The following is a 576,716-nucleotide window of genomic DNA, read 5'->3' on the forward strand; positions in this document are numbered from 1 at the left end:
AGAGAAGGACCCTTAACCTTCAGGCATCAGCAAACCTGTCCCTCAACATCAGGCTTGATACTGATGGGTATGCCCCATCAAGACCCTATCACAACAAGAAAGACTCCTTGTGGTGGAGGTTCTAAAACCTGAAATAATTTACAAATAAGGATCCACAACTGACTGACATGGTACATTTGAAATTGTGACACAAATTATCTCCATCAGTATTGAGCCTGATGTAGAGGGATAGGTTTGCTGATGCTTAAATGTCTATAGAAAACATGAAATAAAATATTTTTTGAAAAAATACAGAAATAGGAAGTTTTCAATCATTATGGTAGTTGGAACAAGGTTTCCTGAAATAATGTCTTTGGAGAAAACTATAGCACAATAGTTGTCCAGAAGTTAGATGATTCTTTTGTTCCAAGAAATGGATTATTCAAAGAAAAAAGAAATCAGGCAAAGGATCACATTTTATGTCTCAATTATTTATAGAGCAAATGAATAGTTTGGCATTAGAACAATTCACATCTTTAGCTCATTGGAAAGAAAACATCAAAATATAAAACCCATGATTCGAGCTTATTTTTAAGACTATCCTAATGATTGGGCAAAAAAGAATTATCTTATTACTGTTTGGCTTTAGGAATTCCCAAGTGATTCCACAGAATTCAATCTTTTTTGAACTGATATCTGGGAATAAGGAGAGAGGATCCATTAAATTAATTAGCGAAAACAGAAATCAAAGCTCAAAGACATTACGGAGATTCTCCCAATGCCAGAATGACATGGGGTATGGTGAGAAGTTTTCAATATATTCAGGGGATATATGTGTCTCTGGCTGGGCCAGTATCTAGTTGCCATTGAAAATATGGTGGTAAGCTGTAATCTTGAACTGCTAAAGTCCAGTTGTTAAAGGGACATCCACAATCCTGTTCGGGAATGAATTCCAGGAATGCAAAACTCAAGGAGTAGTGATACGTTTCCAAGTCAGGACGGTGAGGCACCTGGAGGGTAACTTGCAGGTATCAGGTGCCTTTGCTCTTTTGGATGGTAGTGGTCATGGCTTTGGAAAGTACTGTTTAAGGCTTATTAATAAATTTCTATACTACATCTTACACATAGTATGGCTGCTAAGCATCATTGGAGAAGGGAATTAATGTTTAAGCATATCATCCCAATCAAATGGGCTGCTTTGTCTGGAATGCTGTCAACTTTCTTAAGTGTTGTTAGAGTTGCAAACATCCATTCAAGTGGGGAGTATTCCATTACTCTTCTGACTTTTGTCTCACAGTTAGTGGACAGGCCTAGGGAAGTCAGAAGGTGAGTTACCTACTGTTGGATTCCTAGACTATGACCTGCTCTTGTAGCCATAGCATTTATACGGTAAGCCAAGTTCAGTATCTGGTCAATGGTAAACACCCAAATTTATTTAGGGGGCATTGAGTAAAGGTACTGAGTTTCAAGAGACAGAGGTTAGATTGTCTCCTGTTGGAGATGGTTGTAGATTGCATGGCACTGTGTGACACTAGTGTTACTTGTCATTTGTCAGTCCAAGCCTGGATATTGTCCTGGTCTTGTTGCATTTGGACTTGGAGTGCTTCAGTAACTGACAGGTCACAAACAGTATTGAGCATTGTGTACTCATAAATGAACATCCCCTTTCTGATGGAGGGAAACTCATTGAAGAAATCTTTGGAAGATACTTGGGCCTAGGATACTACCTGAGGAACTGCTGCAGAGCTTGAAGCTGAGGTGATTGATGGTCAGGAACTATTATGCTCCTATGAGCCAAGTTTAACTCCAAGCATTGGAGACTTTGCCCTGACTCCTATTGACTCCAGTTTTGCTCAATGTCCTTTGTACCATACTTGGTCAAATGCATGTCAAAGTCAGTCTCTGTTACCTCACCACTGGAAATCACATTTTTTGCTCAGGTTTGGAATGAGGTCGTAAATGAGATTATAAGCTGAGCGTTCCTGGCAGAACTCAAACTGAGAGTCAGTGAGGAGGCTATTGCTTACACAAATGTTAATGACACATTCTTGTACTTTTTAAACCTATTTTCTCAATCAACCTGCTCAATGATGTTATTACACACCTCTGGAACAGTTAGGACTTGAATCTGGGCCTCCTGACTCAGAGATAGGGATACTACCACCGTGCCACAGTAACACCCCCTGCAACCTTCCATACTTTACTGATAAGGGAGAGTTGTCTGATGGGACGATAATTGTCCAGTTTGGATTTGTCCTGTTTCTTTTGCACAGGTCATATTAGGACAATTTTCCACGATCGTGTGGGGAGGTGGCCATGATCAGTCCGGCATGTGTGATGCAACCAGTCAGGGAATGAGTAGTAGGTTGCTGGTAGACTACACCGAGGTCCAGTCACTAATCAGTCCTGGCTATCCTTGCAAGTTAGTCAAGAATCTGGCCATGTTTAGACTTGGTGGTCTGTTTACCCTAAAGTTAATACAGGTTGCTGCAATCTGTGGTCAGGCAATCAAATTTCCTCATTATTTGCCCACTTCATTTAATCTATCAAGGTCTCAGGTATTAAAATCAGATGGTAGGAGGTGAACACCAAGAGTCCATGTTTGCAATTATCATAACAATTGCAGTAATGATAATTAGGGGCAGCATTCTGAAATTTACTGCAGACTCTTTGATAGCGTCGGTTTAAGAGCAGAAATCTGGCCATGCCAAATGCTGAGTGCAGACCAAAGCCAGCAGCATGCCAACCCTTGACTGAATGCTACAATCATGTTAATTAGATGATAGCGCCAAATTTATGTGCTGCCTCCCTTCACCATAATTGATCTGGACAAGTCAGAAATCACATCCATCAAATAGAAAGAAATGGCACAGACTATATTCTAGCCCTAGAGATTTATGCACTTCCATGTTTAAAATACTCCTATTAATTATCACTTAACTATTACATTTTACTAACTATAAGAAAATATTACCTCAGTTTAAAAGTGTTGATTACTGTCTATTTTTGTTACAATTCTGTTAAATCGGGTGTGATATAAATATTTGCAAATTAGTCCCTTTTAAGGTTTTCTTTATTTATTAGCTTTCTGTTCAAATCGATTCTGCATGCAATGGTATTCAGCTTCACTGGGTCAGACTATATATTAAAAACACAAGTTTTAAAATATGTGTATTTATCTGCAAATGAACAATCATATTTTATCCTGATTTGCACTGAAGGAGTAACTATTTAAATGAATGATTATCACTTAAGGCATTAACTTCTTCCACAGTAGATTAGCTCTCATGTTGTTTAATAAGAGTGACATATAACCACAAGGGTGCACAATTGAGATGACAAAATTGCAGCACATACTTGGGTTAACAGTAAGACAGAGATAAGACAACAGTAGGAGACATATATTATATATATATACACACATATATATAGTGTGCAATATTTATATAATGAGAGTTTCTGGAATGCATTCAGTAATTATCACTAAATATTTAATACAAAGACAGAATTTCTAAATAGAGAAAATCAGTTCAGTTTATTGAACATTGAACAGAACGCAAACTACATGAACAAAGTCTGCTAGCATTTCCACAGATGTTCCAGTTCATTGCCTTTAAAAAGGTAAGTGGATGTAACATAGTTTGGATAAATGTAATTTTTGTTGCATTTCATGAGGGCTTCTTTCCGAGAGGCATAGTGTGTTTACCTGTGCAACTGTCCCAAACTCACCTCGTTATATACCTCCCAGACCTCTACAGTGTCTGTCTTGTTCAATGCTGGTTCTCCCATTTTGCATAGCAGGAACTACTCATTATTGGCTGGATGACCTGGAATAAACCAACATCGCAGGTACCTGCAACATGATAAAGCATTGTTGTGCGTGTGGCCAGGCACTGGCAGTTCCAATCTACCCTGCACAGCTTGATTTATTTGCTTTGAACGTGGCAGAAAAAGGGAAATTGGTGCTTGGTTCCTCAGACAGGAACCCAGAAGTCCTGGTAGAAATGGTGGTGAAGGAGAGGGACATTCTTTTCCCTGGGCACTGCCAGAGGAGGCCATGCCACCAAACCCTGCCAGCTAGACAAAGGGTGCCACCAGGTTAATGCAGAATCAGCAGTCTGGAGGAACATTCTGCGGTCCTGCAAGAAAGTCAATTACCTCCTGAACTTTGCCAAGTGGCAAGTGCCACCATCTCCATTCTGCAACCTCACACTCCCTCTTTCTCTGCTACTGTGTCCACCTCCCATCAAGATTCATTCTCTGCCACCCTCACTATAATATACATTACCTTCCTTTACTCACTCTGACCCACCCCAAACTCTCTACATTACTAATCCTGTATTCCCTCAGTGCTACCTACTCTCTCACTTGGGGCACCTCACTGCTCTTTTCCCACCTGCACCAGCATAACAGACGTGCCACCCATGTTTATTTCAATCTTTTTCCCCTTCTCTCACTCCTGGATAAAATAAAGCCAAGATAGCCAATACAGGTGGAAGTGTGCCTGACATTTTAAACTTTCAAATTGAGATAAGGAGAAATTTCCTTAGTCAGAGAGTGGTGATTTTGTGGAACCCATTGCCACAGAAGGCTATGGAGGTAAAGTCATTGAGTATCTTTGAGACAGAGATAGATCGGTTCTTAAAAGCCAGAGAACTGCAGGTGCTACATAACTGAAACAAAAACGGAAATTGCTGGAAAAGCTCAGCAGGTCTGGCAGCATCTGTGAAGAGAAATCAGAGTTAACATGTTGGGTTGAGTGACCCTTCCTCAGAACTGTGGCTTGATGTAATAGGGGGAATCAAAGGTTATTGGGAGAAGGCAGGAGAATGGGATTGAGACATATCAGGCTTGATCAAATGTGGAGAAGACCCAATGGGCTGAATGGTCTATTTCTGCTTTCTGCTTCAATATGGTCTCATGGTTTTGTGACATTCAGCTCCTCAGCCACTATGTTGGTCTTCATCAATGAGGACCAGGACAGCTTCTGTGAAGAGGCTGAAACATTCATGATCCAGTAACCAAGTAAGAACCACCATTGTGATGCTGGCGTCCCCATTACCCCCAATCTACATTTAATGTCAAAATGTGATAAATTCTACCCCTTGGCCATGGCATTCTTCCTTTTGTGTCTAATAGGAACAAGCAACATGGGTCCTGTGATCAAGAGGAGACTGTTCTCCACCTTCGAGGATGCCTTAGAAGAATCATTGGCACACCTGCCTCCTGTACCCCACCACTAGCTCCAGTACTGACACTTCAATGGATATTTTATTCCAAATTGGAGTTAAGAGCAACTACTGGGAAGGACATCACTGCCATTCCTTATAGCTGGTCAAGGATGAAATGCTCCAGGTTATTGGGACTCAAAGTACCTCCAGAGACTTGCTCAGCCCCGGGCAGAAGGAGACCTCATGGTGTTGCCAATCAAGGACTTCATCAGAATGCAGAAGCAGATATCACAGCAGTAGGCAGGCTCTCAAAGGCAAACTGACACAGAGGTTGCAGGACTACACCATGATTCCTCTGGCGTGCGATCTTCTAGCTGCCTCCAGGTACAGATTGGCAGCTGCTATGGGGAAGCAGGTCCAGCAGACCCTGTCACTATTGGACATTTGCACAAATTCATCACCTTAGGCTTCAAATCTCTGCACAAACAGCAAGGGGACAGGGGTACAAGCGTACAACTCTCCAGGTCCCGGTCCTCACACAGAGATAGGGAGGTACCAGTAGGCACTCAGCAGAGGTCGAGGTCCCTCAGGAGTCTCTTCACAGGTCACTGCAAAGGCAGTCATGTCTTCCACCTCCATCCTGCCTGCCACCTTTTGAAGACACACTGTTCACATGGGTGACACAACATTAGAAACAGTTCTCCACATCTGTGAACTTATGTGAACCTTTCACAATCAGCTGTGTCTGCTAGTCTCTGTGTAGCTGCAAATACAGCATTGCAGATTCTTTCTCCAGTCCAAGGCTTGGTGAGCTACTACTCCACTATGCACAGGTAATCACAGTTTAAGGTAAACTTCGTAATCAAGCTGCAGTGATGTGAATGCAAAGATATTGCTATTGCTTCACAGGCACTAACGGTTACACTCATTATCCTGCATGGAATGATTTAGGGTGTTTGGGGCAATTAGTTTCATTGTGTACAGTACATTGATGCCTATGGGTCATACAGAATGCAAAACTCATAGGTGTATTTGACTTTCAGTTTGACCAAAGGGATGATAAGAAGATTAAGACCCACGTCGTGGGTCACCACTTACGGCACCATCTTAGATACAAAGATACCTAGGTGCAGATTCTTATCCAGCATTATGGACGTTTGCACTGTCTTATGTACAGAAGTACAAAATCAAAGGAATAAATCAGAAAAATAAAGAAATAAAAAGTTCAGAACAACAGACCATCCAACCCACTCCGTGCTGACCCTCACCTCCATACCACGCCAGGCTTCACCTCGACACTTTCAAGGCCAGGAGTCTGCTCTGGATTTACCTCAAGGCCGCGAGTCCGCTCTGGATTTACTTCAAGGCAGGGAGTCCGCTCTGGATTTACCTCAAGGCCAGGAGTCTGGTCTGGATTTACCTCAGGGCCGGGAGTCTGGTCTGGATTTACCTCAAGGCCAGGAGTCTGCACTGGTTATAACTCAAGGCTCGGAGACCAGGAGTCAGTGCCGAGGTCTGGAGTCTGTGCCAAGACCGGGAGTCTGTACTGAGTCCAGGTGTCTATGTTGAGACCAGGAGTCCTTGCTGAGGCCGGGGGTCCGTGGTGAGTCTGAGAGTCCACGCTAATTCCGGGAGTTCGCGCCATAACCGGGAATCAATGTTGAGGCTAGGAGTCTGCGCTGAGACCGGGAGTCCGCGCAGTGGCTGGGAGTTCACGCTGAAACCAGGAATTTGTGCCGAGACTGGGAGTCCATGCCGAGACCAGGAGTCCGTGACATGGCTGGGAGTCCACACCGTGGGTGGGAGTCAGCGCTGAGACTGGGAATAAATGTTGAGGCTGGGAGTCTGCGCTAAGACTAGGAGTCAACGCTGAGGCTGGGAATCCGCCCCAAGGCCAGAAATCTGCCCTGGCATCACTTCGATGGTCTCGAATCCAGGAGTCTGTGCTGAGGCCGGGAGTCCGTGCTGAGGCTGGAAGTCCATGCTGAGGCCGGATGTCCATGCTGAGACTGGGAATCTGCACTGGCATCACCTCGAAGGTCTCAAATCCAGGAGTCCGTGCTGAGGCCAGGATTCCGTAATGACTTCACTCGAGGCTCAAGGACAGGAGGTAAGAAGAAAGAAGGAAACCAAAGTGAAAAGAGAGAAAATGAAAATAAACTGACAATGTGGATGAGTTCCAGCTAAGGAGTCCTACTCAGGCGCCATCTTGGATTGCTTCCTGACCAACCTATTGATTCCTCTCCAATTTACACCAAATATAAAAGCTTTGGAGGTATATGTTAATTCTGCCTAAAACCTATTATAGCTAACATTGAAGTGGCATTTTTTTGTCAATATAAATATTAAGAATTTAAATAAGAAAGTGATCTCCAAATAGCACAATCAGTTCCAGTTTTTGCTAATGCTTTTCTAAGTTGAATTCAGAATTCATATCCTGACTTTTAAATTTCTTTATAGCCTTGTCCATTTTACCTTAACTATTTCTCAGCCTCACCTAACTCCATACACTGCTTTGTGTATCATGTCTACACTTTCTGAATATATATTCACCAATCTCATGATTATTCTGTCAAAGCACCTCCCTCCTACAAAATTTTCTCTTCCCCTCCACTCCAACTCTTAGATGAGCAAATTAATCCAGAAGCTAGATTCTGTACTGAAATCAAAAAATGCTGGAAATCACAGCGGGTCAGACAGCATCCATGGAGAGAGAGTAAGCTAATGTTTCGCATCTAGATGACTGTTTTTCAGTGCTCTCAGCCTTAGACTTCTCAGCCTTACACATTCATGATTACCTCTGCTTGTACAGAATTGTTACCAATGCCTATGGAACAAACCAAACAACTGAGGTAGTTCTACATTTACATATCTTCTAGATCTTTGTCTTATTAATATCCTTTTTTCCTTGCACTGTCATCATTTCCATTATTTAATTCTGCCTACTCTCCACTTTATTGTCCTTTGGTATTGCCTTATCTTCCGTATCGTTTTCCTGAGCACTGAACTTGCTTGGAAGCTATTCCTCTGTAACATATTCCAGTTCTAATGAAAAATTGACAAATTAAAATATTGGAAACTATCACAACTGCTCTGTGCTGTACATACACTGATGTCAATCACTGCCAGCTTCTGACAGGGCGGTTTGCTGCCTTTATTTCATTTTGTTGACTGACTCTGAGGGTTGAGTGAGTTTACAGTGGTAGAGGAAAACTAATAATGGGTCTGAACAAAAAGTAGTCTCTTGTGTTGAACAAAATGTTGTTTATTACATGATAGCATCCAGCTACAGGTTACACTAAGTCAGACATTGTTCCAAAGACTATGAGAAGGCACTCTTCAAAATTACAAGGTTGGCTTTCCACATCCAAGTCCTTATGGCACCATCATGCTATTTGGAACTCAATTCAATCTCCAGCATTATTCAGTCAGAACCATGACCTCATAAAACATCTCACACCTCCTAACCCTGCATATCCAAAAAACTGATGTGACATGGATTATTATGTTTGTCAAATGTAGGTTGTTTTAACTTAGTAGGTTGAGCTTCTTTTTGTGAGATTTATGAGAATTGTTTCAATGACAGTAGAAGGGCTTCAGAGGGATTTAACAGAAGCGATCAAGACCGTAGATAAGGGGAAACTACCTACTAGCAGAAGAGTAGAGAAGTATACGATACTGATGCTGTTAACTGCCAAAAGAATCAAAGGTGACATGAGCAAGATGTTTTTTTACATAGCAAGTACTTAGAATCTGAAATATATTGACTGAGAGTGTAATGAAGGCAGACTCAAACATGGTGTGTCCTAAATGACCTAAACAAAATAATTCAGGACAGTGGGAAAATGTCTGGAGGGTAGCATCAGCTGATTTTTTTTTTCAGATAGCCAGCAAAAAACTAATGGGTCAAATGGCATCCTTTTGTGTTGTAACTAAGATTTTTGGATTTAAATTGCAGTGGGCTAGCATCATCTGTAGCCCAGTTTTAGGTTAGTAGCAAGCGTAATATTGAGAGTGATAGATGAAGTCAGTTCCCCACACAACCCACCTCATTATTTAATTAAAGTGGTCCTCTCTTTTTCTGTTTTCACAATTTCTGACTGACTTTTAAAAAGTTTTCAAGCATTCCATCTTTATTTCAGATTCCAATCAATCTTGTTATTTTCATTTGCTCAAAGTGTCATCCATCAAAGATCCAAATCATTACAGATAGGTTTATACATATCTCACCAATTAATTGTTTGCCTGCAACTTTTTAAAAAATCTGTTATGACTGACATTCAATCAATTTGGCAATAATGAGGAACTAGAAAAATTAGCTTGTAACCGGGATTTGCAAATATTCAAATGGCCTTGACTGAGGTTTCTTTATTCAATCACAGTAAATCAAAACGCAATCCTATCATTACAATCAACAAACACCTGGGAATGCAGACCAATTTAAGTGGGCTTCATAACATGATTTGAAGCAATTCATTGAACAAGTTAATCTGCATGATATTAGCACAAAGGGTTCGTGTGCAATATAGCATGTTTTGGAAGTAGTTGATACAGCCAAGAAAATTAGAGTGAGGCTTCAAATCATTACCCCAGGATAGATCAAAATGCACCAAGAAACTGAAATAAATACACAATGCTTCTATTTCCAAAACAGATTCTGAATTTAGCTTCAAACACTGTAAAAATGTGCTCGGATTAATAACACTACAAAGAAAATATTACTTAAACAGGATCAACTTGTTTTTCACATCAAGGACACCCCACCAGAAGATAGTATTCCCCTCCTTTCCTCTCATGTCGACTTTAAAGCTAACCCCTCACTCCATTGTTTTCCCCTGAAGATGCTCAAATACTCCCCACCCAATGCCTCTGACTGACCGAGCTCCAAGATCCATTGGGGACTGAATCCTGGAATGCTTGTAGATTTTTCAGCAGCTTCAGAGAGTGGATTTTCCTCTCATTGAGGGGCAGATGTCCCACATTATATCAAATTAGCTTATTGATAGCATGTTTTGAGATTCACTTTTATTGTATGTGAAGGACCAATGTCAATTACAGTTATATGATTTTGAAAGAGCTCCTCTGAAAGCTTGCTAATCCTGATTAATTGCAAATGCAAGGCCAGATACAAATATATTTTCACATGCTTCATAACAAATGCAAAATAAAAGTAATGATTTTTCAGTCTAGCCAAGTCCGGATGCCAATTCACCAGTTCTGGTCTGTGGGGGTTAGTATGTCCGAAGGACCCTCACCAACATTTACAGATGCACCATAGAAAACATTCTATCTGGATGCATCAGAACTTGACACAGCAATTGCTCTGTCCAGGATTGTAAGAAACAACAGAAGGTTGTGAACATAGCCTAGTCATCGTGCAAGCCAACCTCCCATCTATTGACCCCATCTACACTTCTTAACTCCTTAGAAAGGCAGCCAACTTCATCAAAGACCCCACCAGTTATAATCTCTTCCGTCAAGCAGAAAATACAAAAGCTTAAAGACAAATACCTACAGGCTCAAGAACAGTTTCTTCTCTACTGTTATTGGACTTCTGAATGGACTCCTCAAATTACAAATCTAATGTTGATCATGCTTTATGTACACCTTCTTTGCAGCTGTAACTTTTTATTCCTTGTTCTGTTCAATCACCCTATGATCTTTGCATCTTTATATATTACGATCTGCCTGTACTGCACGCAAAACAAAACTGATCACTATACTTAGGTATGTATGACAATAATAAATCAAATTAAATCAAATCAAGCTGTTTTCAAAGCAGAGTTATGTCAACAGCATGGTTTCAATCCTGTCCCCCCAGTTAATGAAGTCCCTACCTTTTTAACCTTATCACTTAGGTTAACTCTGCCAGTTGTATCACTTTCATTTTTGCTCTTCTGTTCACTGAAGTTCTTCTGACTTTGATCTTTTGTGCATCAAAGCATGAAAATCCAGGCCTTAGTAAACCATAATAGTCATGACACCTTGTGTGTGATCAGAGCCATCTTATCCTCTCGTAAGTTATTAATGTATGAATTGTGCAAGAACATTTCATTTTCAATCTTGAATTATCAAGGTTGTCTACACCTAATTCCTGATTAGTTTCTTTAAAATAATGGCCATGACAGAGACACCACTTCCTACTGTGCCCGTTTCATCCTTTAACATGCCAATCACTTCATAAGATCAATCCTTGTATGATTGTTTGTTCCTTTTAGTTTGCCAACTCTCTAGATCTTCATACCAAGGGAGGACGGTACCAATAGGCAATATATACCTCTGACTCGAGAATATATATCACCTCCTCATGATTAATGATCATTTTAAAAATACTAAATGAGACACCAAATAAGATCAAACCAACTACAAGACTACAAAGTTCAACACAAACATAATTCTAAAACCATGTAGCAGCAATCATGTAACTATTGTCAACTGGTGCAAAAAGCCTTCTGGTTTAAATCTAAATATACAGACACACACACATGTGCACAAATACATGTGTATTTGCAACTAATCTCATTCAGGATATAATTTAATTACTGTTTTGCATGATCAAGTCATATTTACTTATTACTGAAAAAAAATCAATCCTCTAATGCATGGCTATGGGGCAAACTTTTGTTAGCAGGCTTTCATTCCAGGTATGTGAGCCTGACCTCAGATAAACCTCCACCTTCAGATTTGAGGCTGATTCTTCAGTGCAATGCTGAAATAGTATTGCACTGTCAGAGGTGCTGTCCTCATGAAACCCAGATCCCTTCTTTCCTCTCAGGTGCATGCAAAAAAAATCCAAAGGCAGTTTGAAAGAAAAACAGGAATTTTGACCAATATTTATCCCTCAATCATCATCACAAACAATGATACATTAGGTCTACAGATTGGTTCCACAGAGAGCTAGTGAACTCAATGTACTTAATGACTTCGGTCTCAACATAACCACTCTTTGGTCATTATTATATTGCTGTTTGTGGGATCTTACTGTGAGCAAATTGGCCATTACATTTCATATATCACAATATTTTAAGAAGCTTTTAATTGTAAAGTACTTTGAGACAACTGCTGTTTGTTAAAAACATAATATAAAAACAATTTTTCCCTTAATCTAAAGAACTAAATTTCACTTTAATATTATTCACTTTAATATTTAACTTTAGTGAAATTAATACAAAGATCCTTCTCAAACAAAGTCGTCTGAAACTTTAGAAGTTGACAACTACACACTTGATTAAAATAATTTAACACCACATTGTTAAAGAGAGCAGAAAAGTAGCAACTTAATTCTGGAGCATTTCTCTAATCGTAATGATAACGATAAGCAATCATTTTATAAATTGAACAATTTCCTGTTTGACTTTGGATTTATTTACAACTGTTTAATAACTCAGTTCAGTTCAACACCTCCTACTGAACTAACAATTATGACTGTGCCCATTTAATAAATCTAGTTATTGATACTTTAATTCCTGTTTGAGAGTAGTGCGTACATCACTGATTTGTTACTCATCCCTTGGCCTCTTGAACTCATTAGTTCTCAAGGTAATTTCAGGGGCAGTTGAGAGTTAACCACATTTGCTATGGGCCTAGACTGAAATATGAGCAAGACTAGAGAGAGAGAGAGAACAGATTTCCTTCCCCAAAGAGCATGAGTAAATCGGTATATTTTACAACAATCAATACAGACACAATTAGGCTAACTGTTATTTCCAGACTTACAATTAAATTAGAACAGGAGTCTGCCCCTTTGTTAAAATCAGCCCCACATCTTGGAGTCCAAGCCCAGAGTCCATGAAAGTGAGTGGATCTCAGGTGGAGAGGGGAGATAAGACCCACACGGGCGTGTAGAGGGCGCTGTTTGTGGAGATTTCAAATTGGGATGGAACACCCATTGGGATGGAGATAGTGGAGGAGTCGAAAGCAGACCTTGTGAGGTTTGTCCAATTTTGGAGGAGGCAGTTGCTGGGGATGGACCTCACCTTCCAGCCAAAGGCCTCCAGTGTCACCCATCCAAATTTCTCTACTGATAAATTCTGCCTGCCAACCTGAAAATTCAGACTGAGTCTGAAATGGCCTTCAGAATTCCATTAGTGGATTTCTTAAGAACCTTAACTGGAGCACTGGCAGGTTGGCTAATAGGTGTCATCCATCCCACCATAAAATTGTGAAGAGTTTGAAGTGGGTGAGAAGCCAATGGGGACACTCAGGGAATTTAACAGGCCCCTACATATCACCCACAAACCACTGGCAGTGAGAGGGGAAAATAAACCTCTATCTTCAGGGAAGCATCAGGAAACAGGCAGATGTCTTTTCGACTCTGACTCATCCTTCATGGAATGTGATGTGCATAGACCTCTAATGCAGTGCCACACAAAAGACTTGTGAGTGAAGATATATTTCATGGAATAAAATGGAGAAAAGCAACATGGATTTTTATTTGAAAATTGTGCAAGGTTATGGGGAAACAACAAGAATTCACAGCCACATGGAAGATGTAGGGGTGGTCACACTCCCCAGCCACATGTGCTTTCATCACACACTTCTTCCTGATGTGGGGTCCCTGACTGGATCTTGACTAGCCCAGTATGTCTAATCCATTCGTATGAACAAGCAAACCCTAGAATGTAGGATATTATGGTATCAAGTCTCAGGATGGTTCAGCACTGAATTATGTAATTGTGATCAGTTACTTTGTATTCTACTGACTGCTGGCTGCTGTTCCTCATTGTAATGGCATGAAGCACATCCAGGAAGGATGAAATTGTGAGTAAATCTCCTGGTAATCAGACACAGAGAACACTGTGAACAATGTTATGACATTCCACAACTTACCCTCTTGGCTGAAGCAATGGTGAAGTTGTCAAAACAAATTTGAAAATAAGCATTTATAAAGAAGTGCCATTCTAATCTTACAGTATACAGCACCATCTGTCACTTACATGCGTGAGGAAAAAGAGACTTTACAGGTTTATATATCCTGCAAACTGTTAACAATATCAGCATGCTTGATTAAAAATACCAAAATTTGAGATGTTTGATATATTCAATCTAACTATCTTGAAGACCTGGAAGAATTAGTGAAATTTGAGCATTCAAATAATATCAGGAGCAATGATTTGAGATAACTAAGAGGAATTGTGAGAATTTAGAGATGCTTGTGAGATGTTTGGTATTTTATACTAATAATGTAATCACAACAGTCAACAAATTTCAATTTATGTTTTGTGTTAAGTGCAGTCTACAAGGTGTTTTGCACAAGAAAGACAGGAGACTGGTCTGAGATAGAAGTGCACAGCTGGTACACAAAAAAAACACACACAACACATCAGAATTTATTTTAAAACACAGCCAAATCCCTGCCCTGCATTCAAAACACTCTTCTATCCTTCTTAGATGAATGATGATTAAGAGTGATATCATGATTGTAACAACGTCAGCCAGGTAGACCTCATGGAGTATGAGTTCCCTGATTGGGGCTGTTAATCTAGTAAAAGCAGGAAGCTCGAGCTGACAGATAAAAACAGCAGTGTCAGAGGTTCTGTTCACTTGGAGAGCTGGCTCTGAGGGAGTTGGATCAGTGCCAAGGACTCTACACATGTAAATAAAGAAAGACTTGGTGACAGGATACTGGTCTCTGTGGAATTATTTCAGGTGATCTACTTCAACTCCAAGAAACATGAGTTTTGAGATGTCTGATTTATCCAGTTCACTGTCTGCAGCCCCAGCCAGAACAGATCAGACAGCACCTGTTCGAGAGCCTCCAAGCGCATTAGTGAAACACATACCAAGATCAAAATAATTTGGTTGAGCTTATTTCTTCACATGGAGCTTGTTTTCCAGTCAAATACACTCACTATTTTCCTTTTGGCTGAGTATTTTGTAAATTTTATATATATTTTATCAAAGGTATTTTTTGACCTGAACCACCTGGCCCAAAAGTGAAGATATGCCTATTACAATGCAAGAGATTTTATACATTTGGATGATGATTTTAAATAAACACTTTCAGATGTTCTATGATACATCTGTGCCATAGGTGGGACTTGAACACAGAGCCTCTGAGCAGAGGGAGGAACACTACCACCATTGCCAACAATGAATGAGATCCATCTGGTAAAGTTCAATGGTCATAATAGATGACGCATTTTTGTTTGGCGCCAGTCTTTACTGAGATAGGATCTTTGGCCATGCCATTTGATGATGATTAGGATTTTCATATCATTGTGGCTGAAGTGAAAGATAGCAACAAATTATGAGGACACCTAAATTTGAAAAAAGTACTCCATTAACCTTCAGGGTTGACAGTTTGAGAGTGAAAAAGCACATAAGCAATAATTGATGCTGTTCCTTGTGTTTATGTTGAAAACTTGTGCACTGAAGATCATGTCTGTGGTGCCTCTTAATGGATAAAATTGCCCTCTGACTGTGGTCAGTAAGCAGAACCCAATCAGATAACTACTACTGTATTCAATGTGAAATTTCAAATTTGGAGCATCATGATCTTTACAGCATCATTTTGGGATTTTTAATCTCATGAACGTCTATCAAAGAAGACAGCTGTACTGTTAAAGTAAGTGTTTTCTTCCTTGTTGTATCCAAAGATGGTATGACATCACCAGGCTGGATGACACCACTGCAACTTTAACAATAATTTTCAGAATTATTGCCTTATGTAACTGTAGATGTCTTTGCCTGATTTTTTTTATTAGCCTAAATCCAAGATGGCGGCGGAGTAGGACTCCTCAGCTGGAGCAGAAGAAAAGAAAAAAAGGAAATGACAAAGAAGCAGCAGATGGAGGTCTTTTCTTCCTTTCTCTTCCTATGTTTGGTTTTCCTTCTTACATCCCATTCTTGAGCCTCTAGTGAAGTCATCATGGGCTCCCAGTCTCAGCATGGACTTCTGGTCTCTGTGCAGAATCCTGGCCTCAGCACAGACTCCCTGTTTCGAGGGGAATCAGAGCAGACTCCCGGCCTCGAGGGGAATCAGAGCAGACACCCAGCCTCAGGGGGAATCAGAGCAGACTCCCGGCCTCGAGGGGAATCAGAGCAGACTCCCAGCTTCGAGGGGAATCAGAGCAGACTCCTGGCCTCGGGGGGAATCAGAGCAGACTCGTGCCCTCAAGGGGAATCAGAGCAGACTCCCAGCCTCGAGGGGAATCAGAGCAGACTCTCGAACTCGAGGGGAATCAGAACAGACTCCCGACCTCAAGGGGAATCAGAGCAGACTCACAGCCTCAAGGGAAATCAGAGCAGACTCCCGGCCTCGAGGGGAATCAGAGCAGACTCACAGCCTCAATGGAAATCAGAGCAGACTCCCGGCCTCGAGGGGAATCAGAGCAGACTCCCGACCTCGGGGGGAATCAGAGCAGACTCCCAGCTTCGAGGGGAATCAGAGCAGACTCCCGACCTCGGGGAGAATCAGAGCAGACTCCCGACCTCAAGGGGAATCAGAGCAGACTCCCGACCTCAAGGGGAATCAGAGCAGACTCCCGACCTCAAGGGGAATCAGAGCAGACTCCCAGCCTCGAGGGGAATCAGAGCAGACTCCCGGCCTCAAGGGGAATCAGAGCAGACTCTTGACCTCGGGAATCAGAGCAGACTCCCGGCCTCGAGGGGAATCAGAGCAGACTCCCGGCCTCAAGTGGAATCAGAGCAGACTCTTGACCTCGGGAATCAGAGCAGACTCCCGGCCTCGAGGGGAATCAGAACAGATTCCCGACTTCGAGGCGAATCAGAGCAGACTCCCGAACTCGAGGGGAATCAGAACAGACCCCGACCTCAAGGAGAATCAGAACAGCCTCCCAGCCTCGAGGGGAATCAGAGCAGACTCCCGGCCTCAAGTGGAATCAGAGCAGACTCTTGACCTCGGGAATCAGAGCAGACTCCCAGCCTCGGGGGGAATCAGAGCAGATTCCCGACTTCGAGGCGAATCAGAGCAGACTCCTGACCTCGGGAATCAGAGCAGACTCCAGACCTCTGGGGGAATCAGAGCAGACTCCCAGCCTCGAGGGGAATCAGAGCAGACTCCCAGCCTCGAGGGGAATCAGAACAGACTCCCAGCCTCAAGGGGAATCAGAGCAGACTCCTGACCTCGGGAATCAGAGCAGACTCCTGACCTCGGGAATCAGAGCAGACTCCCGACCTCGAGGGGAATCAGAGCAGACTCCCGACCTCGGGAATCAGAGCAGACTCCCGACCTCTGGGGGAATCAGAGCAGACTCCCAGCCTCGAGGGGAATCAGAGCAGACTCCCGACCTCGGGAATCAGAGCAGACTCCCGACCTCTGGGGGAATCAGAGCAGACTCCCAGCTTCGAGGGGAATCAGAGCAGACTCCCGACCTCGGGAATCAGAGCAGACTCCTGACCTCGAGGGGAATCAGAGCAGACTCCCGGCCTCGAGGGGAATCAGAGCAGACTCCCGACCTCGAGGGGAATCAGAGCAGACTCCCAGCCTCGGGGGGAATCAGAGCAGACTCCCGACCTCGAGGGGAATCAGAACAGACTCCCAGCCTCGGGGGGAATCAGAGCAGACTCCCGACCTCAGGGGGAATCAGAGCAGACTCCCGACCTCGAGGGGAATCAGAGCAGACTCCCAGCTTCGATGGGAATCAGTGTATACTCTTGGCTTCAAGGGGAATCAGTGCAGACTCTTGGTCTCGAAAGCCTCAAGGTGAAAGCTCTGTCTGGAGGTGTAGACTAGTGCAGACTGAAGGCAAAGCCCTGCACAGTCTGAAGACTAGGTGCTGGAGCAGATTAGGTTGGAAGAATTGTTATTCTTATTCAAAGCATTTGATTTCTTTGTTTATACTTTTGCACCTAAGATGTAACGAAGGTCTGTAATGTTGGACTTCTTATTTCTTTTATTTTTCTAATTCTTTCCTAAGAATTTGTACCTAAGTGGCAACTTGTACATTTTCATTGTACTCACTTGCCCCACAGGGAACAGCTTGGCTGTTCACTCTATCCATACCCCTTATGATTTTTTAAACCTCTATAAGGTCATCCCTCAGTTTCTGACACTCTAGGGAAAATAGCCCCAGTCTATTCAACTTCTCCCCATAGCTCAAACTGTCCAACCCTGGTAACATCCTTATAAAGCTTTTCTGAATCCTTTCAAGTTTTAAAACATCCCCCTTATAGCCGGGAGACAAGAAATGCACACAATATTCCAAAGTGGCGTAACCAGTGTCCCGTACAGCCACAACATGACCTCCCAACTCCTATACTCAATGCACTGACCAATAAAGGTAAGCATACCAAATGCCACCTTCACTATCCTCTTAACCAATGGCTTCAATTTCAAGGAAATATGAACCTGTACTCAAAGGTCCCATTGTTCAGCAACACTCCACAGGACATTACCAATAAGTGTGTAAGTCCTGCCCTGATCTGCTTTTCCAAAGTGCAACACCTCACGTTTATCGAAATTAAACTCCATCTGCCTCTCCTCGGCCCAGTAGCCCAACTGATTCGGCTCCCGTTGTACTCTGAAGTAACCTTCTTTGCTATGCATTACACCTCCAATCTTAGTGTCATCTGCAAACTTACTAAATATACCTCCTATGTTCACATCCAAATCATTTATGTAAATTACAAAAAGCAGTGGACCCAGCACTGATTCTTGTGGCACTCCACTGGTCACAGGCCTCCAGTCTGAAAAACAACCCTCCACCACCACCCTCTGTCTTCTACCTTTGAGCCAGTTCTGTATCCAAATGGCGAGTTCTCCATGTATTCCATGAGATCTCACCGTGCTAACCAGTATACCTTGTGGAACCTTGTTGAACACCTTACTGATGTCCATATAGATCACGTTGACCACTCTGCCCTCATCATTCCTTTTCATTACTTCTTCAAAAAATGCAATCAAGTTAGTGAGACATGATTTTCCATGCATAAAGCCTAGTTCTGGAGCAGAAGTCTTCAATACTATTCCCAGAATGTTGTTCCAACTAATAGCCTTTGCAGTATCCAGTGACGTCAGTAACTTTTTGATATCACATGGAGGGAACCAATTTGGTTGAAGAATGGCATATGTGATGCTGGAGATCTCAGGGGGAGGTCAAAATAAATTGTTCATTTTGAACTTCTGACTGAGGATGGCTGCAAATACTTCAGACTTATCTTTTGCATTGAAGTGCTGTGCTCCTCCATCATCGATCAGAGATATTTATGGAACCTCTACCTCCTGTCAGCTATTTAATTTTTCATTTTAGTCCATGGCTGGATGTATTGGGACAACAGAGCTTACATCGGTTATGTTGATTATGGGATTGCTGAGCTCTGCCTGTTATTAGTGTTATTTGGAAAAGATATTAGAAACATAGAATAATTAATATCACATATATAGCTGATGATACTTACAATTTATACGTGATAGACTTGCATCAAGGAAAATAATATCTGAATTCAATTCAAGTTCTGGAATATAAGACAGCTATCAAGATGTCATAATTTAATAAAAAACAACCATGGATCGATTATGCTTTCTTCTCATATTTGGTGAACCTGGCTCCAGTTTGAAACACAAATTACAGCAAGGCATAAAGCTCTTCTGTGGCATTGCTAATTTATTTAGGGCAGTAACCTTCGAATACTTTGCAACACAACTAGTTCAATGAGCTCAGTTTCCTGTACCAGCTTTGATCTCCTTTTATAACTCACTGATAAGAGGGCACATGTGCAGTAATGTTTCTGATTGTGAGTGATTACTTGATCTATTGTGTATAGATCTAAAGCTATCCAGTTCTGGAGTCAGGAACTTTGAGTTTCTTACATGGAGAACAGTCGAACTTCAAGCTTTATTAAATTGACTTTCTCATGTTCAATCAGCAACCTCTTGCAGCAATGTGTTTGGATTTAAGCAGAATGTTAATGCGTGAAACTTTTTTACTTTGCTGTCTCTGAAACAATAGCTGTTTGTGGTTGCCAGAAATATAATGAAACTAGAAGAACAGCTTCATGGATTGAATTGATTTGGACATTTATTAAAAATTCCAAAGTCACTGGCATTGATCCCAAAAGTAACATAATTGCTCATAAACAATGGCATACATTCATTGTGTTGGAAGCAATCAAATATGATGACCAGTTGTGAAAGGTTTTATTAAAATTATTTTCTATTTGAGGAAGTTTTATTTCTTTTGATTCCTTAGAGAACCTAAGTAAGTTTCAGTAATGCTTTGTATAAAGTAGGATTTGTGCTGTTTTAAGTAGCAGATTAATGGATCCCTTCAGCATACAATGATGAATAATATTGTGCAGTGATGTTGACCCATGTCAGACACATACCCACACATCTGAAACCACAATTGGAAGCATAGCACTGTGTACAATTCAATGCAATAATACCAAGCTAGTTCAGTAGTCAGGGCACTGACTCACTGTTCCAAGCCCATGTATGCTGAGTTTCTTTACAGCAATCTGCAGAAAAATGTAATTAACAGTGCATTCCAGTTTGCCAACCATGCACCTTGCTTTATGCATGAAAATTTGATTGTAAAGACAGTCAAATAACTAATTACTACTTTCATTTGATTAGAGGATTTGAGCTTTGATGACAAGGCCAGTAGTTGCTGGCTGTCCCTAATTGATCTTGCTCAGGTTGTAGTAAACTACCTTCTTGAAACAAAAGTTAAACAGGTTATAGTCCAATCGGTTTAATTGGAAGCACACTGGATTTCGGAGCATCGCTCCGTCGTGAAACAATGTAGTCCTTGGGATATAGGGACATCCACCGAACTCACAAAGAGGAGCAATGACTCAGCAATGATAAATAAGTGGAGATATATTTCCAAGTCAGAATGCTGTGTGACTTGGAGGGGATCTGTCAAGTGTTGGTCTGCCACCCTAATGCTTTTAGGTGGTAGACATTGTGGGTTTGGAAGATATTTTCAAATGAGTCTTGGCAAGTTGCTATAGTGCATCCTGTTGATGGTACACACTGCTGCCAATGTGTGCCCATGCTTAAAAAACTGGCAAGGAAGCAGGCCACTATTATGTTAAGCACTCTTCTGGACTATTGGTGCGTACTGAATCACACTTTTCACTTGTCCCTTGCAAATAATGGAAAGGGTTTGGAAACAGGAAATGAGACACTCACCACAGAATTCCTAGCCTTTGAGCTAATCTTGTAGCTATAGCACTTTATGTGGCTGGCTCAGTTAATATTTTCATTATCGTTAACCCTATGATATCGATTATGAGAAGCTCAGAGTCAAAAGGTGTGGCACTGGAAAAGCACAGCTGGTCAGGCAGCATCCAAAGAGCAGGAGAGTTGACATTTGGGGCATAAGCTCTTCATCGCTCCAAAAGTCGATTCTCCTGCTCCTCAGATGCTGCCTGACCTGTTGTGCTTTGACAGCACCTCACTGTTTGACTCTGACCTCCAGCATCTGCAGTCCTCACTTTCTCCTAATGAAAAGTTCAGCACTAGTAGTAAAATTGATAACCAAGGAGAAATGGCTAGGTTGTTTCTTTTTGGAGTTACGTTGTTAAAATGTTACTTGCAACATATCACTCTAAACCTTAATGTTCTTTAGGTCTAACTAGATGCAATCATACGCTGCTTCACTGTCTGAGAAATTGCAAATTGACCTGAAGTCTGTGTAGATATTAGACATCATTTCCAATTCTAAATATGTTCTGAAAGGAAGATAATTAAGAAAGAACTGAAGATCCTAGGTCCCAAAAGAAACTCCTGTTGCACTATCTTGAGGTTCACACGACAAGTCTCCACTGATCATACTTGTGCTCAGTGTGCCTCAAACCAGTGGAAGGATTTCCCCAGCTTTGCATGTATTTCAATAATATTTGGACTCCATAATGTCACACTTGATCAAGATGCCATAAAATTCCTGTGGTGTAAAAGATTTACTCTAGCAAAAGTTACTGAGCATATGTGGAAAGAGATATATAATAGTGGCGTTGTTTCATATATATCTGGAAGCAGCATTTGTAGGTTTTCAGATGTCCCTTCTAATGTCTCTTGCTTATAGTTATGTTTAATGCAGCCTGTTGATGGTTACTGAACAAGATTGTGGATTTTTCCTTACAACATTGTTTCAAGATCCATGGAATAGGAGGCAAATGGCAACTATCACCCCAAATCAACACATTCTTATGGGTAAAGAGCAAGGTCAAGCCAGCAATCCAAACCACGACACCAGCAAAAAATCTGAAAAGAAACTTAGCAGTGATAGGACATAATGATCTTTAGCAAGCACAGACTTTAAGACCCAGCTAGACACCTGAACCCTGCAGAGGCAAAGTCTGTATGACAGTTAAAATCATATGGAAGAAAGCCCACAGCAGAATATATGGTAGGTTTATACAAGGAAATTAATTGTAAAGAAAATTAATCATAAAGAGTACAGCAGTGTATGCATACAGAAGTCTTTACAGATAGGGAAGAAAAGAGCATTTTATGAGTCCACCGCAGAAAGCACATAACGAAACAGAATATAGTCAATTATATTAAAGTATCTTTCTGGCAGGAATTAGGCCCAAACAATAATATAAAGGATCAGGAGTGCCAAGAGTGAAACCAGAATAGAGCTGCATTGCAGCACACAGTAGAAATACAACCTTGCTTTAATCAGACCCTCGGGAGAACATGGAGGGCCTTGACCAGGCTATCTATTAGGCACAGCAGCACTAACAGCTTTAGCAGAGACTGTCCTGATCTGGGTTTCAATAAAAAGCCAAACAAAGACAAGGTCAATGTATTATATGCAATTGGTAAGAGTGCTGAGGCCATTACCCACCAAGCACAGGACAATGCAACATACGACAAGTTAATTAAAGCCTTTGACTCCTAATTCAGTTCAAACCAAAACACCATTATAGTTTGAGCCAAGTTTAGTTGGAACAACCAGGAGCCAGAGGAAAACCATAGATTATTTTATAAATTATTTATTGCATTGCTTGGAATAATTTGGAATGTAGATCCTTGAAAATGGAGCTCATATAGAACCATGCTGTAATGCAGGTGCAGGGTGAAGGACTTCCAGATATTTTGTTATCACAAGCAGAGCACATGACCATATCGGTTGAACTTCACAAGCAGAACAAATTTCATATCTGACGAAAAGCAGAGATTTTCTCCGGGGTGGGCCCACTAACTGTGACTCTGTCCAGTTTGATAATCAACAGCCTATTAAAGTGCCAGAAAGGCAGAACCCACAAAGGGATGAGGCTGTTGCTCCTAATATTTCTTTGGTAGGGAAGTTTCATATCACCACAAACTCTGCTCAGCCACCCATGCTGAAAGTCATGCATGCCTTAAGATGTGCCATTTTTCAGGTGGTTTGTCAGAGACATATTGAAGGTTTCAAAACACACCACCCCAGCCTGTAACTGTCTAAAGGCAAAGATGCTTCTGGGGACCAAGAAATGTTGTTTTTGGCGGAAATTGGTAATTCAGCAACATAACTAATAAAATGCTAACCAGACAAGAATACATACTTTAGCCCAAATTAAATCATTAAGTTGAGATGCATCGACAATCTGCGGAAACACTCCAAGCTTCTGTCAGTGAAGAGGAAGAGGACCAAACTACTAATCTTATAGAGAAACAGACTTTCTTGGCAAAGCTTAAGCTTCAGAATCGAACGGAGCTTAAACAGACCAAAGTGAAATAAAAATTGGAGCAGTCTAACTACCTCAAAGAAATTGCTACTTGAAAGTTCCAACTAACAATACTCGCATCATAAAATATAGCCTTGGGGCAGAATTTTTCCCAGCCTCTGAAAGCTGTGGGCAGTCATGAGTCTGTTGGGAAAACACAGTGAGTACTAAATGAGTTTCTTGGCATCGAGAAAAGGAAGTCCAGTTCTGCCCCCAAGTTTGAAATTGCAAGATAATAATCTTGATATTAAGTGGGGGGAGGCCTATTTGCTTTTATTTACATTTCAGTAGTACATAATCCCTCCTCGTTGACATGCGGTTCCTATTCTGCCAACTGCCAGATACAAATTAAATGGAGACAATTCCTGATATGTAAATTGGCAGATCCAATTTGCCACTTACGCCATTTTTGATTGTAGGCCCCAATATCTCAGGGCATTTCCAGAAACTGCCTATACTACCCATCAACTGAAGTTGGCATCAGATACACACCAACCTCACCAAATCATCATGGCGCATCCCTGACCCACTTAGAATATAGTTCCCTATTTCAATGCTGCGTTTGGAGTGTACTGGCACCTTTCATTGGAACGCTGCTGCCAGGACAGGAACAGGTAGCCCTTTCATGGATTGGACCTGGGTGCATCTCAGGATGCATTTGCTCTCTTAGCACTCAATCACTAATTTTTGCCCTATTCAGATAATCACAGCATCTCTTCCTTGCCTTACCTTTTTGTCATCTCATTCAGAATGTACAGAACTTATATTAGAGAACTCACAATTCTTCTGTTTTGCATTTCAATAGTGCCTAATCCCTCCTCATTGACATGCAGTTTTTGAAATATCAATTTAAACATTTATTTGTACTCAGGGAAGTATTTTTAATAAGAGTTTTCAATAAATCCTGAAAACATTGCACAAGTTTGAAACTTGGGGATTTTTCAAAATCACAAATTCCACATTCCAACAACTTAAAGGAAAATACCATTTTCAATGAAAAATAATCAAAACAATTCTTGATTATATGCACATCAATAATACACATATTTGCAAGCTGGAGAAGAAAATGAAATGTAAGAAATTAACTTTCCTTTGCAGTGGTGATAATTGTGGAAGATGTTTCATCACAATTAATCTCTTATATGATCTTCCTGTTCCCAAGACTACCACATAACATTCCCTTTAGGCAGCAATGAATCAGCAGACAAATGATGCATTTTGCATCCCTTTGTGAAAAATGTGCTGTTGTAGTGTTAATTATATGATCCTTCAACAACTGTATTGGGATACTACATAAATTCTGAAAGCATCTGCAAGTTATTTTCCAAACAGTAATATTGCAAATAATGTACACATTTTGAAAGCATCTGCAAATTATGTTTCCATTACAAATAATGTACAAATTATGTTACATTTTCAAAAATTCCCTATAAGGTACAAAAGCAATGCTGCTTTCAATGTTTTTGATTTCAAATCAAAGCCAGAACTTTTCTGAGGCTTATTCTACAATGACTGCTTCTATCCACGTTGCTTTATGAGATGGCACTCTTGTAGGAAGATGTTTTTTTGCTTGCAGAGCCTGATGGAAGGCCTTGATGTAACTGCAATCAAATGAAGCAGGCAAACTTTCCATCTAAACCCTATTTGAATTGAGCTGTACACAGTTATCGCAATGATTGATTTTTTTCCCCTCTGTACTGATTTTTCTTTAAGTCAGTAAACCATTTACTTTCAATAGCACACACAATATTCTTGTAAGTAGAAAACTGTCAGCTTGAAACAGTTATTTAGGAAGGCTTCCCTTAGATGTAAAATGGTTCAGATTTAACAATGTGGCAGAGAAGGGGTTGTTGGATATGGGGTGTCATTTATAATCCCAATTATGTTCTGTCAATATGAGAAATAGATTTCTTTAATAGAAATACATTGTGATAGCTTGTTGTTCAAGATATTGGAATAAATGTTCCAAATTTTTTGGTAACGTGTTCTACCGAGTGACATTGATGGAGGACTGCCTGGCATGGCCAATGTCAATGGGGTCTGTCATGCTATTATCTGGTCTTCAGTTCATTAATTGTGCAGCTGGCCTGTACAGCACCAGCACCATGGAATCATGTGGCAGGAAAGGTAGAAATGCTTGCCTCTGCCTGGATTTTGCTGTCGCCATGGTTAAAGACCAGCTCCACAGCACCTCAGATGCCATAGCGGGAACTGCTCTTCCCAATGTGTGGTTCGACCATCGTCACTGAAAGGCAAGTTCAACCCTCACTTTTCTGATGGAGATCTGTACTGCTGGTGGGCTGGGGTGGGGGTGGGGGGTGGTGGTGTTGATGAAAAGGAGCCACCTCAAGATTGCTTTGTACCTGTTGTCCATAATGAGATATTTCACTGCATAACATACAGATATCAAGAGCTGACCAAAGCCTTAAAAGCCATCTAAACTTAATGCAACACTGTCCGACTTGACTTGTCACACTACCAGCTGCTATCTCCTGACTGATGTAATTTACAGATAGTTCAAGGTGAGGTTTCCTAAAGCTAACACACATGCATTCATGTTGACAAGAAAACATTTATTCAGCAACAGCAAGGTGTGCGGAAAGAACAAATTCTCCTTGTACTATGGGCCTTCTTGCCATATAACTAGCAGAAAGTCATGAAATGAAAGGAAGGGGTTTCAATGAGGTTCCATCTGCCCACCTTATGCTTGACGGTGCATAGAGTGATAGTCACAGAGTAATAGAGATGTACAGCACAGAAATAGACTCATTGGTCCAACTCGTCTATGCCGACCAGATATCCCAATCCAATCTAGTCCCATCTGCCAGCACTCGGCCTATATCCCTCCAAACCCTTCCTATTCATATACCCATCCAGATGCCTGTTAAATGTTCCAATCGTAGTAGCCTCCACCACTTCCTCTGGCAGCTCATTCCATACACGTACTACCCTCTGCGTGAAAAAGTTGCTCCTTAGATCTCTTTTATATCTTTCCCCTCTCACCCTAAACCTATGCCCTCTAGTTCTGGACTCCCTGACCCCAGGGAAAATACTTTGTCTATTTATCCTATCCGTGCCCATCATGATTTTATAAACCTCCATAAGGTCACTCTTCAGCCTCCGACACTCCAGGGAAAACAGCCTCAGCCTGTTCAGCCTCTCCCTGTAGCTCAAAACCTCCGACCTTGGCAATATCCTTGTAAATCTTTTCTGAACCCTTTCAAATTTCAAACATCTTTCCGAAGGACACCAGAATTGCACACAATATTCCAAAAGTGGCCTAACCATGTCCTGTACAGCTGCAGCATTGCATCCCAAATCCTGTACTCAATACTCTGACCAATAAAGGAAAGCATACCAAACGCCTTCTTCACTATCCTATCTACCTGTGCCTCTACTTTCAAGGAGCTATGAAAATGCACTTCAAGGTCGTTTTGTTCAGCAACACTCTCTTGGACCTTACTATTAAATGTAAGTCCTGCTAAAATTTGCTTTTCCAAAATGCAGCATCTTGCATTTATCAAAATTAAATTCTTTCTGCAATTTCTCAACCCATTGGTTCATTTGATCAATATCGTGTTGTAATCTGAGGTAACCTTCCTCACTGTCCACTACACCTCCAATTTTGATGTCATCTGCAAACTTACTAACTATTCCTCTTATGCTCACATCCAAATAATTTATGTAAATGATGAAAAGTAGTGGACCCAGTACCAATCCTTGTGGCGCTCCTCTGGTCACAGGCCTCCAGTCTGAAAACAACCCTTCACCACCACTTTTTGTCTTCTACCTTTGAGCCAGTTCTGTATCCAAATGGCTAGTTCTCCTTTTATTCCATGAGATCTAACCATGCTAACCAGTCTCCCATGAGGAACCTTGTCGAAAGACTTACTGAAGTCCAGAGAGATCACGTCCACAGCTCTGCCCTCATCAATCCTCTTTGTTACCTCTTCAAGCTTTAAGATGCTCTCTTAGATGTCTCACCCAGTCAATGATCTGTTAATATTCTCATCTTGATTTTCAGTGAATTGCTCTTGATCCCCCAGTGTCACTGCATCCAGGACATTTCCCTTTTGTCAGCTCCAGTTATGAAGGACACAGTGGTGCAGTGCACACACACCTTTCTGGGCTATAGTGCATGGAGCAGTTCAAGTATTTGAATCCTCATCTTAATAAATGTGTTTACTCTGGTCCAGGTGGAAGGATGAGCAGTGTTGTATCCGAGTCTGTCTGGGGATTTTGTGACATGAACTATGCTAGAGGGGATAGCCCTTGTCTATCAGCAGTCATTCATGTACAGCTGACTGTGAAGTTGAGAATCTGTGAATTCTCTGTTATATAAAGGCCCTAGTGTCTTCCAGGATATCTGACACCAAGCTCCAAAACTTGCCATCAGTGGCCATATATAATGTGACCATTGATAGGGTAGAAGGCTTTTTGATTGAGCAGACTGGTGATAGAGCTCTCTCAAAGTAGTCTACAGAGCACTGTATCTGAGGGAAGCCAGCTATAGTGGAGAATCATAAGCTACATGCCTGTCCTCATCTTAGAGAAACGATATGGGGAGCTGTGCTCTGAAGAAGGTTTAATCAGTTCCATCCTGAATGGAGTTATGGGTTGAGGATTTGAAGATGGTGCAGGATCCCCAGTTGTTTCTTGGAGCACAGGCTCTAGCTCAGATGTTTGAGCTGGTAGTCTGTGCAGCATGATGCATATAGAATTGCACTTCAGTAGCTATTCTTCTTGCATCCTCATGACTTCCCTCCCATTTCCATTAATCCCCTTTATATACTGTTAATTCAACTGTTTTAATCCCTGATCCCATGGGTTTTTGATTTGCCACACACTATTGGCCAAACATTCTCATGTTGAGGGTAGAGTGATTGTGATTTATAAGAATCCACCTGCCCCATCCCCCAGGTAATTTCAGTCCCCTCTATGCTCTATGACTTTCACTCTTGTATCTTTAATTACATCCTTTTGCTATCATCATTACCTCAACTATCCAGCCCAATGAACCCTTTTTCCAGTTCCCACTTTCCTCAAAACTGCCCCTAATAAACCACTGACCATTAATGCTTAAATTCCCAAGACTCACCATGGACCAACCCATTAATGAACTCGGCAGAACAGCCCCAACTAAGAACAGTCTAGTCCCTGGATTGTCTCCATAACGCCTGACTGGCCTATCTGTAAACTGCAGATTGATTGTACTTGACCTGTGGGACTGACTGTGGCTCAATCTCAAGACTGCAAGGACAATGATTAACGAGTGTCTGCCTGACCATGGACAATTCCCTGGAATGAAATCAGATAACTCCTTTGATTGAGTGTGGCGCTACCTGCTGACTGACTTTCTCTTTATTGAAAACTGGTGCCTCTTGACTTTCAGACATAGCCATCTGCTGAATGCTGCATGTTTGCCACAAGATACTATAGGTGTGACAATGGCATAATGTAGTGCTGTAAGCAATAAGACCAGCCCCTTGACTGTTCAGCACCTTGTCTCTTTTCTCCATGCTAAAATGCAGTGAAAACTAGAGAGGGTGTAGATTAGTACTGAAAAGCTGATATGCTGTAAAGGAATGCAACAGAGAGGCCAGCAGCCCAATGCAAGCATAAAGTGAGTGAGCCCTAAGAAAGTAAGCTAAAGCTACAAGATGTGTCCTGTGCAGATTTGTAAGGTGGATGTGTGGCCCTGTGGGCAAAGTGGCCTGACAGAAGCATGCAAGGCATCAGTCTCTCTGAGCTCCAAAGTGATGTCCTGAAGGGCTGAAGTGGTGTGTGAGCAGCAAGATGATGAGCTGGTAATTTGGTGATGCCCACTTATGTTGATGAAGGGTGGAATAGAATGGTGCCCAAGGAGCATAGAAGGAAATAGGAATGTGGAGGCACTGTGTAAAGGCCTGCAGAAGCCAGCAGCTAGTCACTCTTTGTGCCATCTTGTTTCACAGGAAAGGATGGAAGAATTAGGAGTTGATTAGAAATGAGGGGAGCTTTGCTAATAATAATATCTAAGCAGATGAAAATAGGCTAGTCTCTACTCCTTTTGATATTCAAAACTCACCATCTAGTGGTAAGAAAAAGCCAGGGAACTATAGACAGGTGAGCCTGACATCATGGTGGGCAAGTTGTTGAAGGGAATCCTCAGGGACAGGATTTACATGTATTTGGAAAGGAAAGGACTGATTAGGGATAGTCAACATGGTTTTGTGTGTGGGAAATCATGTCTCATGAACTTGATTGAGTTTTTTGAAGAAGTAACAAAGAGGATTAATGAGGACAGAGTGGTGGATGTGATATATATGGACTTCAGTCAGGCATTCAACAAGATTGCTCATGGGAGACTGGTCAGCAAGGTTAGATCACCTGGAATACAGGGAGAACCAGCCATTTGAATACAGAACTGGCTTAAAGGTAGAAGACAATGGGTGATGGTGGAGGGGTCGTTTCACAGACTGGAGATCTATGACCAACGGTGTGCCACAAAGATTGGTGCTGGATCCACTGCTTTGTGGCATTTATATAAATGATTTAGATGTGAACATAGGAGGTATGGTTAGTAAATTTGCAGGTGACACCAAAATTGGAGGTGCAATGGACACTGATGAAGGTTACCTCAGATTACAATGTGATCTTGATCAGATGGGCCAATGGGCTGAGGAGCGTCAGATGAAGTTTAATTTAGATATATGTGAAATACTGCATTTTGGAAAGGCAAATCAGAGCAGGACTTATACACTTAATGGTAATGTCCTGGAGATTGTTGCTAAACAAAGATTCCTTGGAGTGTAGATTCATAGTTCCTTGAAAGTGGAGTCGCAGGTAGTTAGGATAGTGGAGAAGGTGTTTGGTATGCTTTCCTTTTTTGGACAGAGCATTGAGTATATGAGTGGGGCAGTCATGTTGCAGCTGTATAGAACATTGGTTCGGCCACTTGTGGAAGTGGCGTGCAATTCTGGTTTCCCTCCTATTAGAAAGATGTTGTGAAACTTGAAAGAGTTCAGAAAAGATTTACAAGGATGTTGCTAGGATTGGAGGATTTGAGCTACAGGGAAAGGTGAATAGGCTGGGGCTATTTTTCCTGGACCATCAGAGGCTGAGGGGTGACCTTATAGAGGTGTATAAAATTATGAGGGGCATGGATAGGATAAGTAGACAAGGTATTTTCTCTTGGGTGGGGGAGTCCAGAAATAGAGGCATAGGTTTAGGGTGAGAGGGGAAAAGCTTAAAAGGGACCTAAGGGGCAACTTTTCCACTCAGAGGGTGGTGCATGAGCTGCCAGAGGAAGTGGTGGAGCCTAGTACAACTACAACATTAAAAAGGCATCTGGATGGGTATATGAATAGAAGGGGTTTGCAGTGATATGGGCCAATTGTTGGCAAATGGGACTGGTTTACGTTAGGATATCTGGTTGGCATGGACAAGTTGGACAGAAGAGTTTGTTTCAGTGCCGTACATCACTATGACTCAAGATCCTTAGCAGAATATTGGGAACTTATTCTTGAGGACAGAAACCTGATTTTTTTCATTCTTGCCTTACTCTCCCAATGTAAGCATCTGGATGGGTATATGAACAGGAAGGGTTTGGAGGGATATGGGCTGGGTGCTGGCAGGTGGGACTAAATTGGGTTAGGATATCTGGTCCACATGGACAAGTTGGACCGAAGGGTCTGTTTCTGTGTTGTATATCTCTATGACTCTATGCCTCCATGACCCTCAAAATAGCAGAGAATTCTGTTTGTTATTCTTTTCAGTTTCTGAGTCTTTCTGATGTCGGTATAGGGCAAGGGAAGGCAACTTTTGTGAGTACAGGTCATTCTGCTACAATGCGTGTTTCTTTACTATGAATTTGCTGTAATATGATTGATGAATTGGGGACACTGTTTCTAAAGCACAAATGTTTAAAGTGTGAATTGGTTGTATCATGATTCTGACCCCATTAGGTTAAATGGTGCTGCTGCTGCGTGATTTTCATGTATCACAGGATTGCACGAGAACGCAACTACACCATTATTGCAGAACTGACTGTGATGCAGAGTCTTGCCTGCCTTCTGGTCAAACATTGGACTTCAAGTTAAGAGGGACTTTGATTTTTAGCTGTTTCTGAGCTCTCTAAATGTGGATAAATCCTTGATGGGCCAAAACCTCCTGTGACTGATCGCTCACTCCTCCTCCCCTCTCACACCTCCCTCCAACGGACATTATATCCCTGATTAGCCAAAATCTGCCATTCTCATCCCCATTCACCAGGCCAATAACCCTGTCTCCTGTCCTTCTGATTTGATGAATATCTTCGGATAGCCTATACCTGGCTTAACAATATTTTCTTTCAATCAGTTGAACAACAGGAATTAAAGCTAGATATGACCATCAAAGTCAGAGGCGTGTAGATGGAAGGGTGGAGGAGAGTGATGCGGGTGGGACTGTAGGTGCTGGGATTGGGAGAGTGAGAAAGCTGAGGATGCTGGTGAATTTAGGATGTGTGGTACAGGGATTGGAGCAGAGCTGAACTGCCGGGTCAATTGGTGAGACAGCGTGGAGGGTAGCTAGAAATAAAAGTAGCTTAAAGAAAAAGCACTTAAACTGATTGAAAACACTCATCCATCATTGAGCTGAATGAATGATTTGGATGTGAACATATGAGGTTTGGTTAGTAGGTTTGCAGATGACACCAAAATTGGAGGTGTAGTGGACAGCCAAGAAGGTGACCTCAGAGCACAACAGGATCTTGATCAGATGGGCCAATGGGCTGAGAAGTGTCAGATGGAGTTTAATTTAGATAAATGTGAGGTGCTGCATTTTGGAAAGGCATATCAGGGCAGGACATATAGACTTAATGATAAGCTCCTGGGGAGTGTAGCTGAACGAAGAGACTTTGGAGTGCAGGTTCATAGTTCCTTGAAAGTGGAGTCGCAGATAGATAGGATAGTGAAGAAGGCATTTGGTATGCTTGCCTTTATTGGTCAGTGCATTGAGTATAGAAGTTGGGAGGTCATGTTGCAGGACATTGGTTAGGCCACTTTTGGAATACTGTCTCCCTGCTAAAGGACGGATGCTGAGAAATGGTTCAGAAAACCTTTATGAGGGTTTTGCTAAGGTTAGATTATTTGAACTATAAAGAGAGGCTGAATAGTCTGGGGCTATTTTCCCTGGAGCATCGGAGGCCAAGGATGACCTTATAGAGGTTTATAAAATCATGAGGATTATGGATAGGGTAAATAGACAAGGTCTTTTCCCAAGGGTAGCAGAGTTCAAAACTAGAGGGTATAGGTTTAAGTTGAGATGGGAAAGATTTAAAAGGTGCCTAAGGAGCAAGTTTTTCATGCAGACAGTGGTGCATGTACTCTCTGAGGTAGTTTCTTTACTCAGAGAGTAGTAAGGGTGAGGAACTCACTGTCTGCAACAGTAGTAGACTCGCCAACTTTAAGGGCAGTTAAATGGTCATTGGATAGGCATATGGATGAAATGAAATAGTGTAGGGAAGATGGGCTTCAGATTGATTCCACAGGTTGGTGCAACATCAAGAGCTGAAGGACCTGTAATGTTTTATGTTCTACGTATGGAATGAGCTGCTAGAGGAAGTGGTGGAGGCTGGTAAAATAAAAATATTTTAAAGGGATCTGGATGGGTATATGACTAGGAAGGGTTTAGAGGGATATGGGCCAAATGCTGTAAAATGGGACAAGATTTATCTAGGCTGACATGGATGAGTTGGACTGAAGGGTCTGTTTCTGTGCTGTACATTTCTGTAACTCGATGACTCTATGAATACTGAACGGGACATATCTTCATCTCATAACATTAAAGGTGATTTCTTTTCCTTTAAAAGTGCCTCTCCTCCCTTGACGTCCCATTCACCTTGTCATTGAAAGATCCAGCTACAGCCTATAAGAAAGATAAGATTTTCAACATAATCAGTGACATATAATTCCACTTCACTACTGTTTTCACAATTCAGACCATATATTTACACTGTTAAGCACTCTCTTCTGTTTAGTCATGTCCTGATATGATAGACCTCCAAGCCTAAAGAAAGAAGACATCCCGTGCTGTCACGTGATACATTCCAGTCACTGGTGTACAATGTGAGGCTTCTCTATTGTGTTCCTTGTTATACTATCATATTCTGGGAAGGAGAAAGTGACTCTGGATCAATGAGAATTCAAGGCATTCTTCCAAGACTGACTATCGATATTGAACTCCACATCTTAAACTGCAAGTCTGCTCAGATGGACATTGTGCAACAAATTCCTTCTTGAATAATATTTAAATGTACTAAAACAGCTCTTTGAAGGATTTGTTGACATTTGAAGAAACTTTGTTCAGCTTATCCAGCTAGAAAGAATAAACAAAGCTCTATGCATCCAATTTACAAGGCAGAGGCTGTTTTGTATCTTCTGAGAACTACGTTTCATTAACTTATTGCCTTAAACTGTCATAGTTTAAGCTTTTTAAAAAAATCAGAAGAACATGGAACTTGAGAAACAGCTAAAATTGAAAGGGGCTCTTCCAAAGTATACTTTTACACCAGAAATCAACAAATAAAGTTTTTCAATGCAAGCAATAGAATTTTCAACAGATTGACAGGTCAATGGAAACTGAATGTGAGAGTTAATTTTAGTAAGCCTTATGGTTGATATAATATAAGATATAGGAGGCAGCCAGAAAGATTACTTTGTGGTGCATATTACTTTGATGCCTACTGTACCTATAGACTAATATACCAATGGAATAATAGCCTGGCTACAATCCAGGCATTATCTCTGCACTCCCAGGACAAGGACAGAGGCATTTGCAGACCTCGGCTAGCTACTTCATTGACAGCTGTAGACAGCCTGCAATATGGAAATCATACGGACCAAAGCTTTTTTTTAAAATAAATTTATTCATTGACATCGAATGTGCACAAACTTGGCAAAGTCAGTAATTCTTGCCAATCCATAATTATCCTTGAGAAGGAAAAATCCAATAGGTCTATCCCTCCTCCTCTGGTCAAGCACAAAGCTTGCACTGAACAATCTTGAGTATTAGCACCAGAAAATGTATCCTTTTGGCTCATTATCGCTGAGTTCCAACTTTAATTAATTCAATATGTTTATACCTTAAATTCTGACTTTTTTTATTATTAATGAGATTATTTCAATGATGGGGTACTTAATTTGGAATGAGAAAATTACTTTGAATTATCAGAAGCAAACTGTAGGATGGCTATCTATGACCTGACAGGGCACTCCCAAGCAGAAGAGCATTAACATCACAGGATCAAAGTGAGGTTACATCTGATGTCAGAGCATGATAAGTTGAGGGAGAAAATGTCCTCTGTACCAAAGTGGTTATGGGCTGAAACCTATATTCTTTTTGGCAAAGTGCAACTTGCATCAAGTTTGTTGGAATGTTTCTTGCAATGAAGCAAGAATGAAGCCAGCCAGAATTATCACTCTATCTTATCAAACTCACGTTATTAACTAGTTTCCCTGCCTTATGACACCCTTCTCATCTAATTCAAACTCACCGTGTGTCATTCCCAGAAGAACTCACCACTGATTTGGTTTCTGCTGAAAGATTAACATCACTGGAGTCTGCATCCAGACAAACACTGACATTGTGAAGCTTCCCTAGTCATTCAGGGACAGAATCTAAGCATATTCTAAAGAAGGAGAAGGTGGCACCACTATTCTGTTACAGAGACCTAGAGACTCTGATGGAGCAAAGGTCGGAGTTCCTCTCCCCAGAGGACTGACAGAGGGCACCACATCAGAAAACCCTGCCAGCCTAGTCCAAAGTCACTAACTGGGTTAGTGAGTTCTCCATCGACCGAAGGAACAGCCAGCCATGCTGTAAGAATGCCAATAACCTTCTCTGCTCTGTCAGAGTGAGTGCCACACTCTTCCCTCTATTACCTCATGTTCATGCTATCTCTGCTACTGCACCCACCATCCACCAAGGCTTATAATTTGCCAACAGCATTATTGCACACAGCACCTTTCCTCACTCACTTTCATTTGACCTCAAACTCCCACAGGCCTAACCCTGCATGACCTCTGCACTACCTACTCAACCCCTCTGAATACCTCTCAAATTTTCCCACCCGCACCAGCAGTAACAACTTTACTAACCCCACTTTGACGCCACTCAATCTCTTCCTTTCTCTCATTACAGGAGAAGGCAACCCACACTAAGGCAGCAGGGGCCTGAGTAAGTGGAGGGGTGTCCAAGCATAGACTCCTCATGCCCTATGAGGAGAGAATCCTGGCTCTGGCACGTGACGATAAAGATCATTGTTGTGGTGATGCAGAGCCATCCATATCCTGCCAACCGAGTATATACCACTCCTCATTTCACTATAACTACCACATGATCCCTGCTGTCACTCTCACTGATTGCACACCACTTTCAATCACTGTCTGCGATTCCTTCTCTCTCTTTTGCCTTGTAAGCACCAGCAGAATGAGACCTACTTCCACAAAGAAACAACTTACTCCACTAGCTGCCACCTCCTTGACCTCTGAGCAAGAGAATTCTGAGGCCTTTGACAACACATTGACTCAGCTGCCTCCTGAACCCCTCACCTACCAGTCTATCCTACCTCCCACACCTTGGTGGGAATGTTAACGTTAGAAAGTTTAGGAGCACAATCAGGGGAGTGCCTCACTATGAAAGCACCAGAGCTGGCCTGGGAAGATATGGTGGACTCGGTGGATTGCCAAAGCCAAGGCATCTGCTTAGCCCCGGGGCAGGAGGGAGGTTGCGGAGTTGGCAAAAAGGGATGTCATCCACAGGCACAGGGAAGATCGCTGCAGACAGGGAAGTTGGAGGCAATGGCTTTAATTGTCCAGAAACTGCAACAGTGCAGCAAATCTGACAGCCTTTCTGTCTCTGTAACCAGGTTGGCAGCTGGCATGGAGACCCAGACACAGTCCCCTCAGGGGCTACTGGTGAGGTGCCAATACTTGCACTCCATCACTCCAGTCATTGGTCTTAGGAGCAAAGGCATTGACCACAGTGGGAACCAGGTGCACACACTAGGTAGCCCCGCCTCTCAAGGAGGCAGGGCAGAGCCAGGAGGCAGCTAGCTGAAGGGAATCAAACAAAGGCCCCTCTCATAACTCTCCAATGGTGGCTGCCCCATCACCACCGTACCAAACCCCCTCCCCCTACTGTACCTGACCCCTTCCAACCCTTGGAAGTTTAAGTCGAGAAGGGTCCAGCATTCTGACAAAAACAGTCTCAAGGTTGCACAAACAAACCTCCAGGGCCAATGGTCTCCACTGGCTGCCTCCACCCCGGCTGCATCCCTCTTTCCCCCAATCCTGAGGACCACTTGCCCAACAGTTTGAGGTAGGGTTGCCTCCACACTGTTTATGCAATGTGTTTTCTGCATAAGCTGCAAACACATGTTGTAGATGAAAAAGTGACATTTCAAACTACCAAACAGCCATGTATAGATCCCCCTGACTGGTGACTGCTAAATAGCAAGGCAAGCTGCTGGATTGTGTGACTGAGCTAATTGGCAAGGCATGGATACTGGTGATAAGGCAGCAAGTGAGCATCCCTGAGATGCAGCCTGGTTAAGTCTAGGAGCTGGGTGACTAACATTACATGCAATGTGGCGAAAGTGCAGATGCTGGAGATTTGATTCGAGGATGTGGCGCTAGAAAAGCACAACAAGTCAGGTAGCATCTGAGGACCAGGAGAATCGATGAGGGCTTTTGCCCAAAATGTCGATTTTTCTGCTTCTTGGATGCTGCCTTAACTGCTGTGCTCTTCCAGCACCACACTCTTGACTGCATGCAATGTATCTGCTACAAGCATTCAAAGTTAGTCGGCAGTGCACATTGCAAAGCAGGTCTAAGCTTTCTAACTGGTCTGTATGTAGATCACAGAGCTCTGATCATTGTGAGCTGCTGGAAAACGTTGGATGGCAAACTCCATCGACAAGGAAACATGTGGCTAGCGGCCATTGATTGGGTCCAGCTTTGTGCTAAGCAAAATATTGATGCAAGAATTAAAACTAAAATTTCTCAATGCAAGGTGCAGTGTTCAAGATCGGCCAAGAAACTAGCAAATCATGAACTGTAAAAGAAATACTGAATAACAAAGTTAGGTTCAGCATGCAGTTACATGCTGTGCCATAGGGAAAAAAAAAACTCAAGTTTGCATTCCTAATGTCACCCATGCCAGCTGGGACAGCAAGCGGGGGCAGGTGCTTCTCCACAGGAAAGAAGAGGAAATTGGCAAAAGACCAATGTATTCTATTCACAGTCAATTCCTGAATATAATCCTTCAAACTTCAACACAGAAGTGTCTTTTTCTGGTCACTATGCAATGCCAATGTTAGTTCCACACCAGACTTTCCTACCCAATTGTCATTACTGTTCTCTGTTCCTGCATCGTTTGACATTTCAATTATTTATCTCAGTTGTTCATACATGACTGAACTAACTTGATTTCATCAGCCATTAAAACAATACATTTGGGTGGCACAGTGGCTCAGTGGTTAGCACTGCTGCCTCATAGCGCCATGGACCTGGGTTTGATTCCAGCCTCGGATGACTGTCTGTGTGGAGTCTGCACATTCTCACTATGTCTGCGTGGGTTTCCTCCCACAATCCAAAGATGTGCAGGTTAAGTGAATTGGCCATGTTAAATTGCCCGTAGTGTTCAGGGACGTGTAGGTTAGGGGCATTAGTCAGGGGTAAGTGTAGATTAATGGGCTAGGGGAATGGGTCTTGGGTGGGTTACTCCTCAGACGGTTGGTGTACACTTGTTGGGCCAAATGGGCTGTTTCCATACTGTATGGATTCTATGATTGCCTGCTTCAACTAACATTTTATGCAAAATAAACTCATCTTCGCTTTCGTACAATACTTGCTAATCCTCAAATTATGGACAAGTCAGGTTTGTTCATTGACCAGAGCGAATGATCCAACATTATTATTTTTCAAAATTCATTCATGGGATGTAGGTGTCACTGGCTAGGCTAGCATTTATTTACCTTTTCTAATTGTCCTGGAGACTGTCCAATAAGCTTCATTCTTAAAACTCTGTAGTCCTTGAGGTATAGGTACATCTAATGTGGTTTAAGGAAAGGAGTTCCTGGGTTTTGACCCAGGGACAGTTCAGGAACAGTTGGACGGTTCTGAGTCAGGATGATTTGAGTGGCTTGGAGGGGAACTTGCAGGTAGTGGCTTTCTCAAATATCTGCTGCCTGGTCCTTCTACATGATAGCGCTCATGGGTTTGGATCATGCTGACCGAGGTGCCTTGATGAGATACTGATGTGCATAATGTAGAGAGTGTACACTGTTGCTCTTGTGAAGTAACAGTGAAGGAGTGAATGTTGAAGATGGTTGGGATGGCAAACACATTCTTGAAGAAGGCCTCATGCCCGAAACATCGATTCTCCTGCTCCTTGGATGCTGCCTGACCTGCTGCACTTTTCCAGCAACACATTTTCAGCTCTGATCTCCAGCATCTGCAGTCCTCACTTTCCCCATGGCAAACACATGGGCTACTTTATCCTGGATAGTGTCCAGCTCCTTGAATCTTGGTGCTCCATTCATCAAAGCAGATAGGGGGTATTCCATCACACTCATGACCTGTGACTTATGAGCAGTGAACAGATATTGAGGAGACATGATGTGATTTTTACATATCACAATTTTTTGTCTCTGACCTGCTCTCATCTCCACGGTATTCATATGGTTGGTCCGCTTCAGTTTCTGGTGAAGGGTAATCCACAAGCTTTTGATGGTGGGGGAATTCAGTCATAGCAGTGCCACTGAACATCAAGGGCTGATGGTTACATGTTCACTTGTTGGAGATTGTCATTGCCTGGTACTTGCACGTTATGGTATTACTTGCCACTGATTAGCCCAAGCCTGGATTATTGTCCAGGTCTGTCTGTGTGCACACATGAACTGCTTCAGTATCTGAGGAATGACAAATTTTACTCAGCATCAGTGATCATCCCAGTTATGACCTAATGATGAACAAAAGACAGGATGAAGCAGCTGAAGGTCGATAGGTCTAGGACAGAACATTGAGGATCTCCTGCAGTGACACCCTGGAGTTGAGATGACTGACTTCCAACAACTACAACAATTTTCCTTTGTGAAAGTATGAGTCCAGTGGAGAGCTTTCCTCAATTCCCATTGACCGGAGCATTGCTCAATTTTTCCAAACCATACACGATCAAATGCTGCCTCTATATCAAGGGCAGTCATTCTCATCTCACCTCTGGAATTCACCTCTTTTGTTTATGCTTGGATGAAGACTGCAATGAGATCAGAGCTAAGCTTCAGTGATCTAGGTACTTCCTTCAAAAATGTCACATGACAACCATTTTCATCAATTTGCTGATGATAGGGCTGTTATTGGCCAGGTCGGATTTGAGCTGCTTTTTGTGTCCAGATTATATATGGGCAATTTTCACATTGGTGGAATGACATTTGTGGCTTTACAAAATTACTCTTTCAAATTCTTAAAAATTTCACTAAATGATCCCCACGCCTCTCTACCCTCACCTTTACTTTATGTAGATATTAAACACACTTAGATTTGGGTGCTTTTTGAACACATGGCATTCATCAATACTTGTGAGTGTGAATTTGGTCTTGAGCTGTCATGCAATAGTTGATAGCAAACAAGCAGCAAATGAAAAAGGAAACAAGCAAAGTGTCAAACACAGCAATCCAAGATGGTGGCGATCTGAGAAGATCGCACTGCAGAGCTCCGCATCGCAGCACAAGCGGGACAAACCTTTAACCCCGCCCAACCCAAGCCGTCATGATATCTTGGGACTCCGGATAGATCGTGGAGTCCCAAAAAATGTCTGAAAATTAACTTACCTGTGTTTCCAGTGGTTCAGAGATGCCGAAAAAGGGAGGAGGAGCATCCGAGGCTGGGTCTGCAGTTCAGCCTACAGGATCCTCGGAGCCAATAACTTTCCAGGCCCTGGTGAACGAGCTCTCAAAATCTCACGAGATGCTGGGGAAACTGATTGAAGAGAAGCTGGCTCCAATCTCTCTCATGCTGCAGAAGCATGAGCAGCAGCTGGGAGATCTGGAGAAGGGGACGGATGAATTGGAGCACAAGGTCACAGTGGTGGAAGCTGATGCCATTTCATCCAAGGATAGGATCCGAACCTTGGAGATGCAGGTCTGTAATTTGCATGACCAAGTGGATGATCTTGAGAACAGGAACAGGAGAAATGCAGGAAGCTGTGAGGCAGCTTCAGCATGGAAAGGCGCACGGTCCTGACGGATTTCCCAGTGAATTCTATAAGAATTTATAAGTATACTGTCAGGCTTGATGCTCAATGTGTTTAATGATTCATACAGTCATGATTGTCTCCCACCATCTCTGAAAGAGGCCAATATTTCACTTATCCTTAAAAAAGGGAAAGACCCGGAAGACTGTGCTTCATACAGGCCCATCTCGCTCTTAAATGTGGACTTTAAAATCCTCTCTAAGACTCTCACGTTAAGGCTGGAGACTGTGTTTCCTTTTATTATTAAAGAGGATCAGACAGGCTTTATAAAGGCTCGCAGATTCTCCAATAATATTAGGAGACTGCTTAATGTAATTCAAGCATGCCAACAGCAGTCAATACAGAGACTGGTGATTTCTCTAGATGCAGAGAAGGCATTTGAATGAGTTGATTGGCCGTACCATTTCTATACTCTAGACTGGTTGGTTTGGGTGAAGTCTTCATAAGATGGGTAAACGTTGGCAACAGTGGCCCTCTCGCAGCAGTCATCAGCAACGGGGTATGATCAACCAATTTTAATATTTTTAGGGGCAGCTGACTGGGCTGTTCCCCTTTCACCATTGCTTTTTATGTTGGTGATTGTACCATTGACGGAAGCCATTCATGGGGACCAAATATATCAGCTCCAGAAGTGGGGTCAAAATTACATAAGATTTTGTTCTATGCAGATGATGTCCTAATTTTGTTGACAAATCCAGCAGTTTCAGTGCCTCACCTGATGCAATGCATTCATGCATTTGGCGCTTTTTCGGGGTACAAGATTAATTTTGTGAAATCAGAGGCTATGCCCATGGGTGGTCTTACGAAGGGCGATTATAGATTCCCATTTAGGTGGTCACAGGGAGGGTTTGTGAATTGGTCATATTCATTACTCCAGTTCTGAATCGGCTGTTCAAAGCCAATTTTATCCAATTATTTGGAAAAATTAAACAAGATCTTCAAAGATGGGAGGCACTTCCAGTCTCGTGGTTGGGTCGGATAGCGCTTATTAAGATAAATATTATCCCCCATTTACTATGCCCTATACAAATGCTCCCCCTGATTTTCAATAAGCAAACTCTCAGGAGGCTGAGCTCCTTTATTTGGCATCATAAGTGGCCCCTCATTAAATTAGCCAAACTGCAACTGCCTTACAGATTGGGGGGGAGTAAGACCTTACAGACATTAAAAATGACCAATTAAGCTCGTTTTTGTTCTACGTGAGTTTGTGATTGAATTTGTGGAGATCCTCTTTCAATATGGCGAGATACCGAAGCCTCCTAGGCAGGGTGGCCCCTTACCAGTTTGCTGTTTTTGGACAAAATGAGGACAGTTAGTGAATATTACCATAACCCAATAGTTATCAATACTGTTAAAGCATGGAGGGCAATTCGGCAGAGGGAAGGCAATATTGGAAAAACATCTTTGTTTACACCTTTAGTAGGTATGCCAGGTTTTCAACCAGGGATGATAGATTCAGGATTTAAACTTTGGGCTGCTAGGGGTTTGTCTTACATGGGTGATTTACCTGAGGGAGACGTAATGATGTCCTTTGATCAGTTAGTGCGGAAGTATAAGTTATCTAATAGAGACCTCTTTCGTTTTTTCCAGTTAGGGATTTTATTGAAAAAAAGATCACACTTTTGACTGATCCCTTCAAATCTGACATAGAGAAGGGGGGGACTAAATACTAAGAGTACACTTTCTGTCAGTACTTTATATCATCAATTGGGCGTGGCCTCTCAGATGAGTTTGATCCACTCTGCAAGATGTGGGAAAGAGAGCTGGATGCTGATGTCTCCTCAGAGGCATGGGACGATATTTGGGAGATTGCAAGGAAGATATTAATTTGCAATAGGACCCACGCTTTACAGTTGAAAATTATCCACAGGGTCCATTTGGCTCTGGACCATTTGTCAAAATTTAAACCAGAGGTATCTTCAGCATGTCCCAAGTGCAAGGTCTGCATGGGCACTCTTACCCATTGTCTCTGGTCTTGCAATAGGCTTCAAACATATTGGAAAGCAATGGAGAGGACTTTGGGTGTCGGGGTGGAGAAGAACCCTATCTCTCTCCTTTTGGGCTTGCTCACTGTATTTCCTGCAGATGCGCATAAGAAAAAAAACTTTTCAATATTCTCACATTCTGTGCAAGAAAGAATATCTTGCTAGGTTGGACACCCCCCGGGCCTGTCGGGTTGGCGGAAGATTGTTATGGAGCACATTCCCCTGGATTTTCTCACAAATATGGTACACCACAAAACTGAGAATTTTTACAAGACATGGCAGCACTTTTTGGAATACCTGGACACAGATTTATTTGCCACACTAACAAGGGCTTTTATATAGCCGTAACAATTGTGTTTTACGAGTCCAATATCCAGGGAAGAGGAACTGTGAACGTATGAGCGTTTTGTTTGGCTGGGCTGAGTTATTACTATTTATTAGTTTGTTGTTGGTTATTATTTATTTAGTTAAATGGCCAGTTTGTTTTTTTTATATATTTTTCTATATTTTTTTATACATTTGTACATGAGGGTATGTCGGGGATTTTTTTTTATTTTGTTTTTTTTGTACTGTTTTGAATTGTATTGTTTTGTACTTGTTGTAATATTTAAAATCTGTTTTTTCAATAAAAATATATTTTTAAAAAGTGTCAAACACATGTTTGAATTATTATTGCCTGATTTGTGCTACTGTCCATTTTACTCGATATAATGTTCTTTCTCTAGCAATTTTCTGCACCGATATGAGTTGTAATCCTTTATGCTAAGACCTTCTACATTTCTGAAATTTGCATCAATGATTAAATACATGCACTTTATGAAACTTAAGATAGAAACAATGTGCATTTGAATTCTGTTTTTGCTAAAAGCAGCTGTGTGCAGTGGGTACCTTGTTAATGTACACTTCTAAAGGTCAATGAACTAAAAGCAAAAGGCGGGAGGTGGGCAGTACTCAAATTAAAATTCATGAGGTAACTACTCAGTGGCTGGCCATATTAATGCTTACGCTAAGGTATAAATATACTCCATTGGATCATCTGACCAAAAACAGCCATTATGCAGTGGAAAGAGACAAAAAGGCTGAAGCTTTAGCAATGCAAAGGATAATTGCTGCCTGTATCAGGTTGGAATTTATTGGTAGACAGGTAAACAGAATCATTGAATATGTGTTAACTAGAATAATAACAGTGATACTCAGACAAGCAAATGGTTGGCCTGCTGAAAAGATAACGATAATAATTATAATTCAGTTGACCGCAGTCATGGCATAAACATGCTTAAATTATATTCTGGATAAAAATAAAGCATTCAGCACTCTATAGGAATTACTACTAACAAATTACATCCCCAGAGACATAGTAAATGAATAATGAACAAAACCCCAAAAACTGTTCAAAAATTTTTATTATTAAAAAAAATCAGTATCCTTGTTATCATGCAAAATATTTAATTATTTAGTATGCAAGAGTTGAGAGGATGAACGGTATGTTATGTTCCTTAAATTACCTCGATTTTGCCTTGGGGCTGAAAACATGTTTTTCCGCAAAATGGTATCAATCTGACTTTGGTTTGAAATTAATGGCCCTCTAACAGAATATTTGAGCTGTCCAATTGCCAGAAAATATTGTGAATAATTGTCAGCAAGTCATGATGCAAGCACAATAATGTGATCCGTTATCAACCCTCAAGTAATCGAAATGCCACCTATAAAGGGAAGAACTGTCGAAAGCTACCTGTCATGAAGGACAAAGTTATAGTGAAAATTAACTGAATACCAGAGAAAATACCAATTTTGCCACACTCAGCTCCTTTATGGATCTCCTCACTGTTTTAGGAACACAGTACTATGCATTCTTTCACAGTGACAAACAAAGGAATATATTCAAGACTTGTGCCTATTTTGAACTACTTGGAAGCAGAAGGAGCCTCCAGATTCTCATTGTTTTCTCCATGGCAACTCATCGGTACTCTTTCCACCTCAATTGTTCAGATGGCTGAACTTTTGGCATTCTTGCATTTTCCTAATGGGTATAAGATGAAAAGCTTCAACAATATGTTTTTCCTTTCAGCAATATTCAAGTTTGAAATCTCTCTTCAAAATTCAGTTTCAAATGGTAGCAAATAAAGATGTTATTTTTCAACAAATAAGTTAGTTTCTGCGTGGTTTCCACATTGACTTCCTACTCCTACAACCACAGCAAAATAAAAATGACTTACAATTTTGGGATTCTTTCAGCTCCAGCCTCTTCCTTGCTGGATGGGCAAAGCTTTACTATTGCTTTAGCTGTCTAGTGAAAAATAGAGATGGGTTCCAGTCACTGCATATTCACAAGAATTTAAAACAGATGTTCTTGCTGCTTGCAAAGGCAGGTCATTTGAGATGATGCTGATTAGTTTCCAATTACAATATCTCTAGATTAGACAAACACATTTCCAAATCACATTATCCATATGTTTGTGTTAAAAGAGAAGAAAACACGAATATGAAATTATAATGAGCACTCTCCTATGCTACAGAAAGAAAAGAGAAAGAAAACAGTGGCATTTATATAACATATTTTGAAACTTCATGTGATCCAAACTGCCTTACAACCAATAGTTACTTTTGAAATATAGTTGGAATGTAAGTGAAAACAGTTACTGATGTGAATCTGGTTAGGTCCATATCAGTTCTATTTGAATCTGGTTTGGTTTGTGTGAATCCAATTCGTTCCATTGGAATCGACTTCGACCCATGTGAATCCAGCTAGATCAAGGACTTGGTTACATTATGCAGGTTGCAATGCAATATTGACCAAATGATTAGTATGATGTTAATTGAATGATAAATGTTCATTAGTTTTCTTAAACGGTATCATGGACTTATTTTAGATTCACCTGAAAAAGTAGACAGACTATCTGCTTAATGTGTGGCATTTTAATACAAAAGTTGAGGATCTCAATCACTGACTAGAAAGCTGACCAAACACACCTGTCAGCTCACCCGTGGAAAGACCAGTGGTATTGTAGCTCCTGAAATCTGTTAGTCTGTCCATTTTAGGCAGCATGAGGGAGTGCAGTGGCATCTACCAGCAATGAACATGGAGAGAGGTCTAAGAGTACTCAGCCCAAGTTTTTTCCCCAGAGATTGAGAAATGTGATGGGTGATTTGAATGAAGTTTGTAATGATCTTGCAAGGTGGATGTGAAGACAAGGTTTCCTCTTGTGTATGAATCTAGACACAGGGGATACTTTCAGACAATTAGGGGTAGCCACTGTATAACTGAGATCAGTAGAAGTTCTTTTCTATCAGAGAGTTGTGTGGAACTCTGCCTCAGAAGACAGTTGAAGCGGGGTCATTAAATATTTTTAAGGTAGAAGTAGATCATTTTTTAGTCATCAAGGGAATCAAAACTTATCGGGAGAATTAGGAATTCTGAGCACAAAGAGATCAGCCATTATCTTACTGAATAACAGAGCAGGTTCGAGGGGCATAATGGTTGACTTCTGCTTCCGACTTGTATATTTGTACGACTAACATTTGAGCATGTTATTTAAAGTATAATTGGATAAATATTTGAATAGTAAAAGTGATGGGTGGATACAATGAAACTGCCAGAGTTTGGAAGTAGTTTGGAACAGAGAAAATGCTGGGACTATCTTCTGAAGATGATGTCTGACCTAATTAATATTTTCATCTTTTTTTTAAATAGAACCTGCAGTGTTTTGTTTTTGTGTGTAAATAGAGTAAGTAGATCTAGATGGGTTAAATGGTCTCCTCTTCTACTGTCAACTCTATGACTAAATGAATTGCACACTCCATAGCTGGAGAAAAAAGATTCAATAAGGTAGAAGACAGAGGGTGGTGGTACAGGGTTGTTTTTCAGAATGGAGGCCTGTGACCAGTGGAGTGCCACAAGGATCGGTGCTGGGTCCTCTACTTTTCATCATTTATAGAAATGATTTGAATGCGAGCATAAGAGGTACAGTTAGTAAGTTTGCAGATGACACCAAAATTGGAGGTGTAGTGAACAATGAAGAAGGTTACCTCAGATTACAACAGGATCTTGATCAGAGAGGCCAGTACTGTAGAATGGGACTATACTCATTAGAATTTAGAAAAACAAGGTAGAATATTATAGAAATATATAACATTATGAAGGGAGTAGATAAGATAGAAGCAGGGTGGTTGTTTCCAATGGCAGAGGAAACTAGAGCAAGAGGGCATAGCCTCAAAGTAAGAGGGAGCAGATTCAGGACTGAGTTGAGGAGGAATTTCTTCTACGGAATTCCTGCCCAGTGAAGCAATTGAGGCTACCTTGTTGAATGTTTTTAAGGAAAAGATAGATTGATTTTTGACCAGTAAAAGAATTAAGGATTATGGTGAGCAAGTAGGTAAGTGGAGCTCAGTCCATGAAAAGGTCATCCATAATCTTATTGAATGATGGAGCAGGTTCAAGCGGTCAGATGGCCTAGTCCTGCTCCTACTTCTTATTTTCTTATAGCCATAGTATTTATATGCACAGACCAGTTATGTTTCTGATCAATGGAAAAAATCAAAATGTGGATGGTAGGGCTTCAGCAATCATAATGCCATTGAATATCAAGCATTGTTGGTTAGATTCTCTAATGTTGGAGATGATCAGTTGTGTGGTGAATATTATTTACCAGTTGTCATGCCACTTCAGAATGTTGCCCAGGTCTTCCAGTATGTCGGCAAAGACTGTTTCAGTATCCATGGAGTCTGAAATGGGACTGAACATGATTGTTGCTTTATACCTTTGTTGCACCACTTCATATGCACAATTCTCTATTTACAATTGAAGTAGCAGAGTTTAAGGAATTAAATTACAGAGAGCTTCATTACACTCTATTATTGTCTTATTGTGAAATGCATATATTTTGTTGGCTGCTGCAATTATTCTTAGTTGCAAGCATCATGCACTTTTGATAAATTTTCTCAATTAAAATAGTTTGTGAATCTTGGGTAATCCGTAGATTTTTATTATCCTACCTGCAGACAAAGGATGCTTGAGAGTCATTCTAAATTGAATAGACTACATTGAAAAAGTGGGCACATTACTTACAGATACCAACACTTACCAACAAGTGGTGATAGACCTGACCCCACGAGTAGAGAACTGAATCACAGCCCTACTCAAAAGACTTCAGAAATCCAGAGAAATAAATAAGACCGACTTCCAAAAAATGAAACCAGATGAATCCAACATGCCACACTTCTACAGATTACCCAAAATTCACAAACCAGGAGCCCCCCTCAGACCCATAGTCTCGCAACTGGAACACCAACTTACGGATTGGCCAAGGAGCTAAACCAAAAACAAAAACACTTAGTAGAAGACTCACATCACTCCATCCACTCCACCCAAGAATTCCTGAAGACCATCAAAGACACTAAGATAGAAGAGGATGAAATAATGGTCTCCTTTGATGTAACAGCTGAAAATGTGTTGCTAGAAAAGTGCAGCAGGTCAGGCAGCATCCAAGTAGCAGGAGAATCGACGTTTCGGACATGAGCCCGTCTTTAGGTTTCCTTACCACACACATCACCTTCAACAATAAAACCTACAGACAAACCAACGGAACACCCATGGGTCTCCAATATCAGGGTTCTTAGCAGAGGCAGTAATGCAGAGACTCGAAAAAACAGCTCTGCCAAGCATTCAATCCAAACTTTGGATCTGCTACATGGCTGACACCGTTGTCATCTCTTTGCGAAACAAGTTAGAGTAAACCTTCAAGACTATCAAGAATACCTTACTGGCATAAAATTCACTAATGAGGAGGAAAGCAATAACAAACTGCCATTCCTAGATGTCACAGTAGAGCATACAGACCAAGTATTGAACTACAGAAGCAATCACCCCAACACCCACAAATGAAGCTGCATCAGAACATTATTCCAATGAGCTACCATATGCTGCAGCACAGAGGAACCATATGCAGAGCAGAGAAAAATCACCTATACAGTGTATTCAAAAAGAACAGATACCCCATGAACACAGTCCGCAGATTTCTCAGCAACAAACCCAAACAAGCAGACAAAACACGTCCGGTAACCCTAACCACTCTCCCCTACATCAAAGACATCTCATAAATGGCTGTCAGACAACTCAGATCCCTTGGCAACATGGTAGCCCACAAACCCACCAACACACTTAAACAGCAGCTAATGAATTTGAAATACCCTCTACAGACAACAAGCAAAACTAATGATATTTACAAAATACCGTGCAAGACTAACAAACACTACATTGGACAAGCAGGCAGATACGAGCCACCAGGATACATGAACATCAACTGACCACAAAATGAAATGACCCTCTCTCACTAGTATCCTCACATACAGATGAGGAAGAACATCACTTCCACTGGGACAACACATTCATTCTAGGACAAGCCAAACAGAGAATTCCTAGAAGCTTAGCATTCCAACCAGAACTCTATATCAACAAATACATCGAGTTAGACCCCATCTACCACCCCCTCAGAAAAAGAACAGGAAATGACATCACCACAGGAAATGACATCACCATGGGAAATGACATCACTAACCCCCAAACATATAAATAGAATTCAGGAATTATCAACAGTGCTTCGCCCGGAGGCCCACTGAAGATATTATCGAGTAGGATGACAAAACATCTGGAAATGTACCTTCCAGCTCAGCGAGCAAATCTACATCCAGAACCTCAATCTGAGCTACAAATCTTCTCAAATCTTGCTAAGTTTAAACGTTTCCTAGAGTCTGGTGTTAATTCAACTGATTTAAATATATGTTAAGTTGTCGTTCCATTAAAATATCAAATAGATTATTGTTTGGGTTGGTGTGCTTTACAATACTACTTTCCTTCCCTCTCCATATAAGTTTAAATTCAGGCCATGACTGAAATCTCTTTCTAAAGGTTTCTTAATCTTTCAGAATAATTTGTTGAAGAAAGTAAATGTCATAATGACAGAATGGTCCAAATTGTCTGCTTTCAGAGCAGCGCAATCTGGACCTGAGCTTGTGTCAGGCTTCTGCAGGTGACCTGGCATACACACTTGCACTGTATTTATCTGGAAAGGGAAAACTCTGGGTGGATGGTTTTCAATCTCACAGAACCTCTGTGATTGTCTCGAACACTGAGCTAAGGCTCAGATATTTGGTTTAGGTATGTGCAACTGACAAGTTACTTTCCCAAGAAATGCTTTGCTGGCTAATACCTAGTTTAACTCAGAATAAATAAACTGAGCTCATCTGAAAACATTTCAGTTTGATAGCTGACTTGATAAATTAACTGCTTTTTTTGAACAAAGCATCTGTTTTAAAAAGAACATCTTGATATTTTACTTGAAAAATTTGTTTTAAATTGCTTAGAATTCTGGGGCGTATGGAGGTGATTGATTTTATGATAGTTAGCATTATTGATGAGGATGTAACATTGGTTGTACAACTTCTCTGTAGTTAAAAGGGTGTATCATTGGCTCACACAATGAAATGTTCATTTCTGGAGTCCAGAGAAAATGAGCTGGACATTTGTTTAGGCTACATGACTTTAAGGTGGGGTGATACCTGATGATACCCTCATCTTAAGCCAATAGAAAGTTAATCTGAATCATTTCCCAGTAGGTGATAAGACACCTTCAAAATTAAGAATATATGTTGGATGCTCAAAATACCATTTACCATTCCTTCTGTAATGTAGTTCTTATGAGATTCAATTTAACTTAAAGTTACCTTAGAGAGACGAGAATAAAAACACTGCCTATGCTGGCAACAGTCAAATAAAAAACCTGAGCCTTGCAGGATACCAAGTTTCTATGTTGCCTTTTTGCACATACATTAAATATTTATAAAAGGTTGCTTAATAAATTCCAATTAATTCATTATTACGAGTTGTTAGTACCTTGTTAGGTCAAGCACAACTGAGGACCCCTTTGTCATCAATTAAGATTTTATAACTTAGCTAAGAGTATTTGCAGAATTAAAAAAAACCCTATGGTGCAGAAAAACCCTATCCAGCTGATGGTGCTTGTACCAGCTCATTAAATAAGCATCCTCGCCTGGTGCCTTTTCCCCATCGTGTTGCACATTATTTTATCCAAATTACCTCTTGAATGCCTCAAATGAACTTGCACCCACTAGTTTCCCAGGCAGTATATTCCACACCCTAATTCTTTGCTTCTTGTGTAAATCTAATCTTTAAATCCATGGCCTCTTTTCTGATTCCTTTAACAAGCAGAAACAGTTTCTACTCTATCCAGACCACCCATGATTTTGAAAACCTCAATAAGATCTCTTCAACCTTCTTCTCGAAGGAGAGTAGTTCCAATTCTTTAATCCATCCTCAAAACTGAAGACCCTCTTTCCTGGAACCTCAGAGGGTCCAAACATAGAAACAATCTGGCAAGAACTAAGGAACAAAAAGGATTCAATGTAGCCCATTCACCACTAATTAGAGAAAAGTATGTAGAAGAACAAATCTGCAGGAAAATTACAGACAGCTGCCAACATTACAACATAGGAATAAAGGGAATCTTCAGTTATCTAAACATAACATGAGATACTTGTAATTTACGGGACATCAAGGGACAAATGTTTCTAGTTCCAACTGCATCTCCAAGTATTGTATGCAAACTGGTCTTTTCCTCAACTATTCTTCCTTGGCTCCCATGCCCCTCTTGGAAATTTACTCTAAAGCTTTCCAACACTACTAACAAAACATCCTGCAAAAAAACACAGCCCAGCGCTGTTCAGGTGTAATCTATCCAGATTGTACAGCTGCCATTTTCCCCAGAGCCAGCCTGATGTTCCAAGAATCTAAAATCCTCTTCCTATACCATCTTTCCTGCCACTCACTCATCTGCCTTATCCTTCTATTTCTGGACTCACCTGCTTGTGGCACTGGGAAGAATCCAGAGATTTGAAGTCCTCCTTGTTAACTTTGTACTAAGCTCCCTAAGTTCCAATTACAGGGCAATCTTCCCTTTCCCACCAACTTGTTGGTACCAATATGGACTATGAATTCTGGCTGATCTCTTTAGAACAACGCCTTGTAGACACTCTGTGATATCCTGGACTCTGGCAGCAAGGATGCAATATACCATCCGAGAGTCACATTGGCAGCCAAAGAAATGCTATCCAGTCCCCTAATTAATAAATGTTCCCATCACTACTGCTCATCCTTTCTTCTGCTCCGTCTCCTTCTTTACAGCTAAGCTACTTGCAGAGCCACAAATGTGTTTTCTCTGCTGGAGAACCGGTGCCCTCATCAGTTTCCAAAACAGAAAACTGATTTGTGAGTGTAATTCCAGGGGATTTGTGCACTATTTGCCTGTTTCTCTTGGATTGCCTGGTGGTCACCCAGTCCAATTCTTTCTCTAGGCTCTTAAGTTGAGGTGTGACCAACTCTCTGAAGGTGCTAGCCACGTAATTGCCAACCTCACAGATGAGCCCCGATGTCTCTAGTTTCATTCAAGCTTCGCACTTCAAAACGTCCCTCATCTATAATGGCATAAAATAGGGCTCAACGTTGAGCATGGTTAAACCCAAACAGCTAGTTGTAAAATCAATTTTCAATGCTAATTAGAGGAAAGGGTGTAGAAGAACAAATCTTCAGGGAAATTACAGAGAGATGCCAATATTATAGCATAGTTTAAAGAGAACTTTCAGTTATCCAACTAAAACATGCTACTTATATTGTACACAGCAACAAGGGCAAGTGTTCTTGGGTTACATACAGGAGAGCTTCCTAGAGCAGTATGTTCCCAACTGATCAAGAAAGGGTGCATTGTTAGCTTTCTTAATAGGTGCATAGTGTACAACATTTCAGATACAGGAAAGGGATCATGGAAAAGATGTCATGGACATGGAACTGCAAGGCCACTAATAAGATGACATTTAAATTATGAGGTAAAATTTTGGTCAGAAACATAGAAGTAACGTCAGAGGAAAAGAGGGAAGATCTAGAGTTTTTAATGTTCTCACAGAATCTGGACAATATCAGCATCCTGTCAAATGTAGATAGGTTTTACTAAACCTGGGCTGTTGTCACTGAAATCTTTGCAGATGTGGTTTATTTGGGAACTAAGAATTCAGAGGGTCTTCAGGAAAACTGCATCAATTTTTCCCATCTCATGCTACAAAAGTGTTTTCTCGGAAAGGCAGTGGAAGAGCTGAATGCTTTCTCTCTGTCACAGGCCATACCCTAACTGAGCTCCAATCAATATCCAAATAGAATTTAACACCAGGCCATCATAAATCCAGATGTAAACATGTCCAAGCATTGAACTTGGGCCGTGTAACTTCCAAAGAGTGTCTTTAAAGAATGTCCTAATGTCCTGTTAGAGAGCCTTGTAAAAAAAAACTAAATTCAAGTATTTCTTCATCTGGTTCTGACAAAGGATCACTGGACCTGAATATTAACTCTGCTTTCTCTATATCAATGCTGCCAGACCTGCTGAGTTTTCCAGCAATTTCTGTTTATGTTTCAGATTTCCAGCATCTTCAAGATTATTCAGGTATTTCTTCTTTTTTTTTCAAATGAATCAATGTCCGCAATCCTCCAAACATGGATCCTCATAGAATCAAATATTAATAATGAAGCATCTCCTTAATACCTCCAAACTTGGAGAAGTTAAGAACCATTTTATTAAAGTGTAACTAAATCAGAATGTGTTTTTAAAAGACATTCACACTCACTCTCATTTGCTCATTATATTTAACTATGTCTTTACACCCAGTGCCATTCTTGGTACTCAAATAGTTCAAAGTAAAGTTAAATTTCAGACAAACCATCAGCAATTGCATTGGCTTTACCTACAATACATGCAATTTTTGAATGATAGGAATATAACAATAAAATCCATAGAAATGCTGTGGCATTGTGGTTTATGAATTATTCCACAAAAACCAAAGAATTACATTCTAGTGTCTTCCTGTCGATATGAAAGACACACACTGCAAAATGTTTAAGTCTGTAGCAATCCCAGGTTTGTTTTTCGATTGTACACTATCGTTTTTGGTGTTGATTTAGCCTTTTAGAAAAACTGTACCTACCCCCAGGTCACTAACATCAATTACTTGCTTTAAGAGCTTTGTAAAATATACAGTGGTTAACACTGGTTTGCTGACAAAAAATTTTCCAGCCTCTCAAAAGATATTTGGCACTCCACTAACTCATTAGCTTGGTTTTCTTTCTCAGCAAGTGGTGAAGTCCGTCTATACAGTGGTACAAATGTACGGCAGAGACCATACATCCATGATTTCACATTTAGTCTTGGGGAAGGAAACTTCACTTTTGCTGTTTTGTACTAAGCTTGTCCTTGTGGTACTGTTTGCCTTGGAATGTTACTTATACTTTTACAAATTCGCATTTTGCAAGATTTATCAACAAAATAGTCAACTGTAATTGTCTAAATAGAGCTTCAAGTGAAGCTTCTAAGTGTCACTGTATTCCAGCACATCATCATGGTAAGGCTGCCAGTTATGAACATTGACTGCCATTCAGATGATTAATCTGTGGAATGTTGTTGCAGCATGTTTAGCCTCAACAAAATCAGATAAGAACACCAACATATATACATACACATACAGATGCAAATTATGAGGAGTAAGTTATTTAGCTCCTCGAACCTGCCCAGCCATTAGTTAAGATTGCGTCTGATGTGTTTTTACCTCAAATCCACATTCCCACCTACCTTTGATAACCTTTCACCCTTTAGCCTAACAAGAAACTTTGAAAAATTATTTTTTTCTCACATCATTTTGCTTTTCTAAATCTGTGTCCTCTGACTCTTGGTCCTTTAATGAGCTGCAAGTTCTTTACAAAAAATAAACCATAAGAAATAAACTGGCCAAGTAGCTACACTGTCAGCTGCCCTGATCAATTTCCAAATCCACAATATTTTGGTAATCCAGTAGCAAACTGTCTAATATTATCTGGATTCAGCCTACAGCCAAATCAAAAGCTGGTTATACACAAATTAAATTGCTTATTCATCTTTAATGATGATCGTTGTAATTGTGAATTCCTGATTTTTATTTTTCCCACCAGGCCTGAGTTGTGAAGTAAAGCAATTATTTTTTTCTGTTGAAACTTCTCATTATGTTTGTAAGAGTAATATTTTAGTTTGTCTGAATTTTTCACCACAAAATATATCATGATGCATTAACATAAGCAAGCAGCTCTTCATTATTCGTATGTTATGGATCAGCTCCTCATGCATTAAAATATATTCATCTTTTTTTTTTCCTGAAGTATTACCGTGGAAGATCATCATATTGACATCTCTTATCAGTCATATTGTCACAATGAACTTATGATACTCCATAGCTGTTCTTTATTACTGAAATGATTTTTCTGGCTCAACTTTGTTGAGTGAATAAGTACAAAAGGAAGTATGAATACCAGCCCTCAGGAGAGCTAGATTAATACCATGAGAAATTATATGAAAAATGAAAAAAAAAATTAAAATAAAATGTTTTAATTGTCATAATAGTTTGAAATGGTTATGCCCTTCACACCAAGACAATTCAAATTTACATAATACATAACTAAATTGACAATGAAACAGTTTATTTAGGGAAATAGGCAGTGCAGTGGATTGACACTACTCTCACCTTTGATATTTGGGATTGAAGATTTATTTTTATTAATTAAAAATCATAACTGTAATAATTAAAGAAATGGATTTGGACAAATACAATGGAAGTAAAAATATTACAAAATAGAATATAAATGAGTTTAAATATAGAAGGGAGAAATAGATAGCTAAATTCAAAATTATTTTCACACTAGATTTTGATGTAGAAAATTTTGGTCGTACAATTATCATTAAAAATGATATATAACTTGTACAGAAGTGATTAACTCTTTAAAGTACGTTTCTTCGGGGTCTTGCTAACTACTAAAATCTGAAGCTGTTGGCAAGTTTGTCATATGGTGAGTCAAGTGTTGGGATAGACTGATTTTACAGAATCGACCAACAACTAGAACAGACAATTATTGAAGTATTCAAATAACATTTCTGAATCAGTTCAGAGTTTTGGAGTCACATGTAATGAAATGGGTAATGCACTTGTTATGTGGGAAAGAAACCACGTGTATACAAGGTGCACATGCCACACTGCAGATTTGACAATTATTTTACTCTGACTACTGTGTACAGCACAATAGCCAATGGCCTCGTGGTATTATTGCCAGATTAGTAATCCAGAGATGAAGGGTTTATAACCAAAGTGTCAATGTTTCTGCTCCTCGGATGCTGCCTGAGCTGCTGTGCTTTTCCAGCACCATACTCTCGGCTAGTAATCCAGACACCCAGATAATGCTCTGGGAACCTAGTTTCCAATCCTGCCATAGCAGATGTTGGTATTTGTAATCAATAATGATCTGGAAGTAAAACTCTAATGATGCCCATCAAATTGTTGCTGATTACCAAAGGAAAAACTCATCTTCTTCACTAGTGTCCTTGAGAAAAGGAAATCTTACATCCTTACTTGATCTGGTCATAAGTGCATTACCTATTATATTGTATGTGACTTCTGGTCCACAGGAATGTGGTTGACTTAACTGTTCTTTGGGGAATTAGGGATAGGCAATAAATATTAGCCTAACTAGTAACATCCACAACCCACGAATAAATAAAATCAAATCAAATTTTGGATCTCTGTTAAGCATTTAATCAGAATCTTTTAAAGTCAGAACAAAGTTCATGATTGCAATTTGATTATTATTGTTCAATTTAACTATCAGAAATCTGTGAGACCTAAATAAAAGGAAACTCACTGGATAAGGGAGGACAGAAAAAGTTTTTTAAAATTTGGTGAAAGAGTTGTTACAAATTAGTTGTATGTTTCTTATATATAATAATAGCTTCAAATGGGTAAAAGAATGAGTTAGTGCTGCAGATTTTTTTCACCGGAAATTGCTGAAGATTTTCTTTCCATAGAAATGATACTAGTGGTCTAATCAGTCATTGGTTATGATCGCAAACGTAAGAAGGAATCCATGGATAAACAAGGCCTCTTGCAAAAATGAGACTAGAGTCTGTAGATACTTAATGTGAGCAACAATGGAAATGAGCTGAGCCAGACTAGTTGTGTCACCTTGCTGAATCAGGATGCTAACTGAAACACAAGTGTATTAATGGATGTAAAATAAAAATGTTTTGAGTGAACAACAGTATCATTCAATAGCTTGACAAGGAATGAGAACAGCTGAGCTGATTGGCCAATACGAACAGCTTGTTAACAGATCTTATGAAGAGCTTCAGATATAAATAACTGATAGTGAAATCATTACAAATAATGTCAACTTGAAGTGATTGGAGGCAAATATGAAGACTCAAAAACTTATGGCAGTTGACTTACATTAAATGCAGAAGTTTCTACCCAAGATTAGACACAGAACTAGATGCTTCTTAAGTTTTGAAATAAAGTATACCTAATGGTGAAAAAGGCATTGTAAATAATTGATCTAGGTGGCCAACGCTCCAAAGAATTTGAGATAAAATTCTTTTGGAGGAGCTCAGTTCCTGGTCTTTAAAAAAAGAATTTTGAAGTAAGACTCCAGTGAAATAGTCCTGAAAGGTTTAAGCAGTGAAGAAATCTTATGTACTGAGAAGTGGATACAGAATAAAGAAAATCTATTCAACTATGCCAGATCTCCTGCTCGACCTGAACAGTTTATCAGTTATTGAGGTTGTATATTTTTTGCAGTATAACAAATGTTTCATACTCTCATTAAACCCATAAGCATATAATATTGGTTAGACTCAATACTGATTGATTGATTGATTCCATAGTGTTAACTGTCAATTCTCTTTCAAAGGAAGAAATAATAATGGATCAATCAAGAGTTCACTGGGTAAGGCAGACTAGAACAAGTTAAGTAATGATTAAAAAGATAACAGAAAACCAGAGTGCATTCACTGTTACTTGTAACTCAGTATCTTTGACAATGGTCCTGGGTATAAAATTGTTTACAGTATTTATGAGAGAATTATAATTGCTAACCTTCTGAGTATTAAGTTACGTGGTAAAACACTGACAAAATGAGGATATAAAAACTAGAAATTCTGAAGTGTGACATTGGCTCAAAGAAATCTGTTGAAATTTATTGTTGTGGCAAAAAATGACATTCAGTAATCTTGTATCTAGGTGGTGTAATCGCAGTTTCCATATAACTATAGCTGTAACAAAGACAACTGCCTCATGAAATTCAGCCTGACAGGTACTCGGAGCAGCAACAGAATTTGTTAGGGTTAACTCTCAGGTTCAGTTTCCCTTGCTGAATTCTTTATTTAGAATACATACATCAGAGGTCCATTTTCCAGATTTTGAATATTGCCCTGCAAAGTTCTATAAACTAAAATAGCTGTCAATCTGCAGATTTTCTAACGTCATACATATTGAAATTCAGTTGCAGCAACTGCTGTCACAATTTTTTATGTGAAATTTGAACACAATAGGATAGTGAAATGGCTGACAGTGGCAATAAGGGCACAGATTCTTAATCCTCTATGTTCACTGGTTTGGGGTCATATTAAATTAGCATGGCACAAAGTTGCATATTTATAAACAAACAGAGTTCTTCACTGCAGATGGTGTGAACTTGCGTGGCAATTACATTGCTAAGGTTTCTTTGGCAGCACCTGAGAAACCAACAACCTCCACCATGTATAAAAATAAGGGTGTTAGGCACATTGGAACACCACCACTTGCAAGTTGTTCTGCAACTCACACATTATCCTGACTTGAATATGAATATACTGTTCATTCATTGTGACCAGATCTCAAAACCTGAAAGTCTATATCTAACAGTATCATGGGGCTTACAAAGAAGACTTCTCATATAACACATTTCACAGCGAATCAAAGTGCTTCAACCATCATTGTTATAAACCCAGCAGTCAACACCCATACCAAGCAATGTGATATGAGAGTTGATCTGTTTTTTTCATGTAATGCTAATTGAGAGATAAATATTGGGGATAACTATACCTTTTTCTTCAAAGTAGTTCTAGACTGTTTTATATGCTTCTAAGCAAGAAGATGGGACTTTGATATCATCCAGATGACAGCACTGTGTCTGGTTGGCAGCCTTGATTTTGGTGTACAAGCCTCCAAGTCGAACTTGAACCAAGAGCCTTGTGACTCAGAAACAAGAAAAACTACACTAAGTCGCAGCTACTTCAACACACACAGTGCAATAATTCCAGAAGTTGGCTCATCTCGAAGGGCAACTAGGAATGACCAATAAGGCCATTGACAACCACATCCTAAAGAAAAAAAACTGAAAAGATACAATGGCCAGTATTTATTGATAGTTCACACTTTGTCTGTGAATTGAAGGTGAACTGGATAGATATATTGTGGTTGGAGCAAACGCACTGTCCAATCCTGTTATATTTTTTAATCCAAGTTCATGTGAGTGTGCACAGTCTTGCAGCTGTTTAAAGCATAACTTATTGTTTGGAGTGTTCTCAGTTAAAGACAAGTTTGCGTATGATCTGGCAAAAGTCAAAGCTCTTATTCTTTTATGGAAATCTTTTTGTATCAAGTAGTTTTCTTCTATGAGATGGATATGGCTAAGAAGGGCATTGGGCAGCAGCTTAACATCTATTGATGAACTCTATAAATGTCAGCAGCACTGTACAGAGCATGTAACTGTCCTGTCACAAGAAATTCTGTCAAATCATCTTTATACCTTGCATCAAATGTCAGCATTATGATCTGTTCCTCCCAGTCACAGAGTCGTAGAGTCATACAGCACAGAAACAGGTCCTTTGGTCCATCTCGTCCATGCTGACCAGGTTTCAGTCTCATTCCTTCATTTTGTGTCCACTGTCACACATTAAGTCAAAAATATTCCAGCACTTCAGGACAACCCAGCTCCCATCCCTTCGGTGACCAACATTCAAATGATGCACATTTCTGGCCCTCATAAATATGGAAAGATTCTACGCTGTCATATAAAGCCTTCCTCTACAGAAGAAGGATGAGGCAGAACATTTGGGGGAATTGCGGGCCTGTAACACTTTGTAAAAGGGCATTCTCTTCAAATCCAAAAAGCAAGAAGTAAGACATGGAGAAGCAACAGGCACAGCTCTGAACAAGGTTCTTTTTCCTTTTTGCACCATCCAGTTTAACAATAAAAATCGCAATTATGAAAATTCTATGTCAGCACTGTGGTGAAAGTTGTTTGATAAGAACAAGCAGATATTGGACGTGGCAGATAAGGAGGAACATGGTTCACTATCATTGACTGCCTTCACGCAAGTGTGTGCTACAAAGTTGCTAAGTCAAGGGAGAGGAAAAGTTTGCTTGTATACAGCAAAACCGCTAGGGGTCCAGCACTGTAATTGTTCTGTTGGGATCTGTTTATCAAAATCAGAAAGTGCATGATAACATGAAGACAGAGAGTAATAATATGCATGACCCGGCAAGAGGTGATATTATCGCTCTTGTCAGCTTGTGCTTTGTGTAAATTGTGTCAAAAGCTGCTGATTTTATCCATACTTCATCCACGGCTACATATGTTAATTAGGCTTGAAACGCTTTGGGATGCCAAAGATAGCAGCAGTTCCCAAAAACATAAATGCTGTATTTTCATGCATTTATTAACTTGTAATTATAATTGTTATATAAAAGGTGTCCAGCCAATCCCTTTGTTTTTAACTGAAGAATATCTCTAAACAAATGTCTTCACCAGTTAAAGATTATTGTAGCCATCATGTACGTATAAAGTTTTTAGAACATAGAACATAGAACATAGAAGAATACAGCGCAGTACAGGCCCTTCGGCCCTCGATGTTGCGCCGATCCAAGCCCACCTAACCTACACTAGCCCACTATCCTCCATATGCCTATCCAATGCCCGCTTAAATGCCCATAATGAGGGAGAGTCCACCACAGCTACTGGCAGGGCATTCCACGAACTCACGACTCGCTGAGTAAAGAACCTACCCCTAACATCTGTCCTATACCTACCCCCCCTTAATTTAAAGCTATGCCCCCTTGTAATAGCTGACTCCATACGTTGAATCCATGAAAAAGAACAAATACAATCTTGAGAAATATGAAGTAAGTTCAACGAGAAGAGAAAACAACACTTTTCAGATACAGACTTTTGCAGAAGAGTCCAGAGAAGATAAATAAGGACTTTGTTGAAATTACTCTTCAAGCTGATCAGATGGAATCTCGTAACACTGAACCATATAGTGTGTGATATATATTACAGCTCCACACTGACAAAATGTAAATAGTTACATTCCACCAAACTCTAGTTGACTGCACGTGAGAAGTTACAGAGTACAAAGACAATGCATATTAAAATGAAATTGGTGTTTTGAAACATATTGTGAAGTTTTTTTTTGTGCCTTTGGTTAAATATTTAAATCCCTTACTGATCCTGTGACATTTCACATGGATAATTTCAGGTAATACGCTGAGCAATCTATATATATATATATATTTATAGTTAAATGTTGATCTTACTGCTTTCTTCTTCATTAAGGTCTTGTAGTTGGCTGTCAAAGGTTTTGTTTATCTATGGCTAGGGATGTTGGGGTTGAATTCATATTTTCTTTCCAAATATCACTTGGTATTCATTGATTTGACTAGGCGACCATGAGTACTGCAGATGCTGGAGATTAGAGTCAAGAGTGTGGTGCTGGAAAAGTTAGTCAGGAAGGGCTTTTGCCCGAAGCGTCAATTTTCCTGCTCCTTGGATGCTGCCTGACCTGCTGTGCTTTTCCAGCACCACACTCTTGACTCTTTGATGTGATCTTGCTTGGAAAATGTTCAATTGAATGATGAATCTCAAATTTGTCTTTATTAATCTTCAAAGTCTCATGTGCATATTGTAGTTCCTTTATGCTTGCCATTGGAATATTCAGGTTCCAATTTGCAAATTAGTAGGAATAGTGGAGAGAGGTTGGGGACCACTAGTGTGTAGGTCCACATATTTGATTTTGTGGTAGTATTAAAGGGTAGTAGTTAAATAGAAACGGGGAGTCATATGAATGAGCCTATTTTATACTAACATTATAAAAAACAATCTCCACCCTGAGGGTTTCAAATTAATGATAAAAGAAAAATAGTCAATTCTCTATTCTTTAATAATCTAGTCATATAATGAAATCTGCTTGAAATCTGTAGTGGAAATATATGTTAAAGGTTTCTGAAACAATTAAGTATGTTAACACTGATACGAGTGACATTGCTCTAACAATTTTTTTTAAATCTGGTGTGAGGTTAAATTGATCCTATCCTTGGGGGATTGATTCAAATAACACCAGGTTATAGTCCAACAAGTTTATTTGGAAGCGCTAGCTTTCAGAGCACTGTTTCTTCATCTGGTACCTACCTGATGAAGGAGCAGTACTCTGAAAGCTACTGCTTCCAAATAAACCTGCTGGACTATAACCCTGGTGTTGTGTGATTTTTAACTTTGTCCACCCCAATCCAAAACTGGCTCCTCCACAACCTGATTCAAATAAACAGTGAAAATGCAACATACATGAATTATAGAATCATCATGCCACAGAAGGAGGTCATTTGGTATTTCCAGTCCATGCCAGCTCTCTTTAGAATAATTCAATCTGTCTGATTTCCTTGCTCCATTCCCAGAGACCTTCAAGTTTATTTCCTTCAGGTGCCCACTCAATTTCCACGAGAAATTATTATTCATCTCCACTTCCACTACTCTTTTAGACAGCAAGTTTGAGATGTTCTCCGCTCATTGTGGAAAAAAAAAAGTGTCTTCCTCATATTAGACTGTAGGACAAGAAAAATCCTCCTGACATAGTTTCAAATTTGACATTGAATCAGCATACCTTGGGAAATTAGAAAAGCGCTGATGAACCGATATTCATTTATCAGTCTTTAAAAACTAAAATTGCTGAACCAAGCCAAGAGACTCATAACAAATGCTATCAAGGGAAATAATAGAGAACATATAGACCGGTCATAGACACTAATGCTTTTTTAAAATGAATAATAGGCCTTGAATCAAATTGAACAAGACGAAGAACAATGTTCCGGCAAATGCAAACATCTTTTCTTGGAACATTGTGTATCTGGAGCACTGCATTATTGGAGAACACAATAGAAACATGAATGACTTACTAAATGCATGCTAATAGTTTCATAGAGGCTTCAGAATATTATTGGGTACAGTGATTTAAAATAAGTTTTGTAGAATGATATGACTTTTTCATATAGTAAACTAACCACATTTTTCACGAAATAATCCAAAAGTTTGAATGATCAGAAATCTTTACTTCAGGAATAGAAGGCCAACATTGCAATCAAAGTCAGGACACCTTCAATGTTCTGAGAAAACGGTCACTAGACCCAAAACATAAACTCTGTACTCTCTCCACAGATGCTGCCAGGGCTGTTGATAGTTTCCCGATTTTGTTTCTGAGTTCCAATTTTGTTTTAGTGAGTTTTTGCTGGAATTTTTAAAATGCATTCATGGGATGAGGGTGTCACTGGCTAGGCCAGCATATATTGCCTGTCCCTAATTGCCCAGAGGGTAGTTAAGGGTCAGCCACATTGCTGAGGGTCTGAAGTCACATGTAGGCCAGACCAAGTAAGGATAGCAGTTTCCTTCCCTAAAGAACATTAGTGAATCAGATGTTTTTTTCCCAACAATCAGCAACTGCAGAACATATTTGAGCATTTTAATGTCAGATACAATCTCCTGCCTTGAACCATAAATCTGTATCCCTGGTCCTTGTACTATCAACTAATGGGAATAATGTTTCTTTCTCTACTTTACTTAAATCTGTCATAATCATGTACATCCAAGATATAATCTCAATCTCCTTACTCAAGCCAACTTTTTTGGCTAATAATTTTGCTAGTCCTAGTAACCAAAGCAAATCTGTTCCAAAACATTTAATGTAGAAGAATGACTGTGATATTATGTATCTATTTTCCTATTGTCATTTTTCAGGATTTAGTGGAAAAGTCGACTAAAACCTGCTTCTGCCTTCCACCAATGATATTTCATGAAGATATGTACACTTAGTTTATGGGAAACTGAAAATAGCTATAAGAGAAAACTAAAAATCAAAAAATATAACTTTTCAAGGTATACAGTAAAATTAGATATTTAATTGATGTGAGTTATTTTCCCAATGCATTCAGTTTTTTGAAACATATCTATCTGCTGTGTGCTAAAATGTAAAAACAATATACGTAGATCAGAACAACGTGTACAGATGGCAGTATGGAGAGCTCATCTGTGCTCTTATTGCTAACAGAAGATTATTTTTGTCTCCAGTTTCCACTGCTTCTACTTATCCACTCCCTACCAAGGACTATGATCATGAATAATACATCCCAGCATAGCATGAAAAATTCATAACACATCCTTCTACACCAATTTACTCTTCCAAGCAGTGAAATGAGCAGTTCGAAAAGAGACAGAGGCTGGAATACATCGCAGAATAATGGCCTTTCCCTGTTGTAATACCCAGATCAATAGGGCAATATCCCAGGAAAGGTTTCAGGTGGCCAAGACAATTAAGCACAATCCAGTCAATTAATTACATTGGGAAACTTGGTTTAACTGCAGTCCTGACTGAATACATTTCCAAACAGCTTTTGATAACAGCAATTTGGATTAACATAAAACATATCTAAATGCTGATGAAAAGGTTAAGAAAAATATAATTGGGATTAGAATTGTTTATATTAGAGCATGGCGTATTACTGGTGATTTTAAGCTCTTACAAGAATTACTGCAGATGGGAAAATGGATTGTGAACCAAATGCACGTTATCAAAGGATCATTGAGTTATCGAGCCATTGTCAAGCCAGAACTTTTTAAATGTTTGTTGTCTTGAAATAGGTATTGATAGGAAATACTGTTGTTAAGAGAATCACCAAATATTTTAGCCACAATTTCCATAAAGGACTCATTAACTCTTCTGCTGACTCATAGAGTAATTGTGAAAGTCATTTATAGAAGAATTAATATTGCTTGATTCCAAGTGCTCACAATGTAAAAATAGCGAAATAATGTACTTTAACTCAATAAATTTGAGAAATGGCAAGTTTAAAATCACTGTCAACAGCACCATTTGCCAGCTGGAATTCCAGTTAAATTAATGATCATAATTATATCCAAAAGTTGGGACAGCTGGTGGCCATTAAGCTACTTATTTACTATTCAGAACAAATAATTTAGCAACCATGTTTTACCACTAAGCTGATTGCTATCTGAGCATTATAGAGTAAACAAAACATGACCATTACAAATGACCTGAACTAAACTTGGGCACTGTATTAGATTCTGTATAGCATAACTCTTCAGATTCCATAGTGCAATAGATTAAGACCATAAGACTATAAGACATAGGAGCGGAAGTAAGGCCATTCGGCCCATTGAGTCCACTCCGCCATTCAATCATGGCTGAGGGGCATTTCAACTCCACTTACCCGCATTCTCCCTGTAGTCCTTAATTTGTTCTTAAATCTCAGTTATACTATTATTCCCAACATACTATAACTTCAGAGTGTAGCTCTCCTTCTTTTACAAACTGTTAAGTCAGAAATAGGTCATGGAAGAAAGGAAGTAGGCAACAACAAAAGCCCAAGACCAATTTCTGAAGAAGATACGACAACAGACGCAGTTACACCTGACAAGATTTCAAATTATTCTACTGAGTATGTTCAAAGCCTATCTAAATTGGAAAATGGATTCATATAACCAAATTTCCAAGGCCTCATTCTTCATCCCCATTCAATTAAAGCAAATACTCAAGTAATATGTGTTCTGAACTCAGCAACGTTTATTTCAAAGCCAGAAATGATGTATGAAAAAATTAAAAGGTATATCTAAACCTTATGAATGTATAATTGAGAAAGCTTGTTCTAAACAGCAAATACCTTGAAATGATAGCATAATTTAATTTAACCATGGCTTCGGTTCTCTGATTGGAAGGTAGTCATTATGGCAACACGCCCTGAAAGATTCATTGCGGAATCCCTCAGAAATCCCGACATGACAACTATGCAGAAATTGTCCAGCAAGTTCAACCTTGCAGCGAGCAATGATTTGACCTCTAGAATCCTCCAAAAAATGTCTCCAACTCTGAATTAGAGTTAGAGACTTGGATTGTTCTACCTTACTTTTTGGTAGTTAGTCAGGGAAAGTTAGAGGGTTAAAACTCGGTCCAACTCTTCTGCCCCTACGCCTTGCATTGATGTGACCTAACCTCAACACCTTCTCTGTCCCCTAGCATAAACCTTTCAACACCACCTTCTGCCACTGCAAATCTTGCCCCTTGACTCAACCTGACACCCTGGATCCAATTCTCCCCAACTTATTCTACATCCCCTCACTCTCCTGCCCCCTACATATCCTGTCCCAGCTAACCCTACTACCGTCACTGATTTGCCATCCTATTCTTGTCACCACTTAACACCCAACCTCTCTCATCTGCTTACCACCCTCTCTTTCTCATCCACCTAACTTACACTCTTAACTTGCCTCTGTAACTTGTCAAAGTGCCTTTGCAACCTTGAAAGTCCAAAATATTTTAGCTAGTGCAGTAAAAATCCAGTGATAATCTTACACTGCAAGGATCAATTTCCCAAAAAGATATAATCCACATTTCACAAGAGGACCCTTTCGGAAGTATGGGCCAAAGGTATTTGATATAGTACATTTGAAGGAGTGGAGTGGCAATTCGCTGGTGGCTGCCAGGATTCAAAAGAGTTGTCACCATTCACAATAAATTCTTGATACTGTTGAACCTCTATATTAGCATGATACCTGAATGTGATTATGGCCATATAAGTAGCAGCGCTGTTCCAAACTCCACAACCTTGTCAATTCACAGGCCAGTGCTGCCTACCCTAGTTTAACTTTGGATTATAATTTAAATTTAAACTTTAATTAAGGGAGCTTGCTAGTTGAATTTGGATCAATGCCTACCTTAGAGGATATAATATATAGTCTGCTGTAGCTGATCCTAGAGACTATACTGTTTTTTTCTTAAATTTTCAGATATCGAGCTGGCAATTCTGAACCAGCGTCATCAATGATGTGGAGGTCACTCTGAGTATGAGAAATACAATGGATTCTAATATTGTGAATCTCTAGTCTCAACTCATCCTACGCGACTGGTTTTGAACAGGGCATGCACTATGATTACTCAAGACTGCAATCTGCCAGCTATTGCAACAGGAATCTGTTAGAAAGATGGAACAATTTCACATCCATTATTAAATGAGATAATTTTGAATTGAATTTTGGCTCAATTTAATCATGAATGAGTTAAGTTTATTGCTTGATTTAAGGTTATATTTGTCCAGGTAGAAATTCATTGCAAGTATCCATGCAGGTCATTCTATGAAATAAAGAATATTATTTTGTGATCCCTCTGCAGTGAGCATTTCCTCATGGATTTGACACACCTGCGGTACTCTTCAAGTCTAATCGTAAGAGTTCTGACAAGATAACTACAGGAATTTGAATGTCAAATTGAAGCATTAAATTTCTATTGGAGCTTTACTGAAAATGTCTAGCTACCCTGAATTATTTAAGGATAATGCTAGTATCCGCTTAGACAATTCTCATATCAAAATGCATTCAATGCAACAACTGTCAGTCTAGACAACACTTCTTCACTCACAACATTGCATTGCTTCACAATACAATTCCCCAGTAGCAAGTAATTTTTATCACAGTTGCACTTAAAAAATGTGGAAATTAAATATTAATAGAACAAGCTTTAAAACGTTCAAAACTCCTAATTGCCTTCCTTTAGCGATGACTACGTAGAACATTTAGCAGACAGCAAAGAAAAAGAGAGTATAAATTTATAAAGCACTGTTCAGGCCTCAGAATATCCAGTGCTTTGCATGCAATAAACACTTTTAAGCGTAGCAACTGTTGTAATATAAGCAGTCACAGCAGTCAATTTGTACAAACAGCCCACTGCTTTGAAGTGTCAGCATAGATTATGTGCTCATGAACACTACAGCTTGAATCTATGATCTTCCAATTGAGAGACACAAGTCTTACAATTGAGATTTGGCTGAACACTGTGGGAGAATAAAGGAGAAAAAATTATCCTGTTAATCAGAGGCAAAATTTGGCCTAAAACAGATGTGGGAAGAGGAGGGAATAGCCATTCTGATAATTTCCTTTTTTTTTGGGAGGGGAGGAGGGTTGTGGAATTCTTGTTAATCCACTCTTCCCTGTGACTTTCTGAATGTTGACTGATAAGGATAAAACATCATCACAAAATTTAGATTCCTGTTCAATTAGTTCCTTTAAAAAATCTGTTTTTTTCTTCAAATTCCTGCTGTAAGATCATTTGAAGAGGTTTTTCATGTGAATACTGATGTACTGACCAATAATCAGCCTCACCGTATGCAATAAATCATTTTATTTCTGTCCAGTTGTGTCCAGATTTCACCTCATTCTGAATGGAGCTGTGGGTGACCAGGGTGGACTGAGGCTGTCAGAGGCCTCATTGGATAAAGAGGGGAAGAGTTAAGGATGTTTGGGGTCCATAGCACTAACAGCTGGAAATATTTTCCTGTTGTAACAAGGTAACAAGAATAAAAGAAACACTTAGTAAACTAGTAGAAGTGAATTGACTAGAGTTGTCCACATCAAATAATTGTAAGAGATCAACACAAGTACTTACCTTCTTCATAGAATCCCGACAGTGTGGAAACAGGCCCTTTGGCCCAACAAGTCTACACTGACCCTCCAAAGAGTAACCCACCCAGACCAATTCCCCTACCCTGTATTTACCCCTGACTAATGCACCTTATCTACACATTCCTGAACACTCTGGGCAATTTAGTATGGCCAATTCACCTAACCTGCACATCTTTGGATTGTGGGAGGAAACCAGAGCACCTGGAGGAAACCCACAAAGACATGGAGAGAATGTGGAAACTCCACAGATATTCGCCCTAGGTTAGAATTGAACCCAGGTCTCTGTCGCTGTGAGGCAGCAGTGCTAACCACTGAGCCACCAGGAATGATGAAGAGCTTATGCCTGAAATGTCGACTCTTCTGCTCCTTGGATGCTGCCTGACCTGCTGTTATTTTCCAGTGCCACACCTTTTGACTTTCACCTTCTTCCCCATCCACCAATAAAATATTAAGTGATATCAACTGCTCGAAGACAGTAACAAAAATTACAGCAATTGTTGCCAATATGAAAAATGCAGAAGTTCAAATTCAAAGAATTAAATTGTAAAAAGTGGGTTGTGTCAGTCAAAGAACTGGTTTGGTTTTGTAGGGAGAGGATTGTAGGGGTAGGGTTTGGCAATATGGATGCAGGGGAATTATGATAAATGCTAAAGATGAAGAGGTCTAGCTGAATTTAACAGCAGGAATTTATATTCATTTTACTCTTTGGTTTCCTGTTTGGCGGTCAGCTCTCAATATTGGGCCCCAGTTTGGGGATTGTTCCTGACAAGTGGTGAAGGTCAGACACGGTTTTGCTGGGCTTTGCTGGGAACTAGAAACCATTAAGAGGGAGCGTTTGGGTTGGTAGCCGAGGGAAATCACACTGGTAACTGTTAATTTAAATTATCTCCACTGTGGGAGCCTGAATTAAATAGTTTAATGAAGTCAATTTCTCTAAAAAGGGAATGCAGTCACCAGCAGCATAAAAAGGCAGTAAGCATATAAAAGAAGGATTCAGGCTGCATTGCTTGATTTAACCTCTCCCCCAACCTCCCCCCACCCCCCACCCCTTCACAATCCTCTTCAATTCATTGCAAATATCTTGACACCAGCAAAAAATGCAGAAAGAAAACAATACTCTGGTCTTCGACAGGAACTCAAACCTTCAGGAAAATGAGCTACCGCTCAAGACTGCTATCTTTACCTTTACTTTTCCTACACTTGAGCAATCCTTTCAAATGACAGATCATGAGGATGCAGAGCACGATTGCATTGCAGTTCATTTGCTTCTTCATGACTGTGTCAATTTTCAGCAGATGAGCCAAACACAGAAGATGGCTAAGGATATAGTGATGAGACTGCAGGAATGCTTGATATATTTGTTCGTAAAAATAAACGTTATTGGAAGAGGCTGATGTTTAGGGACTTTGGTTCAAAGTGGGGCTGTTGAACACAATCTTAAATTTGTCACACACATTTGAATAGATTAGAGGGTGAAAACATGAAAACAGCCATCTTCCACATAGGCTAGGTTAACAATGAAGAGAATGTTAGCACTATAATATAAAAAGAGATGTTTAATCAAGCTTAAACAGTTTCAGGATATAGTCAACCAAAGGACAATCCTTCTCTGAATTTATGGAAATGCAGTCAGCCATAATCAAAGTAGATCACCGGTAAGTTTCAGCCAGCAGTGCCAAGAAATTGGAATTTGGATCAAATCCCATTTTCTGAAAGCTAGGAGAATTAGCACATGTAGGTCTTCAGCTTTGTGGTTATTGTTCAAGGTGCACTTTGGTCTGGCATTGTAACATCATCAATTACTTTCTCATTCCCCAATTTCTTCAGTATCAGTTGAATCTTTTGAAGAGGGACAATCACAGTCAAATTGCTACTTCGCTGTTTTTTTTTTATTGTTTTGTACGTCACAGCTCCTGATTAATAGCAGTATAAATTCCCCTCCCCCAATTAAATAAATATCTTTCCATACTTGTTTGGTTCTATCCCTCTCCATGGCTATGTGGTCACTGTCACCGAAATGAAGGCAGAAAAACCACATAAGGGATGGGAAGAGAGGAGGGTAGGTCTGAGGGAAGGCGGAAATTGGAGGCAATGTTAGTACATTTCCCATTGCTGGGCAAGCAAGATATGGCAAGTTGAATCAGTCGTGGGCTACACTGTCAATGGGGAGTTGGGTCAAGTTGAGGCTGCTGAGCCAATCTTGGTAATGGACTTTGAATTTCCCCACCAAGAGTATATCCTATGTCCCAGCTAATTCCAACTGATGCTCAACATGAAGTATTGATTCATCAGCCAAGACGAGTCCAGTAGCTGATACGTGTGCAAGATGTCTACTTGTGCTTGTTTGACCTGATGTCAGGAAACTACTAGGGTCCAGTCAATACTTAGGACTTTCAGGACAGCTGTCTCCTGACTCTATTATCTGCCACTACGTCTGGCATGAGGAGGTGGTGGAGGAGTCTGGCATATTCTCCTCAGACTAGTTTAGCATTTATCAACAAGCAGCGGGGGAACTCAAGTTAGAGATCAAAGAATAGGTGAAAAAGTAAAGGGAGTGGAAGTCATTGTAGTGGAAGGCAAAAGCTTAGTTTCAAAATAATGGCAGAATAAAAGTCAGATCTAAATGAAAACAAAATCAAGAAAGCAAGATATAGAAACTGGGGCAAGAAAAAAATCAAAACAAAGGAGTAAGTTCATGACCCAGAAGGCTGTGAAGTGCCTGAGCAATAAATGAGTGCTGTTCTTTCACCTTGCATTGGGCCTCGCTGCAATAGAGTGACAGGCCTGAGACAAGATTCTGAACATGAGAACAGGATTATGTATTGAAATAGCAATTGACTAGAGGGAAGGGACCAGGTTTACTGAGCTGCAGTGTGCTGCAAAGCAGACACCAAGTCTGAGGTTGGGTGGGGTTGGTGGCGGGGGAGGGATCTTCTATTGAGTGTTATGGACCAGGCCAAACCCCCTCAAAACATTTCAAGAAAGTGGTCCAAAGTTAGTGATCCTAAACTTTCCTAGTAACTATTAAGATAAGTAAATCTTTGAAGTCCCCAACTGGAATCCATAGTGTTTTGGAGGATTCCAGGTGTGTGTTTTCTTCTTTCTTTGGCAGTCCCACAGGATTGAGGATGACTTGCTTTCAATCAGGGGGTGGTGATGAGTCCTGCAGTGAATGAATAGTCCAATCCTAGAGCCGCAAACTCTGCCATGGGAGGGGCAGATGGTGTTTGAGGTTGGTGGGAGTCTCTGGATTCTCATTTCACTGCTTGTGCTTGGCCTCCATTGCTCCACTCAGTGATGCTCTATGTGGTTGGTGCCTTTAGGAATGCTTCTTCTCCAGGTTGTGTGTTCCAAGGGAATTGATTTCCATGTGTCGGATGTCACATTCATTTAAGTAAGGTTTAAAGGTGTTGTTGTAGCAATTGCTCTGCCCTTCCCATGATCTCTTAGGGTTCAGATAGAAAACAATTATTAAGTGTGTATAAGAAAACTTTCTGAGTCAGTATGTGGATGTACCTAGTGGAGAAGGTGCAAACCTTGACCTACTCTTGGAAAATAAGGCAGGGTAGGTGACTGAGGTGTCAGTGGGGGAGCACTTTGGGCCAGCGACCATAACTCCACTAGTTTAAAATAATGATGGAAAAGGATAGACAGATCTAACAGTTGAAGTCCTAAATTGGAAAAAGGCAAATTTTGATGGCATTAGGCAAGAACTTTCAAAAGCTGATTGGGTGCAGGTGTTTGCAGGTAAAAGGACGGCTGGAAAATGGGAAGCCTTCAGAATTAAGATAACGAGAGTCCAGAGACAGTATATTCCTGTTAGGGTGAAAGGAAAGGCTGATAGGTATAGGGAATGCTGGGTGACTAAAGAAATTGAGGGTTTGGTTAAGAAAAAGAAGGAAGCATATAGGCAGCAGAGATCAAGTGAATCCTTAGAGTATAAAGGCAGTAGAAGCATACTTAACATGAAAATCAGGAGGGCAAAAAGGGGACATGAGATAGCTTTGGCAAATTAGCTTGAGGCAAATCCAAATCATTTTTAGAAGTACATTAAACACAAAACGGTAACTAGGGAGAGAATACAGCTCCTCAACGATCAGCAAGGCAGCCTTTGTGTGGAGCTGCAGGCGATAGGATAGATACTAAACAAATATTTTACATCAGTGTTTACCATGGAGAAGGACATGGAAGATATGGAATGTAGGGAAATGGATGGTGACATCGTGAAAACTGTCTATATTACAGATGAGGAGGTCCTGGGTGTCTTGAAACACATGAAAATGGATAAATCCTAGGACCTGATCAGGTGTACCCGAGAACTCTGTGGGAAGCTCGAAAAGTGATTGGGGGGCCCCTTGCTGAGATATTTGTATCATCAATAGTCACAGGTGAGGTGCTGGAAGACTGGAGATTGGCTGACATAGTGCCACTATTTAAGAAAGGTGGTAAGGAAAAGCCAGGGAATGATAGACCAGTGAGCCTGACATCGGTGGTGGGCAAGTTGTTGGTGGGAATCCTGAGAGATAGGATATACATGTATTTGGAAAAGCAAGGACTGATTAAGGATAGCTTTGTGCATTGGAAATCATGTCTAACAAACTTGATTACATTTTTTGAAGAAATAACAAAGAGGATTGATGAGAGCAGAACAGTGGACATGATCTATATGGACTTCAGGTAAGGCGTTCGACAAGGTTCCTCATGAGAGACTGCTGAGCAAGGTTAGATCTTATGGAATACAGGGAATACTAGCCACTTGGACACAGAACTGGCTCAAAGGTAGAAGACAAAGCTGGTGGTGGAGGGTTGTTTTTCAGACTGGAGGCCTGTGACCAGTGGAGTGCCGCAAGGATTGGTGCTGGGTCCACTACTTTTCATCATTTATATAAATGATTTGGATCTGAACATAGGAGATATATTTAGTAAGTTTGCATGTGACACCAAAATTGGGGTTATAGTGGACAGTGAAGAAAGTTACCTCAGAATACAACAGGATCTTGATCATCTGAGTAAATGGACCAAGGAGTGGCAGATGGAGTTTAATTTAGACAAATGTGAGGTGCTGCATTTTAGAAAAGCAAATCTTAGCAGGATTTATACACTTAGTGGCAAGGTCCTAGGGAGTGTTGCTGAACAAAGAGACCTTGGAGTGAGAGTCATAGTTCTTTGAAAATAGAGTCGTAGGTAGATAGGATAGTGAAGAAGGTGTTTGGTATGCTTTCTTTTATTGGTTAGAGCATTGGGTTAAGGAGTTGGGAGGTCATGTTGTGGCTGTACAGGTCATTGGTTAGGCCACTGTTGGAATATTGCATGCAATTCTGGTCTTCTTCCTATTGGAAGGATGTTATGAAACTTGAAAGGGTTCAGAAAAGATTTACAAGAATGTTGTCAGGGTTGGAGGGTTCGAGTTATAGGGAAAGGCTGAATAAGCTGGGGCTGTTTTCCCTGGAGTGTCAGAGTCTGAAGGATAACTTTATAGAGGTTTATAAAATCATGAGGGGCAGGGATATGACAAATAGAGATGTTCTTTTCCCTGGAGTGGGGGAGTCCAGAACTAGAAGGCATAGGTGAGAGCATAAAGTTATAAAAGGGACCTAAGGGGCAATCCTTTTATGCAGAGAGGGTGGTGCATAATGAACTGCCAGAGGAAGTGATGGAGGCTGGTACAATTACAGCATTTAAAAGGCATCTGGATATATGAATAGGAAGTGTTTAGAGGGATATGGATCAAGTGCTGGCAAATGGGACTAGATTTGGTTAGGATATCTGGTCGGCATGGACGAGTTTGACAAAAGGGTCTTTTTCCATGTTGTCCATCTCTATGACTCTACCTCTTACTATTGTGGAGTAGAGCACTTGGTCAGAGAGTCTCACGTCAGGCATGTGGACAACATGGCCCATTCTTTGCAGCTGGTCATGTGTGAGCATTGCCTCGATCCTGACGATATTGGCCTGGGAGAGGATACTTATGTTGATACTTCTATCCTGCCAGTAGAGTAGCAAGATTTTGAGAATGTAGCACTGGTGATAACTGTCTGGGAATTTGAGGTGCAGGTTTACACATTCCATAGTTCTGATGCATGGAGTCCACAGCTGCTCTGGAGATCATGAGCTTGGTGCTGGGTGTGAGATATTCAAGTTCATACACTCTATCCCTCTGGCATTTGAAGGGTTCTTGCCCATCAGAAGCTTAAACATTCTAGGCAATAACCATCTCATCAGGGATTTCCAAGAGGTCCCAAATTGCTTCTATCAGGGTATCTCTGGTCTGCAGCTACCCAGAGTCTGGATGATCTGGCCCAGAGCTGATCAATACAGCTACTTATCCACAGGGTTCATTCAGAAACCCACAACCCTCAAATGGTCGACCGTTCACCAAGTATTCACAGCAAAATTGATTTCAAAGTAGGCTCGAGTGACATGAGCAGGGAACTTAAACAATCAGGAATTGTATTATGACATATTATACTTGAATTCCTTTCACATTTAATTGGGATTTTTATGCAATGTTTTAACCTATTCCCAGCATTGTCAACCTTCTCTGGAAACAATGACCTCCATTTGATTTGATGATTGAGGTGCAATTGCCTTCTGGTTTAATTGGATTATTAGACATGTTACCATGGTTAAACTTGTATCTCCAGAGAGACTACTTGGAAATAACATCAGCAAAGCAACACATTAGATTAAAGTAACAACTTGCAAGTGTTGTAGTATACATTTGACAAGAGAATTTGCATATGCACAATTGTCTCCAAGCTTTTTCATGCTGCATTGAGACTCGCTTTGAAAATAAGAAAGAAGTTAAAACAGGGAAAAAATGATTTACAGAAAAGGCAGTGCCAATGCAGAATGGGCTACCTGAATTAATCTTCTGTCAGTGTCTGGTCACATTCATGGAATCGCTTTGCTCTGTTAAAAAAAAACTGCAATTTTATTTTCTGTTTTATATATATCATCACCTGTTTATTATTTTATGACATATATCCTGTCACTTGTTTTGTATGTGGTGTTGATTAAAATAGAGTGGGAGCAATAACTCAAGGATGAGAGGTAGCTGGAGGAAAAACTGTCTGGTGATTAGTCTATGTTGAATGGAAGTAAGGAAGAAGAGAAAACTGCTGGGAGGTAAAAATAACCAGCTGAAAAATCTGACTTCTGTACTGCAAGAATAAGGTAAATAAGATGATGGGACGTTGCTCTGGATGAAAAATGTATGCAATTCTAAGCATCATAAGAGGATAGGAGAATGATTTGATAAATATGACAGAGAGGTGTAATTAGTGTCTTGCAAAATGAAACAAATAAAATAAAAGCAAAGGTCTGTGCAGAAGGATGGACAGTTTACTTTAATTAAATACTTAAACCTCAGTTTCTGCTTTTCTTTAAAACTTTAAAGTGGTTATTAAGTGGTTATTAAAATGGTTGAAACTTTTGGTGTGGTTAAATTGTAGTTGAAGTTCCAATTCAGTAAGATGTTCATATGAGATAAGGCATCATATCCAGTGGCACATACAACGCCCTAGGTTACAGGTGGCATACGAGACATGGCTCTGGGTCCCATGCTTTATATTTATTAGCCTTCTAAACACTTCAGCAAAGATTCACCAGAGTTGTACCAAAGCTTCAGTGGTCAATTATAGAGGTTACATTAAATTTCCCCAGAAAATAAAACATTACAGAGTGATTTGATTGAGCTTTTTAAGAGTCTGGAAGAAATTGATACGGTGGGCAGAGAGAGAAATAAGTGGTATTGTTGATGGTGTGAGTTTGTGTGTGTATGGGGTGGGTGGGAATCTAAACAGGCAAGGCAGAAATCTTTAAATCAGGGCAAGGTGACTCAGGACAGAAGTTATTAAATCTTCCTTCATAAAATGTTGATAGCTTGTGGAACTTTTCGCATTAAAAAGATCAGCCAGAGGAATTAATAATTTTCAATCTGGAATTGATAAACTTTTCTGAGAGAAGAGCAGAAGAGGAGATGGTTCCAAGATGGAGTTAAGATACAGATACACTATGTTCTTGTTCAATGGCAGACAATATTGAGGAGATGAATTGTATTCTCCAGTTTCTCTATCCGACAGCATTTGTCATTATTGACTTTCCACTAGTTACTCCTACTGGAGAAATAAACACAGATTGGCATATTTGCAGAAGCAAAGATCTTGGGCTTTACCTTTCTCCACACCTTCACTCCTCACTAGGCAAGAAAAATGACAGAGAAATGTTTTAAAATAATCTCGGAAAATACAAAAAGTCCACATCTGTTCACCTGTTCCTTGACGTATTTGTGCTTGCTATACCATTAATAGCAGTGATTCCATTTCTTGAGGAGGCGCCTGCTTAAAAAAAAAGGTAGTGGTTTAAGTAGCATTGCAATGAATTAATTAGCTCATTGATGTAATGTTAATAGCAAACCAGGATAATTCCCATGCTATCTGGAGGACTCACATAGCTGGAAGAGAGCAAGTCAAAGGGCTCCATTTTCCCCATTGTTTAACAGTGTTTCTTTGAGTGAGATGCATCATGCTCGGTACACATGGCCCTTAGTGGCTTCCCTCATTTGCTTCACTTCAGACATTACAAGCTAGGCACGGTTTCTCAGACAGAAAGGCAAGTTAATTACTTGGTTCTGAAGAAGAGCCATGCTGGAGTTGAAATGTTCATTCTGTTTCTATCTCCATACATGCTGCCAGACCTGCTGGGCTTTTCCAGCAATGTCTGTTTTTGTTGCTGCTGAGTTTCTTCATCACTTTCGGATTTTATTTAAGTTATCTCCTTGGCTCACTGACAAGAACCTTGAGTTGTTGCTGGATGGTGTGGTTCCGGGCAATGCATTGGCCTGCTGACTAGTAAAGAAAGCCACAACTCCAGAATCAGACTGTTTGAATAGTAATAGTGGCCTGTGCCAGTGCAGTGTTCCTGGTGAAAAACGCAGTGCAAATTGATGTGTAAAAAAAAGTCAATGATTTTCTTTGCTTCACAAGGTTAGGTGCCACCATATTCTCTCTGCTACCTCATGCTCCCAGGACCATCACCATTCTAAATCTGTCACTGCCTACCAATGTCACTAATGCTAATAGGACTATACCTCTTCCTATTGCGGGCATCATGTTTATTCAAAGTATTTTTCCCAAATGACTAAGCTGAGGTGTCCTCCCTACTTCCTATTCGCTCACTGGTGACATGCTACCAGCTCTCCTGCTCCTACATCACAACTAGTTCACTTTCATCCTTTGTTATCTCCTGCTCCTACATTACCATTTGTTGCACTTCCATCTTCTGTCATTTGTCTGACTGCAGGAGAAGCTGACTCTCCCTCCACCACCTGATGTCTCCACAGCACACTGACCAAAATACTTGTAATCCCTGGACTCTTTGCATTTAACCTGCAGGGCAGACTATGGCCATTCCCTGGACTGTTTGCATTTAACCTGCGGGGCTGATCATGGCCATTCACTGGACTGAGATCAGACATGTCACTTGACCCACTGTGGTGATTACCCCTGATTGCGCATAGTTCCCTTTGATCCCTTTAATGAAAATGTTTCCTTTGATTTTCACACATAGCTATTTGCTCAAAGACTATGCAGTGTATTTGTTACATAAGCTGCTAGCACACGTTTTAGGTGTGACATTTACATGCTTTATAGCATCATGTCTACCTTTTGATGGTTCAGTACTCCGAATTGTCACAAGCTGCCTGTGTCTCCCTATGCATAAAAAAGCAATGAAAGCCACAGAGGCTAGCAGACTTCATGTAAGTGCAAGGTGAAGGCACACTAAGAAATGAAGCTAAGAGCTGTGAGATGCATTATGTCTAGATGCATGCAATGCCCATGTGTCCCTGTTTGCAAAGTAATCTGACAGAAGCAAGCAAGCCATGAGCTGGAGGGAGGGCTTCAGATATTTAGACCATTCAGATGCCTTCTGGGGAAGGTGGAACCTATATGAAGGACGGGTTGCACCTGAACTGGAAGGCACATGTCCTGGGTGGGAGATTCGCTCGTGTGGTTCAGGAGGGTTTAAACTAGCTTGGCAGGGGATAGAACAAAGGGATCAGTTAAAGTGTGCCTGCTTTAATGCAAGGAGTGTCAGAAATAAGAGTGATGAACTTAGAGCATGGATCAGTACTTGGGACAATGATATTGTGGCCATAACAGAGATGTGGGTTTCACAGGGGCAGCAATAGTTGCTAAATGTTACAGGGTTTGGAACATTTAAAAAGAACAGGGAGGGGGAAAAAGAGGAGGGGGTGTGTCATTGCTAATCAGAGAGTGCATCACAGCTATAGAAATGAAGGTTGTTGAGGAAGGTTTATATACTCAGTCAGTATGTGTGGAAGTAAGGAACAGCAAGGGAGCAGTCACCTCATTGGGAGTCTTCTACAGACCCCCTAATAGCAGTAGGGAGATTGAAGAACTCATAGGCCGGCAGATTTTGGAAAGGTGCAGATGTAGCAGGGTTGTTGTTATGGGTGACTTCAACTTTCCAAATATTGACTGGAACCTCCTTAGTGCGGATGGTTTGGATGGAGCCATTTTTGTCAGGTGTGTTCAGGAGCGTTTCCTTACTCAGTATATAGACAGGCCGATGAGGGGAGAGGCCATTTTGGATTTGGTGCTTGGTAATGAACCAGGACAGGTGTCAGATCTCATGGTGGGAGAACACTTTGCTGACAGTGAACACAAATGCCTCACATTTACCATAACAATGGAGAGGGAAAGGAGCAGTCATCATGGGAAAAAATATAATTGGGGCAAAGGAAATTATGAAGCTATCAGCCAGGAGTTGAGAAGTACAGATTGGGAGCAATTGTTCCACAGGAAGGGCACAGCAGAGATGTGGAGACTGTTTAAGGAGCAGTTGTTGCGGGTGATGCATAGATTTGTTCCTCTGAGACAGGTAAGAAGAGGTAAGATTAAGGACCTTGGATGACGAGAATATAAGAGCTTTTTGTCAAAAGGAAGAAGGCAGCTTACGTAAGGTGGAGGAAGCAAGGGTTCAGCACAGCTTTAGAGGATTATAGGCTTACTAGAAAGGATCTCAAAACTGGACTGAGGAGTGTCAGGAGGGGGCACGAAAAAGGCTTGGCAGGAAGGATTAGGGAGAACAGAAAGGCATTTTACTCAGACGTGAGGAATAAGAGAATAATCAGGGAGAAGGGAGGGCTGATCAGGAATAGCGTAGGGAACTTGTGCGTGGAGTCTGAACAGATAGGGGAAGCCCTAAATGAGATTTTTGCTTCAGTTTTCACCAAGGAAAGGGAGCTTGTTGTAAATGAGAACTTTCAGGAGTGGAGAAACAGGCTTGAACAGATCGAGATTGATGAAGTTGATGTGCTGGAAATTTTGGTAACAATTAAGATTGATAAGTCCCCAGGGCCAGGCCAGATTTATCCTAGGCTGCTCCGGGAAGTGAGAAAGGAGGTTGCTAAGCCACTGGCGAAGATCTTTGCTTCCTCACTCTCCACGGGAGTCGTATCGGAGGATTGGAGGGATGTGAATGTTATTCCTCTTTTAAAGAAGGGGAATAGCGAAATCCCAGCCAATTACAGACCAATCAGTTGTATGTCTGTGGTCAGCAAGTTTTTGGAAAAAATTCTGAGGGATAGGATTTATGACTATTTCGAAAAGCATAGCATGATTAATGGGAGTCAGCATGGCTTTGTGAAGGGCAGGTCATGCCTTACAAAACTTATTGAGTTCTTTGAGAAAGTAACAGCAACAGGTTGACGAAGGTCGAGCAGTGGATGAGGTGTACATGGACTTCAGCAAGGCATTTGATAAGATTCCCCACAGTAGGTTCATTCATCAAGTCTGGAGGTATGGGATACAGGGAGATTTGGCTGTCTGGATTTACAATCGGTTGGCTGACAGAAGGCAGAGAGTGGTTGTAGATGGAAAGTATTCTGCCTGGAGGTCAGTGGTGAGTGGCATTCCACAGGATTCTGTTCTTGGGCTTATGCTGTTTTTAGTTTTTATAAATGACTTGGATGAGGAGGTTGAGGGGTAGTTTCGTAGGTATGCCGATGACACAAAGGTTAGAGGTGCGGTTGATAGTATTGAGGGCTATTAGAACATAGAACATAGAAGAATACAGTGCAGTACAGGCCCTTTGGCCCTCGATGTTGTGCCGATCCAAGCCCACCTAACCTACACTAGCCCACTATCCTCCATATGCCTATCCACTGCCCTCTTAAATGCCCATAAAGAGGGAGAGTCCACCACTGCTACTGGCAGGGCATTCCATGAACTCATGACTCGCTGAGTAAAGAACCTACCCCTAACATCTGTCCTATACCTACCACCCCTTAATTTAAAGCTATGCCCCCTCGTAATAGCTGACTCCATACGTGGAAAAAGGTTCTCACGGTCAACCCTATCTAAACCCCTAATCATCTTGTACACCTCTATCAAGTCACCCCTAAACCTTCTTTTCTCCAATGAAAACAACCCCAAGTGCCTCAGCCTTTCCTCATACGATCTTCCTACCATACCAGGCAACATCCTGGTAAACCTCCTCTGCACCCGTTCCAGTGCCTCCACATCCTTCCTATAGTATGGCGACCAAAACTGAACACAATACTCCAGATGCGGCCGCACCAGAGTCTTATATAACTGCAACATGACCTCAGGACTCCGGAACTCAATTCCTCTACCAATAAAAGCCAGTATGCCATATGCCTTCTTCACCGCACTATTTACCTGGGTGGCAACTTTCAAAGATCTGTGTACATTGACACCAAGATCCCTCTGCTCATCCACACTACCAAGTATCCGACCATTAGCCCAGTACCCCATCTTTTTGTTACTCTTACCAAAGTGAATCACCTCACACTTAGCTACATTGAACTCCATTTGCCACCTTTCTGCCCAGTTCTGCAGCGTATCTATATCCCGCTGTAACCTGCCATATCCTTCCTCACTGTCAACAACTCCACCGACTTTCGTATCATCCGCAAACTTGCTCACCCAACCTTCTAGCCCCTTCCTCCATGTCATTTATAAAAATGACAAACAGCAGTGGTCCCAAAACAGATCCTTGCGGAACACCGCTAGTAACTGCACTCCAAGATGAACCTTTACCATCAACTACTACCCTCTGTCTTCTTCCAGCCAGCCAATTCCTAATCCAAACCTCCAACTCACCCTCAATGCCATACCTCCGTATTTTTTGAAGTAGCCTACCATGGGGAACCTTATCAAACGCCTTACTAAAATCCATATACACCACATCTACCGCTTTCCCCTCGTCCACCTCCTTAGTCACCTTCTCAAAGAATTCAATAAGCTTTGTGAGGGACGACCTGCCCTTCACAAAACCATGCTGACTATCCTTGGTCACATTATTCCTATCCAGATGTTCATAAATCCTATCCCTTACAATTCTCTCTAAGACTTTACCCACAACAGAAGTGAGACTCACCAGCCTATAGTTACTAGGGTTATCCCTACTCCCCTTCTTGAACAAGGGAATGACATTTGCTAGCCTCCAGTCTTCTGGCACTACTCCTGTAGACAACGAGGACATAAAAATCAAGGCCAATGGCTCTGCAATCTCCTCCTTGCTTCCCAGAGAATCCTAGGATAAATGCCATCAGGCCCAGGGGACTTATCTATTTTCACCCTTTCCAGAATTTCCAACACCTCTTCCCTACATACCTCAAAGCCATTCATTCTACTTAATTGTGACTCAGTATTCACATTGGCAACAATGTCCTGTTCCTGAGTGAATACTGACGAAAAGTATTCATTCAGTGTCTCCCCAATCTCTTCAGCCTCCACACGCAACTTCCCACTACTATCCTTGACTGGACCTATTCCTACCCTAGTCATTCTTTTATTCCTGACATACCTATAGAAAGCCTTAGGGTTTTCCCTAATCCTACCAACTAAGGACTTTTCATGTCCCCTCCTTGCTGCTCTTAGCTCTCTCTTCAGGTCCTTCCTGGCTACCTTATAACTCTCAATCGCCCCAATTGAACCTTCACGCCTCATCTTTACATAGGCCGCCCCCTTCCATTTAACAAGGGATTCCAATGCCTTATTAAACCATGGCTCCCTCACATGACCCTTTCCTCCCTGCCTGACAGGTACATACTTATCAAAGACACTCAATAGTTGCTCCTTGAACTAGCTCCACATATCAATTACGCCCTTGCCTTGAAGCCTACTTTTCCAAGCCACGCATCCTAAGTCATGCCTCACCGCATCATAATTTCCCTGCCCCCAGCTATAACTCTTGCCCTGCAGTGCACACTTATCCCTCTCCATCACGACAGTAAAAGTCACCGAATTGTGGTCACTGTCCCCAAAGTGCTCACCTACCTCTAATTCTAACACCTGGCCTGGTTCATTACCCAGAACCAAATCCAGTATGGCCTCACCTCTTGTTGGCCTATCTACATATTGTGTCAGGAAACCCTCCTGCACACATTGGACAAACGCCGACCCATCTAACGAACTAGAGCTTTAGCTTTCCCAATCAATATCAGGAAAGTTAAAGTCCCCCATAACAACCACCCTATTACTTTCACTCTTCTCCTGAATCATTCTCGCAATCCTTTCTTCTACGTCTCTAGGACTATTAGGAGGCCTGTAAAAAACTCCTAACAGGGTGACCTCACCTTTCCTATTCCTAACCTCAGCCCAAACTACCTCAGATGGCGAGTCTTCATCCATCGTCCTTTCCACAGCTGTAATACTATCTTTGACAAGCAATGCCACACCTCCCCCTCTTTTACCCCCACCTCTGACCCTACTAAAACATTTAAACCCTGGAACCTGCAACAGCCAATCCTGTCCCTGTTCTACCCATGTCTCTGTAATAGCCACAACATCGAAGTCCCAGGTACCAACCCACGCTGCAAGTTTACCTACCTTATTTCGTATACTTCTTGCATTGAAGTATACACACTTCAAGCCACTTTCCTGTTTACAGGCACCCTCCTTTGAGATTGATGCCATGTTCCTAACCTCCCTACACTCAGGTCCAGCACCCTAAAGCTACAGTCTAGGTTCCCATGCCCCTGCAGAGTTAGTTTAAACCCCCCCCAAGAGCACTAGCAAACCTCCCGCCAAGGATACTGGTGCCCCTCAGGTTCAGGTGTAGACCATCCTGTTTATAGAGGTCCCACCTTCCCCAGAAAGAACCCCAGTTATCCAAATACCGGAATCCCTCCCTCCTGCACCATCCCTGTAGCCACGCATTTAACTGTTCTCTCTCCCCATTCCTCGACTCTCTATCACGTGGCACGGGTAACAAACCAGAGACAACAACTCTGTTCGTTCTAACTTTGAGCTTCCAACCTAGCTCTCTGAAAGCCTGCCTAACATCCTCAGCGCTCCTCCTACCTATGTCATTGGTGCCAATGTGGACCACGACTTCGGGCTGCTCCCCCTCCCCCTTAAGGACCCGGAAAACACGATCAGAGACATCACATACCCTTGCACCTGGGAGGCAACATACTAAACGTGAGTCTCTCTCGCCCCCACAAAAACGCCTATCTGTGACCCGAACTATCGAGTCCCCAATTACTATTGCTCTGCTCTTCTCCACCCTTCCCCTCTGAGCAACGGGGACAGGCTCCGTGCCAGAGGCATGAACCCCATTGCTTACCCCCCCACAAGTATCCAAAACGGTATACTTGTTCTTGAGGGGAACGGCCGCAGGGGGTCCCTGCACTGGCTGCTTCCTCCCAGTCCACCTCACTGTCACCCATCTGTCTGCAATCTTTGGAGTTACTCTTGGAGGAGCTGGAGATGGGTGCACTTCCTGCAAGTGTAATCAGCAGGGACGACCATGGCATCCCTCACCTCAAACATGTTGCAAGAGGAACATTGCACTGTCTTTCACTGCCATCCCTCTAAAAGTAACCTTTTTTTAAAAAAAAAAAAAAACTGGGTCTAAAGAATAGAACAAGCAAAATGCAGCACTTACCTACTTACCACAATGGGTCTTATTATTAGGTTAGAGGAGGAGGGCGGATGGGAGACACTACCTCTGTAGTGCCTCGGGTTCCTCTCCTGCGCGCTTTTATAGGAAAAAAACCTACCCAGGTAAGCTTGTGCTACACCAGCTTCCGGCTGCCCCGTTGGTCATCGTCACTTCTCCCTGCTGCTCCCGCTCTTTCTGTGAAGAGAAAAAAAAACACCGCTGCCCGCTACCGGTAAGTAATTTTAAAACAAACTGTCTTACCTTAGCTGTAGCCTTCCGGGTTCCTTTAAACTCTGCTGCTGCTCGCACTCAAAAAAAAATTGACTGCATCGCAACATTGACAGTATGCAGAGCAGGGCTGAGAAATGGCAGATGGAGTTCAACCTGGATAAATGCAAAGTGATGCATTTTGGAATGTTGAACTTGAATGCTGAAAATAGGATTAAAGACAGGATTCTTAGCAGTGTAGAGGAACAGCAGAATCTTGGTGTGCAAGATCCCTCAAAATTGCCATCCAAGTGGATAGGGTTGTTAAGAAAGCATATGGTTTTTTGGCTTTCATTAACAGGGGGATCATGTTTAAGAGCTGCAAGGTTTTGCTGCAGCTCTACAAAACCCTGATGAGACCACACTTGGAATATTGTGTCCAGTTCTGGTCACCCTATTATAGGAAAGATGTGGAGGCTTTGGAGAGGGTGAAAATGAGATTTACCTGGACTGGAGGGCTGTTCTTACAAGGAGATGTTGATTGAGCTTGGACTTTTCTCTCTGGAGAAAAGGAGGAAGAGAGGTGACCTGATCGCGGTGTACAAGGTAATGAGAGGCATGGATCAAGTCAATAGCCAGAGACTTTTCCCCAGGGCAAGATTAACTGCCATGAGGGGTCATAGTTTTAAGGTGTTAAGAGGAAGGGAAAGAGGGGTAGGCTGTTTACGCAGAAAATTGTGAACAAATGGAATGCATTGCCAGCAGTGGTGGTGGAATTGGAGTCATTAGGGCCATTTAAGTGACTGCTGGACATGCACATGGATAGCAGTGAATTGCGGGGTGCATAGTTTAGGTTATTTTATTTTTAGATTAGCACAACATCATGGGCCTAATGACCTGTACTGTGCTGTACTTTTTTATGTTCTATATTCTGAGTGTCTTTGAGCTACAAAGCTCAGACTGTAAGGCTGCAGTGGTATGAGTTGGTCCGAGAGTAGACATGATGATCCACTGAGGCTGGCGGGTTGCCACTGCTGATTTGCATGGATGAAGGGTGGATGGTGACAGAGTTCATGGGGCATACATGGACAATGTGGTGAAGACTTTTGTGATTGGACACTTTGATGCAGGAGAAGCAAGAACAGAAAAGCAGGGGGTCCAAGGTGTGTTAGTGTGATAGGATATTATGATAATTAGGGACTATGATGTCAGTAATCACATGATGATATTTGAACACGGAGGAACTTGGATCTGGATAAATAGCATTTCAAGGAAATTCTTTCTTATTCTCTCTGCAGCACAATAGAATATTTAATAAACTTTATTAGTATTCACTCACCTAAATACAGACCTAATCATATAACAACTTAAATAATTATTTCCTCCTCCAGGACAACTCTTACAAAATGAAGAGTTTTATTTTACCCGTATTTTTGTTTTAAACAATAAATAATTGCTGACTGTTATTGAGACAATTATTATTTTTCTTTTTTCTCTCATTTCGGTTTGGATCTGTGAGCTGCAGTTGAAAATTGAACTTTGAACTGCAGCACATTTTAAAAATAAAACGACAGAACAAAAGACTGATATTTACTGTTAGAAACTGGGGCTGGAAAGAAAAGATAAGTCAAGTACTGCTTTGTGAACACTATCGATGACTGGCATTGGTTGGATGTTGAATTGATCAAAGAAGGGAGGACCCTTGCTGGCCAGTCAAACTCAGGGAATGTGGAAAACGGAAGATGGTCCAAAGGGTGAATTGAGTTTTGACTTAGTTTTTGGCCAGGAGGCAGTATCACTTCGGATACTGCAAAACTGTTCATTTTAGCTTTGCACTATCTAGTTATTCTCGTGTTATTGACTCGGAAAACATGTTAGAAAATAATCCTAGTATACAAGAAAAAAGGAAAAGCCTCCAGAGGTCTGCAGAAACTGTTTGCATTGATTGGTAACTTTGAAATTCAAGTAAAATATAAGCCTAACTGTCTGTAATACAGCCATAGAGTGATAGTGTCAGAGAGATGTACAGCATGGGAATAGACCCTTCGGTCCAACTTGTCCATGCTGACCAGATATTCCAACCCAATCTAGTCCCACCTGGCAGCACCTGGCCCATACCCCTCCAAACCCTTCCCATTCATATACCCATTCAGATGCCTTTTAAATGTTGCAATTGTACTAGTCTCCACCACATCCCCTGGCAGCTCATTCTATACACTTAACACCCTCTGCGTGAAAAGATTGCCCATTAGGTCTCTTTTATATCTTTCCCCTCTCACCCTAAACCTAGACCCTATAGTTCTGGACTACCCCACCCCAGAGAAAAGACTTTGTCTATTTATCCTATCCATGCCCCTCAAAATTTTTAAACCTCTATAAAGTCACCCCTCAGCCTCCAGTGCTCCAGGGAAAACAGCCTTAGCTTATTCAACCCCTTCCTATAGCTCAACCTCTCCAACCTTGGCAACATCCTTGTAAATCTTTTCTGAACCCTTTCAAGTTTCACAACATCTTTCCAATAGGAAGGAGACCAGAATAGCACACAATATTCCAACAGTGGCCTAACCAATATCCTATACAGCTGCAACATGACCTCCCAACTCCTGTACTCAATACTCTGACCAATAAAGGAAAGCATACCAAACGCCTTCTTCACTATCCTATCTACTGCCATCAATTTCATGAAGGCTTGGAATTCATCAATTTCATAATCGCTGGAATGATTATTCAAAAGCACTTACGATTTTAAAATTTTTAAAAAATTTGCCCCTTAACTTTGTCTGGGTGGGGTTCGAATCAAAGGATATTGGGCTTAGATTATAGATATTAATTAGATCTCTTTGTGGTTCACCTGTGTTCTGTTAAAGCTTCATTATCATTAATAAATAATGAAACATTGTTTAACTCATAAACTTGGTGTCCAAGATTGATTATTTGTAAAGTCTGGTTCAGAACAATTCACCAATTTTGAGGGTCATCAAATGTTTCAATTTCCCTGCATTACGAATCCAGAGTATTAGTGAGATTGATTTAGTCTGACTTGCAATCCCTGCGATGGAACATTTTAAATGGCAAACTCTGAGAAACCCATTAAGCTGAGTCAATGTCAGATGATAACATTTCATCTTTAGATAGCTTTCCATTGTCATCTTGCTTCCAGTATTGCCATCACCTCCAACTTCTCCTGTCTGTTTAATGCAGAGCCTCCTCAGCCTGCATATTTACAGTACTTAATGATGATGGTCACATCCACATTGACTGTTTGATGTAAAAGTTGTGTCAGTTTTTGTGTTTTAGTAGATAGTACTACATAAAATTTTGAAAAAGCTTTGAAGACGATAAAACATGTTTAGAAGGTTTATGGATTCTCAGAATGATACAGTGCATAACATGGGAGATCATTCAGCCCTTTGTGCCTAATGCTGACTCTATGGAAGTGATATTAAATCCATTCTATTCCTCTGCTCTTTTTCCCATAACTCTATATATATCTTACCTTCACATATTCATTCAATCCCCTTTTGATCACAGCATGTCCTTGTGCAATATTATTTTGACGCAAACACTAGAGGTGACAATGAAAATTATCTTTCCATCGCATATTATAACGCTACTCTTTCCAAGTTGTATTGCCATGCTTACTCCTGGCAGAGAAAAATAGAAATAAATGCATTTTTCTTTATGATTAATTAAATACATTGTTAGCTGTTGCTGAATATAGGCCAAACAAATAATGAGTCTAAAATGACCACACTGGAAATGCACTGGAAACTAGAAAGCTAATATGCTGTCAGAAGAATTGAATTTTTCTTTGTCAACACTAGATATACAAAGGAGGAAGCAAGATCCAATGCCAATTAATATGAAGTGTGTATATATCTGATTTATTTAGATTTATCAAAACTAAATTACGGCATAAGGTTATCAGTCTCGAATATTCTAAGAGTAGAAAAGAATTAAGACAAAACCAGAATAAACATGATCCACAGCATGGATGGGTTGGACCAAAGGGTCTGTTTTCATGCTGTACATCTCTATGACTCTGATATCATCACTTATAGATTTAGTATCCACTTTCAGCATCTTGGATAATAGTGAAGCTTTTCACCTGTGCAGCATTATTTATTTTTTCATGAGTTAAGCACAATGATATGGCTAAGGCAGAACTGTAGCTGCTAGCACCAGCAGCCAAAAGCACAGCTTTTTCACTCATGCACGTGACCCTAGTTATCAATGTGTTGAAAATTATAACCAAGAAAAACAAAATTGAAGTGGTAACAGCTGTGAGTGTTTTATTTAAATGTATAAAATACAAAGCTAGAAAATATATTATATAATTTGTCAGACAATACTGCTATGTACAAAAAGCAGATGTGCATCATTATGAAATTTAATTTGACCTCCCAGTTTTAATTGTTGAAAAAGAAGTATATTGTTGCACAATACTAGGAGACCTTGGTCCTTTTGCATGAAGTGAATTAGAGAAATTACACATAATTTTTGATTACCTTAACCTTAACCAAATTGTTTCATAGTGTGAAAAGCAGATATGCTGTGGCATTGAAATGTTATCAGTTCACTTATGATGACAGGAGTCATATGCCAGGAAAATAGATTTTATTGCATCCATAGTGGCAGTGCTGTGTAAGCTTCAAAAATATGCTTGTTCAGGGCTGGAGAGGAACTTGCTGGGTGGGGAAGGATTTAGTTGTTGTGGTCCATATACGTAGAACAGCATAAGTAGAAAGTATGAAGAGCTATCACCTGACCTGCCACTCATCTCTGCTCAGTTATATGCTTTTTCCTTAAGTTTGATGCTTCCCTAAAGTTCTTAATTGATAATAGATGGTAGATTCTCCCCTTACTATCCTTTCCTTCACAGTAGGAATATATGTATTCTGAGTATTCCGAAATATCCCCTGAAATAATTGCCATGATGTCTCTTTTAATCAATCAAGTCTAGTATCCCGGTTCATTTCAGATAGAGTCATAGAGTCATAGAGATGTACCGCATGGAAACAGACCCTTTCGTCCAACCTGTCAATGCCGACCAGATATCCCAACCCAATCTAGTCCCACCTGCCAGCACCCGGCCCATATCCCTCCAAACCCTTCCTAATTATATACCCATCCAGATGCCTGTTAAATGTTGCAATTGTACCAGCCTCCACCACTTCCTCTGGCAGCTCATTCCATACATGTACCACCCTCTGCGTGAAAAAGTTGTCCCTTAGGTCTCTTTTATATCTTTCCCTTCTCACCCTAAACCTATGCCCTCTAGTTCTGGACTCCCCGACCCCAGGGAAAATACTTTGTCTATTTATCCTATCCATGCCCCTCATAATTTTGTAAACCTCTATAAGCTTAGCTTTCATGTCTACAAAGTTGCCTCATTTAAAATTAAAATACAGGTTTCAGACATATTCTTTTCCCTTTCAAACTGGATGTAAAAGTCAATCATATTCTGGTGCCTACAAGTGAGGAATGCCTTAACTTTAAGGTCATTAATGAATCCAGTCACATTACACAATACCTAGTAGAGTCTAATCCATTCCCTGGTTGGTTTCAGAATGCATCGCTTGAGGAAACTATCTCATGAGCTATCGTAAACTTTACATCCAGCTTAATCTAGGCAATCTGATTTTTCCAGTTTATACGGAGATTAAAATCACCCATGATCATTGCCATCCCTTTACTGAAGTTTTTGTTTACTGTTCTTTGTGGTTACTGTTTAGGGTTTGAAGACCATCCCTGCTCGTGGCTTCTTTGCCCTACTATTCCTAAAACTGAATTGTCATGCTGATCTTCTGAACTGAATTCATCTTTGACTATTGCACCAATTCTATCATTGTTTAACATTGTTATCGGTCCACCTTTATCTAGCTTTCTATTCTTATTGAATGTCACATATCCCTCAATTAGTCAATTATTTTGCTTTGTTTTAAATGTTGTGCACTGGATAGGGTTTGCTCGTTAAGGTGGAAGGTTCATTTCCAGACGTTTTTTCACCTTAGTCAGTACCATCTTCAGTGGGCTTCCAGGCGAAGCTTCATAGCACCCAGTAGGGTGACAAAACATCTGGAAATGAACCTTCCAGCTCAGTGTGCAAACCTACATCCTGAACCTCAACCTGAGCTACAAATATTCTCAAAAATGTTGTGCACTTTTAAATATAGAGCCTTTATTTTTTTCTGGTTAGTATGTCTGAATGGGGTCAGGTATTTGAATGTTAAGGCAATATCCTGATATCTAGAATAAAACAAAGAATGCTGCATATCCATAACAAAAACTGAAATTACTGGAAAAACTCAACCTACCTGGCAGCATCTGTGGATAGAAAGCAGTGTTACTGTTTTAAGTCTAGTGACCCTTCTTAAGAACAGTTATGAAGAAGGGTCACTGGATGTGGAACATTAACTCTACATTCCTTTCCAGATGCTGCTCGAGTCTCTCCAGCAATTTCTGTTTTTATTCCTGATAGGTAGGTGTTTTGGTGGTAGTGGAGTGCACTGAGAGGTTGGTGGAGTGCTGGAAATTCGCTTTGTAGAAGCACTCACTGTCCTTCACTGCCTGCATGAGATTATTGAATAGTTTTTGCTGCTCTGGGCCCCAGATTTTGTGCATTAATCACCATGGCCACACATTTTCGTTCCTTTTGGTGGATGTTCTTTGATGGCAGAAACATAGCCTCTTTCCTCCTCTTAACCTCCAAAATTAATGTTCCTGGTACTTGTCTTTGTTTCTAAATATCTCCAACGCAATACTGGCAATTAGCAATAGCGTCCACTCTGTCAAAGTATCTTCCCTTTAACTAACCCCTCTAAGTGAAGGAAATTATAAGGTTTACTTGGGATTTGTGCCAAAGTTGGGAGATGAATCTATCGACAAACTAACATAAAAGCAAGATAGTGGATGCTGAAAGTTAGAAATAAAAATGGGAAGTCCTATAGAACCTCAACAGGAATGTCAAGTTCTGTGGAGAGAGAAACCTGCTGATGTTTTGGGTGCACCATAATTCTTATTTGGGAGGAAGCCTTCTATTTTGCAATGATGAGCCAAGCTCATCTATCATTGAGGATGGGAATATTTATCCACCACTATTCATGACAAATGTGGCAGGTCTGCAGAGCTAACATTTGTTACGTTGACTGTGGAATCAATTTGTTCTATCAGTTGGATACTGCTTCCCCTGTTTGATATGCAAATAGCCATACATTGCAGTTTTATTGGATGACACTTCAGTTTTAGATATTTTGATATTGCTCCTATCATGCGTTTCTTCTCTCTTTAATGACCAATATTGATCACCTAGTTTGATGGCCCTAATCAAGTGGGGATATGCTAGGCCATGATGTTACTGATTGTAGGTTAATACTATCTTCAGCTAGAAGTGCCAATTGGATGATCCATCTCAGCCTCATCCTGAAGTCCCCAGCATCACATATATATACCAGCTTCTGATCAACTCACATGACACCAAGAAAAGGTTGAAAGCACTGGAAAGTGCATAGACTGCAGCCCAGGCCAACATTCTGGAACATCTACCAACATCTGTAGTCTTCACTTTCTCCTAACATTCTGGAACAGTACTGAAGATTTGTGCTTCAGGACCTTTTATACCTTAAGTCAAGTTCCTGTACAACTCCAACATTCACAATGTGGAAAATTGCCAGATATGCCCTGTCCAGAGAAATCACAACAAATCCAATCCAATTAATTTTTGCCCTGTTAGTCTACTCTAGTTTGTCAGAAAAGTGATGGGAAAGATTGTTGATGGTACTAACAAGGGAACTCACTGAGCAATAACCTACTCAGCTACATTCCCTCACATTTTGTTTTCTTCTGTGTGAATCTCAGAGGTCCATGCACGACAATGATCTCCAAAATGGGAAGTCTTGACTGGGAATAGCATCCACATTTTGATAGGCATGAGTGGACCCTCGGAGCAACTGTGCTGCTTCAAGGAAATATTGCTAAGTATTGATTCTGCCAGTTTCACTCAACTTTTGACCTTATTACAGCATATGTCCATAATGGAAAATAGATCTGAATTCCAGAAGTAAGTGGCAGTGCCGGCAATAGACACCTTGGCAGCATTTGACCAAGTGGCAAGTAACAATCACCCTACCTAAGTGCCAGGCAATAACAATCTCCAACAAAAGAGAAGCTACCCATCACCACTGAAAAATTAATAGTATCACTATTGCTGAATGGCCTGTAATCAACATCCTGGTAGCTGATTTTGGCCATAAACTGAACTGAACTGAACCAACTATAGAAATACCCTGGCAAGAAGAGAAGATCACATATTGAGAAATCTGCAGCAAATAATTTCCTCCTCTCTCCCCATTGGCAATCTCTGAGGTGCAAGTCAGGAGTATGATGCAATATTTAAACAAAAACAGAGGTGCTGGGTAAAGTCAGCAGGTCTAGCAGTATCTGTGGAGAGAAAAAGAGAGAGAAAGGTACAATTTTGAGTCAGATAAAACTTATTCTTCTCCATTTCTGAAGAAAAGTAATTTTGTATTTGTAATGTTAACTCTGTTTCTCTATTCACAAATGCTGCTGGATGTGCTGAGTTGATTAGATTTCCAGCATCTGCTGTATTTAGCTTTCTCTTGAATGAAATACTTGCCTGGATGAGTGCAGCTCCAACAACACACAAGAAGCTTAACACTAAAAGGATAAAGGAGCTAATTTGATTAGCACTCTGTCTAATACCTTTAAATTCCATTCCCTTCATCACTGAGACACTGTGGCAGTAATGTGTATCATCCACAAGATGCATTGCAGTAGCTCATCATAGTTTCCTTAATAGCAACTTGCAAATCCAGGATTAACATATGAGTATCCCCACCTGCAAGCTCCTCTCCAAGACACACAATCCTGGCTTGGAATGATATCATCTTTTCTTCATTGTTGCTGGGGTAAAATCCTGGAACACCTCCCGAACAGCACAGCAAGCACAACTACATCCCATTGACTGCAATGTTTCAGGAAAGCAGCTTGGAACCACCTTTTCAAGTATAGTTAGGGATGGGCATTAAATGGTGGCTTGGTTAGTGATACCCATATTTCATGAATGAGTCATAGAGTCATAGAGATGTACAGCATGGAAACAGACCCTTCGGTCCAACCCGTCCATACCGACCAGATATCCCAACCCAATCTTTGTCCCACCTGCCAGCACCCAGCCCATATCCCTCCAAACCCTTCCTATTCATATACCCATCCAAATGCCTCTTAAATGTTGCAATTGTACCAGCCTCCACCACTTCCTCTGGCAGCTCATTCCATACACGTACCACCCTCTGCATGAAAAGGTTGCCCCTTAATTCTCTTTAATATCTTTCCCCACTCACCCTAAACCTATACCCTCTAGTTCTGGACTCCCCGATCCCAGGGAAAAGACTTTGTCTATTTATCCTATCCATGCCCCCCATAATTTTGTACATCTCTATAAGGTCACCCCTCAGTCTCCGATGCTCCAGGGAAAACAGCTTGAGCCTGTTCAGCCTTTCCCTATAACTCAAATCCTCCAACCCTGGCAACGTCCTTGTAAATCTTTTCTGAACCCTTTCAAGTTTCACAACATCTTTCCAATAGGAAGGAGACCAGAATTGCATGCAATATTCCAACAGTGGCCTTAACCAATATCCTGTACAGCTGCAACATGACCTCCCAACTCCTGTATTCAATACTCTGATCAATAAAGGAAAGCATACCAAACGCCTTCTTCACTATCCTATCGACCTGCGACTCCACATGGTGAGGACAGTGCAGGAGAGAGAGAGAGAGGGAGAGAGAGAACCTGCACAGTTACTGCCTTTGCTGTTTTTGAATTCATGTATCGCTGGACATCGGAGTGCATCTGGGAAAATTAACAAACAGTGAATTTCACAACTAATCTTGGAGAATCCGGTTTGGGCAAAGTTAACAATGCAGAATCAGATAAGTTAATTGTTGTTTTAACTCTGTCCAAGAGAAAGGCTGTGACGACAATGGGTTCTTTCTTGATTATATGTTTTTGGAGATAAGTCTTTTGATTAAACTTAAAATATAAGCCATAGCTCTTAATTCAACCTGGTTCCATAGAGGAATAAGATGGTGTTATTTTCTAGGTCTGTAGATTGTGAAGGAGCAAAAATGGCCTTTGCAGTGATATGTACTTCTTGTCAGATGTGGGAGTTTAAAGAGAGTTTAAGGGTTACTGTGGATTATATCTGCCATATATGCTGTTGGATGTGAATCTTATCAGATCAAGTGGATCGGTTGGAGAGACAGATAGAAGCGATGAGGAATTTGCAATAGCAACAGTGTGTGATGGATGGCAGTTATAGAAAGGGGGGAGAGTCTCAGATACAGTAACATAGGTGAGTTAACTCCAGGAAGGGTAAGAGAGGTCGGCACCTAGGGCAGGAGTCTTTTGTGGATATACCCATTTCAAACAGGTATGCTGTTTTGGAAACTGTAGGCGGTGATGGATTCTCAGGGGAACGTAGCACAAACAGCCAAGTTTCTGGTATTGAGACCGGCTCTAATGCAACGAGGGGTACGTCAGCTTCCAAGAGATCAATTGTGTTAGGGGGTTCTGTAGTCCGAGGTACAGACAGATGTTTCTGTGGCCAGAGGAGAAAAAGCAGAATGGTGTGTTGTTTCCCTAGTGCCAGGATCAAGGATGTCTCAGAGAGGGTGCAGAAAGTTCTCATGGGGGAGAGGGGCCAGCAGGAGGTCATTGTCCACATTGGAACCAATGATATAGGAAGGGAAAAGGTTGAGATTCTGAAGGGAGATTACAGAGAGTTAGGCAGAAATTTAAAAAGGAGGTCCACAAGGGTAGTAATATCGAGATTATTCCCAGTGCTACGAGCTAGTGAGGGCAGGAATAGAAGGACAGAGCAGATGAATGCATGGCTGAGGAGCTGGTGTATGGGAGAAGAATTCACATTTTTGGGGTAGAACTGACCTGTACAAGAAGGACCGATTGCATCTAAATTGGAAGGGGACTAATATACTGGCAGGGAGATTTGCTAGAACTGCTTGGGAGGATTTAAATTAGAAAGTTGGGGGAGTGGGACCCAGGGAGATAGTGAGGAAAGAGATCGATCTGAGACTTGTACAGTTGAGAACAGAAGTGAATCAAACAGTCAGGGCAGGCAGGGACAAGGTAGGACTAATAAATTAAACTGCATTTATTTCAACACAAGGGGCCTAACAGGGAAGGCAAATGAATTCAGGGCATGGTTAGGAACATGGGACTAGGATATCATAGCAATTACAGAAACATGGCTCAGGGATGGGCAGGACCGGCAGCTTCATGTTCCAGGATACAAATGCTACAGCAAGGATAGAAAGGGAGGCAAGAGAGGAGGGGGAGTTGCATTTTTGATAAGGGATAGCATTACAGCTGTGCTAAGGGAGAATATTCCCGGAAATACATCCAGGGAAGTTATTTGAGTGGAATCAAGAAATAAGAAAGGGATGATCACCTTATTGGGATTGTATTATAGAACCCCTAATAGTCAGAGGGAAATTGAGAAACAAACTTGTAAGGAGATCTCAGCTATCTGTAAGAATAATAGGGTAGTTATGGTAGGGGATTTTAACTTTCCAAACATCGACTGGGACTGTCATAATGATAAAGGTTTAGATGGAGAGGAATTTCTTAAGTGTGTACAAGACAATTTTCTGATTCAGTATGTGGATGTACCTACTAGAGAAAGTGGGAAACTTGACCTATTCTTGGGAAATAAGGCAGGACAGGTGACTGAGGTGTCAATGGGGGAGCACTTTGGGGCCAGCGACCATAATTCTCTTCGTTTTAAAATCATGATGGAAAAGGATAGACCAGATCTAAAAGTTGAAGTTCTAAATTGGAGAAAAGCCAATTTTGACAGTATTAGGCAAGAACTTTCTAAAGCTGATTGGAGGCAGATGTTCGCAGGTAAAGGGATGGCTGGAAAATGGGAAGCCTTCAGAAATGAGATAACAAGAATCCAGAGAAGGTATATTCCTGTCAGGGTGAAATGGAAGGCTGGTAGGTATAGGGAATGCTGGATTAATGGTGCTGGAAGAGCTCAGCAGTTCAGGCAGCATCCAAGGAGCCTGAACTGCTGTGCTCTTCCAGCACCACTAATCCAGATTCTGGTTTCCAGCTTCTGCAGCCATTGTTTTTACCCCATAGGGAATGCTGGATTACTAAAGAAATTGAGGGTTTGGTTAAGAAAAAGAAGGAAGCATATGTCAGGTATAGACAGGGTAGATTGAGTGAATCCTTAGAAGAGTATAAAAAAAGTAGGAGTATACTTAAGAGGGAAATCAGGAAGGCAAAACGGGGACATGAGATAGCTTTGGCAAATAGAATTAAGGATAATCCAAAGGATTTTTACAAATATATTAAGGAGAAAAGGGTAACTAGGGAGAGAATAGGGCCCCTCAAAGATCAGAAAGGCGGCCTTTGTGTGGAGCCACAGAAAATGGGGAGATACTAAATGAATATTTTGCATAGTATTTACTGTGGAAAAAGATATGGAAGATATAGACTGTAGGGAAATAGATGGTAACATCTTGCAAAATGTCCAGATTACAGAGGAGGAAGTGCTGGATATCTTGAAACAGTTAAAAGAGGATAAATCCCCAGGACCTGATCAGGTGTACCAGAGAACTCTGTGGGAAGCTAGAGAAGTGGTTGCTGGGCCTCTTGCTGAGATTTTTGTATCCTCGATAGTCATAGGTGAAGTGCTGGAAGACTGGAGGTTGGCAAACGCGGTGCCACTGTTTAAGAAGGGTGGTAAAGACAAGCCAGGGAACTATAGACCAGTGAGCCTGACCTCAGTGGTGGGCAAGTTGTTGGAGGGAAATCTGAGGGACAGGATGTACATGTAGTTGGAAAGGCAAGGACTGATTCGGGATAGTCAACATGGCTTTGTGTGTGGGAAATCATGTCTCACAAAATTGATTGAGTTTTTTGAAGAAGTAACAAAGAAGATTGATGAGGGCAGAGCAGTAGATGTGATCTATATGGACTTCAGTAAGGCGTTCGACAAGTTTCCCCATGGGAGACTGATTAGCAAGGTTAGATCTCATGGAATACAGGGAGAACTAGCCATTTGGATACAGAACTGGCTCAAAGGTAAAAGTCAGAGGGTGGTAGAGGGTTGTTTTTCAGACTGGAGGCCTGTGACCAGTGGAGTGCCATAAGGATTGGTGCTGGGTCCTCTACCTTTTGTCATTTACATAAATGATTTGGATGCGAGCATAAGAGGTACAGTTAGTAAGTTTGCAGATGACACCAAAATTGGAGGTGTAGTGGACAGCGAAGAGGGTTACCTCAGCTTACAACAGGATCTGGACTAGATGGGCCAATGAGCTGAGAAGTCGCAGATGGATAAAAACAATGACTGCCGATGCTGCAAACCAGATTCTGGATTAGTGGTGCTGGAAAAGCACAGCAGTTCAGGCAGCATCTGAGGAGCAGTAAAATCGACGTTTTGGGCAAAGGCCTTTCATCAGGAATACAGCTGTGATGAAGGGCTTTTGCCCGAAACGTTAATTTTACTGCTCCTCGGATGCTGCCTGAACTGCTGTGCTCTTCCAGCACCACTAATCCAGAAAGTGGCAGATGGAGTTTAATTCACATAAATGCGAGGTGCTACATTTTGGGAAAGCAAATCTTAGCAGGACTTATACACTTAATGGTAAGGTCCTAGGGAGTGTTGCTGAACAAAGAGACATTGGACTGCAGGTTCATAGCTCCTTGAAAGTGGAGTCGCAGGTAGATAGGATAATGAAGAAGGCGTTTTGCTTTCTTTTATTGGTCACAGTATTGAATACAGGAGTTGGGAGGTCATGTTGCGGCTGTACAGGATATTGGTTAGGCCACTGTTGGAATTTTGCGTGCAATTCTGGTCTCCTTCCGATCAGAAAGGTGTTGTGAAACTTGAAAGGGTTCAGAAAAGATTTACAAGAATGCTGCCAGGGTTGGAGGATTTGAGCTACAGGGAGAGGCTGAACAGGCTGGGGCTGTTTTCCCTGGAGCGTCAGACTGAGGGGTGACCTTATAGAGGTTTACAAAATTATGAGGGGCATGGATAGGATAAATAGACAAAGTCTTTTTGTTGGTGTCGGGGAGTCCAGAACTAGTGGGCATAGGTTAAGGGTGAGAGGGGAAAGATATAAAAGAGACCTAAGGGACAACTTTTTCACGCAGAGGGTGTTACGTGTATGGAATGAGCTGCCAGAGGATGTGGTGGAGGCTGGTACAATTGCAACATTTAAGAGGCATTTGGATGGGTATATGAATAGAAAGGGTTTGGAGGGATATGGGGCGGATGCTGGCAGGTGGGACTAGATTGGGTTGGGATATATGTTCGGCATGGACGGGTTGGACCGAAGGGTCTGTTTCCATGCTGTACACCTGTATGACTCTATGACTCTATGAAGGAGTTGAGGTTCAGAAAGCCGGCACCCTATTTGACATAATGGTGCAGGCAAACCCTGAACAGACAAAAGATCAGGCAAAAGTGATTTGTCCTGAAAGGCTAATGAATTTGCAACAGAAAGACGAGACAAAAGAAGATATGTGTTGATGCTTACTCAGAAAAGGAGGGAGAGATTATTCCAGAGGGTCATTATCTAAAAAATAGAATCCTAAGATGAAAGTAAGTAATCTAAAAAAAAATATGGAGCCAATGGCAGGTTAGTGCAGAGGAGAAATGGGCCGAAGTGCACCACATTGTGTTGCCAATAGCATATAGACAGGAAGTGTTACAGGTAACACATGAACTACCTGTAGGAGGTCACCTAGGTGTCCGAAAGACTCAGGCTAAGGTACAAGAATATTTTTATTGGCTTGGAATGCACAAGGATGTGGTTAAGTTTTGACGTATGTGTCTAACATGCCAAATGTCAGGTACGACACAGGTGGTAATAAAACCAGCACCCTTTTGCCAATTCCCGCATTCAAAGAACATTTCACATGGGTTATGATTGATTGTGTAGGTCCCCTCCCTAAAACTAACAGTGGATACCTGTACTTACTTACCATAATGGATGTGTCTACCAGATTTCCAGAGGCAATTTCATTATGGAGTATTAAGGCAAAAAGAGTGATAGAGGAATTAATAGCTTTTTTTAGGCAGTATGGGTCACCCAAACAGATTTAGTCTGATCAAGGGTCTAATTTTACTGCTAGGCTGTTTAAGGAAGTCATGGATAGCTTAGGTATACAGCGCTTTAAATCATGTGCATATCATCCTGAATCCCAGGGAGCTTTCGAAAGGTGGCATCAGACCTTGAAGACAATGTTGAGAGCATACTGTCAGGACTACCTGAATGGTTGGGATAAAGGTATACATATTGTTTGAATAAGAGATGTCACAAATGAATCTACTCAGTTCAATCCTTTTGAGTTAATATTCGGGCATGAAGTGAGAGGCCCTTTGAAATTAATGAGAGAAATTGACAGGACCAAAGTCAGAGATTTCACACTTGGATTATGTATCGGAGGTAAGGGAGAAATTAAATCAAGTCGGTGAGTTAACCAAATAGCACCTAAAAAGGGCACAGCACAAAACGAAGCAGGTGGCAGATAAAAATTCTGAGACACCGACATTTTCCCAGGGAGATGACATGCTTGTATTGTTACCAGTGGTAAGAGATCCCTTCAAAACCAAGTTTAGTGGTCCCTATCAAATTGAGAAAAAGTTGAGTTAGATAAACTATCTAGTAAAGATGCCGGATAGAAAAGAACTGTGTTGCATATGTCATGTGAATATGTTGAAATCTTATTTTAATGGAAAGGAACTGAAGAAACAGGTGTTAGTAGATACTGCCCTACAGAGTGAGGAATCAAATCCAGGTGTTGTGGAGTTTGATGTGCCTCAAAGTATGTTAAACAATGAGGAAGTCCTTGGGGAGTGGGCTAGGTTAGTAAACTTTCTGTCTCAGGAGCAAAGAACACAGTTGATAGGTTTGTTGCAGCAGTATGAGGACATATGCAGGAAGAAGATGGGGAGGACAAATGCTATTGTGCATGAGGCAAACTTAGGGAAATGCTGTTCTGATAAAACAACACCCCTACAGGCTTAATCCTTTCAAAACCAGACAGGTACAGAAAGAAGTGGAGGGGATGCTCAACAAAGATATCATTGAACCATGTCAGAGTGAGTGGAGTTCGACGATCGTGTTAGTTCTCAAAGCTGATGGTTCTCAATGAATTTGTTTTGTTTACTTAGCAGAAGGGGTTTATCCAGTGTCACATCAGGATGGAGAGAATCATGCTCATCTTTCCTGCTGCTGCTGCTCAAGTAATTGACCATTTTTACACTGTTTCCATGGGCATAGCACCACACCACCTCTGCTGAACTTTGTGACATAGAGTCATAGAGTCATAGAGATGTACAGCACGGAAACAGACCCTTCGGTCCAACCAGTCCATGCCGACCAGATATCCCAACCCAATCTAGTCCCACCTGCCAGTACCCGGTCCATATCCCTCCAAACCCTTCCTGTTCATATACCCATCTAAATGCCTCTTAAATGTTGCAATTGTACTAGCCTCCACCACATCCTCCGGCAGCTCATTCCATACACGTACCACCCTCTGTGAACTAAGTTACCCTAGCCAGCTGCATCCTCTCATTGCCATGGAAAAGCATGCCCCTCTAGGTCCTCACGGCTCCCAGTGACATAACCATGGAGGTGCTACTGAGCAGAGGTCCTGCCTTTGCCTGTCTGAACCCTATTCTGTTTTTTCTTCTCTTTGCTCTCCTACTCAAAGCTCTTTCAAATTGCAAACCCTTTAAATACTTAGTTGAAATCATATCACATGCGTGGTCATCACAACTGATGACTATAATTGTTTGGAAGCTACAATATTAGACAGTTCAGCAGTGCCTCTACGTAAATGGACTGTACTGACTTCTTGGTTTCCCACTGACCACTAGACATCCGTCTGCTAGAACGTAACAAATGTAAACTAAAGCTCATCGAATCTTACAGCATATATAAAGATTATATGATCCATCACACCAGTTTCACCCTTTTGAAAAGAACTGCTGAGTTTATTCCCACACCCTATCATTTTTCCCATAACCCTTAAAAATACTCCTCTCCAAATATAGAGCCAAATGTTTGTGATAATGTGGTGGAATTTTATAGGATCCTTCAGATAGTGTGTTTCAGACCTTAACAACTTTCCATGCAAATAACTTCTAAGTTGTAGATTTCTTTAATCCTTTGACGAGAGCCTCGAGGAGAAGCCAGTGCAGATTCCCGGCCTCAGTGCGGACTCCCGGCCTCAGTGCGGACTCCCGGCCTCAGTGCGGATTCCCGGCCTCAGTGCGGATTCCCGGTCTCAGTGCGGACTCCCGGCCTCAGTGCGGACTCCCAGCCTCAGTGCGGACTCCCGGCCTCGGTGCGGACACCCGGCCTCAGTGCGGACTCCTGGCCTCAGTGCGGACTCCCGGCCTCAGTGCGGATTCCCGGCCTCAGTGCGGACTCCCGGCCTCAGTGCGGATTCCCGGCCTCAGTGCGGACTCCCGGCCTCAGTGCGGACTCCCGGCCTCAGTGCGGACTCCCGGCCTCAGTGCAGACATCCCGGCCTCAGTGCGGACTCCCGGCCTCAGTGCGGACTCCCAGCCTCAGTGCGGATTCCCGGCCTCAGTGCGGACTCCCGGCCTCAGTGCGGATTCCCGGCCTCAGTGCGGACTCCCGGCCTCAGTGCAGACATCCCGGCCTCAGTGCGGACTCCCGGCCTCAGTGCAGACTCCCGGCCTCAGTGCGGACTCCCGGCCTCAGTGCGGACTCCCGGCCTCAGTGCAGACTCCCGGCCTCAGTGCGGGCTCCCGGCCTCAGTGCGGACTCCCGGCCTTAGTGCGGACTCCTGGCCTCAGTGCGGACTCCCGGCCTCAGTGCGGACTCCCGGCCTCAGTGCGGACTCCCAGCCTCAGTGCGGACTCCCGGCCTCAGTGTGGACTCCCGGCCTCAGTGCGGATTCCCGGCCTCAGTGTGGACTCCCGGCCTCAGTGCGGATTCCCGGCCTCAGTGCGGATTCCCGGCCTCAGTGCGGACTCCCGGCCTCAGTGCAGACATCCCGGCCTCAGTGCGGACTCCCGGCCTCAGTGCGGACTCCCGGCCTCAGTGCGGACTCCCGGCCTCAATGCGGACTCCCGGCCTCGGTGCGGACACCCGGCCTCAGTGCGGACTCCTGGCCTCAGTGCGGACTCCCGGCCTCAGTGCGGATTCCCGGCCTCAGTGCGGACTCCCGGCCTCAGTGCGGATTCCCGGCCTCAGTGCGGACTCCCGGCCTCAGTGCGGACTCCCGGCCTCAGTGCGGACTCCCGGCCTCAGTGCAGACATCCCGGCCTCAGTGCGGACTCCCGGCCTCAGTGCGGACTCCCAGCCTCAGTGCGGATTCCCGGCCTCAGTGCGGACTCCCGGCCTCAGTGCGGATTCCCGGCCTCAGTGCGGACTCCCGGCCTCAGTGCAGACATCCCGGCCTCAGTGCGGACTCCCGGCCTCAGTGCAGACTCCCGGCCTCAGTGCGGACTCCCGGCCTCAGTGCGGACTCCCGGCCTCAGTGCAGACTCCCGGCCTCAGTACGGGCTCCCGGCCTCAGTGCGGACTCCCGGCCTTAGTGCGGACTCCTGGCCTCAGTGCGGACTCCCGGCCTCAGTGCGGACTCCCAGTCTCAGTGCAGACTCCTGGTCTTGAGGTGGTTCCACAGCAGACCTCCGGCAATCCTGGCTTCGAGAGACTCAAGGTGAAGCCTGGCATGGACTGGAGGAGACGGCTGGTGTGGACTTGGTTGGAAGGAGTGTTATTCTGAACATTTAATTTCTTTAGTTTACTAATTTGTTCCTTGATTTTGTATTTTTGTATTTAAGATGGCATAAAGGGCTTCTTTATTTTTCTTATAATTTCCTGAGAATTTGTACTTAACAATCTGCACTTCAATACCTTTATATCTAAGATGACACCATTAGTGTCGACCTGTAAACATTGCACTGTACTCGTGTGAGTACATGTGACAAGAAAACTAATTCAAATTCTAATATTCAATCTCTGATCTCTGCTTACCAACCTATTTGTCAGAGAAACCGGTTTCTGTAACTGCAATATCAAAACCCCTTATAATTAAGAAAATATCTATTAAGTTTCAACTTTACCTTCTCTTATCTGAGGAGAAATTCAGCAGCAAGAGTAACTTCACCAAATGCTCCACATAGCCCTGATTAATCTCCTCTGCTCTTTGTTTCAGGCGAAATATCTAATTCTTACAGTATGATGCCTGAAATTGTATATAAATTTTTAGCTGATATTTAAATCTGTAGCATGCCTTTCTTGCTTAAATGCTCAATGCTCAGGTTTAGGAAACCAAGTATTCTAAATGCATTGCAAATAAAAGTTCAACTTGTTCTGTCATTTTCAAAGATCTTTCTCTCCACTATTGTAACCATCTTTTATAGTACTATTTTGATCATAACTGCTTCTCTATTCTGTTTCTCACAGAGTGCATCACCTCACATTATATATATTACATTGCACTGCTCATATGTCTTTCATTTAGCCAGCCTTGTTATTGCTGAAATATGCCTCGATCTCTTCATTATTTCCTATTTTTTGTAGATAATATAAAACTTTACAAATTTTGGAATCAAAATTCCTCAGTCCAAACCTTACAGTTTACAAAAATCGCATTGACCCGATTGATTACAGAATCTCAATGTGGGGAGGTGATGATGTAATGGTACTAGCACTAGAGTAGTAATCCAAAACTTCAGGCAAATGTTCTAGAGATATGGCAGATGGTGAAATTTGAACTCTGCAGTAAAAAAACAAAATCTGGAATTAAAAGCTCACCTAATGGCAACTATGTATTGATCGTCATAAAAAAATCGTGGTTCACTAATGTCCTTTTTAAAGGAAAGAAATCTGCCATCCTTACCTGGATATAACCCCAGCTTAAAGCAATATAATGACTCTTGACTGCCCTCTGAAATGGCTTTGCAAGCTATTTAGTTCAAGGATAATTAGGGATAGGCAATGATTTCTGGCCTAGCCAACAATGAGCACATTCTATGATCCAACATATTTTTTAAAAGTACAATTTTTCAGATACAAGTGGAAGAAGAGTACATTGTGCACTCCCCCTATTTGTATCAGTTACCTAATGAATGGTCCTGAAAAGAATAGCTGGAAGTCTGCTCAGAAAAGGTCAAAAACATTTTCAGATGTATTTCTGTATGAGAAGAGCCAGAGTGAAAGACAATCTTTTGCCCTGCAGTGTTCAGTAAGTCTATTTGACACCGACAGCTTAGTAGTGGCATACTTAAATTGAGTTTATATTCAAGAGTGGTTCATGGCTTCCTGTGAATGTTTGGACAGAAGTTGGATATCATCTATCTAAGGGTGCTGGCAATGTTTATCTTGTACAGCATTGAGATTTCTCTGCAACCGGCAGGTCAAAGGCCTTGTAACAACTCACAGCCCTTGCACCAATGGCACAATAGTTTCTTACTAACAGCAATTCCCTGCCCCATGCCAATTTCTTGGATCGTGGTCACTCATGTATCAATGTTATTGGACAATAACCAAATGCTCCCAGCAGATTAATTGTATTTTGATGAAAGTTATTGCATTGATATGAACAGATGTTTTGCTGACATGGTTCCTACGTGTGACCTCTTGAAGGCAAGGAAACTATCATGCAGAGGGAACTATGCATCCTTCCAGCTGACATTGCCTTTCCACAAGAGAAGTAATGAGAGTGCTGTCTCTTGCAAACACAGCATATGCCTCTTCACAGACACTTGATTCTACTGCAGATTACGTAGCTTGGCAGATGTCTTTTAAATTGCCTTGTAATAATGCACCAAGGGCAATAGTAGCCTTCAGTTCTAAGGGACAATGTGCCTCCGTTCTAGATGATAAGTGCAGACATAGCAACTCTGCAGTAACAATCTTGTGAAGACTAAATTTAGCCAAAATGATGAGGTGCAAATGGGCTTTGTTTTGAAGAGATCCTCAGCAATGTAATTATTTTCATGCCTTTAAAAGGTACTGTGTCAAATCCAACAAAAACCAAGAATGAAGCTGAACAGCATTGTTAGAGGTTAAAAAAAAACATTTTGATCAAAAATGGAAACTTATCCACTAAAAACTATTTTAATCCACAAGCAGAAAATGCAGACAAAGTATATTGTAAAGACTACATCTTCCTATTTTTCTTTACTTTTGATTGTGGATGGAAATGGGAAACAGGGTGAAAGTGAGGACTCAGATGCTGAAGATTAGATTCAAGATTAGAGTGGTGCTGGAAATACACAGCAGGTCAGGCAGCATCCGAGGAGCAAGAAAATCGACATTTCGGGCAAAAGCCCTTCATCAGGAATAGAGGCAGGGAGCCTCCAGGGTGGAGAGATAAATGTTGAGGTGGGGGGGGTTGCTATGGAGAAGGTAGTGAAGAGCACAATAGGTGAATGGGGGTGGGAATGGAGGTGATAGGTCAGAGAGGATGGTGGGGGAAGGTAGCAAAGTGTACAATGATTGGATGGAGGTGGGAATGAAGGTGATAGGTCAGAGAGGAGGGTGGAGTGGATAGGTGGCAAGGGAGATTGGCAGGTAGGACAGGGCATGAGGGTGGTGCTGAGCTGAAAGGTTTGAACGCCCTCCAACTATCCACTCACCCCTCCTGGCACCTTCCCCTACCACCACAGGAATTGCAAAGCCTGCGCCAACACCTCCTCCCTCACCTCCATCCAAGGCCCCAAAGGAGCTTTCTGCATCCATCAAAGTTTCACCTGCACTTCCACCAATATCACTTATTGTATCCATTGCTCCCGATGCGGTCTCCTGTACATTGGAGAGACTGGACGCCTCCTAGCAGAGCACTTTAGGAAACATCTCCAGGACACCCGCACCAATCAACCCCACCGTCCTGTAGCCCAACATTTCAACTCCCCCTACAACTCTGCCGAGGACTTGCAGGTCCTGGGCCTTCTCCACTGCCACTCCCTCACCACCTGACACCTGGAGGAAGAACGGCTCATCTTCAGCCTCAGAACACTTCAACCCCAGGGCATCAATGTAGACTTCACCAGTTTCCTTATTTACCCTCACCCCACCTTACCCCAGTTCCAAACTTCCAGCTCAGCACCATCCCCATGACCTGTCCTACCTCCCAATCTCCCTTCCCACCTATCTGCTCCACCCTCCTCTCTGACCGATCACCTTCATCCCCACCTCCACCCACCCATTGTACTCTTTGCTACCTTCCCCCACCCTCCTCTCTGACCTATCACCTTCATCCCCACACCCATTCACCTATTGTATTCTTTGATACTTTCTCCCCAGCCCACCCCCCACTCCCTCCTCCATTTATCTCTCCACCCTGGAGGTTCCCTGCCTCTATTCCTTGTCCGAAACATTGATTTTCTTGCTCCTCAGATGCTGCCTGACTTGCTGTGCTTTTCCAGCACCACTCTAATCTGTGATGAATGTCAAGTCAACCATGATCATATTGCATGGTGGAGCAGGTTCAAGAGGCTGAATGGCCTAAGTCTGTTTCTATTACTCATGGTCTTATGAACTTATGGACAAAATTGATTCACCTGGCAACAGCTTTTAAGTTCAGTTGCATGAATGATATTGTGGCAGAAGATAGAAGAAACAGTTTGTCTCTATTTTTCAATGCAATAGAAGTACTTGGAGTCTTGAGAAAGCCATTTCTCCCATTAGTTGTTGTAAGATGTTGTCTTCAACTAAGAGACTTTCTATTTTGTGTACTAATCACCCAATGCCTCCAGCAAACAAGTGAAATGAAAAGAGAAAAAAGATCCAAGAACAGAAGGGCTGGGAAGCAAAAATGAACATTTCATTGGACTGGTGCTAATGAACCGTGTTTCTCAAAACATTGCCCTCCAACAATTTTTGTTTGTCTTTGTCTGTCTACATGTGAGGTTAGGGTTTAGAAGGGAATTAGAGTTTCAATTGGTACAGCTAGAGATTGATAGTTCATAGTTTTATTTAGCTGTGGCTAGAATCTACTAATTTGTAATGAGCAGTAGTTAAGTACTGGAACTTGGTTAATGTTTTCTATTAGCTTGATTAAATCAGATAGACAAAATTTAAGGATGTTATACATTTGTTTAAATCATTAAATTTTGTGGTGATATTGGGAGTCATGGGGCTCTTTCTCAAGTGAGTCATAATAGTATGTAAATGTTTAAAATGTTTTTGAATATTAACTTTTAAAGAAATGTTTCGCATGCACAAAGTGAGATACATTTTGCCCAGCAAAATAAAAGAACCATCTTAAATTTGCCATTCAAAGGATCAATGATGAATATTAGAGATCTGAACTTCTGATCCAATTGTACTACAAGCAAAATTCTGCTGTTTGCTTAATCAAAAACCTCACCCTTATCAGGAAGCTAGATATATCATGAACACATATTGTGTTTAAAAAATATCTATCAGCTACAAAAAAGCTACTTTCTAACACATACATTTCAAGGAAATATGGATTAAAGTCTGCTATTGCAATCCAGAAATTGAAACTGAGCCAGACACAATACATGAATTGCATTTACAGCACAGAAGCAGCTCAATTCCTCTATGTCGGTGTTTATGCTCCACAAGAGTCTCCTTTTGCTGTCCATCATCTCTATCAGCATAGCCTTCCAATCCTCTCACCTTCACATACTTTCCAGTTTCCATTTAAATGTGTTCATGCCATTGCTTCAGCTATTCCTTGTGGTAGCAAGATATACAATATGCATAAACTAACTTACACAAGTGGCAAACATAATTTATATTCAAGTTTTCATAATAGCAATTTGTATTTCACAATAAGAAATGTTTGACATTTCATTCCACTGAATTATATTTGCAGCTAAATCTTAGATAGCTTTTGAAATGAAACGTTACTATAGGTTCTTCTGCAGGATCAGTTTTTGGAGTGAAGTAGCCCATCTATCAACATGATTTGTGACTAGATCAGGTAGTAGATTGATGAACCTGTCAAGTTTTATGTTTTGATTTATTCTGTTTCCTTTCCTCGATATTTCAACCTTGGCCGTGTCCTCCAGCAGGGGTCTTGGCTCTTGACCTATTTTCTCAAAATATAAAACCTCACAGAGCTAATGGAGCCTTTCCAAACATCCTTATTTCAACTGTCAAAGACCCTATCTCTATTAAAATAAAGCTTTTGGATTCAACTTTGACTTTGCATGACAACATAAAACTGTCAAGAATCAGAGCAGCCATGTTGTTTTCATTTCTATTTACTGGTATCCTAATATAAAAACCAAATATAAGTTAACTAAAGAAATATCTTAAAACCCAAGACAGAGATAAGCAGATCTGAATAAATGATCAATACAAAGAAGCAGGTTATCATAAAATAAACAAAATACTGGAGCAGTATGAGAAGCTAAGAAAACAAACAAAGTCTTACACTTAACAAAGGTTTTCTTTGAAAGAATAAAAATGCTTGAATAATTAAAGATGAACAGGCAAAAAGCAAATAGTCCAAAGTTAATTACCATTACCCCTCTGTCCCTGTCCTTTCTTTGATGACTTTTAATATAGGAATTCTGCAGATATTACATTAGATTCCCTACAGTGTGGAAACAGGCCCTTCGGTCCAACCAGTCCACACCGACCCTCCGTAGAGTAACCCACCCAGACCCATTTCACTCTAACCAATACACCTAACACTACGGGCAATTTAGCATGGCCAATTCACCTGACCTGCACATCGTTGGACTGTGGGAGGAAACCAGAGCAAATCCACACAGAGAGAATGTGCAAACTCCACACAGTCACCCGAGGCCAGAATCGAACCTGGGACCCAGATGCTGTGAGGCAGCAGTGCTAGCCACTGAGCCACTGTGCCACCATGTATTGTTACTGCCTCTTTTAACTCTACAACGCCACTCCTGTTCTTACAGATTGTGATGCCTGGAACACCACTTGGAACAGATCTTGATTTTACACAACTTTACAAAACTCAATTAGCTTTTTTCAACCTTTTTCAGAGAGCCATTTTCAATGGAGCAACAACAGAACTGGACCAAATTGTTTGGAATGAAAATTGGGAAAATCTGTAATTGAGAAATGAGCTCCTTCAAAGAATAGACAGTTCCAGTACAGTTAGGGTATCATCCCACCGCAGGGAAAGATAGGACAAATAAATCCAGTGCTGCCTGAATGACAAAAGGAGAAAGAATAAAGAATAAAATGTGGCAGCTGTCAGGTTGAAAACACTATCCAGAACCAAGCAGATATGGAATGTTCATAAGGAAGATGAAATATCAAGCTATAGAATCAGACAGGACTTATGAGAAAACACTGGCAGCCAACAGATTAGATTTTGAAAGGCATTTAAATAGTAAATGTGTGTAAAAAAGAAGAGGGCTGATAAAGGGTCAAACAGGGATTCACACATGGAGGCAGAGAGCATGTCTAGGTATGAAATGAATACTTTGCATCTGTCTCTATCATGGAGGCATGGTGATGGAGAAGCAAGGACAACTGTTAGATAGACTGCTGTGACTTAAAGTTTACAAGATTTTGAGACTGGATGAGATGCATCTAACGATAGTGAAAGAAAAGAGACAGCAGAAATTGCAGGGGTACTAGCCATAATCTTTTAGTTTTCTCTAGATTCCAGAGGAATGGTAAATTGCAAACATCTTGTTCAGAAAAACATCTTGTTTAAGGATAAATGCAGCAATTACAGACAAGTCCATTTAATTTCAGTGAGGTAGCTTCTACAAATAAACTTAGTAGTCACATGGAACAAATGTAGGTTAATCAGGAACAGTCATGATATATTTCCAATGGGGAAATGGTGCTTAATTAATTTGCTGGAATTCCTTGAAGAGGTAACGAGAGGGTTGGTGAGGGTAATTCTGCTGATAGGCTTCACGTAGCCTTTCAGAAGGTGTTTAATAGAGTGCTCCATAATAAAATTGTGAGAAAAGTTATAACTGGTGGAATAAAAGGGACAGTGGCTGAAATAACTCAACAGAGGACAGTATCTCATCACCGTGTCACTCTTTATTTACACTTCACACTTGACTCAGTCCAAGTTCTCTAAGTGCTCCTTATTGGTCTTCTCTGTTATTAGCATGTCATCCAGATAAATAATGATCTGGGGCAGACCTTTTCAAATGTTCTTGAACATTCACTGTACAAGCTGATGAAACCCCAAAAGGCAGAATGTATATTAATACAAACCCTCATGGGTCTTCATTATAACATACTTCTGAGAATCCTCATCTAAGCACAATTGCAAGTACGCATGGCTTATGTCCAAATTTGTGAAGGATAGACCCCCTGTCAGCTTTGCATATAAATCCTCTATGCGAGGATTGGATATTTATCAGCTGTTAAAGTTGTTTAAAATCCCCACAAAGGCAAACTGAGCCATCAGGCTTCATAATCGGTCTGAGCAATGCTGCCCAATTTGTAAATTGGACTGGTTTGTTATTTCCTTCACTTTCCAGTTTCCTGATTTCTGGTTCTATTTCTGCCCATTAGACAAATGGCACAGGGCGGGCCTTGCAGAATCGTGGTCTTGCTTCCTGGTCGACATGTCAGTTGGCCTTGCTCTGTTGATAGTCCCTAGATCTTTCTGAAAAACTTCTGGGTATTTACTTTGGATTTCACTCAATCAGCCATTTTCTAATCAAAAAATGATGACCCAATCGAGGTAAATCTTTCTCAACCAATTTCACCCCATCAAGCTTGGGCCTGGGACTTTTAGTACAATCAGTGGGAACTGAACCAGATGCTTCTCAAACCGGAAACAAAATTATACCTTAATGTGTAAATGCTCCCAAGTCTAGGTTCTCAGTCTCGCTGAGGGCTTGCACTAATTTAAGGCTTTGAATCCAAAATGAATTTGTTAAATTTGCCTCACATCGCCAGACACCCGAGTTCAATTCCTGCCTCGGGCAACTGTCTGTGTGGAGTTTGCACGTTCTCCCCGTGTCTGCGTGGGTTTCCTCTCACAGTCACAAAGATGTGCAGGTTAGGTGTATTGGCCATGCTAAATTGCCCATAGTGTTAGGTGTAGGGGAATGGATCTGGGTGGGTTGCTCTTCAGAGGGTTAGTGTGGACTTGTTGGGCCGAAGGGCCTGTTTCCACATTATAAATAATCTAAAATCTATTGAAAAAAGACTGGCCTTGCGATCACTGAAACCACCGCACTGGTATTGACCTCCATTAGAACTGGGTGACCATTTAAACAAATGTTTATTTTTATTGGTTCTGATTTGTTCCAAACAAGGTGTAGGAGGATTTTCAAGGGTATTCATTCTCCTGTTGATACTGACCTTACTCAATTTAGATGCAATGAGACTCTTCTGCTGCCTAAAATCTACGCACTGGCAAATGACTTGGTGATCCAGATCCTGAAGAAAATTTTAACTGTTTAGCTGGGACTTGGCTTTGTTTTGGGGTTTTGCTGTGGGCTGACCTAGAGCCCCTCTGTCCAGGATACGTCCTAAGTGAGGCTATGCAATGGCCCTTACTCAAGTGGTGTTCCCCAAGCTCAGCCAGCCTGGCGAGGGTGTCCACTTCCATCAGAATACCCTGCAATGTATATGCTCCATTTGCTGCATTTCCCAATGATAAAGTCAGTCATAGCATGTATTTGAAGTCCAGCTGGCCTTCAGTTTGTAGACACTTTTGTATGGTTACACCATTACCCCTACTCTCAGTACCACTGAAATAGCTCCAAAGAGGCCAGTATCCAGTCACCAAGTCACCTTTTTTAAAAACATGGAAAGCCCTTGGCTTCCTCAGATCCAGCTCTCAGGACCTCTAACACAGCTGTAGTTATTTGTCAGCAAGGGCTCGCTGATAGGACCAGACTAACAGCCCCAAACAGGGAACTCATATTCTATGAGGTCCTCCTGGCTGACGTTGTTACAGTCACTACAGAAGCAACCTGGATACAAAATTGACTGTGTGATAGAAAATATAGAGTAATAATAATATTTTTGTGCTGAGGACAGTTTATAATCGAGTTTGCCAGAGGTCTGTATTTGGAGTCTTGCTTTTCCAGTTAATATATATGATCTCACTCTTGGTATGTTAGCTATCTCCTTTTTATCTCTTTTTTTTTATTGATACAAACTCTCTAACATATGCATCAAAAGTATCTTTGTCAGTTTGCATTCATCAGCCACAACTACTAGTGCCATGAATGACAGTTTCTTTGTCCCACCAGATGTTATAGTTGTCACAGAGTTACACAACATGGAAACAGACCCTTCCATGTCAACCAAATAGTCTAAACTGATCTAGTCACATTTGCCAGCATTTGACCCATATCCCTTTAAACCCTTCCTATTTAACCCTTGCTAATGCACCTAACCTACGCATCCCTGAACACTATGGGCAATTTAGCATCGCCAATTCACCTGACCTGCACATCTTTGGATTGTGGGAGGAAACCTGAGCACCTGAAGGAAACACACGCAGACACGGGGAGAACTTGCAAACTCCACAGACAGTGACCCAATGTCTCAGTGGTTAGCACTGCTGCCTCATATCTCCAGGGACCTGGGTTTGATTCCAGCCTAAGGTGACTGTCTGTGTGGAGTTTGCACATTCTCCCTGTGTCTGCATGAGTTTCCTCCAGGTGCTCCAGTTTCCTCCCACAATCCAAAGATGTGCAGGTTAGGTGAATTGGCCATGCTAAATTGCCCATAGTGTTCAGGGATGTGTAGGTTAGGTGCATTAGTCAGGGGTAACTAGAGGATAATAAGGTAGGGGAATGGATCTGTGTAGGTTACTCTTCGGAGAGTCGGTGTGGACTTGTTGGGCCAAATGGCCTGTTTTTACATTGCAGAGATTCTATGATACCATTCATATATCCATCCGGATGCCTTTTAAATGTTGTAATTGTACCAGTCTCCACCACTTCCTCTGGCAGCTCATTCCATACACACACCACCCTCTGCATGAAAAAGATTCCCCTCAGGACCCTTTTAAATCTTTCCCCTCTCATGTTAAACCCATGCTCTCTAGTTTTGAACACCCCTACCCTGGGAAAAAGACCTTGGCTATTTATCCTATCCATGCCCCTCAAGATTTTATAAACCTCCATAAGGTTACCCCTCAGCCTCCGATGCTCCAGGAAAAACAGCCTCAGCCTATTCAACCTCTCCCCATGGCTCAAACCCTCCAATCCCAGCAACATCCTTGAAAATCTTTATTGAACCCTTTCAAGTTTAACAAAATCTTTCCTACAGCAGGGAGACCAAAACTGAGTGCAGTGTTCTAAAAGTGATATCACCAATATCCTGCACAGCCGCAACAAGAAGTCTCAGCTCCGAGACTAAATGCACTGATCAATGAAGGTAATTGTGCAAACTCATTCTTCACCACCCTGACCACCGGTGACTCCACTTTCAAGGAACTATGAACCTGCACCCCACAATCTCTTTGTTTGGTAACACTTCCCAGGACCCTACCATTACGTGTATAAGTTCTGCCCTGATTTGCTGTTCCAAAATGTAACACCTCACAGTTATCTAAATTAAACTCCATCTGCCACTCCTCGGCGCATTGACCCATCTGATCAAAGTTCTGTTAAGGTGCTTTTTTAAACACCTTATCATTTCACCACTATGTTCTAATTTTTAGGCATAGACCCATACACCAGCTGAAAGCTATTTGCTTTAGTCTTTTGAAGTATAGATAGGCCTGTGTGTTTATTTTTAAATGGGAATTCAGGTCTTGCTGGCAATATGCCTCTAAGACTTGGTTCTTAAACACTAAACATCGCAGCTTTGGTTTGCTTATACCTGCCCCTCACCTCAGAGGACAATTGAATTAGATTTATTGGACCTCTCAGTCGATTGATCTGGTATAACAACAGGCCATGGAGGGTATTGTCTCTTCACTTGAGTGGCATGGGCAGTGGTGAGAAAGTTAGGAAAATACAGTGAAAATGAAAAAATCAGATTCTCCACATTAACAAAAATAATTCTGGTTTCTTCTCAGAGTTTAAATAATGATTTCTGAACCTCACTAATGAGCAGAGACTACCTTATTTTCATTTAATCTAAAAGTTGGGACATCTTGTTGCGGCTGTGCAGGACATTGGTGATACCTCTGTTTGCATGTCATCATTAGCTAAATTCACCTCATTTCTGTGCAGCTCCCAATTCTCCTCTCCTTCATGAGAAACTGGAGGGCACCAATTCCTGATGTGAAAGTCAGAATGGCAGCAGCTCATTGCTATTTCTCCAGGCCTTCTGACAACTCTGACTTCACCACCATGTCCCAGTATGATCCATGAACACCATTCTCTTTAACCCTTCGTTCATGCAATCACCAGCATCAACACATTATTACAGTGGCTTTCACTTCAACTCACACACCATTTCAGCCCTTCAGAACTTCACATTGGAGTTCAAGAATACCTGAACTGCATGCTTCTGTCAGGTCACTTTGTGTCTAGGAAAACACACACAGACACCTCATACATCTTCACAGATTGCATCATAGCCTTTGTAGTAACCTGGGACCTGGGTATTAATTGTTAGGGCATTTATCAAAGTGCTGCAGAGTTCTGGGAGAAGTGGGAACTCACATCTGGCTCATTGGACTGAGTTCCGAAGTGAAGGATGAGAGTGAAAGAGGATAAAAGGCTGTGATTGCATCAACTATAAATTAATGAGCGGTGGGAAGGCCTTTTTTTCACAATTGCCAATTGCTTTGGCCTCAGCATAGGGAGAGTGTATGGCTAACAAAGGCATGACAATTCGCAAAGCCATGCGCTAAGGGGATTAACTGGGGCATTAATGGCTATAAAAGGGACAATCAAAAAAGATGGTGCCAGATGTCATTGAGTATTGAGGGACAGAAAGAGAAAAAAAGATAATGAGGAGGGGGGGAGGGGATCACCATTCATCTCCAAGTTGAAACCTTGCCACCTTTGATCCAAAGAAAACTGCATCAAAATGAGGCAGAATGGCTTCCACTACATGCAGAGTGGGTGGAGTAAAATACAGTTAGAAAAGGTCAGGTAATTCTCAGTATCAGTTTTGAAAGTTATCAAACTCAATAAAAGCAATTTCTAAAAAGATACGTAAATATTATGGCTGCATGTGTATGATAACACCTCAAGCTGTAATTGTATCTGTAAATATAACTAATTCTTTTCAGGGAATTAGCTGTTTGGCAAACTTATGCAGCAACATAGTCAGGGCCTTCTGATTCAGGGCCTTCTGCACTGTAACTCAATGCAAAGGGTGTTTTATGTGTAATGCACCTGAAGAACGTTGAAAGTGGATCAGAGCATTAAAGCAGGGATGCACATTGATATTCTGCAACATAATCTGTAATCAACTTGAAGGACTTCCCCTTTCAGCTTTGCAAAGGCTTCCTTTATGCTGAAGTACTTTGTTATTTGCACTCAGTGTGATGACCCAACAGTTTAAATTGGAGTTTCTAAAACAAAATGAAACTATCACCTACTGCCTACTGAGTTACATTATTATATGCATATTGATACAGAAGTGAATTATATCTATGTCGAAGTTCTACAATGTTCTGACCTGCTGTCATGATTAGAGTAATAGATTGCATTCATGTGTAGATTAATAATTCTAGACCAAAGATGTTTCAGAAATACAAAACATTATTTATCAAATGAAATTTAGAATATAAAAATGAAACATATAAGGTATTTTGGGTATATTCTCATTTGAATTATCACTTATATCTCCCACACATTTTATAACCAGTTATCTTTTTTTTCCCAAACTGCTGAGTATAATGCATAGTGAGTCATATTGGAAATCAAGAAAGGGAAGACTAAATGATGGCGTGACAAAATAATACCAGAGTTTCAGACGATCCAAAATAAATTGAGGGTGTTGATGATGAAGTTAATTACATGTGCTTAGTCTCCAGAATGACCAAGATAGAGCATAGGTTTAGTTTGCATTTTGCTGAAGATTACATTTTTTGTAAAGGAAGTGAAAGATGTCCTAGGAATGGCTGTCCATGTGATCAGAAAAAATATAAAGATGTTTATTATTACTTAAATTACCTGCTAGCACTCATTAAGAAAACAGGACAGCATTTGGTGTTTGACACTTGAGCTAACAATCGCTTGCCTATACAATGACTAGTTGACTGAGTATAACATGTTGTTGAGTATTTCAAGTGATACTTAAAGCGTACTCATCTTTTATTGTTCATTTGCTTCTCAAAGTTTGAAAATTACATTTGAAACTTTCTTCTTAAACTTGTCAAGGTTTCACCAACATCCTTGCAATTATCTGAAAATAATTCATCAAAAAATGAGTAAGTGCTATGTATTTCTTTAATTCACTCAGGAATTGCGGGCTTCTCCTCCTCGGCCGGTGTTTATTGTCCACCCTGAATGCCCAGGAGAAGATGATACTGCCTTATCTTCTTGAACTTCTGAGGCTCATATGGTGTATGGACACCAGCAGTGGTGTAAGGAATGGAATTCCTCAATTTTGACCTTCTGACTGTGAAGGAATGGCAATTATATTTCCAAGGTGAAAGTGAGGACTGCAGATGCTGGAGATTAAAGTCAAGATTAGAGTGGTGCTGGAAAAGCACAGCAGGTCAGGCAGCGTCTGAGGAGCAGAAACTCAATGTTTCAGGCAGGAGCCCTTCATCAGGAATGAGGTTGGGAGCTTTGGGGGTGGAGAGATAAATGGGAGGGGGTGGAGCTGGGGAGAAGGTATTTATATTTCCAAGTCAGGATACTATGTGGCTTAAAAGGGAACATGCAAGTAGTGACATGCCATCTATCTGCTTCCTGTTATCATTCTGAAAGCTAGAGGTTGTAGGCATTGTCTTGTGAATTACTGGAGTACATCTTGTACACACTGCAGAGACTTATGTATCCATGGTGAAGGAATGAACATTTCAAGCAGTTGCATGGAGTGCCAATTAAGCATACTGCTTTGTCCTGGATGGTGTTGAGTTTCTTGAAGCTGTATTTGGGCCAGTGGAAAGTCTTTAGTCACACTTCTGAATTGTGTCTTGCAGATAGGCTTTGAGGAGTCACAACAGGAGCTTTTAACAACAGAATTCCCAGGCTCTGACCTGCTTTTCTAATATATTAATATAGCAGGAACAGGTCTGGTTAATGCTGACACTAGCATGTTGATATTGAGAGATTCAGTGATGATAATCCGATGGACTGTCAAGAGGTAGTATTTGGGGTCTCTCTTGTTGAAGCTAGTCACTGTCTGACACTCGTGTGGCATGAATATTACTTGCTACTAATCAGTGTAGCTTAAATTTGTCAGGTCTCGCTGCATGTGAACAGGTATTGTTTCAGTAACTGAGGCGGTGTGAATAATGTTGAATACTGTGCAATGAGCACCCTCACATCTGATCATATGTTGGACAGAAGGTCATTGATGAAACAACTGAAGATGGGTAGGTCTAGGACATTACCTGAGGAACTCATGCAGTGATGTTCTGTGGCTGAGATGATTAATCTCCAACAAAAACAATACCAACTTTGTTTTTGCTCGGTGCGACTCCAACCAGTAGAAATTTCTATTAGCTTCAAATTTTCTTCAGGTTCCTTGATGCCATGTTTGATCAAATGCTGCTTTTATATGAAGGGAAGTCACTCTCACCTCAACACTTGAACTGAGCTTTTTTGTCTATGTTTGGATCAAGGTGTTATGACATGGGGAAAACCCTCCTGCCTAATTTAAACCAGCAACACAGAAAAGATTTGTCCTATGCAGTAATCTGTGAAAATTCAAGAGGCCTAGAGCTATTTAAAATAAAAAAATAACAACTTTATTTTTTAAAGTATAACAGAGAATAATTAACTAACAACTATTTGCAAGACCTTCCTCTAACCTATCTTTTACTTTCCCTTCTATAATAATAGTCGGACAAAATCCCTGATTAAGATTTACCAAAAATTCAAATTTCAAAACCATCCAGCAGTGGAATCTTCTTTGTATATCTTCCTCTGTAGATTTGCTCTCCAGGTCAGTGTTGATATTTTTTTCAACTGCGTTCTATGCTCCTGAGACAGAAAGCTTACTAACCTATCCCACTCCTCAAGGATTTCTTCATTTTAAAATTTATTTTGAGGAACCTCAAAATCCACATATCTGGATTTGATTTCTCACTCTGCGGGGCAGTAACTAACATCCATTTCTCCAGTTCTTTGTCTCTAGGATAATACTGTTTCAACGGGTTCACATAACATACCCGTTGCCATTTTTTTCTATCTGGCATCTTTCCTAGATAGTTCACCTGACTCAACTTTTTCTCAATTTTATGGGGACCACTAAACCTTGCTTTGAAGGGATCTCCTATCACTGGTAACAGTACTAACACATCATCTCCTCGCAAAAATGTCCGAGTCTCAGGGCTTTTATCTGCCACTTGCTTCATTCTACACTGTGCCCTCTTTAGGTGCTGTTAAGCTAACTCACCTACTCGATTTAGTCTCTCCCTCACCTCTGATACATAATCTAAGTGTGAGATCTCCAAATTTGGTTCTGTCAATTTTTCTTTAGTTCATTTCAAAGGGCCTCTGGCTTCATGACTGAACATTAACTCAAAGGGAATGAACTGAGTAGATTCATTTGAGGCATCTCTAATTGCAAACGATACGCATGGGATATCTTTAACCCAATCATTCGGGCAATCCTGACAGTATGCTCTCAACATGGTCATCAAGGTCTGATGCCACCCTTCTAAAGCTCCCTGGGATTCAGGATGATATGCACTGAATTTGAAGTGCTGTATCCCAAGCTATCCATAACCTCCTCGAACAGCCTAGCAGTAAAATTTGACCCTTGGTCTAACTGAATCTCTCTGGGGACCCATACCATGTGAAGAAAGCTATTAACTCCTCTACCATCTTTTTGCCTTAATACTCCATAATGAAATTGCCTCCAGAAATCTGGTAGACACATCCATTATAGGGTTAACAAGTACTGGTTCCCACTTATACTTCTCGGGAGAGGACCTACACAATCAATTATAACCCGCATGAAAGGTTCTTCAAATGTGTAAATTGGCAACAAAAGTGTTGGTTTTATTACCGTCTGTGGCTTACCTACCATTTGACATGTATGATACTTATGGCAGAAACTTAACCACATCCTTGTGCATTCCAGGCCATTAAAAATGTTTTTGTATCTTAGCCTGAGTCTTTTGTACCCTTAGGTGACCACCTACAGGTAGTTCATGTGCTACCCGTAATACTTCATGTCTGTATGCTACCGGCAACACAATCTGGTGTACTTCAGCTCATTTCTCCTCTGCACTAACATGCAGTGGTCTCCATTTCCACTTAGGATTCTACCTTTGAGATAATAACCCTCCAGAATATTCTCTGCCTCCTTTTCGGAGTAGGCATCCATACAGATATTTTATTGTCTTGTCTTGCTGTTGCAAGTCTCTTATCTTTCAGAGATAAACTTCTGTCTGACCCTCTGCCTGTTCAGGTTGTTCCTGCACCATTATGTCAAACAGGGTATCCACTAGTTGAACCTCAACTCCTTCATCTTTCTCTTTACTTTTTGCTTCGTGCTGTGACTTATGATAGTGAGATCTTGTTACTACACAGTCTGGGAAAATACCAGGATATTTCTGTTTTAATTCCTCAGTTTCTGGGTCTTCCTTGGGTTTACCCACAACAAGCAGAGTCATTCCCACCTTGTATCGTGCCAAATCATTCCCAAGAACAAACTGAATTCCAGGAACTGACACTCTGTCAATCACTCCCACTGTATCTTCCAAGTTTTGTGTTCGCACTTCAACCTGATCTTACATAGGGGAACATTAAATTTCTATCCATCTATCCACACTCTAGGGTAACAGATCAGAAAGAGTGCTTATTTGCTCAACTCTTACTCTCAGCGACTGGTTAAATCCTGAATCTCCCAAAATGATAACTTCTTGTCCTTCTCCTCTAGTTCTTTCTGAGTAAACTCTACCCACAGAGGCAAATGCTTTATTGAAATCAGATGCTAACTCCATACACAGCAGAGGGGAGGCTGTGCACTCTCCTGCAGCTCCTCGGCTCTTCTTGGGGTCTCCTTTACTACCTTCACTAATGCCACTGGCTTAGCTTCTTTGACCACAACTTTTCCCACAGTGCCTTTCTTTAATGTACAGCACTGTGACATTACATGTTCCACTTTACCACAGTGGAAACACCTGAGGCTTTTCACCTCCTTTCCATCCTCTGCAGCTTCCTTTTTTTTGTCCTGTGGTAAATTCTTACCAGTGCTCTCTACTCTTGGTTTTGTAGTGTAGGATCACCCCTTCTCCCAATTTCTATCCCTCACAAGATGAAATTCTGGCCAGAAGCTTATCTTATGCACCAACATGTACTCATCTGCCAATTCTCCTGCCCTTTTCACTTCCTGAACTTTTTGTTCCTCTATGTGAATTCTTACCATCTCTGGAAGTGAGTTTTTAAACTCCTCCAGCAGAATAATCTCTTATAGAATCCCAAAGGTAATATCTATTTTCAAAGCACAGACCCATATATCAAAATGACTATGTTTAATTCTTTCAAACACAACATAAGTCTGACCTGGTTCCTTCTTTGTGTTTCTGAATGGCTGTCTATATGCTTCTGGTACCAATTCATTAGCACATAAAATAGCATGTTTGACCTCTTCATAATCTCTTGACCCCTCATCTGACAGCGCAGCACATACCTCACTAGCTCTGCTTACCGGTTTAGTCTGAATTAGCATTACCCATAAATCCTCGGACCACTCCATCTGCTGAGCCAATTTTTCAAAAGAAATAAAGAAGGCTTCAAAATCTTTCTCATCAAAACGTGGCAGAGATTTGATGTATTTGTATATATCACTACATTCTTTTTTAATCTCCATCCTGTTAACTTGATTTGGTTGACATAGTCTCAACTTCTCAAGTTCAAATTCTCATTCTTTTGCTCAGGTAAGAACCATCTCTCTCTCTTTTCATTCTCTTTCACTCTCTCTCTCCTATCTCTGTTTCTCTTTCTCTCTACCTTTGTTTATCTCCTAACTCCATTTTCCTCAATTGTAATTTAAGTTTTTCTATCTCTACTGCACCTGTCTGTTTCTCTGGCAAACCTATTTGTTTGAGTATTTCCCTTACAATTTCATCTTTACTTTTGTCCTTGGTTTAACCCAAATCTAACTTATTTGCTAATTCTAAAAGTATGATCTTTTTCTTTCCTTTTGAACTTCCTTGGCAAATTTGAGAATCATCTTCAAATCCCAGAACCTCTTTTGCAATTTTAAGAGCCATTTGTCTCACTTTTAATTTAATCAACTGCAAGTCTCCAAAATTAAACAAATTGCCTCACCTATGTTTTATTTGAAGGGAGAGGTTGAGTAGGCTAGGGCTGTTTTACCTGGAGCATCGGAGGCTAAGGGGTGACCTTATAGAGGTCTATCAAATCATGAGGGGCATGGATAGGATAAATCAACAAAGTCTTTTCCCTGGGGTGGGGGCGGAGTCCAGAACTAGAGGGCATAGGTTTAGGGTGAAAGGGGAAAGATATAAAAGAGAGCTAAGGGGTAACTTATTCACTCAAAGGATGGTACGTGTATGGAATGAGCTGCCAGAGGAAGTGGTGGAGGCTAGTACAATTGCAACATTTAAAAGGCATCTGGATGGGTATATGAATAGGAAGCATTTGGAGGGATTTGGGCAGGGTGCTGGTAGGTGGGACTAGATGGGTTGGGATATCTGGTTGGCATGGACGAGTTCGACCGAAGGGTCTGTTTTCGTGCTGTACATCTCCATGACTATGACTCTATTTAGGTAACTAACCTGCAAGTGTTTAAGACTGCTGGGATTTTTCATACCCCCAAATTAATTCAAATGTGTCTAAACCAGTTCAAATTCCAACGATGAGCCCCCAAACTGTTATGGCACGAGTGAACACCCCTGCTCATTTAAACCAGCAACACAGAAAAGATTTATCCCATGCAGTAATCTGTGAAAATTCAAGAGACCAAGAATAAAAATAAACAACTTTATTTTTTAAAAGTATAACAGAGAGCAATTAACTAACAATTATTTACAACTCCTTCCTCTAACCTATATTTTATTTTTTCTTCTATAATACTAGTCTGATAAAATCCCCCAATTAATATTTACCAAAAATTCAAATTTCAAAACCAGCCAGCTGTCAAATTTTCTTTGTATATCTTTCTCTGTAGATTTGCTCTCCAGGTCAGTGTTGATGTTTTTCTCTGTGCAAGCTCCTTCTCTAGACAAGTACCTCTCTGAGAGTTCTAACTAACAGCCTACATCTGTTAGTCTTTTGGCAGTTCTCCTCCAACTGTTCAATTTTCTCCAGTTTTATACCCTCAAAGCATCAGATTGTGTCATTGGCTTTTAATGTTGTCAATATACTAAATTCAAACTGGATTGGAGTTTTTTTTGGGGGGTATAATTTAAACTGATTGGCCTGAGTCAAATTTGTTTTTTTCTCCAGGCAACCGGCTACACGAGCTGCTGGACCACATGTTACATTGTATCTTATTCAAACCATTTGTTGCTGCCAAGTAGTTCTGCTAGCTTTTAACTCTCTTAAAGGTACAGTACACCCACATCTTCATAACAAAGGCTATAATAATGTCAGGTGATGAGTGGCCCGGCAAAACCCAAGCTGTACAGAGTAAGCAGGCTATTGCTTAGTAAGTGACACTTAAAAGCACTATTGATAACCTTTACGTCACTTTACTGATGATTACACTACAGTACAGGAGTCACAAGGAGAAAGGGTGTGCTTGATCGTCAGCATCTTGCTCAGGGAAACCTGATCTGCAGGAGTGAGGAAAAGCGGCCTTGAAAGCAGACAGAGCAGCACCAGCTGTCCCAATAGAAATAGACAGGACAGTCATTGCATGGGTGCAAGGGAGTCACAATTAAAGCCTTGCTCTATTCAATGCTTTAGCAATAATTCTGCAGATGTCCATTAGTGCAACTCAATGTAAGTTCAATTAGAAAACAGAATCTAAAATTTCAAACTCTTCCCCTGGCAAGGTACAATTTTCTTGTTGTGGGGTGGGGGGCTGGGTGACATGGGCAGCAGCTGGGGGAGAAGGAGGCACCAGCTTCTTGCCTGTTATGTCCCAGTTAATCCTGTGATGGTGAGGTCTGTGCATTTTTCCCTTCTTGTTGTTAACTGAGACCAATAGAACTTCCAAGCAATGAAAAGCTGTTGACCTCCAATTGCTCAGCAGTTTTTGACAGGCTGGACTTCTACCTCAGGATCCTTGATCCAAGGAAAGACCTTGGAAAAAAAACAAAAACACTCAGTACCTGATTGGCACTTCATGCCTTCCTGAAAACAATCGACATGAGGATCCCACACATCTCAATATGGTAAGCAAGGCTTCATTGGTTGCCATTTAAACAATACCTAACTTGTGTGTTCAAACCAGATTTTCAAGTAGACGGTTTTATCAGCACAGCAATCATTTTAACAATTTATTTCATCCATTTTTGTTAAAATAATCCTCTCAGCATATTAAACATACCACCTGAAACCATCTCCATTGATCTGCTTATTGACTGTTGTCAGAACTGTACCCTCATTCAAGCAAACAGAAATATTTTTATCACACAACAGACTTATTCCTTATAGATGGTGGATAGGATTTGAGGAATCGGGGGTGAATCATGATTTGCCTCTCAGCTTTATTTCAAATTTTAGGATTCGTTCTGGTTAGATTTTCACCTTTATCTATCTTGTTTCGCTTTCCAAATTCTTACTTTTGTTCTTGAACCAACTTTGTCTCACTCCACTAGTTCACCAATGTCCCTGCCACTTGTAACATTCACTGCAAAAATCAGTTCAGTATCCACACAAACTCTAAACATACACAGTTCATAATCACCAATAACTGTAGAGATAGATTTGGAAGTTATGTCTTTTGTCTTCAACACTGCTTGCAATGGCAGACTGCTTATGTTGGATGTTTTGAAACTTCCTCCAACTAAAGCTTGAAAATCTCAAAGTTATCACCTTTGCTCCCATCGTAAATTCCATTCCCTCTCTATTGACTCCATCCTTCCACTTTAATAAAAAAAAATCAGACTGCTTGCAAATGTACCAGGGTTCTCTCTTGCCAGGGATTTTCAGCCCCAAAGACCTAATTGAACAATCTCACGAGTTTTATTGCAACTATAGTAGAATTAAATAGAAGAATTCAGTATTCAAACAAAAACTAACAGAAGCAATGTTATCTTGGCCTGACCTCCAGCTGGTGAACAAGCTCAGTCATCAGCTCGTCTGGGAGACAGATGTGAGTTTGCATTATGCTGAGTCATTCTTGATCAAACAAGCACACCAAATTGGAAAAAATATGGAATATTTGAAGAAGGGCCAGTCTGAGGCTCAAGTTAGGAGAACAGGGTGTGAGAATTGTGGAAGACACCACAAAAGAAAATAAAAGCCCAGCACAGAGAGTGCAGTGCTCCAAATATAAGAAGCTGAATTGATTTTTACACATGCATTTAGCTCAAAAGAAACAAAGCAAGACCATAAATATAGCTGCTGAAAAGACGCTGTATGACAATTCAGAATCGTTCCACACTACACAACAGGTTTGCATATCAGTGGTGAATAGTTTGTGACTGTTAGAATGATGATTGTGGAAGGATAACACCAAGTAAATGGGAAGTGCCAATTAGATACTGGTAGTTCATACAATATCATGAATTTAGTCAACTTTTGTGAAATATGTTTAAAAGGTTAATTAAAGATAAAGCTGTCAACATTCAGGTAGAACCAAATGATTGTATCGTCCTACTATTCTCATTTCAATGTTGCACTGCCCCTGGTAGGCAGTGCTAGTATTTTTAGTACTAGAGACATGGAAGTTTAAAGAGAGAAAAAAATAACTGCATGTTTTGGAAGAGACTTCCAGTATTTCACTGGTCACTAAAATATTGACTGCTGAACAGATCATGGAAGATTACAAAGATGCTTATACAGGTCATCAATGTTTTGGTCTGCTTTCACACTTTAGGGAATCTATGATGGCGCTATGATTCAGTAGATGAGCATATGAGACCATCTCAGCACTAGTATTAGTTACAAAGGATTTCAAAACTTTGGAGAGGTCCCACTACATTCTGCCAACAATTGAAGTAAAGTTGCTACCACTTGCCAGGGCAAAGCTCTTTACTGTCCTTTGATATGAAGGATGATTACTGGCAAATAAAGCTGATGCAAGCAACACATATCTGATGATATTCTGGATGCCATTCTTGAGATCTAGGGGTTGTGCAATCTATTTGACATTTCCATGCTCCTGAAGTGTATCATTGCAGACAGTGTGAAATAGTCAGTGAGCTCTCTGAAGTGGAAGCTTTTGTTGAAGATTTGCTGGTCTATGGATGTGGGAGAAAATGATGGAACAAGTCATCACAGATCTTAGTGAAACTACTACAGAAATTGATTGACGAACCTGAAACTGAACATTAAAAAAATGCAATAGTAGATGCTAGAAATTGAACGCATAGTTCATTTACTGACATCAAATGATTTTGCCCAGACCCGAACAAGGTGAGAGCTGTAGCAGGGATACAATGACAAACATATACAAATGTGATTAAATGAGTTATGAAGTTTGTGAAATGCCTAGCAGTGCTTGTCTGTAATCTGTCATCAAAGTATGAATGGAGATAGAAGCTTACTGTTAAGGGTGTGCAGTGGTATTGAGCATTGTAACCAGATATGGAAAAGATTCCACAATTCATTTAAGGAGGGATGAACTATTTCTTTATTCACCCAAACCTCCGGTTGGTAGTAGCAAGGTTCATTTAAGAATGATTCCTTCCATTGTGCACAACTTTATCCTTGACCAAATTTTAAATGGGGCTAATTTAAACAGGTTTTTAGAATTAACAAAGAATGAGTTTTGTTAACTACTAAGCACAAGAACAATTAGAAATGTAACATACACATACACACAAATTAGAAATAGGAATTGAGTCGGAAAAGGTAGAAGTAAAAAAAAACACATCAGTCTCTGAATTTTGCAGATAAGTTGCAATTTGGGAATTCCTATTCTTTCTGACCATAATTGAACTCCAGCATTCAGGATAAGAGAGAGTTCTTTTGTTGTCCTGTTTCCTTTCTAACATGTTTGCAGCACTCTGTGAGAGAGAGAGTCTATACCTTCAGCCTAATGGTGACTACAGGATATTTCTTCACCTGTGATCTTTTACAGTACATCAACCCTCCGTTATTTGGTCCATCATTTTCTTTCCACATTCATTGATCAGTAGATCATCTGCAATAGCTTCCACTCCAGGGGCATTACTGACTATTTCACACTACCTGCATTGATGTTCTTCTGTGCAGTGGACATATCACATTAAATGGCATGAGAATACTCACTCTCATGAGCACACACAAATGGATTTAAAACTTTTTTTTAAACCCTGTGCGCATGCATTCTTCAAAGAGAAAAATACAATATATCTGCAGTTTAGACACAATCTTCAGGGGCTGAGGAAATGTTGAGCAGGGTTTTGCCAGCTCCTAAATATTTTATTAGTCACAACAGTTGCCTTTTCCACTCTTTGAACGTCTGTTGTTTGAAGTTCTCTTTGCATCTCTCTCTCTCTCTTGCTCTGTGTACCACGTGCTCACTCCCTCGCATCTAGTGTGTTAATGAACTTTATTCTGCTGCACTCAGGTGTCTGGCTATTTTTGCTGCTTGGCTACTTTTCTTTGATTGTTTTTATTTGTTCATGAGGTGTAAGCAAAACCAGTGAGTCGAGAATTTGTTGCCCATCCATAGTTGCCTACAACGTCATAGAGTCATAGAGATATACAGCACGGAAACAGACCCTTCGGTCCAACTCGTCCATGCTGACCAGATATCCCAACCTAATCTAGTCCCACCTGCCAGCACCCGGCCCATATCCCTCCAAACCCTTCCTATTCATATACCCATCCACATGCCTTTTAAATGTTGCAATTGTACCAGCCTCCACCACCTCCTCTGGCAGCTCACTCCATACACGTACCACCCTCTGCATGAAAACGTTGCCCCTTAGCTTTCTTTTATATCTTTACCCTCTCACCCTAAACCTATGCCTTTTAGATCTGGACTCCCCCACACCAGGGAAGAGATTTTGCCTATTTATCCTATCCATGCCCCTCATGATTTTATAAACCTCTATAAGGTCACCCCTCAGACTCCGATGCTCCAGGGAAAACAGCCCCAGCCTATTCAACCTCTCCCTGTAACTCAAATCCTCCAACCCTGGCAACGTCCTTGTAAATCTTTTCTGAACCCTTTCAAGTTTCACGGCATCATTCTGATAGGAAGGAGACCAGAATTGCACGCAATATCCAGAAGTGGCCTAACCAATGTCCTGCACAGTCGCAACATGACCTCCCAACTCCTGTACTCAATACTCTGGCCAATAAAGGAAAGCATACCAAACGCCTTCTTCACTATCCTATCTACCTGCGACTCTACTTTCAAGGAGCTATGAACCTGCATTCCAAGGTCTCTTTGTTCAGCAACATTCCCGAAGACATTACCATTAAGTGTATAAGTCCTGCTAAGATTTGCTTTCTGAAAATGTAGCACCTCACATTTATCTAACTTACACTCCATCTGCCACGCCTCAGCCCATTAACCCATCTGATCAAGATCTGATGTAACCTTCTTCGCTGTCGACTACACCTTCAATTTTGATGTCATCTGAAAACTTACTAACTATATCTCTTATGCTCACGTCCAAATCATTTATATAAATGACAAAAGAGTCAACCACATTGCTGGGGATCTGGACTCACCTGTAGGCTAGACCAGGTAAGGTTGGTAAATGTCTACTCCTAAAGGACTATTTTTTAAAAAAAATTTCTTCATTCAGATGAGGACATCACTAACTAGGCCAGTATTTATTGTTTGTCCCTAATTGCCCAGAGAGCAGTTAAGAGCCAACCACATTGCTGGTGGTTTGGAGTCACATGTAGTCCTGACAAAGTAAAGATGACAGCTTCCTTCACTAAAGGACATTAATGAATCAGACTTTTTTTCCAACAATTTACAATGGTTTCATGATCATTATTAGAATTAAAATTAGATTTACTGTCGCATGTACTAAAGTATAGGGATACATGAGTTCAACGAAAAGTGTACAAAATCACCATTACTGGCACCATCTTATGTAAAATGTTATCTGAGTACAAAATCTTAAGTATAAATTAGAAAAATAAATAAATAAAAGGTAAAAGTTCAGTATTACAGTCCTTCTAAAGCAGGGAGTCCACATTAGGTTTCATTGAGGCAGGGATCCTGCACTGGGTTTCACCTTGAGGCCTACAGTCCCTGCTGGGCTTCACCTTGAGGCCTGAAGTCTGTGCTGAGCTTTCTCAAGGGCAGAAGTACGTGCTGCGTTTCACCTTGAGGCCTGCAGTCTGTGCTGGGCTTTCTCAAGGCCAGGCGTGCATGCTGGACTTCCTTCAGAGTTGAATTCAAATTCCATCATCTGCCATGGCTGGACTAGAACCCAAGCCCCTAGAATATTACCTAGATCTCTGGATTAACAGTCAAGTAATAGTACCACTAGGAGAAAGTGAGGATTGCAGATGCTGGAGATCAGAGTCGACAGAGTGGTGCTGGAAAAGCACAGCAGCTCAGGCAGCAGCTGAGGAGCAGGAGAATCAACATTTTGGCAAGTGATCTTCATCAGGAATGATGAAGCGTTCTTGCCTGAAACATCGATTCTCCTGCTCCTCAGATACTGCCTGACCTGCTGTGCTTTTCCAGCACGACACTCTCAACAATAATATCACTAGGCCATCACCAGCTGTAAAGTGAATCAGGTATGTTTTTACAACAACAGACAGCATAATTCCCGTCAGGCTAACTTTTTCTTCATTTACGGAACTCAAATTTAACTACCCATCATGGTGGGATTCAAACACATGAGAACATTAACCTGAAATTTTACATCACTGTCCCATAATGTCACTGTCTCCCAATTTTGGGCATTTTTCATCATTGCCACCTTGCCAGTGAAATTTAACTAAAACTAATTCAATATATTTTTTTTATCAATCTGCATTTATCTCTTTCAAAGCATCTGCAAAGAATGTTATTTCAATTTCAGAGAACCATCTGGATATGATGTACAAGCAAGGAATAAATACATACATCTTGTCAAGAGAAGCATGCAGTATGAAGAAAACTGACAAAGCTGACACAGTGTATGAAATCTTCTAGATTCACTGAGAAACAAGAGTTGGACATGTTCCGTCAGTTATCAAGTTAGCAAAGAAATTGAACATAACAGACCAACATCTTACCCAAAGTCAGCTACGCAACAAATATTAATTGAGTTCACATGAGTTAGACCCAAGAGCTAGCATGTTAGATCCCATCTTGACAAATAGGCCAGTTGATCATTGCTTATGCACAGAGAACTCTTACCTTCATGGAGTTTACCCAAATTAATTGATCTGCTCAACCACTCACACTCTGTAGGTATTGTATACCTGTACATCATTCTGAGACATTTTTCTAGAGGCATTTTGTTCCTCCTGTAACTCATTGAATAGCGTGCACATGTGTTTCAATGGCTGTGGCCAGCTTTATCTTGCTTGGTCTGTAATTGCTTATTCTGTATGCCTGATGTCCTTTTGATATCTTTTTTAAGTTGAGCACATAATGGGTAACGATGCTCATTAGATCACCAGAGTTTACAACTGAGGACTTGGTGTCGAGTAATGTTGCAACATTGTTAAGGTCCAGGCTTTGGTTTTGTCAATTGTTCCTCACTTTCCTGGAGGCCTCCCTGCTATCCCATATCAGTGCTCCACTATAATCAAACTGTGATACAGTGTGTTTTTGAACCCTAGAGTGACAGATTTATATCTGAGAGTTTTGTTTTTTCACCTTTTGCACAACGGGTACAAATTCATGATATGCATTTTCATAAAATCTTATTTCTTTTATTACAGTCAGTCCCTCTGTTTGGTTTAGAGAAGTGAATATCTCCTTGGGATGTCAATCATTGTGGCCAGGCAGGTAGGCATTGATCACGGGATAGTGACCAGTAGTCTGCCATTATCATTACCTTGCCCATCTTGGTAGTGAAATTATCTTCCTTCACTTATCAAATCAGCCTAGTGTATGTTGTCATGTTGACAAACTCAGAATGTCCAATCTTAGCTTGATCCCAGTGTCATGAATGCCCACACCGGTGCACCTCCTATGTATACTTGTTTAAACATTCAATACATATATAAATATTTGGATCAATCACAAACACTTATTGCATCCTTTCCCTGATTGAGTCTCAATGTGATTAATGTTGAGCTCGACAGAATGTCAAACTTGACAAACACAACACTAATAAAGTATGGTGCATTTCATCAGTGGCACTTGCTAGCCCACGAAGTATGATTTGGAGCAATATCCCATTAGTAAACATCTTACCCCTTTTTTGCAAAATGGTTTACCTGTAAGAAAACAATGCACAAATAATTTTTTTAAAATTCATTTAAGGACGTAGGTGCCACTGGCTGGTCAGCACTTATTGCCCGCCCCGAGTTGCCTTTGAGAAGATAGTGGTTCAAGAAGGTACCTGCAGACCACCTGCTGTGGGTTGACTCACAATGCCATTAGGGAGGAAATTCCAGAATTAATGGTGGAGCCCTTGGTCATATTGTTGAACAGAGAGACTGAGGGGTTCAGGGTACATGATTCTTTGAAATTTGTATCACAGGTAGACAGAATGGTTAAGAAGGCATTTGGCACTCTCGCCTTCATTGCCCAGACCATCGAGTATCGGAGTTGGGACATCATGTTGATGTTATACCAAACATTGGTGAGGCCACTTTTGGAGTACTGTGCACTGTTCTGGTCACCCTGTTACAAGAAGGATATTATTATATTGGAGAGGGTTCAGAAAAGATTTACCAAGATTTGCTGGGACTGGAAGGTTTGAGTTATAGGGAGACACTCAATAGTATAGGACTTTTTTCACTGGAGTGTAGGAGATTGAGAAGTGACCTTATGGAGGTTTATAACATCATGATGGCATAGATAAGGTTAAGAGAAAAGGTCTTTTCTCCAGGGTAAGGGAGTTCAAAACTAAGGGGCATATTTTTTAGGATGGAGATGAAAGATTTAAAAGGGACTGGAGGGGCAACTTATTCACACAGAGGGTGGTTTGTATGTGGAATGAACTGCCAGAAGAAGTGGTTGATGCAGGTACAGATACAACATTTAAAAGATATTTGGATAGGTACATGAATAGGAAACTTTAGAGGGATATGGACCAAACTCAGGCAATTGGGACTAGTTCAGTTTGGGAAATGTGGTTGGACCGAAGGGTCTGTTACCAAGCTGTATGTCTCTGTAATGTTGTGCATGCTTTTATAAGAGTTATTAGGGTTAGACCACTAATAGGGCACCTGATGATGAGATTCAGATGCCTGGGCGGGTGAGTTGCTGCATCATGATGGTTTGTAGATTTTTCGAGGAGAAAGTGAGGTCTGCAGATGCTGGAGATTAGAGCTGGAAATGTGTTGCTGGAAAAGCGCAGCAGGTCAGGCAGCATCCAGGGAACAGGAGAATCGACGTTTCGGGCATAAGCCCTTCTTCAGGAAGAAGGGCTTATGCCCGAAACGTCGATTCTCCTGTTCCCTGGATGCTGCTTGACCTGCTGCGCTTTTCCAGCAACACATTTCCAGTTTGTAGATTTTTCCACAACTTGACTAAAAAAAATGATTCCTTAGGTTAGGAACAGATGGTGTAGGAGGTCTCCTCTGAGGACGAAGCTAAATCAGCCAGTACCAAGGTGGCCCAGGAAGTCCCTCACAGGGCCCTTATAAATCTTTAGGTTTAACTGCAACTTCTTTACATTTGTACTTTATACCTCAACATGCTATGGACCAAGTGCAAGTAAAAGGGAGTTGCTATCCCCCTTCAGAGATAACAAGGAGATATCCTAGACCTTAACTTTTATCTTATTTAAAGCCAGGCCGCATCAGGAGATGGAGACGGTGCTGTGTTCCAGATGTAATTTGATTGGTTACACTACTTGGCTTTAAGCAAATCACACTTTGTTCTGAGCCTACAATTAAAATACAAAAAAAGGAAGAAAAAACGGTATAATATAAATTCTGTTTGAAAACTATACAGAATAGTAGATTATTTAACTACTAAACAGCAACTGTTCTAATAAAAATATCCCATACACACACCCTTGGCAAAGGTAAACTCAGTAAAATAGATTGTCTCTCATGTGATGTTTCTCTAGTGCAGAATGAAAGAATACCGAAAGAAAATTCTGAGAGCAAGAGATATATGGCAGCTCCACAATCAACTTCAAAATTCCAACAACTGAAACCTAAACTAAAACCCTGGTTCTGTGGGAGCATGACTCCACCCATTCACACTGCTTCTATTGTTCCATTTTTTAAAAAAGCCCAAGGCCTCGCAAGCTGTTTGCTACATTGGCTTGGAAGAGATTGTCTTAAACTCCCTTCATTAAAAAACAACCTGGACAAAATATACCCCTTAAAGCCATAGTAATGTCACTCCTCCCTCCCTTAAAAAGTAATAACCATCAACATTCAAAGATAACTTCATTTTTAAAAACCTTTAGTCTGATGCCATTAGTACACTACAAAAAGTATACATTACATTGACTCTAAGCATGCAACCAATCACTACCACAGTCCACTTCAATCCATTTCTTTCGCCACTAACTCATTAGTTTTCATTCATCAAAATCGTGACAATGCACATTCTATTGTCCTGCCAAACGTACAATTTTTAAGTTGAATAGCTGCAATAATAAGCTCCATTTAAACAGTCTGCTATTTCTGTCTCCAATTTTTTCAAAGATATTAAGGGCTATGATCAGTATATACAATCGTCTCAGTCACATTACTCAATTAGAGACAAAACAAACTGCAGATGCTGTAATCCAAGGTAGACAAGCAGGGGGCTGGAAGAACACAGCAAGCCAGGCCACATCAGGAGATGGAGAAGTCAATGTTTCAAGTGTATCCCTTCTTCAGGACTGGTGGTGGATGCAAGGGGAGCTGCAGATAAGGGTGAGGGGGGTGAGGGGGGAGGTATGGGATAGGGATAGATGAACACAGGTAGAGGGTACGACCTGGTTGGTCAATGGGAGGACTGAATCCAGTTGGTAGCTGGAAGGAAGGGTCGGTCAGAAGAATAGAAGGGAGGGGGAGGGGCTGGGAAGGGAGTTTGGGGATGGGAAGGGAGGTTATTTGAAATTGGAGAACTCAATGAGGAGTCCTTTGGGCTATAGGCTGCCCACCCTCCACTTGTGTTCACCTATCCTTACCTCACCACACCAACCCCCTCCCCACCCAAAAACCTCCTCCAATCCCCCTTCCCCCTTTATCTGCAGCTCCCCTTACACCTGCTTGTCTACCTCAGTCACATTACTGGCAACATAAATGTTGAAATGTTGCAATGTCAACACCTAACTCAAGATCTCCTCATCAATCATGAAACCTCACTGTTGATGAATATTCAACTTTCTGGCAAAACTCTCAATAGGTCCACCTTCTCATCATCTTCTTGCAAGAACATAGCACCAACACCCACATCACTTGCACTGATAGTCCTTTGAATGGCTTTGTGTAATTAGGTGTGGCTAACACTGGGACAGTGGTTAACATAACTTTCAGGCTGTCAAATGCCTTCTGACTGTTCACTATCCACTGAAATGTTCTGTACTTCTTCAACAAGTCAGTCAGTGGAGCAGCTATGCTGCTAAATTTTGGTACGAATTTCTAATAAAAACCATCAGTCCCAGGAATCATAGTACTTCTTTTTTGACAATGATCTGGGAAACTCCCCATTAACATTTCCTTTCCCATCCTATGGGGCCATCTGTCCATGGTCAGTGATATGGCCTGGGAATGTGACTTGGGCTTCTTCAAACACACTCTTAGATAGGTCTATTGTCTTCTGAAGTCGATTGCATCATTCTGATAGATACTCCAAATGTTCCTTCCATGTGAGATAAAAATCACCCAGACTGTCTATTTACATCACACAACTGGGACAGTGAGAGGGGATGAGTGGAGGCCAGTAAATGGTAATCAGCAGAAGCTTTCCTTCCCCATATTTCATCTGAGACCATGGTACTGCATAGATTCCAGCATCAATATTGACTATTCTCATTTTTATGCTCTAATTAATTGTTTTCTTTCTTGAGCATAATTGTACTGCTCTTACTATATTAAAATATTTTCCAATATTGTGCCAACACAGAGATTCATACATCATATGAATGAGGAAATGAAGTTTAGGTTATTAAAAGGTCTGGAATGTGCTGGATCATTTATATTCCAAAAAATGCTTTGTGATTAAAGAACAAAAAGGACATCCTGTTTCAGTAAAACATCAGGATCCAATCACATTAAACTACTTTGCTTTTGGCGCTGAGACTCAAATCACAGTGGATTTGATTAAAGCTCACAAATTAATCATTTGATCTGTTGCAACTTAATTGCCACACATGTTTAACTGAGTTCATCAACATTGCATTTACTTCTTCACGGATACTGAAGTGATTTACATTTACACTGTATTTCTGCAATATCCTATTTGGCTTGAAGTCACAATGACTTTGAATTGTACTTAGGGATGGATTGAATATCATAAACAGAAACAGTTCAACGTTTTATAAATTGACATTTATTTACTTTTTTTAATCTTCAAGTTATCCATAATTGCAATGTAAAAATATGATGAGGACTGTTTCTTGATCATTTGACAACAGTAAGTATTCAATGATGTGGTAGGCAAAATGTCTTTTTGTTTGTTATTAGCATTCAGCTAGTGTGTAAGACAGCTAGTTCCTACTGTTGTTTTGAAGTGCCTTTGCATTCCAGGATAATGTGAAATAGGCACCATACAAATTCAAAAGTGGTGATTTTTGTCAAGAGGTTTCATTGATTTTTTACATTTATTTGTGACATTCTCTATTTTTGTTTTTATTGTCAAGTCTTTCCTTCAAGGATTGTAGCTGCTGTCTCAGAAGTTGCTTATCCTGATGTGATATGGCCAAATGTCACTCCAGATTAGCCACTGACTCATCTTCTGAGTAGTTCACATTATCTTGGCATTTATTGTTTAATTCCTTGAAAGCTTCCAGTTTATTCTAAAGCATCTAGTTTTCATCTAGTTTTACATCCTGAACTATCTATCAACTACTTTAATGTTTTGTTGGTGCAGTTTGTTTTCACTGTCATAACCTAGTTAATAATTATATTAATAATACTTACTGTTATTATAATTATCGAGCCATTTCTATTTTTTTATTGAAGCTCAGACTTCTTGTTTTCTAATACAGTGGCTGTATCATTTCTTCTGTTTTGCTTGAAATCTTTCATGAGAGCATCATTGCTCTCGAACTTTGCCGGCCAAAGGTCACTGCACTCGATACATTAACTGTTTCTCTCTCTACAGATGCCATCAGACCTACTGAGTTACTCCAGCAATTTTGAGTTTGTTTCAGATGTCCATCATCTGTATTTCTTGGTTTTATTATACCTCATCCTGCTTTTCTCCTTGCTCTTGCAGATCTTTCATTATTGTTTGTAAGCTGAGAGAAGGTGTGATTTTCTTTTCAAATGTAAATTTATCCTGAGCTAGTTGTTCAGCATTTTTTCGTTAACTTTTCATTTTTTACACAGTAGTAGAAAGCTACTTTATCACCAAAAATTCAGAAGGATATGAAATGTTCTGTTCTTCTTTCATACTCCAGCCTTCACATGGCTTGAATATTCTGCTCCAGTTTCTATTGTGTTTCTAATGTCTGATTCCATAGGTTGTGACCCATGTGAGGTCATTGACTGCTGGCTATAGCTGTAGTTGTTGCAATATTAAAGATTTAGAATATCTGGACCGGATTGCATTTACAGACAGAAGTGGTTACTGCAGCTGCTGGAGATTAGAGTCAAGATTAGAGTGGTGCTAGAAAAGCAAAGCAGGTCAGGCAGCATCCGAGGAGCAGGAAAATTGATATTTCAGGCAAAAGCCCTTCATCAGGAATGAATGCCTGATGAAGGGGTTTTTTCCAAAACGTCAATGTTCCTATTCCTCAGGTGCTGCCTGACCTGCTGTGCTTTTCCAGCACCACTCTAATCTGAATTACACTTACACTCCAGTACTATTGATTCAGAAAATTGGATTGGTGAACAGTTGCATGCTGAACATTTTATATTCATCAGTGACGCCTTTCCGTGTCTGTGGGTACATGTTTTGGAGAACTTGCAATGTTAGTAGGTAGGAATTATGGCCAGTAACAAATAGTTCCCAGTTTTCTGAGGGGGGAGTAATTTTGAATTTTTTGCCAACGTATCAGCTGGTGTGTTAACATTATTTTCACGAGAAGACAATGTGAAACAACATTTTCATCATCCATTGTATCAACACATACATTGTCAGACTTCGGTTTGTTAATTATTTCATGTATCACCTCTGGTGGGATACAAGAATTTTTTTTTGAGGTGCATTAGATTTTGATTTGTACACTGCAGCTGTCAATGCTCTTTTCTGTCACATGCCTAAAAAATTGATTGAAAGCTCAGTATTTCGACCGTAGTACCATAGGGTATAGGAACAGCATTAGATCATTCGGCCCACTGAGTCTGCTCCATCATTCGATCCACCAATTCCTTGATACATGCAGAAGATCACATCTTTCATGAGTCTCGTTTTGTTTGGGTGTTCTCATGATTGTGTCAATTTTTGAGTATACACTTTGGACCTGTGAGCTTCATCAAACCTTGTTAGAATACTTAGAATCCCAAAGTGTGTAAACAGGCCATTGGGCTCAACAAATCCACACCGACCCTCCGATGAGTAACCCACACAGACCCATTCCCCTACTACTTTACATTTACCCCTAACCTACACAGCCCTGAATATTATGGGCAATTTAGCATGGCCAATTCATCTAATCCACACATCTTTGGATTGTGGGAGGAAACAGCAGACACAGGGAGAATGTGCAAACTCCACACAGACCGTCACCCAAGGCTGGAATCGAACCTGGGTCCCTGGTGCCGCAAGGCAGCAGTGCTAACCACTGAGCCATCATGCCACCCCCACATGTGCATTATAGCAAAGCAACATGTGAGGATCATTGCACATATAGAACCTCGAGGAACTAGTGACTCATGGACCAAAGAAATAACTACTAGGCGGTACCCCAGCATGGTATACACAAAGCATGTGAAGCCCTTTAAATGTGTACTTTCGTAACTTTCAAGGAACATACACAGCCTCAGCCCACAACTCTCATCCCATCTCCAAATTTTCATCTTGTTACTTCTTCCTTAAATGTAAAAGTTTCAACATACCTTGGCTGTTTGACCTTCTAAGTTCTGGTATCCATTTTACAACTTTGATTGCCTTAGGCTGATTTGTACGATAAGGGCACTTTATAAAGTACTGAAAATGTGTTGCTGGAAAAGCGCAGCAGGTCAGGCAGCATCCAAGGAACAGGAGAATCGACGTTTCGGGCATAAGCCCTTCTTCAGGAATGAGGGAAGTGTGTCCAGCAGGCTAAGATAAAAGGTAGGGAGGAGGGACTTGGGGGAGGGGCGTTGGAAATGAGATAGGTGGAAGGAGGTCAAGGTGAGGGTGATAGGCCGGAGTGGGGTGGGGGCGGAGAGGTCAGGAAGAAGATTGCAGGTTAGGAAGGCGGTGCTGAGTTCGAGGGATTTGACTGAGACAAGGTGGGGGGAGGGAAATGAGGAAATTGGAGAAATCTGAGTTCATCCCTTGTGGTTGGAGGGTTCCTAGGCGGAAGGTCTTCTTCCTGACCTTTCCGCCCCCACCCCACTCCGGCCTATCACCCTCACCTTGACCTCCTTCCACCTATTGCATTTCCAACGCCCCTCCCCCAAGTCCCTCCTCCCTACCTTTTATCTTAGCCTGCTGGACACACTTTCCTCATTCCTGAAGAAGGGCTTATGCCCGAAACGTCGATTCTCCTGTTCCTTGGATGCTGCCTGACCTGCTGCGCTTTTCCAGCAACACATTTTCAGCTCTGATCTCCAGCATCTGCAGTCCTCACTTTCTCCACTTTATAAAGTAGACATATTCTGTCACCTGTGAATGTGAATCCACACATACTTTATTCAACATTGCTATGCAAAAAAAACCCACTATTTGTGACAAGTAGCAGGTGGGACAAGCCAGTTACAGCTAGAGAAGGCAGAGCTAAGCCAAGTTACATGTCTGCTTTAAGAATCAGTATAAAGACATAGATATCCCATGTGGTTGCCACAGCACAGCCAGCCAAACAATACTTTCAGTCTTTTTACAAGAAAGTAATTTAAGTCACCATTTTTAGTCATGTTTAGTTGATGCATCAGTACTATTATGATAAAACACGCATTTGAAAAAAATGAAGTGTTTTGTACATTTGGACATTGTCCAGAGAGTTGGTACATGATTGTGTTGAATAAGATAGGAACCTAGCAGAGGATGGGTATTAAAGGAACTGAGAAAGCACAGAAGGTAGTTTTTCAAGAAGTGCTAAAGAGCTTTGAGACATTCTCTTCATTACTTATTGATACGAAAGCTCCTTAAATGGTCATCTCCTCCACTAGTCACATACAATTGAGTATCTTTGTGGCTGGACTGGAGTTTATGAAGCAACAGCTCACAGTCTTTAACTTGTACTGCTCAATAATAAATTGTTTACCTTCTATAATTAAAGCAGAAATAATAGGGTCACTGTGTGTGTCAAAGCTTAGAGGCCCATAGCATATGGTCGTGATATCTTTAAGGCCGTGTGTAATTGCACCACAGTACACCCCAATCAGTACAAACCCTTGGGCTTACATTTCTGATGCCTATGCTATCCCTTTGGTATCTCAGCTAATGTATTATTCCAGATGGATTTATACTAAGGAACGATTCACCTCCAATTCACTGCAAAGGCAGAGAATCAAATCTAGCTACAATAATTTAAAAACTGCACTGAATTAAAGGGCTGCATGTTTTTCGGTTAATAGAGGCAGAGAACATATATCCTGAAGCATATAATTAATTTTCATTGCAAGGCAGAAAAAGGATGTTCAGAGAATTTCACATCTTACCAAAGACTTTGGCTAAATTTTGCCCTTAGCCACAAAGTAAGACGTGTAGTGTTTTGTTTGGAGGGTTTTTGCCACATGACCGAAAAGGTTTGCTTGTCATATCTTATCAAACTCACTCAATAACTACCTACTCTATCCGATAATATTCTTCATCAATGTTCCCTCAAAGTGTTATTACTTCCCCTGGTAGGGGAAGAAGAGAGTAGAAGAGATTCCAGAAGTGGAAGTTAATGGATGTGGACCTTTAGCAGCTCTGCAGCTCAGAGGAAACATTGCCCCTTGAGTCTAATTCCAGTCCACTTTACCATGCCTGGAAGAACTTGTCACTGTCAGGATATCCCTTGCATTGCAAACCTTCTTAGAAAGCCAGTTGTATAATTGGACCACCACATAAGAGACCCTAAATTGCCATAATAGAGCTGCCCTGCACAGCTCTTGACATTTGCCTTGGACATGACAGGGAGTGGGGAATAAGTGCCACATTGTGTGACCAGGAACTGGGATAGTGCAGAGGTGGGCCTTCCTGTTCCCCCAGGATCAGCAGGGGAATCCATGACACCAGACTATACCAGTTCGTCCAAGGTTCTCATCCAAGTCAAAGCATTCTCACCTGCTGAAATATACCTAAAAATGTAGGAGGAACGTTGATGTCCTTCTCCACTCGCCAACATAAGTACTGCCTACTTCTCTTTAATATCTCACATTCACTCCATCTCCAACACTCCATCCACTCCCTGTCAATGCTCATGCTCTATCACGATCTTACTAGTGCCTGCAACAGCTTCCCTACTTGGTCTCACCCAATCCCTGCATGACCTCTGCACTGCCTACTCACTCACTCAGGACATCACACCACTTTGATGGAAAGTAACTGTTAAACCACCCTCTTTTATTACACGCAATTCTTGCCAATCTCTTATTTTATGAGGAAAACAACCCACAATAGAACAGAAAACATTGAGGTGGGTGGTGGACTGCCCAATATTTGGTTCCTATCCTTTATTTAGACAGCATCTTTACCTTGAGTGGCTGGCTGGCCATGTCCAAGTCCCTGGATTAGTTTTGGAGGCTGCCCTTGTCTCAATGTGCTGGAAACCCTTGAACATATGCTATTCCTTTGGACTTTGAGGCCTTCTGGTGACCATGACAAGCTTCCTGGCTTTGTTTCAACAAAAAGTGGTATAACAAAACAGAAGTAATTTGAACCTAGTAGCTCTGGTTGAGAAGGAAATGTACCTAATGACAAAGTAATACAAGGCAGGGATGCTCTGTCCATCCAGATGTGCTTTGAGTGAACAAACACTATGACAGCAAGTGGAGGCCGTGGTGATACAGCCTGGCCCAGTCAATGAGCTGGATATATGTCCCTGAATACAGTGCCCTTACTGTAGCATTACAGTGATACCTGTCCAAGCTACAGCATTAAAGTGCAGAAGCACCCTGTAAATGGATCAGGGTTGTGGCATTAGGGTTTTCTAGATGCTGACGTATATCTGATGCCAATGATCGTGGAGGTGGAGTGCATGAAGTTGGTGCCAAAGGAGTATGCCTTGCGATGTTGGTGAGCAGGGTTCAACATGGAGGTCTTTTAAGTGCAAGCAGCAATTGAATTAAAGTTAGGCACGCGTTGTGATTTTCATATCAATCATTCTCAAAGTTTACCTGTTTGTTAGGTTTTTAGTAGGTTAGGAAGCTGAATATTAATGACGCGAGTTGAGCCATTAACAAGGTGCTTAACAAGCCATAATCTCCGTGGTGAACAATTTATAACACTGCTTATGAAAAGCATTAAAAAAACGTGAAATGCTTACGATGGCAAGGTAGCCCTGGCTGCTGGATTTCTTGTCCAATTCTGCCACAAGTCTCACCATAGCCCACATTGTTTATACCTCTAAGATCCCACCCATAAGTTTTGATGCTATGTTGGAAATCATGTCAGTAGAGATTATATTATGAGGAAATGTTGGACAAGATCAGCTGATACAGGTTGAAGTTTAGAAGAATAAGCCCTTCTAAATAACCTCATTGAAACATAGGAAACCTTAAATAGTCCTAATAGAGTAGCAAGTGAAGAGGATATTTCCTCTAATGGGAGAATCTAGAACGAGAGGTCACTGTTCAAAAATAAGGGATTGGTGATTTAAACCAGAAACAAGACTGCTTTCTTTTATTACAGAGAGTCATGAGAAAGGTGGTGGAAGTGGAATCTGCATATTTTTTGAGATAGAAGGGGATGGATTATTGATAAGTGAGGTGGTAAAGGTTTTCAGAGGTGGGTGAGAATGTGGATTTGAGATAACAATCTGATCTGCCATAATTGTACAGTGAGACAGGCTCAAGGGGCTGATTGGCCTACTTGTAATCCATGTTCATATAAAGAAAGACAGAGCCAGATTAATTGCAGATAGAGAAAAAGATTTACCAGAAGAAAAATCCTGTCCACTGGAGAGAAGAGATTCAACTGGTCAGTATCACTTCACTGACCCAAATAATGGCTACTCAATACAAGCAACATTTTAATGATCATACCAGAATGACCAGCAGAAGTATGAGCATCAGTGTAAATGCTGACATAATGGTGAAAGCATGACATAATTCTGTACCAACCAGAAACACAATGTAAAATTGTGAGTGAAACAGGAATAAACCAAAGGAAGCTTCATAAAGTAAGCTCTTGCCATCATCAATCTGTCTATCCTCATGGACCCATTCTCCCAGATAGTTTCTCCAGAGGCTGAGTAAATAGTATAGTGATGCAGCAAAGTTAAAAATCACACCACACCAGGTTATAGTCCAACAGGTTTAATTGGAAGCACTAGCTTTCGGAGCGACACTCCTTCATCCGGTGGTTGTGGAGGACATAATTGTAAGATACAGAATTTATAGCAAACGTTGACAGTGTGATGTAACTGAAATTATACATTGAAAAATCCCCTGATTGTTTGTTGAGTCTTTCATCTGTTAGAATACAATGATAGTTTCACTTCTTTGATATGTAAATCACAAAACTTTATTTTAAAAGTTACATTCTCAGGTTAACTATAACAATTGGTGTCAGCCAGATACTGTGTTGAAGGTGTTAGCCCCCTATGTTTCCTGTCTGTGCTATACTGTTTAGACTGCTTCTAATCTAAAAAGTGAGATAACAGAGTCTTGAAAAGGCTCAGTTTTGCTGTGGCTTCATTGTTGCATCTCGAGAATCTGATAGCCTCTTCCTTGAATCTTTGTACAATTGACCTTAGATATTTTCAGCTTCAAACAACACTTGTGGGGTTTTAACCAAACATTTCTAGTCTGAAACGTTTTACCTGTATATAAAGAGTTTAGTTTTCGTTCTAAATTATTTTCCTTCTTTAGAAGCAACCTTTTATATACATCTAGCTTCAACCAAGACTTTCACTAAACTACAAACTGAACTCCAAAGTTTTATTTTTAACAAGCTATAGCATTTCATTTAATCAAAAGGATTAAAAAAACTCTGATCTTCTGAACTGAAAGCCTGATGCACAACTATTAATTTTATTTACTTGTACAATATAACCCAATGAAAACAAAATGATTACACAGCAGGAATTCCCTTTTTCATATTGTGTTAAAATAAATCACCATGGTTACAGAAATACTTGCAATGTAATCATTAAACCACTTCAGATACATTGACCAAAAGCCACATGCCATTCTCTCAAATCTAAATTCTAAAATAAATAAATTAAAATAGTGATATGAAGGTGTAGAAGTGTACTGTACCTTTAAGAGAGTGAAGGACTTGGCAAGCACACCTAGTGCTGGAGACTTTAAAATGTAACATTTGGTTCTGAACAGACAGCACTGGCTGAGTTGCTATGAGACAAAAACAAATTCGAATTTGGCCAATCAGTTTAAATTATACCCCAAAAATACTAAACTCCAATCCAGTTTGAATTGAGTATATTGACAATCTTAAAAGCCAATGACACAATCCGATGTTTTGGGGTATAAGACTGGGAAAAAGTGAATAGTTGAGAAGACAACTGCTAAGCTACTAGCATGCAAAGACTGCTTGAAAAATAGTTCTCTTAAAAGGTACCTTTATCGATCAGTAACCTGTGAAACAGAATCCCCAAGAAGAAAAGAAGACCAGAATACAGAGAAGATCCGAAAGCTGCCTGGTTTTGAGATAAGAAGTTTTGTTTATAAATCTTAATCGAGAGGCTTTCTTGGACCAGTATTGTAGAAAGTGAAGGTAAAAGATAGGTTAGAGGAAGGAGTGCAAATAGTTGTGAGTTAATTATTCTCTATTATATTTTAAGAAATAAAGTTGTTAATTTTTACTTTGAATAGCTCTTGACCTCTGGAAATTTCACAGATTACTGCACAGGATAATTTTTTTTTGTGCTGCTGGGTTAATTGAGCAGGAAGGTTTACCCTGTGTCATAGATATAAATCTCCCAATTTGCACCCTTTTCATTATATGACGTAAGCTCTTGGAAACTGGAGTTAGCCTTTAACAACGCTTCAATAATTTAGTATTGGACTGGGGAAAAAAATGGAAATGTAGGCACCAAACAAGGGAACACACCCATTCACTAATTAATATATGTAAGCCTTCCTGAAAACATTTAAATGAGGGGAAATAGATAGTTCCCAAAATTATGAATGTTACTGGGTGTTCCAAAGGAATGTTTTTTCAAGTCAGTAGCAATCGGGTTAAGAAATAGAGTCTCATAGAGTCATAGAGATGTATAGAATGGAAATAGACCCTTCGGTCCAGCTCGTCCATGCCGACCAGATATCCCAACCCAATCGAGTCCCACCTGCCAGCAGCCAGCACATCTTCCCCCAAACCCTTCCTATTCATATACCCATCCAGATGCCTTTTAAATGTTGTTATTGTACTAGCCTCCACCACTTCCTCTGGCAGCTCATTCCAAACACGTACCACACTCTGCGTGAAAACATTGCCCCTTAAGTCTCTTTTATATCTTTCCCCTCTTACCCTAAACCTATGCCCTCTAGTTCTGCACTCACTCACCCCAGGAAAAGACTTTGTTTATTTATCCTATCCATGCCCATCATGATTTTATAAACCTCTGTAGGGTCACCCCTCAGTGTCCGACACTCCAGGGAAAACAGCCCCAGCCTGTTCAGCCTCTCCCTATAGCTCAAATCCTCCAACCCTGGTAAACATCCTTGTAAATCTTTTCTGAACCCTTTCAAGTTTCACAACATCCCTCCAATAGGGAGGTTTGAACATAATTACATTTGTATCAGAGAAGATACAAATGCCAGCTTTTCAAGATACCTCATCCATCCCAAGTAGTATAAATATTAAAAAATAATCAGTAACAACGGTTACACCCACATTTTTAATTTTAAATATAATGTTATGTATTATTCTAGAAGTATTGTTATCCACAATGGGTGGCAGATTTCCAAAATGTTATTGCTAATTGCGTATCATTTTCCTGCATTAACGTGACTTTATGGATTTTGAAGTGTGATTAAAATCTCCTCCGATTATTTACACTATTTGAATTTTGTGTATATGTTGGAAATCAGTCCAAAAGAGCTGACATCATCACAGAAATGATGTACATATGTACAAAGACCCTGTTTTAGTTGCAAATTGATTTCAGAAAATAAATCATTTGTTCTTTACAAATTAGCTATCTACAGTAGCTTTTTTTGTTACTCAAGAGCAGGAATGGCACTCAAGGCTAATCCCTTTTAGAGACAATTACTTTCATCTGTAAACTAATAATTAAGAAGTTATAAGAGTAGGGTAAGACTTCACTGCCATAAATAGATCATGGACCATTCATCACACTGTAACATCACACATTAGCAAATCGCGGCACAAACCATAAGGCAAGGTTACAGGCAAGAAGGTAGTTATTACTTCACAACTCTTGAATGTCCACATTATTTTACCTTTTTGACTTTTTGACTTTTTTCCAAATTAATTATAAGAAACATAGTATTAATCAGTAATACCATTTGTCCTTAAATGAATGTTTGCTTGAGTTTCACTCAAACTTAGAAGTGCATTTTTTAAAAACATTACAGCAGCTTTGAAAGTTAGGCATTATTGTGGTACTTGTGTAACACTTTGGGGTCAAGAGTTGAAGTTCTTCATGCTTCATTAAATTCTTGGTAGATGACAAATCTGACATGGATCAAAGCAAATTCATTCAGAGGTGATAAATGTCATTACGATGTGATCTGGAAAGGAAATTTTGACTGTGCATAGTTATATCAACAATGAACTTAAAATGTCATTGGTTTCTAATAAAGCATTTTAATGAAAGAAAAGATTATTGAGTCTGTGTTATTTAGCTATTGTGAATTTGTGCAAGATTTTTTGATTAGGCAGCATACACCGAGTGATCTTGCAGATTGGAGGATAAATTATGACAGGAGCCTAAACTTTTAGTGCTCCATTTCATTACACTTAGAATGTATTATAGAAATGGTGAGATATTTCTCATCTGAGTTTGAATCAATAGCAACACTATCAACCCATTTTTGTAATCAATATATTTATGACAATGAGTTGTTATGCATGCTCCTGAAAGTTTGGAGAATGATGAATAGGCACAGTCAAGGTGCCACACCTGCTAATAGTCACCCATCATAATTGAAGACCCTGACACAGTGCTGGGCAGGACTACTTCTGATGGCTTAGGTTTTGTCCAGAAGCAGGGCTAGATTTGTGCTCGTGGACTGCAAGGAGACCAGTAGACAACCTTGAGCAAAAAAAACCCAAAGAATTGCAAATTCTGGAAATCAGAAAGAAAAATTGAAATTGCCATAGAACTCTGCAGATCTGCCTGAATCTGTGGAGACAAAATAGAGTTAATGTTTTGGTCCAGCAACCTTTCTTCAGACAATCTTGAGCACTGCATTGAAATGCCAGTGACAATTAAACCTGACTTGATTCAGGTTAATGTAGAATATGTTATTGCCAAGCTTACACCAAGGTGAGTAAACATTAACAGGCTTTAGTAAACATAACTATACACAAGGAATGGCGAGAAAGATTTGGTTTGAATTCCTGAAGATTCCAATTCTATTTGAACTGATGTTAAGGTGATATAGGTCTTTTCACATGTGCTTTGTGGCTATTCTTGAGTAAAGTTAAAAATCACACAACACCAGGTTAGAGTCCGACATGTTTAATTGGAAGCACACTAACTTTCGGAGCTCTGCTCCCTCATCAGGTGGTTGAGCAACCACCTGATGAAGGAGTGTCGCTCCAAAAGCTGGTGTGCTTCCAATTAAACCTGTTGGACTATAACCTGGTGTTGTGTGATTTTTAACTTTGTACACCCCAGTCCAACACTGGCATCTCCAATTCTTGAGTAAAGGTATAGTTAACACTTCACTCATGCCTCACTCCAAGATATCACCTTTATTGATTATTTATTTATACTTTTGCCACACCTCACTCACCTCTCTCTCCCTGAAAGTGTTTTATCAGGAAAATCTGTGGAATAGTCTCAAGAGTTCAAGGGCTTCAAAGTTTGGGAGAAGATTTGTAGCTCAGTTTCAGGAACTGACAACCGGAAGCGGCAGATACAAATCACTATAAATGCTGGAGGAAACATCACAGAAGTGTTTCACAGGACGCTCCCAAGCACTGAGGATGTCACCTAGACAGGGGACAAAATGTCTGCAACACAAATTCCCAGCTCGGTGAACAGATCCACAACAGTTCAAGGGCTATCCATGCCAAATTGCTTCTGTAAGGATGCTCAGCCTGTGATGATGCTGTGGTACATTTTGTCCTGTTTCTTTTAGTGAGAGAGATTAAGGGACGGGTGACAAGCAGTCTAGGGGAAGATAAACAAGTTGTGAAGCCTTGGGTTTTTTTTTATAAAGGTTGGAACAATAGAAGCAGCCTGAATGGGTGTGATCAAACTCTCACCCACAAAACCAGGGATCTCAGGTTTAGCTTTCAGTGATGGGGGACCAACAAGAAGAAAAAAATATACTTGACAACACCATGACTAATCTGCCTGGCACAGCTACATTTATCCATGATGGTATTATTGGGAGTGACAACGATGCAGTCCTTGTGGAGTAAATCTCATCTTCACACAGTGCATACCTGCATTGTGTTGTGTGATCGAGATAACCAAGTCAAGGCATCTGTGAGCCACATTAGGCATTGGCAGCAGAATTTTTTTAAGAAATCAGATATCTTACAACCTGGCATAGTGCCATGTGGCATCCAAAGTGTTAAGATTGCTTAGGACAAAATTCCTCGCTCTTCTGCTTTGAAGTCAGTCCTGTCCAGGCTAGTCATGTGATCAAACTGGTGTTAGAACACTTTCCCCTCCATACTATACTGTTTCCAGTTTTCACTTCAGATGCTTTTTGCTGTTTGTCTCTAGAAGGTTAAAAAACACTATTAATAAAAATCTAATTACAAAATAAATTGGCAAAATATGTAAAAAAAACAACAGTTATAGATTTTACAGAATAAAAAGTAAAATTGTGGCTGAAGTGAGTGCAGGAGCCTTGCAGTACATGACTGAGGAATTTGTAATGAAAAACATGGAAATGGCAGGTAAATTATCCACATCTGATCATGGAAGGTACTCTAAACATCCCAAGGTTAACAGATAAACAAGATACTCATTGGAAGAAAGGTTTTTCAATAGTCTCTGCCATGAGGAACAAAATATTGGACACATTAATGGGATTGAAGGCAGACAAGTAGCCAGGATGTGATAGTCTGCATTTGAGGGTTTAAAGAAAGTAGCCATAGAGATAGTGGCACTGATCAAATTATTCTAGAATCCACGGGATTCTGTGTAGGTTCTGACAAATTAAAAAAATCACAAATGTAACATTGCTGTTTCAGAAGGAAGAGGGACAGAAAACTATTGGCTGTTTAGTCTTGACTAAATTGTTGGGAAGATGCTAGAATCCATTATTAGGGAAAACATAGCAGGACCTTTACTATTGCCCCCAAAATAGAAGCCCACAGTATCAGAAGTAATGCATTACCATGAATTGAGGACTAGTTATGATATGGAAGGTAGAGACAGGACTATAGCATCTTTTATGGGTTGGGTGGACACAACTAGTGGAATGCTATAAAGTTCAGTTCTTGGCCTTAGTTATTTACCATCTATATTAGTGACTTGAAGGAAGGGTACAGTCTAATGCATCCAAAGTTACTAATGATACAGAAATAGATAAGAGGGCATGTTATGAGGAGAATATAAGGAATTTGGAAGGGACGATAGATGAATCGAGTGAGTGAGCAAAATGTTAGACCATAAGGCATAGGAGCAGAAATGAGGCCATTCAGCCCATCAAGTCTGCTCCACCATTCAATCATAGCTGATAAGTTTCTCAACCCCATTCTCCCGCCTTCTCCCCATAACCATTGATCCCCTTGACAATCAAGAACCTATCTATCACAGTCTTAAATACATTGTGGCAAATTGGTAGGAAGAATCAAAAAGACAGTCCGTTGCTTATTTGGAGAGACATCTTGTAGAATAATGGGGTAGGCTTGAGGGACTGAATGGCCTACACTAACTCCTATTTCTTATGCTATTTTGTTCTTATGCTTCTGGTTGTATGGATCTGTCCATCATTGTCACTGCATAGTAAGATTAGGTTTCAACTCAGGCTTTTTTGACTGTACATAAGAGATGCCATCTCCACAATCCACCAGACACACATTTCAGTTCCATGTGATCTGACATTATGATCACACAGCTCAATTTTCCACATGGCCAGTAGGTATTCTTGCAGTAAAGAGAAATATTATCTCTTTACTCCATATAGACGTCATCAGCAGAATTAATCAATGTGTCCTCCATATCTATATGAAACAGATAAATGAAACATTATTCAGCAAGGCCAATATTTTAATTTCTTTTCTCACCAAGTAGACAAGCAACAATAGGGCAACTCCATTTGAGCAGATGGCTGAAGAGCATGATGGTTGACTGATAATATCTGTGATCAATGTCCCAGGGAATGGAACAATGGTTTACTTGAACTTTAAGTATTTCTATTCCACTTGTTTGCAACAGTATTGTCTCTTTCTTTTGTATTGTTGCTCACCTAGGATAAAGAACTTTTATAGCAGCATAACTAAAAACATTCCAAAACATATTCTCAACTAGCCAATGATAAATTTATGAATGCCAACACCAAACTGTGACATGATAATAAATGATCGTATCCAAAACAACAAAGAGCAAAAATCATTCAGTAACATGACAAAATAGTGACTGCAGTACAGAAATGATCAAATTAAGCTGTTCAGGCTCAAGGTTACTCAGATCAATCTGGAGTAGTAATCTCTCCAGAAACAAAAAAAGTAAAAAATTTAGTATTATACAGAAATTTTTAAAAAGCAGCTATCAAAAACATTGACACATCTAATTTTTTATTAAGCAGAGTAATCAATGTAAGCCCACAAACACCTGAAGTAATGAAGTTATCTGACCTTCTGAACTAATCAAGATGAGACAGAAATTAATGGACTAAGATTAAAATTGTTAAACCTTTCTCCTGTTTACTGTAAACATTCATATCAAAAGTTAATCTGATGGCATTTTAATCATTTATTCAAGGTGCAAGTATTTCAGGCTCCTTGTTTAATGTGGTATAAAGATAGATTTCACAATCACCAGGATTACGTTTAGCTCAGATTTTCCAAATGTCATAAACTCACCATTCTAACACAGACATATGTTGCTCATGGGAACTCTGAAGAATCCCCATCAGAGCAATTCTGAAGGAATTGTCCAGAAATTGAAGATTTTGCTGAACATTTCCACAACTCCTCAAATCCAGAAATCCTTAAATTGGAGAATTTGGAGTGTTATACCTCAGGTCTAAATCTTCTCCTTTGCTCAGAATCTGTCATCACTTTCATCTGCACCTGCTCTAGACCGAACCCCTTTCACTCACCTGGAAGCCAACCCTTTTGCCCCACTCTGGACTTGTTCCACTGTTCCCCAAGCTGAACCTGGCATAATACCTCTAGCACCCTAACTCCTAATCATTTGGCAGCCTATCCTGCTGGCATTACTTACCAGGTACTGACACCATATCAACCTGGCACACAATGGTAACCGATCTTTTACTCATCTAGCACTTTACCATCACACCACCTTAAACTTGTACTTACCTTATGTACTTACTGTTAGACAACCACTTTGATAGCTGTTGTCAGTGATTCTGACTTTAATAGAATAGGCAACTGACCACAACAAAATTGGGCATATTTTGTCTTCTGCTAACCGTTCTGCATTATGGAAGGACTGTCAGAATGAATGTATGGCTCTGCATTTCTGAAGGAGTCCTGATTGAAATCTCCTATCATGTGGATCGCTCTCCCTTCATTAAAAAAAGAAGAGTGACAATCTACATGAGATTTCCACTTGTCTGAAAATTCAACCCATTATCTACAGTAACTGTCAGACTTTGTACCAATCATTGCGAAGATCAGGCTATCAACTAGGTTAAAAACAATGTAATTTGTCTAGTTTGACATACCTCTCAGGCATTCCATGTTGCATGCAAAACATAACTGTTAAGCTCTAACTTCATAGACAGTAATCTGTAAAGACTACTTGTTTTTATTACTTTGCAATCAAAGAGCTGACGTGGCTCCTAAAGGATCATCTGGACTCAATCATTTGAAACTAATGTATGTGTTTAGTCCTCATTTTAATTGTCACTGCTCTCGCTTTGGTTCTTTGAAGTTCACAGTAACTGCAAACATTTCTCCAATCCAAAGCTCCTTCTAACATTGCACTTGAATCTTTTTCCCCTCAGCATGTACTTATCAAATATTCCCAGATTCATCTTGCCATCTAAAGTCTGTTTCCTAAATCCTGGCTGCAACTGACGTGATTTTTGCCCCAACAGGAGAGGTTATTTCTGCAGCATAAGGTGGGTGTGGATGTCCTAGTATTGAAGAATTTAAAAGACGTTCATAATATACAATCTATTATGCAGAAACATTACAATTACAGGTAAATAAGAATCCAGGCAACATTATGTATTTGGATCACAACAGAACTGCACTGAGCAGTTCCAGTAGCATTTCATGTTTGGATACCCCAGGATAGATGGGGGACCTCTGTGCTTTCAGGTCAGTGATATGAAATAGTGATGACATAGACATGTCTCAAAGGTATATTGACAGAAAAATAATACACCACCTGTACTACTTCATTTCCTTTCCCAGTTTCTCAAAATTTGAAGAGGTATATTTTTTATAATAGGAACTTACCATATTAATATATTTCCAATAATCTATCATCTGATTTTTTACACTTTATCAGTTGTTCATCCTAGCGTTTATATAAGTTTTAAAACAGATACCCTCAGACAAAATATGCCTGAATTCTTAGCCACTGGCGCAATACAGTTAGAGCTTGTGTGTTTCCTATGACGTTCTCCCACATTTACTCGAACTACCTTCGATATCATTTAGCCTCAGAAGTGTTCATTCCCAACTTCCATCATCATCTCAAAATTTCCTGCAGCACATCAAAATTCAATTAAATTCAGCAAATTACAAATTTTCTTACTGCTGCATTGCCAATAATAATATCCCTTTTCTATTCTTGATCTCACGCCCCAACTGTTTTGGTGATTATTTTTGCACTTCTCTAGATTGTGCTCTTGCTAAAGTGTCCAATGTTCCAGAGGATGCACTTCTTGATCAAGCGTAGTAGCATGTAATCACTTTTCTAGATTAAAAAAAATTAAATCATGTTGCATTCGTGTTAAACATACTGTAAAGGTTTCCTTTGGATCTGAATAACTTCATTGTGTATCAATTCGCTAAATAGGGTTTTTTTCTAGATGTCATGATTGCATCAAAGTATGCAAGTTAAAGCTCTTAAGAGTGGGAGAACTGGAAAAATAAGTGAAATTAAGGGTTGCATCTTCTTATTGAATGTTAGTGGAAATTGGTGATACTGATTTGGTAGCCCATAACATCAAAGCAAATAAAAATTAAAATACAATAGGGTGCTGGCTTACTCATTTAAAACTATCCAACATACCTCTAATGGTTTATAGTTTTGTATTGCAGATATAAGCTGGAGGAGGCACAAGGAGTGAGATATGGACACTTGGCTGTATCCCTGATTACATTTAAGCACATTCAATAAACTTGAGCACGAGCCTGAAATCATACAGACCAATTAAATGACCTGATTTGAAATTGGGCCAATACTGATCCTGACAATGTGTGTAATGTCCATTCTTGGAGAAAAGAAATTACACAGTATAATAATTCCTATAATAGAAATGCACCTTCTTTACAAAAATTAATTATTTTTTGTTTGTTGCAGCGTTCCTGAATTTTTGGAGTTGTTTGAGTAAACCTGTGTGTTTGTCAGAGAAAATTGTCTTTCTTCCACTTTGGAACAGGAGAGAAGTATGTTGCATCAAGTGTGGAGGCAGTAATGTCAGTACTTCAACAAGGTGGGAACAGAAGCTCCAAACCATGCCACCTATTAGGTTGAAACCAACTCTTCCTCATTTCTTGACCATGACTGGAGGCCTTCGGTAAGGCCAGTAAATGCACGTAACATCCTGTGCATGTCTGTTCACTGCATTTCAGTATTTAACCTACTAAGTCCCCTGGAGTAGTATTTGTCTGCTCTCTCTTGTTTCTTTGAGCTGGAAAATAAGTCATCCTCTTCCTCTGGCTCAATGACCGGCATATGCTGACACTAACTCTACACTTCTGTGCAAGATAGGTGCACTGTCTGCACTAGTGGCTCAGAGTGTAATTAAGCGACAAAGCATCTTCATTGCTCCTGTTCTGTTGTTCACGATCTTCTTCTACAGACTGTACTGACTATGCAGATGGCAGTTATTGGTAGTCTGAAAGTAGGAAATAAAAGACTGAAGGTTTTTGGGAGGGAAGGGGAATGGGATTTATAGCCACACCATTAGCAGCCAAGTTCATCTGATCAGATAGTAGGATTATCCTTAACTTGGGGTTGAGTCTTTTAGGAGAAAGTAGCCCGCATCCTCAGACATTGCATACTGTGGGCCCCATTGCAGCTGGTTCCATGCTGTCAATGACCATCTCCTCTCTAACACTCAGAAGTTGCAAGTGTCCTTGTTTCATATTGGGTCTGCCTCCTCCCTTCTATTTTGGGTAACCTTACCCTACAATTGAGGGAAGGAAGTCAGTGATTATGCAGTATTGTTTTTGGGCGATATTTCTGACACAGGTGTAAAGTTGGAGGTATGTGGAAAAAGTGAGCTGTTCATGTGAGAGGGACAACATTGCTAGGTGTGTGAAGGCAATGTGGCATGTCTATGTTAAGTATTGGCCTGAATGCCCAGTAGTTAACTGGAGTATGGTGCAGTGGGAAACCAAGAGAGCCAGGAATTGGATGTAAAAATGCCATTTGAAGATACATTCATTAACATTGATTTGGAGATACCGGTGTTGGACTGGGGTGTACAAAGTTAAAAATCACACAACACCAGGTTATAGTCCAACAGGTTTAATTGGAAGCACTAGCTTTCAGAGCGCCGCTCCTTCATCAGGTGAATGTGGAGGACACAGTTGTAAGACACAGAACTTATAGCAAAAGTTTACAGTGTGATGTAACTGAAATTCAGATGGAGTCCATACACTCATCCTGCACTCAGGATACAGCAGTACAATTACGCGACATTGCCAAACAGACAAGGTGACAAAACTATACCACTTACATGCACACCAAGAACAAAAAACTGGAGAAACTTGTCATTCTCACCAGTAGTAGCAAAGCCCACCCTGGCACCACAGTAGATAACATTATCACTGTGGGGAAGTCTATTATCAACTTATCGGACCACAACCTTCGACCGGAAGAGATTGAAGTCCTAAGCAGGGGTCGCAACTTCTACCCCACCACCAAAATGGACGTGTTGGTTCTTGCAGCAGACACGGAGGAGTTCATCAGATGAATGAGACTCCAGGAATTCTTTTAAGGTGCCAGCAGTAATCCCAATGAGCCCACTGATGGAACTGGAACAGTCATCACAGGGATCTGTAGAGGAGCGACCAAAGAAGGTGTCAACTTGGACCCCACCGGTATGCTCAAACCGTCAGGAAATATATAGCCTTTGTCGTAGCTATGACAACGGATGATTGGGCACCGCACAACAATCAACAGACAGGAGGGTTCCCTCCCAGTGGGGAACACTTCAGTGGTCCAGGACATTCAACCTCAGACCTTCAGGTGACCATCCTCCAAGGTGGACTTCGGGACAGGCAGCAGAGAAAAGTGGCCGAGCAGAGGCTGATAGCTAAATTCAGTACCCATAGGGAGGGCCTCAACCGGGACCTTCGGTTCATGTCACATTACAGGTGACCACCATTGCACTACACACACACAGATACTCCTATACACACACACACACTCCTATACATACATACACAGACACACATATACAGAGATGCGCACACATACACCCACACACACACCCTTACAGACACACACACTCCCACACTCTCACATGCACCCTCTCACAGACTTAAGACACTCTACACTCACTACACACACATACACTTTCTCACACTCACGACCTCCAACCCAGACAGACAGACACACACAGACAAAGACCCACATGCACACATATATTTTTGTGGGGTGAATTTGTACTTTTAGGGTTACATTGTACTTTGCTCAAAAAACTGCATGCATTCATGTAGAACTCTGAGCTCAAACACTGCAAGGATTATCTCACTTTTTAGATTAGAATCAATCTAAACAACATGGCATAGACAGAGAACACAGGGGGCTAAAACCTTCAACATATTGTCTAGCTATCACCATTGTTAACAGCTAACCTGAGAATGCAACTTTTTAAAAAAAGGTTTTGTGATTTACACATGAAAGAAGTGAAACTGTCATGGTATTCAAACAGGTGAAAGACTTAACAATCAATTTTTCAATGTATAATTTCAGTTACATCACACTGTAAATTTTTGCTATAAATTCTGTGTGTTAGGATTGAGCCCTCCACTACTACCTGATGAAGGAGCATCGCTCCAAAAGCTAGTGTGCTTCCAATTAAACCGGTTGGACTATAACCTGGTGTTGTGTGATTTTTAACTTCATTAAACATTGTTCAGCCTTGAAACCATTAAATCTTGAAACACTGCTGCCTATTTATGAAGTCCAGGTTCCAGGAGTTGATCTTCTTAATGAACTGTTCCTCTCTGCCTCTGAGAATGGTCTTTGGTGATCCTGGTGGTGGGGTCTTCTCATGGGATCATGGTGTCTCTCCCCATATCGATGTTCACACAATGGTTCTAGTGACATAGCCATTCACGTGGAATACTTTAGCTGGGCTGGTGTTATCATTAGAAAGACTTTCCGTTGGAGCAACCTTTTTGTGCAGTTTCCCTTTTACGAAGTGTCTGTCTTTAACAAAGAGCAGGCTGCTATACCATATGGTCTGCAAGAATGCTGAATGGGCCCTATACCAAGTTTTCTGGCAGTGATGAGGAGCATGTCATTTAGGAGGCACAGGAGCTAATGCAGAAATTATTCAGATGAGATGTGCTGATGAATATTGTGTCATTTTGGTCTGAATGGGCATTGGCATGTCACAATTGACAGCTTCCATGACTAAAAATCAGGAGTATGAATTTTGCATTCAACATCTTTGGCACAAAGCATAGTGAAAATTAAAACCCAGGATAAATGGTGCCTGATGTCAGTAAGCGGGACAAGCCAGTTTTGAAGGATAGTATTTCTAACTACTCAGCTTTGATTAAAAGAAAGAAGATAACTGCAGATTTGTACCAAAACTGTTGGTCTTCATATTTATAATAAAATGCACTTTTGGTTGAATCTCTCTTCAGATGTAACCATTATATGTGAGATCTCATTTATAAGAGTGTGGGGGAAGAGGGATGATTTGGAGATGCCGGTGTTGGACTGGGGTGTACAAAGTTAAAAATCACGCAACACCAGGTTATAGTCCAACAGGTTTAATTGGAAGCACACTAGCTTTCGGAGCGAGGCTCCTTCATCAGGTGATAGTGGAGGGCTCAATCATAATACAGAATTTATAGCAAAAATTTACAGTGTGATGTAACTGAAATTATACATTGAAAAATTGATTGTCTGTTAAGCCTTTCATCTATTAGAATACAGTGATAGTTTCACTTCTTTCATGTGTAAATCACAAAACCTTTTTTTAAAAAGGTTGCATTCTCAGGTTAGCTGTTAACAATGGTGATAGCTAGACAATATGTTGAAGGTGTTAGTCCCCTGTGTTCTCTGTCTATGACCTGATGTTTAGATTGATTCTAATCTAAAAAGTGAGATAACAGAGTTTTACATAAATTCATGCAGTTTTTTAGCTCAGAGTTCTATATGAATGTATGCAGTTTTTGAGCAAAGTGCAATGTAACTCTGCAAGTATGAAAAAAAGGAAGAGGGATGTTGTGGAATATTATTCTAAACAAATCTGCTGACATTTAATAACCAGTCATGCAAGTTTCAAATAAATTTCTCCTTCTTCCAAATATACTATTCTCCTTGGGATTTCCATTTTAATCTTTTGGCTTGTTCACCTTCTCAGCTGTCTATCACCATCCTTAAAAATGGATAACTGGTTGCTAAAACTTACTTTTGCAGCCAGATCTCTTTCCTCAGTGACTATCTTCATCTGCACCTTACTCTGTATGGATTCCAACTGAAGTTCTGCCCAGGTTTACAAATATCTCTGAGACATATAATATTGCTGAGACAGCTGTTCTCGCCACATCTTGAGGGCTACACTCAGTATTATGTGCTGCTACACACACACACTCAAAAGACACACTTACACAGCACTGTCTCATGTTATCTCAAAGCTATCTTGTTCTCACTCCATGTCCAATAGATTAACAAGAAAGTTTTTCTCTTTCTTTCAGTTTAGGAACACCCCTCCAAAATCTCAACAGTATTGATAACACTCTGGATCCTTCTACCTCTCCCCTTCCCCCTAACTCAATCCCTTCATCTAATCAGATTTCTTGCTATGCATTCACATTAGCATCTGACCTTCCCCTCTCTGATGCTGAATGATCAGAAATCAGCAAAGGATTTACATTTAATCCCATTATGTCTCCACCCATTAAATTTCACACATGACATGAACACTTCTTCTGTCGTCTTCAACTCTATGCCCATCTTTCCCTGCCACACGGACTTTCAGCCATCTCCAAATTTCATCTGGACCCCTCCCTCTGACATTTTGCCTGTATTTGATGCCTTCATTGAGAACTATCAACGTGACATCAACCTTCTTTATTTTTCTGCTCCCCCCACACACTCTAACTCTGAACCTACTGCTCTCCATTCTCTCGTATCATGAGTTTCATCAAACTTACCAGTCAGAGTGGCATGGCTGTCATCTGCTCAGGCTGACCTCTACCTGGCAGAAGCTGAGCATTAACTCTCAGAAATGATTAGGATTCGGCGCTTTCACCGCCGTGGCCCGGGTTCGATTCCCAGTCAAGGAATGGATGTTTGAAGTTCTAAATTGGAGAAAGGCCAATTTTGACGGTAGTAGGCAAGGACTTTCGAAAGCTGATTAGAGGTAGATGTTCGCAAGTAAAGGGACAGCTGGAAAATGGGAAGCCTTCAGAAATGAGATAACAAGAATCCAGAGAAAGTATATTCCTGTCAGGGTGAAAGGGAAGGCTGGTAGGTATAAGGAATGCTGGATAACTAAAGAAATTGAGGGTTTGGTTAAGAAAAAGAAGGAAGCAAATGTCAGGTATAGACAGGATAGATCAAGTGAATCCTTAGAAGAATATAAAGGCAGTAGGAGTATACTTAAGAGGGAAATCAGGAGGGCAAAACGGGGACATGAGATAGCTTTGGCAAATAGAATTAAGGAGAATCGAAAGGGTTTTTACAAATATATTAAGGACAAAATGGTAACTAGGGAGAGAATAGGGCCCCTCAAAGATCAACAAGGCGGCCTTTGTGTGGAGCCACAGAAAATGGGGGAGATACTAAATGAATATTTTGCATCAGTATTTACTGTGGAAAAGGATATGGAAGATATAGACTATAGGGACATAGATGGTGACATCTTGCAAAATGTCTGTATTACAGAGGAGAAGTGCTGGATGTCTTGAAATGGTTAAAAGTGAATAAATTCCCAGGACCTGATCAGGTGTACCAGAGAACCCTATGGGAAGCTAGAGAAGTGATTGCTGGGCCTCTTGCTAAGATATTTTTATCATCAATAGTCACAGGTGAGGTGCCGGAAGACTGGAGGTTGGCAAACGTGGTGCCACTGTTTAAGAAGGGCGGTAAAGACAAGCCAGGGAGCTATAAACCGGTGAGTCTGACCTCGGTGGTGGGCAAGTTGTCGGAGGGAATCCTGAGGGACAGGATGTACGTGTATTTGGAAAGGCAAGAACTGATTCAGGATAGTCAACATGGCTTTGTGCATGGGAAATCATGTCTCACAAACTCAATTGAGTTTTTTGAAGAAGTAACAAAGAAGATTGATGAGGGCAGATCGGTAGACTTGTCGATATGGACTTCAGTAAGGCATTCGACAAAGTTTCCCATGGGAGACTGATTATCAAGGTTAGATCTCATGGAATACAGGGAGAACTCGCCATCTGGATACAGAACTGGCTCAAAGGTAGAAGACAGAGGGTGGTGGTGGAGAGTTGTTTTTCAGACTGGAGGCCTGTGACCAGTGGAGTGCCACAAGGATCAGTGCTAGGTCCTCTACTTTTTGTCATTTACATAAATGATTTGGATGCGAGCATAAGAGGTACAGTGAGTAAGTTTGCAGATGACACCAAAATTGGAGGTGTAGTGGACAGCGAAGAGGGTTACCGCAGATTACAGAAGGATCTGGACCAGATGGGCCAATGGGCTGAGAAGTGGCAGATGGAGGTTAATTCAGATAAATGCGAGGTGCTGCATTTTGGGAAAGCAAATCTTAGCAGGACTTATACACTTAATGGTAAGGTCCTAGGGAGTGTTGCTGAACAAAGAGACCTTGGAGTGCAGGTTCATAACTCCTTGAAAGTGGAGTCGCAGGTAGATAGGATAGTGAAGGCGGCGTTTGATATGCTTTCCTTTATTGGTCAGAGTATTGAGTACAGAAGTTGGGAGGTCATGTTGCAGCTGTACAGGACATTGGTTAGGCCACTGTTGGAATACTGCGTGCACTTCTGGTCTCCTTCCTATCGGAAAAATGTAGTGAAACTTGAAAGGGTTCAGAAAAGATTTACAAGGATGTTGCCAGGGTTGGAGGATCTGAGCTACAGAGAGAGGCTGAACAGGCTGGGGCTGTTTTCTCTGGAGCGTCGGAGGCCGAGGGATGACCTTATAGTGGTTTACAAAATCATGAGGGGCATGGATAGGATAAATAGACAAGTCTTTTGCCTGGGGTCGGGGAGTCCAGAACTAGAGGGCATAGGTTTAGGGTGAGTGGGGAAAGATATAAAAGAGAATTAAGGGACAACGTTTTCATGCAGAGGGTGGTACATGTATGGAATGAGCTGCCAGAGGATGTGGTGGAGGCTGGTACACTTGCAACATTTAAGAGGCATTTGGATGGGTATATGAATAGAAAGGGTTTGGAAGGATATGGGCCGGGTGCTGGCAGGTGGGACTAGATTGGGTTGGTGTATCTGGTCGGCATGGATGGGTTGGACCGAAGGGTCTGTTTCCATGCTGTACATCTCTATGACTCTATCTCCTCCTATCTCACCCCAGATAATGACCTCACCACTGAACATTGGGTTGTAGTTTCCAGGTCTATCACGGGTTTCATCTTTACTGAAGATTTTCCAACTGCTTCTCACTACTTCCCCAACTACACATAGCCTTATCGACCTCCTCCCCAAGATCCACAAACAGGATTGCCTTGGTATACAATGTCAGTTTAGTCCTGCCCCTCTGAATGCATTTTTTTCTATTTTGTCTCTATTTTTCTCCTATTGTTCAATCCCTCCACACTTACATTTTAGATTCTTCCGACACTTTATGTTGGTTCCACAATTTCCAGTTTTCTAATCCTCCACCATGAATGTGTAATCCATCTACACACCCATTGCTTGCTGCAATGTTTCAATGGAGCACAACACCAGTTCAGTGAATAACACCTTACTTTCCATTTAGACACTTTACAGCCTCGAGAACTCAATACTTAATTGCACAACATCAGAAACTGACTGTGTTTGGCCATTTTTCTTACGTTCTCTCCCCCTCCCCTCCACAGTCGTGTCTTGTTTGTGGCTTGTTTACTTTGCTTTTAGTAGAGAGGACACATTGTCTTCTTTTTTACACCTTAACTTACACCCATTTGACATCTCTTTACCACCACTAATAACACCTTTGTCTGTTGCATCTGCCTCCTTGCTCCTCCTCTGCTTCTGTCAGAAAGAATTACAGCACACACCCCACTCCTTGTTACTCCACCGCAGGAAATGCAAAACCTGCATCCACACCACTCCCCTCACCTATGTCCAACACCCCAAGGGATCCTTCCTTCCATCAGTAATTTAGCCGTATCTCTACCAATGTCATCCGTTGCACCCGGTGTGGTCTCCTCTACGTCGGGGGGACAGGACACTTTCTTGTGAAAGCTTCAGAGAACATCTCTGGGACACCCGTACCCACCAACCTCACTATCCCATGACTGGACATGCCAACTCCCCCTCCCACTTCATCAAGCAGGTCCTGGGCCTCCTCCACCACCAAACCGACACCTGGAAGAAGAACGCCTCATATTCCGCCTTGGGACTCTGCAACCACACAGGATAAATGTCTATTTCAACAGTTTCCTCATTTTCCCTCTCCCCCACATTATCCCAGTCCCAAACCTCCAACACAGTACAGTCCTCTGGATCCATCCATCACTGCCCCCTCTGACCTATCACCTTCTCCCTTACTTTCATCAACCTATCATTTTTTCAGCTACCTTTCCGCAAGCCCCACACCCCTCCCATTTATCTCTCAGCCCCGGCCCACAAGCCACATTCCTGATGAAGGGCTTATGCCCAAAACATAGATTCTCCTACTCCTCGGATACCTTCTGACCTGCTGTGCTTTCCCAGCACTACACTCTCGACATTTTAAAAAGAGTGTTTGGGTTGCAAAAGTGAAACCTGAATCCCAAAAGCTTATCTGTTGTCCATTTTCATCAAAAATGGCAAAACTTGTAAAAAATCTTGAGTTCTCCTTGGTTTTTCACCAGCATTATATTCTGAGATTGAAATAGAGGAAGGGAGAAGAGCTTTTAGAGTCTTTGGTGTTTTCAATCCATTTGTTGTTTTCCCCCCTTCCATCTCAGGCAGTATGGTGGCTCAGTGTTTAGCACAGCTGCCTCACTAAATTAGGGGCCTGCATTCAATTCCAGCCTCAAGTGATTGTCTGGGTGGAGTTTGTGTGATCTCCCTGTGTCTGTGTGGGGTTCTTCTGGGTCCTCTGGTTTTGTCCCACAGTCTAAAAATGTGTATGTGAGGTGGATTAGCCATGTTTAATGCAAGGATAGGAAAGGGTGGAGGTGCGTGTGTGTGTGTGTGTGTGTGTGGGGGGCGGTGGGGGGGGCGGGGTGGGAGAGGGTGAGTCTAGATGAGATCCTCTCTGGAGAATTGTTATGGAATTTTTGGGGCCAAATAGCCTGTTTCCATATTGGGGATTCTATGTTTCAATGCTTTAAGTCTGATGTGAATATACCATTTCTTTGTCAATTCTGGTATCTCTGTCTCATTCCAAGCTGGAAATTTATAGAGTCCCTTTCATCTTCAATGTGTGAATTTACCACACAAGTGAGAGTAAAACAAATTTACAACTTTCTTGATGCCACATTGAGCTTCAATGCCTTTTGATTACTTTTTGTTATATCTCTTTCTTTAACCCCACACTATCGCTTAACTGCCATAGTGCTTATATTTTCCCCAGCATCCATGGTGTGTGTGTGTGTGGAGGTGTGAGACACAGTGAAGCCTTTTGATTATATTGGGTAATTCCAATGAAACCAGTTTTGTATATTTCACAAGTTCCCTGGGCTTGTCAGGTGATTGCAGCCCCTATTTTAGGTCAATAATGCACTTTTTAAAACCATCCCTAGTTCATTAAAATCTTGGGATTAACTTCAAATAATGAATGTTGAATATCAATATTCCATTTCCCCATGATTGTGACATGGCTCAAATTTGCCAGATCTACTGAGTATTTCCACCAATTTCTGCTTTTATTTTAAATTATTTAAAGCTTTCATGTTCACACTAGCTCTTATCAGCTGCATATTTTTTTATTAGCTGCATTAATAAACATTAATAACATTTTAGAAAAGGTCATCCTGAGAATCTGTGCACATTGATATTCTGAATGTAACAATGGACAATGTATACTGATCAGCTTTGCCAATAAAATTGTTTCTGTATTTTGATAGGCATAAGCAGAACACTCCTTTGAACAGCCGAGATATTATTCATTTCTATTCTTAGTTTTAGATCAATTTTAGGTTGTCCCTGCCCCATGTCCTTTTGACAATAGCTTTCTGTAGTTAAAGTTAGGGGATACTACATTGATATGAGTAGAGATCATCAGATAAAATTATGCAGGCAGCTGTGCTTTATCAAGATGCTCAAAATTGCTTTACTCAGTCAATCCAGTAGAATGTTTGAATTACCAGAACTCTACAGTAAAAATAACTGTGTTTTTGAATTGGTTTGTTTATATGTTCAGCAGAATGCATACAGTAATAGAGTGCTTATTCAGCACAGAATTCCAGACAAGGATACTACAATGGAACTTAAATGCTGCAGAAGTAAGAAAAAGCATCTCAATATATTTTTTAAAAACTGAAGGCTGGTATTGATTTAACAGAGGCCTATTCTCATCTCTTCTGCTTACTTTTTGTTTGCTAGTTGTATTGTCCTTTGTGATGTTTATTCGTCACTTTAATTACCAATTGTGATTTTCTGTCCTTTATCATCAGCACCCCATATTGAAAATGGTTCATAAAGAAGACTTGCTTTCTCAAAACAAAAGGATATTACTACTTGAACCTCAAATTAATTGGCAGAGGGTAACATGATTTTGACAGTTGAATGAATCGGTCGAAGATTACTGTGGTAAAAATATATCTTGACTCATGGGACAGTGGCACCACTACCGGGTAATTTGGAGATGTACCATTCAAAAAGTCTTCACTTGAATTGTACTAGGATAAATGTACTTGCAATTCATAGAAACATAGAGAGGGCTTTAAGTTTAGTAGTGAGGGGGAAAGTTCCAGCAAAAGGAGACTTAGAAAACTGAACAGAAAGGCCAAGTTATTAATGCAAAAATGAGGAAAGAACTTAAAACAACTATGATCACAGCCTGGTCTGGTCCATGAGCTGGATGTGTATCCCTGAGTGCACTGTGTGCTTGCTGCAGTGTTACAATGATGGTTGCTGGTAGAGTCTGAGGTGCAAAATTGATGAAGAAAATCATCCAACTCGCGGATTGGTGAGTGCCATGAAAGTTCATAGATTGGCACATGTCAAATGTTGATGTACATGGGTGTGGGGCACATACGACCGGTACCTAATGGGCGTACCCAAGATGGTAGGTGGTTTTTCATGTCCAATATAGAAGTATTTTGGAGCCCAACTTGAATCCGCTCTGGTCCCGTAGTAAAACAGGCTGTTAACGAGACTATTAACCAGCAATCACCAGCATGGTAGGAAATTTGCCACTGCCTAGTGAGAATCTTGCCATGCTGCTTGAGAAAAGTATACTCAATGTGAGGAGATGATCTCAACATGGAGACAGGGCTCATTGAACACCCAATTCATCCACTCATCTCACTATAACCCACAGTCCGGTAAGGTTCTGTTCCTAGAGATTTAAAAGAAATGGCTGTAAAGATAAAGTCAGAAGAGACACAACACCAGGTTATCCAACAGGTTTATTTGAAATCATTAGCTTTCAGAGTGCTGCTCCTTCATCAGGTGAAAACCTGACACTCTGAAAGCTTGTGATTTCAACTAAACCTGCTGGACCATATCCTGGCGATGTGTAACTTCTGACTTTGGCCACCCCAGTCCAACTCTGACAATTCTATATTATGGTTAGAAAGATAGAGGATGGAGAAAGTGAGGATGCAGATGCTGGAGATCAGAGTCGAGAGGGTGTTGCTGGAAAAGCACAGCAGGTCAGGCAGCATCCGAGGAGCAGGAGAATCAACGTTTCGGGCATAAGCCCTTCATCAGGAATGAGGCTTGTGGGTCGGGGCTGAGAGATAAATGGGAGAGGGGTGGGTTTGGTACTAGGTTCCTGGGAAAGTAATAAGTGGATGAAGGTGAGGGAGAAGGTGAAAGGTCAGAGGGGAGGGCGGTGCCGATTGGAGGCTTGGGACTAGGATAATGTGGGAGAGGATGCATTGGTTATAATTTTTCAAGATTCCTTAAATTCTGGACAGAAGTGGGAAACTATATATGCAACCCCTCAGTTCAAGAAATGTGCAGTCCTTGCGCACTTTTAATAATGTTTAGTGTGTTGATGCTTTTTATCTATTGAAATGGAGCCTGCAAATATTTTATATTCTGTGAAACATGGTATTAGAGTTTAGGCTTTGTATTGATACTTCTGCCTTGCATTCAATGTGAAAAGCTGGTTGTCATATACTAGCTGAGTCACTTGTAATATTATACAAATTGTGTATTGAACAGGAAAATCTGACAGCTAATCCCGACTGACAGTATATAGTACACCAGAGATAAAGGGTGATGCCTACCACATTCTACTGTATCCTTTGAAAGGTGGCAAACCCAATCTGCCATTCCTAAGCTTATCACCTGAAAAGAATAATCATACCTAGGTTGAATAATGTATAGAAATGGAGACAAAAGCACTAAGACAGCATAATACAGAGAATTAGGTGATTAAAAATGAATGGGTAGATATCATGTAAATCGATGAAAAGAAGCTAAAAGCAGAAATGTAATGCCTGTGTTCAGTTAAATAGCAACTGAATTTGGAAGTGACTGACAGAGGAATGATGTTAAGGGACTCATGGGTAACTGTCAAAGGAGGAAGCAAGGAAAGCAAATTATAAAACACAACCTTTAAGAATAGCACAATTTTGTTTAAAACAAATAAAATAAAATTAATTTTGGAAACACAGAAAAGGGAGGATAATCCAAAAGTAGGGTTTTAGTCTATCTTCAAATAAGTTATGAAATAGTCCATGGTTAATCTTATTGACCGAGAGACTGAAACCATTCGATTCCAAATCCCATTATCTCTCATTTTAAAAGAGCACACACAATAGATATCTGCTGTTTTTGCTGTGCTGATTTTTGTTCTGAAGTAATGAGCTGCAGGGTTCTTGACTTCATAATCTGTATTGCCTGATAATACTGACAAGTTGAATTAAACATTGTGTCTTACAGATATATGGCTAGAACAATGGTTTAATCACTTTCATTGCTGAAATGACCTTTGGAGAAATATGCTTGCATTCTGTGCCAACCAATTGTGTAATGTACAAATTCCTGTGCTTTCAAATAAATAAAAATCTTTTTAAATCGAACTTTGCACTGAAACCATATATTCAAGATGTTGTATGAAAAAGAAAGAATGGGACGGTGTAGAAGCTAAAAATCTTATCCTAAATTTTTCTTCACATTATATCTGGTTTTGAAATATCAATGAGTAGAAAGTTAGACAAAAACTGATTTTGCAAAATACTCATGCATTTCAACATACCCTAACTTTGTTCCATCACTTCCAACTGAAATTAGGTAGTAATGCTAAGAGACATGATGGCTCAGAATATAGCTAAACTCTACACATTTTTGTGTGTTAAACGGCCTATTGAACTTCCAATGTGCTGGGCAGGTAAATGCACCCAACATATTGAATAAAGTTGATGCTCTGTTAGCAGGCATATAGAGTGGTAATATTTTGGGGGAGAAACAGCCTAACTCTGAGAATTAGGCATGGAGCTCTGGGAATGTTATTAATCCATATTAATGCAATGTTTTACAAACAGCAAACTAAATTGATGCTGCCTGTTCTTATAAATGATTGCTGTGTTTATCCTCCAAGTTCTGACTGCATTGTAAGGTGCTCAATACTGTGTATGATTAGTCCAACTTAAAGATAGTAAGAGCTGGTGAAATGTTTTCAGAAGTCATTGATAATTTGACTAATGGCTAAATACTTGAAGGGGTAGATACTGCAGACATTAAACAAATCATGGAAGTTATGGTACAAGGTGTGGAAAATGAAGAGAAATGCTTTGCATTCTCAGAAGGTTGAGAGGCCCTCCATGCAGCTGAGAAGAGGGGAGAAGGTCAATGACAACTTGGAGAGCATTTTTAGCATGTTAAACATTTCAGTACAAGCAGTGTTGTGTTGTTCCATGAATCTCAGTACAGTTCAAGGAGAAGGTCAAAGTGAGAGCAAGCTCAAGTTCAAACTAGATGTTTTATGAACTGCATCACAAGATTAATCCGCTGCTCTGTTCTATACACAAACATCATTCACCTTTAAGTAATTATTAAACAATAAGCATTTGGTCTTAAAATTCATTAATATTGTCTTTCCCTCACACCGTTTAGAATTATTGCAGTCTCTTAGATCACACACAATGTATTCAACAACAACAACCACATCACCAAACATAATGCCAGTCATACACTCATGCAATTCTTTCTTGCAAGAGAAGGATAGAATATAAGTGCAGGCAACAGGAAAGAATTGGAGGTGAACAAGCACACCTGCATGTTTAACCCTTAAAAAGGAGACAGTATTGATCACCATGAGAAATGGCATAATTGAGACTCTGACCACTGACAGGGCTAAAAGCATCATAATGAAGACAACTATTCTATTGCAAAGAAAAGATGAGTTTGATTGAAACATTAATTGTTTTCTCTCCATAGATGCTGTGAGACATGTTTAGTCCAGATTTCCAGCATCTGCACGGGAACAGTCCCTTCATCCTATGATGTTGTGCCGAACATAATGTTAAATTAAACTAATCCCTTCTACTGCCCTTGGTCCACACCCCTCCATTCCTTAAATACTCATGTGCTAAATAAAAGTTTCTTAAATGCCCTTATCATATCTGCCTCTATCCACCACTCCTGGCAGTGTGTTACAGACTCCTGCTACTCTCTGTGTAAAAAACTTGCCCCTCACATCTCCTTTGAACTTTCCCCCTCTCACCTTGAATGCATGGCTCCTAGTATGAGACATTTCAACTCTGGGAGAAAGATTCTGACCTTCAACCCTATCTATGCATCTCATAATGTTAGAGACTTCTTTCAAGTCTCCCCTCAGCCTCTGCCACTCCATAGAACACAACCCGAGTTTCCTAACCTCTCAGTGAATACCGACATAAAGTGGGCCAACCCTTTCCCTGGCTACCTCTTGCTTTTTATGTACGTATAAAAAGCCTTGAGATTTTCCTTATTCCTGTTTGATACTGACTTTTCATGATGCCTTTTAGTCCTTCTAATTCTTCGTTTAAGTTCTTTCCTATTTTCCTTTTTTACTTCATGGGCTTTGTCAGTTCCCACCCTCTGGACCTTACTAATGCTTCTTTTTTTCTTTTTGACCAAGGTCATAACATTCCTGGTCATCCAAGGTTCACATAACTTGTCATACTTTTCCTTCATTCTCACAGGAACGTGCTTGCTCCTGAACTCTCATCGACTGCCGTTTGATATACTCCCACATGTCCGATTTACCCCCAAACAGCCACCTCCAATCAAAATTCTTCAGTTCCTGCATAGTATTGCTGTAGTTCATCCTCTAATTTAACATCTTCACCGGAGGACTGCTGTTATCCCTAGCCATGAGGTATCTTAAAACTCAGGGTATTATGGTCACTACTCCTGAAATGCTCCCCCACTAAAACTTCATTTACCTGTCTGGGCTCATTTCCCAAAACCAGGCCCAGTATAACTTGGTTATTGAACTTAATAACGAAAGTCTATAATGATGAGTCTCATGGTGACCAGAAACTAGCATCAATTGATGGAAAAACTCATTGGTTCACTAATGTCTTTCAGAGCAGGGAACTGCCATCCTTACCTGGTCTGGCCTGTGATGTGATGTCTGACCCACAGCAATGTGGTTGACTCTTATCTGACTCTTACCTGCCCTGTGGACAATTAGTGATTGCAATAAATGCTGGCCAAGCCAGTGATGCCTCACCTTATGAATGAATTTTTTTAAAAAAAACATCCTTTGAAAGATGTAAGGCATCTTTTGCAATTGTGAAATAAAAGTATGCTCACACATAAAAGTGTACAAACACATGAGTTTTATTTATTCATTGGATGTGGGATAGTACTTTCCTTATTGCCCACCCCTAACTACCCAGTGAAGATGGTGGGGAACTCACTTTTTTGAATCACAGCAGTCTGTGGGTGTAGCTACATCTGCAGTTCCACTAGGAAAAGAGCATCAGGATTTTGAGCCAACAACAATGAAGGAACACTGATATTGTTCCAAGTCAGTGGGGTGAGAGACTTAGGAAGACCTTGCAGGTGGTGTTCCCACGCATCCTTCTAGGTAGTAGAGGTTGCAAGTTTGGAAGGTGCTTTCAAAGGATTCTCGGTGAATTATGGCAGTGCATGTTTTAGATGGTACACATTGCCACCATAATGCATCACTGATGAAGAAAATGAGTTTCGAAGCTGATGAATGTGGTGCCAAATAAGTGTGTTCCTCTGTCCTGGATGATGTCAAGCATCTTGAGTATTGCTGAGTTGCATCCACTCTCACAAGTGGAGACATTCCATCAAACTCCTGCCTTGTGCATATTACATAATGAACAGGCATTAGAAACACAAGAATAAAGTTATTTGCAAAAGAATTTTGAGCCCCTGACCTTCCTTAGGTAGCTCCACCAGATATGTAGCTGGTCCAGGTCATTGACCTCCTCGGATGTCAACAGTGGGGAAACAGTGATGGTAATATATGGAATGCCAATCATTTATGGTTATTATCTGGCAATTTTGGGGTGCAACTGTTACTTTCCACTTATTGGTTCAAGGCTGAAAGTTGTTCTGATCCTAACAATTAATAATCATCCTCTGTTCTGCTAGATACGACTCCAATTAGTCAAGATCTTTCCCCATTCTAATTAACTACAATTTGTCCTGGCCTTGTTGAATTTGAATATTGACTGCTTCAGTATCTGAGGAGTTGCGAATGGTGCTGAACATTGTACAATCATCAGTGAACATCCCTACTTCTGACCTTACAATGGACGGAGGTTCATTAATGAAACAGCTGAAGATGTTTCAGCCTAGGACATTGCTCTGAGGGACTCCTGTAGTGGTGTCTTGGAAATGAGATACTGATCTCCAACAACCAGAACAATCTTCCTTTGTGTCCCGTATGGCTCCAACCACTTGGGTGTTGGCCCCTAATACATATTGATTCCAGTTTTGCTAGGGCTCCTTGATGTCACACCCAATTAAATGTAGCCTTGATGTTTAGGCCTGTCATACTCACCTCAGAAATTCAGCTCATTTCCATGCTTGAACCAAAGTTGTGATGAGGTCAGGAGCTGAGTGGTCTTGGTGGAATCCAAACTTGACATCACTGAGCAGGTTATTGCTGAGCAGATGCTGCCAATTAGCACTGTCGATAACACCTTCCATCACTTTACTGATGATCATGAGGTGACTGATAAGACATTAAGTGGCTGGTTGGATTTGTCCTCTTTTCATGCAAGGGATGTATCTGGGCAAGTTTCCACATTGTCGGATCGATGCCTGTGTTGCATTTGTACTGCAACAACTTTGTAAGGGTACAGCCTGTTCTCGAGCACAAGTCTTCAATACAATTGCTGGAATGTCGTTAGGACCTACAGCCTTTACAATATCCACTATCTTCAGCCATATCTTGATATCACGAGGTATGCATCAAATTGGCCGAAGATTAGTATTTGGGGTGTTGCGGATTTCTGAAGAAGGTAGAGATGGATCATCTATTTGGTACTTCTGGTTGAAGATTTTTGCAAATGCTTCAACCTGACCTTTTGCACAGATGTACTGGACTCCCCCATCGTTGAGAATGGGGATATTTGTGGAGTGTCCTCTTCTAGTGAGTTGCTTAATTGTCCATCACCATGCAGACTGGATGCTGGATGAGGCAGCTCAGCGGAGCTTAGATCTGATCCATTGGCTGTGGGATCACTTAGCTCTGCCATGTTTCAAATTTTATTTTTAAACTTTGAAGATAGTGCTGGAGTCCCTTGCACGCTTTCTTCCAGCTTGCCTCAGGAACCCACAACCAATTCCTCTCTTCCTGGGTCATCTAGCCCAACTCACAACTCGCCCACCAGTTCCCACCTCCTGACCTAGACTAAAACTGGGAAGTTCAGGTTGGCTTTTTTTAAAGCATGTGCTCACAAAGCCTGAATTTCTCTTACCTCTGCGTACCTGACCTCAGAATAAAAACTGGGAGCTGTCTGTATTTTACAGATTAGGATAGGAGGAGAGATCTGCAGTCGGTGAGATCACTGGGTAGAGTGAACAGAGTCAGAGTAGTGCAAAAAGAGGCCAGCTCATAGCAGGGCAAGGCTGCACACTAGTTAGGTTGCAAAGAGACAGACTACAGAATGCAGCTGATGGCTATACATAGCCAAATATTTGGACCCCCTGCCAAAATTCCGTGTTCAATGTCAAGGCTTTTTGAGTCTGCCTCTAAGTTGTAACTGGGCTTTCTGAAGAGCTTGGAAGCCTGTCTCCCCCTAGATGGATTGGTTGGTCACCTTCAGCAGCATACCAATAAATCACATAATAATGTACTGATTGATAAACAATGCTACAGTTTGCATTGTGATACAAGCAATTTCCATTAAAGTCTTGAGTGCTGGAACAGAAGCTCAGACTGTTGCTTTGAAACTTCAAATTACTACCATTGTGGTCTTGGATACCAATGTTTAAAAGGATTTCTAGGGAGTCACACCCTTCATTCACTCTGTTAACCAATGTAGCTGCTTCTTAAAATCCCTGCCACATGATGCCCGCTTCAGAATCCTTCTTACCCTCCTCCCCTTTGTTGTTGCTGATTGTCCTGCTTAACATGCCCTCTTTTCATTCTCCAGTCATGTGCAAATCTCAGAGGAAGCCCGGTCAGTACATTCATGACTGGAAGAAACTTATTTCAGCTCAAGATTTTACATCTACAAACCAATATTTCAGCACTGATCGGACTAATTCCTGGCAACAAATCAAAACATAAACAAGTATAGGAAAGCACATCCCAATTGTACCAGGAGTCAAAATAAATAATTGGCAACTGACCTGTAAATACTACATGATCCCTTTAAGCAGTACTGGTGGGGACTCATCATTCTCCATCAATATTTGTTATCAGCAGCGCTGGCTTAAAACAAAGCGTAGGCTAGAGGGTGATTTCCAAAAAATGACAGTGGGATGTCAAATACATATTGCACAATGACAAACATTAGGGCCAATTTGTGCTAACAGGATTACACTCATATAAAATAGACAGGGTAAAAACAAGGGCTGCAGATGCTGGAAACCAGAGTCTAGATTAGAGTGGTGCTGGAAAAGCACAGCAGTTCAGGCAGCATCCGAGGAGCAGGAAAATCGATGTTTCAGGCAAAAGCTCTTCATCAGGAAGGGCTTTTGCCCCCAAAAAATCGATTTTCCTACTCCTCGGATGCTGCCTGAACTGCTGTGCTTTTCCAGCACCACTCTAATATAAAATAGACATCCAAGGTAGTCAGGAGCTCAGCAGGAAATGGATGGAAATTCTAAATGGCCAAATACAATAATGATTATTAGAACTTCACAAAATCTTCAACATACTTCTCTTCCTTAACTTTAGAAAGTGCTCGCAGTATTTTCCATTAGGAACTTTCCCCCTATTTTGATTTCATTATAAGAATAAGGGAACTCGGGAATGTTTGTGTGCTGTGCTACAGGAGAGCTGCTTTAGCCCTGGTGCTTTAGCCCTGGTGCTTTCAACTGGAAAGTACAGAGGGGATGTTAAAACCCAGTACTTCACAAAAAAGGCTCATATCATTGTGAAGAACTGAAGTATGTAGGAACTGTTGGAACCTTTCACAACCCTGTTGGCTGCAAAGGACACTTGTGGCACACTGGCATGAGATCTTTCATCCCTGCAACAACAGTGAATAGTCTTCTCTGGTTTCCACCACCAACATATTGCTGACTACAGAACTTCCTCCTCTGCATTCCAAATTGCATAGCAGCCATTCATTTTGCCAGATTAACACAACTTCCAATTTTGAAAAGTTAATAATCCAGATTTTATGATCAACATTTGCAGGGCATATCTGATGCCCACTACAATTTAATCTGCCCACTTATTCATCTAATGCTTGAGTCTTTGCCCTTCCAATGCCGACTCCACCAGGAATATATGGACAAACAGATTTGGAAGACCAATTGCTGAAACAATTCCAGCCGCACGAAGTGAAACTGTCAACACCCAATACAGGTACTGCATATTTTTTCATCGCTGACCTCCACATACACACACGCACACTTCCAACCTGACAATACTGACCCATCCAAATAGGGACAGGGATGACAGGAAGGATGCATATTGTCTGGGAGAATGAATTTTGACGGGAGCAGGGGTTGGGGGGGGGGCAGCTACATGGTTGAGTGAGGGTGCTGAATCTTATTGGGTTTGAAGAGGAAGGATTTGAATACTGTTGAGTTGAGTATTGTTGCAATTGCCATTGTGCCAAACATGCCAGCTGATTTATGTCAAGAGCACCTGGGTTTAAACATGCTATGAAAATCTCCAAGTAAATTCACATAACAACCATGGCATGTTCACAGCAAGCAGCCCAGGCCTCTGTGGTTCTGGCCATCTCATTCCACTGTCTTTGCAATTGCAGAATGATCAGGTCAGGGTAAAACTGGAAATTGGATGTATAAATACCTACACGAGTATTGCACCTATTGAGACTTCCTCAGAGTCTCAGAACACAGCAGGCTTCTTTGCAAATTGGAAGATTCAGACCAATATCCACATACTTAACAAATTCAGTGAAATTTAATCCTATTCGAATTCTTGCTGGTTCCCTTTTGTAGCAATGTGTGATATTTGACTTTTAAGCTGAGCATTATATTTCTTTATAATCATTAGTGAAGACAGGATACTGAGTATGAACAGTTCGTAGAACCATAGAAAGCCTACAGTGTTGATAGAGGCCATTTGGCCTATCAAGTCTGCACTGACACTTTGGAGAGCAACTCAGTCCTAGCTCCCTCAACCTATCCCCGAACCTTATGTTTACCATGGCTAATCCAACTAATCTGCTCATCTTTGCACTATGGGAGAAATTTGGATCATCCGGAGGAAATCCACAAAGGCACGGGGAGAACATGCAAGAACTGAACCCAGGTCCCTGGCACTATGAGATAGCAGTGCTGACCACTGAGCCAATGTGCTGCCCTCATTGTAGGGAAATTTCAAGCCCTTGAAGCTGCAAATTTGCATTTTGTGTAACCTTGAGCAAATTGGTGTTGCACATTTGTGGCAATAGGCATTACAATGGACAGACTGAAAGACCCACATGTGTTTCTGTCCAGATAGGCAACATGAGGTGAAGGCAATTAGATGTGGTTGTGGAACAGCATTCACATTCATTTCTTCATTAAGAGTGATGAGATAGTTAAATCATGTTTGTTGCACATTGGCTAATGCAGTGTACAGACTGATGAGAGATAAGAGAAACGGAAAGTAAAACATTCCTCAAGTTCGGACATGTTTTTTTCACTAACGTGACAATTGAAATCCTTTTTATTGAAATCTTCTAAATTGCTTTTTCATTTTCTGTTCTCTAACTTTTTTTTTTACAGATTTTTATGTTTAAACAATATTTTTCCCATCTTCTATTATTATTTTCTCAGTACGTACTACATTATGTATCATTTCACATATGGTCTAATTTCAGATTTAACTATACAACCCTAAACCTTGACACAGTTCCTTTACCTTGCTTACTGTAGATTTGCCAGATCTCCAGGATTTGTGAAGGAATGTGCAAAACAGTCATAATGAAGACAGATAAACCTTTTTTTTTTGTAAGTTAAACCTTAAATAATTCAAAAGAGCTAATTATTTAAGAAAAAGAAGTGTTTACAAATATCCAGTTATATATCCAGGACTACCCAAAATGATGTCATCTTTCACAGCAATGAGGATCGACTAATAAAGGCACATGCCTAAAAATACTACACAAGCACATTTTCATTTTTGATGTCAGGAAGACAGCACAATGTAGGAATAGTTAAGAGGACTATAAATGGCAGGGAGTTATTCCAGCCTAAAGCCATTTGCAATCTTTCAAAGCATGTCCTTCACTAAAAAATTCACCATTACTGACCTCAGAGATCCTTATGAACATACAAGATGGGATAAGGAGATCATTCAGTCCCTGGAGCCAGCTGTACCATTTAGTAAGATCGTGGCTGATCTGTTTTGTGTTTTGAATTCCACGTTTTCACCTCACCTCTCTGTTCAACCTCATAAACATTGATTTCTCTGCCTATTCACTTAGAAAACCAAAAATAGGCTATCCATTTCTCCTCTTTATGGATGACATGGTGGCACGGTAGTTAGCACGGTTGCCTCACAGCACCAGGGACATGAGCTTAATTCCAACATTGAGCAACAGTTTGTGGAGTTTGCACATTCTCACCATCTTTGCGTTTCTTTCAGGTGCTCCAGTCCCCTTCCACAGTCCAATGAAATGCAGGTGGATTGGCCATGCTAGAGTACCCCATAATGTGCAGCCAAGGTAGGTTAACTATGATAAATGTGGGGTTATGGGGATGGAGTGGGATGCTGTTCGGAGGGTTGGTGCAGACTCAATTGGCTGAATGGCCTCTGTATGCCCTGTAGGGATTTGATGATTCAAGTTTGCTGTGTGGCAGGTTGTGATTGATCTGATAATCCTAAAATCCAGTTTCTTACCTTTTCCCCCTTACCCTTGATTCCCTTCCTGATTACATCTCTCCCTTTCTCCCTGGAGTACACTTGGTGACCTAACAGCTTCAACATCCCTTTGCAATGAAGAATTCCACCTCCAGTGGAACAGGTCCAGCTTGTCCAACCTATCCTCAAAAGACAACTGACATGTACCAGTACCAAACAAATAAACTGCCTTTGAAACACCTCATTTACATTCTTCCTCAAATAAACAGGGCCAAACTGCACACAATTTTAAAAATCTGGTCTCATCAATGTCCTGTATAACTGAAACATTGCATCCTTTACTTTTATGTTCAATTCGTCCCCATATAAAGGAGTGTGTCCAGTTCATAAACTCTGAGCCTTTGAAGCCAATAAACATTGACTTCAAATGTATTTAGATATGTAGGAATGGCGACGTGCTGCAACTTTGGCTCATCTCTTGAGCGGGTCATTCTTAATTATTTTAAATTAATTATTTATTTATCAACCCATATATTAATTTCATTAAATTTACCTCTAATTTGTTTACTATGTTAACACTTAGGAATAGGATAAGTCTTAACCACTTAGCAAAGACTCATTGAACATTTAGCTCCTTTCTCTGTCATAAAACAAGATGCAATTCTAATCACATCCAATGATTCTAACTTTGCCTCTCACTGCCTGTCTCAGGGTTCTTTCCTGACCTGCTCCGCTCAGTGACACTGACTGCCTGTCTTGGTGTCTTTACCTTGCTTTGTCCTCCCCAGTAAAGCTGGTTGCCTGCCTCAGAATCCTCAAATTGCTTGCTTCTCTTGGTGATGCTAATTGCCTGCCATAGTGTCTACCCTTAACTCTCCTGTCCTGGAAATCAAAGAGGCGAACATGCAAGAAATTGACAGTTACATCAATGTCCTTAGAATAAGGGAGGGATGTTTTTAAGGTAGAGTTAACAATGATCAAAACCAAATTTGGAGCATAAATTGGAAGGAACCTAATTACAATTAAGAATCCACTCCTAAATATGTAAAATTATTTATATAACTCAAAACATTCTAAAAGTATTAAGGAACAAACAGAAACATTGGTTCAGTTAACTCATTTAGGATCTCTCACAAAGTAAAAATTAGACTGATGAAAACCAGCAAAGGTGAATACCTCTCTGACAAGACAGTTATCTTATTCATTCTGTGGTCCTCACTTGGAAGAATTAAGGTAATTCTAGTTCAATGGTTGATAAATATCTTACTTATTGTTGCAGTAAAATATTTTAAAATATAAAGCTGAATTCTCTATCAGAGATAAAATCATGCTTTTCTGTTTTTTTCCCCTAGAACCTGCTTACAACTGTACAACTATCTAATTGATATATCAATGGACTAGTGGATGCTTTGTGGACATAGGTTCAAATCCAACCACAGCAGTATTAAGCTTGGGAATTAAAAGCTAATCCCAGTCCTGGTGACCATGACACTCTCATGGTTTTTTTATAACAATCAATCAGTTTTGGGGAGTGAAACTTAGCCTCATTTCCCAGTCCAACCTATATGACTTCAAATCCACAACAATATGTTGGAATCTTAACTACCCTCTGAAATTGCTGAGCAACGCTGCCAGTTCAAGAGCAGTTATGGAGGATAACAAATTACCAGCAAAATCAATGTTCCATGAAAGACTAAAGCAAAAAGGTGACAGGTTGCTCCCACCAGTTATAGAGTCTTAGAGTTGTACAGACACTTTGGTCCAACTCGTTCATGCCGACTAGATATTCTAAATTAATCTCATTTCATTTGCCAGCATTTAGCCCATTTTCATCCAAACTCTTCCTATTCATGTACCTATCCAGATGTCTCTTAAATGTTGTAATTATACCAGCCTCCACCACTTCCTCTGGCAGCTCATTCCATATAGACACCACCCATGCGTGAAAAAGTTGTCCCTTAGATCCGTTTTGAATCTTTCTGCTTTCATCTTAAACCTATGTCCTCTAGTTTTGGACTCCCCTACCCTGGGGAAAAGGCCATGGCTATTCACCCACTCAATGTTCCTCATGATTTTATAAACCTCTATAAGGTCAACCTTCAGCTTCCGATGCTCCAAGGAAAATAGCCCCAACCTATTCAGCCTCCACCTAGTGCAAACCCTGCAATCCTAGCAGCATCCTTGTAAACATTTTCTGAACCCTTTCAAGTTTAACGACATCTTTCTTATGCCAAGGAGACTAGAATTGAACACAGTATTGCAAAAGTGGCCTAACCAATGTCCTGTACAGCCAAAACATGACATCCTAACTCCTAGACGCAATGCATAGACTAATGCAAGCAAGTATACCAAACACAATCTTCACCAGAAGAACGTGAGGACTGCAGATACTGGAGATCAGAGTCGAGAGCATGGTGCTGGAAAAGCACAGAATGTCAGGCAGCATCAGAATCGATGTTTCAGGCAACATTCCTGATGAAGGGCTTATGCGCAAAACATTGATTCTCCTGCTCCTCGGATGCTGCCTGACCTGCTGTGCTTTTCCAGCACCACGCTCTCAACCCCCACTTTCTTCACTATTCCATCTGTGATTCTAATTTCAAGGAACTATGAACCTTCAACCCAAGGTCTCTTTAATAATACTCCTAGAACCATACCATTAGTATATAAGTTCTGGCCTGATTTACCTTGCTAAAATGGAACACCTCACATTTATTTATATTAAACTCCATCTGCCACTCCTCAGCACGTCGACTCATTTGATCAAGGTTTCATTTTACTCTGAGGTAACCTTCATTACTGTCCACTATAACACCAATCTAACTGCAATCATCTGCAATCTTACTAATCATTTCTCCTATATTCACATCCAAATCATTTATATAAATGACAAACAACAGTGGACCCAGCACCAATGCTTGTGGCAAACCACTGGTCACAGGCCTCCAAGTCTGAAAAGCAACCCCCCCACCACCACCCTCTGTCTCCTACCTTCATGCCAATTTTGTCTCCAAATGGCTAGCTCTCCCTAAAATATTTTCACTGGGAAAACAAAGGGTGAGGGGCGACCTGATCGAGATCTACAATATTACGAAAGACGTAGATAGGGTGAATAATCAAAGGCTTTTTCCTAGGGTAGAAAGGTCAACTACAAAAGGGCATAAGTTCAAAGTGAGAGGCGTAGATAGAGGAGAAGTGCAAGGAAAATTCTTCACACAGAGAGTGGTGGGTGCCTGGAACACACTGCCAAAGGAGGTGGTGGAAGCAGACAGGTTAGCAATATTTAAGGCATATCTTAATAGGTATATGAACAGGAGGTGAACAAAGAGAAATAAACTATATATGGACAATAAGTAGCATTCTAAATAAGGACTGGAATTGGCACAGACTTCCTGTGTTGGATTGTTCTTTCTTCTTTAGATTTGAGAATATTAGAGATGGCAAAGAAAGCGTACTTAATTGAAGATAGATGGTAGCAAGATGTCATATCATGAAACCTCCTGGAATATGTACAATAAAGCTTTTAATCCTGGAATATGTTTGATTTGTAAGCTTTGAATCTCATATATTTCCCCAATGCTGATCTATTTACCATTTTCCCTTCTGACAGATTTAGGACCTTGAACCAATTACTCAGCCACATTAATCTCAGAAGTGTCTTCTATCACATCATTTATCAATGAGCTAATCATAAGATTTGGGAATAATTGTGGTGAGGGGATTAGGGTTAGATTTAGGAAACAGGACATGAAGGGGGCTATAAATCCAAACTGCCTATTTCTTCTTCATAGCCACGTTTGTGCCTGTACCTCTTTGGAGAAGGAGCATGTGATGTCCCCAACACCCTCGCAGCATTGAGGGGGCCTTGAACATCCCAGAAGTTCTAATTGAATTAAATGATTTATTGTCATTTGTGTGACAATACAGTGGCTATAAAAGGTTATTTTGTCCTTTTTTTCGAAGAGACATTTTAAGACAGAGGAACCAAGTAGTGTACCAGAACCACTATAGTAAACAGTTTGTGAGGCCTTTTTTTAAAGTTGGAACAATAGAAACAACCTGAATGGGTGTGGTCAAACTTCCACAGAACCAGGATCTTTAGTTCAGCTTTCAGCAGTTGCTGTTGGAATCTTGAAGAATTGGAAGCATTTTTTTCCCTCTTTTGGTTGCAGCCAAATGCTGGGCGGTCTCTGCTTGCTATGGAGTTGCACGTGAGACAATCTGTTTTCTGAATTTGCCTTTTGCCAAGAGTGTGCTTATGGGGATTTTACTATATTGGAACAGTTAATAATTAGTAATGGTTACTGCATCTGTTATTTTGTTAAGTTTTCCAATAAAGTTGTTATTCCAATTCCTTCTTTCCTTTGTTGTATTTTATCTATAGTGAATGAATTAAGTGTGTTTTGCTTTAAATCCGGTAGTTTGACCAAGTGAATTGCATCTGGAATGCAATACCATACATGTACCTCTAAAATAAAGCTCTAGACTAGCTTCTGTACATCCCTCTTGTATTTTACAGTGAATAATACAGTATAATACAGTGAAAAGCTTCAACTGTCGCCACATTTGAACAGTTCAAGAATAATCCAATACCACTGCAATTTCATTCAAAAGAAAAACATTTTCGTAGCATCTCCCGTGCTGCAAAAATTGTTGGCTGGTAAGTGTCAGTTTTGCTTGTTTCTAAAATCTACTGTCCATTATGGTATAAATCAAAGGTCATTGGCAGGCTTTCAGAGATTTGCTTCACTTCTGTGGGTCAGAATCTTGCATTATAATGAAAGGCCAATTCCTAAAACCACAGGTTCATCAACATCTGAAGGGAAGCTGCCATATTGCAGCTATGTTGAGATTGCCTGGTGTTTTAAGCATGTGACAGATGTGTAATGATTTAAACGTGCTCTCCATAGGCCGTTTGCTATTTAAGAATCAGGAAGTCAGGAATACGATTATTGTGAGGCTTCTGAAGGCCAACAGCAGCAGCAGCAGCAGCTTAAATGCCAAAACAAAGGAGGAAGATACGTGACAAGAAGAATAATTTCAAGCAAAATATTTGAGAAACTAACACAGAGTTTGAGATGAAGAGATTGTCTTCCCCTGCAATAATGAGTTCAGTTAGTCAAAAGATGCCAGAAGTGGCACAACATCTGCAAGCCATTAGGTAAAGATTGCTGGTAGTACCTGTATGTGAAATCATTACATCTCCTTACAAAGTGCTAAGTTAATACTGTTTTACTCCTCTCTTTGATTTCTATCAGTTTGGAAAAGCATTATCTATCCTCCTTCTCTTCCTACTAACCATGGCTTATCTACTGACTTAAAGTCAACTTTCATTTCATTTCTGCTTGGAGGCATACAAATATAAAGCTGCTATTTTCCCCCAAACTACTCGGTCTCATTTATTGTTCTTGTGTTGTCATATACATTATTTTAAATTTGCATATATTTTCAATGATTGAAACTCTTTGGTCAGAGCATTTCATTAAACACTTACATTCAGTTTGCTAGAAAAATGCCCACACTCTTGAATTCCCTATCTAATTGCTTCTATTTTTTTTTGTTGATTTGTACTGGAGCTTTAAGGACTTTTTTTAAACCTAACTCTTTGACTGAGCTTTTGTCTGTCCTTTAAATATTTAATTACTTGACTCAACGCCTACTGTTTGTCACATTACGATCCTGGACATCATGGTAAAGGAGCTATACACACAAACGTTGTTATTGTCCAAGCAAAAATATAGCTTTCACATTTCAAAAAGAGAACAACTCCAAACACAATACATCACCAGACAGTTTAATTGCAGACTGTGAGCATTCTGCATGCTGGTAGCCGACTGATTTGTGGCATGGTACTGTCATACCCAAAAGTTGCTTCAGTCCTGGATACACATGCAGAAATATTTCCATCAAGCTAAACTGTATATTGAAAGTTAAAAAAAAAAATTAAAATGTTGCCTGGAGAACACTCAATTTTTCAACCAGTCATCATAGCTTAGGCAATTCAAAATGTTACTCTACAAAGCCAAAACCAGATTTGTCAAGCCCACTGCATATGTATACCAATTCTAATTGCTGCTTTCATATCCTCAGTTTTGAAAAGCTCATCAGTGTGAAGCAGTGAGTGAGGCACTTGCAATTGCCTAACAAGAAACTGATGATAATCTATAAAGCAATAAGTGAAGCCTTCATTGAAAATCAGTTCAACTAAATCATGCAAATAGCTTCTAAAAAAGCAACAATGGTTTACTTTCGAACATTGATAAACTGGCATGCCCTGTATTTTCATAAGCAAAAGTTCCAGAATTCTGATTATAATCTAATTGAATGTTAATAAATGAATCATATATAAAGTCAATGCTTTTCTTAATGAAGCTGTTTATTACTAAGATATAATTTCACTGATCTTATTAAAAAAGGCTCTAAACTGATGTGTTTACATAAATGAGAAAGGAATTACTGCATCATACAATTAATTTGTCACTGTTATTAAATTATTATCATTCTGAACTCAAAAAAAGATTGCAGTATCACTCTTCATATATCAAATTATCATACCGAAGTAAAGAAATCAGGCCACAGGTAGTTAATATTGATTCAAGTGATTTGATATTACTTTCTTTTAACTGAAAGAAGGATCTTATAGCGGTCTTCATTTTTTTTTTGTGGATTAGATTCACAAACACTGCAGCATGCTTCAGGCCCTTCTAGTGAACCTTCTCCTGTCTTTCGTGCCGATTTCCATTTTGCCAAACTAGCAGAAATACTCATGAATAGGTTTCGGCCACTACTTTGGATTCCCGCATCTGCAGTTTTCTTTTGTCTTGATTCAACTTATCAGTCTGGCTTAGCAGACACACCATTGATTTTGTGCATTAAACACCACTCTTACTTTTTGGTAATTACATTGATTTTATCAGCCTCGAGGTTTTGTTGTCTATCATTTTATTGCTAAATTTTCTCAGTGAAAGTAACTTATAGCTCTGTGTGCATCACTATAGATCTTTGTCAAAGATTACTCACTTGTATTACTGGTCCAAGATTATCCAGAAACTGAACTGAACATTTAATTGGATCAGCCATAGCAGATTCATCTGGTTGAAAGTTACGGAGCATTATAATTACTGCTCTGTTAGATTACTATTATCGAGTTGTTGGGAAGCTATCTAAATACTTGACAGCAAAGTTGGGTTGATGAAAGAACCACGAAGCTTGGTATTTCGAGTTTCTCAATTAGATGCAGCATTAGAAATTGTAAACATGCCATGCATATGTGCCCTAACTGGCATGGAGAGAAAGAAAATTCTATTCACTGAGGTGGGTGAATTCTTGAGCAAATCAATGTGTGGAGCCCTGAAGCTTTCCTTACTGTTGTAATCAGTGACACCCTGATAGACTAAGGTCTATGTGAAATAAGGAAAGAAAGTTTGATGTTTAGGTACAGTAAGAGAGATGCAAATTAGATCAGAGGGGGCGAGAGGAGACAAGACAAACCAGTCCTGAACTATTGTATATATTTTGATTAATAGGGCTGGAGACAGATTCCCATATTGTTTCAACAGGAGATAGTTAGGCAGCAAAGGCCTCTCACCATCAAATTGATTTTATATTTTCTGGAATCCACTTAATGATTCATCAACAAATTCACTCTTAATTAATTTAGTGAATTTTATGTCTCATGCCTGATCAGCTACTATGGTAACAGTGAGTAAGGGACGGCAGAGTGAGAGAGAGAGAGAGAGAGAGGGAGAGGTAGTGCCTATGGTCATGAACATGAAGATTCTCTAAGTGACTGGCAGTCTCAACTGCCATTTGATGCCAACAACATAACAGATTGCGTGGAAAGACGTTAAAAAGAATAATTGGCACAAACAATGGCATTCAGAAAAAAGCTTGTAAATAAACTTCTAGAAAGATTTTATAATGAGGATATTATGTTCTGCTGCAATGTTTTGTGGTGGTATTATGAGAATAAATCTAGCAAAGAGAAAAAAAGTATGTTCAAGGCTAACTGAGGTTATAAGTAAATCCCATAGGGATGAGTGGAGAAAGGTTAAGAAAAAGATTAGAAGAAAGACAGTCAAGAGGAAAACAGCATTGTAGAAGTTATGTGCTGATGTGCTGATACCCACAACAATTAAAATAAAGTCATATAACTAAAATCAGTAATTCTAATGCAGTGATACATTATCAAAGCATTGGTGGAAATCATGGTCTGACCTTCCACGAAGTGACAATCATTATCTGGGGTGGCATGGTGGCTCAGTAGTTAGCACTACTGCCTCTCAGCACCAGGAACCTGGATTCAATTCCTGCCTTGGGCAACTGTCTGTGTGGAGTTTGCACATCCTCCCTGTATCTGTGTGGGTTTCCCCCCCACAGTCCAAAGATGTGCAGGTTAGGTGAATTGGCCATGCTAAATTGCCTATAGCATTAGCTGCATTGGTCAGGGGTAAATGTAGGGGAATGGGTCTAGGTTGGTTGCTCTTTGGAGGGTTGGTGTGGACTTGCTGGGCTGAAGGGCCTGTTTCCACACTATAGGGAATCTAATCTAATCATTATTAGATTGCTGCTGCTGCCCTCCCAGTTGCTGTTCTGCATTTTCTGCCACATTTTTCCCGACCGGCTTCTCCAGAATCACGAAGCCTAGTATCTATCAAACAACTCCTTCACAGAACTGTAGTGACAGATTGAAGACTTACCAGATTCCTATTTCACAGCAAAAACCACTAGTGTAAATATCCACTGTGCATGTTAGTGAATAGGTGAATGGATGAATGTTGGTGAATGATTAGAGAGGATATTTGGGTGGGTAGGTGGATAAGGTAAGTGGATAGAATGGATGAAGTGATAAGTGGGTAAGGTGACAGCCGAGCAGGATAGTAGGTAGGTGGTAATGTAGGCAGGTAAAATGGTAGATGGGTAGGGTAACAGGAGGTGAGTGGCAAGTTGGATGAGGTATTTGGTGGGTCTAGGAATAGTCAGAGTATGGAGATGACAGTTCTGTTGTTAGGGTGGGAATGGTGGAAGAGATAGTTCAGTGAGTTGGGGAGTGGATGAGTCTAGGAAGTTGAAGTCTCAAACTGTAACTCAGACATATTCATGTAGGGTCCTGGGGAATGGGGGGCTGCCTGTTAGAGATGAATGGAGTAAAACCTATTGTTGATACATATCCTTAACATATTTATTAACTGTTTTTATTTTAGAAAAACACTGCAAACAGCTCAACAAAGTTGGCTGCTATAGTGTGTTGGAGCTTAGTTTCAGAACATTTTATGAAGTCAATGTTAGCCAGACCATGAGAATCCTGTGGGCTCTTGATGAGTCTGGAATCCTAACTGTTGTCATTCTTTACAGAAATGATCAAGTTCAAGAAAAAAACCCTTGCAAGTTATACCTATCCCATAAGATGACATACTAATAACATTTTACTTGTCCCATGGAATGGGCAACGAACAGTTGACTATCTGCTAAGCAAGCTTTTGGCTCAATGATAACTATTCCTCCCACCAACAGTGTCCTCCACCACCCCACAACAAATTCTCTCTGGGTGACGTGGTCACATGTTGCCAAAGCATGGAACCCAATGTCCTTTCTAAGTATACAATTTTGAAATAGTATAGAGTTAGGAAGTGAGCATAGCTCCATACACCATGGAATATTAAAATACAGAAGAGGCCATTCAGCCCATCAAGTCTATTCCATAAAAACTATACCAAATTTACACTATTTTCCAGCATTTGGCTCATAGCTTTGAAATGTTATAACACCGTGATGCAAAAGTCTACTGACACTGATCAACATCCCTAATTCTCAGCCAATGACCTGTATCTGAGCTCTCTGCAAGTAAAACTTCCTTTTTTCAATAAAATGGAGCATAATTTACATTTTAGCCAGATATTGAGAATACTTTCATTTAAGAGAAAAAAAATGCTTATATCCCTTCAACTTGTGGCTAATCAATCGATTGACATTCACAAAAGAATTTTGGATTTTGAACTTTATCAATGTCCTTGCTTTTAAAAGTAAACTGATATTTCTCAATTGTTTTAAGTTATTATTAATTTAATTATCTCTTTAACCATTCTGATCCTATCTCAACTATCTCTCCTCTGCCATTTCTACCACCTACAAATGGACCCCACCATCTGAGAAAATTTCCCTCCCCACCCCCTATCCGCTTTCTGTAAAGACCATTCCCTCCGCGACGACCTGGTCAGGTCCACACCCCCTAACAACCCACCCTCCCCTCCTGGCACCTTCCACTACCACCGCAAGAATAGCAAAACCTGTGCCCACACCTCCCCCCTCATCTCTGTCCAAAGGAGCCTTCCACATCCATCAAAGTTACACTTGCACTTCCACACGTCATTTACTGTATCTGTTGTTCCCGATGCAGTCTCCTCTACACTGGGGAGACTGGACGCCTACTTGCAGAGCTCTTCAGAGAACATCTCTGGGACACCCACACCAATCAACCCCACCATCCCATGGCCAAACATTTCAACTCCTCCTCCCAGTCTGCCAAGGACATGCAGGTCCTGGGTCTCCTCCATTGCCACTCACTTACCACCTGATGCCTGGAGGAAGAACATCTCATCTTCCACCTTGGGACTCTTCAAGCCCATGGCACCAATGTCAACTTGATCAGTTTCCTCATTTCCCTTCCCCCCACTTTACCCCAGTTCCAACCTTCCATCTCAGCACTGTCCTCGATGATCTGTTCCACCTGTCAATCTTCTTTCCCACCTATCCACTCCACCCTCCTCTCTGATCTATCACATTCCCCTCCCACCTCCATCCACCTATTGCACTCTCAGCTACCTTTGCCCCATCCCCACCCCCTCCCATTTATCTCTCCACCCCCAAGGCTCCCAGCCTCATTCCCGAAACATCGATTTTCCTGCTCCTCGGATGCTGCCTGACCTGCTGTGCTTTTCCAGCACCACTTTTATCTTGACTCTAATCTCCAACATCTGCAGTACTCACTTTTGCCTATATCAACTAATACATTTCGAAGTATGCTTGTGTTGTGAGATTTTTCCTGCATTTATGAGTATGAAATAAACTGTATTGTAGTTTAACTTTAACACAGAGTTACTGTGATCATTACAAAGTCTTTTTTTTTCAAAATTGACCCTTCCCCATCACAATCGCAGGCAGTGCATTTAAATCCTCGCCCCCTCAGTAATTGATGATTTTTTTTTCAGTGAGACCACTGTACCACCATTATTTATAGTGAATACTATGGGCATTTTGAAAGATTACTAATCATGTCTTTATGTGGTGTGGGATCCTAATTGCTGGCATTTGTTGCATGGTCCACAATTTTACTTCCCAGGGCACTTCGCAAGAGCATAATCGATCAATATTTGACACAGTCGCACATAAGATGATGTTGGGCTGAATCTTTTGATCTTAGAATATGGGAATCAGATGGAATCATTTTTGAGTCCAAACCAAACTACCACTGATTGGAAATTATCCATTAGGATCATCCTGGAGGTGATTAATGAAGAAGCCACCTCCTGGTTTGTTACCTAATAAAGGACAGGTCCTCACGGCTGCAGGCCACACCAGAAATAGGTGCTATCATTGTCAGATGGGGGAAGAAACCACACCTCCATCTTATGTCTGCTCCTGAACAGACTTGCAATCTGTTTAAAATCTTTCTGGCCAGAGCTGCTAGCTTCCCCTACGGTGGGGAAATCTGTCCTTGGGATGGTCCGCAGTTACATCTCCGGTGGGATTGGGGATATGGTGTGGGATTGATCGTAAGAAACTTAGTGAAGCCTCTCAGATCAGCACTGGCAAACCACCTCCAAGTGTTGACCAAGCTTAGAGCCTGAGTGTGTGCCCCATCTATCGCTGCTCAATGAATGTCCAAAAGGGCATTTAATGATATAGATTGACTGCTGAAAGATAGACTGCACTACAGTCAATGATCTGCAATCTAGAAGGCCATTCAGATTAAGGAACATGTGTTCCATTATCCCAATGCTAACAGCTGTGGAATTTCTTCTGGCTCTGCCTTCAGACTAATCCCACACGACCAATGTGCTTCTGCCTGTCATTATTAATGATTATCATGTTTCAAGAATGGTCAAAATTGTACGTTTTAAGGATAATCTTAATGGAGGGGTTAAGTAGCAAGATAGGGAGGCTGAGTAAAGGAATTTCAGATCTTAGAGTTCAAATATCTGAATGCAGAGCTGGAAATGCACTAAACAACATATTTCAAAAAGCATAGATAACCTGTTATGGACTAGGCCAGAAAGAGAACTCAGCAGCCTTTGCACACATCCCCTGCTGCAACTGAACTCACTGAAGTTCTGAACTAAATAAAAACTCTAATCTAAACAAAGGTTAGCTATGTAGCTAGGTGGCCACTACCCTTTGGTATTACCAGTTTCTTTCAAGACATCCTGTTTCATTGCATGCTGTGATACTTTTAAATGCTGTCTTGCTAACTCCCCAGCTCTATTTAATCTTTCTCTGAAATTTGATACATAGTCCAAATGTGTGGTCTCTGAATTCTGACTTACTAATTTCTCCTTACTCAATTTTAATGGTCCTCTCACTTCATGCCCAAAGACTAATTCAAATGGACTGAATTTGGTCAATTCATTTGGTGCATCTCTGATCGCAAAAAAGGTCAAAACGAATTTCTGTATCCCAATCATCTGGATAGTATTGACCATAAGCCCACAACATGGTCTTTAGTGTTTGATGCCATCTCTCTACTGCTCTCTGCTATTCTGGATGAGGTAGATTTGACATGTTTTATGCCTAAGCTGTCCATAGCTTCCCTGAACAGTTTGGATGTGATGTTTGACCCTTGATGTGACTGTATCTCTATTGGTAGTCCATACCAGTAAATAATTTGGGTAATTCTTCTACAATCCTTTTAGCTGTGATACTATGTAATGGGATGGCCTCTGGAAATCTAGCTAATACATCCATTATTGCTAAAACATACTGATTCCCACTTTTTGTTTGAGGTAAGGGACCTACGCAATTGATTAAGACTCTTGTAAAAGGTTCCTCAAATGCTGGAATAGGTATTAAAGGTTCAGGTTTTATTACCGCCTGGGATTTTCCAATTACCTGACATGTATGACACATCTGGCAAAATTCAGCAACATCCTTGTGCAGTCCAGGCCAGTAAAAATGCCTTTGTATTTTAGCCTGTGTTTTCCTCACTCCTAACTTAACTCCAAGTGGTAGGAATTTCTGCCCATTTCTTATCTGCTTGAATATGTGATCATGCCTATTTCCTCATTAAGACATAACTTTTCAGGTAATAACACACATGGGTACATTCAGACTCCTTCTCGGTATATTTTAGATTAGATTAGATTAGATTAGATTAGATTAGATTAGATTAGATTAGATTAGATTAGATTTGATTTGATTACTTACAGTGTGGAAACAGGCCCTTCGGCCCAACAAGTCCACACCGCTCCGCCGAAGCGCAACCCACCCATACCCCTACATTTACCCCTTTACCTAAAACTACGGGCAATTTAGCATGGCCAATTCACCTGACCTGCAAATCTTTCGACTGTGGGAGGAAACCGGAGCACCCGGAGGAAACCCACGCAGACTTGGGGAGAATGTGCAACTCCACACAGTCAGTCGCCTGAGGCGGGAATTTCTTCTGATGTAACTGTTTTAAATTTTAATGTTTCTACTACAACTCAATGAGTTTTGCAGAGCTAAAGATATTTTGCATGATTATTTATTTGCTCCTGTTTCATCTCAACTATCTGATCGAAAACATCTCCGTTAATGCCACTTCAGCTTCCTTATCTCTCTCCTCCTTCAACTGGTGACTTTGTGACCTCATTCCCAGATTAGAATCCTGCATTGCTTCAGTTGCCTGAATCTCCACTGGCTTTTCAACTACCGTAGTCAGCACGCCTCCCAGTGAATCAGCGATATCATTTGTAAGGACAAACTGTATTCCTGGAGCTGGAAGTTTGTCCAGTATTCTCCACTCTTTTTTTTGGACAATCTAACCTCACTTTACATAAGTGGGCACTTTTGATCCCATCATGAATTCTTGTTACCAATACGTTTTCTGGCAATAGTCCTTCAGGAATACATATCTCCTCATCCTTCAGCATCACAGATTGAGATGATCCTGTGTCCCTTAATATTGTAACCTCTCTACCTGCTACTCTTGGCCTATGTGAATAAACTTTACATTTGCATGTATATTTTTAAAGCAGATCTGGCACTCCCTAATCAACCTCTGATCAATTTGTACACTCTGATGCAGCTTTCTAGCTTCCACTGTGCTTTCTGTTACCATGCCAACAAAGCATCCAGGCTTATCCTGCCTTCCCACATCTGGCTTTCCTGTGCTTTTCTTCGCCCACCAATACTGTGATTACTTGTGGATTACTTTATTATAATGAAAACACTGGAGCTTTTTAACCTTCTTTGTCCCCTTCAAGGGTTTCCTTTTTACCCTGTGGTAAGTCATCCTTAAGGTCTTCACTGAGATCTACCTTTCCCTTTCCATGTGAGGATTTCTCTTTCCCTCAATTTTTATCCCTCAGGGACTGAACTTTATGTGGGAAACCAAACCCTGTGTTTTACCGACCACCTCAGTCATCAGCCACTTCAGCTGCTAACCTTAACTCTCTGCTATTCGTCACTATGCCTACTTTCAGCCTTCATTTCCAGCCTTTTAAGCTGACTTTCCCTTTTAAGTGTCATTTTCTGCAGTTCAAACTCTCTCTCTTCTTCCTTCTCTTCTGCTAAAGCCCTTCGTTCTTTTTCTCTCTCTTCCAATTTTAATCGTAACTCAAACTGTTTCATTTCTGCTTCTAAATAAAGAGTCTTCATTTGCAATTGAAGTTTAGCTATCTATCTCTACAGATCCAGATGGAGTTTCCAGCAAATGTAAATGCTGAGCCACTGCTGCAATCATCTCATCTTTCCTCACATTAAGAGGTAACTTCAACTCTAGCTTGTCTACTGATTCCCACAACTTGGTCTTATTTGCCTTTTGTAAAACCCCCAAGGTCACTTCTTCAACCTCCAGGACATCCTTGGTGACTGAAAGAGCCATTGCTATCAGCGTGCTGTTTAAACCAACCAAATCACTACCTGAAATAAAGAAAACACTAATACCTACCACTCGCTATTTAAATACTGGCAGGCCCCCAATCTGTTATGGACTAGGCCAGACCCCACAAAACATTTGTTAAGCAGGTAGCCCAGACCATAGCTTTGTTATTTGTTTTAGCTAAATGTATAGTGGATATTCCCAGAGTGAATCAGCTGGTTCAACTGCCAAGTTTTAAACAAACACAATTTATTGACAAAATTACAGAATGAAACACAAGGAACAGAAAATAGAATACCAGATAACTTATCCTATCCAAACCTGACTTAATTATGCTATTCCAAAGATACTTGCAACAGTCCCAATACACAAATCCCATAGCATAAAGAGTAAAAATGACACAGACAGCTTACAGTTTATGAAGTCAGAGAGAGAGCACAGCGGCCTTTTTCACACTTCCTCTGCTGCAACTGAACTCACTAAAGTTCTGAACTGAATCAAAATAAGACTCTAATCTAAATGAAGGTTAGCTACCCAGCTAGCTGGCCACTCCCCTTTGATTATACCAGTTTCTTTCAAGATATGAAAGCCTTCGGCTAGAGGCATTATTTGTTAGGGTGAACAAAAGGCTCCTATAAAACTTTCAAACCCAGCCTGGTTGGAACCTTGGGTCATTAGAACTTCCCTGAAAAAAAAATTAAGGGCATGGTAACCTTGTAAAAAGAATCATAACTGTGACAAACCCAAATGGTTGAAGGCTAGGAGGAGGTTGTTAAGATTCCCACATAGTCCAGCCACACAACTCCAGTCTATGCTGCTGTAATGATTACTTTCCTATTGGAATGAGTGGGCCATTACCTGTGTATGTTAGCTGCAGAACGCATGCTTCAGACATGGGCAAAAGATGCCTCTTGTTTACCCTTTACCAAAACAGCTGCTGATGTCCCCAGACAAAAGTTTGGGAATGTGGCACAAATGCCTTCGAGAACACAAATCAGCATCTAGAAAGGTTCTCCAGAGGCAGCTTCTGAACACACAGATTCCTGAGATTCCCTCAACTCCAAAGCACATAATCAATAAACATGATGAACGTTTGGTACTTTATGAAAATGTGACTTCTTGTCATGGATTATGTGGGATATATTCTCTGCCTGCCAAAAGTATTATGTGTAATATACCAGTGTAAAAGGTTTTAAAATATACAAAGGTCAAAATGTGTTAGCAATAAAGTGATAATTAATACAACTGTGCAAGGGATGGATTCACAGATTCAAATCTTTTTACTTATTCTATTCCTTTCTGCAAAGGGCTGCAGTTTCTTTTGTGATAAGTATTAACTTAAATTGACTACACCCAGTAAATAGCGTGTATATTTTAATGCAATGCTGACACATTGTTTTTTATGTTAGTTTTCATCTTGAACCAAGGTCATTCTTACAATGGGAGGTTCATTGGAGAGGAGTCAACTTTATACATGCATTTATGAAAATATTTAGTGTTGCTCAGGGAACCCTTTGAAGAGTAAGGACTTTCTTTTGCAGATAGTGTACTTTATCATTCCAGAATTTTATGGACTGTGTGTAATTAGTCAATTCAGAGCATGACCTGACAAATTCTGCAAAGTTAAATCTGAACAATAAGTAATTTATAAATAGGTTACAGTGGATGGATATTAATCTTTAATTGTTTGTGGGTTTCAACCATAGCCTTAATTGCTGGAGCCATTGTGTTTCGGCACAGCCAAACAAATCAGCATTTCTATCTCTGTATTCGCAACATAGTAAAATTAACATAGTCACTCTACTCATTCCTAACCAAAGATTTTAATAAACTGTTCCGGAGAGACAATTAAGTAGCACCATGAGTTAATAAACACCTGTACTTTAACCCGAAACATTTGTTTTCTGCCCCATTCAAATAAAAGACAATAACTTCAATGCCTTTCACACTGTGTTGTTTCAAGAACATTAACATGGACTCCTTGACTTATTTTTCCTGGAACGGTCACAAGGGTCATCTTTGCAGTTCACCCAGGCAAAAGTAATAATACTCCTAGCACAGCTTTCCTGGGCTTCTGGAAATTGGTGCATCAGATTTGGCAGAGAGCTTTCAAAACTTCATGCTGTCTCTGCAGCATTCCAGAACCATCTCGCAGAAAACATAATTAAAAGAAAAAAAACTTCAATTCTACTTCCACCCTCATAGGTTCATCAACTCTGTTAGGCATCAGGATGTCTAATTCAAAAACTGCCATCTGTCCGAACATACGATCTCCTTCAGACTTACTGGAACCAACTCCCAAGTACTGACCTCATTAATAGCCAACATCTACTATCTGTTTAAACACAATGCTTTTCCTGGGAGTCACTGTGTCTGTTAGAACCTTTTAATCAAGTTTCAACTTGCAATTAACCTCCAGACCTGCCCTCACAAACAAGCAAAGCTTGCAAGGTCTGTTCTTCTTTTAAAAACTCAAGTTGTTCCAAAATCCATCAGTCGTTTCCAGCTCATAATTCAAAACTGATGAATAAATAAAACAAAGATGACAAAATCTGCAAGGGTTCTAACAATTGGTATTGTCTTGGTTTCTACTAATACTTTCATCACTTCACCTTCAGTCCACATTTCAATTTTATCCAATTCATCCAATTTATTTTTCTTGATCTTTTACTTTTGCTCTCAATTTCTATTTCAATATGTTCTGGATCTCGTCCGTCAGTCTTCGTTTCCACTGTCCATACTTGACTCTCCTTTTCTCTTAAACATACTTTGCAATCTTTTTTGTTCTTTTCCTAACACATTTATCTATCTTTCTGTCCAGTCATATAATTCTGACTACCTTCTGAGGGAGAATTAAATAAATGTCAGTGAATTTAATTGTAGTTAATGTTTTTGGATTTAACAACTTGGACTCTTGTTCCTGCCTCAGTTAAAGTGTCACGGATGGTGGAATCTTCACTCCTGCTGGGTTTGTGTGGGGTATGTCAAACTGCACTCCTCTTTCACAGCAGTGATTGTCATATTGTGTGATTTGACTATCCAGCAACATAGACAGCCACTTTGACAGCACCTGCCAGGATAGGTATTTAAGCTAAGTGGGAGGTCACGGTGCTAGATGGTTACAGTGCCAGGTGGCTGCCTCATAGATAGGGTGTCAGGGAGCAATGTGGGAAGGGTGCCAGTTAAGTGACAAAGTGTTTCAGTTTTAGGGTAGATCAGGCGGGCAATAGTATTGGGTCCAACGAAGATTGGCAGTACTGTGACTCTCAAAGAAGAGGGTTGTTTGGTCCATTGATGTTGTGGCAGGAGGTGGCGTCTGTTGACTCTCATGGTTAGAGGGGAGGTGTCAGTTCCAGCAGCAAGGGGTGTTGTCAGATCGTGGGAAGATATAGTTGTTATGGCAGGGTGTGTGGTAAGTTGGTGAATTAACTTAACAGTTATCCACATGGGTGAGACTGTATTTTTAATTGTCTAATTTTTCATGAGTAACACTAACTGTAGCTAAAACTCGGAATTTTCTCGTGTAAATGGATAATTCCAGAGATTCTGGATGGAGGAAAACGGTCCAGCTAAATCTTCAATTTCCCAGAAAATCCGCTCAGAGGCTGCTGTACTGGGGATTCTGAAGGGTCCCATAGCATAACACCCTTCAAAGCAGCAGAAATGACTATATGTCCATCACACAACCCAGGTGTTATAGACTAATGTTTGATTCACAAGAAAGGCTTAGGCTTCAGGTTGGTGAGTACAACTGGTGTCAATCAAAGGAGATTTTGGTTTTGTTTTCCTGCAAGTATGATGTTGTCTTACTCCCTCCATTAAGTCTCATAGATCTGTCACTTGTTGATGTGGTTATGCATTCAACCAGAGATGGAGATTATACTGTCAACTGTCTGAGAGTACAAGCTTACTGCAAAAATAAGTGCTTACCTCAAGCCAAAAATCCATTGCAACCTTTTTCAATTATTTTGATTGTGTAATTGGTTATCCCTGCCAGACGCTGAACAGTCAGGAAAAAGAATACACTTCAGGGTCACATTTGGTAACATAGCTTTAGCACTGATTTTACTTTAGGTTTATTGTTGGTAACATTTTAGGAAAATTGTATACTATTTGCAGTGAAATTACTAATACATAAAAAAGCACACAAAGTAAACCCTCAGCAATTGCATTGTCTCGTGAATGGATTTTTAAAGAACTCTTTGTTTCTATCTTAGGCTTGCCATTTTGCTTCATTTTTGCACTTTTTTATGTCTGCATATGTTCAGATTTTTGTGTAATGTAAGTGCAGTTAGTTGGAGGAGTAAACTCATCATTGAAATCAAAATGCAAATTATTCCAAGTTTGAACTAAAATGTATGAAACAAAACATCATTTCTTTTCAAAATCATTCCAGGAATGTGGAGTTCGGGGGCTCGGCCAATATTTATTCCCTATCCTTAGGCGTCTTTGAGAAGCTGGTAGTGAACCGTATGTTAAAGGAGTACCTACAATGCTGTGAAGGAGGGAGTCCAAGGATCTTGAACCAGTGACACAGAAGATACAGCAATAAACTTCCACGTGAATGGTTTGGAAGGGAATTTTCAGTTGGTGATGTTCCTGTGTAACTATTGCCATTGTTTCTCTACCCCTGAGAGTCAACAGACAACATTCCCTTCCAACACTGATGATAGTGATCGCAAGTTTGGAAGGTATTGTCTATTTTTGGAGTGCATATTGGAAATGCTAAGTACGTCTGCCACACGTGTTGGTGTTCGAGGGACTAAATGTTTGTGAATGTGATAATAATTAAGTGGATTGCATCATCTAGAGGTTGTCAAGCTTCTTGAATGTTGTTGAAGCTAGCCTCATTCAAGGAAGTGCTCCAGAGGTGTGTAATTATTATCTCTGAACAGGTTGATTAGAAAAATAAAATTTAAAAATCTAATTGGGACCTCGTGGTACAGCATCCACTCAAAACACAGCATCAGAGGGTGGAGTGGAATTGGCATCAAGTTGGAATTTTCCCAACACTGGACTTCTGCTCTTCGGATGCTGCCTGAGCTGCTGTGCTCTTCCAGCACCACTAATCCAGAATTCTTAATATCAAGTAAACCTGGAGGATTGTATGAATTTATGAGGAAAAACATGTTAGATTAAGCTTAGACTTTTTTTGATTTCCAATGTTTTCTTTTGAAAAATGATGCATTCATAGAGAACTTCATCTTCAAGGATAGAGAAAATGCAATTTAAATTATTGTTTTAGAGAGACAGTGGAAGACCCAGGATTGAGAGGGAAAGATTAAGTTTCAGTGAAGCCAGTTCACTGTCATTTACTAAAAAGGATTTGCCCAGGGTGTTGTTACCTCAAGAAATATAAGATTTGACCAACTACCTCTGTGGCATATGCTGCTATCAGTAACCTCTAAGTGTGTAGGTTAATTAAGAGTTTAATGTCCTCTGGTGTATGTAAGGGTAACTACCTACTAATTAGTAGAGTCTTGGTGAGTAAACAAGATATGGTTTATTGTATATCTGCAGACATTTACAGGTTGTAAGAAAAGACTCTATGCAACTATAAAGATTGATGGGAGAACCTATCTTGAGCTCCATCTCCAGGTGAATCCAACTTTAATCTCCCAATTAGTCCTGTTGACATCACAGTGTGTGGTACTTATTTCACTCAAATTAAAGATGAACCCCTTCAGATGTTTCGACAGCAATCATTTTAACCTCCTGCCTGTCATTATTAACATGGTGCAAGGAGACAACAGTATTGCACTAGGTGGTATCTACACATCAGGATTCCACTCATTGATGGTAGATGCAGTCAAGAATTAAAAGTGGTTCTGCAAGGTAGCATTCATATAACTATGGCAGCAAGGAGTCATACAAAAGCAAACCTCAACAGGAATCTTAAGATTTAAATCTTCCAACTAGCAGGGATCATGGCTACTTCCCAGGAGTGGGCTTGTGGTTGTCACTGCATCCTAAGACAACTCTACAGAAATTCCTTAGGACAGTCAGTATGGCCTGATTATTTTCAGCAGTTTCAATAATGATGTTTCATTGTCAGAAGGTCTGATTGCAGGATTTTGTACAGCATTCAATTCTAGTCAGACACCTTCCAAAAATGAAAGTTATTCCAGCTTAATCAGGATCCAGACAGATTTTTAACTTATGAAAGGTAGCATTTGCAACATCAAAGTAACAACTGAGTATCTCCAGCAAGATAAAGACTAATCACTTCAGTAACCTTGTGCACCATCACTTTCATTTAGTCTCAAGCCATCAACAACTTACTGGGTCAATGACCAGTTTAACTCCTGACACCTCCAAGCCTTTCCAGCTACTACAATGTTTGTACGATATACATTCACAACAATGATCACAAACTTAAACCTTGGACAAAGATCATCACCATCACCGATATTGCCAATGCTCTGCAGCTGCAGAGTTTACCATCCTCCAAATGAGCTCACCAACCTTCCTACAGCAACAGTTCTCAGCCCTGTGGGAGACAAGAGCTGTGATATTATGAAAATATCACCCTTTCCTTTGTGAGATAAAGGATTTGGATGCTTGCAATTCCCTACCTTCTGCTGGAAATGATTTGGAGCTTGTTTTTTCTCTGGCTACCTTCACTAAAGGATGCTCTGTGTTTTGTAGCTATGTCAAGATCACCTGAAATAAAACTTCTACTTTTTCCATCAAGTTAATTTGAAGTAGTCAGTTACAAACAGATGCAATTTGCAATCCCCAAAACGAGCTGGTATTCGACTAGTTAAATGGTTTGTTTATATTACTCTGAAAAGAATAGCAAAAGGCATCCAACAAAGCCAGATATGAAAATCTTAATCAACACCACAGGCATGGTGTTTGAGTGTTACAGATACAACCCAAAAGGTTACAGTTAACTTGTCAATCATAACTGAAAATCATCAGAAAATGAATGTCAGAATTCAAATTGGAAATATTTGGGTTTTAGATGCTTTAATATGAGCATATGTCCTCTTCTTGCATTTTTTTTCCCTTGCAAAAGTATTTTGGTCTTAGCAAAATATCAAGGAGCCAGCTTGGACATTTTTAATGGCACTTTGTGGATTGGTGAATAAAGAGTTGACTCTTGAGAACATATTTAGGACCTTATGATTCACTCTTATTAAGGAAGACCAGCTTGGAAGCAACCAAGTAAACTTGGGAAAAAAACAATTGTTTCCACAAAGGTCCAAAAGCCTACCATCTCTCGACTCAACATGTCCCCACAAACATCATCTACCCAAGAACAAATGGTAGCAATGGTGAAGAGACCAGAACCAGCCTGAAGATAAAAGCACAAACAACCAGAGCTAGTGTCGCAGGCAATATTGAATGGCTAGCTTCTGATGACTCCCTAGGTCTTACAGATCGTCTGCGATAACACATGTTTCATCAATGTGAATTTGCTGTAATGCGATTGATGAATAGGGGACACTGTTTCTAAAGCACTAAAATTAAAATGCATGTTAGCCATAGCACGATTGTACTGCCAACAATTTGAATGGGATTTGTGTAGTGTGACCTTTGTATAGCCCATTGTGACACAGGGATGCAACTAACGTGTAATAGCAGGACTACCCGCAAAACCTCAGAGCAAAACAGACCAATAATTAGCAGATGAGCAGTGGAGGCAAGAATCCCAGAGCACGATACAGACATTCGCATTGCCAGAGACATTTGAAAATGTGGATAGACCTTGTATGGGAGAAAAATGGATGAATCAGAGAAATTGATTCACATGCCATAGAAATAACACAGGGCTAGCAACAAAAGCCTGCAAATATCAGCTCAAAACGTAGTTACATGCATTATGGATGGTGGATGTACAAGGAAGTAGTGAATGCACAAAGTTCTTACAAGAACACAATTGGTGCTTCAGAACTTTCCTTTAGAGATAATTCTAACAGTTATATTCAATGGAATGCATCACCTCCCTTATTGACCACCTTTTCCTTTTAGCAGTCGTAAATATGGAACAGTGAAAGATGACAATCAAAAATTGCAGAGTGGTCAGGGTTTTCAATGAAATGCTTCCTAAAGTCTCAGGAAGATCTAATGTTAATTAAAGCTGTGCAACTGGTGAGACAGACTGAAATCTGAACAAAATCGAGTTTTCATTACTGTAAGGAAATAAATCCAGTGGAAGAAACCATTTGACCCTATTCAAAGCAATGGATGCAAAAAAAGCTGATTGAACCAACAGTCAAGTGCACCATGTGTGAAGAGAAAACACTGAGCATTATCTTGTTGTAGCTCTGCTGCAGCAGGGAGAGAAATGTCCTTCCAAAACCACAGACTGCCACGCCAGGGGAAAGCATTTTAAACTGGTTTTGGTCATTCAAAAGAAACTTTTATCCAGGGTTTCTACTGGTGGTCTTTTCTTGGCAGAGGTTTTCTGAGTGCCAATCAGAAGAGAGAAAATTAGTCTTGAAACTTGCAGCCTTGATGTGGGAAAGATTTTCATTCAATGAATAAATGGGGGGAAGAATAATTAGTAGCGATGGGGAGGTAACCCCCGTTAGTAGGAAGTGCAAAGGACAGAAAAGATTAGTAGTAAGAAAGGAAGAGGGGGAAGGAAGCCCTTGAGTGGTATACATGGTATAGAATTAGAATTCAGAATTAGTTTTTATGGTCATGTGTACTCAAGTACAGCAATGCGAGAGTACAGTGGAAAATATGCCACCATTCTCAGCACCATCTCGGTACAAAATAGAAAGATAAAGGAAGTTAAAAGTTCAGAATGACATTCCTTCTTTAGCCATGGGCCTGCAGATGCTCCATGCTGGGCTTTCCCCTTGAGGGCTTGCACTCCCCACAAGAGCTCAAACTCTCCTGCTCATCTTGCCACCCACTGCCTGAGTGCCTTCCGGGATCTGCAGCCACCTTACGATCAACCACCATCGTGGTCAATCACTTCACTGCCTCAACAGTGGCACAATGTCACTGACAGCTTGAGTTCTGCTTGCCTCACCAACCACCTTGTCACTGAGTGCCAAAGGAGAAAGTGAAGGGCTTTCTCCCCGATTAAGGACTTATGCCCGAAACATTGATTCTACTGCACCTCGGATGCTGCCTGACCTGCTGTGCTTTTCCAATGCCACACTCTCGACACTGAGTGCCAAAGTACCGCTCCAGACCCCAGATGGTGTCACACTCTGGACTCCGATGCCATTGCCTCTGCGACAGAGCTCTATCCAGAATGTAAGTTAAAAACACAAACTGAAAAAAAACAAACTGAAAAAAAAGAAACAAAAAAGAGAAAAGAGGAAAAACAAAGTAAAGGAAAAAATTGGACAGAGTGGACAAGCCCTGGGCTCAGAGCCTGGACGCTGCTTACTCCACGTTGTAGTCCTTGAGGTTTTGTGAGCAAAGTGTGCAGTGACAGAGTAGAGTGAGGAGTGGCTCTCAGGATGGGAGGTAGTAGAAAATATGGTGGGACTTATCCTATGGAGCACAGAAGATTATTGACCACCTCCTGCACTGCTGGGCATCCCACTTCACCCATGACACAGCATTAAGCTGGGCAGCAATCTGTGTCTACATTAGTGTGTGTGTGATGGTCTGGCCTCCTTTGACAGTCCACAGGGAAAAGGTGTGCCCTCATTTCCACCCTATCCACCAACCTCTGAATCCCCTTCCAAAAAGTGAGGAGTTAGCTCTCCCTTCTCTGGGTCACAGCCTCAGAGATGACTGTTGAGTGCCACAGTATGAGGGCCAGTTCCTGGTTTGCAGCATCCGAAGGGGTGCAGAGCTATACTTGATGTATGGAGCCAACAGAGTGAATGCAGGAAGGAGTGTGAGCACATCTGCCTCTGGCTGCACAATTTGCATGAGACTGGTCACATAAATCAGTAAGGTTAAAACAAAAGAAACCAATGGTGGACTGGACATGAATCTCACTCAACAAAACATGAACTGAAAATGGGAAAATTTCACTCATTGTGGTTATAGTCCATGAAGATGATGTGCAGCTTAGAGCGTAAAATTCACCATCATAGATTAGTTAAAGTACCAAACTTACTTTTGCTTTATTAAAGACATGTAGGATGACCAGTTTTCAAATATGATGTGCATTATTAATAGTTATTCAAAAATATTCAATATTGCTGAGTCAGATTATGCCAGCCTATAAGCTAACTAGTTTTGAAATACTTGCTCAGTGACCTGTACTTAAATTTGTCAAGGGTTTACTAAAAATCATTAGTAGCATTGTACAAACCTACAGCTATGTAGGCCATCAAATTTCATTCAGTAAAAACAATTCCCTATGTAAAAATGAGACAACTGGAAGATTAATTCAGAAATTTCAGGCAATACAGAAAGTATGTCTGAGAGTAAAAGGTGCAAGGTGCAATTTGTTTCTGAATAGTCAATGTTAATTTTGTGTTTACTTTTAATTCAGTTGGCAGAGAGAAGACAACTTCTATTAACAGTCTTTGAATTTAAATTACAGTGAATATTTGGTGCAAAAGAGATGAAATTCATTTTACATGGAACCTTACAGAGGTTTATAAAATACTGAGCGGCATGGATTGGTTAAATAGACATAGTCTTTTCTTTTGGTTGGGTGAGTCCAGAACTAGAGGGCAAAGTACATCTCCATGATGCAAATAAATTTGAAAATCATCAGGGCCTCAAGTTAAATCACAAATACATTCACTCAGTAGAATTCTTTGAACATCTAGAATTGTGCCAGACTTGCATTTCAAACCTGATAATGACTCAGATTTTAAATAGTTTCAACTGTTGCAAATTCAGCGATACAGTTTGAGCATTAAAACTTGCAAGTGAAAAGTTCCTTCCAATGTAGACATTGACCCTTTCAGAGAGCACCTTTTCTGCTTTTCAGGTGGAAGGGTCTATCTTAAGAAGAGGTTGTGGATTGGGAGTGGTAGTTGCAAAGGGTTAAAGTTAATAGAATCAGAACTGAACGTATTTCACAGCATAATTGGGAGTTGCACACTAGGATCCTGTGGAATCTTTTCTCGTAGTAGACTCTGAAGGAGTTGCCTGGGATATTGAAGCTCCTATTGGACAATTCCCTTATGCCTGGAACCATCCATTTGAACCCATTTAAAATCTGCAAATTTGGTGGATTAAATTAAGAAAGTAGTTGCTTAGCAAAAAAACTACTGAAGTCCTATTCTCACTCCTGAGTAACTATTCAGCTGACTGACCAAATTGGCTTTACACATGTCCAACTATACCATCCCTAAGATCTGACCAAACGAACCCTCTTCCCTCCACTACAGCTGAATCCCTTCCAATCCACTTCCTCCCAACTCCAGGAATGCTATCCAACCTCACCTATCACTGGGCCAGATCCTTCCCCATACCACCAAGTCCTCGAACACCCCTTGAATCTGAACCCTCCTTCTCCCACTTGGGGAATATAATGCAGCCTCCCCACCACCACTGTCATCTGACAACCCACTCTGTGAAATAATTCAACAGCGGCCAGTAACCAGTCACGAAGTCACCCTTTATTTACATGTGTAGTGTCCTTAACACTGATCCAACTCTCAAAGTGAACAAATCACTGACATTCCTGTTTATGTCTGTCAGCCAGGGCTCCCTGATTGGGGCTCTTAACCTGGCCCAATCAAGGAACTCATGCTCTGAGGTCCACCTGGCTGACCTTGTTACCATCATTATATCCCTCCCTTTGAGTCCTAAGACAGAGGCTGGTGGTTTTTCTTTGTAGCTCCTCCTGAGGTGTTTTCACACTAAGTCAAGTTACACCAAATCTGCCTCTGATACAGGTGATGTGTGATGCACGGTAGTTCACCACTTGTTGCTGGAACACTTCAGAAGAAATTCATTCTCCTCTTCAGGCAGAAACATCCACCATGTCATCTCAGGTATCTTCAATGGAGAAGGGAGAACACATGGCTTCTGAAACAGTCAGAAATGCTGTCAGGGAACTGGGCATATTTTGCTCCACACCATTAATGAGTTTGCAGCTTCCATGTGGTCTAGGTGCTTGTTCAGGACCATCACAACTACACACAATTTAATATATCACTGGACTCGACTTTGCATTGACCATGCCTATTACCCATGCAGGGCCATTCCTGTGGTACATATAACAAACTTCATCCTCTGAAGTAAATGGTCTTTCTCACTTAGTGGAGTCTTGTGTCTGGCATTGGCTTTCCAGACACACTCACACACACACCGCCCCAGAGGTCCAGGGAAGATCAGATTTAATCTGGTGCTGCGTCTTCTCTCCATTAACAACTCTAGTAGATTAGGGGTGGTCCTACAATCAAATAGGAACCAGGACAGTTTGATATCAAGTGAACCTGTAGGCTGTTTCTTTAAGGCTGCCTTCAAAGTTTGGACTGCTCTTTTCACCAGACCATTGGATGATGGATGGTATGTCCTTATACGCTGAATACTATTCAACTTTAGTAAATACTCAAAATTCCTTGATGGCGGATGATGGCCCGTTATTGTGACCAAAACTTCTGGAAGTGCCAGTATTAGAAAAACTGCTGGCATCTTTTGCATCATTGTCACAGTGTTTGATTAATGAATTGTATGCAAGTCCAGCCACTTTGAGTGGGCCTGCACAATGACTAAGAACATCAAGCCATGAATGGACCTGCATAGTTGGATTTACTAAAACATTCATATTGAATGTGGGGGAGCTGCTGCTGGTAATTCTTGCCCTTGTTGGCCCTCTGGGCACTGCCCCACCAACACAGCTATGCCTGTGTCCAATCCTGGCCACCAGACATAACTTCTCACCAAAATCTTCATGTTGGAAACCCCTAGAATACCCAGGCAAAGTTCAGCCAGTGTCTGGCAGCAACCTTTGCTCAAGACAATCACTCTTACTCCTCATAACAATATGCCATCGTTTACTGTCATCTGGTCTCTCAAAGTCCAAAAAGATTTCAGTTCTGGTCGTGACAGCCCTTTGGTTTTCCAGTCACCACCAGCTATTTCAGTTTTGCCAGGACCTGATCTTTCTGCATCTAAAGTCTGATATTGTTAGCTGTGATTGGACGTGTGTCCAGAAAATTTAAAATAGTTATGGACTTTCCCAGTGGTGGTGTATCTGCCAGCAGGAGGCAGCTCAATGTATCCACATTTGCTACTTGGTCTTCCAGCTGTTATACATACTTAGAATTATAGCCCACCACTGAATTTGGCCTGAAGTCATGGGTGGCACTGCCTTGTTCTCTTTAAGTAGACGGAGCAGGGGTCTGTTGTCTGTTATTATTACATATTTATACACACACACACAGACACACACACACACACACATATTGGCAGAACTTCCCGACTCCAAAACTACAACCGCCAAACATTCTTTCTCCATCTGGCTGTATTTACACTCTGCATTACCCAAAGTCCTGGTTGCAAACACCATTGGACATCCCTCTCTTTTGGACCACCTGAACTAATACTACCTTCATGCCATCTGGGGAGGCATTGTATGTCAATACCCACATCTCACTTGGGATCATAGTGTGGCAACATCTTAAAAGGATGATAACTGTTTCTTCATTTTCTTGAAAGCTTGGCAAGGCTGACCCTTTTTAAAGAGTTGCAGAAGAACATACCAGGATGGAGGCCAGGTAATGTACAAACTTTCCATAGTAATTCATCAACCCGCCCTCGTTGTCACTGAAATAACACCACAGGTTGGACCAGACTAACAGTCTCATGAGGTCTGTGAAGTTCACTTGGCTGACCTTATTACAATCATTACGCTTTGCTCCTTTCATCACCCACCCCTAACCCTTTACCTGGCTACCATGCCAAATTGTGCCCTGGCACTGTGTGGCACCACACACACCTGACACCCTTTTCACCTATTTTCCTATTCACTGGCATCCTCAAGCCATACCGAATTGGCACCAGACTTACATAACATCCAGCCCTTACCTACCTGGCAAACATACACATATGTATTAACTTAGGTATAAGATTTTAGCAGGGGAGAGTAGCTTATATAAACTCATCCAGAATAAACAATTCTCAAAATACTTCTTGAAGTTTCAAGAGGTATTAGTTTCAATCTGAGACCACAGCTTATATGCTAAGCACTGGTGTTTTAATTGATTTCTTGTATACTAAACATCAATAAAATTTGTATACATTCTTGTGTTCTTGATATGCTTTATCACTTTGCTGGATAAGTTTTCACCCCAAGATGTGAAATTTCCAGCAAGGTTCAAAATAAAACAAGAGATCCAGATCTGAATAAGTGGTGTCAGTGATTTTGATAATATGCCATTTTAAATAATGATTGAGTATGGTCTATTGGTAGTTTTATGAGCTGCCCTACCTTGGTCAGATGTTCTCTCTGGCCATCTTAAGTCAATACTTTTAATTTATTTTTTTGAAAAGAACATTAATCCACAAATGGACCGAGATATTAAAATCAGATGGAGTTTGCAAATTGATAGTCCATTTTTACAATAATCAACATTGGCATGAATCTCTTCAGCCAGCTTTGTTCTTACACTCTAAATAAGAACATAAGAAATAGGAGCAGCTGGAGGCCATCTGGCCCATCAGGGATGCTCCGCCATTCAATAAGATCAAGCTCCACTCTGCCTCACTTGCCCACCCACTCACCATAACCCTTAATTCCTTTGTTGGTTAAAAAAAACCTATCTTTGCCTTAAAAGCATTCAACGAGGTCTGGATGTTTCAACTACTTCACTGGGCAGGAACGTCCACAGATTCACAACTCTTTGGGTGAAGAATTTCCTCTTCAACTCAGTAATAAATCTGCCCCCTAGTTTTAGAAGTACTTTACAACAGCTTCTAAGAAATGATTAGTGAAATCATGTGGCATGCTATGAGTTTACCAAAATGACATATAAATCAAATTCAGAAGCAGAAAGTTTGGTCAATAATAGGTCCATCTGATTTATGACTGAATTACAGAGCATTTCTCTGTTACATTTTCACTTTAAAAAACATACTTTACCTGGAATTCTAATTTGTTCTACATGAAATATCAGTATAATCTGACATGAGCAAAACTCAGCTTATGAACTACTGCAAATTGGGTAAAGCTTTCCAATTGAACTCCTACATAACCTATCAGTGATCCTGCATCTTGACTTACTGATGGCATCTTAGCATACTTCTTGAACTTCATTAGATTGGTACATGGCAAATGTTGGCAGTTAATGAAGTGTGTCCTCAGTGTTTATGTCAGCTGGCAAGACATTACTTGGAATTTAGCCTTGCACTGTTGCCTTGCTGAAGCCTCAAATGTAGGCCCACGCTCCAGAATTAATCTCATGTGTACATGCAGACAATTTGTCTCATGCAATGGTTCTCACTCTTGTTTGAGATTAAGCCATTTGGCAGAAGCAGGCAAGTTAACATTTTTAACTTGAGATGTAAACTGAAGTATTCCTGTGGCAGCAAGAACATCTAGCACTGTTTAACAGTGTGCTCATAGCCAAATCACTAACATATGAGTCAATTAGGCTTCCGACACAATGAATGACACACTGCGCCTTGCGTTTGCTTTTAATCCATTCTGGATAGCTGTTTCCTGGCATAAAACATTGTAAACGGAAACATGTGCTGTTCACATTGTGATCAGCTTTTAAAGTTTTTAATCAATTCCAAACAGGCTGTCCGAATTTCAAGGGCTGTCCTCATTTGTCATTACTTGTTGACAAAAATTAATGTAGAACTAAAATTTCCCACATCACTTTACCTTGTAATTATGCTGGAGACACAAGGAATGTAAGGATTATCAAAGAAGGATTGTAGAGCTTGAAATCAAAAACAGTGGACAGAGCATTTGATTCAAAACGTTGTAGCTCCTGCAACATATCCAAAGCTGGCACTCAATGCCAGTTAGGACTGCTACTGAATCCTTAAGCTGAAATCTAGCAACAAGGAGAGTTGTACTGGGGTCTTGGATAACTGCTGAAAATGTGTTGCTGGGAAAGCGCAGCAGGTCAGGCAGCATCCAAGGAGCAGGAGAATCGATGTTTCGGGCATGAGCCTTTCTTCAGGAATGAGGAAGGTGTGCCAAGCAGTCTAAGATAAAAGGTAGGGAGGAAGGACTTGGGGGAAGGGCGTTGGAAATGCGATAGGTGGAAGGAGGTTAAGGTGATGGTGATAGGCCGGAGTGAGGGGTGGGGGCGGAGAGGTGAGCAGTGAGAGAGGGACTCGCTGAAATCCTTGTGGAGGAAGAGAGCTTCTTCAAGGAAGGCATCCTTGCAAGAGGATTCGCAGTAGGTTAAAATCTTCTGGGAGAAAGTGAGGACTGCAGATGCTGAAGATCAGAGCTGAAAATGTGTTGCTGGAAAAGCGCAGCAGGTCAAGCAGCATCCAAGGAGCAGGAGAATCGACGTTTCAGGCATGAGCCCTTCTTGATAACGGACATCGCTGAACATATGAGAGCAGATTGCTATTTGTGTGATCTTGCTGTGCCCACTTTAGCTACTGCATTTTCTATTGTACAATAGACCAAATTTAACTTACTTCCTTCAGCTCTAAAGCATATTACGACAGTCCAAGATTATGATAGTAAGTTTTCTTTAATGCAAAATATACGCAGTCAGTCTGATGACAAAAACATACCAACCATAACCATTTTGCTGTTGCTGTTTCTTGCCATCTGCATTTGAAAGAGATGGGCTCTATCTTGAAGAAAACATCAAACACCAAATTTCATCAAGGCATATCATTCAATGTATCAATTTACTAATCAAGGTTTGGCAAACATTTTATTGTGCTAGTCCCTCATCTGAATCTGCTCGACAAATGAATTATTTTCCTCATCTGTGTCATGTCTTAATTTTGATGCCTCTTCACGGATGTGCTTCTTCCATCAGTGATGTTGTACAATATTTGGGCTTTGATGGATTTGTTTCAGGAAGATTTTCAACTCAATCTAGGTGACAAAATTGTCATTTCTGGATCCTGAAAGCCTTCCCTTGAACCTGTGTTTTAATACACACAAATCTCCACCACTTAAAATTCTCATGGTTCTAAGTCATTGATAATTTTCATTAAAGTCAAATTTAAAGTTGTTCTTTACATATTCTTTTATGCTATATTTATTTGAGGCAGAAGTGGCTGTGCCAAAATAAAAAAAAAATCAACAGAAGTAACACCTCAATAATGTACAATAATCCCAGCACGCAAAATTTTACCCCCTAATTAGCTGTCGGGTTTGTTTAAATGGTTATTTGGTGAAAAGGCTATCTATTACTTAGACTGAGATAGATTCACAAATTAAGTTGTCAAATGCTTGCCTCAAGGTCTATGGGACTCATCATAATTCCCACCTGCACTTAACAGTGTAAAGATGAGCTCCAGCTGTAAGAAAAATCCAACTCAATGTCACACTTACATTGTAGTTGACATATTGTACAAGGCCATTTCATTTTGCATCAAAGTGAAAGCTGGGCAATGAGTGAAGACACACCAGAGTGGGCACAATGACATTCTCCAACAAATCAGAATAAGATCCTGTGGCAGGGAGAGGTGGTGTATTATCATCTACTCAAATTACTTTAGCCATCGCTGTGAGATAATTGTGATGTTTTTGCTGGCATTGGGGGGGATAAAGTATGATTATATAGAGTGTATAGTAAATTCATTACAGCAGTGGATAGCTAAGTAATTAGTATCGGAGATGTCATTTGAAGGTGGTATTGAAGTAGCTGTGATCCTTAAATGTCAGTTGTGCTGCGTGACTACAATTCTCTACAACTCGCAGATTGTCTCACTATTGCAGTTTAAAAACTGCTCTTCAATATAGTCAGATGACTTTGATAGAGATGGCATAGTCACCAGGCTGTAGTGCTGGGACTGACCTCCAAGATAGTTCGTAATGTCAGCTGTGGCTCAGTTGCATTCTTATTTCTGAATCAGAAGATTGTGGATGCATATTCCTTTCCAGTACATAAATCAAAACAGACACTGGTGCAATACGAGTGGAGCATAGGACAGATGGATATATCATCGTTTAGATGTGATATTAAACAAAGACTGTAAATGCCTTCTCAGGTGAACCTAAAAGATCCAATTGCACAACTACAAGGTCAAATTATGTTTGTTGACCTGCCCAATCACAGATTATCCAGTCATAGTGCACTGCTAGTTTTTGGAAGTTAGCTACCATATTTCAGACGTTATAATAATATCAAGATATATTGGCTAAAAGGTGTGTTGGTACATGCAAAATAATTTAATGATGCTATATCAGTTGAAGTCTTTTATTCATCTGTTTGATTTACCCAAAGCTTTTGCATTTGATCCGTTTCACTTGTACTCCAAGTATGGATCTCTGTTTCACCAAAGGAAGTGAAAATGTAGCATTAGGACACTTACCAAGGCTGCATTAACAGGAGAATGTTCAGCACTATCTGTATTAATATGAGATCTAACTAGTGGTTATCATATGCAGAGGGTGGTAAGAGAGGAATCTTAGAGCCCTATAGATCCAAGCTCCTATTCCATGTGACTCAACATCATTATGACATAGATCTTTCACCTTATGCTAAAGCACTTTCCTTAAAGTCAAGATATGGTCCTCTTGATATCTCCTAGGTTCTAACCTTAATGCACCATTCATACTTAGGTGCATCAATGGATGCACATGCTAAAATGCTATGAATGAAATGCAGTTTGAAGGCTAATTTCATTCAGCTTGTTTAAAACTAAACAATTTCAACAGGACAGTACATGGTATCCCTTGACCAACACCATAGAATATGGGAAGAGCATTTGGAGGGGGATGCCATGAAACTAACTTATTCAATTCTGTTCACATTCCCTGGTCTTCAAGAACAGAAAGTTCCGACTGAGTGAAACATCATATCTCTTGATTCCACGTTCTTGGCATTTGATATAATTTGTAAAAGAACAAAATCATTTTCCACTGGAGAGGTTGACCATTTCAACAGTGAAATTAGTAACATCTGCAAACAGAAGAACTAGTATGTTTGAATTACAAGTCTGTTGGCAAGTATACAGATGGATCATTTTTAACAGTTGTGCCCCATTGCCTGCATTGGGAACAAAACCTCCAGCGCATTTAACCATAAACACTTTACTTTTACATCCTCTTTTACCTCCTCTCCCTTCCCACTCAATCTGTTCTAGCCAAGGTTTCAACCTCCAGCCATATCAGAGTTTTTCTTTAAGACATGTGGGATGGGCATATTCCACGTAGTTCACCTTGGAGGGGCAAAACTTCACCAGAATTGGGAATCCAGTTTCTAATAATAAATGAAATAGGAAGTCAACAGCCTTTTTTCCCCTATGATCATGAACTTGAGGCTGGACTGGAAAGAGGGCAAACATCTTTGGGCCCATGGTAAGAATGGCTATTTTCTGTAGTAGTAGAATTGCTACAAATGTTTCCACTGGAGGCTGCTGGATAGAATGAATGTTCTTGAGAAAAAGTGAGGTGCCTATCACAACAAAGAGATGACTTAAGTAGTCGACCTTTCAGGATTCCTTTATAAGGACTGGGATTTTAGGGAGTTTTCCTGAGATAGCTTGGTCTTCAGACTTGATAGAAGATTGGACAACAGCTGGCCACACACACATACACACACATTCTGTAACCTCCCTTGTAGTCTCAATCTCAGAATTTAGGCTGGTGAGATAGAGTTTTATGTTCCACAGCTTCCTCCACATCTCATCCTAACCTGTCTTTTGACGGATTATAAATCATTCTGTAGTTGATCTTTTCATTAACGAGAGCTTGCTTTTCCAGGATAATCTGTCATAAATGTCGAGCAAGAGAAGGAACTTCTCGGTTAAGAGTTTATTTTTCAGAGGGAAGATTAACACTTATAGACTGGAATTGGAACTGAAACTTTCCCTCAGCTAAAAGCAAAAGATTGTCTTCAGGCTCTGAATACTTCAAGAAAACAGAAACATTTTCTCCCACCAGGGTACTTCTTTGATGTGTGAATTGTGTTAGAACTCTAGCTGTTTCTGCATAGGACTATCAAAAAAGTAGTTGTTAGTTCCTGTTTTCTACCAACTGCTTTTTTTTTGTGGACTGTTAACACAACTTCATAAACAGGAAGAGTTGTTAATTCACATTCTACAGCTTTATCTTTCCACTGAATTACCAATGTTGGCTGATATTGGGGTACGAAACTTGGATGTCTTCCTTTTCAGGTAGATGCTGCAACTGTTCAGTTTCCCTAAGAAACCAATTTGTTTGCAGTTAACAGAACTGAAATAGGTTCCTTTTAAATCCAGTGAATTCTAAAATCCTACCAAGAGCCCCTAGTTAAAATATTATTACCAGGGAAGTAATATTGGAATCAGAGCAAAACAGACATATCACTTGAATTATCTTATTTTGATTTGTTTTCGTTTTATCAGATTAGTCTCTGGCTGAAAATTGCTAAAGATTTTGTATTAAAGAGAAAACAGAAATTTATTATTCAAAGAAATAAAGAGAACATTAGATAAACCAAATCATCTATTCATAACACCAATTTAAAGATTTTTATCAGTGCAGCAATAATATGAACCCAATAAGTCCAAATCACTCCTTTATAAATGGAACAAAAGAAAGCAGTTTCTGTATAGTACCCAGAAAACTACTCATACTATACTTACATCAGAGTCCCTGGATTCAACACCTCAAGAGCTTTAAGTTTCTCGTAACTGTAATTTTTAGACTAGTACTATAGATAGCTCCTCGAAGGAACTATAATACACCTGAACTTCAATGCAGAGCCTTAAATAAGCCCTTCAGGGTTTCTCTCAAAACATTTGGTCTGCAACTAGTACTAACTCTTCACTTTAAGGTAACTTAGTTCACGATATATGCTGCAGAAGTCTCTCCAGTCAGTTATTCTATTTGAAGGACTTCATAAGATTGCTCTACTCAAAAGTAAAGTTGAAACCTAAAAATCTCCCTCTCCAAGATATAGAAATTTCCATTAAGCTTAAAAAAAGTCCCAGAAGTCTCCAACAAACCTCTTATTTACATTGCTGAGTTGCAAAACAATGTAAACTAACAAAACTCTATCAGTGATACACAAAACCCATTCTCTATAAAACCAGGCATCAAACAAAAACAGCTTTCAAAGAAATCACCACAGCTACAGAAATGCTTACAAATTAATTAACTTCAGATGCACAGTAAACCCAAAGATCAGAAATCTAAGCTTACAATAAAAAGTATATAAATCCCATAGTTTACAGTTAATTAAATCCAGAGCAGCCTTTGATGCTTAGTGACATGGACATTCATGTGAATCTATAGTTTTAAGTAAGCCACTCAGACCCTCCTGCTCTGTCATTTAAGTAGTTCTTTCTAATATTATTGTAGCATCAACTCTACTTTCTCATTTACCCACTGAATCTTTTGACTTCCTTATCAATTAAGAGTCTAACTTAGCTTTAAAATATTCAGTGGGCCATCCTCTACTTTTCTTTGGAAAAGCTTTTCCGTAGGCCAATGACACTCAAAGAAAATGTTTCATCCTCATTTCCATCTTAATTTGCCCTTAAATCCCCTTGGATTCATGCCTAGATCAATAGCTCCAATTGATGTACTTTCTGTACTTCCTTATGAATTTTGAGATTCATGTACTGCTCCCTCAGCCAAATCCTTCTGTAGCCCCAGGTTTTGCAATCTGTTGCCATTTAAGTAATATACTGTGTTCCAACCTTTTTAACTTAAGTGAAGGAGTTCTCATTTTCCCACGTTATTTTTACCAATTTTTTTCCCCTCAAATTTTTGACCCATTCAGTTCCCCTTGTAAATGCTTTGGGTAGAATATTTAAGGGGCCTGAATGATGTGGGCTACGGCAAATTTTGTGGCAGAATAATGCAACAAACCTGATGAAGCCCAGTTTGACATCAGGAGCAATTCATTGCATCTTTCATGCATCTGCCAAGTGATGAGTTACCAATTATACCTTATAAAATGCCCTAACAAAAGGCACAACTCATCAACCACCAGTTCTGACGTGCCACAGCAAGGAACCGTAATGACCTCCTCAGGAGACAGACATGTGCTGCAACTGACAGGGTACCCTTCGTTGTCCAGTACTTCCCAGGAGCTGAAAAATCACACCATGTTCTTCGTGACCTGCAACACATTATCAATGAGAATCAGCACCTCGCCAAGACCTTCCCCACACCTCCACTGCTCGCCTTTAAATAACCGCCAAACCTCAAACAGACCATGGTTCGTAGCAAGCTGCCCGGCTCTCAGGACAACTCCATACAACCTTGTCACGGTAGGCGCTGCAAGATGCCACAGAGTGTGGACACTGATACCACCATTACACAAGGGGACACCTCCCACCATGTACGTGGCAAGTACTCTTATGACTCAGCCAACGTTGCCTATCTTATACGTTGCAGGCAAGGGTGCCCTGTGGCATGGTACATTGGGGAAAACCGAGCAAAGGCTACGACAACAGATGAATGGGCACCGCACAACAATCAACAGACAGGAGTGTTCCCTCCCAGTTGGGGAACACTTCAGCGGTCCAGGACATTCGACCGACCATCCTCCAAGGCGGACTTCGGGACAGGCCAAGCAGAGGCTTACAACTAAGTTCCGTACCCATAGGGAAGGCCTCAACTGGGACTTGGGTTCATGTCACACTACAGGTGACCACCATTGCACTACACACACACACACACACACACTCTGACACTCACAACCCCCCACCCCAGACACACGTACCCTCTACACTCACATGCACTCTCAACCCCCACTCCCCAGGCAGACAGACACACACAAACCCACACGCACACATATGCATACATATGGGGTGAATATGTACTTACAGAGTTACATTGTACTTCACTCAAAAACTGCATGAATCCATGTAAGACTCTTAACTCACTTTTTAGATTAGGATCAGTCTAAACATTATGGCACAGACAGGGAACACAGGGGCAAACACCTTCAACATATTATCTGGCTGACACTAATTGTTACAGTTAACCTGAGAATGCAACTTTTAAAAAGGGTTTTGTGATTTACATATGAAAGAAGTGAAAATATCATGGTATTCTAACAGATGAAAGTTCAAACAATCAAGGTATTTTTCAATGTATAATTTCAGTTACATCACACTGTTAACTTTTGCTATAAATTCTGTGCCTTACAATTGTGTCCTCCACAACCACCCGATGAAGGAGCGACGTTCCAAAAGCTAGTGCTTCCAATTAAACCTTTTGGACTATAACCTGGTGTTGTGAGATTTTTAACATCTCACCCCATTAGCAATCAGCTTTCTATCTTACACAATGTAACAAACAAACTAGACTTTGAATTCTTGACGTAGATTCCAGAGCAGGTACCAGGAAATTTCAACTTAGCACTTGCTCCAAATGACCTCCATGTTGAACACTGGGCATGAATATCACAGGGAAAAATGTGAGGACTGCAGAGGGAGATCAGAGTTGAAAAGTGTGGTACTGAAAAAGCACAGTAAATCAGGCAGCATCTGAGGAGCAGATGTTAAAGGGCTGATGCCCAAAAGGTCAATCCTCCTGCTCCTTGGATGCTGCCTGACCTGCTGTGCTTTTCTAGCACCACACTTTTCAACACCAACATCACAGAGAACGCTTCTTGTGCATTGGTTTTATGCAACTTATATCCACGGATGTGGTCAGCTTCTAAGAATCCTCATGGCACATCTCCAATCCACTTCTGCACTTCAATACTGCACTAGGAACCATTGTTATACTGCTGAGGGAACACTTTGCACTTAAGGACTAGACAAAGGCTACATTTTGCCCCTCTTCGCTTATTATCATAGCACTCACAGCATCCCTGCCTTGCATAATCTTGCTTTACTTTTTTGCATTTTCCTCCCTCAGACAGAGTGACCAAGCTCATATTCCTGCTGGCTTGCAGTGACATTTGTTGAAGATACCAAACCTGGACGTCACCATGATTGTCAGCAGTCCTCAGTCAAGGTAACTAGCCTTCATTCACAACGTCATAGTCATGGAGATGTACAGCATGGAAACAGACCCTTCAGTCCAACTCGTCCATGCTGACCAGGTATCCCAACCTAACGTAGTCCCATTTGCCAGCACTTGGCCCATATCCCTCTAAACCTTTGCTATTCATTTGCCTTTTAAATATTGTAAACTGTACCAACCTCCACCACTTCATCTGGCAGCTCGTTCTACACATACACCACCCTCTGCATGAAAAAGTTTACCCCTTAGGTCCCTTTTAACTTTTTTCCCTCTCACTCTCAACCTATGCCCTCTAGTTCTAGACTCGCCCCACCCCAGGGGAAAGACCTTGACTACTTACCCTGTCCATGCCCCTTAATTTTATAAACCTCTATAAGATCACCCCTCCGACGCTCCAGGGAAAACAGCCCCAGCCTATTCAGCCTCTCCCTAGAGCTCAAATCCTCCAACCCTGGCAACATCCTTGGAAGTCTTTTCTGAACCATTTCAAGTTTCACAACATCCTTGTGATAGGAGGGATACCAGAATTGCACACAATATTCCAAAAGTGACCTAACCAATGTCCTGTACAGCCTCAACATGACCTCCCACCTCCTACACTCAATGCGCTGAACTATAAAGCAATGAATATAGCACAGCCTCTGATCAATTCCACGGCTTGAACAGGGTCTATCAATCACTTAGCATAGCCAGAAATCAGGATGATTTTCACAGAAGCAAACAGACAACAAATGGGCCAGAACTAAGCTCTGTAGTCCTACCACATCCAGTTGTGAATGGTAGTGGACAGTTAAACAAATTCGCTGGAGGTGGCGACTCCAGAAATAATCGCCATCCTCAATGATGGAAGAGCCCAACACTTAAGTGCAAAACACAGGCTGAAGTATACGCAACAATCTACAGCCAGAAATGCTGAGTAGATGATCCATCTTGGTCTCCTCCAGTGGTCCCCAACATTACAGATATCGGTCTTTATCCAATTCGATCCACTCCACTTGATATCAAGAAATGGTTGAACACACTGGATCCTACAAAATCTCCAGGCCCTGATTATATTCTGGTAATAGTATTGAATACTTGTTCTCCAGAACTGGTCATTCGCCTAGCTAAGGTCTTGCAGCACAGTAACAACACTGGCATCTGCTCGACAATGTCAAAGTTACCCAGGTGTGTCCAGTACATAAAAGGCAGGACAAATTCAACATGGCCAATGTCTGCCCCAACAAGTGGTAATTGCTGAAAAATCTCAGGTCTGGTAGCATCTGTGGAGAGAAATCAGAGTTAACAATTTAGGTCCAGTGACCCTTCAAGAATTTCTAATTTTGTCACAAAGTTAGTAACCATGTTTTCAGTCATTTCATCCAAGTATTTAATATAGATTGTAAACATCTAGGAACTGATCCTGTGGCACTCTACAGGATTCAGTCGAGCAAACCAAAAATGTAGGATTAAGTTTAAATTTTTCAATAATTAGTTGTACTTTGGTTATGTGCAATGATTAAACCTGCAAGGTATTATGGTTATATTATGTTTAATTGTGGTAAATATAAGACACCAGTGTCACTCAATGTGGGCCGTTGCCTATGGCTGCATTATGAAGAGAGAGCTATTATATGGCTCCAGGCTAATAGTAAATTATGGATGAAGGAGACTCACTATTATGGCTAACTTTATTACTGAAGAAATGTGAAGGCACTTTGAAGTGAAACAGTATTCCGTTTCAAAACACTGCTATATTCAGGACTGGCTTAGCAGTTTAATTTAAAGCACTTTAAAAGAGAAATAGTCATTTCTTTTAAAAATATCTAACTAGATATCTCTAGCAAAACAGGAGAAATCAACAGAACAAAAGACAAGTTTCTAGTCAGCCAGAAGACAAGAGCTGGTTTCCTATAGTCCCTCAGTTAAGTATTACTGCTTTATACTTATTTTGATAAAATTAATAAATTCTCTGAAACGCATGTGAACACATCCAACAGAGTGGTCTTATAACTTGAGAGAACTGAAAAAAAAAAATTGGAAATCAATCTGTAATTATGTCCTATACTTACAGTGAATACTTCAGAGTCAAGAGTGTAGCACTGGACAAATACAGATATGAGTGTGTGGGGTAAAAGCAGGAACAGGGTACTAAGTTGGATGATCAGCCATGATCATATGGAATGGGAAAGCAGGCTTGAAGGGCTGAATGGCCTATTCCTATTCCTAGTTTAAATGAAGCTTTGACATCATCCATGACAAAGTAGCTCACTTGATTGATACCACATCTACAAACATTTACAGTAGTAACAATGTGTACAAAATGCCCTGCTGAAATTCACCAAGGCTCTTTAGAACACTGTAAGTATAGGACATAATTACATGACAAATTAGTCCCTATTTTCTGCTTCCTATTAACAAAACATCATCTAGTCATGATAATACAGGGTGGCACGGTGATTAGCACTTCTATCTCACAGCACCAGGGTCCTAGGTTCAATTCCAGCCGTGGGTGACTGTGTGGAGTTTGCACATTCTCCCTGTGTCTGCATGGGTTTCCTCCAACAGTCCAAAGATATGCAGATCAGGTGAATTGGCTATGCTAAATTGCCCTATAGTATTAGGTCAATTAGTCAGAGGGAAATGGGTCTGGGTGGGTTACTCTTCGGAGGATCGGTGAGGATCGGCCTGTTTCCACATTGTAGGGAATCTAATCTAATCTCCCACACCTTGCGCTCTTAATTTGCATAGAGCAAATCTTGTATTTGAATCTCAATTTTTTTTATTTGAGATTTTAACCAATAGGCAACAGTCTAATGCAGTAACTCGGGAATCTTAACCTACAGATATTACTTAAGAAAACAGACCAGTGACTTTGCAGGTGGACTACTCAGGGTGCAAGTCAATATTTTGTTTCTTATCTCTCTCCAATGCTTCAAAGGCTTCAATTCCCAACTATAAGCAGAATAATTTCAAGCTTTTTCATATGTGTTTTGCCCATCATTGGCTATTGCTTCTTAACTCTTTCCAAACTACAACCCATTCATTGTAATAATGTAATGAATCATTCTAATTGCTGTAAGATAAGCAAAACTTATTGCTAATTGGTTTAAGGGATGCATGATCAATGTCTAATTGGCTCTTAAAGCTGATGGACATTGATTGATGTCACATTCTGCTATCTCCTCACTGGTTTCTTAACTTGTCAATTATTCATGGGTCCTTCCTCTTCATTAATAAAGTGACAATACCAAAACTTAAAATAAGTATTCTTTGCTTCTTTGACAAAAAGAGAGGCATTTTTAGTCACAACTCAAAAGATTGATTACCTTGAGTTCATGTCTCAAATGTTGTCCAGATTGACCAAGTTCCCATTTTATCAGATACCTGTTTTTAATCACCAAATTGATTTTACCTTAGAACAAATGACTTATTAATTTGTCCTTTTGGTTTGTTTCCAAGCACTTAAACATATTTGTTCCCTTTTACACCTTAAAGGAAAAACTAATATAGAAGAAACTGATCTCTACAAATTGTTTGGAAGCTGAAGATAATATGTTTGTAATGAAATAAATTGTTACAAAGTTAGGTCTAATACAAAGGTCACATTTAGTGATGTTTTAGAAATACACCAAAGGGTCCAATTGTGATTGTAATTTCCTAGCAATGGTTAACAAGCTCAGGAATGTCCCAGCTTCCCATTTTCAACCTGGAAAGTCTGAACCTGAAATGAAATGGATACCCCTTAAACCTGTAAGTCCAAACATTAGGTTATTGTGTTCACCTGCATTTCTTCAAGAAATTAAGCTAAGCAGAGTCATATGATGCTAATGTCAAGATCTGCATTGGTTATACTTAAGCAGAATACTATCTGACAAATCAATTAATTTATTTGTCATAATATATTAATAGACATCTCTTTAAACCACTGTTGATGTTCCCTGTCAAGAAACCAAAGCTATCATCAGAAGTGCTGTTTATGAAGGATTTAAGGGCAAGTCAGGCAGTGTGTCACCAGGTTAGCTCTGAGGCACAGATTGGACAGCTCTTTCTTCGCAGAACCCACAATGTTCATTGACGTTGAATTCCCATTGTAGCTTTTCTATTGCTACTGCCATTTTTGAATCAGGCTGATGGAGATATTTGACTGGATTAGGCAATAGTTGACTTACAGTAGTCAGCTCCTGTCATTGATGCAGATAATTAAAATATCTTTCTGATCAAAGGCAAAAGTGAGGACTGCAGATGCTGGAAGCCAGAGTCTACATTAGAGTGGTGCTGGAAAAGCACAGCAGGTCAGGCAGCATCTGAAGAGCAGGAAAATCGATGTTTCAGGCAAAAGCCCTTCATCAGGAATAGGGGCAGGGAGCCTCCAGGGTGGAGAGATAAATGGGGGGAGGTGGGACTGGGGAGAAGGTAGCAAAGAGTACAATAGGTGATAGGTCAGAGAGGAGAGTGGAGCAGATAGGTGGGAGGGGAGATTGGCAGGTAGGACAGGTCATGAGGGTGGTGCTGAGCTGGAAGGTTGGAACTGGGGTAAGGTGGGGGAAGGGGAAATGAAACTGGTGAAGTCCACATTGATGCCCTGGGATTGAAGTGTTCCGAGGCGGAAGGTAAGGCTTTCTTCTTCCAGACGTCAGGTAGTGAGGGAGTGGCGGTGGAGAAGGCACAGGATCTGCATGTCCTCGGCAGAGTGGGGGGTGGGTTGAAATGTTGGACCACGTGGTGGTGGGATTGATTGGTGCAGGTGTCCTGGAGATGTTCCCTAAAGCACTCTGCGAGGAGGCATCCAGTCTCCCCAATGTAAAGGAGACTGCATCAGGAGCAACGGATGCAATAAATGATGGATGTGCAGGTGAAACTTTGATGGATGTGGAAGGCTCCTTTGGGGCCTTAGATGGAGGTGTGGGCGCAGGTTTTGCAATTCCTGCAGTGGCAGGGGAGGCTGCCAGGAAGGGAGGGTGGGTTGTTGGAGGGCGTGGACCTGACCGGGTAGTCACGGAGGGAACAGGCTTTGTGGAAACGAGTGGGGAGGGAAATATATCTCTAGTGGTGGTGTCCGCTTGGAGGTGGCGGAAATGTCGGCGGATGATGCGATTAATGCAAAGGTTAGTAGGGTGAAAAGTGAGGACTAGTGGGTGTTCAGTCATCTCAAACATCAAAAATTGTAAGTACAACAAACTTTTATACACCCACCTCCATAACCAGCACTCAAACATTCCATAAGATTCTCCCAGACTCTGGAACTGCTCAGACGCAATTAGCCATGTGGCTGGTACAGCCACCATCCCATGATGATCGATGACATCACTTCCGCCTCAATCATGGCCACTTCCGCCCCGCACGATTCCTCATGCACCATACGTGACATCACTTCCGCCCCCACGTCATCACTGACATCACACGTTCAGCGATTTCCTCCCCCTCTATTGCTGTGTTCACCACCAGCTCTGCCTCCACCAATGCCACTCACCTACGTTCTGCTGACACTCTCTTTCCCCCCCCCCCCCACCCCAGATCCTGCTATCACCATCCCTGCCCCCCCTACCCCTCCGCAGAACCCTAAGGGGAACACTACCTCTTCTCATAACTCCACCTCTACCACCACACCCACTCCAGTTGCAGGCTCCACCCTCACTCCCAGCTCCACACCCACACCGGGTCCCAGCTCCCAGCCCTGCCGAGTTTTCACTATCCCTCCAAACCTTCCCCTCACTGAGGATGAAAGATCAGTCCTCAGCAAAGGCCTTACCTCCATTCACGCATCAATGAATTTAATGTGCATTGTGACATCGAACACTTCTTCCGCCGCCTCTGCCTCTGAGCTTACTTTTACAATCAGGACTCCCGCCCATCTTCAAGGACCCCTTTGCCCACCTCCAACACACTGCATCCACTTGGACACCCCGTGCTGGCCTATTACCTGCCCTCGATCTCTTCATTTCCAACTGCTGCCAAGACATTAACTGTCTCAAACTGTCTACCTCCCTCCCCCACTCCAATCTCTCACCCTCACAACGTGCAGCCCTCCACTCCATCTGCTCTAATCCCAACTTCACCAAGCCAGCAGATAAAGGGGGTGCAGTGGTAGTTTGGCGCACTGACCTCTACACTGCTGAAGCCAGACGCCAACTTGAAGACACCTCCTCCTACCGCCCCCTCGAACATGACCCCATCCTCCATCACTAAATCATCATCTCCCAGACCATACAGAACCTCATCAGCTCAGGAGATCTCCCACCCGCAGCTTCCAACCTCCAATTCCAGGAACCCCGCACTACCCGATTCTATCTCCTTCCCAAGATCCACAAGCTTGACCAGCCTGGCTGAACCATTGTCTCAGCATGATCCTGCCCCACCGAACTCCTCTCCACCTACCTCGATACTGTCCTATCCCCCATAGACCAGAAACTCCCCACATATGTTTGAGACACCACCCATGCCCTCCACCTCCTCCAAGACTTCCGTTTCCCCGGCCCCAGTGCCTCATCTTCACCATAGACATCCAATCCCTCTACACCTCCATCCGCCATGACCAGGGCCTCCAAGCCCTCCGTTTCCTCCTCCCGCAACCTCCCCAACAGTACCCTTCCACTGACACTCTCATTCGTTTGGCTGAGCTTGTCCTCATCCTTTGACAATTTCTCCTTTGAATCCTTCCACTTCCTCCAGATCAAAGGGGTAGCCATGGGCACCCATGTGGGCCCCAGCTATGCCTGTCTCTTTGTCGGCTACATAGAACAGTCCATCTTCCGAAGTTACACTGGCACCTCTCCCCACTACTTCCTCCACTACATTGATGACTACATCGGCGCCACCTTGTGCTCCCGCGAGGAGTTTGAACAGTTCATCAACTTCAACACATTCCACCCTGACCTTAAGTTCACCTGGACCATCTCTGACACCTCCCTCCCCTTCCTGGACCTCTCCATCTCAATAAATGACAACCGACTTGACACTGACATTTTTTACAAACCAACCGACTCCCACAGCTACCTGGATTACACCTCTTCCCACACTACCTCCTGCAAAAATGCCGTCCTGTATTCCCAATTCCTCCATCTCTGCCGTATCTGCTTCCAGGAGGACCAGTTCCACCATAGAACACCCCAGATGGCCTCCTTCTTTAGAGATCGCAATTTCCCTTCCCACATGGTTAAAGATGCCCTCCAACACATCTCATCCACATCCCACACCTCTGCCCTCAAACCCCACCCCTCCAAATGTTACAAGAACAGAACCCCCCTGGTCCTCACTTTCTATCCGACCAACCTTCACGTTAACCGCATCATCCAACGACATTTCCGCTACCTCCAAATAGACCCCACCACCAGGGATATATTTCCCTCCCCACCCATTTCTGCTTTCCGCAAAGACTGTTCCCTCTGTGGCTACCTGGTCAGGTCCATGCCCCCCTCAACACCCACCCTCCCAATCTGGCACCCTCTCCTGCCACTACAGGAATTGCAAAGCCTGCACCTCCTCCCTCACCTCTATCCAAGGCCCCAAAGGACCCTTCCACATCCATCAAAGTTTCACCTGCACATCCACCAATATCATTTATTGTATCCGTTGCTCCCAATGCGGTCTCCTCTACATTGGGGAGACTGGACGCCTCCTCACAGAACTTCAGGGAACATCTCCGGGACACCCGCACCAATCAACCCCACTGTCCTGTGGCCCAACATTTCAACTCCCCCTCCCACTCTGCTGAGGATGTGCAGGTCCTGAGCCTCCTCCGCTGCTGCTTCCTCACCACCCGACGCCTGGAAGAAGAATGCCTCATTTCTGGATTAGTGGTGCTGGAAAAGCACGGCAATTCAGGCGGCATCCGAAGAGCAGTTCCTCGGATGCTGCCTGAACTGCTGTGCTTTTCCAGCACCACTAATCCAGAATCTGGTTTCCAGATCTGCAGTCATTGTTTTTACCTAGAAGAACGCCTCATCTTCCACCTTGGAACACTTCAACTCTAGGGCATCAATATAGACTTCACCAGTTTCCTCATTTCCCCTTCCCCCACCTTACCCCAATTCCATCCTTCCAGCTCAGTACTATACTCATGACCTGTCCTACCTGCCAATCTCCCTTCCCACATATCCGCTCCACCTTCCTCTCTGACCTATAACCTCCATCCCCACCCCCATTCACCTATTGTCCTCTTTGCTACCTTCTCCCCACCACCCTCCCCCTCTAGCTTATCTCTCCACCCTGGAGGCTCCCTGCCTCTATTTCTGACGAAGGGATACGTCGATTTTCCTGCTCCTCGGATGCTCCCTGACCTGCTGTGCTTTTCCAGCACCATTCTAATCTAAACATTTTTCTGATCACATCTTGTTCAAGTAATGACATTTCAAGCAGGTGGTAATATTTAGGGTGATGGTTTTGCCATCAGGCCTTATATTTGTCTTTATTAAAGTCGGGTGTTTATTATGACCAGGCCATTTTTATCAGGAGGAAGACTCATTGCTGTTAGACTTTCTTAAATCTTCCTGGCCAAGCAAGTCTTTCCAGAGATTTGTATTTCTGCGTTCTGACTTTGAAATTACCAAAGAGAATTAATTCATCACTCGTTGTGATATGGGAGAGCGACTGATCAGTGCTGGGGTAGACTTCCTCTTTGACCTCATCTATTGCTTCAAGGATTGGGTGAACACATTCATGACTGTGTCTGCTGCTTCTGGGCCATGTTGAATTGAAGAGTCATGAGGTATTCACTTATCGCACAGGATGGCTCTGGGAGATGGTCAACCATTTTAATGAGCTTTCGCTCGTTAATGTCGAGCCCAGGCGCCTGGCGGGCAGCGAGGGCCGACCAGTAAACTTTTTCGAAAGAGCTCCAGCGGTCGAGCGCCAGTTGGGCTCTATCCCGGCGACCCAGAGTTTCCTCGACAAATTCCCGGAGTTCCTCGAGGGGGATGAGGGGGGAGATCGGTAGGGGGCACCTGGGACTCAAAAATGTCACTGCAGACGGAGTCTGCGTCGTCCCCGGTGTCCGCCACCGATCCTGAACCCTCCTCCGGGAGGTCGCCCTCGGTCACCGACCCCTCCCCCACCGAGAGGATGGGGGCTGGTCCGGCGCCGCCAACCGGCCTCAAACCCCCGGCGACCCCACCCCCAGGGTCACCAGCGGTACCTTCCTCGGCGCACCCCTTCCCGGAACACCCCGAGTTCGGGTCGTCGGGCGGCAGAGGCTCGGGGCCCCGCTCCTCTCCCGACACCGGGACGCCTGGCTCCTCAGGGAAAAGGTCATCCCCCAGGAAAAGGTCGTCCCCCAGGGCCAAGGCCCCCGGAAAAACAGTCTGGGAGGGAGGAGCGAGGATAACACCCTCCTCCCCTCCACCGCTCGACGACCCAGCAGAGGGTCCTCCGTCGTCACCCGCACCACGGCCCTCGTGGTTATTCAGGTCCTCCCCAGGGGCCGGTGGAGTCGAGGCAGCAGGAGGCCCTGCTCTAGCCCCTGGGGGTTCCGGCAAGTCGGGCCGCAGTGCGGGACAGTCGAGGGGCACCGTTGGTTCGTCCCCTGGAGATGGGCAACGCCGCCGGCGCAGTGCTGGAGAGTCCCTCCCCTCCAAGGGCCAGTGCCTCTTCCCCAGAGAGACCGGGGGGGGATTTATGGGTCTTCCCCTCCCAGCCCGCCTCGGTGGTCATGGGCCCGGGGTCCCTCCCCCCGGCCCTTCCAGGAATACGAATGGCTGGGGGAAGACAGGGGGCGTGGCCAGGGTGGGGAGGGCCAGCTGTGTCACTTCCTGCCCCTGGTTTATCAGGTGAGGGCGGGCGGGGCAGGGGCCCAGTTCCCTCTCTGGGGCCCGGAGACACGGTCGCTGCAGGAGGCGGAGTAGCGGTGGTTTCCCCCAGGTTAGTGCCAGGGCGTGGCTGGGTTGGGCAGGGCTCGGGCTCGGGGGCCCCCGGGCCAGAAGTCACGGTGCCAGGGTCAGGTGTTAAAGCCCGAGGGGTTTCTCCATCGGGGTGGCGGGTGGATGTGGGGTCAGTGGGCATAGGATCAGGTACGGGTTCGGGAGTTTGGGGGTCAGGAGTCCCGCGCCGGGGCGACGCTGGCACGGCCGCAGGGGCATTATCGTGCCGGGGCGGGGCAGGTCGTGGGCTAGGTTCTGGGGAAGGGGATAGGGTGGTCTCCCCGTGGGCAGGCTTGACGCGTCGTGTCTTCTTCTGCGCCTTCTGGCCAGCCGGACGCTCACCCCCCTCCCTGCCAGAGGCTGGAACATTGCAAGCCCCCGGCTTAGCCTCCGGTGCTGGGGCCTGTGGTGTTGGCTTCGGGGGAGGGGGTGCGGCGGCACCACCATCAGCTATCGGCGCGGGCTGGGCAGCCTTCTGGGTGGGGCAGTTTTTCCTTATGTGCCCCACCTCGTGGCACAGGTGGCACCGTCCGCCGTCCAGAAGGCGCGGTAGGCCACACCCTCGTGGAGGACGGTAAAATTGCCCTCGGTGACCTCCTCCCGGACCAGGTAAATGAATACCTGGCGTCGGAAGGAGTAGATGTGTCGGAGGGCAGGGTCCTTCAGACCGAGCAGGAGCGGCTGGACACCCAACCGGATCTCCCCCAAGGTGGTGAGGTGGGGGAGAAGGAGCTCGCTGGCAATGAAGGGCGGGACATTGGAGATCACGACCCTCTGGGCCGTAACCTCCAGCGGGTCGACGGGCAGATGTGTCCCGCCCACAGCGAGCCCCCTCTCCACGGCCAGGTGGACCGCCTGCTCGGTCTTCAGAAAAAAGACGGCCTTCCCGTACATCCGGGCCGCAGTGACGATGGCCAGTGGGCCGACCACACTAGCCATGTCCTTGCTGCAGGCCTCGATGGTCATGTTGGGGTGGGGATAGGCCTTTACCCCCAGGCATTTGGTCAGGTGCCTGAAGGGGCTTACATTCGAGACCGGGGTGGTGACAGCCGAGCCTAAGGCAGCGGCTACCCCGGCGTAGGTACGGCTGGGCCCGGCGACCTTCTGGCTCGCCATATTCTGCCGCTGGGTATTATTGTGCCCCAGGCAGCAGTGGAGGTGGGCCCCTGGTAGCAGCAGTGGTGGAGGCTGTGGGGGGATGGGGCCCAAGGCGAGTCACCCAAGGCAAGTCCCAGGCAGCGACAGCGGAGACCTATCTCAGGCAACAGCAGTGGTGGAAGCGGACCTCGGGGGAGTCCAAGGTAAGCCCTCGGTCGCAGTGGTGGGGGCAGACCTGTTGGGGAGAGTCCCCGAGTCGATTCCCAGGCAGTAGTGGTGGAGATGGGCCCAAGGCGAGTCCCACGCAGCAGCGGCGGAGGCAGGCCTCTGGCAAGTCCTGGGAAGTTCCCTCGGTTGCAGTGATGGGGGCAGACCTGTTGGGGAGGGTCCCCAAGGCAAGTCCCAGGCAGCAGCGAGGCAGGCCCCAAGCAGCAACAGCCGAGGCAGGTCAGGGCAGGGCCCCAGAGACCAGCAGTGGCGAGGCCTAGGCTGCAGCTCCAAAAGCAGGAGCCAGACCAAAAAGGCTTCCACCTCCTGTCTCTGCCTTCTTTCTCCTTCTTCTTTCTCCCTTCCTACGTAAGGCAGTAGCACAGGGGCAGTGCCCCTTAGGGAGGAGAGTCCCAGCACGCGCACACAGTCAGTCACTCACTCCCGCCGGCGCGCTGCTGGAAAGTCCCTCCCCTCCAAGGGCCGGTGCCTCACCATTTTTTTTATGTGTCAACTACAATCCTATGGAGTTAAATCAGAGGAAGAGCATTACCATTCTAGAAGCACTTATAGCTATTGCCTTGTTCATGAGCTAAACATCTCCTGCTCTCACTAAATAGAATGATGACAAAGTCATAGAACTGTGGTTCCTTGGCAACGTGAGTAATGTGACGTTTAAATCAGCCATGCTGGTCTTCTTCATGAGGTTCTCAACTTCCCTGATGTCACATTTCATATTGAAGAGGTAGAATGCCAGTGCATGGATCCTCTTTATTATTTTTTTATTGCTGTGTGATCAAAACAGAGAAGGGGAGGGGAGGAATCTCCTGTTTTTTATTTCTTTTTTTTCCCCACACTACCACCTAAGTGCGGTAGTGCTTATTTTTTTTCCCCAGCACCCATGGTGTGTGTATAGGTGTGAGACACAGTGAAAGACACAAAGTGCACGAATCTTTATTCAAATTCCACAACCAGGAAGAAAGGAAAACACCCGGGTGGCCAGTGATAAACACTGCCCTTCACATCAAAGGGCAGTGCTGTGTGATCAAAACAGTAAGGGGGAGGGTAGGGACTAAATCAAAATAGTGTTGGAGGGAGAAATAATGCACTCCACTCCCTGCGGCGCCCACCTCTCCCTGAACAACTCCAGGGTGTTGGTGGACACCGCGTGCTCCTTCTCCAAGGGCACCCGGGCCCTAACGTAACCGCGGAAGAGGGGCAGGCAGTCGGCCCTAACGACACCCTCCACGGCCCACTGCCTGGACCTGTTAGTTGCCAGTTTGGCCAGGCCCGGGAGCAGACTCACGAGGAGGTCTTCAGACCTGCCCTCCCTCCTCCGTACCGGGGACCCGAAGATCAGGAGCGTGGGACTGAAGTGCAGCCAAAAACAGAGGAGAAGGTTTTTAAGAAAATCAAAAAGGGAGTGCAAACGCACACACCCAATATACACATGGTCCACGGACTCCACAGCGCCACAGAACAAGCAGTTGTGCTGGGAGTCCGTTAACCACCGCAACCTGCGGTTGCAGGGGACTGCTGCGTGCAGCACCCTCCACCCCAGATCCCCGAGAGAAATGGAGAGGACTCCCGCGTAGACCGCCCGGTGGCAAATGGGCACGCCAAGGCGTGTCCGGACGGTGGATGAGGGAGAAGAGGTGGATGGTGTGCAGCAGCAGTCTATACAGGGCCCTCCTTTTCACATCCCTAAATGAGACAAAATTAAAATTTCGGAGGCGGCTCAGGTTGTGGGGCACAGGCTCCCGCGGGAAGTACGGGACCTTGGGGCCAATGTGAAATTCCGTCCGGGCTGGGGTGAGCGCGGACGGGATCCCACCGCACACCTGAGCGTCCTCCAACTGGTGCACTACGTCGGGTCCGAGCACCGTCGTTTTAAGGCGTCGGATGGCGGTGGCCACGTATTGGACGTCTACCGCTGCCCTGCTCGCTATGTCCTGTGGCAGCGTCCAGCCCAGGCCCCCGGCACCCAGCACGTCCCCGACTCTGGTCACCCTCACCGCCACGGCCCTCCCCTCCGACAGCCACTCGAACCCGCAAGTACGGAGGTGCGGATTCCTGAGCAACGGCTCCCTGACGACAGCCGCTACTCCAGCGATTCGACCATGTTCCAGACAGTGATCAGGTCCTGGTAAAAGACAGGCAGCGTCTTGAGGGCGACCTCCAAACCGTCACGGTCGACAAACAGGAGCTGTGTGTCGTAGTTGAGGTTACGCACCTGGCGGAAAAAATACGTCGCCAGGGCGCACCACCTAGGAGGAGGCTCGACGTAAAGGTATCGCCGCAAGGTCTGAAGGCGGAACATCGCGACCTGGGTGCGGACGCACACCAGCGACTGACCGCCCTCCTCAATAGGGAGACTCAGAACCTGCGCGGCGACCCAGTGCATCTTTGTCCCAGAAGAAATCGACCAACGTTCTCTGGATGTCAGCGACAAAGCCAGGGGGAGGGACCAAAGTGACCAGCCGGTACCACAGCATGGCGGCCACCAGCTGGTTTATGACCAGCACTCGACTCCTGTAAGATAGCACTCTGAGCAGTCCTGTCCAGCGGCCTAGGTGAGCCGAGACTTTGGCCTCCAGCTCCTGCCAGTTGGCCGGCCAGGATTCCTCAGCCGGGCTGAGGTAGACCCCCAGGTAGAGGAGATGGGTGGTACTCCAGCTGAACCCCCGTAACTCCTCCGGCAGAGAGTCCACCCGCCACGGGCCGACCAGTAGTCCGCAATATTTGGCCCAGTTGATCCTGGCGGAAGACGCTGCCGAGTACACGGCCTGGCACTCGCGCATCCTCCCCAGGTCAGCCGGGTCGGTGAAAGTGAGGAGCACGTCGTCGGCGTAGGCCGAGAGGACCACCCCCGTGCCCGCGCCGCGCAGAACCAGCCCCGACAACCTCCTCCGCAAGAGGCGCAGGAAAGGCTCCACGCACAGGGAATACAGCTGGCCGGACAGGGGGCAGCCTTGACGCACTCCTCTCCCAAAGCGAAGGGGCACCGTCAGAGACCCGTTAACTTTAACCAGACACTCTGCGGCGGCGTACAAAAATCTGATCCGGGTGACGAACTGCGTCCCCAACCCGAATGCCCACAGAGTCCCGAGCAGGTACTCGTGATCGACCCTGTCGAACGCCTTCTCCTGGTCGAGAGACAGGAAGGCGCTCGGCAGACCAGCCCGTCGACAGAAATGGATCAGGTTCCGGACCAGGTGGACGTTATCGTGTATCCTCCGGCCCAGGACCGTGTAGGACTGGTCCGGGTGAATCATGTGGGCCAGCACGGAGGCCAGGCGAGAAGACAACACCCTGGCGAAGATTTTGTAGTCCGTGCTGAGGAGGGAGACTGGACGCCAGTTCTTTAAGGAACGAAGGTCCCCCTTCTTTGGCAGCAGGACGATGACCGCCCTGAGCCAAGAAAGGGGCAGCTGTCCGGCATTGAGACACTCCCCCAGGACCTGTGCGGAGTCGCTCCCCAGGACGTCCCAGAACGCCCTGAAGAACTCCACATTCAGCCCGTCCAGCCCCGGAGTTTTGCCCCTCGAGAGCCGGTCGAGGGCACCGGTCAGCTCCTCTAAGGTGACGGGAGCGTCGAGCCTTCCGGCGTCCTCCGGGCTGAGCTGCGGCAGATCTTCCCACAGAACTCTGGGAGCATCCTCGCTGGACGGATCCGGAGAGAACAGAGCCGTGTAATAGTTTCGGACGTGGGCCCTGATGCCCTCCAGATCCGAGACGAGGGACCCGTCATCGGCCAGCAGCACAAGGAGCTGCTGACGGGTGCCACGCCTTTTTTCCAGCGAGTAGAAGAAGGGGGAGCCGCGGTCCAGGTCCTGGAGGAGCTGGATCCACGACTTCACGTATGCGCCCCGAGCCCCGATGAGCTGCAGGTCCCGGAGCGCGGCCTTCTTCTCTTCGTACACCCCGCGCAGGGCCGGGTCCGCGTCGGGCTGACCGAGGCGTGACTCCAGGTCGAGCAACTCCCCAATCCTGGATTTCCGTCGACCCCCTCGGGTACTCCTGACAGAAGAAGCGGACGTGAGCCTTGCCCACGTCCCACCATAGCCTCAGGGAGGGGAAGCTTCCCCGCTTCCTTCTCCAGCCGGCCCAGAAGCGACGAAACGAGTCCTGGAACCGCTCGTCCTCCAGCAGCAGGTTGTTAAAGTGCCAGTACGCGGAGCCAAGCCTGGCGCTGAACGGAAGGAGTTCCGCCCACACCAGGTGATAGTCCGTGCACGACACCTGCCACGTGGAGGCCTTCGGAAAACAGGAGGCATACGCCCGCGAAACGCACAGGCGGTCGATTCTGGATGCTCCGACCTCAGGCCTCACGAAGGTGAAGGCGATGGAGTCGGGATGGAGATTCCGCCAGACGTCCACCAGGTCGAAGGACTTGATCAAGTCCCCCAACCTCTTCCCCGACGCCCAGCCAGTGCGGGCACTGCTGTGGTCCCTGCCCTCTAGGATGACGCACTGGTTCTCGTTGATGGAAGCGAGATGAGCGGACACTTCTTCGAAGAAACTCGCTTGCCTCGGCCCGGCCAGGGGAGCATAGACGTTCACCAAGTGAAGCACGCGCCACCCAGCCGAACCGTCAGGTGAAGCAAACAGCCTGGTACTGGCTCCCTGACCCCCAAGAACACCGGCTGAAAATGCGGGGCCACCAGGATAGCCACCCCCCCAGATTTGCGGGTGAGGTGACTCATCTAGACCCCCCCCCCTCACCACTCCAGGAGCCAGGTGGCTTCGTCTCCCAGGGTAGTGTGGGTTTCTTGCAGGAAGCACACCGCATACCTCCCGTCCCAGAGGACTGAGAGGGTCTGGAATCTGCGCTGTGACTCCCTGCTGCCGTTGATGTTGAGGCTGGCTATAGTTGTCTCCATGTCGGAAGCTTTGTGCAACCACCACCAGTACAGATAACAAACCTATCTACATATTTACAGGGAGGACGAGGGAGGGGCAGTGAAGTCCCTCGCGCTCACCAGGAGTGCCCCCAGGAAGTTCCTGACTCGCTTTCGCTCGTTAATGTCGAGCCCAGGCGCCAGGCGGGCAGCGTGGGCCGACCAGTAAACTTTTTCGAAAGAGCTCCAGCGGTCAAGCGCCAGTTGGGATCTATCCCGGCGACCCCGAGTTTCCTCGACAAATTCCCGGAGTTCCTCAAGTGGGATGAGGGGGGAGATCGGTGGGGGGCACCTGGGACTCAAATGTCACTGCAGACGGAGTCCGCGTCGTCCGCGGTGTCGGCCACAGATCCCGAACCCTCCTCTGGCAGGTCGCCCTCAATCACCGACCCCTCCCCCACCGAGTGGATGGGGGCTGGTCCGGCACCACCAACTGGCCTCAAACCCCCGGCGACCCCACCCCCAGGGTCACCGGCGGTACCTTCCTCAGCGCACCCCTCCCTGGAACGCTCCGCGTTCGGGTCGTCGGGCGGCAGAGGCTCGGGGCCCCGCTCCTCTCCCGACACCAGGACGCCTGGCTCCTCAGGGAAAAGGTCATCCCCCAGGAAAAGGTCCTCCCCCGGGGCCAAGGCCCCCGGAAAAACAGTCTGGGAGGGAGGAGCGAGGATAACACCCTCCTCCCCTCCAACGCTCGACGACCCAGCAGAGGGTCCTCTGTCGTCGCACGCACCACGGCCCTCTTGATTATTAAGGTCCTCCCCAGGGGCCGGAGGAGTCAAGGCAGCAGGAGGCCCTGCTGTAGCCCCTGGGGGTTTTGGTAAGTCGGGCCGCGGTGCGGGACAGTCGTGGGGCACCGTTGGTTCGTCCCCTGGAGAGGGGTAGCGCCACCGGAGTGTCTCTCCCCTCCAGGGGCCGGTGCCTCTTCCCCAGAGAGACCGGGGGGAATTTATAGGCCTTCTCCTCCCCACCCGCCTCGGTGGTCATGGGGCCTGAGGTCCCTCCCCCCAGCCTTTCCCGGAATACGAATGGCTGGGGGAAGACAGGGGGCATGGCCAGGGTGGGGAGGGGCCAGCCGTGTTCTTCCTGCCCCGCCCCCAGTCCATCAGGTGAGGGTGGGCGGGGCAGGGGCCCAGCTCCCTTTCCGGGGCCTGGAGACACGGTCGCTGCAGGAGGTGGAGCAGCGGTGGTTCCCCCCAGGTTAGTGCCAGGGCGTGGCTGGGTTGGGCAGGGCTCGGATGCCCCCGGGCGAGTTGTTGCAGTGCCAGGGGTAGGCGTCGAATCCCGAGGGGTTTCTCTATTGGGGTGGGGAGTGGATGTGGGGTCAAGATCAGGTACGGGTTCGGGGGTTTGAGGGTCAGGGTTCCCGCGCTGGGGCGACGCTGGCACGGCCGCAGGGGCATTGTCATGCCGGGGCAGGGCAGGTCGTGGGCTAGGTGTCGGGGAAGGGGATAGGGTGGCCTCCCCGCGGGCAGGCTTGACGCGTCGCGTCTTCTTCTGAGCCTTCTGGCCGGCCGGACGCTCACCCCCCTCCCTGCCAGAGGCTGAAGTATTGGAAGCCTCTGGCTTTGGTGTCGGGCTGGAGGTGTTGACTTCGAGGGAGGGGGAGTGTGTGCGGCGGCACCATCATCAGCTGTTGGCACGGGCTGGGCAGCCTTCTGGGTGGGGCAGTTTTTCCTTATGTGCCCCACCTCGTGGCACAGGTGGCACCGCACGCCGTCCAGAAGGCGCGGTAGGCCACACCCTCATGGAGGACGGTAAAATTGCCCTCGGTGACTTCGTCCCGGGCCAGGCAAATAAATACCTGGCGTCAGAAGGGGTAGATGTGTCTGAGGGCAGGGTCCTTCAGACCGAGCAGGAGCGGCTGGACCCCTGACCGGATCTCCCCCAAGGTGTTGAGGTGGGGGAGAAGGAGCTCGCTGGCAATGAAGGGCGGGACATTAGAGATCATGACCCTCTGGGCCGTAACCTCCAGAGGGTCGACGGGCAGATGTGTCCCGCCCACAGTGAGCTCCCTCTCCACTGCCAGGTGGACCGCCTGCTCGGTCTTCAGAAAAAATACGGCCTTCCCGTACATCCGGGCCGCAGCGATGATGGCCAATGGGCCGACCACACTAGCCATGGCCTTGCTGCAGGCCTCGATGGACATGTTAGGGTGGGGATAGGCCTTGACCCCCAGGCGTTTGGTTAGGTGCCTGAAGGGGGTTGATGTCGCAGCCGGGGTTGGGACAGCCGAGCCCAAGGCAGCGGCTACCCCGGCGTAGGTGCGGCTGGGCCCCGCGACCTTCGGGCTCGCCATACTCTGCTGCTGGACGCTGGCAAGCCCCAGGCAGCGGTGGCGGAGGTGGGCCTCCGGCAGCAGCAGTGGTGGAAGTTGTAGGGAGGGGCCAAGGTGAGTCCCAGGCAGCGGTGGAGGAGGCAGGCCTCAGGCGACAACAGCAGTAGAGGCAGGCCTCGGGCGAGTCCTAGCTTGGCCCTCAGTCGCGGCAGTGGGGGCAGACCTGTTGGGAAGGGTCCCCAAGGCAAGTCCCAGGCAGCCCCAAAATTGAGTCCCAGGCAGTAGTGGTGGAGGGGCCCAAGGCAAGTCTCAGGCAGCGGCAGCAGTGGAGGCAAGCCTCAGGCAAGTCCTAGGTAGGCCTTTGGTCGCAGCGGTGAGGGGGCAGACCTGTTTGGGGAGGGTCCCCAAGGCAAGTCCCAGGCAGCCCCAAAATTGAGTCCCACGCAGCAGCGGTGGAGGTCCTGGGGAGGGGCCCAAGGCGAGTCCCAGGCAGCGGTGGTGGAGGCAGGCCTCAGACAACAGCAGCAGTGGAGGCAGGCCTCTAGCAAGTCCTGGGCAGGCCTTTGGTTGCAGCGGTGAGGGGGCAGACCTGTTGGGGAGGGTCCCCAAGGCAAGTCCCAGGCAGCAACAGCTGAGGCAAATCTGGGCAGGGTCCCAGAGACCAGCAGTGGGAGTGCTGGTCTCTTCTTCTTCTTCTCCTTCTTCCTCTTTCTTCCTTCCTCTCTCTGTAGGGCAGCTGGTCCAGGGATAGTCCCCTTCAAGGAGAGTCCTTGCACATACACTCACAATAGGCAAACACCCGGGTGGCCAGTGACAAACACTGCCCTTCACATCAAAGTGTGATGCTGTGTGATCAAAACAGTGAAGGGGAGAGTAGGGATTAAATCAAAATAGAGTTGGAGGGGGAAATAATGCATTCCACACCCTGCGGCGCCCACCTCTCCCTGAACAACTCCAGGGTGTTGGACACCGCGTGCTCTTTCTCCAAGGACACCCGGGCTCTAATGTATCTGGTAACATTTTTGTTTTCTTTTCTTTTACTTTTTTTCAAGCAGTGCACATTCCTGTTTTTTTTTTAAGATAGGAAAACACCCGAGTGGCCAGTGACAAGCAGTGCCCTTCACATCAAAGGGCGATGCTGTGTGATCAAAACAGTGAAGGGGAGGGCTCTGGTAACATTTTATTTTATTTATTTTTTTTTTTAACTTTTTTTTTTTTTTACACTACCACCTAAGTGCGGTAGTGCTTATTTTATCCCCAGCACCCATGGTGTGTGTGTGCAGGTGTGAGACACAGTGAAAGACACAAAGTGCACCAATCTTTATTCAATTTCCACCACCAGGAAGATAGGAAAACACCCGAGTGGCCAGTGATAAACACTGCCCTTCACATCAAAGGGCAGTGCTGTGTGATCAAAACAGTGAAGGGGAGGGCTCTGGTAACATTTTTTTTTTTTATTATAACCCCCACACTACCACCTAAGTGCAGTAGTGCTTATTTTTTTCCCCCAGCACCCATGGTGTGTGTGTGCAGGTGTGAGACACAGTGAAAGACACAAAGTGCACGAATCTTTATTCAATTTCCACCACCAGGAAGATAGGAAAACACCCAAGTGGCCAGTGATAAACACTGCCCTTCACATCAAAGGGCAGTGCTGTGTGATCAAAACAGTGAAGGGGAGGGCTCTGGTAACATTTTTTTTTTCTTTTTTCTTTTTTTTATTTTTTTTTCTTTTTTTTCTTTTTTTTTTTCTTTTTTTCTTTTTATTTAACCCCCACACTACCACCTAAGTGCGGTAGTGCTTATTTTATCCCCAGCACCCATGGTGTGTGTGTGCAGGTGTGAGACACAGTGAAAGACACAAAGTGCACCAATCTTTTATTCAATTTCCACCACCAGGAAGATAGGAAAACACCCGGGTGGCCAGTGACAAGCACTGCCCTTCACATCAAAGGGCAGTGCTGTGTGATCAAAACAGTGAAGGGGAGGGCTCTGGTAACATTTTATTTATTTTTTTTTTTTTTTTTTCCTTTTTTTTTTTTTTTTTTTTATGGTGTGTGTGTGCAGGTGTGAGACACAGTGAAAGACACAAAGTGCACCAATCTTTATTCAATTTCCACCACCAGGAAGATAGGAAAACACCCGGGTGGCCAGTGACAAACACTGCCCTTCACATCAAGGGACAGTGCTGTGTGATCAAAACAGTGAAGGGGAGGGCTCTGGTAACATTTTATTTTTTTTTTTTTTTTTTTTTTTTTTTTTGGCAGGGTCCCAGAGACCAGCAGTGGGAGTGCTGGTCTCTCCTTCTCCTTCCTCTCTCTGTAGGGCAGCTGGTCTAGGGATAGTCACCTTCAAGGAGAGTCCTTGCGCAAACACCCGGGTGGCCAGTGACAAACACGGCCCTTCACATCAAAGGGCAATGCTGTGTACACTCCTGTTTATTTTATTTTTTTTTTTAAATTTAACCCCCACACTACCACCTAAGTGCGGTAGTGCTTATTTTATCCCCAGCACCCATGGTGTGTGTGTGCAGGTGTGAGACACAGTGAAAGACACAAAGTGCACCAATCTTTATTCAATTTCCACCACCAGGAAGATAGGAAAACACCCGAGTGGCCAGTGACAAACACTGCCCTTCACATCAAAGGGCAGTGCTGTGTGATCAAAACAGTGAAGGGGAGGGGAGGGACTAAATCAAAATAGAATTGGAGGGAGAAATGATGCACTCCACTCCCTGCGGCGCCCACCTCTCCCTGAACAACTCCAGGGTGTTGGTGGACACCGCGTGCTCCTTCTCCAAGGACACCCGGGCTCTGACGTAACCGCGGAAGAGGGGCAGGCAGTCGGCCCTAACGACCCCCTCCACGGCCCGCTGCCTGGACCTGTTGATGGCCAGTTTGGCCAGGCCCAGGAGCAGAACCACGAGGAGATCTTCAGACCTGCCCTCCTTCCTCCGTACCGGGTGCCCAAAGATCAGGAGCGTGGGACTGAAGTGCAGCCAGAAACAGAGGAGAAGGTTTTTCAGAAAATCAAAAAGGGAGTGCAAACGCCCACACCCAATATACACATGGTCCACGGACTCCACAGCGCCACAGAACAAGCAGTTGGGCTGGGAGTCCGTGAACCACCGCAATCTGCGGTTGCAGGGGACTGCTGCGTGCAGCACCCTCCACCCCAGATCCCCGAGAGAAAGGGGGAGGACTCCCGCGTAGAGAGCCCTCCACTGGGGATCCCCACCGCCCGGTGGCAAATGGGCACGCCAAGGCGTGTCCGGACGGTGGATGAGGGAGAAGAGGTGGATGGTGTGCAGCAGCAGTCGATACAGGGCTCTTCTTTTTATCTCACTAAACGAAACAAAGTTAAAATTTCGGAGGCGGCTCAGGTTGTGGGGCACAGGCTCCCGCGGGAAGTACGGGACCTTGGGGCCAATGTGAAATTCCGTCCGGGCTGGGGTGAGCGCGGACGGGATCCCACCGCACACCTGAGCGTCCTCCAACTGGTGCACTACGTCGGGTCCGAGCACCGCCGTTTTGAGGCGTCGGATGGCGGTGGCCACGTACTGGACGTCTACCGCTGCCCTGCCTGCTATGTCCTGCGGCAGCGTCCAGCCCAGGCCCCCGGCACCCAGCACGTCCCCGACCCTGGTCACCCTCGCCGCCGCGGCCCTCCCCTCCGACAGCCACTCGAACCCGCGAGTACGGAGGTGCGGATTCCTGAGCAACGGCTCCCTGACGACAGCCGCTACTCCAGCCGGAGGGTAGGCGCGACGCGATTCGACCATGTTCCAGACAGTGATCAGGTCCTGGTAAAAGACAGGCAGCGTCTTGAGGGCGACCTCCAAACCGTCACGGTCGACGAACAGGAGCTGCGTGTCGTAGTTGAGGTTACGCACCTGGCGGAAAAAATACGTCGCCAGGGCGCACCACCTAGGAGGAGGCTCGACGTAAAGGTATCGCCGCAAGGTCTGAAGGTGGAAGGTCGCGACCTGGGTGCGGACGCACACCAGCGACTGACCGCCCTCCTCAATAGGGAGACTCAGAACCTGCGCGGCGACCCAGTGCATCTTTTTGTCCCAGAAGAAATCGACCAACGTTCTCTGGATGTCAGCGACAAAGCCAGGAGGAGGGACCAAAGTGACCAGCCGGTACCACAGCATGGCGGCCACCAGCTGGTTTATGACCAGCACTCGACTCCTGTAAGATAGCACTCGGAGCAGTCCTGTCCAGCGGCCTAGGCGAGCCGAGACTTTGGCCTCCAGCTCCTGCCAGTTGGCCGGCCAGGATTCCTCAGCCGGGCCGAGGTAGACCCCCAGGTAGAGGAGATGGGTGGTACTCCAGCTGAACCCCCGTAACTCCTCCGGCAGAGAGTCCACCCGCCACGGGCCGACCAGTAGTCCGGAACATTTGGCCCAGTTGATCCTGGCGGAAGACGCCGCCGAGTACACGGCCTGGCACTCGCGCATCCTCCCCAGGTCAGCCGGGTCGGTGAAAGTGAGGAGCACGTCGTCGGCGTAGGCCGAGAGGACCACCCCCGTGCCCGCGCCGCGCAGAACCAGCCCCGACAACCTCCTCCGCAAGAGGCGCAGGAAAGGCTCCACGCACAGGGAATACAGCTGGCCGGACAGGGGGCAGCCTTGACGCACTCCTCTCCCGAAGCGAAGGGGCGCCGTCAGGGACCCGTTAACTTTAACCAGACACTCTGCGGCGGCGTACAAAAGTCGGATCCGGGCGACGAACTGCGTCCCGAACCTGAATGCCCGCAGAGTCCCGAGCAGGTACTCGTGATCGACCCTGTCGAACGCCTTCTCCTGGTCGAGAGACAGGAAGGCGCTCGGCAGACCAGCCCGTCGACAGAAATGGATCAGGTCCCGGACCAGGTGGACGTTATCGTGTATCCTCCGGCCCGGGACCGTGTAGGACTGGTCCGGGTGAATCATGTGGGCCAGCACGGAGGCCAGGCGAGAAGACAACACCCTGGCAAAGATTTTGTAATCCGTGCTGAGGAGGGAGACCGGACGCCAGTTCTTCAAAGAACGAAGGTCCCCCTTCTTTGGCAGCAGGACGATGACTGCCCTGCGCCAAGAAAGGGGCAGCAGTCCGGCATTTAGACACTCCCCCAGGACCTGTGCGTAGTCGCTCCCCAGGACGTCCCAGAACGCCCTGAAGAACTCCACAGTCAGCCCGTCCAGCCCCGGGGTTTTGCCCCTCGAGAGCCGGTCGAGGGCGCCGGTCAGCTCCTCTAAGGTGACGGGAGCGTCGAGCCTTCCGGCGTCCTCCGGGCTGAGCTGCGGCAGGTCCTCCCACAGAACTCTGCGAGCATCCTCGCTGGACGGATCCGGAGAGAACAGAGCCGTGTAATAGTTCCGGACGTGGGCCCTGACTCCCTCCGGATCCGAGACGAGGGACCCGTCGTCGGCCAGCAGCACAAGGAGCTGCTGACGGGTGCCACGCCTTTTTTCCAGCGAGTAGAAGAAGGGGGAGCCGCGGTCCAGGTCCTGGAGGAGCTGGATCCGCGACCTCACGTACGCGCCCCGAGCCCCGACGAGCTGCAGGTCCCGGAGCGCGGCCTTCTTCTCTTCGTACGCCCCGCGCAGGGCCGGGTCCGCGTCGGGCTGACCGAGGCGTGACTCCAGGTCGAGCAACTCCCTCTCCAACTCCCGGATCCTGGATTTCCGCCTCTTCGTCGACCCCCTCGCGTACTCCTGACAGAAGACGCGGACGTGAGCCTTGCCCACGTCCCACCATAGCCTCAGGGAGGGGAAGCTTCCCCGCTTCCTTCTCCAGCCGGCCCAGAAACGACGAAACGAGTCCCGGAACCGCTCGTCCTCCAGCAGCAGGTTGTTAAAGTGCCAGTACGCGGAGCCCAGCCTGGCGCCGAACGGAAGGAGTTCCGCCCACACCAGGTGGTGGTCCGTGCACGACACCTGCCGCGTGGAGGCCTTCGGAAAACAGGAGGCGTACGCCCGCGAAACGTACAGGCGGTCGATTCTGGACGCTCCGACCCCAGGCCTCACGAAGGTGAAGGCGATGGAGTCGGGATGGAGATTCCGCCAGACGTCCACCAGGTCGAAGGACTTGACCAAGTCCCCCAACCTCTTCCCCGACGCGCAGCCAGTGCGGGCACCGCCGTGGTCCCTGCCCTCGAGGACGCAGTTAAAATCTCCCCCGAGGACGACGCACTGGTTCTCGCCGATGGAAGCGAGATGAGCGGACACTTCTTCGAAGAAGCTCGTTTGCCTCGGCCCGGCCAGGGGAGCGTAGACGTTCACCAAGTGAAGCACCGCGCCCCCCAGCCGAACCGTCAGGTGAAGCAAACGGCCTGGCACCGGCTCCCTGACCCCCAAGATCTCCGGCTGAAAATGCGGGGCCAACAGGATAGCCACCCCGCCAGATCTGCGGGTGAGGTGACTCATGTAGACCCCCCCTCGCCACTCCAGGAGCCAGGTGGCCTCGTCTCCCGGGGTAGTGTGGGTTTCTTGCAGGAAGCACACCGCATACCTCCCGTCCCGAAGGACCGAGAGGGTCTGGAATCTGCGCTGCGACTCCCTGCTGCCGTTGATGTTGAGGCTGGCTATAGTAGTCTCCATGTCGGAAGCTTTGTGCAACCACCACCGGTACAATTAACAAACCCGTATATATTTACAGGGAGGACGAGGGAGGGGCACTGAAGTCCCTCGCCCTCACCAGGAGTGCCCCCAGGAAGTTCCTGACTCGCTTTCGCTCGTTAATGTCGAGCCCAGGCGCCTGGCGGGCAGCGAGGGTCGACCAGTAAACTTTTTCAAAGGAGCTCCAGCGGTCGAGCGCCAGTTGGGCTCTATCCCGGCGACTCCGAGTTTCCTCGACAAATTCCCGGAGTTCCTCGAGGGGGATGAGGGGGAGATCGGTGGGGGGCACCCGGGACTCGAAAAAGTCACTGCAGACGGAGTCCGCGTCGTCCCCGGTGTCCGCCACCGATCCCAAACCCTCCTCCGGGAGGTCGCCCTCGGTCACCGACCCCTCCCCCACCGAGAGGATGGGGGCTGGTCCGGCGCCGCCAACCGGCCTCAAACCCCCGGCGACCCCACCCCCAGGGTCACCGGCGGTACCTTCCTCGGCGCACCCCTTCCCGGAACGCCCCGAGTTCGGGTCGTCGGGCGGCAGAGGCTCGGGGCCCCGCTCCTCTCCCGACACCGGGACGCCTGGCTCCTCGGGGAAAAGGTCATCCCCCAGGAAAAGGTCGTCCCCCAGGGCCAAGGCCCCCGGAAAAACAGTCTGGGAGGGAGGAGCGAGGATAACACCCTCCTCCCCTCCACCGCTCGACGACCCAGCAGAGGGTCCTCCGTCGTCGCCCACACCACGGCCCTCGTGGTCATCGAGGTCCTCCCCAGGGGCCGGAGGAGTCGAGGCAGCAGGAGGCCCTGCTGTAGCCCCCGGGGGTTTGGGCGAGTCGGGCCGCGGTGCGGGACAGTCGAGGGGCACAGTTGGCTCGTCCCCCGGAGAGGGGCAGCGCCGCCGGCGCGCTGCAGGAGAGTCCCTCCCCTCCGAGGGCCAGTGCCTCTTCCCCAGAGAGACCGGGGGGGATTTATGGGCCTTCCCCTCCCTGCCCGCCTCGGTGGTCACGGGGCCCGGGGTCCCTCCCCCCAGCCTTTCCAGGAATACGAACGGCTGGGGGAAGACAGGGGGCGTGGCCAAGGTGGGGAGGGCCAGCCGTGTCACTTCCTGCCCCGCCCTGGGTTTATCAGGTGAGGGCGGGCGGGGCAGGGGCCCGGTTCCCCCTCCGGAGCCCGGAGACACGGTCGCTGTAGGAGGCGGGCCAGCGGTGTCCTCCCCCAGGTTAGTGCCAGGGCGTGGCTGGGTTGGGCAGGGCTCGGGCTCAGGGGCCCCCGGGCCTGGTGTCACGGCGCCAAGGTCGGGCGTCAAAACCCGAGGGGTTTCTCCATCGGGGTGGGGGGTGGATGTGGGGTCAGCTGGGTTAGGATCAGGTAAGGGTTCGGGAGTGTGGGGGTCAGGGTTCCCGCGCCGGGGCGACGCTGGCACGGCCGCAGGGGCATTGTCGTGCCGGGGCGGGGTAGGTCGTGGGCTAGGTGTCGGGGAAGGGGATAGGGTGGTCTCCCCGTGGGCGGGCCTGACGCGCCGCGTCTTCTTCAGCGCCTTCTGGCCTGCCGGACGCTCACCCCCCTCCCTGCCAGAGGCTGGAGCATTGGGAGCCTCTGGCTTAGCCTCCGGTGCCGGGGCCTGTGGTGTTGACTTCGGGGGAGGGGGAGTGGGTGCGGCGGCACCACCATCAGCCGTCGGTGTGGGCTGGGCGGCTTTCTGGGTGGGGCAGTTTTTTCTAATGTGCCCCACCTCGTGGCACAGGTGGCACCGCACGCCGTCCGCCGTCCAGAAGGCGCGATAGACCGCGCCCTCATGGAGGACAGTGAAATTGCCCTCGGTGACCTCCTCCCGGGCCAGGCAAATGAACACCTGGCGCCGGAAGGAGTAAACGTGTCGGAGGGCGGGGTCCTTCAGACCGAGCAGGAGCGGCTGGACACCCGACCGGATTTCCCCCAGGGTGGTGAGGTGGGGGAGAAGGAGCTCGCTGGCAATGAAGGGCGGGACGTTAGAGATCACGACCCTCTGGGCCATAACCTCCAGAGGGTCGACGGGCAAATGTGTCCCGCCCACAGCGAGCCCCCTCTCCACGGCCAGGTGGACCGCCTGCTCGGTCTTCAGGAAGAAGACGGCCTTCCCGTACATGCGGGCCGCAGCGACGATGGCCAGTGGGCCGACCACACTAGCCATGGCCTTGCTGCAGGCCTCGATGGTCATGTTGGGGTGGGGATAGGCCTTGACCCCCAGGCGTCTGGTGAGGTGCCTGAAGGGGGTCGACGTCGCAGCCGGGGTTGGGATAGCCGAGCCCAAGGCAGCGGCTACCCCGGCGTAGGTGCGGCTGGGCCCCGCGACCTTCGGGCTCGCCATACTCTGCTGCCGAATGTTAGGCCCCAGGCAGCAGCAGCGACGGTGGAGGCAGGCCTCGGACAACAGCAGCGGTGGAGGCAGGCCTCAGGCGAGTCTACGGTAGGCCTTCGGTCGCAGTGTGGGGGCAGACCTGTTGGGGAGAGTCCCCAAGGCAAGTCCCAGGCAGCCCCAAAATTGAGTCCCAGGCAGTAGTGGTGGAGGAGCCCGATGAGAGTCTCAAGCAGCGGCAGCAGTGGAGGCAAGCCTCAGGCAAGTCCCAGGTAGGCCCTTGGTCACAGCAGTAGTGGGGCAGACCTGTTTGGGGAGGGTCCCCAAGGAAAGTCCCATGCAGCCCCAAAATTGAGTCCCAGGCAGCAGCAGTGGAGGTCCTGGGGAGGGGTCCAAGGCGTGTCCCAGGCAGCAGTGGTTGGAGGCAGGCCTCAGACAACAGCAGCAGCGGAGGCAGGCCTCTGGCAAGTCCTGGGTAGGCCCTTGGTCACAGTGGTGGGGGCAGACCTGTTGGGGAGAGTCCCCGAGGCAAGTCCCAGGCAGCCCCAAAATTGAGTCCCAGGCAGCAGCAGAGGAGGTGGGCCTCTAGTAACAGCAGCAGTGGTGGAGGTCCTGGGAGGGTCCCAAGGCAAGTCCCAGGCAGCAGCAGTGAGGTAGGCCCCAAGCAGCAACAGCTGAGGCAAGTCTGGGCAGGGTCCTTCTCCTTCTCCTTCTCTCTTTCTGTAGGGCAGCTGGTCTAGGGATAGTCACCTTCAAGGAGAGTCCTTGCACAAACACCCAAGTGGCCTGTGACAAGCAGTGCCCTTCACATCAAAGGGCAGTGCTGTGTGATCAAAACAGTGAAGGGGAGGGCTCTGGTAACATTTTTTTTTTTTTTTTTTCTTTTCTTATTCAATTTCCACCACCAGGAAGAACCTTCTGTTTATTTATTTTTTTTTTTTCTTTTTTTTTTCTTTTTATTTAACCCCCACACTACCACCTAAGTGCGGTAGTGCTTATTTTATCCCCAGCACCCATAGTGTGTGTGTGCAGGTGTGAGACACAGTGAAAGACACAAAGTGCACCAATCTTTATTCAATTTCCACCACCAGGAAGAACCTTCTGTTTATTTTCTTTTTTTTTTTTTTTTTTCTTTTATTTAACCCCCACACTACCACCTAAGTGCGGTAGTGCTTATTTTATCCCCAGCACCCATGGTGTGTGTGTGCAGGTGGGAGACACAGTGAAAGACACAAGGTGCACGAATCTTTATTCAATTTCCACCACCAGGAAGATAGGAAAACACCCGGGTGGCCAGTGACAAGCACTGCCCTTCACATCAAAGGGCAGTGCTGTGTGATCAAAACAGTGAAGGGGAGGGCTCTGGTAACATTTTATTTATTTTTTTTTTTTTTCTTTTTTTTTTTTTTAATCAAAATAGAGTTGGAGGGGGACACTCCTGTTTATTTATTTTAACCCCCACACTACCACCTAAGTGCGGTAGTGCTTATTTTTTTCCCCCAGCACCCATGGTGTGTGTGTGTGCAGGTGTGAGACACAGTGAAAGACACAAAGTGCACCAATCTTTATTCAATTTCCACCACCAGGAATATAGGAAAACACCCGGGTGGCCAGTGACAAGCACTGCCCTTCACATCAAAGGGCAGTGCTGTGTGATCAAAACAGTGAAGGGGAGGGCTCTGGTAACATTTTTTTTTTTTTTTTTTTCCTTTTTTTTTTTTTTTTTTTTTTTTTTTTTTATGGTGTGTGTGTGCAGGTGTGAGACACAGTGAAAGACACAAAGTGCACCAATCTTTATTCAATTTCCACCACCAGGAAGATAGGAAAACACCCGGGTGGCCAGTGACAAACACTGCCCTTCACATCAAGGGACAGTGCTGTGTGATCAAAACAGTGAAGGGGAGGGCTCTGGTAACATTTTATTCTGTTCACCTAAGATTTAGGATATTAAGCCTCATTAAGTTAGTCTTGAACACCTCTTTAAGTGTTACATTCGCATTATTATCTGAAGGAGGCAAAAATTCTCAATAGTACCTTACCAAACAAATAGGAGTATCCATTTCCTTGTGTTCTAACCACACTCATCTATGATTGATCTGCAGGTAGCTTTCTCCAAAAGAAAAAAACACTGAGAACCGGGTTTGACTTACTCTTTTAAACTTCAAAATGGAAGTCCAGTTTGACCAGTAAGTTCATTTTCAAGAATTCCTGTTTTTGTATTGGTCTGTCTCTCTGAGTTAGCTGGTGCCAGCCCCAGTGATGATTTCCAAACCACTCAATTCAATAGTCGAGCAGTCACTGCCCAGTGGCACCCTAGTTGAAACTTTATTGCTGGAACAGCACAGCAGGTCAGGCAGCATCCAGGGAACAGGAGATTCGACGTTTCGGGCACAGGCCCTTCCTGAGGAAGGGCCTGTGCCCGAAACGTCGAATCTCCTGTTCCCTGGATGCTGCCTGACCTGCTGTGCTGTTCCAGCAATAAAGTTTCAACTTTGATCTCCAGCATCTGCAGACCTCACTTTCTCCAGTGGCACCCTAGCTGATTTGCTGCATGTTCACCAGTCCTGACCATTAATTCAGGCAAGACCTCCCTACTTCCACTTCTGGAAATGCCTGCTGACTCACAGACCATATTTCCACCTCAAGGTAAAAGTTAAGCCCATGGGATTTAATGGATATCTCGTGAGGAAAATAATTAAATCAAAGTGCCGTCATAAAGAAATTATAGTAAATCTGTGCTTATGCTACATTTTCCTAAACTGGAATTTTGTTGGGAGATATGACCAAGTATGTGGATCGACATTCTCTGGAGTAACAAGTGTTATTATCAATAACAGTTGATTTTGTGGGGAACATTATTGCTGGAAAGTCAAATTCTTTAAACATGAAACACACATGTTTATCAACAGCTATGTTTGTATACCAATATTGGTTATAGAGTTATACAGCATGGAAGTATACTATTCGGTCCAACCAGTTCATGTTGACCATAATCCAAACTAAACTAGTCCGACCTGCCTGCATTTGGCCCATATCCCTTGAAACATTTTCTTATTCATGTACTTATCTATATGTCTTTTAAACATTGAAACTATATTTGCTTCCACCCCTTCCTCAGGAAGTCCATTCCACACACAAACCACTGTCTGTATGAAGAGATGTTCCCTTTTTTTGAGTTTCCTAAGCTCTCGTGGTCAGATATTCAGCAATAGTCCTCTCTGAAGTGTTCCTACAGATCTTCTAGTTTTCCATTATTTTCCATTGTCCATGCAAGTTTCACAGCTTATCAATTATGATGCTTGTCAACCCAATCATCCTCTCAAATGGAAAGAGTTTGATTAAACATTAAATCATTTAGCATGAAGGAGGCCATTCAGTCCCTCATACCTGTGTCAGCCCTAATTGAAAGAGCTATCGGATTAGTCTCTGTGCTGGCTCCTTGCCCAAAACTCTCTTACATTTTTTTTCCTTTTAAATTATTTATCCAATTCAATTTCAGAAATATCTATTGAGCCTGTTTCCACCATCCTTTCAGAGAGTACACTCCACCTCATGCCATATTGCCATATTCAAATCATTCTCCCCATCTCTCCTCTGAAATAAGAAGGGAGATATCAACTGTGAAATTACAGTGCTATCAAAAATAGTCAAAATAACATGAAAGGTTTTTGGTTACTATACTTTTACATTCTTCATATCTCCTGTGACATTGATGTTAAATAACAATTTTGCAGTTAGCAATTTCAATCTAGAGAAGCACTGAGTGTAAAGGAAAGCAGATTAATTACTGAAAAATGAAATATCTGAGTGAGTTACGTACATGGATTTTATGATCATCTTAAGTTTCATTAAAGGCAGGATGTTGTGCAAAACTCATTCATTTCACTTGTATTGTGTGCATTCTGTGCACAATTGAGTCCAGGCTAATTTGAATGTTAATGAGCACAAACTACAGAAAATGACCTCCGTTAAAAGTACATCAGTTATCAAAGTGAAAATCAGAATGAGGTCCTACAACAGCTCAAAGGGACACACATGACATTTGTGGAATGGCCAGCAGCAAATCTTTGAAAATAAAACTACGTTTACAAAAAGTAGAATCGATCTTAAAGTGCATGGGTTCTGTGATAGGAAATCAGAATTTTTCTAAGAAAGAGCCATAAGAATGGAGCGTCACTTTGGCATGAAACACCACCAGCAACCCAGGCAGCAGGAAATTGTGAACACTGATGTTGCTGCTTCCTGTGCAAGATTACATACCTGGAGGCTTTCCAGGAATTATACAACAAACATTGGCAGGTTAACAAAAGTAAAAGAAGTCATTATCACTTTCTATTAGTGTAATGAATATTCTGCAAATATGACATTTATAATTACCTGCTCATCATACTGTCTTAAACTTCTGTAATTCTGTTGTTTCAGTTATATCCAAGTAAGGGGCTGATTAAAATTGCAGGGAATTTGGTTGTTGGCAGGCATTACCTTATATTTAATATGTTAAATATTAACCATATACATTGAAGAGAACTGTCCCATCAGCCATATGATTTTACATCACTTCCTCTGCTAATGTAGACTCTTATTTGCATATTCACATTTAGCCTTTACATGACAAAAGCATTTACAAATCTTATCACAAGTTATTTTTCATTAACCTGTTCAGTTATATTATAACATCTCCAGAGAGGTGGGACTTGAACCCAGGCCTCCTGGTTCAGAGATTGGCTCATTACCACTGTGTCATTAGATTCCTTAAAACTTGTCATAAATGACCACAAGATATCATTTCATCACATGCATCTCTGTCCCTCCCTCTCCCTCCTCTCTGTCCCAACCATCAACTCAACTGCATTGGGGTGTGATTTCTCAGACTACTGAAAGTGGGTTTGGAGGTGGGAGCCTGGAAATGTTGAGAAGAAAAGTTGTTAGCTGAAAATGTGTTGCTGGAAAAGCACAGCAGGTCAGGCAGCATCCAAGGAACAGGAAAATCGACGTTTCGGGCATAAGCCCTTCTTCATGAATCCTGAAGAAGGGCTTATGCCCGAAACGTCGATTCTCCTGTTCCTTGGATGCTGCCTGACCTGCTGTGCTTTTCCAGCAACACATTTTCAGCTCTGATCTCCAGCATCTGCAGTCCTCACTTTCTCCAAGAAAAGTTGTTAGGCTGGTATTCTGGTGCATTCACTGCCTCCTTCCAACTTTCACCGTACAGGTTAGGAATCTTGTTGAAATCTGATACTACAATGGCCTAAAGACAATTAAAGTAAAGGAGGCAACTGAGAGAATCATTATGCCTGCAATGGCTATTTGCCAGCTACAGACAAGCCATATACATCATTTGGAAATTGGCAAAGAGGGAAATGCAGAACAGGAAATCATTCAGGCAGACAAGTGACAGTGACAAACCTGAGGTCACCTAAGAGAAAGTGAAGACTGCCAAAGCTGAAGATCAGAGTTGAGAGTGTGGTGTGAGAAAAGTACAATAGGTCAGGCAGCATCTGAGGAGCAGGAAAATTGATGTTTCAGGCGTAAGCCCTTCATCAGGGACAGGGTAATGAAGACATGAGATGCTCGGTGAAACCCATATTAATGAGAGTGGCATTGATACGGTCATTTGTGACCATTCCAGCAGAAGTCTTATATAACTCAGTGGGCTACAGATCTTTCCCATCTTCCTTCCATTTGCTGCAGAAGTAGCAAATCACCAGAGAGCAAATCTCTGTGCAGTCATTGTGAACGCCAGGGAGGACCGTTAAAACCTGCATGCTCAATTGTGATCCCAACACGTCCTCCTGCTTGCCACTCCTAATTACACAGTGATCCCCGAGGCAAGTTCCTAATTGGATACCTTCTGGAAAGTTCCTGCAGAAAGCTTGTCACTTATACAACCCAGGAATTATGCAAAATCTAAGATGGCAAACTGCCACCATCCCCCTTACGGCTCTACATAATAAAATAAAGAGGCATGTATTGAATGAAACACACAGTACAAGCCACTCAGAGCAAAGAGTAATAGCACAGGAACACGAAAATATATTGTCAGAAATGGTCAATTTTTCAACCATTTTGATTAATAAACATGGTTTCAATAGATTCAGAGGTGACACCAAATTAAGTGAAATAGTCCTTTATTTCAAGAACAAATAAGTGTTAATATATTTCAGGAACAAAATATTGGGAGTCTGAAATGAAAACAGAAAATGTTGTCAATACTCAGCAGCGTGGGTGACTAGAGAAACAGTTTTAGATTCCATACAGTGTGGAAACAGGCCTTTCTGCCCAGCAACTCCGAAGAGTAACCCACCCAGACCCATTTTTCCCTCTGACTAATGCACCTAACACTATGGGCAACTTAGCATGGTGAATTCACTTGGCCTGCACATCTTTGGACTGTGGGAGGAAACCCACGCAGACACGGGGAGAATGTGCAAACCCCTAGGACTCTGGTGCTGTGAGGCAGCAGTGCTAACCACTGAGCCACTGTGCCGCCCCATTGGGCAGTTAATGGACCTGATTCCATGTCAGAATAAGTTAGATGTGGGTGTAGATTGCAGTATTTTGAAACTCCAGTTGGAAAAGAGGCCCACACAATTGTCCCTTAGTCGAGATAATATCTGGGACAGCTTCAGGTTATGATCATATCCACATGTCCTCTGACATTACAGTCATCATTCACAGCACTAGGGATAATTTGCTTTTCATGTCCTCAGTATTTTCAATGGGTTTGACAAGTTTTGAAATTCCTGAAAACCTTCCTTGTTTGACAGTTTGGGTACCTGAGCAAAAATCCACTGAGGTGTTGAGAATATTCTAACACATCATTGTTAAATGATCTGACAGCTTCAAATGTCATGATTAGATGCTGTTTATGAGGCAAAAATGTGATTCATCAATGGATACTGTATGGCAAAGGTAAGTTGACCATTACTGATTTATAGAAATGTTGAGATGCATTAGAGTACTTTATTCTGTTCAGAAAGCTGCTGTGTACATTTAAAAGAGAAGTAATGCATGCTTGGGAATTCAGCTGTCATGATCTGCAGTGATTTAAATGCAAGCAACCCAAAAAGAATACTTGTTGCTGTGCTGATTTAATTGACTGGACATTTGTTGTAAATTAGGAATAGCTGGTCCATCTACTCCTCCAGTTTCATCATGTTCCATTGTTTGTTTTTATAATGGATTATTTCATTAACTGAATTCATTTTGAATGCTTGTTGAGTTTTGAAAGCTATAAAATAGCGCATATGTCAACAAGTAGATGCATTAATAGCTAAATCAACAGTTTAAAGAGATAATGAAAGGATTGGAGTGTACTTCATGAATATTGGATGAGTAGCTATAGAGGATGAATGGGAGAATAGAGGAAATGGGGATATTAAAAGGTATGGAGAATGAAAGAGGGATATGCCTGGGACAGGGAGCTGGCATGAGGATTTGTTTGAGATGTAAGGAATGATGTTCAGTGGGTATAGGTACAACTTACCAAAGCTTTTTTTAATGTCCCACTGAACCAAGGTGGGCCATCTAGCCTTTCAGAATCACATTCTTCCAACACTAACCCAGGAGTCAGACAATCCAAAACCTTGCTTCTCACATCTTCAAGACAAAAATATTACAGATATGGACAGAGGTGAGGGGTTCATGTTTCCAAAGTCAGGAAGTGATCCAAGTCATGTTTCCCAACTTGAAAATCAAACTTAACATTTTAGGTTGATAACCTTTAAACAGACCCATTCTAATAAAAGTAACAAGACACGGCTGTTACTTCCAGAAGCAGGGAACCGAGCTCGAGTGGGCTATTTACTAAAAGCTCGAAGTCTTGTTGATCTGTGGCTAATTGTCATAATGGTCACAAGCATATCATTTGGATTGGGTCATTCTGCAGCCATCTTGTGAAGGTTGGCACTATCAAGATCATGCTTCTCTACAAAGCTTCATCCATTCCATTTCAAGGAGATCCTGCAGCCTCACCCTATTGACACTGACACGGTGCATGTCTGTTTGTAGTTGTAAAATATTCATATCAATGCCCCCTTAAGGATCCAAACTGTGGTACTTACCCTTATCGACACATCAGTGACAGTGGAGGAAGGTTCTCCAGATGACTCCATGCTGCTGATCTCCATGCAGGGAGGTTTCTTTCTTCTGTTGCTAGGGATGAGGACTTCTTTCTTTGCTTGAGTAGCCTGGATGACGACATGCAGGGAATCAAAACTGAATCATTGGTGCTGGGCGATATTTCCTCTGCCATGCCAATAAGTGAAACCTTCCTCTGGAGTTCTTTAGTGATTGATTATTTGAAAAGTCACTTGTTTCTTGTGCTGAAGGCTCATATGCTGATGAGCTGATCAGAAGATACGGTCTGACACAGCCTCATGTTCTGAATGGCCCTTTCAACATGTTATGCACATGATAGCAAGGCTGCTGCCTCAATCCTTGCCTCTGACCTGTGAATGGTTGGCCTGCCTAGTGGCTGTTTGTTAATTGGTCAGCAGACACAAGATAGTTCCAGAAATGAGACAAAAGAGTAGGAGGGCCTTAATCACCCATGAACAAGTCATTTCAAATCCTTGCCCATATCAACAATGGACTTATTCCCTATCCAACTGTTATTGTGAATGCAGGAAATTGGGGAAAAAAAGATGTGTTGGATAAAGACAGGTAAGATATACCATATAGTCAACTAAAGTAAATCACAACACACTAACGATGAGCAAGTGTCCACCACAGTGGAGCTGAATAAGATCTTTGGTTTGATATTTACAAAAGTTGAAAATGGTCACACTTTTCCATCATAGGGAAAATGCAATCAGGAGATTAACATTATACTCATATTACTTTGTGAGTGGGAGTTCATGCCTCCCAAATTTGTTAGAGTTCTTGATGAAGTGACCAGGAAAGTTGAAGAGGGCAGGGTAGTAGAAGTAATCTATATGGTTTTCAGTAAGGCCTTTGATAAGGTTCCATATGCTAGGCTGCTCTGCAAGGTTAGATCGCATGGAATCCAGAGGGGAGCTGGCAAATTGGTACACAATGGCTTGATGGTAGGAAGGAGAGGGTAATAGTGGAAAGATGCTTATCAGACTGGAGTCCTGTGACTAGTGGAATGCCTCAGGGGTTGGTGCTGGGCCCATTACTGTTTCTTATCTATATCAATGATTCAGATGAGAATGTACAAGAAATGATTAGTAAGTTTGCAGATAACATTAAAATAGGCGGTATTGAGGACAGTGAGGAAGATTATCAGAAATTGCAGCAGGGCCTTGAACAACTGGGTAAGTGGGTTGTGAAATGACAAATGGAATTTAATATAGATAGGCATGAGGTCTTGTATTTTGGAAAGTCAAATCAAGGTAGGATTTTCATGGTGAATGATAGAGCCTTAAGGAGTGTAGTGGAACAGAATGACCTTGCAGTTCAGATACATGGCTCTCTGAAAGTGGAGTCACAGCTAGACAGGCCAGTGAAGAAAGCTTTTGGCACACTGCCCCTCATCAGTCAGGGCACTGAGTATAGAAGTTGGGAGGTTATGTTGCAGTTGTATAGGACTTTCGTGAGGCTGCATTTGGAGTATTGTATTCAGTTTTTCTCACATTGCTCCAGGAAGGTGGTATTAAACTGGAAAGACAGCATAAAAAATTTACAAGCATGCTGCGAGGTCTCAATGGTCTGAGTTATAGGGAGAGGGTGGACAAGCTCAGACCTTTTGCTTTAGAGCATAAGAGACTGAAGGGGGACCTTACAGAGGTGCATAAGATCATGAGAGACATGAATAGGATAAATACACTCAGTCTTTTTCCTAGGGTTGGGGAATGAAGGACTAGAGGGCATCAGTTTAAGGTTAGAGGGGAAAGCATAAGGGGAACCTGAGGGGTAACTTCTTTACACACATGGAATGAGCTGCCAGCAGAAGTGGTTGAGGTGGGTACATTAATAACATTTAAAAAGCATTTGGACAAATACATGGATAGGAAAGATTTAGAAGGATCTGAGCCAAGTGCAGGGAAATGGGGTTAGTGTGAATGGGCATTTTGGTCAACATGGACCAGTTTGGACCACAGAGTCTATCTCTGTGCTGGAGGACTCCAACTCTCTAATGAGCTGATCTAAATTATGAACAAATTGGAAATATTGATTAAATGTGACTTAAGTTTTAGAAAATATTGTGCTGTGCATGAAATAAAATGTATCTAATTCACTGGAGTCAGGATGTATCAGTTCAAAGAAATCTCAATGCTTAGCATTAGATGGTAGCATTATCTTAATTTATTTGTGTCACTTTTTTTATCAGAGACACTATCAATATAACATAAACTAAAATTTCGTTAAAAATAATCTTTTTAAAATAGTGGAAAGAGGATGTCATATGAATATATAAAATATGCATCAGTTAATAGCATGAACAGTAATTTCTGGTCTTTCGGGTGATTTTCTGTGTGAGCTATGGCAATATGCAGGCAATCATTAGTGTGTTTTGGAAAACGTAGACAACACATGATTATTTTCCAATATATGCTCCTGTGACAGCAAACACTTCAAAGGTTGCTGCTAACATATAGCAAAAACTTATCTTAATAATCATCTATTTGGGGCATTTCTTTTTATCTCAGACAGCAAAAATATTACACAAGCCTGCAGTCTATATGCAAATATCTTGGATATGCAACGAATCTTGTAGGTAATGCAAGCTGTTTAGTTGTCTAAGAATATATTAATTTAAGATTTGGACATATATTTCCCAACATCTCCTTTCGACTGTAGATATGCAGGGACATTCTTGTTTTGTCTTTGGCAATGAGGTTTGAAATAACCATATGGAGTGTAATGTTTTCCTTGCCAAAGAAATTACTTCACTCCATTCAGTACATAGTTTATATAAAACTGAGATGAAGAGCTGCAACAAAAAGATTACAAATGTAATGAACATTAAGTAAAGTTGGTCTACAACTTAAAGAATATAACAAATCTTTTACAGAGACCTATTCCTCTGTTTATGATAGCATTGATGCAGCTATAAGGCTTGTGCGCTCACAGAAGTCATCTAGAATGTTTACGGGTTAGGGTAAAGGCTTGGGGTGGTGTGCAGGGAATGGTGGTTTTCCTTCTCTCCCACTATATCGTCAGGGTAATGTCAGGCAGTACCTCCAGAGAAACAAGGATATTAGGAGCTATAGAACTGGAGTGGTGGACAAATTTAGATATATATCAGGTATGATCCAACAGGTAATGAAAAATGTCCAGGAAGCTGCATGTCCTATTCGTGTCCCTATGCTCCTGACTCTAATTGCTGTCAAATGTACTTACTTGCGTTGTAAGATGTCTGTAGAGTTTCTTTATTTCTGTTCAGCTGTTTCACTCTTTAGTGCTAATGTAGACTACTATGCTGAATGGCACACTGCCTGCCTTACATCTAAGTCAGACAGTCCCACTGCGGTAATGAAGAAACTGACCTTGGAGAAGATTATACAACCTGATAATGATTATGCTATATTGCTCTTGTCTTATTTCCCAGTACATCCCAATGTGATAAGTTCCCTCATGCTAGAATGCATGAAGAAGAAATCAAGTTATTTGCACAAGGTGGTGATGGATGACTCAGTTTATTCTGGTTCTGGTAACCGAAAAGTAATGTCATTTGAATAATAGGTTTTTATCATCACTTCACCCCTCCCTACAATTAAGTAATTTGGATATGTTGTTACTTGACAGTGATTATCAAAACATGTAGCTATAGTAGCTGAAAGCAAAATCACTTGCCTCCTAGAATTAATGGAAATGCAATGGAAAGGTGTGTTTTTAATAAAAAATGAAACCTCTGATAAGAAAAAGGCAATGAATGTTTTAACTTGCAAGATTATATTCTACCATCCAATATTTCACAAGTAAGCATTGATTTCACTGTACATTCAGAGAACCATAACACCATTAATGATCTATTCCTGAAGGAGGCCATTCAGACCAACTTATCTGAACTATCACATGAGTTTCTGTCTTTTCCTCTTCCTCTGCACCACTGTAAATTTTACCACTTAAAGTATTAATCCAATTCTATTTTGAATGTAACTATTCAATCTGCTTTATTCAAGCTTTTAGGCAAAGTATTCCACTTCATTGTTTTTAATTGATGATAAGGGGGACATGTCGCTTATGTTTTTTTTTGTCTTCTGTTGATCAAGACAAATGCAAGAATGTCGAATTTTAAATGTCCCACAAAATTATATCACCATCATAGAGGGTTTTACTAATTGGTTGTTAACTCAACTCTGAATGATATTTTGCCACAGAGAAGATGATGGGGAACTGTAGGGTCCCAGTGCTTACAGATCATTTACAATGATTTTTTTCTCGGTAGAGGAAGATTTCTTGTACATGAATGTATGTATGTCATTTCTTGCAAGTTTATTTATAAATTGGTTGATTATTCAGCTATTAGCACATTCAGGATTATTCAGCAACAGGTACAGAATCATATCTTGCAGTGGATATTTTCTTTGGGCTTTTGCAAACTCGGGTACTTGAGCATGGTCCGTACTCTATTTAATCATTGACTCTTGACATTCACATAACCTTGACTGCACAGGTTGGAGCCATACCAAGCACTGAAGAAGGTAGTAATAATTGTGGGAGTTCTAGGACATCACTGCAGGTGTTCCTCAGGGTCATTTCTAAGATCCAACTGTTTTCAACTGCTCCATCAATGTTCTTCCATCATTACAAGGTCAGAAGTGGAAATGTTCACTGATGATTGCACAGTGCTCAGCATCATCTGAGACAGTTCAGACACTGAAAATCCTGATCCATCTGTAAGATGACCTGGAAAACATCCTGGCTTGGACTGATAAGTGGCAAGTAACATACATGCTTCACAAGTACCAGCCAAGAACTATCTTCAGCAAGAGGAAATCTAATCATCTCCCTCCCTTTGATATTACCAAAGCTGAACCCCCATATCAATTGCTGTCTTTACTCAGTCGGTGCTTGCAAGAGGCAAAACAAATATTTACTAATGGATATGGTTCTACATTTGAGCAGCACTGTCTGAAAAAATTCTAAGTGTGCGAATAGGTACATTAATAACCAAATTAAGATAATCGATGGAGCTTGTAATGACATACCGTTATAATTGCTAGAAGCAACATGCATTCATATATGAATCTCATCTCTGCAGACAAAAGGAATGTGTTCAAGCTTTGTTCCATTTTTGAATTACATAAGAGCATGATAAACCTTAAATTCTGCCATGCAGAAAGCAATGGAATGCCTCACCAAACAGAGTCGACTTGCCAATCAATCAGCTCACTGTCAGGAAGGATGAGATCACATCCATAGTGATGTATAGCCTGAGTGAGTATATAGTTGAGGGAATTTAGAGGCAGTGTAGGAATTTGTTGCAGAGAAGGTGTTTTCTGCTTGTTTTTTTGACTCACAGTTTGTAAGTTTTTTTTTGAACAAGGTATGTATTAAAGTCCAGGATCAGGGTCATGGAAGAAATAGTGATATTACAGGAAAGCTTTAAGATCATTGGTTGGTAATGGTTATTAATTTGACTATAGGTTACCTTCAGATTGAAGGTAAAAAGGGGATTATTTATAGGTTAAAAACTAAAAAGCCAGTAAGAAATCTTTGAAAATCAAATAAAGAACTAACTAAATAAAGTAGAGATGCAAGAACAGGTATACTTGCATGATATGGGAGATAGTGGACCCCACTGTGGTTCATAGTGACCACATTTGTAACAAGTGTTGGTTGCTTGAGGAAGTCCAGCTCAGAGTTGATGAGCTGGGGACGGAGCTTCTAACACTGCGACACAACAGGGAAGGGGACAGTTACCTGGATCATGTGTTTCAGGAGGCAGTCAGCAAACTGACTGGTACAGGGAGCCATTCAAGAAAGGGGAGTGAAGAGAAATGTTGTAATCGGAGATAGTATAGTCAGGAGAGAAAGCCAGGATTGAGAATGCTGAGGCTGTGATGCCTGCCTGGTGCCTACATTCAGGATATCTTGTCTGGGTTGCAGAAGGATCTGGAGTGGAACAGGAAAGATATAGTTGTTGTGGTCCACGTAAGTACCAGCAATACATGTAGAAAAAGAAAAAGGGTTCAGTTGAGGAAATATGATCAGCTAGCAGCTAAATTTAAAAGCAGAATCAAAAAGATAATAATCTCCAGACTGCTACCTGAGCCATGAGCTAATTGGCACAGAGTGAGCTAGATTAAAGATGCTCAAAGGTTGGTGTTGGAGATTTGATTTCCTGGGAGATTGGCACCAGTACTGGGGAAGGAGGGATCTGTTCTGATGGGACAGGCACTAGTTGAGTCATGCTTGGATCAGAGTCCAAGAAAATCACATAAACCAGGCTGTGGATAAGGACTTTAAATGAAATAGTGTGTGTGTGGGATGGTGAGGTTGGGGGGTGGAGGTGAGGTGGGGGTGTTGGAAGAGAGGGGCCTGTTCAGTTGCATGGAAAATAATGTAAAAAAACTAAAAAACTTAAAGGAGGGAGGGCTCAGCAGAGGTTATTAAAGTTTCCAGAAGAAGTAATATGACAGTGAGTATGGAAAAGGTCAGGAATCTAACTTTAGACACAGCAGATACAGGGACAACTAAGAAAAGGGGTACAGTCAGTGGAACGTTAGAGTGTGCAGTATATCAGACAAGCTAAATGACCTTTGTAATGCAGATTGAAATTGGTGAATAAAATGTTACAGGTATCTCACAGATGTGGTTGCATAGGGATCCGGGCTGAAGTGAAATGGTGATGGAGTAGCAGACCAGAACTTCAAGACAGTCAGGGGCAGAGGTGAGTGTAGTGGCCAACACTAAAAAGAAGGTGCCAGGGAAGCTGACAGGTCTGAAGGATAAATCACCCAGACTAGATGGTCTTCACCCCATTCTGAATTCCGAATGAAATAGCTGAGGAGATTATTGGATACATTGATGATGATCTTGTAGGACTCACTGGTGTCAGGGAAAATCCCAGATGACTGGAAAATGGTGAATGTAGCACCCCTGTTTGAGAGAGGGAGTCAGAAGACATGAAATTACAGGACGGTAAGATTGAACCCAGATAAGATATCCTGAACCTAGGCATCAGGCAGACAACACAGCATTCATTGGTGCGATTTTAGGGTCCTTTATTAAGAATGACATTTCAGAGTACTTGGAAGTGCATGGTCTTATAGGCTGTGTCATCAAGGGGAATTCATGCCTTTAAAATCCATTGGAAATTATTGAAGAGGTGAGGAGCAAGTTAAACAATGGAGAGCCAGTGGATGTGATCTATTTGGATTTCCAGCAGGGTTTTGACAAGGTGCTTCAAGGAAGATGTTAAATAAGATGGTGTTAGAGGTAAGGCACTGGCATGTATAGAGATTTGGCTAGTTGGCAGAAGGAAGAGATGGGTATAAAGGGTTTTTTTTTTCAAGAGAGCAGCCACTGACTCATGGAGTTCCGCTGGGGTCTGTGTTGGGATCACAGCTATTCATATTACATACTACCAATCTGGATAAAGGTACTAAGATTAGATTTTTAAGTTACATTACGGTGTGGAAACAGGCCATTTGCCCCAACAAGTCCACACCGACCCGCTGAAGCATAACCCAGCCATACCCTTATATTTACCCCTTACCTAACACTACGGGCAATTTAGCATGGCCAATTCACCTGACCTGCACATCTTTGTACTGTGGGAGGAAACTGGAGCACCCGGAGGAAACCCACACAGACACAGGGAGAACGTGCAAACTCCACACAGTCAGTCATCTGAGGTGGGAATTGAACCCGGGTCTCTGGCGCTGTGAGGCAGCAGTGCGAACCACTGTGCCACCGTGCCACCCACTAAGCTTGCAGATGACCCAAAGATAGGTGGAGGAACAACTAGTGTTGAGGAAACAGGGAGTTGCAGAATGACTTGGACAGGCTAGGACAGTAAAAAAAGAAATAACATATGGAATACAATGTGGAAAAATGAGGTTATGCACTTTGGTGGGAAGAATAGAGGCATAAACTATTTTCAAAATAGGGACAGACTTTGGAATTTGGAGCACAAAATAACTTAGTCCTAATTCGGAATTCTCTAAATGTTAAGTTTCAGTTGGCAGTTAGGAAGGCAAATGCAATGTTAGCATTCATTTCAAGATGGCTAGAATACAAAAGCAGAGATGCATTGCTGAGACTGCATAAAGGTCTGGTCGGACAGCATTTGGAACATTGTATCTAATGAAGGATGTGCTGGTGTTGGAGGAGGTCTAGAATCGGTTCACAAGAATGATCCTATGAATGAAGGATTTGTCATATGAGGAGCAGTTGAGGACTTTGGGTCTGTACTCAATGGTGTTTAGAAGGATGACAGTATCTCAATGAAACTTACAGAATACCAGGAGGCCTGAATAGAGTCGAAATGGGAAGGTGTTTCCACAAGGAAGAGAAACTTGATTGTGAGGGTGCAGCCTTAGAGTGAAGGAGCAGCCCTTTAGAGCTGAGATAGGGGACATTTCTTCAGTTAGAGTGTGATGAATCTGTGGAACTCATTGCTTCGAAAGCTATGGAAACCAAGTAATTAATCACCTTTAAGAGAGCAATAGATAGGTTCTTCATTATTAAGGGGATCCAAGGTTTCAGGGAGAATACAGGAGAATGGGGTTGAGAAGCATCTCAACTATAATTGAATGCTGGAGCTGACTCAATGGGCCAAATGGTCTAATTCTATGCCTGTATCCTTTGGTCTTAGGACTCAAAGACTAATCAGTTTATTTTTCTCCTGTCAAATAAATTGTTTTGAAAACTTGAAATTTGACATTTTTCGTATTCTGCATTTTTCCTGAAAAGTTCAACATGTAAATTTTCAGCAATATGTCTCTCTTGTCAACAACGTTCAAGTGCTAGCAAGCAAATATTTTTATCCTTCCTATCACCTCTGATTTTATTTCACAATTATCTTAAATCTATCTCCCCTGATTACCCACAATTCTGCGAGTGGAAACAGTTTATGTTTTTTGATTTTGTCAACACCCTTCATGATTTTGAATCTCTCTTTTAAATCTCCTTTAACTTCTTTTGCAAATGGAAAATGATCTCAGTCTCTTTATCTCTCCATGCAACAGGTGTCCTATACAGCTGATAACACTTTTGTAAATCTCCTCTCCATTCTGTCTAAGGCATTAAGATCCTTCCCAACTGTGGTACCCAGAAATGACCCCATTTAGACAATAAGACAAAGGAAGAGTGTTAGGCCATTTGGCCCATCAAGTCAGCTCTAGTATTTGATCATAGCTGATATGTTTCTCAACCATATTTTCCTGCTTTACCCCTGTAACCCTCAATCCCCTTATCACTTCATTCAGATGAAAGTGAATGCCTTTCTCACGGTCTCTACGTCCACACAGAATTGGATTTTCCTCCATCTTCAATTGCCAAATTAATTACATTGGCTTTAATTATCTTTTGGTGATATTAATGAATATGTTAGATATGCTCCTTCCCTTTAATGTGAATATCCTTCCAGTTATTTTCTTTCATTATGATTTTTCAATTTTTAATTCCAAGACATTTGCACTGAAGAGGCTGTGTTTTATGATTTTCTTAACTCAGTGGTAATTTTCCTTAATTTTAAACGTAATTAAATGGTTAATATATGCTTAAAACCATGTAATTTATTTGTCGATCTTTGTCAGCTTCAAATGTTTTATTTGCTGGTGAAGAATTTGCAGTGAAAAATATATTCATGAGGACACTTTTTAAGGATTTTCGTTCTGAGATCCAATAGGTGTCAAGGTGCATAAATGTTACCAAGAGGTACCATGTTTTCACCAGCTTGCTGCTGACAACAACCCGTATTTATTTAGCAATTCTAAAGTTCAAAGCCTTTCAGAACTGGCATAACAAAACAAAATATGATGCTGAGCCACATTGAATCACAAAATGGGTACAGGAGGAGAACACTTGGATCATCATTCATGTACGAACTCACTGCAAGATCAACTCAGTAAGCCTCACTCTCCGCCCTTTCACCATAGCTCTGAAAATATAATCCCTTCAGACAATTGTCCAATTTTCTCTTGAAAAGCAAGCCTCTAATCTTCAGTAGGGCATTCAGCATCCTAATGACTCAATGTGTAAAAATAACATTTTCCTTGTGATGACTTTGGGGTTCCTTTGACAACTGTTTCAAATAAGTATCCATGGAAACACCACCATCTGTAAAAATCCTCATCTTTCAATTCTTTCTCACAAATTTCTCTGCATCTTTCCCTGAGCCTCACATCGAAAGTGCAGTGCCCAGACTTGGACAAAGGTTTCCAACTGAGGCTGTAAAAATTTTTAAAGATTCATAAGATTCCTTGAGTTTGCACTCCTTGCTCTATTTTGTAGCTTACATGGATATTTGCTCACTTTCCAAAATTTTCCTGTGGCCTTCAAATATTTGTGTCCTTATATCCCCAGGTTTTTCTGCACACCTATTAGGTAAGGTGGATTGGCCATGTTAAATTGTGCATAGTGTCCAGGGATGTGAAGGCTAATTGGATTACCCATGGGAAATTCAGATTTACAGGGATAGGGTAGAGAGATTGGACTGGGTGGGATGCTCTTTGGAGGGTTGGTACAGTAGGGTTAGGCTAAATGGCCTGTTTCCACACTAATCATTCCTGAAACACCATGGATTCTATGGCTTCATGAATCTTTTAAAAATCGATTTTTTTTTTTGTATTACAGCTATTGTTTTAATTTGTGTTTTAAATATGTAGTGTAAAATAGTCAGCTATTTAGGATGGCAATTCTAGTGCATAGAATATGGAACCCAGCTGAAGGCATGAGCACCAATTTGCATGTGATTAAAATTGGAGAGGATTAAGAGGTCAGAAGTGAAGGAACAAAGTTGTCTCAGAGGTGTGAGGTTGGAGGAGATGATAGAGATGGAAAGGAGATGAGACCATGAAGGGATTTCAATAGAAGGATGAGAATTTTAGGATTGTGCTGTTGTCAACTGGGGACCAACATAGGTTAGTGACCATGGAGTGATTAAAGAGGAGAAGGCAAGGGAATGGAATTTGAGTGAAAGTTGCCAAATGAGTCTTGGCAACTGAGTTTACAATGTGTGGAAGCCAACCAGGCTCAGTCAACCAGTCGACCAGGTCTGTTATAATAGTCAACAATGGAACTAACAGAGACCTAAATGAAGGTTACGACAGAAGACGAGCAGAATCAGCCAATATTACTAATTTGTATGTAATTAATCTTCGTGATAGCACATCTCGGAATCAGAAACGATACCAGAGTTGCAAACACGCTGCTTCAGCTTCAGATAATTGCCAAGGAGAGGGAGTTGGTGATGAGAGAGCAGAGTTTGTGCTGGGGTCTGAAAACAATGACTTCAGTCTTCCCAATATTTAATTGCTGAGCAAAAAAGAGTATCTAATCAGTGATAGTAAGTTTTTTTTTACTCTATTCCTGAAACAACACTTTTTCAAAGTTTCAACAGAAGAGCAATGAATTTTTCTTTGTGATCTAATGCAACAATTCCACAGATTACTGGGGATGATTCACATTAGAATTCGCGGAATTCACATTCTCCATTTTAACTCATTGCTGCAGAAGTTCTGTGAATAGAGATTGCATAAGTCTTAACAATTGCCAATGATTTATGGTATTACAGAGATTTCCTGTTTTTAATGGAACAATATGATGAGAGATAACAAAGCACAGAGTTCTATTTTGATTAATGCTGATGCAACTCACTACATAATTAATACTGCCAGACACAGAATTATCTCTGCAGTGATCATAATGAGGTGAGCCAGCTGGACGTTAAAGAATATGCATTCCCTAATTGGGGCTGTTAATCTGGTCCAAACAGGGAGCCCTGGCTGGCAGAGATAATGGGAGTGTAACCAGAAGGTGGGTAGGGGCGGGCTGCCTTAGAGTGGTCGGAAGGTGGGAGGGGCGGGGGCTTGCTGGGTCTGTATTGTCTGCACTTTTGTATGTAACGGTATTGTCTAATGTACAAATGTCATTGTCACTGTCTTGTCATATGTGGAACTGGGATTTGAGGTTTGTCCTCCTCTCCCTGTAAAATGGTTGAACGGTAGGGTTCGGGGCCTAGCTTTGCTGCTCCTCTCCCTTGTAAAATTGCTGTCTTTTGTGTACAGCTGTCAAGGTTTTTTGTAAATTGTTTTGTAATTTGTTTAATAAAATATAACCAGAACATTAGAATCTCAAAAAAAAAATAAACAGGAGATTCAGAGTCTCCTTAGTTTAAAAAAAAATAAAAAAAATAATGGGAGTGTAACCAGAAGGTGGGTAGGGGCGGGCTGCCTTAGAGTGGTCGGAAGGTGGGAGGGATGGGGGCTTGCTGGGTCTGTATTGTCTGCACTTTGTATGTAACAGTATTGTCTAATGTACAAATGTCATTGTCACTGTCTTGCCATAAGTGGAACTGGGATTTGAGGTTTGTCCTCATCTCCCTGTAAAATGGTTGAATGGTAGGGTTTGGGGCCTAGCTTTGCTGCTCCTCTCCCTTGTAACATTGCTGTCTCTTATGTACAGCTGTAAATGTTTTTTGTAAACTGTTTGTTTGTAATTTGTTTAATAAAATATAAATATAACCAGGAAAAAAAAAATAATGGGAGTGTCAGAGATTCTGACACTCTAGGTGCTGACTCTGCTGAGGTTGTGCCAGAGTCAAGGACTTTCCACATGTAAATACAGGGTAACTTGATCACAGGATACTGGCCTCTGTGATGTTATTTCAGTGCAATGACTGTGGGATATGTTGCCGATAAAACTTGCTCGCAACAATCGTCTTTGAGTTGAAGTAAGCATTTCTGACATCATTGAATTTCAAGGGAATGATCATAAGATTCTCTCTTGCTGGAGATGGTCATTGCCTGACACATATATGGCACAGATGTTACTTGTCACTTGTCAGCCCAAGCACATTGTCTATGTCTGCTACATTTGGACTTGGACTGCTTCAGTACTTGAGGAGTCACAAATGGTGCTGAATATGTGCAATCAACAGCGAATGATTCCCATTCTGATGTTATGATGGAGGTAAGCTCATTGGTGAAGATGGTTGGGCCTAGGACACTACCTCGAGAAATTGGGAAGCTCAACTCATTCGATCATGCCTTCAAAGACTGGGCCCAGTGTGTGGAAGGAATATGTTACTTTTTCAGGGCAAATGACACTGGGGCAGATGAAAATTAACAAGTAGCTCCCCTGGCAGCCTGTGGACCTGCAGCCTTTTCAGTTATTAGGAATCTAACTTTCCCTGAGGCACCAGATACTGAAACCTTTGAGAGTTGATGGATTTAGTTAAGGAATATTACAACACCAAGTCTCCCACAATTCTGAGATGCTATTGTTTTTACCTGGCAATGAGAGAACAAGGGGAATTTTTGATGAGGTTAAGATGACTGGCAGAGGCAGTGACTTTGTTTTATCTCTTAACGAGATTCTGAGAGACCGTTTGATATATGAGACTAATGACATAACCATATAAAAGCACCCATTATCTGAAGCCCTATCTGGACTTCTGTTTTAAAAAATTCTCAAGGTCAGGTTCGTAGGAGAGTAGTCTGACACAGAACAAACGACCAAGAGGCGAGACTGCTAGAATATGGGCATTTTATTCCCCGCAGCGTCGCACAACGGGTCTGGCTTATACTCACTCTACATGTTACAAAAACTGGGAGCCGTCAGTTCTCGTAGAGCGGTTGCCAACAACCCACGCTCGGCGGTTAAACGTAACCCCGGAGCAGACTCACCGAACTGGAGACTTTTCCGGCTGATATACTCTTTTCCAGATATAAACATTCATGTGAACAGCAGAAAAACACATTCCATTCTGGTTACATACAGATAATAACAGCAGAAAAACACATTCCATTCTGGAAGAAGATTCACACGGGACTAAGCAACACCTCCATTCCGGTTAGATTCACACATGTATTGGGACATAATTTTTAACCGTTTCACCACATTCCACTGCTTGGAATTTTACACCACATTCCACTGCTTGGCCCAATACATGTGTTACATTATGATTCACGCATGTATTGGGACATAATTTTACACCACAACTTCAAACAGACAGTACAACTGATTTAGTTCTTGGGAAATGCAGCCAGTGGAGCATATGAGTTACAGGATATTCTAATGGACGTGGAAGTCAGACTGAGCTTGGGGAACACCACTTGAGTGAAGACAATTGCGTCTCCTGAAAAGAGGGACCCTAGGTCAGCCCAGAGCGAAACCCCAAAACAAAGCTAAGCCTGAGCCAAAACGTTAAATTTTCTTCAGGATCTGTGTCGACAAGCCATTTAATTGCTGTCAGTATGTGGACTTGAGACAGCAAAAGAGTTCCACTGAACCTAAACTGAGTAAGAGAATTATAGGCCAGTATCCAGGAGAGTGCACAGCCGAGAAAGTCCAACTATGTCAGGTTTGGAACATTTAAATTGATCAGCAACATTCAAATCAGAACCAATCAAAATAAACATCTGGTTAAAGGGTCACCCAGTTCTAGTGGAGGTCAATACCAGCACGGCCATATCCGTGATTGCAGAACCAGTTTTTGACAAAATTTGCCTAGTCTCCAACGTTTAAGATTGCGCAAGACCTCAGATAGACTGATAATCTATACGGGAGAGCCTTTACAGATTAGGGGTACAAATTTGGTTCCGGTTTCTTATGAAAAGCAATGGTTCAATTACCAGTGATCGTAGTAAAAGGCTTGGGCCCAAGCTTGATGGAGCAAAATTGATTGTGAGAGATTTACCTAGATTGACAGAAAAATGCATAGTTTTTTTTAAGTGTAGCCTTACTTAAATCTACAATAGTGGGTAGACTGTTCTTTCTTAATTATATGTATTATTGAGATAATTCATTAAATTTTAAAAATATAAGCTATAAGTATTAAGTTAGCCTGGAGCACTGTTTTTTAGAGCAATAAGACAGTGTTATTTTCTGGGTCTGTAGAATGTTAAGGTGCAAAGATGGCCTATAGTAGAGTGATGTGGTCTTCCTGTCAGATGTGGGAGTTTAGGGAGACCTTCCATGTCACTGATGATCATTTCTGCAGGAAGTGTCCTTGGTTGCAAATCCTACTATATTGTGTAGATCGGTTGGAACAGCAGTAGGGGCAATAAAGAACTTACAGGAACTAGGGGTTGTGATGGATGGCAGTTACAGAAAGGGAGAAAAACTACAGATACAGTCAGATAGATGGGTGAACCTAATGAAAGAAAGGAGGGGCAGACAGGTAGTGCAGGAGTCTCCAGTGGTTATCCCCATCTCAAACAAGTATGCTGTTTTGGAAAATGTAAGGGGTGATGGACTCTCAGGGGAATGTAGCATGAACAACCAAGTTTCTGGTATCGAGACAGACTCTAATGAATTGTGGGGTACATCGGGTTCCAAGTGATCGATTATAGAACAATACAGCACAGAACAGGTCCTTCAGCCCTCAACTGGTACAGCTGGATAAGGGACTCTCTAGTTGGGGCAAAGACAGACATTTCTGTGGCTGACAATGAAAAATCAGAATAGTGCGTTGCCTCCCTGATGCCAGGATCAAGGATATCTCAGAGAGGGTGTAGAATGTTCTCAAAGGGGACAGGGACCAACAGAAGGTCATTGCACACATCGGAACTAACGACACAGGGAAAAGGATGAAATTTGGAAGGGAGAACAGAGAAAGTTGGGCAGGAATTTAAAAAGGAGGTTCTCAAGGGTAGTAAAATCTGGATTACTCCTGGCCCTACAAGCTAGTGAGAGTAGGAATAGGAGGATAGAAGAGATGAATGCATGGCTGAGGACCTGGTGCAGAGGAGAAAAGTTCACATTTTTGTATCATTGGAATCTCTTCTGGGGTATAAGTGACCTGTATAAGAAAGAGGGATTGCACCTGAATAAAAATGGGACTAATATATTGGCAGGGAGATTTGCTAAAGATGCACAGGAAAATTTAAACTAATAAGGTGTGGGGGTGGGGGTTGGACCCAGAGAAATAGTAAGGAAAAAGATCAAACTAAGATTGGTACAGTTGGAAAAAGGAGTGAGTCAAACAGTCAGGGCAGGCAGTGACAAAGCAGAGAAAAAGGTAGGACTGCTAAATTAAACTGCATTTATTTCAAAGCAAGAGGCTGAACATGTATGGCAGAAGAACTCAGGGCATGGTTAGGATGATGGGAATGGGATATCATAGCAATTACAGAAATGTGGCTCAGGGATGGACAGGACTGGGAGTTTAATGTTGCATGATATAGATGCTATAGGAAGGGTAGAAAGGGGGGCAAGAGTGGAAGGGGAGTGGCGTTTTTGATAAGGGATAGCATTATGACTGTACTTAGGGATGATATTCCTGGGAATAAGTTCAGAGAAGGTATTTGGATGGAAATGAGAAATAGGAAAGGGATGATCACCTTATTGGGATTGTATTATAGACCTCCCAATAGTCAGTGCGAAATTGAGAAACAAACTTGTAAGGAGATCTAAGTTATCTATAAGAATAATAGGGTAGTTATGTTTGAGGATATTACCTTTTCAAACATAGACTGGGACTGCCATAGTGTAAAGGGTTTAGATGGAGAGGAATTTGTTAAGTGTGTACAAGAAAACTTTCTGATTCAGTATGTGAATGTACCTACTAGAGAAGGTGCAAAACTTGACCTACTCTTGGGAAATAAGGCAGGGCAGGTGACTGAGGTGTCAGTGGGGGAGCACTTTGGGGCCAGCAACCATAATTCTATTAATTTTAAAATATGATGGAAAAGGATAGACCAGATGTAGAAGTTGAAGTTCTAAATTGGAGGACTGTCAATTTTGATAGCATTAGGCAAGAACTTTCAAAAGTTGTTTGGGTTGGATGTTCGCAGGTAAAGGAACAACTGGAAAATGGGAAGCCTTCAAAAATAAGATAGTGAGAGTCCAGAGACAGTATATTCCTGCTACAGTGAAAGGAAAGGCTGGTAGATGTAGGAAATGCTGGATGATTAGAGGAATTGAGGTTTTGGTTAAGAAAAAGAAGGAAGCACATGTCAGGTATAGACAGGAGAGATTGAGTGAATCCTTAGAAGGGTATAAAGGCAGTAGGTGTATACTTAAGCGAGAAATCAGGAGGGCAAAAAGGGGACATGAAATAGCTTTGGCAAATAGTGTTAAGGAGAATCCAAAGGAATTTTAGAAATATATTAAGGACTAAAGGGAGAGAATAGGGCACCTCAAAGATCAGCAAGGCAGCTTCTTTGTGGAACAACGAGATGGGGGAGATACTAAACAAGTATTCTGCATTAGTGTTTATTGTGGAGAAGGACATGGAAGATATCAAATGTGGAGAAATAGATAGTGACGTATTGAAAACTGTCTATATTACAGAGGAAGAGTTGCTGGATGTCTTAAAACGCATAAAAATGGATAAATCTCCAGGTCCTGATCATGTGTCTCCAAGAACTCTGTGGGAAGCTAGGGAAGTGATTTCTAGGCCCCTTGCTGAGATATTTGTATCATTGATAGTCACGGGTAAGGTCCTCGAAGACTGGAGGTTGGCTAACATGGTACCACTATTGAATAAATGTGGCAAGGAAAAGCCAGGGAACAATAGACCGGTAAGCCTGTCATCGATGGTGGGCAAGTTGTTGGAGGGAATCTTGAGGGACAGGATTTCCATGTATTTGGAAAGGCATGGACAGATTAGGGATAGTCAACATGGCTTTGTGAGTGGGAAATCATGGCTCACAAACTTGATTGAATGTTTTGAAGAAATAGTGAATAGAATTGATGAGGGCAGAGTGGTGGAAGTGATTTATATGATCAAAGTTTGTGCAAAGATTTGTAGCTCGGGTGCTTGTTGTTGTGGTTCTGTTCGCCGAGCTGGAAGTTTTCGTTGCAAATGTTTCGTCCCCTGGCTAGGCGACATCATCAGTGCTTGGGAGCCTCCTGCGAAGCACTTCTTTGATGTTTCCTCCGGTGTTTATAGTGGTCTGTCCCTGCCGCTTCCGGTTGTCAGTTTCAGCTGTCCGCTGTAGTGGTTGGTATATTGGGTACAGGTCGATGTGTTTGTTGATGGAGTTTGTGGATGAATGCCATGCCTCTAGGAATTCCCTGACTGTTCTCTGTCTGGCTTGCCCTATGATAGTAGTGTTGTCCCAGTCGAATTCATGTTGCTTGTTGTCTGCGTGTGTGGCTACTAAGGATAGCTGGTCGTGTCGTTTCGTGGCTAGTTGATGTTCATGTATGCGGATTGTTAGCTGTCTTCCTGTTTGTCCTATATAGTGTTTAGTGCAGTCCTTGCATGGTATTTTGTACACTACATTAGTTTTGCTCATGTTGGGTATCGGGTCCTTCGTTCTGGTGAGTTGTTGTCTGAGCGTGGCTGTTGGTTTGTGTGCCGTTATGAGTCCTAGGGGTCGCAGTAGTCTGGCTGTCAGTTCCGAGATGCTCCTGATGTATGGTAGTGTGGCTAGTCCTTTTGGTTGTGGTATGTCCTCGTTCCGTGGTCTTTCTCTTAGGCATCTGTTGATGAAGTTGCGCGGGTATCCGTTTTTGGCAAATACCTTGTATAGGTGTTCCTCTTCTTCTTTTTGCAGTTCTGGTGTACTGCAGTGTGTTGTGGCCCTTTTGAATAGTGTCCTGATGCAGCTTCATTTGTGTGTGTTGGGGTTGTTACGTTCATAGTTTAGGACTTGGTCTGTGTGTGTGGCTTTCCTGTATACCCTTGTAGTGATTTCTCCGTTCGGTGTTCTCTGTACCATCACGTCTAGGAATGGGAGTTGGTTGTCCTTTTCTTCTTCTCTCGTGAATCGGATTCCTGTGAGTGTGGCGTTGATGATCCGGTGTGTTTTTTCTATTTCCGTGTTTTTAATGATTACAAACGTGTCATCGACATATCTGACCCAGAGTTTGGGTTGAATTTGTGGTAGGACTGTTTGTTCTAATCTTTGCATAACTGCCTCTGCTATGAGTCCCGAGATTGGTGATCCCATGGGTGTTCCGTTGATTTGTTCATATTTCTGGTTGTTGAATGTGATTTATATGAACTTCAGTAAAGCGTTTGACACGTTTCCTCATGGTAAACTGGTTAGCAAGGTTAAATCTCAAGGAACACAGTGAGAACTAGCCACTTGGATGCAGAACTGGCTGGAAGGTTAAAGACAGAGGGTGATGATGGAGGGTTGCTTTTCAGATTGGAAGCCTGTCACCACTGGTGTGTCACAATGATCGGAGCTGAGTCCACTGCTTTTCGTCATTTATATAAATGGTGCAGATGTGTACATAGAAGGTATAGTTAATAAGTTTACAAATGACACCAAAATGGGAGGTATAGTGGACAGTGAAGAAGGTTATCTCAGATTATAATGGGATCTTGATCAGATGGGCCAATTGGCTGAGAAGTGGCTGATGGAGTTTAATTTAGATAAGTGTGAGGTGCTGCATTTTGGAAAGGCAAATCAGAGCAAGACTTATACACTTAATGGTAAGGTTCTGGGGAGTTTGATGAATAAAGAGACATTAGAGTGTGGGTTCCTAGCTCCTTGAAAGTGGAGTCGCAGGTAGATTCGATAGTGAAGAAGGCATTTGGTATGCTTTCCTTTATTGGTCAGAGTATTGAGTACAGGAGTTAGGAGGTCATGTACAGGACATTGATTAGACCACTTTTGGAATACAGCGTGCACTTTTGGATCCCTTTGTATCCGAAGGATGTTGTGAAATTTGAAACGGTTCAAAAAAGATTTCCAAGGATGCCAGCGTTGGAGGATTTGAGCTATAGGGAGAAGCTGAATAGGCTGGGGCTGTTTTCCCAGGAACGTCGGGGGCTGAGGGATGACCTTATAGAGGTTTATAAAATCATGAGGGGCATGATCCCGGCCATCGCAGTGTCGTGGTTTCTAAATTGAATTTTAGTGGGCGGCACGTGGCACAGTGGTTAGCACTGCTGCCTCACAGCGCCAGAGACCCGGATTCAATTCCCGCCTTAGGCGACTGACTGTGTGGAGTTTGCACGTTCTCCCCGTGTCTGCGTGGGTTTCCTCCGGGTGCTCCGGTTTCCTCCCACAGTCCAAAGATGTGCAGGTCAGGTGAATTGGCCATGCTAAATTGCCCATAGTGTTAGGTAAGGGGTAAATGTAGGGGTATGGGTGGGTTGCGCTTCGGCGGGGCGGTGTGGACTTGTTGGGCCGAAGGGCCTGTTTCCACACTGTAATGTAATCTAAAAAATCTAATCCTGAACAGGGGAAATACACAAAGTCTATTCCCTGGGGTGGGGGAGTCCAGAACTAGAGGGCATAGGTTTAAAGTAAGCAGGGAAAGATTTAAAAGGGACCTAAGGGGCAACTTTTTCACACAGGGTGGTGTGTGTGTGTGGAATGAGCTGCCAGATGAAGTGGTGGAGGCTGGTACAATTGCAACATTTAAAAGACATTCGGATGGGTATATGAATAGGAAGGGTTTAGAGGGGTATGGGCCAAGTGCTGGCAAATGGGACTAGATTAGGTTAGGATATCTGGTCGGCAAAGACAAGTTGGACCAAAGGATCTGTTTCCATGCTATACATCTCTACGAATCTATAACTCAATGATACAACATTTTTCAATTAGAAAATGGCTGTCTGAGTGGATGGAAAAGTGGCTGAGTGGTTAGCACTGCTGCCTCCAGGGACCCAGACTTAATTGTACCCTCAGGTGATTGCGTGGAGCTTGCACATTCTCCCTTTGTCTGTGTGGGCTTCCTCTGTTCTCCTGTTGCCCTTCACAGTTGAGAGATGTCAGGTTAGGTGGATTAGCCATGCTAAATTGCTCATGGAGTCCAGGAATGTGTAGGTTAGATGGATAAGCCATGGAAAATGCAGGGTTACAGGTTTAAAGTGACGGGGGGAATAGGTTTGGGTGGGATGTTGTTCAGAGAGTGGTTATGGACTTGATGGGTTGAATAGCCTGCTTCCACACAGTAGGGATTCTATAAATCTCTGATCTCTGCAGGAAGTGGCCAGAGGCCGTGAGTGAAGCGGGGATGGCCAACAGCCTGGATCGGAGTGGGGAGGGTGGCCAGCGGCCCAGAGTGGGGTGGGGAGGGTGGCCAGCGGCCCAGAGTGGGGTGGGGAGGGTGGCCAGTAGCCCGGAGCAGAGTGGGGATGGCCAGTGGCCCGGATCGGAGTGGGGATGGCCAGTGGTGTGGAGCAGAGTGAGGATGGCCAGTGGCCCACAGCAGAGTGAGGATGACCAGAGGCCCGGATTGGAGTGACGATGGCCAGAGGCCCAGAGCAGAGTAGGAATGGCGAATGGCCCGGAGCGGGGTGGGGATGGCCAGCGGCCCGGAGCAGGGTGGGGATGGCCAGCGGCCCGGAGCGGAGTGGGGATGGCCAGCGGCCCGGAGCGGAGTGTGGATGGCCAGCGGCCCGGAGTGGAGTGGGGATGGCCAGTGGCCCGGAGCGGAGTGTGGATGGCCAGCGGCCCGGAGCGGAGTGGGGATGGCCAGCGGCCCGGAGCGGAGTGGGGATAGCCAGCGGCCCGGAGCAGGGTGGGGATGGCCAGCGGCCCGGAGCGGAGTGGGGATGGCCAGCGGCCCGGAGCGGAGTGGGGATGGCCAGCGGCCCGGAGCGGAGTGGGGATGGCCAGCGGCCCGGAGCGGAGTGGGGATGGCCAGCGGCCCGGAGCGGAGTGGGGATGGCCAGCGGCCCGGAGCAGGGTGGGGATGGCCAGCGGCCCGGAGCGGAGTGTGGATGGCCAGCGGCCCACAGCAGAGTGAGGATGGCCAGAGGCCCGGATTGGAGTAGGGATGGCCAGTAGCCCAGAGCAGAGTAGGAATGGCCAATGGTGCGGATCAGAGCGGGGATGGCTAGCAGCCCGGAGCAGAGTGGGGATGGCCCGTGGCCCAGAGTGGAGTGGAGATGGCCAGCGGCCTGGAGTGAAGATGGCTACTGGTTGGGAACCGGTGGAATTCGGTCAGACCATGTGGAAGCCCTTCTAGAAAGATTGCAATGTCTATCTTTTTAGCTTTATTCTCATTTTCCTAGCTTCTGCTACATTGTCCTATACTTATATCTGTAATGTAGCATTACATTTTCTCTTTATTTTTTGATTTTTTTTGTACCTAAGATACTTTGTACTTAAGATGTTCAATGTCATGTGTTGGCAACATTTCACTTTTCACTGCAACCCTGTTCTTTTGTAACTTGAGTACATGTGACAATAAACCTAATTCTAATTCTAATAGCGTTCCTGTTAGCTTATTGCACCTGTATGTAAGTTTCCAATGAATTATCAACAAGGACGCCTAGGTCCCTTTGCACATCCACAGTTTCTAAACTCTTATAATTTAAGAAATACTCTGCACATTTGTTTCTCCAAACGTAACCTCACGTTTTCCACAATACGTTCCACCTGCTGTTTACCTGTGCATTCACTAAGCCTGTCCAACTTCTCCTGAAGTTGCTTTGTGTCTTCCTATCAACACATCTACCCACTTCAATATATAGTACCTGTAAATTTGGAACTATTGCATTTGGTCCCTATCTCCAAATCATTGATACATATTGTGAATAGCTGGGTACAGTCATGGTCAGGGTCACTCCACTACCCACTTTGGCTATTTCTGCCTTTCTGTGGACCATTTTCTCCTGGAATAAGACAAATAGTGATTTAAATATGACTGGACTACTTACGGGTTTTGGTACAGGTGCAGTGAGATGTACCACACATGTGAATAATGACAAGCTGTGGAGGGTTAGTCGCCTAGGCTTTTGGGGATGAGGTGGGGGCAGGGTGGGGGGAGTGTGGATGGGTGAGACCAAGTGAGGAAAGACATTGAAAATCACAGCGGAAATAGTCAAGCTTGAGTGTTGGTGCGAGGTGGGTATAGTAGCAAAAATAGGGTGAGTGTGAGATAGCAGAAACAATGTTATGGCACTTAATGTGGCAGAGTGAAGAGGTCAGTGATCTTCTTGTGATATGGCTGGGTGTTCTTCTGGATGGCTAAATGCCACACTAACTGTAGGGGCAACTTTGGACCAGACTGCCAGGGTCTGATATTGTGGCTCCCTCTGCCAGTTCTGGGGCAAGAGAATATCCCTTCTCTGCATCACACCATCCACTCAGATCTCCAGGTGCCTGACCTCAAAGCAGAATGCCAATTTCCCCTTATCTGCCATGTTCAGGGCAACAGTCGTGAAATGTGTAGGGCTGGTCTAGGTTGCTAGCCCATGATTGGGTGCACAACAGGCTTTTAAAGAGGTATCCTTAAATGTCCTGGCATTTGTACCTCCACTAATCATGTGTGAGTTAATTGGGCTTGCATTAGACAAGAGGGGACCCATAGGCTAGGTTAAGTAGTTCATGAGGTGAGTTGGGATGACTATGCAGTAAAATCCATCCAGCCTCATGGAGTGAACCTCATGGGGGCACGGTGGCTCAGTGGTTAGCATTGTTGATAGGTTCGATTCCATCTCGGGTGACTAATCATGTGGAGTTTGCACGTTCTCTCCATGTCTGCCTCCTCCCTCAATCCAAAGATGCGCAGGTGAGGTAAATTGGCCATGCTAAATTGCCCATAGTGTCTAAGGATGTGTAGGTTGGATTCATTAGGCAGGGATAAATGTAGAGTAACAAGGTGGGGAGTGGGTCTTGGTGGGTTACTCTTCAGAAGGTTGGTGTGGACTTATTGGGCCAAAGCGTCTATTCCCACACTGTAGGGATTCTATGATTCTCTCTGGAAAATTGACAGTATAAGTATGGGAAAATTTGGCCCAATATTTCAAAATTAACTGATACTAGCACACAAATGCTTAATGTTTTTTGCATGTTTATAAAATAAAAGTTGTTTGTCTGCTTTTGATTTTGCTTCTGTTGATAACCCTCACCCTGATTCAGTTTTAATCTGATTCAGTTATGCTAATACAGACTTTTTCCAATATAATGTCCTCACAATCCAAAATTATTCTCAAATCAAAGCAGAAATTTACCCTTGCTCACTTGTGCTGTATAACTGCCACTGATTTAAACATTTGCAAAAATGTATTCATGGAGAGAAATTTTGCTTAACTGGCAACATAATGATGAAAATTTCAACATAATGATGAAAATGTTTGACCTTTTACTTTCACCAATTTCTATGCAAGACTGTAAAATATTTTTTGTATGAAACATGTCATGTTAACACTCTGTTTACCCTCATTAATATGCCACAATGTCTTGGACACCTTTGTTATTGGATTAAAATACATTGCATTACTGAGAAGGCATGTCTGAAATTAACTAGTCAGGTACACAATTTTGCTATCTTTTTCTAAGTATGGAATCAAATCAAACTATTGTCATTTTTTGTTTAATATTGACACATGAAACATTGTTTCATTAAAATGTTACATATGAAATAGGGAACATATATTGTTTCCAACATTGCAAAATTTACTACAATGACATTTGTCAATTGATATCCTCTTCTATAGCCTACATGTCCCATGCTGAAGGTTTGCATATTAACTAGACTAATTAACGTTAGCTGCACTTGCAGTTGACAACCTCGCTGGCCACACCTAATGTTTCAGAGGTTTCTGAGCAGGCATTTAGCATCTTACTGGAGTGGTTCTGGTACTTTCCAGTGCTGCTTCAGCTTGGCTGCTAACACTGGGTACGTTGGCCGAGGCATTGCAGGTTTATCAGTCAGACAGCAGTTCCCTCCCTTCCTGCAGCCCCTTGGCTCAGCTGCGGTACAGCCAGCACACTTTGCTGTAGGTCTCAGCAGCTCACAAAACCCTTTCACCTGTGGTTGACCTGAAGGAGATCCAATATTTCTGTCACAAGTTACCACCGCACAACCACCCAGAGCTCCAGGTCTGGTGCTTGGCATTTTATAATTTTCCATTCCTTCTCCTTGGTCAGTGCAATGGTGCAGTTTCTAAGAATATTTGACCTTGCCACCCCCAGGGGCACTCTGGCTTGGAACTCAGACATAGAAGCTGACAAATGTTCCCATCGGAATATGACAAATAGTGAAACAACAATAGAAACTGCTGGAAAAGCTCAGCAGGCCCATCAGGATTTGTCCCCAGAAAGGTCTGGGGAAGTGTCACGTGACCTGAAACATTAAGTCTGATTTGTCTCCACAAATGCTGCCAGACCGTCTGAGTTTTTCCAACTGTTTATGTTGCTGTTTCTGACTTACAGCATGGACATTTTTATGACAAATAGTGAAACTGAAATGCTTTTTTGTAAATGCAATAATACAGACTTCCCAAATACCAGCTTCCTGCATTGACAACATTGTCTTTGTTGTTACGTCACATTGATATCAATGATAAATGTCTCTGTACATCACTGTCATGTTACTGTATGATCACACCAGTCTCAAGATCTGCTCCATCTAAGGAGTCTGAAGTCTCTAATTTTGTGAATGCCCCTCCATTGGCCTGCCTCACATTTTGCATAAGTTTATCCTTTAATGTGCTTTAATTGTTAATAGATACAGATTTTATATTGATTAGTGTTACCCATTATGCACTAAATAGATAATACCATTCTTTTTATCTAATTATTCTAACCAACTTTGTATTTGCATTTCATGTATGTTTTAATTAAATTGAATTTTTGAGGATTAAAATATAAAACAAGATATAATTGCAATGGAATGTACTTGCCTGATTACTGCATAATCTCTAATCCACTGTGAAACTGATGGACTGTGGTAAAGCGTTTCCATAGTGACTCTCTGTTTATGGCAATTTTGAAAATGGATACTGGTCATCCATTACCATTCTCTATGAAGTGGTTATATTGTCGAGTTATATTTAAATTTTCAAGTCCTACAATGGTGTTAATGGGATCTACAACATGGCAGTACTATGAAAAGAATTATATTAGGGTTGTATCTGGCCTCAGGATGGAAACATGTCTGTATTTTCTTCTCATATTCATATACCTATCTGTCTGTGCAGGAACATATGGATTAGGAGCAAAAGTAGTCAATTCAATCTCTGCACCATTCAGTAAAATCAAGGCTGCTCTGTTTGTGTTTCAACTTCCACATTTCTATCTACCTTGGTAATCTTCCATTCCTTTACTTAACAGAAATGTATCTATTTCCTCCTTAAAACATTCAGTGAGCCTGCCTCCACAGCTTTCTGGAGCAGACAGTTTCAAAGTCACACATTCAATGTGGAGAAAACAAATTTTACCCATCTCTGTCCAAAAAAGACAACTTCTTATCTTAGAACTGTTCCCACGAGCTGTGGACTTGCTTACAAGATGAGACATCATTTTCACAACCATTTTGTCAAAACCATTCAGGTAGCCATTGAGATTCTTCATTACGTTAAACCACATTCTTTTAAACTCCAGCAAAGGCATATACAGTCTTTTCAACCTTTTCTCATAAGACAACCAGTTCATTCCAGGACAAAGCTCATTTGAGCCTCCTCCAATGATTTGGAGATGCTGGTGTTGGACTGGGTGGATAAAGTTAAAAATCACACAACTGTTTGTCATTTTTATAACTGTTTGTCATTTTTATAAATGACCTGGAAGAGGGGTTAGAAGGTTGGGTGAGCAAGTTTGCGGATGATACGAAAGTCAGAGGAGTTGTTGACAGTGAGGAAGCATGTGGCAGGTTACAGCAGGATATAGAGAAGCTGCAGAGCTGGGCAGAAAGGTGGCAGATGGAATTCAATGTAGCTAAGTGCGAGGTGATTCACTTTGGGAAGAATAACAAAAAGATGGGGTACTGGGCTAATGGTCGGATACTTGGTAGTGTGGATGAGCAGAGGGATCTTGGTGTCCATGTACACAGATCTCTGAAAGTTGCCACCCAGGTAAATAGTGCGGTGAGGAAGGCATATGGCGTACTGGCTTTTATTGGTAGAGGAATTGAGTTCCGGAGTCCTGAGGTCATGATGCAGTTGTATAAGACTCTGGTACGGCCGCATCTGGAATATTGTGTGCAGTTTTGGTCGCCATACTACAGGAAGGATGTGGAGGCATTGGAACGGGTGCAGAGGAGGTTTACCAGGATGTTGCCTGGTATGGAAGGAAAATCGTATGAGGAAAGACTGAGGCACTTGGGGCTGTTTTCACTAGAGAAAAGAAGGTTTAGGGGTGACTTGATTGAGGTGTACAAGATGATTAGGGGGTTAGATAGGGTCGACAGTATGAACCTTTTCCCGCGTATTGAGTCGGGTATTACAAGGGGGCATAGCTTTAAATTAAGGGGGGGTAGATATAGGACTGATGTTAGGGGTAGGTTCTTCACTCAGCGAGTCGTTAGTTCATGGAATGCCCTGCCAGTAACAGTGGTGGACTCTCCCTCTTTATGGGCATTTAAGAGGGCATTGGATAGGTATATGGAGGATAGTGGGTTAGTGTAGTTTAGGTGGGCTTGGATCGGCGCAACATCGAGGGCCCAAGGGCCTGTACTGCGCTGTATTCTTCTATGTTCTATGTTCTATGTTCTAACTCCAGGTTATAGTCAAACAGGTTGGACTATAACCTGGTGTTGTGTGAGTTTTAACCTTCTTTAAATAAGCAGACTTAAACTGCGTGCAGTATTTGAAATGTGGTCTCATGCCTTGTGTAACTGAAGCATAATGATTCTTACATTTAAATTCTATTCCTCTCATAATGAGGAATGGCATTCTATTATTATTATTAATTACTTGCTATACCTGCATACTAATGATTTGTGACTCATGCACTGGAACAACTAGATCACTTTGCAGCTTGGAATTCTGTAGTCATCCTCCCTTTAAGTAATACTATTTTTAAAAAGTTCTTCCTGAAAGAGTGAACAACTTCACATTGTCCAACATTCTAATGCCAGATATTTTCCCCACTCTCACAACCTATATCAACCTGCAACATCCTTATATCGTCTTTGCAACATACTTTCCTACCTATCTTTGTGTCATCTGCAAATGTTGCTGCCACACCTTCACTCCCCTCAACTAAATCATTGATACACATTACAAAAAGCTGAAGCCCAGCACAGATCCCTGCAGGATTCTACTTGTCTCATCCTGCCAATCAGAAAATGACCCATTTATGCATACTTGCAATATTCACCCAGCCAGCCAGCTAATATTCAAAGCATGCTAATATGTTGCTCCGATACAGTGTGTTTTTAATTTATAGATAACCTTTTATGTGTACCTTGTCAAATGCCTTCAAGAAATCCAAGTACAGTATATTAACTAATTCCCCTTTATTTACAGTATACATTATTCACTGAGAGAATTCCAATAAATTTGTTAAACATCATCTCTCTTTCACAAAACTATACTGACTCTTCCTGATTATCTTGAATATTTTCAAATGCCCAACAATAACTCTTAATAACCATCCCCATGATAGATATTCAAACTAACTAGCTGATTGCTTCCTGTTTTATGCCTCCCTCCCTTCTTGAAAGAAATGGTCATTATTGTCATTTCCCAGTCTGATGGAACTTTTTCAGAATTTAATAAATTTTAGAAAATTAACAGCAATGTATCTAGTACCTCATTAGCCACCTCTTTAAGTTCCTAAGATTTAGTCTATCAAGACCCAAGGACTTGTCAACTACATCTCATTCTGTTTACTTAGTACCATTTCCCATGCGATTTGAACAATATCAAGTTCCTCTCTTCTTTCCATCTCCTGATTTATAGCTATTACTGTTTTGAATCTTCTACACTGAGGACTGAAACAAAATAGTTGATCTTTGCATAGGACAATTCTCTTCTATCTATTAACTTCCCATTATTAACTTTGTGCATTTACTGGAAAGGATAAGGCAGGACCTCCAGCGATGGGGAGACCTTCCAATTTCTTGGCTGGGTAGAATGGCACTAATTAAAATGAATGTCCTGCCCCGTCTCCTATACCCCATGAGAATGCTTCCGGTGATGCTGCCGAGGCTGGCACTACGTAAATTACATGGCTGGTTGGGTTCCTTTATCTGGAATCATAGACGGCCCCTCATTAAGCTGAAGAAGCTACAGCTTCCACAGGCAAGGGGAGGATTGGACTTCCCAGATTTTAGGAAATATCAGTTAAGTTCCCTATTACGTTACATAGCTGATTGGGTCTTGTCTGATCCGCAATCAATCTGGCTGGACATCGAGGCTTCTCAAGTAAAATTCCCACTTATTAACCTTTTATTTTCAGACAAGAGGAAAATCATTACGGATCACTGTAAAAACCCTATAATACTAAGCACAATTATTACTTGGAATATAATGCGGCAAAATGAGGGCAACTCGCATAAAACATCCCCCTATGCACTGATAGTGGGAGCATGGGGATCCCAACCGGGGTTTACAGATGTCACTTTTAAACTCTGGAGATCCAGGGGTATCTCATGTTTAGGGGACCTATTTAAAGATGGGGTCCTGATGTCTTTTGAACAGCTGCATCAGAAATTCGGATTACCTAATGGAGACCTCTTTCAATACTTCCAAATTCGAGATTATATACAGAAGAAGACTACGTTATTAGATAGTCTTTATAAATCAGATAGCGAATGTAGAGTACTACGAACAATGGGGGTATCTTCCGTCAGTACTATTTATCATTTACTACATGATGAAGTATCAGGAGATATGGACAATCTGCTTAAAACATGGGATCAGGATTTGGGACTAGAAATCGCATAGAAACATGAATGACATTTGGGAAAACATCAGAAGAATCACCATCTGTAACAGAACTCAGGCTATCCAGCTGAAGATACTTCATAGGGCCCATATAGCACCGGATCGATTAGCAAAATCTAAGGCAGGAGCATCTCCAATTTGTCCCAAATGTAAAATAGAGGTGGGCATTCTTGTACATTGCCTATGGACCTGTCATAAGATCCATAGATACTGGACTAAAATAGCAAGTACTCTGACAGAAATTTTAGGAACAGAAATTAAAGTGGACCCTGTATCTCTCCTTTTGGGCTTTTCGAACTTACCCTCCCTGGATATGCACGGGAAGAGACTATTTTCCATTCTCTCTTTCTGTGCAAGGAAAAATATTTTGGTAAACTGGGTGGCTGAGGGCCCCCCTGGACTTTCAAATTGGCACAGATTAATTATGGAATGTATTCCCCTTGACTTCTTTACAAATATTGTGCACCGAAAGACAGAATTATTTCATAAAATATGGCAGCCCTTCTTGAATTATATGAATACAGATATTTCGGCTATCCTGACAAGGGCTTTTATTTAATTGAGATTACAAACCTGGCTGGTCCGGGGCCCCTTGGGAGAAGAATCCCGCACGAATATGGGTTTTGTTACATTTGATGTTAACACATTCCGAGCATGTATCTCACTACCCAATTTTTGTGTTATCTGTTGGTTTTTTTTTCTTTCTCTTATTTGAATAATGTAAGAGACTTAAATATACACTCTGGTTAGTTGTAGGTTAGATTAGTAGTTAGTTGAGTTTTGTTTTTTTTTCTTTCTCGGTATTTTTCTTTTGTTAAATTTTGGTTATTATTTATTTAAGATTTAATTGTATATCAATGTTTGTACTTGAGAGTTATGTTTATTTTTGTAAACTTGTAAAAATGTTAAATTTCTAATAAAAATATCTATTAAAAAAACTTCCCATTATTACACTCCAGATAACTAACACTCACTTTATTTATTCTTTTCCTTTTCAGGTACCTGTAGAAGCTCTGACTGTCTATTTTGATATTTCTGTCCAGTTTCTTCTCAGAATTTATTTTTTGTCTCCTGATTAGATTTTTAATCATTGTCATTTTTAAATTCAGACCAATCATCAGATCTGCCATTGATCTTTGTGCACTTATTATACTTTCCTTAAGTTTGATGCTCTTTTCAACTTTCTTTTAGTTAACGACGGATGGTGGACCCTCCCCTTGGCATATTTATTCATTGCCCAATTAACCTTATTCTGAAATATCTCCTAAAACATCTGCCACTGATTCTGAATTGATCTATCTCCAAGCCTAGTTTCCCAGTCAACCAGAAAATGCAGCTTTCATGCCCATATTGTTGTCCTTATTTTATGTTTGAAATATTTGCCTTACATACATCTTCCAACCTGCATCCTCAGGGAAATAATGCATCAAAACTTCAATTCCCCTTCTTGATGTTGTTCGGTGTAATGGATATAAAAAGGTAATCTATAATTTCCACCCACGTTAATGTATAACACAGTCACAGAGGTGGGCCACAAGCAGTTTGAACAATTGAATGGAGTCTGGTTAGCATTCTGTCCAAAACTCCTTATGAAGACACAGAAGTCTTACCAACCTCTTTCTAATGATAGTCAATATGCCTAAAATTAATATAACCTGCTTGCAGTTGAAGATATAATAAGTTGCATCACATTATATAAATCATAAACCTCTCCTGCTTAGACTTGTATGTGCTGCATCCTTCACCACAGACTATTAGAAAAAGCCCAGACTAGCGTAGAAGAAAGAATTGGAGGCATCACTCGGTCCCAAGCACAAATTGATTGTATCAAGCGTTTCAATCATGGTTATCAATCTTGCAACATTGTTTTCATGCAACAGATCATAGAAAGCTCATAAATGAAGGATGTGATTAAACTTGCATACAGATGTTCAAAGTTCAGTTCCTATTGTATTTAGTACTGAAAGCAGAATCATTGGTCCTTTGTAATTTTGGGATGCAAGTTATAAGGCCACAATATATTACTATGACCTGTGTTTTCATTATAAACCAAGGCAATGCACGTGGAGAAAGAGAGCGAGAGAGAGAGATACAGAAAAACAGTGGTCAGGAAGGAGACATTCCTTGCCCTTTTCGTCCAAACAGCAATATTGGTGACAGACCAGAAAAAGAAATCCATAATTTTTTGTTAACTCGACTTCAACTCCTATTTCTGTTCCACTTGGTCTATGAATACAAACTGATGGCATGATTTAAAAACAGCTGAATATGGCGGGCTGTGCATCATAAACATATCTGTAGCATTACTGGAAAGATAAGCAGGAATCCAAGCCTCATGGTCTGTTTAGAATTCATTGCCCAATTATTATTGACAAGACTAATGTGGTAAAATCTTATTGCGCCCATGAAACTCGACATCAGATCCTAAATAAATGTTTTAATTATTTAGTTAAGCCTTGAGAGTGCCAAATGTGTGATTTTCCAACATTTCTCAAAGGTGAATGTTGGAAAATGGTGTCCACTGAGAGGTTGAATCTGTGTGTCAAAGTTTCCAATTGATGTCTGCTGTTGAGAGGTGATCACAAAATCAAGCCGAATTTCTGTTTTGGTTTAATCGGAAGTACATTCCTCAGATCATAAATGCATACAATACAGAATTTATTGTGCCAGGGCTTCCTCTTTGAATTCGTCCCATGTCCTTGCTGTTTACAAATAGAGTTGCATTTCTTTCTCTATTTAATGCAGGGATCCAATTCCCTTTTGAAAGTTACTAACGCTGTTTCTGTCAATACGTTTCAAGTTAAAGTAACTTCACACGGATAACATTGATTCTCATCTCCCTGACACTTTTGCCAATTATTTGAAATCTGTGTCTTTGATAGCTGCTGGAAATATTTTCACCCCATGTTCTCTGTCTGAATACCTCGTAATTTTGAATAGTTGTATTAAAATTCCTTCAGCTTTAAGGAGAAAACTTATGGCTTCTTTGGTCAATCACATAATTAAAAACCCAGAACTGTCACACCATTTCCACATACATTCTCTGCTTCCTCTCCAAGATCTTTTCAAAAGTGAAGTGCCCAAAATTGGACAAAATGAGCTGCATTTTACTGGAAATCAGTGGAGTGTTAATTTTGACGAGTTGCATGTAGGGTTTCTCTCTGTGAGCCCTAGTAAAATTTCTCAAAATATTTTCAAAACTCAGCTTATTAGCTATGCACCATGGAACTCTACTCATCACAGGCTGCAGTGCTCACCATTTCCAGGATCTATGAGGATCCCTGGAGCTGTGCTATCTTAAATGCCTAGTTGTGCATCCGATCAAGCACTGGTGACCTGGAGTTGGTCTTAATGAGCACATAGTGAAAGGGGAAGCAAAAATCAACACTTCTCAGCGCTGATACATGGCACAGCTGACAGTTCATTGCAAATACAAATGCACATTCATAAACCTATAACTATTTAAGAACAAAGCCACATTGCTTATTATTCTTAACATCATGACATTTCAGCACATTGCCTAAGGGTGTTACGCTTTCTGTCTAGTGCTTGTTGGAGACCAACGTAATCTCATTGATCAAGATGGGAGTATCACATATTGGACAGCCTTCAAACAATTGAGAATATTTACTTCTGTTTGTTAACAGCAAAAACAAATGAACTGAAGTTGTATTTGCCTCAGAACAGAAATGGACTGCTTGCCTTTTGTGCAACAACAAATTTACAGTCAATGTGTGATCACTGCATCCAGTGGAACTGGTTGTGAATTTAGTCTTGCCTGGCTTGTTGTGCTTGGGCTGCATCACTGCATTATGGAGAAGGTGATGTTCCTCTTGCTCAATGTCCTCATCTTTCTTGTCAAAAGACTGCTGTTGTTAGCCCAGCTGTTCAGAGTCCATAGCAATCCCTTTTGCCTGCTCCAGTTTTGCAGAGTATAACATGAAACGATCACATTCTGTCTGGACTATATGGCAAGAATGTCCCCAAGCATTGGAACCTCATCATTGTCAGGCATATTATGTGCTGTATAATAGCACAGGTCAAAGAATGGGTTCAATTACATCCAGAATCAGCCTCAGTCCAGAGATTAGGGAACAGAATAATCTGTCATGGTCCTGCGTTCCAGCAAGGCATCCAGTATTTGAAATGAAGAGTTCTCAAGGATATAGGCATCGAGGGTACCTGGCGCAGACCACTAAAATTATTTTATCATTGACCACACACTGATCACACAGTGAAGAAGGTGTTTGGTATGCTTGCCTTTATTGGTCAGTGCATTGATTAAAAGAGTTGGGAGGCCATGTTGCATCTGTACAGGACATTGGTTCGACTACTTCTGGAATAATATGTTCAATTCTGGTCGCCCTCCAGTAGGAAACATGTTGTGAAATTTAAAAGAATGCAGAAAAGATTTACAAGGCTGTTGCCAGGTTTGGAGGGTTTGAGCTATAAGGGGAGGCTGAGTAGACTGTGACTTTATAGAGGTTTATAAGATCATGAAGGGCGTGGATAAGATAAATAGACAAGGTACTTTCCCTGTTGTGAGGGAGTCCAAAACTAGAGAGCACAGGTTTAGGGTGAGAGGGGAAAGATATAAAAGGGACCTAAAGGGTGACCTTTTCGCACAGAAGGAGGTACGTGCATGGAATGAACTGCCAGAGAAAGTGGTGGAAGCTGGTACGATTATAACATTTAATATGCATCTGGATGGGTACATGAATAGGAAGGGTTTAGAGGGATACAGGCCAAATGCTGACAAATGGGACAAGATTTATATGGGATATCTGGTTCACTTGGATGAGTTGGACCTAAAGGTCTGTTTCCATGCAGTACATCTCTAGGACTCTATAACTTGCACATTGATGCGATGGAGCACTTTTCTATCAGTGAACTCAGCTGCATTATAATATGAAATTCTCAGTGCAAAATTGGGACAGTCTAATCCATCCTACACTTAGGGGAAGCCAGCAATGATGCCAAAGCTTCAGCTACAGCACTAACCTTGTCAAGTTTTATGAGATAAAGTGGTCTGATTTGGCATAAATTGCCTCGATAAAAGCTTTAATAATTGGTGTATCGAGGATTGAAAGATCACAGATGGATGCCAAGTGGATCCTTGGAAGCAGCCAGTTGCATGAAACACAACACAGCTGTCACCTTGATGGCCACCTGGATTGGATGCCTACTCATCCCTTCAGGTCACACGCCCCACACGAACAGTTGGCATAATTCTGTGATAATTTCCTGAGACATTCTTAGTCTACAGTGACACTGGATCTTTCTTGTCTGTAGGAAATGGCATTGAAGATCATAGACTTTGGGTAGCTGCTGAATATTGAGGGGAGTCCAAATATGAAATCTTCATTTGGAGGCAGTTCATCATCTCCTCGAGATTGCTGCTGATCTTGGGCTCCGTGGCACATCTAGTGATCCTCCATTTCTCTGTGCCTTCATTACATCACAAGAACAGCAGTAATAAATCCTACTGTGACTGGATGCAATGGTCATAGTACCAATGAACCAGTGTGTGGAATATCAAAAACAGAATAGGTCTGTAGTAATGTGAGGAGTCAGCACTCACATCACACGCAAATGATATATTAGTGTAGTCCTCCATGCAATGGGAAATGACACTGACAAGCAGTGCCATGGAACATCTCTAGATGGACATTTGATATAGGCAGTTTACTCCAATTAATGCAGCACAAGTCATGCTCTGCCAAGACAGGAGAAAATTGAAAGTGTTGTATGATTACTGATACTGATATCTACAACCCATTCTTCCTTTTCCACATTACTCAAGAAGGTAATAACGCAGATAAGAGCATGTTGGTAAATATTTGGAGTTCAAGGCGAGAGGAAATCAGCTGTTCACCCTTGTGCAGTCTATCACATCTTTGTTCTTGTGAATTGTAGCTGGACACTACACGCATTTAAAGTGCAGGATTACATACATTGGTCTAGAAGCAGAAGTAGGTTATTCGATGCATTGAGTTTGCGCCACTCTTCAATGAGACATGGCTGATCTGATAGCCCTCAGTTAGAATTTCTTATCTTTTCCCTATAATGCTTGATTGTCTTTTTGATAAAAAAAATCTGTCTAACTTAGCCTTAACAATCCAGCTTCTACAGGCCTTTTGCAAAACTTTGTTCTGAGATTATGCCCTCTGGTCTGAGGCTATCCTACAAGGAGAAACAATCTCTCAAAAACCATTCCGTCAATTCCACAAAGAATCTTGTATGATTCAATCAGCTTGCTTCTCATTCTTCGACGTTCCAATTGATCCAGACCAATCTATTCCACCTCTCTTTTAAGACAATCCATCCATACCCAGTGCTGGCCTATTGAATCTTTTCTAGACTGCCCTTCCATACCAGTACATCTTTCCTTAAAATAATAAGATCAAAACTGTTCAAGGTATTACAGCTGTGATCTAGCCTTGGACAGTTTTATCAAAGTTTCCCTATTTTTATGCTCCATTCCCTTTGAAATAAAGGTCAGCATTCTATTTACATTCCTTTCCTAATACTGTCTGAACTTGAATGCGAGCTTTATTTGATACATGCACGAAGACCTCAGAAACCCTTTGTTCTTTCCATTTTTGCATTCTCTCTCCAATAATAAGTTAAGGGTGGATTCCAATATCAGTCCAGGAGTTTAAATGTGGTCATTTGGTCTTCTGGGGTGGATGGAGTCAGGGATGTATACATCTACAGTTCAGGCAGTAGACCACAGTGAAGCTAGTTGGTTTAGTGCAACTGACCCAGGGGGTTTCTTTTTACTTCATTCATTGGATGAGGGTGTTGCAGGCTAGGTCAGCATTTGTTGCCCAACTGTAATTGCCCAGGGGGCAGTTAAAAGTCAACCACATTGCAGTGGGTCTGGAGTCACATGTAGGGCTACGCCAGGTAAGGATGGCAGTTTCTTTCCCTCAAAGGACATTTGTGAAGCAGATGAGTTTTTACAGGAATTGATAATGGATTCATGGTCATCATTAGGATCTTAATTCCAGATGCTTGTTGACTTCAAAGTTCACCATTTGCCATGGCAGGATTCAAATCCAGGTCCCCAGGATAGTAGATGCATCACTGGATTAACAGTCCAGCCATAATACAATTAGACCATTGCCTTCCCAAGAGTTGTGGTCGGTCAGTTGGCAGCTGCACACAGATCATTCAAGAGTCCAGGTACACATCAGTTGGAGCTGTCCATTAAAGTTGGCCAGTGAGGGTGGGTGCGAGGGCCATAGTCAGTCTTGGGGCTCAGCTCAGTGAAAACCAAAGGTTGTTATCAGGATCCACTCTTTTGGAGGAAAACTGAGAACTTAATTGTGGGCATAGGAATGTAGAAGGGACAATCATTGTGAAGGTGACAAACCTATTGTATCATGGGGTCAAATGATAGTGCACTGGAGAACAGGGGAAAGTGGGGTCCTTGACAGTCAGTCTGGCCTCAAGTGGGTGGGGGTGGGTGACAGGAAATATGATGGTTAAGCAATAGGGTCAGGTCTCAAGGGGCTGTGTTGAGAGATGAAGTCTTATTTCAAAGAGGTGGGTGGCAATGTAGCCATGCAGTAAAATGGGCATTCGCTAGGTTGAGGACTGTTCAGCAGTAATGCAAGTAACCTGTTTGCTTGACTGCGCTAATTGGCACAGCAAGTCCCGAAGAAGGGTCCTGCCCATAATGTTGACTCTCTTGTTCCTCGGATGCTGCCTGACTTGCTGTGCCTTTTCCAGTGCCACACTTTATCAACTCTAATTGGCACAGCAAAACAAAACAAAACAAAACCAGGTGGGATGCTGTGAGCATGCAGGTAAGTGCGAAGTGAGCAGGCGCTAAAGAATAAGTTGCCATCCCTGAGAGGCAACCTGTTCCAGTCTGCAAGCCGCTCATCACTGTGCATAATGTGCTCCCTATGCTTCCAGAGCTAACTGTCAACACTGAGAGAAATGCTAAGGTGGTCATGGGTTGAGAAATGCGAAGGGTTGGTTTGTTCTGGAAGTCAATGTCCATGGATGAGGAGTGTGTTCGGCCTGTGGCCATAGATTATGTCCTGAGGTGTTGCTGCCCGGTCTCCAACATGGGCACCATTCTGAGCAACTGGTAAGATCAACCTATCAGGCACATGCTCTGGTTTCCTTGTCAAGTTTTCTTGATGTCTTACTTGTTTGGGAAATGTGGTAAGATGAGAGTCTGAATATTAATGAAGTGAGTTGTGGTGTTAACAACGTGTTTAGCATGTAATAAGGAGCATCAATTGGCATCTCATCAACTTTGAGCAAGCATCTCACCACACCATTTGTGAAAAGCATAAAAGATGGAATATTCTGATCTCAATGTTGTGATGGGCCCCACCCCTGCACTGGTTGCCTAATTTTGCCACACACCTTGTCATAATCCACTATGCTCCGACCCCTTTAAGATATCAACCTACATTTATTGCAGTCTCTTGTTTACAATCTCCCACGTGGAAAGCCTGTAGTATTCTGATTGGATTTGATGACTAAATGTTGAAGTGAGGATCTTCTCAAGCAAACAGTTCCCCAGTTTGTGAGAATTCTTGTAGCTGAATAGCCTGAAGCTTTGGCCTCAAGAAATATTTTACAGAAATGGGTTAAATACTTTCCTGCTTGAAGTGTGCATGACTGAATTTTGAGACAAGACGTTGTCTGAAACTCAAATGCAAAAGACCACATGATTTGCAATCACCATTGTAACAGGTTGTGTGTTCAACTTGTAATGCATTACCTAAAAGTTCACAATATAATGATCCTATATTGAGCATGACAGTCTATTGTCTTCTGTTGCTTATGATGAGGAGCTGCTGGTGTTGGACTGAAGTAGGCAAGGTTAAAAATCACACAATACCAGGTTTTAGTTCAACAGGTTTATTTGGAAGTACCAGCTTTCGGATCGCTGCCCCTTCATCAGGGTTAAAAATCACACAACACCAGATGATAGTCCAACAGGTTTATTTTTCTTTCAAGAAGTTCTGGGATTTACATATTAATGAACCGAAATCTGCAACACATTCTAAAAGAGGAAAGACTTGACAGTAATCTAGGTTTGTTCAATATATCGTTTCAGTTGCATGACATTGTAATCTTGTGTTTTATAAATCCTGTGTCTTATGGCCCTAATCCACAGCTACCTGATGAAGGAGCGGCGCTCCGAAAGCTAGTGCTTCCAAATAAACCTGTTGGACTATAACCTAGTGTTGTCTGATTTTTAACTTTGTTGCTTGTGTTAATGTTCTCTCTTCGATTGGAAACATTAGTTAGGTGAGCTATAATTATTATATGTTGTTACACTTTATTTCAACCTTCTTTTGGGTGACACTGAATATTTGAGTACATTTGGGGTTAACTTGGAACTGTTTTGCTGAATTGTGGAAATCTTCATTGTGTTGATTCCTTTGTGGTGCATTTCACACTTCCCATGTTAGCATGTTCGTCTTTATGTTTGGAATCACTTTTTAGTATTCGATTCCCCAGTTCACTACACTTCGTATTCATTCATACAGTATTTCAGCATTGAAGTGAAGGAGATTAAATAGGGTGCACATTTTATTACATTCATTTCAGGCTGGCTACAGAAAGCTTGAAATTGGTATTCTTGATAGGATTAGGTCTGGTTGAATGTGTTTCAGTAGGTTTCTCACATGACCTCCCTTCCCACTGCTCTACCACATGCTCTTATAGAGATGATGCGACGGCTGCATCCTTGTGATAACAATTGTGAAATGAATAGACTCTTTACTGATTAGATGAACCTTGGCTGTCAAACAGGCCTCTTTCTCTCATTCCAATATCTCTGTTTTCAGAGGAGTACACACTGAAAACCTATATAATCTGACACCACATTCAGGCAGACCTACAGCTTAGAGCAGACTGAGAATGACACAGCCAGTAACTGCAAAGGTGACTGTGGCAATCCTTCACATCAGAGTCCTTCCAGGTTTGAGCAGGTGACATCTCTTATCATCATTCCCACTTTGACACCTAATACTTTGGAATGGACATGACTCATGTGCCTTATGCTCAAATAGGAAATACATTTGGCTTTCTGACCAGAGAAAAGCAGGGAAGGGCAGTTGTGTTTTGTCGCTGACACCAATCACACAAAGTGGATTTGAAGTGATAAAACTATATACCAACAATATCTGAGACTCTAGTTAATATATCTGTTATCTAGGATTAGGTTGCACTGAGAGCTACTCCTCTAAGCTAGAACGCTATTATATGCAAATCTTGTTTAACTTGTTGGCATTTTATAACTAAAGGCTTTATGGAACGTGCCATGTGTTTCCACCATGTCAATGGTCCTGGGTAATGTGATGTTGAAATAAAATGTTCAATTTCTCACTATTCATATATTGTTCTGAAAGGTTTGCTGAAACAACTTCTTGTGTTCCTCAAGCTGGCTGAAGACGAATCTCAATGGGTGGAATCTTTCCAGCCCGTGAACAAATGAACATTGGCAAGCAAGTTGAGAAAATTGCGTGTGATGGCAGCAATGAGATTGATGACGACAAGAACAAAAAGTCTTATTTTCCAGCCAAGTGTTGAATGGTGAGATGAGATTCTCACTACTGTTTGGTGAGAGACCAGTTTGCATGCATGAACATATTATTACTGAATGGAACCTAATTAATATGCAGTTTACCATTCTCCCATCCTCAGGATAGAAACTAGATGGTGACAATTCCTGACATGAAAGGAGGAGCAGTCACTTAACTTCAGCTCACCGACTCATCACCAAATGTTAGATTTTTTTATGTGCACAGCCAGACACATTCTTAAATCCACCAGCAGCAGTAAAACATCTTCCAATATGCTTTATTTCCTGGTCTCCTTGAAGCCTGAGATAACTATAGGATTCATTATCTTTGATTACAGACACCCACTGATTGCGGTGGCTTTAAAAATCATGCAGACTCTTCTCTCTGCCAACTACTAAGAACTGTCACTCACTGATTTTGTCAGAAAGCCTTTAACTAGTTATAAACAAAACTTTCTCTGTCTGCTTCCTCTACGCAAAGTTAAATGCAATAACCTTGTATTTATATAGAAATATTAATTGGTTCACCTTAACCTCAATTCTTACAAGTTAAGTATAAATAGGTTGAAAGTTTACACAACAGTACATTCAACAGTATTGTGACAGTCATTGAGCTGCAGTAGCCTGTCAATGCCTGCCTGTGTGTACACTCAGAGGCTGAGATGCAATCTATCATCGGCGCATTCACTGAGGCTTATGAGAGAATGGGCCTCAGCTCCCCAGGAACACGCCAGGAACACTGGAGAATAAGCATCCCTGAAAGCACTAACCACTTTGAGCGTCACTGAATGGAACCCATGGAGGCAAGGCACAAGCAGTGGCTTGAGCACACAGAATCCAGAGAGTCTCAAACACCACCTGCTCCACCTGCGGCAGAGCTTGCAGCACCACGATTGGAGTATTGAGCCACCACAGGGAGGAGACAAGTCATCCTCAATCCCAAGGGACTGCCAAAGAAAGAAGTTGCTGCCCAAGAAAACTGGACACCTCAGTAAAGTCAATATCCGAAGCGGCAAGATCAGTACAAGGTCACTGCCTTTTTGAAAGATTGATTACTCATTTGGCATTCTTTTATATTATAGTTTTGACTATTTTATTCAACTTGAAAGCAATTAATTTCACCATCAGCCTTTTGTAATGTTTAATGAAATTCTGCACACTACCTGGATAGAATGAGAATAGGCCCTGTAGGATTGAGCAAAATCCCCATATTCTGAAATACTGGACCGAAATCCTGGACTTCTCAAATAACTTTTAAAAGTGAAAGAACAAGGCAGGCAACTGGGCTTGGTTCTGGGAAAATGACACAGACACAAAGATAGTTGCTTGGAACCATTGGTCTGCCTGAAGGTCCAATTCACACATTCTCTCCAAAAGAATAATCAACCAGGCCTGAACCCCATCCAACCCAGACTGAACAGAGCCTTGGCAGATCAATGTCAATCATTATTCATGCACAGAGATACCGGATATTCCACTTCACCAAAATACATTCACACCTACTCTTAACTATCAGGAAGCCAAGTGACCTCAAAGGGAACACTAGAAGTATAATGGCAACGCAGATTTGAGAGGAGGTAACATGACACACAGACTGTATAACTGCTAGCCCTGATCTAGGAGAGAGAGAAAGCCTTTTCCACTTGCAGAAACAGTTTCCCCACAGGCTCCAGCCCCAACAAACAGCTTCAGAACCAAGATCCACAAAGACCGAACATAGCAGCTGAATTGAAAAGATGAGCCAAGAGCATCATCGCAACAAAGGACATCCCAGAGAGGAGAGGCCAACCAAGTGCCATCTGAACAAGAGCTTCCAAACATGATCCTGTTCCAAGCCAAGAGAACCAATGGCAAAAACCTCAGCAGCTGGGGCACTTTAAAACTGTATTTTCCCCAGTGGTGAGCTGAAACTCTCAAGAGCCGAAAGTTTCCAACCTATCTAGCAGGGAGGGGAAGGCGGGTGCTGAAAGTACAAGGACCCCAACAGTAGGAAGCCTGATTAAAGTATCTATGATTAAAACTGCTGTTTAGCTTCTAGTAGTGTTTTAACCTCTGTTTAATTTGCTAGCGTATCTAATTACTGTCCTCTGTATAATTGTGGCAATTTCACTGTTTTATCGCATTTGTCTTTTTAAATTTCTTGTATTATACTGACCTTTTTGTAGTTAAATAAACACAGAGATTCTTTTGCCCTGAAACACCAGTCGACTGCCTTCTTCATTTCACATTGCCTAAATAAGTCCAGTGTCAGAACCAAGGATCTGGAGGTGAGTCAAACCAACTAAAAATCGGCAAATTAGTGATCACAAACCAGAAACCCTCCAGTCCAAACCTCTGTAGAAATGGGCAACATCATGCTAGAATGTGATCATGAACAGTTAGACCAGGAGTTCTTCATGTTGTCATCAGCCCGAATGAGAAAAGATAAATTTGTTTCGTGAGGACCTTAAAATTGTGCTTTTACATTTGATTTCCATGTCCTATTATACTTGAGCTTCAATGTATCATTTTTTTGGGGGGAAAAAAGCCAAATAGCAAGATCTGAGATTTCAGAGGTATTGAGCATGGTATATGTAGTTTACATTCTAATACATGCCAGCAAAGACATGTTATTGCTGATTTGGTGTTATCATCAGTTTAGCAAATAAAATCTTCATGATGGTAATATCATTGCCAATTTCATGCATGTACTGAACTTAGAGTGGAAAGCAATCTGTATTTTTTTCTAAATAATCCCCATTAACAATCATTAAAAGCAAGCTGTTGTACTCAACAGTGCTATCAGGCAGATGTGATTTGACTCTTCATTGATCAAAACAGCAGCAGAAATGTGGTTTAGGAATTCAGGAAACAGATGTACACTCTTTATTACTCTGCCAGTATAAGGGTTCAGTGAATAGCTGAAGATATTGAGCAGAAAGGTCATAGGTTCCGTGACAAGTAAGCTGATCTCAACCAGGGGACTAAATGGCAGAACGTTCAGGGAAAACTGGTCAGAGTTCCCACTTCTGACAATTGTCCAACAACTTCAAACACAATCAATCATAGGAAAATGACAGGGCAGAAAAAGACTAGCGTACTCATGATGACTGGCAATAGTAATGAGACCAGTCTTATTTTGCATCCCAATGCTCCCCTTTCTCCCTGCCACCAGAGAGGCACAAATATTATTTGGGTTTGGATATCTGGAGGGAAGACTGGAAATTGGATCTTGGAGTTTTTGTCTTTGCTGTGCCACATGAACAAGAACTAATGATCATTTTTGTTAAATCAGCGGGACCACTTTTGGGTTGTTTTAGAAAATCTGGTAGCATGTTTTCAGATTTTAATTTGATGTTTTGATTTATATAGGCATAATGGTGCTGAGGTTATCCACACATTACAAAAGGCTTAAAATGTCCTTCACAACTAAGTGGGGTTTTGGAGTAGTCATAATGACTAATGCTAGATAACAGACAGAATTGTGTTCAATTGACCATACGTGCAGTATAGCTACATTCGATGAACAAATGTTATGAAGTGTGATCTTCATATATAGCGTAAGTAACAACAGCTGGTAACATTTAATACTGACATCTTAATAGAGAACACATGTTTATAAGGTTCTTTCACTTGTGCTCAGTGAAAAGATATCTTGCTCGCGAGTTTGGAGAATATTTGTAGCTCAGGTTAAGGTTTTGGATTTAAGTTTGCTCACTGAGCTGGAAGGTTCGTTTACTTGCTTGAATAAAACTACAACTCGTTGTAAACATTCCTTATCAAAATAGTTGGAAACCTCTCCACTTCTTCCTTGAAAAAGAGGCCTCTACAGTCTCCATTCATCACCCTTCACTGCCTGCCTGAACTGGTTCTCACTTTGAATAACTTCTCCTTTAATCCATCTCATTTTCTTCAGGTCAACAGTGCAGCCATGGATACCCACATGGGTCCCACTATGCCTATCTCTTTGTAGGGGTATGTGGAACATTACTTGTTCCAGTCCTACTCAGGGTCCCACCCATAACCTGCCACAGTACATCAATGAAGATGTCAGTGCTGCTGCCTGCTCTCAGCTGGAATTGAAAAATTTAATTGCTTCTAATTTCTATCCTTCTCTCACAACCAGCTGGTCTATCTCTGACCATTCCTTTTCTTCCTTGACTTGACTTTTTCCATTTCTAAAGATAAGCTGGCCACCAATATCCATTACAAAGCCATTGATTTCCATAGTTATCTGGACTGCACCTCCTCACAACTTCAAGGGGCGGCACGGTGACACAGTGGTTAGCACTGCTGCCTCACAGTGCCAGAGACCCGGGTTCAATTCCCGCCTCAGGTGCCTCTCTGTGTGGAGTTCGCACATTCTCCCCGTGTCTGCATGGGTTTCCTCCGGGTGCTCCGGTTTCCTCCCACAGTCCAAAAATGTGCAGGTTAGGTGAATTGGCCATGCTAAATTGCCTGTAGTGTTAGGTGAAGGGGTAAATGTAGGGGAATGGGTCTGGGTGGGTTACGCTTCAGTGGGTCGGTGTAGACTTGTTGGGCCGAAGGGCCAGTTTCCACACTGTAAGTAATCTAATCTAATCTGACAACCTGTTTCCTGCAAGAATTCCAACCTATTCTCTCCTGTATCTTCTCTGATGATGCCACCTATCAGCAGACTGCATCCAACATAGTTTTCTTTTCCCTTAATTAAGGATTCCTCTCATTATAAAGTGAAGTCGCAGGTAGGTAGGATAGTGAAGAAGGTAGGTAAAAACAATGACTGCAGATGCTGGAAACCAGATTCTGGATTAGTGGTGCTGGAAGAGCACAGCGTTCAGGCAGCATCCGAGGAGCAGTAAAATCGACATTTCGGGGAAAAGCCCTTCATCAGGAATAAAGGCAGAGAGCCTGAAGGGTGGAGAGATAAGCTAGAGGAGGGTGGGGGTGGGGAGAAAGTAGCATAGAGTACAATAGGTGAGTGGGGGAGGGGATAAAGGTATTAGGTCAAGGAGGAGGGTGGAGTGAAAAGAAGATAGGCAGGTGGGACAATTCATGGGGACAGTGCTGAGCTGGAAGTTTGAAACTAGGGTGAGGTGGGGGAAGAGGAAATGAGTGTTTGGTATGTTTTCCTGTATTAGTCAGAGTATTGAGTACAGGAGTTGGGAGGTCATTGTACAGGACATTGGTTAGGTCACTCTTGAAATATTGTGTGCAATTTTGGTCTGCTTCCTATCAGAAAGATGTTGTGAATCTTGAAAGAGTTCAGAAAATATTTACAAGGGTGTTGCCAAGGTTGGAGGATTTGAGCTATAAGGAGAGGTTGAATAGGCTAGGGCTGTTTTCCTTGGAGCGTCGGAGGCTGAGGAGTGACCTTATAGAGATTTATAAAATCATGGGGGGCATGGATAGGAGAAATAGACAAAGTCTTTTCCCTGGGGTTGTTAAAGCTCGCTTGGCTTTCCTACTAATAATGAGAGAACAAGAAAAATATATTAAAATATTAAAGATCCTTTATAGATTGCTTCTCACCACATGACAGGGAGTCCAGCAATTCCGAGTGTATGCTTACACACTATGCAGTGCTGCAGGTGCTTTCCGGTGTGCTTACACAAACCAAGGCATTTTATACCTATTTTAAAAAAAGAGGTGTTCCCTGCAGTTTCGCGTGCAACTGCCCCCAATTCAGTTACTGCTGGGACATGTTGGGACCGGACATTTGTCGCGTGCCCTCTTAATCTTGCTGTTCACAGTAGTTTCTTTGTTTTCTTAGTTTACACTTGGCCATGTCCAAGCTAACCACACCCTGCCCTGACACCATTTTGTTTAACATGTCAGTTTCAAGCAAGCTAAAATGTATCCTAAAATGTACCATTCTTACAGGGTGGGGTGTCCAGAACGAGAGGGCATAGGTTTGGGGTGAGAGGGGAAAGATATAAAAGAGACATAAGGGTTATCTTTTTCACGCAGAGGGTCGTACGTGTATGGAATGAGCTGTCAGAGGAAGTGGTGGAGGCTGGTACAATTGCAACATTTAAGAGGAATTTGGACGGGTATATGAATAGGAAGGGTTTGGAGGGATATGGGCCGGGTACTGGCAGGTGGGACTAGATTGGGTTGGGATAGCTGGTCAGCATGGACAGATTGGACCGAAGGGTCTGTTTCCATGCTGTACATCTCCATGACTATGACTCTATTTTTGACAGGGTCTTCAGCCATTTCCAACTCCTCTCCTGCACTTCCGCCCTCATCCCTGCCCCTCCTTCACAAAACAATGATAGAGTTCCATTTATCCTTACCTAGCACCCCAATTTTTTTCTGAAATTGAAGCATTATCCTGCACCATTTTTGCCACCTTGAGCTGGATGCCTTTACCAAGTATACCTTCCTCGCCTCTTCACTGTCAGCATTCCCTCTGCGACACTCAGGCCCATCCTGACATAGCTCCTGAAATTCCTTACTTCCCCCGTGCCATCTTCCCATACATTCACAGAAGATGTAGCACTTACCATTCACCTCCTCCCTTCTCGCTATCCAAAGCACATGTTCCAGGTGAAGCAATCTAGTCCACTGTATTCACTGCTCACAATATGGTCTCCTTTACCTTAGCAAGACCAAATGCAGGCTAGGTGATTGCTTTGAGGAGTACATTTGCTCTATGCATAAGAATTAACCTCAACTTCCAGTTGCTTGCCATTATAATAAAGCATGTTGTTCTTCTGTTGGTATCTCTGTATTGGGCCAGTTGCAAAGTCAATGCCATTACCTTTCACTTGGTACCAGTAACATTGGTTGGCAGAGGGATGAAGTCCGGAAAGCAGAATTCTAAGTGTTAGAAAGAAAATTAAAAAGTAGGGCCTCAGGAGCAATAATCTTTGAATTAATCCCAGCACCAGATTCTATTGAGCATAAGAATATGGAATAATGGTGTAAAAGGGAATGCATCAGGATTCTGAGATATTGGGATCAGCTCTAGGGCAGTGGGGCTCTGTACAAACTGGACGGATACATCATAACAAATATTTGAGCCTTCCTGCCCAAAATAGTTCTCAGCATTTGCTTCATTAATCTACACCGGCCAGGCACACAAGCAGGAAATGTTCCCTTTTGGATTTGATGGATTATGGAGGAAGGGAAATAAATATTTAGCCTGACACACAACACAAGACCTCTTGCTGCCAAAACATTAATTGCATCAATTTGTCAGTGGATGGACAGTGGAATGGGTGTTAACCATTTTCCTTTATTCTTTCATAGGAATTTGGAGTTGTTGCTTGGATCACCTGTTGTTGCCCATCTTTAATTGCCCTTGAGAAGATGATTGTGACCCCCCCTACCTTGAATCACTCTAGTCCATCTGGTATAGGTATACACACCAGATAGAAAGCAATGCTTAAAAAGGTGGCTCATCACCATCTTCTCAATATAATAATGCATAGGCAATGAACGTTGGTCAAGCCAGTGATGTCCCAAAACAATTAAATAATAACAAAAACATCCTGAAGCAATCGAGATCCTATCAGTGAGGATACCAGTTAAATATACAAGTTCAACATATAACATTTGTATGTACAACCATCCAAGGTCCAGAATGTCAGGACAGTATGATGATTTAGTTTGATTTGATTTGATGTATTATTGTCAAGTCTACCAAGATACAGCAAAAAGTACTGTTTTGTGTGTTAACCAAACAGAACATCACTTCCATAAGTAGATCAAGGTATTAGAACAGAATGTACAATGTAGTGTAAAGAATGAAAAGTCAATGACATAGCAGATGCTGATGAAAATCTCAACCACAATATTTTTAAATTTTTTTATCTCTTTAGAGAGTTCTGGGGTTTCTGGAATCAGTTAGATTAGACAAAGCAACAGTAGTTGTAGAGCTGTGCCCTGGTCCGCAACTAAACTAATGCCTGGTCTCAGCTTGTGCCAAATCCATTAGTGCTGTAGGGGACAGACAGTACTGGGTACAATTCCTAGGCTACCTGCAAACCACCATAGATATCTTTCCTATCCATTCTCCACCCTCTCTCAACAATGCTGGAATTCACTGGTCTTTACTCCATACGATGAATTCCCAGTGAAACTTGGCTACTACTTTGTATGCACATGCAAAGGAAATATTTAAGACCGCAAATGAAAATTTGGCCATATTGATTTTTCTTGCCCTGAAGAGTAAAACACTATGGAATGTATTAATTGCAAATTTAAGGCATCCATTGGATTATGGAAGGACACTGCTGCAGAAAGGTGACCTTTTCTACTATCTTGAAGCAAAGTTCTAAAAGCACTGCTTTCCCTGCAAGGCTACTTCTATCAGTCAGTGCATCATAAAAACATCTTAGAGTATAAATGCTGATGGATTTTTTTATTTCATTAGGTCTTTGAACTAATGAAAGCTTCCTAAATTTCAAGGTTATTAAATGTAAAAACTTATCATCAAAGATAATTATTACCTTATAAATGAGAGAATTAAATACGCTTTACAAAGGCAAATACTTCAAATGCTTCATTCGTTTAGCAACTCAATTCTTAATTTACAAGTTGTATTACTTCTGAACTGCAGACAACACATCCTGCCTCATACTTTAATATTTGAAATGTTAATTAATATTTACAATGCTGTCAGTGATATTGAAATTGGTTTTGGCAGAGTTAATGTCAGGCTTGCTGAATGTGTGGGATTGAAATGTCGTACAAAGCAATTTCAAACTTCGAAATATTCAGAAATAAATCAGATTCATTTTGTGCTTACATTTAATTTGAAGCCCTAGAACAAATCACAATTAAAAATAGCACAATTCATAGATATTTTCATAGATATTCATTAGCTTAATCAGCAGCTAACAACTTTATTGGTACCTAATATAATCTGGAGTCTCTTTCCCATAATGTCTCAGCATTCAATGTTCTATAGGAGTCGTGAAAAATCAGAGATTAAGTAGAATATTTGAGCATATTAATATTTATACGTGTAATCAAAGAAAAACATTCTATTCTTGAGATTTTTTTTATTCTGCAGGACTTGAGTTAAAATAGCATCTGTCATAGCCAAATCAGAGCCAATTGGTTTCCGGCACATGACAAGTTGAGGGTACTTATTCATGCAAAGAAAAGATTAATTCATTAAAAGCAGAGGAGATCAGAAATGCTTTATCATGTAACATTTCTGAAAATACTAAGGGTAAAGTCCAGATTAAGTTCTACTTCATCTGAGGATGTCGTAAGTACTATGGGTGGGGAAAAGGCAGGACATCTGGAAATCATGTAGGCTGGAGGCCCAAGTCTCCCATTGATTTTAAACAGAGTATTGAAATATTTCTCTTGAACTCATGGTGTTTCATCATTTGACATCAAATTCAAATCCACTTTTATTCTTTGTTCATAAGGCTGTGTTAGTACCTGAACAACTATATTTAAAGACTTATCAATGAGTCCAAGTGGGAGTATACTGATAATTCTTTTTCTCTTCTCACAAACTTTGCTGGTTTCTGCCAATGAATTTTCCTTTTAGATTATAGGGTTGAAAAATATTTCTACCAACTCTGTTTAGTCACAGATTTCCATTCAATTGACATTATTAAAAAATGTTCTCATGCCAACATGGAACAGAAATCATTTCAATGGATTCTGCTATTTTTTTGGCTTGCAGCTTGAAGACAGGAAAGCCAATGAAATCCTCTTCTGCTTGCTGTGTAGCTGGTTGTTCAACAATTGTTTCTCCTTGGACCAGTTGTTCTCTGACTGGTTTATATTTGGATAGACTTGGTATAGGTTGCTCTGCATTGATATGTTCACTTTTCATTTTAGCTAGTGGAACTCCTGCCATTGCAAGAACATTGAAGTCAGGACGTGCAGACATGTTCAAAAGTGAAATTTCTGGATTATGATTTATGCATACATGCTCTATCATCGTTCACCTTTAATGGCATAATGCTGCTTGCAATGTGTCTTCAATCTTGACAGTTGTTCCATATAACTTAATCTGTGTGAACTGTAACTTCTGTTTCTTCACTTAGGCTAAATGGTCTGATAAGACAGTGACACTAAGTCCTGTATAACCCTTGTAATCAACGATGATGACTGGTGACATAAATATGATATTTCAAACTTGAGTTTGTTCTGTCACCAATTTCTCCCAGGAATGTACTGGACAATTTTTTCAATGTCACCAACTCTATTGTATTAACATTTTTTAAGTGAGTAGCCATTTAATGTTTTGCTCTTCTGTGAATGTGTCCTACGATGGTTCATCTTCTGGAAATTACCAGTTTTACAGATATAACATTCTTTGTTTTCATAGCTGGACTCATTTTGCATTTGAGGCTGCCTTGTTCCATAGAAATGACACTCACTCTTAGTGTCTGCTGTCTAAAGTGCTCTTGGCGTTGGCTTGCCATGTGTATCTTCAGGATTTTTATACCTTGTAAACTGATTGAATTCTGTTGGTCTCCTGTGGTAAGCTTGTCCTTCTCCACTCAGAATTTGTTTGTGTTCCTACCTGCTTTCTGCTTCCAATATAGTCTAAGTAAATTTTCCCAAAATCAAATTTTCTTTGAACTATGATAAGTATGACAAGGACTCCTCAGTAATTCAAATAATAATTCTATCCCTTATAAATTCTGGTTCCATTTCCACAAACCTGTAAATATCATTAATAAGACAATCATCTGATTCTCCTGGATGCTGAACTCTTGCTCTTTCAAGCATGTTATTTGTTGTCAGATTAAAGTAATTGCCAAAAGTTTGTAGAAATTCACCAAAAGTACCAATGCTTTATTTTATGTTTTGACAAGCTAGAGCATCAATGGTAAGTTCTGTTAAATACATTAATGTAGTTAATTTGTTCAGCTTGTGATTTAGTGCCTAACTCAGATGGAAATCTATGTCTTAGGTGTTGTTTTCTCCAAGATGCCCATTCTTCTATTTGATCTATTTCGAATATTAAGTCCTCCAAGCAATATTGTTTATCCTGCTAGTTCTTCTTAATATGAGTATTTATTTTTCTTACTTTAATGCCTTTTAATTTTACAGTATATCAATACCACTGTATTTTCATCCTCTGGGAGAGTTGGACATATTCAATATAGCAATGTTGTTTCATTTTCCTTGTTTTAAAAGCACTACAGCAGAGCAATGGTCCTTGTATTTTATGTTCAAATTGAGTATTTCCCACCTTCCTCAGACGAAATGGAAGTTTCCTGACTTTGTAAACACAATGGACAATTTCCTGCCTTTTTTTTTCCATCTCATGACATACCAGTGATAGTACTAAACCTGTAGCAATCCTTAGGTAGCATTTCTAGGAATGTGAACATGCTGCCTTTACCAGGTAAAATCTGCAAATTTGGCTATATTATTTTCTATTCCTGAATTCAAGACATTAATATAGATTGTAAACAGTGTTAATGCTACCCCTCAATCTACCTCTCTCTCTCTCTCTCTCTCTCTCTGTAAAGCCTTCTAAGCATGTTTTTATTAACATTACCTCCTTTATACATGGTGTCTACAGAATTAGATTAAAGGTAAAAGCATGCTACTGAACCTTATAATACATTTACTACAAAGTTCAGTAGCATGCTTTTACCTTTAAGATAGAAATATCCATCGAAACTTTACGGTTACAGTTTAAAAATCTAGATTGGGTTGGAATATCTGGTCGGCATGGACGAGTTGGACCGAAGGGTCTGTTTCCATGCTGTACATCTCGATGACTCTAAGACTCTAATACAACCACACAAATGATTTTTACTGGAAAACTGAGCTATAATCTAACTAGCAAAACCTCACGTACAAACTTGTACTCAATTTGTGAATTGCACCCAAAGCAGAAACATTTATGTCAGGAATTTTAAAAAACTAAGATTTAATTTACAAGCTTCAACATTCACAGCCAAAATGTGTCTTATTTTCTCATACTTTAGAATGGAAATTTATTGTCACATGTACGTTTATATGAAAAATACAGTGAAATGTTTTATATGTCACCTCATCACAGTGCCGACATCAGTGACAGAAATCATACATAATAATTTTTTAAAAATAAAATTAAGACAGAGTTCATCACAGTTCAGTTAATGGCTCCTGGGCTTGGGGAAAGCAGATTTTTGAAGTTAAGTCATTAGTCTGTTTAAAGTTAAAATAGAGAAAAAAAATCAACTTCACAAAATCCCATTTAATATGTTTGGTAGCAAAAAATACAATTTTCAAACCTTTTCTCCCCAAGATAACACTCACAATATTTGCAGCAGGGATAAATTCACAAATTCAAGTGTAACTTTGCAGTTTTCAATATTATTAAATATTATGCTTTTTCTAAATGAAATATATTTTTCTTTCAATTACGCAATGATGAAACTGAACATTTTGAACTCTTCTAAATTTTGGAAACAATTATACCTTTTACTATGAATTGTACAAGGAATAATATCACAAACAAATCTTCTTGTACTTCATTTATCTTTCAGTTTGAAGGCTTACAGGCTCACTACTAGTCCTGTGTATCTTCTTTCATCTCTAAATTATTTATAACTGCCGTGGAAAGGAAGGTGTGAGCATCACTCACACTGTGCAATGCTATTCAGCGTCAGTGGAGCAGAACACATCTTGTAAAAGAAAAAGGCTGAGGGATAAAAGTAATCTGAGATAGGTCCAAAAAAACTTGAGGCTACCATTACCAAAGAAAAAGAGATGAATCAGACTCTGGTGCTAGGAATCTTGAGTCCCTCTTTACTTAAAACGATCAGAAGTAAAAGATTGGCCCAAAATTGCAGGAGCACAAACTATAAAATAGGTTATAATATTATACTATAAAAGACACAAAGTCGACTGCGAAGGCAGTCCTCACAAATAAACATGTTCAGTACAGTCTTCCTTCGTTTTCTCAACTAATATAAATCACACAAGCACACTGAGTAATACATTAGCTCAAGACTGATGAATAAAAACTACTCAGGTAAATACAGAAATATAGCTAACACTTGTGAAACTGTTCTTGTTTATGAGAAAGTTAGCACTCTTTGGAAAGAGAAGACTAACAGAGAGTTGAGGATAGATCAGCAAAATATCCTTTTAACTGAAAGAGGAGGGAGAAACACTTAACACTTCATAAAAATCATATGTAGTAACATGCCCTAATCATTGCCTTATCCCTGTGTGTGCAAATGAGGAAGAGAAAATTAAGGTAAGTAATAAATGAAATCAGTATTGTTAAAAGCAGACTTGGTGCGCTTTATAAATAAACCAAGTAACACTTCCAGTCCATGCTCTCAGAGAGCAACAGCCCTTGTTAAAATGAAGGGCAGTGAGCATTCTCTTGTTTGATATTGTTGTGTTCTAACTAAATCAGTTGTAACCTAGTGGGGCAGGAAACACAGTAATAATAGGATTTAATGAATCCTATGCGCTATATAAATGAAATCCTCATTTTATTTAATGTTGTCCCCTTGTTCAAGAAGGGAAATAGAGACAATCCTGGTAATTATAGACCAGTGAGCTTTCCTTCTGTTGTGGCTAAAGTGTTGGAAAGGATTATCAGAGATAGGATTTATAATCATCTAGAAAGGAATAAGTTGATTAGGGATAGTTGACACGGTTTTGTGAAGGGAGGTCATGCCTCACAAACCTTATTGAGTTCTTTGAGAAGGTGGCCAAGCAGGGGCATGAGGGTAAACTGGTTGATGTGGTATATATAGATTTCAGTAAAGCATTTGATAAGGTTTCCCAAGATAGGTTATTGCAGAAAATACAGAGGCATGGGATTGAGGGTGATTTTGCGATTTGGATCATAAATTGGCTAGCTGAAGGAAGACAGAGGGAGGTAATTGATGGGAAATATTCATCCTGGAAATCAGTTACTCGTGGTGTACCGCAAGGATCTGTTTTGGGCCCACTGCTGTTTGTCATTTTTATAAGTAACCTGGATGATGGCATAGAAGGATAGGTTAGCAAATTTGTGGATGACACTAAGGTCAGTGGAGTTGTGGACAATGCAGAAGGATGTTGCAGATTACAGGGGTACATAGATAAGCTGCAGACCTGGGCTAAGAGGTGGCAAAGGTGGCAAATAAAGGTTAATGCAGAAAAGAGTGAAGTGATTAACTTTGGAAGAAGTAACAGGAATACAGAGTACTGGACTCATGGTAAAATTCTTGATAGTGCGGGTGAGCAGAGAGATCTCGGTGTTCATGTGCATAAATCCCTGAAAGTTGCTATCCAGATTGATAGGGTTGCGAAGAAGATGTATGGTGTGTTAGCTTTTATTGGTAAGAGGGATTGAGTTTTGGAACCAGAAGGTTATGTTGCAGCTGTATAAAACTCTGGTGCGGCTGCACTTGGAGTATTATGTACAATTCTGGTCGCCGCATTATAGGAAGGATTTGGAAGCATTGGAAAGGGTGCAGAGGAGATTTACTAGGATGTTACCTGGTATGGAGGGAAGGTCTTATGAGGAAAGGCTGAGGAACTTGAGGCTGTATTCATTAGAGAGAAGAAGGATGAGAGGTGACTTAATTGAGACATACAAGATGATCAGAGAATTAGATAGGGTGGACAATGGGAGCCTTTTCCCTCGGATGGTGATGACTAGCATGAGGGGACATAGCTTTAAATTGAGGGTGATAGATATAGGACACATGTCAGGGGTAGTTTCTTTAGTCAGCGAGTACTAAGACGAAGAATCTCCATCTTCATTCTTATAACTGCAGCTACAATGTCAGTCAGCCGCATAGCTAATGATGAAAGTGAACATATATTTCCAAATGTGAGAATATATTTGCTATACCTATGCCACTAATATACCCTCAGAAAGTTTCCTTTCTCCTTTCCCTTCCATTTTGTTGTCACAGGTCCACAGCTGAAGAGAAGGGAGCCTACTGAATAATGGAGTCTTTTAGCCTTAGAGTTGGGTGGGTGACCCTGAGGACAGCTGTGGCTAGAGGGTGCAGACATGCTGAGACCATCCTGGTCTGATGGAGGTTCACATCTTGGCTGAACCTCCATAGTATGGAGGGTGGCAGATAGTGTGAAGCTGGAGGGGCTGGGCTATTCTGGGGTGGCCTGAAAGGAGATTGCTGGGGGGGTCACGTTCTTGAAAGGTAAATCTTGGCTTGCAACACTCAAATCAGTGATAGCTGGCATTTCCATTGCTGGTGAGTACAAGACAGTGAAAGAGCAGTACCATAAAGAAATGATGTGTAGTTAATGAGGTGAACAGCAAAGAATTGTATGAGATAAAACATTAGACCTCACAGATGGAAACTCTCCATGAAACTCCACAAAACTGACACATTACCAACTTCTGGAAAAAGTCAGTCCTTGTCTGAAATTTGAAGACAGCCTTTGAACAATCAGTATTACAGGAAACTCGGAGTGAAGCTCCGAAATTTCAGGGCTGGATCAATTTTACAGGTGCATGTGCATTATGTGGTAGGATTAATAAATAGTTATAAATACTGAGAAAATCTGAGCATAAGGTATCAATGTAGTTACAGTCAAATTGCACAATTTTTTAAACGATGCGTGGTGCCTTCCTATCTTCAGACTAAATCCAAAACCGGGAGAGCTTGGATGAGGTAAAGTTGGACTACAAAAATACGAAAAGCTGTCAGACCTTTTGACAAACAGGGAGCTGTTGAAACTCTGGTAGGAGGAATGTCCGAGAAATCAAGGTCTAACCACTCCATAAGCTGTACCAAAAGTGTAGATGTCTTAATCAATTTCCAGAATTGGTCCAATTTCTTCCTGTTCATTACTGTTACATAGAAGAAAGGAAACTTTCACCAGGCTTTTCAATAAACTCAAAATAAACTGTAAGTCACAAGTAAACTTATTCTTCAAACAAGTGGCAAACTGATTATTAACTAAGCCACTGTACAAGTTAAACTATATTGCCCTTAATCTCCAATATACACACATTTGGTCACAGATAAGGTGAGGCACACACACACAATTCTACAGCGCTATTGTGAGTGGGAAGAAATTAGGCAAACCAAGTCAAAGTAAAGGGACAAGTTCAGATTTAAAAAAAGGGTTGAATTCTTCCTTGAATTTAGATCAATGACATCAAATTACTGACAATCACAGAATAATGGGAAACTTTATACATGGATTTTAGTAAGGCGTTTGATAAGGTTCCTCATTGTAGACTAATGGAGAAAGTGAAGTCACATGCTGTGCAGTCTGTTCTAGCTAGGTGGATAAAGAACTGGTTGAGCAACAGGAAACAGAGAGTAGTAGTTGAAGGGAGTTTCTTGAAATGGAGAAAGGTGACCAGTGGTGTTCAACAGGGGTCAGTGTTGGGGCCACTGTTGTTTGTAATATACATAAGTGATCTAGAAGAGGGCACTGTTGGTATGATCAGCAAGTTTGCAGATGACAAAAATTGGTGGAGTAGCAGAAAGCATAAGGGACTGTCAGAGAATACAGGAGGATATAGATAGACTGAAAGTTGGGTGGAAAAGTGGCAGATGGCTTTCAATCCATACAAATGTGAGGTGATGCATTTAGGAAAGACTAATTCTAGAGAGAATTATACAATGAATGGAAGAGCCTTGGGAAAAGTTGATGAGCAGAGAGATCTGGGAGTGCAGGTCCATTGTACCCTGAAGGTTGCTGCACAGGTGGATAGAGTGGTCAAGAAGGCATATTGTATGCTTGCCTTCATTGGACAGGGTATTGAGTATAAGAGCTGGCAAGTCATGTTAAAATTATACAAGACATTTGTTTGGCCACATTTGGAATACTGTGTACAGTTCTGGTCGCCACATTACCAAAAGGATGTGGACGCTTTGGAGAGGGTGCAGAGAAGGTTTACGGGAATGTTGCCTGGTATGGAAGGTGCTAGCTATGAAGAGAGGTTGAGGAAGTTAGATTTGTTTTCATCAGAAAAAAGAAGATTGAGGGGGGACCTGATTGAAGTTTACAAAATCATGAAGGGCATAGACAGGGTGGATAGAGACAAGCTTTTTCCCAGGGTGAAGGATTCAATAACGAGAGGTCATGGTTTCAAGGTGAGAGGTGGAAAGTGTAAGGGAGATACACGTGGCAAGTACTTCACACAGAGGGTGGTGGACATTTGGAAAGCATTGCCAGCAGAAGTGGTAGAGGCAGGCACAGTAGGTTCATTTAAGATGCCTCTGGACAGATGCATGAGTAGGTGGGGAGCAGAGGGACACAAATGCTTCGGAATTGATGGACAGGTTTAGACAGTACATTTGGATCGGCTCAGGCTTGGAGGGCCGTAGGGCCTGTTTCTTGGCTGTAAATTTTCTTTGTTCTTTTGTTCTTTCAGAACAAATTTCAGATTCAGACTTAAGCAGTTAGGAACCCTATTGTTTGAAAAACTTTATCTTTTTTTTCAAACTAATTCATGGACAGAGATTTTGAGAGAGTGCTGCCTTGAACTCCACACTCCTACCTTTACTGACTGAAAGAGGGAGAGACAATACTGCATTCACCTAAACGTGTCTAATAACTACCTATAGCTTTGAGCTGTGTGCTGAAAAGCAGCCTCAGGACTGAGGTATTGTATTGTCACTAAATGATAACAGTCTACTTCCATTAGATTTTTCCAAGTCTTTTTGTTCAATAAGTAAAGCAATAATACTCCAACCTTATTTCTCTGTAAAATCCTTGCTGATACTTGTTTCTAACGGCACCTTTTCTTTGTAATCTGTAAATAGACCATAAACTTTAAGCTTTTAACTTTCAAGTTCCAAGCAATCACATGATAAATCCTTTGTAACCCAGTAGTGTCCAAATACGTCCAGATTACAATTCTCATAGATGATAATAATATCCATTCCTAACATAAATCATTGTTTTCCTCCTGTGGCTGTAGGAAATGGAATTAGGATACTTCAAGTGATATAATTAAAGGGTACCATAGACTGCACTCAAAGACACTAACAACAGAGGTAGAAGTCATATGACTATGGTAAGCTACCAAGTAGAATAAATACAAAACTCCTTTTTCATAAAGAAAACAAATAAAAATGCATATACTATAATTTACAGTTATAAGTTATAATGATACGAAAGTCGGTGGAGTTGTTGACAGTGAGGAAGGATGTGGCAGGTTACAGCAGGATATAGAGAAGCTGCAGAGCTGGGCAGAAAGGTGGCAAATGGAATTCAATGTAGCTAAGTGTGAGGTGATTCACTTTGGGAAGAATAACAAAAAGATGGGGTACTGGGCTAATGGTCGGATACTTGGTAGTGTGGATGAGCAGAGGGATCTTGGTGTCCATGTACACAGATCTCTGAAAGTTGCCACCCAGGTAAATAGTGCAGTGAGGAAGGCATATGGCGTACTGGCTTTTATTGGTAGAGGAATTGAGTTCCGGAGTCCTGAGGTCATGATGCAGTTGTATAAGACTCTGGTGCGGCCGCATCTGGAATATTGTGTGCAGTTTTGGTCGCCATACTATAGGAAGGATGTGGAGGCACTGGAACGGGTGCAGAGGAGGTTTACCAGGATGTTGCCTGGTATGGAAGGAAGATCATATGAGGAAAGACTGAGACACTTGGGGCTGTTTTCATTAGAGAAAAGAAGGTTTAGGGGTGACTTGATTGAGGTGTACAAGATGATTAGGGGGTTAGATAGGGTTGACAGTGTGAACCTTTTCCCGCGTATGGAGTCGGGTATTACAAGGGGGCATAGCTTTAAATTAAGGGGGGGTAGATATAGGACTGAAGTTAGGGGTAGGTTCTTCACTCAGCGAGTCGTTAGTTCATGGAATGCCCTGCCAGTAGCAGTGGTGGACTCTCCCTCTTTATGGGCATTTAAGCGGGCATTGGATAGGTATATGGAGGATAGTGGGTTAGTATAGGTTAGGTGGGCTTGGATCGGCGCAACATCGAGGGCCAAAGGGCCTGTACTGCGCTGTATTCTTCTATGTTCTATGTTCTATGTTCTAAGTAACAGAAGTTATCCAATATACATGGTCACAAAACAAAATCACTCATTAACAAAACAGCAAAATAATTCTAGTCAGTTCCACTTTTGTCAATCTCTGTATGTGCATTGCGTACACAGCCTTTAAATCATGCAGATCTCCAAGTAGCAGGGAGTGTTTGGTATTGGCTGTTCATTAAGTACCTGCTCTTTCCTAAAATGCTGTTCCTTCTCCAGGCAGTGTCATTCCCATGGAGATTGCTATCGCTGTCATAACACAGTGTTGCTTAACCACTTGTTTGACTGGGGAACATTGCACTTCTGGGAGTCACTGGTCATTTTGTGTAAGTGTTGAAATCACTTCTTCCTTATCAGTTAACTTCAGTGAAAGTACAATTACTCTAATGCAACATATATGTCTGCAGTTCTGATGCTATACCTGTTCATTCATCATCAATGAATATGATCACAGTGACAACAGCTCTACACAGATTCCAGGTTACCAGCTCTGGCAATGATTGGCAATTCCATGAAGGTGAAATACGGCCATCTCTCATCATACCTTCATTTTGATATTAACATCTGTTACTGCTTCTGGATGCAATGGAATTTTGGTTATTAGAAGAATAGATTGGGTGCAGCATAACATTGTACTTTATATTGAACTACTCTCCATGCCTTCTATGGATGTATCGCTCCACTCAAAGATTATTTTGAACAAGTCTATGGTGAATTTAATCAAATTCTTTGTCATTCCTTTGGCAACTTTAATTCACAATTCAAATTCTCAATTTGAATGGGGATACCATGGAGATAATGTTTAATCTTGCATTTACCAATCATTTATGAATCAACTGAATTCTTTGCTTATGAATTGAAGACCACTGTCACACATCAGCATTTCTGGAATCCCATAACAACTCATGTATGATTGTCATTCCTGTGAGAGTCAAGAGAACAGTAGAAAGTAGAGCCAGTTCAAAGCTTTATTCATGATCTACCTGGGATGATATGTGTCACAATGACACTAAGTGGTTTACCTTCGATATTTCTTGCAAACACAGTGTTCGTCTTTGACTAATGGTACATATTTATCCAGTCAAATGTTTCTTTCTCTTTTCTGAAACTCAGGTCCTTCCTAGATGTGCTTCAGCATCTCTTTTCTCATTTCCTTGTGATAATGACTTGATTTCCTTTTTACAAATGCCATCCCAGACTGTTATTTCATCACAGTTAGACCAATTCTCTACTATGGCAACAAATGTATCCTTGATATTTTATTGCAATTAATAATGTATTAGACTCTCAGCTTAATTTGTTCTCTTGACCTAAATATGATTCCACAAAAAGCCTCAGTCATATGTTTAAGGGCTTCATGTTTGGGTCAATATCTTGAGCAACTTCCCACAGATCTGTGAAGCTCATGATAGACACCAATGACATGTGCAATACCTGACACATCAATATTGCTGTTCTTTTGCAGTTATCATTCTAACTGCCACATGCCATTTAATATCTTTCAACTAACCTGTTGCATGGTATGGAGTCAGTTTTCAGAATTACCAGCTGACACTTGTCCAGCAGTCATCATTATAGGCTTGTTTTGCTACTTTCTTGCTAAGCACATCAGAAATTGCAGCAGGACTTTGATCAGCTGGGGAAGTGGGCTGAGAAATGAAAAATGGAGTTTAATCTATAAGTGTGAGGTCTTGCATTTTGGAAAGTCAAATCAAGGTCAGAGTTTCATGGTGAATGGTTGGGTCTTAAGGAATGTAGTGGAACAGAGGGACGCTGGAGTTCCGGTGTATGGTTCTCTGAAAGTGGAGTCACAGGTAACAGGGCAGTGAAGAAGGCTTTTGGCATACTGGCCTTCATCACTCAGGACATTCAGTATTACAGTTGGGAAGTTATGCTGCAGCTATACAGGACATTGCTGAAACCACACTTAGAGGATTGTGTTCAGTTTAGGTCACCTTGTTATAGAAGGGATGTTTGATTAGATTAGATTACTTACAGTGTGGAAACAGGGCCTTTGGCCCAACAAGTCCACACCGACCCTCCGAAGAGCAATCCACTCAGACCCATTCCCCTACATTTACCCCTTCACCTGCACATCTTTGGACTGTGGGAGGAAACTGGAACACCCAGAGGAAACCCACGCAGACACGGGGAGAATATGCAAACTCCACACAGACAGTTGCCCGAGGTGGGATTTGAACCTGGGTCTCTGGCGCTGTGAGGCAGCAGTGCTAGCCACCGTGCCGCCCAAGAATACAGGAAAAAATTACAAGGATGTTACCTGAACTCAATAGTCTGAGTTACAGAGAGAGATTGGACAAGCTCAGACTTTTTTCTTTAGAATGTGGGAGACTGAAAGGGGACCTTATAGATGTATAGAAGATCATGAGAGGCATGGATAGGGTGAATGCACTCAATCTTTTTCTCAGTTTGGGGAATCGAGGACTAGATGGTATCAGTTTAAGGTTAGAGGGGAAAGAATAAAAGGGAACCTGAGAGGTTTTGTTTTTACACAGAGGGTGGTACACACATGGAATGAGCTGCCAGCAGAGGTGGTTGAGGTGGGTATATTAACAACATTTAAAAGATATTTGGACAAATACATGGATCAGAAAGGATTAGAAGGATATGAGCCAAGCACAGGGAAATGGGGTTAGTGTGGATGGACATTTTGCTCGGCACGGACCAGTTTGGGCCGAAGGTCCTGTCTCCGTGTTGTAGGATTCTATGACTCTATGACACATGCATGTAAAAAGTGATTCAGCTTCTTGCAGATTACTTTTTTTGTATGATATATTTATATTTTATCCAATGGCCTTTATCTCTCTGCTGATGCTTCTGAAAATATCTTTCTTTCGAATACATTATTTTCATTTAGTCTGGAGTGTCTCTCAGTAGAATGTTTTCATCATTTCTCTCATTAATATATTTGATGATTGACAATCTCACAAATTCAACATAAGTCATAGCTTTCTTGATGGAAAGGTTCTCTCATCTTAGCTGATTTGCAGAATCTCTTATGCCTAAGACAATTTCTCTCTGGTGGGATCATATTTCAGTAGCCCTAAATTATAGGATCCAACTAGATATTTCAGTGCCATCAGATACTCATCAAAAGTTCCTGATTAGACTTGAGCTCTGATGTTGAATAAATGTTACTCATCGGTAACATTCATATGGGATTCAAAGTTTGTCTACAAAGGTTGCAAAATCTCACATAGAGTCACAGAGATTTATAGCATAGAAACAGTTCAACTCATCCATGCCAACCAAATATGCGAAATAAATCTAGTCCCATTTACCAGCATTTGGCCCATATCTCTAAACCCTTCCTATTCATATATCCATCCAGATGTCTTTTAAATGCTGTTATTGTACCAGCTTCCACCACTTCCTCTGGCAGCTCATTCCATACAAACACTACCCTCTGCATGAAAACATTGCCCCTTAGGTCCCTTTTAAATCTTTCTCCTTTCACCCTAAACCTATATCCTTCAGTTTTGAACACACTCACCTGGGGAAAAGAGCTTGGCTATTCACCCTACCTATGATTTAATCAACCTCTATAAAGTCACCCTTTGGCCTCTGATGCTCCAGGGAAAACAACCCCAGTCTATTCAGCCCCTCCTTAAAGCCAAAATCCTCCAACCCTGGCAACATGCTTGTGAATATTTTCTGAACCTTTTCAAGCTTCACAATATCCTTCCTATAGGATGGAGACCAGAGTTACATGCCATGTTTCAAATGTGAAGAAAGTGAGGACTGCAGATGCTGGAGATCAGAGCTGAAAATGTGTTGCTGGAAAAGCGCAGCAGGTCAGGCAGCATCCAAGGAACAGGAGAATCGACATTTCGGGCATAAGCCCCTTCAATGTGGCCTAACCAATGTCCTGTACAGCTATATCATGATCTCCCAACTCTTACACTCAGTGCACTGACCAATAAAGGCAAGCATAACAAATATCTTCTTCACTATCTATCTGCGACGCTACTTCCTAGGAATTATGAACCTGCAGTCCAAGGTCTCTATGCTCAGCAACACTCCTCAGGACCTTGCCATTAGTGTAAGTCCCGCCCTGATTTGCCTTTCAAAAATGCAGCACCTCACATTGATCTAAATTAATGTCCATCTGTCATTCCTTGGCCTGTTGGCATATCTGATTGAGGTCCTGTTGTACTCTGAGGTAACCTTTGTATTTCTCCACTACACATCCAATTTTGGTCTAATCTGCAAACTTACTATATCTCCTATGTTCATGTTCAAATCATTTACATAAACAACAAAAAGCAGTGGACCACCACTGATCCTTGTGGCAACCATTGGTCACAGGCCTCCAGTCTGAAAAGTTACCCTCCACCACCACCCTCTGTCTTCTACCTTTGAGCCAATTCTGTACTAAGTGGCAACTTGCACTTGTCTTCCATGTAATCTAACCTTGCTAACCAGTCTACCATGAGGAATCTTGTCAAACACCTTACTTAAGTCTACATCGGTCATGTTCACCGCTCATTAGATCTTCGATAAACTTAATCAAGTTAGTAAGACATGATTTCCCACATACAAAGTCATGTTGACTATACCTAATCAGCCCTTGCCTTTCCAAATACATGTAAATCCTGTCCCTCAGGATTCTGTCCAACAATTTGCCCACCATTGATGTCAGGCTTACTGGTCTACAGTTCCCTGGCTTTTCCTTACCGTCTTTCTTCTATCTGGTTCATATACCTCAGTGAGATTCAGGCTGCAATGCAATTTGTAAACCCTTTCCTTATCACTGATAACAAGGTTGCTATTCGTGCAAGCTCAAAATTTTACAATTGATTCTGTAGCCATTTCATAGTAGAGAGTAGAAAAATACATTCAATTCTGTTTATTATCTCGCTTCATTTCCATAGTAGCAGGGACTGGAAATTGCACAGCCAGTTTGAATCCCCCAGTAATTCATAACTGTAAGCTGCTGTTTTAGTACTTCTATACTTTTGCTTTCAGTAGCTGGCTCTCTTATAGCTCTTAAAATCCGCTCAGTTCCAACTGGACATTCCTTGCTGTCATTTTCACAGAATCTAACTTTTTTTTACAGCCAACAAACATGAATGCCACCACCACCCACATCCCCCTACTCACTCCCAAGATCCACAGACTTGATGAATTAGAAACTTGTTTGGGAAGTATCTTGCTGGGTGGCGTTCCTAAGCTGAAGCATACAGAAGCTTTGAATGGAAGGTGAGTAGAGAACTTAACAATCTTTTGACTGAATCACAGACAGATTAGTGAAGATTGAGTTAACGCATCCCAAATGAACGGGCTGCCCTCACTAGTGAACCAATCAACCGCAGCGACTTTTCTCTCATATTACCTGGAGCTGAAATAATTGCAACCCAGGCAGGAGAGCCCATTAATTGGCTCTTAACTGGTCATTAATTAGTCACTTTGAGAGCTTCAATTGGGAAGATGGAGCTTGTGCTTTTCTGCCTCATACTTAATTTCAGAAGATACAGGGTACTGTTTTGCTATTATCCTGAATAAGTTACTTCCTGTGTCTGCCCCTCTGCCTCTGGGCTCAAACAATTCCGTGTACATTACTTGATTTATACCTGATAGTACAATTGTCAGGGTGCAAAATGCACAGTAAATTTCAAATCCTGTTAAATAAATGTTCACCTGTTTGTACCAAACTGTCTTGCAGTATTCAAATCACACAAAGATGGGTGGTTATTGAACACAGCTAATTTCTGCTCATATTTCTGGTCCTTTCTGTGTACATTTCCACTCCATTATGTCCATATTGAACTTTTATATGGATGACAACAGAACCTAAAAGTGGAACCTGAATCTCTCTATTTTGTTCCAGCCAATAGATAGTGATTACAATATTTCATTCACACATAAAGAGTATTGTGATAGCAGATATTTTAGGCTGAAATTACACGTTTTATAAAAACCACTTTCTACCTTAAAACAAATTGAAGCAATGTGAATGTGATGCTGTGGTAAAGTACAGTGAGTTTTGATTGCAACAAAAGTGTTTAAGCTTGTTTTGTCTAGTCTCATAGCAGAGCTACTGAAGTGTGCTGTAACACAGACAGACATTCATTATCCTTTATATCACTTTAGTAAGTACTCAGATATTTATTCTGTATATTGCAGTCAAGCATTGCACACAAATCACTGTCAATAATTCTCGTGGCATCAAAATAAAAGTGAAAAATAGACTCATTAGTGACCTATGACTTATTTAACAGGGGAAAAGGCTTTGTTATCTTTTGGAGCAGTCTATATAGTGCACAATTTGGGCGGCACGGTGGCACAGTGGTTAGCACTGCTGCCTCACAGCGCCAGAGACCTGGGTTCAGTTCCCGCCTCAGGCGACTGACTGTGTGAGTTTGCACATTCTCTCCGTGTCTGCGTGGGTTTCCTCCGGGTGCTCCGGTTTCCTCCCACAGTCCAAAGATGTGCAGGTCAGGTGAATTGGCCATGCTAAATTGCCCGTAGTGTTAGGTAAGGGGTAAATGTAGGGGTATGGTTGGGTTACGCTTCGGCGGGTCGGTGTGGACTTGTTGGGCCGAAGGGCCTGTTTCCACACTGTAAGTAATCTAATCTAAAAAAAAACAATACTGGAGTAAATGTACAAAACAAGTGATGAAGTATCTATAGCTTCTGTGTGTATAAGATAAGTATATATCATACCGAGTCAAAATTGGAATAACCCAAATTCCAATTGTCTCAAAACTGTCAGCTGTTCCTACCAGCTGAGTAGGAAATCCAATAGAGTAATACTAATGATAAACTGGAGTTATGCACTAGTAACTTTGGATTGGTTGAACTTATACAAATGACTGTGCTCAACAATTGGGTTTGAGTTAGGCAACATGAGAGCACCTAAACATAGAGCTTTGGCCAAGCATTAATTTAAGATCTGCCTTAGAAGGGAATTTCAAACCCTGCAAATATGTGAAACCTGTGACAAAGTTAAAAATGGTGACAGTTGGAGAGAAAATGAAGTTGACACAGCAAGTCGAAAATTGTGGTTCGAAGGTTGATCAGGCATTTGCAAAGTATGAAATATTGTACCATCAAGTATGTCCATCATTATAGAGGGCAAGGCAAACATCTGAGACCAGTTTGACCAGTAGGCAGTATCTTCAGCAAGGAAGAGGATGAGAATAGCTGCATAACTGATTTTGAGTGTAATGTGCTTCTGAGCAGCTTGAGCTGGGATCATTGCCACCTTCAGTGCAATCTTGCAGGGAAGAAGAGGGACTGTGGAAAAGAGGTTAGGCCTCAAGGAATTCACATGCAATGATGGATGACTGGATTGATTTAAGAAAAGAACTGGAATTGCATTCCACAGATTAAGAGTGAGGGTTTGACGGTTATAACAACAAACACAGCTGATTTGCTACAAAATTGCCTTCCCTAGGTCCTGAACAAATTTGCACCAAGAGACATTTAAATACAGATGAAACAAAACTGCTTTACCATTTTGTTCTAATTACCTTTGATTTTTAAAAATGTAATGAAGACAAGTTGAGTAAGGAATGTGCCACTCCTATGGTCTGCAGCAACATTGATGGAACCAAATATCTGCCACGTTTTGTGACAGGACGATTCAAGAAAACACGTTGTTTTGTGAATGTCAAGATTCTATCCACAGAACACAACTACCTGGATATCCTCCAGAATTTTTGGAGTATGCATCATGAAAGTGTGAAAAATGCAGATATAGAAGAAAAGAAAGATATCATAATTACAGGAAATTGCCATGCACATCCCAACATCAATTTGATGCTTTAGGGACCAGTGATGACCTGGACCTCAGCATCACAATCAAGCATGAACAAATAGATTGGGTTACCTCGGAACTTGAAAACCAACCACCAATGGTAGCTGATCTCTCAGTTAACAAGACAATTGATAAGAAGCAGGAGTATAACACAACTATTTGAGAGGCCATGTTCATGATAAAGTGGGTGTGGCAGTAGTGGCAGAAGCCGCAATCACCAACTGCTTCAGCTCTACCGGGCTCAAGTGGGCAATGACTGCAGTTTAAAAAGATTTTTATATTTAATATTGTTTGGAGGACTTCAGTTTTGAAGGAGTTTGGGAAATAAAGATATTTCTGGAGTTGTTTATTCAAAAGAAGCTTTTGAAAGATCACTGTGAATTTTGAACTTGTTATGACAGGCTCTCTGGAAATCACATGACTGGTGATTGTTGCTTGTTTTGCTGAGCTTTTGGAGAAGTTTTTGTTTTATCTAACAGAGTTGGTGGAAATGACAGAATTCTAGCATCGAGGGTGACAGAAGATCCCTTGTCCTCCTATTACCTTTATGTCTGACTGCTAGCTAGCTGACTTCCAGCACTTAGAGTGAGAAAAGTCCTTCCGCTTCAATACAGGGGTGACTGTGGAAAGATTATTTCATTGTGGCTTGTCACAGAACTCCAATACTCAAACCCAGTCTCACTAGCATTCCAGTGGACTTGAAACTGCTTTATTTCACCACGATTTTGCATATTCCTTCAAGGGAAAAGCAAAATGTGTCCACAATTTGTGTCATAATCCACAGTGGTTGGTTTTCTGGTGAGCAAGTGAGGGTATATGTTTGTATAGGTTTTTTGCTGCTATTTAGACAGGTAATTATATATCTTCCTGTATTCGTCACTATGTATGGTAATCAACTGTTGCAGTTTATTCAATAAGTTCCGCCTTGATAATCAACCAATAATAACATTTAATAAGAAACTTCCTTGATAGACTTTTTTATTTAAAGTTTGATATAGATCAGGTATTTCATTGGTCGTCTTGGTAACTGGAGAATTTTTTTAGTTTTATGTCATGATCAGTGGAAGAGTGGGACTTTAGCAACAGTATAGTTCTCTCGCCTCAAGGCAAAACACAACATAAGATACTGAGAATGAGGAGGGGGCAGGATGAGGCCAACAAACTTAATGATAAAATAAAAAACAGAAATCACTGGAGAAAGTCAGCAAATCTGGCAGTATCTGTGGAGAAAAAGCAGAGTTAACGTTTCAAGGTCCAGTTACCCTTCTTCAGAATCGGATGATGAGTTCTTTCCGTTTACCCGTGAGAAGCCAGCACAAAAATTCCAGCAGAAACAACCATGGAAACTTGTGCCAAGGGATTTCCTTTGGATAGAGTACATTTGTAGACAAATTAATTTATGTAGGGCTCTCCACAGTCAACTTGAAGCTCCACTTACAACAAATTTGCTGGGGAACTCCATGCAGTTTGATTAATTGTGATTTTCCTGTTTTTATTTACATACTATTCTGTTCAGTAACTACTACATGCAATTTATAATTGCCAAACTAGATGTTTTGTTGCCATTGCATATTGCAATTGTACAGAACAAATCTTATAACTGAATTGTGTTTCCTTCTTCATTGGCACTCCTTTTAACTCTACAGAATGCAACTATTTTTTCATGATTATATAATGTTAGGTCCGGATACAAAGCTTTCAGCGTTCCAAGCAGAGAGTATCCAATTCTATTTGGCAGTACAACCTTTTACATTACAGTATGTGATACAGCTTCACATCATGATATATCATCAATATATCAGCGCAATGATGGTCTAATTAGGTGCATAGAAGACATAAAGATCTCTAAGGTGAAGACATTAAGCTACAGTAACCAAATAAGCAACTAAATGTTGTACTCCTGTACTTGGTTTAGCTCAGTTGGCTAGACAATTAGGTTGTGAGGTAGTGTTATGCCAACAGTACGGATTCAATTCCCATCACTAGCTAGTAACCATGAAGGACTCTTCTTCCCAACCTCTCCCACTGCCTGAGGCTTGGTGTCCCTCAGGTTAAATCACCAGCAGTTATGTCTGTCTCTAATGAGAGAGCAGCCTTTGCCTGGTAAGATGCTGGTGACTCTCTCACACCTAAGATTTATTTGTGATTTGGAGATGTCGATGTTGAACTGGGGTGTACAAAGTTAAAAACCATACACCAGGTTATGGTCCAACAGGTTTATTTGGAAGCAATAGCTTTCGGAGCGCTGCTCCTTCATCAGGTGGTTGAGACTTTTTACAAGCCCTTCACAATAAAATACTTGCTTAAAGTTCATAAGATAATTGACATTTCAGGCATAAAATTAATAAACATTCTCTTTCCCTATTGGCATTAAATTGAGTACATTAGAAACAACTTTCAACTATGCTCCAAATCAGTCAGGTGGTGTTCAATGATGTTGCTGTCTATCCTAATCCAGTTTCTTGGCTGAGATTCATATTAAAATTTATAATGTGATATTAACAGGAATTATACTTCCCATAGGCAGCTCCATGATTTGGGAACAAAGAGGATGTGATGGTGCTTCAGTATTTATCTATAGCAGCATTCGACTCTCAAGGGAAATGCACTTCTAAAGAGCTGAAAGTTGGAGATATTTTTCACATTTTACAAACAGAGTAACTCAGTAGTATCTTTGGGCTCACAAATGATGCCTTGGAGCTCCTTTTGGAGAAATAAGTCAACAGCAGGAAGGAGATCTTCAATGTTGAAGGGCTCAGCGGAAAGTGCTCTGGAAGAAGCATGAGCTGCTCTAAGATTGACAAAGGAAAACTACTACATGCTCAGCAGAAGACCTTCACTTACTGGTTACTAAACCTAATTGAGCTGTAAAGAAAATGTATCCGACTAGTTTCATGTTTTTCAAAATGATTACGATGAGAGAGTAACTGCTCCTTTTTTTTAATGTATACACTTTCAGTCATGGGATGGCTTTATGAAAAAAAACTCTTTCTGTGGATAATTTTAAATTGGAATGTGGCCGTGGCTCAAAAAGTTAACTTTCAACTTAGATAAACAACAGCAACATTTCATTAGAAACTTGGTACTTAACGGGATCAGGACTATTCTACATCAAGACATGGATGGATTTTTGTAGAGATGACGGAAGTCTTGGGTGTAAGCTACAGACCTGACTAGACACCCGTGTCCCTGATTTTCAGGAATGGTTATTGCCATCCAGCTACCTAACAAGCCAATGTCAGAGCTTCCCCAGAATTAAGGACCCCAGAAGCAGGATTTTCACTCGCTGACAGCGACTGCTTAATTTGAGGTTGTAACTTTTCTGTACGGAGCAGCATCACCTGAAAAGCAATGGCTGCTGCTGTTACTATACACACCCAAGTTTGCTTGATCAGGGAGGAAAACAGGCACAGACATGTGTCAGCTGGGTCAGGGGGTAATAGCAGTTGATGGGGCTTGGTAACAAGGACAAGGGGGATGGTTTCAACAACATTCCTCCCATCGCCACTTTTTATTGTTTAGTTCCTCAACCAAATATGAATACCTTAGTTTGAGGCAACCCCTTGAAAGCTTACCTCAGCTCCCTGCATTGAGAGGGTCAGAAAGTGTGGTGCTGAGCTCCCTGACCAGCACTGGGTCAAAAAAAAAGCTGCATTAGGATGAGATCCTCTAGTATACATGAGTTGACCACAGGCTGAATGGGCGATGGTCCCTAAATACCACTCACTCACCTGCTTAAATGACTCAGCCAGTTCTGTTAAATTGTAGCTGGCTGTACTATTAGAAAATGCATCAGCCCTTTTGTACTTCTTGATATTTTCATAAATTCTGTATTTAGTGAAACATATATTTCGATGATTTTACTAAACCACATTAGTTGTAATGGATCCGTTGGTGAGCAGTTTTAGTGTCAGTTAAGGTACAGGTTTCAATTTTTACAGTCAACAATTGCAGAAGATTCTAAGTTAAATCATCTGTCCTTTCCTGCAGTGAATTTGGTTGTGATGGTGGTAACGGTGGCAGGCAGGGGGTGGGCATTTAATGGAGTGAGAGGGTGGCAAGTGACACTGTCTTGCCTCTGCCCCAATTAAGGACATGATAAAAAGGCCTGTATATTCTTTGATCCTTGTATGAGGGTAGTATCAGAAATAGCCAGCAGCTCCCCAGTGGTGCCACTAAGTGAAGAAAAGCTGCCAGCGTCTGATTCCCCAGTGGCTCCCAGTGGGTGGGAGGTATATCCCAGCTCCTTGATCCAGGGAAGGCCTGTGCTGGTCTGTGAAATGTCTGAATGGCACAGGATGCCAAGAGGCATTTTTTTAAGGCATTGCTGAGGTCTCGCAGGCTCTTCAGCCAGTACCTGACAGCCTCTGTTGCCTCCACAAGGTCTGTCCATTGTTGCCAAATTTATTTTGCGATTAAATACAGATCAGACTCTGTGCGACATTGAGCCAAGAAGACTATTTATTGGGATGAGTTAAGATGGTAGTTTTCAGTGATGATTCTGTATTAAAAGTTCTCTTTTTTTGGAATCCGCTGTCACATCTGTGTCAATCGATGCAAATAAATAATGGATTATAGTTACAACTTACTCCATCAGTTAGGGGGACAGACAGGAGGTTCTGTGGGGATGTGAGGAATCCACAGTTGGTGTGTTGCCTCCCAGGTGCCAGGGTTCGTGATGTCTCTGATCGTGTTTCTGGGATCCTTAAGGGGGAGGGGGAGCAGCCCCAAGTCGTGGTTCACATAGGCACCAACGACATAGGTAGGAAGAGAGATGGGGATTTAAGGCAGAAATTCAGAGAGCTAGGATGGAAGCTTAGTGCTAGGACGAACAGAGTTGTTGTCTCTGGTTTGTTGCCCGTGCCACATGCTAGTGAGGCAAGGAATAGGGAGAGAGAGGAGTTGAACACGTGGCTACAGGGATGGTGCAGGAGGGAGGGTTCTGGATTCTTGGATAATAGGGGCTCTTTCTAGGGTAGGTGGGACCTCTACAAGCAGGATGGTCTTCATCTGAACCAGAGGGGTACCAATATCCTGGGGGGGGGAATTCGCTAAGGCTGTTGGGATGGGTTTAAACTAATCCAGCAGGGGGATGGGAACCAAAATTGTAGTTTGAGTATAGAAAAGGTTGAGAGTAGGGAGGTCTGAAATCAAGTTTCAGGGACACAAGATGGCACCGGCAAGCAAGAACTTGGTTTGAAGTGTGTCTACTTCAACGCTAGGAGCATCCAGAATACGGTGGGTGAACTTGCAGCATGGGTTGGTACCTGGGACTTCGACATTGTGGCCATTTCGGAGACATGGATAGAGCAGGGACAGGAATGGTTGTTGTAGGTTCCAGGATTTAGATGTTTCAGTAAGAACAGAGAAGATGGTAAAAGAGAGGGGGGGGGGGGGGGGGGGGGGGTGGGAGGTTTAGGGTGTAGGTTTGCTCGCTGAGCTGTAGGTTTGATATCCAGACGTTTCATTACCTGGCTAGATAACATCATCAGTGGCGACCTCCAAGTGAAGCGAAGCTGTTGTCTCCTGCTTTCTATTTATATCTTTCTCCTGGATGGGGTTCCTGGGGTTTGTGGTGATGTCATTTCCTGTTCGTTTTCTGAGGGGTTGATAGATGGCATCTAGATCTATGCGTTTGTTTATGGCGTTATGGTTGGAGTGCCAGGCCTCTAGGAATTCTCTGGCATGTCTTTGCTTAGCCTGTCCCAGGATAGATGTGTTGTCCCAGTCGAAATGGTGGTTTTTTTTCATCCGTGTGTAGGGCTACGAGGGAGAGAAGGTCGTGTCTTTTTGTGGCTAGCTGGTGTTCATGTATCCTGGTGGCTAACTTTCTTCCTGTTTCACCTACATAGTGTTTGTGGCAGTCCTTGCATGGAATTTTGTAAATGACGTTGGTTTTGTCCATGGGTTGTACTGGGGGTGGCATTGTTGGTCAAGGACAGTATTACAGTTGCAGAAAGGATGTTTGGGGACTCGTCAACTGAGGTAGTATGGGCTGAGGTTAGAAACAGGAAAGGAGAGGTCACATGTTGGGAGTTTTCTATAGGCCTCCGAATAGTTCCAGAGATGTAGAGGAAAGGATAGGAAAGATGATTCTCGATAGGAGTGAGAGAAACAGGCTAGTTGTCATGGGGGACTTCAACTTTCCAAATATTGACTGGGAACACTATAGTACAAGTACTATAGATGGATCAGTTTTTGTCCGGTGTGTGCAGGAGGGCTTCCTGACACAGTATGTAGAGAGGCCAACAAGGGACGAAGCCACATTAGATTTGGTATTGGTAATGAGCCCGGACAAGTGTTAGACTTGGAAGTAGGAGAGCATTTTGGTGGTAGTGATCAAAATTCTGTTATGTTTACTTTAGTGATAGAAAGGGATACGTGTATACCACTTAGCAAGAGTTACAGCTGGGGGAAAGGTAATTACGATGCAATTAGGCAAGATTTAGGAAGCATAGGATGGGGAAGGAAACTGCAGGGGATGGGCATATTAGAAATGTGGAGCTTATTCAAGGAAAAGCTCCTGTGTGTCCTAGATAAGTATGTACCTGTCAGGCAGGGAGGAAGCTGTAGAGCACTGGAGCTGTAGTTTACGAAGGAAGTGGAATCTCTGCTCAAGAGGAAGAAGAAGGCTTATGTTAGGATGAGATGTGAAGGCTCATTTAGGGCACTTGAGGGTTACAAGGTAGCCAGGAAAGACCTAAAGAGAGAGCTCAGAAGAGCCAGGAGGAGACATGAGAAGTTGTTGGCAGATAGGATCAGGGTAAACCCTAAGGCTTTCTATAGGTATTTAGGGAATAAAAGAATGACGAGAGTAAGATTAGGGCCAATCAAGGATAGTAGTGGGAAGTTGTGTGTGGAGTCAGAGAAGATAGGGGAAGCACTTAATGAATATTTTTTGACAGTATTCACTCTAGAAAATGACAATGTTGTCAAGGAGAACACTGAGATACAGGCTACTAGACTAGGTGTGATTGAGCTGAAAATGTGTTGCTGGAAAAGCGCAGCAGGTCAGGCAACATCCAAGGAACAGGAGAACCGACGTTTCGGGCATAAGCCCTTCTTCACGATTCTTGAAGAAGGGCTTATGCCCGAAACGTCGATTCTCCTGTTCCTTGGATGCTGCCTGACCTGCTGCGCTTTTCCAGCAACACATTTTCAGCTCTGATCTCCAGCATCTGCAGTCCTCACTTTCTCCTAGGTGTGATTGAGGTTCACAAGGAAGAGGTATTAGAAATCCTGCAGAGTGTGAAAATAGATAAGTCCCCTGGGCCAGATGGGATTTATTCTCAGATCATCTGGGAAGCCAGGGAGGAGATTGCTGAGTCTTTGGCATTGATCTTTAAATCGTCATTGTCTACAGGAATAGTGCCAGAAGACTGGAGGATAGCAAATGTGGTTCCCCTGTTCAAGAAGGAGAGTAGAGACAACCCTGGTAATTATAGACCAGTGATCCTTACTTCAGTTGTTGGTAAAGTGTTGGAAAAGGTTATAATAGATAGGATTTATAATCATCTAGAAAAGAATAATTTGATTAGGGATAGTCAGCATGGTTTTGTGAAGGGTAAGTCGTGCCTCACAAACCTTATAGAGTTCTTTGAAAAGGTGACCAAACAGGTAGATGAGAGTAAACCGGTTGATGTGGTATATATGGATTTCAGCAAGGCATTCGATAAGATTCCCTACAGTAGGCTATTGTACAAAAATGCGGAAGAATGGGATTGTGGGAGACATAGCAGTTTGGATCAGTAACTGGCTTGCTGAAAGAAGACAGAGGGTGGTGGTTGATGGGAAATGTTCATCCTGGAGTCCAGTTACTAGTGGTGTACCGCAAGGGTCGATGTTGGGTTCGTTGCTGTTCGTCATTTTTATAAATGACCTGGATGAGGGCGTAGAAGGGTGGGTTAGTAAATTTGCAGACCACACTAAGGTCGGTGGAGTTGTGGATAGTGATGAAGGATGTTGTAGGTTACAGAGAGACATAGACAAGCTGCAGAGCTGGGCTGAGAGGTGGCAAATGGAGTTTAATGTGGACAAGTGTGAGGTGATTCACTTTGATCGGAGTAACCAGAATGCAAAGTGCTTGGCTAATGGTAAGATTCTCGGTAATGTAGATGAGCAGAGAGATCTCAGTGTCCATTTACACAGATCTATGAAAGTTGCCGTCCAGGTTGACAGGGTTGTTAAGAAGGCATACAATGTTTTAGCTTTTATTAATACAGGGATTGAGTTCCAGAACCATGAGGTTATGCTACAGCTGTACAAAACTCTGGTGCGGCCACACTTGGCATATTGTGTACAGTTCTGGTCACCGCTGGTATGGAGGGAAGGTCTTATGAGGGAAGGCTGAGGGACTTGAGGCTGTTTTTGTTGGAGAGAAGAAGGTTGAGAGGTGACTTAATAGAGACATATAAGATAATCAGAGGGTTAGATAGGGTGGACAGGGAGACCCTTTCTCCAAGTATGGTGACGGCGAGCACGAGGGGGCATTGCTTTAAATTGAGGGGTGATAGATGTCAGAGGTAGTTTGTTTACTCAGAGAGTAGTAAGGGTATGGAATGCTTTGCCTGCAACAGTAGTATATTTGCCAACTTTAAGTACATTTAAGTCGTCATTGGACAAGCATATGGACATACATGGAATAGTGTAGGTTAGATGGACTTCAGATTGGTATGACAGGTCGGTGCAACATCGAGGGCCGAAGGGCCTGTACTGCGCTGTACTGTTCTATGTTCTATGTTCTATCACTTCTTCTGAAGCAGTGATTGATAATTGCTGGGAAACCAATTCAAGATCCTTCAATCTGTCAAAACATTATGCAAATCCTCATTTGACAATCTGAACAGAATGTACTGGCAGACTACTGGGCAATGTAAGATCTGTTACTATTCTTGCGAAGAATTAGTGAGCTTGCTACAGACCAAATATCAAGTCTGAAGCCATTCTGCATCATTCAATGCAACACTGTTTCCAGCAATATCCCACAGTGGCATTGGGCATCTTGCAGAAAAATTGTTTAATTATTTTTAAAAAGCAACTACACGATGGGTCATGCAAAGTCCAAAAGCAGTTACTTTACAGGAAACTCATCCAAAATAACAGCCAAGCTGAATGGCTTTGGGTACTTCAGTAAAATTGATCTAATTGAGCTTCTGGGCATATAACAGAAGCTGATCAGTTCCACTGTTATGGGCCACTGCTTCAGGAACTCAAATTCAAGCTGAATAATTTTATGGGCACAAGCTTGAAGAATTTTAAAAAAAACTCATTTCCCAAAAAGCCATAAACTACATGCAGCTTGCAATCACTGACAAATCATTTCATAGAAACATTGTAGGATCCCTGAGAGTATGGAAGCAGGCTATTCAGCCCATTGAATTCACACCAACTCTCCAAAGAACTTAAGACCTAGACCCACCCCCATAACATTGCATGTCTTATGGCTAATCCACCTAACCTACATATTTCTGGACACTATGAGAAATTGAGCATGGCCAATCCATTTAACCTACATATCTTTGGACTGTGGGAACAAACTAGAACACACCCACACAGAGAGTGTGTAAACTTCACACAGTCACCCGAAGGTAGATTGAACTCAGGTCCCTGGTGCTGTGAGGTAGCAGTGCTAACCACTGAGCCACTGTATCACCCATTTATCTGCAAATTTATAAAGGTTATGTCAAGGGCAAGCAAAGTTTGTTTATCTATTGTTTTATTGGTTTAGAGTTACTCATTAATATCTGAACAAAACATTTAGGTTGATTGAAGTGAAGCTCAACTAATTCTCTATGCAAAACTGAACACAAAATTGGTATCATCAACACAAATGATGATCTGATGAAACCTCCCCCTGGTTTTCTACCACATCTGTTAATCAGTAAGTTTCAGATTTGTTACCGAGAGAGGATGGTGTTGGAATAATGGAGTATATTATTCAATGGGGAAACAAATTGTAACACTTGAGACTGGAAGCCCTGTAATAACTGGTTGCTAAAGTGTCAAGAAAGTGAGCTGTGAATAGCTGACATACTGCGAAGAGCAGATATGCTCTGAGCCTAAAATCCTCTTGAAGATTAACTTACACATCATCTGCATCTTTACAGCCACTAATACAATAGAATTGAGACAATGCTGGATCTCTAGTATTAATCAGTACGACAGAATCTCTCAAATATTCTGACGTTTTTGGCAGAAATATGTTGCATCCGCAATTCAGTTTGAACAAGACCAAGCATTGCCTGGAGTCTTCATTAACAAATGGATAAACAGTATCCGCACACCTGAGCTCTGTAATTACTGCAGTGAAATGAGCTCGCACTTCACATTTGCTATGCAACCCACTATCACAAAATGTGCTGCTTATTGCATTAAACAGCTCCCTCTTGCATAGTGCTTTAATTAAAATCACTTCACATAAGATCATTTATTTTTAGAGATATCATCCATCTGTGAAGACTTCAGGATCCAAATTATTGAACTCATCTAATAAACACCTCAAATATAGATTTAAAAAACACACAGGCAAACATGGCAAAGAATTAATCAAGACACAACAGTCTTCCTTTCAAATTCATTTCACTTCAAATCCAGGGAGAAGTTTATATAAGTGCAGATATAAATTTGATGTTTCTCCACCATGTTAATTTGCTGTCTGCAATCATTAAAATCTAACTATTTAGGTGTCAAAATTACTTTAAAATTGCAGATGCCGGAGGAAATGCATTATTGTATTGTGAAATCTGATATTTGCAAGTTATAACAAAATAGTTGAACAAATGTTCAGTAGTATCTCTATTACATGCACTTCAAATGAACACTTCTTTACTCATTAATAATTCTCTATAGGCTGATGTTAAGCAAATAATTGTACCAGAATTCCTTTACCCAAAAGGTCTTGTTTCAAACTTCTCTTTTAAAACCTACAATGATCCCAAATTATCAAAATTAATCCTAGCAAAACAGAAGAGGAAGAGAAAATTGTCAGTCTATTGAAGTAACGATGTCTTGTATTCTTTGAACCAGTTTTGTACATCTGTTCTGGATCACTTATGAAGTCTTCACATCCTTCCTTGAAATATGGCTCTCGAGAATTAACATAATAATCCAATAGAAGTTAAACTAATGCTTCACAAATGTTCATCATAGCACCTCAGCTTTCATAATAAAAGCAAAAATACTAAGGATACTGGAAATTTGAAACAAACACAGAAGATGGTGGAGAACCTCAACTAAGTTCAGAGTCTTACTGGACTTGAAATATTGACTCGGTTTCCCTCTCCACAGATGCTGCCAGAGCTGTTATCTTTGTTTCATACATTATGTCTTTATTTATAAAGATAAAGAAGCCATATTCCTTTGGAAATATTTTCCCAACCAGACGTGCTAACACTAACAATTTGTATACATATATTCTTTAGTTTATATTATCTCTCCTCAATCATGCTATCAACGTGCATAGCCTTACATTTTTCTGCAGCAACTTTCATCAGCAATATCTGTCCGTTTCAGCTGCCTATCTCCTGCCTCGAGAGGTATATCATGTTCCTCCTCTTGGTTCATAATCCATTCAGGTTTCATGAGTTTTACAAACTTTGAAATTGTGCCCTGCACAGACAGAACTAAATCATTTGTAAATATCAAGAAAAACATTAGAACCAATATCGCTGTCTCATTGTATGTTGTCCACTGTTTTGATAAACAATCATTCACCGTTAATCTCTGTTTTCTATACCACTGTATTATTTACATTAGGGGCTAGTGAGTTTTGAGATGATTTGTAGCTGAGGTTGACATTCTGGATGCAAGTTTGCTCACTGAGCTGGCAGATTCATTTTCAGATGTTTTGTCGTCATACTAGGTAACATCATCAGTGACCCTTCAGTGAAGCACTGGTGTTAGTGACCCATTGTCTATTTATATGTTTAGGTTTCCTTGGGTTGATGATGTCATTTCTTTGTGTGATGTCAGTTCCTGTTCTTTTTCTCAGAGGTTGCTAAATGGGGTCCAAGTCGATGTGTTTGTTGATAGAGTTCCAGTTAGAATGCCATGCTTCGAGGAATTCTCGTGCGTGCCTCTGTTTGCTTTTCCTCGGATGGATGTTTTGTCCTAGTCGAAGTGGTGTCCTTTCTCATTTGTATGTAAGGGTACTAGTGACAGTGGGATGCTGCCTGACCTGTTGCACTTTTCCAGCAACACATTTTCAGTACTAGTGACAGTGGGTCCTGTCTTTTTGTGGCTAGTTGGTGTTCATGTATCCTGGTGGCTAGATTTCTACCTGTTTGTCCAATGTAGTGTTTGTTACAGTTCTTGCTAGTTATTTTGTAAATGTCTTTAGTTTTGCTTGTTGTCTGTATAGGGTCTTTCAAGTTCATTAGCTGGTGTTTTAGTGTGTTGGTGGGTTTGTGGGTTACCATGATGTCAGGAGGTCTGCGTAGTCTGGCAGTCATTTCTGAAATGTCTTTGATGTAGGAGAGGGTGGCTAGGGTTTCTGGGTGCATTTTGTCTGCTTGTTTGGGTTTGATGCTGAGAAATTGGTGGACTGTGTTCAATGGGGACCCATTCTTTTTGAATAGGCTGTATAGGTGATTTTCCTCTGCTCTTTATAATTCCTGTATGCTGCAGTGTGTGGTGGTTCTTTGAAATAATGTTCAAATGCAGCTTTGTTTGTGAGTGTTGGGATGATTGCTTCTATGGTTCAGTATTTGGTCCATATGTGTTGTTTTCCTGTAGACACTGGTTTGAAGTTCTCCATTGGCTGTTCTCTCTACTGTGACACCTAGGAATTGCAGTTTGTTGTTGTTGTTTTCTTCCTCTTTTGTGAATCTTATGCCAGTAAGGATATTATCGATGGTCTCAAAGGTTTCCTGTAATTCATTTCATTTAGTGATGACAAAGATGTCATCCACGTAGTGGAGACTCTAGGAGTCTCAATACCCTCATAAATGCCTTTTGGAAGTCAATATGCAATACTCAACAAGATTGTCCTCAGCAATCCTTCCTTTTGCCTGATCAAGAAAAAAATCTCAATGAGTATAGGAATTGGGAAGTCATGTTAAGGTTGTACAGGACATTGGTGATGCCTCTTCTGGAATACGGTGCCCAGTTCTGGTTTCCCAGTTATAGGAGGGCTCAGAAGAGATTTACCAGGATGTTACCAGATATAGAAAGTTTGAGTTAAAAAACAGGTGAGAGAAGCTGAGATTTTTTTCACAGGAGCATAGAAGGTTGAGGGGTGACCATGTAGAGGTGCATTAAATCATACGGGATTCTGGGTAATCCAAGATGGAAAACAGGAAAAATTTCTGGCTGCAACAGCTGCTCCTTTTTTGAGGTATTTTAGGTGTTGGAGGTAATTTCCTCGCATTCCAGGATCAGCAATTACTGTTTTATATGCTGTTGCATTGTTTTGGAACTTTGGAAAAAAAAGTCTAAACAAAAGCAGTTTTAAAAGGGAGAAGAGCAGACAAAGGAACCACAGGGTGAGGTCAGTGCAACAGAGAGAGAGAAAGAAACTGACACCACAGTGAACCTGAACAGTTCCTGCCTTTGCTGTTTGAATTCATGTATCGCTGGACATCGGAGTGTGTCTGGGAAAATGAACAAACAGTGAAATTCACAACTGATCTTGGAGGAAGTGTTGGGTGAGGTTCACAGCACAGAAACAGAAAGGTGAATTGTTTTAAGTGAGTGGGTTCTTTCTTGGTTATATGTTTTTTGAGATATGTCTCTTGATTAAACTTAAAATATAAGCAATAACTACTAATTTAACCTGGCGCAGTGTTTTGTAAAGGAATAAGATGGTGTTATTTTCTCGGTCTGTAGATTGTGAAGGAGCAAAAATGGTCTTTAGTAGAGTAATATGAGCTTCTTGCCAGATGTGGGAGTTTAAAGATAGTTTTAAGGGTTACTGTGGATTATATCTGTAATAAATGCTGTTGGTTGTGAATCCTATCAGATCGAATGGATCAGTTGGAGAGATAGTTAGAGGCAATGAGGAATTTACAACAGCAACAGTATGTGATGGATGGCAGTTATAGGAAGGGGAAAAAGTCACAGATACAGTCACATAAATGGGTTAACTCCAGGAAGGGTAAGAAAGGTAGGCACCTAGTGCAGGAGTCTTTTGTGGCTATACCCATTTCAAACAAGTATGCTGTTTGGAAAATGTAGGGGGTGATAGATTCTCAGGGGAACATAGCACAAAGATCCAAGTTTCTGGTATTGAGACTGGCTCTAATGCAATGAGGGGTATGTCGGATTCCAAGAAATCTATTGTGTCAGAGGACTTTCTAGTCCGAGGTACAGATAGATGTTTCTGTGGCCAGTAGCAAAAAATCAGAATGGTGTGTTGCTTCCCTGGTGCCAGGATCAAGGATGTCTCAGAGAGGGTGTAGAATGTTCTCAAGGAGGAGAGGGGCCAGCAAGAGGCCAGCAAGATTCTGAAGGGAGATTACAGAGAGTTAGGCAGAAATTTTAAAAGGAGGTCCTCAAGAGTAGCAATATCTGGATTACTCAAAGTAACTTGAGCTACTGAGGGCAGGAATAGGTGGATAGAGCAGATGAATGCATGGCTGAGGAGCTGATATATGGGCAAAGGATTCGCATTTTTGGATCATTGGAATCTCTTTTGGGGTAAAAGCGGCCTGTACAAGAAGGACGGATTGAAAGGGGACTAATGTACTGGCAGGGAAATTTGCTCAAGCTGCTCGGGAGGATTTAAACTAGTAAGGTGGAGGGGTGGGACCCAGGGAAATAGTGAGGAAAGAGATCGATCTGAGACTGGTACGGTTGAGAACAGAAGCGAGTCAGTCAGGGCAGGCAGGGACAAGGTCGGACTAATAAATTAAACTGCATTTATTTCAATGCAAGGGGCGTAACAGGGAAGGCAGATGAACTGAGGGCATGGTTAGGAACATGGGACTGGGGTATCATAGCAATTATAGAACCATGGCTCAGGGATGGTCAGGACTGGCAGCTTAATGTTCCAGGATGCAAATGCTACAGGAAGGATAGAAAGGGAGGCAAGAGAGGAGAGGGAGTGGCGATTTTGGGAAGGGATTGCATTGAAGTCATATTGAGGGAGGATATTCCTGAAAATACATCCAGGGAAGTTATTTGGGTGGAACTGAGAAATAAGGAAAGGATGCTCACCTTATGGGCATTGTGTTATATACTCCCTAATAGTCAGGGGGAAAATGAGAAACAAACTTGTAAGGAGATCTCAACTATCTGTAAGAATAATAGGATGGTTATGGTAGGGGATTTTAACTTTCCAAAGATCGACTGGGACTACCATAGTGTTAAGGATTTAGATGGAAAGAAATTTGTTAAGTGTGTACGAGAAAATTTTCTGATTTAGTATGTGGATGTACCTACTAGAGAAGATGCAAAACCTGACCTACTCTTGGGAAATAAGGCAGGGCAGGTGACTGAGGTGTCAGTGGGGGAGCAGTTTGGGCCAGAGACCATAATTCTATTAGATTTAAAATAGTGATGGAAAAGGATAGACAAGATCTAAAAGTTGAAGTTCTAAATTAGAGAACGGCCAATTTTGACGGTATTAGGCAAGAACTTTCAAAAGCTGATTGGGGGCAGATGTTCACAGGTGAAGGGACGGCTGGAAAATGGGAAGCCTTCAGAAATGAGATAACGAGAATTCGGAGAAAGTATATTCCTGTCAGGGTGAAAAGAAAGGCTGGTAGGTATAGGGAATGCTGGATGACTAAAGAAATTGAGGGTTTGGTTAAGAAAAAGAAGGAAGCATATGTCAGGTATAGACAGGATAGATCGAGTGAATCCTTAGAAGAATATACAGGCAGTAGGAGTATACTTAAGAGGGAAATCAGGAGGGCAAAAAGAGGATATGAGATAGCGTTGGCAAATAGAATTCAGAAGAATCCAAAGGGTTTTTATGAATACATTAATGACAAAAGGGTAACTGGGGAGAGAATAGGGCCCCTCAAAGATCAGCAAGACGTCCTTTGTGTGGAGCTGCAGAAAATGGGGGAGATACTAAATGAGTATTTTGCATCAGTATTTAATGTGGAAAAGGATATGGAAGATATAGAATGTTGGGAAATAGATGGTGACACCTTGAAATATGTCCATATTACAAAGGAGGAAGTACTGGATGTCTTGAAATGTGTAAACATGGATAAATCCCTAGGACCTGATCAGATGTACCCTAGAACTCTGTAGGAAGTGAGAGAAGTGATTGCTTGACCTCTTGCTGAGATATTTGTATCACCAATAGTCACATGTGAGGTGCCAGAAGACTGGAGTTTGGCTAATGTGGTGCCACTGTTTAAGAAGGGTGAAAGGGACAAGCCAGGGAACTATAGACCAGTGAGCCTGACATTGGTGGTAGGCAAGTTGTTGGAGGGAATCCTGAGGGACAGGAAGTACATGTGTTTGGAAAGGCAAGAACTGATTAGGGATCGTCAACATGGCTTTGTGCATGGGCGGCACGGTGGCATGGGCGGCACGGTGGCACAGTGGTTAGCACTGCTGCCTCACAGCGCCAGAGACCCGGGTTCAATTCCCGACTCAGGCGACTGACTGTGTGGAGTTTGCACGTTCTCCCCGTGTCTGCGTGGGTTTCCTCCGGGTGCTCCGGTTTCCTCCCATAGTCCAAAGATGTGCAGGTTAGGTGAATTGGCCATGCTAAATTGCCCGTAGTGTTAGGTTAAAGGGGTAAATGTAGGGGTATGGGTGGGTTGCGCTTTGGCGGGTCGGTGTGGACTTGTTGGGCCGAAGGGCCTGTTTCCACACTGTAAGTAATCTAATCTAATCTAATCTAAAAAATCATGTCTCACAAATTTGGTTAAGTTTTTTGAAGAGGTAACAAAGACGATTGATGAGGGCGGAGTGGTAAACGTGATTGATGTGGACTTCAGTAAAGCGTTCGACAAGGTTCCCCATGGGAGACTGGTTAGCAAGGTTAGATCTCATGGAATACTGGGAGAACTAGCCAATTGGATACAGAACTGGCTCAAAGGTCGAAGACAGAGGGTGGTGGTGGAGTATTGTTTTTCAGACTGGAGGCCTGTGACCAGTGGAGTGCCACAAGGATCATGCTGGACCCTCTACTTTTTGTCATTTTTTTAAATGATTTGGATGCGAGCATAAGAGGTATAGTTAGTAAGTTTGCAGATGACACCAAATTTGGAGGTGTGGTGGACAGCGAAGAAGGTTACCTCAGATTACAACGGGATCTTGATCAGATGGGCCAATGGGCTGAGAAGTGGCAGATGGAGTTTAATTCTGATAAATACGAGGTGCTGCATTTTGGGAAAGCAAATCTTTGCAGGACTTATACACTTAATGGTAAGGTCCTAGGAAGAGTTACTGAACAAAGAGACCTTGGAACACCGGTTCATAGCTTCTTGAAAGTGGAGTCGGAGGTAGATAGGATAGTGAAGAAGGTGTTTGGTATACTTTCCTTTATTGGTCAGAGTACTGAGTACAGGAGTTGGGCGGTCATGTTGTGGCTGTACAGGTCATTGGTTAGGCCATTGTTGGAGTATTGTATGCAATTCTGGTCTCCTTCCTATTGGAAAGATGTTGTGAAACTTGAAAGGGTTCAGAAAAGATTTACAAGGATGTTGCCAGGATTGGACGATTTGAGCTACAGTGAGAGGCTGAACAGGCTGGGGCTGTTTTTCCTGGAGTGTCGGAGGCTGAGGGGTGACCTCATAGTGGTTTACAAAATTATGAGGAGCATGGATAGGATAAATAGGCAAAGTCTTTTCCCTGGGGTCGGGGAGTCCCGAACTAGAAGGCATAAGTTTAGGGTGAGAGGGGAAAGATATAAAAGAGACCTAAGTGGCAACATTTTCACATAGTGGGTGGTATGTGTATGGAATGAGCTGCCAGAGGAAGTGGTGGAGGCTGGTACAATTGCAACATTTAAGAGGCATTTGGATGGGTATATGAATAGGAAGAGTTTTGAGGGATATGGGCCAGGTGCTGGCAGGTGGGAGTAGATTGGGTTGGGATATCTGGTCGGCATGGACGGGTTGGACTGAAGGGTTTGTTTCCATGCTGTAGATCTCTATGACTCTATGATGGGTATAGAAAGGATTATTGGTAGGTGTCTTTTCCCTAGGATGGGGGTTTTAAAGACAAGGGGGCATATTTTAAGGTGATAGGAGAGAGATTTTAAAAAGACATGGGGTGTAAATGTTTTACACTGAGATTGGTTTGCGTTTGGAATAAACCTCCAGAGGAAGTAATGACTGTGGCCACAGTTACAACATTTAATAGAAATTTAGATAAGTACATAAATAGAAAATGTTTGGAGGGATATGGACCAAGTGCAGTCAGATGGGACTAGTTTAGTTTGGGGTTATGTTCAGCATGGACTGGTTGGACCGAAGGATCTGTTTCTACGCTATATTACTGCATGACTTTATAAATATTTAAAAATGAATGCTGCTATAACCATTTCATGCTGGCCTTCCTAAATTAATTCACTTTTAGGCAAATGCCTTTTAATTTTACACCAGATTATTATATTTCAATGTTTTTTTTCCAGCACCAAGGTTAAGTAGTGCAATACCTGTGACGATAGCACTGAGTTTATTCCTGGAAACTTTTTCGAACACCTTCTCTGGCACCTCCTGTGTAAGTCAGGAAAATTAATATATTTTGTCTCGTACTCCTACGAAGTTTACCTCGACTACCCTCAGCATTCTCAAATGTAATGTGCCTGATTCTGGTGACTTAACATGCTTATATACGACTAGCCTTCTCATAGTTCCTCAAGATCGATTTTTAGCCTATCCAGTAATTCAGATATTTCATCTTTCACCATGGGTTTGGAGGTAAATTTATTCTTGGTAAAGACAGATGCCAACTACTCATTTAGTAGGTCAGCTATGTATTTAGTTCCGTGTTTCAGTCTCCTATTAGACTCTAATTGGCCCTTTCCTCATCTTACCACAGTTTTGCTATTTCATTGCCCATTGATAGTAAAAGAATTTAAGTCTGTGATATGTGGTTGCCACAGTTGCCTGAAAAGTACTTGTGGCTTTGGATGATTTCTACCTTTTTTCTTTGAGGGCAGGTATAGCCCTGCAAAACAGGTCATCATGCCCTTTCAAATGGCACAATCATTAATTTATAAACCAAAAAGGTTGAATGTTTTAAATTGCATGTGTCAACTATGTCAAGGGATAATGCTTTTACCAGTTATAATTGCTTTGTAATATAGAAAAATATTACTAAAAGGAGATGTGAACTTGAAGCTTAGAATCTTGTATTCATCAGGACCAAAATGCAAGAAAAACAACTTAAGAGTTATAGAGCACGAGAAGTGAGTGATGATTGTTTGGGCAATCGTTTGCATGGTGATACTCATTAGATTCAAACCGGGGAAGTTGACTTTTGCTGCTCAATGTGTTGTTATGTGAATGAAGATGGATGTGGTTGTGCCCATAACACCTTCCTCAGGAAAAGGTTGCAATATATGGACATAATACCTTTCCTGTGTGTGAATAAACCTAACTTCAATGATTCACAAATGAATCACTCTTCAAATTCTACTGATAAACTTGAATTGTTTTCTGATGTAATTCTTAGGGCTGTCACAATTATTCAGTAAATGTTATCCAATAGTAGAACCAGCTCTAACATTAGACACTGTACTCTGAACTTTACAAGCATGGGCTGGTTGAGCACCAACAGCGCACTGACTGATGCCTATTGTTCAATGTAGACCATCAGTCTTTAGGATGCATTTCCCACATGCCCGGTATCACTCAGGCACTGAAATTCACGTACCACATGATTAATTTAGGTGTTATCAACATGTGTTTTTAGCTTGACAGCAACATGCTGTTAGTGAAATATATTACTTGTATTTTTAATGCAAATTAGCAGCATGAGACTCTTCGACTGACCTGTTGCTCAAATATTTGAGGTATCTTCCCCTTCTAAAGTTACCCAAGGGAGAAGTGAGACACTTTTGGGGCCAGGAGTAACAGCCTTAAGCCTTTCTTTCTGGCCTTACTTATTCAGCTGCAAACCTTTGTAATTCTCACAGAGAAAGGTGATTAGTTTAACCTGAGGGCTACCACAGGCAAGGTTGAGAAGCCTGGATCTTCATGGTAACCTCAATTGAACCTGTGATGTTGATGTTACTCTGCATTACAAGCCAGCCATCCAGCAAACTGAGCTAATTTACCTCACATTTAGCTATAGTAAAGGCTTCCCAAATAACAGAGTAAGCATTATCACTTTATTTTTAAAATTATTTCAGATTTAGATTTTATGTCATATTCTTACATACATATTCCCATCTTAAAGTAACATCAGAACAAACCATGCATGATTTAACTGCAATTTTTAGTTAACAATTATAAGAAAAACAATAATAATATGGCAAAATATTTTTATTATCACTATTAAAAGTCATTAGGATCATAAATACCAGAAAATAGTAAATAATTTGCCATTAATGTTTTCAACTATGGTTTTAAAAACAATACTTGCTGAATATTTACATGATAAACACAGGAAACATTTGGGCACTAACTTCAACAGAAAACATTTTACACAGACTCCAATTTATTTCAGATGGAGGCTCAGTTAATAGAGTCTATCGTTATCTTGTAACCAGTAAAGCAAAACATCCATGGCAAACAAACAATACTCATCCATTCTGTTCACTGTTTCACTAACCAATAAAATAAAAGTATATGTACTCATGCACATCAATATTAACATTATGATCACGTACACAACAATGAGATCTATTGCCCAATTTTATTTACCAATGAAAAATACAATTATCCATATCTGGATTGCCAACTAACCACATGTAGCTTATGGTTGATGCAATAGATAACACTGAACTAAACTGTGCTGAAATGATATTTTGCACAGCATATGGAGTTAAATGAAACATGTAATTATGCTTCATTTTTGCCTCCATTTCCTATAAGCTCAACGAAAACTTGGCTGAGAAAATATTGTTTTGCAGAGTAAACTACCTGCGTCAGTCTCCTCTGCCAGTCACCAGCTGTTGTCCACTAACACCAGAGCTTCCATGGGAAACATTTGGCATAACTAAAACATCAAAATCACAGTTATGTTCAGAAATATTCAGCTGTCTCTTTGTATGCAGCACAATATTGAAGAACAAGTTTGAGAGCTGAATTTTAATTTTTTTGTCTGTCAGTTTTGTTAGGTTTTGCAGAAGTTGTTTTTATTAGCCTCTCTAGCAGTGCCTTACTAAACTTGTGTCATTAAGTACCTAATTCACCCATATAGTGCCCCTCTTGTCCTTGATTTATAAATCACCATCCAACGCTTTGCACCTGGAACAACTTGCCACTCACTGGATATTCAGTGAAAGACCTTGCTACCTGTGCCACTTCTAAAAGGCATCCATATACTGCCAATCAGGTAGATACCATTCTTCATTCTATTGCAATTTTCATGTTAATCCTGCTGTCAGTGTCATCTATTGTCTGTCACTTCTAACCAGTGATTGCAATGTCTTCTCTCTGACGTCTCTTGCAGGTACCAGTGGGATGTCTGTGTTCCCGGTGGAGAAGCATCGAGCTCTGCAAAAAGTCACCTGCTTGACCTCTGAAGAAGAGAGATCTGAGGCATCATCATAGGATATGTTGACAAGGCTGCCTCCTGCACCAGATACTGACATTTCATTCAGAACAAAGGCTTAGAGAGAGTAGGAGCACCATCTGGTGAGCGCCTCACTGCACCATTTCCACAGCTGGCATAGAAAGAAATGCCCCAGGCCACTGGCACTCACAGGACTACCAGAGACCAGGTATCTGTTTGGGTCCCAGGCAGAAGAGGCCCTGTGGAGTTACCAATCAGGGACTTTGTCTCCATGCACAGGTGGAACAGGAGCAGTTAACAGGGATATGGGAGGCAATGGCATCAGCATCAGTCAGAGACTGTAGGAATGTGGCTGCACTATAGGGACTGTAAGGCTACATCCATTGGTTGCAGATAGACACTGCCATGGAAATGCAGGTTCAGCAACTTCAGAATCAAATCCATTCAATCCATGGCCCAAACTGAAGACACGGTGACTGTTGGGGAAAAAGGAAATTTATTCACACTCTAGGTGCCTCTTCCTCATAAAGAGGTAGTGAACGCCAGGAGATCCTGAGCCGGTAGAGCAACCTCACACAAGTGCTTCAGAACTCTCTCCTCAGAACACTCTAGAAGTGGCCAGGACCTCCAACTCCACCTGCCTGACCCCTTCCAAGTTTTGGAAGTTGAAATCATGGAAGTCCCACTTGCCTCTGATAAGCAAACACTCAGTATGTCTGGGCCATCCAGACACAAGTACACTTGGCAATCACCTGACTAAATATCCAAGGTCAATGAATTCAATTGCCTAGCAGACCTCTCCATCCCAGCTTTGGAACCTATGATAAGACTGAGCCATGATGGAGTGAAAGAAAAGGAAAACAAAAGCTTGTGAGGAAACTTTGGTGTTTTGGGTGACTCTTCTAGCATGATGCCTAACTTCATGTCCCAGGATGTACTATGGATAGATGTCTATGCTGAGAGCCTGCTGCAGCATTGGAAGCAAGATGTACAGTGTGTATATAGGTCAATAGGTTCTGCTGGTACCATTGCCTCTCTTGATGAAACATCTCCCTGTTCTTTCCCTGGCCTCTGTGTAAAAGTGTTGGTGTGAATGAATTGGAAGGCAATGTGTTGGGTTGGGAGATGTATGACATAGGGCACCATAATGCATTAGGGTCACAAGGGCTCAGGGGATGTTGGTCTGTTTCTTCTGCAGTGCAAAGATCTGTGAGTAATGTTGCCCTCTAAAGAGTCTCATATTGATGGGTCTTGCAGGCCACTCCCTCACAGATGGATTCACCTACCTTACCCAGTCCAGATGTGATCACAGCCATGTTCTTCCCATGCATAGTCACAATTTCCAACAGGATAGAGGGCAACAGTGAATGCTCTTGAAGCAGTGGCTTTCAACCTCCACTTTTTCTACATTAACTCATGGGTCGTGGGTGTCACTGGCTGGCCAGCATTTATTCTCCATTCCTATTTGCCCTTGAGAAGGTGATGGTGAGCTGGTTTCTTGAAAATCTGTAATCTTTGTACTATAGATAGATACACAGTGCCCTTGGGGAGGAAATTCCAGGATTTTGACTTAGTGGCAGTGAAGAAACACTAATATATTTCAAGTCAGGATGATGAGAGGCGTGAAGGGGAATTTGCAAAACAATGGTGTTCCCAAGTGTCTGGATGGAAGTGGGCATGGGTTTAGAAGGTGCTGCCTAAGGATCTTTTGTGAATTTCTGCACTGCATCTTATAGATTATATACACTGCTGCTACCAAGCTTCAGTGGTTAAAGTTAAAAATCACACAGCACCAGGTTATTGTCCAACAGGTTTAATTAGAAGCATACTAGCTGTTAAACCTGTTGGACTATAACCTGGTGTTGTGTGAGTTTTAACTTTGTACACCCCAGTCCAACACCGGCATCTCCAAATCAAAGCTTCATTGAGGGAGGGAGTGGATGTTTGTGGATGTGGTGCTAATCAAGTAGGCTGCTTTTTCCAAATGGTGTTTCGTTTCTTGAATGTTGTTGGAACTACACCCATTCAGGCAAGTGGGGAGTATTCCATCACACTCCTGACTTGTCCCTTGCAGATGGTAGATAGGCTTTAGGATGTTTATAGTGGTGGGTTCAGTGATGGTAACACAATTAAATATCAAGAGGTATTAGATTGTCTCTTATTGATGATGGTCATTGCCTGGCATTTGTATGGAATTACTGTTAGTTATACTTGTCATCCCAAGCCTAGATATTGTCCAGGTCTTATTGCATTTGAACATGGACTGCTTCAGTATCTGAAGACTCATGAATGCTGCTGAACATTGTTCAATCATGGGTGAACATCTCCACTTCTGACCATGTGGTGGAGGGAAGGTCATCGATGAAGCAGCTGATGATAGTTGGGCCTCGGGTACTACCCTGAGGAACTCCCTGCAGAGGTAAACTGGAGTTGAGATGACTGATCTCCAACAACGACCACCACCTTCTGATATGTAGGTTTGATTCCAGACTGCAGAGAGTTTGCCATATGATTTCTATTGATACCTGTTTTGCCAGGGCTTCTTGATGCCATACGTGATCAAATGCAGCCTTAATGTTCGGGACTGTTACTCTCACCTCACCTCTGTATTTCAGTGCTTAGGTCCATGTTTGAACTAAAATTGTAATGAGGTCAGGAGCTGATGGCCCTGGCAGAACCCAAAATGGGCATCACTGAGGAGGTTCCTGCTGAGTAATTGTTGCTCGATAGCATTATTGATGATACTTTCCATCACTTTACTGTTGATCAAGAGTAGATTATAGACAATAGACAATAGGTGCATGTGTAGGCCATTCTGCCCTTCGAGCCAGCACCACCATTCATTATGATCATGACTGATCATCCTCAATCAGTATCCTGTTCCATCCTTATCCCCATAACCCTTGATTCCACTATCCTTAAGAGCTCCATCCAACTCTTTCTTGAAAGTATCCAGAGACTTGGCCTCCACAGCCTTCTGGGGCAGAGCATTCCATACACCCACCACTCTCTGGGTGAAGAAGTTTCTCCTCAACTCTATTCTAAGTGGCCTACCCCTTATTTTTAAGCTGTGTCCTCTGGTTCGGGACTCACCCATCAGCGAAAACATGCTTCCTGCCTCCAGAGTGTCCAATCCTTTAATAATCTTATACGTCTCAATCAGATCCCCTCTCAGCCTTCTAAACTCGAGCGTATACAATCCCAGTCGCTCCAATCTTTCAGCATAAGATTGTCCCACCATTCCCGAATTGACCTCGTGAACCTACGCTGCACTCCCTCAATTGCCAGAATGTCTTTCCTCAAATTTGGAGACCAAAACTGCACACAATATTCCAGGTGCGGTCTCACCAGGGCCCTGTAAAGCTGCAGATGGACCTCTTTGCTTCTATACTCAATTCCTCTTGTTATGAAGGCCAGCGTGCTATTAGCTTTCTTCATTGCCTGCTGTACCTGCATGCTTGCTTTCATTGACTGATGTACAAGAACACCTAGATCTCGTTGTACTGCCCCTTTATCTAACTTGACTCCATTTAGGTAGTAATCTGCCTTCCTGTTCTTGCCACCAAAGTGGATCACCACACATTTATCCACATTAAACTGCATCTGCCATGCATCCGTCCACTCACCTAGCCTGTCCAGGTCATCCTATATTCTCCTAACATCCTCCTCACATTTCACCCTGCCACCCAGCTTTGTGTCATCAGCAAAGTTGCTAATATTACTTTTAATACCTTCATTTATATCATTAATGTACATTGTAAAAAGCTGCGGTCCAAGCACTGATCCCTGCGGCACACTATTGGTCACTGCCTGCCATTCCGAAAGGGAGCCGTTTATCACTACTCTTTGTTTCCTGTCAGCCAACCAATTTTCAATCCATGTCAGTATTTTGCCCCTAATACCATGTGCTCTAATTTTGCTCACTAACCTCCTATGTGGGACTTTATCAAAGGCTTTCTGAAAGTCCAGGTACACGACATCCACTGGATCTCCCTTGTCCATCTTCAGCGTTACATCCTCAAAAAATTCCAGAATATTAGTCAAGCATGATTTCCCCTTCATAAATCCATGCTGACTCTGACCTATCTTGTTACTGCTATCCAGATGTATCATAATTTCGTCCTTTATAATTGACTCCAGCATCTTTCCCACCACTGAGATCAGACTAACTGGTCTGTAATTCTGTTTTCTCTCTCCCTCCTTTCTTAAAAGGTGGGATAACATTAGCCACCCTCCAATCTGCAGGAACTTATCCTGAATCTATAGAACATTGGAAAATAATCACCAATGCATCCACGATTTCTACAGCCCCGTCCTTCAGTACCCTGGGATGTAGACCATCAGGTCCAAGGGACTTATCAGCCTTCAGACCTAACAGTCTCTCCAACACCATTTCCTGCCTAATATTAATTCCCTTCAGTTCAGGTCCTTCAGCCACTATTACATCTGGGAGATTGCTCGTGTCTTCCCCAGTGAAGACAGATCTAAAGTACCAATTCAACTCTTCTGCCATTTCTCTGTTCCCCGTAATGAATTCACCCATTTCTGTCTTCAAGGGCCCAATTTTAGTCTTAACCATTTTTTTTGTTTTCACATTCCTGAAAAAGGCTTTACTATCCTCCTTTATATTTTTGGCCAGTTTACCTTCATTTCTTATTTTTTCTTTGCGTATTTCCTTTTTAGTTATCCTCTGTTGTTCTTTGAAAACTTCCCAGTCCTCCGATTTCCCACTCATCTTTGCTATGTTATACTTTTTCCCTTTTGTCTTTATATGGTCCTTAACTTCCCTCATTAGCCACGGCCACCCCTGCCTCCCCTTAGGATCTTGCTTCTGTTTTGGAATGAACTGACCCTGCATCTTCTGCATTATACCTAGGAATACCTGCCATTGTTGTTCCACTGCCATCCCTGCTTGGATATTGCACCATTGAACTTTGGCCAGCCCCTCCCTCAGAGCTCCATAGTTCCCCTTATTCAACTGAAATATTGTCACTTCCAATTCTACCCTCTCCCTTTCAAACTGCAGATTAAAGCTTATTGTGTTGTGGTCACTCCCTCCTAATGGCTCCCTTACTTCGAGGTCCCTGATCAAATCCGGTTTGTTGCACAATACCAGATCCAGAATTGCCTTTTCCCTGGTAGGCTCCAGCACAAACTGTTCTAAGAATCCATCTTGGAGGCACTCCACAAACTCCCTTTCTTGGGCTCCAGTACCATCCTGATTCTCCCAGTCTACCTGCATGTTGAAATCCCCCATAACAACTGTAGTAATATCTTTGCGACAGGCCAATTTCAGCTCCTTATTCAACTTACACACTACATCCAGGCTACTGTTTGGGGGCCTGTAAATAACTCCCATTAGGGTCCTCCTACCCTTAGAATTTCTCAGCTCTATCCATTCTGACTCTACATCCCCTGATTTTAGGTCCCCCTGCGCAAGGGACTGAATATCATTCCTTACCAACAGGGCCACCCCACCCCCTTCTGCCAGTCAGTCTGTCCTTATGATAGTATGGATAGCCTTGAATATTCATTTCCCAGGCCCTGTCCACTTGAAGCCACATCTTAGTTATCCCCACAAGTTCATAACTGCCAATTTCCAAATGAGCCTCAAGCTCATCCACCTTATTTCTAATGCTTCATGCATTCATATATAATATTATTAATTTGTTACTCCCCTCACCCTTCCTATCAATCCCTATTTCACTTGACCTTACAGCATGATCCTTTTTTGAGTTTTCTGCTCCATTGATTCCGTTGTCTTTCTTGACTTCTCTTGTTCTAACTTTCCCTTTAACTTCCTTCTTAAACTTCCAGTTTGTCCCCTCCACCCCACCCTGCTATTTAGTTTAAACACAGCTGTGTTGCAGTGGCAAACCTACCTGCCAGAATGCTGGCCCCCCACCTATTAAGATGCAACCTGTCCCTCTTGTATAATTTATCCTTACCGCTAAACATACCCCAGTGATCCAAGAATTTAAATCCTTGCTTCCTGCACCAGTTCCCCAGCCACACATTCAGGCCCATTATCTCCCTGCTCCTGTCCTCTCCAGCCCGAGGAACTGGAAGCAAACCGGAGATAACCCCCTGGATGTCCTGCTTTTCAGCTTTCTTCTGAGTTCTCCGGAGTCCCGCTGTAGAATGTCCCTCCTCTTCTGCCCGGCGTCATTTGTGCCGACATGCACCACCACGTCTGGCTCTTCACCTTCGCCCTTGAGGATTCCCTGCACTCTGTCTGTGATGTCCTTAATCCTGGTACCAGGAAGGCAACACACCATCCTCAAATCCTGCCTGTTGCTGCAGAAACCCCTTTCAGTCCCTCTCACTATGGAGTCCCCTATTACCACGGCTCTGTGTGATGTCTGACTCCTCGGCTCTGCCTCCACGCCAATTTCTGATTGGCAGACCTGACCGCCTCTCGGACTGGCAGTGACATCTGTCTCTACGGTTTCCAAGAGATTCAACCTGTTCCTGACAAGTACTTCCCCCGGGGTCTCTTGCACATGTCTCATATCTGCCTTCCTCATCGTCTTCTCCCTTCTACTCTCTTCTGGTATGCTTAGTGTAATAACCTCGCTGAAGGTCCTGTCCAGAAAGATCTAATTCTCTCGGATGAGCCTGAGGTCATCTCGTTCGTTCTTCAGTGCTGCTCTGTCAGAAGCTGAACGTGTACACACTTTTCACAGTTATACGAGCCAGCTACACCAGAGTCCCTGACCTCCCACATCATGCACGCAGTACACTGAATCAGCTTGGCAGTTATGTCTTCACTCTCTTCAACTGTGGCGTAATCACTTCTCTCAACTTCTTTGTCGAAGACTCCTGAGCCAAAGACTCGCTCTTTTCTCAACAGAAACTTCCCTTGACCCCCGTGTTTTGTTGCAAGTCTCTGGACTTTTAATTTAAGTTAGAGGAGAAGGGTGGGAGGGAGGCTCTACTGTGTAGGACCTGGGGCCTAGAAAACCCCTACTTAAATAACACTCACCTACCTTCCCAAAAGTCTCTGTGCTCCGACTTCACTTCCGCCCAGCTCCCGCCGCTCTCTGCTACAAAAAGATTGATGGGGTGGTAATTGGCTGTGTTGGATTTGTCCTGCTTTTTATGAACAGGAACTACCTGGGCAATTTTCCATATTGTTGGATTCTTACCAATTTTGTAACTGTACTGAAACAGCTTGGCTAGGGGAGCAAATGCTGGAGCATACATCCGTACTATTGCCAGAATATTGTCAGGTTCCATAGCCTTTGTAATATCCAATGTCTTCAACCATTTCTTGATATCTCGTGGAGTGAATCAAATTGACTGAGGACTTATATCTGTGATGCTGGGGACCACTGGATGAGGTCAAAATGGATCATCCAATCGGCACTTCTGGCTGAAAATTACTGCAAATTCTTCAGCCTTATCTTTGTACTGATGTGCTGAGCCCTTTCCATTATTGAAGACAGGGTTATTTGTGAAGCCAGCTCCTCCAGTGAGTTGTTTAGTTATCCATCACCATTCCCGGCTGTATGTGGCAGGAGTGCAGAGCTTAGATCTGATCCATTGGTTGTGGGATAGCTTAGCTCTGTCTAGCACTTGCTGCTTATGCTGTTTGGCACGCAAGTAGTCCTGTTTGGTAGCTTCACTTGGTTGATACATTATATTCAGGTATGCCTGATGCTGCTCCTGGCATGCCCTCCTGCACTGTCCATTGAACCAATGTTGATCCCCTGGCTTGATGGTAATGGTTGAGTGGGGCCAGAAGGTTCAGGTTGTGCTTAAGTAAGATTTTGCTGCTGTTGATGGCTCACAGCACTTCATGGACGTCCAGCCATGAGTTACTTGATCTTTTCAAAGTCTGTCCCATTTAGCACATTGGTAGTGCCATGCAACACAATGGAGATTATTCTCAATGTGAAGGTGGAGGACCTCATCTCCACAAAGACTGTGTGCAGTGATCACTCTAACTGATATTGTCATGGACCGATGCACCTGAAGCTGGCCAATTGGTAAGGATGTGATCAAGTATGTTTTTCTCTCTTGTTGGTTCCCTCACCAACTGCTGCAGAACCAGTCTAGCAACTATGTTCTTTAGGACTTTATCAGCTCCATCAGTAGTCCTGCTGCCAACCCACTCTTGGTGGTTGACATTGATATCTCCCAACCACCCAGTACATTTTTGCCCTTGTTGCCTTCAGTGCTTCCTTCAAGTATTTTTCAATGTGATGGAGTATCAATTAATCAGCCAAGCAAGGATGGTACATGGCAATCAGCAGGAGGTTTCTTTTCCCATGTCGATCCTGAAGCCATAAGACTTCATGGGGTCCAGAGACAATGTTGAGGACTCCCAGGGCAACTCCCTCCTGACCGTTTACCACTCTGCCATCACCTCTGCTGAGTCAGTCCTGCCAATGAGACAGGACATATCCAGGGATGGTGGTGTCTGGGACATTATATGTAAGTTATGTAAGTTATGATACTGTGAGTATGACTATGTTAGAGCATTGCTTGACTAATCTGTGAGTCAGCTCTCCCAATTTTGGCACTAACCCCCAGGTGTGACAAAGAAGGACTTTGCAGGTTTGTCAGTGCTGTCTCTGCCGTTGTCTTTCTTACTGCCTACATCATTGCCATTTCCTTGTTGTAGCAATTGTTACAACTAAATAGCTTGCTTGGCCATTTCGGAGTGCAGTTGAGAGTCAACCACATTGATGTAGATCTGTAGTCACATGCACACCAGACCCAGATGAGGAAAGCAGATTTCTTTCCCTGAAGGGCAGGTGTGAACCAAATATCCTTCCCCCACTTTCTGACAATCAGCAATGGTCATTATTGGATTCTTAATTCCAGATATTTATTTTCTTCAATTCACCATCTGCTATGGGGGGATTCGAACCTGGATCCTCAGCTTATTAGCTGAGTTTCTGGATTATTAGTCTAACAATAATACCAATGGGCTATCATCTCCCAATGGTCTGTGTCTGAGTCCCCAAACATTCAGATTCACTTCCTGATAGTCTTCCCTGTGATCCCATGGGCTTTGCACTACCCAACCTGTCTACATGATCCTGTAGCTGTTCACCTCTAACCCCCTGCCCTTGGCATATGAGGTGACTAAATATGGTCATCACTGTTTCCCTCTTGAAGGCAAGATGCTCTTGACCATAGACAAACTGTTTCCTTAATTGCATTGTTCCCATTCGTGCTTTACCATACACCCCACCCTTACAAATGCAGTTGGCCCCCTTCAAAATTGTTGTTCTCCTACCCACCCCCATCTGCACAGGTCCTCTAGTCTTCTTCCTGTGGCAACATCCCCAATGTTCTCCACAAACCTCCTTTCTCCTTATTTTCCGTGGACAGACCTGACAGACTGACCAATGACCCACCCATTGAGCCACCTAAGCAGACAGCCCAGATGAGGAATACCCACGCCCCTATATACACATAGCAGGAAGACTGATAATGGAAACAAATGCAAAGGAAATGAATTCAAGGTCAGATGAGGTACAGAGACAGAAACAAAGAGGTGAGAAGGAGTTAAAATTAGATCAGAAGATTTTGGAAACAGTGTAAAGTAATGTAAATGTTTAAGATCTGATTTGTTAAGAGCACCAAAAATTCAACAGAGAGAGACAAACAATTTAATGGTTAACTCTGGACATGATAGAGGTTGATTATCAGCTATTAAAAGTTAGCATATTGTGAAAGAGTAATGAAATATTTAGTGAAGAGAAGACATTCTCAGGCAAACTTAATGGGTAACTAGTTTTTATTTAGAACAGAGAAGAACAGAAAAAGTACAACATAGAACAGGCCCTTTGGTCCACGATGTTGTGCCGTGTTTAATCCTAATGTAAAATATAGTAACTTAACCTACGCACCCCTCAACTCACTGCTATCCATGTGCATGTCCAGCAGTCACTTAAATGTCCCTAATGACTCTGCTTCCACCACCACCGCTGGCAACGCATTCCATGCATTCACAACTCTGTGTAAATAGCCTGCCTCTGACATCTTCTTTATACCTTCCTCCTAATATCTTCAAACTATGACTGTTCGTACCAGTCAATCCTGCTCTGGGGAAGTGGCTCAATCTGTTCCACGCATTATCTTGTGTACCTCGATCAGGTTTCCTCTCTTCCTCCTTCACTCTAGAGAGAAAAGTCTGAGCTTGCTCAACTTTTCTTCATAAGGCAAGGCCTCCAGTCCAGGCAGCATCCTGGTAAACCTTCTTTGCACCTTCTCAGTGCCTCCTGTATCTTTATTATAGTAGGGCGACCACAATATTCCAAGTGTGGTCTCACCAGGGACCTGTAGAGCTGTAGCAAAACCTCACGGCCCTTAAACTCGATCGCCCTGTTAATGAAAGCCAAAACACCATATGCTTTCTTAATAAAGTTAGGCGGCAACTTTGAGGGATCTATGAACTTGCACACTCAGATCCCTCTGTTCCTCCACACTGCCAAGAATCCTGTCTTTAATCCTATATTCAGCATTTGAGTTTAACCTTCTAAAATGCATCACTTTGCATTTATCCAGGTTGAACTCCACCTGCCATTTCTCAGCCCAGCTCTGCATCCTTTCTATGTCATGCTGCAGCCTGCAGTAGCCCTCGATACTATCGACGACACCTCCAACCTTTGTGTCATCTGCAAATTTACTAACCAACCCCTCAACTTCCTCATCCAAGTCATTTATAATAACTACAAAGAGCAGAGGACCAAGAACAGAGCCCTGCGGGACCCCACTCAACACTGACCTCCAGACAGAATACTTTCCATCTACAACCACTCTCTGCCTTCTGTCAGCCAGCGAATTCTGAATCCAGATAGCCAAATCTCCCTGTATCCCATACTTCCTGACTTTATGAATGCATCTACCATGGGGAACCCTATCAAATGCCTTGCTGAACTCCGTATACACCACATCCACTGCTCGACCTTCGTCAACCTGTCTCGTCACCTCCTCAAAGAACTCAATAAGATTTGTGAGGCATGACCTGCCCCTCACAAAGCCATGCTGACTGCCTTTAATCTCACTGTGCTTTGCCAAATTGTCATAAATCCCATCCCTCAGAATTCTTTCCAAAACTTTGCTGACCACAGATGTAAGACTGACTGGTCTGTAATTGCCAGGGATTTTCCTATTACCCTTCTTGAAAAGAGGAACAACATTTACCTCCTTCCAATCCTCCAGTATGACTCCCATGGAGAATGAGGAGGCAAAACTCCTCGCCAATGGCTTAGCAACCTCCTAAGCCACTGGCGAGGATATTTGCCAGGTTGTTCATGGGTTGTGGGTGTTGCTGACTGGGCCAATATTTATTGTCCATTCCTAATTGCCTCGAGAACAGTTCTGCATTAAACACATTGCTGTGAGCTTGCAGTCACAGTTAGAGCAAACCAGCTAAGAACATTAGTGAACCAGGTGTAGTTTTACAATAAACAACAGTCACCATTAGACTAGCTTTTGTTTTATTTCAGAGTTTTCTTTAATTTTAAATTTAACCACCCGTTATGATGGGATTCGAACTTTCATTCCCAGAGCATTAATTTGGGATTCTCGATTACCACGTCCAGTGACATTTTCATATAAATATGAAATACTCGAGTTCTGGAAATCGAGCAAACATAGAGAATTATGAGAATATACTTGGGTCCCTGCTCTATAAACACTGTACAGGCCACCATACCAGAAGAGTTAAACGAAACAGCAAAATCTTGGAATACACATTGTAAACATTATGACCCACACAAAATTCCAACTTAGAAGTACTACTTCCTTAAAATGATGCTTAGCCTACAGAGCTTTAAAGTGTTCAGGTAAAACAGGCAGGCTTCACAATTATTCTGTACTCCTAGATGGGGGTTGCCTTTACATTTTACTTTTGCAGAAAAGAGATATAAAAGGAAACAGAGAATCCAATGATGCAGCATCACAAAGATCTGGCAAGAATCCCTTTGGGCTAAACTTTGACAATGTGCAATCAAATAATCTGAATATCATGATTCTGAATAGATGAATGGGCAGATATAGAGAAGGATAGAAATGAATGGTGTTATGCACCAGACTGGACCTTCTTGAAATATTCAAAAGGTAGTGAAGACCCTAAACCTTTCTTATTTTAAAAATAAATGTTAGGTGTTGCATTCCAGATACAATTAAATGGTCAAACTACCAGATTCAAGCAAAACATACTTTATTCATCCATTGTCATTAAAATACAGCAAAGGAAAGAAGGAATTGTAAAACCTTAACTTTACTGGCAAATTTAACAGAATAATAGATACAGTAACTACTACTAATTAACTTTCCAATAAGGTAACATCGCACAAACACACCCTTGGCAAAGACAAATTCAGAAAACAGATTACCTCACATACAACTCCCATAGTAGACAGAGAATCCCTAGCTTTTGGGTATAACCAAGAGACGGAAAAAATAGCTCTCATTTCTTCAAATCCCCAACAGCAACTGCTGCTGAATACTAAAACTAAAAATCTTGGTTCTGTGAGAGGAAGGAGAAAGTGAGGACTGCAGATGCTGGAGATCAGAGCTGAAAATGTGTTGCTGGAAAAGCACGGCAGGTCAGGCAGCATCCAAGGAGCAGGAGAATCGATATTTCGGGCATGAGCCTTCTTCAGGAAATCTTGAAGAGGGGCTCATGCCCGAAATGTCGATTCTCCTGCTCCTTGGATGCTGCCTGACCTGCTGCGCTTTTCCAGCAACACATTTTCAGCTCTGTGAGAGGAAGGTTGACCACACCCATTAAGGCTGCATCTATAATTCCAACTTCAATTATAAAAACACCCAGGGCTTCACAAGTTGTTTATTTTATCAGAGACCGCTTGCTATGTGTCCCTTAATCTCTCTAAAAGAAACCATGACAAAACACACCTCTTAAAGCCACAACATTATTACAGTAGGCAGATATAGAAAAGGTTTGGCAGCATCTGGGGAGAGAGAAAAAGAATTAACATTTTAGGCCAGTCTGACTGTTTTTCAGAAGAGGCTTAGCAACATGTTAATGCACTGAATTCCCAAAAAATAAATCTGGGGAAGTGCAGGGTCAGACTTCTATTTTTGTCAACTTAATGTGGAACAACATAGTTTGGATAATGATTTCTGGACATTTCACATTGAAATATGTATCTACTCTTTGCCTTAAATTGAGTTGTCCATGAATAATAGTGAGCATCATTAGCTTTAACCTTATTTAGTCAGCACATTCTGGCATATAGTATAATCTAAAGCTTACAATTTACCATTCACCAAATATTACAAAAATATCCACACTTAACTTTAAAATCAGCAATCATCAATACTGATGATCCAGTACTTATTGGGCAAGGACGAACTATTGATTTTAGAAGCTTTAGAACCTTGCTGCTTTGTTACTCATTTGCTGCAGGAATAAATCTCTTTACTGACAGCAATTTCCAGCATTAAAATTATTGATGTCATAATTCAAGGCTCATTTAGGCTGAAAACATTTATTTTGCCAAGAAAACTTTGGTTCTTTAAAATAAATACACATTGCATTATGATTCAGCCATTTGCAAGATTGAAGGTGTTATGTGACCCAGCACCTTTATCTGTGATTTTGATATGAAGCTTAGAACGTTATTGCCTCTTATCACTGATACATAGTATTAGTCAAATCATTATTGTAATTGAGGATGTGAATAATCGTTTTACTTCTAGAAAACTATAAAGACTGCAATTACCGCAGTCTGAAACAGGGCTGCATCTTATTTCAGTCCATTGCTTGGAAGTTACATGGTTTCAATTTGCATTACAATCTGAGCTCAGGCGAAAGGCATCTGATACAAGTGTTCAATCTCTGACAGAAGCAGCAGCTGTCACATCTTGTCACTCTTCCATTACAGCTGTTCATCTTACTGCCTAGGTGTGTGGTGTGATGAATTTAAAATTGCCTACTTGTGGGATTAGATCTTGGATTAGTGAAGACTTCAAACATAGCAAAATAGCTTCTTGAAAATCCTGCTGTTTTATATGCATTTTCAGTTCTATGATATTAAAAAAAAGCTCCGAGGAATTCTTCCAATATACCTGCCTAAGAAACTGACGAAACACTACTTGAAATCTTAATAGTTGACAGTCCAAATTAAAATAAAAATGAAGACTGTAACAGTCAACATTTACTCAAATCTCAATTCAGTCTAATGCATTACAGTGAAAATTATAATGGGAAGGGGAGGCTTAAAGTCCCTACTCTTTCATTCCACCACTGTGTTCTCTTAATGATTATTTTTCAATACTCGGTTTTAATGCTTTCTACTTATCAGTGACCTATTGACAGTACCTGAACAGTCATCTAATTGAGGAGCTAGATTTATGTTCATAATTATAATTAGGCACAGGCTTATATTTATATTCTTATTGAAATTCAATGCAATGAAAGTCTATCTTTTGCATTCTTATTTGAGTCAACCTTAAAATAATTATGAAGAATCAAAATAAATTGGATTTTGAAATCAGTCACCAAGCAACAATGCTCACTGCTGACCTTGAAGCAAGCTGCTTACAAAGGTCCATTGATTTCTTTGGTGTAAACTTTCCCTATCTTAACTAAATTTAGTGCCAAGTCACGAGGATCTCCAGCTACCCAGTAAAAGTGCTGCCCGTAAGTAGGGTGCAAAGCAAAATACATTAAAGGATTCTCACAAATAGAAAATTAGGCACTTCAAAAAATTGAGTACTTTCACATTTGATATAAATATTCAAATTGAAAAAGTAAATATTCAGGAGTAGGTTAATGCGAAAACTAAAATGTCATAAATAAACTTCAAATATATATACATATATATATATAATCTTTGTTATAATGGAGAAATTTGGAATCCTGTAAAGATAAGTTTAACTTCAGTAAAGATGTTTTACAGTAATTATGAACTGAGTTTGCCAATAAAAACCCAACTGCAACTCATTCCATTCACTGTGTCCTTTTCAAGTGATACTAATAATGGAAGATTTTGTCAACAGACTGATTTCCTCAGTATTGCACTCTAAGGGGACCTTAGCAGCAGATCCTCAGGAGAATTACTGGAAGAAACCTCTGAATGTCAAGGTTTTTTTTGTGTGTGTGCAGACTCCTTACAGTGGCTATCAGATTCAGTGGAGTAATAATGGTGAAACAGTTACATTTTAGATAAATAGACTACATTAACACATTTAATAAAAGGATTTTGCTTAAAAAATACACTTCCTACAAATTACAGAACTAGATGTGAATCATTTGATAACTTTAGATCGTAATGACGTTAGATCCAAAATCCTCACTTCCACCACGATTCAATGTCCCATTGTTTGCAACAGTGCTATCAAATGGAAAGACAATTGCAGAAATTTGAAGTAATGTTGGTGAACACTAATTGTTTCACACTATTATCTCTGAAAAATCCTTTTGAATGGCAAGGAAACAATACTATAAAAGTAATGTGGTGTGCAGTTGACAACTTCATACAAATGTTACTTTAGGGATAAAATGCAAAATGTCTTTATTTTACAATAAAAGTTTGAATCTCATGAACTGCACATAATTCACATAGATGTTTATAAATTCTTGGGCCTGGTACAGCTAGACATTTCAGGCTGCTGTGAATTAATAGACAGGATAATACATTTCCTGAACTGAATTACTGTCTTTTGTCTTTCAGAATATTTCTTCTTTCTGCATTGACGTTGAATCTGTTATTCTATTTGAAGTAAATTTGTCAATAATTTGTACTGTTGGTGTAAAATGATATATTTTCAGGCCTGAAGCCCTTGCAAAGTACTTAATGTTTAGTGTGGCTGTGTTTGATTTTGCGTCAGTGATGCCAACTTTCTGGCTGTGATTGTCTTAGAGGATTTCTAGTGTGTTCACTTTGTACTAGTTTGCTTGTGGTTATTTTTGTTCTTGGGTTTATTTCTCAGTGAATAACATTTTTTTCTTTGTTTGTGGGTTATGATCAATTTAATTCTGGAACATTTTCAGGTTAGCAATGTGAGTAAAAAAATATCTACAACAGTAGGAATGAATGGCTGTTGTAAAAACACCGACTGTGTTTTCTTTTGTATTCAATGTTTTCTATAGTGCGTTTCTTTGTCACCCAGAGATTGAAGGTTTGTGTTATTTGGCACATTAAAATGTTTTGATGAGTGTCAAAACAATACAGTGCATTAGAAGTAGTGCATTGTTTGTGTGTAGCTTGAAAATTGGAAACATTTTAACCCATTATCTTCATAATGTACATGTGGATTGGCAATCTCTTAGCAGTAGAATACATCTTGGAAGCAAGTTATTTAATTTAACTAAGCCAGCAGTATTTAATTTGATTTAACTAATTTATTCCTTCAATGCCATGAGCAAGCCAACATATAGGAATCTCATCATCACATCTTTGTGGAAGCGCATTCACCATACGGAAACCAAATGGACTGGAGCAGTTAATGGCACCTCACCACCACCTTCTCAAGAGCAATTGGGAATGGGCAATAAATGCTGACTTAGAAAGAAATGCCCCCAGTTAAGAGTAACTATACTTTTATCACTGTTGGGAAGTGATTGTTACTAAGTGTCCTCTACCCTAAATGATTTTGATGAACAGAAGAAACGGACTTCAGAAACTTTGAAAGCATTGAAAGCCTACTTTGAACCCCAACTGAATGTAGTACAAGTAGTACATGTTCAACATTAGGGCCAGAGCTGAAAAAATGTCCATTGATCAATATATAAACTAATTAACCCATTTCACGGAAGGTTGCTAATTTACGTAACTAAAAGGCAATTCAATTAGACACAGGATTGTAGCTTTAAAAGATCTTACAGTTAAAGCACATCTATTGAGAGTTCAAAGACTTAATCTCAGGAAATGAATGGCAATTATAGGAATGCTGATATTGTAAATCAGTAGCTATACCATTTTTATAGCTAAATAGGCCAGGTCTTGCAATATGCGGATAGATACTCCAGGCCCGAAGGGCAGAACAAGCATAGACAAAGGGCAGGATGCAATTACTATGGAGGATATAATGTGAAGGAGGAGAAGCATATTTAGTGTGGGAAATGCAGAGTTATTTTTGTAATAAGCTGAATCATTTTGAACAGGAAGCAAAGAGAAGATATAAGTGGTAGATTGTAGGGGGCAGTGTGCCACAGGAATACTATACAACATGGAAAAATATGAAATTATCTATTTTGACAAATAGTAGGGAAGAAGAAGCATGATATCTACATGATGAGAGATTGCAGAACTTTGAAATACAAAGTGTTCTGATTGTCTTTGTGCATGAATACAAAAGGTTAGTATGTCGGTCCAGCAAGAAATTAAAAAAGCTAATCGAATTTTATCATTAATCATGAAAGCAGTTGAATGCAAAAGTAGGGACATTATGCTTTACTTATGTAAGACACTCATGAGAGCACATCTGAAGTACAATATAAATATGGATCATCTTAATTAAGAAAGTTCTCAATAATTTAGAAGTAATTCAGAGATGTTTTCCCAGACTAATACATGGAGTGGATGGATTGTCTTATGAGGAAGTAAATGGTGGACTACAAGTTAGGCTTGTATCCAATATTGGTTAAAAAAAAAGAGGTGATTTGACTGAAACTGAAAATGATTCAATTAGATGATTAGATTCCCTCCAGTGTGGAAACAGGCCCTTTGACCCAACCAGTCCACACTGACCCTCTGAAGAGTAACCCACCCAAACTTACTTCCCTCTGACTAATGCACCTATCACTATGGGCAATTTAGCATGGCCAAATCACCTGACCTGCACCAAAATCTTGAGGGATCTTGCCAGGGTAGATGTGGGGAGGATGTTTCCTTTAACGGGAGAACCAAGAATGAAGGGTGACTTTAGGAATAATGGTTTGTGCATGTAAAACACAGATAATGAAATATCTTTGCTCACAGAAGGTTGTGAGTCTTTAAAATTCTCTTTCTGAAGAGATAATGGAAGCATTTGAATATTTTAAGACAAATGTGAATAGATTCTTATTAATCTAAGGGTTGAAAGATTATTGGGAGTAGGTGAAAATGTGCATTTAAGGTTACAATCACGATCAGCCATAGCTTATTAAGTAGTGATGTAGACTCAAAGAGCCAAATGGCCTTTTCTTTCTTGTTCATGTGTATGCATGTTTGTACACACACAATGTATCTCTAGAAGGAATTACAAGCAAATGCAGATGGCCACTGGAGAGATGAGTCATTCTACAAGCTGGTAGAGTTAGGTCAATAGGTAATACCTGATTTGTAAATGTTGGAATGATGACTACAGAAGGGGAACATCAGGTCAATGTAAAGTGTCAAAAAGACACCAGCACATCTTCCAGCACCATGATCTTCATAGATCTGTGTGAAGTGGCTCAAAATGACCATCGGAAAATGAAGCCTTCAACAGTGAGATTCAGGTTGTATAATGGTACTCATACTCATATTGAGAGGACAAATTTCTCTAATGTGGTAACATGAATGGTGAACTGGAGTTCAAGATCATAGACAGCAAACTAAAGTCACTGTTCATCGCTGGAAAACATGTACTGATAACCCTTAATGTGCCAAAACAGATTTGCAAAGTGTCCTAGTATAAGAGGATATCCTACAGGATATGACTCAAAAAGTTCCAGCTGCCCTCAAAGACTGAAGAGCTTGAAAAGAAGGGAGAAATCAAGAAAGTGACAGCTCCTCCAGAATGGGTTAGCAGCAGGGTAACAGTGAAGCAATCCGGAAAACTGTCAACATGCAATGACCCAAAAGGACCTCAATCAAGTTCTCAAGAGATCTCACTACTTCATGCCAACCATCAAACGTATTTAGCCAAACTTGCAAAAGGTAAAAACATCATCACTACTCTAGAAGTGAAGGACAGTTACTGACAAGTGAAAGTAGCAGCTTTATAATTTATCGCTGGACTGTTGATGCAAAATAATGGTCTGGGGACTGGGATTAGAATCCCAACATGGCAGATTGTAGAATTTGAAATCAATAAAATTTGGAATTAAGAGTCTTTGATGACCATGAATCCATTGTGGGTTGCTGGAAAAATCTATCTGGTTCACTAATGTCCCTAAGGGAAGAAAACTGCTATCCTGACCTGGTCTGGTCTAATTGTGACTCTAGACCTATGGCAGTGTGGTTGACTCTTAACTGCCCTCTCAGTAATAAATGCTGGCCTAGCCAATGATGCCATTACTCTGTCAAAGAATTTGAAATACCTAGATTATTGATGGTGACCGGGAGGTACAGATGTTGTGCAGGTCACAGAATCATAGAGATGTACAGCACAGAAACAAATCCTTTGGTCCAACAAGTCCATGCCGACCAGATATCCAGAATTAACCTCACCTCATTTTCCAGCATTTGGCCCATATTCCTCCAGATCCTTCCCATTTATATAACCATCCAGATGACTTTTAAATGTAATTGTGCCAGCCTCCTATATTTCCTCTGGCATCTTGTTCCATTTCATGCACCATAAGCTGCATGAAAACATTGCCCCTTAGGTCCATTTTAATCTTTCCCGTCTCATCTTAAATCCATGTCCTCTAGTTTTGGATGCTCCTGACCTGGGAAAACTGTCATGATTACTCACCCTATCCGTGCATCTCATGATTTTATAAATCTCTACAAGGTCACCCCTCAGCCTCTTATACTCCAGGGAAAATGCCCCCAGGCTACTCAGCCTCTCCTTATAGCTCAAACCTTTTAACTCCGACAACATGCTTGTAAATATTTTCTGAACTCTTTCAAGTTTAACAGCATGTTTCGATAGCTGGGAGACCAGAAATGAATGCAATATTCCAAAATTGGTCTAATGAATGTCCTGTATAGCCACAACATGACCTCCCAACTCCTATGCTCAATTAAGGCAAGCATACAAAACACCTTCTTCTCTAGCCCTCTCTCTACCTGTGACTCCAATTTCAAGGAGCTATGAATCTGCACCCAAGGTTTCTTTGTTTGGTAACACTCCCCAGGACTCCACCGTTAAGTGTAAATGCTGTGTTTTGATTTGCCTTACCCAAATGTAACACCTCACATTTATATAAACTAAACTCTAGCCGCAACTTCTCAGCCCATCTGGTCAAGGTCTCATTATACTCTGAGATAATCTTTCTCACTATCCATCACATCATGAATTTTGCAAACTTATTAACCATACCTTCCATATTCACCTCCAAATCATTTAGGTTGTTGGCATATCCATGATCCAGAAGAGTATTGACACAGACATCATGGGGTAGTAATAAAATTCCCAGATCAGAAGCTATAGTGGATGATCTCTAGTTTATGGAGGAAGCCATTGTCGAATACAATCAAAGTCTAGTGCAACAGTTAGTCAGATCTTGCCTGATGAGACTAAGGTTGAAAAATAAGTAGTGCCAATTAAAGATGCTCAAAGTCAAGTCAAAAGGCCATGTACTGACAGCAAAATAACTTCACCGGGATGTTGAAAAGGTGATTAATGTAGCAGCGATTGATGACCAACAGTGAAGAAGGCGTTTGGTATGCTCTCCTTTATCAGTCAGAGTATTTAGTACAGGAGTTGGGAGGTCATGTTGTGGCTGTACAGGACATTGGTTAGGCCACTGTTGGAATATTGCATGCAATTCTGGTCTTCTTCCTATCAGAAAGATGTTGTGAAACTTGAAAGCATTCAGAAAATATTTACAAGGATGTTGCCAGGGTTGGAGGGTTTGAGCTATAGGGAGAGGTTGAATAGGCTAGGGGTGTTTTCCCTGGAACGTCGGAGGCTGAGGCTGAGGTTTATAAAATCATGAGGGGCATGGATAGGATAAATAGACAAAGTCTTTTCCCTGGTGTGGGGGAGTCTATAACTAGAGGGCATAGGTTTAGGGTGAGAGGGGAAAGATATAAAAGAGACCTAAGGGGAAACTTTTTCACCCAGAGGGTGGTACGTGTATGTAATGAGCTGCCAGAGGAAGTGGTGGAGGCTAGTACAATTGCAACATTTAAAAGGCATCTGGATGGATATATGAATAAGAAGGGTTTGGAGGGATATGGGCCAGGTGCTGGCAGGTGGGACTGGATTGGGTTGGGATATCTGGTCGGCATGGATGAGTTGGACCGAAGTGTCTGTTTCCATGCTGTATATCTCTACGACGCTATGAAATGTAAAGGCAGTATAGTGATTTGTTGGATTCATCTTGCCCAATTTGTTACTGGAGTGTGAACCCTTATACCAACTCACAGCCAAGAATGTGTAGTGGAATTGCTGCATGGAACAAGAAGCAATGCTCATTAAAACTAAGCAACTAGTGCCAACAACATGAACACTGGAACACTATGAAGTAAAAGTTTGAGAAAAGCAAGAGGTAGAATCTGTTGGACAAGTAGAAGCAACAAAAGTAAAGACCACTTTGGTGCTCATCATGAGTACCAGGCAAACGTGCTGGAGAGTGGTTGATGACACTTGGTAACACAAAAAGACATGAAAGAAGCTGGGAATAAACTTTTTCACTTTCTCAGGAACCTCTTATGTTGTCGCTATATTCAAAACTATTATGTTAATGACTGGGCGGTAGACCAGACTGACTTCAATGACAAAAACTGAGGTTATTGAGTACAGTACCTAAAAGTACACTTCAACACTTACAGAATTCCCAACATTGTGAATCTTGGAGTCATAAAGTTACACAGCACAGAAACAGACTCTTCAGTCCAACCAGACAATTTTGACCATAATTCCAAACTACACCAGTTCCACCCATCTGTGCCTGACCCATATCCCTCCAAACATTTCATATTCATGGAATTTAAATGTTGTAACTGGAGCTGCATCTACCACTTTCTCTGGAAGTTCATTTCACACATGAACCAATCTCAGTGTAAAAAAATTGCCCTATGTCTTTTTAAAACATTTCTCCTAAATCTTGCTGAGAGGCAATGGCCTCAGTTCATAAGTGAAGTATTCAGCTGCTTTGTGAAAGATTGGGCACCATGCATCATCCACATTGTACCATCAGTTGAATGGAAAGACTGATACAATAGTGAAATCCATCACAGTTATACAACAGAGGACGTGGGTAAGGGAGCACGTTTATTAGGCACTAATATGCCATCATTCTTGATGGATCTGATAACTCTAGAATCTATGGCTTCTGTGGTGGATACTCCAATGTCACTTGACTCCATTGCCACTGGTCAGCTGTGGTGATTAAGGCATTTACATCCCCTCTTATTTTTCTATTGCTCCCTCCTGTTATAGAACATCTTGATCTGCAAGAAAGACAGCGCAATGCCAATGGTTGTGAGGCACTGTATTTAGGTAATGTGACTGCCACATCTGATTGGCTGGAGGTACATGAAGGCTAAAAAAGGTGTGAGGCTGGTATTGTTTCAGGTGCATAAACATGAGGTGCATTGTGTGAATGTTAGTCATGGGTGCAGAGTCCTGCTGAGTGAATGATAGAGTGAGGAAGATGCTTGAGAGGTTGATATTACTTGGGGAGCAAATGCCAACTGAAGCTGCATTCCCTGAACTTGACTATACACATGAGGTCAGTAATGCTCTTCTGGCACTACTGCCAGTTCCTCAGGGGCAGAATTTAGCATTAACTTCCTTTGCACCCTGCTTCCATTTTTTAGATTAGATTAGATTACAGTGTGGAAACAGGCCCTTCGGCCCAACAAGTCCACACCGACCCGCCGAAGCGAAACCCACCCATACCCCTACATTTACCCCTTACCTAACACTACGGGCAATTTAGTATGGCCAATTCACCTAACCTGCACATCTTTGTGACTGTGGGAGGAAACCGGAGCACCCGGAGGAAACCCACGCAGACACGGGGAGAACGTGCAAACTCCACACAGTCAGTCGCCTGAGTCGGGAATTGAACCCGGGTCTCTGGCGCTGCGAGGCAGCAGTGCTAACCACTGTCCCACCGTGCCGCCCACTCTCCTATCAGAGAGTTTGCCTTGATCTTTCTGGTCACTTCTGATTTCTTGTGTCTGTCCTCATCAATGAATAATGCTTCCAGCATGCCAGGTTCCATTTCCTTTCAGCAGCAGCCTGATATTAAAAAGCAGTGACCCTTTCAGAAGGATAGATCTGCCAGTCAGAGCTAAAGGCTATTTGTAACACGTGTCAGCCTCAAGTATGAATGGGCTTCCAGTTGTGTACCCAGCCGGCTATGTGGTTCACATGCTGCAATAGTAGAAAGGGAGGACTGCAGATGCTGGAGATCAGAGTTGAGAGTGCAGTGCTGGCGAAGCACAGCAGGTCAGGCAGTATCCAAGGAACGGGAGAATTGACGTTTTGGGCATGAGCCTAATGAAATCACAGCAATGAGGAAGGGGTCATTCAAGTCACCAATGGTGACCTCTTGTGCCCAAAACTGTGTACTAACCTGAGCCTCTAAGCCTCCTACATCTACTGCATAATTCAATGTTTTTTTTTCTCTCAGCAAAGTATAGATATCAATAAAATTCCAAAGTTAGAAAGTAAAGGAAATAATAAATTTACAACATATTCAAGAAGCTGTTGATGCCTTTATAATTCTTCTGTTAAAAAATGCCCTGATAATAATCTCTCTGCATTGTCAGATTTCACAGTGCTGTGCCTTCTGCTTTATGACGTAAGATGCTTATTACTCACTGCTAACTAAGTACACTTCTATCGATGAGAGATTCCACAAAGGTGATGAAAGCATTTTTACACTGCATGAGGGGTTTTATTACAGGCGATGATAACCTCATTTGGCAATGAGGCCATTAGCAAGACATCTACAGTTTCATTTTATAGCACCGCCTCAGACCAGTGATTATAGGATTACTTCTGCTTTTGCAAAGGTTATTCCTCCCGACTCTCCTGAAACTATTGTTAGTATGTCTCCTTGGAATGCCAGGCTACCTGCCCTGAATTCTGGATGACTATCACACTGCAGCAAAGACAAGCTTTATGTTGTTCTCTTCACTTTGTCGAATTTCAACCCCTCCCCACTCGATGAGAATTGATTGTGTTGAGTGCGTTGCCACAGGCTTCAGCAAGACATTGGAAAAAGAAGCTATTTTTCACCATCATTTGAAACTGCCAGAAAACCCATTTAAGAACACCATAAACATATTAATTAAAAATCTGCAACTGTGTTGGCAGAGAGGTGATACAATGCAGTACTGAAACATATGAAGAATTTGAGACATTACAATAAACTGATATAAGAGCAACTCCATTTGTATAATTATGGCTCACTTCAATTACTATTCCCTACATGTTTTGGAATAATTATTCGGTTGCATATCAGTTTGCTCTGTTGTTTGTATACTTCCAGTTCTAAGGGCAAAAGCTAGGAGAGCAAATCCTACTCCAAGATTGATTACATAATTGACCCTGGCATATCTGTACAGGGAATCTCAGAGAGGCTGAAGAACAAACTCAACTCGTAGCCATCAAATTTGTGCTGGAGAATTGTGCAGCCAACAGTTGATAGTACAGTGCGAGGCAGGTCATGGCTGGGGCACACGTTGCTCTTGTGACATGCAAGATACACCAATTTTTATTTGGACGTATAAGTGGGTGAGCAGCTTGTCTACCTGAACCATGTATAATGCTATATTAATGTGTACATCAGGTTCTAACATTGGTTAGAAAACTCCTGTTTATAAAATTGAGGCACAATTGAGCAAACTATATGCTGTTCCAGTCTCTGTCTATTTGTACCAGATGTTCAGCCTCCTAAAGGTGCAAGGGCATTTAAGGGACTGCTGGAACCTACTCAAAAGAAGTCCATGAAATCTTCCATGTTTAGTATCCTGAGGCAATGAGTACAAGTGTTCTTCTTGATCCCACAGTAACATTTTCTTACTATCACATGGTTAAGGCCTATATCTGGGCCTTTGTTCCATGTGACAATAAGTTCATTTCCTGTCCTCCCCAGTTACTGAACCACAGTGGAATGTCTGTTAGAGACCCTGCAGCTCAAACCTTAAACCCACATTGTGACAGTTTTATGTTTCTTTTTGGGCATGAGTGGAATTATACCCAGTTATCTTCAGAATAAATGTTTAAAGTTGAGATTTTACTTGTTCTTCTATTGATTTAGATTGGCTAAAATACTTGATTATTTTATCAATTTGGAACAGAACAAGTACATCCCAAGGCGAAATAACACAACACCTCCAGTTGCCTATCCATCGTGTTCTGTCTTACGGCTGGTTTTAAATCAAGACTCACACATAAGTTAAACCAGTTAACTCAGGACAAATAGCTGAGATATTGTTGCTTTCTTCATTGCTTGCATTTGTGGAGTTGTTTCCTCTTGTGTGAAGTGCAAAGAAAACCTTGCACAGTGGGCAGAGTTCTGATGGGCCCATCAGATACAAATACCATGTTGGAGGCCAATTCAATATTCAGAATCAGTGCTGGGACTATCTGATATATGGCTTGAACTCAGTCATTTTCACAATCCTACATTGGTTGTAGTCATTCTGCCTGAATGCAAGTACCTCAGTGAATGTCAACCCAATAGTTAGAATCTACATTCCAGACTCCATTCACTGGGTTGTTTGGACTCGGATTCAAAGCCTTCGTGTTTGATTTTATGGTGAGAATTGCACCACTAGTTTAAAGACTTGCTCTCTCCAGCCTTGGTTTTCGAAAATGTAATCTGTCTCCCAAACATTTGCTGTCATGTTGAATCCCCTTTCCGTGCTCAACAGTTTGGTTTGTATTTTATGTCAAAGCCTATAAATTAGCTGCCAGCAATGTGTGAAAGGAGGAAATGCATTAAGCATGCAAAAGGTGTTAGAACTATTGGGGACTGTACTAATAACCTTTTATCGCATTGCACCTCTGGGACTAAGATGATCAGATTTGAACTATAATGGTTATGTTAGATTAGTGAAATAGACATCCAAAATAATAATTAATAAAACATGCCTTAAAATATTGCCATGGCAATTTAAGAAATTCAGTTTTAAAACAAAATCTGTAAATATGAAATAAGTCATGTTGTTGATTGTCATTAAAAGCCAAAATGTTTCACTAATTTCCAGGTACAGGAAATCTGTTACCATGATCTGATTGGATTTTAACATACTTCTGTAGTAGTATAGGATCAGTGTTGTGACCTGATTATTTACACAAGTACACAGGCTAATTCTGAACCCCTCACCTCAACCTTGTCAAGGAAAGATCTGGGGTTAACTGTTCAATCTACACTTCAGTAAAAATTATGCTAAGTTTGGCTCATCCAACCCTTACTGAAGCAACCAATTCAGAATACCGTCTTCTCATTAGGATAGTTCCATGAACACCAGGAGCGTTCTCATTGTGGCCAGTAAACCAAGAACTACAGAGTTTACTTAGCCCCTTTTTTTCATTTGATTTGAACTAGTAAAGAAGTCTTTAGATTGAAATAAGATCAAAGAGGCTATCCCCATCTCAAACATGTCTGCGGTCTCAGAAAATGGTGATGGACTCTTAGGAGAATGTAGCATCTTCCAGCCAAGTTTCTGGTACTGAGATGGCTCTACTGTAATGAGGGGTATGTCAGGTTCTGAACAATTGATTGTGATAAGGGACTCTCGAGTCAGGGGTAGATGTTTCTGTGGCCAACAGCAAGAAATCAGAATGGTGCATTGCCTCCCTGGTGCCACGATCAAGGATATCTCGAATGCAGAATGTTCTCAAAAGAGGTTCTCAAACTGATCAACAGGAGGTCATTGTACACATTGGAACCAATGATATAGGAAGAGAAAAGGACGAGGTTCTGAGGAGACAATATAGGAAGTTAGGCAGGAAGTTAAAAAGTAGGTCCTCGAAGATAGTAATTTCTGGATTATTCTCAGTGCGACATGCAAGTGAGAGTGGAATAGAAGGATAGAGCAGATGAATGCATGGCTGATGAGCTGGTGCAGGGGAGAAGGATACACATTTTTGGATCATTGGAATCTCTTCTGGGGTAGAAGTGACCTGTTTAAGAAAGATGGGTTGCACCTAAATTGGAAAGGGACAAATATCCTGGCAGGGAGATTTGCTAAACTATTCAAGAAGATTTAAACTAATAAGGGGATGGGGGAAGAGTTGGAACCCAGGGAGAAAAGGGATCAGTCTGAGGCTGGTGCTGTTGGGAAAAGGAGCAAGTCAATTACTCTTTTCCCCAAAGCCTACAGTAGTTACTGAGACAATATGTGCAAAAAGCTTTGACTATTTAATTAGAGAAGCCATTGCGGGTGCTGAATTCTGACTGAAAATAAAAATGCTAAAAACCATAGTGGGTCTGGCAGTATCTGTGGAGAGAGAGCTAGCTAACATTTCAAGTCTAGATGACTCTTCATCATATTTACTGGACTGGATTAAGTGACAGAATGAAGATTGTAACACAGTATACAAAGGCAGTTGAATTAGGTTACAGTAATTCGCATTAACTGAGCAGCCTCTGACAACTGAAATCAGTATAGTCATTATGAGATGGCAAAGTTCTGTACTAATAACACGTTTTAAATAGTTAACAAATTAAAAGCATTAAAAAAAAACTATTCTAGACTGTTAGCAATGCTTCCAGGACTTGTACTACCTTAGCTTTGGGTGACTTATTTGAACTGGTTGCCATGTCTTCCTCTTAGATGATGATCAAATCCTGAAACATTAAAGCAATGTTCAGTTGTTTACAATAGGTAGAGAACAGACCATTCTCAACCAACCTACATTTGCAGGACCCAAAATGTATGAGCCTATAGTTCCCCATTGCTTTCTCTATGGCAATCTTCAGCTAATCCAAACCAACCCAGGTAAATAGTGCGGTGAAGAAGGCATATGGCGTACTGGCTTTTATTGGTAGAGGAATTGAGTTCCGGAGTCCTGAGGTCATTTTGCAGTTGTATAGGACTCTGGTGCGGCCGCATCTGGAGTATTGTGTGCAGTTTTGGTCGCCATACAATAGGAAGGATGTGGAGGCACTGGAACGGGTGCAGAGGAGGTTTACCAGGATGTTGCCTGGTATGGTAGGAAGATCGTATGAGGAAAGGCTGAGGCACTTGGGGTTGTTTTCATTGGAGAAAAGAAGGTTTAGGGGTGACTTGATAGAGGTGTACAAGATGATTAGGGGTTTAGATAGGGTTGATCGTGAGAACCTTTTTCCACGTATGGAGTCAGCTATTACGAGCGGGCATAGCTTTAAATTAAGAGGTAGTAGGTATAGGACAGATGTTAGGGGTAGGTTCTTTACTCAGCAAGTCGTGAGTTCATGGGGAATGCCCTGCCAGTAGCAGTGGTGGACTCTCCCTCTTTATGGGCATTTAAGCGGGCATTGGATAGGCATATGGAGGATAGTGGGCTAGTGTAGGTTAGGTGGGCTTGGATCGGCGCAACATCGAGGGCCAAAGGGCCTGTACTGCGCTGTATTCTTCTATTCTATTCTATTCAACCAATCAGCACCCTTTTCATCTGCCATGTTCATTTTTGTGATCATTTAAAATTTGATATTTTTGCATTTGTCCCGACGAATTCAAGACAAAAAGCTTAAGCAACATATCTCTCTACTTTGCATTAATTCTTTATTCCTTGTCTAACAAAAATCTATCAATCTCAGTCTTGAAATTTTCAATTGATCTTACTTTGTAGAAGGGGACATCTGGAGAAACTTGTATTGAATTCATTATACTCCTCATCAATTAAACATCACTTGCATTATTACCATCATCTTTGTGCTGCAAGTCACAAACAAAACTGAGGCTTAGTCATTCATTTTCCCAGGTGAAGCAGCATTATCTTCAATGAATTCGCTGTGGGCACTGTGAGGAGCAGGGAACAAATGAAGAAACCTTAATTGTAGCTTCTCTCATTTATTGATTTTGTTCAGCAAGTCTAAATAACGAAAGACTGTGCAACCAATTAGGTACTATTGAAGTGTAATCACTGTTATAATGTAGGAAAAATGCCAGTCAATACATTTGCTGCAATGTCTCGCAAACAGTAATATGATAATGACTAGATTCTTGATTTTTGTGATATTGTTTCAGAATAAATGTTGGCCAGGACAAATATATCATCTCTTTCTTTTCATGTTGTGCTATGTGATCCTTCATATCCACCTTAGAGCACAGATAAGGCTTTTATTTAACATTACATCTGAAAAACAATTCCAGCAGTGTCAACTTCAATGTTGCAATCAAGTAGTTCATTCCTTTGCAAGCAAGACATATGGTGATCGGGTTCCTGAGCCCACTCACTCCATGCCGGCAGCATCCTTCTCTCTTTCTACCTATTCTTGTCCTTTTCTTCTCCTTTTTCTTTCCTTCATCTTCTGACGTTGTGGGAAAGCCAGAGCAGTGTTGTGGGGTGTCAGCTGCAGTGGTGACATTGCCCGGAGTGAGGACTCCTGGATGAGATAGGCCCAGAGTGTGACTTGGCACGTCAGTGGCCAAATTTGTGCTCGGCGGGTCATCACCTGCAGCGGTTGGGTTCCTGGAGCAGTAGGCCCAGAGCATGGATTCAGGGACTCAGTGGGTCTTTGGCTGTGGTGGCGACGATGCCTGGAGCAGGGACTCCTGGCTGCGGTAGGTCCAAAGCGTGGACTCTTGGTGGGGGAGTCATTGCTGTATCTGCACACCTTGCAGAGACCTTGCCAAAACATTGCACAGAATATGAACTATTTATGTAATTTCTTTTTATTCTTTTTGTTACTCAAAATTGTGAGTTGGATTGTGGTGACAAAATACTTTTCACTTTATCTTTCCAGATAAATGTGACAACAAATAACTCATCATTTTAAACGAACAGGAATCTCATTGATTACTTTTGTATGTTCTTAAATACAATTGATGTTTTACAATGTAAAGGACACCAGACCAGTGCTTTATCACATAACATTTAAATTCTAATTGTAGTTGTTGGATCCACAGAGTAATTAAGTGGACTAATTAACTCACATGGCGTATCATTTAATCCTGACAGAACTTCAACATCATACGCATAGCAAATGACATGGATTGATTTTGTTCTAAATTTATATTAGGAAATCCAGATCAGATTGACCTCAGCAGATGAAGATTCTTGGTTCTGTAAGTTAGCTGAAGAACATTATCTTGGTTCTTTTGAGACGTTGTGCTGACTTGGAACCTGTTTCTAGCAAGACAAACATTTTCCTTTACATGCCATAAATGTAGAGGGAAGCTATGACTTTTGTAAGGAGAAAGTGAGGTCTGCAGATGCTGGAGATCTGAGCTGAAAATGTGTTGCTGGAAAAGCGCAGCAGGTCAGGCAGCATCCATGGAACAGGAGAATCGACGTTTCAGGCATAAGCCCTTCTTCAGGAATGTGACTTTTGTAACACATGTAGAACTAAAACTCACAGCCAGCGCACTAAGACCCAGGCTACAATTTCTTTTAAACCATTTACTATGTATTCCTGTCTGTCATGCAGAGCTGCTTTAATTTACATCACAACATGCCCAAAGGTTGTGATGTAAGACCATAAGACCACAAGGATTAGGAGTGGAAGTAAGGCCATTCGGCCCATCGAGTCCACTCTGCCATTCAATCATGGCTGATAGGCATATCAACTCCACTCACCTGCACTCTCCCCATATCCCTTAATTCCTTGTGAGATTAAGAATTTATCAATCTCTGCCTTGAAGACATTTAACATCCCAGCATCCACTGCGCTCTGTGGCAATGAATTCCACAAGCCCACCACTCTCTGGCTGAAGAAATGTCTCCTCATTTTGGTTCTAAATAGACCCCCCTCTAATTCTAAGGCTGTGCCCACGAGTCCTAGTATCCCCGCCTGACGGAAACAATTTCCCAGCATCCACCCTTTCTAAGCCATGCATTATCTTGTAAGTTTCTATTAGATCTCCCCTCAACCTTCTAAACTCTAATGAATACAATCCCAGGATTCTCAGCCGTTCATCATAAGTTAAGCCTACCATTCCAGGGATCATCTGTGTGAATCTCTGCTGGACACGCTCCAGTGCCAGTATGTCCTTCCTGAGGTGTGGAGCCCAAAACTAGACACGGTATTCTAAATGGGGCCTAACTAGAGCATTATAAAGTCTCAGTAGCACATCACTGCTTTTATATTCCAACCCTCTTGAGATAAATGACAACATTTCATTTGCTTTCTTAACCATGGACTCAACCTATAAGACAACCATTAGAGAATCCTATACTAGCACTCCTAAATCACTTTGTACTTTGGCTTTATGAATTTTCTTGTGGTTCATAAAATAGTCCATGCCTGTGTTCTTTTTTACAAAGTACAAGACCTTGCATTTGATCACATTGAATTTCATCAGCCATTTCCTGGACCATACTGCTACACTGTCTAAATCTTTCTGTAGCCTCCCCAACTGCTCAGAACTACCTGCATGTCCACCTAACTTCGTATCATCAGCGATCTTCACCAGAATGCCCCCAGTCTCTTCATCCAGATCATTTATATATAAAGTAAACAGCTGCGGCCCCAACACTGAACCCTGCGGGACACCACTTGACACTAAACTCCATCCGCCATTTTTCAGCCCATCTGGTCAAGGTTTCATTGTACTCTGAGATAACCTTTCTCACTATCCACCACATCATGAATTTTGCAAACTTATTAACCATACCTTCATATTCACCTCCAAATCATTTAGGTTGTTGGCATATCCATGATCCAGAAGAGTATTGACACAGACATCATGAGGTGGTAATAAAATTCCCAGATCAGAAGCTATAGTGGATGATCTGATAGTTTATGGAGGAAGCCATTGTCGAATACAATCAAAGTCTAGTGCAACAGTTAGTCAGATCTTGCCTGATGAGACTAAGGTTGAAAAATAAGTAGTGCCAATTAAAGATGCTCAAAGTCAAGTCAAAAGGCCATGTACTGACAGCAAAAGAACTTCACCGGGATGTTGAAAAGGTGATTAATGTAGCAGCGATTGATGACCAACAGTGAAGAAGGCATTTGGTATGCTCTCCTTTATCAGTCAGAGTATTTAGTACAGGGGTTGGGAGATCATGTTGTGGCTGTACAGGACATTGGTTAGGCCACTGTTGGATATTGCATGCAATTCTGGTCTTCTTCCTATCAGAAAGATGTTGTGAAACTTGAAAGCATTCATAAAATATTTACAAGGATGTTGCCAGGGTTGGAGGGTTTGAGCTATAGGGAGAGGTTGAATAGGCTAGGGGTGTTTTCCCTGGAATGTTGTAGGCTGAGATTTATAAAATCATGAGGGGCATGGATAGGATAAATAGACAAAGTTTTTTCCCTGGGGTGGGGGAGTCTCGAACTAGAGGACATAGGTTTAGGGTGAGAGGGGAAATATATAAAAGAGATCTAAGGGGCAACTAATAAAGTGCTCTTGGCCACTTTATAGGCTATCTCTTTTTCTGTGATACATTTCCTGAGTTCCTTCATCAGCCATGCTTGTCTAATCCATCCTCCCACTCCCTCACCCCGGTTAATCTTTCTTTTCTTTGGGATGAACCTCTGTACTGTGTCTTCAATTAAATCCAGAAACTTCTTCCAATTGTTACTTGACTGTCTTCCCTAATAGGCTCTGCTTCCAGTCGATTTTCATCAGTTCCTCTCTTAATTCCCTGTAATTCTCTTTATTTAACTATAACTGATTTTGCCTTCTCTCTTTTGAATTGCAGACTGTACTCTAACGTATTATGATCACTGCCTCCTAAGTGTTCCCTCACTTTAAGACCTTTTATAAAGTCTGGCTCATAACATAGCACTAAGTCCAGAATAGCCTTCTCCCTTGTGAGCTCCATCGCAAGCTGTTCCAAAAAGCCATCCTGTAAGCATTCCATGAATTCCCTTTCATAGAATCCACCGGTAACATAATTCATCTAGTCCATTTGCAAATTGAAGTCCCCCTGATCACCATGACATTACCTTTCGGACATACCCTATCTATTTCCCAGTGTATTTTGCACCCCTGGTCCTGACCACTGCTGGGAGGTCTGTACATAACTCCCATGATGTTTTTTTTTGGCTTTGTGGTTCCTCAACTCCACCCACACAGACCCCACACCATCTGACCCAATGTCATTTAGTGCCATAGATTTAATTTCATTCTTAACTAACAAGGCAACCCCGCCCCCTCTCCCCACCTACCTGTCTTTTCAATCAGTTGTAAATCCTTGGATGTTTAACTGCCAGTGCTGACCTCTTCTGCAACAACGCCTCTGTGATGCCTACCACATCATAATCAGTTACGATAATTTGTGCTGTTCTTTCATCTACTTTGTTATGAATGCTTCAAGCATTCAGGTAAAGCACCATTTTCTTATCCTCATGATTTCCATCACCTTTTCCTAAGTTATCATTCCTTTTTTGCATCACTCCTAGTCTGCCTCGAACTTAAACCCTACACACATGCTAACCTGCTGCTTATCTTTCTACTCGAGTCCATACTCCCTCTTGCTTTCCCTTTCCTTCCCCCCAACTCAAACTTTTAAAGTCCTAGTAACCACCCTATTTATTCTTTTCACCAGAATATTAGTTTCAGATCAGTTCAGTTGGAGACTGTCCCATCGGCACAGATCGCCCAGGTTCCAAAACTGATGCCAATGTTCCATGAAATGGAAATCCCCTTTCCCACAACAATCTCTTAGCCACGTGTTTACTTCCCTAATTTTCTTATCCCTCTGCCAATTAGCATGTGGCATGTAAGACACAGAAAATGGTTTCTGGTGAGGTTATAATCAACTTCCAAGATCTCTGTAAATCTTCACTCACTTGCAAGTTCTGAAGATGTCTTACCAGGCTCGAAACATTAACTTTGATTCTCTCTCCACAGATGCTACCAGACCCGCTGAATTTCTCTCGCATTTCCTGTTTTTATTTTAATCTCTCTCTCTCTCTCTCTGTCTCTGCTTTGGAGTCAATGTATTGTTTTCAGTTATTCAGATGTACAATAACATCAGTAAGCACAAAGCTAGATTACATGTGGAAGTCAGTGATATTGTACTATTGTAAATAGTTAGTGCTGAAAATAAGCTTCAAGTAATTTGTCGAGCAAGAATCCATCTCTTTCTGGTATGTGTTAAAAAGGCTAATATGAAGTAAATCACAAATGGCATATGACAGCAGCAAATGCATACCAAAAGCTAGTCTTGACAATTAGTTAGTGCTAGTAAGTGGTCATTAAAAGCTGAAAGTTGATAGCAATGCGACAATTCTGAAAAGTCTGACAACAAGTTAGAACAACATGAAAAACTAGAGCCTACTTAAACTCAGTGAGTACACTGTCTCTCAATTTCTTTGAAAAATGGGAAACTGTTGCTGAATCATTTGTTAAATGGGAATTTAAAATGATTCTGAAAGAACAGCTACAAAAGCACTCTCAGAAGAAAAATACAGATCAAAATCACTGAAAAAAATGCTTTCGAGATTGAAGAAGTCTCATCTGTTTCCAGACATCAGTCAATTCCACTATTTTTCCAATTTTCTGATAAAAGATAGAAAGCCATTACTACAAGTCTGCAACTTCTAAAAGTACACAGCAAGAAAAAGTTATAAATCACACGACACCAAGTTATAGTCCAAAAGGTTTATTTGGAAGGACAGATACACAATCTTTATCTGAAATCTGAAAAGCTCCGAAATCCGAAAATTCTTTTCGTGGAGTGTGGAACATAATTTTGGCACGTGAACAGGTGACCCATTATCCACACCAATTTGAACCATGTCACTCAGATGTGACATGGTGGCATGACCCAGCACTAGCAGGCGTCACTTGTGTCTCACCGCTTGTACTATTCATACACGTGCCTGCTGTTAGGTAATAACTTTTTTTTATTTCCCTGTGAAAATGTCATTTATTCCAAAATCCGAAAAACTATGAATTCCGAAAAACAACTGGTCGCAAGCATTTCGGAGAAAGGATTGTATGGGATAAAGGTGTGGGTGTATTGTACCTTTAAGAGAGTTAAAACCTCGCAATGACAGTACAATATGTTCTCAATAAGATACAATATAAACATATGGCCCAGCTATTGGGGTAGCTAGGGTAGCGAGTTGCCTGGACACACACAAAAAAAATTGAATTAGACCATTCAGTTTAAATATACCCCAAAACAAATACCAAACTCCAATCCAGTTTGAATTTAGGATATTGACAATCTTAAAAGCCAATGATTCAATCCGATGTTTTGGGGGTACAAGATTAAACAGTTGAGAGGAGAACTGCCAAGCCAATGACATCTGCACACTGTCCAGAAAAATGGCTCTCTTAAAGGTGCCTTTATTGATCTGTGAAACAGAATCTCCAAGAAGAAGAAAATAAGACAGGAATACAGAGAAGAACAGAAAGCTACCTGGTTTTGAGATAAAAAGTTTTGTTTCGTAAATCATAATCAGCAGTTTTATTGGACAAGTATGATAGAAGGGAGGTAAAAGATAGGTTAGAGAAAGGAGTTGTAAATAGTTCTTAGTTAATTATTCTTTGTTATACTTTAAGAAAGAAAGTTGCTAATTTTTACTTTAAATAGTTTTTGACCTCCCAAATTTTCACAGATTACTGCATGGGATAAATCTTTTCTGTCTTGCTGGCTTTAAAGTATGCAGGCGGGTTTACCCCGTATTAGTACCTATCCTAGCTTTTGAAGTGCTGCTCCTTCATCGCGTAGCTGTGGAGCAGGATCCACAATGATTTGTTGGTTCAATATATTGTTTCAGTTGCAGGACACTGCAATCTTTTGCTATAAATTCTGTGTCTTATGATCCTGCTACAGCGCTCTGAAAACTAGAACCTCCAAATAAACATGTTGGACTATAACTTGGTGTTGTGTGATTTATAACTTTGTCCATCCCAGTCCAATACTGGCATATCCACATCACAGCAAGAAAAGAAAGAGATGAGGCAATAGTTACTTTTAAAGCCATACAGAAACAAAGGAATGAAAGTCACCTGTTACTTTTAAAGCTACTGCACCAAATAAAAGTAACGAGGCGCACTTTAAAGTCAAGAACAAGAAATACAAAAAAGAAAAAGTATTTCTCTGCAATACAGATTTTTATTTTGAAATTTCAAAGAGCATAAACAGCACAATATAAACAGAAAGGAAATGCAACAAGGGATTAGCATTCTATTGATATTCTGATAGAACTTCAGTTGTTCAAAGAAAGAATAAATCTTTAATTTGTGGTTCAGGCAAACAAGGACAGGCAGTCAAACTTTTTTGTGCTTTGGGAAGTGCAGTGCTAAGAAGAATTAAATATTTTGGTATTACTGTTGATGACTGCAAATATCCTGGCGATTTTATCAGATTTTAGAACATCAACTTAAATTACAAGTCAATTTCAAAATACACAGGCTTCAGTTTGTGTCATGTCATCAATATCTGGGTGTTACAATTCATTAATTTGTATTCAGGTATTAGCACAAAAGTATGCAATGTGATTTCAAAGAAGCTATTTTAAAGATTTATGAAACTGGTCATTGCCTCTGCAACCATCAATCCTTCAGAAAAACACTTCTGGATAAACCCAAAGAATATACCATTGACATTCTACTCGAAGAAGAACACAAATATTAAGCAGAAACAGAAATTGCTGGAAAATCTCAGCAGGTATGGTCACAGATGTGGAGAGAGAGCAGAGTTAATGTTTTGGGTTAACTTGACCTAAAATATTAACTTTGCTTCCTCTCCACAGATGCTGCCAGACATGCTGCGTTTTTCCAGCAATTTCTGTTTCTGTTTCTGATTTTCACAGTTCTTCTGTTTATTTTTGTTTGGTATACAAATACTATGCAATTGCAGCAGTCGTTTACTCCATAATAACTATTGCAGTCATCAACAGGTTCAATGAATCATTCAAATATTGTATGACGATGTTCAGCATTTCATGACATATACAAGTTATGTTCTACAAGTGGACACTGAGCTAAAATGTGTTGACAGTAAAATCAAGTAGAGAACTCTAAAATGCAACACAATACTGCACAGCAATATGTGAAGGAACTGTCCAAATTTCCATTCATGATACACAAGCATGTCAAAGTCAAAATGGGGTAACTGCAATGATATATCTTACAGATCCTAGTCAGACAGTGCAAATAGTCAACCTGGCATAGCACATGGACATCATCAACAAAGCTGAAGCCTTTCCCTTTTCCAAGTGATATATTCCAAAACATGAACTATATGCCTGAATATACACTGGTGGCTTTGTAAATATAACCCCTTTGTACATTTCACACAAGGTGTACTCTGAAAACTGATACAGCATTGTGCAATCCACACAAGATAAGCTGGTTACCTATAATGGGTCCAATCATATCAAATATCAATACAGTTCCTTCAGATGGACACCTAAAGTCCTTTATGTTGTTGAAACAAGTGGATGGATTTTATCAGTCTACTGGCATCTACTGATCTACATGTTATTACAATCCATAAGGCGATTAGTCTGCCAGTTTTGACCGTGAGCTCATTGTGGTCAAAGCCAAGCAAATTCAGAAACAATGTTAGATGATGACTAGCTGCACCAGCTCAAAAAGGTCAACATTGGCAGGTAATCTGAATGCATCCAACAGGTCCCTGAGCCAGAACATTCATTTTGGCCATTAGGAGATGAACTAAGACTCTTCAAGAATGTAATCTTTAAGGGCAAACAAGACATAATTGCACAACTTCTGCATCATAACATGCTAAGCAATCCACATATATATAGATCACATGAACACAGAAAAAACATCAAGCGATATTTGTGTGAATATATGCATATTGGTCCAGCATTAATAAAGACACTGATCACATACTTAAATTATGTGAAATGTACTAATTCCATTAACTTCAATGACTGGGAGAAGGTCTTCTTTTGGTGTAGTAGTAATGTTCCTACCTCTGAGCCAGGAGGCCTGGGTTCTAGTCCCACCTACTCCAGAGATGGTGATAGTAACTCTGAACAGTTTGATCAAACACACAGTTGGGCCCTCTTGTGGCACAGTCATAGTGTCCCTACACTTGGACCAGGAGACCTAAGTTCAAGTCCCATCTGTTCCGTAGATATGTAATAACATCTGAACAGCTTGATCAGAAAACCAAGTCAACAGCTGAGAGATAGCCCTCTTGTGGCACATTGGTAATGACCCTATCCCTGGACTTGGAGGCCCATGTTCAAGTTCTATGTGTTCCAAAGGCTTGTTACAAGATTGCAACTGATACTTTCCCTACTCGAGGATACTACAGCCTAATAGCTGAATATTTTGTGAGACAAATCAATGATACTATTAGTGGGATGGTTAGTGACAGTTTGAGTGGCATTTTCAGTATGCCCAGTATATCTCAATAAATTCTGTCTGACAACAGTCTGCAGTACACAAGCACTGCCTTCCAAGCCATACACAGGAAATGACACATTTGACACCTTATCTCTTTTCTCACTACTCTCAGTCAAATGGTCTTATAGAATACAATGTTTCTGCTGTAAAAATCATGATCATGAAATGCAAAAGGGTTTGTCAAGATTTTTAGATACATCTGTTATATCTACATGCTACTCCACTATATGATAGTTACCCTCACTGTCAAAGCTCTTGTTTTGAAAACATATCCACACTGTTACACCCTCCTGTACTCTCACCACCCACAAAAATATGCACAATATATTGTGAATAAAGGAGAAAAAGTTCAAGAGCATGATTAATGAACATGCAGCCAGTTATACTAACTTGAACAAAGACAATGATCTGAGTTTTAAATTTTTGAATGAAGATCATGGTTCACGGAAAGATAATATGTCCTTGTGTCTTGCTAGGTCATATGAAAATGTAATGACTAATGGCCAAGTCCTGTGAAAAGACAAAGATATCCAAACTGCACGTTATCAACAACGTGCCACACAGGATGATGCCTTTGTTACTGAAGATATCAGGCCTTAGAATGATCACACATCCACGACAAATGATGCACATCCATTTGTGATGACAAGGGTTAGATTTGGTCGTATTATAGGTTTACCAAGGCATTATCTGAATGTTCTTTCTTTTTTATGTAACAAAATAGCTCTGCATTCCTGACAGGAGACACCAATCAGGAGTCTTCCAGAAACATGGAGCACCCTGAAAATGTAAAACAGTAACCATGCTTTCCATATTCCCATCTAAGTCATTTCTATAAATGTGGCTTTCTCTCTACAGATGCTGCCAGACTGCTGACAGTTGTTTTTGAAGTTATGAGTTGTTGTTTGGGTCCAGGAAGCATACAAGTTTAGGGAGCAGTTGGATGGCCAAGAGAAAAAGGAGTGGTACTGGGGAGTGAAGATTGTCAGGAGTCTGGTTTGATTGGAAGGATAATTGGGCAATCAAGGGAATAGTTATATTGGGTGGGGGGGAAGCTACTGATGGTCAGATCCATGTTGTTAGCTGTTTGGAGGGTAGCCTGGTCAGGTTGGGAGGGGCTAGTCAGATGGTAAGAAGGGTAATCAGGGGCAGATCTGGGGTGGGTGATTTGGGAGAAACATTCTCTGGTTACCCAGGAGTTATGGGACATTTTAATCTGTTCAATTTTCACTGGTTAATCATCTTTTCAAGAGCAAATAGAGACGTCTACATCCCATGTATGAATTAAAAAATCTAGGAAAATTCCACAAAACTGCTGAAGTCTCCAACTCTAGCTTGGTATCTGAGACATGCATGAAATGCATCCAAGAGCATCCAATTAAATGTTAATTTTGTCCTAGGGTTTTATTTTCAAATAAATTTCCAATTATCCAAGTTGCACTGACTGACCTGATCTTCCTGTGTTTAGCCTTATATGTTTTATTGAACAAGATTGTAACGTTTGTAAATGTCTTGGTACAACTCTCATACATAAATAAGATTACAATATTGGAATCATGGCCACTAGATCCACAATTTTCACCTTTAAATTAGCCAACATCTTCATAAGCATCTTGTATGGTCTTGATTTGTGAACTTTAAGCAGAGCCAGCTTTTCTGGTATCTCCACTCTTTAAATGTTTAACCTATCCAGTATCTCAGTAACTTTTCTTTCACTGTTACTTTGGCAGCTTCTTGGCAATATTGAGGTGGCACGATGGCTCAGTGGTTAGCACTGCCGCCTCACAGCGCCAGGGACTTGGGCTCGATTCCAGCCTTGGGTGACTATCTGTTTTGAGTTTGCACGTTCTTCCAGTGTCTATGTGGGTTTCTTCTGGTGTTTTGGTTTCCTCCCACAATCCAAAGATGTGCAGGTTAGGTGAATTGGCCATGTTAAATTGTCTATGATGTTCAGGGTTGTGGAGGTTAGGTGCATTAGCCATGGGTAAATGGAGCGTATAGGGTAGGAAAATGGGTCTGGGTGGGTTACTCTTCAGATGGTCGGTGTGGATATGATAGGCCAAATGGCCTGCTTCTACGCAGAAGGGATTCTATTCTATTTATTTTGTTCTTGTGCTGTTTTGAATGGCCTTTTTTCAGATTAGATTTTCTATAGTATGGAAACAGACCATTTGGCCCAACAAGTCCACACTGACCCCCCCAAAGAGTAACCCCCCCAGACCCATTCCTCTACTCTATATTTACCCCCGAATAATGCACCTAACACTATGGATAATTTAGCATGACCAATTCACCTGACCTGCAAATATTTGGATCGGTTCAAACCTTTGTTCGTACTATATTTTTTGCTGTATTCTAATGGAATGACTACTTATGTACCTTCAGTTGGAAACCACAGTTTTGTGTGGGAATATAGAAATGCCCTTGAGCACCTGCAGTACTCCCTTTAAAGCTTTGCAACTTGAGAAAATAACAAACACTTGCGGAATCACAGAAACAGCCGGTGAAATCAACCAACAATTAAACTGTAAGATATAGTTGATTTCTTTAAATAGCACTGGTGTGGAGTACTTCCTGCTGATACGTGTGCTCAGATATGTATCCTAAAACAGAGTTTTAATGGAAAATTTTACTTGAAAATTGCATTATTGAAGATAAAAATAGCCTTGCAGATTGATTAACATCATGACCTGCCTGTTCCATATACATTCACTCTACTTGTCCTCAATCTGTGACATCCAGCATAAGTCACCTCAAAAATATATTGTTGTGTTGCCATAGTCTTACCAGACCATAGAGGCTGCTCTCTCAACAGAAAGAGAAGCAACTGGTGCTGATTTAACCTGAGGGCCACCAGATCTCAGTTGAGGGAAGAGGTTGCGAAGGAGAGTCCTTCATGATAACCTCAAACTAGTGATAGGAATTAAATCCATGCTGTTGGCATCACACTGCTCTGCAAACTGACAATTCGGCCAACTGAGCTAAACCTGTTCTTATGGACCAGTCTCACATGCAATTCTAGCAGCAGGAAGTGAACCCCAGTTAACTTTTAATGTAGTTGTTTTAGTTGTACTATAGAGAGAAATAAGAGCTTATATATCCAGCTTCAAGACCCCAGTAACTGCAAAAAACTAAAACTAAAACTCCTGGTTCTGTGGGAGCTTGACCCCACCCTTTCAGGCTGCTTCTTTTGCTCCAACTTAAAAAAAATATAAGGCCTCACAAGCTGTTTATTGACTTTAAGCCAACCGATCAGCACGTGTCTCAACCTTTCTTCATTAAACAAAAAGCAAGATAAAATACCATTTCAAAGCCGTAGTATTGTCACAATTTCCCCCTTAAAAACCCAGAAACATACAAAAGATGGCTTCATTTTTAACAACATTTAGACTTGCATTATTATTATACTACAATACATATTCATTACATTGACTCTAAGCATGCAAACATTCACTACTACAGTCCATTTTCTCCCTCCAGCGAACACCTCTGTGTTCCTTCATCAAAGTCACGATAACGCATTAGCAATTACATTCTCTCATCTTACTTCATGCGTAATTGTCAAATTGAATGGCTGCAATAATAAGCTCCATCTGGAATATTTATCCTTCAATATTTCCAAAAACTTTAAGGGCTTATGATCAACATATACAATTGTCTCAGACATATTACTGGCAATATAAATGTTGAAATGATGCAACAACAACCTCAAGGTCTCCTTTCAACTGTGGAATATTTCTGTTGATGATTATTCAATTGTCTGGTTAAATAAAAAACCCAATAGGTCTTGCTATGTTCTTGGCATGTTCTTGCAAGACGACAGCATCGATAGCCATCAATAGCCATCTTGAATGACTTTGCATAATTAGTTAAAATTCACACAACACTAGATTATATTCCAACAGGTTTATTTGAAAGTACAAACTTTCGGACTGCTGCTCCTTCATTAGGTAGCTAGTGGGGCAGGATCTTGGTGTTATGTGATATTTAACTTTGTCTACCGGAGGCACATGCACACATTTTTGTAATTAGGTGTGGCTAACATTGAGGCAGTGTTTATCACAGCTTTTAGACTGTCAAATGCCTTCTGACATTCTTCAATCCACTGAAATTTTCTGCACTTCTTCAACAAGTCAGTCAGTGGAGCAACAACGTTGCTAAAATGAGGTACGAGCTTCCAATAAAAATCACTCAGTCTGAGGAGTTGTAGTACTTACCTCTTCATCGGTGGTATGGGAAAACTCCCCAATAATCATTGTTTCACATCCTGTGGGGACAGTCGGCCATGTCCAATGATTATAACTTAGACTTTTGTAAACTCACTCTTAGACATGTTTATCACCAAGCTCCCGAAGTTGATTGAACAATTCTGATAGATGCCCCAAGTATTACTTACATGTGACAAAAAGAAACACCAGACTGTCAATGTACACCACCCAATTGGGTAATCCTGAAATGACTTTATTGGTTAGTCATCGAAATGTGGCTGCTACAATTTCATACCAAATAGTATGACTGTAAACTGGTACAGTCCAATCAGCATCACGAAAGTCAAAATTGGCTTCACTCTTTTAAATAAAGGTATCTGTCAGTATTCTTTGTAAATACAACTTTGAAACATATGTTGCTTGGCCCATCTTCTCAACACAATCTTTTAAACATGGACTAGAATATGAATCAGATTCTGTAACTGCATTAATTTTGCAATACACCACACAAAATTGTTACATACCTTCTGGTTTTTGCACCATGACTATGGGTGAGCTACAGTTGCAGTAACTCACTTCAATTATATTGTCTTTGATCATGTATTCAATCTCTTTTTGAACCTGTGCCAACCTTAGAAGGTTAAGTCTATAAGGATGTTACTTGATTGGAACAGCATTTCCTATATCTACATCATGCATCACCAGATTAGTACTTCCTAGAGTATTCATATATATTTCTTCATGTTACTGCAATAACTCTTTCAGATGATTTTGATTTTCCTCTGGAAGGCAACTCAATAATTTATCCCATTTTTTGAGAACTACCTCATTGTCCAATTTAATTTGAGGAATGTCCAATTCAAAATTATCTGGACTTAATTCTTCATTCTGTAACCAGTAAAACATTTTCCTTTTGCTTTCCTTCTCTATCAAAATACCTTTTGAGCATATTCACATTATATAATCTGTGAGATTTCTTTCTGTCTGACGTTCTTATCAAACAATACAGCTCAATTTCCTTTTGATTTGATAAGATCCATTAATCCTTGCCTACACAAATGTGTCTATTACTGGGAGTATCCTTAACACTTTATTTTCAAGAGCAAAATGGTGAATTTTTGATTTCTTGCTTGCATTCTGTTTCATCACATGCTGTGCTACTTTAAAATACTTGGAGAAAGTGAGGACTGCAGATGCTGGAGATCAGAGTCAAAATGTGTGCCGCTGTAAAAGCACAGTAGGTCAGGCAGCATCCGAGGAGCAGGAGAGTCGACGTTTCGAGAGGAAGAGCTCATACTTGAAACGTCAACTCCCCTGTGCCTTGGATACTTTAAAATACTATCTAGCCAACTCTCCCATTCTATTTAATCTTTCCCTAAAATTTGACACATCATTCAAATATGTGGTCTCTGAATTCTGACTCATCAATTTCTCCTTAATTAATTTCAATGGTCTTCTCACCTCGTGCCCAAAGCTAATTCATATGGACTGAATTTAGTTGCTTCATTAGGTGCATCTCTAAATGCAAAAAAAAAGTGCAAGTGGAATTCCTTTAACCAATCCCCTGGATAGTCTTGACTATAACCCCTCAAAGTTTGATGCCACTGTTCTAACTCTCTCTGTTAATCTGGAATGTATGTAATGGATTTGAATTGTTTTATTCCTAAACTATCCATAATTTACTTGAATAACTTTGATGTAAAATTTGACCCTTGATCTGGCTGTATTTCTTGGTTTTAGTCCATCTCTAGTAAAAAAAACAATTGAGTAACTTCTGCAATTCTTTCAGCCATGATATTGCATAACGTAATGGCCTCAGGAAATCTAGTGGACACATCCATTATAGTCAACAAATACTGATTCCCACTCTTTGTTTTACATAAGGTCTTATGCAATCAATTAAGACTCTGTAAAAGGTTCCTTGAATGCAGGAAGGGGTGTTAAGGGTGCTGGTTTTATCCCTGCCTGAAGTTTTCCAATTACCTGATACATTTGATATGTGTGGCAAGTCACGTCCGTATTCCGGCCAATAAAAATGTTTTCGTATTTTGGCTTGAGTTTTCCTTACTCCTAAATGATGCCTGATCTCTGATTGCAAAAAGTACAAATGGAATTCCCTTATCCCTATGATCTGCATGGTCTTGACTGCAAGCCCTCAACATGGTCTTTAGTATCTGATGCCCCCTTTCTAGCACTCCCTGCAATTCTTGATGGTATTTGAATTGTTTAATTCCTAAGCTGTCCATAACTTCCTTGAATATTTTTGATGTGAAGTTTGACCCTTGATCTGATATTATTTCTGTGGGTAGTCTGTAACTAGTGGAACATTTAAGTAATTCCCCTACAATCCTTTTAGGTGGAATATTGCATAACAGAACAACCTCTGGAAATCTAATGGGTACATCCATTATTGTTAACAAATTCTGATTTCCACTTTTTGTTTTAGGTGGGGGTTCCATGCATTCAATTAAGACTTGTAAAAGTTTCCTCAAACACAGGAATAGGTATCAACGGTGCGGGTTTTATTACTGCCTGTAGTTATCCAATTACCTGACATGTATGGCATGTCTGACAAAATTCAGTTACATCCTTATGTAGTCCAGGCCAGTAAAAACATGTTTTTGTATTTTAGCTTGAGTTTTCCCCATACCGAAATGACCCCTACCAGTAGTTCATGTACTACCCACAAAACCTCCACTCTATAACCCACTGGCAATACGATTTGATGAACTTCAGTTCATTTCTCATCTGCCTGAATATGTGATGGCCTCCATTTCCTCATTAAGACATAACTTTTAAGATTGTAGCATTCAGGGATACATTTGGATTCTTTTTCTGTATATGCCTTTTGATACAATCGTTTTAAATTTTCATCTTTCTACTGTAACTCAGTTAATTTATCTGAGCTAAACATGTCTTCTTTGTCATCTATCTGCGCCTGGTTTGTGTCAACCATTTGATCAAACAGGGTGTCTGCTAATTCCAGTTCAACTTTCTTATCTATACTCTTCGATCTCTCCTGTTTCAACTGGTGACTTGGTGACTTCATTACCACACAGTCAGGAAAGATCCAAGAATATGTGGCTCATAATAGTGCAGTTGCCTTAATTTCCCCTGGATTTTCAACCACACTAGGCAGCACTCCTACCTGTGAACCAGCTATGTCATTAGCAAGGACAAATTGTATTCCTGGAGCTGAGAGTTTGTCCAGTGCTCCTACCATGACTTTTCCACTCTTCACTGGACATGGTAACCTCACTGTACATTATTGAGTGTTTGTTCTCTCACTGTAAATTCCCATTACTAATACCTTTTCTGGCAATAGTCCTTCAGAGGTACACATCTCCTCATCTTTCAACATCAAAGATTGAGAAGATCCTATATCTCTCAATATTGTAAACTCTTTTCCTGCTGCTCCTGACCTATGTGAATAAACGTAACCTTTGCAGGTATATGGTTTAAGAAGATCTGGCACATCCTCCTTAACCAATCTCCGACCAGCTTGTACATTCTGGTGCAGCTTTCTAGCCTCCACTGTGCTTTCCAATACCACTTCAACAAAGTTCACTACCTATCCTGTTTTCCTATGTATGGCTTCCCAGTGCTTTTCCTAACCCACCAACACTGTGATTTCATGTGGCCTACTTTATTGCAGTGACAATACTGGAGCTTTTTAACTTCTCTTTCCCCTTAAAGAGTTTCCTTTTTACCCTGTGATAAGTTATCCTTGTGATCTTCACCAAGATTTACATTTCCCTTACCATGTATGTATTTCTCTTTTTCCCAATTCCTATCCCTCATGAATTGAAATTGATTCTGGAAGCCAGACTTTGATTTATGGATCATCTCATAATCATCAGCCATTTCAGCTGGTAATCTTGTTGTTTTAATACTCTGCTCTTCCACATGAGTTCTCATTACTTTGGGAAGTGAAGTTTTGAATTCCTGCAAAATAATTGTCTCTCTAAAACCATCATAGGTTTGCTCTATTTTTTAATGCCCTTATCCACCTATCCAAATTACTTTGTTTGATCTTTTCAAACTCAATGTAGGCTTGACCAGGATCACTCCTCAGATTCCTGAAATGTCATCTGTCAGCCTCTGGCACAAGCTAATATTCACTTAAGTTGGCTTTCTTCACCTCCTCACATGTCCCAGATACCTCCTCTGATAGTGATGCAGATACCTCACTAGCTTTACCTACAAGTTTTGTTTGGATCAACAAAACCCACATGGGTCACTAGCCACCACATTTGTCGAGCCACCTTTTCAAATTAGATGAAAAAGGCTTCCACATTCTTCTCATCAAGTTTAGGCAATGCTTGAATATATATAAACAGTTTCTCACCATGCCTTTGGCTACCTTGGGTTTGCTCGTTCTTACACTCTTTCTCAGTAAGCTTACCCTCAGCCTTCATTTCCATCCTTTTAAGCTGACTTTCCTTTCTAAGTGCCAATTTCTGAAGTTCAAACTCCCTCTTTTTTTTCCCTCTCCTCTCTCTCCTTTTCTCTCTTTTTCTCTCTCTCTTTCCTTTGCTTTCAACTTTAATTCAAACCTTTTCATTTCTGTTGCCCTTTCCCTGTCTTTTGCCTGTAACTCAAGCTGCTTCATTTTCAAATGAACTTTAGCTACCTCTAAAGATTCTGATGGCATTTCCAGCAAATTTAAATGCTGCGCTATTGTTGTAATTACCTCGCTTTCCCTCACGGAAAGAGGCAGCTTGAACCCCAGCTTGTCTGCTCAGTGCAGCAGCTTGGCCTTAATCACCTTTGAGAAGAAAGTGAGGACTGCAGATGATGGAGATCAGAGCTGAACATGTGTTGCTGGAAAAGCGCAGCAGGTCAGGCAGCATCCAAGGAGCAGGAGAATCGACGTTTCAGGCATGAGCCCTTCTTCAGGAATGAGGAAAGTGTGTCCAGCAGGCTAAGATAAAAGGTAGGGAGGAGGGACTTGGGGGAGGGGCGTTGGAAATGCGATAGGTGGAAGGAGGTCAAGGTGAGGGTGATAGGCCGGAGTGGGGTGGGGGGGGCGGAGAGGTCAGGAAGAAGATTGCAGGTTAGGAAGGCGGTGCTGAGTTCGAGGGATTTGACTGAGACAAGGTGGGGGGAGGGGAAATGAGGAAACTGGAGAAATCTGAGTTCATCCCTTGTGGTTGGAGGGTTCCTAGGTGGAAGGTGAGGCGCTCGTCATTTCTGCCACCTCCAAACGGTCCCCACCACCAGGGATATATTTCCCTCCCCTACCCTATCAGCGTTCCGAAAAGACCATTCCCTCTGTGACTCCCTCGTCAGGTCCACACCCCCCACCAACCCAACCTCCACTCCCGGCACCTTCCCCTGCAATCGCAAGAAATGCAAAACTTGCGCCCACACCTCCCCCCTTGCTTCCCTCCAAGGCCCCAAGGGATCCTTCCATATCCCCCACAAATTCACCTGCACCTCCACACACATCATCTATTGCATCCGCTGCACCCGATGTGGCCTCCTCTATATTGGGGATACAGGCCGCCTTCTTGCGGAACGTTTCAGAGAACACCTCTGGAACACCCGCACCAACCAACCCAACCACCCCGTGGCTCAACACTTCACCTCCCCCTCCCACTCCACCAAGGACATGCAGGTCCTTGGACTCCTCCATCGCCAGACCATAGCAACACAACAGTTGGAGGAAGAGCGCCTCATCTTCCGCCTAGGAACCCTCCAACCACAAGGGATGAACTCAGATTTCTCCAGTTTCCTCATTTCCCCTCCCCCCACCTTGTCTCAGTCAAATCCCTCGAACTCAGCACCGCCTTCCTAACCTGCAATCTTCTTCCTGACCTCTCCGCCCCCCACCCCCACTCCGGCCTATCACCCTCACCTTGACCTCCTTCCACCTATCGCATTTCCAACGCCCCTCCCCCAAGTCCCTCCTCCCTACCTTTTATCTTAGCCTGCTGGACACACTTTCCTCATTCCTGAAGAAGGGCTCATGCCCGAAACATCAATTCTCCTGCTCCTTGGATGCTGCCTGACCTGCTACGCTTTTCCAGCAACACATTTTCAGCTTAATCATCTTTTGTAAAATCTGCAAAGTCACTTCTTCCACCCCCAGAAAACTCTTAGTGAATGACAGAGGCATTGCTATCTGAAGCATTGTTTAAACCAACCAAAATCAACACCCAGAACAAAAGACACTAACACTGGTCACTTGCAGCCTTTGAGTCAGACAATCCGAACTATAGAACAAATCCCAGATGAGCCTGTTATGGACCAGGCCAGACCCCCTTAGTTGTTTTAAGCAGGTATAATATGGATATGACAAGAGAGAATCAGCTGGTCAAACCACTTAGCTTCAAACAAAACATAATTTATTTACAAGATTACTGCATGAAACACAAACAAAAGAGAACAGAATACAGAATAACCTAACCTTTATGAAAACCCAACAGATTATCCCAACTTAATGATGCTGTTCTAAGTTCCTGCAACAATCCCCACAAACACCCCCTTGGCAAAAAAAAAGGTAAAATCAAAAACAGGAGAAAGGGAGATGGCAGAGAGATTCAGCATGGAACACCTTCTTCCATATAGCTGGTTCTTGGAACAGCAACCTTAAAAGCCGACTGACTAGCAACTCCGAATCCAAACCAAACAAAACCAGAGAAAAGCTGAACTGGGAGAACTGGCTACTCCCATTTCATTGTACAAGTGTTTCTTTTAAAACTTAAAAGCTTCCTCAAGTAGATTAACCCCAGACCTTTCGGAGCCTGTGTCCTTACGACCTCCTGTAAAAAAATCCAAGGATAACCTTGCCTTGTTAAAGAAACAGCATCATCACAAATTCCTCCAAAATAATTGTTTCTCTAAGAGTGGCATACACTTGATCTAATTTCAATGCCCTTATTCACCTTTCAAAATTACTTTGTTTGATCGCTTCAAATTCTAAGTACATTTGACCAAGTTTCCTCCTTCAATTCCTCAAGTTTTGTCTGAAGGCTGCTGGTACAATCTCATCTGCACTTTAAATGCCTTTTGTCATCACATCATACTCTCCAGATACCTCTTCTGTTAGCAATGCAAATACCTCACTCGCTCCACCCACTAACTTTGTTTGGATCAACAATATCTACATGGTCACCAGCCATTCATTTGTTTAGTTATTTTCTCAAATGAAATGAAGAAGGTTTCTGCATCTGTCTTGTTGAATTTTGGCAACACTTGGATATACTTTAACATATCCCCACCAGGTCTTTGGCTATGATGGAATTGCTCTCCATCATGGTCCTCATCACTGCTCCTACCTTTCACCTCTAATTTCTCCATTTTAAGTTGACTTTGAGTTCTTTGTTCCAGACTCTGCAGTTCAAAAACTCTCTCTGTCTCCCTTTTTATTACTAGAGTATTCTTCCCTTTGTCTTTTTGTTTTGTCAGGACTATTCTCTTTGCCTGCTTTTCTTCTACTTTCAATCATAATTCAGGCTGCTTTATTTCATTTTCAAGCTGCTTAATTTGCAATTGAAATTTAGCCATTTCCAATTCTTCTGATGGTATTTCTGGCAGTTGTAAACATCGAGCTATGCTGCAATTGCCTCCCCTTTCTACAGGGACAAAGGCAACCCCAACTCCAGCTTGTCTGCCAATTTCAAAAGCTTTGCCTTACTCACTTTCCATAAAAGCTCCAGAAGTTACTTCTTCCACCCCCAGGAAACTCTTTGTGACTGAAACAGCCATTATTACACAAGGCACACTCTAATTAAATAAACTGAATGCAACACCCGAAATAAAAGAAAACCACCAACACTCACCACCGAGCGAGTGCTTAAATCCAATGATTCTAAACCCAACCTGGAATTAAAAATCCCCCAATTGCTTATGGAACAGACCATACCCCCTTAAAATATGTTATGAAGATAACCTAAACCCTAAAATGTTCTTATGTTAAAGGTAAGTTTTTTTTATTCAGTAACTTGATTAGAGCATCACTGGCTAAGCCAATATTTGTTGTCCATCCCTAATTGCCCAGAGGGTCATCAACCACATTGCTGTGGTCTGGAGTCACATATAGGCCAGACCAGGTAAGGATGGCATTAGTGAACCAGATGGATTTTTATAACAATCAACAATGGATTTGTGGTCACCATTAGATTCCTAATTCCAGATCTTTTAAACTGAATTCAAATTCTACTTTCTGCCATGATGGGATTTGAACCTGGGTTCCCAGAAACTTAATTGGGTCTCTGGATTAACAGTCCCTGATAACAATATTGTAAAGCCTCCCCTATTGTAAAGCATTGCATATCAGATGCAATTTAATTGGTCAAACCACTCAACTTTAAGCTAAACACACTTTATTTTAGTACTACAGTTACAGTACAGACAAAATAAAAGTAAAGAATTGGCTTAACTATAAATCTATCAAAATGCTAAACAAAATTTTATATATATAGTGCTACTACTAAACTGTTCTAATATAATAACATGCCATAAACAGACCCTTGGCAAAGGCAAATTTAGGAAAGTACATTGTCTCACATGCAACTCTAGCACCGGGAAAAGAACCCCAGCTTGTAACTGTAACAGAGAGAGGAATATGACTTTCAAAACCCTAGCAACTGCTGAAAGCTAAAACCAAAAATGTTAGTTTTGTGGGAGTTTGAAACCACCCATCCAGGCTGCCTCTATTGTTACAACTTAAAAAAAAATCCAAGGCCTCATAAGATGTTTATTTTATTTGGATTTGAGCACATCAATTGACATTTCTGTCTCAACCTTTCTTCATAAAGAAAACCTAGGACGAAGTACCATAGTGTCATCACAGCATGCACTGCAATATGGACCACAAGCCAACACCGAATCAATGGATGCATAGTTGCTGAGCTATCAAGAGATTAATGGCAGAATCAGATGAGAAGTGTGGCAATGCTTATCTTGATGTTGGGAATATTTACAATTTACAAATTACAGAAAATATGTTTAAAATACAGTTCTTGAAAGTTCTTAGCAGCAGTCAAATACATTTATGTTAACTATTAGTAGAAACAAGTTGAACTGAAACAGGGTCTCAAAAGTGTATTTGTTAATTTTCAACTTTATCCCTATCATTGCTACATCATTTATGCTTGTCACAAATGTGATATTGTGCTTCTTGCTAGGTAGCGTGAGTTGACAATGCAAGAGAATTATTACTTGTTAAATGCCTTGTAGATGGCACAACTTGCCTTGTTAACATTCATCTTTCTTTCTTATGAAACTTGCTAAATCAGCTAGACATTAAGAAAACTCAACATGGAAATCAAAGTGAATAGCCTAGCCAATTCAGCTTACCACTTGATCCAAAGGACGCCACTAGCCACACATACTCCATGTCCACAGACCATGGCATCTCAAAGAACCTTCATTGCACAAGTCTAGTCCATTTACAGGGTGCAAGTGAACTTCATCTTGGGCTGTTGACAGCAACCATCATTAAAATGCTGCTGTAAGGACACTGTGTGCTCAGAGTTGTTCACCCAGCTAAGGACTGGATTGAGCTACGTCTCCAGAGATGGAGTGTGCATGAGGTATCAGATGAAAGATGGTGGTACTTATGGTGATGGAGTAGAGAAGGTTATTGACTTCCTTGCTATACTATTGTTCATAAAAGACTGCATTTCCCCAGGTGGAAATCTCAGATCAGGTTGACATGGGCTAGTATTGTGGACTCCACTGCATGTTTTGGGGCAAAATTACTTTCTGCCTGTGCACCACTGCACCTATCAGGACCTCTGGGTACCTACTCATTCAACAGGGCACTGAATTTCCCCAGTCTGCCATGCCAAGGGAAAATATCAGGAACTGCAGGGCAGCTCCAGACTGACAGGTGTGGATGCACAACAGATTTTTAAAAGATGGCATGGATGCAAGGGATGCCAGTGTATTTGAGGCGATTGGCTGAGTGGCGAGTTGTTCCATGCATGGTGCATTGTATGATGGGACTGGAATTAAATGTGAGGGAAGACAAAGAGGCCTGGTAGGTAATTAATGATGTGAATTTGGTAAGATACAGTGAGAAAGCCTTGCAGCAGATGTTCCTCCCGACAGCTCAAACAACTCTGATACAGACAAAAAAAACATGGTATTCAGCCCATAGGTCCAAATTATACACCCTCAGATTTTGAATAAGATTAAAGCAAGGTTCCAGAAGGATGTAAAAGATCTCATGATGCTTTATGGAGAAATTCTGGGATTTTTTCCTGCTGTGCTGGCCAACATTTCTCCATCTCTACAGTCAGTCCTGCCTTAGCTGAGGGCCACACTCTCCTCCACTGGTGTTTCCTCACCACCCGACGCCTCATCTTCCGCCTCGGAACACTTCAACCCCAGGGCATCAATGTGGATTTCACTAGTTTCCTCATTTCCCCTTCCCCCACCTCACCCCAGCTCCAGTCTTCCAGCTCAGCACCGCCCTTATCACCTGCCCTATCTGCCTATCTTCCTTTCCACCTATCCACTCCATCCTCCTCTCTGACCGATCACCTTTATCCCCACCCCCATTCACCCATAGTACTCTTTGCTACCTTCCCCCTCCCCCACCCTCCTCTCATTTATCTCTCCACCCTGCAGGCTCCCTGCCTCTATTCCTGATGAAGGGCTTTTTCCCGAAACGTCGATTTTCCTGCTCCTCGGATGCTGCTTGACCTGCTGTGCTTTTCCAGCACCACTCTAATCTAGAATCTGGTTTCCAGCATCTGCAGTCCTTGTTTTTAACCAAACATTTCCCCATCAGTCAAAGTCCTCGAATACAGTCTCACCAGTTATTTATTGCTATTGGTGATTGGCTGCTTTGTTGCCTATGTTACAAACATGCCAGGATAAGTTACTGGTTAAAAAATTATGTGGGATGAAATAGGTTACATTGTACACTATGCCTTTCAACATATTCTTGTAAGCCTTTATATTAATGTATTGGTGATAGGGATAAAGTTGAAAATTAATACATATAGTTTTGAGACCCTGTTCCAATTCAATTTGTTACTAAAAGTTAACATAAATGTAGTTGACTGCTGCTAAGAACTTTCAAGAACTGCATTTTAAAAATATTTTCTGTACGTTGTAATTTGTTTAACAGCAAGGCAAAAAGGAAAGATTCAATTGTCTGAGAACTTAATAGATTGAGGATACTTCTGTCAGCTAATTTTGCATACTATTGAGAATTAGTTGGTTAGATTCTATTAACAGGTATATGGTTTCACTACTCAATGTACTTGGAGAAAACCTTTCTGAAATTTCCAGTTTTGATAAATTATTGTTTCATAGCCTTATTATAGGCACTTTACACCTTTCGCTTTTATCTTAGTTGAAATATTCCTCACAGTAATCACTTTGATTTCTACCTCAATAGTATGACACCTTAACGAGTAACCTCAGTAAATGCCACGGGGTGTGCCAATAATAGAGTGCAACATTCTTCGTTGCCTTGCTGATTTATTGGAAATTAGTCTGGGCTTAATCCAGTGTATTTTGAACAATTACATATTCCTAATACTCCAGTCCCAGTTGTGAAGATTCAGCAATGAACAAGTGGCATAATTCTTTATTCCAGAATTCCCAACTACATTTTCAAATTGTCAACAGATTCACAGTGTCACGACCACAGCCCAATGGAAGGACCGAAGCATAAAAATGAATAGTTATGTCATTGTTGTTGCTGCAAAGAAATCAATACCACGTCAATGCTGAGCATGGGATTCATAGAGTCAGCAGAAGAAATTCTTCATAAACACTTCAAGAAAAAACTATGCATAAAACTATGAAAAACGGCATTATTGAAGGAAGTCATGGCTTTTAATAAAACATCCTTTGTTATACTCAACAAACTTTGCAGTGCAATGGCATCTGAGGACTAAATCTGAAGGAAAGAATAATTGACGGAATTAAAAACAATAATAAAAAATACTGAAATTTTGTTGAAGATTGTGTTAAAAGTAAAAATGAAATAAAATGACAGATTATGGATAACAACCACTGAGAAAAAGCATGACATTGTATACAGGCAGGTGAGATGTTAATGATTAGATTAACTGCTTAAATACTTTTACAACACAATTATGAAGATATTTTTGAAACACAGCTGTAATTTTCTGTTATTACTGTAAAGATGGAAATCTGACTTGTGGATCATACAATTATTGCATAACTCACGTAATTTTCAAAGGAAAGCCTGATGGCAGTCTGCACCAGTTGGAAAAGTGAGAGAAAGGAAGACCAAAAGGCAGAGTGCTGACTACTTGAAATTAGTTCATACTAATTAATTTGGTAGGTGGTAAGATCTATTGTATTACTGAAGTTTGAAATAGTACAGGAACTGGTGATAGGATTAACAGAGTATATAAATAATGAATAATTTATTTTGGTGAACTAAAAAGACACATTACAGATGGCAGGGTAGGTGATGGGTCACTGCTTCACTATGTAGATACACAATGTGATCCAGGGCTAACTAATCTGCAGTAAATCTCAAGAAGCTAGACACATCAAGGAGCTGGGAAGTTACTTGTGTATTTTATGCCATGAGGTGATCACATCCCTTAGGATAGGGACTTCTGATTTGGTCAGTGGTCAAGAAAAGCAGGGTGTCTCTGCAAGTGAAGCAGATAGGAGGACACAGAGGGCATGAGCACAGGGGCTTCAGGACTTGCAGCTGTCCAACAAGTTTGAGGTTCTTTGCTTGTTTGGATGAAGGCTGCCGGGTAAATGAACTAACATGCTTTGAAACCATAGTCCAGGTAATCTTTTGAGGGAGGGTTGCAAAAAGAAATTAAGCAGTTGTAGAGGACAGAATGATAATGGAGATTGACACTGACATTTTAGTTTTAAAATTTTGAAGAAAAATTCATCCATTCCATGTGGAAATTAGACATTTTTGGTTTCTTTTTATAGATGGCCCAGGTTTATCATTCATCATTATTGCTTCAGCCTGTGGCTTGTGATGTCACTCTGCCACTGGTCACTCTGAAGGTCGGACCCTGGATCTCCACATCCAGAACACTCAGAATGCCGCTGAATACATTCAAACGTGAATTCACGGGAGCTCACTGCCACAGCCATGATTTGTTTCCAGGGCCCCTTATTGGCAAGTGTTCCCTGAAAATTGGATGTGGGACACAACAGCACTCCAATAATTTTTCTGCACTCCGCACAGACCTTTTCAATACATGGCCGATGATAAAGAAAGTGCATGTCTACAGAGAATGGACACCATAAAATACCAGGTTCACGCAGCAGTTCCAAGTATATTTCTTATTCAATTGTTTGCATTGTCACCACAAGAATTACTTTCTCCTGCAATGATAGTCTATCTGGACTAAACTGAAACATGATGCAACAAGCTAGGTAGAACCTACAAAGTAATATGGCTACGTGTCTGCACAGTTGCTCAGAGGGTCCATGCATGCCAATCAGGGCGTTGTCGCAGAAGCCACTGCTGCATATGATCCTCATAGGTGCAGTCAGCAGTACAAAGCAGAAGTCATGCCACATTAGGATCAACATGCATGCACCAAGGCAAACAATGAGTCCGAATGTCAGAGATTGACAGTTAAGTAATGCGGGCTAGAGGTGAGATCAGCTGTTAGAGACTTTTGGGAACCATGGGTCTAAGGGATAATATATTAGTTTGGATAGAAAATGGCTTACTGGCAGAAAATAAATTCTCCCTAAATTGGTGATTTTCAGATTGCCAAGAGGTGTTGAGTTGAGAATGTGGTGCTGGAAAAGCACAGTAGGTCAGGCAGCACCCGAGGAGCAGGAGAATCGACATTTCGGGCAAAAACCCTTCATCACACTTTTATTGACTCTGATCTCCAACATCTGCAGTCCTCACTTTCTCCGAGAGGCATTGAGTGAAGACCCGTGGACCTCTATGCTGGGGTATCAGCTTTTGTAATTCATACCAATGACTTAGAGGAAAGGAACAAAGGTATGGTAGCTGAACTTGTAGATGGCACAAAGTTAAGCAGGGAAATACTTTGGGAAGATGATATTTAAGGAGTATGCAGAAACACATAGATGCATTGAATAAGTGAGCAAAACATGGAGTATAATGTGGGAGAATGTGGAGTTACTCATTTTGACAGGGTAAAGTAAAAAATAAAGTACCATTAAATATAGAATGACTCCAGAATTCAAAGATGCAGTGAGATTGAGGTGTTCTCAGGCATGAGTCACAAAAAGGTTCATATGCAGGCACAGCAAGTAATTAAGAAGATTAATAAAATGCTGTGCTTTCTCAGGAATCAAACTTAAAAATAAAGTTTCAATTATACAGGACATTGGTTAAACAATATGGTGAATGCTGTGTTCAGTTTTGGTCTCCTTGTTTGAAGAACAGCATAAAGGCACTGGAGGCATTTCAGCGAATGTTTACTTGATTGATATCTGTAATAAGTAAGCTGTCTTATGAAAACAGATTGAACAGACTGGGCTTACATGCCCTGGATGTTTAGAAAAGTGAGGGATGTCTTGAATAAAGTATATAAGATGACGAATGGTCTTGGTAAGGCAGATGTGGAAGCAATGTGAATCTAATGGCAATGAAGACAAGCTTATTGAATATTTTAAAGTTAGAAATAAATTGATTTTTATCAGGTTAGAGCTATTGAAAATGAATGCAAGTGATTAAAATCACACCTTCAATCTCATTGCTGCCTTGATCCTTCTGACCATCCTGCGCTCTTTTGAAGGTCGTTCTCTCTGTTCTTCTTTCACTCTAAGACCATTGTTCTTCTCTTTTCTTTCAGATGCCTAAGGTATTGAACAAAGAGATCTTGAAATTGAACTCGCAGATTTACAGTGTAGCGAAGAAGTCGTTTGGTACGTTTCTCTTTATTGGTCAGTGCACGCAGCATAGGAGTTGGGATGGCATGTTGCGGCTGTACAGAGCATTGGTTAGACCACTTTTGGAATACTGCATTTGGAATAAAATGAATATCTTTTTCCCTTAGAGGCATAGACTCATAGAGATGTAAAGCATGGAAACAAAGCCTTTGGTCCAACCCGTCCATGCCGACCAAATATCCCAACCCAATCTAGTCCCACCTGCCAGCACCCAGCCCATATCCCTCCAAACCCTTGTTCAAAGTGGAAACAGATCAGCCATGATTTTATTGAATGGCAGAGCAAACACGAGAGGCTGAATAGCCAATTTCTACTCCTAATCCATTTGTTTGTATAGAAATCAATAGAATCAAAACTGGGTGAGTTCTGCTCCCCAGATTACAGCCTCTGTTGTGAAGATGACAACTTATCTGCAGGCCTATCCTCTTAGATACTGAAAAGGTCAGATTCAGAGTGAGTGCTTGCAATATTCAGATCAGGGTACAGCATATCTATGAAAGAGCAATTTCCTCTTCTGAAAGATCTCTCTCCACATACAGTCATAGAATCATAGTTGCACAATGCAGAAACAGTCCCTTTGGTCCAATTTGTCCATGCCAACCATTTGATCTAGCCCCATTTGCCAGCATTTGGCCCATATCCCGCCAAACTCTTGCAGTTCATGTACCCATCCGGATGTCTCTTTAATGTTGTAATTGTACCAGCCTCTACCACTTCCACTGGTAGCCTATTCCATGAACGTACCACCCTCTGCACGAAAATGTTTCCCCTTATACCTATTTAAATCTTTCCCCTCTCACCTTAGACCTAAGTCTGGTTTTGGACTGTCCTGTCCTGGGAAAAAGACCTTGGATATTCACCCTATCCATACCCCTCACGATTTTATAAACTTCAGAAAGGTTAGCCTCTGCAACTGCAGGGAGAATAGCCCCAACCATTCAACCTCTCCCTATAGCTCAAACTCTCCAATCCCAGAAATATCCTTGTAAATCTTTTCTGAACCCTTTCAAGTTCAACAACAGCTTTCCTATAACAGGGAGACCAGAACCGAATGCAGTAGTCCAAAAGTGGTCTAACCAATGTTCTATACAGCTGCAACATGCTATCCCAACTCCTATGCTCAATGCACCGACCAATAAAAGGAAACGTCCTAAATAACTTCTTCACCATCTTGTATACCTGCGAGTCTAATTTCAAGGTCTCATTGTTCAACATCTTGGGCATCTGAAAGAAAAGAAAGGAACAATGGTCTTAAAGTGAAAGAAGAACAGAGAGAACAACCTTCTGAAGAACACAAGATGGTAAGAAGGATCAAAACAGTAATGAGATTGAAGGTGTCATTTTAATCACTTTCATGTGGCAGAAACCTAGTAAACATGGTCATCAATTTAACCTGGGTTGTGTACTAGTTCTCACAGCATCTACTCAAATTAGACAAAATCCTCAATAAACTATGCACGTGATATATGAAGGAATCTCACTATATTTTTGAGCGCTGACTAGAATGCTGTAATTTGGATATTCTGCTTAATAGCCTGCTGTCTAAGAGGAAAATGTAGAAAAATTAAAAACAAAATTATCTTTCTGAAGTCTGGAAAAGAATGAGTGCTCTTTTGTTTATAATATATTTTTATTAAGAAAAAATAGATTTTTAAATATTATAACAAATACAAAACAATGCAATTCAAAACAGTACAAAAATAGTACAAAACTAAACCCAAATAATAAAACAAATCCCCAACCCACCCTCCTATACGAATGTATAAACATATATAGAGAAGTATAAAATTAAAAAAAAACTAAACTAGCTATTTAACTAACTAAATAAATACCTAACAACAAACAAATAAATAATAATAACTCAGCCCAGCCAAACAAAACACTCATACATTCACAGTTCCTCCTACCCTGGATATTGGACTCATGAAACACAATCGTTATGGCTATATAAAAGCCCTTGTTAGTGTGGCAAATAAATCTGTGTCCAGGTATTTCAAAAAGGTTTGCCATGTCTTGTAAAAGTTCTCAGTTTTGTGGTGTACCATATTTGTGAGAAAATCCAGGGGAATATACTCCATAACAATCTTCCGCCAACCGGACAGGCCTGGGGGTTTTTTCTGATATCCAACCTTGCAAGATATTCTTCCTTGCACAGAATGTCAGAATATTGAAAAGTTTTTCCTTATGCGGGAAATGCAATGGGTAGGCCCAAAAGGAGCGACATAGGGTCCTTCTCCACCCCTACACCTAAAATCCTCTCCATTGCACCCACCACAGCGCTCCAATATGTTTGAAGCCTGTCACAAGACCAAAGACAATGGGTAAGAGTACCCGTGCAGACCTTGCACTTGGGACATGCTGAAGATACCCCTGGTTTAAATTTTGACAAATGGTCTGGGGCTAAGTGGACCCTGTGGAGAATCTTCAACTGTAAAGCATGGGTCCTATTGCAAATTGATATCTTCCTTGCATTCTCTCAAATATCCTCCCATGCCTCTGAAGAAACTTCAATACCCAGCTCTCTTTCCCACATCTTGCAGAGTTGATCAGACTCATCTGAGGTGGCACCCCCCAATTGGTGATATAGAGTATTGACAGAGAGTGTACTTTTAGCCCTTAGTACCCCTCTTTCTATGTCAGATTTGTAGTGATCAGTCAAAAGTGTGGTCTTTTTTTGAATAAAATCCCTAACTTGAAAAAAACAAAAGAGGTCTCTTTTAGGTAACTCGTACTTCCGTACTAACTGATCGAAGGACATCATTACATCTCCCTCAAATAAATCACCCATGCAAGATATACCCCTAGCTGCCCAATGTTTAAATCCTGAATCTATCATACCTGGTTGAAAACTCAGCATACCCACTAAAGGTGTAAACAAAGATGTTTTGCCAATATTACCTTCCCTCTGCCGAATTGCCCTCCATGCTTTAACAGTATTGATGACTGTTGCATTATGGCAATATTCCCTAACTGTCCTCACTTTGTCCAAAAACAGCAAACTGGTAAGGGGGCACCTTGCTTGGGAGACTTCGATATCTAGCCATATTGAAAGAGGGTCCCCACAAACCCAATCACTTACGTAGGTCAAAAGCGAGCTTAATTGGTAATTCTTAATGTCCAGAAGGTCTACTCCCCCCAATCTGTGAGGTAACTGCAGTTTGGCTAATTTAATGAGGGGCCGTTGACGGTGCCAGATAAAGGAGCTGAACCAACTGTTCAGTCTCCTGAGCGTTTGTTTATTGAAAATCAGGGGGAGCATCCGTATAGGGTATAGCAAACGAGGGAGAATATGCATCTTAATAAGCGCAATCCGACCCAACCATGAGACTGGAAGTGCCTCCCATTTTTGGAGATCTTGTTTAATTTTTTCAAATAATTGAGTAAAATTGGCTTTGAACAGCCAATCCAGAACTGGAGTAATGAATATGCCCAAATACACAAAACCCCCCTGTGACCACCTAAATGGGAATCTACAGTCACTCTCAAGAGCCAACTCTTTCGTAAGACCACCCATAGGCATAGCCTCTGATTTAGCAAAATTAATCTTATACCCTGAAAAAGTGCCAAACGTGTGAATGCATTGTATCAGGCAAGGCACTGAGACTGCTGGATTTGTCAAGAAAATTAGAATATCATCTGCATACAGCGAGATCTTATGTAATTTTGACCCCACTTCTGGAGCTGATATATTGAGATCCCCACGAACGGCCTCTGCCAATGGTTCAATCACCAACGTAAAAAGTAATGGTGAAAGGGGACAGCCCTGCCGGCTGCCCCTAGAAATATTAAAGTTGCTTGATCGTACCCCATTGGTAATGACTGCAGCGAGAGGTACACTGTAGAGAACCTTTATCCATCTTATGAAATCTTTGCCCAGACCAAACCGGTCTAGAGTATAGAAAAGGTACGGCCACTCAACTCGGTCAAATGCCTTCTCTGCATCTAAAGAAATCACCAATCCCTGTATTGACTGCTGTTGGCATGCTTGAATTACGTTAAGCAACCTCCTAACGTTATTGGAGGATCTGCGACCCTTTATGAAGCCCGTCTGATCCTCTTTAATAATAGAAGGTAACACAGTCTCCAGCCTTAACGCAAGAGACTTAGAGAGGATCTTAAAGTCCACATTTAAGAGCGAGATGGGCCTGTATGAAGCACAGTCTTCCGGATCCTTCCCTTTTTTAAGGATAAGTGAAATATTGGCCTCAGAGATGGTGGGAGACAAACATGACTGTATGAATCATTAAACATATTCAGCATCAGGCCTGACAGTATACTTATAAATTCCTTATAGAATTCACTGGGAAGTCCATCAGGACTGGGCGCCTTTCCACTCTGCAGCTGCCTCACAGCTTCCTGCACTTCTTGCTCTGATAATGGGGCATTGAAAAAGGACTGTTGTTCGGGAGTCACAGCCGGGAGCTTCAGATCTCTAAAAAAGGATTCCATTTTGGCCTGCCCCTTCTCACAATTCTCAGACTGATATAACTTAGAGTAGAATCTCTGGAACTTTTTTAGAATCACATGTTAGGTTCCCAGACCCTTCCCTAATCGCTGTAATGGTTTGTGGGGCACTTCTCTTTCTGGTAAGGTAGGCTAAGTATTTGCCTGGCTTGTCACCATGCTCATATAACCTTTGCTTTGCAAAAGCCAGCTCCTTCTTTGCCATCTGCTTGAGCACGGAATTTAGTGTAGACCACAGTGCCATAATCCTCTGTAGTTTGACCAACGAGGGTCTGTCAAAATAGGCCTTCTCGGCTGCCTTCAACCGTGCTTCAAGGAGACGTTGCTGCTCACCCTTCTGCCGCTTCCTGCTGGTGGAATATGAAATAACTAACCCTCTGGCATAAGCTTTGGCAGTTTCCCAGAGAACGGATGAGCTATCAATCGAGCCTACGTTGATGTCTAGGAATGCCCAAAATTCCCTAGAGAAATACTCCACAAACTTGCTGTCCATGAGAATAAACGGGTCCATTTGCCAGTACCTTAAATCCATTGTAACATCCTTAATTTTAACCATGAGGTACACTGGAGCATGATCAGAGATGGCAATATTCCCAATTGTACAGGATGCCACCAGATCCAGGGTTACCGCAGGGGTCAGAAAAGAAATCGATCCTCGTGTGACATCTATGCGGATTGGAGAAAAACGTGAAATCCCTACCTGTAGGATGGCTACACCTCCAGACGTCCACCAACCCTAATTCCCCACACAGACCGAATAACTGTTTAGTTTGTGCAGAGGGTATTGAGGGACCTTTAGGCAACCTGTCTACTGTGGGGTCCATGAGGCAGTTAAAATCTCCCACTGTAATGATGTGCCGAGACTTGAGACTTATCAATTTAGAAAAAGCATCTACCAAGAGTTTAAGAGGATGAGCTAGGGGACAATAAACATTTAAAATGCCATATTCTTCTCCATTTAGCAAGGCTTTAAGAATTACAAACCTCCCGTATGTGACTTTAACACATTCCAACAATTTAAATGAGAGATTTTTCCTTACCAATATAGCCACTCCCCTACTTCTGGTATTAAATGATGAAAAATAAACTTGGTCAAAGCCATTCTGTTGTAATTTCAGATGCTCCTTGTCATCCAAATGTGTCTCCTCTAACAAAGCAATATCCATTCTCTCCTTTCTAAGACTCAAGAGTACCTTCTTCCTCTTAATTGGTGAGTGACTTCCCTTGATATTCCAGGTACACCATTTAGTCAAATCATTAGCTATAATCTTCTGCAATTACATTTAAATTCCAGAGAGGAGGAATCCGAACCACAAATTGCTGAGCCTTAGTGTCGCATGGTCCACCAAATATTAAAACTACATAAACTAAAATCACTACATTTAACAAACATACAAAATGATTAAAAATAAAAAACAACAAAAACCAGAAGACAAGCCAACATATAAAGCGCCAATAGCACTGAGTAGGGGAACTCACCCCCTGCCTGGAGGGGGCAACTACCCGCCCCGATCTGCCCATAAATAGGCATCTAACCATCTCAACCACCTTCACTTCTCCCAGCTAGAGCCGCATCGCAAGCATAAGCTAAAAAGAATAAACACCCCACAGAATATCAATATGAATAAAAAAACATTCTTTCATAAAAAAACGGGAATACCCCACCCATCCTTTGGTATGTCCTAACCTAGAAATTTAAAATATACATCTTAACCACCGCCAGACATAGTTTGAACAAAATTATTATCAATAGAGGGAAAAAAAGGGGAAAAACAAAGCTCCAACCGGATTTCCTCCATTTCTTTTACAGAATGATAAATGCATACCCAAGCAACAATATTTATACATACTACAATTGTTTAAATTAGGTTAGTTTGTCCACAAAGTCTCTTGCCTTCTCCGATGTGTCAAAGAGATGCATGGATCCATCTAAGGTGATCCAAAGCACTGCCGGATATCTCAGGGAGTACTGAATCCCAAGCTCCTTCAATCTTCTCTTGACACCATCATACAATTTTCGTTTCTGGATCACCACCGCTGAAAAGTCCTGAAAAAACATGATCTTAGACCCCTCGTAAATTAGGGCCTTTGGATCCTTCCCCTAGAGTCTGGAAGCCTCCATGACTCTCTTCTTATCCCAGTAATGATGGAACCGCACCAGGAAAGGACGAGGGCGTTGACTTAGACCCAACCTCCGTGCTGAGACCCGGTGAGCCCTCTCTATCTTTAATCCTCTCATGCCAGTCTCCAAGTCAAGGAATTTCAGAAGCCAATCTTCAACAAATTCCACAGGCCGCTCACCTTCCTTACCCTCAGGCAGACCGATGATCCGAATGTTTTTTCTCCTGCCCCTGTTTTCAAGATCATCCACTTGGTCACGCAAATTATGAACCTGCGTCTTCAGGGCTTGGATCTCTTCCTTGAATGAACTGGCATCAGCTTCCACCACTGCGACCCTGTGCTCCACCTCATCCATCCTCTTCCCCAGGTCTCCCAGGTGCTGCTCAGGCTTCTGCAGCATGAGAGAGACTGGAGCCAGCTTCTCTTCAATCTGTTTCCCCAACATCTCATGAGATTTCAAGACTGGTTCACCAGGTCCTGGAGAGTAATCTGCTCCGAGGCTGCTGCAGGCTGAGCTGCAGGCCCGGCCTCAGATGTTCCTCCTCCCTTTTTAGGCATTTCTGGACAGCTGAAAATACAGGTAAGTCAATTTTTAAATGTTTCTTGGGGCTCCACAATCTTTCCAATGCCCCAAGAAATCCTGATGACCTGGGTTGGGTGGGTTAAAGGACATTCCTGCTCCTGCTGCGATGCGAAGCTCTGCAGTGTGATCTTCTCAGATCGCCGCTATCTTAGATCCCCATGAGTGCTCTTTTGACCTCAGAAAGAATAATATGGGCATTAACAGAAGAGAATCTTGTCAGAAGCCTCAGGAATGTTTGGTCAAGGTAACCAAGTGACCAGACACAATGGGAAGAAAGGGAGTATTGAAAGGAGGGAGGAAAGCAATTGTGAGAGGATTGAAATGAATTGTCCTGAGATGATTACCTAACACTTGTTCCTTCACAAATGTCATTGGACCTGCAGAAATTCTGTGAAATAATTTTCATACACAGGTTAATGTATAAACTCTCTTTAAATTGTTAATACACTTGAAGGAACAGGGTAAACTTTTTGTTTCTTAAAGTTAAATATTTTTATTAGCTACGTTACATTAGCTATCAAAAACTTTAAAGTGTTGGGCTCCCAATGTTCTTTGTCTGCTAATTCAGGAGAGCCTTTATGCATTGTCTGCAAGCATTGCACATTTTCTTCCACATTATCTTTTCTCTCCTTACAAGTAAGTTATATGATTAAGGATAATTGAACTTTTCATTTGTTTCATTCGTGAACTATTTTTAAATTCAGGCATGACTGAGTGTCATTATTGGAAAATATTTCTTCAGAAATATTCGGATTTTCAAGATTGATATACTGGCTGATATAATGACTACAAACTTAGATGTGGTCCCTGAACTAAGATTTATTTGAGCTTATGCAGTTCCCCTTCACATTCAACTTAAAAATAACTAGCAGCAAAGCTTACGTCTTAAACAAAATATAGATGAGCATATTGCAAAACTACTGCTTTAGTCATTCAAGTAAAAGTGATAACGTTATTCCGAAGAATAAAGGGGCAACGATTTAAAGTAATTAAGAATAAAAGTTATGTTTGATGATGAAAATGAGATTAGCCTCTACTATCATTATAGGCCTGGCTTGTTTGAAGACTCTATTTTTGAAGTGGATGGATTGAAAAAATATGAAAATAGATTCAACAGCTGCAATGGCTTCAGGAGTCAAATATTTCAAAGTTGCTCCAATAGGCAAACTAAGCAAAACCATCTGTGGCTAGTGAATTAAGATTTCTTTGTTTCTCTTTTATAGCATTGCAGGGTTGTGATTTAATACAGCATTCTTATATAACCTCTTTGAGTCTCCTTGTTCAGAAGTAGTGATGTATCTCTCAAGTGCAAAATGGCTTTTGCAGATGATATTTATCACCCTAAACCAACCCTAACACTGACCAAAGTAAAATGGCCACTATGTTTATTTCAGACAACCGATTGTTCCACTGGGCAATGAAGATCATCTTTGACTCTTGCTCACTCAGAAGCTTTGGGTGAACCCATTGCGCTACCCAATTCTAAATGTCTCCTCTTATAATTGATATTGACTAGGCTTTGAATCTGCCCAACAAAACGCACAAATGGGAAAAGAAGTGGTACATGAGACTAACAGAACAACTGGAGGAAGTGAAGTGACAGCAAGGAAACTCTGCCATCAAGAACTCTATTGTTTAATTCTCAGTTAGATCTCTAAATGAGAGTATGGTATTCTGATCTGCTTTGAGTAAAAAGCCATTCAGAAGTGGAAATTGTGGTCTTAGCTTATTGTAAAACTCCAGATGTGCACATCATGTATGATTTGGCTGTGTGTACCAGTTGGTGAGCAGCCCAATTAGAATCATTAAAGGGTTTACTGATGGCCACTCACATTTCCTTTCATTTTATTTTCACAAGGCCAGAAGGCCAGAAGAGATCCTCCTGTTATTTAAACATTGCTGAGTTCTACAGACAGGCCATTTTTGTTGTCCACCCTCAGTGCCAGCAGCAATAACATTTTCCTAGCCTGACCTGTTGGTTGGCTTAGTGTAGGAGCTGACCAACATTCCAATGTGATATAAGTTGAAAAATTGTTCAAGCTTCCTGCTATTTTGCCAATTCAGCCATTCTGGGTATATGTGTAAAATTGTCCCTTCAACCAATATAATTGACAGATAAATCTTGAAGTCAAAGGTTAAGAATTTTAAGTTTGAGTAGTCAGTGAATCAGAAGACAATGTAATTCAGTGAATAACTAACATTTATGAGTGAAAGCACAATGGTGCTAATTATAATCTTGGCAGCAGATTTTTGGATGACCTCATTGAAGGTGGAAATTAGGAGTCTATCAGGAATGCATTGGAATAATCAAGTCAGGGAGTGAAAAAAACCTAGTTCAGGGTTTCAGCCATGACTAAAGTAGACTAAGTTAAAAAAAAGCACTGCTCCTTCAGCAGGTAGCCAGTGGGGCAGGATCATAGGTAGACTGCATGATTCAGGCAGGCAAAAGTAAAGACTGCAGATGCTGGAGATCAGAGTCTACATTAGAGTGGTGCTGGAAAAGCACAGCAGGTCAGGCAGCATCCGAGGGGCAGGAAAATCGATGTTTCGGGCAAAAGCCCTTCATTCCTGACCAGCTGTGCTTTTCCAGCACCACTCTAATCTAGAGACTGAATGATTCAGTCAAACTTAAAGGCAGTTTGTCCCTCTTAAAGGGAAACCACATTCATATTGTAGAAAGTACCATACATTTTGGTGCAATACTTAAGCCTTCAATCTCATCTCATACCTACTTAGTCACAAACAAAACCTCTGTATGAAAGTCTTTCTAATCACTTTTAGTCTACTTTAACGTGGAAGTGCCGGTGTTGGACTGAGGTGGACAAAGTGAAAAATCACACAACACCAGGTTATAGTCCAACAGGTTTATTTGGAAGCACATGCTTTCGGACCATTGCTCCTTCATCAGGCAGTTAGTGGGGCAGAATCATATGACACAGAATTTATACTAAAAAATAATTAATGTGATATATTGAACAAACCTGGATTGCGGTTAAGTCTTAATCACTTAGGTTTGTTCAGTACATCTGATCATCTTTTGTGAATGTTAAGGTTCAATATTTCAAAATAAAAATATGCATCAAGCTCAATCTTTTAATACAAATTTGAGTGAGATTATGTGCAACCATTTTAAGCTGTTGTAATCCTGGAACCTGTCTTTCTACTCTTGGGTTGAATATTCCATGACAACACCATGATATTAACTTGTTTGTTCTCCTTACAGATATTAATTAACCTGCTATATACTTAAGCTAATTTTTTTTCATCATTGAGCTTTCCAGAGCCTGCAGTATTTTTTTACATTTTTTTTAAAAGGTTTGAAATGTTGACTCTATCTATGAAAACCAAAGTGTCCGACAATGTCCGGACAATTATTCAGACATAAAGATTGACAAAGACAATCTGATATTTTTTATATTACATAACCCATCAAAATCGTGTCATTTTTTAAAAAGATCTACAAAAGAAAACTTGTATCTGGATGAAAAAACTCATAATATGGTGAGAATGGAAATGTATAATCAGGATTAATTTCAGACACCATCAGATACAAGTCTAAAACTAGAGTACTAGTATACGGTCACTGACTTCATTGTTATATCATATGCTACCTCAGAGTCACATCCATATATTCATCAAACTCTATCCTTCATCTTGCAACAACCCCCCACCCCAATACTGATGTGTTTTATCTCTTTCACAATACCTTCTTCTGAAAAGAAGATCTGACAATGAAGGACTGCTAAATGGTGAAGTGGTAGTCTTCTTTGATGAAGACCTATGATGCATCACCATTCAGCTGCAATAGCAGTCTAAAGACAGCCTTTTGCCAACTTTTCAAGTTTAGAATAAAGAGGGGAGCAAATCATTGAAGAAGTATAGGTTCACTTCTTCAAAAAACCCGCACAAGTACGGCAAAGAGTCAACAAAAATCTCTTCAGTGCTTGTTGCTTACACAAGAAGATTTGCAGTTAGAACTATTTATATTACTTGCAATCTGCAAAATATTTTTGATGAAAAGATGAAATGAGTATCGCTTCTGACAGTATATCTGGAATGCTAGGTGAAGCTAGCTGAGCGGCACGGTGCCTCAGTGGTTAGCACTGCAGCTTCACAGCACCAAGGACCCAGGTTCAATTACAGCCTCGGGCGACTGTCTGTGTGGAGTTTGCATGTCTCCCTGTGTCTTCGTGGGTTTGCTCTGGTTTCTTCCCACAGTTCAAGTGGATTGGCCATGCTGAATTGCCCATAATGTTAGGTGCATTAGTCAGAGGGAAAGTGGTCTGTGTGGGTTATTCCTTGGAGGGTCAGTGTGGACTTGTTGGGTCAAATGGCCTGTTTTCACTCTATAGGGAATCTAATCTAAAGACTTTTCTAGTCTCTCATATAAAAATAAAACATTATTTTCATACATAGTATTGTGGAAAATTTTTCCTTCTTGTGCAGTTTTTGTTTGGTTCCCTGTACATTTGGTTCCCTGTCATCAGGCACCCTCTGCATGTTACTAACTGGAAGATCATTGCGTCCACCTTGTTAAGGAACTGAAACTTCTATCCAATCTGTAATAAACGTATGTAGAGTTTCTTTATTAACACTGTTGCTTACAAAGACTAGCATCACCTCGGCAGTAAATTAAGTTGCTCACTATAATCTGGAAGACTATTAGGAGGATTTAATGCATTGCAATCAGGACTAAGAGTCAGGTACAAGTGGATTTTCCTCCTTAAATTATTAATTTGGTTCTGATTGTACTATGTTATCAGGTTCACTCCCTGACTGTCTCCTGGTTATGACTCTCTGAAAAAAACAGGCTCCTTCCCCAGTCTTGAAACACAACTGGAGAAGAAACATGAAGATGATCAAATTACTTACAGTATGGAAACAGGCCCTTCGGCCCAACAAGTCCACACCGACCCACAACCCACCCAGACCCATTCCCCAACATTTACCCCTTCACCTAACACTACGGGCAATTTAGCATGGCCAATTCACCTAACCTGCACATTTTTGGATTGTGGGAGGAAACCAGAGCACCCGGAGGAAACCCATGCAGACACGGGGAGAATGTGCAAACTCCACACAGAGAGTTGCCTGAGGCAGGAAGTGAACCCAGGTCTCTGGCGCTGTGAGGCAGCAGAGCTGACCACTGTGCCACTGTGCCGCCCACTCTTGGAAAAGTTCAGTATGTCTTACACAAAATGTTTCCTAATTTTCTGTAGATGAAAGCTAATTTTCCTGGAGAGGCTGAGACAATTCCTCACACATTGGAATGCAATTATCTTCTTGGAATGGATTGTCTTTTAACTGGGGTGGAACATCAGATAGCCACTGCAGAAAACTTAATCAGACTTGTGCTTTGCAAGTCAACAAAGATGTATTTTAACTGTGTAAGGTGTAAATAGATTCCTTAATAAGTTGTTGCTTCAAAATGATGTTTAAAATTGAAGGTCACCTCCCAGACACCAGATCTTCAGTGTTGATGTCAAAGCCATGCAGTGTAAATTTATTCTCAATTGTCAGACAATACATGATTCCTTCTGTATCAAGAAAAAAATCTGGAAGAATATTCTTGCTGTTCAACATTACTGATGAATAGCCCTGATCCAGATCATCATCTTCTGTAGTGCCAACAATGTCCACCTAGTCAAGAAAATGTGTAACTTCTATATCTTCTTCTTATTAATTTTGTTGGATTCTCCTTCTGGAGGTGAATGTTTTTTGATTTTCTTTTAAGAATCTTGTCACTTTTGTTGCTTCCTTGTACTACTAAGCCATTACTTCAAACTGATGATTACCATCTTTTTCTCATTTTTGACAGGTTTCTAGTGAGCAAGGCCTAACCAACGTCATTGAGCCTAACCAATATTCAGACTTGGACCTTGTTGAATAAACAATGCTAAAAAATAAAGTTCTCAAGACTAAAAGAAGCATCTGAAGCCATTACAACTAAATAGAATCTGATGACGTGTCATCAATGTTTTGCCTAATAAGAATCTCATTGACAAGGGGACTCACTGTAAGAAAATACAAGAGCTGTATCAAATGGAAACTAGAGGCTGTTCTGTAGCTGCAGAAATGTGGCATTTACAACTTCCACCTAAGTGCTTGTATCAGTGCTTCAACAGCATCAACAGTTTTGAAAAGGGTATAGGCTTCTCAGCTGACTTGGATGTTGCCACTCTCTGGTACCTCATTTTGACTGAAGTCTTCAACTACTTTGCCTAATTTCCAGCAAGTCTTCAAGTCACTGTTTTTGGGAAGCCTTCTGAAGATTTGATCCATATGGTTCCTCAGCTTTGCCTCATGGCTATTCAGATTCCTCTGCAAAAAACACCATCAACCTTAGAGCAATATCCCTAGTGCTACAATCATATTCTACGGTCTGTTTAGATCTTAACAGAAGTTAAGGCCGGACTACTGGGTGACTTTTCAACATTTATTGATGGATTCTACATGATGGTAAGGCCTCATGGAAGCATAATTTGTACTGAACAGGTTTACCTCCTATTACCAGCATGTAATTATTGAGGACATAGTCATATTACAACTTATGTCAGAAAGTCATATGCATATTCATTGAACCATATCTGTAAACAGAGTTTCAACTTTTGTGGTACTTTAAGAGAAAGTTAAGCAGTATTCGGTAGAGAGGCCATTTCCTGCTTGAGACAGTCAATTACTAAATAAATGAAATTATGAAAATTTGTGAGTTATAGACTCTCCTGGGCTGTGCTTGTTTGCCTCAGGGAAATTATCTGGACTTTCTCTTAAATTGAGTCTTTCTCTGCTCTTCTTTGACCTCTCTCATTGAGATTGGTAGTTAAGTAGCATGATTTTAAATATGCTTGCACCAAATCAGGACAGCTTAATGGTACAAATGGTCACTTTTCACCCTCTTTGCATGTCCACCCATAAAACGTTCAGGCCACAATTGATACAGTAAATTAAATGAGATATAATTTGCTTCTTAACTGCCTGTTTCATTTTCAAAGCAATTTTTTCTTCAAATGTCCAGAAGAGATTATAGAAAAGGGTACTTTAACCCTGTATAGATAATTCTAATTGCATGTATATCTGAGAATTTTGCTTTGATAGCATTTATTGATTTTGTATCATACTTTATTTTAATTTTTCTATTATAATTGCAAATTACATACCAGTTTTTTAAATCTGCCTTTAATATTTCATTAATTTAAAGAGAATCATATCACAGTGTGCATCTCTGATTATTCCAGTATGCAAATCACTGCACGAAGAATGATTGCTAATCAGACAGGTCACTCAAGGGCAGACTGGTTAGAATCATTTACAGGAAATAATGTGAAATGACAGAAAGAGAAATTAGTAATCTAGGACATCTCAGCAACTTGAAGTTGCTTGAAGACCAAATCAGCTAAGGTGGCAGGTTTTATTCTGTAAAGATTATAAGTAATCCAGTGTTTTTTTTTTGGAATGCAACACCTTATTGATACCAGATTTTCATTTTTTAATCAATTTTCAATGATTTATTTTTGAACTGAACTCAAATTTTCAAATTACTATGGTGCATTTTCAATAATCATTCTCTGGGTTATTACTTCCCATCTCTTGTTTTCTAGCCCATTGTTTCCCAGGAGCTACTGACACTTTCTTCACTTGTAACCTTCACTTGATCAGACGTGGAAACATCTATACATTTGTTGTGCACTTATTTAAGATATTACAAGGGGGCATAGCTTTAAATTAAGGGGGGTAGGTATAGGACAGATGTTAGGGGTAGGTTCTTTACTCAGCGAGTCGTGAGTTCATGGAATGCCCTGCCAGTAGCAGTGGTGGACTCTCCCTCATTATGGGCATTTAAGCGGGCATTGGATAGGCATATGGAGGATAGTGGGCTAGTGTAGGTTAGGTGGGCTTGGATCGGCGCAACATCGAGGGCCGAAGGGCCTGTACTGCGCTGTATTCTTCTATGTTCTATGTTCTATGTTCTATGTAACCATGTGAATTATAACAATGTGGATGGAAAGAAGGAAAGCCACTTAGAACCCACTCTCTCCCTTCCCCTCCATTTAGATTTGGTTACCAAGAAACAGGCAGAGAGGGAGTGACGCAACAAGAAGAATTAACATAAATTCTGGCTCTGGCAGTCCAGTGATGATCTGCCTCATTTTGCCATTTTTGTTTTCTGCTGTCATCCCATTTCATTTGAAAAGAAATCATAGATTAAAATTTCCCATTAGTTTCCCTTCTAACAGTGGCATGTAAATTGTGAAAATTCCAAACATCCATAGTTTCCAAATGTTTTCTAAAGTATCATTCAACACTTAAGAACTGAGTTCAATGACCTTTATTTTTCTTATAACTTTAAATTCTGGTTTGTTAATTTAATAATGCTAACAATTGAAAAGTTTACAGAACCTGTTTAATAAATTCAGCTTGAGAATTTTGAAATTTGATCAGACGTGGAAACATCTATACATTTGTTGTGCACTTATTTAAGATATTTATTTTCCATAAGCTATAATTTATGAAATATTAGAACATAGAACATAGAACATAGAACAATACAGCACAGAACAGGCCCTTCGGCCCACGATGTTGTGCCGAACATTTGTCCTAGCTTAAGCACCCATCCATGTACCTATCCAATTGCCGCTTAAAGGTCACCAAAGATTCTGACTCTACCACTCCCACAGGCAGCGCATTCCATGCCCCCACCACTCTCTGGGTAAAGAACCCACCCCTGACATCTCCCCTATACCTTCCAACCTTCATCTTAAATTTATGTCCCCTTGTAACACTCTGTTGTACCCGGGGAAAAAGTTTCTGACTGTCTACTCTATCTATTCCTCTGATCATCTTATAAACCTCTATCAAGTCACCCCTCATCCTTCACCGTTCCAACGAGAAAAGGCCTAGCACTCTCAACCTATCCTTGTACGGCCTATTCTCCATTCCAGGCAACATCCTGGTAAATCTTCTCTGCACCCTCTCCAAAGCTTCCACATCTTTCCTAAAGTGAGGCGACCAGAACTGCACACAGTACTCCAAATGTGGCCTAACCAAAGTCCTGTACAGTTGCAACATCACTTCACGACTCTTGAATTCAATCCCTCTGCTAATGAACGCTAATACACCATAGGCCTTCTTACAAGCTCTATCCACCTGAGTGGCAACTTTCAAAGATCTATGAACATAGACCCCAAGATCCCTCTGTTCCTCCACCTCACTAAGAACCCTATCGTTAACCCTGTATTCCGCATTCTTATTTGTCTTTCCAAAATGGACAACCTCACACTTGGCAGGGTTGAACTCCATCTGCCACTCCTCAGCCCAGCTCTGCATCATATCTAAGTCTCTTTGCAGCCGTCAATAGCCCTCCTCACTATCCACAACTTCACCAATCTTCGTATCATCTGCAAATTTACTGACCCACCCTTCGACTCCCTCATCCAAGTCATTAATAAAAATTACAAACAGCAGAGGACCCAGAACTGATCCCTGCGGAACTCCACTTGTAACTGGGCTCCAGGCTGAATATTTGCCATCTACCACCACTCTCTGACTTCGACCGGTTAGCCAGTTTTCTATCCAATTGGCCAAACTTCTCTCTATCCCATGCCTCCTCACTTTCCGCATAAGCCTACCGGAAAGTCAGGAGGCATGGGATAGAGGGAAATTTGGCCAATTGGATAGAAAACTGGCTAACCGGTCGAAGTCAGAGAGTGGTGGTAGATGGCAAATATTATCTAGGTTTCCAGATTTACGTCTGTTCTGTTCCAGTAGATCAATAGTGTTTTGTGCTATTCTGAAGCAGGTATTAAATCTTCAGTCTAATGGCTTACCATCAGATAAAAAAATGTGTGGATCATTCAGCCCATCAAGGCTGCTCTGTTATTTAATATGATCATGGCTGATCTGACTTTGGTCTTAACTCTGTGGTCCTGCCTTCACCACCTCCCATGTCTTAATACGTAATACCCTTGATGATTAAAAATCTGTCTAACACAACCTTGAACATCTTCAATGGCTCATCTGAATGGCCAAAGGATATTTCCAAATAATAAGGACCCTCTAAGAGAAGAAATTCCTCTACATTGCCATCTTAAATGTCAGTCAATGAACTTTTAAACTGTGTCTCCTTGTTCTAGATTATCCAAGAAAGGAGACATCATCACACCCTCTCCCATGTCAAACATGTTCAAAATTTTGTTTCAGGAAGATCATCTTTTATTGTCCCAGACTCCAATTAGCATGGAAATGTGTTGCTGGAAAAGCGCAGCAGGTCAGGCAGCATCCAGGGAACAGGAGAATCGACGTTTCCAACACACCCCATCCACCTGGACACCCCGTGCTGGCCTCCTACCTGCCCTCGACCTCTTCATAGCCAACTGCCGCCGCGATATTAACCGCCACCTGAACTCCCCCACCCCACTCACCCACTCCAACCTCTCACCCTCGGAACGCACAGCCCTCCACTCACTCCGTTGCAACCCCAACCTCACTATCAAACCAGCAGACAAGGGAGGCGCGGTAGTAGTTTGGCGCACCGACCTCTACACCGCTGAGGCCAAACGCCAGCTCGCAGATACCTCCTCCTACTGCCCCCTTGACCATTACCCCACCCCCCACCACCAAACCATCATCTCCCAGACCATCCATAATCTCATCACCTCGGGGGATCTCCCATCCACCGCCTCCAACCTCATAGTCCCACAACCCCGCACCGCCCGCTTCTACCTCCTGCCCAAAATCCACAAACCTGACTGCCCCGGCCGACCCATTGTCTCAGCCTGCTCCTGCCCCACCGAACTCATCTCTGCGTACCTTGACACCGTCCTGTCCCCCTTAGTCCAAGAACTCCCCACCTACGTTCGGGACACCACCCATGCCCTCCACCTGCTCCATGATTTTCGCTTCCCCGGTCCCCAACGCCTTATTTTCACCATGGACATCCAGTCCCTGTACAGCTCCATCCCCCATCACGAAGGACTCAAAGCCCTCCGCTTCTTTCTTTCCCGCCGTACCGACCAGTACCCTTCCACTGACACCCTCCTTCGACTGACTGAACTGGTCCTCACCCTGAACAACTTCTCTTTCCAATCCTCCCACTTCCTCCAAACGAAAGGAGTAGCCATGGGCACCCACATGGGCCCCAGCTATGCCTGCCTCTTCGTAGGATATGTGGAACAATCCATCTTCCGCAACTACACTGGCCCCACCCCCCACCTTTTCCTCCGCTACATCGATGACTGTATCGGCGCCGCCTCGTGCTCCCACGAGGAAGTTGAACAGTTCATCCACTTCACCAACACCTTCCACCCTGACCTCAAATTCACCTGGACAGTCTAAGATTCCTCCCTCCCCTTCCTCGACCTTTCTATTTCTATCTCAGGCGACCGAATCAACACGGACATCTACTACAAACCGACCGACTCCCACAGCTACCTGGACTACACCTCCTCCCATCCTGCCCCCTGTAAAAACGCCATCCCATTCTCCCAATTCCTTCGACTCCGCCGCATCTGCTCCCAGGAGGACCAGTTCCAAAAACGCACAACCCAGATGGCCTCCTTCTTCAAGGACCGCAATTTCCCCCCCGACGTGGTCGATGATGCCCTCCACCGCATCTCTTCCACTTCCCGCTCCTCCGCCCTTGAACCCCGCCCCTCCAACCGCCACCAGGACAGAACCCCACTGGTCCTCACCTACCACCCCACCAATCTCCATGTACAGCGCATCATCCGCCGTCATTTCCGCTACCTCCAAACGGATCCCACCACCAAGGATATATTTCCCTCCCCTCCCCTATCAGCATTCCGTAGAGACCACTCCCTCCATGACTCCCTCGTCAGATCCACACCCCCCACCAACTCAACTTCTACTCCCGGCACCTTCCCCTGCAACCGCAGGAGGTGCAAGACTTGCGCCCACACCTCCCCCCTCACCTCCCTCCAAGGCCCCAAAGGAAACTTCCATATCCGCCACAGATTCACCTGCACATCCACACATATCATCTATTGCATCCTCTGCACCCGATGTGGCCTCCTCTATATTGGGGAGACAAGCCGGCTACTTACGGAGCGTTTCAGAGAACACCTCTGGGACACCCGGACAACCAACCCAACCACCCTGTAGCTCAACATTTCAATTCCCCCTCCCACTCCACCAAGGATATGCAGGTCTTTGGACTCCTCCATTGTCAGACCACAACAAAACGACGGTTGGAGGAAGAACGCCTCATCTTCCGGCTAGGAACTCTCCAACCACAAGGGATGAACTCGGATTTCACCAGTTTCCTCATTTCCCCTCCCCCCACCCTGTCTCAGTCAAATCCATCAAATTCAGCACCCCTTCCTAACCTGAGATCTTCTTCCCGACCTCTCCGCCCCCACCCCAGTCTGACCTATCACCCTCACCTTGACCTCTTTCCACCTATCACATTTCCGACGCCCCTCCCCCAAGTCCCTCCTCCCTACCTTTTATCTTAGCCTGCTGGACAAACTTTCCCCATTCCTGAAGAAGGGCTTATGCCCGAAACGTCGATTCTCCTGTTCCCTGGATGCTGCCTGACCTGCTGCGCTTTTCCAGCAACATATTTCCAGCTCTGATCTCCAGCATCTGCAGACCTCACTTTTTCCCTAATTAGCATGGGCCAATCCTTATTCTAAGAATCAGCCGAGTGAATATTCTCCCAATGGTTCCAATACAACAACATTCTTCCTTAAATAAGGAGACCAACCACAGTCCACTTGGTGTGGCTCCAACAATAGCCTGCATAGTTGTCACAAGACTTCCTGACTTAATACTCATATTCATTAATAATTATCTTTATAATATTCTATTTTTAAAATTCTTACTAAATCTGGCAACTTTTATGTTTTCCCACATTATCTTGAATATTTTCCATTCCTCATGCCATAGAGTGAAGAATGATGGGTAAGTGAACCTAATTAAGTGAGACGTTAGAACTCAGATTCTCAATGTTGTTCTGCCTCACAAGGATAATGCATTGGAGATCCAGCCCCACCATTTTCAGAGTTGTAACTAAGTATGCACATTTTCCCAACTGATCTGACTCTCACATTCAAATTGAGTGAAAGCATTGCCAGGCTTCTGCACTGAACAGTAATCACTATTTTTTGCAAGTAATGAGAGTCTAGTTACAGGTAAACAGTTGTAAACCCTGAGCATGTAGCAAGGTAAATGTAAAGTGACTATAGATTTATCAGACCACAGAGCTGCTCTCTCATTTGAAAGAGACAATTGCTGGTGGTTTAATCTGAGAGTCACCACAACTCAGGCAAAGGAAGAGTCCAATCTTTATGGTAACCTCAGCTAGTGTAGAAATTGAACCCATGCTGTTGATGCCACTTCTCATTATAAACCAGCCATCCAGCCAACTGAGCTAACCAACCCTCTGCCTTTAACATCATTAATTAAATCTCTAATCTCACAAACACTCACAAACAGGCAAATAAACAGGTAAATTAGATTATTGGGCAGACGGGAGAAAACTGGAAAGACCATTCACTAGTCTTTGTTCCCAGGTTCTAGTGCTAAGGTGATCCTTATAACTCTTCTGCTTCAGTCATCATTCGCTAATTACTTCCACTGTCTAGTCAGAGACACTAAGGTGACTAGTTCACTTATAAAAGCTTACTGGTTAAAATTCATAGCTTTAAATAACTGTCACAGGAAATATAAAGTGATTTTCTTCGGATTTCAATTATTTTTTTACTGCAGAGGACAGAGCGACTACGTCCACACTAGGCAAGAACATTTTCTCCCTGTAATTTGTTCCCAGCTTGAAGCTGCTCAGTTACCGAAGAACCAAGCACCCAGCTGTTGGCAGGCAAAAGGTTACTGTCATTGATAACTGATCACTCGTCCATAGACCAACTTCTTACCAACAAATGCTGCACCAATGCACCCCTTGACTCTGAACCAACTGCTACGCTGCAATTTGTGCTTGTTCAAACGATTGTTTACATGATGAATAGCGTGGATGTCAGGTTAGTTGTTTTTTAAAACATGGGGCCTCAATTTCAAACATTGGCTTTAACACAGTTCTTTGTTATTTCAATCCACAGTATTCTAAATAGCCCAATTTCAAAACCCACACTCTTTACACTTTTATGAAATACCTCAGTGATTAAACTATCCTCAGATATAGGAAATGAAGTCGAGAGACTTGTCGCCTTTTAATCTCAATAAATTTCCTATTACATTTTCTTTAGTGATCATACTTGTTTTAATTGTCACTTTCCCTTTTGCCTTTTGATTTCCTCCTGTTCATAGGCTGCTTTCTGAACCATCTCCCATGAAGTCAGATATCAAACACATGGTCAAGGTTTCTGTCATTTCCTAATTTTCTATGATTAATCCCCAGCCACAGCCTTGAAAGAATCAATTTTTTAATACTGGCATGAAAAATTTGATCTATATGTTTATATGTCTTGCTAATTTATTTTATTTCCCCCCCATTTATTATCTTTATATTGTCTTTTGCCGGTTTCTAAAATGTTCCCAGTCTTCTAAGCTACCACTAATCTTTGAAAAATTGCACTTTTTAAAAACTTTGATATCACCCTCAACTTTCTTACAGATGATACATTCTTCTTTTTTTGTTTCACCGTCTTTTATTGTTGTTGCAAGTTATGAAATATCTCCTTCAATGTCTTCTCTATTGCCTTATCCTTTCACTTATTCCCATTCTGTTTCAGCAATTTTTTGCAATAACTGTCTAGTGAAACAACACTACTTGAAAATTATTCAAGGTTAGTTCTATCATGATCATCACAATTTCTGGACAAATCCACATAGTTTTTGTAAAGCAATGAAATGAAGTAAATAAGGTTGAGCAAAACATGTTTGTTGATTTTCCCATAGGCAACAGGCATAAGCTTTATGTCTTTCAAAGAAAACAACAGTTCCCTAAATAACTGTCTAAGGCCTTATTAAGGAATGCTAAAATGATGTCATCTCAAATATTGAAAATCACTCATTCTACATGACTAGAAAGTAAATTTTTAAAAAATCATTCAATTCATTCAATATAAACTACCATGACAATTGTCTATGCTGTGTTAGTCCCAAGCAGTTAAGACACAATGACGTATTTGTCAAGCATTTTCATTCACTTGGCCAATGTCTTGTTTTCAATAATTGCTTTGGAAGAGAGTTTTCACTTTGGGTGCATTTGGTTATCCAGGTCCAATTTGTGCTCAAATTTGTGCTAGTTGTCTGAAGTGAAGTTGTAGTTCAGGTTTCTCTTCAACTTACTTGCAGGATCACCAATTAACTTCATCATGAACCAGCAAAATTGGGTGCTATTTTAGAACATTTTTACCCTTTGCATATTTCTTGATATTAAGAGCACTGAGCTGATGGAGTTTGACTCTTTCTTATGAGTCTTGATCTGATATCAAAAGTAAACATTTCTAATCAAAATTTCTTGAATTATGGAATTGTTTCAGCATAGGTCTGGCAAATTTAAAAGTAGATAATTCTCCAGAGCCAGACAAAATGTATCCCAGGCTTTGAATCAGGTAAGGAAGGAAATAATATGGGCACTGGTAAAAATTTTCAATTCACCTCTGGCCAAAGGACAACTGCTACAGGACTGGGGTGTAATTAATATGATACAATTATTCAAGAAGGGAGAAAGGAATAGTCCAGGGATCTACAGGCCAGTCAGTCTAACCTCAGTTGTGGGGAAACTATCAAAACCAATTTTGAAGGACAAAATTAATGTACACTTGGAGAGGCAGGGATTATTCAAAAACAGTTGGCATGGTTTTGTTAAGGGCAAGTCATGTTTGACCAACTTGACTGAATTTTCCAACAGGTGATCAGGTGTGTAGATAAGGGTAATGCTTTTGATGCAGTCTATTTGAGCGTCAGGAAGGCTTTTGATAAGATCTTTCAGTGGAAATTGATAGCAAACGTAAGAGTCCATGGGATCCATGGAAATTTGGCTAATTGATCCAGAACTGGCTGAGTAGCAGAAAGCAGATGGTGATGGTGTATAGGTGACTGGAAGCTAGTATCCACTGAGGTGATGTAGGGCTCAGTGTTGAGCCCTTGCTGTCAGTGATATTTGTCAATAACTAAAATTAATTGTAATAGAGCTGATTAGTAAATTCACTGATGGTAAATAGCAAGGAGGATAATCTTTAATTACTGAAGGATATAGATGGGCTCCTCAGTTGGGATGATCAGCTCAAATGGAATGCAATCCAGATAAGGGTGAGGTGACACACTTATGCAGGACAAAGAAGGCAAGGAAATAAATGATGATCGGTAGGACCCTGGAAAGTGCTCAGGATCAGAGGAACCTTGGTGTGCATGTCCAGCGGCACTGTCAGATAGCCGGACAGGTAATAAAGTGTTTAAGAAGGAGTATGAGATATTTGCTTTTGATGATCAAAATATAGAGATTAAGAACAGGGAAGTGATGTGGAATTGTATAAAATGTTGGTTAGGTGATAGCTAAAGTACCGTGTGCAATTCTGGAATCCACATTATAGGAAGATTGCACTGGAGAGGGTGCAGAGGAGATTTACCAAGATGTTGCCTGGCTGGAGAGCTTTAGTTATGAAGAGAGATTGGACAAATCGGGTAATTTCCCTGGAGCAGAGGAGATTGGGAGGGGTGGAGGGGGGACATAATTGAGGTTTTTAGGGGAATAGACAGAATAAACCAGAAAGACCTTTTCCCTCTTGGATCAATGACTAGGGGGCATAGCTTTAAGGTAAAGGGACAGGAGGTTTAGAGGAGATGTGAGAAAAAAGCTTTTCACCCAAAGGGTGGTGGGAATTTAGAATTCACTGCTAGTACATGTGGTAGTGGCAGAAATCCTTATAACATTTTAGAAGTATTTAGATGTATATGTGAGATGCCAGGACACACAAGTCTATAGGCAATGTGCTGGAAAATAGGATTAGAATAATTAGATATTTGATTTTAACTGTAAGAGACACAATTGGCCAAAGGGCTTTCTCTGTTCTACAGACCTCAATGATTCTATTCCACCCATTATCTTTTGATCATCCTGAGTTGCAATTTATGTCCTGCAACAAACCAGTCCTCCCTCCATATTTGTGCTCATTACTATGATCAGATATTTAACATATTTAGAAAAAAATACAAAACAGGAGGAGGCCACTTTGCTCTTTGTTTCTGCATCTACCAAATTTCTGAAGCACCACCTAATCCCATTTTCTAGCATTTAGTCTGAATGTGTAGAGGTTATGGAACTTCAGGTACATATCTGGACACCTGTTAAATAAGTGGCAGGTTTCTGTCTCTAATATCCTTTCAGGCAGTGAGTTCCACGCTTCTACTACCATCTGGGTGAAAATATTATTCCTCTAAACTCCCCTGCAATCCTTCTATCAATTATTGTGATTCTAGTGAAGGAGCTGGCTCTTGAGACAGATGCTGCAGTATAATTAGTTTTCAAAACTCTACAGGTCTGGAATGATTCTATAGATTGGGAGTGAGCAGATGTCACCCCACTATTTAAGAATGGAACGAGAGAGAAAACAGGGAGCTACAGATCTGTTAGCCTAACATCATTGGTAGGGAAATGCTTAAGTCTATTATAAGGGTTGGAATTAATAGATGCCTGTCTAATAATGATCCTGATTGGGCATGGTCAGCAAGAACTTGTGAATGGGAAATCAAGTTTGATGAATTTGTTAGAGTTTTTTAAAGATGTTACTCTTAAAGTTGGTAAAGGATAACTGATGGATGTAGTATACTCAGATTTTCAGAAGGCTTTTGATAAAGTCACACTTAGGCTGGTTAGAAAGATGAAAGCACATGAAATCAGAGGTAATCTACTGGCATTAATGATTGACTAACAGAAGAAAAGCAGCAGTAGGAATGCCAATGCTTGGTCAACTATGCTTAAAACAGGATGAAACCTGAATTTTGAAGATGCAAAAGGAAGGTGATGACAACAAATCAGTATTGCACAGTGATTGCTTTCATGGCCTAATGGCACTGTCTAGGTTCAGCACAAGCTATTTTTGTGCACATTACTTTTGCAAACTCCTTTAATCAACATGGCTTCCTGTCCATTTCCTTTCAGAAAGAGAACACAAAAAAAAAACACTCCTAGGACCAGATAATGCCCTGATGAAGGCCAATTTCACTCCTACCTTTGACATTGCTAATGCTTGGGTACAAATGGTGACAAACTGTCTACATTTTTCAAAAAGTTCACTAACTAAAGAAAGGGATAGCCACAAGGTGTTGGAGAAGAAGACCAGTGATGGGAATGTAAGCTGCACCATCAGTCATCAGCTTGAATCAGGCTGTCAGTCCTTTTCTGTTTCAGTAGTATCTAGCTTAACGAAAAATTAAAACCAGGTGCTAAATGGCTATAGTGCTCATAAAACGTATCTGCTTTATTTTAATTCTAATTACTGATTAGCATCTTTTGAACTTGCCCTGAGATGTGAAGGAACACCTCATGATTTTGCACTCAAGTGCTGATTAGAAGCAATTTTCACAGAGTAGTATTTCTGGGATCCACACATTCATTTACATTAAGTGATTGAGGAAGAGGACACAAAGGTCCTTGAACATCCTCGTGGAGGAATCCAAGGTGAGGAAAGGGATCTGGAATCCATAGTGTGGCATGAGACCTTTTCCTTCTCTTCTGCAACACTGATCACCTAAAATGTGTGATCACATTCAAGAGTGTATAGACAAAAATGTCCAAGGATACTGCCTCAATTAGAGAAACATAATCATGACGAAAGCATCAGTAGACTGACTGACTGAACAGCTGCCTTTGGTGCTGTAAATTTCTATGATTTCATAATTCTAATCAAGTTTTAATGGCACTGCTTCATGTACACTCTTAATCAACCTCAAAATACCACTGAGCAATTTGGAGACACCAATATCAGTCGAAATACTAGTGAATCACAGGAAAGGGCAAGGGGTAGAGAGTGGATTGAAGCTGATAAGACAAACATTGCTCTTCATAGATAAGGAGGTGTCAGGGAAATTGAGAGATCCAGATTTCAGGAGTCTTGATTTAAAAGAGCAATGCCTGCTGAGGATCAAATATTAGCAAAATCACTGACAAACAGATTCAGCAGATGCTGACTCAGTTGAAGGTGTTTAATCTCCCAGATCTGTGGAACCAGTATCTATGTTATGTGCACATAGCTTTTGTCATTCTTAAGCAGTTGGCAGCTCCAGAATAACTTGTAGCAGAGGCCCTCCTAATAAACAGAATACTGTATACATCTGTGTAAAAGTTGAGTTTCAAAGATTTTTTTTAGCCAGAAAGCTTCATGTGAATAACATTTGGAGAATCTTCCCTTTCCAATTGTAGTGCTATAAGGTGTCCAATGCCAGCTGTGCACTGTTATTGCAGAGTTGCCAGGTCAGAGTCTCTCCTTCCAATTCTATCTCTAAAAGTAAAGCAAAAGGAGCAACATGTACCAGTGTAGTCACAAGGAGCTGAATTGTCTATGATTCAATAAAATAAATTTGCACAAGGTTGAGTTTAACTTCAGTAACAAGGGGATAGTGAGTACACATATTTTGTTTTTTTTTTGTTTTTCTTAAAAGTCCTGCACACAAGATTAATGAAAAGTGAAAGTTTTTTGACTGAACATGCATCAACTGTTACACAAGGTCAACCATTAGTCAAGTATATATGGTAGTAATAATGTCCAGCATGCAAACTGAAAATGCTGCTTGGAAGGCCTCAGGCACCAGAGCAGTAAAGCCTGTCTTTTTCAGCCACCAAGTGATTAGGATTGGAACAAAAGCAAGTACAGAGGAACCTCAATTATCTGGCATTCGGTTGTCTGAATATCGGATTATCCGGCAAGATCACAAGGACTGGTTGCTCAGCTAAACTATGTTATCTGGCATTCAATTATCTGGAATTCAATTAACCGAGTGAAATACTCCCCCACCATGTCCTTTGGATAGTTGAGGTTCCTCTGCATTTGCCAATGATTCACTAATCTTACTAGAACCACTTGGCTTGCTTTCTTAGAAATCAGTGACCACACACAGTTTGGGCTTATTGCCCGTTACATAGCAGATAAGCATTTCCATCAGGATAATATAATTGGAGAACAGTGGTTCATGTGAGTCCTGCCATTAGCCCCTTTAGATGTGTACATATACAGAGCCCCTGTATTGCTATGGTCTGAAGCATGTCCCATCAAGTGCTTTAGCTGCCCACAAATGAGGGTCATATCAGTTCTCAAAAGCTTTTTGAGGCAAAAACAGTCAACTATCTCACAACCAATGTCGGAGAATCAAGAAGATATCAGAGATTAGGATTGAAGTAGATAGCCATGAGAAAAAGCAGTGGAACACAAGAAAAAGGGATGCAAATAGTTTATTTCCATTCAGGTATGGTTACATGAAAACTGTGTTTTTATACCTTTGTACAAGTGTCTTAGATCAGTAATGGACAAAAAATATGCGCTCTTCTTGAACTGAGCCACCACAATGTTAGTGTATCTGCAGAAAAATAAAATATGGTATGCAAGAATGTGTAGTACTGTAAACGGAAACAAAGTCTTGTATGATACAGATTGGCTACAATAATAACATCATTGTGTTATGGATCAGGCCCGAACCCTTAAAACATTTTTAAGCAGGCAGCTCAGACCAAACTTTGCTGTTTGGTTTAGCTAAGTGTATAGTGGAAATTCCCAGAGCGAATCAGCAGCTCCGACTGCCAAGTTTTAAACAAATAGAATTTATTTATGAAATTATGGAATGAAACACAAAGAACAGAAAATAGAATACCGGATAACTTGTCTTATTAACTGTCCCGACTTAATTATGCTGTTCCAAAGCTACTTGTAACAATCCCCATAGACAGACCCCTTAACACAAAGAGTGAAAAGTGAAACAAAAAGAACCAGGTTTCATGTCAGAGGAGAGATTCAGTCTTTTTCATACATCCCCTGTTGCAACTAACTCTAACCTAAACAAAGGCTAGCTACACAGCTAGCTGGTCACTCCCCTTTGATTTTACCCTTTTTTTTAAGACATGAAAGCCTTAGGCTGGAGGCATTATCAGTTAAGGGTAAACAATAAATCATTCAAACGCAGCCTAGTTGGAGCCTGGACAATTACCCCCTCTCTGAGAAAAATACTCAAGGGCGTAGTAACCTTGTAAAAAGACAAAATGGATATGTTCTTAAACTGTCTAGCTCTGTCTATTCTTGAATCTCTTTTAGAGTTTCTCCATTTCACATGCATTGTTTCTCCTCATTGCTACGAAACTGAAAGTTATCTGGTGGGAATCTATTTCAAGTAGGTACAAGTTAGCTGCACACAAAGTTGTTCCCATCATTTTGTGACAGCTGAAAAATTCACTTCATTCCCTTGTCTTTTTGGGAATCCAGCCCTGGCTTTGACAATTTTCCTATTTCATTCAGTAGAATTTCAAAGCAATCAACTTCATAAGATGACAGTATTCTTGACATCAGCACATGAAAAAAAACCTTAAATTTTGATGTGAAAAGTAATAGCAGGAAAACAAATTCATTGAAATTAATATAGCTGCTGCTAAATTTGTTTTTTACAGGCACATCTGTCACTCAGTATAATTGAGACTTGGCAGATCGGAAATGTTATAAATCAAACTGATTTACTATTTAGCTTCTTGAATGAAATGGTCTTGCTGCTGTTATGTGAAATTTCCCCTCTGGCATCCTCATCTCAACTAACTTTTCTATTTTGACGTTTCCCCTGTCCCTAGTTCTCTAGTTCTCCCCATGATAAAACAATCTTCACCTCTCCCAGTTTTCTCCCTCATAAGATTTCTGTCTCCATCACTGTCCCCTATTCCCTACACCCATTGGTTCCACCCCACAAATTATTTTTATTACATCCAATGTTGTCTTCTCTTCTTGCTTTTTTTTGTAAATTAAATTTCTCTTCTTCCTTCTTGTCATATCTATGTTTCAATGCGTCTTGATTTCCATTCAACAGAGAAGCAATGGTACTTGCCGTTGACCTTGGTACCTGCCCTGAAGAATCTAGCAATCTTGCAGCATGGTTTCCACCTTCCTAATAGCAGTTCAAATTTGATGCCAGGTCAAGAGAATATCTTAGCGTGTTGCAACAATGATCTCAGCAAGCCAGATAAGTAGCTAATCATATTGAAGTATTCAAATGCGGCAATCCAGGAATTCAAAACCTGTCATGATGAGAAGTTAAACACTTAAGTATGCATATTTAATGTGCAAGTCCAAAATGTATTTTTTTACAAGAGGGCTGATACAGCCAAAAATGCACATGGATATAAATTAGGTGGCTGTCTGGAGAGAGGGACTCATGGAAAAAGGAACTTCAAACAACAGCCTTGCTAAAGAGGAGAGGGAACAAGTCAAATCACTTGGGCTTGTGATTACTTGTGACTACAAACATAATGAGAGATTGATGATCATCTCCTCAACAGTAGACCACTCCCTGCTGATTATGTCCCAAATTGTAGACACAGTCTGTGGTTTTGCCTTTGAAAAATATACAAGACCATGGGTTAAAAAGACAGTTCCAACTCTATTAGAGTGTGCTACTGGGATTGAACCTTCTCATGAGGACCAGCCTGGGTCTGATTGTTAGCATGCTATGAAGGTTGCAGTCAAAGAACTATCCCCTAAACACCACTGAAGGGAGAGACCCTCTCTTATTCTAAATGCTGGCTAGCAGCCAGACAAAAGGAAAACAGGCAACACATAAACTCTTTCTCATCCTGTTCAGCTAACAATGTATGAACAAGGAACAACAGTAGGCAACTCAGTCTTTTAAGCTTGCTTCACTATTCAATAAGATCATGACTGATCAAATTTTATCTCAACTCTACATTCCTGTATATTCCTTGTAATCTTTGGGTAATCAAGAATCTATTGACTTCTGACTTAAAAGTATTTAAAGATTCTGCATCCACTGCTTTTTGAAGAAGGGAAATCCAAAGAATCTCAAAACCCTCTGAGGGAAAGAAAAGTATATCCTCATCTCTACTTCAAATAGGTCTCAACATGGCCGGGTAAATGCAGAGAAGATGCTTCTGCTCATTAGGGAGCGGAGGACCAGAGGATATAGTCTCAGAATTAAGGGGTGCCATTTAAAATGGAGATGAGGAAGAATTTCTTCTGTTAGACAACGTGAGCCTTTGGAAATCCTTGCCACAGAGAGCCGTGGGAGCACAGTGCATGTATATATTTAAGGCTGAGTTAGATAGATTCTTGATCAGTAGGGGAATCAAAGCTTTATGGGAAAGGTCAGGAAAGTGGACATGAGGACTGTCAAATCATCCATAATCCTATTGAATGGCAGGGTTGGCTTGAGGGGCTGAATGACTTACATTTATTCCTATTTCTTATGGTATTATGGCAATAAGCCCAATTTGTCCCCTGTTCTATTTTAGGGGCTTTCCAATTTTTCTTTAAGCTTGGTTCCAACTTCATAACGGTAAGTGGAAGGAACTTGCTACTATGTACCATGTGGCTGCAGCACTTCATCCAACAAGCTGTAATACAGTGACTGCTACAGAGGAGCTATGAAAGCAGCAGGAGAGAGCGCAGAACCCTAACTCGTGAACCTCACTTCATCAGAATATTTCTCATTATTCTGTTCAAAGACCCTGTGGCACCAGGATTTGCCTGCTGACTCACCTGAAGCTGGAGGATATCATCTTTGTTTCAAGGGACAGGCAATTCATAAATGAGAAGAGGTAGCAATACACTCTTTATTTTGGTATGATCACTGTGCAATCAAGAATTTCCAGGCAACACTTCTTTTTGTCTGCACACTGTTCTTTTGAATTTTAAAATAATCATTATGCTAGGCTGATTAACTAGCACATCTGTAGCATTGAGGGGAACAGACAAGCAGAGTAGGCATTTAAGGACAGGAAGGAAGGAACAGACACGAGCATTCAACCATAGCCCATTTTGTAAAGGATCTACTATTTGGCTTAAAGACAACATTACTTTTTGAGTGAAGAACAGAGAAGTATGTGTCTGTCTTTGTTTGTGGGGGTGGTGTTGGTACTAGGGAGTGAGATAAAACTATTTAATGGGAAAATGCAATAGGAAAGAGACATACGTTCACTGCCAAAATGATGAAATATTGGTGATTAATTGTATGTTATTATCCAGCATATGTTAGGGAAGCTGGTAATTTAATATTTTTTTTAAAATGGATTCAGGAACTATGAGGATAAAAGTCCATTCTGTTCTTTGCACATCATGTACTTGAATGCAAAGCAGGCTTTACATTATTACTGCAGCTCTCTCAGGAGTCATGCACTTACATCATTCTTCTTTCTTCAGTTTACATAAGCAGTCTATCTACATCTGCCATCCTGTCACTAGGACAGTGTGAGCCAATGAACTTTTATAGTCACTTCCTTTTTTTATTCATTGCTTGCTTTTTCATATTAAAATACGCATGCAGGATTTCCTGAGCTATAAGATTTAAGTAGAAAATTAAATAAACCAATATATTTTTGATTAAAATGTATTAATAATTGAATACAGAGAGAAATGCATGGTTGCACAATACTGGGCTGCTTCTGCCTGCCAAAATGTCTTACCCATGATTGAGCATCGCTCCGAAAGCTAGTGTGCTTCCAATTAAACCTGTTGAACTATAACCTGGTGTTGTGTGATTTTTAACTTTACCCATGATTGTTATAATAGAATACTTTTCAATATTTAGACAATAAGATTGAGGTGATATGATATTAAACGATCATCATAAATAAATAGCATTTTATCATAGGTAGAGATATTTAATGTATTAGGTTAAATTAAAGGTTACATGACCATTTGATATTTATTAAGAATAATGTCAAATCTTAAACAATAATGAAGCTGTTTCTTTGTTTCTGCAAATTATTTTTCTCAAAGGGTAAAGGTTCAGCAGTGTGTGTGTAAAATGGGTATACATTAAATCAAAAATAGGAGAAAAATAATTATTTCATTCTGTAAAAGTTCTGAAAAACAGAGGCATCTTAAAGTTTCTTTGTTCCTGTGAGAGGAATGAGGTTGATAACATGCTATCCCTGTGCAGGGATACAGAACCGCTGCGTATCCTGAGACACATTACGCTGACTTTGCAAGAGAATATGAGGTCTACTAATTTATATAAACATTCAGCACTCTCAATACAGAGTGCAAAATGTGCTGGAAGCTCTTCTGGGTTATCCAGTGCCAGCTGCACTTTGTTGAAACTGCTCCACTACTTACAATTAAAAAAAATGACGAGAGGAAGCATTTAATAAGATACCTCAGATATTGGAGCATATTAAAATTCTTCTATGGTTTAGGGATTTGAGTGCCTTATCATTTTAAATATTGCACAGAGTTATGTTTAAATCGAACCTGCTCCCTGGTCAATTTAATTGGCATGGTACTGACCACGGCAGTCATCGAAATTTCTGCACAGCAATGTTTTTTAAAGTTTTGCATCTGTTTTTACACGCGTTGTGTGCGGCCAGCATTTATTTCCAGTCCCTAATTATCCTTGAGGAGGTAATAGTGATCCACCTTCTTGAACTGCTACAGTCTGTGTGGTGAAGGTACCCCAACAGTCTATTAGGTAGGTAGCTTCAGGATTTTGATCCAGTCATGATGAAGATTTGGTGATAAGTTTGAAAGTTGGAAATGGTTTACAACTTGAAGGAAAATGTACAGCTGTTCTTCCCATGTTCCTACTATCCTTGTCCTTTAAAGTATCCTGGACATGGGTCATGAAGGTTTAGTCAAAGAAACCTTAGCCTATTCTTGGTATCTTCTGTAGTCATGGTGTGCCTATGACTGAAAGGAGTGAATATTCAATGTTGAAGAGATGTCAATCAAGTGGGCTGTTTTGTTTTGGATTATGTGCTTCTTGAGTGTTGTTGGAGTTGCCCTCATCCAGGTAAGTAGGACATATTCCATTACACTGTAGAACTGTATCTGTATACAATGGACAAGGTTTAATGAGTGAGGGCATGAGTTATTCATTGTGGAATATTTAGCCTATGATCAGCTCCTGTAGCCACAGTACTGGATCAATGGTCCAGTTAACATGTTGAACAAGCTAATGCTATGAATGTCCAATCAGAGGTTCATTTATGGTAAATTATTATTAAATATGAAGGGTAGATTGGTAGTTTTTGTCATGTTGAAGATGGTTATTGCATGGCATTTGAGTGATGGAGTCATAGCGATGTATAGCATGGAAATAGACCCTTCGATCCAACTCATCCATGCTGACCAGATATCCCAACCCAATCTAGTCCCATTTGCCAGCACTTGGCCCATGTCCCTCCAAACCTGTCCTATTCATATGTGCATCCAGATGCCTTTGAAATGTTGCAATTGTACCAACCTTCACCACTTCCTCTGGCAGCTCATTCCATACACCCGCACCACCCTTTGCTGTCCCTTAGGTCCCTTTTATATCTTTCTCCTCTCACCCTAAACCTATGCCCACTCGTTCTGGACTCCACCACCCCAGAAAAAAGACTTTGTCTATTTATCCTATCCATGCCCCTCATGATTTTATAAACTTGTATGAGGTCACCCCTTAGCCTCTGATGCTCCACGGAAAACAGTCCCACCTCTCCTTATAGATCAAATCCTCCAACCATAGCAATATCCTTGAAAATCATTTCTGAACATCCTTCTGAAAGGAAGAAGACCAGAATTGCATGCAATATTCCAAAAGTGGCTTAACCAACCTATACAGCCGCAACATGTATTGCATGGCATTTGAGTGCCAACTCCTGTACTCAATGCTTTGACCAATAAAGACAAGCAGGAGGCTGGAAGAACACAGCAAACCAGGCAGCATCAGGAGGTGGAGAAGTCAACGTTTCAGGTGTAACCCTTCTTCAGAACTGGGGGTGTGTGTAGGGGGAGCTGCAGATAAAGGGTGGAGGGGGGGCACGCAGGGTGGTGTGGTAGGGATAGTTAAACACATGTCGAGGGTACAACCTGGTTGGTCAATGAGAGGGATGGATCCGTTTGGTAGCGGGAAGAAAGGGTTGATCAGAGGAATAGAATGGATAGGGAGAGGCTGGGAAGGGAGTCGGGGGATGGGAAGGGAGGATATTTGAAATTGGAGAACTCAGTGTTAAGTTCTCCGGGATGTAGGCTGCCAAGGCGGAAGATGAGGTGTTGTTCCTTCAATTTGCAGTTTGACTGACTGTGGCAATGGAGGAGGCTGAGGATGATCATGTTGGAGAGGGAGTGGGAAGGGGAATTAAAGTGGGTAGTGACTGGAAATCAGGTTGGCTCCTATGGGCCTTGAGTTTATGTTTGGTTTCCCCAATGTAAAGAAAACCACATCAGGAGCACTGAATACAATAAACTAGGTTGGAGAAAAGGTAGGTGAACCTCTGTCTAACCTGGAAGGACTGTTTGAGGCCCTGGATGGAGGTGAGAGGTGGTGTGGTGAGCTGGCAGGTTTTTGGATCTTTTACAGTTGCAGGTTAAGGTGGCTTCTTCACTTCCCTCCCCTCCATCCAGGGCCCCAAACAGTCCTTCCAGGTGAGACAGAGGTTCACCTGCCTCTCCTTCAACCTAGTTTATGCATCAGGTGCTCCCAAGGTGGTCTTCCCTACATCAGGGAGACCAAACGTAAACTTAGGGAATGATTCACCAAGCATTTGACTGGAGAGCCAACCGTACCTCCCAGTCACTGCCCATTTTAATTTCCCTTCCCATTCCCTTTCCAACATGACCATGCCACAGTGAATCAGACCACAAATTGGAGGAACAGCACATCATCTTCCATTTGGGCACCCGATAGCCCGAAGGAATCAACATTGAGTTCTCTAATTTCAAATAACCTTCCTTCCCATCCCTGACTCCCATCCCAGCCCCACCCCCTCCCCTTCCTCCTTCCTTCCATTCCTCTAACCAACCCTCCCTTCCAGCTACCAACTGGATTCATCCCTCCCATCGACCAATCAGGTCATACTCACTACATGTGTTCACCTATCCCACCAGACCCCTTTTGTCTGGAGGAAGTGGGAGGATTCAAAGGAGAAATTATTGAGATGAGGACCAGTTCAACCAACCGAATGAGAGTGTCAGTGGAAGGGTACTGGTGGGGAAACTGGGAGCGGAAGAAATGGAGGCCTTCCTCATGGTGGATAGAGGTGTATAGGGACTGGATGTCCATGGTGAAAATGAGGCATTGGGGGCAGGGGAAATGAAAGTCTTGGAAGAGGTGGAGGGCTTGGGTGGTGTCCCATTGTATATTGGGAGTTCCTGGATCAGGGGGGATAGGACAGCATCAAGGTATGTGAAGATGGGATCCTGATGAAAGACTCTTGCCTAAAACATTGACTCTCCCGCTCCTCGGATGCTGCCTGACCTGCTGTGCTTTTCCACCACCCCACACTTGACTCAGAACTCCACTGGCACCCTTCTGCTGACCAAATGCAGCGCGCACAACCTCCTCCTCACCAACACACTGTTCTACCAAAGAGACAAATACAAGACAACGTGCCAGCACCCATCCTCCAAACACTGGCACTTTCTTCACTACGAGATCATCAGAGCAAAAGTTTGGAAAGATGTTAAAATCACCCACACCTGCTTGTCAGACTATCATCTGATCCAAACTCGAATCAACATAACTCTGCCCCTGCTGCAAGGGAGACAATGCAAGCAGTGCCACAAAATACTCAAACCATGGAAACAATATCCTCATAAAACCAACTCCTCTCCACAAACTTTGCGACTCTCAGCAACACTGAATCACAGGATCCCAAGAGCCTCTTGTCTGCCCTTAAGATTGCCATCATCAATGCTGGCAAAAAGTAATTCAACCAGGAAACATCAAGACTGGTTTGATAAGAATGATCATGAGATCCAGGAATTATTAAGCCAGAAGCGTATAGCATTTCTGAGTATAAAAGAACAACTGCATTTGGAAGAGAAAAGGCAGACCTACAGGTGACTAAAGGCAGGGGTACAAAAACAAACCATGATATTAAGAGCAGGTGGTTGGTGCAGAAAGCACTGGAGGGCCTACAAATAGGCTGACAACCAACATGGATAGTTTCTTCTGAGCTGTCAAGACCATCTATGGACCAAACATGCAAGGCCCCATCCCACTGCTGGCCAAGGTCGGAGTGACTCTTGTCAAAGGTAAAGAAGTCATCAAAAATGCTGAGGGGAGCACTTCAGTGACCTCCTCACCCAGGGCTGTGTCATTGATCCAAGCTTTCCTGAACACATCCCCTAGCATGCCACACGCCGTGGGCTTAGCAAAACCCCTGACTTTCACTCAGTAGAGAAGATTATCTGCCAGATTAAGAATAACAGTGCTAATGTAGTGGACGGTGTTGAAGGCATTAAAGTGAAGAGGCAAAAAAGTTCCTGCTGCAGCTACATGCCCTTGTCTGAAGGAGAGCATCCTGGAGAGCTCCAAGATGCCATACTCATCAGCACTTTCAAAAAGAGAACAAATTCTACTATGGTAACCACAGGAAAATGTCCCTGCTGCCAACCATTGGAAAAGTCATCACCAATGTCCTCCTTAGTTGTGTCCCCCTCTGTGGCTGAGGAATTTCTCTCAGAATTGCAGTGTGGCTTTTGGCCACGGAGGAGTACAACGGACATGATTTTCACCGTGTGACAGCTGCAGGAGAACTGCACAGAAAAGAACCTACTCTTGGACATGGCCTTCTTTAACCTTATAAAGGTTTTTAATGCCGTCAATCGGGAAGCAATATGGGGCAACCTTTTGCACTTTGGTTGCACCATGAAATTTGTCACCATTCTTCACCTGTTGTACAGCAACACGGAGGTCATGGTAATGACAAATAGCTGCACCACTGACCCATTCCTCATTCAGACGAGCGTCAAGCAGGGCTGCACCATCGCCCCAACACTGTTCTTGATCTGCCTCGCTGCAATGCTTCACCTTACCGACAGGTTCTTCGCTGGAGTGGAGCTAACTTACAGAACCTGAGGGAAATTATTGAACCGCCATCACCTTCAAGCTAAACCAAAGTCACCCCAACTAGTGTCATCGAAATGTAGCTTGTTTATGTGCAATCATTAAGGATGTACAACACCTTTACGTCGACACCTTTACGGAGGCATATAGGAGCATGGGTCTCACCCTGAACATCAGCAAGATGAAGGTCCTTCATCAACATGGCCTGACCTTGTGGACCAAACTCCCAAATCATCAAGGTCCATGGGGAGGCCTTAGAGAATGCTGACCACTTCCAAAGCTTCAGAAGTGTCCTGGTGGCCAAAGCTGCTGTTGATGAAGAAGTCCAGCACTGCCTCCAGTGTGCTAGCTCAGTCTTCAGCTGCTGAGGACAAGGGTGTTCCAGAACAACAACATCGGATCCAACATCAAGCTCATGGTTTACAGAGCTGTAGTACTTCCTACCATGGACTGAGACATGGACTGTCTACAGCAGACACCTTAAGGCACTGACGCAGTATGATCAATGCTGCCTGTGTAAGGCCCTATGAATCTGCTAGGAAGAAAGATGCACTAACACCAGCACTTTTGACCAGACCGACATCCTAGAATCCCTACAGTGTGGAAATAGGCCCTTTGGCCTACTAGTCCACTCTGACCCTCTGAAGAGAAACCTACCCAGACCCATTCCTCTACCCTATTGTCCTATATTTACCCCTGACTAATGCACCTAACCTACACATCCTTGAATACTATGGTCAATTTAGCATGGCCAATTCACTTAACCTGCACATCTTTGGATTATGGGAGGAAACCTGAGCACCTGGAGGAATCTCATGCAGATGCTGGGAGAATGTACAAACTCCACACAGATAATCTGCCAAAGCTGGAATTGAACCCGAGTCCCAGGCATTGTGAGGCAGCAGTGCTAACCACTGAGCCACCCTACCACCCATAGCAACATCCCCAGCATCAAAGCACTATGAGTCTTTTACCAATGGTTGACATATCTCCCGAGTGGTCTCCAATGTTCAAAAATGTTTAGAGCTTCTTTGTCTGTGCACCCTCATGAGGGGTTATCAATACATTAAGAACAAATGATTTCTGCAATCTTTCACCTAAGTGGCTTCATTTAGTTTTTCCAAATCAATATTCACAATATAAGAATATAGATACTGTCATCGGGGTATTTTTTTTTTCCCAAGCTAATTTAAAATATTTGTAACAGTCATGATGGTGTGCATGACAGGCTTGTCCTGGTGCTCTCTCTGACAAGAAATATAACAATGAAGGAAAAGTTCTCAAATTATTCAGACAAGATGGTGGAAGTTACTCTTCAAAGTAAAGATTACCAGGCAAAGAATGCAAAGTCTCTTGATTTTTGTAAAACAACAAAAGGAACTATGGCCAGAAAGACTCTGTTGAATGTTTAAGTGCCATGCCTTTTTGATTCCTAGTAAAGCCGATTACTCCTGTCACTGAGAAGAGCTGCAAGTTCTGAATTTTCTTTGCTCACTGAAATGGGATTTACTTGCTAATTTCTCAGAGCAGAGTTACTTGCCTTTCTATTTCTGGTATCTTCAGGCAAGAGACTAGCCAGATTAAGACCCTGTACACTTACATTATTTAATAACTGATTGTTGTCGACTTCAGTTAAATATATCATTAGTGTTTATTATTTACTTTCTGCACCGATGGTTCTACAAGCAGAATATAGGGAGTTAGGAGCCAAGTTAAAAAGTAGGACCTCAAAGGTAGTTATCTCAGGATTGCTACAAGTGCCACGTGCTCGTCAGAGTAGAAATGAAAGAAAGGCAGGATAAATGAGTGGCTTAAGAGATCGTGGAGGAGGGAGGGGTTCATATTTTTGGACATTAGGACCGGTTCTGGGGGAAGTGGGACTATTACAAACTGGGTGGTCTGCACCTGGGCAGGACTGGAGCCAATTCCAAGGGGGTGCTTTTGCTTATGCTGTTGGGGAGGGTTTAAACTAATGTGGCAGGGGGGTGGGAACCAAATGAGGAGGTTAGTGGACAGTAAGGAGGTAGTAACTAAAGCCTGTAATGAACTAGATAATGAAGTCGGTGTGGAGAGGAAAAGAGGAGGCAGGGAGCAAATGATGAACACAAAGGTTCAGGTGGTCTGAGGTGCATTTGTTTTAATGTAAAAAGGGTAGTAGGTAAGGCAGATTAATTTAGGGGTTGGATTAGTATCTGGGAATATGATGTCAGTGCTATTACTTGGTTGAGGGGAGTGCCAGATTGGCATTTCAATATCCTACGAAATAGATGCTTCAGGCAGGATAGACTGGGAGGCAGAATGGGTAGATGAGTTGCATTACTGGTCAGAGAGGATATCACAGGGAAATAGCGTGGACTACAGATGCTGCAGATCAGAACTGAGAGTGGAAAAGCACAGCAGATTAGGCAGCATCTGAGGAGAATCGATGTTTCGGGTATAAGCTGTGCTAAAGGAGGGCACTATGGAGGACTCCAGTAGTGAGGCAATATGGACAGGGGTCAGAAGGTGCGGTAACAATGTTGGGTCTGTACTACAGGCCTCCCAACAGCGAGCATGAAATAGAGGTACAAATATGTAAGCTGGAAATGTGTTGCTGGAAAAGCACAGCAGGTCAGGCAGCATCCAGGGAACAGGAGAATCGACGTTTCGGGCATAAGCCCTTCTTCAGGAATTCTTCAGGGCTTATGCCCGAAACGTCGATTCTCCTGTTCCCTGGATGCTGCCTGACCTGCTGTGCTTTTCCAGCAACACATTTCCAGCTCTGATCTCCAGCATCTGCAGACCTCACTTTCTCCCCGTACAAATATGTAAACAGATTATGGAAAGATGTAGGAGCAACAGGGTGGTGGTGATAGGAGATTTTAATTTTCCGAACATTGACTGGAATTCACTTAGTGTTCAAGGTCTAGATGGAAGAAAGTTTGTAAGGAGCATCCAGGAGGTTTTATAGAGTAGTATGTAAATAGTTCAACTTGGGAAGGAGCCATACTGGACCTAGTATTGGGGAATGAGCACAACCAGGTGGTTGAAGTTTCAGTAGGGAATATTGGAGTAGTGATCACAGTTCTGTAAGTTTTAGAATACTCATGGACAAAGACGATGAGAAGTCCTAAAGGAAGAGTGTTAAATTGTGGGAAGGCCAACTATATCAAAATTCGGCAGGAGCTGGGGAATGTAGTTTGGAAGGATCTGTTTGAGGGTAAATCCACATTTGATACGTGAGAGGCTTTTAAAGAGAGGTAGATTAGAATGCAGAACAGACATGTTCCTATGAAAATGAAGGATAGAAATGGAAGGATTAGGGAACCATGGATGACAAGTGAAATTGTGAGACTAGCTAAGAGGAAAAAAGAAGCATACGTAAGGTCGAGGTAACTGAAAACATACAAAGCTTTGCAAGAATATTGGGAAAGTAAGGCCAATCTGAAATAAGCAATTAAGAGGGCTAAAAGGGGTCAGGAAATATCTTTCGCAAATGGGGTTAAAGAAAATCCCAAAGCCTTTTATTCGTAAATAAGGAGCAAAAGGGTAACTAGAGAAAGGGTTGGCCAACTCAAGGACAAAGGAGGGAAGTTATTTGTGGAGTCAGAGAAAATGAGTGAGATTCTTAATGAGTATTTTGCATCGGTATTCACTGAGGAGAGGGACATGACAGATGTTGAAGTTAGGGATAGATGTTTGATTACTCTAGGTCAAGTTGGCATTGGGAGGGAGGAAGTGTTGGGTATTCTAGGAGGCACTAGGGGCAAAAGTCCCCAGGTCTGGATGGCACTTATCCCAGGTTACTGAGGGAGGTAAGAGAGGAAATAGTTGGAGCCTTAATACATAACTTTGCAGCATCTTTGAACATGGTGAGGTCCCAGAGGAGTGGAGAATTGCTAATATTGTCCCCTTGTTTAAAAAGGGTAGCAAGGATAATCCAGGTAATTATAGACCAGTGAGTCTAATGTCAGTGGTAGAAGAGCTGCTGGAGAAGGTACTGAGGGATAGGATCTATTTAGATTTGGAAGAAAATTAGCTGATCAATGATAGGCAGTATGATTTTGTGCAGGGCAGGTCATGTCTTACTAACTTAATAGAATTCTTTGAGGAAGTGATAAAGTTGATTGATGAGGGAAGGCCTGTAGATGCCATATACATTGACTTCAGTAAGGTGTTTGATAAGTGGTAGGCTGATGGAGAAACTGAAGTCACATGGGGTCCGGGGTGTACTAGCTGGATGGATAGAGAACTGGCTGGGCAACAGGAGACAAAGAGTAGTAGTGGAATGGAGTTTCTCAAAATGGAGAACTGTGACCAGGAGCATTCCAAAAGGATCTGTGCTGGGACCACCGTTGTTTGTAATATAAATGATCTGGAGGAAGATATAGATGGTCTGATTAGCAAGTTTACCGATGACACTAAGATTTGTGGAGTAGCAGACAGTGAAGGGGACTGTCAGAGAATGCAGCAGAGTACAGATAGATTGGAGAGTTGGGCAAAGAAATGGCAGATGGAGTTCAATCCAGGCAAATGCGAGATGATGCATTTTGGAAGATCCAATTCTAGTGCAAACTTTATAGTAAATGGAAAAGTCTTGGGGAAAATTGATGTACAGAGATTCCTGGGTGTTCTGGTCGATTGTACCCTGAAGATGGTAACACAGGTCGATAGAGTGGTCAAGAGGGCATAAGGCAGGGTATTGAGTACAAGAGTTGGCAGGTCATGTTACAATTGTATAAGACTTTGGTTCGGCCACATTTGGAATACTGCTTGGAGTTCTGGTCACCACATTACCAGAAGGATGTGGATGCTTTGGAGAGGGTGCAGAGGAAGTTCACCAGGATGTTGCCTGGTATGAAGGGCACTGGCTATGAGGAGAGGTTGAGTCAATTAGGATATTAGAGTGACGGAAGTTGAGGGGAGACCTGATTGATGTCCACAAAATCATGAGATGTATAGACAGGGTGGATAGCAAGAAACCTTTTTTCAGAGTGAGGGACTCAATTACTCGGGGTCATGTGTTCAAGGTGAGAGGGGAAATGTTTAAGGGAGATATGTGTGAAAAGTTCTTTATGCAGAGGGCACGATAGACAATAGACAATAGACAATAGACAATAGGTGCAGGAGTAGGCCATTCTGCCGAGCCTGCGCAACCATTCATTATGATCATGGCTGATCATCGTCAATCAGTATCCTGTTCTCCATAACCCTTGATTCCACTATCCTTGAGAGCTCTATCCAACTCTTTCTTAAACGAATCCAGAGACTAGGCCTCCACTGCCCTCTGGGGCAGAGCATTCCACACAGCCACCACTCTCTGGGTGAAGAAGTTTCTCCTCATCTCTGTCCTAAATGGCCTACCCCTTATTTTTAAGCTGTGTCCTCTGGTTTGGGACTCACCCATCAGCGGAAACATGTTTCCTGCCTCCAGAGTGTCCAATCCTTTAATAATCTTATATTTCTCAATCAGATCCCCTCTCAGTCTTCTAAACTCAAGGATATACAAGCCCAGTCGCTCCACTCTTTCAACATAAGATAGTCCTGCCATTCCAGGAATTGACCTCGTGAACCTACGCTGTACTCCCTCAATAGCCAGAATGTCTTTCCTCAAATTTGGAGACCAGAACTGCACACAATATTCCAGGTGTGGTCTCACCAGGGCCCTGTACAGCTGCAGAAGAACCTTTTTGCTTCAATACTCAATCCCTCTTGTTATGAAGGCCAGCATGCTATTAGCCGCCTTCACTACCTGCTGTACCTGCATGCTTACGTTCATTGACTGGTGTACAAGAACACCCAGATCTCTCTGTACTGCCCCTTTACCTTACTTGACTCTATTTAGGTAGTAATCTGCCTTCCTGTCCTTGCCACCAAAGTGGATAACCATACATTTATCCACATTAAACTGCATCTGCTATGCATCTGTCCACTCACCTAACCTGTCCAGGTCACCCTGTAATCTCCTAATATCCTCCTCACATTTCACCCTGCCACCCAGCTTTGTGTCATCAGCAAATTTGCTAATGTTACTATTAATACCATTTTCTATATCATTAACATATATTGTAAAAAGCTGCGGTCCCAGCACTGATCCCTGCAGTATCCCACTAATCACTGCCTGCCATTCCGAAATGGAGCCGTTTATCACTACTCTTTGTTTCCTGTCAGCCAGCCAATTTTCAATCCAAGTCAGTACTTTGCCCCCAGTACCATGCGCCCTAATTTTGCTCACTAACCTCCTATGTGGGACTTTATCAAAGGCTTTCTGAAAGTCCAGGTACACTACATCCACTGGATCTCCCTTGTCCATCTTCAGAGTTACATCCTCAAAACATTCCAGAAGATTAGTCAAGCATGATTTCCCCTTCATAAATCCATGCTGACTCTGACCTATCCTGTTATTGCTATCCAGATGTGTCATAATTTCATCCTTTATAATTGACTCCAGCATCTTTCCCACCACTGAGGTCAGACTAACTGGTTTATAATTTTCTGCTTTCTCTCTCGCTCATTTCTTAAAAAGTGGTACAACATTAGCCACCCTCCAATCTGCAGGAACTGATCCTGAATCTATTGAACTCTGGAAAATAATCACCAACGCATCCACAATTTCTAGAGCCACCTCCTTCAGTACCCTAGGATGTAGACCATCAGGCCCTGGGGACTTATCAGCCTTCAGACCTAACAGTCTCTCCAAAACCAATTCCCGGCAAATATAAATTCCCTTCAGTTCAGGTCCTTCAGCCACTGTTACCTCAGGGATATTGCTTGTGTCTTCCCCAGTGAACACAGATCTGAAGTACCAATTCAACTCTTCTGTCATTTCTTTGTTCCCCGTAATATATTCCCCTGTTTCTGTCTTCAAGGGACCAATTTTAGTCTGAACCATTTTTTTCCCTTTCACATACCTAAAAAGGCTTTTACTATCCTCCTTTATATTTTTGGCCAATTTACCTTCGTACCTCATTTTTTCTCTGCGTATTTCCTTCTTAGTTATCCTCTGTTGTTCTTTAAAAGCTTCCCAGTCCTCCGTTTTCCCACTGATCTTTGTTATGTTATACTTTTTCCCTTTTGACTTTATATGTTTCTTAACTTCCCTCGTCAGCCACAGTCACCCCTGCCTCCTCATAGGATCTTTCTTCCTTTTTGGAATGAACTGATCCTGCATCTTCTGCATTATACCCAGAAATATCTGCCATTGTTCCTCCACTGTCATCCCTGCTAAGATATTGCACCATTGAACTTTGGTCAGCTCCTCCCTCAGAGCTCCATAGTTCCCTTTATTCAACTGAAATATTGTCACTATCGATTGTACACTCTCCCTTTCAAATTGCAGTTTGAAGCTTATAGTATTATGGTCACTCCCTCCTAATGTCTCCTTGACTTCGAGGTCCCTGATCAATTCTGGTTCATTGCACAATACCAGATCCAGAATTGCCTTCTCCCTGGTAGGCTCCAGCACCAGCTGTTCTAATAATCCATCTCGGAGGCACTCCACAAAGTCTCTTTCTTGAGGTCCAATACCATCCTGATAGCGTCATTTAAGATGTACGTAGACAGATACATGAATGAGCAGATAGCAGAGGGATACAGATCCTTGGAAAATAGGTGACAGGTTCAGATAGATGATCTGGATCAGTGCAGGCTTGGAAGGCCAAAGGGCCTGCTCCTTTGCTGTAATTTCTTTGCTCTTTGTTCTTTAATAAACATATGAACCACAACCTCTGACTTATTTCATTTTATCATTTGTACTTGTCAAGCTGTCCATAGTGAAATTGAAAGATGCATTGTGTTAGTAAGAAAGCAACTGTATTTGAAATGCTTCTTTGGAAAAAAAGTCTACTTTATTTCGATTATCAGAAAAATTGTGGGTGCCATTTTGACATTGTGCAATGTCTAATCCATACATAATTTGAAAGCATGAAACAAAATACATCAATAACATATTCAGGTAATGCAGCTCATTGTTATCATAACATTTTTAAAAGTCTGTAGAAAATCCCATTGCAATTTTATGTATGTATAAAAGATATCCACTCAATTTAAACATAATCAAAAGCACTTATAGATCCCATGCATTGGTTTCCTATGTGGATCAGATTACTAAACAGATAATATTTCATTTAATCATTTTTTTTCCAAAATCATTTCTTTAATTCAATGGCTTCTAACAATACCAACATTTTCCAGTAATTGATCAAGTTTCTCCTACTGGATTTTATACATACAATTGTAGATTTATTTTATTTTTATTTTTCCCCACAACTGCAATATATCATTATTTTAGATCACAGAATTCACAGAATCATTATGGTGTAGAAGGAGCCACCCTTCTGCACTCTCCCATATGTCTAATATATCTAATATTAGATATGATCTCATCCATAAATTCCATCAATACCATATCATTTTTCCTCCAACCTTTCTAGGCTTGGTGTAACCTCCCAAATTCATTTTATTCAAGATTAGATTAGGTGACCTATATGATGGGGAAAATTATTGTATGACCTTCCAACATACTTGTCAACTGGATAAAGTCATGAACTTGCAAAGATATGGAATTATTTGCATCACCTTTTTCTTTCACTTTTTGTTATTCAGCCATACCTTGGATAACTGGACAGATTCAATTTGGAATGCTTTGAAGATTTTGTGATACTGGTGACACATTTTGTAATGTCTGGTTCAATATGTTTTAACTGTAACTTCTATTGGCTTCAAGACAGTGTCACCATTTTTAACTTCTGAAGTGAAGCTTAGTGGAGTAGTTGAATGCTTTGCTGAATGGTTTTATGTAAAAACACTTGCGTTTTTGTTGTAGTAAGGCATAATAAACTGGGGAACCATTTCTGGTAATGGTGACATGTTTGCCAACTTGGGATGAGATGCAAATTGTTGAATGTTTGAGGTTTTAGTGGCTCATATCCACCGCCATTCAACTGCAAGGAGAGGAAAACCTGTTTGCCATAGCTCTACTATTTCTTACTAATTGACAACCATTACAACTGTCCACTCCTCCAGTTTGAAAAATTGGAATCCTGCATTTAACCTCCATTGTTTTTCAATAATTAATCCATTACCAGGGCATATTGTTTTTATGTGAATACAAGTTTTTCCCAAGAAAATTTATTTGCTCTGCTTGTCTTCATTTCTTTCATCTCTAAGTAGCACCCATTCCACTTATCCCTGATCAAGAATAAGGTGGCTTCAACTGATTAGAAATCCTCAGAACCACAAGAAGCAGGAGTAGACCAAATGGCCTGTTAAGCTTGCTCTGTTATTTAATGAATTATGGCTGACTTTGGGCTTCAGATAGACTTTCTTGTCCAATCTCCAAATTTCTTGCTTCTCTGTTCCAGTCTTAAATGTATTCAGTCATGGAGAATTCAGAACCATCCGGACAGAGACATTTAACTATGCACTAATCTTTGAGTGAGAATTTTTCCTTACCTCAGTTCTCAAACAAAAATTGGTCCAGTAACTTGAGACTGTACCCCTCCCCCATTGTTTTAGATTCCTTGACCAATGGAAATCGTCTCTTAGCATCTACTTTTATCAATTCCCTTTAGAATCTTGAATATTTCAGTGAGATCATCTTTCATTTTTCTAAACTCAAGATTATAAATATAGTTTGCTCTCCCTTCCCTTTTCAGACAATTTCTTAACCCAATTCAGTCAATCTCCGGTTGTACTGCCTTCAATTTAAGTGCATATAACTTCTTAAACGTGGAAACCAAAAATGCGCACACAACTTCAGATGTGATCTAACTGAATGTTACTGTTGCGCAGTCTATCTCTTTGTTTCATTATTTCACCTTCCTTGCAATAAAAGCCTACATATCATTTTCCTTCCTAAGTACACAGTGTACTTGTGTGCTCACTGTGTTCCTTGCATATGCATGTCCAAGTCTTTTTGAACAGCAGCAATGTGCATGTTTTACACCTTTGCTAATCTTATGAACAAAGTGAATGCATTCACACTTCCCTATTGTATGATCCATCTGTCATCTTGTTGCAGACACTTAACTAGTCAATATCTTGTTGCAGCCTCTGTGCCTTCCCCACAGTTGAGCTTTCTACTTGGGTTTGTATCATCAGCTTAGTTAGATTCATGCATCAGCTCATTTTGTTGAAGCTTTTTGCCTTAAAGTCATAGAGCTCTGCAACATGGAAACAGGCCCTTTGGCCCAAATGGGTCTGTGGATTAGTGGTGCTGGAAGAGCACAGCAGTTCAGGCAGCATCCAAGGAGCTTCAAAATCGACGTTTCGGGCACAAGCCCTTCATCAGGAATGGCAGTGAGCCTGAAGCGTGGAGAGATAAGGTGGAGGAGGGTGGGGGTGGGGAGAAAGTAGCATAGAGTACAATGGGTGAGTGGGGGAGGGGATGAAGGTGATAGGTCAGGGAGGAGAGGGTGGAGTGGATAGGTGGAAAAGGAGATAGGCAGGTAGGACAAGTCTGGACAAGTCATGGGGACAATGCTGAGCTGGAAGTTTGGAACTAGGGTGAGGTGGGGGAAGGGGAAATGAGGAAACTGTAAAACCTGCGCCCACACCTCCTCCCTCACCTCTATCCAAGGCCCTAAAGGAGCCTTCCACATCCATCAAAGTTTTACTTGCACATCCACTAATATCATTTATTGTATCCGTTGCTCCTGATGCGGTCTCCTCTACATTGGGGAGACTGGGCGCCTCCTAGCAGAGCGCTTCAGGGAACATCTCCGGGACACCCGCACCAATCAACCACACCGCCCCGTAGCCCAACATTTCAACTCCCCCTCCCACTCTGCCGAGGACATGGAGGTTCTGGGCCTCCTTCACCGCCACTCCCTCACCACCAGACGCCTGGAGGAAGAACGCCTCATCTTCCGCCTCGGAACACTTCAACTCCAGGGCATCAATGTGGACTTCAACAGTTTCCTCCTTTCCCCTTCCCCCACCTCACTCTAGCTCCAAACTTCCAGCTCAGCATTGTCCCCATGACTTGTCCGGACTTGTCCTACCTGCCTATCTCCTTTTCCACCTATCCACTCCACCCTCCTCCCTGACCTATCACCTTCATCCCTCCCCCACTCACCCATTGTACTCTATGCAATTTCTCCCCACTCCCACCCTCCTGTAGTTTATCTCTCCACGCTTCAGGCTCTCTGCCTTTATTCCTGATGAGGGGCTTTTGCCCGAAACGTCGATTTTGAAGCTCCTTGGATGCTGCCTGAACTGCGTGCCCTTCCAGCACCACTAATCCAGAATCTGGTTTCCAGCATCTGCAGTGATTGTTTTTACCAAGTGGGTCTATGCTGACCATAATATCCATCCACACTAACACCATTTCTCTGCTCTTGCCTGTATCCTTCTCATCTTTTCATATCCATGTATTTGTCCAAATGCCTTTTAAATGTTGTTAATGTATCCACCTTAACCACTTCTGCTGGCAGCTCATTCCATATGTTATTCACACTATCCATGCCCCTCATGATGTTGCACACTACTATAAGATTCTACCCCCCCCCCCACCCCCATTTTCCTATGTTCCAAAGAAAGAAAGTTCAAGCTTGTCTTGATGTATCCCTATAACTCGGATTATTGAGTCCAGGCAGCACCCTGTAAATTTCTTCAGTACTCTCTCCAGTTTAATATCTTCCTTCCTATAGCAAGATAACCAAAACTGAACATAATACTCCAAGTGCGGCTTCAACTGTACAATTGCAACATATTTACTGTGGAAAAGGATATGGAAGATATAGACTGTAGGGAAATAGATGGTGACATCTTGCAAAATGTCCAGATTACAGAGGAGAAAGTGCTGGATGTCTTGAAATGGTTAAAGGTGGATAAATCCCCAAGACTTGATCAGTTGTACCTGACAACTCTGTGGGAAGCTAGAGAAGTGATTGCTGGGCCTTTTGCTGAGATATTTGTATCATCGATAGTCACAGGTGAGATGCCGGAAGACTGGAGGTTGGCAAACGTGGTGCCACTGTTTAAGAAGGGTGGTACAGACAAGCCAGGGAACTATAGACCGGTGAGCCTGACCTCAGTGGTGAGCAAGTTGTCGGAGGGAATCCTGAGGGACAGGATGTACATATATTTGGAAAGGCAAGGACTGATTAGGGATAGTCAACATGGCTTTGTGCATGGGAAATTATGTCTTACAAACTTAATTGAGTTTTTTGAACAAGTAACAAAGAAGATTGATGAGGGCAGAGCAGTAGATGTGATCTATATGGATTTCAGTAAGGCATTCGACAAGGTTCCCCATGGGAGACTGATTAGCAAGGTTAGATCTCATGGAATACAGGGAGAACTAGCCAATTGGATGCAGACTGGCTCAAAGGTAGAAGATAGAGGGTGGTGGTGGAGGGTTGTTTTTCAGACTGAAGGGCTTTGACCAGTGGAGTGCCACAAGGATCAGTGCTAGGTCCTCTACTTTTTGTCATTTACGTAAATGATTTGGATGCGAGCATAAGAGGTACAGTTAGTAAATTTGCAGATGACACCAAATTTGGAGGTATAGTGGACAGCGGCGGGGGTTACCTCAGATTACAACAGGTTCTGGACCAGATGGGCCAATGGGCCAAGAAGTGGCAGATGGAGTTTAATTCAGATAAATGCGAGGTGCTGCATTTTGGGAAAGCAAATCTTAGCAGGACCTATACACTTAATGGTAAGGTCCTAGGGAGTGTTGCTGAACAAAGAAACCTTGGAGTACAGGTTCATAGCTCCTTGAAAGTGGAGTCGCAGGTAGATAGGATAGTGAAGAAGGCGTTTGCTTTGCTTTCCTTTATTGGTTAGAGTATTGAGTATAGGAGTTGGGAGGTCATGTTGCAGCTGTACAGGACATTGGTTAGGCCACTGTTAGAATATTGCATGTAATTCTGGTCTCCTTCCTAACGGAAAGGTGTTGTGAAACTTGAAAGGGTTCAGAAAACATTTACAAGGATGTTGGCAGGGTTGGAGGATCTGAGCTACAGGGAGAGGCTGAACAGGCTGGGGCTGTTTTCCCTGGAGCGTTGGAGGCTGAGGGGTGACCTTATAGAAGTTTACAAAATTATGAGGGGCATGGATAGGATAAATAGACAAAGTCTTTTCCCTGGGGTTGGGGAGTGCAGAACTAGAGGGCATAGGTTTAGGGTGAGAGGGGAAAGATATAAAAGAGACCTAAGGGGCAACCTTTTCACACAGAGGGTGGTATGTGTATGGAATGAGCTGCCAGAGGATGTGATGGAGGCTGGTACAATTGCAACATTTAAGAGACATTTGGATGGGTATATGAATAGGAGGGGTTTGGAGGGATGGCAGGTGGTACTAGATTGGGTTGGGATATCTGGTTGGCATGGACGGGTTGGACCGAAGTGTCTGTTTCCATGCTTTACATCTGTATGACTCTAATAGATTTGTGTGCATTTAGATTGGTTTGGTTGAAGGGCAAGTTCAGGTGCATATGACTCAGAATGAGGCAGGTATAGGGATCCAGCTGACAGCAGTGAAGGACCCTCAGCCCTTGCAATTATTCTACTGGTTTGAGGCTCCTACAACTTGTGTGAATGAGACTAAGGACTGCAAAGAATATGAAAACTATTCATGGCACTGTGGATCAGAGAGCAATTAAAGAGGAAAGTAAGAAGGATTGCAATTGTAGCAAGGCAGAAGATAGTGAGGATGATAATTATTGTTGAAGCTGAGGAAAGTCTGGCAGCACCTTTAAAAGAGAAGCAGAGTTAGCGTGTCGAGTCGGATATCATTTGTTTCTAGTCATGAAAAATAGTCATATCAGATGTGAAACATTAACCACAGTCTTTCTCCATAGATGCTGTCAGACCCCTTCAGTCTTTTCAGCAATTTCTGGTATTCTTTCAAATTTCTAGCATCTGCAATATTTTGTTTTCATATGATGGATGAATCTGCAGCTGACAGCATGAGTCCTGAAGGCTGTGTCAACTGCCCCACTGCAAAGGTTAAAGACATCTCCTTAAGGCTGGAGAGGAGGTTGGTGAAGAAGGGAACAGATCCAGTAGCCTTAGTGCATGAGCTGGAACATGCTGTAGGTGTGATATTGACTTGTCATGGTGCCATTCAGCAACGTGTCCATCCCTGCAATGTGTCCATCTCCTTGACTGTTCAGTGTTGCCAAACATAACAAACTGCCTGTCTTTCCATCTACACTAAAAACCAAAGCAAATCACTCAAAGTAACGATTATATGAGTGAGGGCTAAGACGGCCTGCTAAGAAGCATAAAATGCATTGTGTGTAGATGCATGAGGAGTGTGTTTTTCCCTGTATGGAAAGCAATTGACAGACGTCTTTGTATCCTCTTTGGCCACAGGTGAGATCCCAGAGGAATGGAGCATAGCCAATGTTGTCCCATTGTTTAAGAAGGGTGGCAGGGATAATCCAGGAAATTACAGACCTGTGAGCCTCACATCGGTGGTAGGGAAATTACTGGAAAAGATTCTCAGGGACAAGATCTATACATATTTAGAAGCAAATTAAATGCTTCTAAATATGCTCCAGGTGCTCCGGTTTCCTCCCGCAGTCCAAAGATGTGCAGGTCAGATGAATTAGCCATGTGAAATTGCCCATAGTGTGAGGTGCATTAGTCAGAGGGAAATGGATTTGGGTGGGTTACTCTTCAGAGGGTCGATATGCACTTGTTGGGCTGAAGGGCCTGTTTCCACACTGCAGGGAATCTAATCAAATGGATTTATTAGCTATAGACAGCCTGAATTTGTGCGGGGGAGTTCTTGTCTCACCAACTTGATTGAGTTTCTTGAGAAGGTGAAAAATATGATTGATGAGCAATACACAATTGATGTTGTCTACATGGACTTCAGTAAAGCCTTTGACAAGGTCTCTCATGGGAGACTGGTAGAAAAGGTGAAGTCACATGGTATCAAGGGGAGCAGGCAAGATGGATACAGAACTTCAGTCATAGGAGACGGAGGGTAGTGATGGAAGGATGTTTTTCAGAATGGAGGGCTGTATTTAATGGTGTTCAACAGGGAGTAGTGCAGGGACCTTTGCTGTTCATGATCTACATAAATGATTTGGAGGAAAATGTAGTGTCTGAACAAAGATTGGTAATGTTGCAGATAATGAAGAGGACTGTCAGAGGATACAGCAGGATATACATCCGCTGGAGGCATGAGCAGAAAACTGACAATTGAAGGTAATCCAGACAAATGTGAGGTGATGCATTTTGGAAGGTCAGGTATAGGTGGAAATTATACAGCGAATGGCAGTGAATATCGGAGTACTGATATGCAGAAGGATCTGGGTGTGCAGGTCCACAGCTCACTAAAGGTGGCAGCACAGGTTGATAAGGTAGTAAAAACTGTCTATGGCATGTTTGTCTTTGTTGGCAGGGGCACTGAGTGCAAAGATAGGCAAGTTATGCTGAAGCTTTATAGTACTTTAGTTAGGACATACCGGAACATTGCGTACAGTTCTGGTCACCACATGACCAGAAGAATGTGGATGCATTGGAGAGAGTAAGAAAAGGTTTACCAGGATGTTGCCTGGTATGTAGAAAGGTTGGATAAACTGGGTTTGATTTCACTGGAACACAGGAGGTTGAAAGGCAACCTAATAGACATGTTTAAGTTTGTGAATGGCATGGATAGAATGAAAAATATGAGGCTTTTTCCCAGAATGGAGGAGTCAATTACAAGGGGACACAAGTTCAAGGTACGGGGTTTAAAAGAGATGTGTGAGGTACATTTCTCACACAAAGGGTGGTGAGTGCCTGTAACGTGCTGCCAGAGGGGGTAATGGAAGCAGACACACAAGCAGCATTCAAGAAACACCTGGATAAACACATGAATAGGAAGGGAATGGTGGGATAAGGATCCAATAAGTCATAGAGTCATGGAGTCATAGAGATGTACAACATAGAAACAGACACTTCGGTCCAACTCGTCCATGCCAACCAGATATCCCACCTAATCTAGTCCCATTTGCCAGCACTTGGCCCATATCACTCTAAACTTATGCAGATGCCTTTTTAATGTTGCAATTGTACCAGCCTCCACTACTTCCTCTGGCAGCTCATTCCATAAACACACCACTCTCTGCATGAAAAGGTTGCCCTCTAGGTCCCTTTTATATCTTTCTCCTCTCACCATAAACCTATGCCCTCTAGTTCTGGACTCCCCCATCCCAGGGAAAATATTTTGTCTATTTACCCTATCCATGCCCCTCATAATTTTGTAAACCTCTATGAGGTCACCCCTCAGCCCTCAATGCTACAGGGAAAACTGTCCCAACCTATTCAGCCTCTCCCTATAGGTCAAATCCTCCAACCCTGGCAATGTCCTTGAAAATCTTTTCTGAACCCTTTCATATTTCACATCATCCTTCCGATAGAAAGGAGACCAGATTTGCTCGCAAAATTCCAAAAGTCCTGTACAGCTGCAACATGACCTCCCAACTCCTTTTCTCAATGTTCTGACCAATAAAGGAAAGTTCCCTGGCTTGTCCTTACCACCTTTCTTAAATAATGGTACCACGTTAGCCAACCTCCAGTCTTCTGGCATCTCAACTATGACTATCAATGATACAAATATCTCAGCTCGGAGCCCAGCAATCACTTGCCTAGCTTCCCCCAGATTTATAGGGTACACCTGATCATGTTCTGGGGATTTATCCACCATTATGCATTTCAAGACATCGAGCACTTCCTCCTCTGTAATATGGGCATTTTTCAAGATGTCACCATCTATTTCCCCACATTCTATATCTTCCATGTCCTTCTCCATTGAAAACACTGATGCAAAATTCTCATTTAGTATCTCCCCCATCTCCTGCAGCTCCACACAAAGGATCATTGTGCAGATCTTTGAGGGACCCTATTCTCTCCCTAGTTACCCTTTTGTCCTTAATGTATTTGTAAAACCCTTTGGATTTTTCTTACCTCTAATAGTCAAAGCTATCTCATGTCCCCTTTTTGCCCTCCTGATTTCCCTCTAACCTATACTCCTACTGCCTTTATACTCTTCTAAGGATTCACTCGATGTGTCCTGTTTCTACCTGACATATACTTCCTTATTTTTCTTAACCAAATTTTCAATTTCTCTAATCATCCGACAATTCCTTCACCTACCAGCCTCTCCTTTCACCCTGACAGGAATATACTGTCTCTGGACTCTTGTTATCTCATTTCTGAAGGCTTCCCTTTTTCCAGCTATCCCTTTACCAGCAAACATTTGCACCCAATCAGCGTTTCAACGTTCTTGCCTAATACCTTAGCCTTCCTCCAATTTAGAACTTCAACTTTTAGATCTGGTCTATCCTTTTCCATCACTATTTTAAAACTAATAGAATTATGGTCGCTGGCCCCAAAGTGCTCCACCACTGACATCTCAGTCACCTGCCCTGCCTTATTTCCCAAGAGTAGGTCATGTTGTGCACCTTCTCTTGTGGGTACATCCACATACTGAATCAGAAAATTGTTTTGTACACACTTAACAAATTCCTCTCCATCTAAACTCTTAATAGTATGGCAGTCCCAGTCTATATTTGGAAAGTTAAAATCCCCTCCCATAACCACTGTATAATTCTTACAGATAATTGAAATCTCCTTCCAAAGTGAAGACAGTTTTAGTATGGAAGGGCAAAATGTATCGGTGCAGGCTTGGACAGCTGAAGGCCCTGTTCCTGTGCTGCATTGTTCTTTGTTCTTTCTTCAATCTGACAGAAACATGCTAGGTGTAAGCATCAGTGGGCATCAAATGTAAGTATTGTCAGGACAAAAATGGTGTGTGAGCCAGTCTGAGAACAACCTTGATGATATGGTGAAGTTGGTGATTTGATGCTGTCCAGTTGTGTACAGGAAGGATGGATGAGGATGGTGTCTCTGGAGAATGCAGGGAAATGGTGGCGATGGTGCAGTTAGGTGAAGGTCCAAAGAAGCAAACAATGAACTGTAACTGCTAGGTAACCATTACGACTACATGTCAGGAATTGGCTCCATCTTAGTTTTTAAGGAAGTAGTGGAAAATAGGGAACTGCCTAGAAATGAGGCAAGGTTAGCTATAAATCATAATGTATTTCACAACATCAGGAATCTGACATTTCCAATCTCATCTTATTTTCCCAATGTTCTCACTATTGCTGTACCATTCAAAGTCAGGGAAAATTCTTCCCATTACCTTTTGTGTCCACCTCAGCACAAAGATAAGGATGGGGCTTAACATCACAAATATGGTAAATCAACCAATGCAGCTCACCCAGAATAAGTGATTATCGTCAAAGCATTAAAACATTTAACTATTTTTTTCCTGTCACGCAGAAGCATTGTTTAAAATGCTCTGATGCGATGTGAGCATTTCTGGCAAGGCTGCCATTTGTTACCTATGTGCCTTCACCCTTGATATGGTGTTAATGAGCTTCCTCTTCAGTTCAGGTGGTATACACCCACCAACAGAATTGTTGGAGAAGGTGAAATAACTCCACAGAAGCTGGTATCCCATCACCATGTCACCCTTTATTTTACATGTGGAGAGTTCTTGACACTGATCCATCTTCCTCAGAGCCAGCTCTCAGAATGACCAGAACGTCTAACACTTCTGTTCATATCTGTCAGCCAGGGCTCCCCGATTGGACCAGATTAACAGCCCAAATCAGGGATCTCAGGTTCTGTGAGGTCCACCCGGCTGACCAGATTACAATCATTACACCTGTGGGGCGGCACAGTGGCTCAGTGGTTAGCACTGCTGCCTCGCAGTGCCAGGGACCTGGGTTCAATTCTGGCTTCGGGCACCTGTCTGCATGGAGTTTGCACATTCTCCCTGTGTCTGCGTGGGTTTCCTCCAGGTGCTCCGGTTTCCTCCCACAGTCCAAAGATGTGCGGGTCAGGTGAATTGGCCATGCTAAATTGCCTATAGTGATAGGTGCATTAGTAGGGAGTAGGTGAGTGGGTCTGGGTGGGTTACTCTTCGGCGGGTCGGTGTGGACTTGTTGGGAAGTAGGGAAGCACTGTAGGGAATCTAATCTAAATAGTCCTTGACACTGATCCATCTCCCTCAGAACCAGCTCTCAGAGTCAGCAGAATGTCTGACACTCCTGTTCATATCTGTCAGCCAGGGCTCCCTGATTGGATAAGAGTAACAGCCCCAATCAGGGAACTCATACTGCATGAGGTCCACCAATCATTACACCTCTCCCCTTCTAAGTCCAAGGATGTCAGCTGTTTTGTTTTTGTAGCTCCTCCTGAGGTGTTTTATTGCTGGGTCAAGTTCCTCCACCTCTGCCTATAATATGGGTGGCGTGTAATGCACAGTATGGCATCTCTTGCGCCCAGAGTATTTCAGAAGAAATTCCTTCCCATTAGGTGACAATATGTGCCAGGTCTGTCTCAGATTTGGAGGCAACATCAATGCTTTACGGAGAGGGAGAATCCATGAGTTCTGGAACAGTTGGAAAAGCAGTTGAGGAACAAGGCACATTTTGCTCCTTCACTGTTTGCGAGTTTGCAACTTTCATATGGTCCAGGTGCTTGCTCAAAACTGTCCCACCTACCTAAACTTTATACATCACTGGACCTGACCTCACACTGACTAGGCCTCTTACCCAGGCAGGGCCATTCCTACACCAAACTTGGTCCCCTGAAGTAAACTGTCTCCCTTGCTTTGCAGAGTCCGATGGCCACCATTGGCATTCCTGATGCCTTTGCATCTTGCCTCCCAGGTCTAGGAAGATCAGATTTAACCTGGTGCAGAGTTTTCTCCCCATTAGCAATCTGCTGGAACTATCCCTATAGGTAGATGAGGGGAGATCCCATAATCAAATAGGAACCAGGACAGTTTGAATTCAAATGAAGATGTCGGCTGTTTCTTTAAGCCTGCCTTCAAAGTTTGGACTGCTTTTTCTGTCGGACCACTGGATGATGGATGGTATGGTGCTGTGCTTGTATGACAAATACCATTTGACTTTAGGAAATGCTCAAGTTCCTTGCTGGTAAACAATGGCCCATTATCTGTGATCAAGACTTCCAGGAGTCTGTGTTTTGCAAAAAAAATGCACTTAGTTTTTCTGTCTTTGTCTCTGTGTTTGGCAAATGAACTCTCTGAATGTCCAGCCACATTGAGTGGGTATCCACAGCGACTGAGAACGCTGAGCAATGAAAAGACCTGCACAGTCAAAGTGTGACCGAGTCCAGGGTTTACCTGCCCATTCTCTCGAATGTTAGGTCAGCTGCCAGCAGTAATTTTTGTCCTGACCATTACCCCACCAATGCAGCTGTGTCTGCATCCCCTCTCCCCAATCCTGGCTGGTTCTGAGGAAGGATCACTCCATCCGAAACATTAACTCTGATTCCTCTCCACTGATGCTGCTAGATCTGCTGTGCATTTTTCAGCAATTTCTGTTTTTGCTTCTGATTTACAGAATTTGATTTCTTTTGAGGTCCACTTGGCTGACCTCATTGCAATCACTATCAAAGGAAGTTCAAGTTTTTTGATCCAGTGACAGTGAAGGGGCAGCAACATGGTTCCAAGTCAGAACACTACCAGTGCTATTTGTTTCAAACTAATATTCTAAAACGTCAATTCCTCCCAGTTCTCTACGCAGCCGCAGGACTGATAAATTACTACTGAGCCCCTGGTTGTATTGCAGCATTAATTGTGATATCCTGGATCAATGTACTCATAGCCATTATTTCCTAGCTCTGAATAAATAATAAACAACAACATAACAGATGCTGTCAATGCATGACTAAAATGATTGGAAAGCACTCTTATTATTCACAACCCTTTACTCATCTCAACATTTTCTTTGAAGTTATTAAATATGGGAGAAAATAGGATTGCATGCACTCACACTTAATCTACCTCTAGACATTCCTGAGAGATTAGACAAAGTCTCTATCACACATGAAGGAAACAAACGCAAATAGTACTTAGCTACTATACAATGAATCACACAAACAACAAAACAAGATGTCGAACTGCAACTCAGTTGTGTCACCAAGTTATTAAATGTACATGCAGGAAAGGATGTGACCCATTCATCAAAGAAGAGAATTTGTGTAAATCTATTTTACCCTGGTCACCAGCTCGTAATGTTAGGAATGCAAAATATACAACTTCAGACATGCCAACAGCAAAATTATGCATATGCTGAAATCTGAAATTAAAGATCATAGAAAATGTTAGACATGCTCAGCAGGTTAGGCAGTGTCAGAGAAGGGGGAGAAAAAAACAGAATAACTGCTTTGTGACCTTTTCTCAGAATGGAATCTCCTTTTGAAAGCTTTGATGATCTATTCCAGTCAGTGAATGTCTTTTTTATTCTGTTCTTGTGAATTTGTTTTCGTTATTTCTACGAGCCAGTGTCAATTAATAAACCAGAATTACTGGATTTCATTCCTTAGTGCTTAAAGAATTGCTGTCTGCCCACAATTATATTAAGTCTTAATCAAGCAAAAATCCCCAATATTAAAACATATGGACAAAGCCCTGGATTTGGGGCTGAGGTCTGGACTTAAAACTTATGAAAGATAAAGGACAGCTGTGGGAAACACACAACACAGCACAACCAGTAAGCCTGAGAATGGAGATTGCTGTCTGGGACTATTGCTCAGATGGAATCCCAATTTACACCTCCTCTCGATAAGAACAATCAATCGAAACCAACAGGCCTGAGCCTTAGACAGATTTCAAACCTCAGGCTACTCAGCACTGGCAGTATGGGGCCTACAGATACTGGACATTCAACCTCAATCATAACCATTCACACACACTCGAACCATTGGAAAACCAATTAACTTCAGAAGAGAACATGGAAATATAACTGCCAGCCCCAACCTCACCTGAGGGTGGCCTTTTACAACAACAAGCTTTTGCATGAAGATCCTCCCCACAGGCTTCCAACTCCAGCAACCAGCTTCCAAGTGAATCGAGAGGCTGAACAGAGAAGCTGAATCAGGAGCCGACCTAAGGGCATCATCAAAACAAAGGGGGGAAGCCAACCAAACACTGTCTGAACAAAAGCTTCCGAACCAAGAGAACCACAGCAAGAAGCTAAGCAACTGGATGTGCTTTAAAACTATGTTTCCTCAGTGGTAAGCTGAAAGGACTGATACCCCCAAAGTTCCAACTTAGCAAGCAGGGAGGGGAAGGTGGATGCTGACAATGCATTGGGACCCCAAGGGTAGGAATTCTGTTCAAAGAGTCTGAAATAAAACACCCACTGTAGTGATCAGGTTGTCCTATCCGAGGACATTTCCAAGTATTTTTTAACAAAATTCATATCACTTAGAAATGAGATGCTTTAGAGAGGGCGCAGAGGAGATTTACCAGGATGCTGCCTGGATTGGAGGGCTTGTCTCATGAAGAGAGGATGAGCGAGGTAGGGCTTTTGACACTGGAAAGAAGAAGAAAGAGAGATGAGGTGGTAGAGGTGTACAAGAGAGTGAGACACATAGATAGAATACTTCTCCCAGGCAGAAATGGCTGTCACAAAGGGTCATAATTTTGAGGTGATTGCAGGATGGTATGGAGAAGATGTCAGAGGTAGGTTCTTTACACAGAGAGTGGTGGGTGCATGGAATGGTGGTATTAGAGTCAGTGGTGGTAGTAGAGTCAGTGACATTAGGGACATTTAAGCAATTCCTGGACAAGCACATGGACAACAGTAAATTGCGGGATGTTTAAGTTAGATTGATCTTAGATTAAGATACATGCTTAGCACAACATCGTGGGCCTAAGGACCTGTATTGAGCTGTACTGTTCAATGTTCCATGTCCTAGGTTAGGTAAGACTCAGAGTACATTTCAAACAATATATATTTATATATATATATATATATATATATGGGTGACTGGGTGTCATGATGAACAACGATATACTCCAATTATGTGATGTTTCTCTTTCTAGTTTCACAGCAATTTCCAAAGAGACAATTTATTGTCTCCTATGACTTAAAATTTGCACTATCAATGATTGGCAATGCCTGAGGATGAGCAGTTGTTTTGATTTGTGGTAACTATTGATGGATTGAATATGATGTTGCTCTCTTTATCATGAAATATTAAGCATCGAATAAGGACATTCAGCCTACAGGACAGGTGGTTCTGCTATAACGCATATTTTGACATGATTGATGAACTGGGGACACTGTTACTATAGCACGAATGTTTAAACTGCTTATTGGTAATAATGTGATTCCAGCCCCATTAGTTTAAAAGGTGCTGTTATTATGCGATTTTCTTATAACACGGGATTGCATGAGAACAGAACTACCAGATGATAGCAGAACTGACTGTAGTTAAAATAATCATTTACAGCTCAAAGTCAGATGCTTGTAATAACACAACAATTCAATATACAAACATCAAGGTGATGTAGCAAGGAAGAATGAATAAAAGGAAGGAAGATAACATGAAGGAAAGAAAAGCTTGTATTGATATAAGAGGGTGAAATGTTATCATCCTGAGTCTAAATGTGGTGCTGGACATAAAAGCATCAGGGATTTCCTCTAAGGGCAGGACAAGTTTTCTCATGTAATTGCATTCTTTCATGCTCATTGCATTTTTCTGAGTGGGTAAAATACCAATTATATGGGCAAGCAAATGGGAAGTTTGAGATTCCAAATTACAGGCTGTTTTTAAATTGCTGGATTAGTGGTGCTGGAAGAGCACAGCAGTTCAAGCAGCATCCAATGAGCAGCGAAATCGACGTTTCAGACAAAAGCCCTTCATCAGGATGAAGGGCTTTTGCCCTTCCTGATGAAGGGCTTTTGCCTGAAACGTCAATTTCGCTGCTCCTTGGATGCTGCCTGAACTGCTGTGCTCTTCCAGCACCACTAATCCAGAATCTGGTTTCCAGCATCTGCAGTCATTGTTTTTACCTGTTTTTAAATTGCACCCAGACAGTATTTCACCCTCTGCCAGCCAGGAACATCTGTCAACCTCTGGTCATCATCCTCCCCGTCCCTGGAGAGGGCAGAGACCTGCCGAAAGATAGCATCGTGCCAAAGCAACATCTTCATGGATATTTTCCTGCAAGCTGTTCAGGAAATCAAGGAAGTACTGTTTCCAAGGGATGGCAACAATGAGCCATGTCAAGTTACCAAAGCAGCCTGGAGTGAAGTGGCTGCAGAGGTCAGAGCCCATGGGCAACTCAAAGAAGACTTGATCCAATGGTGCAAATGGATGAAGGATCAGGAAACTGATCAGGAAGTTACTGGTGCCAAGGGAACAAATTTACTTGCAGTCAATTTCAATCAATGTATTTTAATGTTTAACATTTAAGAAACAATCTTCCCTTTTAGGGAAGGAATGCCTCTGCACCTGAATTGGCTAATAATTCTGTGTGTCCACAAAATGCTCATATGAAGTCATTCGATTCTATTTCTTGCAATCCTCGCAGTCTCAGCTCATAGCCATCTCCTCCCCGTGGCTGACTACTTCAACTCCCCCTCCCACTCCCAAATCCTAGCCACCTGATGGCTCAACTTCCGCCTTGGGACCTTCCAACCACACAGCATCAACATCAATTTCATCAGTTTATTCATCTCCCCACCCTCACCTCATCCCAGATCCAACATTCCAAATCAGCACCACCTCTTGAACTGTCCTTCCTGTCTATTTTCCTTCCCATCTATTCGCTCCACCCTCCACTCCGACCTACCACCATCATCTGTCCACCTGCATCTACCTATCGCTTTCCAAACTACCTTTGCACCAACCCCACTTCCCCTCCTATTTATCTCTCAGACCCCTTCCCTGCCCCCACATTCCTGTTGAAGGGCTCATGCGCGAAACGTTGACTCTCCTGCTCCTTGGATGCTGCCTGACCTGCTGTGCTTTTCCAGCACTACATTTTCGACTCATCTCATAGTGACCCTGGTTACCTCAGCATCACCATATTCCCCCAACATTCCCATTAGATTTCCTTTCTTCCTCATCAAAGGACAAAGCTGCTTAGCCAATCTCCCCCTCTTCTAAGTTTTCAGCCTGTCATTGAGCTAGGTTGCGTATGACACTGTAAACAATCACTATTCTAGAGTCCCTGTTGACAGAGTACTGGGGTACTCTTTGAATATTTAAGTCAATGTAAGTCCTTCATTAGAAGGCAAATCTTTATCCAATGGTGGCCCTAGTAGATACCTGGGTAACATGGTAGAGCAGTTCGACATCAGTCTGAGGGTTTCATGCTGGGGTCATTAGCTATTCCTTACAGAGTTACATCCTGTCACCCTTGAAACAGCCCTAGAAATGATGCAGCCCTAGAAATTATGCAAGATTGCAAACATCCAGAGAACCTGGAATTTGTGCAGGACGTAAGTATTGTAACAGGTCCCTGGCTAGCATCAAGCATCTGCAGGAATTTCAGGCTGCAGTTACAAAGAAACTAAATATCAAGGGAATGAAAGCTCTCCCTGTTTAGGAATCTGATGGGATGCTACCATGGAGCTCTGATTGCCATTTGTATGCAGTCAATGGCCTCTTGGGTCATAGGGAACTTATCAACAGCTCTGGTACCTTGGCTATCTGGGTCCATAGTGAATTGGACAAAGTGGATTGCTATCTTGTAAGGGGCATTATGGAACTCCCGAATGCACTTGTTATTTACTGATGGGTGGGTATTACATATATGAGTCGAGAGTGTGGTGCTGGAAAAACACAGCAGGTCAGGCAGCATTCGAGGAGCAGGAAAACCGGCATTTTGGGCAAAAGTCCTTCATCATTCCTGACGTTACATATGTCCCTTACTGAGATTTAAAAGGAACCAATGCTGAGGAAGCTCGCTAAAGCTGTAATCTTCAGCAAAACTGGTTGAACATTTCTTCCCAAGCTGCTGGCTAAAGATAGACCTGTGGGGGTGGCCAATGTAGCTGGTTTGTCTCATCATACAGAGACATTTCCATCACTGGCTTTCACTTTTTTACGGGCAGTTGGAATGCGTTTTGTACACCTTCCATAGTAAATAGGTTGGCAGTGTTGAAGAGCCTGGCTCCTCTCAGACACTGGAAGTTCACCTGCAGCTGCAGCCCTCTGTGCCTCACCTCTCTCATTCTGTTTCTTTCTTCTTCCTTTTTTCTTCTGCCTCCTCTTCTTCTTCTTCAAGAAGCTAAGACAGTTGCCGGGTTGCGTAGGTCAAAACTCGTGGCATGGAAATAAAGATCTGTGAATAAATATGAAGTATGTGATGAATGCTTCTCATTTCAAATGTTGAGAAAGTGAGGATTGCAGGTGCTGGAGATCAGAGTTGAAAAGGGTGGTGCTGGAAAAACATAGCAGGTCAGGCAGCATCCAAGGAGCAGGAGAGTTGACGTTTCAGCGATAAGTCTTTCATCTGGGATTCCTGATGAAGGGCTTATGCCTGAAATGTTGGTTCCCCTGCTCTTCGGATGCTGCCTGACCTGCCGTGTTTTTCCAACACCACCCTTTTTGACTCTGATCTCTATAAAACATGGGGCCTTCTCAGGTTGCTCATATATTGGCTGAAAGCCTGCCCAACAGCTACCTAACATGGTAAGGTGCATCCTTCAATACACATGTCTGGGGTTCCATTTCTTGATGCTGCCATGCAGAAAATGCTTGGGGTCTTTATCTTTGTATTGCTTTCCATGTGGCAGTGATGAGAACAATGTGATTCCCATTGTCCCTTATTATCCGCTGTGAAGTAGCCCTACAACCTTGGAATCTACAGCCGACATAATGGTTTCATGTCCATGTCCTAGAACGTCATATGCACGGGCCTGCAAAAGATCCTGCATGATTAAAAGTGCCTCACTTTCTTGAAAAAGTGAATTGTTGAGATAGTACTGGACATTGCTTTTGTGCATATGCTTTTTTTTTTGCTCCATATATTGAATGCTTATTCCCAGAATCAGAAGAAATGTACAATCTTTGCTGTAACTGGTGTGATTGTTTCAAACAGATTGTTCCTCATGAAATTAATAGGTCCCGATCTGTTCCTGGAGTAAACATGTCCTCATGTTTCCCACATTTTCCTGTTGTTTTTTCCCAAATATCAGTTTCTGATACAATCAGATCAGCTTTTCTCAGTGTGACATCTTTCTTTGATCAGAAAAGATCAGAAAGGAGTGAATGAGAAATCCCAATGACAATTCTGTCTCTATTTAGCTTTGCTTGTAGCGATCCATGTTCACAAGGTTCGTACAATATTGAAAAATCACTGATGAAGTTGTCATCAGGTTCTCCTGGTAATGGTATTCTGTTGCATTAAATTCCGTTACTTCCATAATACAACTGATTCTTCAGGTAAAGTATTTGTTGAAAGCTTTCAAAGGCTTTTCAAATGTACCAAAGATATCAGTAATGTAACTTGCTGTAATAATAATAATTTTAATAATAATTTTTTTTCCTCCTGGCCCTGACTAATTTTAGCTTTTGAAGAAAGCCTGCATACTGTTACAGTTCTTCTGCCAGTCTAGGTTGACTGCGTTGTTTGCTCTGGCACAGCAGCTGATGGCCTGAACTCCTTTTTAAAAGTTGTTGAATTCTTAAAGAAGTGAGGTTAGTTTTTGAATGATTTTCTCTTCTCTCTTATTTTTAAATGGCTTTGGACTTTTTTTTCACTGGTGATTCTTTCTGCACTTTAGACAGTAATCGGCAGCGCTGGCACCATGTTGTAAAAGAGACTTACAACAGCTACCTGATTGTGGTCAAATTTTCTTTGGTTTGACATGGTGCCACAAATCCTTCCTGCAATGCTACGCTGAGGAGCTTAATAGTGTTCTATTTTGCAGACTTTGAAACTTGGAAGTCTTTGGCAGAACTTTGAGAACTTGAAATAATTTATTCATTGTTAGCTCTACAGCAAGTTCAAGTAATATTAGACCGGTTAATAAAATTTCACCTGGTAAGAGCAATTTTGTAAGTGATCCAAGCAAGCTCGAAGCTCCATCATGACTCCTGCTTGACTGTCTAACAATCACACACAATGCTGTCTTGCTCTTCCCAGAGATGGTCAGATGTATCGCAGTGGGCAGAGTTGGAAAAAGGCATCAACTCCTTCAGGCTGCCTTCCACACAGTAACTGATCCTTCACGTTATTCCCCCTTTACCCTCCCCCTGTAGACTATGTTGTTCCCTGAGAAGTGTACATGACCTTCTTCTTTCCTCTGGAATCCCCTTTTCAATCTCCCCTTGTGATTATCGGTCCTTTCACTATCTCTCTTGATATTACTGCGTTTCCCTTGATTTTATTTACATTCAGAACCCTATGCGCTGCCATTCTTTATACACCCTTCCTTATTCAGTTTTCTGCTCTATCTCTCTCTCTCTCCAGCATGTCTAATACTCCATTGTGCTCCCCACCCTGAATGTTAACCTTCTACCTTCCCTTCTCCCATTGTATCATCCAACATCTGCATCCCAATTTTCAGCCTCCATTTCCCAGGATCCCCCCAGTGTCTGACCTGGTCAAGTTTGATTGAATCAGCCAATGTAGCTACCTTACTTGGGAAGAGTAATCAGCCTGATTAGCCTTCCCCAGCTACACATTTAAATACAACAAGGGAAGCTGCATGTGACAGAGACTTCTCATGAGCTAATTGACCTGGAGAGGAGTCATCACTAACACTGCAAGCACTTGGGCGAAAAAAAAGGCTTGTTTATGAAGGAGCTACATTAGTGAAGAAGTTTGTACTCACTGGAGCTTTGAGGAAGCTATCTATCCTGCCATGAATATGCATCATATATATAATGGAGTTTGCAAACATGTCTGTTTACTGTTTTTGGCTAACATCCTTGCAGCTGTTAACATCATTCCACTCTACCTGGTATTAATGAGTATTCATGATATACTAGTGGATTCAAAGAGGTTTCCAATTAAGTTGCCCCTCCTGCTCTTCGAAATGCTCCAGGTGGGCCCAGATGATTCCACCCAGCCTCAGGAAGCTACAAAGTACTATGTCTGCTAATGAAGCATTCTTGAACTGTCATCACTGTTGGAATGTAAGACAGGCAACAGTCAAAATGTCCATAGCATGCTCCCACAAACAGTAAAGAGATGAATAACTGGAAACTGAATTTAATAATTCACACTCCTGTTGAGTAAATTGCTCAATTCTTCTCTAATTCTGACAGTGATTCTCCCAATGGATATGTTTTCTCTCTTTCATGTAACTTTTGCAAGTTCTGTTATTGAACAAAAATGGCATCGCTGTGCTTCTCTAATAGCTCTTATGTTATAATCTCAGACTTTACCACGTGCAAAATGCAAGTTTAGACCCTTTAAAATTACTTAGATGATAGATGGACAAACTCAATTGTATTTCAAGTATTGTGGAATCAGACCATGATTTCATTGAGAACAGTAATGCAATTGGCAGTACATGTGCCACAGTGATCGAATATTCCACAGCACGCATCAAATAGCAAATGCTACCAAGATAGGTTCCATGGATTTCTAGGTAATGCCTTGCTGATGCAATTGGAGAAAGGGCTGAACTTTCTGGGTTGTTTTTGATAAATCCAGTTTCCACACTGTAAGTAATCTAATCTAATCTAAATTTTTTGAGTGATTTTCACTGCAAGACCTAATGGGTTTTCTTACACTATCAACCATATCTGATTTCTGCCCTATCTTACCATATCTGGTCTCTAAACAACTTACCATTTAGCCAATACCTGCCAAAAGACCAGCATCCCTTGCATCCACGCCATCTTTAAAAGGCCATAGAGTCATAGCGATGTACAGTACGAAAACAGACCCTTTGGTCCAACTCGTCCATGCCAACCAGATATCCCAACCTAATCTAGTCCCACCTGCCAGCACCTGGCCCATATCCTTCCAAAACCTTCCTATTCATTATCCATCCAAATGCCTTTTAAATGTTGCAATCATACCAGCCTCCACCACTTCCTCTGGCAGCTCATTCCATACACGTACCACCCTCTGCATGAAAAAGTTGCCCCTTAGGTCTCTTTTATATCTGGCTCCTCTCATGCTAAACCTATGCCCTCTACTTCTGGACTCTCTCACCCCAGGGAAAATACTTTGTCTATTTCTTCTATCCATGCCCCTCATGATTTTATAAACCTCGATAAGGTCACCACTCAGCTTCCGACGCTCCAGGGAAAACAGCCCTAGCCTATTTAACCTCTCCCTATAGCTCAATGCCTCCAACCATGTCATCATCCTTGTAAATCACAACATCTTTCCGAAAGGAAGGAGACCAGAATTGCATGCAATATTTCAACAGTGGCCTAACCAATGTCCTGTACAGCCGCAACATGACCTCTCAATTCCTGTACTCAATACTCTGACCAATAAAGGAAAGCATACCAAATGCCTTCTTCACAATCTTATCTACCTGCAACTGCACTTTCAAGGAGCTATGAACCTGCACTCCAAGGTCTTTTTGTTCAGTAACACTCCCTAGGACCTTACCATTAAGTGTATAAGTACTACTAAGATTTGCTTTCCTAAAATGCAGCACCTCACATTTATCTAAATTAAACTCCATCTACTCGGCCCATTGGCTCATCTGATCAAGATCCTGTTGTAATCTGAGGTAACATTCTTCGCTGTCCACTACACCTCCAATTTTGGTGTCATTGCAAACTTTCTAACTATACCTCTTATGCTCACATCCAAATCATTTATATAAATGATGAAAAGTAGTGGACCCAGCACCGTTCCTTGTGGCACTCCACTGGTCACAGGCATCCAGTCTGAAAAACAACCCTCCACCACCCTTTCTGTCTTCTATCTTTGAACCAGTCCTGTATCCAATTGGCTAGTTCTCCCTGTATTCCATGAGATCTAACCTCGCCAACCAGTCTCCCATGGGGAACCTTGTCGAACACCTTACTGAAGTCCATATAGATCACATCTACTTCTCTGCCCTCATCAATCCTCTTTGTTACTTCTTCAAAAATCTTAATCAAGTTTGTGAGACATGATTTCTCATGCACAAAGCCATATAGACTATCCCTAATCAGTCCTTGCCTTTCCAAATACATGTACATTCTGTCCCTCAGGATTCCCTCCAACAACTTGCCCATCACTGACATCAGACTTACTGGTCTATAGTTCCCTGGCTTGTCCTTACTACCTTTCTTAAACAGTGGCATCACGTTTGCCAACCTCCAGTCTTCCGCACCTCACCTGTGACTATCGATGATACAAATATCTCAGTAAGAGGCCCAGCAATCACTTCTCTAGCTTCCCACAGAATTCTCGGGTACACCTGATCAGATCCTGGAGATATACCCATTTTTATGCTTTTCAAGACATCCAACACTTCTTCCTTGTAATCTGGACATTTTTCAAGATGTCACCATCTATTTCCCTACATTCTATATCTTCCATATCCTTTTCCAAAGTAAATACTGATGCAAAATACTCATTTAGTATCTCCTCCATCTCCTGCTGCCTTGCTGATCTTTGAGAGGCCCTATTCTCTCCCTAGTTACCCTTTTGTCCTTAATATATTTGTAAAAGCCCTTTGGATTCTCCTTAACTCTATTTACCAAAGCTATCTCATGTCCCCTTTTTGCCCTCCTGATTTCTCTGTTAAGTATACCCCTACTGCCTTTATACTCTTCTAAGGATTCACTCGATCTATCCTGTCTATACCTTACATATGTTTGCTTCGTTTTCTTAACCAAACTCTCAATTTCTTTAGTCATCCAACATTCCCTGTACCTACCAGCCTTTCCTTTTACCATAACAGGAATATACTTTCTCTGGACTCTTGTTATCTCTTTTCTGAAGATTTTCCATTTTCCAGCCCATTGTGCGCATTGAAGCTGCCCTGCTCCGTGACAGATATTCAATCAGGTCATGTCACTATTCCTCAACAGGGACCTGGAGGTCCTGGTGGGTGCAGTGGCCCAGAGTACAGGAGTCCTCTCCTTGGTAGACCTGTAAAGGAGGTCATGCTACCAGGCTCTACCAGTCTGGTTCCAGAACGTCACCCAGGTCAGTGCCAACTTCAGGGTGCAGAGAAATAGTCTGCAGTGACACTGAAATGTCAATGATCTTCTCCACTGCACCAGGGTTAGTACCACTCTATTCCCTGCCACCTTGTACTTTTGATTCACAATCACTTGATGAAGGAGGAGCGCTCTGAAAGCTAGTGCTTCCCAATAAAACTGTTGGACTGTAACCTGGTGTTGTGTGATTTTTAACCTTGTAGTTACTCTATTCACTGACTGAACCCTTCTCACACTCAGGCTCATGTACTGCCAATCTCACTGCTGCATGCAACACCTTCCCTCACTCACTCTCACATCACCCCAACCTCCCACAATATTGACTTTGCATGCCCCCTGTGCTGCCTCCTCAATCCTTCAGAACATCTCAACTCCTTTTCCCCACATGCACCCGGACCGAGAGTCATATGACTCACTCATATGTCTGTCATTGTCCCATTTCTGTCATTACATAAGAAGACATCCCATTACAATGTAGAGCGAGTCCACACAAGTGAAGAGTTTGCTGAACATATAGGTCCTCATGAACTATGAGACGACAATTCTGGCCATTGCAGAAGACCAGGACTAGTCTTGCAGAGATGAAGAAATATCCTTGTCCCTTTAAATGAGTAAGCATCCCACAGCAACTCATACATTAACCCCACTGTCACTCTCAATCATTGCAAACCACTTCTAAGCACTGGCTATAGTTCCTTCACTCACTTGTGTCTTGCAGGTTCTGTTCGCCGAGCTGGGAATTTGTGTTGCAGACGTTTCGTCCCCTGTCTAGGTGACATCCTCAGTGCTTGGGAGCCTCCTGTGAAGCGCTTCTGTGATCTTTCCTCCAGCATTTATAGTGGTTTGAATCTGCCGCTCCCGGTTGTCAGTTCCAGCTTTCCGTTGTAGTGGTCGGTATATTGGGTCCAGGTAGATGTGCTTATTGATTGAATCTGTGGATGAGTGCCATGCCTCTAGGAATTCCCTGGATGTTCTCTGTTTGGCTTGTCCTATAATAGTAGTGTTGTCCCAGTCAAATTCATGTTGCTTGTCATCTGCGTGTGTGGCTACTAAGGACAGCTGGTCGTGTCGTTTCGTGGCTAGTTGGTGTGCATGGATGCGGATCGTTAGCTGTCTTCCTGTTTGTCCTATGTAGTGTTTTGTGCAGTCCTTGCATGGGATTTTGTACACTGCATTGGTTTTGCTCATGCTGGGTATCGGGTCCTTCGTTCTGGTGAGTTATTGTCTGAGAGTGGCTGTTGGTTTGTGTGCTGTTATGAGTCCTAGTGGTCGCAGTAGTCTGGCTGTCAGTTCGGAGTGGGTGCCTTCTGAGATGGGATAGTACAGTAGCACAATATTTTAACACTGGTTGTGGCAGAAGAAAGGAATGTTGTTACATTCATTGACTTGATACAGAGTCTTCTAAACATTCTATATAGTGAATAAGTGAGATAATTCACCCTTGGATTTCATTGAATTTGATTTTCCATTTGAAATTCTCATAACTAAATGTTCTCAGTTCTCATTGCTGCAGTTATACTCTTATCACACAATAGATTTTATAATTCTAATAGATTGATTTCAAAAAATTAAATAGATTCTGTCATTTAATTGGTTCGCATTTCACATATTGTTGTCTTGGAAGAGTTTATTATTTGGAAAAACTTTCCTACTATATTTAAAACAGAGCTTTTAAATATGATGCGATGAATATTAATTTTTGAGAAAAGATAGAAACAGACCCCTTCCTTTTTCTGTTCTGCAATCAGATAGATAAATACAACTGAGCTTGTTACACAAAATGCTCATATCATTAAAAGTACTCTGTCATAGATTCTTTAGAGGTAACTTGTCAACCTGAGTATCATAGACCGTCATCCTTCAAGTTAAAGAATGCAATTCTGGCGAGAACAGGTTTCAAACACAAGGAGACATAAGTCATTCACAACAGTTACTGGAAGTGGCCTTTCACCAGCACTTTCACCCTCAGATCTTGTTTCGAGTTGTAAACAGTTATAATCATATAATGATAAACAAGTGAGCATTGTAAGAGGTTAGCTTGTTTATTCTGTCAACTATATGTGTAAATTAAAACTCTGGCTTACAGCAGCAAATAAAAATTATGTAGCAACTTATTGTTGTTAGGAAAAAGTCAGCTGGTCTGGAAGTATCTGTGGAGAGACATTGGAAGTAACATTTCAGGTTGAGTGACCCTTCTTCAGAATGATTCTGAAGAAGGGTCACTAGACCCTAAATGTTAACTCTGATTTCTCTCCTCAGATGCTCCCAGACTTGCTGACTTTTTCCAGCAGTTTCTGTTTTTGTTTTTGATTTCCAGCATCTGCGGTTCCTTTGTTTTTTTTTACCTCATTGCTGTTAGGGTTTGGTGTTGTCACCCTTTGGAGCAAAATTCATGTGACTCATGTCAAGACTGTGTCATTGTATTTTCTGCCTTTTTGATTGTGGGTTGAAATTGAAAATGGACAGTTTTAAAACTGAGGATTGCAAAAGGATTTGCTGCACTTTTGAAAAAAAAGGTTACTGAAACTTAACTATTATTTTTGTCAAGCAATTAAGGAAGCTGTTAATGGATCACCCGCCTCCAGGGGTATATATGCAGACAACGATTTGGCTGATAACAATTAGCCAACTTTTTATCAATTGTGACCAGTTGTGGATGTTAAAGGTCACCAACTAGATGATAAGTCTGTGTTTGGTTCCTGGGTAGCTGAAGAGCTTATGCATGTGAAAGATATAATGAGATGCCAGGAAGATGAGATTATGTGTCTCCCATCATGCAGTAAAAGTAACTGAAGCCTGAAAAAAGCCAATTAATTTCACTGAAACCTGTGAATACATAAAAGTAAACAAAGTGTGTAAAATGGTTCTTAAAAGAATAAGGCTGACTCTTGGACAAGTTTGCATTAGGGATGCTAGAAACCAAGAAGATTTGTAACCTAGTAAAAATTTAATAGTCTGTAAAAATGTATGTGTAAACTCTCAATATCCAGAAATAGAGAGAAATACAGATCAAGCTATGGTAGCAGTACATCAATTAATAGTGAAAATGTGTGAACTGTGTAAACTGTTTCCCTTAACCAGTAATTAAGAGACTTTGCAGTTAGTGTATGAATCACCCTGCTCCTCTTGTGAAGAAATTAAGAAATCAGCAGAAAAGCGATTGAAGGACAAAAGCTCCCAGGAAGTCAAAAGGATCATCCCAGCAAACATTATGGACTGGTGCTATTGGAGTGTGAAATCCAGTTTTTCATTCCTTCCATGCATAAGATCAATTTGGTGGGTGAGTGTGAGTGTGTGTGTCCATATTTTGATAGTTCATAGCTATTTACTTCATAGCTACTTAGGACTATTTTGAAGTAAACAGTAGTCCTTATGTATGTTACGACATGGCGGTGAAACCAAACACCCTGAAAAGCTCACCTCACCCCATAATCTGTTAAAGTATGAGTGACAGAGCACTCTCAAATTCCACTATGTAAAGAAAAAATATCAATTCATTCTTTAACTCTAAAAATGAGCATTAAACAACACCCATTTACAACTCTCAGTCTCCTTTTCCTTAAATGTTTGTTTAACATATAACTATAACAACATACTGTTCTGATAAAAGCCCATGTTAACATTATATCAACTTAATTTCAAAACCACACAGCTGTCAGTGTCTGCCTTCCTCTGGCTGTAGATCTCCCTGGATCATCTTTGGCGTTTTACTGTAAAGATGTTTCATATGAAAAAGGTACTTTTGATAGAGAGTGTGTTGATGGTACTTACTCTGACAATAGCAGTTGGTCTCACTGTTTAACTGTCAAAATGTCTACTTCTTTATGCCCCCCAGAATCGGATCATCTCATTGGTTTTATTTTGACAAAATAATAAATTCAAATCAATTTGCATTTAGTATCCTGGGGCATAATTTAAAATGATTGGTTCAATTTGAATGGTTGTCAAAACAGCAAACAAAACTCAGGTATTTGTTTCACAGCCAAATGTTACATATTTTCAATTTTTTCAGGACACTCTGAGACTGCTAGTCAGTCACATGACAGATGCTTGCAAGCTCTCAGTGCAAAACAACTTTCAATCTCTCAAAGGTACAGTACTTGCCTTCAACTTCATAACCTTTGTGGGCGGCACGGTGGCACAGTGGTTAGCACTGCTGCCTCACAGCTCCAGAGACCCGGGTTCAATTCCCGCCTCAGGCGACTGACTGTGTGGAGTTTGCATGTTCTCCCCGTGTCTGCGTGGGTTTCCTCCGGGTGCTCCGGTTTCCTCCCACAGTCCAAAGATGTGCAGATCAGGTGAATTGGCCATGCAAAATTGCCCGTAGTGTTAGGTAAGGGGTAAATGTAGGGGTATGGGTGGGTTGCGCTTCGGCAGGTCGGTGTGGACTTGTTGGGCTGAAGGGCCTGTTTCCACACTGTAAGTAATCTAATTCAAACATAAAGTACAGGAACGTGTTTTTTCTGCTAACTTGATTCCAATAGATTGGTAAATCAGGGACTTTGTGCACTTTGATTAGATCATGAACTTTTGTGGTGACCTTGGGAGTTATTAGCCTTGAGAATCAACTTCCATTCTGAAGCAGGGAATTAACATTCATCATTGAACCCAATGAAAAGACACTGAGAATAAGTAGACATGTGCCAGACATGAATTCTAGACATGTTCACACATTTTCACCATTGATTGACATACTGCTACCATAGCTTGATATGTATGTCACTCTATTCCTGGATATTGGTTGTTTACACATACATTTTTACAGACTATTCAATTTTTACTAGGTTACAAATCTTCTTGGTCTCTAGCATCCCTAATTCAAACTTGTCCAAGAGTCAGGCTTATTCTTTTAAGGATAATTTAACACTCTTTGTTTACTTTTATTTATTCACAGGTTACTAAATACATCTTTCCAGTGTAATGTAAGTCCTGCCCTTTTTCATGCTTCTCTCTGGGATCATCTGACACTCAACTCTTCTCTGTTGATGTCAGTGTAACAATGTCACTTGCATCATCATCTGTTAGTGAAGAATTGCAACATTTCACACACACAACACCAGGTTATAGTCCAACAGGTTTAATTGGAAGCACTAGCTTTTGGGCTGCTGCTCCTTCATCAGGACAACCACATGATAAAGGAGCAGTGCTCCAAAAGCTAGTGCTTCCAATTAAACCTGTTGGACTATAACCTGGTGTTGTGTGATTTTAACTTTGTACACCCGAGTCCAACACTGGCATCTCCATATCATAATATTTGACTCATTGGTTTTATATTAAATCTTCCATTAAAGTCACAATGAAGCTTGCAATGTTCAATTATCCTTCTAACCATGTTTTTTTCTTTCCTGTAATATTGAGCTGTCTGGAACCTGCTATTGTAAGAATGAAAAATAATTCACTCATGAATCTGAGACCACAAACCACAAAGGTGTAAGGTATCTGACTGCCAAAGGGAGAGTAATAGTAGACTTCATTTATAGGTAGGTGAAAGTGAGGACAGCAGATGCTGGAGATTAGAGTCAAGAGTGTGGTGCTGGAAAAGCACAGCAGATCAGGCAGCATCTGAGGAGCAGAAAAATTGATGTTTCGGGCAAAAGCTCTTCATCAGAAATGAGGCTATGAGCCAAGGAAGTTATGAGATAAATGGGAGGGGGGTGGGGCTGGGGGGGAGCTGAGAATGTGATAGGTAGATGAAGATGGGAGTGAAGGATATAGGTCAGAGAAGAGGGTAGAACGGATAGGTGGGAAGGAAGATGGACAGGTAGCACATGTCATGAGGGTGGTGCCAAGTTGGAAGGTTGGATCTGGGATAAGGTGGGGGGTAGAGGAAATGAGGAAACTGGTGAAATCCACATTGATGCCATGGGTTTGGAGGGTCTGGAGACAGAAAATGAGTCAGTCTTCCTCCAGGCATCGGGTGGTTAGGGAGTGGCGATGGAGGAGGCCCAGTATCTGCATGTCCTTGGCGGAGTGGGAGGGGAGTTGAAATGTTCAGCCACAGGGCGGTGAGGTTCTTTGGCATGGGTGTCCCAGAGATGTTCTCTGAAGCACTCTGCAAGTAGGTGTCCTCTGTCCCCAATGTAGAGGAGACCACATTGGGAGCAACGGATACAGTAATTGACATGTGCAGAAGTGCAGGTGAAACTTTGATCGATGTGGAAGGCTCCTTTGGGGCCTTGGACGAAGGTGAGGGGGGAAGTGTGGGCACAGGTTTTGCAGTTCCTGTGATGTCAGAGGAAGGTGCCGGGAAGGGGAGGGTGGCATGATGGGCGTGTGTGGATTGGATGAGGGAGCTGCGGAGGGAACAGTTTTAATGGAAAGTGGGTAGGGGTGGGAAGGGAAATATATGTCTGGTGGTGGGGTCCATTTGTAGGTGGAGGAAATGGCAGAGGATGATGCAATGCATCTGGAGGTTGGTGAGGTGGAAGGTGAGGACCAGGGAGGATTCTATCCTTGTTGCGGTTGGATGGGTGAGGTTCAAGCGTGGAGGTGCGGGAAATGGATGAGATGCACTGGAAGGCATCATTGACCACGTGGGAGGGGAAATTGCGGTATTTAAAGGAGGAGGCCATCTGGTGCGGTCTGTGGTGGAACTGGTCCTCCTGGGAACAAATGAGGGGGAGGCGGAGGAATTAGTAATAAGGGATAGCATTTTTACAGGAGGCAGGGTGGGAGGAGGTGTAGTCCAGCTCTTCATTTATTTGTATATTGTTGTATGTTGTGTAATTAACCAGAAAAACCTTGCTTGCAGTCTGTTTAATGTGTTCAGTGTACCAGGTTTAATTGGACTCATTTTAGTTACATTTGAAAACTCACAAGGACGTGTCCACTTCTGATGTTATAGTTGGACTGCTTAAAGTAATTTAACATCAAATTATTCATTTTCCATATTTCCTGATCTCCAGTTTGACTAATTTAATGTTAAATTGTCTCTTGCTGTTTCCTCTTCCTTTAAATCTTGTTTACTCCTGGTGGTTAAATCCCATCAGGCTGTCCTTCGACAATTTCACCTGGCAAAATATCTAACTCTTTCTTATGAGACTGTCATTTAATTCAATTTTAGATTAGATCGTGGACTATTTCCTCTTTGTTTGTCATTGCAAACACTAAATGTAATTTAATGCTCTCACCTTGAGTTGCTCAGGTAAATTCTCTTGCTTGAAGTTTTGAGGTCACTGTCCTGTTTAACTGAAATTAGACAAAACATCACAAAAGCTTGTAAAATTTTCTGTGCAATTTACATTCACTGCATATCGAGCTGTAAAAAAAAAACAGTGCATTGGAACATCAACCCACACAAAAAACCGGGTCATGACCCAGAGTAATTTAATCACAATTTCACACTTCACAATTGAAAATATTTTGAGGTTCTTCTAGTTAAGCTATTTTAATTGTCATAAGTTTTCTTTTCAAATTACAAAGAAACTGAGTGCAAAGTACCTGTGTAACTACTATGTTTTTCGATGTAACTATCTAAAATTAGTTTCAGTTACTTAAATTGGGTTTAGCCACAGGCAATGAATTAAACACTGCTTAATAAGCTTACTTTTAAGATAATCTTATTTTCAGCTCTACTAATAAAACTGAACCGTTACTGAACCGATAAGCGTATCAAGGAATATTTTTAAGGCAGAAACGAAAATCCTAAAGCACTGCCCAGTTGCAGTGGTGCATGACAGGTTTCTACTCAAGACATGCAAGTTAGTTTTAGGACAATTCAGAGGAAACAAAATTCAAAACTAGCACAATTTTGATTTACAATTCCTGTCTGGATCATTGCTTGTCCCAAGTGGAAGCTCCTGTCTGCTTTGACTTAACCTATTTCACCTGCCAACTGATCCTACAGTCAATCTATGTTTTGGCAAAAATCATTATCGAGGAAACATGCTGATTGTCAGGCATAAGCATATATAACAAATGTGCTAAACAGCAAAATCCTTTGGTCAATTCTGGAGCAAGATGTCTTAATGCACGAGAGGCAACTGTGCTTGTAGATAAAATTGTAAACAGAATTGCAATTTTCCATCATCAATTTATCTTTGTTGCTTCTTATTGAACTGGCTGAATTTATAAAATGATCAAGTAATGGAGCAAAGCACAAAAAGTTATATACTAAGAAATTCTTTGCTAATCACACATTGTAATGGAGAATCATTATTTTATTTATCCAATTGACATTCTACTGCAGAAACATACAACGGTTGGTACTTGTGTCAAACCACCGAACCAGTGGGTTACATAAAACTGAAAAAAAAATCAATTCACTCAAGGTAACATACACAATGGATAGGAATTCAAATTCTCATAAGTGATAATGGCAAAGTGCCTCAGATAAGGAAGTGAAAATGTTTATACAGAGTCACACTTGGCTGCTTCTTATAGGTACATTCTTCAGTTGGCCAACATTTCAGTACAATTTATCAAGATGAATTGATGCATTACTGGAAATAACAGATACAAATCAGTGGAGTTTCACCTTAGTTGCACTCCTGAGTCAGTATGAACAGACTATGCTCAAAATGGTGATGTCAGAGAAGAGAGGCTAGTTTGGTTAAGATTGGGGTTAGATAAGAGGTTAGCTGTGGTGAAATCAAATGACTCTCCAAGTTCAGCCTTTGTGCCATCCCATTATTTATGTGTTTGTGCAAAATCATCCAAAAGAGTGTCACTTAAAGGTTCAGCACACATGTTTGCTTTCAATGTTTGTGCTATTTTCGGCTGCAGTTTTCCACAGGCTTTGGGACCTTGGCAGCAGGGTTAAGTGGAGGCCCTGAGCATACAGTTGCCAGCAGTTAAACCTTTCAGGAGGAATTCTCCTAATTGGCCACTCCTTTGTTGACCAATCTGTTAAGAATGATAAGCAGGTTATTGAGGTTGCAGGACCAATCAGACGGCAGGCAGTTTTGGAGATTTAGTGGCCTATCAGAAAAGGTAGGCACTCTTTAGGCAGGTCTGAGTCTGTGAAAATGCCTGAATACAGCCTATAGACAAGAGGCAAAAAAGGCAAAATCTAGGATGGCTGGTCCATAGAGATAGAGAAGCAATATTTTAATAAGTCAATTTGAAAGTCCATGCATGGATTTATTGGCATTTGCTTTGAAGGAATCAATTAAATTAGTCAAATGTAAGCAATTATATGAAACAAAACCAAGGGCAAAAAATGTCTATGTTGTTACACAAGCACAGGCACTATGATTTATGACTAACACTCGTCTATCTTGCTGGAGATAGGTAACTCACAACTTTAGTGCTTCTACTTCATTTACCCTGATTGTAGCTTAGGGCTGAACATCTTCCATCTGCAGACTGCCTCTGTATTCAGCAGGGAAGTGAGCAGCATGTATTAACAGCACATGGCACAGTCAGAACTCTGCTCTGAAAAACAATCTCTCCCTTTTAAGGTAAAGCTGCATTTGATGACAGCATGCAGTTGATGCATACTGCTGCTGGAATGATAAACAAGGAAAACTGAGCACGTGGGCGTAGAGTGAGCTCCAGTCTCCATGATGCTTCATTCAGCCAGAATCTTTATCAGGAGCAAGTCATTCCTAAGATTATAACTGAAGTTATACACCATTTCAACTTTCTCTCCTTTTATGCCATTTTCCAATTATAATTCATTATTTTAGTGTTGCTGATGTATAGAAAATATATGTAACTTGGAGATAGGAAAAGTTTCACATTGGTGAGATTATTGCCAGCTGACCATATTGTATTTATGGGTTGCCTGTTAATGAGTCTCCTGGCAGAACACTGTTGTGCTTAGTAGTGCTCTGACTCAAAAAAAGCAGTGACTGTCAAGTCAGACCAGCTCTACAGTTCAGCAATACCTGCCTGAATGGGAGGTGTCTTTCCTGAAGATGGAAACAGAAGGCCATCCCACCAGAACAATGACCAGCCTGAGAGGGCATGGCTGAGGAGGTGAGCAACTATGGGATCATGGTCCAGTGCATGAAACATGTCTCTACTGTGGACCTGCTCTGATCCACCAGGCTATGAGCCAGTGTCACGTCTTCTACGGTGGTTAATAACATGTGTACAAGTAGGCAGCTATGTCAGAAGAGTAAATATGTGATCAGGCTTAGGACCAGTTGATGATTCGATTTTGTGGTGGTTGTAGATAAGGTTTTAAGCTAAATATTGGCGGGATGGGTTCAGTCGCATGGAAAATTATAAAATCAAAGGTAAAGGAGAAGGTAGAATTGCTGGTTCGTGATGGGGTTGATTGTTCCTAGAAACTAAAAGGAAGGAACAGAATGTGTGAATGTCATATTGTACCAAGCAACCATAAAAATGTAAGGAAACTCAACAATAGAACAAACTGAAAGGCTTTGCATCTTAACGCATGAAGCATTTGGAATAAGGTAGATGAACTGATGGTGCAAGTCATGGTAAATAGAGGTCACAAGGATTTTAAACTAATTCAAGTGGGAGGGAGCTCAGGGGAGGTTGAAGTTTCAGGAACAAGTAATAGATACAGAGTATAGAAAGGCTCAGAAATCTAAATTCAGGTACAGCAGATCAAGGAATAACTATGAGAAGGGGGCAAAAGTCAACACAGGACTGAAAGTGTTGTACTTAAATGTGTGAAATTTACAAAACAAGGTAAATGAGCTTGTAGTGCAGGTTGAAATTGCTGGCTGCAATGTTGTGGGTATAGCAGAGATATGGTTGCAAGGAGATCAGGCTGGGAACTAAGTACCCTAGGATCCAAGTCCTTTCAACAGAACAGGCAAATGGACTGATGGTGTAGGGTTGCCTTGTTAGTGAAAAATGACATTAAATCGATAGCAAGAAGGGAAATAGAATCAGCAGGCATGGAATCTGAGGGATAGGTTGAGGAACTACAAAGAAAAACAAGACCCCGATGGGAGTTATGTACAGGCCTACCGCATTATCAGAATGTTGGCCAGAAAATAAACCAGGAGATGGGAAAGGCATGTAAGCATCATAGGATGCCTACAGCATGGAAACAGGCCATTTGGCCAAATGAGTCCACACTGACCCTCCAACAAGTAAACTACCCAGACCCATTCCCCTATTTTATTGCTCTACATTTACCCCTGACTAATGCACCTAACCTACACATCCCTGAATACTATGCATAATTTAGCATGGCCAATCCACCTAACCTGCACATACTTGGACTGTGGGAGGAAACCCACACAGACACAGGAGATTGTGCAAACTCCACACAGCCAATCACCTGAGGCTGGAATTTAACCCAGGTCCCTGGCACTGTGAGGCAGCATTGAGCCACTGTGCCACCCCTCATTTTATTTTGCAAGACAAGTAGATACATAATGGCAGAGAGAGGGGATAGAGGAGGAGGAAGACTTCCTGACCTCAGCCTCCTCACAACACATGAGAAAGGAGTGATGGAGACCACTGGAAAGGAATGGATATGATCAGTCACACACAGCTAGGCTGGAATGAAAAGGAGTAAAGAAAAAGAGGTAATCATTCTGCTGGTGGCATTTAGATAAATAAGATGTCCACAATGACATTTAGAACATAGAACATAGAACATAGAAGAATACAGCGCAGTACAGGCCCTTGGGCCCTCGATGTTGCGCCGATCCAAGCCCACCTAAACTACACTAACCCACTATCCTCCATATACCTATCCAATGCCCTCTTAAATGCCCATAAAGAGGGAGAGTCCACCACTGTTACTGGCAGGGCATTCCATGAACTAACGACTCGCTGAGTGAAGAACCTACCCCTAACATCAGTCCTATATCTACCCCCCCTTAATTTAAAGCTATGCCCCCTTGTAATACCCGACTCAATACGCGGGAAAAGGTTCATACTGTCGACCCTATCTAACCCCCTAATCATCTTGTACACCTCAATCAAGTCACCCCTAAACCTTCTTTTCTCTAGTGAAAACAGCCCCAAGTGCCTCAGTCTTTCCTCATACGATTTTCCTTCCATACCAGGCAACATCCTGGTAAACCTCCTCTGCACCCGTTCCAATGCCTCCACATCCTTCCTATAGTATGGCGACCAAAACTGCACACAATATTCCAGATGCGGCCGTACCAGAGTCTTATACAACTGCATCATGACCTCAGGACTCCGGAACTCAATTCCTCTACCAATAAAAGCCAGTACGCCATATGCCTTCCTCACCGCACTATTTACCTGGGTGGCAACTTTCAGAGATCTGTGTACATGGACACCAAGATCCCTCTGCTCATCCACACTACCAAGTATCCGACCATTAGCCCAGTACCCCATCTTTTTGTTATTCTTCCCAAAGTGAATCACCTCGCACTTAGCTACATTGAATTCCATCTGCCACCTTTCTGCCCAGCTCTGCAGCTTCTCTATATCCTGCTGTAACCTGCCACATGCTTCCTCACTGTCAACAACTCCTCCGACTTTCGTGTCATCCGCAAACTTGCTCACCCAACCTTCTAACCCCTCTTCCAGGTCATTTATAAAAATGACAAACAGCAATGGTCCCAAAACAGATCCTTGCGGAACACCGCTAGTGACGGCACTCCATGAAGAAACTTTGCCATCAACTACTACCCTCTGTCTTCTTCCATCCAGCCAATTCCTAATCCAAACCTCCAACTCACCCTCAATGCCATATCTCCGTATTTTCTGCAGTAGCCTACCATGGGGAACCTTATCGAACGCCTTACTAAAATCCATATATACCACATCTACCGCTTTCCCCTCATCAACCTCCTTCGTCACCTTTTCAAAGAATTCAATAAGGTTTGTGAGGCACGACTTGCCCTTCACAAAACCATGCTGACTATCCTTGATCACATTATTCCTATCTAGATGTGCATAAATCCTATCCCTTACAATTCTCTCTAAGATTTTGCCCACAACAGAAGTGAGACTCACCGGTCTATAGTTACTAGGGCTATCCCTACTCCCCTTTTTGAACAAGGGAACCACATTTGCTATCCTCCAGTCTTCTGGGACTACTCCTGTAGACAAAGAGGACATAAAAATCAAGGCCAATGGCTCTGCAATCTCCTCCCTTGCTTCCCAGAGAATCCTAGGATAAATGCCATCAGGCCCAGGGGACTTATCTATTTTCACCTTTTCCAGGATTTCCAACACCTCTTCTCTACATACCTCAAAGCCATCCATTCTACTTATTTGTGCCTCAGTATTCTCATCGACAACAATGCCCTGTTCCTGAGTGAATACTGAAGAAAAGTATTCATTCAGTGTCTCCCCAATCTCTTCCGCCTCCACACGCAACTTCCCCCTACTATCCTTGACTGGACCTATTCCTACCCTAGTCATTCTTTTATTCCTAACATACCTATAGAAAGCCTTAGGGTTTTCCCTAATCCTATCTACTAAGGACCTTTCATGTCCCCTCCTTGCTGCTTTTAGCTCTCTCTTCAGGTCCTTCCTGGCTACCCTATAACTCTCAATCGCCCCAATTGAACCTTCACGTCTCATCTTGAGATAGGCCGCCCTCTTCCATTTAACAAGGGATTCCAATTCCTTATTAAACCACGGCTCCCTCGCACGACCCTTTCCTACCTGCCTGACAGGTACATAATTATCAAGGACACTCAATAGTTGCCCCTTGAACAAGTTCCACATATCATTTACACTCTTGCCTTGGAGTCTACTTTTCCAAGCCACACATCCTAAGTCATGCCTCACCGCATCATAATTTCCCTTACCCCAGCTATAATTCTTGCCCTGTAGTACACACTTATCCCTCTCCATCACGAGTGTAAAAATCACCGAATTATGGTCACTATCCCCAAAGTGCTCACCTACCTCTAATTCTAACACCTGGCCTGGTTCGTTACCCAGAACCAAATCCAGTATGGCCTCACCTCTTGTTGGCCTGTCTACATATTGTGTCAGGAAACTCTCCTGCACACATTGAACAAACACTGACCCATCTAACGAACTTGAGCTATAGCTTTCCCAATCAATATCAGGAAAGTTAAAGTCCCCCATAACAACCACCCTATTACTGTCACTCATCTCCTGAATCACCTTCCCAATCCTTTCTTCAATGATTCTAGGACTATTAGGAGGCCTGTAAAAGACTCCTAACAGGGTGACCTCACCTTTCCTATTCCTAACCTCAGCCCAAACTACCTCAGATGGCAAGTCCTCATCCATCGTCCTTTCCACCGCTGTAATACTATCTTTGACAAGCAATGCCACACCTCCCCCTCTTTTACCCCCACCTCTAAACCTACTAAAACATTTAAATCCCGGAACCTGCAACAGCCAATCCTGTCCCTGTTCTAGCCATGTCTCCGTAATAGCCACAACATCGAAGTCCCAGGTACCAACCAACGCTGCAAGTTCACCTACCTTATTTCGTATACTTCTTGCATTGAAGTATACACACTTCAAACCACTTCCCTGTTTACAGGCACCCTCCTTGGAAATTGATGCCATGTTCCTCACCTCCCTACACTCCAGGCCCTGCACCCTGAAGCTACAATCTGGGTTCCCATGCCCCTGCCGAGTTAGTTTAAACCCCCCCCAAGAGCACTAGCAAACCTCCCCCCAAGGATACTGGTTCCCCTCAGGTTCAGGTGTAGACCATCCTGTTTATAGAGGTCCCACCGTCCCCAGAAAGAACCCCAGTTATCCAAAAACTGGAACCCCTCCCTCCTGCACCATCCCTGAAGCCACGCATTTAATTGTTCTCTCTCCCTATTCCTCGAATCTCTATCACGTGGTGATATTTGAGGTGCTCAATCTGTGATGATGATTAAGTTGCTTTTTTTTTGTTCTCCATGATAGGTTATCACCATTCAAGAATCTTACAAATGCCATCGGAAGAATCTTGAGTCACCTCAACCAGCACAGTTACTCACAAATGATACACAGACGGTTCATGTATAGATTCAGTCTGGTTTGTACCCTGCAGACCTGGCCCAGCTGAGGGAGCATGTAACTGCTGAGGCCCCAGAAAATTGGAGGACTGGTTGGGAATAGATCCTTTCTGATCCCCTTTTTTAATGACAGCCCTCTAGTCCTGGTCACATGAAGCCTACTTGTAAAATTTAAAAGAGTGTTTAAATCAATTAGATTTGTTCAATTTAGTTGAGTTTGTCTAATTAAAGTATGTAAACTTCAAACTGTGTAAGTCATCCACTTCCAGTTCAAAATATATATAAGATCTGACAAACTGAGCAATGAATAACTTCAAATATAATTTAATATAGCCAAGTAAAATAAATTGTTCATTATAGAATTAAAGATTATTGAAGTGACAAACAAAACAAAATACAAAAAAATACACTTATCGACAATACATAACAGACTTCATACTAGATTGAAAACACAATTCTCGAACAGGAAATTTCTTCCTCTCTATTAACATTGGCCAGAAGGTAAGAATTAATTGAAAATTTAGGAGCAATCAAGGCATTGTTATCATTGTCATCAGCCACTCTTTAATTTGAGCTTGTTGTACTCATGAGTTTCCGCCATGTGGTGACAGGCCAATCCTCAACCTGCAGATCTCTGGGCAGATGCACAATGTCCCATGAGGTAGTGGGATCCAGAGTGTGGCATTTACTTTCATGTCTTTCCTCTCTGCCACACACCTGCAGAAAAATTAAACTGCACTTCCAAAGGTTTTTCAGTTGCAAATGTCATTCAAAATTATCTTACCTGCAAATTGACTGCCTGGCTTTCAGGAGAAAATGAGGACTGCAGTTGCTGGAGAGTCAAGAATTGAAAAATGTGGTGTTGGTAAAGCACAGCAGGTCAGGCAGCATCTGAGGAGCAGGACAGTTGACATTTTGGGCATAAGCTCTTCTTCAGGAATGTTGAATTTGGATTGTATATTGGCTGAATTCTCTGGCACTTATCAAAGATCAAGCTTCCTGCTATAAAATGGGCCCAACACTCAGCTGAGGATCTCTATGGGGCTGCATCCCAATGAACACTGGTGAACAATGTACATATAGATGAAGGGCTTAAGCCTGGAACATTGACTCCTCGAATGCTGCCTGACCTGCCATGCTTTTTGAGCGCCACACTTTTCTAAATAATAGGTGCACTGTTGACCAGTGTTCATCTGGATGCAACCCCATTGAGATCCTCAGCTGAGTGTTGGGCCCGTTTTATAGCAGGAAGCTTGATCTATGAAAAGTGTCAGAGAACTCAGCCAATGTACTGTCCAAATTCGGCATTTTGGCATCACATCAGTTGGTACCATATGCAGTGTGGCATCATGGTAGGATAAGGTCAGAAGCTCTTGATACGCTTAAAGAATGCCTGAATGTTCGCCTTACTCAAGATAGTGTTTGGGTTGTAGCAGAAGCAGCTGACAATGTGGTCTTACTGAGTAAGATGATCAACTCATTTTCCTCAGCGATGCTTCAGATTTGAACTTCACTTGCATCAATGAAGCTAAATATAGTGCTGCCTAATAATAACAGAATGGAAGAGATAATTAAGTGGCGCTTCATAAAAAAGGACACAAGAAGTTAATAGTTTGTTCGGTAAGTAGCATTTTCAATAATAGAAAATAAATATGAGCAAATCAATTGTACCAATGTACCAAACCTATGAGAAAACCCAGCCATTTAACAACATGCTAAATTAGGAGAGAATTTACAAATTGTTATTTCTCATAAATAACTAACACACACAGCACCAACGACTTTAAAGTGTTGAAGCTCAGTCTTTAAAGTATTCATGAACTTAGCATTTTTAATTATTTAAGTAGAATAAAACAGACATCCAAAACTAAGCTGCAGTCTTGGGTGAATCACAAGTGCAAAAGCTTTGACTAATTGTTTAAACCATTTCTGGTGAGACTTTTCACCTTCCAATTTCAATTTAGAGGACACCAAGGATTCAAAGTAGAGTTTATGATTTGTGATCAAATGTGAGAACCACAACTAAGAGTATCAGCACTAACCTGCAGTAAAATTGCTTTATAGTACCAAAATATATGAACTGAGTGATGGAGCCAATTCATAATTTGGCAGTCCCAACATTAGGCAGTATCACAGGGAGCCTCAGTGAGAAAATTGCAGACAGGGAGCAACTGGTGTTCCATGTCTTCAATTATTGACATTGCTGACGAGGCACTGGCCTGCAATTTTAATCACACAGCTCCTGTCAGCTCTACTCCATGCTGTGAACACCCTATAATGGAATCATCCTTAATCTCCCCTTGGTAACAGAAGAGCTGTTAATGCAGGCTATGCCATACACTACCAGAATGTGCATCTCTACAAAGTGTCTGCTCTCAATGGATAAAAGAAAGCTAAATATTGACACAAAAGAATGGTGCTCAAGGAAGCCCTGAAACACTCGTCACACATTGTTGGTGACCAGCAGCCAGTGATGAGTTGCAGGTAGCTTTTGTCTGCTGGACTGTTCCCAGCTGGGAAGGCACAGTACCAATTAAGAAACAGGAGACACTATTTATAGGCATCAAAGTCATTGTACAACTACAAGCTCAAAAGTAAATTTGAAAGCAGCTTTCTTTCTGGTGCTTGTACTAGAAGGCTAGTACAGCACCTTAGATGAACAGCATGGATTGCTGAAAACAATCTGAGTGTAAATGTTCCCTAAGGTCTGACACAGTTAAGGTTTCTATGAAGGTAGCCACCCTCTGGACTATGAGAAGGGCCTTGCAGGGAAAACAAGATGTAGTTTATTAGTCTCTGAAACCATTTGCAGATTAAAGGAATATTCTCTATGGACTAAATCTTTTGCTTTTGGCTAAGCCCAAGTTGTGCCCATGCATCTTCAAAGGCCCGTTGGGCACCCAGGCATTTCAGTCCAGAGTGGCTCTACACGGTTGCTAATATTTGTTCTGGACATGGCAAACAGGGGGAATTCTGTGCCCATTTTCTGGTTAGGGTCCTGGAGTTCCCGTTGGATGAAGTGGGGCCTTGCTCTTCCAGCCAGAACAATACCAGCTGGTCTGAGGATGCCTTCAGTATAAAGCAGTCTCAGCCATCTGGAGGAATGACCAGCAGGTAGGCAGAAGGTCAATGCCATTCTCCACCGTGCCAGGTTAAGTTCACCATCTTCTCGGCCATACTTCAAAATACCACACACACCTCTCAACAAATCTCATGCTCTACTACTCTCACTACTGTCTGTAATATCTCCTTCACTCACCCCAATCCCCAGCTCCACTAACCCTGCGTGCTCTCTACAATACCTACTCACTTATTCAGGACACCTCCCCACCTGCAACATCAGTAATAGCTGTGACACCTTTCATCTTCTGTAATATTAGCTCCTCTCTCATTCTGTGAGGAAAACAATCCACTTTAGGCCAGAGGGATTCAAGGCGAGTAGCATGTCTCCGTATGGTGTCTTCTAAGGCACTTTAATTTATACATGTTGCTACTTTTGTGCCTTGGTGAACAATACATCACCTAATATAGTCCCAAACGCATACCGTATGCTCTTAATTTTTCAGCTTCTGACTTAGCATTCAGTTAAAACCTATTCTCTACTGCAAGTAGTCTTTTTTCTGGGATGTCTAATTTTGTATTTTATTTAGCACTCTTCTGAGAGTAAAGCTTAAAATGGCAATAGACCATGGCTTCCTAACCTGATTAAAGATTTTATCTTCTTTAAAGATTTTTATTTTATCATAAAAACAACTATACATTTTGCTGATGTTCCAGAGTTCTGGATTTCTGCACTTTTGCAGCTACAATAAAAGTTTTTTTATTCATTCAAGGGATATGGATGAGGCTGACTGGGTCAGGATTTAGTACCCAGCCTTAATGCACTGGAGACGTTTGTGGTCAGCTCCTTTCTTGAACCATACCTTTTACAACTGTGACAGAATCTCGTGAAAAAGATTCTACGTTAGATCAGAGTGTCTCACTTCTTTAAACTGATCACTGAACTAAAAATAAGGTCTTCCATCTTTCCTTACATAATGTGCTGCAGAAAGTTAAACATTGCAGGAGGAAGGTGGACATCTAGTACACAAAAGTGACACAAAAACCACCCAAAGAGAGGTTTGAAGGACATAATTTGGTATGTTTTTTCCATGACAATTGACTCTTGTAAGTAATTACTTGTTCTCTACACATTCATGAAGCCATTATGCATAGCCAGACTTTAGAGTTCAAGTGCTATATCTAGAAAGTCTCTAATTAGATAATTAGGGAGAGCACAATGCCTGTTAAGAGTGTAACTTGAATTTATATTACAGATGAATCATACTTTGCCAGTTTTCTTTAGTCCAAATTAAAGGCATAGGTTTCATAAAATTGTCCCCAGCAAAATTCACATGCATCTGTTCTTTCAACTGATGGCAACGATGTGCTATGACAAGAGGCAATTTAACTTTATAGCCTTTCAAACTGAACTTGAAATATTGAAATATTGTGGCCTTGTAATTACATTCTGGAATGCAAATGGAAGAGCATTAAACACATTCATCTGGAATTCACTCGTTGCTGTTTTGATAGGGGTGTGAATCCATTTAGCTTAAATGGCAAATTCTCCAATACAATAATAGAGAGAGAACTTAGATAAAGTTTGATAGGCATTCAAAAGCTTACCTGGCAGAAGCACATTCAGTTAGTAACTTTCAAAAGGTAACAGGATAAACACTTGAAATGAAAAATTGAAAGACTCTAGAGAACAATCAAGGGTTGTTCGTGAATAGTCCCTTCGGTTCGTGGGACTATTCAAACTCTCTTTCAAACAGCCAGGATTGACATAATGGGCCGAATGGTCTGCTGTATTCTGTATTGTGTTATGATCTTCATACTTCACAGTGACATTTCAGGACAACTATCTCTTTAATGGTTGACCAGCATGTTGCTAATCATATTACCTTTCTTTTATTTAGTCTTTATTAATATTACTTATAGCAAAATACCCACATAGCTGCCCTACAAATGGACACTTACAAACAAAATGATAATGGATACAGCTAACAATGCCAGAGCATTCCACCTGAACCAAGTCACATCACTAGGAACAAGAACATTATTTTCCTCCCAATAACAAATTACACTATTTAATGATCAAAATAAAGATTTAAAGATATATCACACTTCGTGGCCTGAATTTTCATGCAGGCGGATAGTAGGTCTGGTTTAGTCAAAATGACACCAGAGGTTAAATCCGAAAGTCCTGCTCCCAGTCTGAGCATCCAACATTTTTTCACAGCTTGTCCTGTCTATATCTGTGATTCACACCTTAATTGTATGCATTAAAGTACAGCTGTCTTCAGTCAAATCAAATTTAGTGTGATATCCAAAACATGACTTGTCTACCTCAGTCCTACAAGGGGAATATATAAATTCACTGGAATTTTTTAGATATATAGTAGATGTTTTTTGCAAATGTGTCATTTTCCTTTGGAAAGATGATCCTGAGATATCTTTGGGAACATTAAGGTGCTGTATGGGGGACATCGCTTGCACTTTGGATTGTTAAAAGTAGAAAGTTCTAATTAGCCTGGCTGTTCTAACGAGCCTGTCAAGGGAGGTAGTTGTTAATTTGTTAAGGCATTTAAATCTCCTGTCCTTTAAATGTTTGAAAATCTTTTTAAAAAACTGTCTTCAGCATTAAAAGAAAACTGCTTCCTATTTCTCACTGTTAACTTTTTTTTTCTTTTTCTTCTTTTTTTTTTCCTCAGCACCCATGGTGTGTGTGTGTGTGCAGGTGTGAGACACAGTGAAAGACACAAAGTACACGAATCTTTATTCAAATTCCACCACCAGGAAGATAGGAAAACACCCAGGTGGCCAGTGACAAACACTGCCCTTTTTCTCACTGTTATTTTTTTTTTCTCTTTTTTTTTCTTTTTTTATTTTAACCCCCACACTACCACCTAAGTGTGGTAGTGCTTGTTTTCTCCCCAGCACCCATGGTGTGTGTGTGCAGGTGTGAGACACAGTGAAAGATACAAAGTGCACGAATCTTTATTCAAATTCCACCACCAGGAAGATAGGAAAACACCCAGGTGGCCAGTGACAAACACTGCCCCTTTTCTCACTGTTAAATATGTTTTAGGTCAATTGTTATAGGATTAGTGTTGCATGACTGATTTCACAACCAATCATTTTGACAGTGAAGTGTTTGTCAATTCAGTTTGATTGATATCTTAAAATAATTATAAAGTCTTTGAAGTGGGACGATGAATACAAATGCTTGTTCTTATAAGGTATTAAAGGACATTAAATGCATTGAATGGGTTTTTACCAATGAATATGTATCATTAAATAATAAATTCACCAACTGATATTTAAGAACTTTCATTATTTTCTGCATGCATCTTGAGGTCTGGCATGGTACATATTGGTTGAGTTGACAAGGAAGTGTAAGGGAAAAGGGTAGTGATTTGGGACTTGAATTGACATGAGGTGGCAATAAGTTTGCTTGGAGCTCTAAGGAATCATGTGTGGGGAGTGGATTGCCATAGTTTGACAAAGGGGCCACAAAAGGCAATGTAGTTGAGTAGCGGTGGATAGGTTTACACAGGTTATATAAAGGTTCACAGGGTGATTAGAAGGACATGCATTCACATGGAATGTAAGAGGGGCCATGGGATTGGACAGAGTGACACTGGTTTGCATAGAGAGCAAGAAGGACTTTGTAGGAGGGTAGCAGTCCATACATTGACACCGGTGCTGTAAAGGTCCATGGAAGGGTATAAGATGTTTTTCCTGATCTAAAGGTTCTTGCCTCTACTCTGGATATTAATGGCACACACAGCCTGAATACTGTTCTTCTAGGTGTTGCAACCACTCACCAATCATACATACAATTATACTGGTTGCTTAGGAGTTCTACAAACTAAGCTCCGCTAACAGGACTCAAACCCATCTTCACTCCAGTATGAAATTCCTATTCAAATTCTTTCTTTACACTCTTTCCTTGTAATAGATGTGTGTTATATTAAGTAATACATAGTTTTGGTCCTTTTAATTGGCTTTTAATGCCATCACAGTCTTATCCAAATCTCCTGCCAGATGTACTCTCTCAATCTCCAACGTTGGAGCAGAGGAGGCACTTTTATGTTGTTAATGAGCAAATGATATGCCCTCTGTATCTCACTCTGTAACGGTACATGTTTAAACCAACTGACTGACTGCTGATCCTAGCAAGTCTGTGCCTGCCCTAACTTTTCACTCTTCCCTCCTGTTCTTAATTCTTCCTCAATGTACCAGTTGTCCAACATGAGACAGACTTTGAACACACTAGGGCAGTATATATTCATTAATATCAAAGAACTAAAAGAACAGTTTCATGAATCAAAACGATTCATGCAGTAAAATGGTTAGAAAAATGCAATTGTTTATGAGGGATGGCAGGCAGGCCACAGAAGAATAGAGGCGAAAAAGGACCATGGAGGTTGGTAGAGGCCTAAGGATTGCATGGGATGGCATGAGGAGTGTGTGGGAGAGAGGATTTGGGGATGAGGGTTTGAGGAATGTCTTTTAGGTTCTTTTGAACTGCTAAGACACAGTGATGCAGAAGGTCAGGCAGCATCCAAGGAGCAGGAGAGTCGACGTTTCGGGCATAAGCACTTCATCAGGAATGAAGAGGGTGAGCTAAGCAGGCTAAGATAAAAGGTAGAAAGGAGGGACTTGGGAGAGGGGCGTTGGGAATGCGATAGGTGGAAGGACGTTAAGGTGAGGGTGATAGGCCGGAAAGGGGGTGGGAGCAGAGAGGTCGGGAAGAAGATTGCAGGTCAACAAGGCGGTGCTGAGTCCGAGGGTTGGGGAGAGGGGAAATGAGGAAGCTGGAGAAATCTGCATTCATCCATTGTGGTTAGAGGGTTCCTAGGCGGAAGGTGAGGCGCTCTTCCTCCAGGCGTCGTGTTGCCATGGTCTGGCGATGGATGAGGCCAAGGACCTGCATGTCCTTGGCGGAGTGGGAGTGTTCAGCCACAGGGCGGTTGGGTTGGTTGGTACGGGTGTCCCAGAGGTGTTCTCTGAAATGTTCCGCAAGTAGGCGGCCTGTCTCCCCAATGTAGAGGAGGCCACATCGGGTGCAGCGGATGCAATAAATGATGTGTGTGGAGGTGCAGATGAATTTGTGATGGATATGGAAGGATCCCTTGGGACCTTGGAGGGAAGTAAGGGGGGAGGTGTGGGCGCAGGTTTTGCATTTCTTGCGGTTGCAGGAGAAGGTCCCGGGGGTGGAGGTTGGGTTGATGGGGGTTGTGGACCTGACGAGGGAGTCACAGAGGGAGTGGTCTTTCTGGAACGCTGATAGGGGAGGGGAGGGAAACATATCCTTGATGGTGGGATCTTTTTGGAGGTGGCAGAAATGATGAAAGATGACACGATGTATCTGGAGGTTGGTGGGGTGGTAGGTGAGGACCAATGGGGTTCTGGCCTGGTGGCGATTGGAGGGCCGGGGTTCAAGGGCGGAGGAGCAGGAAGTGGAAGAGATGCGGTGGAGAGCATTGTCAACTACGTCTGAGGGGAAATTGCGGTCTTTGAAGAAGGAGGCCATCTGAGTTGTTCGGTATTGGAATTGGTCCTCCTGGGGCAGATGCGGCGGAGGCGAAGGAATTGGGAATCTGGGATGGCGTTTTTACAGGGGCAGGGTGGGAGGAGGTGTAATCTAGGTAGCTGTGGGAGTTGGTCGGTTTATAGTAAATGTCCGTGTTGAGTCGGTCGCCCGAGATAGAAATGGAGAGGTCTAGGAAGGGGAGGGAGGAGTCTGAGACGGTCCAGATAAATTTGAGGTCGGGGTGGAAGGTGTGAGTAAAGTGGATGAACTGTTCAACCTCCTCGTGGGAGCACAAGGCAGCGCCGATACAGTCATCGATGTGGCGGAGGAAAAGGTGGAGGGTGGTGCCAGTGTAGCTGCGGAAGATGGACTGTTCCACATATCCGACAAAGAGGCAGGCATAGCTGGGGCCCATGCGGGTGCCCTTGGCTCCTCCTTCGATTTGGAGGAAGTGGGAGGATTGGAAAGAGAAGTTGTTCAGAATGAGGACCAGTTCAGTCAGTCGAAGGAGGGTGTCAGTGGGAGGGTACTGGTTGGGTCGGCAGGAAAGGAATAAGCGGAGGGCTTTGAGGTCTTCGTGATGGGGGATGGAGGTGTATAGGGACTGGATGTTAATGGTGAAGATAAGGCGTTGGGGGCTGGGGAAGCGAAAATCATGGAGGAGGGGGAGGGCGTGGGTGGTGTCCCGAACGTAGGTGGGGAGTTCTTGGACTAAGAGGGACAGGACCGTGTCGAGGTATGCAGAGATGAGGTCGGTGGGGCAGGAGCAGGCTGAGACAATGGGTCGCTGGGGCAGTCAGGTTTGTGGATTTTGGGCAGGAGGTAGAAACGGGCGGTGCGGGGTTGTGGGACTATGAGGTTGGAGGCGGTGGATGGGAGATCTCCTGAGGTGATGAGGATATGGATGAACTGTTCAACCTCCTCGTGGGAACATGAGGTAGCACCGATACAGTAATCTCGCAGAACATCCACCGCCTCCAACCTCCAACCATGAGGTGCTACCTTGTGCTCCCATGAGATGGTTGAACAGTTCATCCACTTTACTAACACCTTCCACCCTGACCTCAAATTTACCTGGACCGTCTCAGACTTCTCCCTCCCCTTCCTAGACCTCGGGCGACCGACTCAACACGGACATTCACTATAAACCGACCAACTCCCACAGCTACCTAGATTACACCTCCTTCCACCCTGCCCCCTGTAAAAACGCCATCCCAGATTCCCAATTCTTTCACCTCCGCCGCATCTGCTCCCAGGAGGACCAATTCCAATACCGAACAACCTAGATGGCCTCCTTCTTCAAAGACCGCAATTTCCCCCCAGACATGGTTGACGATGCTCTCCACCGCATCTCCTCCACTTCCCGCTCTTCTGCCCTTGAACCCTGCCCCTCCTATCGCCACTAGGCCAGAACCCCACTGGTCCTCACCTACCACCCCACTAACCTCCAGATACATCGTATCATCCTTCGTCATTTCCGCAATCTCCAAACAGACCCCACCACCAAGGATATATTTCCCTCCCCTCCCCTATCAGTGTTCCAGAAAGACCACTCCCTCCGCGACTCCCTCGTCAGGTCCACAACCCCCACCAACCCAACCTCCACTCCCGGGACCTTCCCCTGCAACCGCAAGAAATGCAAAACTTGTGCCCACACCTCCCCCCTCACTTCCCTCCAAGGCCCCAAGGGATCCTTCTATATCCATCACAAATTCACCTGCACCTCCACACACATCATTTAATGGATCCGCTGCACCCGATGTGGCCTCCTCTACATTGGGGAGACAGGCCGCCTACTTGCGGAACGTTTCAGAGAACACCTCTGGGACACCCGCACCAACTAACCCAACCGCCCTGTGGCTGAACACTTTAACTACGCCTCCCACTCCGCCAAGGACATGCAGGTCCTTGGCCTCCTCCATCGCCAGACCATGGCAACACGACACCTGGAGGAAGAGCGCCTCGTCTTCCGCCTAGGAACCCTCCAACCACAAGGGATGAATGTAGATTTCTCCAGCTTCCTCATTTCCCCTCCCCCCACCTTATCTCAGTCCCAACTCTCGGACTCAGCACCGCCTTGTTGACCTGCAATCTTCTTCTCGACCTCTCCGCCCATACCCCCTCTTCGGCCTATCACCCTCACCTTAACCTCCTTCCACCTATGGCATTCCCAACGCCCCTCCCCCAAGTCCCTCCTCCTTACCCTTTACCTTACCTGCTTGGCACACCCTGCTCATTCCTGAAGAAGGGCTTACGCCCGAAATGTCGATTCTCCTGCTCCTTGGATGCTGCCTGACCGGCTGCGCTTTTCCAGCAACACATTTTTCAGCTCTAATCTCCAGCATCTGCAGTCCTCACTTTCTCCACAGTGCTGCAGAACCATGGTAGGCCATTCCAATAAGTGTCAACCACAAATTGCTGTCCCTGTGGCTACCTCCATACTCTTATCAGAGATGGTGGGTATGACAGCTATTACATGCCATTGACTACAGAACAAAAATCTGATCGTACAGGGTAGCTTTTGCAGAGTTGGGTTCCTGGAGATGGGAGTTCTCTTGACTCAGCGCTCCTGATGTGATGGCTGTATCATGTCAATCAGAAACGCTGCGAATGATTTCAGTTCAAGCAAATTATTTTAATCATTTTGATACACATTGGCTTATATTGGCATAACAAAGTGCAATAATGGTATGGGGCAGGCCGCAAAGTCATTGCAATGAATTGTTTCAGACTGGATATATAGTCGGGAAAGAAATGAGGTTAATTCTATTTGAGTTGACAAAGGAACAGAGAGATTGGATGAGGTTGGTTAACTCAACCATATAAAATCATAACTGTCTTCACAGATTCCACTTCACCAGGGGATAGTCACCGAGCTGCGTCATCTGGTCAAATCTAATTATGCATTGTTAACAATAGGACAAGTTATGACTGTGGCAGTAATGGTAACCACAGTGTGCCTCCAGCTCCTCCATTCAGTCATAATGAACAAATTCATCAAGTGAGCCAGTGATATATCATTTACCATTGCAAACATGCTTATTATATTCCTCTATCATTTAAATAAAGACAGTGAAATGAGAGAATGCTGTTATTCTTCTGCACCACAAAATCGGAGGCATTATTTTATGCGATGCAGGTTGAGGCCTCAAGGTTAATCCGAATTATACTTGTGTTGTCTACACAAATCACAAACTGTAAGGAGTTTCATTTGATCAATGTGCAGCGACCAGAGAATACGATTATGTGGCTCAATACCCATGTCTTAAGCAGCACTTAGAATCCTTTTACTTTAGGACGATCCTCTCTGCCTCAGTTATTAAAAGAGGAAGAGCGATTTGGCTCCTCAGTAACCAAAAAATGCTCTATTAAGTTGTGCTATGGATACTTTTGCCACTACAATATTAGGTAAAAACAGATTTTTGAAAAAGGCTTGTGTAGAGTTAGCAATAATTTTTGAATTACATGCTTATTTATTCATGGGTTGTGAACACTCTTTACCTATTCTTCATTGCCCAACAGAAGGTGATGTTGGGCAATCTTCTTAAACTGTTGGGTGAGGGGGCACACATGGCACTATTAGGAAAGGAGTTCAGGCTATCAATCCAGAAACAGTGAAAGAATAGCAAAATTTTCCAAATTGGTTACAGTTGTGACTAGGATGAGGACCTGCCTGTGTTTGTGTTCCTATGCCCTTGTCAGTCTAGGTGGTAGAGTTTAGAGGTTGCAACAAAGTGATCTTGGTGAGTTGCTACAAAGCTTCCTGTAGGTGGTATATATTGCTGCTGCTGCTGTACATCAACTACGAAGAGAATGAATGTTTAAGATGGCTGATGAGATGTCAATCAAGTCAACTTCTTTCACTTTAATGGTGTATAGTGTAAATCTACTTCAGTACTTTCAACTTCACTCCACCAGGTAATTATTCCATCACACTCTTTAAGTGTACCATGTCGGTGAAGGACAAGCTTTCTGCAAGGAGTTGAAATTAGTTCTTTCATCTCTATTGCTTCTAATAAAATATTTAACAATAATATGTGTAGGAATGAATGAATGTGTGAGTTGTCGAGTGAGGTGAAAGATGATGTGTGAAACGTAAATTAAATCCTGACTGTTTGCAAGTAATCAAGAGCCAAAAGTTATGAACTAGCACAATTAATGTTGCATGATGGGATGAGTGGTGTTTATTTTAAAATGCTGAATGAGATTTTTATGTATTAATTTGCTAATAACTGTTTTACTGAATCATATTCTGATTATGTTATAAAGATAGAATCTTCTCTTCATTGATGTAGTAACTGAGTAAATTTTAAAGATGTCTAATGCAAATAGTTTTAGAAATACGATATTTGAATAATTTTAAAATATGAGCTGTATGTTTGAGTAGACCCTGCTGTCAAAACAGAGTGGCCTTTAAAGGGCTATCTGTGACTGATAATTGAAGCTTCTGAACCTGCAATCAGCAATTCTTAGTGTTTGTAAAGGTTTGATAAGGAGTGTAATGATGGTGGTTTGAAATTCAGTCCAGAGATGGGCAGGAAACATCTCCCATTTTAAGTCAAAAAATAGTGTTGAGTGTGTTGGCTGGCATTTCTCACATGATCCCATGTTACTCATCTCATTATCTATGCAAGCAAAACGTTGCATGACTTTCTCAGAAAATTGTATGGTGGGTGAGCTAAAACTTTATGCCACTGACAAGGCCTTCTGGATTTGAAAGCACTGGGACCATATTCAAAGATCATTTGGGTACCAGTTCAGACACTGCAAGTGAGGAACTACCCCTTACATTGTGGTGGTTATTAGCAGCAATTGCTCCAAGTCACATGGACATATAGCCACTGATAGCTGGGGAAAGGAGGCTAGGCCCTTTCACGGTTGACTGCAAAAGGAGGCCAGCTCACCCAGACATTTGCAGCCTGGGCAAAGTCAGAGCTCAGGTCAGTGCTAAGGCCTCAGATAAATGGAACAGTCAGCTGTACTGGAAAAAGGGTAACAATATCCTTTACTCTACAAGAGTAAGTGACACTACCTCTTCTTTGTAACCTTACACTCAGAGGGACATAGTTCTTTTTTGTATTATTCACCAATGGTATGTAGATGTTATTGTCTGGATCGTCACTTTTTTTCCCATTCCTAGTTGCCCTTGAGAAAGTAGTGCCTTCATGAGCTGCTGCTATCTATTTTGTGTTGGCACACTCACAATGCTGTTCGCGAGGGACTTCCACAACTTGGACGCAGTGCTGTAACTCTGCCACTGCAAATTATCTTTTCAAGAATGATGGACTACAATACTCAGAATCAAATGTCCCCATCTCATTTTTTCACGTGATTAACATCTTCCTGCTTACTACACTTCCTGTTCATCCACTGGGTGTGCCTCCTAGCTTTGCATAAGGCGCATAATCACAAATTGCTCCAGATCCATTCCCTTCAACCCAAGAGCTCTGCCCTTCCCTAAGAAGCATCAATACTAATACTTTGCATAGGTTCCTCTCCAACTTTACCGAATAATTCCTTCTCTTCTTTTATGTAGGCATGAGCAGCAGCCAGGAAAGCCCAGGCCAGAATACACTATAGACTGAAGCCCTGCTGACTGGTACCACCTGAGAACAAGATGCTCATGAAGCCTGTGTTCACTCACATCTTCTCCAAGTACATTGATCTTCTCTGTCAGTGGGTACTTATCCAAAGTTGGACTAAGGGCTCCAATCTGGTGAGCATGTCACTGATATGTAACTGCAGTTGATTCAGGAAGAAATGCCCGGGTCTCTGCCAGAGACCAGGCACCACTGTTCAGTCCCACACAGAAGAGGTGCTATGTACTCAGCTATAAGTAACATAATCAACTTGCAGAGGGAGGGAGGCAGGGGAACATCACACAGGTGTGCCACAGGAGCCCCAGAAGGCTAGTACAAAAGATTACAGAATCCATCCACACTTTCACTACTGTGATAGCTCTGGCCTGCAAACACTAGGAGACACTGAGGTTTGCAGATGCTGGAGATCAGAGTTGAGAGTGTGTTGCTAGAATAGCACAGCAGGTCAGGCAGCATCCCAGGAGCAGGGGAATTGACGTTTTGGGCTGGAGACCTTCACACTTGGTCAGCTCCAGTGAAGAGAGCAGCCACTTTGGAGATTCAGGTCTAACAGAAAACACACTGGCTACTGTGCTTTGGCGTTCACTTCATCTGCTTTAGCCATGGCTGCTCTGTATCAAAGGCAAGGTGAGAGGGGGACAGGGAACAAAGCACCTGACCTCATTCTAAGTGCTTTTTTCTTTCAAGGAGACAGGGTGATGCCAGCAGGGAATAGGAGAAACAGAGACTGCAGAGATGCCCTGATCCTCCACTGTCCCCTTGCTTGTGATCCCAATATTTGCAGTGGATTAAGCTGAAGGGATTGACCCTACATCTGGGCAAAACACTCTCAGTGGACCTGCATCTTCTTGGTCAAAAGGTACTGGCAAGTTTACCCAATTGTTCAAATTCACCAAGGCTTAGCACACAGGGATATCCTTCTATTCTAGCTGACCGAGAGATTTATAAATCATACTAAGGCCATATTGAGGACATGGATATTGAAACAATTTGTATGTAAATCATTTCTGTAAATGTACTTACTTGCATTGTTATGGCATCCACTGGAGTTTTATCATGCCTTTAGGATTTAGTTGAGTTTGAGCATTGGAAAGATATGGAGCATTTTCAGTTAACAAAAGGATCTGATGCTTTACAAGTGTCAAACATTGGTTATTCTCTCATCATCCAACTCTCACATTATGGAAAAATGATTGGTACATTTCACAAGGAAAAGATTTGTTTTATGTCTGCCATTCTAATAGAAACACTGTAATTTTTAAGTATTTGATATGGCCATTGGCCAACTCAAATATTCACTTTTACTCTTCACACAGTACTCAATATTGAACAGGTGCACAAGTAGCTACCCTTTGCTGTATGAGTGCTGTTAGATAAGACATTGAGGAACAGTGAGGGACCAGTGCTGACTCATTTGCAATGTGAAGCACTGAAGGGATGTTGATGGGCAACCTCTCACAAGTAGTATTCTCAGAATGAATGTCAACTTGATTGTCTTCATTACATTACTGATATGACTTCAACACATGTACTATATTGATACTAATGTACAGCAGAATGCTCTAATGGATAACTGTTTTATTATTAATTTATGCAATGTTGATGCAGAGGAAATTTAAAGCATGCACCTTAGCAGAGGTGAAGATACTAAATCCATGTGAGATGTTTTTATTGACTACAGCAAACACCAATAGGGACTGCTCAGATGGGACAAAGAACAGAGGACTTGATGTCAACTGTGCAAATGACTTAAGAAGTTGCAAATGGAAAATATGATCCCAGGGTAGTAACTCTGGAAGTGTCTGACTATTAGGGGGCCTTTGTTCTGTCAGCCTCTCCAGTCCATTGGCCTGTATTCCTAACATTAATCATATATCTGGGATGTAAAAAAACACTCACTCTCCTCTTCCTCCTTAAAGCTTTCCTCTCTCTCCTGCATTAGTTTCTCATCCAACAGAACCCTTCTTTGGTAACTTCTGGTGGAGGGCACAGCACAATAATGCTTGACATCCTGTCTGACCTGTAATGCATGGCTCTGCCAAACTGATCCAGTCATTGGAACCTCATCTTTAGGCACTGTGTTCTCTGTCTCACAGTGGTTTTTGTCAACAGCACTCAATACTTCCTGTTTCAATTGAGCCTCTTGATATATCTATTAATGCGCATCCACAGGCCATGGTTATCAAAGCACTTATGCCCTTTATGGCATGATCTTCCTTTGTTTTGATCCCCTTTCCAGATCATGCAGCTCCCTCCAATACAGTACCTGGTCCCAACTTAAAATCCCCAATTGCATATTACCCTTGTGACCATCTTCCCAGTGACCCAATACAAAAGGTCAATCCCCAGGACTGACTGTAGCTCACATCTCCCAGATTGGAAATGTCACAGCCCCTGGATTAACTATAGCAGTAGGCTCTGTCTAACTGGAGTCCCCACCTTATCCCACAAAAACCCTCATTTGCACTGACTTTTACACATTGCCATCCTCTTCAAGATCATTCAGGGCACTTGCCTCAAACTGCTGAAAAATGACAATCTATTCCCTGAAGGCAAGGAGCTTGTATCACTTTGGTTTCCCTTTATGCTATCCTAAGTCACACCATATCCAGTTTACCCACCATCCCAGTACTGCCAATCCATCATTGCCCAGTTTTAAAATTCTAATCTTTACTTCCAAATCCCCCATGGCTTTGACAATCTGTATAACTCCTTCTAACCAGCTTTATAAACATATCACTTCAGTTGTTCAAGCTCCGAAATTTCCCACCTAAGCGTTTCCCTCTCAACATATCTTTTCCATTAACCCCTTCTTTAGATTCTATCTCTATGACTGAGATTTTGCCACCTGCCCTAATATCTCCTCATACTATTCAGCATCAAAGCTTCTGTGAATTGTCTTGGATGATTTACTTTGGTAAAGGCAATATTAAATACAAGCTTGTTGTCATGGTTATCAGCCCATGTTTGATTCTATTTCCTTCTCAGACACCATTACTCTCAGGTAAAGGTGCTAATAAGATGAAGGCACAATAAATTGTGTTGGTAATATTACATATTTTACCAGTGTTTAGTGCTGTTTAAAATGATTGTGGTGAATGTGTAACTGTGCTCATACTGTTACTACTGCTCAGGAGACCATTGCTGCCATTGATGTCTCAGATGATAATAGACATTTGAAAACTAAACAAGCTCTCTCAACAAATGAAAACCAGTTACTTTTAAACTCATTGGCATTATATGGAGGAAATCATAAAAATTATTTGGCACTGTTGAACCAGTCTGTTGATAGAAGTATTCCAAGGCCTGCAATGAAACCTTTGCTAATTAAATCATCAAATTAATTGAAATTAACTTCAGCATCCGGTATTTATATAGAGAAATGAATGATCTGTTCCACAGATAATCTAATAGCAGGATCAGAACTGGTCTGATAACCAATTGACACACTTTCACTTTAAATCAAGAGACAATTTTCTGATCAAAGTAAGAATAGTAGTTTGTTTAAATTTGAGTGTGATATTTAAATGCACACATGCTAAGACATATCTCAGACATCTAAATAATAGTTAAACAGTCACACAACAGGAGCTAGCCTTAGTCATAAGAAACCCAAGTATATTGATAATGGCAAAAGTGATTGATATATTTCCATAAATCATAAAAAGATTTAAATAATTAGTTACTTTTAAGTTTTACATATGCTCAATTATTCATACAGTATAACCTAACAAAACCAGATGAAGACAGAAATAAAATAATTTTGAGGGCATTCTGGTCATTAGTTGCCTTAAGGCATTCACTTATAATGAGACTCTTGAGACGAACAATAATTTTAAATGACCTGAATGAAATGATCACTATTGTTCTGAATCTGAGGACTATATTTATCATTGTCTGTGCTCTGCCAATGTTTCATTATGTTTGAGGTGAGTGGGACAATGCTAATTCAGTAATATTGCAGCAAATTTTGAATTATTGATTTCCCTTTACCTCAAACAATCTTGGAATAATCTTTACTTTTATATTTTTTCATGGAATATGAACATCGCAGTCTATCTCTCAAAATACCACAGAAGATCACAAATGGAAACATTTGTGCTCTGCAGCATTTGTTAGCTCAAATAAATCAAATAGGTTTTTTTCCTTCACTCGAATTTCGGCATTCTTCTATAGGTAAGACAAAGTTGAATGTGCTCATTTGAACAGATTTTGTAAAACACATGTAATCATATATACGGAAAAAAAAAACAGTATTTCTGACATGGAAATCAATTTTTGGCTATTACTATCTGATAGAAACCATTTTGTCAAGGGGGAGGATTAGATTGGAACAGAAGGTTGTCCCAAGGCTCTTCTGTCCAAATCTGACAGTCTGCCATTTTAAATGCAGCAGAGGTTCAAGTCAAACTGGTCAGAAGCTATATCCAGAGCTAAAAGAAGTATGCAATCAAAATGCTGCATGGGGACTAATTTTTAACCCTTTGGAAATGTACCTCTATGAGGGTATAGAGAAGGCAATAGACAGAAATGAATGCTTGCTGAAGCTGGTTGGGTAATAGGGAGCTGTAAAATGGAGAGAGGAAGGTGTAGGTTAGAGACTCCATCACCTTCCAGACTGCCTCTAATAAGTATAAGAGGTAAAAACAATAACTGCAGATGCTGGAAACCAGATTCTGGATCAGTGGTGCTGGAAGAGCACAGCAATTCAGGCAGCATCCAACGAGGAAGTGAAATCGACGTTTCGGGCAAAAGCCCTTCATCAGGAATAAAGGCAGAGAGCCTGAAACATGGAGAGATAAGCGAGCGAAGGGTGGGGCTGGGGAGAAAGTAGCATAGAGTCCAATGGGTGAGTGGGGGAGAAGATGAAGGTGATAGGTCAGGGAGGAGAGGGTGGAGTAAATAGGTGGAAAAGGAGCTTAGCAGGTCGGACAAGTCAAGGGGACAGCACGGAGCTGGAAGTTTGAAACTAGGATGAGGTGGGGGAAGGGGAAATGAGGAAGCTGTTGAAGTCCACATTGATGCCCTGGGGTTGAAGTGTTCCGAGGCAGAAGATGAGGCGTTCTTCCTCCAGGCGTCTGGTGGTGAGGGAGCGGCGGTGAAGGAGGCCCAGGACCTCCATGTCCTCGGCAGAGTGGGAGGGGGAGTTGAAATGTTGGGCCACGGGGCGGTTTGGTTGATTGGTGTGGGTGTCTCGGAGATGTTCCCTAAAGCGCTCTGCTAGGAGGCGCCCAGTCCCCAGCCTTCCACATCCATCTCCCTCACCTCTATCCAAAGCCCTAAAAGAGCCTTCCACATCCATCTCCCTCACCTCTATCCAAGGCCCTAAAGGAGCCTTCCACATCCATCAAAGTTTTACCTGCACACCCACCAATATCATTTATTGTATCCGTTGCTCCCAATGCGGTCTCCTCTACATTGGGGAGACCGTGCGCCTCCTAGCAGAGCGCTTTAGGGAACATCTCCGAGACGTCCGCACCAATCAACCAAACCGCCCCGTGGCCCAACATTTCAACTTCCCCTCCCACTCTGCCGAGGACATGGAGGTCCTGGACCTCCTTCACCGCCGCTCCCTCACCACCAGACGCCTGGAGGAAGAACGCCTCATCTTCCGCCTCGGAACACTTCAACCCCAGGGTATCAATGTGGACTTCAACAGTTTCCTCATTTCCCCTTCCCCCACCTCATCCTAGTTTCAAACTTCCAGCTCTGCGCTGTCCCCTTGACTTGTCCGGACTTGTCCGACCTGCCAAGCTCCTTTTCCACCTATCCACTCCACCCTCTCCTCCCTGACCTATCACCTTCATCTCCTCCCCCACTCACCCATTGTACTCTATGCTACTTTCTCCCCACCCCCACCCTCCCCTCGCTTATCTCTCCACGCTTCAGGCTCTCTGCCTTTATTCCTGATGAAGGGCTTTTGCCCGAAACGTCGATTTCGGTGCTCGTTGGATGTTGCCTGAATTGCTGTGCTCTTCCAGCACCACTGATCCAGAATCTAATAAGTATAAGACAGGAAGGGCTGAGGTCAGTCTTTTGACTCAGAGACTAATTGACATCCTTAAGTAAAGGACTATATTTTGCCTTTTCTGGTATTTTACCAGTGGCTGGTGGAGACCACACCATATGAACAGCCATGGCACGTATGCTTGTGGCTTGATGTTGATGATGGGGGGAGGGGACCCTTCTTGGACATCCCGATCACAAATGGAGGAACGTCTCTCTTTATCAATCACTAATGGGGCCTGGAGATCCCAAGCTACTCAACCAGATTTGAGATTCCAGATTAAATGCTTCCAATAGACCCCTTTGCAGCATCTGCAGTAGTCACCAGCCCTGGTGATATGGTTAGTATTGCAGAGATGTTGACCTTTCTCGGGCTGTCAATTCTCAGAGTGGGTTAACCCATGACTATGACGTCGAGTAGGAAATTTCCCCTTATGGAGTTGGAATCTATGAAGGCAGCCAACAGGGTGCCTAATTGGACTTAATTTCAATGGATCTCCTGGAAATTACCTTAACGCTGTATCATTACCCCTTCAGCTGATGATTAGGCCCACCATCACGATTATTAAATTCCAACCAAAATTTCAATGTGATAAGGCCAACATTGTATTGATCACCAAATCAGTTTTATTAAAATCTGGGGAAGGTCTGAGGAAGTGGGAACATAGCTGGGAGCTAGCCCACATTTCATATCTAAAGTTGACTATGGAATCTACCTTAAAGGATGCCTGAAAGGGGGATGAAAAATTCTGGCAACTAGGGCTTAACCAAGTTCCTAAGCGATTGTTTTTTCCATTCATCTTCATAGATACAGCTACTTGACATTTTATTACAGTGGTGCCCACAAATACAGATTTTCATCTGAGTGTGGATCATTTATGTTAGAGGTTAGAGGAAGCTTCCATTGTTATGAAGATGTGGGTGTACTTTAAGCAAGTTAAAAGCAGCAGACCTACCAGACACAGCATCAAGTGTACTCAAAAAGGTAACAATGTAAAACTAGGTTGAACAACTTGATTAGTTTGTTGATTGAAGAGAAAAGAAAATTTGAATTCGGCCAATCAGTTTACAGTATACACAGAACATATCAAACTCCAATCAAGTTTGAATTGAGTATTGACAATGTTGAGGGACATGACACAATCCGATGCTCTGGAGTATAAGGCAATGGAAAATTGAATCGTTGAGAGGAGAACTGCCACAATCTAGCATGTAAACAGACTGCTTGAAAAATAGCTCTCTTAAAAAGGGACCTTTTCAATCAATAACCTGTAAAGCAGTAATTCCTAACCAGGAGAATAGAAGACACAGGCAGATCTGAAGACAAGAACCGAAAGGCTATCTGGTTTTGAGGTAAGTGTTATTTTGTAAATCTTAATTGGGAGTTTTATCGGGCTAGTATTATCAAAGGGAAGGTAAAAGATAGGTTAGAGAATGAAATTGTAAATAGTGGCTAGTTAATTATTCTCTGTCATACTTTAAGAAATAAAGTTGTTAATTTTCACTTTAAGTAATTCTTGGCCACTCGATTTTTAAAGATTACTGCACGGGATAAATCTTTTTGTGTTGCCGCTTTTAAATTAAGCAGGAGAGTTTACCCTGTGTTGTAATATTATTGTGTACATCTGCAATGTCAGTCCAGTTATTTTTCTTTCAGCTGGTGAAAGCTGAGATGCATGTAACTTAAAATACAATACTTGAGCTAGAAGTAGTAGGAGCATTGTCTCTTCCTGACAGGCAACAAGTTATCCAATCTTTCACCTAATCAGCAATCAATACAACATTCTGGTCTTCAATTCAATTGCCATTAAGATAATTGCAAAATATGCCATTGGAGACATGCTTGAGACCACTTCCTTCAACATTTGCATTGAAACGTAGACCTGGCTGGTTGCATTTTATGGGCATAAAATGAACACAATGAGAGCTATTGTGTTTTTAGCCTCAGAGATATGCAGAGATGACACCTATTTCTATGTTAGTTGCTTCCTTTGCAAAGCTTTAAAATAGTGGTCTCAAGCTTACTTTTAGTTAATTTTTCTCAGCAACTACACCTATGCTTGAATAGCATCATTCAGAGAACAATCAACAGATATACATAATCAAAAACTGAACACTAAAAGAACCAAATAATCTCAGAAAATAATGATCATACCTGGCAGTATCTGTTGTGAGTAAAATTGAGTTAGCAGTTCATGTTTTGTTAGTACTGGAAAAAAAGGGAGAGTTTTAACTAAATAGAAAAGCAGGAAAGTTATGAAGGGAAGGAAAGAAGAGGAGGAAATGTCTTTGATAGGGTTGAATGCAGGAAAGGAAAAGTGACAAGTAGAATTTGCTGTGAAATAATGGGAGATGGTAATGGGATAAATAATCCATCAAAAGAAACCCTCAGAGAAGTTGTAAGTGAGAATTATGATCAATCACTATGATCCAAGATCAAAATAATTCAAATAACAATGAAGTGGAATTGTTGATTATTAAGGTTAAATCATATGGTATCCAGTGAGAGGTAGCCAGTTGGATACAAAATTGGCTTGAAAGTAGGAGACAGAGAGTGGTGATAAAAGGTTGTTCACACTGGATGTTCGGGATCATGCTTAAGGATGAAGGTCTGGCAGATCAATTATCCCCAGTGTCCTGGCAAATATGTATCTCTCAAACATCATCATAAAACACATTATTTAATCATTATTATATGTTTGATGGTGGGATCTAGCTGTGTGCAAATTAGCTACTATGCTTCCTTCACTACAACAGTGACTACAATACTTTATCAGTGATAAAGTGGTTTGGGGCATCCAGTGGTTATTAAAAGCAAAATTCTAATCTTTCCTTCTTTTCTTTACATTTGAGACTCATGTTCCATACCCAAAGTATTTCTGACAGCCTTCTGACCTACTTTTGGAATGGGCAATTTATCAGGGTATCCTGGCAATGACTGAAAACAACCACTCAATGAGAAAAGGTGATGTAATTCTTGTTAAGACCATTTGTCAATATTAATACTGCAATGTGGAACAAGTGCTGAACCTAGTCTTCATGAGGTGGTTCAATGATCACTGGAAGACATATCAAAACTTAAGTAGTTTTTAAATCAAATTCCCAAAACATTGTTGTGTTGCCAGGAAGACAAAGGTATTTGTCAGCTTCACACTAAACTGGTTGTTACTATTCAACTCATTGCTCTACACCTCTCCTCCAAGAAATCAGAACCATTACTGTAGAGACAAGCAACCCAAAATGAATTGCCTAAAGTAGGTGAGTTCCATAAGAGGCACCTGACAGCTGATCAAATTGATATTAATAAGTGCTGGGTCTCATTCTGGAGCTGACTTGGGAATGGTCTGTGATGCAGCTGCTCCTTTAACAAGGTTATGCAGTCCTTGTTTTTTTTTCTCAGAGAGGTCTTAAATGACACAAACTCTGAAAAGTGTGGGGTGTCGGGTTTTAGGGCAATTTTGATACTAACTAACAGATACTGCCTCAAGCAGAAGGCTTTCAATTTAAAAAAAAATTGTACAATGAAAGTGGTATGGCCAGTTCTCCCAGCTCAGCTTTACTCTGGTTTGGTTTGGTTTTTAGCACTAAGTTGAAAAACGCTGCTGGACCTAAAGAAGTAGGTCTAGGCTGCTACTCTCTCTCTCTCTGACCTCTATCCTGTAAGACCCTGTGTTTGATTTTACCTTTTGTGCCAAGGGGTGTTTATGAGGATTGTTGCAAGTGTTTGGAACAGCATCATTAAGTTGGGATAGTCTGTTGGGTTTTTGGATAGGTGAAGCTATTCAGTATTTTGTTCCCTTTTGTTTGTGTTTCATTCGGTAATCTTGTAAATAAATTCTGTTTTGTTTAAAACTAAGTGGTTTGACCAGCTGAATCATTCCTGGAATATCCGCATTATAACTGCTTAAAACAACTAGCAAAGTTAGGGTCTAGGCTACTTTCTTGCAATGTTTTGAGGGGTCTGGCCTGGTCCGCAACAGGGCTCAGTCACATATTACAACCATATCCTTGACTTTACTCACACTGACAGTGGTTGTCCATGAATTTACATATTTTCATCAACCTGTTCAGATGTATGACATACCTCCAGAGAAGATGAGATTTATCTTTACAAATTACAAACATTAACTTTATCAAAGAATGAAAACATGATATAACTAAGAAGGCGTACAAATATTAAATAGTGTACCTGGTATTTTACCATCAGTAACCATTCTATAACTGCTCTATCCTACTTCAGCTCTCCCACTAAGCGGAACCAAAGTGACAGTAATAGGGGTGATGTTTGGCTACTGAGAGCCTGACATTCAAGGTGAAAAATGACCCACCTCAGACCACGCCATCTTACCATGGGTTTGAGCAGTCCAAGCTGCGTAACTGACGGCAGCTGCTGGAGTGGCAAGGAATGGTGCCATTTGGAGAGAGGCCATTAGGCTCCTGCTTTATGATTCCAATCTCACTACCTGTGAGAAGGATATTGCTCTTGGGCATCTGCAATCACAAAGCTGGAGAGATTAGGATGCAGTATTTTTGGCTCCTAGAGGAGGATGTCTATGATGAGACCATGTGAAGGTTACGATTGAGCATAGCTTTTTGGGAAAGGGGGCCAGACTCCATTGAAGCAACATCAAAGGTCAAGTTGGGAAAATTCCTCACTCAGCAGACTAATTCCCATTAAAAAGGCCTTAACCATCATATTTTCATTCCAGGAGGACAGAGCTGAATGAAGCTGGCAAACCAAATCCAAAGATAGGCCCAAGATGGCAATAGATGACTGCAGATGGCAAGAACTGCAGAGTGGAACAATTATTTCCCTTTACCAATACATGAGCCCAAGTATAATACTGAACATCAGACACTCCAACCTTCATCCTCTAGCCACTACACATGCCCATAGTCTTCATGTCTTCGCACCGCTCTACGCCACACTATACCTCACCAATCCCCTTTCATGGAGATGGACTTGGTATACATTTTGGGCACACCCGTGAAATGGGCATTAATAAATAAATTTCTGCCAACTGAATAGAATTATCATTAAACATGCTTCATATAAAACTCTCATACATGAAAAACATACAAAACGAAATCCCCACCAGTGGTCAATCTTTTTTAAAAAATCAGGCAAAAGTCCTTCATCAGAAATGAGTCTTGTGAGCTGAGGGGGTGGAGAGATAAATGGGAGGGGGTGGGGCTGGGGGAAATAGCCGAGAGTGCAATAGGTAGATAGAGGGGGGGTAATGGTGATAGGTCAGACAGGAGGGTGGAGCAGATAGGTTGGAAGGAATTTGGACAGGTAGGACAGGTCATAAGGGCGATGCCAAGTTGGAAGGTTGTAACTGGGAGCAGAAGTGAGGAAACTGGTGAAATCCACATTAATCCCATGTGGTTGCAGGATCCCAAAGTGGAAGATGAGGCATTCTTTCTCCAGGCATCAGGTGGTAAGTGTTTGGCGACGGAGAAGGCCCAGGACCTGCATGTCCTTGGCAGAGTGAGAGGGGGAGTTGAAATGTTCAGCCACAGAGCGGTGGGGTTGATTGGTGCAGGTGTCCCAGAGATGATCTCTGAAACCATTTGCAAGTTGGCGTCCTGTCTTCCCGATGTATAAGATAGCACATCGGGTGCAACAAATACGTAGATGACATTAGTAGAGGTACAGATAAACTTCTGTCGGATGTGGAAGGATCCTTTGGGACCTTGGATGGAGGTGAGGGGAGTGGTGTGGGTGCAGGTTTTGCACTTCCTGCAGTTGCAGGGGAAGGTTCCAGTGGGGTGTGTGTTGGTGTGAGGTGTGGATCTGACGAGGGAGTCGTGGAAGGAATGGTCTTTCCGGAACACTGGTAGGGGTGTGGAGGAAAAAATATATCTGGTGGTGGGGTCTGTTTGTAGGTGGCGGAAGTGGCGGAAGATGATGCAGTGTATGTGGAGGTTGGTGGGGTGAAAGGTGAGGACCAGGGGTATTCTGTCCTTGTTGCATTGGGAGGGATGGGTTCGAGGGCAGAGGTGCAGGAAGTGGAGCAAATGCACTGGAAGATATCATTGACCATCTGGAAAGGGAAATTGCAATCTTTCCCTCCCCTCACCTTATCACAGATCTAATCTTCCAACTCAGCACCATCTTTACGCAGTGTTCTACCTGTCCATCTTCCTTCCCACCTATCTGCTCCACCCTCCGCTCTGACCTATCACCATTACCCCCACCTCCATCCGCCTATCACACTCTGAAGTACCTTCCCCCAAGCCTCACCCCCTCCCAATTATCTATCCACTCCCTCAGCTCACAAGCCTCAATCCTGGTGAAGGGCTTCTGCCTGAATCATTGATTCTCCTGCTCTAGGATGCTGCCTGACCTGCTGTGCTCTTCCAGCACCATACTCTCGACTCTAAGACATACAGTCGCATGTTCAGTTTAGCAATTTATTAATTTTTGAAAGTTATCCATACCCTTATTATGGGCTTAAGGGTCAAAACAAACCATGGAAAATCTAAACAATTTATTCTATTGGAAGTTTTATTCCAGAGAACCTTTTTCATGAGCTACTCCAGATGGCATGTCAATCAAAATACCCCAGGAAGAAGGTTTTTTTTGTCAATTTGAAATGATTCTGGGCAATTAAATCACTTTAGATTATTACATTAGAGACCCCAAGAGATGCTTTGAGCACTTCAAATGCATAAAAGTATTTTTTTACCATTGGGAGTGAGAAAGGTAGCCTAATGTATCAGTACACTTACATAATACTGATCAATTTAACTGTGAAAATACATTTGCAAAGAAGGTCCTGATTACTGATCACTGCACTAGAAACACATCTAATTTTCAATATAATTTTAACTTGAAACAACTTTTTTTTGGTAAAAGCATGTGACTGAAAATATTCTAAAGGCAGCTGGGGGTTTTACCTTCCAGTTACCCAAATAAGACTGGAGTTTCCCAATGGTCCAAGTGTGGGGGTTCTGAAACCATGTTTTCTTACTGAAAAGGCACAAGTCAAAACTAATTGCCGTCAGTGGGGTGAAACTCCACCTTTGAAGTGGACAGCAAAGGGAGGAATTCTGCATTGGGGGCATATGGGCATAATCCCTGACTGTGAAAATTGTTGAACTCAAAAATGGGGCGGGAATTGCAAAATTCAGTCCTGTGTGGCATTTTTAATTCCTAGAAGTTCCATTTTGACATGGATGGAGGCACAAAATGCTGTCCATAGAGATCTGGAATGGTCTGGGTATGTACAGACATTGGACAGATTGGACCGTTCTTAACAGTAGGACTGTAGAATCTGCCAGTTTCTTCCCATTCACCACCAGCACTGCTTAATCAAAGTGTTTGATGCAAAGTCCAGGTCTTTGTTCCCATTGCTTAAGTGGTATATTACGTATGTCATACCTCATGTGGTTAAACAATTGCGGGCACTTTCTGGAATGTGATAGTTGTTATGAAGGATACAGTGTTAGTAGGTTATGTGAATATCACTGCATAGTTAGGTGGAAGATTCAATGTGCTGTTATAATGCCAATGGTTGTCAATTACTAAAAACTATGTTTTGAGATAGGATCTTGACCATTTTTAAAAATCATTACATTTTCTCAGGCACTGGAACCATGTCCTATTCGCATTGCTCTGAATTGGATCCCTTGCCTCCTGCAGGTTTGGATATCCCTTTAGCTCTGTAACCTTTCCTACACTGTCGTGCTGTGGAATCTTTGAGTTTCCTCCTTCAGTCCTAGAATCATTTTCTTACATGAGCCCAGTGCATCTTAGGCCTTCAGTTTGAAACACATGCATACATGCAGATTATAAAGAAAGTTTTTCCAAATGAATGATTGTTTTCAGAACAGTTGGGTTGCCCTTTTAGACCCTGCAGGTATTTTAAATCGTTACAATCATCAATTAGCTTCAAGAAAGAATGTTCAAAAAAAGGCTTTCAAACAAGTGTGTTTAAGCGCAACACTTGTTTCACACCCATTTCATGCTTTCACCAATATAACTCTTTTTAGCTTCACTTTGACTGAATTGAAACTCCAGTGAGTGACCAACACTAGTTTTGGTTGCAGTTGATGTTTTATTTTGACGAGACTATTCCTTCTAAAGGATCACTTATGCGATTTGTGACTGACTGGACCTTGGAAAAGCATAGTCAACGTAAACTGCAGCCATTAGCAATACTAAGGCCACACACATTGATTCCAGAGGAATATCAGGCAGAAAATTAAAGTAGAGAAAATCTACTCTTGCAATCAAGATAAATTAAGTTAAGCTTTCAGATGATAAATACTAAATAATGAAACAATGTGATCAAATTACATAATTTTATTCATGTTCTAAACTTATAAACCAAAGCATTGTTTTCTAAACATAGGCGACTGAAAAATTACAAAAAAAACAAACTAGCATTTCCATGCCTCATTAATAATTTTTTCATCAAGCAAGTCAGTCCTCATCAACCACGGGATAATCTGTTTTCATCATTATCGATTTCTTACTGTGGTACAGCTTTACAATTAAACTCCATTTGTCAAAAGTAAAATTATTCTTCAACTTCTTTAAAACGAAGCTGTAGGGTGATCTCCGAGATCAAAGGGGATTAAAAATGAGTTTACTTTGTGTCTGGATAGTGATACATTTGCAAGGTGATTACATGGAGCTATTGCCAGTACTTTATGATCTTTCTCTTCGACTATAACAGTATTCTCAAGACTGATATCTGCAAGGCTGAACAAGATATTGATGGTGAAACATTTACCCATACCCATTGCAGATTAGGGTTTTTGTGGATATATATTCTTTTCTCCAAAATAAAAGCTATTAATCTGTCTGAGAGAGGGTTTATGTGCTTTGTCTTTAAAACTTCGCCTTTTCCACTGTCATTTTATTTTAATATTCAGCTGTAAGACCAGGAGAAAAATTGAGGAAACTGGCAGAAGATGTCAGGTGCTTAGCAATTATGGGATGACCAGCAATGTGTCTCACATGAATCATCAGCTTCAATCATTTGACTTTACTTGATTTGGTGAATGTTTAGTTGGATGAGTACCTGTGATCAACTGAATTACTTTGCCCAAGAATATTGATCAGTGCCAAACCTGCCTTGATACAAGATCAATTGTGCTAATACACTTAATGTTCTAGGCTGTTCACAGTAAATTGTCAAAGAAAGAATGTTAACCTGGTCAAGCAAAGCATGAAAGCGATCCACTCATTAATCTCTGGTGTAACTGAGCATTACCTCAGTTTTCAAGGTTTTATCTTGTTTATGATAATAATATTCTGTGTATCCCAAAGGCTGGGTTTTATACAGAATTGAGCAATGCTTACCATCATGTCTGTGCTCTGCCCAAGAACAGGTCCTTGGCTTATTGCCTGCTGATGCTTTATCCTGCAATAGTTAATTGGCAGTTTTTGTCAGGAGCCATTTGCCATTGTTTTCTACATTCAAGATGAAGGGAAGGCGGCAGCTTCCAAGTCTGCCCCAGCCAGAACAGAATGTGAACTCACGCTTTTCCTGTTATTCTGAATCACTGGCTTACCATCTGGTCAAAAAAAAAAGAACTGCTTTCTACATTCTAAAGGCCTCACCCAAATCTGGACGTCAGTTAATTCCACTAGCGTAATGTTTTGGAATAGTGAAAAAAATTTACAAATTCATAAATGAAATCACCATTCTTTTTTTGCAAATGCTATCTTGAGGTCAGCTTTGCTACTTTAAATCCACACCAGCAAAAAAAGAGGCAAAACACTTTTGGGAGTACAAGAAGTACAATAGAGATAGAAAGCAAATTTCAAAGCATAGAATGGCACTCCATTGACATTCTGTTAGAATTTCAATTAGTTAAAGAAATAGTTAATCTTTACTTCTTAGACAAATCAATACTTGATTTTTAAAAAGCACTCATTGCTTTGGGAAATGAATAAGGAGAACCAAAGTATTTTTGCTATTTGTTATTTCTCATGATGATTATAAAAACCTGAAAAGGATTTCTTAATTTTAGAAGATTAACTTAAATATTAGGTTCCCTAGAGTATGAAAACAGGCCCATCGGCACAACAAGTCCACACTGGCCCTCCGAAAAGTAATCCACCCAGACCCATTCCCCTACATTTACCCCTGATTACTGCACCTTTCACTATGGGCAATTTAGTTTGGCCAATCCACCTAACCTGCACACCTTTGGAGTGTGAGAGGAAATTGGAGTGCTCGGAGGAAACCCACAGAGACATGGGGAGAATGTGCAAATTCCACACAGACAGTCATCTGAGGCTGGAATCAAACCCAGGTCCGTGGTCCTGTGAGGCAGCAGTGCTAACCACTGAGCCACCGTGCCACCCTCATGAGGTTCAAATTCAGATTAGATTACCTACATTGTGGCAACGGGCTCTTTGGCCCAACAAGTCCATACCAACCCTATGAAGAGCAACCCATCCAGACCCATTTCCTTCTGACTAATGCACCTAATACTGTGGGCAATTTAGAATGGCCAATTCACCTGACCTGGACATCTTTGGACTGTGGGAGAAAACTGTAGCACCCAGAGGAAACCCAGACACGGGGAGAACATAGAACATAGAACATAGAAAAATACAGCACAGAATAGGCCCTTTGGTCCACGATGTTGTGCTGAGGGTTAACCTAAATGTAAAAGAAAATAACTTAACCTATGCACCCTTCAACTCACTGCTAAATTAGATTCCCTACAGTGTGGAAACAGGCTCTTCGGACCAACCAGTCCACACCGACCCTCTGAACAGCAACCCACCCAGACCCATTCCCCTAACTAATCCACCTAACACTATGGGCAATTCAGCATGGCCAATTCACCTAACCTGCACATCTTTGGACTGTGGGAGGAAACTAGAGCACCTGGAGGAAACCCACGGAGACATGGGGAGAATGTGCGTACACCACACAGACAGTCACCCGAGGTGGGAATTGAACTCGGGCCCCTGACACTGTGAGGCAGCAGTGCTAACCACTGAGCCACCATGCTGCCTAGCCACGTGCATGGCCAGCAGTTGCTTAAATGGCCCTAATGACTTTGCTTCCACCACCATCACTGGCAACGCATTCCATGCATTCACGACTTTCTGCGTAAAGAACCTTCCTCTGACGTCCCCTCTATACCTTTCTCCTAATATCTTAAAACTATGACTCCTCTTACCAGTCAATCCTGCCCTGAGGAAAAGTCTCTAGCTATTGACTGTATCCATTCCTCTCATTATCTTTTACGCCTCGATCAGGTCACCTCTCTTTCTTCTTCTCTCCAGAGAGAAAAGTCCGAGCTTATTCAACTTTCTTCATTAGGCAAGCCCTCCAGTCCAGGGTAGCATCCTGCTAAACCTTCTTTGCACCCTCTCCAAAGCCTCTGTATCTTTCCTATAGTAGGGCGACCAGAACTGGACACAATATTCCAAGTGTGGTCTCACCAGGGACTTGTAGAGCTGTAGCAAAACTTTGCAGCTCTTAAACTCGATCCTCCTGTTCATGAAAGCCAAAACATCATATGCTTTCTTAACAATCCTATCCACTTGGGTAGCAACTTTGAGGGATTTATGTACATGCACACCAAGATCCCTTTGATCCTCCACACTGCCAAGAATCCTGTCTTTAATCCGATATTCAGCATTTGAGTTCGATCTTCCAAAATGCATCACTTTGCATTTGTCCAGGTTGAACTCCATCTGACATTTCTCAGCCCCGCTCTGCATCCTGTCTATGTCGTGCTGCAGCCTCCAATAGCCCTCGATACTATCGATGGCACCTCCAACTTTTGTGTCATCTACAAATTTACTAACCCACCACTCAACTTCCTCATCCAAGTCATTTATAAAAACTACAAAGAGCAGAGGCCCAAGATCAGAGCCCTGCGAGATCCCACCTCCAGGCAGAATATTTTCCATCTACAACCACTCTCTGCCTTCTGTCAGCTAAACAATTCTGAATCTAGTTAGCCAAATCTCCCTGTATCCCATACTTCTTGACTTTATGAATGAGCCTACCTTGGGGAACCCTATCAAATGCCTTGCTGAAGTCCATATACACCACATCCACTGCTCAACCTTCTTTGACCTGTCTTGTCACCTCCTCAAAGAACTCAATAAGATTTGTGAGGCATGACCTGCCCCTCACAAAGCCATGCTGACTGCTTTTAATCATGCTATGCTTTGCCAAATAGTCATAAATCCTATCCTTCAGAATTTTTTCCAAACCTTTGCTGACCACAGACATAAGACTGACTGGTCTGTAATTGCCAGGGATTTCCCTATTACCGTTCTTGAAAAGAGGAACAACTTTCGCCTCCTGCCAATCCTCCGGTACGACTCCCGTGGAGAGTGAGGAGGCAAAGATCTTCGCCAGCGGCTTAGCAACCTCCTTTCTAACGTCCCGGAGCAGCCTAGGATAAATTTGGCCTGGCCCTGGGGACTTATCAATCTTAATGTTTTCCAAAATTTCCAGCACATCAACTTCATCAATCTTGATCTGTTCAAGCCTGTTTCTCAGTTCCTCAAAGTTCTCATTCACATCAAGGTCCCTTTTCTTAGTGAAAACTGAAGCAAAAAACTCATTTAGGACTACCCTATCTGCTCAGACTCCATGCACAAGTTCCCCAGGCTAACTCTGATTGGCTCTACTTTCTCCTTCATCATTCTTTTATTCCTCACGTTTGAGTAAAAAGCCTTTGGGTTCTCCCTAATCCTTTTTGCCAAGCCTTTTGCGTGCCCCCTCCTGGCTCTCCTCAGTCCATTTCTGAGCTCCTTTCTAGCAAGCCTGTAATCCACTAAAGCTGTACAAGATCCTTGCTTCCTCCACCTGCCTTCTTCCTTTTGACAAGAAGCTCCTCTGTTCTCATCATCCGAGGTTCCTTAATCTTACCCCTTCTTACCTGTCTCAGAGGAACAAATTTGTGTATCAGTTGCAACAACGGCTCCTTAAATAGTCTCCACATGTCTGCTGTGTCCTTTCTGTGGAACAATTGCTCCAAGTCTGTATTTGAAAATGTGTTGCTGGAAAAGCGCAGCAGGTCAGGCAGCATCCAGGGGACAGGAGAATCGACGTTTCGGGCATAAGCCTGAAGAAGGGCTTATGCCCGAAACGTCGATTCTCCTGTTCCCTGGATGCTGCCTGACCTGCTGCGCTTTTCCAGAAACACATTTTCAGCTCTGATCTCCAGCATCTGCAGACCTCACTTTCTCCCCAAGTCTGTATTTCCCAAATCCTGTCATCATTTCCTTTTCCCCAATCAAATATCTTCCCTCAGTAACTGCTCCTTTCTCTCTCTAAGGCTATGGTAATTGTGTGGCAGTTGTGATCACTGTCACCAAAGTGTTCTCCCACCATGAGATCTGACACCTGTCCTAGCTCATTGCCGAGCACCAAATCCAAAATGGCCTCTCCCTTTATCGGTCTGTCTACATACTGAGTAAGGAAACCCTCCTGAACATACCTGACAAAAACAGCTCCATCCAAACCATCTGCACTTAGGAGAATGTGCAAACTCCGCACAGACATCACTCAAGGCGAGAATCAAAACTGGACCCCCTGGTGCTGTGAGGCAGTAGTGCTAACCATTGGGCCACCATGCCCTTTTTTAGGGATTGCAGATTGCAGACTGTATTATACCACAGTTATGAAACACCACCCATGTTTAAAGAAAAATGTTTCATCTATTTAGAGTTTACAAGACTAAGATTTTAATTAATTGAATCCTTTAAATAGTTTTTTAAAATTATAAAACAAACAATTCGTCAGTTGGATTAAGAAAATTAGCATATACAGGCTTGAGTTCATGTCCTACCATCGCGGCCAGGTGAAACATGCAACCAATTCAGCAGCAGCAATCAATGCAAAAGCACAGATGTGACCTCACTGAAGCTCATTTAGATGAATGGTGTTTGGAAGTGGTCATTATCTCCTTCAAAAGAGCACTTCAGCACACACTCAAAGAACATACTGTCAACTGGAAAATGGCTAATGTAACACCCCTGTTAAGAAAGGAGGGAGGCAAAAGACAATAAATTATAGATTGGTTAGCCTGAACTCAGTCATTGATATGATTTTGGAGTTCATTAGTAAGGATGAAATTGTGGAGTACAGAACAAACTCGGTTATCCGAACATTGATTATCTGAATTTCTGATTATCCAAACCAGATCTCAAGGTCCTGATGCTTGCATAATCTGTGTAATCCGAACATTCAATTATCCAAACAAAATGTTCCCCGCCTGTGTTATTTGGATAATTGAGGTTACCCTGTTCTTGGAAGCACGTGGTAAAGTAGGGCTGAGTCAGCATGGCTTCCTCCAGGAGAGGTCATGTCTGACAAATTTGTTAAAATTCTTTGAGGATGTAACAAGCAAGTTAGACAAAGGAGAGTGATCTATTTAGATTTCTAGAAAGCCTTTGAGAAGGTGCCATGCAGGATGCTGCTAAATAAGATTAGGACTCATGGGTTAGAGGCAAGGTATTGGCATTGACAGAGGTTTGGCTGACAGATAGACAGCGCAGAGTGACAATAAAGGATTCTTTTTCAGAATGGTACCATGGACTAGTGGAGTTCAACAGTGTTCAGTGTTGGGACTACAACTATTCACATTACACATTAACGATTGGGACAATGGACTTGAGGGATTGTTGCTAAGTTTGCAGGTGACACAAAGATAATTGGAGGGACAGGTAGTGTTGAGGAAGCGGGGAGGCTGCAGAAGGTCTTGGACAGGTTAGGAGAGTGGGCAAACGAGTGGTAGATGGAATACAATGTGGGAAAGTAGGACGTTATGCACTTTGGTAGGAAGAATAGAGATGTAGACAATTTTCTAAATGGGGAAAAGCTTCAGAAATCTGATGCACAAAGCAAGTTTGGAATCCTAGTTCAGAATTCTCCTAAGGTTAATGTGCAGGTTCAGTTGGCGGTTAGGATGGCAATTGCAATGACAGCATTCATTTCAAGAAAGCTAGAAAAAAAAGCAGAGATGTACTGCTGAGGCTGTGTAAGGCTGTGGTCAGACTGCATATGGAATATTGTGAGTAGTTTTAGGTCCTGAATCTAAGAAAGCATGTGTTGGAATTGGAGAGGATTCAAAGAATATTTGTACGAATAATCCCAGAGGTGAAGGGCTTGTCATGCAGTCTCTTGGTTTGTACTCAATGGAGTTTAGAAAGATGAGAATACAGGGAGAATACAGAATACTGAGAGGCCTGAATAGAGAAGGTGGAGAAGGTGGAGAAACTAGAGAGACGAGAGCATGTGATCACAGCCTTAGAGTGAAGGAATGACCCTTTAGAACTGAGAACAAGGAGGAATTTTTATAGTCAGCGAGTGGTCAATCATTGCCACAGAGGGCTGTGGAGGTTGTCATTGAGTGCATTTAAGATAAAGATAGATAGGTTCTTAATTGGTAAAGGGATCAAAGGTAGCAGGGAGAATGCAGAAGACTGGGTGTTCAAAGTTTGTGAGAAGATTTGTAGCTCGGGTGCTCGTTGTTGTGGTTCTGTTCGCCGAGCTGGGTATTTGTGTTGCAGGCGTTTCGTCCCCTGTCTAGGTGACATCCTCAGTGCTTGGGATCCTCCTGTGAAGTGCTTCTGTGATCTTTCCTCCGGCATTTATAGTGGTTTGAATCTGCCGCTTCCGGTTGTCAGTTCCAGCTGTCCGTTGCAGTGGTCGGTATATTGGGTCCAGATCGATGTGCTTATTGATTGAATCTGTGGATGAGTGCCATGCCTCTAGGAATTCTCTGGCTGTTCTGTGTTTGGCTTGTCCTATAATAGTGGTGTTGTCCTAGTCGAATTCATGTTGCTTGTCATCTGTGTGGGTGGCTACTAAGGACAGCTGGTCGTGTCATTTTGTGGTTAGTTGGTGTTCATGGATGCGGATCGTTAGCTGTCTTCCTGTTTGTCCTATGCAGTGTTTTGTGCAATCCTTGCATGGGACTTTGTACATTACGTTGGTTTTGCTCATGCTGGGTATCGGGTCCTTTGTCCTGGTGAGTTGTTGTCTGAGAGTGGCTGTTGGTTTGTGTGCTGTTATGAGTCCTAGTGGTCGCAGTAGTCTGGCTGTCAGTTCAGAAATGTTTTTGATATATGGTAGTGTGGCTAGTCCTTTGGGTTGTGGCATGTCCTCATTCCGTTGTCTTTCCCTTAGGCATCTGTTGATGAAATTGCGGGGGTTTCCGTTTTTGGCGAATACATTGTATAGGTGTTCTTCTTCCTCTTTTTGCAGTTCTGGTGTACTGCAGTGTGTTGTGGCCCTTTTGAATAGTGTCTTGATGCAACTTCTTTAGTGTGTGTTGGTGTGGTTGCTTTCATAGTTCAGGACTTGGTCTGTGTGTGTGGCTTTCCTGTATACCTTTGTGGTGAATTCTCCGTTCGGTGTTCTCTGTACCATCACGTCTAGGAATGGGAGTTGGTTGTCCTTTTCTTCCTCTCTAGTGAATCAGATTCCTGTGAGTGTGGCATTGATGGTCCGGTGTGTGTTCTCTATTTCTGTGTTTTTAATGATTACAAAGGTGTCATCCGCATATCTGACCCAGAGTTTGGGTTGAATTTGCGGTAAGACTGTTTGTTCTAATCTTTGCATTACCACTTCTGCTATGAGTCCAGAGATGGGTGAGCCCATGGGTGTGCTGTTGATTTGTTCATATATTTGGTTGTTGAATGTGAAGTGTGTTGTGAGGCACAGGTCTAGTAGTTTGAGTATGCAGTCTTTGTTGATAGGTTCAACGTCCTGTTGACTGTTCTGGATGTCCAGCAGGTTGGCTATTGTTTCTCTGGCTAGGGTTTTGTTGATAGAGGTGAACAGTGCCGTTACATCGAATGAGACCATGGTTTCTTCCTTGTCTACGTGTATATTTCTGATGATGTCCAAGAATTCATGTGTTGATTGTATAGAGTGTCTGGATCCGCTGATCAGGTGTTTCAGTTTCTGCTGTAGTTCTTGAGCCAGGTTGTTGGATGGTGTCCCTGGTAGTGATACTGTGGGTCTGAGTGGGATGTCTGGTTTGTGTACTTTAGGTAGTCCATAGAATCTGGGGGTGTTGTTGCTTTCAGGTTTCATTCTTTGTAGGTCAAACCTGGTTATCTGTCCGTTTTTTTCTGTATTCCTGATGAAGGGCTTTTGCCCGAAACGTCAATTTTACTGCTCCTCGGATGCTGCCTGAATTGCTGTGCTCTTCCAGCACCACTAATCCAGAATCTGGTTTCCAGCATCTGCAGTCATTGTTTTTACCTCCTTGAGCTGTGGTGGAGCAGAGTATAGGACTATTGAAGATGTATTGTCACTGCCTGGTCCACTCTAGGGGGGGATGGGATTTGGGAAGCTGGTGGTAGTGACCAACAGTATATTCCAGACAGTGAGCCACATCATGGTGACATGCTGTCCTCTGCACAAATGGAATAGTTGTCACACATACCGACATATAGTGAAAAGTGTTGCTTTGCATGCTAACCAATCAAATCATACCTTATTTAAGTACATCAGGGTAATAGAATATAGCATTACAGCTACAGACAAGATGCAAAGAAATATCACCTCTAATATATGAAAGGTCCGCTCATAAGTCTAACAAAAGTGGAGAAGAAGCTGTTCGAAAATGCATATCCTCGCTTACTCTGTGCTGCTCCCCTGATTTCAACCTAATGTTTACGTTTGGAGAGCACAATGTTCCAGATATCCTGATCAAGGTCAGATATCTGCTTTCCATCCCAGATTGGAGAAAAAAAAAACACACACTTCCCTTTGGAGGAGGTTCCATGTGAATTTCTGGATCAGGTGTGTTCCCAGCTGAAGCAGTTTAGACCTGGTAAGTGTTTTTAAATTGTGTATCATCTACCCAATGGAAGAAGTGGAAAAGAGTATAACTAGGATCGACAGGTCTTTGATTGTGTTGGATGCGTTCCTGGGGCATCAGGGAGTGTAAATGGAGTCAGTGGAAAGAAGGCTGGTTTTTTGTGATGGACTGGGTTGCATTCACAACTCTCTGTAATTTCTTGCAGTCTTGGGCAAGTCATTCTAGGAATGATACGTGGTAAGATGGGCTAGAAGTGGACAGAACAGACATTATATGGTGATGTAGGTAAATAATTAGATGACTTTGGAAGACATGGCAAGATAATCCATTCAGTCTCACTACAAAAACCCCTCCAAAAAACTTGATGCAGCTCGGACTCAGCTGTAACATCTTTTGATTCAGCCTAATTATCTATTTGCATTGTTTTAAATGTTATCAGGAAAGGGTATCCATTCTTTAAAGTGAAAAAATTGTATGCTTTGTTATTGTGTAGATTTCAAACCAGAAAAGGTACCTTTAAAACTGTTACAGATATCACAGCATGTGACATTCAAGTATAAAAGTGCCTGCCTCACCTTTAGTTACTCTCTCAGTGCTCACTCCACTCTCTGCAAATCAGTTATGTAAAGCACAGTAACATCAATAAGCACAAAACTCAGTTCTATCTGTACGTTTTTGATATTATAGCAATGTAAATATTTACTAAACCTTAAGGCATCTACCCCAACAAGATCTCATCTTTTTGGGATATGTTGTGTGAGCTATTATGTGAGGAATAAGAGAATGGTCAAAGAAAGAGTAGGGCCGATTAGGGATAGCATAGGAAACTTGTGTGTGGAGTCAGAGGAGGTAGGGGAAGCCCTAAATGAGTTTTTTGCTTCTGTCTTTACGAAAGAAACAAACTTTATAGTGAATGAAACCTTTGAAGAGCAGGTGTGCATGTTGGAATGGATAGAGATAGAGGAAGCTGATGTGCTGAAAATTTTGTCAAACATTAAGAATGACAAGTCGCCAGGCCCGGACCAGATTTGTCCTTGGCTGCTTTGGGAAACGAGAAATGCAATTGCTTCGCCACTTGCGAAGATCTTTGCATCCTCGCTTTCCACTGGAGTCATACCTGAGGACTGGAGAGAGGCAAATGTAACTCCTCTCGTCAAGAAAGGAAATAGGGAAATCCCCGGCAATTACAGACCATAAATCTCACGTCTGTCGTCTGCAAGTTGTTAGAAAGGATTCTGAGGAATAGGACTAATGACCATCTGGAAGAGCATTGCTTGATTAAATCCAGTCAACACGGCTTTGTGAGGGGCAGATCATGACTCACAAACCTTATTGAGTTCTTTGAGAATGTGACTAGAAAAGTTGATGAGGGTCGAGCTGTGGATGTGGTATATATGGACTTCAGCAAGGCATTTGATAAGGTTCCCCATGGTAGGCTCATTCCAAAGGTCAGGAGGAATGGGATACAGGGGAACATAGCTGTCTGGATACAGAATTGGCTGGCCAACAGAAGACAGTAAGTGGTAGTATAAGGAAAATATTCTGCCTGGAAGTCTGTGGTGAGTGGTGTTCCACAGGGCTCTGTCCTTGGGCCTCTACTGTTTGTAATTTTTATTAATGACTTGGATGAGGGGATTGAAGGATGGGTCAGCAAGTTTGCAGATGATACAAAGGTTGGAGGTGTCATTGACAGTATAGGGGGCTGTTGTAGGCTGCAGCGGGATATTGACAGGATGCCGAGATGGGCTGAGAGGTGGCAGATGGAGTTCAACCTGGATAAATGCGAAGTGATGCATTTTAGAAGTTCGAATTTGAAAGCTGAGTAAAGGATTAAGGATAGGATTCTTGGCAGTGTGGGGGAACAAAGGGATCTTGGTGTGCAGGTCCATAGATCCCTTAAAATGGCCACCCAAGTGGACATGGTTGTTAAGAAAGCATATGGTGTTTTGGCTTTCATTAACAGGGGGATTGAGTTTAAGAGTTGTGAGATCTTGTTGCAGCTCTATAAAACTTTGGTTAGACTGCACTTGGAATACTCATCCAGTTCTGGCCGCCCTATTATAAGAAAGATGTGGATGTTTTGGAGAGGGTTCAGAGGAGGTTTACCAGGATGCTGCCTGGACTGGAGGGCTTTTCTTATGGAGAGAGGTTGACTGATCTCGGACTTTTTCACTGGAGAAAAGGAGGACGAGAGGGGACCTAATTGAGGTATACAAGATAGTGAGAGGCATAGATGGAGTCAATAGCCAGAGACTATTTCCCAGGGCAAAAATGGCTGACACGAGGAGTCATAGTTTTAAGCTGGTTGGAGGAAAGTATAGAGGGGATGTCAGAGGCGGGTTCTTTACACAGAGTTGAGAGCATGGAATGTGTTGCCAGCCGCAGTTGTGGAAGCAAGGTCACTGGGGACATTTAAGAGACTGCTGGACATGCATATGGTCACAGAAATTTGAGGGTGCATACATGAGGATCAATGGTCGGCACAACATCATGGGCTGAAGGGCCTGTTCTGTGCTGTACTGTTCTATGTTCTATGTTCTAACATATAAGGCAGCACTCAAACCATATCATAATGCAGTGCTGTTTGACTCAAGAAACAACATCGTTGACCCAAGAAACCATATCAGTTCCAATGATCTAACCAAATAATTAAGCAGGAAAATATGGAGGCATTAAAAGCCACTGCAACTCCTGGGTAACTCAAAAACTGACTCCCAAATCACAGCTCCATTGACGGTTATCACCTCCACCCAGCTCTCATCCTATGTCCACTCCCACCCAGCTTATATGCTTAGCTTCTCTCAACAGTTGTCAATGTGGCTGCTCAACCTTCAAATCTTGGAAAAGTACAGCAAGTGTCAATAGAAGGGTGTATCACCACTGATTAACTCCTTTGTTAATTCTCTCCAGCTTCTAAACTGCTTCAGCTGGGAACACACCTGATCCAGAAATTCAGATGGAACCTCCTCCAAAGGGAAGTGTGTGTTTTTTTTTTTCTCCAATCTGGGACGGAAAGAAGATATCTGACCTTGATCAGGATATCTGGAACACTGCGCTCTCCAAACATAAACATTAGCTTGAAATCAGGGGAGCAGCACAGAGTAAGCGAGGACATGCATTTTGGGAAAGCAAATCTTAGCAGGACTTCTACACTTAATGATAAGGGCCTAAGGAGTATTGATGAACAAAGAGACCTTGAAGTGCAGATTCAGAGCTCCTTGAAAGTGGAGTCACAGATAGATAAGATAGTGAAGAAGGTGTTTGGTATGCTTTCCTTTATTGTTCAGAGCATTGAGTTTAGGAGTTGAGAGGTCACGTTGTGGCTGCAAAGGACATTGGTTAGGCCACTGTTGGAATATTGCATGCAATTCTGGTCTCCTTCCTATCTGAACGGTGTTGTGAACCTTGAAAGGGTTCAAAAAAGATTTACAAGGATGTTGCCAGGGTTGGAGGATTTGAGCTTTAGGGAGAGGCTGAACAGGCTGGGGCTGTTTTTCCTGAAGCGTCGAAGGCTGAGGGATGACATCATTGAGGTTTATAAAATCATGAGGGGCATGGATAGGATAAAAAGACAAAGTCTTTTCCCTGGGGTGGGGGGGTCCAGAACTAGAGGGCATAGGTTTAGAGCAAGAGGGGAAAGATATAAAAGAGACGTAAGGGGCAACATTTTCAAGCAGAGGGTGGTACACGTATGAAATGAGCTGCCAGAGGAACATAGAACATAGAACATTACAGCGCAGTACAGGCCCTTTGGCCCTCGATGTTGCGCCGCCCTGTCATACTAATCTGAAACCCATCCCACCTACACTATTCCATGTACGTCCATATGCCTGTCCAATGACGACTTAAATGCACTTAAACTTGGCGAATCTACTACCGTTGCAGGCAAAGCATTCCATACCCTTACTACTCTCTGAGTAAAGAAACTACCTCTGACATCTGTCTTATACCTATCTCCCCTCACTTTAAAGTTGTGTCCCCTCGTGTTTGCCGCTCCCATACTTGGAAAAAGGCTCTCCCTGTCCACCCTATCTAACCCTCTGATTATCTTGTATGTCTCTATTAAGTCACCTCTCAACTTTCTTCTCTCTAACAAGAACAGCCTCAAAGCCCTCAGCCTTTCCTCATAAGACATTCCCTCCATACCAGGCAACATCCTCGTAAATCTCCTCTGCATCCTTTCCAAAGCTTCCACATCCTTTTTATAATGCGGTGACCAGAACTGTACACAATACTCCAAGTGTGGCCGTACCAGAGCTTTGTACAGCTGCAGCATAACCACCTGGTTCTGGAACTCAATCCTTCTATTAATAAAGGCCAAAACACTGTATGCCTTCTTAACAACCCTGTCAATCTGGGTGGCAACTTTCAGGGATCTGTGTACGTGGACACCGAGATCTCTCTGCTCATCTGCTCATGTGGTGGAAGCTAGTACAATTGCAACATTTAAAAGGCATCTGGATGGATATATGAATAGGAAGGGTTTAAATGGGGTATGGTCCAAGTAAATAGGACCAGATTAGTTTGGAATACCTGCTTGGCATGGACGAGTTGGACCGAAGGATCTGTTTCCTTGCTGTAACATCTCTGTGACTCTATGACTGAAGAATCCTTGTAGGTCCACACACATAATGTTGAGTGGCTCAGGTCTTCTGCACTGCTTGCTTTCACAGTCAGGTCCATCAGTTAAACCCGATGAAGTCAGCACAATACAACTTCACCTCCCATATTTGGTTGCTACTCCTCTGGGATTAGAGACAAAAGAACTGCAGATGCATGAATCCAAAGTAGACAGGCAGAAGGCTGGAGTCACCATCTTAATGACCAGGGCAGGAAGCTTGGGAGGGAAGCAATGGGGTTGCCAAATCAAATAAACCCTGATAATCTAACTCAGCTGAGATAGTTTCTAGTTTGGATAAAGAAATGCCGCTGATAAACATGGATTATTTTGATCTGTAATCCTTTGGTCTGCACGGTAATATACATCACTTGCAACATACAAGCAGTAAGCATGTTATTTTTCAATTTAATGTCAAATCTGCTTTAGAAAATGTTCATAATTGGTTATTGCAAATTTTTTTACAGCTAATATATGGAAATCATCAATATTGGGATGAAGGAGACAGGGAGGAGCCTGCGAGATAGTTGGGGATTTTCCACTTTGTCACCATCACTTCAGAGGAGAGTCAGTAGAAATTCTCTTCAGAAATGCTGAAGCTACAGCGGTAGACTGAGAGAAGATCAAAGGACATTCTCCAAGACACAGATTCCACATCTTTGCAATGGCATATATGCACTATTCTAACTGCAAACTGGGTCATTAATAATATGTTATTGAATTCTTACTGCGGTTCGAATACAAAGATGAAAAAAAATGTCAAGTTTAAAATTCTTTTCCTCCCATTTGTTTTTGGATTTTATTGAGTTTTCTGACAGATGTTAAGCTCACACTGAATAGTCCTGCCCTGTCCTTCAGTAAAATTGCTGAATTGCCCCATCGGCCAACAGTCTTTTGAAGATTATCCGAACACAATGTCAGAAAGAAGGATAAAACAAACAATGATGAATGGCCTTAAAAAGAAGTAATTTGCTTTATTCCTTAAAATACTTCACATTGTTACCTTCCTTCCTCCCTCCACAATCCTCCTAAAGCTTTCTAAAGCTACATTAATTTATCCCTTCATCTATTTGCACTCCTCCTTGCTCAGTGTTGCTTTGTGCTCTAAGGCATTCTGTCACATGTGGAACATTGTACAATTGCAAGCTGTTTTGTAAAAATTGTAAAGTTAAAGCACTACCCCGAAGGAAAAGCCATTAAAACCTGTGAATGGTGCATACTAGCCTGACGCATATACTTCAAAATGGAGCACCAGTATGACCAGTACATTCATTTCCAATTATTACCATGGTTTTAAACTGTTTTTTCCCTCTGGGTAGGGTGAAGGGTTTATGGTAAACAACTCAAGAAGTACTTTCCAAAAATAGGCATGTATGAAGTTATTTCATATCGAAAAGACCTACTTGTAGAATGTTTGCTTGATAGGAGTGACGACTATACTGATGGGTAAGAAAATGAAGGTTAGGTGTGCTCTTTTGTCTGACAAAAGCCTCATAACATATTTATGGCAATCCTGGTGAGGGGGAAAGGGCAAAGAGTGAACTGATAGTTTTCAAGTTTGAAACATCATGCTATGTTTTGGAGGCACAGCAGCTGACATCAAATATATTTCTCAGAACTTGCCTTGTGCTGTGAGTTATACATTGCTAGCTCAGTAGAGAGGCTGGAATGTAGTGAGTGATGTTGTGGTATCTTGAATATTTATTGATACCTGGACACAAGATATAATTCCTAACTCTTCTCGAATAATAAACAATGAACCAAATCTTCCAGAATGGGTTAGAATCTGTATTTGGGACTCAGAACAGACTAAAATTTGCTGCCAGTTTCTTGTGGAGGAAGTTCCCAGGTGAACACGATGGCTAGGAGTATTTCCAGCCAAAGCAGCACAATCCAATCCAGAAATCCATGCAAGCAGCAGCAGAGAGGATCTGCCTCCCCCTTGCAGCAGCAGTTTGTGGTTTAAGGTTCTTAAGGGAGCTTAGGGAAAAGACCTTGTCCAATTACTTTATCCATGCCCCTCATGATTTTATAAACCTCTGTAAAGTCACCCCTCAGTCTCAGACACTCCAGGGAAAACAGCCCCAGCCAATTCAGCCTCTCCCTATCTGAAAGCACAAACCACAGGCAGCAAATAGGCACATTTGTCATGCACTGATGCTGGCATTGATCACGTAGCAGCCTCAATGCATCATCATTCAATTCACTGTAATTCAATTCAATTCTTCAATGCTGCACCATGGAGGACATAGGCACCATTCATTGGAATGCTGCTGTAAGCAAGCTTTGCACATAAGGACAGCCACCCATCTCACGGATTCTGCCAAGACACTTCTTAGGTTTGTTCTTAGTGCTCACTCACTTTGTGCTAGTTCAGTGCTCAAAGCATCTCTTCCTTGCCTTGCCTAGTGGTTTTTCACCAACTCTGTCAGAGGCTAAAGGCTTACAGTACTTCTGACTTATTTTGCTGAAGACAACAGCTAGCTTATCATGGTTGTCAGCAGTTAGCAATCAAGGGGTGAACATGTTGCTGTGTGGCACCCTGCTGCATCATTCTGACACCTATAGCATACACCAGCAGTATATGGAGTAAACACAGCATATGCTGCAACCAAATGGCTATGTCTCAAAGTCTAAGGGCAGAAGTGATCAAGCTAAGGTGGCCTGCCATCAGTTAGGGGATACTGGTACAGTAAGTCACAGGGATTGTTGGATCCCAGTCCAGGGGCTCGGACATGTGTCTGTTTGGGGAACTCTTGGTCAGTGGGTGTGCAATCCAGAGAATGGGCCATCATCAGTCCTGTAGGTTGAGTGCAACAAGTCATTTGTTGTGGTAAGACAGTCAGTCAGTAGTCAGTCATCAGTTGGGACGGTCTGCACAAAGTCGCAGGGGTGGCGGGGGGGGCAGTCAACAATAGTCAGTCCTTTGGATATTTAGAATGAAAGTCAGTGGGGGGGGGGGGTGATTATAAGAGAGTACCCTTGTATTATAAAGTTAGCGTAAGTAATGCTGGGGATAGAGGGGAACAACCTTGGGTGAGGTGGGACAATTGTCAAGAGAGGATGTTCAAGGTGTAAGGGGGGTGGCAATAGTGAGTGGGAGGACACTAAATTCTTTAGGGTTTGTGGGTCAGCAGTCATCACCATTGTAGACTCAGTGGGGTGGTGGGAAGGAGTATACAGCACAATGCTCAGCTAAAGTAAACGGTAGAGGCTCGGGGGCAATGACAAAAGATAAGAACTGCAGATGTTACTTCAGGTGGTGTGTGGGACCACGCAGACCAGGTCATGCCAGAAACAAAAGGATACTGAGGTTCGGAGGTGGGCATTTGATCATCAGGCCGAACCTGAAACTCACTGTGCCAACTGTGTGGCCTGCATTTCCTGCCATATTCACTTGACTTGAAAATGTGCCTCACAAATGGAAAAGGGCTACAACCACTGCCGAAGTGAATGGGATCAGAGATACTTTTCAGACTGAGTATGCAAGCTCTATGTATGAGCAGCTTGAGTTTAGGAGCCACAGCATCAATCAGGCATTTTCACTTTCCAGGTTGAAGTTATCTGTAATCAAAGTACCCTGTTTGTGAAATTTATGCAGTGTCTAACTGGACATTGGTCATAGAGTCATAGAGTCATAGAGATGTACAGCATAGAAACAGACCCTTTGGTCCAACCCGTCCATGCCGACCAGATATCCCAACCCAATCTAGTCCCACCTGCCAGCACCCGGCCCATATCCCTCCAAATCCTTCCTGTTCATATACCCATCCAAATGTCTTTTAAATATTGCAATTGTACCAGCCTCCGCTGCTACCTCTGGCAGCTCAATCCATAGTTATCCCTGTGGAGTAGAAATGGTCATGGATGACCTTAACAATATCACCAGCAGGTCATCCATCACAAGGACAACCCAAGATCCCAAAGGCTGCAAAGCGCATGGAACTGATTCTTTCGGTTTAGTCTGTATATATTCGCCAACACGCTCTTGTCTGCCATGCTGCCTTCTTGGGTGATGAGGGGCTGGGACGACAACATTTCACACTCATAAGCATTTACAATCTCTGACTGTCTCAAACAAGGGCTACTTTCCATCACTATCATAGACGCCACACATACTGATTGAAGTTGAGCATAGATACCATTGCTGCCCATTCTTCGATGAGTTCCACTGTAGATCAGATGGAAAGCTTGCTGATGATGAGGTTCTGTTGCTTGGATTAGCCTGGGTGGAATCTTGCAAACATGCAATACAGGCCAGACAGAGTGTGCCATATAATCTTTACATACTGTATTCTGCACAGTATAAATGGAACAGAAACAAAAGGGACGTGATGGACACTGATGAACTGAGACAGCAGTAGCAATTTTAGGAGGAAGAAGATAAGGACATTGAACAGGAGAAACCTTACTTTCGGTGTGCCGTGCAGGGTCAGGCACAACAAGCCAGGCAGGATTTAATGGACACTCTTTTCCATAGATGACAATTCAGTGCAGTGCAACTGCAAAGATGTTGTTGTGGTTCTGTTCGCCGAGCTGGGAATTTGTGTTGCAGACGTTTCGTCCCATGTCTAGGTGACATCCTCAGTGCTTGGGAGCCTCCTGTGAAGCGCTTCTGTGATGTTTCCTCCGGCATTTATAGTGGTTTGTCTCTGCCGCTTCCGGTTGTCAGTTCCAGCTGTCCGCTGCAGTGGCCGGCATATTGGGTCCAGGTCGATGTGTTTGTTGATAGAATCCATGGATGAGTGCCATGCCTCTAGGACTTCATTGGCTGTTCTCTGTTTGGCTTGTCCTATAATAGTAGTGTTGTCCCAGTCGAAATCATGTTGCTTGTCATCTGTGTATATGGCTACTAAGGATAGCTGGTCGTGTCGTTTCATGGCTAGTTGGTGTTCACGGATACGGATCGTTAGCTGTCTTCCTGTTTGTCCTATTTAGTGTTTTGTGCAGTCCTTGCATGACTGTACACTACGGATTTTGTACACTACGTTGGTTTTGCTCATGCTGGGTATCGGGTCCTTTGTCCTGGTGAGATGTCTGAGAGTGGCTGTTGGTTTGTGTGCTGTTATGAGCCCTAGTGGTCGTAGAGGTCTGGCTGTCAGTTCAAAAATGTTCTTGATGTATGGTAGTGTGGCTAGTCCTTTGGGTTGTGGGATGTCCTCATTCCATTGTCTTTCCCTTAGGCATCTGTTGATGAAATTGTGGGGGTATCCGTTTTTGGCGAATACATTGTATAGGTGTTCTTCTTCCTCTTTTTGCAGTTCTGGTGTACTGCAGTGTGTTGTGGCCCTTTTGAACAGTGTCTTGATGCAACTTCTTTTGTGTATGTTAGGGTGGTTGCTTTCATAGTTCAGGACTTGGTCTGTGTGTGTGGTTTTCCTGTATACCTTTGTGGTGAATTCTCCGTTCGGTGTTCTCTGTACCATCACATCTAGGAATGGGAGTTGGTTGTCCTTTTCTTCCTCTCTAGTGAATCGGATTCCTGTGAGTGTGGCCTTGATGGTCCGGTGTGTGTTCTCTATTTCTGTGTTTTTAATGATTACAAAGGTATCATCCACATATCTGACCCAGAGTTTGGGTTGAATTTGCGGTAAGACTGTTTGTTCTAATCTTTGCATTACAGCTTCTGCCATGAGTCCAGAGATGGATGAGCCCATGGGTGTGCCGTTGATTTGTTCATATATTTGGTTGTTGAATGTGAAGTGTGTTGTGAGGCACAGGTCCAGTAGTTTGCATATGCAGTCTTTGTTGATAGGTTCCCTGTCTTGTTGTCTGTTCTGTATGTCCAGCAGGTTGGCTATTGTTTCTCTGGCTAGGGTTTTGTTGATAGAGGTGAACAGTGCCGTTACATCGAATGAGACCATAGTTTCTTCCTTGTCTATGTGTATATTTCTGATGATGTCCAAGAATTCCTGTGTTGACTGTATAGAGTGTATGGATCCGCTGATCAGGTGTTTGAGTTTCTGTTGTAGTTCTTTAGCCAGTTTGTGTGACGGTGTCCCTGGTAGTGATACTATGGGTCTGAGTGGGATGTCTGGTTTGTGCACTTTAGGTAGTCCATAGAATCTGGGGGTGGTGTTGCTTTCAGGTTTCATTCTCTGTAGGTCAAACCTGGTTATCTGTCCATTTTTTTGCAGGTTCCTCAGTGTGTTATTTATCCTATTGGTGAGCTGTGGGGTGGGGTCAAACTCTCTCTTTTGGTAGGTGTTGGTATCTGCAACTAGTTGTTGCGTTTTCTGGATGTACTCTGCTTTGTCCAGGATGACCATCATTCTGCCTTTGTCTGCTGGTAGAATGATTATGTTCTAATCATTTCTTAGTGTTTTTAGTGCTTCCCTCTCCTTGGTGTTGAGGTTGTGTGTTTGTCTTCTCCTTGTTATCAGGGGTACGATACTTTGTCTCACTGTTTGTTGTGTCTCTTCTGTCAGTCCATTGTTTCTGAGTGTGCATTCTAGTGCTGCTAGGAAGTCTGCTGTCTTGGCGTCCCTGTGGTTGTAGTTGAGTACCTTGGCCAGTATTGTTCCTTCCGTGTCTGTGAGCTGTCTGTGGGAGAGGTTTCTAACCCAGGTATGTGTTGTGGTGTCCTCTCTGTTGTGTGTTAGCGGATCAGCGGATCCAGACACTCTATACAGTTGACACAGGAATTCTTCGACATCATATAGAGAAGGAAGAAACTATGGTCTCATTCGATATAACGGCACTGTTCACCTCGATACCCAGCATGAGCAAAACCAACGTAGTGTACAAAATCCGTAGTGTACAGTCATGCAAGGACTGCACAAAACACTAAATAGGACAAACAGGAAGACAGCTAACAATCCATATCCATGAACACCAACTAGCCACGAAACGACACGACCAGCTGTCCTTAGTAGCCACACATGCAGACGACAAGCAACATGAATTCGACTGGGACAAGACTACAATTATAGAACAAGCCAAACAGAGAACAGCCAGAGAATTCCTAGAAGCATGGCACTCATCCACAGATTCTATCAATAGACACATCGACCTGGACCCAATATACCGGCCACTGCAGCAGACAGCTGGAACTGGCAACCGGAAGCGGCAGAGACAAACCGCTATAAATGTCGGAGGAAACATCACAGAAGCGCTTCACAGGAGGCTCACAAGCACTGAGGATGTCACCTAGACAGGGGACGAAACGTCTGCAACACAAATTCCCAACTCGGCGAACAGAACCACAACAACAAGCACCCGAGCTACAAATCTTCTCACAAACTTTGAGCAAATGTGTTGCATTTCAAATGGCACATTACTGTTCCAAGAGGCAAACTCATTTTCATGCCCAGTAATTTTTGTTTCAGCTGTTGCTAAATAAAGTATATCCTTTGAACCCACTTGAAGATTCCCGTGTGTGAGACTGTCCCAAATTGAACAATGATAAGATGCTGGGCGAAATTGGGCATTAAGGAAAATGTAGTATTGACTTTGACAGGGTTGTAAGAAGGCATGTGACTAAGCACACGCATCCTCTGCAATAAGGTGGGGGGAAGGGAGATGGGGAAACTGGTGAAATCAACCTTGATGCCGCTTAGTTGGTGGGCCCCAAGGTGGAAGATGAGGTGTTCTTCCTCCAGGCGCTGGGTGGCTTAGATCCTAAATAACAAAATGAGTGCTGTCATGACATCTCTGTGCTTGGAGAAGCATTAGTTTGATATTGTTTGCCCACTACATTCACAGTGAAGGGCAGCTCCAAACTGCTAATGCTTTACCAGGTGAATGGCTGGGCCTCAAACATGATGCTGAGGCTATCAATCTTAAGGACATCCCAGCAGTGGTGCAGTTTCTTTAATATTACTAGGAGAATTTAATGATCTGGATGCCAGGGTGATGTGATGCATAGGTGAACTTTGGATGATAACATGCAAAAACAGCTCGACCTCACAGAGAGGAACACTCCATGCAAGTTGGCAAAAATTACACTTAGCCAATTTCTGGCAAGATTCATTCCCAAGAGCTAACGTTCTTTACATCTTTCAGTTTATTCCAGATTTACTTATCATAACTTCATGTTTTTTTCATCTACATCATCCATCAGTTGTGCTGACTGCTCCTCTGCACTCTTTGAATGGCTTTCCTATTTTCTGCAGGAACAGATTGTAGCTCACTTTAAGATCAAAACAGTAGACAGAAACATTAACTCCACAGCGTATAATCAATGGTGTGACAACCTTTGACATGGAAACAGTACAGTAAGGAATAGTTGTAGTTTTCTTAACTTGTTTATGGGAATTAGAATTGTTTTTAAGAAAACTTGAAGGATTGCATATGTTACAAAGGGATTATTTGTAACTTCCTTGGATAACAAGAGCAACTTGTCCATGTGATCTGGTGATGCTTAACCTGGACACAGTAACGGAAGAAAGGAACAAAACACATGTGGTCAAACACAGCATTAAGACAAAGAACATACTGATGTAAGGTAGATATGTGTGCTGGAGAAAGCAGGTGATTACCACACAATAGTAGGCACAAACAGAAAGTAGACTGAGATAGAAATAGAATCAAACTTAACCATTAAGAAAAGAGGGAACACATTTTTCTCAAGAAGTTTTTTCTCCCCAATTGGCAGAAGCTCTTCGAGGTATTCTTAGGGCTGGCTAACATAATCAAAGTTCTGTAAATTTGTGTGTCTAGCATAGTGATGTTAAATAGTTTAGTGTTTTTACCAGAAATTGCGAAACCATGAAATCGGGTCTATTGATTGATCAGTTCTAAAACAATGGAAACAGACTGTTGCGAGCTGAGTAAAGGTTCATAGATCTGTGCCTTGCTGATGATAATCATTCTGATAGAAGTTGAATGTGAAAGTTCTTGTCAGATCAGATTCCTGAGCTGCCCTAAATGTGTAAAAGAGCAGTGCATTGTGGAAATGTGTAGCTACTTACAGTGTATGCAGCTTCTTGTGGTTGTGCCTAATGTATCTTTGTATTAATTAATTAAAGTGAAGTTTAGCTTTCTTTTTGAAGCATTTGGCTATTGAGTCATGCTTATTTTAGACTGGTTCTTGATGAGTGCTGAATAAAATTTATAAGAACTGAAGTCTTATTGGTGATTTCTTCATTTGGGAGTCATTCAACAAAACTTTGTCATTTTGGTTTACAGTTTCCCCAGGGGAATCATCACAGCTCATGAAGAATGATGATTACTCATCAAGCTTTACATTCCAAAAACTATTTCTAGAATTAAGCTTGCTGAAAATTACTGCCCACAGCCATTCTGGTGATCTCTTCCCATGTTAGGCTAGTGCAGCAATTCTTCTTTATTGGTTCTTTGGGATACAGGCAAATGCGTAATCATCCCTTTGACTTTTCTCTCACAACAATGCAATTTACCCAATCTGCAGCTTCGAGAGTCTGAAAATCACTTTGTTCTTGCCCATCTCCTGCAGCTCCTTTTTCAAGCTGCTTCATTGAATTTACACTGAATTGGCTACATTTCACAATCTCGTTTAAAAATTGCCAGCAGGGTCACCTCATTCCTGCCCTATCCTTTGAAATTCATATCTGTGAAGCTGATGGTTTTTCTTTAAGTAGAAATGTCTGCTGTGTTTCTGAAAAACCTTGTCTGAGCTTTTAACTGTTGTCCTCACTCATTGCAATTATTTTGAGCTAACTGACAAAAAAGCCAAGAGGGGTGTGGGGATTAAGGTTCTGTTTTGTTTTTCATACAGTGTATTGCTATGATCCAGGATGAAGGGATGCTGGGAGTAGATTCAACAGCAAGTTTCAAAGCAAATCAAATGTATGTTTAAAAAGGAAGAAAAATGCAGAGCTGTAGGGTAAGGACAGTGGAGTGAGATTAATTGATAGTTTTTGTCAAATAGCTAACTCAGGCATGACAAGCTGAATAGTCTCTTCTGTGCTGTATGGTTCTGCACTGTCTATCCCACTGAGTGTAACACATTCTGTTTCTCTTCGTGAAATATTATCAATACTTAAAACCAAATGATACAGCACAGAATTATTTTTTTCAAAAGAAAATAAAAGTCTGATTTGATTTAAGTGCAGGGACTGATTGACAAGATATTACAAAATTGGACTAACACAAACAGAAGGGTTGTAAATGCTTCCACATTCGGATATGGTTGGATCATTCTTGGGAGTTACAGCAGGAATTAAACTCATTCTTGTTCAGTCAAAAGCTTAATAATATCCATCATTGCCTGTAGCACATTCAAACAGCGAGATTGAAGTTTTGAACATGGCCAGGTGGTGTCTAGTATTGTGCCTTTCTTGTCACAACTGGATACATTTTCTGATTGTCTTGCTCATTGGAGCACATATTAGGAAGTCAGGCCTGTAGCTCATGATTTTTTCATCTATTATCTCTTCTGCTTTCCACCATCTGTGCAGGCTTCCAGAATTCCATTTGTGTAAGTGGAATGGGTTCTATCATATATTACAGTTGATGTTATCCAGGCTTTTCTTTCAGTGTGTTACATGTGGCCCATTATAGAAGTGATTTTACAAGGCCTCACTCTACATCTGGCAGCTTTTTCATTGCTTTGAAATGTACACAGTAAGGCATGGAACACTTAGTGTTTACAAAGAGAATTCTTCAAAGGAAGTACTGTTTCTAACATTTGCCTCTTACAAGAAGTTATATTTTCCACTTTTGCATCCCTAATTCACAGCAGTATATGCCAAGGGTAGATAATAAATCTGTTTTATTAATATTGCTTCTCTACATTTTCATTGGTGCCATACATTTGTTGCTCTTTCGGTTTGATTTCCCAATTAAATGGTAACCATCTACTAACTTCCTATGTATTGGGGAGAGGACTGTGCCCTGTTCTTTACTTGTTCTACATGGCCATCTCTGACTGCATCTGGAAACTTCAGAGCCCTATCAGATCACATGTTACTCATAGCTACATTCCTGCAGTTCCATAATGTTGCTTCTTTATTTCATAACAGAAATAAACACCCCCAGAGTCTTTTAAGTTGCTTCTGGTCCTTTACAATTTCCAGAGGTAACAAACTTTCTACTTGCCATTTGACAAGATGCTTATGGTGGTGTACATCCCCTACTGACAGCTTCATAGAATCCCTATTGTGCAGATGGAGGCCATTCAGCCCACTAAGTCTGCACTGACCTTTCAAAGAGCATCCTAACCCAGACGCCACCTCCCAACCTATCCCTGTACCCACACATTTACCATAGGTAACCCACCCAGCCTGCAGAATCCCAATCACTAGGGGAGAATTTATAATGACTAGGAGAAAGTGAGGACTGCAGATGCTGGAGATCAGAGTCAGAAAGTGTGATGCTGGAAAAGCGCAGCAGGTCACACACCATCCAAAGCGCAGGTGAATTGACGTTTCAGGCATAAGCCCTTCATCAGCATGTGGCTAAAAAGCTTCAGGGCAGAGGAGATGACCTGGGAGGAGCAGTGAGAGAGAGACTCACTGAAATCCTTGTAGAGAGAGGAGGAGAACTTCAAGACAGGCATCCTTGGAAGGGGCTTCGCAGTAGGGTTGAAATCAACTAGGAGAAACTGAGGACTGCAGATGCTGGAGATCAGAGTCGAGAGTGTGGTGCTAGAAAAGCACAGCAGGTCAGGCAGCATCTGAGGAACAGGAGAATCGACATTTCAGGCATAAGCTCTTCATCAGCCCTTGCTAACCAATCAGTATGCTCATTTCATACAGTGTGAAAGTGCTGTTCTCCTTTATACTGGTATCCCTGAGTTGATGGGTGCAAAATGAAAAACTTTGACAAAAAAATGTTTTTCAGCAAATTTTTCAGCAACACTCAAGTTCTGTACTGCCAAATAACTAAAAATAGTACATTTATATGAAGTCATTGTAAAAAGACAATCAAAAGGGACTCAAGAGAAATTGCCCAAAAGGGAGGTTAAATTGGAAACTGACTTTATAGTTTAAACTCAACTGTTAGTGGTTTCAATTATTCTGACAGCCATATTGCTGGGCCAGGAGCTTTCACTAGTATTAAAACAAAAGACTGATGGGACAAGATAAAAATAGTCAGCAATCTGAATACTTGCTTTCCATTCTAATTTGTCCTTTTAAACTACTTAAATGAGCAATTTAAGTAATGCTTATTCTGTACTCAACCTAAGATTTTCAAAAGCTATTATCACAGTGTTTTCAATTATGCCAATTTCACTAAGAATAGAAAGCACTTTCAAATTCCAAATGTTGGAGGCCAGTAGACAGAGTTATGTCAATATCATGTATAAACATTTTGATGGTATTACATAAACTTCACAACAGGACTATATAACGCATAAGATTAAATTTTGCCTTCATTCATTGCCTTGGTCACTGCCTATTGTTACAACATTATTAAGAATTGTCGTAAATACAATCAATATCAAATAACCATTCAAAAGGGAAATAGAACTCTCCCTTCTGAGATTTCTCCTGTACATGTCTGCAGCACTTTCAAATTTTTTTTATTGTGGATTATTGTTTTTCCGCTTTGGATCATTGAGTCATACCACATGGAAACTGACCTTTTGGTGCAAACCATCCATGCTGACCAGTTTTCCCAAAGTAAACTAGTCCCATTTACTTGCATTTAGCCCATATCCCTCTAAATCTTTCCTGTTCATGTATCTTTTAAGTGTTGCAATTGTACCTGCCACGACCACTTCCTCTGGCAAGTCATTCCACATACAAAGCACCCTGTGTGTGAAAAAGTTGCCCCTCAGGTTACTGTTGAATCTTTCCCTTCTCACCTTGAACCTATGCCCTCTAGTTTTGAACTCCCTTATCCTGGGGGAAAGACCTTTGTTATTCTCTCTTTGTGTTATACCTAACATGATTCAGATGAATATCCAAACTGATTTATTTTCAAGAAGGAAGAAAATCAGTGAATATATTATGTGAACCCTGACCCCATTTGGTCATATTTCCATATCTGAAAAGTGAAAGAAACTGGTGTGGGTATTGTACAATCTGCATAGAATTTCTTTATTGTCATTTCTAACGCATAGCCTGAGGAGGGGAACAGAACAACCTTGGTTATCCGAATTTTGGATTATCTGAACAAGATCTCAAGATCCCGTAAAAACATTATCCATTATCTGAATAATCAGTTATCCGAACAATCAGTTATCCGAACAAAATACTCGCCGCCCGTCTTGTTCAGATAATTGAGGTTGTTCTGTATTACTACAAAGGGTCATGAGTGACTGATTTGAGATCATTGCTCAAATAAAACCTTATTTAGTGACATCGCTTGCTGGCAATTTGCATTCAACTACCATTTTGGCTGATGGTAGTTAAAATTCTATCAGTAAACAAGGTTATTAACTCTGTTAATACACCAGCTCCCCCCAAATATATCACACACAATGTTCATGGAGTCAGGGTCCTTCAGCAAGAACACATTGTTCAATGGCTTCTCAGAAGAGGTGAAAAACATGGTGAAAACCAGTCTGAAGTGGGGAACCAAGAAAACAGTCACCTGCTCCTGAAATTGTTTCATTAACAGGATTTGAAATACTCATAATAGTTTTTCTTTAATTTGAAAGTTAAGCTGACTATGTTGTAGTTAATTGCGTTGTTACTATAGTAATTAATTACAGGGTAATGCCCTGATGTGGAGGCATGACTATTACTAGAGATCCCAAAATCATGTTTTGGTGATTCCATTTTGAGTGCAAGAGATCACATTTATCAATAGCACTTAAATATGCATTCAAATCCAAAGACAACAATATCTGATGTAATAATATGAAGAGATTTAAATGTTATGAGTATATTCAAATAAAACGAAACCCTTTACAGACTTTCATTTAAACAAAACAAGTCTCACTTAATCCTGGAATAATTTGATTAACAGAATATATACTGTCACTGGTAAAGAAAAAGGCCAGCTGTCTTTTCATTTTCATGGCCTTCATTGTATATATTTTCTAAGTGTTTTACTTTAAATGTGCCCATTACAAATGCTTGGCTGTGGTTCAACAAAGCCTAGAATCACTTATCACAACTGCAATCTATTTTCACATTTTGATTGATAATTTATTAAGGGGTTTGATGTATTTGAAAAACTAGATGTTTATTCATGTTTACACTAGGCTGACCAATAGAAGGAAAGAACATTTTGAATAGAGAGTTGCTTTTAGCGGGAAGTGTTTTGAGTGACAGGTCCATTAGGCAGTTTAACATTTCTTTCATTTTATTTCAAAGATGCAACTCTATAGTGGATACTGGGTACTGTTAATCGTTATGGAAGATACATATCGATTATAGAGGGTGCATGGGACATTAATAGATATGAAAAGAGCACTAGACCGATATGGAAGTATCAAGTAAACATAAAGGTATGAGGACACAAAGGAAGACTGCAGGATATAAAGTCAAAAATCACACAACACCAGGTTATACTCCAACAGGTTTAATTGGAAGCACACTAGCTTTCAGAGCGCCACTCCTTCATTACCTGATGAGGGAGCGGCGCTCCGAAAGCTAGTGTGCTTCCAATTAAACCTGTTAACTTTGTACACCCCAATCCAACACTGGCATCTCCAAATCATGCAAAATATAAGGTGGCATTAAGCATGGGGGACACATGAGGGAGCATAAAGGCATTACGTGGAATGGAGGCAGGGGAGGGATGATGGTTTAAGGGTTTAACATTGATTATTAAATCTGAAATTGCCCTGTAAATGGAGTTGGGAGTGCACCCTGCCAGTCTGCCTATATTGCTACCTTTGATTATCCGCCACTTGAGGCAGACACAACTCCATCCCAGTCTGTCCTCCACAGCATGAAAATATGGCAGTTTGGGGCATTTTTAAAGGAGAGTGCTTGACCAAGTTATTAAAATTCTCAATTTGACTTTTCCAGTTCCTCCTGGAAAATCCAGCTTTATATGTTCTCCTATTGTCTTGTTGCTAAAACTAAGAGTATTATTAAAATTTCAAACATTCTCGAAACATTATTCTCAAACAGTTGGCAATGACCAGGGACCAACTTAGTTTTGAAAAGGTTATAATCTCGGCTATAATCATTGAACAGGTTTGGAAGCCTGAAGGAAAGCAGTTTGATCTTTATTATTAATCATATATAATGAACAACAATGAGGCTTTTCTCTTTAACTCCTGTGCAACCCATGTTATTAAAACACCAACTATGTCACCAATTTTGCCAAGCAAAACCCTATAGTTTACCATGATCTCTGAAATATACTACTTCTGACTTTCTCAGAGAGAATCAAACCTGCCTAGTTATTTAGTTTGATCCCAAGGCTATTAAAATGAAATCTGTTGCATTGTATATAAAAAAAAGACCTGAATCTCTTCTGTAGTATGACTGAGACCAAAGCAGTTAGTTTCATTTCTTGCTTAATGAGGATCTATTGAAAATTATAACAATTTTTATCCATTTATAAATGAATTGTTTTCAAGAAATGCACAAATATAATAAATGGCTGTGATGAACCTTTTTCCACGTATGGAGTCAGCTATTACGAGGGGGCATAGCTTTAAATTAAGGGGTGGTAGGTATAGGACAGATGCTAGGGGTAGATTCTTTACTCAGTGAGTCGTGAGTTCATGGAATGCCCTGCCAGTAGCAGTGGTGGACACTCCCTCTTTATGGGCATTTAAACAGGCATTGGATAGGCATATGGAGGATAGTGGGCTAGTGTAGGTTAGGTGGGCTTGGATCGGCGCAACATCGAGGGCCAAAGGGCCTGTACTGCACTGTATTTTTCTATGTTCTATGTTCTATGATCTGAACAACTCAATTGATTTTACGTAGTGCCTTTAATGATAAATTCCAGAAGGTGTTTCCACAAGACACAAGGGAAAATATGGAAAAATGGAAAAAGGGAAAAGAAATTGAGAAACAGCAAACATTTGATTAAAGAAATAGGTTTCAAGGAAGGTTTTGAAATGGAGAGATACAGGAAAGACAGGGGACTTTGAGGAGGGAAATCTCTGGATGAATACAGAGTTTCCAATGGTAGCTGTAATGAGTGGCATTTGGGGGCAGTGCAAGTGATCAGAGTTCAAGGCGAAGATTACAGGTCCTTTGATCCAATAGGAAAATAGTGAGGATAGATGCATTTAAGCAGTCAGATGGCCAATTTTAAATTTGGTACATTGGGGAATAGGAGCCAATAAAGGTTAGAAAGAATGGGGGCTAGGGGCGCTGATTGTAAAATGTAGTTTGATTTGGTTTAAGCTAGAAGCAGTAAAGTGTTTACTGAGCTGAAGATTATAAAAGAGTGTGGTACGAAACACTAGAGACCACGGGAAAGGTTAAATCAGGATGTTATAAAGCAGAGATGACGTCTTCAGCAATAGTTTCGCAAAGGTTTCAGGGGAAGAATCGTGGTCCAGACACAGAAAGAGGTTAATTTGTGTTGAAGAAGATCTGGGCCAGGACTTTCCAGGGCACATGGATGAGCCCATGGGACTTCTAAAGGAAATCCTACTCTCCCACCCTCCCCGCCCCTTCAGTTTACTCAACATTAGTTAACTCAGCTAAAGCTGCCAGATTATGCATGTGGTAAATAATCCCTAAATTGTAAATAATTGCCACTTAAGAGCCTTCAGAGGCTTAAGTGTTGCTGACCATCTGCTGCCTTCCCTACCTCATGTAAAAGGTCAGGGCTGGGCAGAGGGGTTAGCAAAATGTGAATTCTCCTGCCTCCATTCAAACCTGCTTTCCCCAGTGTAGCTGATTACTTTGGAGTTGATTAAAAGCTCAGTCTGGTTCAGAATAAGATGTTAACCAAGGCAGAGGATGGAATCTGTATTGAAGGTACTGATTTCATTTAGCTCAGTTGGTTGGATGGCTGGTTTTGATACAAACTGATGCCAACACCATGGGTGCAATTCCCACACTAGCTGATAACACCGTGAAGGTTCCATCTTCTCAGCTTCACCCCCTGCCTGAGACAGATGACTCTTGAATTAAACTCATCATCAGTCAGTTCTTTCTACTGAGAGAATGTGTCTGAGGTTAACCATATGTCCATATTACAGAGGAGGAAGTGCTGGATGTCTTGAATAGCATAAAAATGGATAAATCCCCAGGAGCTGATCAGGTGTGCCCTAGAACTCTGTGGGAAGCTAGGGAAGTGATTGCTGGGCCTCTTACTGAGATATTTGTATCATCGATAGTCACAGGTGAGGTGCCGGAAGACTGGAGGTTGGCTAACGTGGTGCCACTGTTTAAGAAGGGTGGTAAGGACAAGCCAAGGAACTATAGACCAGTGAGCCTGACGTTGGAGGTGGGCAAGTTGTTGGAGGGAATCCTGAGGGACAGGATGTACATGTATTTGGAAAGGCAAGGACTGATTAGGGATAGTCAACATGGCTTTGTGCGTGGGAAATCATATCTCTCAAACTTGATTGAGTTTTTGAAGAAGTAACAAAGAGGATTGATGAGGGCAGAGTCGTAGATGTGATCTATATGGACTTTAGTAAGGTGTTCGACAAGATTCCCCATGGGCCACTGGTTAGCAAGATTCGATCTCATGGAATACTGGGAGAAGTAGCCATTTGGATACAGAACTGGCTCAAAGGTAGAAGACAGACGGTGGTGGTGGGGGGTTGTTTTTCAGACTGGAGGCCTGTGACCAGTGGGTGCTGGGTCCACTGCTTTTCATCATTTATATAAATGATTTGGATGTGACCATAAGAGGTATAGTTAGTAAGTTTGCAGATGACACCAAAATTGGAGGTGTAGTGGACAGTGAAGAAGGTTACATCAGATTACAATGGGATCTTGATCAGATGGCCCAATGGGCTGAGAAGTGGCATAAGTCAGATAAATGCGAGGTGCTGCATTTTGGCAAAGCAAATCTTAACAGGACTTATACACTTAATGGTAAGGTCCTAGGGAGTGTTGCTGAACAAAGAGACCTTGCAGTGCAGGTTCAGAGCTCCTTGAAAGTGGAGTAGATAGGATAGTGAAGAAAGTGTTTGGTATGCTTTCCTTTATTGGTCAGAATATTGAATACAAGAGTTGGGAGGTCATGTTGCGGCTGTACAGGACATTGATTAGGCCACTGTTGGAATATTGTGTGCAATTCTGGTATCCTTCCTATCGGAAATATATTGTGAAATGCCAAAGGGTTCAGGAATTATTTACAAGAATGTTGCCAGGGTTGGAGGATTTGAGCAATGGGGAGAAGTTGAATTGGTTAGGGCTGTTTTCACTGGAACATTGGAATCTGAGGTGAGACCTTATAGAGGTTTACAAAATTATGAGGGGCATGGATAGGATAGGTTGACAAAGTCTTTTCCTTGGGGTGGGGTAGTCCGGAGTTAGAGAGCATAGGTTTATAGTAAGAGTAGAAAGATATAATAGAGAGCTAAGGGGTAACATTTTCACTCAGAGGGTGGTATGTGTATGGAATGAGCTGCCAGAAGAAGTGGTGAAGGCTGGTACAATTGCAACATTTAAAAAGCACCTGGATGGGTATATGAATAGGAAGGGATATGGACTGGGTGCTGGCAGGTGAGCCTAGATTGGGTTGGGATACCTGGTCGGCATGGATGAGTTGGACCTAAGGGTTTGTTTCCGTGCTATACATCTCTAAGACTCTATAACTATTTTGGTAATAGACTTGTAGCAGACATTGCAGTTGTGTTCCTGCACTTTTACTAGAAGTCATTGTAGTCATGGGAGTGTTCTAATCAGTAGCTCACAGAGAATCATTTCCACTGGTTAGGGATCCATTTCTTTAGGAAATTGCTTATTGAACAGGTACAGATAGAATCATGCGGTACTAAAGAGTAAAGCAAGTGCTTGTTGCTCCATATTGATATAATTGGATTGAACTTGGAACCTTTAGATTCAAAAGCAATTAGCTTGACATCTTGCATGTTGCATTCCTAGCCATTTCTGCAATTCATTGACTGCTAGGATTGTCTTATTTCTTGAACATAATACTTTATGATGCAAGTTTCTACTGACAGTGTTTGTTTGAGTGCCTCCATGTGGTCATGGTTCTAACACAGGTATCTGATATCTTCCTTTAAGAACTGTCTTAATAACATTACTTTATTGTAAAAGTCTGTTTGTATGACAAAAAGGAAATGAAATAATCTGAAAAATCTTCTGTAGATCTTTTGTATCTTGGTGAGTAAGATGTGTCACACATCTTTGACTTTGCTTGGATTAGCAAGAATTGTACAACAGAACCAAAACGTTGAACTGAGCTGTGTTTACCTGGCACTTCTTGCCGTTGAAGACAAATCCTTCACTACAAGCTGCCATCATTAGTTAGTGTAGATTTCAATTGTGCTCTTTTTTGGATATGTCCATCAATGCAACAACATTGACAGTTTACCTACTTTCAGGAATACTTTTCCGGAAATTTCGTCCATGTGCTTCTGGAAAAGACGCTGACTATATAATGACTCCAACGGACAATAATAATGGATAATTCAATTCCCAATGAGAAACATGTCTTAATCTGTTTAGCATAGAGGTCAGATACTCACCATATTCACAGGAGGCTGCCAATGTACTTAAAGAAACAAATATACAAGTCTATTAACAATAGAAACAAAAACTCCACCACGTTACACGATCCAATATGAAATGGTCTAAAATGACGCATGAGAATTCTACTTGCAAGGAGGTTTGCACTCATTCCCGCATTGACTTTACTCTTGAGCATCTGTTTACTAATGTTTTTCAGTCAAAAGCTACAAAATGTTCAACTTCATCCACATAATGTAGAAACCTGTTTGCATTTTGTTTGAAGGTTCTTCCATTCTGAATCTTGATTCTGGTCTAGTGTTATGTGTGTGCTTATGCTAGAGTAGTTCTCCAGCCCATTACCTGTTATTGCTGCCAGCAAGCAGCACACGCTTTGTGTTTGATGCTTCCTAATGTAACCTTTGATTGTATTTCTGGAACCAGTTTTCTTGCATAGAGCCCAGTATTCTTTTTACACTGAATGACTTATAGAGATCTTATGAAGATTAATGGAGTACAGGGCAACTTTATCAAGGCAACTTTATCAAGGCAACAAATAGTACTTTCCACATAGCTTGCTCACTTTCTGTTACTGGATTACTATTCAAAAATCAGTAGGTGCCCCTAATGTTAGCACATGTTATTGTCTAACATCAATGGTTTCAATTTTAAGCAGAATGTTGATTGCTGATCTTTCTTTTTTCTCCAAGGGATCTTGGGAAGCTTTGATCGGCACTGAAGATGCCTTTAAAACATCAGCTCAAGATGGTGAACTCTAAGGTTTACATGTAACTGATTCCTTCAGAATTACCCACAGCTTTGTAGGTTCTCTCTGATTCTGTTGAAGCAGGTCTCCTGTGTTGACACTCTGTAATGCCATGTTTCCAATAGATCTCTTTATTTTCATTGCTTGCACCTCTTGTTCAGCAACAACAAAATCCAAAATGCATCCTTTCATTCTTTATTTGACTGACCCAAATTCAGATGGGACATTTTGGATATTCCAAGTCCTGCTGGGAATCTGTTGGTCATTTTCCTGATTGCGTCTCCTGTCCTTTGCAAACATTATTGATTGTCAGAGTGTTACAGTAGTAAGTATTTCAGTAACAGGGCAACCTATGTACACACTGTTACTTTGACAAGCTATTGCCTGGATTGCTCATGACTGCTGGCCATGTTGTGTCATTCTAGTCCTCAGCTAATTAGCACACTCAATTCTCAACCACACAACAATACCCAGCAAGGGCACAAGGCAGCAAAAGAAATTAGATGTTGTTATGTGAAGAGAAAATGATATTGCATGTCTCAGAGATCTGATCTTTCACAGAATCCTAAATCACTGATTTTCTCACCTAAAGTCATAAACTACAGGATCTTCCTCCCAAACTATCACTTTTTTTCACACAAACAACCGGAAGAAAAATCATTAATGTGAAAATTGCTTCTAACATGGAAATATTCATAGTTATCATGAATTTTCAATAAAGTACTGATTAAATATTAGTATGAATTGTACCATACAGCAGTATTCTGAACATGCCTATTAGCAAACGTATGTCTAAAATGTCAAATTGTTTATGCTTCTAGTTGATACGTAAATAATAAATGAACTACAATAGGTTAACTGTATAACAGAACTGAATACCATTGATCTTGACATTTTATAAACTACTGTAACAAGGCAGGAAATATGATTCTTTTTTAAAATGTCATGTTTTTGATCTGACCAAGTATTTAATAACAGCCACTTATTGGAACTCAAAGGAAGTATAACTATGAAGATTTACCCATCACTTTATTATATCATCTGCCATACCCAGTTAATGCCCATCTCTATCTTAGCTCTACAGAAACAACAACTTAATAAGAAAACAAAAATGACTCGACAATAAATATCTACTATGTTCCTCCATTGACTAAGATACAAGGTATTCAAAATACCAGGTAAGTTATGAACCTGTAAAACTTACTCTATTTCATCACTGTGTGTACAGTCCTAGCTCTTAAAATCCTTGAATTCCAATCTAGGAATTCTTTTGAACTATATTTGTGGAGCAGGAGATTTTGTATACTACACTACTGCAAGATTTATCTCTCTATACAAAAGCTACAGAATATTGTAAAACATGGATTGTTAAAGAACCATCTATTGGGATATTGTCAAAGAAGGTTAAGCCTGCTGCACAGCTCTGATGGTACATTCATGCATTGAGCAAAAACACTGTTTGCAAGCAAAACAACCTATTGTTAATAAGAAATCATTCAAGAAGGAATTCATCTGAGTAAACCTATCAGACAGACAACAAATATGTGTGGGTTAAAGATGTCAAATAATATAATTTCAACAAAACTAAAGAAAAATAATTTCAAAAATATTCTAGTGATTTTGATTCTAATTAAAGAAGGTTATCAAATAAAAATGGACATCACATGCCCTATTGAAAGAGTTATAAATCTCCATATATTTCTTTGACTTTAGGTTTTCACTATTCCTCCAATTCCTTTGATTTTTTTTGGAATAATTCATCACTGGTCTAATTTACAGTTTTAATTCTCAGGGAATTTATACATTGAGATTTCAGACTGCTTTGTGAATTTCCTTTCCATTTTTAGATAAACTAATTCATCCATAACATCACAACATGACAATTGTAGTCTAGGTAGAGATTGGTAAAAATATAGTTTTCTGAAGCATATCACTCATTAATTAATGAGTGTATCCTCCACTGAAAAGTAAAACAACTGCAGTTCCACACTTTGAATAAAGGTCAAATGAATAGGCTGGGGCTGTTTTCCCTGCAGCATCAGAGGCTGAGGGGTGACCTTATAGAGATTAACAAAATTGAGGGGCATGGATAGGAGAAATAGGCAAAGTCTTTTCCCTGGGGTCAGGGAGTCCAGAACTAGAGGGCATAGGTTTAGGGTGAGAGGGGAAAGATATAAAAGAGACCTAAGGGGCAACGTTTTCACGCAGAGGGTGGTAAGTGTATGGAATGAGCTGCCAGAGGATGTGGTGGAGGCTAGTACAATTGCAACATTTAAGAGGCATTTAGATGGGTATATGAACAGGAAGGGTTTGGAGGGATATGGGCCGGGTGCTGGCAGGTGGGACTAGATTGGGTTGGGATATCTGGTCAGTATGGACGGGTTGGACTGAAGGGTCTGTTTCCATGCTGTACATCTCTATGACTCTATGTCACGAGCAGCACACTCATATTGACTCATATTGTTCAGAGCCCAGGATTTATCTAACTTTTGCATTAGATTAATAGAAATAAAACTTGATGCTTAAAACAATCAAATAGGTACTCATGTAATTTATTTTGATTCTTTGAGGGTGACATTGTTACATTGCAGTATTGGAATTTGGTAACATTAGAAAAAATTAATCATTTTTGCAATGGAAGTGGATTAAGAATTTTTGGGAGAAAATGTAGAAGTGGGAAGCAGAAGTGGCTAAAGAGATTAATTCAACATTATGATAATTATAATTTCTAAAAAAACGTGAATTTCCCAAATCACCATCAGAAATAACTAAAGGCAAGGATTTCACAATTTCAGACTTCTACTCTAACAAACAAAAGTCGAAATAAATCAAACACTGCTGAACAACAAATGCATCAAGCTAAACAAAGGTACTTCACATTAATTTGGGAAAACAGTCAAACAATGTCTTACAACTCATTTTACTGAGCCCCATACTTCTCACAGATGTGTAACATTAAAGTCTCACAGTTAGTGCATTGGCATCCTCACAAGCTACAAACTTGTTTAACTACATGAAGCTTTTTTGTGCACTATATTACCCATTTTAGTGTGTTGTTACACTTCACTTATTCATGATTTTTGGAGTCAAAACTGTGAAGGAGAAATGTCCTGAAATACAAAAATTGAAAAACACCTTGGAGATAAATACAGTGATGATGCAATAAAACTGCACTATATTTCTGGGTCTGGAAAGTGTATGTTGAAAATATCTTGCCAGCTATGTTGCATATGTGCCTTCAACATCATACAGTGCAGGAAATGGTGATTTTATTGTGCAATGCATAGTACTCTGCAGTACTGTACATTATTAGTATCCATGAGTACAGAGTATGAATAACATTTTTTAAAAGACTGTATTAGGACCAAACAGTAAGTTAGTTGGAAAAGTGGTGACACTTGCCATAGAAGTGTCAAGATTAGACAGAAATATGGTGCCAGAACTACCATTTTGGTCAGGGAATACTGTGCTAATGAATTTATAATTAGGTACATAAGGCAGTGTGAAAATAAAATAACCAATGTTAGTGACTGTAGTAATCATACAGCCAGGTTAATCTTTGTAAGTAGGAGAGATCCAGACTTGGGAAGTATTGGAGAAGTTACTTAACATGGGAATTAAGCACAGCATCAAATTGAAGACAGATGTCAGTTAATAGTCCAATTATTAGAAACAAGGCACTTGATCTGTTATCAGTGCTAAAAGTCACATGTAGAGGAGAGGGGAACTTGTGCTATTGTTGATAATAGTAATAACAAACAAGGTGTAGAAAGGCTCTCTCGTATTTTGAGATGATTTGCAGTCAATAGAGCACATCTTGAGGAGAAGGAGTGAAATAACTGCACAGAGGCTGGCATCCCGTCACCATGTCATCCTTTATTTACATGTGCACAGTACATAGGCCCTGACCAGCCAGCTCAGAGTCAGTCCCTAGACTGAGGAGACTCTCTGACACTCCTGTTTATATTTTATTTCAAAATTACAAAACAGTTTACAAAAAGGAAAACTTAACACTTACAGCTGTATGCAACAGCAATTTTACAAGGGAGAGGAGCAGCAAAGCCAGGCCCCAAACCCTACTGTTCAACCAGTTTACAGAGAGATGAGGACAAACCTCAAATCCCAGTTTCACATATGACAAGACAGCGACAATGACATTTATACATAAGACAATCCTGTTACATAAAAAAGTGCAGACAATACAGACCCAGCAAGCCCCTGTCCCTCCCACTCCTGTTTATATCTATCAGCCAGGGCTTGCTGATCGGCCCAGGTTAACAACCTTAATCAAGGATCTCATTGTTAATGATATCCACCTAGCATCGTTTCAATCACGGTATCCTTCCACTGCAAGTCCAGGATGTAGGCCTGTTCATTTTCTTGTAGCTTCTCCTGAGACATTTTCAAGCCAAGTCCGATTCCTCTGACTCAGACTCAAACACTGGCAGCTGGACCATAGCTGTAACTTGCGCGCACAGTATTTCAGGCGAGTTTCTTCCTCTCCTTCAGGCGATAACTGTATCAAGGCTGCATCCATATCAAATTCTGAGGTTTCCACAATGCTAGGTGAAGGGGGAGAGCTTACAGTTTCTGATAGCCTTTCTGGCTGTTCTGAGTGGCCAGGTATATTTTGCTCCTGCCCCATTTGCATGGTAGCAGCTTTCATATGATCTTTGCGTTTGTTCAGGACCACTTCACATACCCGAACTTTGCAAGTCACGGGAACTGACCTTGAGTTGATCTCGCCTCGTACCCATGTAGGGCCGCGTCCATGGTTTTGACACCAAACTTCATCCCCTGAAGTAAACTGTCTATTTCATTCAGAGGAGGCATGGGCCGGCATTGGCGTTCCTGATGCTGCTTCACCCTTCCTCCCAGTTCCGGGAATATCAGGTTTAACTGGTGTGGAGTCTTCTCCCTGCCAGCAACTCTGCTGGAGCTATCCCTGTAAGTGCATGAGGGGTGATCCTATAACCAAACAGGAACTGGGTCAGTTTGGTATCGAGTGAAGCTGTAGGCTGTTTCTTTGAGACTGCCTTCATCATTTGGACTGCTCTTTCTGCTGAACCATTGGATGATTAATGGAGTGGAGCTGTCCTTATGTTCTCATTGCTATTTGTCTTGATGAAATACTTGAACTCTCTTCTGGTAAATGACATCCCATTGACCATGACCAAGTCTTCTGGAGTCTCTGCAAAGCAAACGATGCTCGCAGCTTTTGAATCGTCATCCCTGAGTTTGCCAAATGAACTCTATGCATGTTCAACCACTTTGAATAGCCGTCCACAATGGGCAAGGAGATTGAGCCCATAGAAGGACTGGGATAGACAACCTGTAACCAAGTCCAGAGCTCACCTGGCCATTCCTACGAATGTGGGGACACTGCTGGTGATAAATGTTGCCCTTGTTGGCACTCTGGGCAATGCCCCACCAACACAGCTATGTCAACATCCAACAGACATAACTTATTGCCAACATTTTCATTTTGAAAACTCCTGGGTGATCCTGGTGAGTTCAGCCAGTATTTGGTGGCGACCTTTATTCAGGTCAATCACTCTTGCTCCCCACAGCAATAGAGTGAATTCCCGACAGTGTGGAAACAGGCCCTTCCGCCCAACAAGTCCACACCGACCCTCCGAAGAGTAACCCACCCAGACCCATTTCCCTCTGACTAATGCACCTAACACTATGGGTAATTTAGCATGGCCAATTCACCTGACCTGCACATCTTTGGACTGTGGGAGGAAACCGGAGCACCCGGAGGAAACCCACACAGATACGGGGAGAATGTGTAAATGCCACACAGACAGTCACCCGAGGCTGATATCGAACCTGGGACCCTGGTGCTGTGAGGCAGCAGTGCTAACCACTGAGCCACCATGCTGCCCCCGATATGCCGTCCTCTCCATTGATCTGGTCTCTCCATGTCCGGAAAGGTTTCAGTTCTGGTTGTGATGGCCCTTTTACTTCCCCCATCAGCTCCAGCTGTTTTAGTTTTGCCAGGACTAGATCATTTTTTGTGTCCACAGTTTGATAATGTCAGCATTGACTAGAAGGGGGTGTCCAGAAAGTTTCAAACTACAATGGACTCTTCCATGTAGGGGAGGCATCACTGGTAGTGAATCTGCCAGTGGGAGGTGGCTGAAGGCATCTGCATTTGTCACTTAGCTGCCTAGATAGTACGTACTGAAAATAAAGGCCCATCGCTGAAGCTATGGGCGGCACACCCTTGTCTTCTTTAAGTAGCCCTAGCAGGGGCTTGTGGTCACTCATTATTACAAATGTATATCTGTAAAAGTATCTGTAAAAGTTTTTCAAACCAAAGATGACTGCCAAACTTTCCTTCTCTATCCAGGTGTATTTGCGTTAGGATCAGCCAATGTCCAAGAAGCATACTCTATAGGGTGTTCCTATCTGTTGGGCCATCAATGAGGCAACACTCCTTCGATACTGTATGGGAAACATTGCATTCCAGCACCACTTCTCTTGGAATCATAGTGGACTAATACCTGCTTTTTCACCTCCTTAAAGGCTACTTCTTGGCTATGTGACCATTCCCAAGGCTGACCATTGGAAATAGTGTCAGGGCACCATGATACAGGCCAGGCTATGTATGAATCTTCCGTAAAGATTCACTAACCCAATAAAGACCTAAGGTCAGGTACAGACCTGGGAGTCAGGGCACCTTTGATTGCCCTCACTTTATCTTCCAATGGGTGTAATCCAGTTCTTGTTCCCTCTGTAGCCCAAGTTGGTCACTTGGACTGCCTGGAGCACCTTTTATTCCCTTCTAAACTGTACACCCATTAGGGAGAAATGTTTAAACACTATTTCCAAGTTCTCCAAGTGCTTTTTATTGGTCTTCCCTGTTATTAGTGCATTATCCAGACAAATGGCAACCTGGGGTAGCCCTTGTAAGATGTTCTCCATTGTCCACTTGGAAAAGGCACAGGCTGATGGATACCCCAAATAGCAGTTTTGTATGTCAGTACAAAGTGTTATGAATATTAATAATAGCATACTTCTAGGACTCTAATCTAGTCGCAATGGCTCATGTCCAACACCACCAACCTGCCCCCACTTCCTCTGCCCCCGCCCCACCCCCGCCAGCGTTGCGTACAAGTCCTCTATTTGATGGATCAGATATTTATCCAGCTGTGTGAAGCTGTTTACCATTTGTTTAAAATCTCCACAAAGACAAACTGAGCCCTCGGGCTTCACAAACGGTATGACCAGTGCTGCCCATTCTGACAAACTGGACTTATTTGATGATCCGTTCACTTTCCAATCACCTGATTTCTGTCTCTGCTTTTGCCCATAAGGTAAGTGGCAATGGACAGGCCTTGCAAAATCATAGAATGGTCAACATGTAAGGTGGCCTTGGCTCTTTTCATAGTCCCTCGATCTTCCTGAAAATCCTCCGGGCATTTAATTAGGACTTCACTCGGGCATCCATTTTCTGATCAAAAAGCATTGAGCCAATCAGGATGAATCTTTCTCAATCAATTCTGCCCATCAAGCTTGGGCCTGAGTCTTTTACTACAGTCAGTGGTAACCAACTGCTTTTTGCAGGGGACCAGAACCAAAGTCTCACCCTAAATCTGTAATGATTCTCTGACTGGCCGAGGTCTTGAGCAAACATAAGGGTTGGAGCCCAGAGCTAATGTTGTTAAAGACTGGTTCTACAATCACTGATTTTGGATTAGTGGTGCTGGAAGAGCACAGCAGTTCAGGCAGCATCCTAGGAGCAGCAAAATTGACGTTTCAGGCAAAAGCCCTTCATCAGGAAAGGGCTTTTGCCCGAAACGTCAATTTTGCTGCTCCTCGGATGCTGCCTGAACTGCTGTGCTCTTCCAGCACCACTAATCCAAAATCTGGTTTCCAGCATCTGCAATTATTGTTTTTACCCCTCTACAATTACTGATACAGCTGTGGTGGCATCGACCTCCATGAGAACCAGGTGACCATTTAACCAGACATTTATTTTGATTGGTTCTGATTTGCATGTTGCTAAGCAATTCAATTATCTCCAAGTAGATGTAGATGGACACTCCAGGGTGTACATGCTCCTGGATACCAGCCTGAGTTCCTTCCTCAAATCAGGCCTTGTAGGACTCCTTTGCTGTCTTGAGTCTGCATACTGGCAGCAACTACAATGGCTTGTTGGTCCAGATCCTGAAGAACATTTTAGCCACTTGGCCGAGACTCATCTTTGTTGTGGGATTCTGCTGTAGGCTGACCTGGGGTTCCACTGCTCAGGATATGCCCTGCGTGAGGATGTGCAGTTGCCTACCTTCAAATGGTATTCCCCAAGCTCAGTTGGAGAGGTAAGGAGTCCACTTCCATTGGGATGGCCTGGAGCTCACATGTTCTACTTGCTGCATTTTCTCATGACAAAGCCATTTGTAGAACCTGTTTGAAGTCCAATGAGATTCAGCTAGTCAGTACTTTTGCATGGTTATGTTATTAATCCTAAATGCCCAAAGGTCTCTGAGCATCTCATTCAGGGTTAGCCCATAATCACATGTCTCTGCCAGTGATCTTAATCTCGTCAAAAATCTTGATACGGATCCCCTGGTTCTCGAACACCCGAATAAAAATGATAACCTCTCAGAATTATAGGATGCTTGAAGTTGTAATATTCTGAAACTAAATCCATTAACTCTTGAAAGGTTTTAGTCTCTGATACCTCACGGAAAGTCAGGGTCCTAATAACCGAAAATGCTGGGAATCCACAAGCAGTCGAAAGGATTACTTACTGCTTTACATCTGTCCAACTTAATTTGCCCAGAAAAGAAACAATGCTTTATTTACACATACTGGGCCAAGTCTTTGACAGCAGGTTCAAATTAATCAAACTTCCCAAGTAAATGCCAGAAATGCTTACCCAACTCAAAGACGACTATTGCTGACAAATTTTCTTTAGGAGTGTACTGTTTTCTCCAGTCACCACTGAAATAACTGCACAGAGGCTGGTATCCTGTCACCAATTAACTTTATTTATTTGTACACACTATAAAGGCTCTGACCAGCCAGTTGATGGCCAGTCCCTTGGAATAGGGAGACTCTCTAATGGTCCTGTTTATTCTATTTATTTATTTTCATTTTTTTAGCAGCAGCAGAGGTAGGCTCAAGTGCAGGTGGGGCCCAGGCAGCAACAACAACAGTCCAGGTGCAGGTGGGGCCCAGGCAGTAGCAGTTGAGGTGGGGCCCAGGCAGCAGTAATGACAAGGGGCCCCAGGCAACAGCAGTAGAAGCAATCCTGGGTGCGGGTGGGGCCCAGGTAGCAGTGGTCAGAGCAGGCTCCAGGTGTAGGTCGGCCCAGGCAGCAGTAGCAGTGCAGGCAAGGGCTAGGCACCAGCAGTAGGAGCAGGCCCAAACTGCAGCAGCAGCAGCAGTGATAGTAATAACTGCCTGTGCAGCTCAACACAGCTTCAATAAGCCAAAACAAAGCCAGAAAACAAACCAACAAACAATCTCAGTAAAACGGTCCTGTTTTTTTTCCTTACCCCCACACTACTGCCTAACTGCGGTAGTGCTTATTTTTTTCTCCCCAACACCCATGGTGTGTGTGTGCAGGTGTGAGACACAGTGAGAGACACAAGGTGCACGAATCTTTATTCAATTTCCACCACCAGGAAGATAGGAAAACACCCGAGTGGCCAGTGACAAGCACTGCCCTTCACATCAAAGGGCAGTGCTGTGTGATCAAAACAGTGAAGGGAAGGGTAGGGACTAAATCAAAATAGAGTTGGAGGGGGAAATAATACACTCCACTCCCTGCGGCGCTCACCTCTCCCTGAACAACTTTAGGGTGTTGGTAGACACCGCGTGCTCCTTCTCCAAGGACACCCGGGCCCTAGGTCCTGTTTACATCTGTCAGCCAGGGCACCTTCATTGGCCCAGGTTAACAACTACAGTCAAGGACATCATAGTCAATGAGATCTGCCTGGTCCTCATTCCAATTGTTTAATGCATATAAAACTGCTGTTTTCTGGAAGAAAATCCCAAATAATACATACATAACAAAGGAAGAAAGGACTGCCTCTGATTTCAAAGCAACATAGGACTGGTAAATGTTGTTACTGTATGCCAAAGGGGCTGTTTTCAAGGGTAAAACAATGCTGGTTTATTTGTCTTAAAACCAAAGAATCCTTAAAGGAAAATAAATCGAATGTGCCAGTTCTTTGGAAGGCAAACAGCAGTGTCTAAGCTGGAGTAGCAGTGCTCAGTGAATAGTTTAATAATTTCTTCCTGCAGGACTTCAGAGTTTATTTGAGAAGAACAAACTTACCTTCAAAGATCCAACTTATCCTTGATAGTGTACCTGAACATCCATTCTCTATCAGAAAATGCCTTCAGGCTGTTAAACCTTTTTTATCAAATGCAATTGCACTTATCTAGTCAATGGGCCTGAGGATTAGTGCAGCTTTCAAAACTTAATACATCTGAAGATGTTTCAGCCACATTCTCAACCTCATAGAAACAAATCTTTCAACTGCTATCCATGATTGCAGGAAGGAATTTAACATTCTTGCATGAACTGGGATAAGTAAGGATTCGAGAGATGGAGTTAAAGATAAATTTAGAGAATGAATTATCAATGTCTGTCAGAACAAGAAGTTAGGCCAGAAGCTGCAAATGGTTTCCCAGGGTTTCTCAATGCTGATAAAGTAGCCAAGATGATTGAGTTGACAAAACAAGTCAGAGGGGTAGGTTTCAAAGACTTGGCCATGAATTAATTAATTGAGATTTTTCAGATGGATCAAGTGAAATTCTTGGTGTAAGATGTGGTGAAATTAATGAAATCACATGAATGTAAAAAGGAGGAGGAGGGATAAACAAGAAAAGTTTAATTTACACCCAAGATGATGGCAGCTCTCACGAGGTCAGCTGAAGAATTGAAAATAAAGTCAACAGATAATGATACAAACAGGGGAAGAAGCATTGTCTTTTGCATTTTGATTGACACTGTTTTTCCCTCTTCACCGAGCGCTTTAAAATATTCAAACGTTAAAGGTGAATGAGTCAAAAATAATTCATTTTGTATATGCTGCTGCATCAAAATCAATATGACCTCACCCACTCCTCCACCTCCATGTAAATAGACACCAGCTCTACATTATAATAAGGGTCAGTATAACAAATTTTGTATATTTCTTAGTTTGCTGCACTGGAAAATTTCTCACGTATTAAAGTGTTTTTAGGTGAATTTTATCTTGCTCAGACTATCTGAATACTTGGAACCTATTTAATTTACTTCCATCACAACTTGTTCCCTTTTGCCTTTTTTCATATTCTAGGAACTCACCTCCTGCAAATGAGAGGGTATTATGACACAACCAACCATCCAATGCTCTCCAGGCTCTCCGGTGACTTTTCTTCTCCCAGCTATGCTTGGTTGCATCTTTCAGTATCCTTCATAAGTGATTCTATTCAGCCTGAATCTTTCATATCCAAAAATCCATAAACAAATATCCCAATTGTTCTTTCCTTTCCTTTCAACCAGAAATTGAACTGCCCTGCAAAACAATACTGTGGCTCTAAGGGTGTATTTGGTCCTGGTTTATTTTAAGAGAGATTGAATGAGAGAAGATGAGCAGTCTGTATTAACGTAAACAGCTTGTGAGGCCTTGTTTTTTTTTTCAGTTAGAACAATAGATGCAGCCTGGATGGGTGTGGTCATTTTTTACAGACCAGGATTTATAGTGTTTTCTTTAGCATTGAGATTCAGCAGAAGCTACTAGAATCTTGAAGAATTAGAAGCCATTTTGGTTCCCGTTTCGGTAACAGCTAGAAGGTGAAGGTCCTCTTCATCCTGCAGGCATTGCATGTGAGAATATTTGATTTCTGAATTTACCTTTTTTTCCAAGAGGGGTGTTTATAAGATGTTACATTTATGGAACAGTTAATCAGTAATAGCTGCTATTATTCTGTTAAGTTTTCCAAGAGAGTTAAGTTATTCCATTATTTTCTTTCTTTTGTTGTATTTTAAACATAGTCGTAGAGTCATAGAGATGTACAGCATAGAAACAGACCCTTCAGTCCAACTCATCCATGCTGACCAGTTTTCCAAACTTAATCTAGTCCTGTTTGCCAGCACTTGTGCTTAGCCTATGGAGGCCTATATCCCTCTAAACCCTCCCTATTCATATATCCATTCAGATGTCTTTTAAAAGGTGTAATTGTACCAGCCTCCACCACCTCCTGTGGCAGCTCATTCCATACATGCATCACCCTCTCCTCTGCATGAAAAAGGTGCCCCTTAGATCCCTTTTAAATTTTTCCCCTCTCACCCAAAACCAATGCCCTCTAGTTCTTGTCTATTTACCATACCCCCCATAATGTTATAAGGTCAATAAGGTTGATATAAACCCTATAAGGTCACCCCTAAAATGCTCCAGGGAAATTTGCCCCAACTATTCAGCCTCTCGCTATATCTCAAACCTTCCAGCCCTGGCAACATCTTTGTAAATCTCTTCTGAACCCTTTCAGGTTTGTAAATCTTCTCTTTGTTTGAATAAATTGTGTTTTACTTAATGCTGAGTAATTTGACTAGTGGAATTACATCTGGAATACAGCACTTTAGTTTTGCCTTTAAAATAAGAAAAAGTTAGGGTCTAGGTTACCTTAAAATATTTCGAGAGGGTCTGGTCTGGTCTGGTCTATAACACCTGCTTTTTCTTTATAGAAGTTGCCTAATTCCTCCACACCATAGCTGTTTTTCCTGTTTCCCTCTGTTTCTCAAACAACTATTCTTTGATTGTGTGACTATGGACAGAAAACTGTCCCTTGACTTCAACAGATCACACCCCCCAGTCTTTTTATTTCAATGATCTTTGTTCTATTGAGGAAGGATGATGTTCAGTGCTGAGACTGTTGGGCTGGAAATATAAACGTCCAGCTAAATGAGCAAGAGGAACAACATTGAGCTCAAAGAGCTCTTGAAGTAGAAAATATATGGGGTTGCGGATAAGGATGGAAGATGCCGGTGCTGGTAACAGGTTGGAAAAACAATTGAAAGAGGTTTTGCTGTAGCAGTTTTACTCAGCTATGACCAATGTTTCCTTCAGAGAACAGAGTGTTCTTACATAGGCCAAGCACAAGTTAGAATCTTAAGTTGGTGTGCATGTGAGGCTGTGCAAAATCGTGAAATTATGTATGTACTTAAATGAATATGCCATATACAACAATAAATAAATTGAATAGGAATTTTGTTCAACACATTAACACCCTCTTTCCATCTTTCCCAATCAATCAGTTGCACTGTGGACGAGATGAGATACTGGAACTGGAAAAAAAAGAAGAATGTCATTTTAAGACACCAATGAAGGTCAGAGTAGTTGATTTCGCCATTGATTCTAGAGGTCGCAGCTACAACTAGAATGGAAGCACAACACGGAAAGGTTTTCACTCACCCTTACCGTTTCACTCAATGTCCCACTGCAGGATCTGAGGTATTCCAATGAAGTTTGATTTCATGGACATATGAGAAAGTGACTAGCCTCTCAGACCAGCAGGTGTGATTGGAATTGATAGGTGCAATAAAGAGCAGGGCATTCCCTCAGATGCCCAAGAGATTGAACAATCTCCAGCGCAATTCCTACACTTTGCCTTCCTGAGCATTTTCCGACACAGCACTCCTCAGGCCAACAAAGTATCTATATCCACTCACTCAAACCTCTGAGGTGCCTCTTCACATTCCCACATAAAAAGTACTCAGACACTCATCTTATAAAGTCACAGAGTATTAGAAACGTGCAGCATGAAAACAGACCCTTTGCTCAAATTCGTCCATGCTGACGAGTTATCCTATCTTAATCTAGTCCCATTTGCCAGAATTTGGCTCATACTGCTTGAAACCCTTCCTATTGTTACACCCATCAGATGCCTTTTAAATGCTGTAATTGTACCAGCCTCTACTACCACCTCTGGCAGCTCATCCTATACATGCACCTCTGATTAGCCTTTCCAAATGCGGCACCTCTATTTGTTTAAATTGGATCATTTTCGCATCTGGTCAAGGTACTCTGAGGTAACCTTTTTCATGTCCACAAAATGATGAATATTTACATCCAAATCATTTATATAAATGACAAAAAGCAGTGCACCGAGCACCATTTCTTGCGGCACACCGCTGGTCACAAGTTTCCACTCAAAAAGCAACCATCCAGTACCCAGCCTATGTCTCCTGCCTTCAAGCTGATTTTATATCCAAATATTTAGCTCTCCCTGTATTCCATGTGATTTAACTTTGGTAGCCAACCTATCACATGCAACCTTGTCTAACAGCTTACTGAAGTCCATATAGATAATGTCCACCACTTTGCCTTCATCAATCTTATTTATCACTTTTTTCAAAAAACTCATTCAAGTCAGTAAGACATGATATCCTATGCACAAAGACATGTTGATTATCCCTAGGCAGATATATAGTCATATAGATGTACAGCATGGAAACAGACCCTTCGGTCCAACCCGTCCATGACAACCACATATCCCAATCCAATCTAGACCCACCTGCCAGCACCTAGTCCATAACCCTCCAAACCCTTCCTATTCATATATCCATCCAAATGCCTCTTAAATGTTGCAATTGTACCAGCCTCTATCACATCCTCTGGCAACTCATTCCATACACATACCACCCGCTGAGTGAAAAAGTTGCCTCTGAGGTCTCTTTTATATCTTTCCCCTCTCACCCTAAACCTATGCCCTCTAATTCTGGACTCCCCCATCCCAGGAAAAAGACTTTGTTTATTTATCCTATCCATGCCCCTCATAATTTTGTAAACCTCTTTCAGGTCACTCCTCAGTCTCCGATGCTCCAGAGAAAATAGCCCTAGCCTATTCACCCTCTTCCCTATAGCACAAATCCTCCAACCTTGGTAACATCCTTGTAAATCTTTTCTGAACCCTTTCAAGTTTCAAAACTTCTTTCCGATAGGAAGGAGACCAGAATTGCACACAATATTCCAACAGTGGCCTAACCAATGTCCTGTACAGCTGCAAAATGACCTCCCAACTCCTGTACTCAATACTTTGACCAATAAAAGAAAGCATACCAAATGCCTTCTTCACTATCCTATCTACCTGCGACTCCACTTTCAGCCCAGGGAATCTTTCAAAAGTTATTTTATCAGATTCACAATGTCTATCTGTTTTTCCTTTCCACTATTGTTTACTAAAAGAAATAACAAAAGTAGAACTAATTAAACAAAGGTGCTAAAAAGGGTAAGGTATTTTAGCATGATAAGTGATAATGTTATTTTGGTGCTAATCTGACTGTTGTCAAAAGATGGTATTGGTGTTACTTACTATGTGTTTTAACAGAAATATGCCTTTACCTGATCTGCTTGATATCAGGTGCACGTATTTTTCTTTCAACAGAAGTGAAAAGGAAGGAAATTCAATGTATTGATTTTCTAAGTATTATTGATGTTGTTAGCAGGGCCTCACATGTAGCAGAATATCAGAAAAATTATGCACTTCCAATATTCATTTGCATTGCCTGTGACTCCAGAAGCCCCAGGGATCTCTGAAAACAAACCCCTACATTCACGGTGACACTCCCCCAAGCACAATATTACACAACAGGAATAAAATAAAACCTTTGTTTGAAAAATATATGCAGGATAAAGATATGTTTGTGCTCATTCAAACCATAAGATAGAAAAGATATTTGAGTCCAAAGTAGTTGGCATTTCACAAATTTGCAGCACTCTAAACTATATTTTGTGTCATCAGCATGTTTCTCTTATCATTGTGTTAATGTTGCAAAAAGAGCAAACTAACACAATAGAAAATATTTTCAACTTAACATGATATCTGTAAAATCAGAGTGCACCTTCTGGTACTTGTCTGTGCTTACATCTGGCCTGTCAGGGTGTACTGATCGATGAATGATTTCAAATCAAATTCTTCTAGTCCTGGAGCTACCCGCTGCTCATTAGTAGCCACATCTCACTTCAGCGGGGTCAATACTGATGTCACGAAGCAAACAGTAGCACACCGTTTGTCTCACTTGCTCTAGTAGATCAGTTGGACAGAAAGAAGAAAGCTGTCATCAGGACAAGTTAATGACTATGGAACAAAAAATGAACTATCATTACCTGCTAAGCATGTCGGACACGCAACAAAAAAAATAGTTTGGACTGACGTCTGTTCGCTTGCAGGATCCCGATGAGAAAACCATTATTTAGGAGCGTTTGAAGAACAAAATGTCACAGACAGCACTCCACATACTTTTTCTACAGATGCACATGAATAAAGATATAAATAAATAGCAGTGCATCATCCAACCTCAGTACTTGCAACACTGTTCTGAGTGGAAAAGAGGGCCTTTCTATTAATTATTGGTCAATAGGGCTTCCTGTGAAAGAGCTAGTGTTAAATTTAGGTCAAGAATTCTAAAGGAAAATTGTATTCACTGTAGGTAAATAACCAAGGCACTTTACCTAATGGTTAAATAATGAAACATCACCAGGTGCAATCGGCTGATAGAATAAGCTCTCATGAAGCAACCAAGTGAAGCCTGAATGGGACGATTATTTTGACCACAATCCTGCATTTAGATGTCGGCATCAGTACATAGCAAAAATACTGCCATGGTTTGTCAGAATTCTTTGTGTTTAGCAAGCCAATATGGTTTATCCTAGATAAAATTCATTACTGTTGTTTCTTTTTCTCTTCTCCAACCAAACAGGTGTTTATTTCATCGTAATCCAATTTAAAAAAATTCAATTAGAATTTGGTTTCAAAGTGAATTGGATTTACAAAGCAACAAAGGAGCAGTTATCTATTTCTACTTCTGTATTAAAAAGCACATTTCTGTATTTACTGCACATGAGGATGCATCTTTTTTGTCGCCCCTACCCTAGCCTCAACAGATAATAACAAATGTTGCTCTTCTATTTGTTGAAGTTGCTTTACCTTTGTTCTTTCAAAGTGAATATTAAGCAAAATATACAAATATTAAGTAAATATGAGGTGAATATTAAGCATCAGGGTATGAAGAACCAAGTGAAGCAGAGATGACTGGTAAGACTGTAATGAATGCATGATTCTTTATTTCACTGTATAGCGTGTCCAAACCTATTAGTTGTATATGATGCTTTTAGTTTTGTTATGGCATAGCGTGATCACTGATGCAGAATATTTTAAATAATTTCAGATGACAGGAAACTCTCTCAGGGCTAACTTGGCTCTCCTTTAAAAATGGGCTCAAGAATCTCAGTGGCATCCTTAACTCTATTCAATGTAATGTAAGCAGGACAACAAGGTCAAGTTGCCATATCATTTAAGCGATTAGTAAATAAAGCCAATGCTCGGGTCTAATTAGCAGGGGTCACTAAATTGTAACTTGCTGGTCCTATTTACAGATCGTTGATAACTCTTAAAGGACAAGAGCAAATGCTGGCCAAGTGGGAAGTGAATCTGATTTGGGAAACCATAAAGGCAGGAACAATGTGGAACAGAACATGTTCTAAGATATTCAAACACAGCACTGCAGGCCTCAGTGGAGGAAGTGGAAAGGAGGAGAGATATTTTGTATCTGTACTAGGCACCTTCCAAGCAGACACTTGGAAGACAGTGGGAGCAGATAGCTGTGAAGGTCAATATCAGCAATCAAGCCATAAGAACTTGGAGGTAATGTTTCAAGAAGTTCAATGACCTCAAACAAGTAGTCACAGTCAATGAATCTTTTTCAAAATCCAAGTGCTACTAATGTACCACCAGCTTCAGCCAGTGCTCAATTTACCACAATAGCTCCATGCTGAAACAGAACACTTTGAACAGGGGTTGAAGCATTAATATTTCTACCTTTACCATGTGAATATCTAAAAGCACAATTCTTGAATGGGATGTGAGCAACTCTGGCAAGGACAACACTTGTTATTCATCTGATTGTCTTAACTTACTGACAACCACATTGCCGCGGATCTGAAGTCATGAGTAGATCAAACCAGGTAAAATTGGCAGATTTCCTTCCCTGAAGATCATTAGTGAACCAAATCTTTTTTAGAAACACAATCAACAGTGCTTACATAGTCACCTGTACACCAAAGTTTAATTGCAGAATTTCTTGAATTCAATGCCATGATGTGATTCAAACACATGTCCCTGAATATTAACCTGGGTTTCTGGATTACTAGACCAGTGACATTACCATTATACCACCAGCTCCTGTAAATATTAGTTGTTGCAGTACACAAATGATTTGTTGTATCATAATTCTTACAGCAGCATAGCTTTTATAATCAGCATATTGCACACGTGTATGCGTGGTGCACATCCTAATCATGCTGTTAGCAGACAGTGATGCTGCTCAGTGAACAACACTTTTTGGTTTGCTGTGGCGTAGCAAATGGAACTGGCACAGTAAGTTGTGGGAGAATGAAGGCAATGTGCTGGCTGCCAGGATGTTGGGCAATCATCTGCATGATGTATCTCCTTTGGGGTCACACATCATGAAGGAATGGATCATTTTCGGTTCCAGTTCAAAGCAGAATTAACACGCAATTCCAATGAAGCAATGCATGCAGCGAGACAGAAAGAGAGAGAGAATGAAATATTCATATCTGTTTGAACAGAAAGTCTCTGGGACCTCCTTCATGCAGCAATGGAAGGCAAACTGTGAGTCAGGCAAATATTTTCAGCTTCGTGAGAAAAAAGCTGGACATATAAATGTTCCTTGTAATCACTGACAACACGCTTTTTGCTCAGCATGGATTTGCAATTGTGGCTTCAACAAGAGACAGGTTTCATTGAGTTCATCCTTCTGAAGCACAGACACAGCAGACACTGTTTCTCACTAAGGCACAAGAAACAGGATTGCTGGCTATGAATGCACCCCTCTGAGTAGTTAGAGCTTTTGGCTGAGAGCCTCCCTCTCACTCCTTCCTCCTCCCCTTTTCGGCCCAACTCTACACTGACTTTGTAGAGTTTTTCCTACCAGGTTGTCTTCCAGAGGGAATATTTACAGATGGACCCAGCTCTGGGAGCAACAGGTTTATACAGAAGATTTGAAGTCAGCAGACAGTCCTTCCGCATGTGGTGCTTCACCTCCTGAGAGTTTTGTAATGTGAGACAATATAAAAATGAAAAGAAACACCAAACATATTACGAACTAAAGAAAAAGCAGAAATCAATCAGCAATAAATCTCTAAATACTTCACGATATCTTTAACAATGGTGAAGGGTCTGTTCTGCCAAATATGTGATAAGCTGTCCATGTTTTGTGTTAGCTCCAAAAGAGCTCCAAAATGGCAATGCAGGATTCAACAATGTTAGAGGAAGCAATCTCTGCATATGTCAGGTTGATGTTCAGTACACATGTGCGATCACCCTCATCAATAAGCTGTCTAGTGTGATTTACTACCCAAAATTGTACACATGTGCTGTGGACTCCACTTCACAGCTCTAAGGGAGTGCCCAAAAAGAAAGATATCCCCAAATCTAACTCGGCTAATGCAGCAGTCCTCCTCCATGTTGAACACCACTTGGAGGAGGCACTGCGGGTGGCAAGGGCACAGATGTACACTCTGACTGACAGCATGCCCACAAGCAAGAGTAGCTCAGCAGTACCATCATTAACTGAGTTGGCTGAGCTCTAAAAACATAGCTGATAGCCTCTGTCTGCAGTTGATGCTGAAGGAACCAACAAGAGGGAAAAGACTGACTTGACTTTATTCTCACGAATCTGTAGCTCCATCTGTCCATGATAGTACTGGTTGGAGTGAGCATTCATAGAGCTTGTGGATATGAAGTCCTATCTTCCTATTCTGGACACCCTCAACTGTGTGATGAGTAACTCACCTTCTGACTCCCCAAAACATGTCCACCGTTTACAAGGCATAAGTCAGGAGTGTGATGGGAAAATCCTTACTTGCGTGGATAACTCCAATTCCAGTGACATTCAAGAAGCTTGACACCATCCAAGGCAAAACATTCCATTTGATTGGCAGCATATCCATAAACATTCACTTCCTCCTCCACCAATGCACACAAGCACCAGTGTGTACTCGTTACAAGATGCACTGCAGAAATTCACTAAGGCTCATTAGATAGCACTTTCCTATGATAGATCTCACTGGCGTGCTACCAGAAATCAATTATTCTTGGAGTTGTCATGAAGTTTAAGATTTTACAAAGTATACAAAATTTCCCAAATACATTCTAGCTACATGAAATCAATTATGAACCATCATATTATACTTTTACTACTTAAAACAATGACTGTCTTATAAAACTCCCTCTAAATACACTTACAGACAGACCCAAAAAATATGGGTGTCATGGGTGGAGGGAAAGACTGGGAAGGCAGTTCAAAGATCCCTGACCACATGGTTCACTGAGATGATCTTTTGGGTTTGTCAGGCCATGGTGCCTGTAGATCTTACTTCTCCAGGTATTTGTCCTTATTTACAGGAGACACAGGATGACTGGCTCACATTTATAATGCCATTGAGGTATTAAAACCATAACAAACAGCAACTGATAATAAAATAAACTGACTTTCTTCAGGTATTCTTGAAACTGCAGAGAGGACAGTTTCTTCCTTTCCAGTGGTCCAATGGCTTCTTCCCAATCATTCACACCCAGAAGCTGTTCAGCCATTTGGGAGTTAATCACATATTTATTAGCAGGCCTAAGGGCTTTGACATTGTCAATGAGTCACCATCCCCCAGACCACTTAGATACTTGTTGTCAGCCAAATCACCATTCATACATATCTCTTTACTCAGTTTGTCTGCAACTAGACTTCCCTCACTGCTTGAACAAACTGCAGTGTCAGCAGCACTTACAAGAGTGGCAGGTAGCTTAATTTTAAAAAGTGCTGCTGTCCCTTCCAGAACCCTTGTTTTTTTTTCACAAGAATCCTTTCCCCATTTTCCACAATCAGTGTAAGAAGATTTGGTCTTTGCAACAAAGCCACAACCACTATCGAGAAAAATAAGAGCAGCAGACACATGGAGACACCACCACAAGCACTTAACCTTCCAAGCCACTCCCCATCCTGACTTAGAAATATACTCCTTCGTGGCACTGGGCATAATCCTGAAACTCCCTCCATCACTGCATTATGGATTTACTTACGCTGCACGGACTGTAACAGCTCAAGAAGGCAGATTGCCACCAACGTCTCAAGGGCAACTAGGGCAATAAAGGTTGGCAAAGCCAGTGAAGGGCATATGTCTGAATAAATATAAAACAAAACTCCAATTCTCAGCTACCAAGATTTTCCAGTTGAGTGAACATACAGATAATCAGCGAACACTCCATGAGCAGATACACCCTGTCATTATAGCTGTGGTTAGAAGTCTGCAAAATATATACATATAAAGGCTGTTACTCTTTCATCTACTTAAAATATAGATGCCAAGGCCTATGTTGAAATGCCCATGATGGATTCCTAACTTTATTTGATTTCATATGTTGGTTTACTCATTGTCGTCCATACAGGTAAAGTATCACAATTGCTTACCTCATTTATCAAATTGGCAAGGTACCATGTTTTCAGGCCTCATGTAAAGAAATGACTACTGTACACAGAACATTACCTCCAACTCAATTTATCTTTGATAACCTTACAAGTTGTGTGTCAAATTCATTTCTCAATGTATGGCTAATGGGAACTTTCAAGACAGGTATATATTACCCTCAATATAACCCCAATACTTCTGGTGTTATTTTCTTTCCGATTAAAACTGTCAGCTTGGCAATAGAATGAAAATACATTTTAAAAATGCGACAAATTGTTTTGAACTGGATAACGGCCATGGTCTGACAAAGCTATTTTTTGTGTCATTCATTCATGGGATACAGGCCTTATTGGCTGGAGCAGCTTTTATTGGCTAACCCAAGTTGCGCCTAAGAAATAAAATGGTGACTAAAGAAAAAGAGGGACTTAGTGTACAGCCTTTCACATCATATTTTACAAAAAAACAAAAACAGAAATTGCTGGAGGAACTCAGAAGGTCTGGCAGCATCTGTGCAGAGAAAACAGAGTAAAAGTTTCGAGTCCAGTGATCTGACCAGAACTTTGAAGAAGACTCATTGAACACAAAACATTAACTCTGTTTTCTATCCCCTGAAGTTGCTTGACCTGCTGAGTTTCTCCAGCAATTTCTGTTTTTTGTTTCAGATTTCCAGCATCTATCATTCTTTGTTTTCTACTACAAAAGCTATTGATCTACAGTTCCTTCAGCCTTACACCCATATACATAATTACCTCGATACAGACAAATTATATGACTTAAAACAGTGAGGAATTTGAGCCATACAAGTCTGCTTGATCCATAATATTCATCTATTGATTCCTTACCTGACTAGTTTCCACCCAGAAAAACCACTCTCAATCACATATCTATCTCCAGTTTCAGGCTATCCCAATTGTTATGATTCACACATCAGACTGAAATCTGGATTCATAGATCTTTTGATTTTGTGTAATGTATTGTTTTTCATTGAATCATAAGAATGTAATATTGCATATTTGGTTTTAACAGTAAAACAGAACTGTATTACACAAGAGAATTCAAAATAAATGGAACAAACCAAACTATTTATAAAGTATGCAATTTGAAAGATATCAAAACACATAGCAAAATAAGATCCTATTTATTCCTAATACAGTCACTTTATAATATTCAATATCAAATAGAGAGAGAGAGAGATGCCTTTTCTATCATACCTTTACATTTTATTTAACTGTTGCTTTCAAGTTCCAGTCTTGAAAGTTTGAAAACCTCTTCTTTGATTATTCACACAACAGATCTTAAACTTCCTTCACTTCAGGTTTCTGCCCAAATATTTCTCATCTGGTATTTTTAAACTATAAGCCAGTTCTGAAATGTTCTCATCTTCTGTGTGACCCCCAAGCACGTCATTCTGAAAACTGCCACAAATTCTTTCCAATCTAAGGCATTTTCCTTTGCAAAAAAATCTTTCTTCTTCGAAACAAAAATAACCAAGCAAATAGCTTTTAACCCACACAATTCAAGAAAAACAAAAATCCCAACATCATTCTGGGGAGTAATGGATACAGTCCATGGTTCTGTGACACATACTAACTTAAAATCGTGGCTTCAAAAATATTGACTCACTAATTATAAAATCCCAAAATACATACAGATCAAAACTCATATGCTATTAGTTCAAAATTCAAACGAAACAATTATAGAAGAAACAATGATAGATGATAAAATCCATTCATGCCAAAGTTTACCAAATGATTTGCTTTGTCAGAGGTACAACAAATTTAAAGTAACTCTTACTTTCATTTCTCTAAGCAATATTTGGCCTTTTTCCATAGTGTGATACAAATAAGTAATTTTTGCATTGACAAATCCAATTCTGGTTAAATCTATAACCAAAGTGACTTTTACCAATCAAACAGTTCAGTCTAGTGGTAGAATCATAGAATCATACAGTACAGGAAGGGCTCTTTGGCCCATCATGTCTGGCCTATCATGTCTGGACTGCCAAAAATATTGGACTTTCCCACACTAAGACCATAGCTATGAATCTTATGATACTTAAAGTGTTCATCCAAGTGTTTTTGCTGAAAGTCTTTGTTGTCAATAAAGCAAAACTAATGTCATTTACAAAAATACCTTGCAAGAACTGTAACAAACACTACATTGGACAAACAGGCAGAAAGCTAGCCACCAGCATACATGAACATCAACTAGCCACAAAAAGGTATGACCCACTCTCACTAGTATCCTTACATACAGATGAGGAAGGTCACCACTTCAACTGGGACAACGCACATCCATCTTAGGACAAGTCAAACAAAGACATGCACAAGAATTCCCAGAAGCATGGCATTCCAACCAGAACTCTATCAACAAACATATTGACTTGGATCCCATTTACCACCCACTGAGATAAAGAACAGGAACTGACATCGCCATAGGAAATGGTGTCACCACAGGAAATGACATCACCAACCCAAGGAAACCCAAGCACATAAATAGAAAGTGGGCTACACCACCAGTGCTTCACCTGGAGGCTCACTGAAGATGTTACCTAGTATGGTGACAAAGCATCTAAAAATGATCCTTCCAGCTCAGTGAGCAAACCTACATCCAGAAAAAACACCACTTTTTTAACTCTAAAAGTGAATATTAAAAATTAACCATTTACAACTCCACTCCCCTTCGTTCTCTTAACTGCTTACTATCTGCCTCCAACTGTAAAACAATATGCTGTTTCAATAAGACACTTATCAAAATTACATCAACTTATTTTCAAAACCACACAGTCGCTGTGTTCTTCTGTGTCTTCACACCCTGGATCATCATCTTTCTTTTTACTGTGAGTATGTTTCATATGAAAAGGTAGCTTTGATAGAGAGTATTTTTCTAATTTTTTGAGGACAAAATGTTAGATGGGCAAGTAGATCTCCATGAGTTTCTGTTTCTACAGCAGTTGCTCACTGATCAATTTTCAAATTGTCTGCCTTTTATACACGTCCTTCCCGAACATTTGTTCAATGTTGGCAAAATAATAAATTCAAATTCGATTAGATTTTTAGTATCTTAGGGCATAATTTAAAATGATTGGTTAGATTCGAATTGTTATCAAAACTCAGGTATCCATTTCACACCCAAATGTTACATATTTCCAATTTCCAAACTCTAGGACTGTCAGATACAAAAATATTTGTAAGCTCTCAGTTTAGAACAGCATTCTCTCTCTCTTAAAGGTACAGTACATGTCTTCGACTTCATAACATTTGGTTAGCAATGCAAACTACCAATATCCTTTTTAGCAGTTCAATTTTGGTGATGACTCATGCATGTCCAATTCATTCAATATAGCCTGCAAATCTGGGAATAGGATTTGAGTCTATTTTGCTACCCTTTCGCGATAATCAGTACTGAATCTTTGTGACACATCGGTTTTGGCACCTTCATGATAGGTCAGTTTAACTACAATGACTCAATTCAATGATATCATTCTCCACCATGAACTTAAGCTCTCCTCTCACCTGAGTGAATTTCTCTGGACTGAGTCTGTAAGGATGTGTTTTATCAGTAACACATCTCCAAAATGAATATCATGAACAGCCAAAAAAAACTTCACACAAATCGTTAATGATTTATCTTTCAGAAAATTATTGACGACTTACAAAGAATCATAAACTTAATGATTTATCTTTCAGAAAATTATTGACGACTTACAAAGAATCATAAAGTTTTCTACCGCTTAAGCCACATCATCCAATCCAGTCATTTTATCCAATCTGATTATTGGAGGATCAACTTTTCAATTTCTGATTCAATTTGCAATTGTTCTGATATTATTATTTCACTCCCTACATTTTTCACTACAACACACAGACTTTCCCCTGTCTATCATATCATTTCTTTAACATGCTAACATGGTTCTTACTTGCATAAAATCCCTACAATGTGGAAACAGAACCCTCAGCCCATCAAATCTGCACTGACCCTCCAACGAGCATCCCACTGAGACCCAGCCATATTGCTGCATCCACAGCTAATCCACTATCCTGCACATCCCTGGATACTATGGTCAATTTAGCTTGGCAATCCATCTAATTAACAGATCTTTGGATTATGGGAGGAAACTAAAGCACCATGAAACCCATGCAGAAAATCCACACAAACAGTCACCCGAAGCTGGAATTGAACCTGGGCCCCTGGTGCTGTGAGGCAGCAGTGCTAACCACTGAACCATCGTGCTGCCCCAAACTTCTCTCCATTCTCTAAAAGTTGTACCTATTCCATCCACAGATTTTCCATTCCACTAATTTCTTTATGGATTTCTGTATGGCTACTTTCCCACTTGTATTTATCTATGTATGATAATGTAGGTGTCTGACAGAAATGCTGCTTCTTTGTTCTTTAATACGTTTCACTCATCTAAAGGAATTTTAAGCTGGCATGAATATTATTTCTGAACTTTTCCATGATCATAATTTCCATTACATTCTCAAATATTTTCTCGAGCTTTAATGATCGTAACCACTCATCCCCCAATATTTATTTTTCCCTTGCAAATTTGACAAGAGACGTCCACAGTCATAGTTTACATACCAAAACACTCTATAACATTAAGATCCAAACATCTTTTGGCCAATATATCAATCAACTACTTTGGCAAGTGATGGAAAATATTGTTTTGACTCCGTCCCCAGCAAAATCAGGCACTAAGCATAGGTTCTTAATTGAATCAAATTCCTCATTGGAATCAAAATAATCCTCCAATTATTTCCTCCTCCTTGCTTTTTACCTTAACTTTTCTTTGACCAAATCATATTGTCTAATCTCCCTGGTTCTTTGCAGTTTAAGCTTATTAAATTCTATCTTTTTATGCTTTTCTCTATCTTCACTCTCCATTATCTTCTATTTTGCTCTCTACTCTAATTCAAGTCTTTTCATTTTTTTTTCCCCTTGTCATGTTCCTTTGTGGTGCATTTCTAACTGCACATTTGTGAATTCCACCTGAGACTTGTAAATTCCAGGTTTCATTTCTTCCACTTCTAAGTGTTAGATAATCACTCGAAGCATGTTATCCTTGCTGCTTTTAGTGCTACCTCCAATTCATGTACTAACTCTCTGAGTTCAGCTTTAGTCAAGGATTTTAAATAATCCATTGTCATATCTTCCAATTCCAGAAAGCTCTTAATGACATCAAAGCCATCTTTAAAATCCATGCAGTAAGCCTCCCCGCACACAGCTGTTTTATGTCACCCTGTACCCATTTCTTTAAAAAGTGAACAACAGATCCTTTGTAAATCCAGTGAATTCACATTCCACAAAAGCCTCCCTTGCCCTCACATACACACACAATACAGAGACTTGTTCAAATATTTTGGCACAATGATAGTGTCCCTACCCTAAGCTTGGAAGACCAGATTTCAAGTACTACCTGCTCCAAAGGTGTATCATAACATGTCGGCAAATGCAGATTACAAATATCAAGAGTTTTGTTCTGGATTTTCTTTTTTGTCCGTGACCTTTTTAATGGAAAAATAAAGCGTTGGTATAGTTTTAAAGAATGTCTATGAACAGGGATGTCGATCTGTCAGTCAGCTACACCTAAATGTAAAGGCAGGTTGTTTACCAAGTTCATAACTTATATCAACATCCTAGATGATGACAAAACTCAGATGAACATGCGTCTGGAGATTTTTGTCTTTGACTGGCTTCTCAAAATTGCATACGCATTTCAATCCAGACATTATCAAAGTAATCAAAGATTTCCATCAAGCTCAGGGATTTAGTTCCATCAAGGTTTGCAACAACAGAAGTGTTTCATGCAGATGTACTTAAAATTCCCGCTGAGCTGCAGCAATGCCTTCATGCTCTGATTGTCCAACATTCAAAGATCTGGTTCCAGAAAACAGAATTACAGGATGGATCATAGCTGGAAAGGGACGACCCTTTCAAATATTGCTCAACATTCATGAGGAATCACTGAGAAAGCTTTCAAAAGATTAAATAAATGCTTCAGATGCCAAAACAGGTCTTCAATGCTCAAATAACAGTGGCATGCTATGCCTGACAGCATTCCACAGCAGGGGTGATTGTAGCTGGAAAGAAACAAAAGGGTTTATTCCTGTTTTAGATGACAAGAACAAAAAGGAGGAGAACTATGAGTAATATGCGAGTGGGGAACCTATCAGCTATCTTGCACCTTTGGGATATCTGTGATGACTGGTGACAAACAGAAAACATGAACAAGTGACATTTTCCATCCTGGTCCTTTCACCACCACAAGAAACACTCACAAAATGGTCCTTCATGCATCTAATGTTTATCCATCCAATGGCTGACATTCATCATGATATCATGCCATCAAATATTGATATTCACCATGAAGCAAGTGAAAGAGTAGTACTCATTACTACATTTTGCGCATTTTATGTAAACAGGCAATGTAATAATATATTTTTTGACAAACACCCATTATGTATGCCTTTGATGAATTATTACTTCTTCAGCTCATGCTTCTGATTGCTTCTACATCCTTCATAGCTTCAGCAAAGGGAAAGTCAGGCTGCACTGACCCCTTATTTCATTGAAGGATAATGTTTCTAATCTAAACCTTAGATGTTTTTGGAGTGCCTGAGGGTCTAACCTATGCAAGAGCATTCACAACCTTTGGAGATGAGGCAGTATGTAGAGTTCTTACTGACCAGCGCCACATCATGCTATCACCTTATCGCTGGCAAGCATAGTGAAGACCGATTATGCATTGCAAGTCCACAGATAGTGTATCAGTCATATCCACTAACTCTTGGTTTATGTATCAAGGCCCTGGGAGACAAACAAAGCTGATAGCAATTAGTCTTGGAAAAAATAACAATCTTGACAATCACCTTCTCACAGTTCACTCATTGGTAAAATGAATTCAGCATATGTGTGCCAGAGCTATGTTTAGTACTGACACCAGCCATCTGTGAAGTCTCTGTCTTTCCATCTCCAATTGGCAGGAATGCAGATGTGTCCCTTTCCCTATGGACACATCCTCTGCACCTGTCATGACACAATTTGTGACAGACTACTTCCAGAACTCCCCCTCCCCCTTGGATTCTTCACTCTTTTCTATGAAGAAAGAAAGAAGAAGACTGGCAGTTATTTTTATTTGTTTGTTTGTGAAGTAGATATAGTTTGAATCTGCTGTTAGCAATCCACTCAGTAACTTTGACTGGCACAGGATGATTGGTTGTGATTCCACAAAGAGTGGACCTCTCAGAGCAAGAGTAAAGTTTGTGGGCGATGGTTTGATTGTGGAGGCCACAATCACAATTTAAGTGAATCTTCATACTCAACTTTGGAGTTACTGAAAGACAGGCATTCAGCCTTTTGATGGCATGATAAGACAGATGGCATCAAATCACGCAAGGTTTGGAATGATTGGCAGTGATGGATAGTTACAGGGGGACATGATGAAGTACACAGAAAGTGAGGGTTGATTGTTGGTGATTGAGAATGCTTGGCAAAACAGAGTGGGGGAAGGGGCCTTCGTGATTATGAATCAACAAATGTACTAATTTTTTCTGACCTGGTTAACTCATTAAACTGCTTCCTACACTGTATCCAAGAGAGGAGTATGATGTTCTTGCTGCCACCTCCTCAGTTATCTCCAACAGAGACTTCTCAGTAACAGATTTCTTCATTCAGTTGTCACTGTTATGATCAGTACCCAAATTTATTACAGTTCCAGATGAAATGTCCCAAACTATTAAGCTCACTATCTCTATTTACCCATGCCTCACTGGCAATAATAAAGTTAATGTTTAAAATGATCTCTTCCCTCAGACCAAATGGATTATTTTTTAAAAGATTTTTTTAAAAAAGAAGCCAATTTAACCAGGCTTTTTGAGATACTGAAGAAGTATGTTTCTTAATAATTAAACTTGAGAAGAAATAATGACACAACACGTATGCATATGGATTAGAAATGAGAGAAGAATTAGAAAAAAAGATATATGGCTTAGTCTCCATGAAGAGTTAATGAAGTCTTTTTGACTAGTACATTGGGTAATACCACTAGCACTGACCTTGGTAGCTGAACAACTGATCAATATGTTTGACTTTGCAGGTCAGCTGAAAAGACCTTTGTTTCCTTTCAAGAATGATTTCACTTGTTTTCTGGCTTCCAGCAAAGAGAGATATTGTTCATTTTCCCTACCATGCAGGGATGACAAGGATTGTCTCAATTGTAAACCTCACTGCACACCTTCACTTATTAGCACACAGCAGGTTGAAATAGTTACATCTTTCTGAGCCTCAGCTCTCTGGCTTTCCATTACCTCCATCTCCCCCAACTCCTTAAGTGAAGGAAAGTCAGTGCAACATGGGAATTTAGCTGGCCAAACACTTGGAATGAAGTGTGGTCTGTCAACAAATGGCAAGAAAGAGATGTTTGCTTTCCTTTTGAGAATTTGCTCATGTCAAACTAGCCTTTGGACATTTTTAGATTAATCCTATCCTATAGACACCTCAAGTGTTGTGATGCCCAGCCTATGTGGTCCCATGACTGCTTATCTGCTTCATTATTCCACCCTGATTAAGCAATTTAAGCATTATGGTGCATCCCATGCTTATGGCACTTAGCTCATTTTGACTCGAGATGGCCTTCATTAACCCCTGTGACATCAATCAGTGAAAGTAAGGGCTGAGTGTGAGGTGGGGAGGGAGATCTGTGAGACAGGAAGTGGAGGTGGGGAGAGAACTGTGGGTGTAGAATGGAGACCTGGGAGATGGTATGAGGTGAATGCCTGTCAGAGCAGGAATATAACCGTTGGATTGGGCATTGACGCTTCAGAGCTTGGAACCCCAAAAGTAACTTCACTTGGGTTCCTGATCCCACTTATGGAAACTCTGGAAAATCCTAGCACTGCCCCCTCTCCCACTCACCCCAACTCTGCTGGCACATCCCTACACTCACCAACAACAATGTTCTTCAGTCTCCATTGCCCTTCAGCTCAGAGTTCAAAGGATTATGAGATCTAGTTGAGTTTTGTCACTATGAGCTTGTTAATCACTATGTTGCAGTGAATGCTTCATTTTGTTGTTAAGTGCTTTGCTTGAATGCTCATTCCATTTTTATTGGTTTCTTTTTCAGGTGTTTAACCTGTGTAGGAGCATGTGCAAGCTGAACTCACACCCCTCCCATTTCTAATGTATCCTCTTTGCAAGGCACTCTTTTTACCAGGCTGAACCGTATAATGGTTCATGTGCATTTTTCTTTTAATTCCTCATCCTTCAACGGTTGCCCTCTAACTAATTTGGATGGAAAGTCTGCAGTGATGAATAATTGAACCCAGACTGCTCTCTGTATAGATCCCCAACTGATGATCCTTAAATCCTGCTTGCAGTGGACATGCCGGTTTGTGGGTGGTCTACACACCAGATAGTAGTGAGATGGAGTCCCTGACCCTGATTTCCCCAAGTAAATGACTGACTATTCCTAAGCTGTGAGCAGACACTGACCTTTACCCACTGTACCAGGACCTTGGCTTGACTAAGAATTACTCCCCTCAGACTTTGAGAGATAGCCAATTGGCTGAAAGGCATGTGGTGTCTTGGCCACATAGCCTTTGCCATAGCCACCTCTCATGGTGACACTTGGGAAAAGATAGGACAGTAGATCCTGAACGCAAGCTTGCCCTTGATGGTGGCAGAAGATCTGCCTCAAGCTTTTTAAAATGGTCGGAAAATGATTGCAGGGCAAACCAGCCAAGGGAAGGCTAGCTCACCACAATTTTTAAAATGCTAGCCAGGGATCCAGTCCACATAAGATTCAGCCCTATGGCTGTCAGATAGCATTAAGATGATGAAGCACTTGACAGTAACTGGAGTTATTCATGACCATTCAGCTCAATGCCTAAAAGGCAGATTCTACATACCCTTACAAAACTCTTTGAAAAGTGAACAAAACAAGCCTATAAAATTCACATAGTGGGTGTTGTTTAAAAAGGATTTTAAAAAGGATTTGATAAGGTCCCACATAAAAAGAAAACTGCTTATGGCAAAAGAGGAACTATAAAATAATAAGTATGTGGCCTAATGAAATGCAGTTGATCAGTAGAAAGCAAAAGGTTATGGTAAAAAGAACATTTTCTGATCTGCACCAGGATTGCTGTCATTTATTTTGATTGTAAGCATAACTTAAGAATTGAAGAAATAATATCAAGAGTTACTGACACTAAATAAAGAAAATATGGTGAATTGTAATACAATTTGTGAAAGGTAGGAAGCTGTACATAGGCAAAATGGACGGATAGGTATCATATGGCATTCAGTACTTTTATTCTAGTAAGAACTGTCAAAAGAAGTATACTTTAAAAAACAACATTTGTCTGCATTCTAACATTCCAGCGTTCCTGTGGCACCTGTCTGCTCCCTGGTTTACCAGGCAAATGATGAAGATGAAGATGAAGATCTTTTGGTAGAATCTTGTTAAGGTAGCAGGAGTCTTGCCTGGTAGCTGTCGGCCCAAATGGTTTTTTCCAGGGAAGGCCCACTGAGTCACACACCAATCAGGCAGTGGTGAGGTCATTGGCAAGCCTTCCCACGGGATGAAGCCCATCCAGCTCTCGCAGCTCTCATACTCAATAGGACTAGTAAAGAGGTTGCTGGAAAAGTGCTCCTGGAGTCCCAGGATTGTGGAAGACTTTGAGGATGGGGGGGAATAAGTGATGGTGCGACATGTGGCTGGTTCCTGGGCAGGAATTGTAAGGGATAAGAGCAAGGGGGTTGAAGATAAGGGCAAGGCACTGACTGGTCCCTGGATCAAAAGCAATTTCCCACGTTGCACATCAAGTGACATGCTGCTGTCATGAACAACTCATGACGAGAGTAGTGGGCTGATGTTCTTATATAGTCCTTAATTGACTACTTAAGGTTTTCAATTCTTGGCAAGGCAGGAAGTCTGACCATGGATTTTCCCATAGGGAACACAACTCTAATGGGCTCAGGTAGGTGGCAGGGTTTGGATAAAGCACAACGCTCCATTGTTAAATGCTCCTCCCTGCCTCTAAATTAGCCCCCCAGCTGCAGAAGGTTCTGCCCTATGTTTAGCTATTGCTGGTATTGCAGCTAGATGGCGACAATAGTAGGATGCTTCAGCCGGAGCTCATCTGCTTTGCCAGTTCCTTTCTCTTTTTTGTTTCTTTTCTTCTTTTTTTCTGCAGTTTTTCATTCCCTACCCCTCAACTTTTAACTTCCAACTTCTTAAATTTACAGAGAGGGAATGGAGAACGGAGAAGGTGAGTCCAAGTCCAGGCTGGAGTGGGAGGTGAATCCAAGTCCAGGCTGGAGTGGAAGCTGAGCCCAAGAGCAGGTCAGTGTAGAAGGCCAGTTCCAGAGGCAAATCCTGGAGGAGCGTCCCAGGCCGGAGGTCAGCGCAAGGAGGCAGTGAGGCCTTGCATTCTGAAGCCTGGTGGGTACGGACTCAATGAAAATGATTGTAATTTGAGCACTTTTCCAAAGAAACGTTTTATTCTTTTACTGGACTTTGAGTAATTTGAGCCAAGAGTGTGGTGCTGGAAAAGCACAGCAAGTCAGTCAACATCCAAGGAGCTTCATCTTCTGCCCTGGGACCCTCCAACTCCAGGACATCAAAATGGGCTTCACCAGTTTCCTCATTTCCCCTCCCCCACTTTATCCCAGTTCCAACATTCCAGCTCAGCAACGTCCTCATGACCCGTCCCATCTGTCCATCTTCCTTCCCACCTATCCACTCCACCCTGCCCTCCGATCCATCACCTTCATCCCCCCCCCGCCCCCCCATCTACCTATTGTACTCTCAGCTATCTTTCCCCCCAGCCCCACCCACCTCCCATTTATCTCTCCAATCTATGTGGCTCCCAGCTTCATTCCTGATGAAGGGTTCCTGTCCGAAACATTGATTTTTCTGCTCCTCGGATGCTACCTGACCTGCTGTGCTTTGTCAATACCACACGCTTGGTTCTAATTTCCAACATCTGCAGTACTCACTTTTGCCAATTTGAGTACTTTTTAAAAACTTTGTATTCCTATGCCAGACTTTTTTTATTCTGTCAATTCTGTAACAAACACTGAACTATCTGTACGCAGTATTCCTGTCCCTAAGAAGGCATCAAAGCAGCGGCATTACAAGCTTTTCATTGCATTTGCGGTCACATGACAATAAAGGCAATTCAATTCAATTCAATTCAGATACCAGGTGATCTCAACTATCCATTTCTCTATGACTTCCATAACTTACGGTCCTCATCACATTTTCGCTGGGAACAGACAATTCTCTTTTGATAGAATCACAAAGATAAGCATCTCAACTATGCTAGCATTCAGTGCTTGATCGAATATAAAGATGCTCTTTTCCCTACCATACACAAACAGAAATATTTTTGTCGCACAATTTGAGTTTCAAAGCATTTACCACTATTATATGCAGTCCATTTATTACCACAATTAATGATCATTCTTAAAAACCATTTCAATCCCAGATATTAGTGTCGTGTGAAAGATTGTTTGATCACTTGTCATTACAAGGGAACACCCTCAAGTTGTAAACAGAACTTCAAAGAGTCATCGATACAAAGTCCTGCTCTGCAGAAATAAA

This window comes from Chiloscyllium plagiosum, unplaced genomic scaffold, assembly GCF_037043375.1.
Source record: "Chiloscyllium plagiosum isolate Xiang-an unplaced genomic scaffold, Cpla_swu_hap1 HiC_scaffold_8, whole genome shotgun sequence".
Classification (NCBI taxonomy): domain Eukaryota; kingdom Metazoa; phylum Chordata; class Chondrichthyes; order Orectolobiformes; family Hemiscylliidae; genus Chiloscyllium; species Chiloscyllium plagiosum.